Source organism: Equus caballus, chromosome 31 (assembly GCF_041296265.1).
Source record: "Equus caballus isolate H_3958 breed thoroughbred chromosome 31, TB-T2T, whole genome shotgun sequence".
Taxonomy (NCBI): domain Eukaryota; kingdom Metazoa; phylum Chordata; class Mammalia; order Perissodactyla; family Equidae; genus Equus; species Equus caballus.
The window spans coordinates 18,133,189-18,709,904 of NC_091714.1; the positions used below are offsets into that span (position 1 = coordinate 18,133,189).

Genomic DNA, 576,716 nt, shown 5'->3' on the forward strand with positions numbered 1-576,716 from the left:
GGATAGCAAAGAAGATTAAATAGTACTAAGTGTTTTATAACAAAAAACAGTTGTCCCTGCCTCACCCCTCCACACCCTCATCCCTGGTTCTGATCCCCAGGGAAGATCACTTTAAATTCTGTAACTGTTCTGATATTTATTTCTAGATTTCTTAATAGTATGCCTATGTGAGTTTTTTTAACCTTGGCCATTATCTATTGATTTGCCGTATGCTAGATGAAGATTTATTGCTCTTATATTCCTTACCCCCATTTCCTCTCTCTCCATCCTTCCAATAGTTATATCCTTATTTTTAGCTAAATCAATAAAGGTATTGACATTAGTATGTTCATGTAAATCATATTCACAGTAAAACCTAAGTAATCTGCAATCATGATGTTGTCTTTCTTGCAAAATGTTTTGTTTTTCTGGACTTACAATTGTCTTGTTCTTTCCCTTCATAGTTTTCTACACACTGAAGGCTTGATGTTTCGCTGTAATATTGTTTATATATTGTTAAGTTAATTAAACAAAGAGGCCATTAGACTGAGGGGGCTCTGATGCCTTAGCAGCCTAGTAAGCAAACCAAAATCTAAGCGTGCACACGCCTCAAGGTTAAAAACGCTAAGAACAACCAATTACAAACAGCCAACTTTGCTGTAAGTTATAGCCAATCAAATAACTCCCTTTCTCCACCTCCCACCTTTTCTACGTCAGTCTCTCCCTGGCTCCTGTCAGGGGAGGGCTCCTAACCACTTCCCACTTGGTGCTGCCAGATTCCAATTGATTTTTACTCAAATAAACTTAAAATTTTTAATATGCCTCGGTTTATCTTTTATATTATCCAACTTTTAAAAACGCTTAAGATCATCAGATGGTCTGTCTATCTTTTCAGGATTTTTATTTTTTCCTGGAGACCCTCGTGCCAGCATCCTCCATTCTCCTCATGCAATCTGATCTGGTTGCTTTATAAACCTGATCAGACCTAATGTCAAACCCAGTGTCATCCCGGGACTTCTCTGTTACTTTGCTAAGTTGGGATCTCTGTTTTCTGGCTGTTATATTTTCTTTTTCCTCTGCCTATGCTCTCATTTTTCTGCCCTATTCTGGAGTAGGCAGGCTCAAGCGGTCCTCAACGATCCACACCTCCCCGGGGGTGGTTCCCTCCCACACTGAATCGGGACTGACCCCCGGTAAACTGAATACAACGAAAGTGATGGTGTGTGACTTCCGAGGCAAGGTCGCGACAGCCTTCTGAGGCTCTGGCCTCGCTCTCTTGGATCACTCGCTTGCTCTGTGAGAAGTCAGCTGCCACATCAAATAGAATATCCTGCCAGTGATGGTGAAGGTGGTGTTCCCAGGGTCAGCTGTGAGGGAGCAGCAAAGACACCAGTAAGAGAATTTTCCATTTCAATTTTGCACGGAGTTCGTGTCCTTAGATTTGTTGAACATTGAACACACAAAGGCACCCTAGTTTTATATGTATTTATTAATTTCTGGGCAAGTCTAAGGAGATAGGGCATCACTGTATTGCCCTTAGGTACCATTTGGCTCCTAAGCCACTGATGTTATCGTAATTTAGTGGGCTCAGCCAATGAGGCACTTCTTCCACTTGCATCTTTGTGAGGGATGTGCTTCAGCTGCTAATCCATTAAAACCAAGCTTATAAATAAACCTGCCAATCGCTGTAATACCACATGCAAACCAAGATTCTCTGAGACAAAGTATATATAATTGCAGTGCTCTACAAAAAATGGGATTTTTGATTGGTGATAGGTCAAGGGCTTTTGGACCACTAATAAATGAAGTGAAACAATTTATTTAAATTGATGTTTATTTTGTCTTCACCCCATCCTTTTAAGTCTTATTGATGTTTCATAATGGGTAGAGTATGTTAGTGTAGTAATACCCTTATAACCTGTTAATAAATAAATACACTAGATTTGTGGGGTGCATTCAAAACTTTGTAATTGACCAGTGTGCAAGGGCAGAAAAGTTTGGGGAGCACGGATATCACAAAGCATTACTTTTTAAGAACTGCCTAGCAGACGTGAGTCTCAGAGATTGCTCTCTTTGGCCCAGCAAAGAGCGACAGTGTGAGCCTTAATTCTCCTCTGTGGTCACAGCTACGGCCTTCATATCAGAGGTGAGCTTTTGATATTTCATCTCGTTCTATGACGTCATAATTATCCCCATTTTCCGGACGAGGAGACTGAAATTCTCTAGGTTTAGCAACTGGCACCACATATGTAACTGTAAATACCAGAGCTTGTACTTGAACCGGATTATCCTAACTCCAAGGCACACGTTCTTTTTAGAAAGAACCCAGACCTTCCACACAGCTGTGGAAGGTCTTCCTACAACTCCATTTTTCGTTTGCACACACTCTGCTTTACCATTCCCCAAGACGTATGACTGTTTTACATTTGAAAATCTGGGAAATCAGCCTGCACCTTATAACTGATGGGGTCTCACTCCCGCTCGTGGCCCCGTGGCAGCCCTAATGCAGGGGTCATTGTCCTTGTGCACACCTGGCTGACATTCTGGGATCAAGACTGGTCTATTGCAACTAGGCAGTTTCAGACCACATGCAATTTAAAGACACAGGACTCCTGTGTGTTGAGAAACGTCATCTTTTTTCTAGGTTTAACATTCTCACCTCCTTCAACCATTGCTGATATGGTTTCCTAACAAACCCTGCCTAGTTCTCTTCATGCCGCTGTTCCTGCTCTTTCTTCTGTCTGGAACATCTTTCCCTCACTCTCTTCCTGGTTTGCTGTTTTCCAAGCCTCAGCTCAAGCATCACCTTCTCAGAGAAGACTTCCTGCAGCGTCTAACACGGGTTTCTCGCTGATCAGTCTCCACTGGGACACTTTGAGCTCCTGGAGATCAGAGCTTCAGCTGTCTCTATGTCCCTTAGCATATAGAACTTAGCATACAGTAGTAAATATATGCAGCAAATGTTTGTTGAGTGAATAAAGGAGCAAATGAATGAATGAAGCCAACATTTCCTTTGGACAGAGACTGTGACCATCACGGTAGGGCCAAGGCCAGCCTGCTGGAGGCCCACCCACGCATCTTTAGTATGGAAGCAGCACTGTGCTGGAGAGGATGCTCAGTCTTTGGGATAAAACAAATAAACAAAAAAACACACCTGAATTTGAGTCCCAGCACTGCCACTCATCAAGTGTGGCACCTTGGGAAAGTTACATAACAGCTTTGTAAGTGGGCAAGAGGTTGAGGAGGCATTAAAAGTGAAGTGCCTGGGATAACGAGTGTTGAAAAGGATGTGGAGAAAAGGCAACCTTTGTGCACTGTTGGTGGAATGTAAATTCGTGCAACCACTATGGAAAATAGTATGGAGAGTCCTCAAGAAATTAAAAATAGAGCTACCATATGATCCAGCTATCACACGTCTGGGTATTTACCCAAAGAAAACAAAAACACTAATTTGAAAAGATATATGCACCCCTATGTTCATCGCAGCATTATTTACAATAGCCAAGATATGGAAGCAACCTAAGTGTCCATCGATGGATGAGTGGATAAAGAAAATGTGGTACACACACACACACACACACACATACACACACAATGGAATATTACTAGGCCATAAAAAAGAATGAAAACTTGCTATTTGTGATAATATGGATGGACCTAGAGGATATTATGCTAAGAGGAATAAGTCAGACAGAGAAAGACGAATACCATATGATTTCACTTATGTGTAAAATATAAAAAACAAAACAAATGAACAAACAAAACAAAATAGAACCAGACTCATAGATACGGAAAACAAACTGGTGGTTGCTGGGGTGGGGGGAGGAGGGTGGATGGGCAAAATAGGTGAAGGGGATTAAGAGGAACATACTTCCAGTTACAAAATAAATAAGTCTCAAGGATATAATATACAGCATGGAGAATATAGTCAATAAAATTGTAATAACTCTGTATGGTGACAGATGCTAACCAGATGTATCGTGGTGATCATTTCATAATGCGTAAAAATGTGGATCACTGTGTTGTATCCCTGAAACTAACATAACATTGTATGTCCATTATGCTTCAATTAAAAAAGTTAAGTGGATGCCTGGCACACACGCTATTTATGCTAGTTCCCTTTACGCTCATGTCAGGGGGTTCAGCCAGGAGAGAGGAGAAGTTTAACATAGAGAATAATTATCTAGTAACAGGGTATAAACTATAAAAGGATAAAAACCTTTCTAAAGAATACCCTGCGGCTGAGAGAGAGGGTACAAAAAGAAGGAGCAAAGTTAAAGGGAGGGCTTATGGGTTGAATTGTGTACCCCCAAATCCATAGATTGAAGTCCTAAACCCCAGAACCTCAAAATGTTACCTTATTTGGAAATAAGGTGATTGCAGATGTAATTTCTTGTTAGGATAACATTACACCGGAGTAGAGTGGGCCCCTAATCCAAAATCACTCGTGTCATATATAAAAAGGGGAAATTAGGACACTGACATGAACTCAGGGAGAATGCCAAGTGAAGATGAAGGCAGAGACCAGGGTGAGGCGTCTACAAGCCAAGGAACCCCAAAGATTGCCACAAACCACCAGAAGCCAGGGGAGAGGCCTGGAACAGACTCTCTCTCCCAGCCCCCAGAGGGAGCCAACCTTGTCCACACCTTCACCTCGGACCTCCAGCCCCCACAACTGTGAGACAACAAATGTCTGTCGTTTCAGCCCCCCAGTCTATGGTACTTTGTTAGGCAGCCCTTCTGGAATTCAAGCCTCATTGGGGCAGGTGTGGCTGTAGTCCAGTGGATGCTGGATGAGCTTGCTGAACTGCCCCGGGTCAGCACTGGTCCAGTCACAGGGCTGAGGCTGGCAGGAAACAGCCCCCACCCAGCCTTGCAGCTGGAAGCCAACTGCTCGTGCCAGTGGGATATGGCTAGTGGGCAGGAAAGGGGTACACGGAACTCTCTAAGAACTGCGGGGTGCCACGGAAGCTTGATGGCGGCGAGCATCAGCGGGCGCCCCCCCACCGCCCCCCCTCCCCCCTCCCCCCTCCCCCCCCCACCGCCCCCCCTCCCCCCCTCCCCCCCTCCCCCCTCACCCCCCCACCCCGTGTCACTGGTAGCCATGCAGCAGGAGCAGGAAAAGAAAGGCAGAAAGCTGGCTGCTAGGAAGGAAGCTCCCTCCTCCCGCAGTGGTGCCTCTAGCGCCCTCTAGTGACAAGGCTTAGCATCACGCCAGCTGCAGAGGAGAAAAGCTTGTAAGACCCAGCTCTGTGACTGAGTAAGCCAGGAAAGGTGAATTGAGAGTTGAAGGACAATAAATTGAAAACTGGTGCACATGTCCTTCCCCTAAATGTGTTGAAATAATATACAACAGAATGTACTATTTTGAGAAGGACTCGTTTCCTTCATGGAAGTGGCCACGTGGCTGAGTTGTTCTCACAGAGGTTCTTAACCTTTTTCGGTGTCATGAACCCCTTTGGCTGTCTGGTGAAGCCTGTGTATCTCTTCTCAAAATAACGTCTTGAAATGCATGATCTAAAATACACCGATTTACAAACTACACTGAAGTACAGTAATAAAAGTGTTTTTTAAAAAACCGAGTTGATGGTAGAGTGTGCTGGTTAACTTTATGTGTCAGCTTGACTGGGTCACGGGGTGCCCAGATATCTGGTTAAGCATTATTTCTGGGTGCGTCCATGAGCATGTCTCTGGATAGACTGAGTAAGCAGACGGCCCTCCCCAGGGTGGGCGGCATCATCCAATCAGGAGAGGAAGGGAGAATTGGCTCTCTCTGCCTGACCCCTTGAGCTGGGACATCGTCTTCTCTGGCACTGACTGAGACTTACACCTTCAGCCCTGCAGCCCTGAGGACCACACCACCGGCTTCCCTGGCTCTCCAGCTTGCAGAGAGCAGATCATGGGACTTCTCAGCCTCCAGAATCATGTGAACCAATTCTTCATAATAAATTATATTTTTATATGTGTATATATACGTATATATATCCTATTGGTTTTGTTTCTCTGAAGAACCGTGACAAATACATATAGTAACATAAGTGCCTCTAGTAAGGCATTAAAAAACAAGATCTACTAGGAGGTCTAAGAGCTACATAATTTCTAAGTAGAAATGACTGGAAAAGACATTGTGGGACATCTGTGAAGCGATGTGAAAGTACTCGCAATTTGTATCAGCGACAATGACACAGACGGCGCCATTACTGGCGGTGTTGCTTACGTCATAGTTGAAGAAAATGCTGAATTTCAGTTAGAGGTTATTGGGCGGAAAAAAAGGATGTAGTTCTGTTCTTCAAGGCCGTGGACGCTCTGAGCTCAGAAGCCCTGTCGAGAGGTAGTTCCAGCATTGGCACCGAGGCTGACCCAGCCCTCTCCACACCAGGCGGTATTTCTGAGCCTCACCCCAGGGAGACGAATCACTCAACACCCATGTCAGGCACCCCGATGCACATACGAGAGTGCTGCGGAGCTGCAGGAGCCCAGAAGCCCTCTGTGTCCTCTTGCCCCGCCCCCACCATAGCTGCTGCCTCCCACGTGGGGCAGCATGCAAAACAAAAATGCACGTGACCTTAAAAGTGAGGAGAGGGGTGGTTCCCCACTTCACAAAATGTTCGCTCCCATGAGAACACAATGACATAAGTCATAGTTTTTGGTGGAGGGGTCATGTGGCTCTGTCTACACCTTGACCAAGTGAGTCAGCTGTGAATTTGCATGGGTGGTTTCGGACGGGACCACTGACCCACTGACCACTTGGCTGGCGAGGATAAAGACAAGGCTGCCTTCCCTCGTTGTGTTATATAGCTTCTACACCAGTGTGCTGGAAACCAGACCAGAAGATAGGGCCCAGCGGCCCGGACTGACCAGCACAAACTGGAACACAGGCCTCCCATCCAGAGGCTGCACATTTGCCTTCTGCCCAATTCCACTCTCCCTTTGGGTAGCCTTTTGAAACAGAAAAAAAAGGTTCTGGCGTAATTTACTGGAATGTTCTATTCATCCGAATAACATCTATTGAGCCCTGGTGTGTGCCAGACACTGTGCTGGAGGCTGGGGAAACAATGATGAGTGTTCCCAGCCTCTGCTCTCGGTGAGTTCAGTCTAGTGAGGGAAACAGGCAAGAAGGCAAACAATTACAGTGCTGCCTGATAACAGTCTAGCCCAGAAGTCCTTCTGGTGCTGTGGGAGCAGGGGGTGCGAGGGCCGGTTCACGCCATTAAAAAAGAATGCCACCAAAAAAAAAAAAAGATAGGACTTGAAAGTTGCTAAGAGAGTAGATGGTAAAACTTCTCATCACAGGAAAAAAAATATGTAAGTATGTGGTGATGAATGTTAAGTAAACTTAGGGCGGTGATCCTCTCACAATACATAGGTGTATCTAATCATCATGTTGTACACCTGAAACTAATATAGGGTTATATGTCAATTATATCTCAATAAATCTGGTAAAATAAAAAAAGAATGCACATAAGGCACATATATTCAAAGTAATGCTTTCACCTACACAAAAAAGAAAAAGAAAAAAATGACATGCAAAATGCTTCCCTTGAAACTTAAAATGAAACTCTCTAAACTCTAGATCACTTTCCTTTTCAGGGGTTTTACCCCATACAGAAATATAAGCAACAAATATGAAGTCAAGAGGAAAGGATGGGGACCGGATTTCTTGTCCTCGCCTCTTGAGAAAGCACACGATTTCCCCATCTCCCCACTTCCGACCCATCTTTCCCCAGCCCCACTCTCTGCCAAAGTCAATGAAAGTGCCAAGAAATCAAACATGAGGATAAAACAGTTTATGAAGCTCCATAAAGCAACTAAATTTAAAAATTAATTCTGGTTGCCATGTCTGAGAGAGAAGTGGGCCAGTGACCATCCGGGGCCGAATGAGGGAAATGGTGACAGAAACTCGGACCCCTGCCATACCAAGCACCCCAGCTGTAGCCCAAGCGCCTGAGCAAGCGTGGAGAAGCGAGGCCTGCCGTGGAGTGGGTCAGCTCTGCTCCCCAGGGAGATGCGGCAGTACGAGACACAGGGATGGGGCCAGGAGTGAAACGCGGTGGTGTTTCCATGAACGCTGATGGAGGGAGAGCCCTCACATCTCTTCTCAGTGCGGACCCGTTGTTTTCCTGGGTGGAAAAACGGCAGACAGATGCTCTCTCGAGCTGATAACCTGGGTGGGAACACAATGAGTCACCTTCATGGTGCTCAAGTCATTAAGACATTTCTGGGAGTGGCTGTGGTAGAGTAATGGGTACTGACAGGTCCTTCTGTCCTCCTGTCAAAAATAAAAGAGTAAATTAGTTGTCCAATGTGTGCATTTTGAGAGTGCCGTGAGCAAACGCAGCGATCCTGCGTCGCACACCTATTTGGCCTCACCAGGCTGTGCTAACCATGAGCCTGGAGAAGAAATTTGCTTTCTTGACTTGTGAAACTCCTTCTTCCACACGCCTTTTGAATGGAGTCCCCAAAATGAACACTATACGTTTCCTCTAATTTTAGAGGGAAAAAACACGTGCAAGGAAATTTTGAGTGTTTGTAAGATGCTCCACAATCCAACCAGCATGAACCCCTCATCAAACAATCTTTCGTGGGCAACTCCCGTCAACCTCAGAGCCAAATGGGGAGGATTTCTGGGGAGCCAGAATGGGAGGTCCCCAACGGCTGGGCAGCCACAGTCTCCATCGGTCTCGACAGCACGGAGAATTACTACGGTGTGCCTCCCAGTAAAATCCTATTCTATACATTTGGAGCTTGGGATGAAATAGGAAGTTCCCAGGTGCCAAAGTAAATCGGGCTCCTCCCTGGAGTGGTGCCAAGGCCCAGAATTTAGACCACAGCTGAAACGGCCTTTGGAAAACTTTTGGAAACCTCCCCTAGGAAGATGGAAGAAATTCAGACACCATCCCTGTGTCCAGTGAGACACCATCAAACCTGCTCTGCAAGCCACTGCGGGACTTTGCAGGGAGCTGCAGCTCTGGGATGCGGGACCTCCATCTGCCCTGAGGAGGCCCCTGACAGACAGACACTTGGGCTGTTTTGGAGTAGTGAGCAATTCTGAGGCAATGAGCCCAAACTGGAGAAGGGGGGACTCTCTTGTCAGAAGCTTGGGTGCCAGGTCTATGGCAATTTCTAATCTTTCCCCCTGCATCTTCCTTCCCTCCAAACCTACCATCACCCACTGCTCCAGAAACGGCCCTTTGAAAGAGACTTTCAACTTGGCACCGCGATGGAAGCCAAGAGGAAGGTTCTTGGAGCTGAGAGAGGATTGGTGTTGGCCAATGGGCAAAGGATTGAAGAGCGATGCAGGAGGACAAGTGGGAGGCATGGCCCCATCTTCTGATGTGCTGTGATGGCCCAGGTGTGGCATCCCCAAGCATGATCCTACCACCCACTGATGTGACAGAGAAGGGAGCATGATCAGGCTGCTGGCAGCTGCTTTCCTGGGTCCCACTCCATCCGTACCTGGCCCTCTGAGGGAGGGCCCACGTCCTCGCCAGTGCGGGCTTTCCCGGGTCTGCTCTCCCAGACCAGCTGCAGCCAGACCACGTCATCATAAGGGAGGGATGCCAGGAGAGGCCAGTGCCTGTTAGAAGTCCCTGACTCCTGTCATCTGACTCCATTCAGTCCTGATCAGAGCTCCCACTCCAGGGGAAGCTTGAGTCCCTTCAGGGCTTAAAGTCTGAGCTCTTACGAGCCAGACTACGCAAGACTTCAAGAAAGTCCAAAGTATAAAAAAGATCAGCTAGTTCTCTGTGAGGCAGAGACAGCAGTCTCCCCCGTGCAGTCACCTGAGTGGCACGTGCCAGCGACTCTGTGTTAAGGCAAGTGGTCACTAATTACCAGGGGACGTTTGTGACCTGAACAGCTCAGTCTCCCTACATCCCTTATGACGCAAAGCGGCCACTTGGAGGAATGTAGGTCAATTTGAATGGGGACTCAGTTGCCACCTGGGAAAGAAAGCGGTATAGTCCCCTGACCTCTTCCCTTTCAAGAATGCAAACTGATAGAACTTCTCAGACCAACTGAGATGGGTGGGATGGGAAAGGACTCCAAGAATCCCCAACAAGGAACCCAGTTCCAGGGAAGTATGAGCCTGGATGACAACCTGGGCCCCGTTTCCCCACCAGAAGGTCCATTTGGGGGCTGGATTTGGCCCATTGTGTGACTGAGGCTCAGAGTGTCCCCAAGAACACTACCCCAGCTCAGAGAGCATCCTGTGGGGCTGAGTACAAATCCCCTCTGGGGCTTTAAGCCTCAGACAGACATACTCGGGAGAGAGTGAAATTGTTTTTTGTCCTCCTTCAAAATAAAATATCACTGTGGCTTCTGGGTTCATTTGGAGTGGTGAAAACAAGGACACATTGAACCCTAGGGACACAGTTTTCAACAGTGACCCTATGGCAAAAGAAATCACGATGGCAGAAAGTTGGAGCCTGTCCATAGCTGACCGGCTTCCCTGGCTGTAGTCTTCCTGTCGGGAAGCAAGACAGGCCTCTTCGAGGTGAGTAAATCCCGGGATTCTTGGGCAATTTTTTCAGGGATGTCTCGAGGAGAGATACAGGATGCTGTGTAATTTGGGCAAGTGGGGACTGAAGCAATTAAATTTAATAGAAAAAGATTGTCCTATGTTGGTAAAGGAGATCAAAGCAGTTAGTTATTTTCAGAGATAGAACAAACTTGAAGCTGTTAGCAGTGTTCTCTGAATTTCTATTACTGGCCCTTTAGATGAATGACATATTTAAGGAAACTAAGGAGCATGTCTGAGAGCAAAATGTCTTTGAACAGAATCTCAACCAAACTGGAGCACTTTCAAATCGGTTTTGAATTGATTTATGAGGAAATGATTTACTAAGAAGAAATAAAGGAAGAAATGACTACCACATGATCCAGCAATTCCACTTCTGGGTCTACATTGAAAGAAAAGGAATCACTATCCTGAAGAGATATCTGCACTCCCATGTTCCTTACAGCATTATTCACAACAGCCAAGACATGGAAGCAACCCAAGTGTCCACCAACAGATGAACGGATAAAGAAGATGTGATAGATAGATATACATATACATGTATACACACACACACACACACATATGCACACATACATAATGGAATATTACTCAGCCATAAAAAAGAAGGAAATCCTGCCATTTGTGACGATGGATGGACCTTGAGGGTATTATGCTAAGTGATATAAGCTAAACAGAGAAAGACAAATACTATATGATCTCACTTATACGTGGATGTAAAAAAAACCAAACACATAGAAATATAGACCAGGATGGAAATTGTAGGTTGCCAGAGGCAGGGGGCAAGGGGCGAATTGGGTGACAGTGGTCAAAAGGTACAAACTTCCGAGTCAGCCCTGATGGCCTAGTGGTTAAAGTTTGGCACGCTCTGCTTTGGCGGCCTGGGTTCGGTTCCTGGGTGTGGAACCACACCAGTCATCTGTCAGGAGCCATGCTATGGCAGCAGCTCACATAGAAGAACTAGAAGGACTCACAACTAGGATATACAACTTTCTACTGGGGCTTCGGGAAGAAAAAACAAGAGGAAGATTGGCAACAGATGTTAGCTCAGGGCGAATCCTTCCCAGAAAAAACAAACAAACAAACAAAACAATAAGATCTTTAAAACTTAAAAAATAAAAATAAATAAAATTTAAAAAAAATAAAATCAGGGTACAAACTTCCAGTTATAAGATAAATAAGTCCTGGGGATGCAGTGTACAGCATGGTGACTATAGTGAACAGTAGGGTTTTGTATATTGAAAGTTGCTAAGAGAGTAGATCTTAAACATTCTCGTCATGAGGAAAAACCAAATTCGTAACCATGTAAGTGACGGATGTTAACTAGACTTACTCTGGTGATCATTTTGCAGTATAGACATATATCAAATCATTTTGTTGTACACCTGAAGTGAATACAATGTTATATGTCAATTATATCTCAATAAAATTGGGGCAAAAAAGAAATGAGATGCTTTGCGGGGTTTGGGTTGGCGTTTGGAGCCCGCCCTAATTGTTCTTCTGTGACTCTGAGCTCCATTGCTTGAGTGAAGGGCACCATGAGAAGAGCTCTGGGTTGTCAGGAAGCTGGTGGTGTAGACCCGAGTTACTCCTGTGTTGCTGGAGGAGGTTGGACTTCAGAGGGTGGGAATCAGATAAACAGACAAGGAAGGACAAGGAGAGGATTCTAGGCTGGGAAAGAAATGCAAGCCGAAATGAACATGGGAATCACCATGGAATATTCCAGACACTTGGAAGAGACACGGCATGTCTGACTGGGGTAGGGAATGGCCTTATCGTGGAGGGCCTTGAATGCTCTTCTCAATAAGTGATGGTTTTTTCCTGAAAGAGCCCGTGGTACATCAGACGTGCTGTATATGCAGAGGTGCTGGAACCAGGTGGAGTCCTGCTCAGCTGGGTCACTGAGTTGAGAATCCTCCATCTCCAAAATCCCATTGTCAGCCCCACAAACACGAAATCTCTGGAATGAGACGGCTGCAAAATCATTCTTGCTCCTTCCCTCCCTTGACTATTGCTGATCAGGGCAGGTGTTCCCAGCAAATATTTTATAATCACAAGTGGGAAATGGTTCCCTGGCTCCACAGTGGGGTCAAGGGCCCAAGCTTTGTCTATCCTTCTATTTTCCTCCCCTGCATGTGGGCTTTTGTTCCTCCATGCATGTCACACCGGGCTGCCATCACGCCAGGGCTCTCATCCTCTCAAGACTGTATGTGGAGGCAAAAGAAGGACTTTCTTTCTATCCATGAAGGGAATATCACCTCGAAGATTGTTGTCAACTTCAGCTGTGTCTCACTGGCCAGAAGTGGGTCCTGTGCCCACAGCTGGCTGAAAGGGAAGCTGTTAAAGAGGGTACCGAGGAGCGGGGCCGGCACTGCCAGGACTGGCTTGAGCCAATCGCGATTCATTCCCTGGGGCTGGGATTCTGAGACTCTGTAATCTCACACAGAAGGAGAACAGCTGTTGGGTAGAGGTCAGTGGGGCAGTTGGCCTTTGCCCCCTTCTCCTCCTTTCACAGATGATGAGGAGGACGAGGCTGAGCGGGGAAGGGGCCTGTCCGGGGTCACGGATCAAGCCCGGAGCCAGGGCAGAGCGGGCTCCTTCCAGGATGGGCACTGTCATCTCTGCGGCCATCCCAATGGGGTAAACCAAGTACGGGTGGCTCAGTTTGAATTCCGAAGGCCCCTTGCTCACTGACGATACTCGCAGTTATTAACCCTCACTACGCAGCTAAAGAAAAATAGAAAGAAAACGAGTGCCCAGGTTCCATCCCATGAGATTCGGATTCAGTCGGTCTGGGGTAGGGCCCAAGACGTCTACTTTTCTTTTTTTTCCAATTATTTTATCGAAGTCATAATGGTTTATAACATTATGTAATTTCAGGTGTGCATTACTATTTATCAGTTTCTGTACAGATGCATCATGCTCGCCACCGATAGTCTAATTTTTATCCATCACCATAAGTATGTGCCCCTTCACCCCTTTTCCCCATCCCCCAACCCCCTTCCCCGTGGGAACCACTAATCTGTTCCCTTTGTCCTTATGTTTGTTTACCTTCCACGTTTGAGTGAAATCACTTGGTTCGTCTTTGTCTGAAGAAGCCTACTTTTCAAAAGCTTTCAAGGTATAATGGTGTGTTTAATGTGTCAACTTGGTGAGGCTACTGTTATGGGCCGAACGTTTGTGTCCCCCAGAATTCATATGTTGAACCCCTCCCTCCCAGTGTGATGGTATTAGGATGTGGGCCTTTGGGAAGTACTGGGGATCAGATGAGTGATGAGGGTGGAGCCATCATGAATGGCATTAGTGCTCTCAGAGGAAAGCTTGCTTCCCTTCTCTGTTTTCACCCCGCCAGGATACAACGGGAAGTCAGCAGTCAGCATCCTGTGAGAGGGCTCTCACCAGAGCCTAACCATGCTGGCACTCTGATCCCCGACTTACCGTCTCCAGAACTGTGAGAAATAAATTTCGGAGGTTGCTAAGTCACTCAGCGTACGGTATTCTGTTATAGCAGCCTGAACTAAGACAGCCACTGTCCTCAGTTATTCAATCAAACACTAACTTAGGTGTTGCTGTGAAGTTATCTTGTAGGTGTGATTAAAGTCCATAATGAGCCAACTTTAAGGAAGGGAGATGAAATCTGGGTGGACCTGATTCAATCCGTTGAAACGCCTTAAGAGCAGACCTGAGGTTTCCCTGATGAAGAAGAAATCCCGCCTGTGGACAGTGGGTTCAGCCCACGCCCAAGCATTCCAGCCTGCTGTTCCTGACAGCATGCCCCACGGATTTCAGACTCGTCTTGTCAGCCCCTATGATCACAAAAGCCAATCTGTGCAATAAACTTTTTTTTTTTTTGAGGAAGTTTAGCCCCAAGCTAACTGCTGCCTCCTCTTCTTGCTGAGGAAGACTGGCCCTGAGCTAAGATCCGTGCCCATCTTCCTCTGCTTTATATGTGGGACGCCTACCATAGCATGGCTTGCCAAGGGGTGCCACGTCCGCACCCAGGATCCCAACCAGTGAACCCCGGGCCCCTGAGAAGCAGAGCATGGCGTGCACACTTAACCAGTGAGCCACCCCGCCGGCCCCAATAAACTTATTATATATATCTCCTACTGGTTCTGCTTCTCTGGTCCAACGCAGACTGATGCACCAGGTGATTTTAATGTATTGCTCAGGCTGAGAACAAGGACGTTATTCAACAGTGGTTGAGCCAAAGGGCATCAGAATAAAATAACCCCAGGTCAGATCTCATCTCTTCTACCTACGTCTCTGTGAGTACGGGTCCCTCAGCTGTAAAATGGGGACCACAGCGTCTACAGGTACAGTGTGAAGCCAACTCACAGGCATAAAAGTTCGGTGAGGTCTGGACTGGATGGCGGCTGCTGCTCTCATAACGTGGGGCTATTCTGGCCCACGAGCAGTGGAAGGCCATTCGAACAAAACTGAGCCTGCTTTCCCATCTCATTGCTTGCCATCTAAAGTTTAGGACTTTGCTTTAGGGTCGTCCAAACCCTTCCTTCCGCCAACTTTCCTGTGGCAGGCAGGAAGGCACCTGTGCACACCCAAGCCCACCAGGTGCAGCGGCAGACAGGCGGTCACCTCGCTCTGGCTCGGCTCCACGATGTTTGTGACAGCGGGTTGTAAGTTTTCCCAGTCACCATCATCATTTTCCAATGGCGTTTTAACACGTTTGGCTGCAGGGCTCCAGGTCTCGGGGATAACTTGGAGAGTCCTGAAGGTCCTGTTGTCCCTCCCGCCGCCGCATTTCGTTTGGGGGCTGGCGGCGCCCGCCGTCCCTCCGGCTGTGCTGGGCGGTCGCTCCCTCCTCCCCTCCCGCCCTCCCCACGGTCAGCCGGCCTTCAAGCTGACACCTCAGTGCCCTCTGGTGGCCGCACGCTGCAACAACTAGTCCCTCTGCGACCGCTGGTTTGCTGGAAGCCCCTCTGATGCTCCGGCTTGCTGGCCTTTCTTTTTAAGCCACGGCCGCTCACGTGTTCCAGTGAAGCCCTTGATAGGTAGAGAGGATATACCTCTTCATCGACTCACTCTGTCACTCGCCGTCTGTGTACGACCTCAGCTGCTCCTGTCACCTCTCTGGGTCTCTGTTTCTCCAGTTATAAATTCAGATTAATATAGATCATGTCTGGCTCTAACGTTTAGGATTCAAGGGCTTGTGACTCAGGGACAGTCATTCATTCCCCAAACACCACGTGTCAAGTGTGGAGGTTCAGGCTCCTCGGTGGGCACACCTGTGCCTTCCTGGACTTTACACTGTCGCAGGAGGAGATGGTTAACAGGCAGTAAACATAACGAAGAAATAAAGTCCAGAGTATGTTAGATGCTACAGGGGGAAATGGAGCAGGTATGAGATGGGGAGCGGCGGCGAAGGTGCAGACAGAGGGAGGGTGTGACTCCAGGTGATGGAGTCAGGACAGGTCTCTGAGAGTTCACCTTTCGAGCAGAGCCCTGAGGGAGGAGGGCCGGAGGAAGTCAGTCACTCAGATTTTCTGGGGAAGATTATTCCAGCTTGAGGAAAACCCTGTTCAAAGGCGTGAAGCGTGAGCCTGGTTTGAGGACCAACGAGAGAGCCTGTCCGGCTGAATGAGAGAGCCGGCTGGGGGAGACCACACAGGACACAGGAGCCGAGGACGTGGAACCTGGTGGGCCCTTGCAAAGAGCTCGTCCTGCATTCTGAAAGAACTGGGAAGCCCCTGAGGGTTTGGAGCAGAGCAGGGGCATGGTCTGCCTTATGTTCTTACAGGGCCTGCTCAGGCTGCCATAGTCAAATACAAGAGATGGAGCTCGAATAACACATTTATTTTCTCGGTTCTGGAGACTGGAAAGTCCAAGGTCAAGGTCTGGCAGGGTCTGGTTCCTCATGAAGACCCTTTCCTGGCTTGTAGAGGTCAGCCTTCTCCCTGCGTCCTCACTGGGTGCAGAGAGAGGAGACTCTGGGTCTTTCTCTTCTTCTAAGGGCACTGATCCCACGGTGGGGGCTCCACCCTCATAACCTTGTCTAATCCTGATTACCTCCCGAAGGCCCCGCCTCCTAATATCATCACATGGGGTTAGGGCTTCAGCAGATGAAATTGGGGGACACATTCAGTCCAGAGCAAAGTCACTCTGGCTGCTGTGTGAGCTGGGGGGCAAGAACGGGAGCAGGGAAACCAGGAGGTTCTGGAAACATCCAGGCGAGAGGTGAGTGTGGCTGTGGCTCGGACCAGTGCAGTAGCAGTGGAGGTGTTGAGAAGGGGTCAGCTTCTGGAGAGGCGTTGAAAGTAAAGACAACAGGGTTTCCTGACCAAATGTGAAGCGTGAGAGGAAAAAGAAGTCAAGGATGACTAAGGGTTTTGAACTGAATGACTGGAAGGTGCCGTTAATGGAGATGGGAAACTGAGGTGGGTGGACCCCAGGTTTGCGGGGAAGAGCAGACATTCCATTTGGGAGGTGTTAAGTTTAACATCGCTATTTGTGAAGAGAATTGAATGTGCAGAATTCGGGGACTTCAGGGGAGCTTTGTAGCTGGAGGCAGTTATCATACGGTAAAGAGCGTGGATTTTAGGGTCAGACAGACTTGTGTTCAAATCTCAGTCCAGTTACTTCCTGGCTGTGTCAGCCTGGAAAAGTGTCTTAACGTCTCTGAACCCTGTGATTCGGGACATGTTTATTCAGCACCCGCACGTGTCAGGCACTGTTCTGGGAGCTGGGAACACAGGAATGAAGAAAACAAAGTCCCTGCTCTCACGGACTTTATGCTCTGATAAAACAGGGGTAATAATAAATGACCACTTGGAGTTGATTGAACAAATAAAGGGTGGACATTGCCTCAAGCGCTCAATATAACGCTTTGTCCAGTAAGCAGCTGATTCCATTACCCTATCCTCGCTTTCAACCCTTCGGAGGACAGTGTCACGTGTTTGGATGGACCAATGAGGGACCAGAGGACGTTTTGATTGACAGCCCTCCCATTCTACGGAAACTGAGGGACTGACTCCATGAGAATAGAATGTGGAATGTTCTTATAGAAATTATAGAACGATATGTTGCCTCCACCGCAAAATACAGCCTCTGATTTTTAGTCTTTGGCTTTATTCTGGAGCCCAGATGCTGAACGCAGCACAATGACGAAAAATGAGCTGGTGCCGGAGGAGGCGTGGTTGGTCTAACAAGCAGTAGCTGGGGCGGTGTCTTAACATGCAATTTTGTCTCGTAAGAAGCATCTCGTGAAAAGCGTTACATTTCTTCTTAAGTGATAGATGTTTGGGATTGCTTGTTTAAGCGGGCTCTTTGAGGTGACAAGTAAATCACGATGGAGACAAGAGGCTCTGGGATGGAAGTCTGAGGTTCCTGAACTTTCAGAGGGTGAGGAGAGGGACTGAGAGGCAGCAGGTGTAGAGACGGGGAGGGCAGGAGGGGCGAGGCAAAAGCTCCGGAAGAAGGTCGAGGCAGGGATGGGCAGGAGGAGGTCAGAGGGGGGGCCGTGGGCACTGGACTTAGCAATCAGGACCTTCCTTCCATCAGTGGCCTTGGGTGCATCCAGGGAGCAGTCGTCGGGGAACTTATGGAGGAAAAGGGAGAAGAGACAGTGAAAGCAGGAAAAATGTTCAAGATTTTTGTCTGAAAACCAAGAGAGAGAGGGATTATCTGGACCAGGGAAATGTGGAGCTGAGAGAGAATTTTTAAAGTGAGAAATGGTTAACACTGTTCTGGTTGGTGGATCTTCACAGGCAAAACCAACAAAGGGCTCTGGCCCATGAGCAAGAAAAGGAATTTGGGGGAAGAATTCCAGGTCCCCTGCTGCAAGGGCTTCAGTCTGGGACTCCTTCCAAAGGCGCGCTGCCTGGGACAGCTCTAACAAAAGAATCCGTTTCTAGATCAATATGGTCTAGAATGGATCTGCCCGAGGATGCATCTTTCCAGTGCTCCTTGCCCATCTCTTCTTTTGTAAATGCCCTTCTTCCACTCCATACACAAGAAAAGCATAATCTTAATAGGTTGTAAAAATATCTGGGGCTCCAAACAGTTAGGCAAACTTGAAATAACTGGTGTGCAACATCTTCTATAATCAAGGTGCCCCACAGGAGCTCCCACCCCCGCCATCCATCTAATGAGAGACATTTCCAATATCACTTTAATTTTTACCCTTTATCATTACTTATCAAAAATTGTGATGTATCTGTATATTGATAAATTGATGAATAATAATCATGATAAGGATAACTAAACCCAGAAGGTTTTTTTTTTTTTTACAACTAGAACCTAATGATCAAAAGGAATGAAATTAAACTTTAATTCATAAACATTTTTATTACAAAGAAATGATAGGATGATCAAAAAGACACTCTCACCCATTGAAATATATTGCGTCAGGAAGAAATGTATGGAGGAGGTAGGATGGATGTAGGATATCAAGGAGACAAGGAGAGCAAAATTTTTAAATTGTTCTTGTGTGCGTTCCGTGGACAATGGTAGGTGCCTTGGTATTTATTTTCCACTGGATATATTTTGTAAAGTAATGCTGCAGTTTTATGTTAAAACGCAAATATTCCCAGTAAGCTGGAAACGTAGTCTTGCGATTATTTGAACTTCTGCATCAGAAATTTTGGAGGACAACTTTGAAATGTGCAAGGGACTCCTTAGGTTTTGAATATTATTTGGGGCGTATATGAGCAAAGATATTTGACGGCCCTGGCACAAGGGACAGGAAGCCCTCGGCGCCTGAGCCCCTGAGTTTCCTGGGCTCTGTGGGTACCACCATTGGCACAGTTCAGTTCCAACCCTGCCACATACCTGCCTTTCAGCTCCAGAGCCCAGCTCCAGGGAAAGGGGGACTGAATGGCCTGGAGGGGGCTGGGGGACATCATCACCAAAGTTGGCACCAAGATCTCTTGAAATGTGGGGGGGTGCAGTTCTCCCAAGGGAAATGCCACATGCTTATCCAAAAAAGGGGAATTGGGGCCGACCTGGAAAGCATAGCACCAGCTTGCTGCAAACATGTTCCAGGGGAAGCTACAGAGAAATGAAGGAGTAAGTGATGGCTGGGGTGGAGGTCCCCGGACAGGATCCTGAGCTCAGGCAGAAGGATCAGACGGAGGAGGGACACTGCTTTTGTCCTGGCAGGAGCGACGAGGAAAGACTGGGTGAGGATGATGGGGGTTTGTAAGCGGACCGAAAGAAGGTCCAGAGAGGAGGCCCACCCAATGGATGGTTTCCAATTTTTCTATGAGGTGAGGAAGCAATGATCCACTCAGGATGAGGGCCAGGAGAATCAGGCATTTGGGGATGCTGGAGATGATACTTTCTCAATTGTTTTCTTATACTTTTCAAGACTTTGTGTTTTTAAGAGTCTAATGCTCTTAACATGTCAGCATATGGTTATAATCCATATAACGGCCTCTGCTGGCCTTTTCTCCCCATGGACTGGGTCAGTTTTCCCTCTGGTGCCCACAGCCCTTTGTACACATCTCTCTTAGGGCTCTGAACATACTCATTACCCAAGTGTTAGGATGAGTGGGGATGGTGGGAAATTCCAGGCAGATCAGTCTTAACTATGCTGGCTCCCACACATATCCTGGGGTTCTTCCATATTGGACTCAAACTTGGTTTGATTAGGACCTTCAGGTGTTTTTGTTAAAGTCTAGAAGTGACAGCTAGTCTCTTTTCAGAGCGTTCCTCTCTGAGGAAGTGTCGGAGGGGCACTGTATGAGGATTTGGAATAATGTTGCCCACAATCCCCTGATGAGCAGTCCAGTCTGACATCTCAGGGAGCATTCCTCCTCTCCTGAGCCCCTGTCTGTCTCAGACACTCACACACTCTCGAAGGAAGTACTGTGTACGTCGTTTCCTCCGAATGGGTCCTCATAGCTCAGAGAAAGAAAGTCATCATAATAAGGACTCCAGGATGAGTTGTGTGGTTGAAGAACGATTACCATCCTTCTCTCTTCTCCTTTCCCTAATCGAATTAATGTTCTTTATAACTTCTAAGTGAATGCAACATCAGAATCCATGTATGAAGCGAGGTTAGAACAAACACCAAGAATCCGGTCAAGATTTCTTAGGAATTACGAAGCATCTTCTCAAAAACATTATGCTGAGTGAAAGAAGCCAGACAAAAAAGACCAAATAACATTTGGTTCCGTTTATGTGAAATGCCCCAAACAGAGAAATCCATAGACAGGACAGACATTAGTCGTTGCAGGGACTGGGGGAGTGACTGTTTAATGGGATGGGGTCTCCTTTTGGGGTGATGGAAACGTTCTGGAACTAGATAGAGCTGACGGTTGAACAACATTGTGTGTGTACTAAATACCACTGAATTGTTCATGTTAAAATGGTTAATTTTATGTCATGTAATTTTCACCTCAATTTTTAAAACAAAAAATAAATAACAACAACAAACAGAAAGAAGCATCTTCTTTGAACTAATGAGTCTTGGGAGTCAGCTTGAGATAAGTAAGGTTTGAGGTTTATGGTTAGTTCTTCAAAATAATGCAGCACTTCAGATGAATCCCCACTCCCTAAGAATATACGAAATATCCCCATTTACAAAACAGACTGGGGAAGTGGGGAGTAAGACAATGATTTAAAAACAAAAGCTATCATGGTAAAGTTTCCTTTAATGAAATCCACCAGCAGATTTAAAATACTCTATCTATCAAAATTTAAAATACACGTAACTTTAACAGAGCACCTGCTAAGTGATATAGGTATAAGGATATTCATAACAGCTTTTTTTAAACAGCAAAAAAACTGTCTTTTTAAGAGAGTACTGGTTAAATAAATTATCTGCATCATAGAATACTATGCAGCCTTTAAAAGAATGGAAGGGTACTGACATCAAAAGGTCTCTAAGATATATTAAATTTAAAAGCAGGGTGAAGAAATGTGGAAAATAGGCTATCATTCCAGTATGGAAAAATACATGCAGCTCTATTTGTAAATACAAACAGTATTTCTGAAAAGATACGCAAACACTGGTTATCTTACTTACCTGTAGTGAGCGAAATTGGTGGCTGGGAGGAAAGAAGAGGGTGATATTTTGGCTTGTCTCAAGTGCATGCATTATCTACTCAATGTTTTTATATTACACACACACTCCCTCCTAATCAAAAACGTGTTTTTATTTCAATTGTGGTACACCAGTGTTGAAAAAGGATTTTTGCCAAGTTGATTAATTTCTAGAATATCCCAACCTAGATTTTTCTTCTCTCTCAATGGAAGACTTGGGTTCCGTACCATTTAACTGCATAATGTCAGGCAAGTCCACCACCTACGTGGACTCAGAATGCTCGTTTGAAAACGATGGGCTTAGACTAGAGATGACCTCCAAAAAATCTCTTTCTGGTCTAGGACGCTATGATTATATGACTTGATTATGCAACAAACTGGCGGAGAAATCTGAGCGTGGGTCAGATAGCGAGTCTTGGGGATGCGGCAGAAGTAACTGTATGCAACTACTATTTTTACAATATATTTCATTCCTAAAGCACATTTTATAAGTTCTCTTTCATTTCCACCCCATCTTTGAAATACCAAAGAACAAGAGAGGCATATTCAACTAAAGAAATTTATTTACTTTTTTTCTAGGTACACAGATGACATACTTATAGACAAGTTTTGATACATAGGAAAACCCTTCTGTCCACCTTTTTTTTGCTAAATGAATCATCACAATAATTTTTACAATTCTTAAAACAATACACAGCTTTCTTGGGCTGAAGCAATCGCAAGAACATATTGGTACTGGTATATTACAGCTACTTACAATGTTTAAGAACAGCAATGGAGAAAAATAAGTTATTTAAATATTGATTTCATATACAGAAAGTGCAATGTTGTTAGTTGTTATATAACTTGCTTGACAGTTTCTTGTTTTCTCTATCAATTTATAATCAAGATAACTTGGACTCAGACTACTATATATTTTTTCTTCCCGAAAGTAATACAGTACACACATGCAGCATTGACTTGGTGAACTGACTTCTTTTGCTGCAATTATGAAAGCAAACTTTGCTATGTCAGAAACTGATTTGCAATAGACTAGTAATTTCCAATTTCACCTATACCTGGGTTCAGGACAGAGAAAAGGCCTCTGACTAGGGAAAGGCCATGAAAATCTACCTGCTTCTTGGTTATCTGGGAATGTAAATAGTGGCTGGGCCTGGCTGCGTTTCCTCGTAGACAGCTTCAAAGTAAAAATTACACACAGCAGGTGTGTGGCTACCTGAGCTGAACTGCCTTCCAGGTTTCTTTTGTGCTTTCCAAAGACAACAGTTTTCACCATTCCAGAACATTCTGTACCAAGTGCAACTGATTAAAACTGGATATTGCTCAAGCCTGCCACCTGTCTGTCTTCTAGCATCCCCAGGCGGCCCCAAACCACCTCAGTCAAATGTCACACACAAACATTCAGGCTTTTCTAGGATCAATTAAACGTTTAAAGCAAAAGAAGACCAAACAAATACTAAAGATTAAAAAAAAAAAAAAGATTAAAGAAAAGCACAATAAAGTAAAAACTACCTCAGACCTCAGATTAGGGAGACCTTCCGATGGAAAATTACTCACGGTCCCTGAATTTGCTTTTTCTATGTGAAGGCAACGATTTCCAAAGCAGGGTGACAAAAATACGGTTTGGCATCCTCAAACGCTCATACTCAGAAAATTCCCTTTTCTGGTGCCACTTTCACTGAAATGAAAATCTTACACTGAAAATGAACTAATGCTTGGAAATTCACAGATTTCCCCTTCTCCTCTCTTACCTATTACATGACTCTTGTGTGGTCTTTTTGCTCAGCTTAAACCATGAGCGGTCTCTCAGAAGGCGACGCTGAGGGACTGTGGAAGCAGGATGAGGTGCCCAATTTACAGCACCCCTCTTACCACAGCACCCGAAACACATTCCAGCGACGCAGTTATATGAGAAACCTGCAGCCTTGTTGCAGTCCAAAAGGGCTGCTATGCTCACAGGAATGTCACAACACGAGATGACCAGAACGGGCTGTTTTTAAGAGTTCAGCAGAAATTTGGCAGCTTCAGTTTTTTATTCTATATTGCTACAACTTCTTCACATGGCATCTTATAGAAGGTGAATATTACAGAAGAAACATATATTATCTTAAAAAATGCCTACCAAAGCATGAAAAAATATATCACCTGAGAATATCCTCTTCCTCAGAAACATGGATCCAGGTATAGAAAGCAAATGCTAAAATGGCTTTGTAATGAATGAAATCACTTTTTTTTTTTCCTGAGGGACATCACTTGTTTTAGTGAGCAGATGAAATAGTACAGAACTTTTAATCAAGCCTTTGGGTTCAAATTGTTTCTATTGTAATGATCACAACCAATGCTTAAAATAGTGCTTCTGATAAGAACGTAAAGGACAATCATTTGGTAAGCTATGGAAACCTACACAGCTTAGTTATCTAAATTTCTGCTTGCTAGAAAATTTGCTGAAATCAGTTGGAAAACAATTGAAAATATGCAACTACTTAATGCATGGCTACTGTGGTTTGGCTCCGAAATGAACCTTTATTTGAATTAAAAGAATTCTCTAAACAAGAAAAGAAGGAAAGCAATATCTTATTTATAAAACTGAAGACAAACCCTTTAAAAACATCTTAGAAATGATTTCCCTTTTTAAAAAAGTCTTTTCTGAAATATTCAACCTTACAATGACTTTTCGCAAAGGGGGCCTGTTAGATGATGACTGAGTTTTGGAATGGATGTGGTCAAGATCCCAAGTCAATACTGCCACACAGTGACCAACACGATAAGAATACTAAACGGATTAAAATGAAAGGTAGTGGCTATAAAAACACACACACACACACACTTTCATACAAACACACATGATATCTTTGTGAATTTCAGATAGCTTTTTACTGGATTTGTGGTTAGTTTAAAAACTGAAAGCCAACGTGAAATTTGCCGGATAAACACCCCTACGAAGTAAGCCATGTTAGAATGAGACCATTAGAAAAGCCCATTTTTGCTGAAAACATCCCAGATATGTTAGCTGGCAGTCTAAGCTGGAAATTTGGAATGATGGTTTCAGGGTAGTGAACATTAGTTAGATAACTGCTCAAAAGCTTATATTAAGGCAAATAAAAGCTGATTGCTAGAAAGCAATTATTAAAATGTCTCTCATTTATCTAAAGGAGAATAGGACTTCCGTTTTCTAGTGCAGCCAGGTTTTCTTACTTTTGAACAAATGAACATGGTCAATAGTGTACAAGAGCTCCCGAGTCTATTACTTTGGCCTAGCTAAAGCCCGTCTGGCCCTCGGGTATCCTGCCGGGTGACAGAAGGGCAAGGACATCGTGAGAAACGGACAGGCTGCCCCTCCCTCTGCTCCCAGCCCTCTCCCAGCGCACCAGGACAGACCAGAGGCACAGCATTCGTGGCAAGTTGGCTTCTTGGTTCTTTTGTGTTCTGAAAATAAAACTAAGTGCTTGTCTTTTCTTTGGGGGTCAAAGAGAACCACACCAGTTTCCTCGAGGGGGTTTTTCCGGAGAAGAGAGGGTCGTCAGTCCTGTGCCAAGGTTTCGTGCTGTGTGGCCACAAATGGGGCCTTTCTCCAGGATCTGGTCTGCAGGTCCAGAGGAGGAGGAATTGCATCCGCGTCATAAGCACAGTGAAAGGGCGGCTCTTGTCCTGTCAGGTCCATTACGGGTCTGGCTACATGGCCTCGGGGCCCGGTGGCAGTTTGAAGAGTCTGGCCGCGGACACGAGCTTGCTTATGTGTCTCTCCTCTGTGATGCCGGCCTCCTGAAGACAACTGTGGGACAGAGAAGGCACTTGGCCCAGTGTGCTGAACCCCGCTTCAGTGAGGGCGCTGGCGTACATGGGCAGCCCGATGGAAACCAGCCAATCCGACACAGATGAAACGCACCCGGGAGAGAGGGGCTTCCTACAGATTTCTGTGAGTCCACCACTTGGGATCTGGATAAAGAAAGAGAGCAATTTTATCAAGCCTTAACACGTGCCATTGGGGGGGCTCCTTCTCACATGCCTGAAAGGAACACTGCTGAAACATCACCCTCCTAGGCTCTCAGAGAGCGATAATGCCATGAGACATCAAAGACCACAACTGGCATTGAGAATTCTTTCTGGACTTCTTAAAGGGGAGACAAGAAGTGTGTGAGGTTCCAGAAGGCAGTTGGAATGAGATCTAACCCCAATTATGTGCCCAAGTCTCCAGACTGTAAGTATTTATATTTCTGGCTATTTTGTCTCATGGTGATATGCTTTTCAATGAAAGGTGATTAAAGAGACAAATTTGTGAACTAGTGTGAAAAGTAAGATGTTCAATGGGTAGGGTTTTTATAAAGTAGATTTTCCACTGTATTTTGAGTCTACATTAACAACTAGAAAATTAAACACTTAATCAATATAGTCATAAAGAATTTAAAACACAATACTATCAAGTGTTGGCCCGGGCAGTGAAATGGACAGACACTTGACTTCCGGGAAGGTCAAGGGCTATACCTTTCAGAAAAGTAATTTACTAACAAATGTGCAAATCTTTGAGATTTTGTGCAGTCTCGTTGGAGCAAACCCTCTTGAAGGAATGCATCCTCCGAAATTAACCTTGACGTCTACAAAGATGTATCGACAAGGATGTTCTTTACTATATCATTTAAAATAAAAAATTGGACAAAAATCTAAATGTTTCAGCAGAGGCTTGGCTAAACGAGGCCACACTGACCTTCTAGAACACTTTGAAATATCAGTAATACAAAAGAATTTGCAGTAACAGAGAAATAGATTCATGATCTGATCACTGAAAATAATCAGGTTTCAAAACTGTACATTAACTATTGTATGTGTGTAGAGAAATGACTAGAAGGAGTTTTAAACATTTTTTTGTAGTGCTGGGATTATGGATAATTTTTTTTCTTTCCAAAACTGTATTTTTAAAACTTTGTAGGCTGAATATGTTTTATCTTCCCCCCGGGTGTCTCCTTTCTACAGCTATACGAGCCCTGGGCTACTCAGTGGTCGCCAGCATGCTCTTCATTAAGCTCTGTAACTAAATGGGCTTCAAAAAGCTGAGCAAGGGCCCGAAGCGCAGGCTGCTCACCGCCATGCGGTGCTGCTTCCGAAGCAGCTTCACGCGGATCTGGTCCATGTTGGCGGCGACGTCCCTGGCGGGCTGCTCTAAGTCCTCTGCGTATCTCTGTACCAGGGCTTCGGGAATCCCACAGCGGCCATGCTGCGAGGGCGGACAGAAATGCGTTATCAAGGGTGGCAAGGATCTTTTTCTGTTTCCAAACACAGCAAATGTAACGCAGGGTAAGACTCTTAACTACTAGAAAACAACACCAAAAGTTTTCACTGGAAGTGAATATTTTCTTTATAATCAGGATGGATGATTTAGAGAGAATACTTTTACATCTTTATCTTTCAGGGAGTGACGAACTCCAGGAAAATGTTTTGAAACATAATTAAAGCAGGACACAAGCATCTTATATTTTGGGGGCCAATTCCCTCATCTCGCTGTACCTTAGCATTTTGCAAATGTTAGGGAAGAGTCTCCTCAACTGCAGGGAATGGTGAACTTCTGCTGTCCAGACAGTCTGCTGTTTGTGCCTCATCTATGAAGAGCTGCGCCACCACACCACCATGCCAGCGTTTACTGTAGCGTTCTCACGAGCTGGCCCTAGTGCTCTAGTGGTTAAGATTCGGCGCTCTCAATGCCGGGGCCTGGGGTCTGTTTCCCATCAGGGACCCACACACTGTGGCAGGTGCATGTGGCTGTGATGCTGAAAGCTATGCCACTGGGGTTTCAAATACCAGCAGGGTCACCCATGGTGGACACGTTTCAGCAGAGTTTCCAGACTAAGACAGACTAGGAAGAAGGACCTGGCCACCCACTTTTGAAAAAACTGGCCATGAAAACCCTATGAATAGCAGCAGAGCAGTGTCTGACACAGCACTGGAAGGGGAGAGGATGGCACAGAAAGACTGGGCAGGGTTCCACTCTGCTGGACACAGGGGCGCCAGCAGGTGGATTGACTTAAAGTCACTAACAACAACAAAGAGTCCTCACTATCTTCCATTCAAAGGACTTTATTTAGTAAATATTGAGGAGGAGATCTTATTGTCAGGCAATTATAAGGCATTGGTGGTCATAAGAATTTCAGAAAAAGGACTCCCAGGAATGCGTTATAACGAAGCATGCATTTCCATGAGTGACATATGGGGCTTCATTGATTATCATTTATTTGTCTTCAAAGTCATTTTGCTATTGGTAGATCTCTTTTTTTCAAATGAGAAATGAGTTTTCATTATAGATCTCAATGGTTTTGGTACAATGGGATTTTTATATAATCTTTCCCCCGCGTCACCCATACAGATAATTGTGCAATACGATTATTACATTTGAACAAGGTCCTACAATTTTCAAAGTACGTTCACCTTTATTTTATTTGCTCCTAATAATACCGCTAAGAGGTAGTTATGCAGGCTATTATTCATTTTCCATTTTCCATTGGGGAAATGAAACAGGGATTTCTTAAAGTCTAAAAACACACAAGCTAAAACATGGAAACTGGAACTCGAGCGTGCCCTGTCCACTCAACCATCCTTTCAGGACCCAGTTCTAGTACTGAGAGTGCTCCCTGCAAAACACAGCTGTCAAAAATTAAGAACAAAACAAGCAAAACAAAAGGAGAGAAAAGAAAAGAAAGGAAAATTCCGAGGCTGTATTTGCATTTAATCTGGACACTGTGCTCCCCGTTCACTCCAGCGCTCAGCACCCGGTGGCAGAGGCCCTGCTGTGGGGCATCTGTGCTCTCACGGTGAGATTGCACGCCCCCCCAACCACCACCGGGCTGGCCTCCTGGAGAAGCTGTGGTATTCCTCTCCCTGGCTGCCTGACATACAAGCAGAGGCCTGGGAAGCGAGGCCAGGGCCGTTGATACCTTATCAGAATAGGGCTCCTCGGTGAGATCGATGCCTTCGGCTCGTAGCTTGTTTTCAGTGAGCATCTCCAGATCGAGTCCCCGAGAACAGGAGATCTTCCTGGACAGAGCTGGGCCCAGCTTCACGCCGTGCTCCTGGAGGCTCGTGCTCTCTGGGAGCTCTGAGAGCCATGGTGGTGGCCTCGCACTCAAGGGGCTGCCAGGCTCCTGCCCTGAGGGAGGCCTAGAAGCCTGAGGAGAGTGACAGTCGCTGGGGCTGCTGGGGCTGCCCTTTTTAAGCGGCAGGCACGGGGCCTCGGGACCAGGAGGGACAAGGTGGAGGCCGTTGGAGAGGCGCTCTCTGCTCTTCTTAGCAGGAACAGGTGGAGGCTGTGCAGGATTTCGCGCCTGCGTCCTTGTCTCTGGGCCCCTCTGCTCAGCATCAGTGCCTTCTTTGGTGCCCATGGGGTGACAGGTTCCTTCAAACTCTAGTCCCTTTCTGTGACCCTCAAGAGGCGTCCTTGTTAAACTGTGTTTAACTCCGGGAGGGTGAGCATCGTAGTTTTTGGGCAAACATGGAGGAGGGGACGTGCCACGTGAAGAGGCTGCTATCGAGCCCTCTGGTTTCTTAGTAGTCACTTTCTGAGGTTCAGAAAATCTCTTGCTTTGGGTCAGTAGCAATGCATTGTCAACAGCAGAAGCTCGCTCAGGGCTTGGAACCTTTGTGATGGACGAGGCTGTCTTTTGTGGCACTTCCGGTACAATCTGAGGGGAGGGTTTTGTCACCTCGCCAGGCACATCCTTGCCAGCATCAGGCTCTCCTTGCAGGTCATCCAGGGAATGGGATCGGGGCCAGGTGTCCACAGTCTGGGAGCCCTCCAGGGTCTCAAAGCTCCGACAGATGGAAACGGGGAGGCTTCTGCGGTTTTTATTCAAACCAGTCACAGACGGTTGGCCACAGCGCTTGGAGGGGTGGGGGGTGAGACCGCTGCCCAGCCTGCCGTCCTCCCGCTGCTTCAGCGCGTCTGCCGACTTCATCAGAGGCAAGGTTGGGTAGTTACCCAGCTGGTTCCTGCCGAAAGACTTCAAGCTGGACTCGGCTGATGACTTGGCAGAGAGAAGGCCGCTTTTCCGAGTCTTGCCTATGAGACAAGGAAATATTTTACAATCACATCTGAAAAAGCCAATCAATCAGATTGACGTATAAAGGTGTGCTGACATAACTGAAATCTCCAACTTCCCTACCCCATTGTTGAATCATACTACGGACATAAAATCATCATTTAAGACGTTGGGCGACAGAGGGTTATTATGGTCCATTTTTGTTTTTAGAAAGCATTCTCAGTCTTATTAAAGGACTCATGGCTGCTGAAATTAATTGAGTTATGTGAAAAGAAATATGCTGTGTCAGGCAGTAAAGTAAATCTAGGCCCAGTGTCCGTTCCCAGCCGTATAAGGGCGGAAGACGGGTGATCATGCATACTCCATTTGGAAACCACACTGATGGGATTTCTGTTGAGAGAGTACAATTTCCTAAGGTCTCGGTTGAAAACGGAAGGTGGGCTGAATTCCTGGACAGGTTCTAGAAATGGTGGCCCTAAGGTGCACTGGTGACCAGCGAATGCTCCCACTGCACCTTCCTCTTCACGGTTTGTCCACGTGCGTGAGGTACATGCATCCTAGAAACAGTCAACCAACCTTGGTATAAATAAGCAAACAAGCTTAAGTGAGCATTTTGCCTGCGACAATCTATAAAATACTGACATGGTTCTAATTCCCAGTGAAGCAAACGCCCTGATCACAATAACCTGTCTGACTGATGACTGAAGTATCAACCAGATATAATCTACTTATCTGAAAATGGTTGATTGCTATTAATCGCTACTGCTTGATGAGCTTTACTGAAAATTTACTATCTATGCGTCACGCGCTGTGCTAAATGCTTAGTTTTCATCAATACTTTTAACGCACACAGGCTATAATTACTGTCCTTTGTTACATTTTTGGTAAATACCGTGTTTGGTGTGTGCTTTGACACTGGGCTCAGGGGAATACTCTGGATGATAAAGCAAAGGGGTCAAATGATCTTAGCACTCCAGGCCTACAGAAAAAGACAAAAATCTTAAACCCGCATCAGGTTTGAAAGGTGCAAAGAAATGGCTGGCTCAATTCTCTGGAAAGCTACTATCCTGTAACTTAAGGTTCTCTTCCTGGTCTGTTGTTTCAGTAAACATTGCTAATAAATATTTTAATTTAGAATTTGGGCATCTCCCCATTAAGCATGCTCACCCTTTCAATAAGAGAGCAGCAAGGAGAAATCAGGTGGTTGGGAGGGGAAGATGGGGTGTAGACAGAGCCCACTCTAAGAAGGAAATGGAGACTTTTGGGTAAATGAAAGACATTCTCTGATAAAATCTCTATGTGTGTGCTGTATAAATGAGGGGAAAGGAACAAAAATAAAAAGCTTGCGACACTGTGACATCATCATAAGTGGTTTGGCCATTATCAGTAGACAGAAAACCAAATTCCTCCCATGATTTCACAGCTGTCTACCAAGCTTGCTATAATTTCAAACTGATCATATTAAACGTATCATGTCAAGCATAATGCCAGACACTAAGCCCGATAGATAAGAACAGGAGCCTCCTCAGTCAGACATTTTGTTAATGACCCCATCCTTTTTGATAAGACACAAATCAGCAACTGAAGTATTCTACATTTGGCAAAGCAGAGTCATGGTCAAATGACACCCGTCTTCCCGTAAGTATAATAACGTGAGGCCTCAGACCCCGGCCACCTGTATGTTAGTAACATGCTAACATTATTAGGCATTATTAGGAATTATTTCATTGTTGCATGGAGATCATTAGCCCAGTGTTACTACTGAATATACTGACCATGGTCCCATTTTTCAGTAATAAAAAAATCATCACAGAGAAAATGGGATATACCCAGGTACGAGGGAAATACCTCTTCAGAAGGCATATCACGTTAAACCTATAGTTTAAAAATCAGTTAAAATGGAAAATTCTTAAAACTCTTTTAGAATAAATTTTAGAAATACAGCTTTCCTTCTCTTGAACTCTCAGTATAAACTATACATATAAATTGCATGTTCGCACTCTGCTTCTATTGGAAAGATCCCTGAATTCACCCTGAGGTGGAAGGATGGTTGGCCAGCAGCTTCTGTCTAGTCCCTCAGCAGGCACACCTCCATTCTCTTGAGCATTAAGAGATCTGCCGGTGATGTCTGTAAAATCGTTACCAACCCACAGCAGTTTGGAGGAGAATTAATTTACCGAAAATGTTTGGATATGGAAAGGTTATTAGCAGAAAGAAAAGCCTTCAGGATTTTGATGTTTCCTGGAACCGAGGAGTCCTGTGCTCCGGGTGGGTTTTGCATCCCATCTTGACCCAGGCTCTCTTAACATCAGGATGTGGGGAGAACCATGATCTTCCCAAATTGATACAACGCTTTAAGTGGCAGAGCTCATGGGTCAAATCTTGAGGTCTCCAAAACGCTCATCAGAATTGGGATTAGGGGAAAGTGAGCAAGGCGCCCAGGGGCACACTTGGAGGAAGTGCTCACTCTCAGCCACACACGTGCAGTTGGTACCCAAGAGGGAGTGCCTCCTTCATGTCTGCACCCTGCCCGCTCACCCGCATCACTCTAGTCCTGGTTTTGGTGCCCACAATGGCTCTCAACCTATTTTTTAAATCATGATCTAGAGTAAGAAAGACATTGACATCATCACCCATTACACACAGACACAACTGCACACAGACACAAGTGCAACAAAGGTCACAAGTCACAACTCTGATCTTCCCTTTGGAATGCACCCTGATTTTTTCTATTCAATCTCACAAAACTGTTCATGACCCTCTAAATTGATTTCACAACCCACTAACAACCTGCAATCTAGAGTTTAAAAAGCTTGGCTTTAGTAGGCACTCAATAAATATTTTAACACATGCACTACTCGATGGAATTCCAATGGCAGCTAAAAACTCGACCCTTGGCATTTTTCATGACGGTCTTCAAGTGTTCGACAGATTTAGGGGAACCTTTACTACAGTTTCTAATCTTGCTATAATGGGAGTTTTGGAATCGCAACAGGAAACCACAGAGCACCCCCCGGGAGCATTGAGTGCACTTGACCCCCTTCCACTTAAGACTCCTCTTCTGTCTGAGACGGGAGTTTCTGCAATTTCCTATTGATGGCTTCCCGACAGCTAGGACAGCGGGGCCACAAACAAGACGTGCAGCCCTCCCTCAGCAATGGCTCTGTGCTCAGCCTGCGCGGCGGAGGTGGTCAAGACACCGCTTCTTTTGTGACCCTGATGGATGCTGTACATGGTAAATTGTTTTCCTTACAGATCAAATAGTTCCCAACACTCAAATGCTGGTTTTTCCTGCATAAAGAAAAGGACATAGGAGACACACAATTTTGGTTTTACAGCTGCAGGTATTTCAGAGGGCATTTATTCCCCTCACACAGCGGCCAGGAGGAACAGAGAGGGAGGCTAACCAGAGACCAGAATGGTGGAGAGGTTGGAAAGGAAAAGGTTATCAGTAGTTCATACAGTAAGAGAATTGTCCTTTTTCAGAAAATTGTATTTTGAAATCAGAAATTTTCAAGAGTGTCCTTCTTAATGAAGCTTCATTTATAAAAGAGATCAAGACTGAAGGGTGGGGGTGGCTTGAGGTCAAGCCCAGGCAGGTCCCCACCCCCTCCGTGACCACCATGCCTCATGCCACCCAGGCCCCCCATGGCCCCTGGGACATGCTGGACTCCCGGGGTCGAAGGTAAAACCATGGCTCTGGGCAATATGAGTTCCTGAAGCAGAAGTTACGAATTTCACAAGGAGCACTGGCTCCTTCAACCACACCTTGCATTTATTTCTCCACTCAATAAAAATACTTTCCTAGTGAGAACGAGAACAGAATCCCGCAGCTTGGTTTAATATTTGAACAGACAAAGGTGGGGACACATTCTTAACTGTTAAGCTGACAGAGCAGAAAAGACAAAAAAAGGAAAAAAAGTCAAGTCTATTTTCAGAGCATCTTGCTTTTAAAGCACTTTTAGTTTGTTTGAACGGTGGGCTGGCAATTTCACATCTTTGTTGCATATTTTTACGCTGCTTTTCAAAGTGAAATTTATGGCTGATCCCGTTGTTCCAAAATCTGTTCACTGGATGCCTGCTATGTGTACAACTATGGAGGCTATAAATAAACCACTGATTTGAACTGACTTCATCATCCGCAGTGGACATGGGACACACATTCCAACTAATGGCAGAAATACTTTATTTTCCCAAAACTTCCAGTAACTAGACCATGGGTAGGGCTGGGCCAGTGACGTGGAAGTTTGGGGACCATAACTCTGAGCCCTAGTCATGCGCTTTGAGGGAGAACGAAGGAAGCACCATATTATATGTGGGGAGTTACACTGTGTCTAGCTAGTGTGAAGTTTGCAGATTCTTTTAAAACAAAAATGTAATATTTTAAGATTTATTCATATACCCTTTATTTATTCAGAGATCTAGCTTCCACAAAAATGAAGCAACGACTGTTTGGATAAAGTCAGCCTTTCACTTTCTTTTAATATGGATTTAGATATTTTCGTACCGTCGTCTTTGACAGACCACGGCCCGAATCTATCTTTTCATCGAAAGAGTCACTCTGCAACTGTGATCCCCAAGCTAATGAGCCTGCCCGCCTCCCTGGGCAGTGTCGGAACGCCAAGGGCTGCCCCTGCTCAGCTCACTGTTTCAGAGAAGAGAAACTGGGTGAGGGACGAGGATGGGACTGAAGGACTGAACCTTCGGGCCCTGGCTTTGCATATTCTTAGTGGAGCTCCTCAAAATCCTCCTCATATGGAGACGAGAGCTGCCTGAACGGCAGTCCTAACCACTGGCACCGTCTTACTCCTCAGAATAAATAAGCCAGTAAGTCAGCAAAGAGAGGCCTTCGATGGGAGGTGTTGCCTTTTTTCTCGTTAAAAATCCGTACACCTATTTTAATCTAATCCATGGTTTTTGAAGGTACTAATTATAACAAGTACAAACTAAACCCCTCTTTAAAGTTCTGCTAAGCTCAGAGAGCCGTGGCTGATGTGTGTCGACACTAAGTAGTTTGGAGTATGGACTTGAAAATGCTTATGGTATTCAAAAGTACCTAATTCGTAGTCAGCTAGGTATTAATATATTATTAACTTTGTTTAATTCTCAGAACAATCTATAAAAGAGAAACTCGCATTACTATTTCACAGGTAAGGGGGCTCAGAGGCATGAAGGAATTTGACCAAAGTCTTCAGCTATGCGCTGGTCAGGGTTCAAACCCATGTGTCTTCACCCTAAACCCCACAGCTCCGGTCATGATCCACCCTGGGGGCTAAGACTCTAAGAGTTTCAGGACAATAGAAGGTTTAGGGTTCCCTTCTTTGACACACAAGTTTGGTCTTAAACTCTCCGTTTCTGTGCTAAGCAGGATGGAAAAATAACTGATGAGAAGACTGCTGTGAACTCATTTCTCAAAAACCTCAGTTGCTTAGCTTCTTGAGAGATGTTCATGCTTCCTACGGACCTTAATTAAGCACCAATAATCCTGGAAAAACTCCTCTCCCTATTGCCAGTATTCCACAAAGCAATGGCTCAGCAAAGGCTGAGGAGAAACATGGTCATTAGCCAAAGCACAGACGTCCAGAAATGGCCCAGTGGCTTGCACGTTAAGATTCGTTCATGAGGGTCTGTGCTGACATTACCGTTTTCCAGGTTCTCACTGCTTTCATAGCATCCTGAGTCTCGCGGAGAGCATCCACTCAGGCCCTGGCTGTCCACGAGCAGCTTCTCCTGGGATCCGGACTGGTCGCTGTTACCTGGAGAAGGTGGGGACACAGCATGGAATCAACAGGGGAATGTAAAGAGGTTTCAAGGTCAATCAGGATCCAATGATTCAGCCTCATTTATCACCATACATTTCTACGCCTTGGACTTTGGGAAGAGAACGAATCATTTTCAAGTAGATGAGATCAAAATGAACATGTGAGATCAGAATATTTTTCTTTTCAAATTAAGTATCACATAAAGATCAACTTGGAGAGAGAGCACACAGCGGGAATCATCGATGCCTTCTAAGTTACCCAGAGAATGACTCTGGCCTCAGGCCAACCAGGGAGAGGAGAAATTCAGAGCATTGTGTCAACAGTGGGGGAAGAGCAATCGTAGTCCTTTCTGAGGGACAGTACCATCCAGTGGAAGCAAAGAGGGAATAATTGCCCTTTTCACACAGAGGTATTGGGTCGCATGCTTCTTAGAGAGCTATGATTTGTGCTTCAAGTTACTTGTCACCAGCTTTCCAAATTTGGGAGCTAACAGAAAAGTGTCAAATGAAATATCAAATTTTATTAGCATTTAGGAGCACTCTTAGCCCTTGGGGACACATGCTCCCTCTTGTATTATCTCATTAGGAGGAAGGCCGGCAAAAAAGAACAAGGACCCACAAACCCATGAGGGGCCAGGGGCAAATCCTTTTGTTTCTGTCCTTTGGAACATGTTAGCAGGTTTTCTTTCCTTTTTGCCTCCTCCCTTTGTCTTGGGGCAGCATTTCTAGTCCTCTTATGCAAAGGGAAGACATGGAAAGCTCAGGAAGCCCTCTCACGTGGACAGTAAATAATGAATACTCTTAAGTGGATGACTGACAGTGGAATGTCCTCATTCTAAGGAACCCTTTTAAAGAGAACATCAATGTTGAGTGAAAGTCTGCCTACAGTAAGCCACGTAGAAAATCACGGGGGCCTTTACCACCCAGCAGTGTCATTCTGCATGTCCTACAGAGGACACGTGTGGCCCTACATGGGATTGAGGTTACATGAAGAACATCTTTGTGTTATTATGCAGAGTAAATGCTTGGTCACATGAAATGGAAGTGAAGAAAATATATTCTCCATAAAATAACTAGTTGCACAATAATGGCTTTAAGTTATTTTCCTTTCTCTTCAATTCCTCTTCCCCCACCATATACACAAAGAAGAAAGAAATCGATACGCCAGAAATCTGATGCCTTTTCTCAGGTCATTCAAAAAAAAACTGCGGGAAAGCAGAGGGCTGCCCTTCCACATATGTGCCAGCTGTTTCTACTGTCCACTCACCACTTCCTGTTTCTATTTCTCACATGGAATGCATTTCACAACAGAAATCATGACAGAGTAAGTTCTTAAATTAGAACCCCAAATTAACAAGTGCTATTTTTAAGATGATTAATGAAAATTTAACTAATTGGAAGCACAAGGGCAAATCCTCCCCCAACCCATGCACAAAACGTGGAACATTCTAGAATGATGTCCTCATTGTGTGGAAGAGTCTGTGGATTTGGAGTGGCCTTTGTTCTAGCCTAGCATGTTATTTAGGAAAATGATACTTAACAAAATGAGGGCTTTGAGCTATCAGTTACAACCCGGGAGGAGGAACTGATGTGGCTTGGCCTTGGCGAGACAGTTCAGCGTGCCACTGCGGCCAAAACAGACTCCAAAGTGCTGACCAATGGGAACGAAAGAGAAAACCTGTCCCCTGCTGCTGCACGAAAACACAGACTGTGTCTGCATCTTTGGGGATGCTAGTCTCACCAGACGCGGCAGGGTACCGGAAGTCATTATGGGGAGGGAAGGGGTCCCTTGCGTTGCCTGAAGACCGAGGTTCAATTTATAGAATCATGAGGCACACGTCCAGGGGTAGAGCTACTTTCTTCCCAGAAAATCCAATCAGTAGCTACTAAGCAGGAACCCAACTATCAAGTTTAGCAAGATCCCCTAAAACGAAAGCTGGTGTTTCCTAAGTAAGTTGCTCTCCTTCATTAGGGAGAACGAAGAGGTGGGGTACCCCCCTTAGATGGACTGCACCTTCAAGGCCACAGCCTCTCCCTGCACTTATCAGCATTAATGCCAAGTATAAAGGACAAGAAGGAAGGCAAGCGAGAACCATGAAAATCCTCACAGTCAAGTAAGAGTGGAGGACCGTGACGTGGGGCTGAAACCCCATTTGGGCATGACCCGAATTTGGGCCTGAAGGGACTCTGCTTGGGCCAGAGCTCTCCCCTACCCCATCTGAATATACATGCACACAGACACATATGGAGGAAGAACATGCTAAGACATTCATGAGATCCATGAACATCAAAAGGTGCTTGCGTGCGAGGATGCGTCATGTTCTGGAGAACAGTTACCGCGGGAAGGAAGGAGGGAAGGGAAAGCGCTTCCTGGACAGCAGGCCTTTCAATGAGCTTCTAACATTTATTTCTTCAAAAACTTAGGATTGAAGCAAATGTGGCAAAATATTAACTTTAGTTGGATTTCGGAAGTGGACATGTGGTTTGTTTCATTTTTCTCTGTACTTTTCTCAACAATTGAAATCACTGCTGATGAAAATTCTTACAAAAATTATCTTCTTAAAAGAGAGCTTTTAATTGGCACACCTGGGACAGTGGGTTTGGGATCAGAGTAAGGAATGCTATTGGACAATTAGAGTCCTTTTGCAATGGAACCCGGTATGACGGCTGGCACTGCCCATGCACGGATGCAGTGAGAACGGCTGCGGGGCCCGACTGCCATGCCAGGCTGCAATGTGCTTCTTGCTCCTGTGGGAGGCTGGCTACAAAGCTTACGATATCTCTAAGATCTCAATAGATCTCCGCATCTGTCTAGTGTATAGAAATTGAGTTTGACAGAAATCGATTGCATTCCCCTAAGTTATCAGTCACTTAGAAAGAGTACTTCTCAAACACAATGAATTTAACTGCCTTTAATGTGAAATCTTATAATCCTAGGATAAGTCTGGGCCCAGACTCTTGGCACTGATTGGTACCCCTGAGGCCTCAAAGCCCTTGTTTTAGAACCAATGAAAGGAAGAACTAGTTCACATATTAGGTGTATTCTAAACAGGGGCACAGCGTGGATTCGAAATGGGATTCATGAAGCAGCAAAGAGCACTCCTTCGACTTCTGAGTGAGCATCTTGATAGGCAAAGATTCCCTCCTACAAAATATCCCTGGGGAAAATCGCAGGACGTGACCCCAGGAGGGACAAGGAGTCTGAGTCAATGTCCACGACAAGACACTACGCACAGATCTGGGCTGATACTGGGAGTAAGCTTTGCTCCTCCCACATTCTGAATGCTAAAGGAAACGTAAGGGAGAGAGTGTACAGACCAGCTGTTCTCAGCGGCTGAGGAAGAGTAAATGAGCTGCTGTAGAGAGCAGATGTGGTCCAGGAGACCAGACGATTTAACATTAATTGATGTTAATATAGCTGGTTGGCCACGCCAGGCACAGGGCCAGGCTCTTTAACACACAGCCTGGCCACAGATCCCCAAGGCGTCTCTGCAGGGACTTAAATACTAAAGAGACTTGGTATTAAAGTGATATTAACTACGAAACACAATTCCCTCTGAATCTATCCCTGAAGGCAGTGCGCTTACCTAGGGTTCATCTATCTGATAGCACGTGGTCCTCTATCTTATCAGTTAATTTATAGGGAATACCTATTAAGCAGAAATGACTTTAACTGTACTGAGACACTTGTTTCCATGTCTCTTGGGCCTGATACATTCAATAATGTATAATTTTCTTTTTCCACCATTAACCAGGGTTTTGGTGTGTCTTTTAGCAATAGAAATGCTATTAGCGACTGATATCTCTGAAGCAGAGCCCTTGAAAGAAAATGCATTTGAATTCAATAACTGGAAAAGATACTCCCTTTACGATGGATAATTTCAGGAATATTTTCAATGTCAGACTGAAGAATAAAGAGCAAGATAAGACTGGGTTAATGGAGCAAAGGATACGGTGTATTCAAATAGACTGCATAAAAGCCGTGAGCTCACTGACTTCTGTTCACGGGCTGTAAAAACGAGCTATCCTTTAGGCTGGGAATTCACAATGCAGAATTCTCTGTCTACCTATTTACTTCAGACATTTCCTCCTTCTTTAATGGAAGCTGATGAATTTCACTTATTCATTAACCAATTTATTCAAGAAGAAAACACTCTTCGCATCCTCTCAGAGATAATTAACCCCTGGCTGGGCAAGATACTTGCAGTTTTGTGCCCAGTATCCTAAGGACCTGCTGAAGGCTGAATACCCCAACAGGACCGAAGGTGGCACCTACTGTGTTTCTTAAGAAAACTGCAATTCAACTCTCCCTGACTCCAGGGACCTACGCACATGCTGGCAGCTTAGGGGAGGCCTCCTGGGGACCTAAGAATGTGGCTGATCTGACGACAAACACTTGTGGACAGGAGAGACTTACTGTCATATTCCTGTAACAGCTCCACCGCTGTCAAGAGAACAGCTCTGTGTTCTGGGTCCCTGATATTTAACTCATCCAAGTCCTCTTCCTCCAGGAGCTTAAACGTGTCCAAATCTTCATAGCCATTGAACAGGAAAGTGGGCATGTGCTCCTGTGAGGGAAAGAAGTGAGTTGGCAGGCCCAGCCATACGATACGTGACCGACAACCAGCCTCAAACCCCTAAACTCATTTTCCACAGTCATTTTTATACTAATTGGAAGATTAGTAAGTATCGCTTGTAATCTACTCTGTACCTTTCAGTCCTACAGCTTAGCTGGCAGGCAGGGCAGTTCATTAAGAAGACGTACACTGCAGGCTGAGAGGGACTGTACTGGCCTGCATTTTAATTGTGCCCTTGCTAGGAGCTGATGCCTTTAACGCCGCACAACACACAGAGGAGGAGACTCTTCTTTCATTTACAAACTATTGAAATCCAACTCAGAAAAGGCCTGTGACTTCCTCAGGAGCCAGAGGGCTTTGCAAGGAGGAGACAGATCTACCCCTGCAGCCCCACCCCACGAGACGCTGGGAGTAATGGTGGAGAGGGGAGAGGGCGAATCCTCATGGCGTCTGTGCAGCCGAGTGAGCAGGGCGCCACGGGTTTGTGCTTACAGCCCTTCCTGGTAGTGGCTCAAAGCTCACAGCTCTTTGAAAGCTGCTCTAGGGGCAAGTAGCCAGTTTTGACCTGAGGGTTTTGCTATCACCCACAGCAGAGGTCAACGGGAACGTTAGAATATTGCTAACTATCTGGGTAGAGTAATGGATACTCGTCACAGTAATGGACTGCCCTTGTTGGGTGACATAAACCAGCCCTGACCCTTTCCCGAGGGGCCTCGCTTGCTTAGCTGAGGAGGAGGAGAGGACAGGTGGAGTAACGTGTGCCCAGCACAGGACGGGACTGACCTTCAGGTTGATCCGGTCAAGGAGGTCCTCCACGGACTTGGGCTGCGGTGGTCTTCCTTTCCTCCTCCTCCGGGTGGGGCGCTTCGGCTTCTCCTCCTCTTCATTGAGCACGTCCACGTAGATGAATTTGAACGTGCCCACCTTGTTGTTAAGGAGGCCCATCCAGGTGCCCATGGGTGGTTTGCTGATTATATCGATGATGTCTCCTTTCTGCAGCCCAGCAAACAAAGATCTTTCCATTAGGTACATTTCTACACGCGAAGCATGGATCAATCAGATGTGTTAATCATGCAGATGCGAAAACACTATGAGGGCCAGAATCAGGTCCTACAAGTCACCCTATGTGATCGGGGGTTTGGCAGAGGGCCAGAGAGAGCAACGCTGAAGTCCACACAGGCCTAAGGTGGCACCCTCCCCATCTTGCACCACAGGGTGAAGTGGGCCTGCAATGCCCGCCAGTGCTCATGGCTAGGTGGGCACCGGCTCTCTGAATGCCTTGCCATCATCCAGAGCTCCTACCTCCTAGAGAAAGAATTTCCCACTAATCAAACGCCAGTGGCAATCCCTGATCTGTAACTGCTTCACACATCTTGTGGAATGCCATCTGTCCCATAGGAATATCACTGATCACACAGAGAAGGCAGTAAGGTTTCTTAGCCAGAGGAAGCACAGAAACTGGAGGGTACAGGGCAACAGGAATTCTGGAAGGAAGCTGAGGTCAGAGGTCAGGGCCAGGGGGACGAGGTGGACGAGGTGCTAGCTGGTTCTGTTGTCTCCACACAGAGGAGACCAGTATATGAAGGTAGGCAAGACACCGGCCAGTATGCACCACAGTAGCCCAGCATTCAACAGCAAGGGGAAAGATCACCTCCTACAGAAGCAAGGAGCCGAGGTGTGGGGTCAGGCAGAGACACACCTTGAGCTTGAGCGAGTCCGTGTCATAGGGACTGGGCGTGAAGTCGGTGTGCACCCTGGCGCGCCCACAGAACGGGCCCCGGTAGGGGGGCTCCTCATCATCACCATCTTCCGACTTGACGCTCTCCCTGTTGCTGGTCGAGGAGTCGGTGGTACTTACTGTTTGACCACCTGCATGGGAAAAACAGAAGGAGAAGGGTGAATGCACATGTTCCGCATAGCAAAGCTGACAGGCACTGAAGGGACCGCAGATTAGGAAGCCAAGGGCTGAGGAGGCCAGTCTTGAGCCACAACCATGTTAGGACGAGAGCAGGGCCCAGTTATGAGTCCAGGGAAGGATCTGTGTTTTCTGATTGTTATCCCTCATCAAGCCCCTAACTGGACAGGGAACTCCCGCAAGTATCTTTAGGACCCAGGAATCCAGGTGACACAGAGGCTCACTAATGGAGGACACCGCAAGCCTTAACATTCATGACCTCTCATCTGTCAGGCACACCATTTTTACTCCATCTTACAGATGAAGAAACAAACTCAGATAGGTCAAGTAACTTGCTCAAGGCCAAATGCTTTTAAAGCAGTGGATTTAAACCTGGCCTCTTGTCACGGACCACTCGGCCGTCACCACCATCGGTCCTGGAGTGCTTGAATCAGTGACATTCATAATTCTCCTCTCTTCCAGCATCTCTTATTTTGTTGGTCATCTTCATGACCTTGAAGACCTGACTTATTCCCCTGCATTCTCCAGATCCTTCCTCTGAGATGCTTTTTCTATCTTCTCTGATCAAAATCCATCATACCCTCTTTTGTGCCACTGCTGTGCATCTCCCACTAAACAAATGCGACTCTAGGTGCCGTTATTTTGCGGGTCTGTCTCTGTAATAGCACCCTACGGGTAGGAACTTGGTCTTATTTATCTTTAAATTGCCTGAACCTGACGCTCAGTGAAAGTCCGATATTGACTCCAAAGGAAATCATGTACGATGATAAACGAGACGTACTCATCGAGCTCTGCCCGCTCAGAGAGCTCCGCAGACTCTCTACGGAACCTCCGGCTTTGAGCTTCGGCTTGTCCATGTGTTCGCTGTCAGGCTGTGAAGAGGGAGGGGAGCCAGGCATTCCATCGAGGCCCGAGTCCTGAAAGGAGTCCCAACAAAGTCAAGTTTCATCAGAGAGGACGGGTGTCATTTTGTAATTCGCAGCAATTTAGGCTTCAACTAAATTAATCAAACCTGTCTGCTTGAAATCTCTCAGAAAAATCTACCGACCTCTTAGACAAAACATTTCGCCAGAGACTCAGAGACTCTCAGCATGCTCCACAGACCAGGAATAAAGCTGGACTTCACATACAGGTCAAGTACAATACCCTAGTAACATAGTAGCTGGAAGTACTATCAGATAATCTTTAACCTATTTGAAGGGAAACACTTACACTAAAAAAAAGTGTATTCCATGCTAAAAAAGAAATGGCCACATTCCTGTCTCTGTTATACAAGTTACTGAAATTGGCTAGTAAAATACCAACTTAGGACCCAGATAGATAGTAAAAATACCATTTTTCTGTCTACAGTAAAATCTCCATATGCCACCCCAAGGTTTCAGCTTCTCTTCTGTGTTGTTAGTAAAGAGCTGTGAAGACCCTCTCGGATCAGAAAGCTGACACTGGTGACTCAGCAGTGACTTTTCACTTTTGGGGTGCCTATCATCATTCGTTTGGCTCCCCCTCATTTGCACATATCAGTACAGCATGCTCATTGGACTAGTGCTGTTATATGGACAGACAATATCACACTTCAAGAAGTTTGCCATCAGAATGGTTTACTTGCCAAAACAGAACACTGTGGCATGTTACACGGCCCCGTGAGCACAAAACCATCTAACCCAAACCTGTTATTTGCATAGTGCCGAGTCATCAGAAGGGCACTGATGGGTCCCTGCAAACATTTGAGGACAACGGCAATAGCCACTTCTGATCTAAAACACATTTGTGCTTTACATTTAAAGACAGCAAGCAAACAACCTCAAAAGCAACAATTATACATGGCAGGGCCATGACCGGGAAGTTACTGAAGCTACAAAGTATGAATTCCTGAATATATTTTCATTCCTCCTTTCAAATCGTGAAATAAGTCACCTTTCCAACTAAAATCTTTTTTTAATGTTTCTAAAAAAAAGGACATGTTTTGAAAAATAGCAATATGGAATACAGATTTCTGATACTGTATGTTCTCAAATGCTTTTAAAAATTATTAACTTATTCATCACATATTTATTGATCACCTACAAGAACAGGTACTATTCCAGGTGTTGGGCATACAGCAGAATAGAGTAGACGAAAATCCTTACCATAATGGTTAGTATATTTACTAAAAAGTTGGGAAAAAAAAACTTGCAATATTAATTTTCTCTCTCCAAAAAGCATTATAATGATCACTTATTCCTTCATTTTTTTTAATTACGTGAAATGATTGCTTTAAAAAAATGAGGACTAAGAATACACGACTGCTATATAGTAGTAAAATTAAAGAAAAACGCTCAAAATGCCATTAAAGTTACATGCTCATGATCCATAAGGCAGAAAACCCCTAGGAAGGTAAGTTTACAGAAGCTTTTAGTGGATGTTTCACAATTTAGGGGAAAACCCAGCTAAATAAAGTGCTTTAATTCATGGCGCTGCTTTCACTGGCATGACGTCTGCTTCATAGGAGGGTGCACAGTTTGCTCCACTGCTGGGCAGAAATACAGACCGGCCATCACTCCCCAAGCCCGGAGGCACAAGAAATGAAAAGAATACGGAAAACAGTCATGGGAAGACATGTCTTCTGTCCTCATGTCAGAAGTCTGTCTGGAGGCAGCCCAGACTTCCCCTGGAGGTCTAGGAAGCCAAGGCTTCTGGACCTGGGCACCCTCAGCATGCTGGATGGGTAAGTCTTTGTTGTGGGGGCTGTTACAAAATGTTCAGCAGCATCCCCATCCTCTGTCCACTAGAGGCCAGTAGCACCTACCCTACCCCACCTCACCCCAGCTGTGATTATCAAAAATGTCCCCAGTCATGGTCCTTCAGTCAGTGGGGGAGCAAAATCACCGCCCCGCCCCTGGGAGAAGCTCTGTCATAAACTGAGGATGTCGTGCAGGCTTTGTCAAATCACAGAGCGGGCGGCTGGCTAACTGGTGTTCAGCCATTCAGACGGGGGATGCTTGGCTTTGAGCTCACTACGTCCACCAGAGGGCAGCCGCTGAGCAGAAATGTCTGCTATTTTTATTTGGTAGATAAAGCGGCATTACTGACATATTTCAAGCAGACAAGCAGCTCATACACAGGTACTTCAACAGACTACAAAATGAATACCATACAGGAGCAGACTGTTTTGAAAATCTAACGGTCAAAATTACCTCAGGGCCCAGCTCTCCAAGGGTTTTGTTCCTCCACCCATACAATTAAGTCAGAAGCTAACCATGTTTCAAGCGACGAAATTATAGAACTGGGCGGACAGCAATTCTGTGATGTTTTAATGGCTACCCATAGGGCCAGTCAGTGAAAACACCCCCAGGAAACTTGACTATGGAAGCCCTGTATCCAGGAAGCACTTTCTGAGTTGACTTCTCAGACTTGCCACGTGCTTCTAGAACAACTTCCACGACCTTTGAAAAGTCTGCTAAGAAAACTTGAGTGTCTTTTTTTGGTTTGATTTGGGTGACATCCATTTTGTAGCAAGGGCTATTTTAGAAAATAAAATCCTTCCTTCGTGTTCAAAGTTTCAGTGCTTATTAGACTAAAGAAGAATCATTTCTTTGCACGTTCTGTGTTTTCTCTCATCTGGACACAGAAGGCAGGGCCTGCGTATCGTATTCCTAGCATAAAGCACAGTGCCAGGACACCCTAAGTGCCTAATAAACGTTGGTTGCACTGAATGTTTGTCGACATGAACTAAACATGCCAATGAGTGTTTTTAGCACCATATAAATCTCGGCCGCCCGTATCATCAGGAGGAACCACGGGGCCTTTCTGCTGGGTAGTCACACACCTGTTCAGAGACAGAGCTGCTGTATTTTTTAGACATTCTCTTCCTCATTGTCTCTTTCACCGATTTCACCTTTTTTCCAAGAGAGATGCGGGAGGCAGTTGGCGATTTAATTACTTCTTTGTACACAAAATCTCCTTCTTTACCCTGTGAGACAAAATGTTGTAAGTACCTTTAATCACAGAAAATGAAGCCCCCCAAACAGGCTTTATTTTTTAAGCCATCAGTGTTCTACTTCTCAGAAAAATATTGGCATCCTCCAGGATCTTGAAATTTTTCCTATGTTAACTCAGTGCTGTGCTATTTATCTTTTTAATTAAAAATTAAAACCTATGGGGGGCTGGCCCCGTGGCCGAGTGGTTAAGTTCGCGCGCTCCGCTGCAGGCGGCCCAGTGTTTCGTTGGTTCAATCCTGGGCGCGGACATGGCACTGCTCATCAGACCACGCTGAGGCAGCGTCCCACATGCCACAACTAGAAGGACCCACAACGAAGAATATACAGCTATGTACTGGGGGGCTTTGGGGAGAAAAAGGAAAAAAAAAAAAATTAAAACCTATGGCGCTTTTGATTGTTTAAAGTGGGACATGAGTCATTTCTTGTGTTATTCAATGTTAGGACATTCTTCCGCTGATAGACTTATTTCTACCATTTTAAATACCCAAGGGGATTGTATTTAATCATTAAAGAGTGATTTAGATGAATCAGTGTTCACATAATCCTAGGAGTAGGGAGGAAGAGAAGGACGATACTACTGAATTATTCTAGGAAGGTGGTAAGAACGAAATGGAAAAGGCTCAGTCATGGTAAGTCCAGCATCTGATCGGATTTATAACCATACAGCTTAGTGTTGTCAACTGCTCAGAGTGTGTAAATTTCCTTTTCGGAAGCTGGTAAACTGTGGTCACCTCTCATTCTATTCTGCATTGGAAAAGACCCAACTTCTCCATGAGAAAAGAAAAAATATCATACTTTCTCTCATTTTTAAAAGATTGACTACATAAAATTATTGGTTTACGAATCAATAAAATTTGATATCCTAATAAAATAGTTTTATTCTTCCAGAAATTCTCAACACTTCAAAAATCACAGCTGGCACAGGATCACAACAAATAGAATGCATGGAATCTTAATTTCACAGTTTCATGACAAGATGCTTAAGGGGAAAACTAAACTGTATGTAAAAACACACCTACAACTCTGGGGCCTCAGGAAGTAAATCTTAGGGAGCAAAAGTTGTCACCACAGGGTGGCCTGTCCCCAGACTGGGATCCAGAAGCAAGAACCTTGGCCCTGAGGGGTCTAGTTTCTTTGGCCCCAAGGAGACTGGGTTCATTCTAAGATCAAGGCTTAGTATAGAGCTATGCACTTGGCCTATGGTGAGGCGGTTTTCAGAAATGCTGGTTCTTGGTACCTGAAGCACAGGGCTCCATCCTATTGCACGACCTGTGTGTAGTAGCCATGTGCACTTGAAACTAGCGTGAACAAAAAGTACGTGTGCACAAATGACTGGGACTGCAGAAGCCACACTCATCTGGATTTGTGACTTGAAGAAAACTGGAACAAAGGCATTAAAGGAACAGCTACTATGAGGAGAGAGACAGAGGCCAGAGGTGCTCGTCGTCCAATCCACGTGGAACAGTGAAGAGCCTTTAAGATGGGTGGGATAGGGTTTCTTTCCCCTACCATTCAGGACCACCGAGGATAAGGTTACCCGCTATCAATGGTCAGAGACACTAAATGTGAAACTATGTCAACCACGTTGCTTGAATCCAAACCTTTTGCTTTTCCTCTGATGTATACTCACCATTGGGTCAGAATTATTGCTGCCAATGTGCAGAGAACGATTCGTCAGGTCAAACCCTCCAAAACTGCAGGTTCTCTGTGGAAGGAGAGGGCAGGGCAGGAATAACCCAGTTAGGCTTCCGTCAGCCCGCAGCGCACCAGCCCAACACACTGCCCGTTTGCAGGACATCACCGAATCACAAATGTGTTACAGGATGAATGGAGGAAACGAGAAATGATGAGGAAAAAAATACATGACTCATGTTTTAGGGAAACTTGACTCATTTTGCCCTTCCACAGGCCACTGGGACTGCGCCTACATCAGACGTCCAGAATCTCCTTAATGTGTAAAATCCAACTGGTTAAAAAAAAAATTCAACACTACAAAAAGTCCACGTGTGAAGTGCTGTAAATTTCCCTGTCTCTTAGCAACAGAATTTCCCCTCCAGGCCCCCTAACATCAGCTGCATACAATGTGATGATGCGGGACTATGTATTAGGGGGTCCTGTGCTCAGAGGGGTCCTGTGGACCCAGGTCTGTGAGCCTATGCACAGCTCTGCCACTGACAGCAGGCGTCTCTGATGGACTCGTTTCGTTTAATTTTAAATCTCTGAGAAGGGGGAAAAGGTTATGTTGACAGTAGTCCAATCAGGCCAAGAGGATTACTCACTCATTGCTTCTCTGACCTAGTCAAAAATGCTGATAACTTTCCCATCTAACTGCCCAACTTAATTAATTACGACTTTTTTCTCAGAGTGTATGAAGTGCAGACACCACATCTGCCCAGAAAAAAAAAGGTTGATTCAGTGACTGTCTTTGACCATATTCGTGAATTTCGGTAGGAAAAACACGGATGCTGTCAAAAATGAAGACTTTACTGTCTTGTCAGTTGCTTTCAAACTTTATGGAATTGCTTCTACTTCAGCGATTTTATATTTCAGAACTTGGTTTGAATTCTCTGTTGTTTTTCTAGCCAAAAGTACTCAACGACCACCACCGCCCTCCCCCCCCAAAAAAATCTGGAAGGAAAAAGAGATACTCAAAGCACGTTATTTTTGTTACAACTGATTATCTTTTTAAGCAATTAGTAATAAAAGATGAATAGCAGGTTTGAGTTCCGATATTTTATATGACCTGTTTCTCAGCGAACTCTAGTTAGTGGCTATTAAGTGGAAGAAATGAACAGAGAAGCACAATGAATACCATAAACATTGCTTATTTAAAATAAATATACCTTGTATATAATAATTAACTGAATTGAGAAAGTAGGAATATTCAGGAAGGAAAATGCCTAGGTTTCTGGAACCACACAGATTGTCCTGGTTCTGCCCACTTCCCTGCTGTGTGACCAGAGGTCAAGTATTTAAACTTTCTGAGTTTCGGTTTCTTTATCTGGTAAAACACTATCTATATCACGTATTTGAAGACTTCTAGCACGCTGCCTGGCATCAAGCAGACACTCCATGCATATTGGTTTCTTCCATTGCTTTTCATTTGGGCTACACTGAGAATTCAGTAGCTTGTCCTGACAATTTTAAGACTGAAGTTTAAGCTTAATCAACATTCCGAATTTGTAAATGAAAGACTGGAGCTTAGTTCTGGGCCTTACATTCTGGGTGCTACAACTGTAAAATGAGAGCATCCCAGGAATGGGCCAAAAAGTGGAGCTGGCAGGTGTGGCAGAGGGAAGGCCAGGAGGATGCAGAAGTATTACAGGAAGCATTTCGAGATAACCAGCATTCAGGATGTCACACAACTGTTTTTCTCCGTCACCAAAGCTGCTATTGCTGTTTTAAATAATCTACTATGGACATGATTTCCAGTGTACATTACTCTAATTTTTCATTAAATATCAATGGGCAATCTGATTTCCCTTACAGTCAACTTCAGTAGACCTACACCTGTTTTATAGAAAGAGAAAGGCCTCTTTATGCAAAAACACCCATCAAACCCCCTAACCTGGCAGGCAATGTCACAACCATCTCTTTTAACACTGACTTTCCCTTTCCAGCTAAGGCCAAATAGATTTTCTCATTTTCGCAGAGATTTGCCTCCAGTTCCTTTCCTGTGACTCAGGGCTTCACAGACACAGTATGGTGCCCAGATGCCTCATCATTTTATCGCTTTGCATTTCCCTGCTTTAAATTCCAGCACAACTGCAACACTGGAGCTTAGCACGTTATTTCTCATGCATATGAAAGAACTGACAAAGAATTTATGTGGAAACTATAACTGCAATAAATTAGAAGCTCATTTATGTCTTCAGATGCCTGCTGTATTCATTTATTCGTAAAATAAAAAGCTTAAAGAGTGAACCGGTTTTCTTAACTAGCAACTAAAAACTCTCCCAGTGATATGCTACCTGGACCTGGGTTCTTCTTTACCAGTGGAGGAGGGACAAAGCATCTAACAATAAATATTGCTTGAACTCATCCCCAACTTTTTCTTTAATACAAGTACTTCTTGAAGTAGCGTGCCTTCAACAGAGAAAACAGACTGTAAGGGAATAGTGAAAGAAAGCAAATCCATCCTTGACTTTGGTGGTCTACAGAAATGAAGCCCAAATGAGGATTTTTTAGGTTCATACATCTCCTGTACAGAGAATTAAAAGAAGATTTTAGATAGATGCTTGTGGATGAGGAGAGCCAGTCAATGGAATGGTCATGCAGTTGAAAACATGTTTTGGGGGGAGTTGAATTTTAAAAATAGACAAAATCCCAAAATGTCATGCATGTCTGCTCCCCCAAACAAAAACTGAATGACCAAATGAAAAGCAAGACAAATGACCATTTCCAGTGAGCACAAAGCATTATCATTTCCCTGAGGTTTCATCAAGCAAATATGGCACTTTTTGAAAGACAAAAAGATCAAGATTTAAGATTAAAGGAAACTGTGCACTTTTAGATAAAATGAAGGAGATACATGATAAGAAGAATGGAAGGCACTTTTAAAGTAAACCAAGCAAAGAAATTATCTTAATTTCTTTAAAAAAAAAAGAAAAAACAAGCTCTTTCTGTTGTTAAAACACTCATCTACCCTTACGTTCTCTAAATAATTAGAAAATTAAATTTTATTTTCCTGATTGTACAATTATACTTACAATAAAAAGTCTGTGAAATTTCTAGTTTAGCACTGAACGTATATTTCAGCATGTATTAAAACTGTCCAAACTACCGCAAGCTCAGAGTATCTTAAAAATATCCAGCCTCAGGCTGATACTTGAAGATTATATATCGCCACCATTTCTGGGGGAAAAACAGATTGGTCCTTGAACAAGCTTGCCTAGATGTCCACACTCAGTGTTAATGAAGAATTTATCACTGGCCCATAATGTTAGTAAATAGCACAGAACTTAGAAAAATAACTTCTAAAGAGAAAGTCCTGATGAAGTTACATTATTAATCTGGCAATAAATAATATGAGGGGCACAGGAGCAACTCAAGGGCCTCAATTTAAAAAAAGGCTCAGTATTATATCGTTTAAACTCCTGGAGATGAGGCATCAGTGAACAGAGAAGAGACAGATCTGCTCTATCGAGGTCATGTCAAAAGGTATAGAGGCAGTGAACTGGGCAGAACACTTTTGAAGGCAAAAAATAAACTATCCTGGGCCAGCCCCAGTGGCCTGGTGGTTAAGTTCGGCACACTCCGCTTCGGTGGCCTGGGTTCGGTTCCTGGAGCGGACCTACACCACTCATGCATCAGTGGCCATGCTCTGATGGCAGCTCACATACAAAAAATAGAGGAAGATTGGCAACAGATGTTAGCTCAGGGCCAAATCTTCCTCAGCATTAAACAAATAAATAAATGAATAAAATTATACCAAGATTGCTTAGCCACAGATATTTTACAAAAGACCTGGGGGTCAGAACTGAATCAGTGAGAAAGAGAATTCTGCTATTTTATAACAAAAACATAACCCAATCAAAACTGTTGCCATGATGTAGAAAGAAGCAGAAGGAAAGTTGTTAGTAATAGTATTAAAAGTGTTGCAAGATTTACATGAAGGTGAAAAGAAGGAAAATAAGACCTAGCAAGAAAGTCAGTACATGTGGGAATATTTGGAAAACCTCAGGGCTAAGATGACCCTAATGATCCTTTCAGAACAAAGAAAGTCATTTTAAGGATGACATTGATCAACCAGTGTCCATTTCCACAAAAGCAGAACTTGACTGAATGAATTTAAATTACAGTAATTGTCTGGGGAAGAACATCTTACTCGTGAAGCTGAAGGACTCTGGGAAAACGCCCCACCATGGGCTGCAGTGCAGTCTACTGCTTCAGATCTTCACAAGGAGACACAGCCAGCAGTCCGGAGGGGTTTACGCAGGGCACAGCAGGGCCAGCAAGCCCACAGAGCCTCCTCGCTCGGCGCCATGTTATATGGGCTACTGTACAAGCCAAAAGTTGGGTGGGAATTTCAGAGGGAAAATACCTACATTCTCAAGTTCAATATAAATCATGGCCTGAAAACAAATTTTACGAGGCCTCTAATAATTCAATAATAAAATCGAAAAACATTTCTTTATTTGAAAGTAAGTACTTTATTCCTTGCTATGTATAGAAGAATCTATGGGGCAGTGGAAAACATTTTTAAATGTTGATCCCTTTGTTTAAAAAGATAAGAACATCCAATGTATTTAAGTAAAACAAGAGATGTTTTCCCTAGGTTTTTTTTTCCCTTTTAGATTCAAGAAATTCCCGTGTGCCCCCAGTAATAAAAGAAATATACATTACAATGTTTTCTCAAATCACCAAATCGGTGATTATGATGACGGCAATCTTTCTGTGAGCAAGTTCCTATTGTTTTAATTAAGTGAAAGAATAAGCATCTCTTTTAGGGGCGAAACATCCTTCTGTTTTGAATCAGCTTCTCTGAGGTCAAGCGACAACGGGATGCTGAGGATCAGGGCAGCCACTCCCAGAAGGAGGTCAAATCCTGAACAGCCCTTCTCTGGATCAGCCTCAAAGTGTAGTTTTAATTAAAAATCAAACAGCTTCAACTGGCAAGAGGACAAACGGGAAAGAAGGAAAAGCCATCACTACATGAAAGGAGAGTTAGAAATTCGAGGTGATGGTGGAATGGACCCTGAAGGTATGAAGTTATGAGCAGAAGAGGAGGAGGATGCGAGGCTCCATGGAAGAAAGGCCATACACTTGACTGCACCTCACAGAAATGACAAGGCTGTCCTCGTGACCATCTCTGGGACTCACAGACTTCTGGTGGATTCTTAAGAGCACCCTTTTAGTACAGCGGTCGACCGCGGCGGCCCACTTCCTCTTTGCCTCCTCATCCTCCTCCAGCAAGCAACGCCTCAGGTCCTGTTTCTCAGCCCTGCTCAGGGTCCTGTCTGAGGCAGGACGCACTAGCTGGGTCAGGTTCAGGTGGCTGTACAGGCTCCGCTCCACCACGTAAGTGATATTGAACTCGCTGACCGAGGGGCGCCCGCGCACCCTCCTGCTGGGGATGCTGCAGCTCCCGCCCCCTTTGGGTTTCTGCCGGAGCAGCTGCAGGTCACAGGTCGTGCTGTTAACTCCTTTTCTGGAGGGACGCTGGCAGAGAAAAGCTCGGGAACACGAATAATTAGGATCCGTTTTCTTCAAGCGGATTTGCTTCCGGACACTCTGAAGCTCCTCCAGAGACACTAGCAGGTGGTGCCTACGACGGTGGGTGTCACAGAAGCAAACACCATCTGTACTTACCCCGTGGCTCAGGGACCCGAGACTCTTCTTCATCTCCCCCTCCGTGAGCGAGCGGGAAACCTTCTGGGCCTTTTCTTCTTCTGGATAAGAGAAGAACGTCCCCATCTTCTTGGGGGGCTTAATCAGGCCCCGACTCTCTCCTTTGCTGAAGGTTTTGACCAACTTCCGGCCAGCTCCCCAGGTATCCAGGCTGCTAGATGATGGGGAAGTGGTGAGCGAGTCTGAATCATCTTCCGGGGGTTTCTCAGCAGAGCCATCAAAGAAAAATGGCTTCTTGTGCACTCCAGAGTAAAGGGCAGACCTTTCATCCACGACCGGGGCGTTCTCAAACACATGTTCCTCCCCGCCTGGAGGGGAATCAACACAGACACGTTCACGGTCTCCTGCACATTTACCCTTGAATTCTCTCACAGACCTTCTTTACGCCCCCCACCCCGCCAAAAATAAGCCAGCCCACGCAGAAACCACAGTGATGTCCCCCAGCCCCATACCACTTACTCTCTTCATAAACCCAGCTCCCACTGAAATAAATGCATATACAAAAGAAAATAATCAAACTGTGCAAATGCATGGTTTCACACAAGCTTAATGTTAAAAGGTTTCGGATGTGTTTTCCTCTCCTTTAAGTATCTTTGTAGACCAAACACTTTAACAGACCTATTAAAAATGCCATTTGCAACATTGAAGCCAGTCATTATCACGATATTCCTTAGCATCTAATGATAATGGTCCTTCCCAGTTTGTCGGTGCAATCCTCAGAAGCTAGCAAGCAGGATTTTTCCCCTTCCAAAAGGCCCTCTATTGAGTCTGGGGGGCTTTTTAGAGTCAGAGTTTGATGAATGTCATGTGGCTGACGGTGGGTTTTTTTATTGGTACCTGTGCCATTTAAGTAATTAAATCACCAAGGCAGTCTGGGTGCAGAAACACCATAAAGAGTTGTAGCTTGCAAATGCCACGGACAAACGGTCCCCCGTTGACAGGCCAAACACAAAAAGTTAGGGAACTGGGTGATCCCAGCCAGACATCCCATCAACTCAGGCCCTGCTAAGAAGCAGCAGGGGCATTTAAGGGCCTGAACACGTAGGTAGCCCCAGAAAGCGTCCCACTTCGTCGCAAGGACCCAGCTCTCGAAGCCTTTGCTGGAGCCAGGTATCGAGCCACGCCCGCCAGAGCCCAGTGGAAAGCTATGGCCTCGCTGGCAGGAAAACCGAGTTCTTTCCTGCATGTGTTATGTGAACAGATGTGCGGAAAGAAGTAGGTCAAACTGTGGGTGTAGTGATCCTAACTGGCTGTGTCCCTCTAATTATAAGGAAATTTGTGAGCTTCGCAGCTTTCCACCCGCTTAACTGTGAAGAGGAAAAAATACAAAGTTCCTTGGAACAGAGGGATGGCACTAAATATACCAGCTGGGACAAGGGTGCCAGTGCGTGGCTGAATGTCAGAGATAAAGGGAAGGATAGAGGGAGAAAGGTGAGCAGATTGGTAGGAGCCCTTTAAAGTTCCAGAAGTTTCTTACTTTCCCAACTCATGGGAATGACAGCTACAAATTTAAAGGAAAAAAGAACCTCTGCTATTAACTACAACCCAAGATTGACTCTGATGTCGAGGAGAGGGCAGTGGGGAGGCGGATTCAGAACCAGGTCCAGTCTCAAGTTTTCCATAATCTGCAGCACAAATATATTTGCTCAAGAATTATTCCCCGGTTCTTCAGGAGAGTTTCAAAGCAGGGTCTAGGGCTCCGACAGCAATTCACCAGATCAGAGGCAGTGTGTGATTAGCATGGAAGTTTCTCGCTCCTTCCTCAGGACACCTGACTAATAAGGTGTAGAGGCCAAGGGTCCTTATGTTGTTGGAAGTAAAAATGGCAACCTCTTCTGGATGCAGTGTACCCTCCACTTCCAGAAAGAATAATGGGGCCACGACGAGAGGCACAGCCTGGTGGCAGAGGCAGTCCAACAGCGGACTTCTCTATAAAAGTCGTCCAATCACAGGTCATGGCTTCACATTTAGCCCACGTGTCCACAAGGGTGTGCAAAGGCCTTATCTACCCACAGTCCTAAGGGGCTTTGGGGAAGTCAGCTGGGGGCGACTGGATATCTTAAAGACCTGTCACTCGGCAGTGGTCTAGAAATTTTCTGAACTCCGTATTTATGACTGTCATCAGAGATTCCGACACTTCCGTGTCACATGAGTTTGGAACCAGCTGGTGCACACATGTCCAGGACATTATGCAGCTCCACTTCCTGGTTCTGGAAAGTCAGCATCTGGTAGGGAGTTGCAGGAAATGGGGCAAATGCTTCCAAAGTGGCCGCATTAGCCTGTGCTGAGGGCCGGCCTCATGCGGTATAGACTCCTCTGTCTGGGCCTGACCCAAGGCCTGAAATCTCAGCCTTCACTTGATTTCTTGGGTTTAGAGCATTACTTCTCCCATTCTCCTCCAACTTGAAAGTACAGTTGTCCTATGGGGAGAATGACAATCAAGATGGGCTCACTCCATCATCATTTGGAGTAACCTGCTTCACCCAGTGGCCTTTATCTATCTTATTCAGCTGAGATCGGAATACAAAAGGAAAGCGGATTTCGACGGGAGGAGGGGGTAGGATATGGGATGACTTCTTGCCAAGAACACAGATTTATGCTCTAGATTCCAGCCCCCTGGCTCGGCCACTCACCATCTCCACAACTTTAATTACTTCATCTCTCTGAGTCTGTTTCCTCACCTGCAATAATGCCTACCTGTCTTAGTAAGACCTACTACCAGGCTATTGAGGGAATAAAATTAAATGAAGAGAGGTATGTGAAGGTAACTTATAAGCTGAAAAGCACTGTACAAAAGCCAATGATTCATTATCGGGTTACAGATGTGCTGGAACAACGAGGGGAGGGGGCGGGGGCAGTGTGAAGACCCAGGATGCAGAGAAGTCAAGCTGCCCAGACTTAATTCTGGAACTTGTGCCGGCTGGCTCGGTGCTCTTGAGTAAATTATTTCACCTGTTGGTGTCTTAGTGTGCTCATTTGTGGAATGAGGATGGTATTAACGCCTGCCTCTAGTGGCTATTCTGAGGATGACATATTAAAAGAAACAAAATCTAAAGTGTTTACGACAGTGCCTGGCACACAGGAGGCTCTCAGTAAATATTCAGACAACCGAGTACAGGCACAGGCATGCACGTCTAAAGGATGGAATCCTTGAAGGTTCGGGGGCAGAGGAAAGGGGTTACTGGGAGGATGAATCTTCCTGCTCTGCAGAAGCAGGGACCCAGGTGGCTAGGTACCAGTTCTTTTGCCAGTGAGGAAGCTCAGAGAATTCTATTCTGTGGGGGCTGGAGGCAGTTCTAGACTAGCAGGTGTTGGGGGGCAGCCCGAGTGGATGCCCTGAGCTGCACGCACCCTCCTTGAGCCTCTTCCGGTGACATCGACAGGCCCGGTCAGTGGCACCCCAGCCCCACAAGTCGTCAGACACTAGGGGTGTAACTTGGACCTCAGTTCACCAATCCATCTTCCATCTGTGAAACCTGACTCCTCCCCAGCTGAATTACAGTTCAGAGCTAGAAGTCCATGGAGTCATTACTTTTTACCCTAGAACTACCTCTTTTCGTATATTTTTCCTTTTTTTCAACTATGTCTCTCATAGATCATTGAATTGATTTATTCTGACATAAATAAGCGAATTTGAATATTTCTGTATTTTGCAAATGTTCTTCTAGTGGAAAGGCTGTCTCAACACACATGACTGTCACATATGAAGGGACTCCCGGGTGGCAGAACCAGTACTAGGTACTTCACCCATTTTATCTGGTTTATGGACAAGACCCACCATCTATTCACGATATTTGAGATTTAATTTTGGGAAGTGTGCATGAGGTTTGCTTTAAAATGTGGTGCCCCCAAGGCTGAATGATGGCAATTCCATATGGTTCTCGTTAATATTATCCACTCACACCGTGTGTGTGATTTCAGCAAGAGCTGACACGATGAGAGGAAACCAGGCTACATTCTGTACTGGGAAGACCAGGACTGACAGGCAGGTGTTAAACATCCAAATGTAAAACCAGATCACATCCAACCAAAGACAGAGTTACCAGGCAGAAGGACACCCAAATGGAACCCTGGGATTAAACACACTCTAAGTTGATGACACTGGCTATAAAGCAGATCTCTCTGTCTCTCTCTCTCTCCCCTCTTTTCTTTTCTCTTTTAATCTCTGCTCTCTCACAATAACCTCCTCACCTTCAATATTCTTCTAGGGAATTTAAACTGATACATGATTATAACAAACAAAAATAAAAAAAAAAAACAGCAACAGTAACAACAGGAAACCCTTATCTATGCAAAGAAGGGGAAATTCAGTTCCCTCCAAGGCTTGATTTACACACGGCAAAAAAGCCTCCACAATGATAATTTTTCACTCTACATGTTAAAATCTTCAAATTTCTCACAATGTACATATGACATTTTAACAAGTAATATGCTTTCTTAAAAAAAAAAAAAGACATATTCTTTCCAGTATTTTTTCCAATTCACTCATTGATTGCCAAACAGGAAATCTTATTCTTTTATTTTCTCTTTTTGGGAGAATTTTACAGGATGCTGCGAATGCACATTACAAACAGTAAGAAAGATGAACAGGGTGGAGACTTGAACTGTCATAATTACTTCAATGGTAAACTATTCAGTGCAAGAAATCTAAGTTCATGTCCCTTTTCACATGATTGCTTCATCTGACAAGTGGCTTAGCAGCAATACAGGCCTCAAAGATCCACTCAGAATGGAAGGTCCTTAAAGTCCCATTTGAATTGAGACTTGAGACTGTTTATAAGAAGAACACATCATCCAAAAGGATGATCCAAAAGGATATTAGAGATCCAAATGGATGTTAAGTGCCTCCACTCTTAGCTCTTTGTTTAAAGTGGATGTATATCAAATTTGGACTATATTCACTGGGCTGAAACCATTGTCCTTTTCGGGGCAGAGGCATACACTGAGAGGAAGTTATAATAAGAGTTTGTATGAAATGGTATAAGCTCAAAATGAAAGCTGTACCACACCCTGAGAAGATTTATTGTCACATACTACTAGTCATCCCCCATCTTTGTAATATTTAAGTTCCTAAGCCCCTGTAATGCTGGATCCCAGGATCCTTCATTCCATCACGTGCTGAGCGTTACCCGGCTAGCATGCAGCCCCAATTCTCTCTCTGCCAGCCCAGCTAGAACTCAATCTATTTCCCCATTTGAAATCATAATCTTTTTCCACTGACAAATGGACCCCCAATGCTTTACTTTGGAACAACCAGAGTGGAGTTTGCTTTTTTACCTTCAGTGCTGGGCTTTTTCATTTCTTCCACCCTGATGAGTTTCTTTCTCACTCTGCGAGTGGAGTTTACCAGCTTGTGTAACCTCTTAAACTTCACCGACTCCTCGGTTTCATCATCTGATTGTTCTCTTGACTGGCAAAGAAACAAAGGAAAAGTTAATCAGATAATTGCTCCAGAGCTTGGCTCTTGCAGGCGGGTGCAGCCCAGCCTCACTGCCAACTGAACTTGGGGCACCAACAAATCTCGCCAACAGGTTCACGAAGCTCCACCTACCATGTTAAGGTCTAAATCAGTGGCGAATCAGATCCTGGGCAACACAACACACACCCTTGCCCTTGCCGGGCATGTGGTGCATTTGTCTCAACTACTTCCCCGTCCTCTTTCGGGAGAACTCCGGCAGGACTCGGTCCAAGGCTGGCCCTGTTATTCCAGTTACTCCGCTGTGGTTTGGGTCGGGCTCTCATCTGTCGGGCCCATCAGGACTTGCAGTTTAACGTGGTCATCAACTACTTCTCCAAACCAAAACTCTGTTGACTTGTTCCAGTCCTCCCCGAAAATCAAAAACAGCAGGGCAGGAAAAGGGAAGAGATGCAAAAAGCCGCCTCCTACCCCATTTGTTAGGAGCGTCTGCCACATCTCAGCCATCCCTTCCGCCTCTCCCAGCTCTTTCCGAGAGCTCGCAAGGCGCACGCGAGGACAGACCCTGCATTCCTCCAAGAGGGACAAGGGAAAAAGCTGACCTTTTCAGCCATACAGTGCAGTCCATATTCCCCAGCATCCCATTTCGTTTTGCAACGACTCAAGTATGCTCAGCCCAGCTGTTTTCCCTCAAGTATCCAACATTACAGAGAGAGAGAAAAAAAACTTCTCTGCAGCAGTGACCCAAGCGAGAAACAATCCATTCCTTGTGAACAAAATGAGGCTTTCGCTTCCAAGTCAGCTCCAACATTCAACATGCAGCTTCCTCTGTTTTATCTGTTCAAAATGTGCAAACGGGGGTGCTGCACGGGCCGGGTGCTCGGGCATCTTGGGAGTGCAGAGCCCGGCGGAGTGCGCAGCCTCAGCACTCCCCAGCCTGTGAGCAACTCCAGCTAATCCTGCACATCCTGGCAACAGCCTTCTCTCCATTTCCTCAAACCTGGTTCCCTGAAGGAGGAGGGAGAGAAACGCCACAAACGGGAACACAAAACAAAAACAAACCACATCGTTGACTCTAAATATGGAGACTTCCCCCCAAGAAATGCTCTCATGAATCCCAATTTCATAGACAGTAAAAGAGGCAAGCAAGAGTTGGCAGAAAACAGTTCAAGAGGAAACAAGGTAGAGATTATATTAATTATTTAGGCATAAAAATGGTGCATGGTGCCAGTCCACGAATTATTTCTGTGGCACCACGGCACTAGGTGAGGGATAAATGCAACGCATTTCCTGGCCTCTGGCCTCACCCTGGAGCCCCCAGCATGCAGCCATTGCACTTCCTCCCTGCATGACCATAAGCAAATCATTCACCCGCTGAAGAATAATTATGATAACCCATAAATGGCAAGTCATTAGGACAGGGGTATTTCTCAGCCTTTCCTTCTGAAAAGTATATCCAATTTCTCTAAATTCCTAGAGGGAATGTTGCATACACATTTCAGAATTAAAGTTGACTACTGGTTACCTGGTAATGAAGAACAGAAATTGGACCCCCAGGAGACGGGGGAAAGAGGATAAATTGTATGCTGACAGAGGACTTAATGTGTTTGGTCTAAAACTTAAAATGTAACAAATTACAATGAAATAAGTAGAGCGACTACTACATACTCTGGTTTGAGTTTTATTTTTGCTTGGTTGAATTGTTGATGTGTGATGAGATGGTCGGAGTGGTAAACCAGAGGAATGAGAAGAACTCGGTTAACCCTCGTTCTGGGTAATCGGTACCTGAACCCAACCACAGAGCATGGAATTACACATAAACATTTAAACAACATTCGGCCTTCTCGATGGATCTCAAAAGCCAAGCAATTCTAACAGAAGAAGAATCAACATCACACTACAGACAGTCTCGGTACATACCAATGGGACAAACCTAAAAAACGTCTAGAACACTCAACATTAAAAAATTCGAAAGTCAAGCGCAAAAGAAATAGGCCCAGGTTGTTTATAATGAAGATACAGGAAGCTACATTCCAGGATGAAAACACTGATGTATATAAACATCATCCCTAGCTTGGGGGTTGCCGTTGGCAGGGTGCGTCGTGTGTGGGTGCATGGAATGGGGGAAATACAAAGAGAAAAGGGATATACAAACAAATAACATAAAAATCTTGAGTCCACAAAGACACAAATCATTTGTAGGAAAGGCACCATTAGAAGGAACTTTTCAAGAAGAAATCACAATCGTTAAACCGGGACAACAGATTGAAAGGTAACCACCCCAACCCTCCGCCCAGCTACTTTCCTCTGGCCGGATTCACTGTGTTGAGAAATAACATATTCCAGGTACTTATTTAATTGCTTTCACATGTTCCATCTATTTTTGAGAAACAGGAGCTCTTTAGAACTTTGAACCAATGTTATTTTTATTTTTCTAAAAGAAAAGCGAAGGTTTTGGAGGTGTTTGCAACTGATAAATCACAAATCATGGCAACCAAGAGCTTTCTTTGCATCATGTTTTGGACATGAGACCAGACAGATGCAGCACAATTTACAGGAAGAAAAACGTAAAACAAACCAGTCATTCAAGAAATATATGTAAGTATTTAATAGAAAATGTCCTCTTAGGTCAGCCTAAAAGCCACTGGAGTTGAACAATGTGGCCCAAGGATGCTTTTTATCGATGGAGAGGTGTTGACTTCCCACTTCCTCCTGAGTTCAGAGGAAAAAGAGTTGTGAAATATTTGCCTTCAAAAAATTTTCTCCATCTGTTTTAACATAAAGACTCTGTAAAAGGCCTGCATTTCTTTTAAACCGGGGAGTAAAGCTTAAATTCTTCATTTCATGTTTCGCCTTTTAAAGTAAGCATGTGCCACTTCCCAGATGCTGGAAATAAAATATTGTGCATTTTTATTCAGAAAATACACGTCAGAAATGGCAGTTTGAGGATTTTTAAAAAATATTTTAAATAAAAAATATGTATAATTTTTAATTGTTAAAATAAAATACTGTATATATTTAAAAGAAATCTTGCCATCGGGAGGAACTTTGTAGAAGATGAAGGAAATCTGCATATATATATATAAAATGAATGAGTGATTCCAAGAAATAGGCTCATAACTATTATAAAACAGGTTTTAAACAAACTACTGTGAAAAAATAACAGTATACATTTACACACATTCCAACATGAGATGGTATCGCTGCCCCTCCCGGTCCTGCCTGCCTCAGGTCAGGGCACTAAAATAAACTTTAATCGATCATCTTCTAAAGGAGAAGGTGACAAAATCTGTATAGAACTCCCCATCTCTAAACCTTTAGTAGAAAAAGGCAATTAATTCATCCCACCAAAGGATGTGGAAAAGTGGATTTAAAATATTGTAAATAGAGACATTTGATTTCCAGGCTCTCTATGGCAAATTTTTCCACCAGAAAGCCCATATGGCTCAACTTTTAATTACTTTGGCTAATGCTATATGTAGTAATTCTGTGGTGAATGCTTAAGTGTTTCATTTCTGGTTTCCATGGCAACATTACATCAGATTGCAGACAGCTGGCTCCACAGTTTTAAACCATAACAAATTGACCAAGCCAAGGCACAAAACTATAGCTGCTTTAAAGAGATAGGACACCATTCGGCTGCCAGCGGCTGAATGAGGAACCTACGGGGCCCGTTTGGCGTGCGAGAGGAGGGTGGAGCCTCCTTCCTTCTCAGCTTCTTTTGGAACATGTGTGTCCTTGACACATCTGCAATGTTCTAATAGGAAAGACACGGAGCCAACATGGAGAATTTTTTATACTGCAGCTACATTAAGCCTAATCAGAAAAAAGGAACGCAATTAATAGCATCTGTAGATACAAAAATTTGTGTGCTGGGTCAAACTAAAAGCATCCCCTCGCTGTTGAACTTAAGCCTGTCACGGCGGGTCGGTAACAGATACTTCACTCGACCCTGTAACAAACAGTTCTTGCAACTATCACGCGCTAGAAACAAATGCTTTCCAAAAGCCGCCCGGCACAGTCGTGCAGGCACAGGAGGGATGAGCTGTAATAAAGCTTAAACTGGACTTGCAAGGAGCAACTAGAACCCTTTGGGGGACCGCCTGAGACCACGCTGAGCACAGGATGACAACTGTGCCCGCTGCGGAAACACGCTCACTCAGCTTACATCCCCAGCTCCCAACACCCAGCACACTGGCCCCATTAACAGCCAGATCAAGTCACCTTTATCTCCCCCAGAGCCATGCACGTAACACTGTAAGGGGTTTGAGCATCTCTGAAAAGTATTCTGAAATTGGAAATGTGTTCGCTGGTGAAATTCACACAACCGTTTCTGGTTAACCCAGTACTAAATCAGACATAGACATTTCAACTTCCTAGGTCCGCTTTGGAAGTTAAGAGAAAGAAGCGGATCAATCGTAGGTTTCTCAAAAGCAATGTGCAGTGCTGTCTGAAGTCAAGCCCTCCCCACGGAACGCTGCACCACTGACAACAGAGCTCCAAGCCACGGACACTCAATCACACACATTCCCACCATATTCTCAAAATAATACCCACTCTGCCTCCAAAAGCTCTGCCTGATTACTGGGTGAGCGGGCTAGGAAAGAACGCTCAACTACAACATAGAGAAGTAAACAAGAGAAGAAGGATGAATCGAGAAGAATTTGAACAGAAAAGAGCAAAGCATCACAGCCAGCAGCCACCGAACAGCTTTTCCCTGAAGTGACAGAAAGCACATTTTTCCTTTCACGCTGAACACACCCAGCGAACTTACCGGCTTCGGCATTTAGCAGGCCTAAGGGGCGACTCTGAGCACGTCCGGAACCCCCGCCCCCTCCCCACTTTGCGAGCGTCTTCACTCTCGTTCCGTCAACTCTGTAATCTCAAAGTGAGGACTAGACACTCCTCGAACATGTTCCTTAGGAGTTACATGATCGGACAGGCTCCACCAGCACAGCTTCAGATCCGAAGGAGAAAAAAAAGTGAAGACACTGGATTCAATTAGCTGCTTTCTGCTGGCTGACTGACTCCCCAGTTCCTTGCTAACTGCATAACTTGTAAGAAAGGCATAAGTCATCAGCTCTAAGCAAATCTCCTATTCACCACAAGGAAAAAAGGCAGTGTTGTACGTGGCAAACAATCCCTGTTTTCACTGACGAAGGCTCCCTGACCTCCCGCTGGCCTCCAGTTCCTTAATTACTGTCTATGGAATTCCAGAGAAAGAAAAAAAGAACGCGAGAATCTGAGCAAATCCGAGACAAGGACGAACCCTCACAAGTGACTGGACTTAAAAAAGATCTCTTTCGCAGATATTCTTCCGAACACCCCCCGAAGGGAGTAGTCATGATTGAAAATAGACACCTTCCAATGGCTATTTTTGAAATTACTGAATTAAAACTTATGATTTTGGTTTCCGCCTAGAATTGTCACTTTCTGCCCTCTCCCCGCTCCTTTTTCTATTTTAACCACTAGACTCGATGTAGGATGTTTCCCCTTCATTGACGCTTCTAAAACGGTCTTAGCCAATTGTTTCAACGACCATTTCAGAGCAGCTGAGTTCTCTTGCATTCTAGAACTGTGAGCACAAGGACTGGGTCACAAGATGATCATTTAATTTTCCCAGGGGTGTTTGGGGCGCAACAGGCTCAGGTTGTTACTTTAACAGAACACTCTCCAAACAAGACAGGACTGAAAACCCATGTGAAGTTTCCACGTCATGGGTGGCATGTCAGGTCTGTATTTTCAGGGCTAAATTCCTTGAGCTGGGTAAGCCATGTCTTCCCACCACACAGCGTGAGCTGCCCACCCCTGGGGCCTCTCTCATCATGCGGGCCTTCCTTATGTATGACACAAGGGCCCCTCCCTTGGTAGGCATCACACACACATATTCACACGTTTTTACCAAGCGGAGATCCCAGGCAGTGCCACAGACCGCCAGAGCTCAGCGCCTTTCCCTCGGCTCTTGTGCTGTTCTGAGCCCCCGGGCCCCTGCGGCATCTCTCACTCTTCAGTGAGAACTGCAGGAATCCCCTTTTCCTCCAATTTTCTACCCCAGAAATGTCTCCTCCCACCCCTGATGGAATTTCCTGTCATTTCTCTCCACAAGGGTTCGCCACACCTTCCCTATTCTGCCTAGTTCCCACTGCACAAATCCATTCACCGACACCCTCTCTGGTTTCATGTACGTTCCCTTCTCCGCTGCCATCTGAGGGCCACATGTGCCACACATTGGGGCAGATGCTTTCCGGACATTGTACTTCCAACACCCATATTTATCAAATGCTCACAATTCCCAGGCACCGAGTTAATTATTTACACGTATGACCTCATTTCAGGGACAGTAAATGGCAGAGGGAGAATGGGAGACTTCACGACTTGGCTCCTGTGCCCCCCACCTCTACACGGACTTTCCTCACCCAAGACTGACAACCACATTGCAGGAGACGTTATGCTCAGAATTCCTCAAGACAGTAAGTAGAAGTCCTTGGTTGAACTTGTTACTTGATGAAAACTCAGAAAATGCGTAAGGCCGGATGAGATTGGGGTAAAGGGAGAGGAAAGCCCCAAATAACTGGAATTCAGACAAGACCTATGTTAATTCCTACAGGTGCTGTCTCGCTGTGTAGGTTGCAGAGGCAAAGCAAACGTGAAAGAAAGCTGATGATCCGGCCAACACCGGAGGCTGGGTCTCAACAGGTCGTGCAGGCGCCAAGTCCCCTGGATGCCACCTGCGAACAGCGTGTGGCCCTGAGTAGGTGTCTTAACTTCTCTCATTTATCAGATCGGCACTGATAAGCCTCCCATGGCTCTTGAGAGGATGAAAGGAGAGCCTGACGTGAGGCCCAGAGCCCGGCAAGCGGCGAAGTCTCTATTGACCTGGGATGGCGGGAGGCTGGGCATGGACAGAGCGGGCTCTCTGGGGCAGTGGAGGGAAGGACGCTTCTCCTCCTCGTTCCCCTCTGCCCCACTCCTCCTGTACAGCCCTTGTTAACTGTCACTTCCATCACTCTCGGGATGATTCAGGTACTCAGGGAGACACTCGATGTTGGGCATTACGTAGGCACCGGACACGGGCTTGTCTTTCAGAGGACGGGAAGGGCCACAGGGACAGGGTCCATATCTGTCCCCCTCCTTGTGTTCTTGGTGCCCGGCGCAGGGCCCGCCCACTGTGGGCCCTCACTACATGTGTGTGTCATCGGCACGGAATGAAGGAGTTTAGACTCTCCAGCCCCTAGCTCCCAGCCCTTGCTGTGTATCTGAGTAAACTGCAGGAGATCTGAAAGACTAGACTGGGCCAGGGCACGCTGGGGAGCTTCTTGGTGGAGGAAAGGTGGAAACAGAGGGGCCAAACTTCATGAGGGAAGGACATGGCTGGTCTTGTTCACTGAGTAGTGAACCTGAACTCACGCAGCACACAGCAGGGGTGCAAACTTGCTGAGGACAGACTTGAGCATGTGATTCCCACTCTACGGCCTTCTTGTGGATAGATGACTTTGCATGGTCAGAGCCCTCCCCTTATTTCCAGTTTCTGTGTATGTTATGCTCCACTCTGCAGACACCATGTGCAAAGGGCCTCTCAGAGCACCTGGTTCTCATCTTCTGAGTTCCTCTGAGCATCTCAAATGCCCCATCTCTCATGGGCTGGCACACCTTTGCACCTGCAGATCTCTGTTTTGGAAATAACTCTGCCCACCCCATCCACTTCCCTAGCTCCTACTCATCCTTCAAGATTCAGCCCACGTGTCACCTCCTCTTGAAAGCCTTCCTGGCTTCCTCCTCATCTTCCTTAGGCTGTGTGGTAGCACAGCAACCTAAACAGGCTTTATCGCAGGACTTAGCCCAATATACTGTAATCATTCTATTTCTCAGCCCCACACTAAACTTCATGAGGACAATGAGCACCGCCATCCTCATTTCTGTATGTGTGCCTAAGTAACATTTGTTGTGTTATGTCTGATTACACATGATGTATAGTGAATTACAGGCAATTTGGAAAATGCACAACCACAAAAAGGAGAAAGAGAAAATACCTATATCCCCCCACCCCTACTCGGATAGAAAAATTGGTCATATTTTGGTTAATGGCCTCCCACTTTTTACACCTGCACCCTATACATTCATATGTTTCTATGTTTTGTTGTGTGTTTTTACAAAAGAGACGACGTCATGCTCTCAGCTGCTCCTCCTCCCACAGCCACTGTCAGGGCCCCCAAGCCTCCCTCAAGTGAACACACAGCGTAAGTAGTAACAAAGCGCTCGCTCATCACTGTGACCCTGTTTGAGCCACTCTGCTGTCCCCAAAGGTTTTCTTTAGAGAAAACCTGGAGGTGTCAAAGCATACTGTTCAAACTGTTTCATAACCTGCATTTTAAAATTAATACGGTTTGAACATCTTCCCATGTCAACAAATGGAATACAACAATGTATTAATGATTCCACAGTAGCCAGTCATGGAAGTACACCATAATCTACTTAAATAATAGCCCCATCACTGGTCACTTGCATGCTTCCAGTTTTTCAATATTACAAACAATACTCTGAGGAACACTACTGTAAAACTTCTAACATATCTAAAATTCTTTTTTTAGAATAGATGATTAAGATTGTAAAATTAATGGGCATATTTTAAGTCTTTTGATACATATTAACAATTTGCTCAGAAAAACACTGCTATTTTTAAATCTCACAAGTAGCATAAAAAGAGTGCCTAATTCCCCAACACAATTGCCAACAGTGAACATTACACTGTTCTTTTCCACTTAGGGAAGTAAAAATAGTATCTATGTTCGTGCTAAGTACACATTTCATGATTGAAATGAATGAATGAATGCACTGAATCAAAGCACTAGGAAGAGCAAGGAACAGAAATACGAGTAAGCTGGCTTTACCGGGACTATCCTGGTATACCCAGGGTTATACTCTGGAAGTCTCGGGGTAGAGACAGCCCCAAGAGAAGTTCAGCAATATGAATGATATAAGGCAACTGTGATCAATGCTAAGAGGAACCAAGACATACAGGGATCCAGAAGCGGGAGAACTCACCTCTGGCTGAAGAAATTGAGACATGCTTCCGTGGGAGGAAGGGCATTGGCAATGGGCGGTGAGGCATTTCCGGGTTCTTATCTAAGCTAGAAGTCCAGTGTTTAGATGGCCCCGAGGCCCTATTTCTTTCTCCTCTCTGACCTTAGATGCCTATCTGACAGTCAAAGAGAGTTGGGCTGATGCTGTTGGCTTTATAAACAGCATGTGACACCAATCAACAACAGCTTCGGGCCCTCCTCTTCCCCAAGCTTGATTTCACAATCTCTCCAACACGCCTGCTCTCCCTCCACTGATCCAAGAAGTGATGCATTCAAGGTTACTCCCTACCTTGGGGGCAGCATATGGGCTCCACTGGGCATGTTCAAGATGAGCACTGATGACTGCCAGTGTGTTGCTCTTTGTGTTTATAAAAAAATTAACCTCCCTCCTTAAAGAAGTCAGAATTACTTTAAAAAGTGTTTGAGTTGTCAGAGTAACTACATAAAATATGAAACACACTGTGGGTTTTTTTTCTTTTATTTCACAAAACAGTCAAGGAAGAACTCATCTGTTTAGTAAGAAATATTTTGCTCATTAGCTGGTGACATCATTGCCCTCTGAAATGAGGAGATTTTTGTCAGCATACGGAAAAAAAGATGAGATTCCATTCTTCTCCCAGAGGTGCAGTGTAACAGTGAAATAATCTCTCTGGCAGTTTCAAAATTAACTAGTTGTTGCCAGATTTGAAGAAAGAGGAGGAGGAGGGGGTGGCAGAGAAGATAATTACATGATACTTTTATTTGGAAAAAGTGTGTGAGAATTTGAGGTAATATTACCATCCTCTAGGGGCAAAGGCTTGTTGGTACTTAATTCACTTAAGAAACTGTTAAAAAACTAACTGTAAAACCAAAGGAGAAGCAAACGGACGCTACATTCCACAACACACTCTACTCTTTTTCTTACACTCACGAACTTTGAATTGCTTTTAATGACCCCCAAAATATTGCTACTTTTCCCACAAGAAAGAGGGAGAAAATATAAGACCACAGGAGTCCTACAACCAAGTCTATGGAGAGTTGGATCCCAGGTAAGCCCATCCATCTCAATTCTGCACATTGCCATTGAGCAGAGAAAATCCCTTGCCTTCTGAAAGGGGTGGGCAGAGGAGAGAGGTAAGTGGAAGAAAGAGAACTGACTTCCCTTTCACTCTGTACACCTTCGAAGGCTTTTTCTGCCTGGGGTATGTCAGCCTGCCCATCGCTCAGAGCACCCTGCTGTTCATTTAAAATTGGTGAGCTATGGTAACAAGTGATGCAAAGGCAGTCAGCAGCTCTACAGGTCTCTCTGTAAGGAGCAGGGTAGTGTTATCCAAAGCAAATCTATGGTGTCAGGCATATCGAAAACTAAAGCAAAACACCAAACCCACTCGTTCCCAAATGCATTCGATTCTCACACAGCCCATGCCATGGAAAAAGGATGACTCAGAACAAGACTGCCAAGTAGGGCAATTACAAATGCATTTGAGTCTAGTTTCTGGAGCTGCTGGAAGTTTTCATCCCAGAATCGGTAAGTCTCCCAAGGGACTGGGTGGTGTTTGCAGTCACATTACTTTTATGGCATCTAAGACTGATTCACGAATCAGGCATGATGACTTCTCGGACAGGCCTGCCAAACAGCCTTGTCTAGGCACATGACAATGTAGAAATACTGAAAACTGATGGAGCCTAAATGGCAACAGAGGAAAGGTGTGGACACCGAGTTCTTTCCTCCAAGCCAAACTTAGGCCACCAGGTTGGCACAGTCATCTGTTGAAGCTGGAGGCAGGTGGGCCAATGTCACCTCCTAGATTCACGATCTATAATCTTAACATAATTGTCCTTATGTTTGTAGAATAAATAATAAGCAAATTTATTTCAATTGAATTGCTTCAATAAGAAAACTTAGTTCCAAAGTGAAGAAATCTAGGCTGAACCCTTAGAAAAGGAATCATTTAGAGCTAGAAAGGTTGTTTGTGGTCATCTAATTGGCAAAACTCTCAGGTCAGGATGACTGCTGAAAGCTGAACCACAGAATATCTTCCCATAACAACTAATGAAGTGAGCAACAGCGTCCCCAAAAACAAAATTAGTGAAAACTAGCAAAAATATTCCACCAAGAGCAGCCAAACAATTATTATTAGTTTCACAGACTAATATATTAAACTTTAAAACTCCATCATCAAGGTAATGAAAAAATTTCTGAAGACCGATGGAAAAGGCCCTTGATTCTCCAGAAGGCAGACTGATAGGAATTTTGAGAATTATTTCATATAACTTCAAATCCAGAAGGAAGGAAACTGTGTGGCCATCTTTGTCTTTTTCTGATCTAGGAGCAGTAGAAATTGCTTCAGGAGAGTAATGAATGAAATATGGAAAGTCAATAGTAAGGCTGATCCTGATTGAAATAAAGCCTCTAGAAATTCACCAGGAATTGGAGAAATGAATTAAAGGTAGACTGGATATGCCCCACCCACGGCCCCACCCATTCCCCCATCCATAACCAAGCAATGTGAACCATGATGCAGCACATTTAACAAAATCTTAGGCGAGAAGGCACAGCACGGTACCCAACGAAGATCACATTCCACTTCAGTGGGGTTTTCCCCTTCCCTGGCCATTACATCAGGCCATAGCAACAATAAACATGAACGGACCACAAAATGAAGTGCTCAACTCCAGCTTGGAAGAAAGGAAAACAACCTGTTGTCAGCATGGCAAACAGGTCAAAAAGTAATCTTCGTATTATAAGCACAAATAGAAAATCCGACCTGAGCTACCGAAGCATGATCGAGGAGAAAAGAAATGCATGACAACGATTCAAACAAACCACACCAGGACAAAAAGAGACAGAGAGAGAAAGAAAGCATGGAAAAACACAAAGATCCCATCTTTTGATCCCATCTCTCTATCAGAGAGAAAATATAACTCAAGGAGGGGGAAGAAATTCCTAATAGTTGTTTCACTCTATAAAATATTTAATAAGAACACAAATTCAATTAAACGAGACCTCATAGACCAGATGAAAAACACGAATGATAGGAATTTAAAAACGGCTGTCATAAGGAAATAGATAACCAAAACAACCTAGTACAGAACCAATTTGTAAATAAGAATGAGCAAAGAATAGAGCTATACCCTAGAAGTCAAAATATTGATACAGAGAAAAGTTGTATTATTTAAATCCATTTTCTCATATGATCCAAGCTTTAAGATTCACCCAGCTCCTCAACTAAGCCTCTGACCTTGCTGCTCCCTCTACCTGACACACATTTCTCTTTCTTCTCCTGGTGAACTCCTTGGTTTCAGCCACCTTCTCTGGGAAGGCTTGCCACGCTCTCCTCACTGGGGCTAAATGGAATTTCTGTGTGTACTTAATACACTAGGTAGAAATATTCCAGTTAAGTCCTGAACCATGCTAAATCCACTTGTCTGTCTCTTCTTCTCAAATATAAACCCGTGTGACAGGGACTGGCATGTGGTAGGTATTCAATAATGTTTGCACAATGAATGAGTAAAAGAATCTTCAAGATGGCATTCTTTCACCTTCACTCTGGGTCAGAACTGCAGGGCAAGAAGTGTCCTTTTAGGAACTAATTATGCAATACCATTGGCATTATACTAGTAATAGTATAATCAACAAGGGCTGACAGAGGGTGTGGTATGGTGCGAAGAGAGAGAGTAATAGGGACAGAGAAGAGAAGAAAGGAGTATTTCTACAGAAATCATTCTGTGAATAATTAGAATTTCAACTAGAATTTGGTTGTGTTAAAATACTGCTTTCCAAATGAGTGGCACTGTCTGATGACTGATTGCAGTTCTAAGAATTTTGATAAAATGGGCAACTGTGATGACTTAAAATTCAAATGGACGTTAAATAAGTGATGGGCAGCCTCAGACTTCAATCAGCCGGCTCAGGCTGGAGGTGGCCCTCAGTCTGGAGCCTGCTCATGAACCACGAGAGGGCCTGGGTGTCTCTCCAACTCAGCCATTACATAAGATTTGGCATTAGGGCAAATGATTTAAGGAGGAATTAACATGTGACGAATCAATTTCATTAAACAAGTGATGGAAATCCTCTCCTACCCCAACCTCTCTGAGGTTACTCCCAAAAGCAAAACAAGAAATCGGCATTGCAAATCTAAATGCCAATCCTTAACCCAGATCATATTACGGGTATCTGCACTTCGATATAATCGTCTAGTGGAGGAAATGTGGTATATATGTTTTGCATTCATATATCAGGTCGGATGAATGAAATTGCCATTTTTATAAGTCAAAAGCTAGTATCTACAGTTTCATATAGCTCAACCTAACATAAGAAACAGACCAGAATGTATCCAATAGCTGTCCCAAATTTTAAAACATTGTAAATAAGTGCCCTCAGATTATGTTGTACCAGGATACTTTATTGTTATTTGTGTTCATGTCGCCCTGACATGTCAAAGAGGGTCTGCAAGCAGTACCCTCAACTCCCTGTAACTTTACCAACCAATGAAGACAGAGATATAGCTGGTTAGTTTGTCAGGTGCATAGAGCTGAACTTCCAGCTATTTCTGGACCTGCCATGAGAGTGCCCTCCAACAGAACAGCTATGGAAGCCACACCCACACGCCCAACGCACCCACCCTCATCAGCACTATAATCAGCACTATACGGCCCTAGATCATTTCAGTACAGTTAACTGCCTATTCTTCCCAATAGTAACCTTAAGGCCCAGTATGATTACTGAAATCATACCAGACCCACCCTTAAACCCACTTAAACAATTACACCTTCTGAAACAGAAAATAAACTGAGTATGTGTTTGGTAAAAGCCTGATCAAGTGAGCATGCACTATTTACCTTAAGCTTGTCTGGCCAGCTCTAGCCATCTGCCGCGATACATAAGCCCTGCTGCCGTGTTAATGGCATGTACAGATGGACTTTTACAGGAACTCAAGTATTTTAAGAATAGCAGTTAACGGAAAGGTAGAAGAGCTTCCCACAAAGGAAAAGAAGCTGGCATTCATCGGGTATTCACTGTGTGCCATTTAATCCTTGCAACACCCATGTGGGACACATATGCTTGTCTCTATTTTCCAGATGAGGAAACTGAGGCACCAAGAGAGGAAACTGAGGCACCAAGAGATGAAACTGAGGCACCGAGAGATGAAACTTGCCCTCAGATGCAGAGCCAACAGGTGGTAGAGCTGGGATCTGAACCCAATCTGACTCAACTGTGTGGGATTCACCAGCCCCCTCGCCTGCCCACGTGGGCAAACACCTGGCTTTCCCGAGGCCAGCTCCTCGTTTCTGTCTAACTTTGTTTAAAGATGACAATCTTAAAGGACTCACAGGAAACACATGCCTCAAACTTTGGCCCTTGTCCCAGGGAGGAGACGGGGGACGGGAGGGTGGCACGGAATGAACGACAAGAAGACATCTAGGCAGTGGTTCTCAGTCAGCTCATATCCACTTAGAACACAATTCATCTTTCTCCAAAGACTCCACAACGTTGTTCCAACGGACCAATTTTGTCTCTTGGTCTCACCATAAGCTGCAGGTCTAAAGAATCATTACTTTTAGTCTTCTGAAGGGGATTTTAATCTGTCCCTATTTTATTAGCATCTTAGTTTCAAAATAACTTTTATTAAAATTGAGTAATATTTCTTCCTGTATATTCCCACTCAGCCAAATAAAAAAAAATTTATAGAAAGTATCCATAAAAGTCTGAATAATCATCTGAAGGTTCCAAGTATGCATTAAAAGACCAGAACCAATAAAAGTTATTTTTAACATGGTTACATTTAGAAAGATTTAGAAAAATGTTAGTTATCCCAGCATAACGTAACACAGGATGGTATAAAGAATTGCTGGTATCTGTCTCAAGAATACAGGGTATATATGCCTGCTGAAAAATTATTGCTAGGCTGTGTTTCTCCTTCTTTCTCCTGGTGATATTACTTCTGGTAAATTTCTTCTTCTGTTGAAGAAGGAAAGAGGTGAAGCACACATCCAGTCATCCTGTCTTTAAGCCTAGCTAATACAACCATTAAAGCTCCAACAAAGAGGATCTTTTTCTAGCCACAAATCAAAACTTACTTTGCCAATTAGAATCCTTTTAAGCTGAAACTCCTGTATTAAAAGTCATGAGAAAAATTCTCTAGGAAAAGATACAAAAGAAAAAATACAAACACCATTAAAAGCAAACAGTTTATTCAGAAATGTAAGCTATTTTTATGCATGGAATCTACCTTCTCTTAAATTTCCTTATAAATACAATAATATAGAGAAGAAAAACAGTAGAAAGAAGGTCAACCATTGTCTTGATGATACCTTTACCGTACCTATAAAGCCAAGTTTAATACCATGGTGTAAGTGAATCTTCACATAATTTAAGCATCCAATAAACATTCACTCAAAGTCAGCAAAAATATGAAAATCATATTTTTTAAAATTGCTGGGAATGTCTACAGGTGGGGGAAAATTTTGTAAATTCATCATGTGTTATCATAAAAGAAAGTCTTCTTTTAGGGTCAGATTTCCCCAAATGAAGAAGCCAATGATACTGATTAATAGTCTCTTTTAAAACTTTTGAAATAGAAAAATAAAACTTCATAAATTTTATAGACATTGTCTAGAAGTTCACCCTAATAAAACAAACATATCCAAAATAAACACGTTAAGAGTAGACAATTTTTTAAAAATTTGGTTCAATGCATAATACTAGACTCTAAAAAGAGCACCATGAATATGCAGACACCCCTTGGACAAGCAGAAAGATGCACCACCCTGCTCTCAAAGGGGCACCCTGTGATCAGCACCCTGTGAGCACAAACTCTGCCCTCCACCACATTCTGGATGAAGTGATTAAATCGTTAGTTAGCCTTTTCTTTGGCCATAACAGAAATTAAACCATTCACCACAAGAACCACTAAAAAGGCAACTTTGTGGCACACTCTCCTGGCTTTCGGCACATTATCTTTTAGAAAGTTCTAATTTAGATGAGGACTGTTGCCACCTCTTCTTCCAAAACAGCAGACCTGAATCCTCTGGCTTGAAGACAATGGCTCTAATTTAGGCAGGTGAAACGCCTCTGAAAAGCCTAAGTAAAACCCATCTGCTGGGGAGGGACAAGTTCAGTTTATAATTTTAGAAAGCCCTAAAAAGATTTGAGTCTTGCATTATGCCACCCAAAACATCTGATAATATGGGGATATTTTAGTTGAGACCTTGAAAGTCCCCCATCAAGGAAACACTTAAAATAGTATTTTGTAAAAAGTGGAAGAAGTGACCACTTGGCATTGTGTCTCTGTTACCCAAAATCTGGGATCCACTTCAACCACACGGCTCCCCCGGACCTCAAACCAGGTTAATGGCAAAGATATACTTAGAGTTGGAATGAAAGTCTGTGAAGAGATGCAAAGATGGATGTCAGGTATTATAATACCATCACTGTTATAACATTAGAGCATTTTTTGCACAAGTATTTCCCAACTCTAAATTTCCCCAAATGTCCAAGCGATCTGTTATGAAATGATGACTTGCTTTACAAAATAACTCAATCACAAAATATTTCACCCAAGTTGCTTCATCCTAGTAAGGAGCTCCAGATACAGAAACACAATTCCAACTTTTTCTGGAACACATTTTATATGGCGTGAAACAACAGAATGGGACCAAAATAGATGTTTGCAATGGACCCTATGCGCTCTGTGCTTTGCTGTCCTTGTTGTTACTTTAATTTTTTTTATACATTATACACTTTTTAAAATAATATAAATAGCATCATAATCAAATAATTTACCATTTGACATTTTTTGGAAAGATGTTTCACTGCAAGCATTTTAATTAATATTTAAGCACCAAGTAACAAATCACCAACCCGTATCTATGAATTTTGTAAAAACACAAAAGCTATGATTTACTAAAACTTATGCTTTGAGTAAAAAACTATAAACCCCAGTAAGATGGAGAGCATAATTTCTTTAAACATATTCTTAACCAGAAGGTAAACCAAACCTCAAGGCACCAAGTTGAAAGCTTAAAATGAGAACTCTCACCACCTTCCCCCCGTGGAGGCAAATGGAAACAAAATTTACCAAAATAAAATAAAAAATACTAAATCAACATTCAGATACTTAACAACAAATTGAGGACTCAACCAGGAATTCTTTTTCAAAACTCTAACCCTCACAACAAAAGTTTGTTATTAATGAAAAACAGCAGAGGAACAGATTCTCCTCTGGCAAAGAGAAAGCTATTTTTCACTTCCCCTGGTAACTATCTTTAGTACTTTACACTCTTGGAAACCAGGAATGTGAATATAGATTTATTGTGAAGCAACACGCAATGATCGAGTGCCAGTTATGGGGGTGGGGAAGCCTATGAAATCAATGCAAATGACATCCTAAAGCACGGCAGGCATCAATATAGGCATTGAGGTCTGGTGACAAAGGCCTTGTGATCCCCGCAACTTTCATGGCCTGGGCATTCCCGACTACGGCCAGTGGGCTATTTCCATCTCAGTATAGAAAAGAATCAATGGAAAATTGAAAAGGCCTGGCTCTCGCACAAAAGATAATCAAAGCGCCTAACCATGGCGGCTGGAGTAGGACACAGTGGGAATTATCTGAAATTAATTACTCTGCTATCAGGCAAATGCAGCATATAATTGAGAAGGAGTATTTTGGATGGTGTTTCTTGCCGAGTCCACATAAAAACAGGGCAGATTAAAGTCAGGGTGGGAGGGGCGAGCATCACATACATTAGGATTACAATCAAGGTCAAGCGAACTTCAGTACCAACGGTGGTCAGCTGTAGCAACGAACAGCAGGGCTGGAAGCGGGTGTGGGTTGTTTGCACAAAGTCAGCTAGCAAAATACACAGGCTAAATAATCCTGCTTCAGAAACTCTCTCCATGGCCGAAGAGCCTGTCTTCACTCAAATCTCACACCACAAAGAGAAGCGACTCCAGAGCTTCTGGAAGATTGTGCTGCAAGTGGAAGGAGCATATGGGATTCCTGGCCCTTCATCCAAACAGGACAGGCTGAATTTATTTTTGAGCCAACTAGGAAGAAATAGTTTGCTAAGAAACTAATAACATAAGTATGTACATGACATCTCGCGTCTGCATGAGCATGTGTGCGGGTGGGTCTCACCTCGGCACTGCAGGGTAAACTCTCCAGGCAGGGGCTCTCTCGCCTTCTCCTTCACCTGCTTAATTTGGATATCTGGCACTGTGCCTGGTCCGTAGCAAGCGCCCTGTAGATGTCTCCCAAGTGAAGAAACCAACCCTCGAGAGAATGAATGTCCAACTTCTAAGAAGCAGCCATTCCATTCTGACAATTTCCATCAAGGCGATGGTTCTAACTCACCCTCCGACAGGGGTCCAAGAAACCAATACTTAATAACGCTTTCTTAGCAGCTCGTTCACAATGCCTGTAGTCCTCAGTTCATATTAACTTTCCCTATATGACACTACTCTCTTCCCTTGCCATCTAAGTGTGTGAGGTTTTACTCCAGTCCTGTTGCTCTGAATGGACAAAGTCATAACCTTTCTCATGACTCAGATGCTATTAATCAGGACAGGATACAGTGAGTCGGATACGAAAGGACCCACTATGGACAACTGGGTCTTTGTGCTCTCCCTCGAGCTGGGTCTGAATCACATTAGTCCTGAGTTACTGTATTTATTGTCCATGATTCCGTAGGTCCATGATTTACATTTATATTGTGTTAGTCTTTAGGACTCGGGGATAAGAGACCCAAGAAGACAAACTGGAAACTATGGACATGGTTCTTTTGATTACCTCATAGTCCCTGGACACACTGCTGGCTAGCGTATGACACATTTATTATTATAAATGGTAACGTCTCAGTCTCTTCCACACAAAAGCAAACCCGGCAGGGCCTTCAAATTAATAATCCTTCGGGGTGTTTTAGGTGCAGTGGAAATCTGCTGCTTGATTCAGGAAATTAGGGAAAAGAAGGATGTGGGAGGGTTCTATTAACTTCTGATAAGCCATCATTTGTTGCTTAGATGCAAAGAAAGGGTAAAGATTGAGTCTGTGGTTGCAAGCCATAAAACATGCTCTTAAAACAGCCAGGAAGGATGCACATTCAAAGACAACTTTGCTTATTAAATATTTCTCTAACACGCTATATGAGGTGGATGCTGAGTTAGGCACTCACTGGAGACACAAAGACAACACGATATGCTTTTCTTGTTCAAGAAGCTCACGATTTCCATGGAGGCTGAAAAATATACAACTAGTTCTGATACTCTAAGATAACTGTTAGGTTTGATGGCTAAAGCTAGTTTAATAAAAGCACAGAATAGGAAGCAATAAACTATACTCGAGGAGGTTAAAGAAAGTTTCACAGACGAGACGGTCGTTGGGCTTCACCTTGAAGGATGCATAGACTTCCACCTAGAAAAACCTGGGGGCAGACACTTTAGGTGGAGGAAATTGCATGAATTAAAGCAGAGAGTGTGAACATACAAAGCTGGTTCAGTAATGCATGCAGGGTCCAACGCGGCCGGAGTGGAGGCTACTGGGAGAGAAGGGTGAAAGATGAGAGTGGAGAAATTGATTAAAGCCAGATCACATCGGGGGTCGAGTGTGCCAAAAGTTTGGAATTCATCTTACAGAACCGGAAAATCCTCAAGCTTTTTTGAAACATGTTGATTGCAAGAAAAGAAGTATGTTTTAGAAACACGACTGGTTGTGGGGAGCATGGACGGGGGGGACAAAAGACTGCAGACATGGAGGTAGAGTCGTTCCCAGATTTTAAGGAGGAGATGACCAAACAAAATAACTATATAATAGATGAGAAAGGATGACTTCCTCCATTCTCGCTCCATGCAGGTTGATGACGGCACCATGAAATGTCTGTTTGAAACACTGGAATTTTAATTCCTACAATCCCTGAGGAACTCCTAGTTTAATAAGCACTGTTTGGGTCACATTGAAACAGCATGAATAACAAAAGGCATCCAAATTGGAAAAAAGTAAAATTATTTCTGTTCACAGATGACATGATCTTATATAAAGAAAACCCTAAATATTCCACGCACACACACACATCAAAACTGTTAGAGATAATAAATTCAGCAAAGGTGCAGGATACAAAATCTACACTCAAAAATCAGTTCCATTTTTATACAGTAGCAATGAAAAATCTGAAAAGAAAATTAAGAAAACAATTTCATTTATAATAGCATGAAAAAGAATAAAATACTTAGGAATAAACTTAACCAAGGAGGCAAGACTTGTACAGTAAGAACTACAAAACACTGCTCAAAGAAATTAAAGATGATATAAATAAAAGGAAAGATACCCTGTGTTCATGGATTAGAAGACTTCATCTTGTTAAGATGACAATACTACCCAAACCGATCTACAGATCCAATGAAATCCCTATCAAAATCCCATGGCATTTTTTGCAGAAACAGAAAAACCCATCCCCAAATTCACATGGAATCTCAAGTGACCTGAATAGTGAAACAATCTGAAAAAGAAAAATCAAGTTGGAGGGCTCACACTTCCCAAGTTCAAAACTTACTACAAAGCTACATTAATCAAAACAGCATGACACTAGCAAAAGGACACACATATATAAACCAATGAAATAAAAGAGAGAGCCCAGAAATAAACCCTCACATACACTGTCAATTAATTTTCAAAAAGGTTCCCAAGACCATTCAATAAAGAAAGGACAGTCTTTCCAACAAATGGTTCTGGGAAAACTGAGTATATACCTGCAAAAGAATGAAACTGGACTCATACATATATGTATGGACTCATATAATATGCAAACATTAACTTAAAATGGGTCAAAGACAAACTTAAGAGATAAGAGTATGAACCTCTTAAAAGAAAACATAGGAGAAAATCTTCATGACACTGGATTTGGCAATGATTTCTTGGAAATGATACCAAAACATAGACAACCAAAGAAAATATAAATCAGACTTAAAAATCAAAAACTTTTGTGCAGGGGTCTACCAAGAGAGTGAAAAGGCAACCCACAGAACGGAAGAAAACATTTACAAATTATGTATCTGACAAGGGGTTAATATCCAGAATATATAAAGAACTCCTACAACTCAACTGTCAAACACAAAACAATCCAATTCAAGAATGGGCAAAGAACTTGAAAAGACATTTCTCAAAGATATACAAATGGCCAATAAGCACATAAAAAGACACTCAACATTTCAGGCATTAGGGAAATGCAAATCAAAACCAAAATGAGATGCCATTTCATACCCATTAGGATGACTACTTTCAAAAGAAAGGAAAATAAGTGTTGGTGAAGAAGTAGAGAAATTGGAACCTTCATCCACTGCTGTCAGAAATATAAAATGGTACAGCCCCTATGGAAAACAGTATGGTGGCTCCTCAAAAAGTTACACATAGAATTACCATATGATCCAGAAATTCTACTCATAGGTAGATACCCAAAAGAATTGACATCAGTGACTCAAACAGATATTTGTATACCAAAGTTCACAGCAGCATCGTTTACAATAGCCAAAAGGTAAAACACCCAAGTGTCTGTCAACTGATGAACGGATAAACAAAATGTGGTATATACATATGGTGGAATATTATTCAGCCACAAAAAGGAAAGATGTTCTAGTGTATACTGCAACATGGATGAACCTTGAAAACATTGTGCTAAGTGAAATAAACCAGATACAGAAGGACAAATATTCTATGATTCCACTTATATGAGGTACCTAGAACAGTCAAATTCATAGAGACAGAAAGTAGAATGATGGTGGCCAGGGGCCAGGGGAAGTTATATCCCCTTTGAGAATGGGGAGTTACTGTTTAATGGTTATGGTATTTCTGTTTTGGACAATGAAAAAGTTCTGAAAGTGGGTTGTAGTGATGGTTGCACAGCAATGTGAAACTACTTATAATGTGAATGCTTATAATGATAAATTTTAAATTAACTTTACTACAATAAAAAAAAAAAGCATGAATAGCACCATTCTCGCTGTAAATGAGTCTATCGGGTAAAGAAAACTGAGTAACACGTACGAAAAGACACTTCTTGTCAGATCCATGTGGGAGTTGGGAGATGCGAAAAGAAATCACAAAGCTGAAATTGTGCAGGCTTTTCCGTTTGAGTAGAGGTGGTCAAGGCGCTCAGAGAGGGCAAACTTACGTTGCAGTTTGATGAGCCATCGAATGCGGGGTAAGAGCCGTCTGGCCAGTCTGCAGGGTCCAAGGCAGCTGACTGGCGGTGCTGGGCCTCGTACTCCTTGAGCTGCAACAAGAGGAAATGGGAATGGCGGCCACTGAGCAGCAGAGAGCACGCTGGGCACCTTCTTCATGCTAGTGTTAGTGACTCAGTGCCAGGCAAAGACAACGGTCCCAAAACCGAAAGGGAGGCACGTGCCTTACCCTACGGGTTTTCCTCTAACTCAAACCAAGACTCGATGGACTCTGTCATCTGTTCCAAAAAGAACTTTGATTTTCCCACTGTCACATCCTCCAGCGTCAAAACTCATCTTTGTCAGTTCAATTATTAGTTTGAAAACACAAACTGTCTGTAGGTGGCCTCTGAATTACCTCGCGATACACTCCCTTTGCAGAAGACACAATGTGGCAGAACACGGACATTTTAGCAAAACAGAGGTGGAAGCCTGAAACTGATTTTTAAAAATTGCCTGCTTTTCTTGTTCTAGACCGCTTTAAGTTACCAGTTCAATGTCATCACCTAACAAATCTTATGGGATTTACTGGGATGCCTGTGGATGAGAGGAAAATAACAGAATATCTAGAATATGTTCAGAGACATTTAAAGTTCGGGTTTAGAAACGAGGTTTCTACTTTTTGAAAAACGTAGAAATATAAGTGAAATATTACAGAAAATTAGCAAATTTAACCTGGCAGAATTAGAGGAAGGATCTTTTGAAATGGCAAATGGGAAAAACTCCAGGTGTGTTTTCATGAAACATACAGAAACTTAACTCTGCTACATAATACAATTAGATTGTAGTAAAATTCTATCATAAAGCAGTTTTTAGATATGAATTTAAGACATTGATCAAATCTTGTTCCATGAATCAAGCCACTAAAAAAATGAAATGATCGGAGCTGACAGTACAGGAGACGGTGTCAGGTCTGTCCTCAGCCACCAGAGCTATGTGGATGTGCCAAAGCCACGACCCTGACAACATCCCTGTAGGAAAAAGCAACTTTCCTAAGCGTTATTTCTACTATTAAATTCTTTTCTGTGCACACATGCAACAGGAGATGGACCAGGGGAGGTAGATAGTATTGGTTAACCAGTAAGAGCTTGGCTGCAGAACCAAATACCGGCTGGGAGCCCTTGGGCAAATTGTGTAACCCCTCTGTGCCTTGGTTCCTCCACCTGGAAAATGGGAATGACAATAAATCTACCTCACAGGACTGCTTCCAGAATCAAGCAAGCTAATGCAGCAAAGCTCTTAACACACCACACCTATGCCATAGAATTATTATGAAAGGGTTATTACTGTCACCCTTGTGGCTTCAAATAAATGAGAACTCCAAGTTCACAAAAACTCCAAGTATTGGAACTTTTGCTGTTAGGGGCACTAATATCATTTTGATCTTTCTAGGACATTAGGGGCATGAGTATTGTTGTAATCTCTTTATAGTACATTTAATTTATGTATTAGAATGCTTTTTCCCTACAGATATCCTGGTTTCTGAAATGCTACATTCTCCCTGTATGATGGCAACAGCTGCCAGCTGCAAAACAGGGTTATCATCTGTTTTCTTAGGTCAATGCTCTGCTTTTATACCCAACCTTGGCTGCAACTCCTAAGAGCCACTAAACAAGCTTTATCTGTAATGAAAACAAAAGAAGACAAATTCCTTACTAGTCAGCCATAAACAGAATTAATATATTTCTTCTGCTATCTGTCCATTTCCATCATTTATTTTGGGGCCTAAGAGTACATGTGCTTCTTCTGATATAGATTCAAATCTGTGCCCTATTCAAATTTCCACTACTTTTTTAGTTATCCTAATTCCAAAACGCTGTGTGTTTTAGAGATCTTGTCATAAAGCAGGATCTCTAAAATTTTTTTAAAGGGAAAAACCCTGGTCATTATTTACATAATTATATTTTTTATACTCCACTCTGCTCCCAAAGAAGTTTTTTTTTTTAAAGATTTTATTTTTCCTTTTTCTCCCCAAAGCCCCCCAGTACATAGTTGGATATTTTTAGTTGTGGGTCCTTCCAGCTGTGACATGTGGGATGCTGCCTCAGCATGGCCTGATGAACAGTGCCATGTCTGCACCCAGGATCCGAACTGGTGAAACCCTGGGCCACTGAAGCAGAGCCCGAGAACTTAACCACTTGGCCACGGGGTCGGGCCCCCAAAGAAGTTTTTACTTAAATATAATTTCATGAAGGAAAGACAATTGAAGATTTCATTTGAGAGTTCATATATTTTAAAGCAAATTTATAGTTTTAATTTAATTACAGAAGTTTTAAAATAATGACATTTTAAAGTGTGTGTGTGTGTCTGTCTGTCTGTCTGTCTCTCAGAAGGAGATACTCCCTTATAGCCTAATTCTCCTCATCTCATAGTCGAACTCTATGACATGATTCTTAGCGGGATGGCCATCTTTAGTACATTCATGCTTATTCTGTCTTAAAGACTGTTAGGGAAAGAGATCGAAAATGTTCCCATTTCTACGAGAGCTTACCGTAAAGAACATTTCTATTGTATCTAATCTAAATGCCCTCCAGTTGCAATTTTAATTCGTTTCCTTTTATTCTGTCCTTAGTAGAGATTAAAACAAAACTCTCTTCGGTACATCCTGAAGCTGCACTGCTTAACAATCCTCCATATGCTTGAGCACAGTGATTAAGTTCCTTTCTGCTTCTTCTCTGAGATAAATCCTTACCAACTGCACCCCATGGGACCTATTAAAAACACCCTCAGTCATTTGCTGCTATCCTATGGACTCTCCATCAACCCCTCTAGTTGTCCAGATCTCAGTGATTGATGCACATTAGCGGTTACAAGGAAATAATTCAACAACAAATATAGGTTCCCAGTTCATAATCTTGTCCTCTGGTATACCAGATGCCCAGACACTCCTTACAAACTGTCTACCTATTGCCCGGATACTGTAGCTGTGGGCTCATACCTATACCCTGCTCTGGAGAACCATCCACGGTTGGCTGGAGCTGTCTCTCCAGAGACGCCTACAAGGCTGCTCCCTCCTCTCCAATCAGTTTTCAGCCTCCTTCTCTCTGGCAGGACCAACTCTATAATGAAATTCACCTTCCAGAGTTCCCCACTCCCTAAGGAGTCAGGGCTGAGGTTAGACTTCTCCTGAAATCACATCTCTGTCCAGCTTCCTCCTCTGCCTCATGCTCACCTCCCTCACTCCGAGGCTTCTCCTGAAAGCTTTCCTTCAATAAACCAGGTGCACGAGAATCCTCGTCTCAGGCTCTGCTCCTAGGGAGCCTGATGTCTGAGAGCTGGCATTGAGAAAAGTTCATGATGCCAAAACACCAGTCCAGTCAGTGACACACATCAAGCACTTTTTATTTTTAAATCCCTTAAGAACTTTATCTTGGATTTTCACACAGATATGACCTTGTGGAACCAGACACATGTTTATCAGATGGATAAATAGGTAATATTTAGCAATTAGATCAAGTTACATGAGCAATCTTTAGTATTAATAGTTATGTTACCTTTTAGGAAATATAATTACTAAATTATGGTCATAGATCTCTCTCAATTTCCTACAGACAGCGCTTCCAGTTAAAATGACAAAGGACGTATTTTTCTATAACACAGTTCCTTCGTTGCTGAGTATCATCATACTGAAACAATACTGTTCTCTTTTATCCAAAGCTTTAAAAGTGAGTTTATTCCCCACCCTCCCATTCTCACTCACTCACCACAATAATTTCCCAGATAAATGAACATCCTGTGGTTTCCAAGTATCTCATGGGCTTTCCATACCTTGCAGAACTAGGCCAAGATTTGAATACCCTGAACTGCCTTGCCAAGAGGTCTGTATGCTTTAAAATCAGCACCCGGAAGTTGGTTATTTAGAATATGCCAATTACCTAGATCCCTGTCAACAATTTTTTTCTCAGGAGCTTGGCTTCCTTAAAGCACATGGAATAAGTATCCATCACAAACTATTAGAAAATGTTTGAAATGCCATTCGATTTGATGGAACTATTCAAGTAATAAAATATACAAATCCTAAATTGAGCTGCTGTCTTTGTAAATTACACACACACAAAAATCAGACAGAGCTATAAACTTCATCTTCTTCAGATGCTTTTGCCGCTTACAGTGTGTGTCACACATTAGTTCCTTGTAGCCTTTTTCATTTTGATCTTTGTATCAATAACCGTGTTTTCTGGGGTGTGAACCATGGCTTTATATTTCACCGGGGGAAAATATCCATCAGTGAGATCAAATTCACATAAACAAAGCATAGTAGACCAAATTGTCTTCATTTGAACATAGGCAAAATTTCCCCCAATGTGAGGATGTAACCAGCTCCAGACAGCACACAGGCGAACTTCACTCCTCATGCTGAGTTGTCCTGTCAGGATTAAGGTCTAGACACTCTGCCCAGGGGTCTTTAAGTCTTTGATTGACAGTGGGAGACACACACAGAGGATGTCCTGGGGGAAAGGTACCCCCATCACGGTCTGTGGAGCTGCGGCAATTGTCATCCTACTCATTACAGGATGTCTAAGTCTTAAGGTCTGTTTTATACAGGGATCAAGGCCATAAGTTAAAGGAGGCAGATTCTGCCCCGCAGACTATTTTCTGCTCTACATAACATACTTCTTGAAGTGTTTTATCTCTGGCCAAAAAGCAGCCCATCCAGGCAGTCCCAGTTGAGGATGCTTGCTGCCCTGCCGACAGCAGACCAAAAGCCCCCCGCTACTGCCTCATCATGAAAGGACGCCCACCCTTGTGTGCAGAGTCTAGTCCAGGTTGGAGAAGGTCATCAATTGTTTTGTTCTATCTGTTTCCAGACTGCCTTGTAGAAAATATTCTTGATCTCTTGATGAGCTGTCCTTGCACCTGAAACTAGACAAAGAGAGGCAGCCGACCTGGCAGCAGACAGGATGCTTGGCTAAAATCTCAAATCAAACCTGCCTGGAGCTGCGCCACCTTCTCATGGAGACGACTTCTGACTTCATGGAGACGACTTCTGACTTCCTGGCCGTGTAACCAATGGCTAGCTGTCAAAATTACGGGCTCAGAAAGACCTTCAAACAAATCTTTTTCTCCCCAACTCTGAAAGCATTCCTTTGTTTCTTTTTCAATTATAGAAATGTGCTACCAACAGAGGGCTATGTGAAAGCTACTTTTCAACATTTTCTTCTGCTCCAAGAAAACCGGATTAGGCACACCACACGCAGCCCCCTTCCCAAACAGCGGGGTTGTCAGACAACTGGAGACGTCTTCTGCATTCAGGTCTTCATTTTTACAATTAAGAAAGCAGTGCAGCAGCACCATTCCCCAGAAGGTAAGTAAACGTCTTGCCTGCCACGGTAAAACTAAATACAGGCCCATATTTCTCATATGCATTTTCTAGCAATGCAACTGGACTTTTCGCCCCAGCTGGTAGCTGGGCTGGGTGGCTGACGGTGTGGTGGAGCAGGAGGACCACACTGAGGGTGAAGGGGCAGGCATGGGTGATCAGCAGCCTGGACAAGAGGTTGCCACTTGTCACCTGCTCCATCGCTGCCCCAGCACCATTTTGGTCCACCTGAGACGCTGGAGGCCTAGATCACTTCCACTCCTCCGAATCGACAGAGCGAGAGAAGCTGGCAGATGGGCGTCAGGGGGTGGCCCTGATCCTCAGGTCTCCTACTAAACCCAGGCCCACCTCCCTCCCCTCAAGGGCTTTTTTTCCCCGCATTATTGTCTCAGCGACAAATTAAACTTTTAGAGTCAGAGATACGTAACTAAATTAAGTATGCACATCAGTGTTTCAAGGTTTCACATCTTCAGGATTCTACTTACTGGTAAAGTCATAATTCATTCAATGGTTCCTGAGTGGCTTGAAAGTTTTCATTAATTGCTAAACCTGCCCAATTGATGACTTGTCTACACAGTGCCAAACCAGCCATCCACAGTGAAAATCCAGACTCAATCAGTCAGTTTGTTAGGCAACAACAAAGCAGGAAATCTCCGAATAATTGCTGTCACACGATCGTAAATGCTACTCCAGGGTCCTAAAGGTTAATTAGGCTTCCTTTAGAGCCTAATTTAACTCACAGCAGAAAATATCATATAATAAACTGTAATTAATATCTGCTTAGAAATTAAAGTAAGCAAAATTTTACGGTAAAATATCTAGAGTTTAACCTTTAGATTATTCAGAGTTTACCTTATGAAGGCATCTTATAGAACTGACGTTTATTAGTTGTAATATATTCAGTTTTTCTTTGGTTTTTATTTAACAATTTCTCAACATGGATTACATTTTTATCAATCTTTGTACAAGGTTTTTGCAATGGCATTCAGAGCATCTCTTTCCTCATTAAAGTGGTCCACAGCTCAAAAATATTTGCCTTCATTCATCCATGTAGTCAATGAATGTGGAAATTTAACCTCACAATGTGGAATGCTTGTATTAAGTGAATAGAATGGAATAAATATTTTCTCTGATAGTCTGGGGATGTGATGACCACCCAAATGTCACCAAAATACTAGTTTAAATAACATATTCCTATACCCTTTGATGTTCCCACCCTAGTCTGTTCACGCTGCTGGAAGAGAATACCGGAGACTGGAAGCTTATAAATAACAGAAATTCCTCGCAGTTCTGGAGGCTGGGAATTCCCAAATCAATGTGCTGGCAGAGTTAGTGTCTGGTGAGGGCCCACTTCCTGGTTCACAGATGGCCATCTCCTCGTCTCGTGTCCTCACATGGTGGAAGGGGCAAGGGAGCTCTCTGGGGCCTGGTTTAAAAGGTCATCCATCCTACTCATGAGGGTTCCGCCCCCAGGACCTAATCAACCCGCAGAGCCCCACCTCCAAATAACATCATATTGGGAATTAGGATTTAACATATGAATCTGGGCAGGACACAACATCCAGTCTATAGCAGCCCCCAACCATTTTTAAATGTAAGGAGGTCACGCCCTCGCAAGCGTAAATCAAGCATCTGCACTCTTACCCTAGCGAGAGCTTCTTCAATGGTGATCATCTTTTCCTTGACCATCATCATCAGCTGAATCCGTTCCTCATCACTCATGGTTATCTCGCTTGCAACATAACCCACATCTTCTCCTAGAGATTGAAGACAAAGAACATCAGGAAGGAAAACAAGAAAGAGAAAAGAGAATGCCCACCTTGAAAGTTTGCCATCTGGGGCAAGAGAAGGATGTTATTCAGGGGCACTGTCCAGCACTGTGCATTACTGATGGAGCAACAGGAGAGGTAACAGGATGCTTTTTAGGAAGCCAGAGAATCCGTCTTCTTGAGAAACAGGCTCCAACAACATGTGGATGTTGCTATAGAAACAAATCCCTGAAAATGGTCAGTTTGTGATGCAGGGTCTAGTGGAGGAGTTCTGGAAGAAACCTGACAGGGAGTTTGGAGTTAGACGTCAGGCAGGGACCTAATTTAATGACCCAGCTAGAGCAGACAAGCATAACAAGGCTCCTTCGGCTGAGGGCTCTGTGTCCTTCCATTTGAAATATGAACAAGAAGAAAATAGGGGCCAGCCCCATGACAGAGTGGCTAAGTTCGCGTGCTCTGCTTTGGCGGCCCAGGGTTTCCCCGGTTCGGATCCTGGGCGCGGACCTGATGCCGCTCATCAGGCCATGCTGAGGCGGCGTCCCACATGCCACAACCAGAGACACTCACAACTAGAACACACAACTATGTACTGGGGGGCTTTGGGGAGAAGAAGAAAAAATTTTAAAAAATAAAAAAAAGAAAGCAGACTGGCAACTGATGTTAGCTCAGGTGCCAATCTTTTAAAAAATCAAAACAAGAAAATATTTTTGCAGAAGAGTGGGAGGGTCCCTCTGCCATGACAGAGAAAGGCAAGGTCACAGAGTCAGCTGTGGGATACAACCTGCAGCCTGGAGCAGCCCCAGATTCCTGCTAAGCTATTCAACCATTGTCGTTCCTCAGAGAATAAGCGCAAATAACTAAGATCACAGGTGTAAAGTATTTTGAGTCCACTGGCAGGAAGGCCCTACATACGTATATATCTGAAAGCACCACTGTCATAAATATGTTTCCAAACCGTGAGGGGAGCTCTAGTTCCAACTTAAAACTGAAGGCAGCCAGAACTGCAGAGGAAAAGAGAATCCGCTTATTAGGATCCTTCGAAAGTGTTTTCCTACACACCAAATAGACTGCCGTCACCTCTAATACATGTGAGCCACATTAGGCTGCGTGCCTGTGGTCAGCACGTGGGCTGTGAAAGCCTTAGGTCAGGGAAAGTGGGCTGTATTTTGCACGCTGGAAATAGCCCTCATTCTAGTCCCTCAACTTTCTCCTTCTGCCCTCTTTCCCATACATACCTTACTAGCTTTGGTGTCACTCAGACGCTCAGCTGTGGTTTCATTTGCCCTTGATGTAAGTACAAGAGTCTGGCTGCAGACTTGCAGGAGCACATTGCAGGCAGAGCCTACCCTGAAATCCATGTTCCCCCGTGTTTCTCTATCTCATTTCCATTCTGTAATGAGTCAGCCCAGAAATACCACTCCAGCTCCCCTCGCCACGCATCTCCTTGTCCGGGAAGAACAATAGCGTGTGCCGGGTGAGGGAAAGCCTGCTGCTTTCATTCATTTTCCTGTCTGCGTCACCTCCAGCGGTGCAGGGGATGAGCAGGGCTGGCTTTTTAAAAAAGTCCATGTGAGCTGGTAAACTGTTGGCTTCCTCGCTCCATCCCTCCGTCCCTTTCTCTCTCTTTCTCCTTTTCTTTCTTTCTACATAAGACTTTGTTAGAATCCAAAGTTTGCTTTGAATCACAAGGGATCCTGGGTGTGTACCAAAAGGAAAAACTGGGAATGTTTGCAAATAACTCCTTCAAAGCAGAACAACTTAAAAAAAATCACCCCATTGAATGTTGCCAAGGAAACCAGGTGTGCCACTGACATATCTGCTGTCATGCCCACTTTTCTCCTTTCCATGTGTACGAATAACTGTGGAGGCATTCTGAACAGGGAAGGGCACTAAGATTTTGTGAAAGAAAACAAGTTATGTGACTGATAAACAACAAAAAAACTTTCATCTAATGATAACCTTATTCAGCCAGACCGGAATCTGGAAGTGGCTTTTTTCTATTCCTTCTCTGAATGCCGAGGAAGCATAAATTATATAACTGAGCCTCAAAGGGATGACATATTTACTCACTATATAAACAACAACAAAAGACACAGGGAGGGGAGGGCAGGGCTCCCTCACAGAGCAGCCGAGCAAATTCCCATGACGTCAGACCATTAGACAGTCTCCAGGGGCAACGACCCCATCACTGTCCCTGCCACAGAAAGCACCAGGAGTTCAGGAGATCGCAAAGGCTCCAAGGGGCAGGGCAGGGGGAAGGGTCCAAAATCAACAAATGCTATGACTTTCTAGATCCTTTTAGCTTAGATCTTGGGGAGTAAAGGTCTGCCTGAGGTTGGTGTGACTGAGAAATCTAAAGATTTGGTCTTTGCTGTCAGATCTACGAAAAGAAAGGCCTGCCAACTCTTCCCAATTTATTTGACTTAAAAAAAAAACAAACCCTGGGACGAAGTCTTAAAGGAACGAGAGGAATGTCAGAAAAGTTGAACATTTTATGGGCACATGCAATGAGTTAGTTATTCTAACTTGCAGCCTCCATTTAAATGAGCGGCACAAGCTTCTTCATATTTTAGAGCTAAAAGGACCTACTGTCCGCCAGCTGTGTTACAGTACCTTTTGAAGTCTGCCTCATTATTCCTTTCTGGTTCTTTCGGAAGTTCTGCCAGAAATACTTATTTTTCTTCTTCCAATCTCCTTTTCCTTTAAAAAAAGAAAAAAAGGCACAGCAATAAATTCATTAATAACAAAAGTGGCCTCTTCCTTATAATTCAAAGCTTGTAGGAATACTTTGATTTCACAGGAAGACAGTTTTTCTCTTTCAGTTTGTGAAAGACTTGGAAAAGCCTATAAAGCTGTTTAAAAGAAATGCAAATTTCCTAGGAGCAAGAAACGGGGCAGTAGGGTTAGGATGAGAAATAAAGAAACATCAAAAAGGCAGACAAAACATGTATTCTTATATTCACTTTGATGTTTGTTTAACTAGCATTTCTAATTCTGCCTTGTCTTGTGGTATACTTTCTCCCCTTTGGTCTCAGCCACAATTATTTCAACGAAACCAGAAATAGGATATTTGAAAAAGTTCGCTTTGTTTTGTCGTTCTTCCTGTCGTTGGTCTACCCTTGATTTATTTCTCTTATCCCAGAATTATGAAGAGAACAGAATGGTTGGCATGTCCTGGGCACACAGGTCCACAGAGCTGGGTCCACAGGTCTGCGGGGTTGACCCGCACTGTTTCTTGAAGGTGTGGCGTTTCCATGGGTTTAGCCACAGCATGGGTGGGGCAAGATTCCACCTCCCAGGCATTCAGGCACCTGGTGACCTGCCTACATCTTACTCAGGGCACAAGGACAAGAAAAGCAGACTGCTATCCTGCTGTGACATCTCCCAATTGGGTCCCCCTCCTGCCTCCCAGCCTTCCCAGACTGTCCGGGGCGACTTTCAACTGAAAACAAATTCCCTGCCATAGCCAGACATGTTTAATATCTGGCAGGGTTCTGATCACCAATAATACGTAATATCTTTTAAAAAGCAAAGGGAAAGGAGGCGAGTATGTAAGATGAAAGGATAGAATAGTCTTTTATTCCCTAAAAATGAAATGAAGCAACAGCAGTATCTGCTCTGTGGAGACGTGGCACACCCAAAGCGGCAGCTTCGTCACCACCTGGTGTCTGGTGGCTCCGCGGCCACTGGAAACAGGGCCCGGCAGAGTCATGCACTCTTGGTTTCCACAGTCTAGACCGGTGGTGCCAGGCGATGCTGCATGAAACAGACATGCGGAAACCCCGTCCACAGTGCCCCAAGCCAAAAAGGGCATCATTTGTCAAAACAGGATGCCCTCGTTTAAGTTCTGACAAGCCTCAGAGCTACAAGAATGAAACCAGAGCCGGACGGCCTGAGACTGACTGCCTGTGTGCTCAGAATCTGGAAGGGCTCCTGTGGCCTCTGGGCTACACACTGCGGCAAGGGGCACCAGGAAAGGTTAAAACAGAAGCAGGATTACCACTAATTCAGCCTTTCTCTCGGGCAATCTGGGAACAGAGTGCATTTCTTTGACTGTAAGCTATACTCCCTTCCTCTCCCATTTTAATGTTTCTGAAATGGAGATGCAGCTTAAAAAATAAATGGTAACATTTATCCAGTACTTACTCTATCCAAGCACTTTGCTATCTAATGTTATACCTCATTTAGTACTCATAATGAATATATGATGTATTCTTGTTCCCATTTAGTGGATCAGAAAACCGAGGCTCAGGGAGGCAGGTGACTCGCTCAGGGTCATAACTACTAAGTTGGTAGAATCACGATTCAAATACAAATCTATGCCAGATTTGAGCTCTCATGCTCCTAACCATGATTACCTTGCCAAGCTCCCTCTGACCCAGGCAGAGAAGATGGTGCTCCATCAAGAGTGGATTTCATAATCAAGGAAATATAAAATATTTAACACCTTAATGGAGAGGTTGTGGAGAAAAGGGAACCCTCATATACTGCTGGTGGGAGTGCAAACTGGTGCAGCCACTATGGAAAACAGTATGGAGATTCCTCAAAAATTAAGAATAGAACTACCATAAGATCCAGCTGTCCCACTGCGGGGTATTTATCCAAAGAACATGAAAACACGAATGCATAAAGATGCACGCACCCCTATGTTCACTACATTATTCATAATAGCCAAGTTGTGGAAGCAACCCAAGTGCCCATCAACAGGTGGATGGATACAGAAGATGTGGTGCATATATACAGTGGAATACTACTCAGCCATCTAAAAAAAGACAAAATTGTGCCGTTTGCGACAACACGGATGGACCGTGAGGGTGTTATGCTAAACGAATAAGTCAGACAGAGAAAGACAAACACTGTATGATTTCACTCATGTGTGATTGGTAGACAAACACACAGATAAGGAGAACAAATTAGTGGTTACTAGAGTGAAAGGGAATAGGGGAGAGGGAGAAAGGGGTAAAGAGGCACATATGTACAGTGACGGGTGAAAACTGGACTGTTGGTGAGAACAACGCAGTCTATACAGAAACTGAAATAGAGTGATGTACACCTGAAATTTACACAATGTCATAAGCCAATATGACCTCAATAACATAAGATATATTATATATAACACAATATAAATTACATATACAATTATATTATATATATAAAGGACACGATCAGGGATAGGCTCAGGATTTTTACAGTAGCATCATTCCCCTGTGATAGAGAAAAAACCGAAGGGCTGACCCCGTGGCGAGTGGTTAAGTTCACTCATTCCGCTTCAGCGGCCCGGGGTTTCGCTGGTTCAGATCCTGGGTGTGGACACGGCAACGCTCGTCAGGCCATGCTGAGGCAGCCTCCCACATGCCACAACTAGAAGGACCCACAACTAAAATATACAACTATATACTGGGGGAATTTGAGGAGAAAAAGCAGGGGGAAAAAAACCCCAAAACCAAAAAACGAAGATTGGCAACAGTTGTTAGCTCAGGTGCCAATCATAAAAAAAAAAAAAAAGGAAACAAATGTCCAGCAAAGAAGAGACTGGTTGATTAAATTATGGCACGTCCAATATGGCAGGATATGACGCAGGCTTAAGAATTCTACCGTAGAGAATACTCAGTCACATGGGAAAATGCTTGGAACATATTCAAGTGGAAAAAATTAATTTAAAATATGCAGAATATGACCCCAATTATGTTTTCACACAAATACAGAAAAAAAAGAGAGGGAAGCTGTACATCAAAATCTTAGTGTTTATTTCTGAGTAGAAGGATGCTTTGTGGTTTTTGTATTTTCACACATTTATATGTGCTATAAAGTAGTGAAAGAAAATCATTTCAAACAGTTAAACCAAGCAAAGTGGTACTGACCGACAGAGCCGTCTTCTGAGTTTGACTTATGAAGAGGATTCCTAGAAAAGAAAAACGAGTCTGATTACTAGAGAGCTTTGCCTTCATTCGAAAACTGAAAATCCACCTAACTAGTACAACCCGGTCTCGACACGACTTCGCGGAGCCAGGTAAATTTTTATAGGATATTTACGAACGGCCTTCTCCGGCCATCTGCTGCCTTGCTAGAAACACACTCGCGTGCCATTTGTCAACATTTATTAAAGACTCACTTCAGGGTCTCTATTAAATGAAAGGAACGGACTTCACTGCGATCGCTGAAGTACCTTCCATTTCTGTGAACCATTAACTACACCTTGCGTTCCTGCCATTGATAAGTTTCTTGTGTGAGTGGGAAAGAGAAGGCAAATAATAATGAAAATACAGACCCAGCACCACAAATGCCACTCCGGCCAGCAGATTGAGCAAAGTGGTCAGCTTTGAAGAAATAAGGGGAGACCACAACGAACAGGAGATGCCCCCCAAACAGAGGGCAGCCAGGATGTAGCTCCTCCGGCTGGTGTCTGCCAATTGGCAAGCACACCGTCCATTCTGCTAGATCTTCCAATGTTCAAAGAAAGGCCAGGAACCTGCCTCTTTTTATGAGAGTGCTACATTTGTAAGCGACGGCAAATAATTCAGTGTTTCCAAAAATATGTCCAAGTTAAGCCATACGTGTCCAGGCACCAGATTTGGCCCACACCCTACCCTACTCTGGCTGCATTTGTGACTGCTGATCCAGATGGACCCAAACAACCTGCAATGTGAACAGGGCCCCGCACCAGTTCATGAAGCATTTCCTCTCCAGAAAATATGGATATAACTTAAGAGTAAGAAGGCAGGGAAACCCAAGAAAGTTAAAACTGGCTCTCTCCAGAAGGGAAGAGCAGAATGTGGAGCATAATCATTATTAGGCGGGTCCAGAGCCTACAGGGCAAGTTCAGGGTCCACGGGCTTGCTGACAAGGAAAACCAGGAAGAAGGAACCCACAGCAGAAGAGAAGCACAAATCCCCAGGGAGGTGACACCTGAACCTTCACTACAAGGTCATCTGCCAAGGATGGAGGAGGCATCTGCCAAAACCCTCTTTAGTGAGAGAACACGTGGGAAGATAGGCCGGGAGGCCAGAACTGAGTTACACAGAAAACATCAGAGGAAGAGAAGCAGAACTTTCGAATCACTTAACAGTGACGTTCTGCCTACCTCGCAGGTGAAAAGGACCTCTAAAGCTTAAGGTGGGGGGCCAGCCCCGTGGCCGAGTGGTTAAGTTCACGCGCTCTGCTGCAGGTGGCCCAGTGTTTCGTCGGTTCGAATCCTGGGCGCGGACATGGCACTGCTCATCGAGCCATGCTGAGGTGGTGTCCCACATGCCACATCTCGAAGGACCCACAACTAAGAATATACAACTATGTACCGGGGGGCTTTGGGGAGAAAAAGGAAAAAAAATTAAAACTTGAAAGCTTAAGGTGACCAGAGAGAAGGGGAAGGGGCTTTCTCGCATGCACAGCCACCTTTGACAGGCCATCCCCCGCCATTACAGCTGCACTGATGCTAGCTGGCTGCTGGCTGCCATCTGAGACTCGAAGGCCCAGCCCTGCAAGCACCTTCATACCTCACGTCCACAGAAGACAACTGTTTTGACCAGCAAACAATCTGACAGACCTCCAGTGTCAAGGAAGGGACAGAGGGGGAGTTAAGAACAGGAAACAGGGGAGATGTCTCAGTTGCTGAGGACAAGAGGCAGATCTGAAGTCTGGTTATCGCCCCTCACTACCATGCAGTGAACACAGAAAATGTAAGGAAATTCACTTCATCATCAAATTTAGCCAAGAGGTAGCTTCTAGGATCAGTTCTGCTCTCTCCTACCCACACAAAAATGAAAATGTCGAAACGTCTACTTCCTTGAAAGGCTTCTATGAAACAGCCATTTCAAGTTTTAATTCATTCAGCAAAAATCTATCGAGGGGGCTGGCCCGGTGGTGGAGTGGTTAGGTTCATGCACTCCACTTCACCAGCCCAGGGTTTCGCTAGTTTGAATCCTGGGTGCAGACATGGCACCGCTCATCAAGCCATGCTGAGGCGGCGTCCCACATGCCACAACTGGAAGGACCTACAACTAAAAAATATACAACTATGTACCCTGGGGGCTTTGGGAGAAAAAGGAAAAATAAAATCTTTAAAAAAAAATGTATCGAATGCTATTATGAGTAAAGCACGTGGATAATTACGAAGAGATGGGACTCACGACTGAGGGCGGGCTACAAACAGGAACAACGAAGTCCACGCAAAGAAGGAGCAACAGCAGGAGGAGGAAAGGGAAGGGAGGGGGAGCAGCAGCCCACGCAAGGAGCTCAGGGCCACAGAAGTACGGGCAGAGAAAACGGCAGCAGGCAGCAGCCTGGGGAGGTGGCTAGCTGGCTGGGGATTAAGGCAGAAAATCCTTCACAAATAATATCTAAGCTAAGGTTTGGATTCTTAAATTTCGCTTTTTAAATTTTCCTCTGCTGCATTTTCAGCTCACAGCCATGGTAATAAGCATGGGTCTGCCTTACTCCTACTGGCCGTGACCCACCAGCACGGTCACCAAGCTTTCTGCAGATGACCGCTCACAGCGAAGGAAGCGCGTTTATTTTTAAACTCACGCTAAGGACGAGGACAGTCTTGACCTAACTGCTAAGGATGAAACATATCAAGTCTTCCTAGCTCTGGATCAACCACTTAACTACGGAAGAAACCAAAACTACGTATGTGAACTTTTATTTTTTCTAAAAGAAATACTTTCATGGGGAAACGGTCGAAAGAAACATTACTTATTTTAGTCCTTTGCTGATTTAGAATAATACACCTTATCGAGTTGTTAGGAATTTAACCCACCATTTAATCCAATGCCAATTTTACAGGAAACTATGGTGTCCAGAAGTCACACAAGGGGCCTAAGTTTCCACAGCCAGTTAGAGGCCAGCAAGGAGCTAGACCCAGGCATCCCGGACCACCGGCCCTGTTGTCTTTTCAATGTGTGTCTGACTCGTTTCGATTTTTCCAACCCATTTTTCATTCATTCTGCCAAATGGGAATGTCTAATACCATAAAAATACTCCAGGACCCACACTGCAGAAAAAGGTAAATTCTTTGCGATAACAGAGATATCACAAAATATAAATGTATTTGGGCTGGCCCCGTGGCCGAGTGGTTAAGTTCACGCGCTCCGCTGCAGGCGGCCCAGTGTTTCGTTGGTTCGAATCCTGGGCGCGGACATGACACTGCTCATCAAACCACGCTGAGGCAGCATCCCACATACCACAACTAGAAGGACCCACAACGAAGAATATACAACTATGAACCGGGGGGCTTTGGGGAGAAAAAGGAAAAAATAAAATCTTTATAAAAAAAAAAAAAATATACATATATATATAAATGTATTTCCTCTATAAAATGCTGGCTTCAAACTTTTTCATCATCTTTTCTCCTTTCTTCAAATAATCACACATGTGCAATAATTTATCCTCAGATTTGCACTTTTGAGTTTTCGTTACGTAAGAGGTGCCGCTCCCAGTCATCGCTTGCATTTCCCTAGGGTGCCAGCAGATGGCACTGTAGTTTCTTTATTCATCTTGCTGTGGCCAACGGGGCTTTTATTTTTAAAATTTCACAAGTTCTCAATCTAGATACCGGCCAAAAAATAGCAAGCCAGTGTTTCATAGGCACGAGGCTCCCCAACTCACCAATTTACAAAGGGGGAAAATGACACCGCATGAAGTTTAATTTGGATGCAGTGAACTGTCGCTGCAAACAGGAGCTGGCAGAGCAGGGACATGAAATGCCATCTTCTTTCTCCTTGAGGCTGATTATAAAATTCATCCAGCAGGAGTAACCAAATTCCAAATTTGGATGGCAGCAGATGGAAGGGGTCATTTTTACTGATCTCCTGGTGGAAGAAACTACAGCTCAGAAGTCAATCCCAATGAGCCCTCTGGGTGACACATCCTTCTTCGAGCCAGACGCTGCAGGCCTGACGTCGGCGGAGCGGGATGCCGGGTTGTCAGCCCTTTTCTGCCCACCACCCTCACTGTCAACAAGGTGAAAAGGAGGGGACCTTCCTCATGCATTTCCATGACTAACAAGCAGTAATTAACGTTCCACTGCACACGGAAAATCTAAGCATTTAATACTCATCATTGTGCATTTAAAGTCTCTGAACTCAATCTTACGAAGTACCTTTTCATCAATAACTATCAGACCCTGAAACGGCTTGGGTGTAAACATTTTTCCTCAAGATCCTTAAGCTACTTTAGCCCTCTCTGAAGGTGAAATGCACTTCAGAAAATTCATAAGGAATTTATAAATTAGATCCAAACCCCAGTTTAATGAACAGCATCCCCAGACCTTAAACTAACTCCTTTTGTCCTATCTCAGTCTTTAGCGAATTCTTTGTTAAATTGCTTCGTCCCTTCATTTTCATTCTTTCTTCCTCTGATAAACACTTATTCGGCTCCCATGATGAGTCTGGCCTCCTCTGAGGCACTTAGGATGGAGGGGTAACCATGACAGGTAAGGTCCCTCTCAGGATGGAGGGTAACCATGACAGGTAGGGTCCCTCTCAGGATGGAGCGTAACCATGACAGGTAAGGTCCCTCTCAGGATGGAGGGTAACCATGACAGGTAGGGTCCCTCTCAGGATGGAGGGTAACCATGACAGGTAGGGTCCCTCTCAGGATGGAGGGTAACCATGACAGGTAGGGTCCCTCTCAGGATGGAGCGTAACCATGACAGGTAAGGTCCCTCTCAGGATGGAGGGTAACCATGACAGGTAAGGTCCCTCTCAGGATGGAGCGTAACCATGACAGGTAGGGTCCCTCTCAGGATGGAGCGTAACCATGACAGGTAAGGTCCCTCTCAGGATGGAGGGTAACCATGACAGGTAGGGTCCCTCTCAGGATGGAGCGTAACCATGACAGGTAAGGTCCCTCTCAGGATGGAGGGTAACCATGACAGGTAGGGTCCCTCTCAGGATGGAGCGTAACCATGACAGGTAAAGTCCCTCTCAGGATGGAGCGTAACCATGACAGGTAGGGTCCCTCTCAGGATGGAGCGTAACCATGACAGGTAGGGTCCCTCTCAGGATGGAGCGTAACCATGACAGGTAAGGTCCCTCTCAGGATGGAGGGTAACCATGACAGGTAGGGTCCCTCTCAGGATGGAGGGTAACCATGACAGGTAGGGTCTCTCTCTGCAGCTGGGATGTGGGAGGAGAGAAGCTGGAAGGGATGTGGATCAAGAACTGGGGAGAATTTCAGATGACACGGACAGAGAAGCCCTCTCTGAAGAGGCGACAGTTGAGCAGAGACCTAAACGATGAACTGACATGACATGCAATGCCTCAAATGAGGAATTCTGGGCAGGGAGAGGACGGAAAGTAAAAGCTCTACGCTGGCCGTGCTACGTCTGAGGTGTTACGGAACATCCTGGGGAGATCTGAAGGAGAGAGCTGGCTACGTCAGAGTCCAGGGGAGTCAGAGAGGACCGGAGATTAAGAACTTGGAAGTCACTTGCATATTTAAAGCTAGGAGACCAACTGAACACAATGAAGAGAAGCTGTAGGAAGACGGAGCTCGGGGCAATCCAATTTTTGGGGGGGTCAGGAAAAGAAGATGAAGCAGGCAATGGACCCAAGAGGAGCGGTCAGTGGGGAGAAGGAAAACCAGGAGAGTATGCTTTTACGTTTTTGGCTAGAACGATATTAAAATCGGTTTTCCACAAGTCACAGTGCTGCCTCAAAGGCCATCCAGGGTAAATTCCAGGTTGCTCTGTTTTCTTTTCTATTGAGTTGGCTGCTTCACAGCAGAGATCCTCATAAGGCCACAGAGAAAGAGAAAGTAACAGGTGAAAATGAAACGCTTCCCGTCTGCGGAGAATTCCACCTTGCCTAAGGACACGCGGTGGGCAGGGACATCCCTGGGTTTAGAAGCCGTACCTCTGACTCTGCGTCCAACGCCTCGTCTGCTTCACCCATACGGTTTCTCATTTACGTAACAGAAATGCCCGTTATCTCACACACTGGCCTTGTTCTTGAATAAGTGACTGGAATGATGCTCAGAAGAACTTGTGAAGACAGGGCATGTTTTCAACACCAAATCTGAACACGGTCTATGGGTTTATTCAAAAACTCTTTTCAGCATTTGCTTGTGTTGCCGTTGCACGATCTTCTTGTCTGATTGTCGAAGGCAAGGAGGCCACATAATTTAGCTCCAACGCATTTTTCTCCTTATGTCTATTTATACGCGAATAGTCTAAGCAACCTCCAGGCAAAGACAACTCTATCTCGTTGTTACACACTTGGTCTGGCAACCAGGAAAGAGGAACGAATGCCCAAGCACAAAGGAATGCCTGAAAGAGACTTCGTGCCTTTGTTTTGATAGACTGTCCAGAAACTTGATTATAACCAAACAAAAAAATAGGAAACACTGCTATAAAATCTGATTTCTAGGAAAGGAACATGTGTTATATGTTACTGGAAAACCTACACTTAAGAGATTTTTAAGGTTCCTTTATCTTGAGTCTCCGGAAATACATTTCCCCATGAGTTTCTTTCCTGCTGAATTTTGAATCAGGGCTTCTGCTGTGTCTGGGTCTTTTCCGGCATCATCCCAGGCCTGCCAAGGCAGTCCCCAAAGCCAGTAGCATCTTCTTCAAGTTGTAGAAAAAAGAAAGAGACATCTGGGCTATTGAGTTGTACGTGCACAGGGGGAAGAAGAGGACAGGAAAAGGGTTGGGGGCTTTTTAGTCATTGTATTTCCTTTTTCTTTATGCCTTTCTTAAATATAACTAACTACTCAGACTCATGTTTTGCATATTTGGTGACAAATCATGTTGTGTAAAACAGGTGATTCCTTAATTTGATACTTCTTATTATCCGTTGGGTATGAAAGGTATTTTTCATCATAGGAGCCTATCTTCTCTATTTAACAGAAATAAATACGAAGCAAAAGCCCGTTCATGGTGTCTACAGTCTGCAGTAAGAATTCAAGGGTCACCCCTTCCCTAGCCACAGGGCCAGGACAAAAAGGAGGCCCCAGAGACACTGAGGGTCCCCAGTGTGGGAGATGCTCACTGTCAACATCATAGGACAGGTGCGGGCAGCGAGCGCCACCTTTAATTCTGTGCCCCCCGCGCCTGTCCTCCTTTACCCTAGATGCATTCCCTCCCAGCCAATAGCTGCGGGATTTCACACACATGAGAGAATTTAGCTTGCAAACCCAGTAGCTGGGCTTGAAAATAACTCTATTGCTGAAAATCTGGTATATTGCTAGAACCCCCTGAATATTCAGTATCAATGACAACATTGGTGACGTTTCGTCACTCTGGTCAAAACACTTCCCATACGGGCTTTTTCTTTCGTTTCAGTCTATTCCCAGCTGTAGTTTCTGGCTTTTTGTTACAAGGTCACCTTCATAAATGATCAAGGCAGGTGTCTGAAGTACCAAATCTGAGGCAGTGGCCTGACACAGCACAGCCACAAATCTAAGCCCTGTTTTCTTTTTTATGTGAACCAGGGATGATAAAACTGCGCCCACCTTGACGGGTTAAGAGAATTACATGAGACGATGAACGTACAGCTTAGCACACTGCCCGGCACTTCAAGTTCCCAGTAGGTGTGACCTCTTTCTCCGGAGCAGCCCCAAACAGACGAATGTTCTTGGTCCCTGCACAGGATTTCACCATCCTCGTTCCACCATGCGCTGCCCCACGACGTCTGTTCTAGACTCCAGCAGTTTCTAAATCTCCAAGACTCCTCCTTTCTACTGTTTTAAGATTAACGTGCCTCAAATAATTTGGAGGGACACCATAATTCCTCTCGTTCTCTCAATCGCACTTTATACGAGCAATTCATATTTTTCTCAGAATTTTTTAAAAAAAAACAATGATTGAACATGTCAAAAGCTCTTTATCCATTTTTTTCAGCATAATGTTATTCCCATTGTCATATATCCTATTATCTTCCTTAAGCAGTAAGAACTATAACAATTTAGCTTACTGCGTCTAACACAGTGTACAATAAATAATTTTTTGTTGATGTTGAGTAGCGTTTCAATACGGACGCATATCATGGGAAAGCGTTTGGGTCCAATGATCGTGTAATATTAACTCTCCAAAACAAATGGCAATTAAGTGCGGATATTGTCTCAAAACAAGACTGCCATGCAATCTTTAATTCCGATAAGGAGAGGCCCTCTTACCACACAAATACAATTCTCACACTTGAAATGTGCTGAAAGGACATCCAAAAAGTTAGAAATGTCCAGCTGTGAGTGTTGGCATTTTCAACTTTTTTCTGCCCCACCCCTCTTCTATATTATCTTTGGTTTAAAATTACCATCAGAATCACCGTAGGCCAGCCTATTCCTTCTGTAGAAGGTGTTTCAAAAGGAGTATCCTGTTCAGAAAAATACAGAGAGAAAGACATGGCCAACCTAGGTATGTGACTTTACTTCTAATGACAACCATTTTTGCTATCCTTCAGTCCCCCTGCAAAGTATATTAAGTACATGGAAGATTACGTACTTAAACATGATCTTTTCTGCACAAATCAAGCCCATCTCTTTTTTTTTTAAATCTTAACTCCTCTCAAATAGTTAGCATGGACATAGTGATTCCTTTCACTTTCTCAACTGCCCTTTCTAAAGGCAAGCCATGTTTTTCTTAGAATTAAAAATACACACACCAACGATTGAACAGGATGTCAACGCAGAGACGCATGCGCAGCTGACTGGGATCTGGACGTGAATGACGTCATTGCAAATGTTCCCCTAAGGCCCGCCACTCAGGAAGCCACTCAGCACTAACGGCTCGCCAAGTGGGCTGTGGAGTCCGCCCAGCAGCGTTCCCAGCCCAGCTCTCCCACTTACTAACTCGCAACTCTGGACAAGTTACTTCGTCCCACTGCATCTCAGTTTCCTGCTCTGTAAAATGGAGCCAATATTACGGCTCACATAAGTTTTCTATAGGTTTCAGTGAGTTTTGACTTATATGGTATTTAGAACATGCCTGTGCAAGCTAAGCCACAGCAACAAAAAGCTAGCAATTATGATTCCTGCCTTTTCCTTCAACACACTCCCCCTGTGGAGGAAAGTCTCTCTTAGTTCTCAAAGCGCCCTTCAGTTTCTCCACATGGAAGGGGTTGGTTCTCTGGCACCTCGGGGGTGGCCAACAAGCCCTCCAGGCCAAGAACAGGCTCCGCTTCTGTTGAATTTGAAAATCCTTCACAAAGGTGCATTGAAAGAGATTTGTGTCCTTTCATTCACCAACTGGTGACTTGTACCGAAAGTTAACGATGCAGGACGCGGGCAGAAGTTGACGAGTTTCATGCCTGAAAAGTAGCCGAAAGCCACCTCTCCACAATGCAGGACCACAACCTGGCTGTGTCTGGCCACAAGTCACTCAGGCCAGGAGTCTACAAAGTGCAGAAGTGCAGAGCCGAACACGCCCATCTTCAGGGAGAATCAATCTGGGATGGCACAGAGTCATCCTCCAAGGCTTACAAGAACCTCTCAGTGGGTTTTCTCTTTTCCACTGGGGCCACATTATTCTTCATTTGTGGCCTCTGTGGGTCTGAACTAAGTTGGTAAAAACTTGCTGTATGGATGCCAGCTTTGATGCTCACAGATCTACTGAAAATATAAGCATACATCTCAGCACTGAGAAGTGATAAATGCCTCCCCTATTCCTTCAAAGCTGGTAACTAATCTTCAGAATATCCCCATCACACACTAGAGGGTATATAATACTATTTTGTACGTAAGTCCATTAAAAAAGGCCATCAGTCCCTGATCAGTCTCATATAAAAACATCCAGCGATGATTTCTTGTCTGGGATAGATAAAGAAGCCCTGTACGGCTTGATGAGGGATGTGCACACGTGCTTTGCAACATAATTGGGTAGATTACACTGACATCCTGCAAGATATGGATGGTTGAGTGAGTAGTAACAGCAGGCAAGGCCAGTTGACTCCCATTTCAATATCCACACTCATCTTCTTTCCTACCAAAAGAACCCCGACTTTGTCTGAGTGGCAGTGTACCCTGTTAAAACACTCGCCTCCCCAGGCTCCCTTGCAGCTGGCAGAGGCCGAGTGTCAGCATCTGCCCAAGAAGATATAACTGGAACTTTACGGGGGGTGTTTCTGGGAAACCTACTATTTTCATAATGAGAGAACTGACTCAGTTTTCATGGGTTTTTTTTCCCTTTACTGTTTCCCTTGGATCCTGCCCGAAACATGGACACAATACCCAAACAGTCGTCATTTTATCATAAGGAAGAAAGTCACACACTGAGAATGGTGGCAGAGAGGAAACAATTCATCGAGCTGTACCAGCCTTGGAACATCCATCTCAGACTCTTTGCTATGTGAAAAAAATGCTCCCATTGGCCTTAATAGTGCAGTAATCAGGTTTCAGTTACACACAACTGAATATAATCCTAACCGTTTCAGTGGTTAAGAAGTAAAAATGACCAATTTCTATAAAGCTTTGGTCTGGGTTGATCAAGGATGTTCATACCATCTGCTCATATTTCAGGCTTACAGGGCCCCCGAAAAGAACTAGCTCCGTTATACAGATGAAGAGCCTGGGGCCTAGAGAGTTCCCGGAAGTGACCCGTCCAATCGCAGGTCCGGAGCTGGGGCTTAAACTCAGCTCTGACACGCAGACCAATGTTCTTGCAGCTAAAACACCAGATCCATGAAGGCAAGGTCCTTACTGGGCTCACAGGGCGGCCAGGCACCACGCCGTGAGCCCAAAGCCAACATGGTGTGCATTTTCTCTAATTATTGGCACTGAAAGTACAACTTAAGTTTGTGACTTTGCCACTGGAGTCAGCAGCCCCAGGTCAAGTTCTTTAGATGTTTCCTCAACAGGCACACAAATTAAGGTGTTAAAAAAATGAAGTCTTGAACTCCTCCTTCTGTTCATTCTGGGTGTGGTGTAACCAGTAAAAACTAACACCTTCCTTTTACGACCTCGATGTGAATTTTAAACTTTGTTTCCGTCTCTGTATCTTAAAAATTACTAATAGACTGTCAAAAGCAAAAGAAACTAAAACAGGATTTTAGCACATTGTTTTCACCAGAAAAGCTAGTTTTTATAAAATGAGGAAAACACTGTAAGTAGCTTTGTTTGCCTTTTTTAACGATGGCTACTTATTCTGGAAATGGAGCAAAATTACTCCTTCCTTCTATTTCCCCTTTAAAATTTATTGCGTCTGCGTAATAAATATTTGGTCCAAGAAAGGCTTTTCTGCAAGGAAATGTGGCTGAGATTTGAGGCCGGCTGGATCAATGGGGAAGCACCTGCCTGTGCCTCTGGAAAGCCACCTGCTTATCAGTCTGCATGACGCTGGCTCCAGCCCCAGAACGGGGTTGAAGATGGACTGCCACTCCGACTGGTACAGGGTGCACATGGGGTAACTTATTCCAGCGGAGGCTGGCACGGTAAGGAAAGCCGGCCTTTGGTCTTCTTATCATGGACCTGCGGGGAAAGCCAGGCGGCAAAGAGCTGGCCCCTACCAGCTTGAGTCTCTGGCTGGGGAAAGGGAGAGAGAGGGGAGATGAGAGAAAAAGAGGCTCCATTCAATTATCTCCTCATCTGTTTCCATGGCGATGGCTCCGGAAGCGGGTCAGAACTTTCTCAGTGGAAGCAAACAGCAGCTCCCATTCACCGTCGCCCAAGCCACGCTGGCCACGCTGGCCGCTGTGCCGTCTGGACACAGAGGAACGCAGGGAGGGACGTGGCGGCCAGGGCTGCCAGCCTTTCTTCCATCAGCTGCTCTCAGGGGAGCAAGGAGTCGGTGAAGCCGCCTCTGGAGGCCAAAGTCAAGTTAGAGGAGCTGTGGGCGTGGAGGGCTTTCCTCGCCTCGCTGGTCATGTGCTGGACGCACAGTGACCAGCCACTCTCCAGGACAGGACTGTGGGAGCCGCCTGCCTGCCCTACTTCTCCTGGCGGGCAGCATGAAGGATTGGGTCCTTTCCATGGCGACCACTGCCATAACCACGTCAGCCTTTCTTTTGTTTTTTTCACTTTTAATTCCTTCAGACACGCCCATGGAAATTTTTTAGATGTCATAAATACTAAAAAAATGGGAGCTCGAGCTTTCCTGTCTTCTCAGGTCTCTTTTTTTTAATTGAGGTATAATTGACACACAACATTATGCTAGTTTCAACCATACAACATAAGGACTCCATATTTGTTTCTATTGCGAAACCATCGGCGCAATAAGTCTAGGTAACATCCGTCCCCATTCAGATCCCATTTTTAAATTCCCACACGTCTCCTGTGTCCCATCCACGCGCCCTCCACAGGTCCACCCACCAGCAGCTCCCTGGACTTTGTCATCCCGCTGGCTGAACCCACTTTGCCCTCGGATTGCTTCTTCTTTCTCCCTTCTCATTCTGTGGCTTTATCTGAAGTGATGCACCAACACCTGCTGGAGAGGATTTGGACACGAGACAGCACTGCCAGCATCCTCGGGACGAGAAAAGACCTCTATCAGCATCAGCTGAGTGGCCCCCAGGTCGACCCGTGATTGAGGCGTGGAGCAGAAGCAGACAGCTTCAATCCGACTGACAAGAAAGGGTTCGGGCAGATTCATAAAACCAAGCCGGCTGCCTAAGATCCTCCTGGGAACCTTGTTAAAGGCTCCGAGTTCCACATCTGGAGAAGCTAATTTATTAGGCCTGGGCGGGGCCGAGGGTCTGTCTTTCCAACAAGTTCTCCAGCTAACTCTGATGTATGGATGTGCTCGGAACCCTGGGTTAACCCAGCAGAGACGGGAAAACACACTCCCCATCCTTCCTCCTCCAGTCTCGCCTTGCATCTTTCACTACAACACCTCGAACCTAGTAAGCAGGATTACTAGTGAGATTTTCAGAGAAGGATACAGAAGACAGGAAAACAAGCAGCCAATATTTTGCCAGTGTTATCCTGAGTGTAAGGTTTCATTTAGACAAAGCTTTTAGACAAGAGGTTGGGGGCCAGGTTTAGTCTTAACTACCTCATATCCATCCCCAGTGCCTGGGATGCAGGAGACGCTCCTTACGGGCTGGATGAAGGAATTTGCCAGTGGATGAAAGAATTTAAAAAGAGGAAGCCTAACAAAGAAAGGCTCTGGCAAGTTTCAGACCTTCAGGATCTCTCCCCTCTATCACAGGTCTCCTGCCTCCCGGGGGCACGCAGTCATACCTCCTCTCACTGACAGTGATCCCCTTAACATACAAAACCCACGAGGGTCAACTCCTGAGCTGCTCCCCTTGAGCTGGCCTTTGGGCTCCGCCTCCCTGAGGTGCTGTGCTTGCCACCTTCGCAGGCCCTTGCTTCTGCCTGGAATTCCCTTCCCTTCTGTTTCTGCCTAAGCCTACCCGTCATCCCTCCGGTGTTCACTCCTTTGGGAACCTGTGGTGGATCTGCAGCCTGTGCGCTGAGCCCTGCTGGATTCCGTGTCCTGGAATTCCCTTCCCTGCACAGTTCCAGGTCAGCGTGGGCCACATGAGCTGTTCCACGTGCAATTCAGAAAGCAGAAGGAGAGCAGGAGCCATTTTCTTTCTATGCTTCAAGGTCAACGTAGGGCACGAAGCCCTGTGGTGGCTGAAACATGTCCCCTGGGTCCCTGGGTGGCAGGGGCAGCAGCGGGGCCCACAACACTCGCATTCCTGCCAGCGTCCCCCTCAGGATCTCAGAGTTCCGGGCCTGTGGCTGCTTTAGCTCCCGAGGAAGGATGCCAGTTCCCCCTGCAGGTTCCGCATGGGGTCAAGGGCGGAGGCTTGCTCGGCGGTGGGGACAGATGACATGGGTCTCAGCCCATCCTTGTAGGGGACAGTTTGTCCTTCTTGCCCCGCTTTTGTGCATCTTTTGTGTCCCGAATGCCAGTCCTGCTGACTTCAGGCTGTATCATCAGCCACAGAGGGAACAGACTCACCTGGGCTGTAGAACCAGCCCCATCAACGCATGAGGTCAAAACCCTAGAATAACGTGATCTTAACATCTGCGTCTCCAACAGAACACTGACTGATAACATTTATGTGGTCCACGGCCCCGCGTCTGCCCTCTGGGGGTGGACCGTTCCTCCTCCTGCAGTTCTGTTTCGTACTCACGTAGCATTATATTATCATGTTGTCATGTCTTCTTCAGGTTCCAAGAGACGGTGACCTTCCTATCCTATTCATCCTTACAGGGCCTAGCCTATTCACCCACACAGCAGCAATGTGAAAAACGTTTATTCAATTAAACCGCATTAGCTGCCTGGCCCATCGCTGGTCTTTCCTAAGTGGATCAGTCCTCGAATACTCCTCATGGTGGAGTCTGGCCCGGCCGGGGTCAGATCAACAGAGCTGGACTGGAATTCCGCCTTGGCCTCGCCCAAAGTTTGTGATTCTGATCTTGGCAAGTCATTGAGTCTTTCTAAACCTTGGCTTCCTTAACTGCAAGCTAGCATTTGCATTACAGTTTGGTCAGGAGGATTTATACAGAGCAGTGGTAGGTGTGGGTCTCCCCTTATTCCTGCCAGGATGGGAATGCTATTTACTTACTGACAACCTCCCTCCCACCTCATCCTCCTCCCTGGCCCAGTGCTCGGTTCATCGCTCCTGCAGGAGAGGGAATAAACAGCAGAGAGCACCTTCGCATACTGAATCGTTCCCTGGCAGTAGCGGCTGTCCCCAGCAATCGCACACGGCCTGCCACCATGACGGCTGCAGCCCACGCCTGTGGACTCATGCTGGGCCCGGGTCAGCTGGAGGCTCCCTCACCAGACGGAGTTAAGGGCAACAGAGTTTTCAGAGGGCAACAGCTGAGGTGGAGAATTCTGGCACAGCTGCTCCCACCCCGAGCCCCTGCGTTCTGGAATGCCGAGCCCCTCAGATATGCTGTGCGATGGAGCACACACGTGTGCACACACAGATCTGCCCGCACAAACGGATACTTCAGCACGGCGCGGCCGCACAGGCTCTGTGACAACGGTTGTTGTCTCCTAGCTCCTCTTCTTTGGGGCATTGAAGGGAAAGGAAAGCTCATGTGGGAATGGCATATTTTAAGTGGCCGCGGCCAGTGACAAGCTGTGTCTGGTACTGTCTAACGAGACTGAAGATGAAAACCACAGGCCCACTGCCACTGCCATGGGCTGCACCCTGCATTACAGAGGGCACAGTGGGGAGGGAACCAGGGAAATGAGAGCACCCATCACACACCAGGCACAGTGCTAGGCATTTCACACAACCACCCCCAGAAAGAGCATTTCCTGTGCACATTTTATCGATTAGGAACCTGAGGCTCAGAGAACTTAAACCCCATAGGGAGCAGAGCTTAAATTCAGGCTCAGATTCTGTCCAACACCAACAGGCGATGGCACAGCAGCCTATGTGGACGGTCCATGCAGAAGTGGCCGGTGCAGGGCACGCTTTGGACTGGATCAGAAAACGAAAGATGGCCCAGGTGAGAAGGATTCTGGGCAAGCACCTGACAGACTCGTCACCATGAAACCCAGAGGGGTGATGCAACCCAGAGGACCAATCGCAGAGGCGAGCACTCTGAGAGCTCCAGCCCCCTGGACAGTGACCTTGCCCTGGAGCCCACAGCCTTGGCAGATGGCTATCAGCAAACTGATTAAAGCAAAGAATACATACTATACACGCTGATGCCTGGCTCTCAGTGCAGCCCATTTATTTTCTGAAAGCTACACTTGCTGTTCCATCTCTGCTTCCCACCCCGATGAGCTCGAAGGACCACACGGTGACAGCCCGAGTCACCTCTGGTTCTCTCAGCGGTGCTGCTCCAACAGGCCGTGAGAGCCCACCTCCCTCTCCTGGGAAGACAGAGGGCACACGGCGAGAACACGTCCACCTGAACCGGGCAGCACCGACCAGAGAACTATCCTGAAGGACCTGCCACCACACAGCTTCCTCACTCCAGGGAACACATGCACGTTCCCCATGGGAAACATCGGTGTTCCCCTCCCCACAGCACGGCCCTGCCACAAACAGAATGGGGAAACAGGATGCACTGGTCTCAGCTCCAGGGGACAAGCCTTGACCTGGATTTCCCAGCAAACTCGCAGCCCTCATCAGCAGCTCTCACTGGACCTGGGCTGTTCTGAAGGAGGATTAACGAGTGCACCGCGGGCTCACTTCAATGAGCACAGAGAGCCCCAGCTTGTCACCTGGAGAAGGCCACGTGACCACAGACACAGACCCTGTCCTCAGGGGCTTCCCGAGGGCCGCCTCAAAGGGATGAAGCCGGATGCCCTGTCCTCAAGCCCAGCCCCCAGGAGCGAGCTCTGCAAGGAAGCGGGATGAGGACCCATTTATGAAAGCATTTACCTACAGGAGACAATTTCTTACACATTTCAAGGAGGCTGAATACAATGCTACTGAGAACAGTAGCATTCAAAGTTCTCTTCTTAACAGACCTGCAACAAATTTTCTTTCAAAAATGCACTTTCCCTCTATTTACAAAATGTCCAGAATACACAAATCTACACAGACAGAAAGTAGATTAGTGGCTGCCTGGGGCTGGGGGTCATCAGGAGATGGAGAAGTGACAGCTAAAGGGCACAAGGCTTCTGTTTGAGGTGATGAAAATGCTCTAAATTGACTGTAGTGACGGTGACACGTCTGTGAAGATATGGGGTGTACACCTGAGATGGATGATTTGCATGGCATGTGCACTGTATCTTAATAAAGCCGATTTAAAAAAACAGGAAAATATGACGGCACAAAAACTTGCTTACAAACGTTCATAGCAGCATTATTACAACCCTAAATCTATCAGTCGATAAATGGATGAACGAAATGTGGCAGGTACATACAACGAAAAGGACGGAACGTGGATGAACCTCGAAAACATCCGTGACTATATTAAAAACCAAGGTATACAGGTGAGTCGTATGGTATGTGACTTGTATCTCAATAAAGCCATTCCCAAAAACAAAATAAACTAAATGCACTGTCCCAACAAAATTTCAGTCTTAAAAAAGTTTTAAGGATTTTGAAAATCATGTTAATATTTTGTGTGTATTTCTTGGTAACACATCTTTATCTGGAGATATTATGTGGTCTGTTATTTCTGTTTAACAGAGGAGAAAAACCTGAAGGACCGAACAAGACTGCAGGATGGAATTGGGAGTGGGGAACAGCCTTAGAAACAGATTTGGGGATTTGTGGGAGCTACTATTCTCTCCACTACCTGCTTTTTAAAATGTTTTTAACAAGTGTCCTTTTCATGTTAATATTCACAGACAGAAAGCACTTACTCTTATTACACTGCCATCAGTTTAGGGGGACGCTGGTAACATGTGGGTAACGGGTGAGACCTGCTGTTTCCAGTCCTGGGGACAATCCAGTTTTAGCCTTCTTTCAAAGAACTGGGGGCATTCAACGAATCCAATGTAAGTATTTAATGAGCACTTGTTCTGGACGCTGAAGAAAATCCAAAGAGAGGAAGAGAGCGAGCTTTTAGCCTCAAGGAGCGCCTGATCATGCCAGGCCAGGCGGGGTTAGAAAAGTATGCACGTGGCCAGAGCCACAGGCAAGGGCATGAACTTGGGCCAGACAGGAGAGGCGATGATAAGAGACAAGATTAGAGTACTTTTTAGGTGCTCGATGGCTTACGAAGTGAGGGAAGCACTGTGATGACCATCCTCATCCTATAGCTGTGGAAACTGCAGACACAAAAGTTAAATAACTCACCAAAAATTGCAGAGCTGGTGAGAACGAACCTGGATTGGAACCCAGAAAGTCTGGTCTCAGGCAGGTGTCTTGACCCCCCAGGCTATAACGGCACTCAGACTGGCTCAGAATTTGTGTGTCTAGTCTGGGACCTTAGGCAAGCTAATTATTCTCAAAAATAGTACATACCTCAGTGAGTTCCTGACAAATGCTAAAATACAGTAAAAAGTGATTAGCACAGTGTCCAATACACAGAAATAACCCAAGAAGTGATGTTATGATGATGCTGACGATGACAACGATGGTCTCTGTTACAGCACGTAAAGAAACTTAGATCCACGCCAAATGCTAGTGGGTTTCAAAAGAGGAAAATAATACAGCCAGCGAAGGGACTGAGAAAGGCTTCACGGAGAGGCTGTCCCTAAGCTAGGACTTGGAGGAAGGAAATGCTTTCAAGGCACGAACTCCAGACAGCCCAGGAGGCATCTGGGAAATAAAGAGCATCCAGTGGAGCTGGGCTGGTCCTGTGACTGGGAGACTGGGAGATGCAGCGACCAAGAGGGGCCAGGGCTCCATTGGGCAGATTTTGTTTACTAAGGTGAGAACCTGCGGGGGCCCTAATTTCCAGGTGCCGTGGAGGGGACCTCTCAGCAACCCCTCCGTGTGGCGTGGCCTCACTGTACTTTAGGAGGGCAAATCTGGGGGGAATTTCCTGAACGCTCTTTCATGAAAAGAGCATTGAGGGTCTCATTTGGAGCAGTGAAGATGAGAAAGAGAGAAACCAAAGAAAACGTTATAGAAGTAGAAGCAACAGGATTTGGCAACCGTGGTTTTGGAATCACAGAAGAAAGTAGGAGATGATGGAAAGCCAGGGCGAAGCACAGAAAAGTGGTCCCTAGGAGAGAGAGGGGGATGGGTGGACAAAGAGCAGGTTGTCAGAGAGAGAAGGAAAGGATACTGAGGGGGCAATGAGTTCTGCTCTAAGGATGTGCAGGTTGGGGTGCCTGGAACAGTAATGAGCCAGCATCCAGCAGGAAGCTGCAACAGGCAGCTCGGCAGATAGGAAGCAGGGCACAGGGGGAGACGTGCATTTGAAGTGGGCGCCTGGAGACAACAGGCCAAAGCAATGGGCATGGGTGCCCTAGGAGAGCTTGTAGGCTTGGGTACAAAGCTCCAGGGAAAAAAGCTCTAGGGCAGAAAAAAGGGGGCTGCAAAGAGCAGGCATAAAGGGAGGAGGAGAAACCGGAAGCCACAAAGTCACAGACACCAAGGGTGAACATGGAAACAGGACCAAAAGGAAAAGTCAGCAGTGCCAAATGCCACAAGGCTCTGCACGTGGGGAGGGGCCTCCGGGGGGCGCTGGGTACTGTTGCGTCCTTGGCCTCGGAGAGAGCTCTACAGTAGGGGATGGAGAGAGGAGTCGGGCTTCAGGGCCAAAGCTCAGCAATGAGTGGAGGAGAGAGAGGATTTGTTTGCAAGAGGGACAAGAAGATTTTTATGGAGTGGAGAAGAGCTAAGTGTGTTTGTGCACACTCACCCACTCACTCACTCATTTATCCAGCATTAGTGAAAGTCTTTTATGTAAAAGATCCAGGGTTCAGAGTGGGAGGTGACCGCACACACCCCTAGCTGCAGGCCACCGCAACACTAACAGGAGACCAGGGGTTACAGAGCCCGCAGGACACTGCACCTCAGGTCTGCGGGTTAGGGAAGCTTCCGGGAGGAGCCAACACTAGAAACTGAGTTTTTAAGGTTGAAAGGAGCTTGCCCAGATAAGAGGGGTGGGAAGGACAACGACAGAGCGGGGAACAGGGCAACCCACGGGAAGGAGCGGCGGTTTCAGAGGCTCAGCGCACCATGGAGAACATGACCGTCTGAGAACTCACAGGAGCTCCTCGTGCCTGGAAAGCAGATCAAAGGAGGAGGCGGACAGGCAGGCAGAGGGCAGAGCGTGAGGGGAGAGGAGCAGGAGGAAGCAGGATCAGAGCCGTGAGCAGCCCGGAGAGCAGCGATGAGAGAGGACGAAACACAAACACAGGAGCAGTGGCTCCTTCCTGGAAGCCCAAGAGGGGGAGACAGAGGTTTCAGAGGAGAAGAGGAAAGTCGACACCATCAGAAAAGGAGTCAGCTTGCCAGATGAAACAAATTGGAGCGTGAGGCCAGGTCCACACGGAGTAAGTGCTTGCATAGAGCATTTATAAACTAAACTCCATCCATTTTATCCGACCACAGAACACTGCTATATGAGCTTTTCCTGTTTTTATTTATCTTCCTTTTCCATCATGCTACTATATATTTTTGGACTTTTCCACCATAAAATAGTTCAAGGGTAGTCATGGATAATGAAAGAAAGCGAAACTCTGTCAGCGAATTTTCAACCCTGGGGAAAGACTTAGAAGAAAGGAGCTTATAAATACTGGCTAAGGTGAAGTTTCCAGATTTATTTTGGACCTTCCTGCCTCTATAGATAAGTAACGGAGGCCCAGCTCATATCTGAATGAGAGTAAAACTTACTCCTACTTCCAAAGGACCCACTGGAGTGTAGGTTTTACCTGCTGCTATTTATATAATGCCAATAAACTCAATTTGCCTCCAACCTCTCTATTTACATAAGCAATATAATTATAAGTACTCTGGAATTATAGCTTAGTGGTTGGCATGGTTCTCAACTAGGATCAAATCTGGGCTCTGCCACTTATTAGCTGTGTGACCTTAGGCAGCTTATTAACCTCTCTGTGCCTCAGTTTCTGCATTTGTAAATGGGAATAATATACTGAACCTCATAGGGTGGTTGTACTAAATGAGTCAATGTTCAGTACTTGGGTCAATTCCTGGCCCATCATAAGCACTCAATAAATGTTACCTACTATTTCTTGCCTTTTCTTTTCCAATTTTCAGTCCATATGAACCAGCCCCATAAAGGCCACTTCCATCTAGAAACACACCTAGAAATAACCAGATGGGCACACACAAATAGAAGATTAAATTATTTTGGAAAATACTGCTCGTTTCCTATCCAAGGTCTATTCCCCCTCCTTCCTTAAGAACAAAGTAGTTCAGGGCAGCAACGTGCTCAGCTGCACACGCCCGCGTCTCCACACTCCCCTATCGCTATGGTGGCCAGGTGCCCCAATTCTGGGTTTCCATTTGCTTTCTTTTTCTCCATAGCACCATTTAAGAGATCCCAGTTTTTTCCATCCCATCTCCCTGCATGCAGCTCGCGTCAGCTCCTCATCACTATACCCTGGCACCCAGGACAGCGCCCTGCCCACAAAGCTGGCGCTCAGCGACCAGGGGCCGCGTGAAGAAATGCGTGGGACACAGCGGGATGCATTGGACAGGATTTCTAGGAACACTTTCTAAAGGCTATGCCTGTGGCCTTTTGCCCTTTGACCTTCTTCCCTTCTCCCTGCTTCTCCTTCTCATCTGGAAGAGGCGGGAGCCACTTTAAAACCAGGACACACCCACAAAGCACAGTCTGGGTTCCTGAAGGCTTCCTGGAGCCAGGGTCCAGCCCTGGAACAGGGACGTATCCAGCGACCCCTGCATCTGCTTATGCCACTGTGTGTCAAGTTTTCTGTCATTCATAGCTTAACTCGTTCTTAACAAATACAGTTATAAAGATATTTCCCAGCAAAAAAGCCTTGCTCTCTAGCTATTCATGAGAACAACTAGTGAGTAGCAAGAAATTTAAGGAACGTTCACCTTTTCAGCCAGTTGACACAAACCCAAGATTGGTGTAATAAAGCAGTCTCGACAACAGGCGACGTAAATAGATATGAACAGAAGAGCTTCAAACGAAAGCTCCCTTGGCCTTCTTTATTCTATTTTCAATGAAAGTATACAGAGGGACCGGACAGACTCTAAGAAAATAAGGATGAACGGGGCCTTTGTCAGACTGGCAGGGGTAAGTCTGTTCTATCTCTATCTATCCACCTATTGTGCAGGTCACGCACAGCCACAGGTCAAATACAGCACTGGCAGCCCGCCTGGACAGCATACCCAGGTGCAGTGATGTCAGGAACATTAGACTTCTCACCGCTGTCTCCCACACAGAAGACCCACCTCCCTGGTCTCTGCTGGTCAGAGCTATATTCCTGTAACTTAAGACTTTAAACCCTGTTAACGCTAAATACCACTGGGAGAGGTGCTGTTATTTCTTAGGAATCAGACATTTGCATGATAATGCCTGCCGCCTTCTTTGGAACAGGTTTTAACTGGGGGAGAAGGGAGGGAGGAAGATGTGCCTCTGAGACCACCGGGGTGGGGCCAGGGGGGCTGTGGATCTGGTAGACAGGAGCCACAAGAGCCGACCCCTTGACTCCCGTGTTGCCTGCTGCCATCTGTGCCTCGGCTTCGAAGGGTGGGCTGCTGTAGGATTTGTCCGTTTTTGGTTAGTACTGAGTTCTCCTGCCTTCTGAATAAAAAACAGAAGAAAATTTCTGCCTGTAAAGCAACACGGCTGACTCAGAAGGATATTTTGGTTGGCAGACACTTTACAGACACGAACCAGACACAACCAACTGGTTTGCCAGGCCATCCTCCAGGCCTTACAAAGCCACCAGCAAGCATTTTGGTCTGAAGCATAGCAAGATCTTGCATTTTAAAATATTTGCATTTTCAAGTAGAAAAATACAAATAATTCAATATAAACACTGCATCGAACCTACTCAGATTATAATCTGAGTACCAGAGAGATACCTCATCTTTTTAAAAAACCTTTTTTGGAAGATTGAATCCAAAGTAATTATCAATTTAAGAATAAGTATTACTATTTTGCAATTCACAGTAAAAACTGATTCAGGTAAGAATCATTAGAGGAATTTAAAACCATCAGGCAAAAGTCTGATGAGGATCAAGATACAGACATAGTCTCAGACGATCTGCCCACAGAACAGTTGTTAATCACAAAGGGAAAACTGTAACTTCCCAGAAGAAACCTGACAGACATCACCTTAAGCAAATGATCAAAATTCCCCTATCATCAGTCAGGGAGCAACTAACATTAGGATGCAGTGCACTGAGGAGAACACAACATCAAAAACACACCATCTGCATCTTAACAAGAAACTCAAATGGAGGATATTTCACAAACCAACTAGCCTACATTCTTAAAAAATACCAATATCATAAAAGACAAGGAAAGGCCAAGAAATCCTTTCAGATTAAATGTGACAAGGGACATGACATGTAAATGCAATGAGTGATTTTTTAAAAAAGTGGTGGATTGAAAAAAGTGCAAAAGAAACATTATTGGGACAAGTAGAGAAACTTGAACATAAACTGGACATTTGGAAAAATCACTGTTAAAATTCCTCTATTTGGTAATTATACTGCATTTCTGTGAGAGAATTTCCTTGTCCTTAGGAGACAAGCTGAAGTATTTAGGGGCAACCATTGTGACGTCTGCAACTTACTCTCAAATAGTTCCAGAAATAATAATAATAATTAGTGAGAGTATGTAAGAGAGAGAGAGAGAGAGAAAGACTGTGTGTGTGTGTGTGTGTGTGTGTGTGTGTGTAGGAGAGAGACCAGAGTATGCAAATTGATGAAGCTAAGTAAAAGTTATATGGGAGCTCATTGCACAATTCTTGCAAATTTTCTCTAAGTTAACTTTTTCAAAAAATTTTTACAGTAAAAAAAAAAAAAAGAGTTCCATAATTTTGAAAAGCTATTAATAGGAAAATGAAGGACACAATGGATTAAAACTTTCAGATTATCTAGAAACACCTAAGATTAAGTAAACCATTTAGAAGAACAGAAGCAAGATGGCAGGATTACAGATGGAGACGTTGGGGGTGGTCAACAGCGTGTGTATGTGTGTGTGTGTGTGTTCACATTTTCTTGTTAACCTCAGAGCAGGCTGCCAGTCTCTCTCTTGGCCGCAAGAGTCATGCCACATTTTACTAAGTGAAGGGTATAAAACGGAAAGAATGACTACCCACCATTAAGAGGAACAAGAAATACCCGGCCTAACGAAGATCAGTACAAACTTGGTGAGTCATTTCCTCTTAGGAGGAAAGGCAAACGTCTCCTGTTCCCTAAAGGACTCGGGGATTCTGAGAACACCTGCGTTCTTGGCCAGAATCACGCCACAGAGGTGGCACACCAGGTCAGGAGACCTCTGGCCCATTCACCCCATGCTTCCGCCCACAGTTGGGTCAGCAGCACCAGAGTACCTCCAATTCCTAAATCAACGTCAAAGCAAATCTCTAGGCTTGTTCAGCCTCCATACTCCAACCAAAGCAAAGGACGTTCATGCTAACTGCACATTTATCCTCGAACCTTGAGTGGCAGTGGCCTTGGTTTTCCTTTGCTCATCACCCGTGACGTTCCTCAGTCCTGAACCGAATCTCCTGGCCTCTGAAATTGAGACCTGAAGCTTTGGCAAAGCAGCCGTCCCTCCTTGACGCCGCCTCTGTGCCAGTGGTGGGCACACGTGGACGGATTAGGCAGAGCTGTGCTGTAAAGCACACACACGCTCTCCCAACATGTGCTTTTCATTCCAGAAATACTTTCTTCCTAAACCACGGCTGTGCCTCTCTTGGCAAGAAACAGTCCAAGTGGCTCTGTGCCAAAGGAAGTGTCTGTTTAAAGAGGTAGACTTTCTTAAAATTTCTTTACCTCAGAAGAGGTAAATAGAACATTCTAGCATAATTATGATGGAAGGAAGTAGAAAAGGGAAAGGTTATAGGAAAAAAAATTGTTTTGCTTTTATTTTGCTCTTTAAAGTTGCCTAAAAGAAACACTGGAAACACAAGATGCAACATAGAATTATCTTCCATGAGAGTAAAAACTACAGGGTCCAAGTTAGGACAAGGAAGCAAAAACATTACCATTCACAGGCCAGGTTAGTGAGCATCTGCCACCTTCTCTCACAAGCATTTATTCTTAAGATCGCTCACCAAAGCAAGGTGCAGAGGAGGGTTTTTTTAATCATTGTTTTATCCCAGAAGGTATTTTATTTTTGTACCTTGCTTCTTTATGACTTTCACCCTATATCAAAAACCAATGTAAAAGAAGAAAACCCATTTTGGTTGACTTAACTATCCTTTCTCTTTCTCCAAGCTTATTTCGGCAAATTTATTTAGGGTTCACTCAAAATAAGCAGTGTCAAGTCAACAACTCCTCACAGAATCCTCAGGCATCCCCAAGTGAGTTACATAACATGCTCTTAACCGTCTATACATATGTACACACGCACACGGCATGGAAGGAAAATGACAGCAAGCTCCACGGCACAGTCACCCATTTGACATCCATCAGGATGGACCTAAAAGACACCTTCTCCGAAATTCTGATCCCGGGCCGAGGAGGGGAACTTACTTCCTTTCCACTTCTGGCGTTGACACAGCACTACACAAGCCAAGTGACTCCTAGGAGAGAAGATGCACAGCGTCAGTGCAGGCAGAGCTGCAGGCTTCATCTGATTTTACAGAATAGCACTTTAAAAAAGGGGCCGAAGCAAAAATAGAGGATTAAAGTCATTGTGCTTACTTCGATCTGAGACCGCAGCTGAAGTGACGTGGGACTGGCTTCAGGTTTCTCCTAAAACAGAACAGATGCTGGTTTAATGAGACTTCCAAACGTGGCACACACCAGAAAGACAAACAGACATGTAAGAAGAGATGAGGGATTCGGGGAGCTCTAGGGTGCAGGGGGAGGAGAAGGCGGAGATAAACAGACTTTCTGGAAAAACTAAAGTATTTTTAAAATAAGAGCTCTAGCCTCGTGAAAGTGAACTGTTTTCCAAACTTCACCACTTGACACCACTGACAATTTGATTGCAGAAGAAAAAAGCACCATCTAACAGAAGAGGCTGACAGTTATGGTGAAATAATTCTCTGGATGCTATTAGACTGCCACTAGGACACAGAATTTACTGTGACCCATCGTGTTCAGCTTCCTTTTCAATAACAATGGAGCTCAATCTGATTTTAAATTCCAAATGTAACAATCAGAGTATTTAAGTAACGGAGGGCTAGCTGTAAGTGTCTTTAGGAAGGTGGAAAGCTAATTTGACATTACAGCCCTAAAAGTCCCCATGCTCCCATAACATAAAGGAAAACGTAAAAACAAAGACTCGTGGCGTCCGGTTAATAGATGAAACAAATGAATGACATCATGAGCACACTAAAAGGGAAATCATCAGATCATAAAAAAAGATGCAAAGGAATCAAACAATTTTAGAGATAAAACCATGAAGTATAACACTCTCAGTTCACAGTTAAAAAAATGGTATCCTCGGGGCTGGCCCATGGCCTAGGGGTTAAGTTTGGCGTGCTCCACTTCGGCAGCTGGGGTTCGGTTCCCAGGCGTGGATCTACATTGCTCTGTTAGTGGTCATGCTGTGCTGGCAGCCCACGTACTAAAAAACAAAGGAAGACTGGCATGGATGTTCTCTCAGGGCGAATCTTTCTCAGCAAAAATAAATCAATAAATAAAAGGTATTCTCTTTGGGAAAAAAAAAAGAAGAGATAAACCTGTGATGAAAACAGCATACTGAAATAAGCTTTGGCAGCAAAATAGGAAAATTACATAATTAGAAGTGTTAAGATAAATTTTGGGAAAACAAGAGTTACACTAGTGAACAGAGCACGAGCACCGCGTTGATATGTTTCATAAGTGGAGAATAAATTGAAATCTAAGTAGGTACTTAAGCGGTGGTCCTCATCGAAGTGTGATCCACAGTCCAGGGTGGACACCAGCTGATCATCAAGTCATAAGCAGGATTGGGCAGGTTTAGAGGAAGGAGGAATACCACCGATATTACACAAGTTTGAAATATCAGGTTAATTATGTTTTCCAATAATCCTATCGTGTTCTTAATAACTGATATTCTTCAGGACGGCACCTGCACGATAGGAAGACTACTGTGTCGGTCTCAGCTAACACTCAGGAAATGGGAGCAGAGCATCTCAAATTACAAATTCTCACTTTCATCTAATTGTTCGATTTATTGAAGTTGCCCGTTTCATCATTAGCACGATCACAAAACTAGATCAATATTTTAAAAACTTAGCAGTGAGATATTAAAATAAGTATAACTCAGAGCAAACTTATAAATGTGAATAGGTCACAGGAATCCAGTACAAATATAGAACACAAAATGAACATGCTGGGGTGAATAAATCTGACGATGGGATGATATGGGGCAAGCAGACCGAAAGAGAAAATGTTTTAATCGACTAGCAATCCACGCGTTCCTAGTCTCAGGGCCTTATTTGTTATGAAAAGATATCAAGAGTGGTGTGAAACTCCACGGAACTTCTCTCTGGTTAACATCCTCCTGGTTTTTGTTGCCTCCTTTGTTTGTAACAAACAAATTTATATTTCTGTCTGGAACATGATACACCATTTTTGCAAAACAATCTATGGAAATGTTGGAGTAACATCTCAAGTCCAGTTGGTGTGACGTCAGACTCAGGTATAATCATCAGAGGGGATATGTATTTTGGAGGTTCCTGGTCCCAAGAGACCTGTCAGGATGCCCTGATACCTAACCTCTGAGCACCGAATGAGAAATTTACAAGCTTATCCAGCAGGAGGTAAGCAAAGATGCAGTCTAAGTCTTCCCGTTCAGGCGTTGGTATGAAAGCCTCAGAATGATGATAGAATTCTATTCGTTTCTCTGAAATTTTTTCTGAAATTGCCTCTTTAAGACCCAACTCCAGCCCATGTCCTTCCATAACCATCAACAAAAAAAAAATGACTGACTCAGCTCTCTTTTCCTCCTCCCCTCTTGGCTTTTCTTCAAAGCTTTAAGTCTCTACCTCACTAGGCAATAGTCCATGATAGGAAATTACCTGCTTTTAGTGTATATTTTTATCTGCATTTTTCCAATAAACTTTATTTATTGAGTACATCCCTTGTCACTCCATATAATAAACATAACGTTTATGATATATTATGCAAAATGTACCTGTTCCTGCATACAAAGCAGGTGCTTGTTAACAACTATATTAAATGTTTGATGATCAGGAAGTAACATTCTGAACAATTCATCTTCACGTGTTAGTTTGTTACTTAAACATTTGACTGTGTTTTCGCTACATTTTAGAAAAGACTGGGGGGTGTAGTTTGATGTATGATGTATTAAAATTCAGCCCTCTAAAATAAGGACCCAGTTCATGTTTCCATGCAGAATACCAGTGTTATTAGGAACAGGAGACGTTAAACAGAATATCTCGTAGAGTGATGTTTCTAGTGTCTTTTACAGGCCATGCCATAAAATAATGTTTTTCAGAGCGAATACTATTAATTTCACCTCTCAAGGGGAGACTACCATCACCATTATGAGGAATTTCTTAAAGCAAATACATCCTAAAGTGAAAGTATTACAAAACTGAAGAGAAGTTTATAAAATTATCCACAAAATTAAGGATTTATATGATCTTTGGAGAGAAAACAGAAAGGACTAGCGGCAACATTCCATTATTGTGACACTGATGGATGTCACATGTATCAATGACAAACACGCAGAAGAGTAATTACCATCATGTATGGGTGAATATTATGAAATATTTAAGACATAAAAATATGTAATAAAAAATACAGCAAACCCTTGTGGACCCACCACTGAGCCTGAGAAATGGAATATTACGAATAGTTGAACAGAGGAGTTCTGATACACACTTGGAGAAAACACCTCGTGTGCAGACTATGAAACAAGTCTTGATAGATGTGTCATATACATATAAGGAAAAAGAGCAAGATAACTTTTTATTCTAATTATCACCTAAAAAAAAATTCACTTTTTTTTTCACGGCACAATGTGGAGTGAAAAAGTGTGATGGGATTAAGACAGAAGGAGCACCAGTTAAGTGCACCCCAGTAAAAGGATGCTGCTTACAAAAAAAAGAAGCAGGGATTCAGGTTAGAACGGACAGAAAAAGGGTCCTTGACATCCCCCTTCCCTGTCCAGTCTCCAGATGAGGCCGCCCCCTTCTCTGCTCCCAATTCAACCATGTAATCGGCGGAGGGGGTGGGAAGCCATGGTCCTGGAGTTCCAGCAGGAGGAGGATTCCTGTCCCAATGAAGGGGGAGGTGGAGTAAGAACTAAAGAGATGCACTGATTGCCCAGCCACAAACTACTTTATTAGGCAACAATTGATGGTCCACAATATAACTCCTGATTTGGAAGTCATGGTGTTGACGGAAATAATAAAAATTGTGAACACTGTCAAAACACAGTCACTGAGTATATATGTATCTTTTGGGCATGTCGTAGAAAGAGACGATCATTGAGAAATAAGATTCTTCTCTCTTTCGTTAATATACGCTGACTGTTCCAGTTACTACTGCTGTGTACCAAACTACCCCAAACTTAGTTGCATAAACCAACAAGCATTTTCTCATGCTCACAAATTCTCTGGGCAAGAATTCAGAAAGGAGACAGCAGAAAAGGCTTGTCTCTCTCTGCTCCATGGTGTCTGGGGCCTCAGCTGGGAAGATCTGAAGGCTGGGGGTGACTTGATGTTGGAGCTGTAATCATAGGAAAGCTGGCGCATTCACATGTCTGGAGGCTGATGCCGGCTAACAGCCAGGACCCGGCTAACAGCCAGGACCGAGCAGCGGCTGTCAGCTGGAACACCTATGCCTGGGGGCTCCATGTCTCCCTCTCAGCAGGATGTTGGGTTTCAAGAGTGAGCACACTGAGAGAGCCAGACAGAAGCTGCATTACCTTATAGCCTCATATGGTGCCACTTCTGCTGGAGTCACAAACCCTCCCAGATGCAAGAGGGTACACAGAGCCCATCTGTCAGTGGGAGGAGCGTCAAAGTCGCATGGTAAGAAGGGCACTGTGATGGGAGGTATCATAATGGCCTGCTTTGGAGCCACAGTCTGCCACACTGACTGTCAAGAAGATGGGAGCTCACCTAAGTTTTCAAAATGAGGAATAAGATGAGACTCTTTATTCATGATAATGTCGGTAAGGATTCTTTTGTGATTTTTATAGAGTTTACTCAAGTAGCATATCTTGGCAATATACTTCAGCGTGAACCTATCACTTAAAGGTTGAAATATCACAATATTTTAGGCTACAATTATTCTCTCTCTTGACTCAAACTTATAGTTATAGAAAATCCCGAATATGCAAAAGCAAAGAGAACTGTATAATGAACTCTCAAATTCCTACTATCTAGCTTCAACCATCAGCTACTCAAGGCCAATTCTGTCTATACCTTCATCCATGATTCAGCTCCACCCCATTTTACTTTGAAGAAAACCCCAGACACCCTATCATGAAATATCACAATTTTTAATGTGAAGGTTTAGCTATCAGGTTTTCTTAAGTCCTAACTGCAGTCAATTGTGAGCAAACGGCTCAGTCACTAATAATCTGACTCTTCCTTATCACTGGAGGACGTTCTTTGGTCATTGCAGAAAAAAATCATATTCAACAAATTTAGATATTCCATCTAAATATGGCAAAGAACATGAAGAAATGCATTCAAAATTAAACAACCAAAAAAAAAAGATTGTAATAACAGTATTTTAAATAGTAAGAAATAAAGTTTTTTAAATTAAAAAAATAAATTATAAAATTAGTTATAAATTTAAAAATACAATCTCCAGATCCTATATATGTTTTTAAATTACTTATATGTATATGTTGATAAATGTATGAGAAAATATCGAAAAGGATGCTTACACACCAATGATTACTTGTGCAAAGACTTGGAGAAAACACCTCGTGTGCAGCGTATGAGACAAGTCTTGATAGACGTGTCATATTTCTGAATTTTAACATTTTCAAGCATACATTACTTTTATATTTTTTAAAACATAATACAAATTCCAAAAACTTAAATCTGATGATAATTTTAGCTGTACTCCAACAGTCAAACTAAAAAACTTCTTAAGAAATATTAAAACAATTTCTCAAACTAGGTTATGCCCTGTATTAAAATACTTTCTTGCTGTGTTAAAATGTTTAATAACTAGTGTCACAGAAAACTATGCAGGCATTTTATGATTAACAATGAAGGTCCGTGATGATTTTAGAAATCACCCCATTTTTATATTTTGACTGAAAGAGACTAAACTACAGCACTATATAGTTTTTTAAAAAAGGAATCAGACGACAAAAAAATTACTGGGGGGCGCCTCCAAGCCATTTCTTGTCAACTTGGACAATTTCTGGAAACAATAATTCCCTAAATGTTTATTATGTCTAACTTAGAAGCAAAACAAAGTACAAATGTTTCAAGAAGAAATCAGTGGTTTACCAAAACCAAAACCAAAACCAAAACACGTGAACATGTGTGTGCTTCCACCTGCTTGTGCCATGTGTATGTGCACACATGCAGGACTACAGCCCCACCAACAGGACTCAGGTCAAACAGAAAACTAAGGCTCATTTCGACTCTAAAGTGCTACAACCCATCGTGCAATACACCAGGTCAAAAACCCACTCGGGGCCAAATAACGTCCTGGAAAACAAATCCCACGCCCGCAGCCCCACTCTAGCTTTGTTTCCACCTTTGTGTGGAAATCCACACCTCCCTCCCTTACTGTTCCCAGCGTTCGAAGCCAAATGAACTTTACAGCTGGAAAAGCAGGATGATAAAGCCCTCTCCCGTCCCCAAGCAGAGGGAGAACAGCAGGCGCCCACCAGCTCAGCTCAGTGCCAAGTTCTCCTCCACTCCGCGCGCCGGAAGGAGGAGGTGGGAAACGCCAGAGCACTAACCACACTCAGCCTGCCAGTAAAACGCCACACGCTGTTACTGATGCATTCGATTCACGGAGGGAACCAAGCTCTAAACTGTCGGGCAAACTTGCTGCCGGTGGTCGGTTTAAAATTCACTTTATAAGAAGACTGAGAACTTGTGATATCATCTTCCTGATGGCAAAATGTATTCTCCCCTCTAGTCTGACTTCTCCATGCCGCCCAATCAATGGGGCATGAGTTCATCTTAACCAGGATTCAAACCTCGTCGTTTTCTTAGGAGTTTCCTCACTCCCCATCAAATCAGCTCCTAGGAGCTACTGCTTCTCCCTTCCCAAGGTTCCTGGCATCCAGCCAACCCACTCCATTCCCACAGACATCAGCTTCTTTGCGGTCCCTCATCTCACAGGTACCTGGACCACCACTGCAGAGTGGAGTGGGAGGTGCTGAGTGTGAGCTGGAGAGTTGAGTCCAGTCCTGCTCCCACTACAGTGAGCCCTTCAGACCTCAGTTTTATTTTGTTTGGTTTGTCCAGTGGCGAGGAAAGAGGAAAGAACCATTTGATTATCTTGAAGTTCCTTTCTGACTCTAAAACCCTAGCATGCAGCAGCATCATGCCCATCCAACCACTTCTGTCAAATTAATCCTCTTGAAACAGTAATGCTCTCACCTTGCTATTTAAGTGTGGTTCGTGGGTCATGAGCTTTAGCATCACCTGGAAGCTTGTTACACAGGCAGTCTTGGCCCTCACTGCAGCCCTCCTGAATCAAAATCTGTATTTTACCAAGATCCCATGTGACCTGGATGTTCACTTCAGTTTGAGAAGCACGCTGCTTTGTTCTGTTTCATTTCTCAGTTCCAAAATCTTTGCCAAACTGTGGGAACACAATCCTGACAGGATAAAGTCCACACTTCTGAAGGCAAGGGCTTTCCACCAACTGGCCTGATCAGAAACCCTCCTCTAAGAGAACGGGCGTGGGATCCACTGTCCTGAGTGCACGCTGTCCCGGTGTTTCACTTTGGCTCATACTGCCCGGGACGTCCTTGTTCTTCCTGTTCACCCAAACCCTAGCTGTCCTTTAGATCCAACTGCAAACCCAGCTCCTGGCAGACCTGCCAACTGCGCCTTAAGTGACGTGCCTGAGCTTGGTCACAACCATCACTAGCTACATCGCTTATGTGTGCAGCAACTCCTCACTCACTTATTTGTATCTTATTGCCCCAATTAGACTATAAAAGCCCTCTTAACAGATTCACTGTGTACACACACACACACACACACACACACTCCAACAAAAACTATTAAGCACCAGGCCCCATCTGACGCATTAAAGAGGAAGCTGTGAAGAAGGCATGGGTCCCTCCCCTCAAGGATGCTACTTTCGAAAGCCATATATGGCTCTCTGCACAAGAGAAGTGCTTGAGGAGCACCTATTGGTTTGATTTGTTTAAATTAGATCACTTCACCAGTAATTCTGACTCTTTCTTCTATCAATTTCTGTTTGCGATTTCACTGGTTGGGACATGTATTTTCACGTTTTGATTTAAGATTTACTTTGGGTTGCAGACCTACATGGGTAAGTAAAAGTAATTCAGCACATATTTTCAAAAAGATCTACAACTTAGATCTCTAAGAACTTATGAAAACGCGGTTTTTAATTACTTTTAGGGCAAAATCTGCAGTGGCCTGTGTGTTCTAACTCCAACCCTACACCTTTCCACCTTTTTGTGTCTTGTTTCACCCAAATAGTTCATAGGAAAAACAGGAAATGTTAGGGCTTTTTCTGGCTCCCATAAGCTCATGGTCTGGCATATGAAATTGTTCTAATAAGTGAATATGAATGGAAAAGGACCCTCATCCCACCACATCAAAGAAGGAAACTTGCAAGGAAAAAAGTTTTCATATGTGAATGCTATTCCAGTAACTGCAACCTTAAAAACCAATCCATAATTAACAGATCAGTGACCTTCCAGAAGCACTGATACAAAAGAAACCAAAAGCGGCAACTTCCACCTGGCCTTTAATGTTCTGCGGGAAAATGATGGCGTCTTCCTACTGCATTCGTCTATGTTCTGCAAGCATTCACTACATATTTATTTAGACCTCACCATGTTTCAAAAAGTGATTTAAGATGGCTTGCAAAACTTAAGTTCAGTGTTACACGATAAAGTAAAGTTAAAAAACTAATGTAAGTGATAAATGCGGGCCATGGGATCTTACACGAGAGATAGATCACAAAGTTGGGGCTAAGCTTCCTAACGTTTAAAGCAAGAAGGAAAGTCAATCATTACAAGACTGATGTTCTTCACACTTTCATGTTTGAAGGTATTCATAAGATACAGGAATATTCCTGTGAGTGAGAATTTCTCCTCTGGCTTCTGAAGAGAGGACACCACATTACACTGAGGGACACCTGCAATGTCCCTGCAGAACTCATTCTGCCCCATAAGCTCTTTAACGTTGGCAGAGTTAGAGGGAGGCCTGAGAGCCTCTAGTGAAAATGGAGGGAGCTCACAAGGGGGCACCCCTGAAGTGCACCCTCCCCCTCTGTCCCCTAGAGGGGGGGTCATAGGAGCTCCCAGGGGAGGGGAAGAACTCAGGCCGAGGAGACCATAGGGTGAGTTCCGCCATCTTGAAGCATGGCTATGATAAAACACATGGGAGTCAGTAAAAGTTCGACGAACTGGTTCATTTCAGAGATAATGTGAATCTGAGAGGGTCAAGCTCAGCACTCTCCTGCTTCATTTCAAACAAGAGGGTAGTATGACTCAAATTTCTAAACTGTCTTAGGAAATAAGGTACTAGATCTTTTAGGCTACAACTTTAACAGTGTTGAGTACAGACCAGGTACCAAGCATCTTGCACAGAGATAGGAGTAAGACTTAGACCAGGATATGACAACAGATCACTTCAATAAGACGAGTCATATAAGAAGTACCTTTTACTACGAACAAAACTAACACAAGAGGGTCACGTCATTAGATGTAAATATTACAAGGTACAGTGTCAGTGAAGACATTTCGATTATCCTTAAAAAAAAAAAAAAAGGATCTAACAAGCTACATAATTCAGCCTTCCCTAGCAGGACTTGGCTTACTGACAGTAACATACAAGCAGCCCCTGCATTTCCCAGAGGTGGGCACCATGACATCCGGCCCCTCGGGGTGGTGCTGCCATCCAGCGAGTCCACCCAGCCTCACTGCTGTGGGAACACCGCGGAGAGATCCACTCACCAAGGGATCTGAGCACATCTGGTGGCTGACGCGGATTGAATAACATGAGACAAAAGTGACAGGAAGCAACGAAATGGGCCCGTTTTCACTTGCTTTCTGCTTCTCGCCATCTCCTCTTCCAGGTAATCACTCCTTAAGTTTAAAAATATTTATCGAGCATATACCACATACTAAGCACTGTTCTAGGCAAGAAGGATAAAACACTGAAAAGACCGTCACTGCCTTCATGGAACTCACATTCTAGTGATTTCCACAGTCCCTCCCGGGAATCGTTTGCACTCATGTCCAAATCACAGGCCCGATAACATTCCTTCTGTTCTGGCACCAGAGATGCCCTCCGGAAAGTGGTGCTCAGCTCTGGAGGCCACATTTCCCAGAGGATAATGGAAACCAGGAGAACCTTCACTAGAACGGCATCTGCAAAGGGGATCCCATAAACAAGATCAACTGGAGGAAGTGGGGCTGTTTACTCCGAGAAGGGAAGGGAAACACCAATACGTGAGGCGCTTCCAGGGAGCAGGGGGCAGACAGCTGCCTTGTGCAGTCTCCCACGGTGGCACATGGACAGTGGCAGCACCCTGCACACTGGGGGACACTGGGGCAGTTTTGAGGTGGAAAAACATTTACTGCATTTTTAAATAATATAGACGGATGACAAAGAAAATTAAATCAGAGTATGAGTGAAAATACTAAGTACTGAATTGGCACAAAATTTCCAAATAAAATCTTTTTTAATTTTTAAAAAAAAGAACCTTGAGCTTACTTATTTGAAAATAACTTCTTTAAAAATTAGATTATATGCTTGAAACGACTGTAAACTACGCTAGGTCAAAACTTAATGATGAGCTCTTAAAGCGCTTGTGGGTCATTACCAAGAAGAAATTTTACTCACATAGCTAGACGCTAAAAATTATTTTAGCCATTTTTACAACCACTGAAATATTCATGGCAATTTCTATTTCAAGGATGGAACAGCACTTTACTTGATTAACATCATAGTGAAATTTCTTATGAAAATGTAACAGACATCAAATCCAGTTGAAATTTTTCATATTAGATATCGGAAGATACTGACTAAGTTCAAATGCATAGCCTTGGGCATCCAGTGTCCATCCTGAAGCTAGCTTGGCCACACTGGACCCACCAGAGGGTCCCTATGCACCCCCACTACTTCTGACCAGTGCCCCTCGGACTACATGTGTGAACCTTGAACGAGACTCTTCCAACAGCTCCAAGGCCCCTTGACCGTGACGCACAGCAGAGGCGTGCTGGGCAGCAGGCTGCTGAAGTGCATGACATCATTTTCTCACTGCTCAAAGGAATCACAGATTAAGATCTCACCCAGAGACTGCGCTCCAATAAGCCCAGGACAGTGTTCCCAAACTTACTATTCTGCAATTACCTGGAGGGCTTGTTCAACAGAGCACTGGGCCCCTCCCCAGAGTTTCAGACTCAGCTGTCTGCAGGAGGACCTGCTAATTTGCATTTCCACCAAGTTCCCCGTATACTGATGCCTGGGGAACTACACTTTGAGAACTGCTGCCCCAGATAAGGCTGCTCAGGGCCGCCTCTAGTCCGGGGTTCACTGGTCTGGAGCTTGAGGGGATTAATACATTCCGAGCTACACTTGAACTCTGGCCTAGTCTTCCGTGTTCTAGAAGGGGATGATCAAGACTAACGATTTTAAAGTAGAGATAGACTCAGTATCATTTACCCAAAAAAAAGCAAGTATAGCCAGGTCCAAAACAGAACAAATTATTTACAACATGTAATATCCATACCATACCACTGGAAGATTCGAGTGTGACCACAGGACCATCTGTTGCCTGGGATGGGGGTTCTTCCAGGAACTGGTTCAGACCTCTGTCTGACTATATTGTGATTCCATTACTGGAAACCAAAGAAGCTTTTGTGGGATAATTCACCTTTTATAATATATTTTTACGGGAAAATGAATGACAAGACCTAACCCAATGACTCAAACATTTTAGAACAGAAAACCTTCAGAAGTTGGTGACAGCCTGTAACTGAACATTCATGCATTCATTCGTTCAACCAACATTTCCTACGTGTCAGCTCTATGCTTAATTGACATGCTGGGTACCGAGAGTATAATCATCACTGACCTTCAGGAGCTCATGGTCAAGTAGGAGAAACAGATAATTGAGACTATAAGAAAATCAAAATCTTCCATATTAACATATAAATAACATCTGAACTGATTAGTAAGCAGATTGGGTGTCGGAATATGGGTTTACAAAATTAGGTAGCCTGGCCAACCTGGAGATGCCAAATTTTAATGAAACCTCTAAGAGACTGGGTCCCATGTGTCATGATTTAGTGCAATATTATTGCTGTCTTTGCGGCTGTAAAATCAGAGGGTACTGTCATGACATTTAGCCATCCTTCTTTCTCACTCTTTGAATCGTATTTTCAAACCATCTTTAAAACTTTTGTAACCATCTTAAAAAGCTTCAGAATCAACGACAATCCAGCACATACTGAAATCATCAGCCGCAAACTTTTACTTCTGAAATAAATGAACTTTTGAATTAATATTGCTAGTTAATGAGGTAAAACATTGAAAACTACATGGATAGACATCATAGCGTTTGAGGAAGAAAAGTAAAAGTAAAATCAGAATCTCAGAAAGCTGAGACAAATGCCAAATTTTGGTCTAGGGCAAACTTTTTACTCCTGTATTATAAGTGCTCAAAAAATCCGACTTCTAATGGAAACACAGGCAGACCAAGCCACAATGTAATATACATAAATGACATGTTTCTGTTCTTGTGTAGTGATTTTCCTCCCTTCTGAGCATTAATCCTTGAATGCCCTACTCTATAAATTTTTGAACACAGTTCAAAAGCAAATGAAATTTAAAATACCCATTTACTGAATGGCTAAAGTGCCACGTTGAAATTACTGTGATTTATCTGTTTTTTTAACTGTTACTGTAGCAAATGTACTTCATTGCTCAAAATTATTAGCTGGTTGCAGTTTACTCTGGTTTAAACATAAATCTATCCCCTTGTTCAGAAGAGCAGCTGTTTGTCAAGATCTCATTCATCGTTCATCCATCCACAACCTCAAGGCCCAACTCTTTCCACAACCCAAAAGTGTATCTAGATGTACAGTAAGGTATGTATAGATAGCATTCATTTTTTGGAAGCCAATTAAATTCACATGTACCATGATTACCACAGTGGGGAAGGGGACAAAGTGGCATAATACTTAACCAGTTCTGAGTTCACTCCCTGTGTTCACATGTCCACTTGTATCCTCCACGGCTTTGGTAGGCTCAAGCACCAAAGCCACTAAAGGGCAGCCCTGTCTGTAAAACTAATGTATTTCTTGGACATTGGTGGCTTGCAGGTATGGCTATCACAGCAACTGAGCCATTGCTACTATGGCTAGGGAGAGAGATTCTGGTTTAAAATCCAACTTCTCATCCACATCAAGACGAGGCCCTCATCCTCATCCTCATTTCAACTCTCATGATTTGGTTAGTGGAGAAGTTGGGAGAAAATGCATACTCTCCACCTAGGGAAATATTTGCCACATACATGATAATGGACCAAATGGCTCAATATACAAAGAGTGTTGATAAATAAATAATAAAAACACTACTGTAGATAGAAAAATGGACAGATGACTTCAAGAGGTGAGTGACAGAAATAAAGATATAAAAATATGTGTTAGAAATAATCAAAGAAATGCAATTTAAAACACTATGAGACTAATTTTCCCCAATCAAACTGATAAAGTTTTCTTTCTCCTGATAACATTAAATACTGGAAAGTATGAATAAAAAAAGGGGCACAGATATGCTGCTAATAGAGTGCAAATTATACAATATTTTCAGATGGTAATTTAACACTGCTTCCAGAGTCTTTACAGTGTTCCTCCTTTTCAACCTGCTAACCTCCTATCTAACAATCTACTCTAAGGAAATAATAAATTAGGAAGGTGAAGATGTACATTTAAAGATGTTCATGGTCATTTATTTTTATAATAACAAAAAATTGGAAAACACCTAAATAGCTAGAATTGGGGGATGCATAAATAAATTATGGTATATTCCCAAAAAGAAAGGGTATGTACCCATTAAAAATCACTATACTGAAGAATATTGAATAAGGGAAAAGTGATCCTTATAGAAAGTTTAGGAATATAAGCAAGCACGCTGTATACAGCTTGGTCTCAATGTGTATTTGGATATACAGGTGTGCATAAATGGAATGTAAACCCTGCTGGGGCAAGAAATTTTAAATGTTTTGTTCACTGGTGTATCCCCAGGACTCAGCAGAGTGTCTGGCACTTACTAGGTACTCAACATCTGTTGGATGAATATATATGTAAAGACAAAAGTCTGGGAGGAAATAAGCCAACAAGTGATTATATGTGAAGTGGGGATGGGAGGGCTTAAGCATAATCCTTATTTTCTTTTTTAGGACTTTCTGTATTTTCTTATTTTTCTACAATGTGTGTGTACTACTTTTACAGTCAGAAAGCAAAACAAAAATGTTTCTATTTCAAATGTATTTTTCCTAATAGTATTCCTTCTACTGACCTACAGTCAGATTTGGTTTAAAATTTACACATACACATAACACTACCAAGATTCCATACCATAATGGGGACGTAGAATTTCCAAGGCATAGAAAATCCAGGTTAATTTTTTAAGATCTCACACAATGACCAATTTCTTTTCGACAAATAGATCTTTGTGGAACATTTGTCATTTAAAGATACATTATTCAACACACACATCACAGTACCTTATTTTTTTTAAATTGCATTATTAAATATCCTGAAACATCAATAATTTAGAATTTTCCTCACAGAAATTTTGCTTTACTTTCCCTTTTTCTTAAACTGTCCTGTGAAATTCTCCTTTCCTATAGCACAGAAAGAAAGAATTGGAAGCATTTTCTTGTTGTCTGTCAACTAGCCTCAATCACGTAAATCTCGCCAGGGGGTCACTAGAAAATGGTTATTTCATATAAAAATTACGCATATTATATGCGCAGAAAATGTGCACGTACACAAACAGTAAGCCAATTTCCCCAGAGCAGACAGCATTTTTTTCCTCAGGAAAAGCAAACAAAAAAAACCCTCAGAAGAGTACAAACAGGAAGCATATTAGTATCTGGTCTCCGAGGGCAGAAAACAGACGGACGGCCCCTTCCAAACATCTGCAGCAGGAGAGATAAAAACAGTGAGCCCAGATATGACAAGCAACGTGCCTTGGAAACTGGGGACGAAGGGGTGACCGTGTCCTGAACACCACCTGTCCCTCTAAAAAGGCTAAAGTGAACCTAGAGGTATGACTGTTACTTCGAGACTCAATAGAATAAAGAGTCTAGCACGGCACAGTCAGATCTGTTGAAAAATGATGCAATCCCTTTAGTGACATGGTATCACTTCTCAGTCACCACTTTTTCTCTATCAATCCCTTTAACGATGTATGCAAATTTCAAAGCAACAACATTTGAATTTTTCATTCATTCTAGGAAACTCAACATAAAGAGAACTCAAGAATCAGAGCGTTCACCTTGGCCAAGAAAACCCCAAGCCAGAACAAGAAACCATCCTATTTTAAATTTTAATGTCATACATATGCATTTTGAAAGTTACTATGAAGCGTCTCTTTGAATATTGCAAATTTTAATCCCCAGACATGTGACCTTAACAACTCACGAAAATGTTAGTTATACTAAACAGAAAACGGTCTTTGGAAATGGAGAGGATTCTTCAGCTCTTGGCCATAAATTATTCACGGAGCATTAAGTCAGTCCCCCCAGATTTCACCAAAAATGTTACAATGCTGGGATGAGCAATGCAGCACCTGAGTACACTGACTAGGCGAGAGACAGGAAGGGGACAAATACCAGGCCAGATGCACCGTTGGGGAAAGACGGGCTGCACCGAAACTGCACAGGGCTTTAAAAGTCACGATTTGGAATCTGGAAGTTCATGAATACTTTTGACGAACCTGTATGAAAATGAAAGACGTAACCTTCTCCTAGGGCCTTCTCGGATCCCCAAGACTGTCAGGTGCTCCCCTGGAGCAATCAACCACACCAACCGTGTCTACATTCATCTACACGGACTTCACTGTGAGTTTAACCATTTACATCCCAAGACCTGGCGAAGGGCCTGGGACAGATTAAATCTCTAAATAATCAACAGTTTTTGGATGAATAAATGAGTGAAGGGTAGTAGAGTAGAGGAGATTGGAAGTGGACAGACCACAGCGCAGAAAGCCTAGGGCCTTCCACATAGCAGGAAATCAATAAGCATTTATCAACTGAATGAAAATTTTTATTATAAAAAGAATTTCTATTGTGTTCTTAATCCCTGGGTGTTGACATTGTATAATTTGACCCACAAAGCATGAGAAAGACAGTATGTTGCACAATAAGCAAACGACGAGAGAAATACGTTCAGGGAAGCAGAGAAACCACGTTAAGCTCTTTATATATTTTGCACCACGTGTCGAGGGTTTTGTTAAGGATCACATCGACCGCCACTTGTCCTTGTTTATCCTGAGTAGGCAGCCAGGGGAACAAGGGAATGCATAAAAGCAAATCATTCTTTTCTTAAAAATCCTCTCTTAAATAATATATTCTAAAGGTACACATTTTAAAAATTGTACTGATGGACTGATTCAGTTATCCACGCCCAGGTGTTATCAAATAACTAGAGAAACAGCAGCAGCAAACTCCTTGGGGTTACCTGGTCACTAGACCCCGTAAACGCCAAGTAGTTACAAGCGCTCACCAGGACCACCAGGCTAGTTCTCATCCTGCATCCCACTTCCCTACCTGCTGCCAATCACGGATCTCCACCTGGAAACTGAGTACGAAGCCCAGGGTCAACTCTGTCGTGAGGAGCAGGCCCTTCTGCAGTACTTTCTGATACATCAGCATCCGCAACATAACCATCCTCAACATGGTTATCAACATCAGCAGCAGCAGCATCTTCACTTTGCTGCCAACGTTGATCAAGCGCCACTTGATGCCACAGACCATTCCAGTCACTTTATGTCTATTACTTCATTTAATCTTCTCAAAAACCTTATGAGGTGGGAAATATTACCATTTCCATTTCATCAATGAGAAGACTGAGGCTCAGAGAGATTAATTATCTGGCCCAAGACCACATGCTAGAAGGCATACATAGAGTCGATTTGATTCCAGGGTCCATACTCTTGATTGCTATGCTAACATCCACTGGCCCTTCCAGTCAGTGCCCCAGCGCTGACACCCAGGCTGCCTTTAGCTCCCCGAGTCCCTGCTCCCTTCCCTACCCCTTTGCCTGTATCCAAGTGTTTTGCCGCGTCATTTTCATCCTTCTAAGGCTTTGTTCTGGTAACTGCACAATAACCCTGGTCTTCTCCCAGGACAGGGGTTCTGCCCCATCCATGGGCAGCCTGGCGACTGAGTCCCTTCACCTGCTCACAGACGTAATGATGAATAGACATCAGAACACAGCATTCCCTCATGTTCCTAGTGCTGTGCCCCACCCCTACTCTCCCTTGAGGACCCCATCTTGCCCAGACTTGAAAACTTCCTACTGAAGACCTGAGCCCCTCCTGTCAATCCCTGCCATGAAGCCTCCCCCAGTGGTAGGTCTATACCCAACTACTGGTCTCTCCTGCAAGTTTCTGATCCTGCTATCAACCACTGGCCTTGTCTGGCAAAAATCTGAAGTCGCTAAGGGTGGCAATAATCTCGCTTAATAATTACCCATGACCCCGGGAAGATCTTGGGTTATCTAACTATTTCAACAGTGATCCAATGAAGACTTACTCTGTCTTGAAGCAGCATGACCCCAAGATACAAAGACCCTGTTCTGAGCTGTGCTGGATGCGCAGTAGCTCCCTTTTCCTGCAAGCCACCGAGGAGCCTGCCACCTGTCAGATATCATGCAGTTTAATTAGGTAACACTTGTGAAGGGTTTTGCAATGTGGAGCACACATGTTGTCCCAGGAGCTCACACATGGCATTCCACATCGCAAAATTCAGGAGCTATTTTTAAAATCTACCAGTTGAGCAAAACCTAGAGCGTGTCCTTTTGCGGACTGCTGTAAACCCATTACTCTTTCATTGAGAATATCTCAAAAAAAAAGCAGACAACTGTTGGGGATTATTGAATAGGATACAAAGGACACTTAAAAACAAAGAAAACTACTTGCAATCGATGCCAAGTTTTCAGGGCAAGAGCTTGCCTTGTTTCATTTATTCTTTTGAAAACAACAAGCAATTCAAGGCGGAGAGGAGAGAATGTATTGTATCTTGTCTGTCCGGATGTCATTTCCAGGTAGAAGAGTGAGTCATGGCGCCGGTGGGCCAGCCGAGGGCCTGCTGGGGAGGCTTCTGGAATGCTCTGGAACCTGTAAACACCAAGGCCCGTGTCTGTGACGCCCTGGCTAGACTTGCTGGGTCAGTTAAGCCACGTGCCTTGAGGGGTATAGGTTTAAGTGTGGGCTCACTTTTACGTCTCCCAGACCATAATTACATAAAGCTTTTCTGGCTTCAGGAAAAAGAAAAGGCTTATTTTCAATGAATGAGCGCAGCCGCCTCGTTCCCTTTTTAAGAATGCCTCCTTTTGCCAAAGGGAATCCTATGACCGGGTGGGGAGGTTTAATGGATTGCTTCTGGCTCGGAGGTTTGCATGCAGTTCCCCAAATAGCTGTATTCCTCCAACGATGGAGCCACTGGAGGCTCCTTTCGGCCTGGGCTTTCCCTTCTCAAATTAGTGTACCCTCCTGACAGCTCTGTGGTGACTACCATCAATTTTTAGGTTCTTGAAGTTTGCAGAGGCAGGCGCTGGCGTGTTCTCAAACCCACTCGTATTCATCTTCCTAGTATCTATGTTCTGAAACAATGCTGATCATACCAAATGACTCAGTGAAACCTGAACGGTGATTCTCTTCTGATTTAAATCATTCTCATTTTTTTCAAGAAAACTACCCTGTACTATCTTTCCTACAAAATAATACTTTTCCTCAAGTATTGTTTATCGATGCTGATTTCTCCCCCAGATGTGTGACATGACAAGAGGACCGTCTAGAGAAAAGCCTGGGTCAAAGCTATCAAATGCCAGAAAAGTGATATTCTTCCCTCGTGCTTAGAGTTTAACAGGTGCAAGAAGCACAATATATAAAAATCAGAACTCAGGCCCCGTTACAGTAATCAGAATTTCCTAGGCATACAAATGACCATCATTGACCATAATACCAACAGCAAATTGCTCAGCTGACACACACACAACAATAGCACTAAGCGATTTTCCTCTCCTAAATTAAAAATACTCAACACCAATTTCCAAATCCACCTGTCAATGGAAGCCCTACCCATTTGTCATCATAGAAATAAGAAAGCATATGTTCTCTGTGATGTCAAGGATGATGGCTCACATTAAGCACAGCCAGGCATTGTGCTTGGTGCTTTACAAAGATTATCTCACGAGAAATGTTATTAGTTCTTCCTGGACCCTGTAGAGTGGAGGCTCCGTGAGGACAGACACTTCACCCGTCTTCTTCACTTGCTGCAGCCCCAGTGCCTGGCACATAGTAGGTCTCAATAAATACTTGTTGAATAAATTTTTAAAAATTATTTCCCGTGGTTCTCACTGCAGCCTTCAAAGGTAGAGATTATGTTTATCTCCTTTTTACAGAAGGAGAAACTGATCCTCAGAGAGACTACGTAACTTGCTCCCACTCACCTGGTAAAGGCACAGCCAGGATTTCTACTCCCACCTGCCTCTCTCCTAACCTCACCCTGAGCCACTCTCTGCTCTGTTGCCTAAGAGTTTCCTACGTCCACTTACCTGCTAAAACCATGTGCATTCAACAAAATGCCCACACGAATAGACATGCAGGAACAATCTAGAACTGCTTCCCATTATATGCTTTGCAACTATGCCTTATGACCTAATATTTAACATGTCTGGTATCTCAACGCTAATTATTCTTCGGGTGCTTCTCCTATTTCCTTATATAATTACCTTTCTTTTTAGCAAATAATATACTGACGAAACTAGACAAACAACCTTTGTCGGATGACTTTGGCCTGCTGTAAATATTAATGATGTGCCCCTGGCCAACGGAGGATCAGAGAGGCCACCCAAGCTTTAAGTACTTTTCATTTTCCAAAGAGGGAAGGTCACACTGCTTCAATGTTTTTACAGAGATTCCATCAAAAGGAGGAGCAATTCACCATCTATTTAGTTTTCCTTTTTTTTTTTTTAAGATTGGCACCTGGGCTAACAACTATTGCCAATCTTCCTTTTTTTTTTTTTTTTTAAAAGATTGGCACCTGGGCTAACAACTGTTGCCAATCTTTTTTTTTTTTTTCTGCTTTATCTCCCCAAACCCCCCCTGTACACAGTTGTATATCTTAGTTGCACATCCTTCCAGTTGTGGGATGTGGGACACCGCCTCAACGTGGCCTGACGAGCGGTGCCATGTCCGCGGCCAGGATCCGAACCCTGGGCCGCCGGAGCGGAGCGCCCGAACTTAACCACTGGGCCACGGAGCCGGCCCCTAGTTTTCCTTTTTATTTTTTCTTCTTCATCATCATTCTTTTCTTCTGTTCCTTCTGGCATACAAACATGTTCTACTCTCCTCGTAGAAAGAAAAAAGGACAGGGGAGGGGAGGGGAGGAGACAAGAGGGGGAAGGAAGAAACGAAGGAAGGAAGGGAGGGAGGAAGAAGAAGGAGGGTCTTCTGGTTCATTGCATCCATTTCTTCAGAGCCAAAGATCAAACTTCCTGAATGAATTTTCTATACCCACTGCCTCCATTCACCTTCCATCGACCCACTGATTTGAGGCCATACGTGGAGCCAGGTGCTGAGAAGACAATGATGACTAAGTGTCAGAAAGACTCTCTCTCACTCCAGCTGCTCCTCTAAATCGAGGGCCACCACTGAGTCCCTGGTTGTCCAGCTCCACAAGCATGTCCAGACAGGACCTCAGGCTCCACGCATGTAAAGTGAGGTCCTGGCCTCCTGCACACCCAGCCTCCTTCACGGCCTCACCTGTTAATAGCCACACCAACCTCCAGCATCTTCACTTACCTGTCTCTTCCAGAGATTCCATCAAGTTCTAAATTCCTCCACCAAAATGTTCCTTGCACCCGTTTCCTCGTTTCCATTTCTACGCTCCGTATCTTTGCTCAGGCAAAGATTTGTTACCTGTCATCGGACTGCAGCAACAGCCTTGCAAGGCTCTTCCTCCTCCCGAATAATCAAACGCACTACTGCTAACTCAGACTGCCCAAGCACGGAACTCTCGGCTCGTTCTGATCAAAAACTTTCATATGTTCCCTCCTAACAACCAAACAACGTCAAACTCTTAAGCTGGCATTCAAGGCTTCTGCAATATAGATGCAACCCACTCTGCAAGTTACTAATCTAATTTAACTGAAGTGGAACTGCACGAAGCCCCCTTGAACATCCAAACACGATGCAAACTAACTCTTAAACTGCTAAAATTAGAGCTGAATTTTGTGCATTTGGTAAGAAGTCAATACACACAGCAGGTTCACAGTTTCCGAAATGATAAATATGTCCCTATAGAATCTCACCCTTAAAACCTTAGTATTAGGGGCTGGCCCAGCGGCACAGTGGTTAAGTGCGCACATTTCACTCGGTGACCCGGGGTTTGCCGGCTCAGATCCCAGGAGTGGACATGGCACTGCTTGGCAAGACATGCAGTGGCAGGCGTCCCACATATAAAGTAGAGGAAGATGGGTATGGATGTTAGCTCAGGGCCAGTCTTCCTCAGCAAAACAAGGAGGATTGGCAGCAGATGTTAGCTCAGGGCTAATCTTCCTCAAAAAAAAAAAAAAAAAAAAAAGAACCACAAAACTTTAATATTAGAATTGCTGAGTTGCTTTCTTTAAGAAACGTCCTTTTTCAATAGTAATGATTCTCCTATGATTCCCTCCCTCTGTACCTCACGATATAGTATTCTAGCTTTTGGAGACGTGTTGCAAACTGAGGTAACTATGGTCAAATTACAAGGTTAAAAACCAAACAGTACATACTTCATTGTATCATTTTACATCACTTTTTTAAGCAACTTTTTTTTCTTTCATTCATGGATGCTTTAGGTATAACTGTACTGTATTAAGAAATCCTTATCTCACAAAGCCAGCACCTAAAATAGAAACTGCTACCACTGCCAGGAAAGAGTGAGGTGCAAATTGAAATTTATGTGAAAAACAAACATGGAAGCTTGTTAATCATTTCCTAAGTGAACTCTGATTTTTCTCAACCCTTAAATCAAAACCTAGCCAAAATGATCCTTCTTACTTGCAAAAATGTAATCCTCTTAAACATTTTCAAATATGGTAAATCAGACATATATATGCTTCTGTAACACCTCAACTACAAGTTATAATAAATCATAAGCATCAACGTTCAGTCTTGCTTCAGGCCATGAAGGGGTTACGTATCATCAATTACACCAAAACCGAGATTAAGGACTTGAAAAACCAGTGAAAAATCCATCAAGAATGTAGCATGCACAGAAGCTTCGGTAAATATTCCAATTATAGTCTTTGGGAATAAAATTTCAAACAACTGGGGGGCTGGCCCCGTGGCCGAGTGGTTAAGTTCGCGCGCTCCACTGCAGGCGGCCCAGTGTTTCGTTAGTTCGAATCCTGGGCGCGGACATGGCACTGCTCATCAGACCACGCTGAGGCAGCGTCCCACATGCCACAACTAGAAGAACCCACAACGAAGAATACACAACTATGTACCGGGGGGCTTTGGGGAGAAAAAGGAAAAAATAAAATCTTAAAAAAAAAAAAAAATTTCAAACAACTGGGAACTTTAAGGGGATTTCATGCTTCACATTAATTTCATCAAATTTTACATTAAAAAAAATTACTAAACACTCAAATGACATTTTTTTTACTCCACACAGTTTAAGCTACAGCCTTGCACGTGGTGAGCACTCAATAAATGTGGACCGAATGGAATTACATAATGCGGAATTACAGAAAATCTCGTCCTCTACTAGTTCACGTGTGTTTGTTTAGTGAAAAAAAGTCTTCATGTTGCATTTCTCCTGGACCCCAGGAAATTTAGTAAAGTGCTTAATCAATGCTTAGTGACTGACTGAATCACAGGGTTATGTATTTAACTAAAATTCATGGACTTGCTTAAATAAAAATACAGACCTGGGAGGCAATTTTTATGTCTGTCACAGGAGTGTGAGCAAAGCCTTGTATTACACCACCAGGTTGCTTGTGACACTACAGTGTGTTAGTTTATAAAGAGGCCCTCCTTGGGGCCAGCCCAGTGGCACAGCGGTTAAGCGCGCACGTTCTGCTTCTGTGGCCCGGGGTTCACTGGTTCGGATTGCAGGTGCAGACACAGCAACACTTGGCAAGCCATGCTGTGGCAGCGTCCCACATATAAAGCAGAGGAAGATGGGCACAGATGTTAGCTCAGGGCCAGTCTTCCTCAGCAAAAAGAGGAAGATTGGTAGCAGTTAGCTCAGGGTTAATCTTCCTCAAAAAAAAAAGAGGCTCTCCTTACAGTGGCCCATCTTAGACAACACTTACTACCCCTGATGCTACGTGGTTGTTTGCTACCTTGTGAGGTTTCCATTTACCACGGAATGTGACTTTATGTGCAACTTATAATTAAGGTTGTCCTAGAGAGAAAATGTAATGCTTGTAATATGGTTCACCTGTTTACAGGAAGGTATGGCTCTCGTCTCAAGAGAACTGATTGAGAACTTTAAGAACTTTCTGAGATTAAAAAAAATATCTGGGGCCAGCCCCATGGCCTCGTGGTTAAGTTTGGCACTCTCCACTTCAGCAGTCCAGGTTCAGTTCCTGGGCACAGACCCACACCACTCGTCAGTGGCCATGCTGTGGTGGCGACCCACATACAAAATAGAGGAAGACTGGCAATGCATGTTAGCTCAGGGCCAATCTTCCTCAGTGAGAAAAAAAAGAAATCTACTCTAGACTGTAAGTAATCTCTTTTGTGATTTGGATATGCGACCATTAAAAATATAACCATGAGTAGTGCTTTTCACATCATTACCTTTTTCTCATACGAAAAACACATCCACCTCACTGTTTTAGCAGGTTCTCATGGTGAGTGCTTAGAATCACTCTACCAACACTCTAAACTCACTGTGACTCTACCACAGGTGTGCTCACAAACTCTAACTGACACACCCCACAAGGTTTTCCACAGACAACTTCTTGACAGGAGAAGTATGAGTGCTCGTGTCAAGCTAAGAGCGTGTTCCGTTAAGGTCTGTGGTGAACTTGACTCACACTGACCAGACGTGGTCGTTTGATACATGCTTCGTGCCTGCCTGCGGCAGTTCAACTTCATTAAAAGCACACCGAATCTCCTTTTCCTATTCTCTGGCTTTAAACACAGACTGCAGTTTTTAAGGACAACCTTGAAGTCACGTAGGTATGGAATTTCTTATACATGGCCCCAAGATGATATCGATGCAAAAATGCCTCCCTTCTCTGATTTTCTTCTTCTCTAGTTCTCATATAATATTGATGGCAGTTTTCACAGCATTTTGGATACTTGAAAGAAAATGATGGGGCCGACCCCGTGGCCGACTGGTTGAGTTAGCACGCTTCACTGCGGCGGCCCAGGGTTTCGCCAGTTCAAATCCTGGGTGCGGACATGGCACCGCTCATGAGGCCATGCTGAGGCGGCGTCCCACATGCCACAACTAGAAGGACCCACAACTGAAAATACACAACTACGTACCGGGGGCTTTTGGAGAAAAAGGAAAAATAAAATCTTTAAAAAAAAAAAAAAAAAAGAAAAGGAAACTGAGCTTGAGAATTCATTTAAGCAAAAATTGAAACACGAGGATGTCTAAATGCAATATCGCTATTCACATAATACTATCTACTTACAGCTCTTTCTTTTATTTTTTTGTGTTTGAGGAAGACTGGCCCTGAGCTAACATCTCTGCAGTCTTCCTCTATTTGATGTGGGACGCCGCCTCAGCATAGCTTGACGAGCGGTGCTAGATCTGCGCCCAGGATCCAAACCTGCAAACCCTGAGCCACTGAAGTGGAGCACATAAACTTAACCACTACACCACCAGGCTGGTCCCCAGCTCTTTATAAGTGGAGCACATAAACTTAACCACTACACCACCAGGCTGGTCCCCAGCTCTTTATAAGTGGATATTCAGTTAACAGTCCTTGGCCTCTACATGGTACAAGTCACCATGAGGCAACAGGTACTTGCTCTGTGACAAATGCTCTAAAGCATACAGGGATCCAATTAAAGCCAGCCATCTTGGCGCGTGGAAAAGAACAGATACCATATGAGAATTACAATAAAACTACAATGGGGATTCAGAAGGACAACTGTCACTTCCCTCAGGGAATCAAGGAAGAGACTGCAGAGGAGGTGGCATTAGAGCTGGATGCAGTGACAAGCGTCGTGGGAGAATGACAGTTTAGAGGCAAGAAATGGGGTGGAAGGGTGGCAGGGACTGTTTTTCTTCACCACAAACCTCCTGAAATTCTGCAACAGGCATAAACTGCAGGATGATAAAAGCTAAGGGGGTACCTTACACCACATACAAAAATTGACTCAAAATGGATCCCAGCCCTAAATGTAAGACCTAACACTATCGAACTCTGAAGAAAACACAGGAGGAAAGCCTCAAGACGTTGTCTTTGGCAATGACTTCTTGAAAATGACACTAAAAGCACAGGCAACAAAAGAAAACTAGAAAATTGAACTTCATCAAAATTATAAAACCTTTAAAGGACACTATTAACAGAGTGAAAAGGCAACCCAGGAAATGGGAAAAAAATATTTGCAAATTGTATATTTGATAAGGGATTAATATCCAGAATAGGTATATAAAGAACTCCTACAACTCAACAACAACAGAAAACAACCCAATTTGATAATGGGAAGAGGACTTGAACACACATTTATCCAAAGAAGATAAACAGATGGCCAAGAAGCATATGAAAAGATGCGCAACGTCACTAATCACTAGGGAGAAGCAAATCAAAACCACAATAAGGTACCACTTCACATCCATTAGGATGGCTATTATTAAAGGAAAAGAAAAGAACAAGTGTTGGCCAGGCTGTGGGGAAATCAGAAGCTTTGTGAACTGTGCTGGGAACATAAAATCGTGCAATTGCTATGGAAAATAGTACGGAGGGTCCTCGAAAAATTAAAAATAGAACTGCCATATGTTCCAGGAATTCCACTTCTGGGTATATACCCCAAAGAACTGAAAACAGTGACTCAAAGGGATATCTGCACACCCACGTTCATAGCAGCATTATTCTCACTAGTCAAACAGTGGAAGCCACCCAAGTGTGCATCAATGGATGAATGGATATACCAAATGCCATAAATACATACAATGGAATACTATTCAGCCTTAAAAAAGGAAATTCTGACACATGCTACAACATGGATGATTCTTGAGGACATTATACTAAGCGAAATAAGCCAGTCACAAAGGAACAAACACTGTACAATTCTACTTATATGAGGTACTTAGAATAGTCAAACCCATAGAGAGAAACTAGAATGGGGATTGCCAGGGGTTGGGGGAAGGGAGAACAGGCACAGGGTTCAGCTTTGCAGGATGAATAGGGTTTTGTGGACAATGGTGGGGATAGCACAATAATGAGAATATACTTAATGCCAGTGAACTGTACACTTAAAAATGGATAAGATGGTAAATTTTATATTACGTGTATTTTACAAGCTTTTAAAAACTGTAAGGTTTAAACTAAGAAAAATAAAAGCTAAACTAAAACAAAAAAGTCCAACCCTCCTCACTACCACCCCTGTTAGGAACAATGCCTCCTAGACCCCAGAAGGGCCCGTCCTCCTGGCCTCTCATTCTCCCTGCTTCTGTCTGCCTTCACTGACATTGCCACATCCCGTCTGGCCATCCCCGAGGGCCAGGTCCTTCCTTGGCTACCTGGATTCCTCGGCCCAATCTTTTAGCACGCATGCTCTGCAATCATCCATAAGTTGTCCTAGAAGTGCTATGCATATGTTGGCTGCCTCTCTGTTGGGTCCTGACGTATAGGACACTGTTCTAAGCTTGAGCACTGAATTTAGAAATCGGTATACAAACAGCAACACGATTGAACATAACACAGCAAGTTAAACTAACATACGCCAACTGCATTTATTTGTAACTTCTTTTTTATCCCCTGTGGTTCAAAAGAGATTTTACTCAAATCAGCAATGTCCACACTGGGCCTCCTAATAAAGTCCTTCAGAGGTATTCTTTGCGGTCATATGGTGAGAATTCCAGTCAAAAGAAACGAGCAAACAAACAGAAAGCGTGCTGAATAAATTATCTGACTAAAATGCTGGCTTGTGCTCAAAATCTACCTCTCCTGAGATCAGGCCAGGTTACCAGCACCCAGCGAAGAGAAGAATGCCCATGTGGCCTGTGCTACAGGCCTGCCCTGTGCTCTGTCCCATCCTCAAATCAGTGTGACATGGGTGCAAATACGTCTCCACCTCGAGAAGAGATCTCCAAGGTCTCAGCTACCCTGGAGGCCACTGCCCAGCACAAGAAGGGCTGGGTTCCAAAGACAACCTTGTCGATTTCTGGTTCTTTTTTTTTTTTAAGGTAACAAAGTGAGCTCTGATGTTAGCAAACCTGGATGCATCCCCAGGTCAAGCTACCACACAGCCCCGTTTTTCCCATGACGTGCTGGGATGCAGAAGGCAGAGGCCACCTGCTACGCAACACAAGTTTCTGTGGGAAAATGGAGGCGGAGGTCCAATTTGAGATTCCAAGATGATCTGGCCGGCGGAGTGAGCGAGGGTGCACAGCCTCGAGGTGTTACTGGCGGCCGTTTTCACCTGGGCGGTGGAGGACGGGCTCCAGGTAGATGGAGGCCCCAGTGGTGGGAGGGAATGAAGGCAGGAGGTGAGGAGGAAGGGATGGAATGCTGAGGAACAGAGGGGGAAGGAAAAGGGGGCAGGTGGGCAGGTCTGCATTCTCAGCCCTGCTGCCATCCAGCCCTGGAGGAGAATACGGAGGGAAGAGGAGCAGAATCTCCTATTTTTCTCTCTGCCGCTGAATCAAATCCCACAGGCAGGAGGTGAGAACCAGGATGCCAGCGCTAGAGGGGCAGGCAGGCTGCTGAGAGGAGCACGGAACAGCCCATGTCCAGGATGTGCAGTACACAGAGGAAAAGGGAGCAAGGAGGAGGGAGAGGCCGGGGGAGGGCCCCCTGGTTGGAGTGCTTGCTCCTTGTCAGAAGAGTCTGAAACCAGGGACTTTTGCTCCAGCCGTCCTCTGGGCAGCATCAGCCGCCTCTTCCCAGCCTAGGATGGCTAGTGTTGGTTCTTTCACGGGTCGCATCCAGCTTCCAACACTTGGATCATTTCTTTTTTCCTCTCTGCTACTCTGCAGGCCCACAGGACGGGACAATAGGCTCAGCTGTGTGAAACAAAGAAAGGAGGCTGTCGCCTTGGAGAGTTCACTGTCAGATGGAACAGAAAACCCGCCAGGGGAGAGGGCACAGGAACCCAGGAGGGGGAGAGGCGGTGATAAGGCCATTTGGAAAGGACTGGGCTCCAAACTTTCCCATTGTACTTGAGTTTTTATACAGACATCCTCATCAGATTCTGGATTTTTACATTCGGATACTCATTTTAAGATGGTAGCCTATCCCTTAGAGCCATATTAAAAAATAGGTTTACAGAAGCAAATTTTAAAGCATAATATTTTTTTATTATCAAATATACCTTCATTGGGTGTTTTTTCTCCTCTAATTACAAGTTTGAACCTCTTAACGTATCTTACATTTTTATTAGTCATCAGATTCATTCTGTAATAAAGGCTCTTTTTTCCAGAATTATAGCTTCCAAACCTTTTTTGCTTAAAAGAGTTTCCTGTTCATGTTTAATGTTTAAAACTAAGAAAATAAGAAAGGCTTGCTTTTTTTTTTTTTAGGAAGATTAGCCCTGAGCTAACATCTGCCACCAATCCTCCTTTTTGCTGAGGAAGACTGCCCCTGAGCTCACATCCGTGCCCATCTTCCTCTACTTTATACGTGGGACACCTGTCACAGCATGGCTTGACAAGCAGTGCATAGCTCTGCATCTGGGATCCGAACCGGCGAACTCCGGGCCGCCAAAGCAGAATTTGCAAACTTAACCCCTGCACCACCGGGCCGACCCCCAGAAAGCCTCACTCTTTAAAGATAGAAATCCAAGGATCCTCAAAATGCCCAGTCAACGGTAATTTACTTGTGAAAATTAATAAACAGAAACCTCATTTAAAATGGAGTCAGGACCAGCCCAGTGGTGTAGTGCTTGAGTTCACACGCTTCACTTCAGCGGCCCGGGGTTCGCTGGTTCGGATCCCAGGTGCACATCTATGCACTGCTCATCAAGCCACGCTGTGACGGCATCTTACACAGAAGAACAACTTAGAACTGGGATATACAACTACGTACTGGGGCTTTGGGGAGGGGAAAAAAAAAAAGAGGAAGTTGGCAACAGATGTTAGCTCAGGGCCAATCTTCGAAAAATAAAATAAAATAAAATGGCGTCAGGAGGCCAGAAAAGAGAACTCTTACGCACCTGCCACTCAGTGCAGACCTCAAGAGAAAGAGACATACGGTGCCTCTCAGACAGGAAGTGGCACTACTTACTATCCCAGCAGAAGGAAGGAACTCCCCCTCGCCCAGCGACAGCTCAGCCAGTGAGAAGCCACCCCACTTGGAACTCCGTCTCCTCCAGTGGACTCTTCCTTTACAACGGCCCCTCCCAACTTCATAAAAGAACGCTTCCCTCCTTTCTCTCTCCAGACTCGTGTGTGGTTCTCCATAGACCGAATGCCCCAAATTGTAATTCTTTGCCATTCAGAAGAAACCCATTCTGCTGGTAAAATATGTTTATTTGGTTTAGGTCAACACATTCATTCCACAAATATTTATTGACCATCTCCTACGTGCTGGCAACTGTTGTAGCCACAGAGATACAGTAGTGAGCAATGTATGGATTTACGGTGTGTGCATTATATCTCAATAAAAAGCCTCATAGAGGAGCACTCCGTACGTAGAGAAACAATATGTACTAGACGCTTTCACACAGTAGGTATTCAATAAATGTTTTTCAAAGAACACAATCAGCTGTGGTGTTAAAAGAAGCTATCTACTTGGAAAAAATACATACGTATATAAAATCTTGGTTATTACTATAGTTGACATTATCATTCTAACTCTAAGTGCCCTTGTAAGTCTAACTCTGTTAAAATCGTCTAAACTTCAACTTCTGTTGGTCTCCCAGGACAAGCTGAGCAACTGCACAAGTTCTTGTCCTAATTACTCAGAAGCCAGCCTAGCACCCGATTTCATGGTATGGAATCCCGGCCCCAGCCCGAGGGACCTGCTCTCCCAAACCAGTCCAGCTAAGCTTTCCAAGCACCAAGCACGCCGCCTTTACCTTTTCCATTGTCCTAATGCTTAAGGTATGTCCACGTGAACCGATGGACAGCTAGCATTTGTTGTAAGCAAATCTGTATCACCCACTTATGAATATGACTGTCTTGTCCAATTGCAACAGGAGCTTCCTGAAATGAGGCTTCTATTTTGGTACTAATAACTTCCCCATGACGTCAAGCAAGTTACTGAAACACTCCAGAAAACCAGTAAATGTTGTTTTTACCAGTTCCCTGCATTACCCATCAGGAAGAACACTATATGTCATCATCGGGCCATCTCTAAAGTAGTTATTACATAAGACACTAAACATTACAATATTATAGAACCCTCTAATATGGGTTATTCTGTTAAATGAGCTTTCAAGACAAAGCTACAGGTAAAACAGTAAAATGTTTTGTTTTATTTTACTTATTTTATTATTTTACTTCACTATATTTACTTTTCATCCTATTTTACCTACTTGAATGGAATTCTTCTAAAGTCTCTAATAATCTCATGTTCTATAACAATGCAGGGGATATAATTTAACAGACTCTTTTTTTTTGTTTTTGAGGAAGATTAGCCCTGAGCTAACATCTGCCAATCCTCCTCTTTTTGCTGAGGAAAGCTGGTCCTGAACTAACATCCATGTCCATCTTCCTCTGCCTTGTACGTGGGACACCTGCCACAGCATGGCGTGCCAAGTGGTGCCATGTCCGCACCTGGGCTCCGAACCCGTGAACCCCGGGCCGCTGAGAAGCAGAATGTGCGCGGTTAACTGCTGCGCCACCAGGCCGGCCCCTAACAGACTCTTTTTAATTCAGGATTGCCCACAGAATCTGCAAAGTTATTTGCCCCTATTCTAAATAGCCCAGGCCATTGAGCTTTTTGAGTTCTTCTATTTACTTGTTAGATTTTCCGTCTCTTCGTTTGTTAACCTTCCTTGCCAATATCAGATGACCATCTCCATCAACCAGTCACCCCTCTTTTAATTTACGGCTTCTAATCTGCCGTAGGTAAAACATCACGTATGTTTGTATCTGAGTGCATATTTGTGTGTAGGCAAAGAGAGGAAGAAACAGACGGAGAACAGAAAATGTGGAAATCCAGAAAGTCGTGTGAACCCAACTGTTAGAATTGTTAACCTTAGGTAAGTCACTATCAGGAGACTTTAAACTTCTACTTTAAGGAATTTTGTGGGGTTGGTTGGTTTGTTTCCAATTTTTTGTATAATGAGTATATCATTGTAATTTGTTTAATAAAACTTATTTTATATTATATTCCAATTTATAATATTACACTTTTATATTATCCAAATACATAAACTAATCTGTAAATCAAGACATAGTAGGGGGCCAGCCCGGTGGCTCAGCGGTTAAGTGCGCACGTTTCACTTTGGCAGCCCGGGGTTCGCCAGTTAGGATCCTGGATGTGGACACGGCACTGCTTGGCACGCCATGCTGTGGCAGGCGCCCCACATATAAAAAAGTAGAGGAAGATGGGCACAGATGTTAGCTGAGGGCCAGTCTTCCTCAGCAAAAAGAGGAGTAGGGGCCGGCCCCTTGGCCGAGTGGTTAAGTTCGGGCACTCCACTGCGGTGGCCCAGGGTCCGGATCCTGGGCGTGGACATGGCACCGCTCGTCAGGCCACGTTGAGGCGGCATCCCATATGCCACAACTAGAAGGACCTGCAACTAAGATATACAACTATGTTCCAGAGGGGATTTGGGGAGATAAAACAGGAAAAAAAAAAAAAAGATTGGCCACAGTTGTTAGCTCAGGTGCCAATCTTTAAAAGAAAAAAAAAAAAAGGAGGATGTTAGCTCAGGGCGAATTTTCTTCTTCAAAAAAAAAAGAGACATAGTAGGATGGGGAGGTGGGGCCAGGCCTCTGAGGAATCTCCAGAGAGTCAAACACAGGGTCAGCGGGTGGCCTGCGGGATTCAGAGACTTGGCATTGACCTCCTGGTTTCAAACCCCATCTCTGACACGTACCAGCTATTTGAATTTTAACAAGCTCTATTTTTATGATATTACCTTTATCGACATTTAGTATGTCTATTATAATTAATAATAATATTTATTAGAAATAGTCATTGAGCTCTAGCATGCACCCAGGAACCCTGGTGACTGCTCTACAAACATTATCTTATTTAACCTTTACAATAACCCAGCGAAGAAGCCGCTGTCATCTCCGTCCAGCCATGCCCACACTGAGGCCCCAGGTAGCGGGCGTCCAGGCAGGTGGACGATGCGGCCCGGTCTTCCTCATCAAGTTACATGGCCTCCTTTTGGGAGCACTGGTTTCTGCCTCTGCCCAACCGAAACCATAAGATTACTAATATCCATCTCACGGGGTTATCAGAAGAATGGATAAGGTAGATAGATGCCTCATAAACTCCAATGGACTTTTTAAAAGTCATTATTGTGATAATTATCAGCATACCTATTATTATGGCCTTCTCACACTTTATTTACCCTTCCTTTCTAGTTACGGGCAGTACTCTAGGCAGTGAGGCAGACAAAATGTCAAGCTTTACAACACATGTTAAGTGATCCTGGTGATCAATGATGCAGAATAGCTCAATTGATAATTATCTTATCACCGCTATTTAAAAGATTCACCAAAAATATTAAATAGTAAATTTTCCCTTAAGTTAAAATTCTCCTTTGGAAAGAAAGGTTTGATCTTCGTCAATCAAGCGAGTGACTCCAACGAAGAATTCAGAGAAAATACCACAACAGATTCCGGAAGATGAAAGAGATCAAAGGAACATCTCAGAGAAGCGAAACCCACACCCCAAGGAGAAAGGACATTCACACACAAATAAAAACACCCTTTGAAATCTCAGCTGGACATCTGTCTTCCTCTGGGCATCTTTGTTAAGAAGCCATGTCTCTCTGTTGCACACATTAAAAAAAATAACAAACGCTCCCACAAAGACAACCAGATGTTCACGAATATTCATGATGTGTTTCCAATCTGGTTTGGTCTTCTCCTTGATTTATTTTTGATTAAGTTCCCTTGGCTTCTGCTGGAGTCCATGAGATGGATGGCACTGCTGTGGCACAAATTTAGAAAACCTTCATATTCTAAATAATTGCAGTAAGTCTCTCAAACAATCCCTTATAAATAATCATGTATGGACAAGCCTCAGACTAGCCAGAGATACAGAAACTGGCCTTATTCCTGAACATGACCTCTAACGCCATTGCTACAGTTGACAAATTAAGTCTCTATTTCTAAAACACAGGTTGACATGTCCAGGGGAGGAGAAAAAATCTAGAACCTGCTCTTCTTGTCTGAGTAATACAGTGGGACATTAAAGGAAGGCAATAGCTGTGCTCTGGCGTTACTGACGTGCATTTTCCAAGGTCACCAAGTTAGTCTGTGTCCCTCCAGATTCCAAATGGTTAAAAAGGTCAGAGTAAGATTAACAGAACCAACTAGACCAAGCTAAACATTTTACCACCTTGCTTTCTTCTATTTAAAATAAAATTCTCGAAACTTCCAAACTGAAAGAAAATGCAGCTCCAAGCCCAAAAATCCTGCTGAAAGTGGGTGTAATGATCTTCTAGTAAGAGGTGGCCAGAGAGAGCTCCCGTCAAAATACTTGGTATTCTGGGGCCCGATTCCTTCTGTCCTTCGTCATCTTGGTGCACAGGTGCTGTGGCGAGAGATCAGTCTAAAATATGTACCTAGAGGTCAGGAGCCTGACATCATGTGTGTGTGGCAACACCAGCGAAAGCTCACAGCCCTGCCCAGGTGACCTCCTGTCTGGGCCCTGCAGGAATCTGCCTAATCCTACTGCAGACGCCCAACCATCGCCATTCCCCAAGCCAGGCCCTGGGGACACGTGGGCCACTGGACCTGAGCCCCACAGTCCTCTCCACAGGCCTCAAATTTAGATGTTTGTCATTATCATCAAATGACATTATCGACACAGCCACAGAAACCCACTCCTAGGGCCTGAAAATAAGCAAACATTGATCACATTCCTTTAAGCTGTCTCACACCAAGACCATCCCATCTCTAGTGTGCTACAAATTAACATGTTTCAATAGCCTATAATTAGCTTGTGCGTAGCACAAATAAATTACACTGTAATTGCCGACGTGGAAAGCGTTTAATTCTTCAACATAACATTTAGATCACACTACAGCTTGGGGAACCTGGTTTTAATATTCCAAGGCTTCAAAAAGGGGCCTGGCCTGGGCTGCACTCAACTCGGAAAGGTCCCAATTCTAAAAACAGAGCCATTTCCCCCCAAAGCCTTGGCCAAACACTGGATTCTGCCACCAAAGTGGCCTCTTTCCTTTCAATTCCTTGGCCTCTCTCCTCGGTTGCTGTCTTTTGATCAACCTTTCAGAATTCTCTCTGCTGTATGTAAATGAAAACAACTACAAGGCTCAGACTCTTCTCCTTTTTGGAAAGCATTTGTATTTTCAGCAGGATGCTATTTTGGTTTTTAACCTCCCCCGGCTCGTTGTGTTTCAGAAACACAAATAAAAATCAGTCATTTCTAAATGCTCAGGAACAAAAACAGAAAAACACGCCAATGTTGTTGATCCATATTTGAAAAATCTGATGCAGACTTAATTCGTAGACTATAACATCACAATAATATATCTAATCTATTTCCATAATTGTACACGCAGTCTACAAAGGTCTCTAAGTTTAGAAGGATGGAAGCACACCTAACCTGATTGTAAGGATAATAAAAACCTTCTTAATTAGGAGAGGTACGGGATGCCAAGATCAAATCTGGCAGCCAAGAATTCTGTTTATGTCCACGTTACCGCGGTGCAATGTACAAGAAATGCTGACTAAATTGGGACCGGGCATTGGACTACAAACGGGACTTTGTCTGAGGGAGCCAGAGCAGGGGACTGTATTACCAGCTGGCTTAGAACAGAATGCCTCAGTGTATTCTGACATCAAATGTGTGAATCCCGCAGCAGAACCGCTTCTGACTGCAATCTGCAAAGCAACAGCAGCCCAAAGCTAGCGAGTAATGTCAGTTAAGACAAAATGAAACAAAACGAAAATAAATGCCCTTCAGAGCAACAATTGGGGTTTAGCAGTCGAATATTTCAACTCAGGACGATTTGCAACACATCACATTCTAATCCTGTGGATAAGGAGATAAGAATTCAGGGAGGACACGTGCTGATAAGAATTCAGGGAGGCCGCGTGCTGGCCGTGCCCGCATTCCTTCAGAACACCCAGGACCTATGCACTGACAACCTCGCTGGGGGCAACCTTGCTTTCCTGATCTTTCCTTGAATATTCAGGGAGTTCAAAGGCATAGGAAAATAGGAAACCTGTTTTCCACACGCTTTGCTGTCTCCAGTAAATAACAAAGGAAGAACAGTCTGGAAAATAAAAAAAAAAAACCACAGAGACTGCACCATCTGGGCATATCTGGGTGAAACCACGAGTTCACCTTGGCCTCACGGGTCCACTATTGCGAAATGGAAATTATTTTTGTTTTGTCTTGTGAATGATGATGAATCAGAACAACATCCTAACTTTTTATATCATTAACAATCCAAGGACCTCTGAAAGAACACCATGTATGTTTTTCAGCACTTCGTTTCTATCTTAGGTTCCAGCCACAGTAAAACTCGCCCCAATGGCCTGTAAAAGCCACATTTTCTAGCTCAGTTTTTAACCTTTTTGCAAACTGTGCCCTCTGCCTTAAATTATCCTGCACTGTTAGCACCCACTCCCCCACCAGAATAATCTTCCACGTTCTTTATGATTGGGCTTGGGGATCACCTCCTCCAGAAAGCCTTCTAAGACTTTCCTAACCTCGGTCAACAGCTCTCTTCTGTATTCCTGCACAGCATTTTAATAGCCTGTTTACTTGTCTAATACTCCCACTAAATTGTGACCTCTTTGTGGATGGGGAATACATCATCATCTGTGTTTCTGGATGGGCAAAGTCTCAGATACAGACTTGATGCCCTTTAAATATTTCTAAATAATTACATACATAAATAAACTCAACAGATACTGAGCATCTATTACGTGCCATGCATGGTTCTCTGTGCTGGAGTGACATAAGTGATCAAAACAGAAGGACAAAAACCCCTCAAACCAGGACGTACTGGGAAGTGGCCCATGAGGGAACTTTGTGGGGTGATGGCTCCGTTCTGTATCATACCCGGGTGTGGATGACATGGATATATCCACTTGACAAAACTGTGCGGCGAAGATCTGTACCTTTCACTGTCCATTTTACCCCAAAAACAAAGAACTTCTAAAAAATAGCAATGATCCAGCCGGCGTAAGGAGGAGAGATGACATGGGAATGGCAGACTGCGGGTACGCACTGGGGCTGGGTAAGTGGCACGGGAAGTTCACTATATTATGCTGTTTACGTTATGTTTGAAATTTCCCAAAAGAAAAGCTAAAAAAAGCTCCCTACACTCACGTGAATAAATAGTAATGAAGTATGAATAAAAGATAGTTCTCAGCATTACTCCCAGAATAGAGGGGAACGAAAAGGATGAACAGTTATGGACACTTACAACGACGGACCAGGGACTTTATAGTCGTTTTCCATTTAATCCTCACAATAACTTTCTGAGATACTTTTACCCCTATTTTACAGATGGGGAAACTGAGGCTTGGAGAGGTTACCCAACTTGCCAGCTAAGTAAAACAGCCAGAAGTGGAACCCAAGTCTGTCCACCTCCCCAGCCTCTTGCCACTGTACTTCTCCCCGTTGTGCCACTGCACCAAGCCCGGAGCAGGACTCGAAGGCTGGGGGTTGGGGTGTAGAGTCTGAAGAAGCCCCAAGAATCACCACTAGTCCTGACAGACACCACTCTTAACTGCTGTGGGGGACTGGAATTGGCCACCCCAAGATACATCTTTCTGGCATGAGGATTATTTTGGGCTGGTTACTTTTAAAAACTGCAGACACGAAAGAAACTGAAAAGTAGAATTTACTTACCCTTTGCTAAGAGATATTTACATTGTAAAGAAAATCTCCATCTGTACCAGGAAGGAGGGGTGACCTTCTCTCTAGAAACTCTCACCAACGCAGAAGGCAAGGACTTAAATCTGCATAATAACCTTACTCTTGTTTACCGTACTTGTCTGGTAACCTCCTGCAACTGACTCCCCCTACCCCCAACATCTTCCTTTGTCTTTAGCTGAAGAGGACATTTAAGATGGTGGCTTCAGCCATTTTGGCGAGTTGCTGAGGTTGCCTGAGCCTCTCCCACGTATACCTGTTATAAAGCTTTGTTTAATTTTCTCCTGTTATTCTGTCTCATGCGAATTTAATTCGATGTCCGGCCAGAAGAACCCAGAACGGGTAAAGGAAATGTCTTTCTCCCCTACACTGCCTCTGCCTTGGTCCAGAATTATATTTGGAACGATTAAATTATAAAGCTTGCGAGGAACGGCTGTACCCCAGAATCATTCCTACACCGGCAGCAAGGGTTCTGATGTCACATTTCTCTGTGATGATTTGCAGCATTTTTATTTACATTTCCGGTCCTTAAAGATCTGGGTGAGTCTCTGCCTGGACTCCCATTTCCTGGTGCCTGATGTGGATCTAGGCTGCCCCAAGTAGAGAAGCCCAAGGGGTCCTGGCCTACATGCCCATCTATACGACCCAATGGATTTTATGGAGTGGATTAGGGCTGTCCCGGGGAGAGAAGCCCAGGGCACCCTGGCCTACACGCCCATCTATATGACCAGGTTCGCATCTAAAGTTATACGACCACACAATAACCAGACCCCATCTGCACTGAAACCATTTAATGACTTTTTACATCATCTTTTCTTTGTCTAGTAAAAATATGTCAGGTACCCATGTCTGCAGCTCTTCACTGCCCATGGGTCCTGTCCCCATACTATTCCATACTATTCTCTGAATAAAAGAACACTACTGCCAGACCTTGAGAGTCCAAGAAATCCTTTTGACTCCTTGACTCACCAAGCCCGCATCCGTGCCCACAGATGCAATAGGGATTTGGCACAGAGTCCTAGCCGGGCTTCAGCTGACGTTGTCACCAGGGCCCCACTGCAGGTGAGGACTTCTCCATCAGGGCTGTGCCGCGCCACCAACCACACAAACTTGTTTTCTGCCAACACCAAGCAGACTCAAGCTCAAGATGCCAAGGAAGCTGACACAGTCAGTAATCAGAGGCCACCTTCCATGTGTCCCTTTCCTGGCCGTGGTGTCACTTTGACAGATGTCAGACTTTAGCATCAGTAGCAATGGGTCCATTATGGACTTGGACAGCTGCTGTCATTTCTGAAGGCAGCTTCTCTCAACCAAAAACCACACGGTGCTCAGGGATGTGCCAAATGTGTGGGAATATGGGCCACTTCCCTGCTGTTCACAAGTACTAATGTCCCAGTCCCCAGCAGGGGTGAAGCCTGAGGTCCACACTCTGTTCCTTTAGGGCCCATTTGGTGCTAAATAAAAACTCTCACCATCGTTGTAAACTTGGATCATAATCCCTGTTTATACTGCTGAATTTTCACCCATCTGTACTCTCTATTGCCTTCAGCTAAGCTCACTGGCCCCAAAAACACTTTATCAAGGGCTTTATTCCAGCCAGGAGCCGGGTGACTGGGGCCTGGAGAAGGAGCTTGACATCCTAGCCAGAAAGTTAATTACTAATATAATTATCAAAACCTTTTATTTTTCAGGGTTAAGTCAAGCATCTGTGGGCAGGGTCTCTCTTGGGTTGGTTTGTTTTCCAACTGACACGTAACTAGCATTCAAGGACAATGTGGGGTTTTTTTTTGACTTTTCAAAGCCAATACAAATATCTAAAAGTCTTCTTGATCTGCAGAATACTCCCTCAATCCCAAAATTTACCCAGAGGATTTCAAATGAAACAAAAGTCATAAACCAATTCCACCCACCACCCCAAATTCTCTGTACTCAAGGCTGTGTTCTAAATGCCTTTTGCTACGGCAGACAGAGCAAACTTAAAGGTCCTTTTTCCCTATCAAATGTTTCAGGCTCCTAATATGTTACCATGTCCTCTTACTGCTTTGAGGGGGTTGTTTGTTCTCGGAGCCAGCTCACGGTCAGCTTTGATGGGGCTGCCTACCGGCACAGAAAGAAAGTATTAAGCCGTAGGTCCTCAGATCTGGAGCTGCTCCACCAGCGGGGCACGGAAGAAGTTTGCCTACTTGTCCCAAGGCAGAATCCAAAGTCTAGAAATGCAGGTAAAACCTGAAAGTTACACCTTTTCAAGAATGAGTTCCCATCAGGGCTCAATCTGTGAAGAGCTAACCCCCGGGAGAAGGAACTTTGCGTTAAGTCGCTGGGGTTGTATGCATGGCCAGAAAGATGGATAACCTTAAAGCACGTCTAACACAGACATCTGGACGCCTGAGCCTTGTGAATGACAGTGAACCACGTGGCATCTGGCCTGATCTTCAGTAGTCTGAGGCCTCCCACTTACCACTGCAAGCAGCCTAGAATTTCCTAGAAAGCGAACCTGAATATGCCGACTTGGGATCTTACTTTTCTCACTAACTACAGCTTAAAGGATGAACAGTTTCCAGCCTGGCTCGAATTCGCTCCCACCACCAGATTCTCACACCTTTGATCAGAACTAATTAAGCTCATGTGGTGGTTTTTTTCCCCAGACTGTCTTTTGCAGCTCTGGAACAGAGCGCACCAAATTAGGCCCATCTGTCTAAGTGGGAAGGAATTATTATCCCAGCACCAGGCAGCTTCCTTTCCTACCTAGAAGCTGCCTTCCAGGGTTTCAAACGCCGTGGGACGATTGCGGTAACCCCAACTCTCACCTGGCTATAACTCTGAGAAGAGTGGCTGAGGGGTGTATGAAGGATCATGGACCAATTCACGGCCACCCTTTCCTTGCTCAGTGAAACGTCCTAGGAGGCCACAAAGTATGCTACCAGACGATCATTCTGGGGCAAAACTGCAATGTTCAAGAATCCGGAGCAATATTTAGATTGTTGTTCTGCTGCAATCTTGCCAAAAGGAAAGTCTTTTCTCGTTCACTACGCCCCAACAGGAGAGCCTAATGAATTTTAATGGAGCAGGGAAGTCTTGTGCCACATGAGGTTACTTCCTTAAAAGGAACCAAACAACCCCGCCATTCACACGTGCCAGGGGACAAAGTTAGAGGAAAGAAGCCCTCAGCAACAATGACAACCACAAGCCTGCCTAGGCCATGATGTCAGGACCCCTGGGTGATGGCTTTTTCTTTCCCCTACGAGTGCTTATCAGCGACTTTACTCTCACCCCTGCCGACTGCTAAATCGGTGGAGCAAAAGGAAAGAGAATCAATAGTTATTTGACAGTCACGATGTGACATTACTCCTGACCTAAGGAATCTTTACTTAGGTTGGGTTATGGAAAGAAATTAAAGCGCCTAAGAACGCCAGCATCGAAGCAGATTGTGTTCACTGACAGAATATACAACAGTGGTGCCTAAACTACTTGTTGGGTCCCTTACATCATAGGCCCTTTAGAACATAAAAGGAATATTAATAAAAGAATTACCTGTTCCTAGTTTCTTAACTACTGTTTTTTTCCTTCATTCCTCCCCTAAGTAGATTTATGGAAAATAAAAAATAAATAAGAACTCAATTGAATCAGCAGTTTTCAAACTTCTTGTAAATGAAGAGGGACTCAGTTACTCAAGAGAGATCCACATAGCCCCCGATATATAAAAGATGGTCAAAAAGGAGCTGGTCCAATGAACAGACATGGAGAGTTGAGTCTTTTCTTCCACCTCCCATTCTTCAAGTGGTCTTGAGGTCACCAGTGAAACAAAACAATTTGAAAAGCACTGAACCAAAATGAAACCAAGGAGAATATGTGTAGCAAGTTTAAATTAATAAATGCAAAAGTTTCAGTAAGATATTTTGTAGCAAGTGTACAACATGGGAATACTAGCACACATACAGATTATACAGAGAGTTCCTAAGCTATTTATTTACTATTGATCGCATGCAAGTTCTAATGCTCCACTAACCAAACACATAAAGGCCTTTACAAAACAGCCAAATGAATTTCAATGCACCTGAGTGAGAGAAGAGACTACAGCCATGAAAAACGGTGATTATAAAAAGATCCTAATGAATGGAAGAACTCCAATAAAATGTTAAGTAAAAAAAGCAAGAATTAAATTGCTGATGTAAAAATGCCCAGAAAAACAATGAAGGGAAATCTGCTTAAAACACCAATATGATTATTGCTAGGTGGGAGATTAAAGTGGTTTTTTAGTTCTTTACATTTTATTTTGTTTTTCAAAAAAGAGGAAAAAAGAAAAGAAAGAAGGAACTAGCCAAGACATCCTTTGGGCTTATAGTCAGTAAAACTGTAGTATACATTGGCCAACAGTAAAAGTATTCTTTTCCCTCAAGTTAAAAAAAATAAAAGTAAAAATCCAGGCTTTTAATGGACACAGATATTTGACCATATTGTCCTAAGCAATACTCATTCAATTTGATATCCACAAAAGAACTGGGTTGATACTTAAGGGATCCGAATTTTTCACTCCATATGAGGCAGCACCCTGCAGACTGATGCTCCATGAGCAACTAGGACCCGTTCAAAGGCCCAAGGAGGGATGCTGGACCAGCAGCACGAACAAAAGCAGCCCGGCTGGGCAGGAGCGTATTCCCAGTGCCACCCACTCACCACGTCCAGGTCCTGGGACACCCGCCGTTTCCGCAGCTCCTCCATCCGCTCGCACACGTCGGAGAAACAGGTATTGTAATAATCTGCATACTGCTGCGCCAGGTCATCGATGTTTCCCAGGGAGCCGTCCTGAGGTGAGGAGGGCAGGAGGAAGAAACAGGAAAAGAACAAAGGCGGTCAGTCCACCTGCAAAAGCCCCACATCATTTTGTCTTCCTCTCTGCAGGGTTCACAGTAATAATCGCCGATATTTACTCACTGGTGAGAACGTGCCAGGCTAAGCTTTACGAATGACATCTCCTCATCCTCAGGACAGCCCTTGGAGTCGGTACCTATTCTTCTCGCCTTGTAGATAGACAGACAGTAGCTCAAAAAGTCGAGTGACAGCCCAAGAATTGCAAGCCAAGGAGCCAGGCCTCCAAGCTGGAACTGTCTGGTACCAAAGTCCCAGTCTTAGACCCACACCTGCGTTTCCCTAACAGGGCTGAGCGAGCCCCAGGAAAGCGCCTTCAGCAAAGGCACCGTGTCCCGAAGAGGCTCCTACAACCCACCTAGGGCCCACGGCTGCATCAGAACCTCCAGGGAAGCTTTTGAGAAATCCAGCCACCAGGACCCCACTCCCAGACACTCTGATTGGAACCTGGGAATGCAGAGAGGCCAATGCAGAATGCTGTATCTGGGACACACCTGAACCACACCCTCCCGTGAGGCCCTCAGACAAGGGGACAATCTTATGCCAAGTCATTCCAAGTACACGTGCAAGAGTACACACTACAAATTCACCTAAATAAATAAGGAAACACGTCTGTCTCTTCTCTAAGAGAAGTACACGGTAGTTGCTCTGGAGCCCACACTCCTGAGTTCACGCCCAGCTCACTGCCTCTTACGGGTCGGTGGCTGGAGGCACGATTCCTAACCTCTGGGATTGCTGGAGTAACTATAGTACCTATGTCGTGGTGAGGAGTAATGAGGTAACATGAAACACTTGGAACTTAGCTCCTCACCACCCACCTGGCACGTGGTAAGTGCTCGAAACTTATTTAACGACTAATAGAAACTACAACATCACGTTTCAGACTATAGTCTTCCCTTAGAGGAGTCGATTCTGAACACATACATATGGGAGGACAGAAATGCTGCATACATTTGTAAGTTATGCCGTTTCTTGTATCAATTCATTCATTCATTCATTCATTCATTCTGAAAACATCCCCCTGCTCCTTTTCACCTCCCGACACGTTCTTTCTCTGGTATGAATAAACGACTTTACCAAGACAACCACGGAAAATGATTTTATCAAGACAAGCTAGGAAAACACAACGTTTAGACAACCTATCCGGAGGCCTGGGTCAGAGCAGGCCATCATCTCTGTCCCACTTCCGCAATCACTGATTTTACAGAACTAAGGGAGCAGAGAAACAGAAGTTGAAAGAAATGACTTGTAAGAAAAGCTTCCTTTCCCACCAGTAAAATGCCCTACGTTTGAGGTAACTGCCTCCAAGTCCCCAGCACCGAGCCAGGGATGAGGCCTCTTACTGGGCCAGGAAGATCTCTGAACAGCTGGACATGTCTGGGCAAAGTCACCCCCCCACTGCAGTCTGTCTGTCTGGGACAGGCTGGACGGACGTGGTAGAGGAGCTGGACGCCTACCCTGCTCTAAAAGTGTTCACTGTCACATTTCCAGGAGGGAAATCACATGGGTTGAGGTGGAAATCTGCAGCTGAGCCTCTGAGGACCCGCACGGAAGTGGGCAGCCTGGAGTCTTGGCTTTACTGCCTTTCGTAAAGGAAGCTGCCTGCAAACATGATCGCCCTTGGGAGGGAGGGAGGCAGGCCAGAGCTGCCTAAGGTGAGGCTCCTGAATACAGCATGATAAGTCAACTCACAATCCTAAGGTTCGCCCTGACTCGTCTCAGCTCAATACCACCTGCCCCGTGGGCCACAACTGGAAAATCTGCAACATCCCCTCTGGTTTTCCTGCCTCCTTCCTCACTTTCCCTAATCTGCCTTTGACCCAGCCACCAAAGTGACCTCGCTAAACAAAGAGAGATAGAACGAGCTCTCCCCGCCCCTGAGTCATCCATGCCACCCCAGCCCTCACCCTACAAAGGAAACCCCAAGCTGACGGGCCGGCTCTCAGGGCCCTTCACTTCCACTCCCCACTCCCACTGGTGGAGAAAGGAGCTGAGTCTGTGCACGGGGCGGGGGGAGCCAGAGAGCAAGCAGCGGCTTCCCCTCAGAGCAGACCCTCACCCACGCCGCCCACCTCAGCCCCAACACGGGGAGAGAGGACTGCAGGAGACGTGAGGAAGAACGGGGGCAGAAGAGTGGCTCCCATGGGAGCTACTGAGCCCCAGGACTCTGAGAGCCAAGTGCCGCCGAGGCAGGGGCTCAGGCCACAGCTGCTTTGGCCAGTGGGGCAGGAGCTGCAGGTCCTCAGAGCATGGAAACCGGCGACCCTTCGCATCAGGCACCTGCCTTCTGGTAGCCAGGATGTCTGCTTACCCTTCAAAGAGACCAAGCCCTCGCCATCCCTGTTCTCTTCAAGACCCTCCAGTTTTCTTAGCTCCCTCCTGCAGCATACACTGGGAAAGACCAAGGAGCTCCCGCCCGAGAGTGCTGGAAGGAGGGGAGGCAGGCCGTGCAACAACCTTACCCAAGAACCCGTTTTGATGAGTTAACACCCTGATCCTATCACTCCACAAGTAACTGGGGCCCCTGGAAGATGCTGGGCTCTTCAGAGTTATCTTAGCCTCTCGAGAATATGATGCTATCCTCCTACCCTCATCCAGAACCTTCTGCCTTCATCCAGCCAGGAGATGAAACCTATCTGCCACTTTTGACCAACACAAAATCCACATCTTCTAAGACCTGAGTAAACTTGGTAGAGGCGTTCTAGCTACACACTCTCCTCCGGCTTGCTGTTCTTAAGTGGAAATTAAACTCTCTCCTCTCTCTTTCACTGAGAGTTGTTGTGTCCAAGCCAAGGGACTTCGATCTTGAATTCTGGCTCCTCAAAAGTAACCAGCTTTCATGTTTATGAACTGTATGACCTCACAATCAACTATTTTCTTGGACAATTCAAGGCCACCCCAAAAAACTGTAAAAACAATTATTTAAATAGCTTTGTTCAAATTACTTTTTCTCCTTTTCCTCTCCTCACTCATATATCCTAGCGACACCTTTAAAGCCAACTATGCACTTCAGTTCTAAAGTTTCCAAGTTGCAGATCAAACTTCTTTTTGTGCTAGGGAAAAAGTTTAATTTTCTATCCTTCAGTCCCAATCACTCAAAAGTCTCCCCCAAGATTTGCGGGCTTTGAAAATATATCTGTGGTTCGTGGAGAATAAAGCAGCTGTTGTACTCACCTCAGGCCACCGACAGCAAATATCTCACACCCTGAAATAGTCTGCAACATCCACGCCTCACCTGGTGCTCAGCAGATGGTCATTTAGGACAGGGAGGCATAGCTGCTGCTCGTTTTCCCACATCATTTTCCAGATGTGGAAAGTCCCCATAATTACCACTTTCATCAGTTTCGATGATTTCAATGCCAAGTAAGGCAAAAGAATAAAAGGTGTGTGTGTTTCTAAAATGTAGGCTTATCTGCCATCCCAGGAAAGGAATCCTTTCCGTCAATGAAATGGAACCCAAGGAACGACACGATGATTTTCTTTCTTATCCAGTCAAAACCCATTCTCTTTCAGAACTATCTGGAAACTTTTGCATCCTTTCTATCCAACTTGTTCTTACTTGAGATAGCACAGACCTACTCAGTAAAAATATTTACTTCTACTAAAAATGTTTGCAACATTCGTCTGCAGGGAATTTGAACAATGCAGCTGAGGTTTCGATAGCACCACACCTACTGCATCCTGCTTTTTTGGGATGTGAAGTTCACGTCTGACTCAACACGATGACGCTAATGCCAAGAGGCAGCAATGTTACAAAATAAACTCCTGCATGTAGGATGACTTTAAGACATCTCTATATTTATTCTAATAAATACAATTATGAAAATACTGAAACAGATTCCTTTTCAAACTTTCTTATTCTTTTAAAGTGTTAAAATTTCCTGCTCTAGAGGGTCAGCCCTGAGGCTGAGGAATTAAAGTTCTGCGCGCTCCACTCGGGGGCCTGGGTTCGTGGGTTCGGATCCAGGGTGGGGACCTACTCCCCTCATCAGCTATGCTGTGGAGACGTCCCACATACAGAGTAGAGGCAGATTGGCACAGGTGGTAGCTCAGGGCAAATCTTCCTCAAAGGAAAAAAAAAAAAGAGGATTGGCAACCGATGTTAGCTCAGGGCAAATCTTCCTCACAAAAAAAAGTTTCTGCTCTAGAGTTTATTATTTGTCTAACACGTTTCACTTCTTATTTTCCCTCTTTGGTTCTCATGCATTGGGCTGAAGCAATATTAGTTCAAGTTCAGAAAGAGAGAGGAAAATCTTATTTCCTAAAAAGAACTTTTTTTAAGTAAATTGTGAAATTTTGTGTCACGTTATCCTTTTACAAGAATTTTTCCCATCACTGTCTTTCAAAAAACAGAAATGACACACGCAGATCCAAGTTCTCTTTCCTTTTCTCATTACAAAAACCACGTCACAGCATCTTTCCATATGACCATCCATTTCACTTGGTACAGAGTTAATTTAAATCTGTGGTCCCACTACCGGTGTCAGCTCAACGAAAGACGACCTTGTGTAATCTTCCCACGAAGCCACAGGCACAGCGATCCCAAACACCCGTCTACTACACAACCAACATAAAAATACAGGGCTAAGAGGCGTTGTACCAAACAATTCCGATCGGGTGCACTGCTGCTGCAATTAAGGGGAAAAGACACAGAGCATTGTTGTCTCACCAACTGATTTCACAGCATTTCTGATATTTATCCCAGTGTGCTTCTGTCTCTGGAAAATGTGAAAACTGAGAGTACCATGAAAACAGAGACATTTGCATCATTATTTTTGCTCTCTTCTTTCCCCAGATGTCACTCATGGTTGAGAATATCTTGACAGGCTTAAGGGGAAAAAAAGAAAAAAAAAAACTTCTCTGAAAACACCAAGAGACACAATGGAATCTGTACTGCTGGCTATATGCAGATTGTATGCAAATGAACGCAAATGAATTCGTGGTCCTGCTATTTTACGTATCTATAAAGACACAGCCCCAAGGGAAACTCAATGCGTTGCTCCAAAGACCCAAGAAAGAGAACAGACTCCTGGCTCATTTATCTAGTGTGACTCTACCTTTTCTGTCCATAAGAAGTACATATATGATATATTTTATATCATATAAATTACATGTTATATTTACGTTGCTCACTGTTGTTATGGAGAGGGATGGAAATGACAGACAGATTAGATAGATAGATAGATAGATACTCAGTTCCCTACAAGCTAAACCCACTGAAAGAAATTACAATACAATGAAGTCTAACGGATCTCATGAACGACTTCACAATGTGTCTTCACTCTTAATTTGCTTGTTTACAGATTTTGAGGTGATAAACACTTTGAGCAACCTTTCAGGTAAAATTGCTACTCCCATAAAAAAGAATTTTGCTTTCCTTGTTCGGCGTCCCTGAATCCGTGAGATGTTGCTCTTCGCACCAGCTCATCATCCCATCCAGCCCTATCAGTCTGGAGAAACTCACTGAACATGTAATAAACGATCTCACATCTTCTTCTCTGAGGCAGCACACCCAGCATTTCTGCAGCTGGTTTGAGCTGGAACAGAGTTCGTCTCAGGAAAAAGTTTTTGTACACATAACAACCAAAAACATACACTAAAGGGACATATTAGGTCATGCTGGTCCTGAGGGAGGGCCCTGGGGGCACACCCACGTGGCATGTGGCTGGAGGAGGGCTGGTTTCACATCTTCCACGCCCCTCTCTCCGAAAACACCCAGAATTTGCCAGAGCCTATGTCTAATCCTTGATTTGGCAAATACAGTCTTAGGGCCCATGGCCCCCACTATTAGGCATCAATGATTTCGTTAACATAAATCTCTTCCAGAAGAATGGATGGCCTCGCAGCAGGCATTATTGACCTCTCCCTCCTTCCTAGCACTCTCTCAGCAACTGCTTCTAAGGCAGTGGGCTTCAAAGGTCTGGGCAAAAAAGATCAGAAAAAAATTGGGAGACGGAACCTCCTTGATATAACGTCATTAACTACGAATATCCATTGCATCTACTTACAACTATAAGCACTCATTAATATAAATTATATCTATTTACAACTACAACTGTTTACAATAAAAATACACACAAAAATAGGCATTTTAAATGCGAAAACCAAGCAGAAATAAAAAGTTCTAAGTTCTTTCCTATTCCCAAATGGATAAGCAATTGCAGTGGTCTTCGCCATTAGGGCTGTACGGGTCAAGGCTGGATCACAGAAGCACACTGCTATGGGTGATCAGGAGCTGGCGGAATAGTCTGCACAGGCTGCTGCCCCTGCCGTCGGCCAGGCTGGAGTGGATTAAGGAAGCTGGATGTGAAACAGCAAGGACAGATCAGAGCCCATGAGAACACTGGAACCACGAAGAGTTGGAATCCACATCTGTTTCTCATCCACTCCAACCCTGATGCCATGGGTGACCGACAGGAGAAGCTGAAGTTCTTCACGACGGACCTCCACACACCCTTGGCTCAGGACTCTCAGAAGGTTAAGGCAATCTGGTGGGACCTGGACCTGCTGCTGGTCCAGGCGCCGCCTCATGCCAACAAGGCAAGCTAGCAGATCAAGGACACCAGGCAGGAGCCCCCACGATGCCTATTACCCTCCACCAACCTTCAGTGTCTAAGAAATATGGCTGCTGCGGATTCATTTCTAGTTTACAGGTTGACACAGTACTAAGCCACCACAGAGTCCTAGGATAAATTTAGACATTTGAGACCAGCATTTGTTTAAATGACATTGCATAGCACAGAAAAGCACAGAACACAATAGAAAATGTTGGCACACATCCCATGAAGAAAGGGGACTGCTGCCTGCAACGTTAGTTTCAGTTATGTATGTGTATAACTGTACTTGGTCACAATCTAAACTATATCTTCCAGTGACCCTGTGACAAAAAGTCTGAAAGTCACTGATAGAGTCCACTCTACCTCCCAGGCTGCTCCCTGGGGGGTCCTCCCACCCTGGAGTCTATTCTGGAGCCCACCGCCCATGGGTCTCCTCGGGACCTTTAGTCCTCCTCAGCTCCCCGCTAAACACCGATGCTCCCCAGGGCTCTCCCTGCACTTTTCTCTTCTTGTGCTCCCTGCCCTCTTGGGGGATGTCAACAGTGACTGGATGGACTTGAAGCCACAGCAGAAGCATTCTTTCCTTCTCATCTTCCTCCCTCAGGCCCAATGCAGCCTGCTTGACCCTAGGATAGGAAAGGCTTGAGATTTTTAGCAAAAATGTTATTACCAAAATCATATGCATAAACGAGTAGTCTCTAATTACCTACTGGGAAGGAATTTGAAAAGCCTGGTCTAAATATTAACAAACTCAGTTTACTGGCCATGGAGAGGAGTGGCTACAAATAAAATGGGATGAAAAAGGCCTCCTCAGTGGCAGAGTGTGTGCTGGCATCTCTGACGTCACGTTGATTGCCAAGTATGACGAACGCTATAAAATTAGGCTCTTCAATCCTCAACACCTAATGGGATATTTCATTAACTCAAATATTTATTGGACACCTATGACATTCCAGGTGCTATGCTAGGTGCTAAGTATGCAATATAAAATCAAGAAACATGAATGCTTATTATTACTGGAAAGAAAAGCAAAGTATGGTCTTTAGTTTATTTTAATGTAGCCATATGGTTAACTCATGGAAACCTATTAAAGCGATTTACTAATCTGTGCACTTACCATGAGGTCTTTTTGGAAATGAAGGTTCAGAAAGATCCAATTTGCTGGGCTACCTACCAATGGCTCAAAAGAACCTCTCACAGGAACCCTCAGAACTTGAAAATGCAGGGAAAAGACTGGAACATGGACAGTTTTTCTTAAAAGTTCAAGTACAGATTCACATTTAAAATGGACATGTCAATTTAGCAGATGGCAAGTTTGGAATACACTCATTTCTCATCTCTAAACTGCCCTGAGCTTAATAGAATCACAGATTTGGAAGGAACAGCAGAATGAGCTAGTCAGGTGGGAACGAAGCCACGATTTCAGACACCCATTCACAGGTTTTGATGAGCATTAATCACACTCTGCGCTCTTGCCGCCTTTGGCACATGATCATAAGGATCCGGGGTCTCAAGCATCTGATCAATCAGGAGCTGAGCAGGAAAAAAGTGATCCATGACAGTCATAGAAATTCGGAAATGAATATATTAATCTCAGAACAATTCTGGAATTTCTGGTTACAGTGTTAAACCTTGTGCAATATGTGAGTTTGCTGTTTTCTGAAAATTATATTTTGCCACAGCTTGAGCAGAGAGTCAGGAGGTGTCAGAATTCGTGGAATCAGAACTGGACTTGATTCCAGCTGACTTCCTCGGACCGCTCCTGAGGGCAGTGTGGCTGTTCAGCGAGATTTGGAAGTCCTGGTGATCCCAGCAAACATGACCACAGGCATCATGCTCATAACTACTTACTGTCACAGAACTAGTGTGGACTAAACTCTTTCTTGGTGATGTTGCCAAAATTCCCCACTTTTAAGAACTGGCAGGTACCATCTAAACAGTGTTATCAATAAAAATTCACATGGCTTACAAACCTGAGGATACTGATCACATGGCCGAGTACTGAAAAACTAGATGCCCCTAATTAACACTTTGGTAACTCTCGAAACTCTTCCCCCCCATCCCCCAGCTGCAGACAAAGGCCCATGCCTCTCTTCCTAGATATTCAGTCTGAACTCTCCATCTCCATCAAACTTTCATTCCCGATTCCAGGATTCCAGAAATTAGTATCAACCAGTTTCATCCAGCCCAGACTCTCAGGAATCATTCATTTATCCCCAAAGTCAGAGGTCACTAAGTCTCATATCACTTGTTATAATGTGTCATAAATAAGTCAATGTTACAAATCTCTTCTTCAATCTCTCTCAATGTCTCGAATGTCTTGAAATGTCTCTCCATCCTAGTCCTAACAGTATTTCAAGCCATCGACAAAGTTTCCCAGCTATCCACCCTCCCTCCAATCTCATCTCATTTACAACCCGCTCCATGCCCCATGCCCACTGTAACTTTCAAAATATAAATCGTGAAAACCACTAATGTCGCCCAGTGAAGACTTAGCAGGGTCAGCCTGTTCCTACAATACAAGGCTTTTTATCTGGACTCTCTCTGCCTTTCTAGGCTCACTCCCACGGCCCTACCTCCCCATCTCCACTCTGGTTTTGGCCAGATCAAAGTACACACAGCACTACATCAAGCCCACTACCCCCATGCTATTCCTTCTGCCTTGAACACCCTCCTTTCATGCCACTGGCCCTGCAGACAGCAGCCCACCCTTCACAATGGACTTTGCATGGAACCTGACCTTCCCAAGGCATCAGTGTAAACTGTACGTCCCCCTTGCAAACACGGACCCGATGTCTGCAGTCTGGTTCCCAGTCCTGGGGGGAGGGCAGAGGAGCAGGTGCAGATGGAGATGAAGCAAGACTGGCCATGATGGACAACCGCAGTGCTGGAATAGGAAGGTTCTTTAAAATACTCTCTCTACTTTAGTATGTATCTGAAATTTTCTATTTTAAGACATTTTTAAAAAGTGACTTTTACTTATTTACATGGTGGGTGTCCTCAGGAGACTTTCAAGTCCTTGAAAGCTGGAACTGGGTCTTACTCATTTTTGCAACCTCAGCATCAAACCCCATTACAATGTCTGATACTTAGCAGTTACCTAAGAAGTATCTATCAAATGCATGAATGAATGAATGAAGAAATGAATGGAAGTCAGTAGAGCTGACCTCTCCCCTTGCTGAGGGTGCCATAACATTCATCTGGTAACTATGCAATGACGTACTGTCCACTAAACCAGCATTTTCATAAATAATGGTGAGCTTTTACAGTCTAAGTCCCGTCCTCACCAATCCCACAGCAGTAATTCAGTCTCGTGAGCGAGACATTCAAACACAAAATGTATCATCAGACACAAGGACACGGGAGGAGCTAGGCGACGGGGTGGGGAATATGTTTCCAGGGAGAAGGGACAACAAATGTCCTTCCTCTGAGTCAGGAGGCAGCCTAACCTGTTCTAAGAGGAAAAACTACCTGGACAGCTAATGGGTCAGTGCAGAGGTGTGGCAGGCCAGGGGGCAGGGGAGACAGGGGGCGGGAGAGACAGAGGGAGTCCAGATTTGAGGATTCTTCATGTCCAGAAATTATTGATTTCTAATTATTTCCACTTATTGCTGATAATTCGTAACATGTTGAGGGTCATAGATCTTGCTGGAATCCCATGGAAGTTTCTTACACGGAAAAGACTAAGGGGAAAATTTCTTGGTGCAATGAGCTTAAGGTCACTAAAGTCCCATATTCTTCTCACATCCTGACGGAAAAAGCAATTAAGGGTTTTGAAACAAAGAGAGCGTTATATATAAAAAAAGGCACTGAATCCACTAGGAATTTGTCTGGTTGAATCCTCCACATTCAACTCCCACCGGGGAGACCAGTAAAAACACACAGCCGGAAGGCAACGGTAAGAAAGCAAATATTCGAACAGTGCTGTGGCCACAGACGCAGGCATATTCCCTTTATGGGAATGTGCTGAAGGGGAACCTGTCTGTTCCTATTTACTGGGGTCTACTTTAGGGCCCTACATTCATGTGACCCCAACTGAGTGGTTTCTTTCCAAATCAGGGAGAGACCAGTTCACCCCCTGCCCTGGGAAAAACTCCGAGTGACCCAAAACAACTCTTCATTACACCCCGAACCCTCTTCAAGCTCATTTCATGACTCAGCTTCTGACACTTGCTCTGCTGATCAACTCCTCCATCTCTAGGACACTCACACGATGGGGCACTAAGGACTTCATTTAGGGACTCAAAGGTCTGCTTGCAAATGGGGAGCGACCAGGGAAAACTCTGCTGGCTTCATCCTGTACCACATTCTGACCTGTAACATACAGGAAAAAATCAGATTTAGAAAATGTCAGCCCGAAAAAATTACTCTTCTTGTCCCAGGCACACACGTTTGAGTGTGATCTGTGTCTGTATCTACGCATGTGTCCATCTACAGATGTAACCACATAACACATTACATGTGACATGATGGTCATATTTTTATTTCAATTTCTTTGGGAAGAAAGTTCTTTCTTAACTACATCATTTCCCCTCAACGTGATCTCAATTTTCATCATAAAAGACTTTCACGTTTGCCAAGAATATATAATGTAAAACCGCTCTGGAAAAGCATCCTGAGCACAGAGATCTGTTCTTACTCATAGATGAATAAAGAACACCTTGGAAGTTGAGTGCAGACTTGCTTTGTACCATGTTCTCTACAGGGTTACAACGTAAACTTGACAGGCACCTCATGCCTAAGAGAACAACCATACCAAAAATCTAAGATGAATCCACATCATTCTATGAAGCCAATTACCACAAGAATGAAAATATTCATTTTTCCAATTTGCTTAGGAGTTGAGAATTTACCATCACTGGCTTCTTCATGACGTTTAGTGTTTAAATACCTAACACCTACTTTTTTGAAACAGCAATTCACTTCATCGAAGAATTAACATTTTTACCTAGTCATCAATCAAATCTAGTTTCTTCTAACAGTTTTATAGGTCAGTGTTTGCTCAGATACAGTCCCCTCCTTCCCATTCATGCTCCTGGATTTACAATGAAACAATCTCACTAAAAGAAAAGAACTAGTTAAGGGTTGGCTCCCTGGCATAGTGGGTAAGTCTGGCGTGTTCTGCTTTGGTGGCCCAGGTTCGCAGGTTCAGATCCTGGTCACAGACCTACATGACTCATCAACCATGCTGTGGTGGTGACCCACATACAAAACAGAGGAAGACAGGCAAGGATGCTAGCTCAGCGCTAATCTTCCTCAAGCTTTAAAAAAAGAGGAAGATTGGCACAAATTCTCATTGGCACAGAGGAAGATTAGCTCAGGGCTATTCTTCCTCAAGCAAAAAGAGGAAGATCGGCACAGATGGTAGCTCAGGGCGAATTCTTCCTCAGCAAAAAAAAAAAAGAAATGAACTAGTTAAAACATGTCTACCACCTACCCAAACTTTTTTATACTTCTCAATTGCTCTATAAAAAAGGGCAATTTCACTTTCTTCCCTGTGACGTAAATAGGACAAATTTTTATTTATTTTTATTTTGTTTGCCACATCGTGGGAGAAAAGCCTACAAAGAAAATCAAATGCAGTAGCAAGCCACTTAAACAGTCACCTAGTGTTTCTGTAAAATGCTGATTCTGTCAGGATGGGCTGTGTTTTTCCATTCGCAAAGCACAGCAATTCAACAGCTCTATCTCATACTGGGAAACGGCACACTGGGCAGCCCCTTTTCGCCCCTGCACTCTCTCTAAACACAGCAGGTGGAGGGCTTCTGTTAGAACCGAGGTCAGAGCCTGTCCCTCTGCTCAAAAGCTGACTCGGAGTCAAGGCCACGGTCCCCCCAAGAATGGGAAGGCCCATCACATCTTCGCTCCCCACCACCTCTCTCCACCCTCATCTCCCGCCTCCCAGCTCATTGCCGTGGGGGCCACACTGGCTCCCTTGTTACTCCTCCAACACTCCAAACCCACTACCCAGGCCTTTGAACTTGGTCCTCTGCCTGTTCTGCTCTTCCCACTGTGATCAGCCCTCATCTCCTGCAGCCGTCACTCAAATACCCTCTTAGCAAGAGACCTATCTAAATTTGCAACATATCTATCTAAATCTATCTAAGATGTAACCTCCCCCCTCTGCACACACCATCTCCAACCCCACTCTCTGCCTTTGCCTTCTCTTTACTTTTCATCATCTAATCTAGGTTGCAGATCACCTGTGTCTTTTTTAGTCTCCCTCCGACAACAAAGGTATAAAGTCCATAAGAGCAGAGATTTCTCTAAGTCTGGTTCACTGCTCAGTGCTTACGACAGTGTCTAAAAGACCCTCACCATAAACTTACTGAATGAATGAATGAATGGAATAAATGAAATGATCAAGCAACAATCACCACGCCATGCACTATGTTCAGGCCCTTGAGGAGATGGATATGAACAATTTATATACTGCTTTATGTTTTCATTTATTTTTTCTAGGCAGTAGATGTACTCTTCAGTCCTCAGACTTAAAAGCAACTAGCAAGGTTTAACTTCTAAAACTTCCATGACTTCATCATCATTTAAAAAGCCAATATTAACTCTGCTGGTGCCTTTTGTAGGTGTATCATCTTGTTCTCTTTGTACGGTTTCACAAGCAACAAATGGAATATATAGTTTAAGGTGTTAATTACATAAGCTTATTAAAAACAAACTCCTGAGAAGGGTCGGGTCTAACACTTAGGACTTTCATGTCTCTGTAGTTTATTAGTTTTAGAAATGTGAGAAAGTCAAAGGCGGTCAGCATAATATTGCAAAACAGCCACTACCAAAGGGAAATTATTTCACTGACACAGACAGGCCTTTTAAAGAAATGGCTCTAGTCTGCAAGTTTGAAAGTGAAAAAACACGGCAGCAGGAAACAGGTTTTTACACGACAGTGTGTCGGAATTCATGGGAGGGCAATGTTGTGTTTCCCTATGTACTCTGCAGTTACATAATTTGCAAGGTAAACATTTTCACATAATCAGCAAAGAAGTATTTGCAGTATTCAATTCTGTAAAAATGAGTGAGGACCATTTCAAGACACTCTGTATATCCAGATCATAAGTGATGCAGTCTGATAACTCCAAATAATGGTTTGCATTCCATTTAGGGAGAAAGTTCGGTGAACCACTACAGGGAAAATTGGTTCCGTTAATGAATATCCCAGAATAAGACCTTTTGACCTCCAAGGGCAAACCAGGCCACAAATGCAGGAAATAAAGATTCTCAAAAGGCCATTACAGTTGACTATTCTCCAAATGCAGGTACAGGAGGCCCTCCATATCCACGGGCTCCGAAAACACCTGCATTTTCGATCCGCGGTTCCTTGAATCTGCAAATGTGGAACCCGCGGGTACAGAGAGCCGACTATAGGGACTTAAGCATCTGAGGATTTGGGGATGGGGGGGCAGTGGGGATCCCAGAACCAACCCCCATGAATACAAGGGACAACTGTACTTACCACCCTCCTGGATCACAGAAAGCTGGGAAGCCTGGTGAGTAGGAGGCGCCCCGAGCCCATTACTGCCTTTCCTTACTTTGCCAGAACCCTAAATGTGTGGGGCATCCTGGTTTTGCGTCTAGACTAGGTCAGCTCTTGTCTCCACCTCCCTATAGACAAGCGTGGCTGCAGAAGCTTGACATGACCACCACGCGAAAATGCAGAAAAGCCGATATGACTTTCCATAGAAATAATTCAGAAAACGTCTAAAAAGATATTAGGCAATTAATTTCAACCTCACTTCATTTTTTCCTTAACATTAGCCCAGTGACATGAAACTCATCTCTGCCATCCCCGTCTGTGGCAGCAAAACCACTAACACATATAAAACACAGAGGAAGAAGTAGCTGCTGCTGAAAAATACAGTTCCATGAGGCTGGCGTTCTGACAGCAACATTCAAGGAGGCGACCAAGGGAAAGATATGAAGCATGAGGCCCACGGCAATATACGTCATCAATTGCTTTTTCACTATAAAATTCCATTTATTATCCAAAAACATGTTTCGGTCCTCATTTGACAATACATACCCTCTAGCAGCACGTATCCCTCATGCGAGGTTTTGCTTTCCGCGGTTTGTTACCCATGGTCAACCACAGTCCGAAAATATTAAACAGAAAATTCCAGAAACAAACAATTTCCAAGTTTGAAATTGTGCACCATCCTGAGTCGTGTGATGAAATCTTGTGCCATCCTGCCTGGGACATAAATCATCCCTTTGTCCAGTGTATCCACACTGTATACATTATCTACCCCATTACTTAGTTGCCGGCTCAGTTATCAGATCAGCTGTGGTGGACTCACAGTACTTGTGTTCAAGTAACCCTTATTTTACTTAACAATGGCCCCAAAGGTCAGAGTAGTGATGCTGGCAATTCAGATACGCCACAGAGAATCAGAAAAGTGCTTCCTTTTAAGTGAAAAGGTGACAGTTCTCGACTTCATAAGGAAAGAAAAAAATAGTATGCTGAGGTTGCTAAAATGTATGGTAACTTTTATTACAGTATATTGTCATCATTGTTCTACTTTATTATTAGTTATGTCGTTAATCTCTTATTGTGCCTAATTTATAAATTAAACTTTATCATAGGTATGTGTATAGGAAAAAACATAGTATAGACAGGGTTAGGTATTATCAGCGGGTTCAGGCATCCACTGGGGGTCTTGGAACGTATCCCACACGGATAAGTGGGGACTCCTGTAGCTTGGCACACATTTTTGAAAAGGCAAGAGACCCTAAATAACTTCAAAGCAGAGAGAAAATTTAACAGGAGAAAACCAAGATGGCACTATCCAAAGACAAGAAAAGGAAAAAACCCGAGGGAACAATGGGTAACTCCAGGACTAGAGCGCTGGGACTATTTCAAAACTTCCCACAGACTACTTCTGTGTGAATTTCCTCCGGATTCCAAATCTTGCCAACTATCTTTGAATTTCCACTGCTAGTTAATCACCTGTTTGTTCTTTCGATTTGCAATGGACTGTCCATATTCCACAATTTGTTTTTTAATAAAAGATGTCCCGATAAACTCAGAAAACCACAGTCTACTTTGTCTAAGTGGGGACATTTGAGGAATCGCTTGCTCTATCCTTACACCCGTCTTCACCTCCACCTTCCATTCAGAAAAGAGAAAAATGCTATTTGCTATTGACAAATCATTTTATCTACTTTTGTGGAGGTTTTTCTTAGTTCTATTTTGCTTGGGGTTTCTTTCCGGCTTTTGTCAAGGAAAAGGAAGAACCAGTATGGTACAATGGCTAAGATACCAGGTTCTGACCTCAAAAAAGCAAATTATCCAATTTCTCTGTGCCTTGGAGAGAGAGGTACCTGCCTGCAGGACACTGCTGCCGAATAAACGAGATATTCCGTGTACAGCACTCAGAACAGCATCTGGCATGCGGAGCTCAATAATCGCTTGCTCTTATCACTAACAAGTGCCATTGTTGCTCACAATGTTATGGAATATCGAGCCCAACCCCAGACTATCTAGCTTCAAAAATTTTACTGCATCTTACTGAAATCACCTTCGTCCAGGCAGAAACAGTTTCAATGATTACAGACAGAAAACAGTATGTAGAAGGTGAGACCCATGATAAACTCAGCTTCCAAAATGGCCTCTTCCTCTTTCCTAGCAAGGGGGGCGTATCTAAGGGAGGTCCCCCCTGTACCCTGAATTCCCTGAAGTTTTACGCAGTCACTCTGCCTCGCATGTGTTTATTCCTGGTTGGTTTCACACACGCACATTTGGGTGCTCTCCCCAAAACGTGTTAGCTCTGCCAGGCCAATGCACACACCCTCTTACAACACAACACATCTGTGACTTTGCAGTGCCTACCACGAGGTAGCACAGGAAGGCATTTCATAAAAGCTCGACAATTCAATGAAGCCTTTTCTCCCAGACTAAGAGACAGCATGCAGCTTCACACATCATATGGATGCCTTTAGAATGATTTGCTTTTGTCCTGTTTGATAAGTTTGTAGAACAAGCTGAAAGTAGAATCTGGCCTGAGTATGTGTTTGTGTGTGCACACGCACGCACATGCTGGGGAGGTTGGAACATGACAGTTAGTGAAGAAACTAATGTTCATTAAGCATCTATATACCTATATTATATGTCAGGTATTTTTGCATATTATTTCACTTAAAACATACAAGATTTAATGTGGCTTTACTACCTGTACAATACTAGTGAGGGCACAGACACTCAGGGAGGTGACAGATGTGTCCACTGTCACATGCCTAAAAAGAGCAGACCCATGCTTCAAATCCATGCCTGTCTACTCCAAAATTTCACCATCCCAGAAGTAAGAACTTACATCAGTTGGGTATATAACTAACCTCAGCCAACCTGATCACTTATTTAAATGACACAGCCATCTACTGAGCCTTCCAGAGAAGGTATCCCCCCATTATATTTTTAAATAAAAATGAGTGTCAGTTAACAGTACTCCTGAGTTGCACAGGCATACAGTCGAATAAACCACTGAGCCATATGAGACACCCTATGCCCGGAGGTTTGGCCAGGCAAACACATGGACCCATCATCCACCCCATCACTTCTTCTTGCTGACCCAGCAGCCCTCAAGTGACTGGCCTGCGGCCCTGTGGGAAAAGCTGGGGCTCAGAAAGGCAGACATAGCTGCTCTGGGGGCCTCTGAAGGGTGGCCCCCCGTTCCTGAGCCCTATACCCCAATACTGCGAGCCCGAGCATGAAATGGGAAAAAGGAGCCAGGTTCAACCAGTCTACCCCCACCAACTCCCCCATCCCACTCTGGGGCAGGAAAACTGGTCTTGAAACTTACAGACTGGAAAGGGTGGGCCCAGATACAGATCTAGGCCTGACCTCAGCTTGGCTCCCAGAGGGCAGAGGGGGCTGGCTGTGTGTCATCACATCCTGGTTAACCCTGGCCCACCCTCCACCAGGACAGCTTCCTGAGGAAATCCTGAGGGCTGCAGAGAAATGAGTGGCTTGGCCCGAGGATGTAAACAGGAGCAGTGTGTTTTGTTCTGTGTCCCTGTACATGAGAGGGGGCCCTCCGCTCAACAATTTTTTGCCAGCAGCACAACTAAAGAGCCAGGTTGGGCAATGGCTCTGACGACCAGGATTTACGAGTCAAGAACGTGCATGGTTTGACTCAACCGAGGACAGCTGTAAGGACTGAGGTGTTCTCCCCTAAGCTTTTAGCTTAAGAAAGAATAATTAATTACAACAAAAACCAAAAAACATACAGCACTCTTAAGGCGTGTTCCCTAGCCAAAGGTCAACTGCCAAAGGCCACAGCCCAGAAGTAGTCTACTCTGGTATGTACCCACTTGGCTAGAGATTAAACCCCACAGTCGGGACCATGTTCCCTGGGGTCTCCTCTGGATTTCCCAGGGTGCCTGGCACATGCAGACACTCAATAAATGTTTACTGAACAGAGAGTTTTTCTCTTTGAGGTGAGAAAGCCCCTCCCAGTTGGCTACACATCTGCACGTAAGTATACATGCGCACGAAGATCACTGCACTAAAAATTGGAAAAGAACAACAAAAGACAACAAAGAGAATGAGTAGAAAGGTTGCTGTCCTTCCCCACACCCACCCCCTTTGCTCACAAAAACCCCATGTTTGCTCACGGAAACATCGCGTGTTTGTGCTTGTCCTTAGAATTTCTCCTTAGGGCCAGGGGAATCCCACGGCCACGGGAGGCCCAGCCCCTTCTCAAGAAGGAATGGTACCTGCCTTTCCTGTAACTAAAAATGTCAAGAACAGAGCCTTGAAATACATTTTCTCCTATGGTGTCAACAAATGCAGGCTCCCAGGAGCCTGATGGAATTTCTTTTCTACACTCCAGTGCAGAAATTCTCTCCTTTCTCCACCCTGCCCCTCTTCCTGTCTGCCCCCTCACAGAGACTGCACCAAGCACGGAGAGAAAAAGGATGCTGCCGGATCCTGATGCTGGCAGGCTGGATTGCAAGCCGGCACCTGACCATCACAGACACTGCCACATCTCCAGGCTCATAACTTTTCTTAGGAAAGAGGAACATTAGTACCATAATTAAGATTCACGTACGTACTGGAGTGCAGTGGAAACCGACACGGGCTGTGAAGCCAGAATTCCCGGGTTTATGTCCTGGTTGCAGCACTGTGTGACCCTGGACACATACTTAACCTCACTCAGCCTAATCTGTAAAATGGGATAAGGACAGTACCTACATCTCATCTCACAGGACTGTGTGAAGATTAAAAGAAATAACCCACAAGAGCGTTTAGCATGGGGCGTGTTTCACAGTGAGCTCTCAATAAACCTTAGCCAGTATTGCTAAGTACCAAAATTTGAGACTTAATTGTCTAAACGAAGCCCTAGGACGCCTCCATCTGTAAAGTATTTTATTTTTAGGAACAGTAACAGAAGTATTTGAGATTTTTGAGGTATTTAATTAAGTCTGACACAATTACCCCATCAGTGAGCTTTTCACAAAGCTTTGTTTAAATATTACTTGGAATCATATTTTTAAGTACCAGAAATCACGTGTGTTATTGTTTATATCAACTAGAGATACTGGCACAGGAAAAAAGCTCTTCCCTTTGTCATCAGCATTCCTCTGGCCTCTGGGATTTGCTGCCCTCATCCACGCAGTGGATTCTACCCTCAGCACAGGGTTTGATGTTCGGGCCTGGTTTTCTCAAGCAGTTGAGAAGAGTCCTGTCTGCCACGTGGCTCCGCGAGCACCGGGGACTCCAGCTGAATGGCTGCAGCTTACAATGGTGACTGGACAGCTTTTAGTCACTGCGCTTCCTGTGACAAGCAATGAGGTCAACGTGAACATGCATCTTATTTTAGAAGACAACATGTGGTCGTGCAACACAGAAAGGAGCAGAGGGAACAGAGTCTTTTCTAATTGATCAAATGCCCTCAGAAACTCCAAGAGAACTGAGCAGACTTGATTTGGGCCCTAAGTTAAAAAAGTCAGCTGAAGAGCATACCCACTGAAGGCCACTCGTCTTTTTTACGTCCCCGACCACACGCCCATCATCTGTTTTCACCAGCAGAGATGCAAGCAGGATGCCATCCTCTTCCCTCTCTCCTCCCATCCCACTGTGGATCGGCTGCAAATCTCATCCTTTCTCTCACACACATCCCTTGAATCCATTCGCTCCATCCCCTTAGCTCCCTTCCTACCATCCTAGCACAGACACCTGTTGGCTGTACCGGAGATGGCTCTGAGTCCAGCACCTCTCTCTGCGCTACAAGCCACACTGCCTCCTGCAGAAGAGCTAACAGTGATGAATGTGCTTCTAGTGCCTTCCAGAGACGCCTCAGTGCGGGCAGCTGGGGAGACGGCCATGGGCAGAACGATCAAGACTGCCCAACTCTGCCCTCTGGTCCTCTTAAGCGGACTTTCTTACAGGAAGGAGAATGGTATGGTAGTCCAGTCTGCTTGGCAGTTTTAAGCTCTCGCTGTAAATTAGTTCAGCGGCATTGGGTTTACCTTGCTTCCTCACCCCCACCCTCACAACCCAAAATAGTCTACCTAGATGATCAGGCAAACACCTGAGTGTCATCCTCAATTCTTCTCCGCCCTGCTGACGACCAGCTCAAACTCAGAGGGTCTACCTCCAAACCCTGTTCCACACCTGTCTACTTCTCTCCAACTCCAGGACTACAACCTGGTCCAAGCCGCTACCGCCTCATTATAACCCAGTTTCCATTACACTGTCAGTGATCTTTTAAGGATACAAGTTAATTTAAATGCTCCAATGGCTTCCAATCGTGCCTAAAACAAAACCCGAACGAACCATGGCTGGTATCACGTGGCCTGACTGTCTCTTTGACCCACTATCCAATTTCTCACACGCACTAAGCGATAACCCTTTCGGCCTTGTTTCTGTTCCTAGAATTCACCAAGTTCATCCCCATCTTGGGGCCTTTGAGGCGGATGTTCTCTCTGCTTCAAAAAAGTGCGCTTCCCCACGATATCCATTCGTCTGGCTCACTTTCAGTTCCTTCTTTGAACAAGCTGTTTAAATCTAGCCCCTCAGGAAACTGGACTACTTATTCAATCTTCCAGGAGTTGACAGTTTTGAATAGAAGAGACTGCAGAAATGCAAATTATATAACATGTGTTTATATCCTGCCTTGATTCAGAATGAATTTGAGGTGGTAATTCAAAGTGATAAGCAATGAGTATTTGTTGAAGAGGCACAAGTAAAGAAAAGGTCATCCTTTACCCATCTTCCATGATCTAGTTCTAAAAGAACTCAATTCCAACATGGTCATCTCCCAAAGGATACACAGCTCTGTATGCTGCGGGATATATTTTCTCTCAGAGAATTCACAATCAAAAACGGGAATCACAGGGGGCTGGCCCCATGGCCGAGTGGTTAAGTTCGCGCACTCCGCTGCAGGCGGCCCAGTGTTTCGTTGGTTCGAATCCTGGGCGTGGACATGGCACTGCTCATCAAACCACACTGAGGCAGCATCCCACATGCCACAACTAGAAGGACCCACAACGAAGAATATACAACTATGTACCGGGGAGCTTTGGGGAGAAAAAGGAAAAAAATCAAATCTTAAAAAAAAAGGGGGGGAACCACAGACAATGATAAGGCAGTATAAGAAATCCTAGCACCCAAATTAGGATTAGGAGCTGCCCACTAATTCCAAAACCCATGCAAACTCTTTATAAAGATGATGAGAAGGGAGGATGAGAACTTACTTGGAGAAGAGTATATGAAGTGGGAGGCCTATTTTCTTTCACTTTGAGAAATGACAAAGATCAGGCCAAATCTAAACACTGATCAAGCTTATACACAGGATCCAGACATTTCAATTAGTGCTTAGAAACCCGCCATCGCCTCACCAAGTCCAGACAAAACTTCCGAGTAAATGCAGCTCTTCTTGCTCCATCTGAAGCTTCATTCCTTCCAGGTATCCAACACTTTCTGTGCTTCCACCCTACAACTAACTTTCTGGGCACAGCCTCTCCTTTCCTAAAGGTCCCCTCCTCAACAATTATCTGTCTTCCTAGCCCCATCTCTCCTTCCACTGAAGCTCCCTCCCGTTAACCGAGTCACATCAGGAAGGAACAGCAAGATACAAAAAGTGCTTAAGGAAAGTGAGGACTCGGCATTCGAATTCCTAAGGCGAAAGGCAGTCATGGGGTGGACGGTGAGGCCGAGAAGAGCTCCAGTGTTCCCTCCCTCCCCTCATCCCAGAGCAGGAGAACCGAGAGCATCTTGCAGGGAGCACCTTGTAGGGAGCACCATGGCCCTCAAAGGTCTCAGTAAAAAATACAAAGAGAGTAAGAGTTTGATCCAACGAAGAACAAAATGGCAAACAGGCCTCCCAAAGACTATAAATGTCAACTGAATGATACAAACGGTGGGTGCGGAAGAGCACACAGAGATCAAAAAAACGGATATGCCATGTCAAGAGACGTACTATCAAGAACAGCCTAGAATTGTAATTTATACGCCAGTGAAGTCTGAGAGCGAGGAACTTGCCTGGTCAACATGGGACATAGTAAAGACCTGGAGAAAAGGATTTTGCCCATGATGGAATGTTCTTTATTTCGTAATACTGATAACCTTGACTTTGTGTTTCATTTTTACTATTTTGCAATGGTTCCTGCTCTTAGAACTCCTGGGAACCGTGCTCACTCTATCCTTATGTTCCCCCAGCTCCAGGGGTCAGCAAGCCTATTGACCTTAGGCAGAGCCACAAGCCAGAATTCACTCTTACCTTGACCTTGTATGGACACCAATCTTCCTTTTGGTCTTGAGTCATTTCTTGCCCCAACTGTAGCAATGTCTGGTTTTATATTCTTCTTGAATATTGAATAATAGACTCTAAATGCACTCAGGACAGTCAACTTTTGCATTTTTAACTCCCACACTACACTAATGAGGTATCTACGCCATTTTTACCCATTGCTGAGCCTGAATTCAAATTACTGATTCTCTGTCATTCTTTTAAGGGACTGTACTCTGGTCCACACACCGGCTCCATTAACTTTCTGTGGCCACTTGATGAGTATGTCTCCAAGGACGGGGTGGCAGCCGGGGCCATCTCTAGAAACTGGGGCCCTCCTCCTTTGGGACAATGAATCATCTTCCTTCTCAATCTCAACTTTGAAACTTTCCTTTTCCTCTGCAAATCAGAAGTTTCTGAATAGGATGTCTGCTGGGCTGTGTAATAGCCCTCAGAGGGAAGTGATGAAGGTTTCGTTTGAATCATTGACCTGGAGTGGAAAGTACTCTACAATAATGTACCACAGGGAGAAGTCCTTTATTAACAGGATGGGCTACAGATGACCTGGGAAACTCTATTTTTCTAACCACCCATTTTTATCTTAAGACATTTCTCTGAAAGCATTTATTCTGAATAAATGGTGGGGATTAAAACTAATTTATTCAGGGGTCTGAACCATTTAGAATGAATATTCCATAAGATTTTAATTAAAATGTCCAGGAAAGAATCCACAGAGAATAAAATAGAACACACTATAAATTATTTCCATTTTCTCCATATCCTCTTTTACTTTCATTCCAGACTCTCAGCAATCCAGTAAGGAGTGATTTCTGACTCCCCAAATCTTGCATCATAGCCAAGACGCCTCAGAGACCAGAGGAGTAAAGTGGTACCAGGAGGCGTCGTAAGAAGAGGTTAACACTTTCATCCAGAAACCTCTATCGCCCTCCTTCCCTAACACAGTCCTTATGGAATACCATGATTCATCTCCCTCTTACTGGATTTGAAGGATTGAGGGCAGACAATGCAAAAGGTGACCCCAAGGCTTACGCATATCACCACCAACATTCCTTTGGGGCCATGTGGCACCATCCCCTAAACCCTTTGGAAAAGTCCCTGAACCCCCTCACTCAGCTTATCTGCCCCACCCTAGAAGTCAGTTCAAGAAATCTAGCACCAAGGGGACTTTGGTCTGTGTTGAGCTAAGACTTTTTTCTCCACATCCTCTGCCAACTCTGTCCTGGTTAGTGGCTCAGATTGGGGGTGGGGGAGGCACAGAAATGCTGTCCTCCTTGGAGGACTAATGCAATTCCAGCATTTCAGGACAAAGATGTACAGCATCTTGACGTCTCCATTGCCTCATCGCCCACCCCCACCCTCTCCTCACTTTCATCAAAAAAATATATGACAGTAATAATAATGGTGAGCAAAAGAGGGAAAAGCCATAGGCACTGGGCTGGGGCTGTATTTGGGTAGAAAGATGGGACCCAATGCAGTTTCTTCTCTTTCCCAAGTCCACACTATTCCTCATCTCCCGTGAACGAGTAAGAAATGCTGGGCCTTCACCAAGGAAACTGACTGCTCTTCCCTCTATCTTGGCCTCTCTTGTGACTCCCTAAGCCCTTGAGAGAGGACTAGAGGACTCTGTCTTCCTCATCCCTAGGGGAACCCACCCACACCCAACAAACACAGGTGTCTGTGCTGCAATGGCCAGGTTCTTACTGCCACTCACTGTTTATCTATCTTCTCAATTTTCCTTTTCCTGCTGGTCAAGATGTTGGCCATGCAAAGTGCTAAAACTGGAAAAAGTTCTGCTCTCTATACTTTCCTCCTTTTCTCAACAGCTGCTCCCCTGTGGAAAGGAGGTAAAGTACCCACCTGTATCAGTTTCCCGGGGCCGCTGGACCAAAGTACCAAAAACTGGGTGGCTTAAACAGAAATTTATTGTCTCACAGTTCTGGAGCCCAGAATTCCAAAATCAAGGCGTCAGCAGGGGCACGCTCCCTCTGAAACCCGCAGGGAATCGTTCCTTGCCTCCTCCTGGCTTGTGGTGGTTTGCCAGCAATCTTTGGCATCCTTTGGCCTATGGATGCATCACTCTAATCCTCCGTCTTCAAAGAGTTCTCCCCGCGTGTCTTCACACTGTCTTCCCTCTACTGTGTGTGTGTGTGTGTGTGTGTGTGTGTGTGTGTCCAGATTTCCCCATGGGATTAGGGCCCACTCTAACGACCTCATCTTAACTTGATTAAACCCACAAAGATCGTATTTCCAAACAAGGTCACATTCTGATACCAGAGGTTAAGATTTTAACATTTCTCCTTTGGGGGGACCTATTTCAACCCATAAAACCACCTCACAGGGTTAATGGGATGATAAAATGAGATAATGCATGGAAAGAGTTTAGAACAATGCCTGACACATAGTACACGATCAATAACTATCAGCGGCTAACATTCACGTTACTCTTATGATTATCACTAGGTCATCCAGCCTTTCTGCCCCACAGCATCTTTGCTAAAAAGACTTTATAAACAAGTCTTTATGGCAGTCACATTTCAAAGAAGAATATTCCAACTATCAGATAAAAATATAACCTCCAAACTCCTTGGGAAAAGAAATAATTCCAAAGGTTGACAGGGTAGTAAATTGTAGAATGTTCTTTGTTCTCTCCACTGAGCTCTGAAGCATCAAGGAAACACGGAATGTACAGCTGTAGGTATCAGTAAAGGAAGTCTTCCAAAGAATTTGCTGACAACTGAATTTCTAAGTTCCTTTGGTTTGCAGAAAAAAAGTTGATTCTACCCTGTACTCTCTCCCTACATTGCCACAAAGAATACATGCTTATATTTCTCAAAATAAAAGTCCATAAAGGACAACAGATAGACATAGCATTAGAAAACCAGAAGCCAAAGAAGCAATTAAGTGACTGCTAATGGCCTAAGGAGTAGTGACTTAAATTAAAGAAAAAAAAGTGATCACTCAGTGTAAATTTTTTTAAAAATTGCTTTTTCTCTTGGGGCTGGCCCCGTGGCCGAGTGGTTAAGTTCGCGCGCTCCACTGCAGGCGGCCCAGTGTTTCATCGGTTTGAATCCTGGGCGCGGACATGGCACTGCTCGTCAGACCACGCTGAGGCAGCATCCCACATGCCACAACTAGAGGAACCCACAACAAAGAATACACAACTACGTACCGGGGGGCTTTGGGGAGAAAAAGGAAAAAAATAAAATCTTAAAAAAAAAAAAAAAAAAAAAAAAAATTGCTTTTTCTCCCCAAATCCCCCCCCAGTACATAGTTGCATATTTTAGTTGTGGGTCCTTCAGTTGTGGCATGTGGGACGCCGCCTCAACATGGCCTAATGAGCGGTGCCATGTCCACGCCCAGGATCAGAACCGGCGAAACTCTGGGCCACCAAAGCAGAGCACGCGAACTGAACCACTTGGCCACAGGGCCGGCCCGATCACTCTTAGTTTTAAAAGATATTTCAGAGTCTGGCTGGATCCCTCCTTGTACAACAGTCACTGTAAATCACACCACCAGCATGCTCTTCTCTGCACTAATAAGGCTTGTTTTCAAAATTCGGACCCTCATGGAACAGAAGGTGGCGCCGTCACCATCCCCACCCCCCATTCATTTTGCAAAGTCACTTTTCTACCAAATCAACAACCTCATCAATCCTCACTGCCAACTTTGTTGCGTAATTCAGCACTTACTTCTCTTGACCTAACTAGCAAAGTCAAGATCCAAACCAATCTTGCTTTGGCATGTTCACTTGGTTTTTGGCTGATCTTCTGGAACTATCTGTTAACCTAGTGCCCGTGAGCAACTCTTGCCCTGAATTTTCTTCTATATGTAAGAACTTGAAGCAGAACACCCTCAAACTCGTCTGCAAGTAAGTCCACAGGTATACAAACAATAGGTTTATCAAAAAATCTTGCTTTTTTAAAAAAAAGTTGAACCCAATATTATAAAACCAAACTGTTTTGCAGCTTGAAAAACTTTTTGGCTGACAACAGAATTTGCCTTTCCCAGTGTTGTGGAAGGGGACCTTTTCCACAATTAGAAGAACAAACTGGAAATCATGAGAACTAAAGTCATGCTGTTCTAGAATTCGCGGCAAGCAAAGGCAATGAGACACCAGACATTTCTGCTTCTCTCTGCCTCTTTGGAAGAGGTGAGCCTGCCAAGTCTTGAATGGACACAACATTGTCCCCACACTATGACATCCAAGACCCCAGGGACCAGGCAGCCCGGGTGGAAAATGGGAAATCCCAGACTGCAAGTCACTTTCTGGCTTTACTCCCAAATTCTGCTCAAACAGTAGCAGAGCCCACATCCATCTGGGTCTGGTCTACTTCGGACCAAACAGTTGCAAGGCTACAACTTCAGCGTTTCACCTCTGTTTCACAGATGAACATGGAAGCCTAAAATTTGCAGGAGCCAAAACCAACCAGCAATTGTTGAATTATGACTATTAAAATGTGGGCAATGAAATCTCAGTGTGTTTGAAAAGAAAACCAGGAACCCTAGCTCACTCATCTGGCTAAAGGATACCGGCTGACAATAAGACTGGGTTTCTGGTAGCTACAAAAGCACTAAACCAGTCAATCTATGTAAAGACACACACTGAAGTACAAGGAATTATACCAATTTAAATATCATCATCTAATCTCTACGGCAGTACATCTTAGGAGTACAGGATGTGACATGCTAAAAATCTCTTGATGCTTAAGGAGTGTATTAGTTCTATTTGTCTCCCCTCCCAGTTTCTTTGGAAGCTCTTTCACCATGGCAGGTATCCTGCCTTCTAAAGACACAGGCTCTGGAATGCGCAGCCCTTCAGTAATGTGACAGGCTAGAGGTCTCTGACACAGAACGTGGGGGCTTCTATCCGACATTCTGTTCTGTTGAAACAGCACATAGTTCTTTGCTAATGCTAAAGTTACATCACACTGATTTTGCTTATCTATACATATCTTTCATGTATCATTTATGAATCATTTCACACCTATTTACTTTAATGCTCATCACGCAGCCTCAATTTCGTAATGTCTTAATCAAGGCAAATCACTACCAGGAACAAGTGTTATGAGGGGCTTTCATTCAGTTCCCACCTGGACACCACATGTTACGTAAGCAGGAGCAACACGCCGCAGAAGGCAGTCACAACCTTGCCCCAGCAGACTATGTGCTAATGCTATACTTTTGTGGAAAATTTTCAATAAAACTGTAATTAATGACAAAATGCTTTAAAAAAGAAATGTTTTATCTTTCCAGCATAAAATGTTTGTGGTCTTTATGGACTTTCCCAAAGATTTCTTCAGGTTTTCTTTGAATGCATAAGAAAGTTACCCAAAAATAAAAATGTACGTAAGCGGCAAATTTATTGATTACCAGCTTACAATTCTTCCTCAATCCACAATGGATCCCACTTTCTACCATATTCACACTGAAATGTGTTTGCAGGTGGCTTTGGGATCTGTGGACACTAACATGTAATCCTCTTATAAATACCTAATTGGAGACTGGAGACTCCTAATTAAGATGCAAAGATCCAGAATGAGTGATTGACAACCCAGACAGCAACAGCAGTTAATTCAATAAAAGCCTGGGAAAATACTTTACAAAAAAGTTCAAGACAAAGAAGATAGATTTAGTACATTCACATGAGTCAGCACTCAAAAAATAAAATCATTAGTTAAGTGGATGCCTTCAATATTTTACATGTTTCTAATAAGTCAACTATTAAACAGATCTCATTATTGTGCTACTTAGTCACAAGAGAACTGAAAATAGTAATCTGGACACCATTGAAACAGAAAATCTGTTTTCATTACCAATATCTTCTTGCTTCCAGAAAACTCCACCTATTCACAAGTTTTTATACCTTTTCTCGAGTATAGAAAATATTTTTAACACCATTTCCTAACATGCAACCTCAAGTTTAATACTTTGAAGCAATTTACGCATTTCTTAATTCTTAAACTGTGTATTTTAAAAAAGGCATTTGACATAAATTAAGTCAATACTTAATATCAATCCTAAATCAAACGTGAAATCAGACCATCCCCTCATTTAAAGACGAAAGTGAAGGGAAGTTAATTCACATTCTGACTAAAGGACACTCAACTATTAATAGTTGATAATAACAAATTTATGATCTGTTGACCATATGCCATTCAATTAATCTCACAAGACCCAACGATGTGCGTGGCTCATTTTACAGATGAGGAAACCAAGGCACAGGAAATCGCCCAAGTCACATGTCCACTAAATGTTGAAGCGAGGATTTGAATCCAGTCTACTTCCTTCGCACTTATCTGCTCTACAAGACGACCTTTCACTTTTCTAAGAGATGTTTAAATTTTTTTTGTTTCTAAATGTTCTAATTCTGTTACTCTTTTCCTGTTTAAAACTCGAGAAAATTTTTATCGATATTACTTTTTTATTAAGACCATTTTTTTAGAGCATTTTAAGATTCACATCAAAATTGAGAGGAAAGTACCTAGAGATTCCCATATATCCCTGCCCCCACACATGCATAGCCTCCCCCATTCTCAATATCGCCCACTGTGACCTTGTGATTTTTAATAAGAAATATACACTGGGTTTTCCTCCCATTCCTGGCACTGGGCTCCTAAAAATCTGAACATCTTGAGTGATAGGACTGTCTTTTGTCATTCATTAGGAGTCCCTTTTGAGCACACCAGAGTTTATGCTAATAATTGACCTGGGGGAGGGGCCTAGATAGCCTCGGGATGGGGCTGGTCACCAGAAAGACCCAGTGATTAGAGGGTGGGGACTTTCTGTCACAACAAACCCCCACCCCCACCTCCGGGGAGGGGAGAGGGGCTGGAGATTGAGCTGGAGCGCCAATGGCCAATGATTTAATCAGTCATACCTATGTAATGAAGCCTCCGTAAAAACCCAAGAGGACGGATCTGGAGGGCTTCCGGGTTGGTGAACACGTGGAGATTCAGGAAGCTGGTGCCCCAAAGAGCATGGAAGCTCCTCGCCCCTTCCCACATACCTTGCCCTCTGCATTTCTTCCGTCTGACTGTTCCTGAGTTATATCCATTTATAATAAACAGGTAATCTAGTACGTCAACTGGTTAATCTAGCAAGCAAACTGGTTCTTCTGAGTTCTCTGAGCCCCTCTAGCAAATTAATCGAACCCAAAGAGGGGGTCATGGGAAACCTCTGATTTATAGCCAGTCGGGCAGAAGCACGGGACTTGCGATTGGCATCTGAAGCAGGGGCAGTCTTGGGACTAAGCCCTTAACCTGTGGGATCTGACAGTATCTCCAGGTAAACAGCGTCAGAATTGAGTTAAACTTGTGGGCCGCTGAGAACTGAAGGATTGCTCGGCGGTGTTAGAAAAAACACAAATATCCCCAGAGTGGTACATTTGCTGCAAATGATGAACCTACATTGGCACATCCTAAGAACCCAAAGTCCACAGTTTGCATTACGGCTCACTCTCTACGGATTTGGGCAAATTTATGGCGACATGCATCCACCATTATAAAAGTCCTCCATGTTGCCCTTAGTCATCTCCCCCGACCCCTGGCAACCACTGATCTTTTCAGTGTCTCCATAGTTTTGCCTTCTTCAGAATGTCACATAGTCAGAATCAGAAGCCTTTTCAGATTGGCTTCTGTCACTTAGTAATGTGCATTTAAGCTTCCTCCATGTCTTTTCACTTGATAGCTCAATTCTTTTTATCACTGAGTAATGTACTCCACTGTCTGGATGTACCACAGTTTATTTATCTGTCCACCTAGTGAAAGACATCTTGTGGCTTCCAAGTTTTGGCAGTTATGACTAAAGCTGCTATAAACATCCACGTGCAGGTTTTTGTGCGGACATAAATTTTCAACTCCTTTGAGTAAATACCAAGGAGCGTGACTGCTGATCATTTGGTTTTCTAAGACATAGCCAAGATGTCTTCCCAAGTGGCTGTGCCATTTTGCACTCCCACCAGCAATGAAAGAGTTCCTTGGCGCTGCACATTTTCTTCAGCATTTGGCGTTACCAGTGTTCCAGATTCTGAACATTGTTACAGGTGTGTAGGGGTAGCTTATAGTTGTTTTTATCAAAAAAAAAAAATTCTTGGTTGATAGCAAGTGTTAGCCAAAAGTATTAAAAATCAATTAGGATTTTTTTATTCTGCTCAATGGCGTTTTTAGTTAAAATTACAATTGTAAGCGCTCCTTTGTCCTTCACTTTTAATTCCACTATTATCTGCACGCCAGGAAAGAGAATGAAGCCACAGTCAGGTACAGAGGGATGGGCAAACACGCTGGACCTTCCTCACTCGCTGCCAGCTGTGAAAGCAGCTATCAGTGGATGAAGCCCCAAACCAACCCTGAATCAAATCCGCACCGCAGACGCCACGGAGAGCTGCAACGGATCTCCATGGACACAAGAAACAATAGTCTGAAGAGCGTTCATTAACAACACAAACGTATCCATGTTTTCACCAATCATCTTAAAAAGGTGAAAGACAATAGCAGATCCCTTCAGAAAGGAAGGAATGCCGATTACAGAGAGGAAAAACCATCCCATTATCAAGCTTTTGTCTTCTGAGTCTCAGAGATACCACAACGCCTGGGTACCCAGTCTCCATGCTGGAGCTGTCTCTATTATGGGACTTGACACGCAAGAAAAAATAGGAGAGGTTATCTCTACAAAGCGTCCCATCTCATAAAGAATTAACGCTATCTGGTGAAACATCATGGAACAAAGGTGGGACACTAGACAGCTGGCTGGGAGCAAAGCTAATGAGGAACAGACCCACCATTTTCGGGTCTCATTACCAAAAGTAAATTAATAAATAAATGGGCCTACCATCTGAAAAATGACAAACCCAAGTGGTCACAATACACATTTTTTCCTCAAAATTAATCTGAAGGTTTGGTTAATTCTTCTAGTCTTAGTCTTAGGCTATACTCACTGGTATTAAACGGCATAGTTAATTCTTACAGCCTTGGCCTCCTCATCCATTTAAATTCACTATTTTGAGATCAATATCATTTCTACTGAAAATAATAAGAATGTGTGCAAACCATAGGTAAGCACATCATACATCATAGTGGGATTATGATGGTTAAGGAGAAAGCAGAAAGCACTCTAAAAATAAAATATTCAATAAACTACTATGACAAACAGAAATGGCAACCAATAGGATACATTGGAGTACATAAGGAAGCCATTTGGTATAAACCTAATTCGGCCTGACTTAATTTTTTCCAAAAGGGCCTGACATGGCCATTGAGCACACATTGTATATCTGCTTTAAACATTCACTACGGCAAGAACAAATGCCCCTAAGATAAAGGTGCAACCTCCCCCGACATGGGCATTTCCTTAAGGATAAGCACGTTTCCTTAGACTAGGAACTGATTGCTGTGCTCACCTGTGACCACCCAGCTCACCTGTGACCATCCAGCTAGAGACAAGAGACCTGCCACCCTGCTGTGTCCATCAAGAGACCAGACCCACCTGCTGTGTCCATCAATCGCTGTGCCAACACAGCAGTCTTGTGACTATCGTAAAATGGACATTTCAATCATACGCGAAACATCCTCTTTGGGGGTGTATAACCACTCTGTGCACCCCATTTCTTTGGTGCCCTTTCTTCCTTCGGGAAGAAAGGCCCCGGGCCATGGTCCTCACATTTTAGCTCAGAATAAACTCACCCAAATTTTCATTCATAGATTGGTTATGGATTATTTTCATCAACAACTAGTTACAGATTTTCCTCATGTCATTTGTAAACTTGAGCAAAAGATGTGCTTATGAATCAATCTGCTGGACTGAATATTTCCCTCTGCCTCGCTGCCCCCTAGAATTAGCTTTTAAAAGATGGAATTAAAGATCATTTAGCTTCCACATTGTGTGCATATCATTAAAACAATAATTTCCCTCTTTAAGGAACCACACCATTCACTCCAGTACAGAGATCGGTAAGTAGCTATGTGTACATACATCTGTGTCTAGATAGATATTTTTTCTTTAGCATGAAAAAAAAGTCACAAAGACTACAACACTTCTAAAAATCTCTTGCATTAGCCCAGTGTACCCTTGAGCTTAAAAGAGTTACCCAAAAGAAAGTCACCATGGAGCAATCCTTGATTACTTACAGAAATTCAGTAAAATATTGCGACTAACGGAAGCCAGATAGATAACTGATCCGTTTCAGAAACATTTAGTCTGAGCTCTCATCTTCTCTTACCTGGATCACTAAAGTCATCTTCCAAATTTATCACCAACTCCTCACCCACAAAAGTTATTTTTCTAAAACCCAGGAGTGATGATGTCACATGCCAGTTTAAAATTCTGCAGTGGCTTCTCACTGGGGCCTCCAGAACGACCCCAGCTACCTCAGCAGTCCCAGGCTGCTGCCCAGCTCACCATTCTGTCCTCTCCCATCTTTGCTCCGCTTGACTCTGCCCAGAAGGCCCTTCCTCCATCTTTCTCCTTAACCCTCGCTAAAGAATGCCTCTCTGGGAAAAACCTTCTGACTGCCAGGGTCCTCATCGAACAGCATTCCTGGGAACTGCCTCCCAGGCTCCCTGAGCACCCTGCTCCAGCCGCCTTCCGGGACTCTGCCCACCGCACTGTGGGACTGGGCATTTCGAAGACGGATGGTGGGGCTGCTACTGTTCCTCCTGAAAAACCAGGCCTTTCTGGAAGCCAGGGGCATGTGTCACTAACACTCAGGCTCAATAGCTTAAACCAGAAGATTCACAACCAATAAATGTCTCAATAGATACATGAAAGAATGAACTATAAAACTGCAACCCGGAGGTAATTTCAGGGGACTGACACATGGCCCAGATCCCAGCGCCTCCGTTTCGTCTCTGTGTGATTTAGGATACGCTTGTTTACCTCTCCACTGTAAAATGGTAACAAAAATACTGACTGGTCACAACGAGAGGACCAAGTAAGGTAAGTAAGGATGGGAAGTGCCCAGCACAGCACGAGAACTCAGTCCTTGTGGATGCAGCCTCCTGCCCCTCCCCATGGAGCTGTGCTCTGGCCTCAGAATTTGGAGTAAACGCTGAAAAACAAGGATGTCAGTAAAACGCCAGGTGGAAGAGGGAAGGCGTACAGGTGGACAATGGCAAATGAAGGCCGAAAGGAGGACGAGGAGGAGCATTAAAGTCCTTCACCTTAGCACAGGGGTCTCTTCTTTTTTTTTTTTTTTTTTTGAGGAAGATTGGCCCTGAGCTAACTACTGCCAGTCCTCCTCTTTTTGCTGAGGAAGCCTGGCCCTGAGCTAACATCTGTGCCCATCTTCCTCTACTTTACATGTGGGACGCCTACCACAGCATGGCATGCCAAGCAGAGCCACGTCCACACCCCGGATCCGAACTAGGGAACCCTGTGCCGCCGAGAATCGGAACGTGCGAACTTAACCTCTGGGCCACCAGGCCGGCCCTGGGGGTGGGGGTGGGGGTCTCTTCTGACAGCAAAAGATTTAGCGACCGCAGGCAGAATTAGGAAAGACTTAACTTCATCTCTGGCAAAGAATTAAAAATCCGGAGGCCAGAACGCTGGTCCCTACTCTGCTACCTTGAGCCCCTCCGTTCCTCCTCCCTAAAGGAGTTGATGGCTTCCAGGCTCTTCAGTCCCTCCCGGCTACATCATCCTGCAGCTTCTCCTCACAGAAAAGCCATAAGGCTCTCAGTCGGCTAACAGGAACTTGAAAATTAAGATGAAGTCAGAATATTTGAAACTGGGGCTGTCTCAAATTCCAAGAGCTAAAATTAATTCAGTTATTAGTTGATGGGCTGAAGTCAGTCCCCACCCAAGGAATGTGTCAATTACCGCTTTCAAAGGAGTGTTTGCATTTTAAAGGCCCCTGGGGATCTCACTAGGTTTCCCCTCCTCTACACTTTGCCTAAAACTGCAAAGCAAAGGAGGATCTTTTAAAAAAAAAAAAAAAAAGACTTCAGTAAATAGCAAGACAGGATAGACAACAGTTTTGTGGACTGAAACCTACCACAAACTTTTCAGCAGCTTGCAAAGGAATCAGAGTGAAGGAAGGTCGCGAGTCTCTCTATACAATGGGTATGAGTCTCTCTATACAATGGGTATTTTCTAAGCATTGCTAGGAAATGGGTGTAAACTGTAGGAACAGAGCTGGGACCAGAGGAAATTTAAGGTTTGGGGGAGGTGCGCCTTGCAGGATCCTGCGAACAATAGGCACTTACTCCCTCCCCCTCGCTTCCCAGTGAACAAACAGCTTTAAAAGTCTGGCTGTGCTTTAAGGCAGCCTCAAGTTCTACAAGAAAAACTCTAAGAACCATCACAACTTACCAAATGGATAATCAGTGCTGAAAAAATGACGATCTACCCTATCTAACCCTATCTAACCCTATCTAACCACGTTAGCAATTCCTACTCTTAAAAACAACTACCCTCCCCCAACAACAATAAAAAAGAACCATTTTGTCTGCAGTCATGGAGTGAAGATAAAAGAGTCAACTCCAGAGGATTGTAACTCGGTTTTCACTTCTCAGAAGTCTAAGCGTGTCATCGTGAAAGGTGACATGCTTTGAAACCCCAGGCAGACCACATGTTGCAGAGTGAGAGACCAGCACAGCACATTTCCCAAGAAGCCTGCGGTTTAATGGCTCAGGGTTTACAAACATTTCACAATTTGCCATTACTGCTTCCAGTGGAAGTGCCAGGATTTTCGTTTGCATACGAAACTGCCCAAGCGGCAGCTTCAGCATGAGCAGAATTTATTAATGTCTTCATAAATGCACCCCATTATAGCCAGTACCTGAGTCTACAGAACTGCATTTTAATGTGGCTGCTACATTTAAGCAATACATACTTTTTTCCTTTTTCATTCAATAAAACCTTGTTCTCAGCACCCAGTAAGTCCAGGAATTGGAGATTAAGAAAACGAGTGGAAGGGCTGACCCTTCCTCCAGGCAGTCACAATCCAGTGTTTTTATAAGCTCATTTTCTCTTAATTCTATATCTGTTTACACATTCCCTTATTAGCATTTATCCATCATGGCACGGCTCAAACATTTCCATGCCATAAAGTATACTATTATTTCTTCTCCAAATAAGCATTTTGTTAACAATTATCTAAATGCAACTAGTTGGTGCTGAATGGCACAGGACTGAATTAATTTAAATGCAAAATGTGTCCTGATGAACTCAAACAGCCCTCCTGTATTTACTGAGATCTATGCCTCTGAGGCGACATCCTTGCCTGGATTAGAACCGGCAAAAGCCTGAGGGCCGGCTGCCCAGTGCCACTCACTGTTCCCCACTGTCAGAAAAGGGGGACTGTGCTCATTCATCTACAAAAGCTTGACCCCAATAGGCTTTGAGGTTTAATTTTCACGCTTACAAGAATCTAAAAAATCAAGAGCAACAGGGCCTGAAATCTGTTCCGTATGATTTTTAGATGTATAATTCCCCTCTCCTCTACTCCTTTCTTCAAGTTCAGTATTGAAAAAGAATCTTCCAGAGAGCATTTTCCTAAAATCCTGGACGTAATTACCTTTCTCCTAAGTTGATCTTGGAGAGTGAACTATGGAGTATCCTGGCATCAGGCTCCCCGCTGGTGGGGCTCAGAGAGCTGGGGGGCCTTCTGACCTTGGCACCAGCAATGTCTAGGAGCCACTGGTAAGTCACTTCACCTGTCTAGTCTGATAGATGATGGCAAAATCCCCTATTTTAAACATAAAATGAAGGAAATGATGTCTTTTATCTCAGTAAGAACAGAGAAAGTCAACTGTATTTTGCGTCTTGATAGAGTCCCCCAAAGATACAGTTTCTTATAAACACCTGGATGACAGCGTTCCAAAAGCAGAATAAAGATCTTTCCTTTTAACCCGGTGACGTCCTACAGGCATGTAAAAGGAGAGGGGTAACCCATGTCTTCTTCAGCTGAATTTTACTAAGAAACAGTCCTGTTGCTCACGTTCACCCCAAAGAAAAGAAGGCTGTATGGAAGACAGGAAAATATGGGAGAACCTAACCAGTTTGGGACCATCTTTACGTTCTTTCCAGCCTCACAATGAACTATTAGCTCTGTAAGAAGGACCTATTTTCTTTTCTCCTGCATCTGCGCTTTGAATAACAGGTTTGAGCCTTTCAAGCCCCACCCCATCTTTTAACCCAGCCAGAGAACACGCGGCCCTGCTACAACTGAGCCAACAGCATGGAATCCGTCAGGGAAGGCAAGCAAATCTTCGGGAAGTGCGACCTGCCAACTGCCCCCCAAAAACACCAACCCGAGCCTATACTTCCATTTAAGTGAAGCCTCCAACTCTCCCCTCCCCAGCCCACGCCCTAGTCAGGGAGGCAATGTGATGTTATCCAACCAACTTTCTCAGTGGCTGAAAATTTACAGAAGGATCAAAGCAAGCAATAACAAGATAAGCGTCCTGCTGGAGGAACTTGGGGTGAAAACAACCTACAAGAACAACTTTTAAGAAGTTCATTGGGTTTTCTGGTATTTCACTGAAGGCCTATATTCATCAGTAATGTTCAGAAATGCAAAATCTGAAGGCTTTAAATTTTTTAAAACTACACATTTTTGAAATATCCAAGGGTGAGAAGAGCAGAGAGAAATCTCTGACCAACCTTCCCTGGTTCTCTGCACAGGAACAATCATAAACACCAAGGGAGGCCTGCAAACAGAGTAACTGGGCCTGAAGGGTGCCTGGAAAGATGAGACACAAAACTATTTGCAGGGAAAAAAATAGAGCTATTTATTGAGCACCTATTATATGTCAGAATGCTGAGCACATCATATACATCAACTTAGCTAAATCTCACAAAACCGAAGAAGCCAGTCTTCTTGCCTCACTTTTCAGGTGACAAAACTGGAGATCAGCAGGGTTGAAGACCTCGGCCAAGGTCACATAGTCAGTCAATGGGCGAGCTCGGATTTGACCCAGGCTAACTCACTCCAAAGTCCAAGAGTTAAGTACTGTGTTAAAAATGGTACACCATTCATCATTCCCAGAGAAGAGCTTCTTTCTAAAAACTACACCTCCTTCCATCAGAAAAATAAAAGATCTCAAAGTAAATCTTTTCCCATGATCGACACACTGTCAATTCCAAATCTTTAAACTAAAATTGGCTTTTTATGTGTGGATTCAGATGTCTGACTGGAATAAGCCCCATCCATCCAATTCCAGTCTACCTGCCTTCTTAAAGCTCCACCAAAGCAAATCTACCAATTCCCCAGGGCACTGAGCCCGGAGCAAGTCAAAGCTTCATCCTCCTCCCAGAACTATTTTTCAGAAATTATGCCAAACCCATGGGCGGTTTTAGCTGCTGGCCATTTCAAAATACATGACAATACAGATTTAGCAAAATAAGTCCTATTGTTTTTAGTCCCAAACAGATAACAACAAATATCCTGTAATCCTACAAGCTGAAAAACTGCAAAGAAACAGTCATCTTCTCGGTGATTCTGAGTAAAGAGATGGTGGTCTTCCTCTCGTGGTCACGAAAAATAGTGAAGAGATAAACACCAGTAACATCAGCCTTGTCCCAGATCCAACTGTGAAAGCACACCAGCCAGATACTATTTATTTACATCTCCTCTCTGCAGGACTCTTCTAGTCTTTTCCACACCAACTTCTCAGCAGGTGTCCCAGATTAAACTGTTGAATGTCACACTCGATTGTTGAAAAAATATCTTTGATGTGATCTGTGGCTGGTTATTTTTTAATTAGGGTTTGAAATCCTATACCGTGTGTATTTAACCCTCTAAGAGATGGACGACTCCAAGGAGTGGGCTTGCCAAGTCGGCGAGCGCAAAGGGAGCACCGGGTCGCAAATGGGCTGCCCTACTCCGGGGGCCCGCGACCCGCCCTCCCGCGCCCCCCCTGCCCCAGGTAACTCACCAGGATGCCCATCACTTCGGTCCAGAGCCGGGAGAACGCCTCGGACATGCCCGCGCCCGCCTCGGGCTCCTCCGGCGCGGGTTCGGGCTCGGGCTCGGGCTCCGGCCCAGAGGAGGCTGCTCCCGCGTCCTCCATGGCCGCGTCCCGCGCGCCCGCCGTGCGTCCGGGTCCCCGGGGCGCCCTCGCCCCGCAGCAGCGCGCGCGCCCGACCCCGGGCGCCGGGTCCCCGCCCTCCGCGTCACCGAGCCGCACCCCCGCGCCGCATCCCCCGGCGGCCCCGGCGACCCCGCGGGGGCCCTCGCAGGCGCCCGCCCCTCGGCTCTAGGTGGCGGCCGGCCGCGCAACTGACAACTCCAGCAACTTTCCCACCCCGGGCGCACGGCCGCGGGGGAGCGGGAGGCGAAGTTCGCACCACCGAGTTTTACGGCGGGGAATTCGGGCAGCCCGGGAGCAGTCAAAGCGGCTGCAAAGGCGTTTCTTCCTGTGACGGGGACCGACTAACTAAGGCACGCGACTCACTTCTTCCAGCAAGTCTGGGCAGGGCCCCGCGGGGGTGAGCGCGGTGCCTCCGGAACTGGCGAGGAGCTCCGGGGACCCCTGTCTTGAAAATGAGCTCTCCCAGCTCCACATGACTCTCTCCCCTCGATGCGAAAGAAAGCGTTTAGCAACAAAAGGTGCTCTGATGTCAGGCTCTTTCAGACGGGAGAACAAATCGCCTGTTGAAAGAGCAGCCGCGCGGCCGTCTTCCGCCTGCGCAGCTTTCCCATCGCGCTCTTCCCCGAAACAGTTTGGGCCACAGAAACGCGAGAAAGTTAATGTTGAAGCTCCTCTTGCCGAAAGAGTTCGCAAGGGATGTCATTCCCATCCACACCTCGCCCTGAAGTCAAGGGATCTAAGGAATGACAACAGCTCTGCCTCTGTCAGCCAAGACTTGGAGAAGCCACTGTGAAGGCCGGGGCACGAGCCGTCGTTTGTCTCGTTGGTATTAGGAGTGGGGACATTTTGGTTCTTGGGCGCCCACGATGCCAGGCATCGCTAAGGGTGTCAGCTTATGAGAGCAAATGAGCTTTGGGTTTTAATGGTTCCTTTACAGTAAGGACGGAGGGAAGGGCCATTTTCAAAACCAAATGTTATGCTTGTAGCCGTTTAGCCAACACACACTTGGGGCCCTGTGTGTTTTTCCAAGGACAAGGTCCATGACGGATTTATTTTAGGAGGGAAATAGCTCTCCAGAGGTAGTCCTCCTTTTGTGATTCTTTCTTTACAAACCACTTAGAGGATTTCCCCTGGGAGATGGCAATACATGTCCCATTTGATTTGGTGATTGATCACGTTGTGAAACAGTTCAGAAACCACAAGGAACTGGCCCCTATGTTAAAGGGCTGAGTCCTACAAAAAGCAGGTGAGGTGCCCCAGGGAGAGAGTGCTTGCTTGTTTGGGAGGCTTCTCCTGTCGTTGCTTTTTTCTTCTAAGCCCACATAAAAGGCAGAGATAGGAGCACATCCTTGAAATGCCCTTACCTAAAGCATTAATACTGGCAGCATCATTCAGTGCCAATGGGTGAATCGTCCTTACAGAAAAGTTCAAAGTTTAAAAACTTTCGCAAAAGTAATTAAATATATAAGCATAATCCTCGATGACAATATTTTTGAAAGGAAAGAAAAAGAATGAGAAAGTTTTCGCTTGATAGGAAGGAGGCACATGGTGTGGAAGTGGAAAGAGTGCTGGGTGCTGAGTCAATATGACCAGGCCTGGTGCTTTCCTGGGTTGATGCCAGAGTTAGGCCACATGCATGCTCTAAGATGCTGGGAATCCAAATAAATTGAGTTAAAGTAGTGGGGGGGCTTTCTAAAAATTATTATTATTACATTTTAAAGATATGAATATAAGTCAATGATAGGAAAAGAGAAAATAACCTTTTAGAGTTCATTTAACTGGTATATTTAAGAATTTCAATTTATTAGCCACATGGTAGTTTATTAAAGTCAAGGAAATATGAAGAACTGAGCTGTCTCTACCAGGGATCAGCTTGTTCTCGGCATAAATACTTTCTGGCAGGTGACCAAGCAAGGAGTCAGGCAAACTGGGGGGTGAGGCAGGGGTGGGTGGAGGGAGGGCCGAGTCTCCAGCACCTATGATGAGTGGGTCTTCTTGCCTCATCAGATGACCTGGGGGGAAGCATTTAACCTTTCGGCCTGAAGTTTCCCCATCCAAGATGAAGCAAGGCCACACTTAATTGCCACCTACCTCCTCAGAGATGACCTTGTATTTCAAGATCATGTAAAGATAGGTACTTTTTAGCCACAACACGTACACACATATCAGTATGATTAAACCTGAGCCAGCATTTTGGCGCGTGTAAAAATCCATTTACTCTAGATATTTAAGCTCCTTTTCCTGATGCTCCCTAATAAACGGATAAGGAGATATTTTGGGCGGAGGGGGATGTTGGTACCTATAATTTTGCTGTCTGTGCATAAATATACAATTTTGAGTAGTCACTTTTCTACTAGTAGAACATGAGTAACTTTGTTGACCACTTCAGAAACGAAGCTGAACCTTTTTACTCATCCATTTCATGATGCGTCTCCTCAAAATGAGTCTGATTACTTCTCCTACGTTTGCGTCTTTTCTCCTTTCGTTCATGTCAATCTTTACTTCCAAAAATTCCTTCCGGAGCTTTTTAACAAAGTATAGAAGAATAATCATCAGCATCACGAACATCATCATACTATTTCAGAGTCCCGTAGGGTACCATTACTAAGAGCTTTTTCTAATAGAATTATATCCCGTGAGGATGAGACAGGGTCTCAGAAGTGATGAAGAAATGGGCTCCAGAGAACATGAATGATCGGTCCAAGTGAACACGGGTACATGGAGCAGAATCAAAGTCAGACAACTTGATTACTTTTAAAAGTTCTTTCATCTATACCGTAATTTATTTGATTCTCACAAGACTCTGCAAGGTAGGCAGGTGTAGATGACCATTAAATATGTGTATACAGGAGCCGGCCCAGTGCCACAGTGTTTAAGTTCACACATTCTGCTTCTCGGCAACCCGGGGTTCACCGGTTCGGATCCCGGGTGCAGACATGGCACCGCTTGGCAAAAGCCATGCTGTAGTAGGTGTTATAGAGGAGGAAGACATTTCCTCTACCCTCTGTGGGTTCTTCTGGCCAGAGAACGAATTAAATTCACATGAGACAGAATAGCAGGAGAAAATTAAATAAAGCTTTATAACATGCATACATGGGAGAGGCTCAGGCAAGCTGAGCAACTCGCCAAAATGGCTGAAGCCCCCACCTTAAATATCATATCCAGCTAAAGACAAAGGAGGATGTTGGGGGTGGGGAGAGTCAGTTACAGGAGGTTACCAGAAACAGGAATAAGACTATTATGCAGATTTAAGTCCTTGCCTTTGGCATTGATTAAGAGTTTCTAGAGATAAGGTCATCCCCATCTTCTTCATCTTCCTAGTACAGAGAGGGAGGCACCTTTACAGACGGAGATTTCCTTTACAATGTAAATGTCTCCTAACAAAGGGCAAGCAAGTTCCACCCCTCAGAGCCTCCTTTTCTGTCTGCAGTTTATTAAAAGCAATCAGCCCCAAATAATCCTCATGCCAAAGAGACATATCTTGGGGTGGCCAATTCCAGGTCCCCACAGTGTCCCATATATAAAGTTGAGGAAGATGGGCATGGATGTTAGCTCAGGGCCAGTCTTCCTCAGCAAAAAGAGGAGAATTGGCAGTAGTTAGGTCAGGGCTAATCTTCCTCAAAAAAAAAAAAAAAATGTGTATACAGAAAGCAAACAGGAATCCTCTCCCTTTCTCCCTTTCCATCAAGGGCTCTCTCTCGTCCAGCTCATTGAAATTGTTACAATGGAGAGCGAATTCCAAGGAAAGTAAGGGATCTAGAAGAGGATTTTCCAAACGTCTAGTAGACACCCAAAAGTTGATTGTTCAATCAATTCCCTGGGTCCCAATAAACATTTACTGCAAAGACTGAAAACTATGACAATGCATTCACTGAGAGTAAATACTGATAATGTACCTATCTCGATAAGCGTTATTTCTTGAAAATTAGCCTCAGCCATATTGTTGCATGTATGTGTTCAACACAAACGTACACATATACACACATATACATATAAATGTAAATACTGTCTTGCTTTGTAAAAAAAATTGTTCTTACTAGGAATCAGGATTACAGAAGCTTAAAATTAGCCACTAGTCTAGAAGTTTCAGGGTGTTGCCTGCAACCTATTTAGGTCTTAAGAAAGGTAATCAGGGGCCAGCCTGGTGGCACAGCAGTTAAGTGTGCACGTTCCACTTCAGCGGCCTGGGGTTCACGGGTTCGGATCCTGGGTGCAGACACAGCACTGCTTATCAAGCCACGCTGAGGTGGCATCCCACATGCCACAACTAGAAGGACCCACAACTAAAAATACACAACTATGTACCAGGGGGCTTTGGGCTTTGGGGAGAAAAAGGAAAAATAAAATCTTAAGATTTAAAAAGAAAAAAAAAAGAAAGGTAACCAGTCTATTGCTTGGCAGTGAAGGTAGAGTTTGGAGTAGAAAGTACAAACATAATGGGGTCAGAACAGAGCTGGGTTTGAATTTTCGCTCAAGTTTCTATAAAACATTGGCCAAGTTACGTATGTCATCTGTAGAGTGGGCTAATTCAACCTATTTAACATGGTAGTTGTGATAATGTGCAATAATTCTCTATGAATTAGAACCTTTCCCACCCTCTGCTCTTCCTTCTTCAATCTGCTCATACCATGAGGTGACAGGTATAAACAGGAAATGTCCTTGTTCGTACCTAAATCTCTTGGATTACACAAAGGAGTAATGCCTTGGAATGTGGCTGCTGAGTAATGAATTGGGGAGGTCACTTCTGGCAGGTGGAGTGATGGGGACGACTCAGTCTTGATAATAAAGGTAGTAATAACAGAAATAACAATACCATTTAGTAAAAATCTACTCTAGGGCAGGCATTGTTCTTGACACTTAAAAAGTATTTTATTTAAACTTTAAGTAGAATTTATGACTTCTTACCACCATCCAATTCTCTCACCCTGCTCATTTCCCATTTCAGGACTCTGCTACGTCCATTCATTTGTTCAAGCTACCCACCTCGGGGACCTGCTTCCTTCCTTCCCATCCCTCGCCATCACTCCTATCTAAACCATGCGTAAACCCTGTTGCCTGTACTTCCTAAATATAAGTCAAATTCATCCACTTCTCTCCATCTCTGCTGCCACTGTCTTAGTCCATACTACCACTGTCTCTTAGAATATTTTATCTAGATCAGCGCTTTTCAAAATGTGGACCCCAAAACAGAAGCATTGGAATTACCCAGGAAGTTGTTAGAAATGCAAATTTGTGCCACCCACCCCACCCCCGCCAAACCTAAGGAGGTAGACACTCTAGAGGTGGGACCAGAGATCAGAGATCTCTATTTTAACAAGCCCCTCCCCGCAGGCAGTTGTGATGTCTGCTCAGATCTGAGCCACTTGGAACTATAGGCATGTCTGAATAAGGACAAGGAAATACATTGCTGAGGAAATGTGAAGTTTGAAAAGAGAATATATTGAAAAACTGTGCCAATAGATTGTTTTTAAAAATTAATTGGTAAAAGAAACTGTCATGAGATAAGTGAATGAAGATGCCAAAATCTGATATTTGGTTTTAAAGGGCAGACACTCAACACTGGAATTAAAATGTATTATCCATAAGAATAGTACATGTTTTGGGAAAGCAGCTTCATTTGAATTCCTATTTTAAAAAGACAACACTTTTTCTGCAGACAATTTATGAGATTAAGCAGCGACTAAATCTGAAAGATTATAGAGAGTTCAACTTCTCTCTTACCATGCTGCCTTCTGAAATTGAGCAATGAAAATAGATAAACTCAATTAATTTTTGGCTACAGTCAGTAACCCTCCCTGGCACTCACAGGGCATTCCCAGTGCCTCAGGGAACCAACTGCAAGGAAAGACTGAAATGCTAAAATGTTTTTCCCCTTGACAATCCCAAACAAATTTTTTTCCGCAAATGCCTTAAAGGTGAGCCAAGCCAGGCAAAAGCATTACTTCTTTAAAAGCCCCTTCATCACAGAGTACTGAGTCAGACAAAAGAGAAAAGAGCTAAGAGCAAACTAAAGAGAAATTAGAACAAAGTGAAGACAGGCTAGGGAGAAAAAGTAAATAAGCGAAGTGGGGATGCGGGGCTATAAATACTTTTCTCTGAAATCTCTTCTTCCACTCTGATAAGCAAAGCTGCCAGCCTAGCCAGTTCAGTTTTCCTCTGTGTTGAGACTATGTAAACACCAAGATTCTGCCTGGGAATTATCCTGTCAGGCATAACAGCACCATGACGGAGATTTCATTTTACATAGTAGGGTGAGACTAGATAATTTCTAAAGCCATTTGTAATTCTGAAAGACAAGGATTCTGAACTATTTGGTAAGACATCTTATAGACAAGGAGCCAAAAATTCTGCATGGGTTGCCAACATTGAATTCACAGTGTTTAAGGCAAAGAACTAAAAGACTTCAACTCATGTAAAATTACTTCTGAATTCAGATGAGAGCAATGTCTCCTGTAGAGAGCTGTGAGGTTATGCGAGAGCAATCTGACACTTAAGGGGAGAAAAAAAGGCAGCGTGGAGAGGGGACGAGCTTTGGAATCATGCTCCCTGCTATTTATCTTTTTAGCTTAGGAGGGTGTCACAAAACAATAAAGAAATGTGTTAATAAGAGACCAGAGATTATGTTAAATATTTCTCAATTATGCAGAGAAGGCTTAGAAGCACAGCTGAGAAATATCACCCACCAACCAAATTGTTTCATCAATCTTGTCTATTTTATAAACGTTACCCCAGGAGAATGCCTGCTTGGCTCTATTGCTTAAACATACTTGTGAAAAATATTTTTCTCCACTAAATTTATTTATTTATTTATTTTTAATTTTTTTTAAAGATTGGCACCTGGGCTAACAACTGTTGCCAATCTTTTTTTTTTTTTTTTTCTGCTTTATCTCCCCAAACCACCCCCACCGTGCATAGTTGTATATCTTAGTTGCAGGTCCTTCTAGTTGTGGGATGTGGGACGCCGCCTCAACGTGGCCTGACGAGCGGTGCCATGTCCGCACCCAGGATCCGAACCCTGGGCCGCCACAGTGGAGTGCGCAAACTTAACCACTCGGCCACGGAGTCGGCCCCTCCACTAAATTCGAAAGCTCCAGTTGAAACTGTTGTTCTGCTTCTTTGAGTTGCCATAATATTATGTACATAGGATAAAAGATTCTCACTCACATCATTAATCCTGGTAACCGTAGAAGATTATTACAATCTTAGCCAGAGTTGAAGTACTATCCAAAATACCTTGGTTGAACAACAACAAAAAAAGTTAATTTATGATTAATGACATTTGGGTATGACCAAAAAAAGGGGGCATTGAGCTGAGTAAACCATGCTGGGAAAAATATGTGTTCACTCATTAAAACAAGGAAAAGTGTGATATCCTTTTTACTACTCATTTTTTGAGTCATGTATTTACTATATAAATTACTTGAGGAGGAACCATGAGCGTTAGATGCACCGGCCAGCCCGGTGTTAACTCAGCATACGGCTCTGCTTTATTCTGTTCTGGATTTTCCATGGAGAAGCTAACACGTTAGATTACAAGCAGCAAGATTTTTATACTAGTAAAATTTGTCTCTGGCTGTTAAAAAGACACAGGCCTATTCCTATTCCTGAAAAAAGAAGTGAAGAGGGAAGAAAGAAGAAAGAAAGAAAAGAGGGGTTGGGGAGGGGAGGAGAGAGAGAGAGAGACGGAAAGAAAGAAAGAAAGAGAGAGAAAGAAAATTTAAAAATCTCTCAACTTCCCCTTCAGCTATAAAATTCTATCATTTTGGGATCTCAGAAACATATCTTCCCTCGCACGCAATCTAAGGCCCCTCCTTTCCCTGTATAGTAAGTCTCTCAGGCTCCCCCCAAGTCATTCAAAGCCATTTTCCTCTTCTGGGTACTTTCTTTCAAACTGAATTTCCTGTGGCACACACAGAGGCACGGGTGCACACGCACACACACACACTCACACACACACGCACAAAGGCTCAGTGATCTCGGTTTTTCTGAGCCACTTTATACAATTGAAGATATAAATAAATGAACTCGGTGAAGAACTCATCAAAAGAGGTGGCGCCATGTGAATGTCTCAATGAGCTTCTCACATATGGAGATAGTCATTTGAGTGACAGGACATTGGGGTCATGGCTATTGCTTTAAATAGTGCCTTGGTCCAGCTTAGTGAGACAATTCCCTGTTTAGGGAAGCACATAACGTGTTCTGTTCCTATGGTTAGTGCTGAATGAGGTTTGAAATCTAAAAGAAATATTAATATGGATAAACAGGCACCAGATTTTCTGCACCATTTCCCTCTTGATGAACACAAATATTTTTAAAGGAACAAAAACTGGATTGTCTAGGCATAATTTTTTCCTATGCCTTATAAATGAAACAACTAGGTGCTGGCTACTCTTTATCTAATGAATGTTCTCAAAAATCAGATGATGTTGATTCCAATAGCAAAGAGACACTTAACAAAGGACCCTTGTTCTAGAAATGAGGTCATTCGGACAGTCTATCCATTAAGAAAAAGCCTATTTTGCTTTCAGAGGTCACCTATTGGGGCAGGAAATCCATCTTTCAGCCAGTGGACTAACATCTGGCCTAAGTCTTCTGAGCTGAAATGTCAATTTCCTGGTCTAAATAGAACACACATGAAAGAAAAAAAGATGAAAAATACAAATCTTCATTCGCTGAAGAATTCTTCAAAAGTAGCATAGATGATAAGAATTCTCCAAAAAAGACCTACTCTTTAGTGATCAAGCAAATAAAAAACAGTAAAATGCCAGTACGAAAATTTTATTTTTTTCTGTAATAACTACTGAAAGGCAAAATTAAGAGCCTAAACCTAACAGATAGCAAAGAGACACATCAGTCATTCACAGGCAAATCCATAAATAAATCAACTTTAATCTAGACCAGCTAATCACACTTCATGAGCATTCATCCCAGGCTGGGCAGATTTGAATTATGAGAGGAAGAGACAAAGAAGTTTACTAACCAAATTAGCTGTATAAAACCTAGACAAATTGGAGGACGTTTACCCAACATAAGAACATAATCTTTTAATTTTTTCTTTTTCTTCTTCCCAAAGCCCAAAACATGGTTGTATATTCTAGTTGTAACTCCTTCTGGTTCTTCTATGTGAGCCGCTGGCACAGCATGGCAACTGACAGGTGTTGTGGTTCCATGACCTGGAAGCAAATCCAGCTGCTGAAGCAGTGACTGTAGAACTTTAACCACTAGGCCATCAGGGCTGGCTCAAAAGTAAGCTTTTAAAGCTGATTAAAAGTGCCATATGGGGCTGGCCCCGTGGCCAAGTGGTTTGCACACTCCACTTCTGCCACTTTGGTGGCTCAGGGTTTCGCCGGTTCGGATCATGGGTGCAGAAATGGCACCACTCCTCAAGCCATACTGAGGCAGCACCCCACATAGCACAACAAGAAGGACCTGTAACCAGAATATATAACTATGTACTGGTGGGCTTTGGGGAGAAGCAGCAGGAAAAAAAGAAGATTGGCAAAAGATCTCAGCTCAGGTGCCAATCTTTAAAAAAAATAATGTACCATAAAATACTGAATGTATAATTTTTCTAAATAAGCCACTCAATTTGTACTACTTTTTGTACTCTTTGAGAATATTCTATAATTTGACTAGTCTTTCTCTTACTGTTTCAAATTAGAGAGATTTTGTTGTGTCCATCATTGGTTGATTCATTCATCATGCAATAAATATTGAGTGCACTTACAGCTGATATCGTGTTAGGTAGCGACAAAAGACAGCCCCGGTTTTCAGGACCACCTAATCTAGTGAGAGAGATAGAAAAGTAATTACCTGTCACACATACACAACAAGAGGTGCTCAGAGGAGAGACTGGTCAACATGGTGGACAGTGAGAAGAGTTCACAAAGGAGGTGATTCTTGTCAATGATTTGAAGACCACAGAGTTCACCAGCCAGTCAAGGAAGGAAAAGGAAAAGCATTCCAGTCAAAAGGAAAAGGCTGGAAGATTTAAACAGAGTGTGAAGTCCTCATTTGGAAGGTGGGATAGATTGTGAGAGGCAGGAAGCAGTAACAGGGATGGATGGCCCTGTATGCCAAGCAAGGAGTGGGGAGTTTATTTATTTAGACACCTTCCAGTATTGTGCTTTACTGTAACTCTGCCCCTTTCTCTTCCAATCAAAGAAGCAGAGTAGAAATGCAGATGTGTGATAAATTTTGATTACATCTTACCAGTTATGTGTGTGATATAAGCAATATGGAGTCACTGAAGGTTTTAAGCAGGGAAGTGTTAAAGTGTCCAAATTAATTAATTAATGGTGGCAATGCAGAGCCTAGAAGAAGGTGAAATTTGAGACAAGGCAACTTTTATGAGTCATGCTACTACCCTAGGCAATAGATTGGCACCTGAGCTAACAAGTGTTGCCAACTTCTCTTTTTTTTTTCTGTTTGCTTTTTCTCCCCAAATCCCCCCTAGTACATAGTTGTATATTTTAGTTGTGGGTCCTTCTAGTTGTGGTACGCGGGATGCTGCCTCAATGTGGCCTGATGAGCAGTGCCATGTCCGCGCCCAGGGTCTGAACCGGTGAAATCCCAGGCTGCTGAGTGTGTGAACTTAACCACTCGGCCACGGGGCTGGCCACCGCCCCCCCCCCAGCTTTATTGAGATATAATTGACATATAACATTGTGTACACTTAAGATGTGTAACATATTGATTTGATACATTACAAAATGTCTCCCACCATAATAGTAGCTAACACTTCTATCACACCCCATAATTATCATTTCTTTTGTGAGGTGAGAACATTTAAGAGCTATTCTCTTAGCCACTTTCAAGTATATATTATTGTTAATTACAATCACCATGCTGTACATTAGATCCCCAGAACTTATTTGTCTTATAACTGGAAGTTTGTACCCATTTGTCCAGCATCTCTTCTTTTCTCCCACCCCCAGCCCTTGATGACCACCATTCTGCTCTGTTTCTATGAGTTTGACTTCTTTAGATTCCACATCTAAGTGGTATCATACAGTATTTGTCTTTCTGTCTGACTTATTTCACTTATTGTAGTGTCCTCAAGGTCCATCCGTGTTGTGTCAAATGACAGGATTTCCTTCTTTCTCCTGACTGAATAATATCCCATCATATATACGTCACATCTTCTTTATCCATTCATCTGTTGACAGAGACTTAGGTTGTTCCCATGTCTTGACTATTGTGAACAATGCTGCAATGAACATGGGAATGCAGATATCTCTTTGAGATCCCATTTTCATTTCCTTTGAAGATATACTCAGAAGTGGGATTACTGGATCATATGGTACTTCTATTTTTAAGTTTTGAGGAAGCTCCATGCTGTTTTCCATAGTCTCCACCAACATAGTTTTCATATATTCTCAACAACAGTGTACAAGGATTCCCTTTTCTCAGGTTTCTTTATTTTTTGAAAGAGCCGTGTTGACTATGATGGCTAATAAGGAATGGATTCCATTGGTGTAAGTGAGAATGGAAAACCAGAAAGACAGGACTTGGGGAACACCAGCATTCCTGAGAATAGCATAGGGAAATGACCCAATGTCCGAGGGAGAGTGGTCCCAGAGGTAGGAGGAGAATCGTGATGGCAGGATGTCAAGGAGGGCGAGAATTACAGGACGGAGGGAGGGATCAACGAGCAGTGTCCAACATTATAGAAAGTCAACAAGAGAAATATCAACCGAATACTCATTCTGGGGGTCAATGGTAATCTTACTTAGCCAGTGCAATTTCAGTGTCAGGGGAAGGAGTAGAAGCTAGATTGCGGGGGATTGAAAAATGATAGGAGAAAAATGGTTGAAGAAGGCTCATAATCAGAGGGGATCACAAGGTTTGAAGAGGGGTTTTTAAGGAGGTGAAAGATTTGAGCAAATTTATAAGCTAAGCAGAAAAGAACTAGTAGAGAAGGAGAGATTAAAAATTTAAGAGAGGGTACCACTAAAATAAGATCCCAGAGGAGGTGATGGTGATAGTAATAATAATTTACGTTTTTAAGAAATTATTGTTGTGGGGCTTCTCTAGTACAGAGGCCAAATAGACTACTCCTTTCCTGTTAACACATTTTTCCTACCCAATAATATAACAAAATTCATCAGATTTAAGCATTCTAAGAATTACATTATAGTCATATTTCCCCGAAGCTACGCTCAGACAATTTTCAGTGGATTTTAGAGTTTTCACAAAATCCTTATTCATACATTTCAGATATTTCAGTTCATTAAATATTTACTGACTGTCTATTCTGTACTGAGCATTGGGAATGTGACAATAAGTCACAGATCCTGGTCTTGATAAACTTAGTCTAGTGAGGGAGACAGACATAAACAAATATTCTCGACCTAGGGTGATGGAAGAATGCACAGGTCCTTTATGAACAGAGAGACCGATGGTCGTTGCAGCCTAGGGTTAATGTCTTGACGAAGCCTGAGTTAATGTCTTGAAGGAAGAGTCAACATTAGCCAGCCACACAGCGACTAAGCTGGTTTCAGGCTATGAGAACAACAGACGTAAAGGCACAAAGACATAAAATAACACTGTGTGTTGGAGGAGCTTGGAGCTCTCTGTTTTAAGAAATGCTAGCAAAGGAATGGCTGGATCCAAGGTTCGAGGTAGGTGGGTGGTCAGCCACACTGCACCCTGTGTGTTGTAAGCTAAGGAGGTTAGTCTTCATGCTCTAGAGGAGCTCATTCTTTGTCTTTTGATGCTTCTTAATTTCCTTTCTGAAATGGTAACCTTCATTTTACTTTCAAAGTGCACCATGGACCACTGCCAGGCCCTGGGCCGAGTGGGTAATTCCAGAGCTTGCAATAACAGATCGCACACGAAAAGCCGTGGGCACATTAGGGAGAGAGTAAAATCTGGAACACTTCACTAAAGTGCAGGTCATACCTGCCCAAAGGCCATGCTGAATTTTTCTTTTTCTTTCTAAATTAGTATATGGGCCACCCCCCTTGATATTTTCCCACAGTACCCGTCAGCTTTACGCACAGGATCTTGTCCCAGGCCTCCCCGTCAACTCTGAGATCTGAACTAATTCACCATCTCCATGGCGCTCAGTGTCCTTAACTCTAAAATGAAAGGGGTGAAAAGAGATATTTGAGGTCTCTTCCATTTGCAACATTCTGTAATGTGAAAAGTGGGTGTTTAGTTATAGGAATTGGCTTAGGGAATAAGGAATAAGGACATAAGGAGGCACTAAAAGTCTGGGGAGCAGGAAAATGTCTTTCCCGCTTGGTGGAAGTTATTTATCTAATGGATGGGGTAAGCCATCTGGAAGATAACCCATATAAGAAATGGCTTATGCATGCATTCTTGATGAGACTAGAGTGTTCCTCAATTCTCCAACTAGAAATCAAGCATTATCTTCATGAAGGTGGCAATGGAATGTGATTGATGTAAAGAAAATTATTATTATAAATTGGTACAAGATTCAGAAATTTGGCAGGATGCATCAAAATCCATAAAAATGTTCAGATCTTCTGACCTAGTATTTACATTCCTGGGAATCTATCCTAGTAAATTAGTGGAAAGAAATAAGAACCTCTGTGCTCAGTGGCTTATTATTGCATTTTTTATAATAATGAAAATTTGGAAAGAAGCTACATCTTCCACAGGAGAAGAATGGTCAAATAAATGATGATACTGAAAGCTAATATCTACTGATTAAAATATTAATGTAAAGAACATGTAACGGCATGGGAAAATAGCCTCTGTATGAAAAGCTTAACTCTGAGAAACCAGGAGTGTGTGTGCACAGACGAGAACCTGCAAATAATCTATGCCAGTGTTTGCAAAATAATAGGAGCTCGATAAATACTTTTTGAACAAATGAATAAGTGAATGTAAAGTGAAAATTGGCAGTACATTAGGATGGTGGGATTTTGGATTAAATTATCACTGAAAATTTTTCTGTGCTATTGCTATAAACATAATGCAAGTTAATGCTAATAGCTAACATTTATTGTTTACTGTGCACAGACACTATCCTATATAGTATATATTTTGTAATGTTACCTATTCATCAGCTTCTGAAACATGCCACTACCTTTCTACCTCCAGATTCAAGTCATCCTGCAGCCATATTCAATGCCAGCCTGATACAGAAGTGCTCTAACAGTCTGATGAATGAATGAATGAATGAATGAATGACTCAATCAATCAATACCTCAGTGAATGAGAGTCACAGAGACTGAAGCCCAGGTTACTAGTGCCTTAGACCACAGGGTCTGTGTGTGAAGTATGAGCCAGAATTTTCAGTACTCACTCAAAAGTCCTAGACTTCTAGATTCTCTATTTTAAGAATTGCGGGAATTGGGAGGATTGAGTTCCTGAAGCTGAAAGACAAAGAAAGAGTTCTTCTCAAAATCCAGGCTCAGAAAGCCTGATACCCAAGATCATTCGTGAATGCCTCACTGTTAACCGATGGAATGTGCTGCGAAAGGTTTACATATTTTCGCATTTCCAAAAAGGAACCGGAACGCACTATGGTACATTTTTAAGGAACGGAACCTGCATGGATCCAGCATCCAATGAAAGCAAGCAGGAGCCGTGGGCAGTCACGCTTTCAAAAGGTTTTCTCAATGTTTCCGCAAACCTCCTCAGTAATAACAAATATTCAGGAACCACCTCTTTTGATCTACCCATAGTGTTTAACTTTCCTGGTTTTGCAGGTTTGATGATAAACATGATGCCTCAGGTTAACAGGAGCTCTTTTTTACACTGAATTTTGTCCTTGGCTTATGCACGCCCGGGTTTTGTGGAGGCCACTGGAATTGCTCTTCTGCATCCAAGAGAAGGATTTAGCCTTTGGTTAGAAACCCAAGCAATTTCACCCTTGATTTTTCTTGGATAGAGTCTACCTTCTTTACTATTCACCTCGAGCTTTTCCACGGAAAGATGTTATTTTTGAAGTTGCTCTGTGCCATTGGCTATTTCTCCTGATTTCTTCCCTTTCCAGGTGACTCAGAATGGAGTTCAGTCAGCCAGGTGCCATGTCTGATCCCCATTCTACTCCTCGAGGCACAAATGGCAGTATTTTCAAGCACTGCGATCTTGTGGTTCTATTTCAGTAGCTTATGTGACATAAAGAGCCTCATTCTGATCTTTCGTGCTTACATACACTCAAGATACACACCTTCTCCCATCATTCTGTAATCTCTGACTGCGCCAGAGATTGGCCACCTCGGAAAAGCAATAATAAATACTATGTGAATCATCTCAACATACGGTGGCTGGCTTCTCCCAGAAATATTTATAACCTACGAAGGAAAACCAGCAAAACATTTCATAAACCAGTGGTGTCAAACACCACTCTCTCTCTTCGTCTATAAAGTAAAATGCCCAGCTTTCAGTGCCTATGAGAAGAACACTTGAGAGTCCAAACGCACACTGCCCAGTATTTCCTGAGAGCCTTCTTTTGACCTTAGATGCATTCTGGGCAAGCCAATTAATCTGGGCACCATGCCCTGAAGTGGGCCGTGTGCTGCTCCATGTTAATAACAACATGACATATATCTATGCCTTGTACCCACTTAATTTGTCCCTGGCTAGAATGCATGAGCTTTTATTTGTGCTATTATCATCATATCCTGTCTAGACTGAAAACAGCTACAGAGCGGCTCCCTTCGTATTCAGTGAATTAAAAATAAAGAGGCTGGTCTGCCCCACGCTGTCCCAGCCAGGAACTGTGGTAGGTTTTCACTCAGCCTCCCCCATCTAAAATGGGAGACACAGAGGGAAGACCATGGAAGCTGCTTCTAACTGGGAAAACCTAGATAAGAATAAAACAAGGTTCAGTGGTAAACATGGTGATCTGACTCCAGCACTATTATATTTTAAGTAAATCACTTGGAAAAATAGTGAAAGTTTTAAATCAAGCTAGGCAGATGTAACATTTGGACTCTGTTTTGATTCCAGTTTGAAAACACTGGTGTGCCAGGAAATCTGTGAACAAAAGGATTACTGTGTCCTCAGAGTTGTGAGGGGAACGAATCTACTGGGCCACAGCACAGGAGTCTGGAGGGCAGAAACATTCCGGGGTGGGACAGGTTGCTCTTATTTCTGAGATTTTGACAGGCAAGAAGGCTGTTACAGTTAAGGTAAGAAAATCCTTTAAATTTAAATTAGTTTGAATTTATAGAACACTCATCAATCAATGGGGTCACTTGCATCAGAAAAAAACCCCCAAACTGTCCATTGAAAGGTTCACCAAAGGACCTAAGGTGGTGGTTGAGTACAGATACTTTGGCTTGAGATATACCAAGTTCATCTTGCAGCCAGAATGCTCTAAGCCTCACTTTCTTCGATTATAAAATGGGGTTTATGATTGTGTCTATGACATAGAGTTGATGAGAGGAATAAATGAGATAGTTTGCAAAGAACTTGACGCTATCAGTGGCACATAGTAAATGATCGATAAAAATATATTAGCTACTTTTATTATTATGTGGAAAAGCGCTTAATACAGTATCTACCTGGCGTAAATGGAGCAACGAATAAATAATAGTGGTTATTAAAATATTCATTTCAATTCTATTTAATACTAATCATAAATGGTAGACCTCTTAATTACTTGAAAGTTTGCAGATAATTAACTGCTTTCTAACAAAATCATCCACATTATTCTTCATTAGTAGACTTGGGGCTTAGGAGACAATAGAATATTCTAAATCCTTCCATTCTTTCTTGTTCCTCCTCTTCAGCTAAGGCACAGTAATAATGCTGGGTGGAGAAGAAAGAAGGAAAATAGAAAGATATCTATTTCCAAAATTTGTTTGAGTGTCTAAAATGAAAACGGATGCCACTGATTATCAGGAAATGACCCTGAATGTCTTAGAAAGAACCCCTAGACTCAGGCACAAAATAATATGCTCAGTGGGCTCAGTCAGTTCCTCATTACCATATAAATTGTTTTCAAGTCTGATCTAATAGGATGTGATTAATAATTAGAATTTGTTTCTTCCAAGAAGCTGAATGATTGAAGGGAACCCAATACACTTTGAAAGACCATTCCTAAATTGATTGCGTTGTGTTTTTTGTTTTGTTTTGTATAAACAAAAGTATTCTAATTAGTGTGCAGGGTCCTCACAGACGCTGAGTGGGGAGGTATGTGGCTGTAGTCTTGGCATTGCCTGCGTTCACTCCAGGAAGTGGGGCTGCATCTACTCACCATATGGCTTATGAAATGAGAATTGCAAAAATTACGGCTGCTCAGGGATGGGACTTCCAACCCCGCATTGTTTATACTCTGATTAGAATACCTGGTAGGCTCTGGGGACTGCTTGAGCTTCTTCCCAGCCCTTCTCACTTCCTCTTTGGACCATTTCTGAGATGCACAAGCTCATTTCTGGTATAAACTTAATGCAACTTGAATTGCTTATGGAAATCTGGACAGGAAAACACTGAGCTTATGCTGAAGGTAATTTTCAGAGGAACCAGATTTCTTTGTTCATGTTGTCCCAAATTCAGAGCTATGCAAAACGGGGGAAGAACTGGCAAGTTAGAGAAAATAAAACCAGCAAAATCAGCCCTTTGATTGGAAGTTATCACAATGTGCTCTAGCCTGTTGACACAATTACAGCGTTTGCTTCTCTGCCAGAAGGAGCAGGTAGCAGTTTCTAATTCTGTTGCCCACCCTAAACCAGGCATGCAGCCGCACACGCACAGTCACCAAAGCCCTTGTCAATTAGAAACGACATTATAACGACTTCCCATCTGCTCTACAAATGTCAATAGACTTGTGCCACCTGTTGAGGGGTAGTGGGGACAGCAGAAGGGTAAAGAGTCTCAACACAGGTTTGTATGTTTATACAAACAAAGAGCCACTTCATTCAACATTCTTCCTCTACTTCCTCCTTCGGTTGCCCTTCTTTGCCAGAAATCTTTCGAATAGTTTTGCAGTGGTATTTTGCGCACAGAAGAGTGTTGGTTGTATTTAAACACTGTGCCCCAAGAAGCACAGGGCAGTGAAAAGCATGTGCTGTGTCTCAAATAGTAGAAAAATGAACAGCTTTAAGTTATTCTTGACTCATCCTCCGCATGCATTCACAGATAAGCATGAAGAAAACTGCAGCCAAGAGGTTTTAAATTTGACCTAAAGATGAATTTTCTCGGGGTAAACAGTAAGACACTGGAATGGGCGTAGAGAAGATTATGAGAGCTCTTTTCCAAAGTCTGGACATGAGGAGATTATGTCAGAATCAGGATGCCATGTCAGCTGACAGGATCTCCCATCCACCTTCCCAGCTTCTGCTCACCTAGTCCCCTTCTACAATCTCTCAGCCCAGCGTTGAGGTTTGGCTCAAATGGTGTCTCCTTCCTCGGCCACTAATTCCCATGACCGGTTTTTTGGGGGACAGGGGTATTTTTTTCCGGTTATCATTTGGAGTGTCTCTCTTCAATCACTCCACACCTCACTGGATCTCTGTCTCCTGACACTTAACCCGTCCTTCAAAACATGAGCAGATGACACCTCCCCTGGGAAGGTTTTTTTGGCAGTACTACCCTCTCCCCTGTGATCCCAGAGAAGCATCCTGCAGACCCCACTCTCAGAGCACTTGTCACACTGCATTTTAATTGCTAGTTTCCTTGACCGTCTGGTCTATTAGATTGTGAGCTGCCTGAGGGCAGGAGCTCCATGGACATAAAAACTTCCCAGTAAAGAGTAATAATAATAATCAAAGCTTATGGAGTACTTCCTATGTGCCAGGCACTGTTCTCAGCATGTTAATAATAGACACTATCTCCTAAGGTTTCTGGAATTGACTTAGATAGTGAATATAAAGGCACATCCAAAGCCCGGTACAGAGGAAATGGTCAATAAACTAATTTTGTTTCACTCATTATGTCATTTAATTCTCAGGACATATTTTTTCTGCTGTGCTACTACTATTTTTTTTTCTCATTTTCAGGGAGGAAATGGATATTTACAAAAGTTCAGAAACTTGCCTAAGGTCACTCCCTCAGCTTTAAGTGCCAGAACAGAGTTTTGTTTGTTTTGTTTTAATATCACCGTTATAGTTTTCCACAACTGAGGACTACTTATTGTATTACTTCTTTTTCTTCCAAGTCACATTTACGGAGGTATAATTTACACACAATAAATTTCACGCTCTTTACTGTACAGGGCCGTGAGTTTTACATGTATGTAACACCCGCCACAATCGAGATATGGACAGTTCTATCTCCCGAAGAATTCCCTCATGCCCTGAAGTGGTCAACTCCTCCCCCATTCCCAGGCTTTGGAAAACACCGATCTGATCCCTGTCCTTACTCTTTGACCTTTTCCAAAATGTCATCTAAATAGACTCATATAACTTGTAGCTTTCGGAGTCTGCATCCTTTCACTTCGAATCTGAAGTTCATGGAGCTTTTGCAATTCATCCATGTTGCTGCGTGGATCAGTAGTTTGTTCCTTTTTATCGCCCAGTGGTATTCCACTGTCTGGATGTAGCACAGTTTGCTCATTAACCAGTTGGAGTACGCCTGGGTGTTTCCCAGTTTCTGCTGGTCATGAGCAAGACCACTCATAAACATTCACAGACAGGCGTTGTGTGAACATAGGTTTTTCTTTCACTTGGGTAAATACCTAGGAATGGGGTTGCTCCATCATAGGGTAAGTGTGCATTTAATTTGATAAGAAATTGCCAAATTGGTTTTCTGAAGTGGCTGTACTATTTTGCATTCCGGTAAGCAATGTGTGAAAAGCCCTTCGTATTACCAGTTGTTTATTTTTTCATTTGGTTTCTTGTTTTTAAGTTTATTTATTTATTTATTTTTGGTTTATTTAAAATTTTTTCTCTGATGGGTATCTCTCTGTGGTTTTCATTTGCATTTCTCTAATGACTAATGATGCTGAGTACCTTTTCATGTGTTCTGTTCGACCTTTTGCCCATTTTAAAAATGTGTGCTTTGCCCATAAAAAAAGAAAATCATCCCATTTGCAACAACATGGATGGACCTTGAGGGTATGATGTTAAGTGAAATAGGCCAGACAAACACCATATGATTTCACTCATATGTGGAAGATAAACTAACACACGGACAAAGGGAAGAGATTGGTGGTTACCAGAGGGAAAGTCAGTGGGCTGGGCACAAGGGGTGAAGAGGCACGTACGTATGGTGACTGACAAATAATAATGTACTACTGAAATTTCTCAATGTTATGAACTATTACGACCTCAATTAAAAAAAAAAAGAAGTAAACTAGGTAAAAACTTCCAGTTATAAAATAAATAAGTCCTGGGGATGTAATGTACAGCATGGAAATTGTAGTTAATAATACTGTATTGCACATTTGAAAGTTGCTAAGAGAGTAAATTTTAAAAGTTCTCATCACAAGAAAAAAAATTTTCTAACTATGTATGGTGATGGATATTAACTAGAGTTACTGTGGTGATCATTTTGCAATATATACAAATATTGAATCATTATGTCATACTCCTGAAACTAATATGTTGTATGTCCATTATACCTCAATCAAAAAATAAAACCAAAAAAAATGTGTACTTTGCAAATATTTTCTCTCAGTCTGTGATTGTCTTTTCATTTTCTAGTGTCTTTCAAGTAGAATTTTTACTTTTGATTAAGTCCAACTTATCCATTTTTACTTTTATGGATCTTATTTTATTGCTTTATCCAAGGAATCTTTGTCTAGCCAAGTCACAGAATTTTTTGTTTTCCTCTAAAAACTTTTCTCGTTTTAGATTTTACATTTAGGTCTATGATCTATCTTGAGTTAACCTTTGTGTAAGATGTGATGTATGGCTCGAGGTTCATTTTTTTTCACTTATGGATTTTGAATGGTTACAACACCATTTATTAAAAAGACAAAGCAGAAATCTGAACTCAAGTTTCCCCGATTCTAGAGGTCAAGTTCTTACCATGAACTTCCTTGTACTATGTTTACGTATATTTTTAATCCTCTGCTAGATCCTAAACCCTTTGGCAGACTTCTCTACATCCTCCATAGCACAGTGCCTTGAACATAGTATGTCCTAACTAAATACCCCTGGACGGACTGTTTAATGGCGATGGGATAATAATCTCTCAAACCTGGCCAACCCTTGCTCTCGCTTGCCCAGGAAAGAAACAGTATCCTCATATATGACGCCTGTGTATCTAGAGCTCTGACTTACCCAGCAGGCAGGCAAAGGTCACCTGTCCAATATTTATAATTGACCTCCATACCCTAAGCCTTTTAATATAAGGATAGAGGAACTAGCCTTTTCCTTCTAGTCTACCAATGGCATGAGGATAATTGCATTTCTTCCGACAGCATTCCAGCCTGATGTACAAGCTCTGGCTCTTCTGAGACATGATCATTTGTCTGTCTGTTCTGACCAGTGGGCAGGGTCAGCTCCGGAGCAATTTGGGGCCAGAACTAGTAGGTGGATGTGGGTGGAGGCGGGAAATATACAACACTAGTATGACTGAAATTAACTGAGGTCTTGTTTCTGATTCTAGAGTAAATAAGCTAGTGCGAGCCAGCCCTTTGCATGAACTTTAGCTCTGTGGATTTATAAGCAACAGTCTTTCTGTAACCTACAGAGGGCAAGGCCAGTAGGCCATTGCCTGGCCTTTGCCACTGAAAAGCCTTGCAAAGTCCACCTTAGAGGATGTCCTGTTTTTACCCCATCACTCGTTTTTTATTTTAATAACTTTCAGTTCTCATCCAATATTCTACAGTCTCTCTTTTCCAAGTAAGCACTAATTCATTTCTGATGGGGTCACTTAGAGGAAGAGAATCTCACAGACTGGAAAGGACAAATTCCATTTTCTAGATATGAGAAACTGGACAGCAAGAAAGAAAAGCAAAAAATACTTCAAAAAGCTACCAAGTTTTTGGTGAACAACTGACACAATACAATAAAACTTTTTTTGTCCAGGGCCTATTACAGAGTAAGTTCTCAGAAATGCCATACTGTTACTGATTATTATACAATTTTGCTTTTTTTAACAATTTTTTTATGGTAAAATGCCATTTTATATATATATATATATATTTTTTTTTTTTTTTTTGCTGAGGAAGATTGGCCCTCAGCTGACATCTGTTGCCAATCTTCCTCTTTTTGCTTGAGAAAGATTATCTCTGAGCTAACACCTGTGCCAATCTTCCTCTATTTTGTATGTTGGATGCTGTCACAAGATGGCTTGTGTAGGTCCGCACCCAGGATCTGAACCTGTGAACTGGGCCACTAAGCAGAGGGTACAAACTTAACCACTATGCCACTGGGCCAGCCCCTATTGTTATATTTTGTGCAAGGTGCAACACACGCACACACATGCTCCCATAAGTGCACACACACAAACACACAGGAGGCACCAGAAAGAGAGAGAAATATAGAGAGATGTAGAGATTAGGAACCCAGAGAAAAAAATGGGTTCAGAGATATATGGCAAAGAAAGAGATAAAAGATAGTGAGAACACTGTGTTGAGTTGTCTGTCTTGTTTATCCTCATGTTGAATCTCCAAGCCTTCAGGCTGTGTCTCTTCCATGTTTTCTATCCTCTTATTATCCTAGAAATTCTGGAATCATGGCTCCTCTTCAGTGCTCTGCACATCTTGAACATTCAGAGTCAGCTGGGTTATTTCAGGCAAAATTAAATAAAATATATTTGTTGAATAAACATTAATGGAAAAGTCATCAATTCCTGAGCCAAGTGACCAATTAAACAAACTTCTACTAGCCAAGTGGTTTGCTTCCCACCCAAAATAAAATAAAGTCAAGTTGAGTAAGAGGATGAGCAAGAATTCTAACAACATAATTCAGAAAGCAGCTGCCCATTAGCAGCATGTGGGAGATGACAGGTCAGTCTGGTAGGGCTGGATTCTCAGGACCAGTTAGACACCAGCCTTTGAAGCTTGAGATCAGCAAGAGGTCAAAGAGCAGTAAATACAACAGGATGCACGAGGCATTGGGGCAGCCATGGAAACCGGTTCGTGGATGTCCTCTCTCAGGAGGCTGCCATTATTTAATGCATTTGGCAGCTCATTATACCATAAGCTCTTTCAGGGCGGGGCTCCCAGCTTCATCTCCAGTTGCCTATGAGGATGTGGCAAGCGGCCAGTTCTCTGGAGCTTTCAGTGACGACCAAGAGGGCCTGTTACTACATATGTTTCAAAATGCCAAGGTCTGGTCATCTGGCCCACATCTACTCAATCACGTTGTCCAAAGTGAGTCCCTAGAGGTACTCAGTTCTGAGGCCAGGATGGAGTTCTCCCAATCCTTGTGTGCAGCTGGTATCGGAGACTCAGTGGGCAGACTGCTTGTGATGCCATCGAATGAACTCAGCCCAGCCCACATAGCCTTTTCCTGGACACTAACAAAAATGCAACCAGGCAGGGGTATGGTTATCATAATCCAAAGGCTACTTTCAATGGTGATGTCCATTATTTAGGCACTTTAGAGAACCTGAACTAGAACAGACTCCTTGTCCGACTCTTGTGTACTAGACTAGCGGCTCTTAAATTTTAACCTACATCTAAATCTCCTGGAGGGCTCCCGGAGTGATTCAGCAGGTCTGGGCTGGACCTGAGAACGTGCATTTTTAACAAATTCCCAGTGGTACTGATGCTGCAGGGTCAGAAACCACAGTGTGAGAACCACTGCACCAACCTTTGCTTGCATTATGCTTCCTACTCCTATTCCTCTAAACCTGACATATGATGGAAACTTCAGAATTCAGTAACTATTGGGTGATTCCACAGTATGAGAAAACAGTAACAATGAAACCAACAACATTTCATCTCTACAGAGGTCAGACTTTTGGCAACCTCAACCATTGGGAACACAGTCACAAACTCAGAAGTAAGAGAAATAGGTATTTAAGTAGTTGAAATAGGGCTATGAAAAAGTTATGGTCCTCTGTCTGGAGACCCCTTAGGTCTGAGTGTAAAATAAGCCAAGACACAAGGAACAGTCAAGATGCATGAATTGCAAGATAATGACCAAAAAAAAAAAAAAAAAAAAAAAAAATGAAGGCACAGGAATCAAGCTATACTATCCGTAGGGGCAAATTGTCCTATTTGACCTGGTAGTAACCCCTGCAGTCGTTACCACATTCAAGCAAAACGCAATAATTGATTTTCAAAATATTAAGGCTCCTCTTACAGCAACTCCCTCCCACTACTGCCCCAGTGTCAAATAAAGAAAATATAAAACAGCCAAGAAGGAATTCTCCCTGCGTGTGGGAGTGTGAAAAGACTTATGGCTCAGCTTGGGACACACGATCATGGTCAGCTGGAAGACGTGGTTCTGAGGGGGCGGCTGGGTGATGTGTTCCACAGCCTTGCCCTCAGGGGGCTTGGAGGGATGGAGAAGAAAATCTACGCCTGACTCAGCCCTGAGGGGGTCTGTCTGTGTTCCCAGAGAGAGGAGGCTGTGAAAATGGAAGAAAAAGACTACTTCTGCAAACCAAAGGAAGGCCTGTAAATATTAGTGGGGAGGGACACCTCTCCCATGTCAACAAGATTAAGGACTCCCTGGAGAAACCTATTAGAGGCTGAAATAACAGCTGCTTTTGAAAGGGCCACAAAGTATTGGAAACAGAGAGCAAAACAAGCAACTGAGAAGTAGCAGTGGTGACGTTCTTTGACGATCAAGGAGAAGCCTCCTGGGATCCAGCTAGAAACTGGAGCTTTGGGGCTTAGAGACCAGTGACCCTGGTGGGTCAGGGCTTGTATTGCTTCGACTCCATTGGCCCCTCTAGATCCATCTCTGCCATTTGTTCCCTGGGAGGCTGACGTCTGTATAGAGTGTCCTAACCCCTTGGTTCTCCAGCTTCCTTTGGGTTGGGTCAATGGTGGACGATAAGAGAGTGGAAGGAGAGAGAGGTAGGGTTGGGTGTTCATGTCTGTCAGCGTCTACCAGCCTCACTCCTGCCAGGGTTTCAGCAGTTGCTGTGTTCTTCTAAACCTGGGGCTCAGTAGAGGCGAGTCCATTTCCAGATTATAGTTCTCGGTTTAACAACAGTTCTCTCCAATTTTCCTTTCAAGCTTAGAGGTGGCAAAGGCTTCCAGCTGTTGCTAGTGTCTGGGGCCTCACCATTCCTACTTCATTCTTTAATCCTGCCCACACCTCTGTGAAAAGTGCCCTCATTCAACTCTTGTCAAACCCTTTGAGTCGCCTGCTGTTTACTGCCTGGACCTTGACCAAAACGAGACGAAGGTCAAAGCTTCCACCAATTAAGCGTGGGTCTTGGTGAGCTCCAGACTATAAACTCAGGAACAAACGGAATCATCAGCTTTCCTTGGGAACCATGCAGCAGTAGAAAAGGAAGGTCAGGGACTTGAGGAAACAAACCTCAGCTCAGGAATGTCGATGAGAAAATGACTCTAGAACAACCAGCAAGAGAATATGAGCAGGGGTTGAATGGCTGACTACATTCTGAAGAAATGTCCATTCAGAAACTGATTAGAACAGAACACAGGAGTTATTTTAAGACAGTTTTCAAGAAGCTGTGAATTTTTTAAGCTTGGTCTTGAAAGATTGATAATAAAATGATTGAACAGATTTGAGGCATAGTATGAGTCCTGATGGATTTAGGAAGGAATAGAGTAGGATGCCATGTCCTTTTTTGAAAAACAGCTTTTGGAGATATAATTCACATAAAATACAACTCACCTGCTTAAAGTGTACAATTGAATGTATCTGAGCGCATTCACGTGGTTGCAAACCATCACCACAGCCTACCTGTAGAACATTTTCGTGCCCCTGAACAGAAACCTCGTGCCCACTAGCAGTCCATCCCCATTCTCTCCCCCCAGGCCTCATCTCAGGCCCTAATCTACTCTACCCTCTATTAATACGCCTATGGAGGATATTTCATAGAAGTGGAATCCTATAATATGTTGTGTTTTGTGACTGACGTCTTTTATTTAGCAAATGTTTTCAAGGTTCATCCTTTGCTACATGTTGCAGCATGGACCAGAGCTTTATTTCTCAGGGCCGGCCCGGAGTGTAGCTGTTAAGTTTGTGCACTGCACTTCAGCTGGCCGGGGTTCTCAGGTTCGGATCCTGGGTGAGCACCTATGCATCGCTGGTCAAGCCATGTTGTGGCGGCATCCCACATAGCAGAACTAGAATGGCTTACAACTAGGATATACAACTATGCACTGGGGCTTTGGGGAGAAAAAAAAGCCAGGAAGATTGGCAACAGATGTTAGCTCAGGGCCAATCTTCCTCATATACACAAAAAAGTACTTTATTTCTTTTCATTGCTAAGTAATATTTCATTGTATGGATATATTATTTATCCACTCGTCAGTTGATGTACATTTGAGTTGTTTCTACTTTTGGCTATTACGAACAATGCTGCCGTGAACATTCATGGACAAGTTTTTAGGTGGACATAAGTTTTCATTTCTCTTGGGTATCTCCCTAAGAGTGGAATTGCTGTGTCATATGAGTTAATTTTTGTGTATGGTGTGAGGAAGAAGACTAACTTTATTCTTTTCTTTTCTTTTTTTTTTGCTGAGGAAGATGCTGCCCATCTTCCACTTATTGTATGTGAGCTGCTGCCACAGGATGGCCACTGACAGATGAGTGGTATAGGTCCATGCCCGGGAACTGAAACTGGGCTGCTGAAGTGGAACACAATGAACTTAAGCACTAGGCCACCAGGCCTGGCCCAGACCAACTTTATTCTTTTGTGTATGGGTATGATGTTGTCCCAGCACCATTTTGTTAAATGACTATTCTTTCTCCCATTGAGTTGTGTTGGTATCCTCATCAAAAATCAATTGACCATCCATGCTGGGGTTTATTTTTGAACTCTCAGTTCTATTCCACTAATCGATATGTGTGTTGTTAGACCAGTACCACACTGTCTTGATTACTATAGCTCTGTAGTAAGTTTTGAAATTGGACATTGTGAGTCTTTCAATGTTCTTTTTTTGGGATTGTTTTGGCTTTTCTGGGTCCCTTGATAGGGATTGTGTTGAATCTGTAGATCAGTTTGGGGTGTACTGCCATCTCACAAAATGAAGTCTTCTGACCCATGAACATGGGCTGTTTTTCCATTTAATTAGACTTTGAATTCCTTTCAACAATGTTTTGTAGTGTTTAGTGTATAAATCTTTCACCTCTTTGTTAAATTTATACCTAGGTATTTTATTTTTTGATGGTATTGTAAATGAAATTTTCTTAATTTCATTTTCAGAATGTTTAATGTTGGTGTATAGAAATATATTGATCTTAAATCCTGCAACCTTGCTGAACTCATGTATTATTTAATAGTTTTTTAGTGGATTTCTTAAGTTTTTCTGTGTACAAAATCATGTCATCTGCAAATAGAGGTAGTTTTACTTTTTCCTCTTCAATGTGGATGGCTTTTATTTCATTTTCTTGCGTAAGTACCCTGGCTGAAACTTTCAGTAAAATGTCCAATAGAAGTAGTGAAAGTGGACATCCTTAGCTTGTTCCTGATCTAAGCGGAAAACATTCAGTCTTTCACCATTAAGTGTGACAAATTTTTTTGTAGATGCCTTTTATCAGGTTGAGGAAGATTTTTTCTATTCCTAGAATGTAGAACAATATGTTTTAATCATGAAAGGGTGTTGAATTTTGTCAAATGTATTTTCTGTGTCTATTGAGATGATTATATAGTTTCTTTCTCTTATTCTATTAGTACAATATATTACATTATAGTCATATGTCACTTAATGATGGGGATACATTCTGAGAAATGCATCATTAGGTGATTTCATCATTGTGTGAACATCATAGAGTGCACTTACACAAACCTGGATGGTACAGCCTATGACACACCTAGGCTATATGATACTAATCTTATGGGACCACCATTGTATGTGTGGTTGACCAAACCATACATTTTGTTGTTGACCAAAATGTCATTATGCAGTGCATGGCACTAATTGATTTTGGATGGTAAACTATCCTTGCATTCCTGAGATAAATCATGATCATAACTTTATCATGGCAGAGAAAACTTTTTATATCTTTCTGGATTCATTTTGCTAGAATTTTGTTGAGAATTTTTCTGTCTATATTCATATAAAGTATGAATATAAGGTTTTGTGTCTATATTTATATGATATGAATGTAAGGGATATTGGTCTGTAGGTTTCTTTTTGTGTGATTTCAAGTCTTTTATATTGAGTCTTATTTTATGGTTTAGCATATAGTCCATCCTAGAGAACATTCCATTTGTGCTTGAGCTGATATGTATTCTGCTGCTGTTGGATGGAGCCATGTTTTTAGTTTTTAATCAAGTTTAAAGTATAAAGTTGCCTGAAATTGAACACATTTCACCTCCTTTATCTTATCCATGCTCAAACTAGAAGAATAGTTACAATCGTTTGTTACTATATAGATAGACAATAGACAGATAGGTACGTGTAGATATAGAATATTTCTGCAGGATGGAGACATATTATATGAGTTTGAGAATAAGAAGCACAAAATAATAGAAATCTCATGGATCTAAGATTTCCAACTCTGACTTTCTGACACAAGTATCAAGGCAAATCCTGGAAAATTATGAGTGGATTCTATGAGTCCAACGACCCCCTCTCATGTTAAAATGGTAGGTAAATTACTTAACTTTTCTACCTCTCACTCTGATCATTTCTATTAACCAAGATCATAATAGGACTAGCTTCTTAAAGGTCTTGTCAAAATTAAGGGACAAATTCTTGAATTAAACAAGAAATGACATGAAAATGACTTCGCACAGCATTTGGTACATAATAGTTACCATGTTTACTGTTTTTAGACATAGTCATTATTTAGATATAGAAAGTTAATTTTAGATGTAAATTACTATTATCACTAATAAAGAAGGGTTTTATCAGCTTCTTTTCTTTTTTCAAGTAAAAGACACAGGGAATCCTTCTTTATAGTGTCTTAGCGTTTTCGAAACTCTTGCCTGATCTTATTTCCTTATTCTAAATGAAAGGAATGGAATATCTTACTTCTGGGAGTTTTTGTTTGTTGTTTTTTACCAGATCGCTGAAATTTATTCTAGGGCACCTAAAAATGTTGGACCACTTGGTGAGGATGTTACAGAGGGGAATAAGCATCTGGTGGGTGCAGGAAGATCAAACTAGATAACCTTTACCGTCCTTCCAACCTTGAGTTTGCCGAGATCGACAATAGAGGTCATGAAAATGAGTATTAGCATAAAATCATCTTGTGAATCTACTCACACTAATGAAAAAAGGACACATTAATCAATTTATTTCTTGGAACTATAGGAAGGTTTTTAGCCTTCCATATTCACTTTACTAAATCACTTCTGACAGCATGTTATGGTAATGTAGTCACAGGAAAGAGTTAATTCATTTCTACCCAAAAGCAATTAACTCCCTCTCAAGTGTAGAATAAGAACCACAATGTGTTGCTGAACTGATATCCATGCATCAGTGAAAACAGGGCCTAGGAACTTAAAGTTTCATTTCCTCCCCAACATCTTGACAACATCCTCTGTTCCTAGAAACCTCCACCCAAATGTAGGGGGAAGAGGGGACGGGTGCCCTGTAAATTTATTCTGATTTAAGAGTCGAGACTTTGTAACTAAAGATTGCATCCTGAATAAATGTTCTGCTTCTTGTGCTCTCCCAATTCCGTCTGACCTTTCACCCCAAAGGCTTCTTAAGTTTATATAATATTCAGGCATAAAATCCCTGAGAACTTCTTAAAAGACTTCAATGATTTTAGGGTGTATAATTCTTGTAGCACCAATAAATGCTGAAAAATAAATATCCATCTACAAAGTCTAAATTGTGAGACAAAATCTTTATAATATCAGATTGCCCCACAAAATATTACCAAGCCTCCTGGAATTGGCTATAGTTTAAAATTCGCACAACCTCATAAAACCAATCTCTAGAACGTAAGGCCCAAGAGGACAGAGAGGTTTATTATCTTCCTTGACGCCCCCCAAACATCTTCAATAGTGTCCCGCGTACAGCAGGTGCCCAATTGGTGTTTGTTGAGTGAATTCCCTCCTTTAACAAGTAAACATTTACACACAGTTACAAAGTATTTTAAATGTTTGCAAAATTTTCTGTATGCTTTATTTATGAATTACTTAATGATATTTCACCTCAAGAGAAAATATGATTATCTAGGTTCTCTGATAGCAAATTTTAGGCTTATTTAAAGTGTGAAATTGCCAAATAAGAATTTATATTAAAATGTGTTTTGAGTCAACAATTGATTGTATTTTCTTTTAATGAATGCTATTTCTCTTAAACTTTGTAAATTATAGCCATGTACTAATTTTTACCAAAGGTAATGGTGAAGTGTCACATTGATGCTTCAAGAGAGTTAGCAGATAAAAGATGAATAATTTTTTAGTATATATAAATATATATATACTAAATATAGTATACTTACTATACTTGTATATGTAAATACTTGGTGCATATATATGTACATAATCAAGTATTACATGGGACTTACATATACTAAAAAATTATTCATTGTCTATCTGAAATTCAAATTTAACTGGGCATCCTGTATTTTTTCTTCTAAATTTGAGAACTCTAGTTTCAAAGTAAGTATCATCGCTCTCCTTGTAAATTGTTGTCACAATCAAATAAAAGTTGCTTAATACTCAAACCCATGACTCTCTTCAAACACAGCATCTCTAGTCTAAGCTATTTGACCACCGTCTTTCCTCAGGAAAATAAACAAACTAAGGAAGAAAATGGCTTCTCGAGTGACGGCAACAGTGTGACTCTCCACGGGGCCTCTGCTTTGTAGCTCCCTAAGGTCAGTGACTCCCTGGGGCAGAGCCACAGCAGGGCCCAGAGTTCTACTCTCTGGGCTGAATGAACCCTGTTTTACCTTATAGACCCTTATCAGTGTACTCTTCCAGAAGTTTCATCCTACTTCTGAAGGAGCTGCCCTGGCCATGTGGAAATGCTAGAAATTTTAAGAATGCAGCAACAGGGAAATTCTCTTCCCCATGACCTGTCTTCCCCCAGGTTAACCCCACACAGAGGTAATAGGTTCCACGGCTTCAGACCTTTGGCTCTTGACCTTTGCCCTCACAAGTATGGTAACGTGTGCCTTTAATATTTTGCTAAATTCCCCAAATTCTTTAAACAAGAGGCAAAGTCAGAGCCTCTGTGCAATGACTCCTGGCTCTGCACACTTCTTTCCTCTCTGCTTGCCCACTTCCTCCAAAGTGCCACCCAATGGACATTGGACACTGCATGTGCGACACTGGGGATGAACAGGCTCAGGGAGGCTGAGGAAGCAGAATGCTACCTTCAGAGCGCCACAGAGCCACATTCAAAGCTAATTGTCCTCAGGTCAGTTACTGCACCCCACTGAACTTCAGTTTTCTCATCTATAAAATGAGGCTACAAATACCATGTAGCCCACAGGGTCACGTGAGTATTGGTGCAATCGCGCAGGGCCATTGTAAGTGCTCAGTAAATGTGACTACTATTAATATAAAAAACAAAACATGTATTTAAGAATACGCAAATATTTTTAGAAAGTTGCTTTTTAGCAAGTAGTCTCTTCTTCAAAGTTACAAAGATTTCCAACAGGTTTTAATGGTAACTAAGAAAAGGTTTAATAAAGTCAATACATATCATAAGTGGAATTAGAATATTAATACAGAACTTTCAATTTCATTTTTTGAAAGAACTCTGAGCACTTGGCTTCCCCACGCTTCCAGGGAGTTACCAAAACTGCGCAGGTTTCTTGTCTCCATTGCACTAGTGCAGAGGATGGAACAGAGACTGTCAGAATGTCAGAGATTAGTCACTTCTCTAAGGGGCACGAGGTGGGCAACACACAGTTGCCCCCACCCACCAGGTGGAGTGCTGTTGTCATCACACAGTCCTCACTTGTGCTGGGGAGAAAGGCATGCTGGGAGCAATTCTGTACTGTTCTTCAGGCGATGCTCAACTTCAAGTGGGGGAGAGCGCACTTTGCTGTTTCCAATGCTGTGCTGACCATCAGCTTCATCGAACGCACCACTGTCCCTGAGAAAACACCCCTCTGCCCTGTGGGACTGCTACCCGGCCAGTCAGCACTCCACCAGAAGCCAAAAGAATTCTTGTTAGCAATGCTGTTTGTTTTCAGTTTTATTCCATTTCTCCTTCTCTCCAAGGGAGAAGAAGCTGAGTTCAGAAGAAAAATCAGAATCTGGAATCTGCTCACCCAAAGAATAATGGATCTATTCTGCTCAAAAAATGCCTTGATTGTTGATTTGTTTTCTTCAGCTCCTTCTCTGAAGGAGAGTATCAGAATGTTGGGGACAAAGCAAAATTGGGAGCAAGGACAGTATGGATGTGTGTGTGTGTGTGTAAGTATGCACGTGTGTGTGCAAACAGAGAGCTCCTTTCTCTGAGGGTTCAAAATGCCTCTGTAATGAGCCTGCCCATCGACGGAGGCATCAAAACTAGGATGGCTTTTCCTCCAAAGCTACATTTAAGCCCCCTTTAAAGTGGGCAGCCGGGGCTGCCGGGACTCACTCACTTCATTATGCTGGGCTTTTGTTTGCTCATCTGCAAAATGAAGACATTGGATTAGACCCAATCTCAGACCTTTCCAGATCTAAAACACTCTTTCTCATTCTGCTATTGAAACAGGGACGGTGGGTTAGAATTCACCAGAAGTAAAGCAAAGTCAACACTGTGTATGGGAAAATGTCTTATAAAATGTATGGGGTCTTATTAGTACAAAGAACTTACTAGGCGTTTGGGAAATTTGTCTTTGTCTGCTTCAAAAGTGGAACCAGGTTCAATGCATCTTAGCATAATGGCTGTGCTTGTGGGTTTTGGATCTGGACAATTCTGATCCTGAAGTCTGTGCACCCAACAATTCCTGGATTCTGTCACTGGTCCTCATTTGATTGCCAACCTTGTGACAGTTTCCTGGCTGTGTGGCCTCACTTGTATTCTTCTCTGCCTTCTTGTGTGGCCAACAACACATCTGCAAAGGAATTCGTGGCCATGGAACTGAATTTCTCTGTGCAAAATCTAAGTGCAGCACTCCAGAGACGAGGGGCTCCCCCGCTCCTCCTGAGAACCTTTGTCTGCCCGGGCCAGCCCAGGTGGGGCAGACATAGACTTGAGGTGCTTTTCAGAGAATAGAGTTCCCTTGGCCTCCCCAGAATTGTGCCAAGGACCCAACCACACTTCGCAGGGTTTTCCTTGAATCATTTGGCCACGCAAATTAGGCCAATGACTATTTCTCAGGTTTTTCTCACTCCCCGAGGAAGCTTAATACTCACTGAGTGTATAAAAATAGCAAATATTTCCTAAATTCTAGTAAGGGAATAGAAGCTTCCCCTTTCCTCCTCCTGGGATAACTGGCATGGCAGTACTAAGGTGAGGATCGTGTGACAGCACCGTTGGCAGAGGATCCGGAGCGCAGTGTTTTGATGGCGTCCCCCAGGATTCTAACTCTCTGCCACTTAGGCAGGTGACAGGGCGCTGGCATGCAGATTATAGAAAATTTGGATCCTAGCATCAGTGGCATGAACAAAATTTCTCAAATTCTTCTCCCCCTCCAGGAAGAGCTGGTTCGCGGCACCAGCGTCTGCCCAGGCTGCCTGGGAGAGAGCAGCTGTGGAGAATGGCGGGGGCGGCCGCGGCAGGAGCACCTGCTGCCAGTGCTGCCCAGTGTCCCGGCCAAGCGAGTGGAACCCGAAGACTTCTCTGGAACACTTGCAATACAATCAGGGCACTTCCATTCTGAAGGGAAGAAAAGTCAACAGTTCAAGTATACTTCCTCAAACCAGACATGTGTCTGGCAGATTTGTCAACCAATCGGGGGTATTTCATTGGCTGCTGATTTCTTGCTACATGCAAGGAGCTGTGCTGAGGAGACAGTGGACAACCTCTGCTCACTGTGAGTCCAGGGGTAATTTGATTCTGAGCACATCTGAAGGGTCATTGCTGGCACCACTGACCATCTCTAGGGTTTGCGTCATCTAGGGTGAGCAAGGTCTCTGTGGCCACCCTGTGAGCATCTATATCCAGGTTCGATGAGCCCTTCCAGATGATTATAGATCGTGGTAGATCTGATCCACCTCTCTGGGCACTGTGGATTTAAGTAGACCCTTTACAGCCGGCATAGAGCGTCTGGTTGATGCAATGCACGTACCCTGTGCCTCTGTTGCTCTGACCTGATGCTAATTTGCTGGAGAGAGGAGTGGGCTGCCAAAATTCAGCTCTGGCTCTGGCCACGTCCTGAGTGACTGAGTTCCCATGAGTCTCCACGTTTGAGCAGAATGTTCTTCACAGCTCCCTTCCAGGTACAGAGCCTTCTAGAGGCTATGTTTGAGCTGTCGAGCCCACAGGCCAGTGCACTCAGAAGTGATGGAAGCCCAAGTGTTGTTGATATCTGAAATATATCCATACACCAAAGAAAATCCCATTTCTGTGGAAGGCCCTAGTAGCTTCTATCCCAGGAAGAAGCAGGATAGGGGCCTGGGTGGGTGTCACCCTCTGCCCATGGTAGTTGACAGGCAAGCTCAGTGCTCAGGGCAAAGCGTGATTTAAAATCTTAAAAAAAAAAAGAATTGGATAACCATTCAAATCGGATGGCTTAGCTATATAGCTCCCTGAGGCAGGAAGTAAGATTAACCCATCTCTTCCAGCTGCATGATTCTATGAAAAGATCATCACCGAAGACAGTTTTGTCTACCTTCTACTCTCAAGGAACACTTAAAAACACTTCATTAAGTACATTTCACAAGGTAATTCCTTCCTGTTCCGTATTCAGTGTTTTTTTTCCTTTGCCTTATTTTGTTACCAGTGTTAAAGATGCTACGTGCTCTTTTTCAGGAAGAACTTAACCAAATTCTTTTCAATAGTAGTATCCATTTTTTTGGTTCTAAACTTTTCTTCTTCTCCACGTCTGGACTGTTCATATTTTTTCCTTTTCCTGTATCTCCAACAGCCCTCTGGGAAATACTCACCAACAAGAATAACAATTACAACATGTATTTTATGTCCCAAGCTGTGGCTTTCTTATTCTTAGCCCTTATTTTTGGCTTTCACTTGATTTTAAAGAGCATTTCAATCAGTCGCATCTTGCTTCTCCCTCAGTCTCTCTTGCTTTTTCTCAAGAGCCTGCTTCACTTAGGATTCTTGGAGAAAGCTTAGCCAACCTCATCAGAGGGGGTGAATGGCTTTCACAGTTTAGAGGCACTGAAGATAGACAGATGTGAGGAACTAACTTCCATTACTCATATTAGGTTGAACCACATGGAATTGCCAATATTGGGCCATTTTTGACCTATAAAAATGACTTCATATGGTTTAAACTAACGTGTAGGCGTCTGAGGCTCATATTCACACAGGGAACCTCAGTTCTCCTGTAAACGCCGCTCAGGCAGAGAGAATAACATTGTCTTCCACCTTTGACAGACTATCTTCAGGCTGAATTCCGCACTTTTCTAAAGATGATAATAGCTAGCATTTATTGGACAATCCTGCATCTTCACCTGTAATTTTCACATTAATTTCGCCAGGTGGGAATTATGACTCCCATTGTACGTGTCTGAATCCGGAGGCTCAGAGAGGCTGAGGGAAGGCAGACCTGCCACACTCTAGTCCCTTCCGCTTTCCGCTCTACCATACGGTCTCCTCTTTGCATTAACTTCTTGCCCTTTTTAAAGCTCTTCCTAATATTCCTTTTCGACTGATTTTGCCTGAAACAAGTATGAGCAAATTATTGACCACCTGATTTTTGCTGGGTCCTACCTGCTCAAGATACGATGGCGACGCCTCCCTGTTGGTAAGACAACTGTAGGAACGGTACCATTTACTTATCAATCAGTGGTCCCTCATTTCCTCAAGTATAAATGCTTCAACATTAAAAATTTAAGTTGTAGGCAGATGACCAATTTGGATGTGTTATAAACCAACTGGGAAGCCAGAGCAGAAATGTGTCGTGTTTATAGATGCCATTAAATACAATCTAAGAAATTAAGTTAATCTGACACATACTTAATGAAGTACATAATCATTATTATGTCGCATGGTAATTAGGCACAAATGGGATGCAGTCCACCTAAATGACTATAATTGATTTTACTGTACACAGTCAAGCCAAATTTTTAGGTTTCCTCTGATCACATTTAGTTTTGTAATACCTATAAAGGGTATCAATGTGGACAAAGTCCCCAGACTTCATGTATCCTGGTCATCATTGTCATCATCATCATCACACACACTGACCAGAGCAGGTGTGGGTCTTACACCCTCTCCCTTGACAGGTAGGGTTCCTCGTCCCCTCTTTCTCCTCACCCCAGCCTGGGATAGCTGTTTCTTGGGTGGTGTGCAAGCCCTTGCACCTCCCAGCCCGCTGTGCTTCTCCCGAACTCACACTCTGAAGGCTCCTTCAGCAGCTGCTGAAGCCTTGCTTTTCTTTCTCCTTGGATGTCCTGGGTGACGAAGGCTTGAAGTGACTAATCCCTGGGCTCTGATGTTGTGGCTAAGAGCAGTGCTGGGTTAATGTGAACGAGGATGAAACGCAGCTGCAGGAAGGAGAAGGCAAGGCTTAGGCCTGGGCTGCTGGCTGAGCGTGGGATTTCCATGTTGCAAGTGACTCTATTCATATTGGTTTAAACCAACAGGAATTTATTTGATTCCATAACTGAAATGTCAGAGGTAAATCCAGGCACTCAGGGATGTCTTTGGGGATCTGTGTCTCTCTTTATGGAAGCTCTGCTTTTCTCTGTGCTGATTTAATCTTAGGCAGGCATTTCTGCATGGAGGGAAAGACGGTCAGCAGCAGCTCTAGGCTTAAATCGCCCATCTGAGAAACTGTAGAAGAAAGCACCTCTTGTTTAATAGTTCCAGCAAAGCTCCTGAGATCAACTCTGATTTGCCCGGTCCTTCTCTGAACTAAGCAGAGAGGCTGGGGGAATGTGACGCTCTTTTGAACGGCCAGGCCTCCATCACAGGGCAAGCTTTAGAGCTGGAGGTGGATTCAGTCCCACTGGACCACGTAGACTGATAGTGGACAATAGTGGGCTCAAAGGAAAAGTGGATGCTGCTGCCAGAAAAGGGAGGATAGAGCTGGGTAGTGGAAATTACAGATGTCCACTCTAGTTGGTGTAACAGAGGGCAGAGAGAGAAAAGGTAAAATGGCCTCTGAGCCCCATAGCTCAGAGAGTTGGCTCAGAGAAGGGGAAGTATTAGGATTGAGATAAATAGAAGAAATAGGAATAGCTACAGTCAAGTGACCCATTCTACCTACTGAGCGGGTCTTTCAAGACCTTAAGCTGAGCATAAGTTTTAAGATTCAGCGCTCTCACCACCAAAGCCCAGGTTTGTTTCCCGGTCAGGGAACCACACCACCTGTCTGTCAGTTGTTATACTGTGGTGGCTGTGTGTCACTGTGATGTTGAAAGCTATGCCACTGGGATTTCAAATACCAGCAGGGTCACCCATGGTGGACAGGTTTCAGTTGAGCTACCAGACTAAGACAGACTAGGAAGAAGGACCTGGCCACCCACTTCCGAAAAGATTGGCCATGAAAACCCTGTGAACAGCAGCAGAGCATTGTCTGATGAGCGCTCCAAGGTGAGAGGATGGCACAATAAGGCCAGGCAGAGTTCCACTCTGCTGTCCACAGGGTCGCTAGGAGTTGGAATAGACTCAATGGCACTCGCAACAACAATCCCTTAAAACATATCCCTTAACTGTATGCTGTTATTTGAAATCTTTAACCAGTTAATCTTTAACTAAATAGACAACTGTTTATTCTAGAGACGGAGAAAATGGATTTAAGTGCAAATGCCCTGGGAAAGACAACAGAGGTATTAATGAGTTGTAGCCAAAGTAGAAATTAAAATATCCTATCATTTTCTATTTTGATAAGGAAAGAGAATTAAAAAGAAGCAGGGAAAGCAGATGCCATTCAAAGAGGAGAGAAAGAAGAAATGTAGGTGATTGAACACAGAAGACAGAGTCAAAACTGACTTCCCAAATTTGTCAATGTCAACCCAGTTGATTGAAGACAAATAATGGCCATTAGGCTCTCCTTAGTGGAAATTCTTTTACATAGCATGCTTTTACTTTTGATCTCTTTGCTTTTAAAGCTTTTTAGTTTATTGAGCGAGACTGGAACTTTCCATACTTAGTATTTGCTCTTGGCTGAGATGTCTTGGTAGCCTGGACAATCTTTCTTGGCCCAATGAGGTCATAATTCAAGCTAGTGAAAAGAATGCAAGATAAAACATGCCACAGGAGAAATTCACTGCGTCTCAGCCATATCAAGAAGCTTCACATTTCTTAATAAAGTTAAACATTTTTTTTTTCCTTTTCTGACGTAATCTGTGTTTTGCTAAACAGGACTTAAATTATCTTGAACTTTATTCCGGAAAAATAAAGAAGATAGTCCAAGCTTTGATGTCCCTTTAAGCCTCTTAAATTGCAGAAATTCAGGCTTATGCAATATTTAAAAGACACATAAAAATGGCACATTGTGTTTTCCTCAGTGTGACTCCATCTTCATTGTACTTGCAGTGAAGCAAAGAGCATCTGGGGGGCTGATCCTCCTGGTGACATGGCTCCAGACCTGATCACACAGGTCAGACCACTTAGTGTAAGATATTCTCAAGATTTCCCAATGGGGGCCAGCAATGTGAGGGCCAAAAAGGCGACACCACAGTCACAGTGCTTTTGTGATATTCACTCAATATGAAAAATATTTGAAAGAAGATGGGTATGGATCAAACAATATTCTAAAAATACCAATAAAGAGAATCAACACCACAAAAAAGTTGTATTAATTACCCTGTACTTTATCAAAAATAGCGATATTATGGTCATTTCTGGATCATTTGGCTCTGACGTTACAAGTAGAATGACAGAAAAATGTCAGGAATGCTGGGGATAGGATAATGTAAAGAAAAAAGTTGTCTGGAAGACAAGATGCCTTTTCATCTCTATCATAAAACATATTGAAATCTACAGTAATAACTTTTAAATCAATTCCTAGTCCTTCACTGGGAGAGAGAAGGCAAATTCTTAGCATATATCTGGGAATCAGAGACTAACAGCTAAGGGTGTTGGTTATAATCACAGATAAAAACTGAGCATCGCATTAAATCTTAGACTCTCCTCACAGAAGGCGTAACTTTTCTTTTCCTTCGCAGTTGCTATATAACAAGTGTCTGCAGGCAGGAGAGAAATCAAATCACTCTTTGGTTATCTATTAAAGGAAGCAGCATCTCCAACCCCTCCTTCCAACATATAATACTCGCTTGTCTTTAGGTCCCTATTTTCAGATGTTTTCCACATTCAATAGCCTTATCAGTAACAATGATCTATGTCCCTGAGGTTAATCAGCTTCAAAAGAAACCTTTACCTAAAAGCTTCTCTCGAAGGTTATTCTGGACACTGGCCAAGCCTACCATTGGCTGCTGTGGAGACTTCCATGGTGCCGCCACTCAGACGAATGCCCCAGACAGGCCTGGAGACTCTTGCGGGGCAGGCTCCCTCCTCCAACTGCCCCGCTGCCTTTGGCCCCGAAATCAACAGGAAAGGAATACAGCGAGAAAAATGAGGTTAGAGGCTCTAGGCTTGAGACGGTGAGGCATCTGAGATCAGGTAGGATTGGGCAGGGTCCTGCCTTTCCACATGAGCAGACCGACGGCTGTGTTTGCACAAGGTTAGTCATCCTTCCCCTCCCTGCGTCCACACCACCAGTTCCCTCCCTCCTCTTTTCTTGCCTGCTGTTAACTCAAAGTATAAAATGCTTCTCAAAGTATGGATTATGTCAGGTGACTTGGCTTGGTAATTAACCCAAACAAGCCCTTGAAATTGACATTGTATTCCGGTTTTTTCCGCGGTAAAATAGAAACATTGCATACTGTGTGAGAATCAGCGTTTCCAATTAACTGCCTCTATAGGACCAAGAAGGCTGGAAGGTGACATCCCTGGTCTTCTTTGGTAGCCAGGCTTTGATATAAATGGTTTGGGCAACATGTTGTGTTCCCAGTTAGAAGCACAGCCTCTGGGGCCAGCTGCAGAGAACCAGGTTAGCAATCTTACTCTGATTGCTAATGGGACATTTTTCTGATGGGCCCACATTGGGGAGTGTGTGTGTGTGTGTGTGTGTGTGTGTGTATTCTGCGTATGTCTGTGTCAGCTCTGGGCTTGGCATGGGATTTGTTGAGAGGTAGGAGATTGCAGAACTAAAATAGCATTCATAAAGTCAGGCAAAGGTGAGCGAGGAGCACCCATATAGTAGATATAAAGATATAAAGCAGTAGGAGGATTTTTCTAAGCTGGGAGATCACTTCCTGTTTCATACAAGGATGAATATATAGTTTAATCTCTTCCCTCGGTTTATTTTTGCATTTTTAATTATATTGAGTTTCAAATAATTGATTTTAGAGTCATCTGGATACTGTTTCTTTTTTAAGTCGATAATTTAAGAGACAGACTGTGTTTCCGTGATTGTGACGGGGGTGAGCGTGACTCCCATGATCCTCTACTGTCGGGACGGTAATGAGGCCTCATCTCATAGGAGAATCCCGGGCCTGCTCCTGCCACTCACTCTGCTTTCTCTAAGTGATTGAAAAGCACACTTGACACACACACCCTCTTCTGAGATCAAGTTATAATTAAATCCAGGAACACTCTCTGACAGCTGGAGCCCACAGGTTTGAGTTTGGTATTTGTTCTTGCAAAAGCCCACAGCTATGGCTTCTGTGTCACTGCACATGCACGCCCAGTTTGGGTGATCAGGAAATATTTGTTCTGTCTACAGTATATTTGGCTCAGTGAAAATGAAAGCCCACCAGTAAAGTAGACTTGCTTTGAATAAAGATTTAAGCATTTTCTTACACAACTAAATCCCTACGTTTTTCAGACAGGGCTAAAGGTCAGTTTGATATTGTGCCAACAAACAAGAAACCTTAACTAAGTAGTTAAGAATAGGTAAACAGAAATGGCTTGGGAGAGGGGGGGATGTCTGGTGGGATGCCAGTGTGGAGCCCAGATTTAACAGCTTCATCAAAGAGAATGTGTTAAATGCTCATTAACGAAATTTACAAATGATCGCCAACTGGGGGATGTCTGTTGCAAATCACAGAGGAATAAACACACACGCACACACACACACTAATTACATGCATGCATACACACAAAGCGGGAAATGAAGTAACATTCTGCTTGGAAAACAGACCCAAGATAAAATAATTTTAAATACAGACATTCAAAGAAAGCATTAACATAGATTTAATACGGAATTAAGGCATCAACTCAAGAATACTGAATCACAGTCTCTGACGAATGTTATTGGGGCGCTGCAGGGGGTAGGGGGAGACTGTGTCCATGGTGGCAGGGGGTGAGTACATCCACAAAGGATCCTGGGAAAGATCTGCAACATACCCAGGAGGAAAGAGAGCAGGGGCTGCTGGACGCCAACAGAGGTAGAGTAGTGATGAAGAACACTTGACGGTAACGTGCCACTAGATTGTAACTATCTGTTCCTAAAACCCCAAATTTTCCAGGGCTTCAGGAGCCATTGGCCCAGACCACACTGTGGATCTTGGTAGTGGGGGAAGGGTCACACTGGACCACACTGGCAGCCCATAATTGCACTGCTGATCCTTAAGAAGCCATTAGGAGCAGACATCTTAAGGTATCGTTTTGGGTGCTAGGCAGGCATCTTGAGGAAACAGGAGTGCATTCTGGGTCTTCAGTCTCATCATGAAAGCATCAGAGACACCTGCACTCATGTCCCATCCCTGGAGTCTGACCCTCTGGACTTCCCCGTAGGTCTTTGGGAGAGCACACTGCCGTCTAACAGACCACGTGGAGAGAGGCAGGGTGGCTTAGCAGACTGGCCAAGAGGACACCTGGCTCGTAGTTCTGCCCCTGCTACTAAATGGTTGTGTGATGTGGGCAAGTCCCTGGACCTTTCTGGGTCTCGGTTACCTAACAAGATCGAAATTTCTTACTGGAGAATCCATGAATTGGCTTCAAACCCCTTGATGTTTGTAAACATTTCATGTGAACGTGCGTACGTGCACTTTTCAGAGAAAGGACGTATTCTTTAGGAGAGAATCATATATATATATATATTTTTTAAGATTGGCACCTGTGCTAACATCTGTTGCCAATCTTTTTTTTCCTTCTTCTCCCCAAAGCCCCCCAGGACATAGTTGTGTATTCCAGTTGTAGGTCCCTCTAGTTCTGCTGTGTGGGATGCCGCCTCAGCATGGCCTGATAAGCGGTGCCATGTCCGTACCCAGGATCCAAACTGGCGTGACCCTGGGCCACCAAAGCAGAGCAGGTGAACTCAACCACTTGGCCATGGAGCCAGCCCCGAAAGAATCATAATTTTAAAGATGCTCCTGATGCAAGAAAGTTAACAACCACTGACTATCACTAGATTATTGCTAAGGTTCCTCCTGGAGCTAAAGTGTAATCTCCAACCCGTACAATCCCGTCAGTCTCTAAGCCTACCAGCAGCCAGAGGTTCTGATAATAGAGAAGAATCTGAGGCACCCGCTCATCATAGGTCAGCAAACCTGTAATCCTGACACCTGACCGCCTTGATTAGGTGTGGTTGGACCGAAAAAGTGTTGCAGCCTCTTGGCTTACTTGGTTAGAACTCAGGAAAAGCAAGTTCAGAGTCGCTTGATTGACACATGCTTAGACCACTTCACTTTTCATTTGAAAAGTAAAGAAAGGGGGAAAAAGCTTCTACTGGAATTACTTGTATGAAACCCTACTCAGGCATCTTGGAACCCAAGGGAAATTGTAAAGAGAAAAATATATGGCCTCTCACTGCTTTGTGAAAATCAACAAGGGTAATGTCAGTACCATGCCCTCAGCAGAAGCTGGTGAGGGGTCCTCTGTTACCACTCTGGGAAACGGCTTTCCTCGGGCCCCCAAACACCCAGAGGCAACACTATAAGGTAATATTATTTGCCCGGTAGGGTGCTAGGTGCTTGTCTCGTTTAGCCCACGTCACAAATGTAGCAGGTGTATAGCGTTAGCTTCATCCTCATTTTCCAGGTGAAGAAATAGGACTTTGGAAATGGTCAGGCAACTTTTCTAAGGCCACAGGTGGCCAGTACTGGAGATTGGATTCAAGGGCAGACAGCCCTACTTAAGGCTGCTCAATTGTGTCTGATTCCTAGGATGTGGGAGGGGAGGGGACTGTTTGTCAGTAGGAGTGATGTCCTTCCTCCTGTGGGCATCCCATAAATATGGTATGGATTGGATACAAACCTGCTTGAATTTTACCTCCTAACTATTTCCTCAGAAAATGACTCTAGGATAACATGGCTCAAGGCAAACAGGTCACCGTCTTGCTCCCACACCCCCTCTCTCTTTCTCTCTCACTCACCTCTCAATCTCTCTTTCCTTCTATCTCCCTCTCCTTTGTTCTCTCTTGTTCTCTAACAGAAAGACCCTATACCCTTGCAGTTCTGCTCCTTAAAAAAATCTGTGAGAATACAAATTCAGAATGACGGCTACCTTTTGGGGGGGGGGGGTATGTGATGGGGGAGCCGTACAGAGTGGCTTTAACTGTATGAGTAATATCCTTTCTTAAGCTGGCTGTGGGCATGCACTTGTTGGTTTACACATTTTTCTCCGAAAAATCTAAATATTATTAAATATTAAACAAACTTTTTCACAAGCTGTCTAGAAAAAGATTTACTTAGCCTTAAAAATGTTCATACCACTTGACTGAGCAGCCTCATTTCTGGGAATCTATTCTGAGGAAATAATCTGAAACGAGGACAAAGATTTATATGCCAAAAGTTTGTCACAACATTATTTCTAATGTGAAAATCTTGAAATAATTTAAAAAGCCTAATAAAGAAGAATGATTGGGCAAATTATGCTACATTCTTGAGCTGGAATATTACACAGACTTCAAAAAAAGACGCTTACAAAGATTCTTAATGGTATGAGAAAATGCATTTGATGAAATTTTAAGTGGACAAGCAGGATACGGAATTATTCATAAAATAAGATTTCAAAGCTCTGGAAAAGTCTTTGAAAAAAGACCGAAAGAAAACAAGGCGAGTCTTGGGTGCCTGTGGGTAGTGCAATTATGGCCCTTTTGTATTTGTTTCTAAGTTTTAGTTTTAAACAATTGAGCTTGTATTACTTTTACATAATAAAAAGATAATAAAGAAATAGTCTGCTTATTGGATCCTGTCATCACAAATCTTCTGGTAGGTTCCTAGATTGGCAATTAGGATGACTTCTGTCCCTAACTCCATAGCGAACTCATAGGGCTATGGATGGACAGTCTGGAGTTCTGGTCCCTCCTGGCACCCAGTGCTTACTGCACTTTAAAAAATAGATAGATAACAATTCTCCCCACTCCAACCAATTCAGTGTCTCCTGTATCGCCTCATCTCTTCCGAGACTAGATGTAGACAAGGAAAGCCCAGAATGAGTGACCCAGGTCGATACACGTGCTTCTGACCAAGGAGGGAAGAAGTAGGTCATGTGAGGGGGTGATGTGAGTTTGCTCTGGTGTGTACAAACACACACACACACACACACGCCTCCCCACAGTGTCCCTGCCCTACATTCCACACAGCCTGAGCTCCATGGGAGGAAGGTATGTGGCAGGAGTCCCGGGGGCGTCTGTGGCAGCTGTCTCAGGGCCCAGGTGGCCACAGGGCAGCAGTCACAGCTGCTGGGGGAGCTGGGGTCAAGGAGAAGCAGGAGGAGGGAGACGCTGTCCGTCGGTCATCTCCTTCTGCTTCATGTCCCCCTCCTCTTTGTTCAGTTCAGCCAGCCAGCCAGGAGGCAAGTACTTGACTGGCTTAACCAGCTGCTGATGTTTCAGACAAGGAAGAAGTGAACCTGGGCTTAGCTGTGAGCATACAACAAGCCTTCTGGAGCAGGGTCCCCAAACAGGGCTGGGACGCAGTGGTTTGCATCTCTTCAGGTATCCTTGGGGTACATGGGTGTCTTTCCTAGCCCCCTGCTTCTCTCTGCATGCACCTAAAAGTGTGTCCTCTCTGCAGAGAAACAGCTGTGCTTAGAAGCAGAGGCTGCCCCTGGTTCTAACGACAGGGAGAAGAGAGCTGGGGAGGGGCCGGCTCGGGCTGCAGACTGGGGAGAGGGCCAGCAAGAGAAAGGCACTCTGTCTGACTCCTCACCATGATCTTGATCAAACATTTTTAAATCTCTATATTATATGTATAATATATGTTTTAAAAATATATATTTACATATATATTAAACTATATATATTTGGAGATGCTTGAGTTTATATATTTGGTATATATATATTTAAAGGTGTTTGATATATATGAATACATATCTATGGTTGATACATATGTATATAAGTATATGCTTTTTATCATCTTAATATTAGTCAGGCCTTAATGAGTAAAATTTAAGTCAAATAGTTTCCAAGGCATTACTCCCTTTTCTCCCTGACACATAGAGTTCTCCACTTCACCCAACCAACCACTCGTAGCTCTTTTAGTTATTTTGTTTGTTTCTGGCCTTGTCGTCCTCATTTCTAAATCACATGCTTATTCAGCTATTTCTTATTTTTTTCTCCCATTATAGACCTGTAGTCATTCTCTACTGACTTCCTAAAATGAAAGATGAAGATTTAAAATTCCATCCTGCCTCCTTCCTTCCATCCCCCCGTTTTTCCTTCTTCTATCCTCCCAATACAGTGATTGTGTTAGTTCGGGTCCTCTGAGAAGCACAGACCAAGGCAGAACTGGAAATGCACAAGGTCTCCTGGGCTGATGTCCGTGAAGGATTAGGGGGCCGCTCCAGGGCAGACCTGAGACCATGAAGGAGCGGGGCAAGGAAGGCAGGTGGGGTAGGAAGAGTCTTCGACGGCTGGGTAGTTCTGAGAAATTCAAAGCCAGGCTGATGAAGAGACCCAGAGCAAAGACTGCTCATCAGAGAAGCCCTGCACTGGGCAGCAACAGCTGGCTCTGGTCCCCTTCCATGCTCAGTCATTGGCTGAGGACTCAGGAGAGCGAGCCTTCCCCTCGAAGACAATAGTGCGTCCCGAAGGGGGCATACACTCCCCAGGGCAAGTCCTCCTTTGAAGGGAGGTCTGCATGGGGCACCTCCATGGCCACCACATTTCTATTCTAGTTCATGGTTCTAGTAATGTTCAGTGCTTCCATTATTGCGACCAAGTAGATATGGTTCAGAGCTAAGTCATATTATGTACTATAATCATATTTCTTTCTCAATTATTTTCCTTCCATGGAGTTTTCTTTTTTAATTTGCTTACTTTTCTATGTACCTGTTGACTACTCTGGTCCAAACTTTCTGGCAGAATATAAAACACCCTGCAATATGGTAGATCCCATCCGTATGTCAGTCGCTTCCATTTCTTTCTTTTTTGGAGATGGTCCATCTGGAGCCCCATTCTGGATTAGATGGACTTCGCTGAGTCCCTCCTTTTGGTGGACCGCATCTTCCAGGAGCTTGCTGAGAAGGGGTATAAGTGACGTAAATGTTTTGATCTCTTATACACTTCTAGTCCACTCTCACACTTGACAATTTCTAAGTCAGAAATCATTTGCAGCTCAGAATTTGGAAGTTACTGTTTCCTGGCTTCTAGTGTTCCTGTTGAGAAGTCAATGCCATTCAGATTTCTGATGCTTTATGTGACCTTTTTTTTCTTTCTGACAGCTTTTAGGATCTTCTGTTTGTTCCTAGTGTTCTGAAATTTCACAGTGACGTGCCTTATTCTCTACACTAGACGCTAGATGGGTCTTTCTAATCAGGCAACTCGTGTCTTTCATTTCTGGGACATTTTTGGATTATTTCATTGATTTCTTCCATTTTGTTTTTTCAGCTCTTTCTTTCTAGAACTTTTATTATTGGGGTATTTGACATATTGGACTGATCATCTAGTATTCCTTAGACTCTCTGTCCTATTTGGTCCTGACAGATTTCCTAAACTTTACCTTCTAAGCCTTCTATAGATTGTTTTTGTTATCAGAATGTTCCTTTCTTATGGTATCTGGTTTTGTTTCTCTGTCTTGCTGAGGATACTCATTGTATATTTTGGGTGCAATTCTGTCCCCCACTTGCCCCTACTACCTCTGGATTCATTTTCCCACTCATCTGTTTAGGTATCTGCCTTTCACATCCACAGCTTTCTCTGATTGTCTGACGATCCTTTGTTCTCATTGCATCTCTGAGGCACCAGACATCAGATTGCAAGACCCGTGTTGTGGGGCTTTCTGTAGTGGGCCTCACCGTGATTGATCTGGTAGAGGGCTCAGACTCTTGCAGGCGGTCCCTAAATGCCAGTGTCTGTAGATCTTCCCTGTTGGGCAGGTCTTTTCCAACACAGAGGAATCCTCCCACCTCTTCTCACAGCGGTGGGGGTTGCGGTGGGGAGAGGCTGAATAAAACCTTGGCTGCCAGCATTTTGGGAGCTGAGTTTAGGAAGATAACTGGGAAGTCTTGCTTTTCAGTCCGTAGATTTTTACTTAGTTCCCTTGTTTTTAGAGGGGTGCCTTAACCCCTTCCTCAGCTGTTTCTGAGACCAAAGTGTTTCTGGTTCAGCTTCCTAGTCTTCTGCCAGGATGGGCAAGGAACTGGCTCAGCTTCTTGGCTGCCTAGACTGGCCTGGGATAGCGAGGGTGAGGGGGAACCTGGGGTTCTGATTACTCCCCAAACAATCTTTCAAACAATCCTCCTATGTTCAGCCCTTCCCTGACCTAGTGGGGGATGGGGTACTCCTTTCCCAGAACCTTCCTAAGGTGAGTGACTCCAATGAGCTTGTTCTTAGGGGTAGTCTCCAAACTCTACATCCCATGTAATTGATTTTCAGTTTTCTCCATTGTGTACCACATCAGTTGCTATTGTTCCCTTCAATCTATGTTGTATCTTCCCGCCTTTGTGGTCATTTCTCATTTCTGTTATCCAAGACCCCCCTCCACCCCACCCTTCGACAGTTGTTGTGGTGGTTTTATTTTACTTTTCCCCTTATTTCCATTTTACTGGGGTTTGAGGATGGAGTGGGGAAAAAGAGCATATGTTCAATCTGCTCTGTATAATGAGATTCTGTGTTGCTCCTCTGTCTTATTTATTATACTTTCAACCCCCTCCAGGTCAACATTCTACCTCAAAAATGGTTGAGAAGGTACTTCTTTCATAGAATGTGCTCAGAGGAAGCAACTGCTCCTCAACCCTTCTTATTCCAAAATATCCTTCTTCTTTGACTCTCTTTTTGATCTCTCTATTCTTCATTAAGGTAATACTGAGGACCTACTATGTGTCAGATACTATGCTAGGTACCTTACACTCACTATGTCTCATTTCATCTTCAAGGACTCCGTGAAAGGTAGGTCTTATTATACCCATTTTACAGACAAGAACTGTGGCTCAGAAAATTTTCCAAAGAAACTCAGCTGGCAAGATGTAGAGCCTGGACTCAGGTGGGCGTCAGTCTGATTTCCAAGCCGACTGCTCTTCCCAGGGCACTTTGCTGCCCACCCTGACGGGGGTGTTCCAAGGCTAGGTGACAGCAGTACTTGCACGCTAAGTCCTTTGTGGACAAGATGTAAGTTCCATGGAGCAGAGCCCTCACCTTCCTTGTTTGTCTCCATCTCCCAAGCACAAGAACAATACTTACTGCATTGAAAACACACAGTGAATGTGTAATATTTTCTAAGAGAATGAATGAATGGATGGATGAACGTGATCTCATTTAATTCTGAGCAATCCACTCATAACTCTAATATTACCCTTTTGTCAAAGGTTAGGAAACAAGTCCCTGAAATTTGGGACTTCTGTTTTTTGAGGACTGCTCTTTCCAGGACGTGCTGTTTTCATGTAATCTGTGAAATAACCCATGCTAAAGTATAAAGCGGGACTGAAAGAGATAGCTGAGTTGGCTTGCTAAACTAGTCCAGAATTATTCAGTATTCATTCAACAAAACGTTAATGAATGTCCACTATGTACTACTGGACTGGGGAATGTATAGTCATTAAATCTCATCCTATCTTCACAATAGCCCTGCCAGGGAGCTAGTTGGCCTAAAACCAGTTTCTTAAAAATCCATTTGCCCAAGGAAGAGTTTGCTTAAAATTCAACCTCTGTTTGAGAATCTGGCCTTCATTTTACTGTCCTACATTTTCTTGGCATTTTGAAACAGTTCAATGATCTAAAAAAAACAGTTCTTTGAAGGGCACATCTAACTTAATTTTGTATTTCTATTAAGAGTTTATTGAACTTGCAGGATTTTTTTTAAACGATGAGATTGTTTTGGATACTTGAAAGTGCCTTTTTCTATTTGACCTACTTTTTGGATGGTTAAGCTCTTTCTAGCCAGTTTCTATAAAGCCTTTTATTCAGAACTTAAATTAAATTAAAATTTAGTTTAATTTAATATTTACTTCCAGGACACTTGAACAGATGCAAAAATGCTCCAAAGGGGATTAAATTTTACATGAACAGGTTTTGGATGAGATGTTCTCCAGCCAGCCTTAATGAGAAGAAAATGGAGACAGAGACCTAAGCCCCACTTACATCCGTCTCCTCCCACTTCCCCTCCTTCCTCTGTGACCCATGACCCCTCCCCTCCCCCAGCAGCCCCCCACCCCTCCAATGCCTTCCAAGGAGGAGGAGACTGCAATGCCTTCTGGCTCCTGATTTTTATGATTCTGGGTGTCAAATGCTATTTTTTCCTGCTCTCCTGAGTCAAAGGTATGGACTCAGGTGTGTCGTTGAACAGATGTGTTGGAGGCAAGCAAAACTTCTGGCAGCTTCTCCAACAAGCCTCCCTACCTAGTCATCTAAAAACCATGCCCTGGAACATCAGTGGGGCATGTGAATGGGCTTAAAATAGGAATGACTAAAAAACCCAGAGAATTAGATACCTTTGTAGCACTTGCATAGTGATTATATCAATTATAGAAATGCTTATAATAATTCAAAGAAGTGGAAACGGTGAGAATTTACACTCTTTCCACCTGCCTAGCACATCGTTGGATCAGAATTTGTGAAATTTGTTAAATGTGTTAACTATTTGAACAAGTGTCTATTTTTCGTAGGACAAAATGGAATCAAATTGCTTCGAGCAATTTGAGGGAGAGGTAAGGGTTTCGGGTCAGGCATAAGAGTGATGGAATTATTTTAGAACAGGGTCTTGTCAAACCCAATCTAGGAAACAAGCAGAGGGCTCAAAGACTGTGTATTTTGTTGCTTTTTTTCAAAAGGCAAAATGTAGATGATTCTTTGAAAAAAAAAAGAATATGATTATCTTCATTTTCATATTTGGAAAACTATTAGGGTGTCAACATAATATTGTCTACGAACTTTCACAGACAATTTTTTTTAGAATTCCTTGGATATTATCTGGGATACAGATGATGTCCTTCTGCTGCCGCAGTGCTATGTGGGCGGCTAAGATCATCTGACCCCTGCCCCAGGTCTGTCCCCAGAGACTCTGACCAATGACCCTGAAGCCGACTTTCCCTGGAAACTCTTAGCGCAACCAGCTGGCTGGTCTGGCCATAATGAACCAAATGTCCCTCCATGCTATAAAATTCTACCACTCTAACTTTTCAGATGTTAAAATTGTATTTGGAAAAGTATATCTATAGGGATGTCCACCAAAATGGGTTTTGAAGGGCTGTTGACTGTAGCGGCTGCATGGCCCATCTGATCCGTGCCAGGAGCCACATCAGCCGTGGGTATAATCCTGTGTGAAGTGTGTACAGTCTGAGGCCAGACTGTTGGCTTCAAACACTGGCTGCTATGCATCCTAGTTATGTGACTGCTTGTGTGCCCTCTTATCAGCAAAATAAGGATTTTATGTACCTACCTCACAGGGTCGTTGTGAGGGTAAAATGATTTAATATGTGTAAAGAGCTTAGAACAGTCCCTGGCACCTGGTAAGCGGTAATATCAAGTGTCAGTTAGGAATGTATTAATATCATTATTATTTATGTGAAGTATGTGAAATTACACAAGGCACTTTTTGGCCTTACAAATGCACAGGAGTGTGCTTCCAGGTATATATAAAAAATATATATATATATTTAAATTAACAATTATTGCTTTTATAATCCTGGAAGTGCAATTTCTCAACAGTGCAAATTCTCTTCTCTTCTTTTCCCTTTGCAACTACCTGCCACCAAACAGTTTTCTCATCATCCCCACCCTGTTTTCTTTGCACGTGCAATGTTCCCTCTCCCTCCTCCAGCACAGCTTACTTCATTCTACTTTGGGAAGTTTCTTTCTTACTCAGAAATCTCCCGAACCCTCTTCTTCTTTTCTCTCACATGTCCCAGTTTGTTTTATTTTATTTTTAATCACCCAAGTGATATGGGAAGTGGCTGATAAAAGGTAGAACCATGGAGTTGAGATTCTGTATTAAAATGAAGGGGACATGATGCAAAAGGAGACTATCCAAGGCTGGGCAGAGCAGCCCAGGCTCCTTCTGCTTTCAACGTTCTTTGTTGGCCATTTCAGATTTAGATTCATATTTTACTACCACTTATCTTCAACCTTGTACAGGTTAAGCACTAGACTGGAGCTTTTAGATGGATTATCATTTAATCCTTACAACAACTCCTTGAAGGTAGGTATTCTTTCATCTTACAGACAAATAAAAACAAAAACAGAGAAGTAAATAACTTACCCAAGGCCACATAACCAGAAAGTAGAGAGCTAGAGTTAGAACCCATATATTCAAGCTCCATTGTCTTCCCACTACTCATAATCCCTCCCTGGCAAAACAATAGAAGTAAAATAATAATGCTCAAATTCCATTAATATCGTGCCCTTGAAACTGTCTAAAAGTCCCATTCAGAATTCCATAGAAATTTCTATGTAGCTATTCATCTTTCTGTAAATAAAACAATTTTTTCTCCAGCACTCACTCTATCCATCCATCCATCCATCCCCTCATCCCTCCATCAATCATCTATCCAACCAATCATTCTTCTACTCACCTGTCTGTCCATCCAATCACATATTCATCCATCTAATTATCCATCCATCCATCCGTCCATCCACCCATCCACCATCCACCCATCCATCCATCACCCATCCAATCAATCATCTCTTCATCAGTCTGTCTATCCAGGCCAGCATCCCTCTATTCATCCATCCATCCATCCATCCATTCTTTTATTATTTACCTATGTTCCAGGCATTGTAATAAGTTCTGAGGAAATTCCTATCTTTAAGGAGTTCTCAGTCTAAGGAAGGGAACAACATGTAAATAAAAAATTGTAATATAATGTGGTGAATGTTGGACCTATAAGGTGTTATAGATATCAGGAGAGGTGGAGAGGCGAATCTCTAACTCTTCCTAGGTGAAAGCTTTTTCCTTGACACTTTAGAAGGTCAAAGTGGAGGAACCACTTGAAGTTGCATGCAAAATTTTCTCAGAGGGGTTTGTGGCCAAGGGAGGAGAGAGGTGGGGATTTGACTGGGGCATCACAGAGGAGTTTAACTGTGTTAATGTTTACCCTGATTAAGAGTTTGCCAGGAATCAGAAGCATCGGAAGACATTCCAGGCAAAACAACCCACAAGTAGAAAAGCACATACAAGTAACTTACTAGGACTCCAACCTAGAGTACCATTTGAGGCAGTGGCTGGAGACAGAGCACCTAGGGTGGGTGGTTAGGGTTCAGATCAAGAAAGGAATGGTATGTAAGGCCAAGAATTAATTCTCATGGAAATTAAAAATGCTCTCACAAGCAGCATTACAGTTCATTGTAAAATTTATTCTCCAGTCTCATTAAACAAAAGGATGGAAGATCTTTCTGTCTATTTCCAGAAACTTGTAACAAATTCTCTGTATTTGGGGATAAATTTGCATTCAGGAGTTGATCTGGGAATCTAACCTTGTTTCTGGGGATTAATGTGTTCTGAATTCTAAACAATGTCTTGCAAAACTTCTGGAGAGCAATGAGGCTGTGAATTGGCACGGTGGCACAGCCCCTTAATGACATGACTGATGTTCAAATACGGGTCAGGAAAGAGGATATGGTCCCAAATGAAGACTTGCTTATTTTGTTATTCAAAGGTGGCAGAGAGATATTTGGAGATGGATTTTACTTGAGTTAATAGTAGTTAAATTTACGGCAGATGTGCCACCCTGGAAGTCTCTGAAACATTGCTTTTATTTCCTCCCCAAACTTCTGAGGTTGAGATTAAGAAGGTTAGTTAAATTAAGATATATACACAATCATCTCCCAGAGAAGAAGCTGGTCTGATCTGAAGTCATTTCTATAGATTCCAGGGCTCCTTCGCCAGTCTCCTTAGATAAGACAGAAGCGATGTTTCTAAGCCTGATAATTCCCCTTTCTGTCTGCGTTGATCAATACATCTTTTTGCATCCTCCAGCACAAAAACCCAATGTGCTTCCCTTTCTAAAAGGAAGCCTCTGTCTTGCTGGGATTAAGAGGCCATAGTCCCATGACACAGTTTGCAGTCAATTTTTGGCATCTGAAAAGCCTTCCCTCTTTCAAGAACTGTGGGCGACCAGTCAAGAGAGAACAGTATTTTGGCAGTTGGACTGAAAATCTTACCTGCCAACTGGGCTGCTCTTAATGTATTGTTTCTGAAACCAGGGGAAGCACATGTAACAAGAACTGGCTTTGTGCTGCCGGAACACTTTTGATGAGCACGTCGGCACCGAGTTGAAGGGAAAGCCGGCCAGCTGTGTTTGGTCCCTTTCTCCCACACCAGCTTTCCTTGGACTCCCAAACACTCTCGTGGGGCATGGTCGTTACCTCTCAAGACTCATATTTCATAGTTATTTATTAATACCATAACCGTGGAGTCATACATTTTATCCACAGTTGCTCTGACTGACACTCTAGCACATTCCTCTCAACTACCCATCACCCTCCGTTCTCTATTCTTGGTGTCAACCTTGCCAAGAAGATGAACAGAAATTTACCGAAACAGAGGCTCAATTGCTCAATACGTTCAGACTGATGTTTCTTCTAGGATACCCTTTCATAACTCTATTTTCATTTAATAAGTATTTATTGGGTATAAACTGTGCCAGGCACTGCCCTCGGCTTCTCAGAGAAGATGTGAGCAGAACAGACATCTGGAAGTAACCCGAGAGGCCTCCACTCACCAGAGACCAGTCCACAACCAGAGAACGAGCCAGAAGGGCCTTGGGAGCCAGCCTGGGGGGCTCAGCATCCATGCCTTAAGCTGCTGGGCCCACAGTCCCCAGTTCACAACCACTGCTGCCCGCTCTTTCCTTTCACCATTTCGAATGAACAAATCTAACCTCCTTTTTAATTAAAAAGGAAAAGGACTCCACATTCTATGATACACTACTTCAACAGAGAAAACAAAAATTAGGCTGTTCAGCAAGCTGAGAAGAAGACTTTAGTAGGTTATTAAACGCTAAACAGCTAATCAGAGGGTCCTGGTCCCCCGAGGCTTGTAATACGAAGTACATAGTTACATCCTTCATTCTTAGCATGTGTGGAAATATTTTAAAATAATTTCACAGATAAGCAGAGGGTGGAAAAGCTCTGGCATTTTAGCAGCAAAAACTTTTCTTGGCTTGTGAAACCGTTTCAGAGTCTTGGAGGGGAAACTCTTATATAAATACCTACGTAATTATACGAATATATCTTACATCAATGAGGAGTCACAAAAATGCCAAAACCTGGCAGAGGCATTTCGAAGCAGCAGAGACTTCCTAGCCTCTCGGAATTCTGATCAATTTATTGGTAGCACTGAAAAGCCCGGAGACTGGCAGCTCGTTTAGATCCGTCAGCCACGATAGTCCCCTCCAGAACAGTCCTGCCTAAACGTCAGAAGCACATTTCCTTACAGAAAATGTCTTAAAATTCAAAAACGGACAGCCTACATACCCTGCAGTCTTGATCCTCCATGAAGGGAGCTGGTGGTCTGCTGTCAGGCCATACGTTCGAATGTTCTTCGACTTCCTTTCTGACTCAGATCGAATGAATCCGCAGCACTGATGTAAGGCTCTTAATGGGAATCTGTTTTCAATTCAGGGCAGATGTGGGACACCCTTGTAGCCCTAGGGATTATCAACTTTAAAACAAATCGCCTTCAGGACGATAAGTCGAGAAGCAGTAACTGCTTCCTGGGGCCTCTTTGGGGTCCTTCCAAATGCTTAACATATAACACAATAACTATGGCACAAAAGCAGGTTTTGCTCTCGGACGTTCTCAGACATTAAAACGAAGCTTGCAAATGCTTCTCAAGAAACAAAGCTTGTAAATACGTCTCAGGGCGTTTATATAGAAGTTCAGCTATTTTAGCAACATCCAAAAGTCATCAAAATGCCCCTGTCCCTACCCCCTACGAAGCTATCTTAGCGCCGTGTTTGGTTCATTGAGTGTAGTTTTTCCACAAATTGAAATTGAATTGTTCTGGTTCAGAGTTTTCTTGGCTCAAGGAAAGGAAGGGGAGGGCTATTGCAAGACTTCCACGGAGAAACATCCAGAAATCAATTTCACACGAGAAGTTTAATATTCTAGAATTAGCGTTCACTGGGCGCGGACGCCTGTGTCTCCGGGCACCCTCTGTTCTGAGACCGCTCTGTACTGCTGGCCCATCTGCCAAGATTTTAGACTCAGAAAATCCTAGCTGGCGTTTAATATAGTTTAACCCAATTTAATAACCCTGGAAGAGGTTAAAGGAACCCACTAACTTGTAAGAAATAATAAAACTTTCCTTTTAATTAAAGTTTTACATAGAACTTGAAAATATTAAGTTAGTGTGCCCCCATAAAGCACACACAGATAAGTTTAGGTATAAGGAACGTTAGTGAGGAGTCAGGAAAGAGTCACGTTAAATTATATATTTAGAAAACACAGTCTATTCTTTAGGATTAAGATGATGCGTGTGACATAATGGAGCCACATGGTACAGCATGAAGTTATCCACCAAAGAACACTAGAGCTACTGTGTTCCTTATCTTCATGCGGGAAGACAGATTAAACCTCCAGTAGCTTCCACATGTGCTAAATCACCATTAAGCAGCATTAGAAGGGGTTTTAAGAGTTCTGCATGGGACATAACGGGACCCATCCCCAGATCTCTTTAACTGAGTGGCTTTGGACAAGCCACTGCCCAGACCATGGTTTCTTTATTTGTAAAGTGGCTGAATTAGGTAAGTGTTTTCTGAAAGCCAAACCTCAAATATCAGGTATGATGCATTAACCAAGACCTGGTAGAAACAGACAAAAAAGGCCTTTTCTTTCTTTTGTTTTCAAGAATCATCACTAATTGCCACTAGCTGGATATCTTGACAAATTTTTTTTTTCCACCTTGAAGCATATATTTATAATCATGGCTAATAAGGCAAGCGTTAGCTAAAAAGTGGGATGTGAAGAGTAAAGAAACCTATTACCCTAAACAAATTAGACACCTAGTTTTTTTTGGTTTGATAAGCTTCTTGGGAAACAATCCCCTAAGGCATTCTCCAGAATTCTGAACTTGCTCGTGGGCATCGATAATGTACTTACTTCGCAAATTTATTAGGATTAATTTTCTTTTTAAATTAAAGGAGGTAAGAAAAGTCGGACTGTCACTGAGCAGTGGGCAATTTTGATAGACTCGGGTGAAGGTAGGGGATACCTGGTGTGGAGGATAGATTGTGTGATGAGGTGAAAGAACACAGAAGTGAGTCAGGAGGCCCAAGTTCAAGTTCCAGGGCTGCTACTAATTAACCCTGTGGCCTTGGCCTCCACACTTCTCTTTTCTAGGCCTCCGTTTCCTTGTCTATACAAGGAAGGCATTGATCTCTCCATCCTCTTGCTTATAATAATCGAAAGAGAAATTCTGCCTCATGGGATGTAGCTTTTCTTTTAGAGTTTGACTCTCAGAGCACTGAAGCCAAGACTATAAAGTCAGAAGTTCAGGGCACATCAAATGATCACTGTGGATCAGGCAAAGATCACAGTTAATGTGCCATAGAGTCTTTTTCACAACTCTGGGTCATCCCTACTCACCTGCAGAAAAGAGCTCAGATATACCAGCAAAGTCCTGTCACAGAGAACATCATAATAATCAAGGTTTTCTTTCCACAAACCTATTTTTATCAGCTATGATTTGATAATATATGAACATTTAAAAAAAAATCATAGTGTATAATATTGGTGTTAAGGTAGGACTTGTGCCCCTCCCCAACCCCATTCATATGTTGGAGTCCTAACCCTAGAACCTCAGAATGTGATCTTATTTAGCGATAGAATCTTTACAGACATAATTAAATTAAAATGAGGTCGTTGGGGTGGATACTAATCCAATATGGCTGGTGTCCTTATAAAAGGGGAAATTGGGACACAGAGACATGCATGCAGGGAGAACAACACATGAATAGGAAGACAACCATCTAAAAGGCAAGAAAAGAGGCCTGGAACAAACGCTTCCTTCACTGCCCTCAGAAGGAACCAACCCTGCCAACATCTTGTGTTTGACTTCCAGCCTCTAGAACTGTGAGACAATAAATTCCTGCTGTTTAAGCCCCCAGTCTGCTTTGTTATGGCCAACCTAGCAAACTAGCCCAACTGGCATCCTCTGAACGATTGTGCAACACATCTTGCATCCTACTATGTGTCAACGCTCACACCAACCAATTGAGGTCCTCCAGAGTTAAAGAACGGGAGAGCTGGAAGAAACGGGCACCGACAATGGGCTGACAATGGGGAAAGGCCTTCAGCAGCAAAATTTTTTAGTTTAAAAAAATTCCTACCATCGCTCTGCTCTCCTGCCCCCCAACGCACAGTGTAAAATACAAATGACTCAACGAAGCACACAAAATGCAAAAAAACCCCCCAAAATCTAAAGAAGCCAGGTGATGGGAGGGCACACACCTGGGAATGTCCACAGCCTTGTTCTCATTCAGGTTATGGTGGGTGCTGACTCAGCACGAAAGTTGGGGTCAGCTCTGTTACCCGCCAGCTCCTCCATGGGGCGTGCCACTCCAAGCATTTATTAAACATCCTCTTATTAATTATAAGAGCTTTTTTCCAAATAAAAACAAATGCAGCAATAATGTGTTGTAATTTCATCTCACAAAAAGTTAGGCTTCATTGATTTTCTTTGTGTGTGTGAGGAAAATTAGCCCTAAGCTAACATCTGTTGCCAATCTTCCTCTTTTTGCTTGAGGAAGATTGTCGCTGAGCTAACATCTGTGCCAATCTTCCTCCATTTTATGTCGGATGCCACCACAGCATGGTTTGACAAGTAGTGCTAGGTCTGTGCCCAGCATCCCAACCAGCAAACCCCCGGGCCGCCAAAGTGGAGCGCGCGAACTTAACCACTAACACCACGGGGCTAGCTCCTACATTGATTATTTAATGTATTTCATTCCTTAATAAGCACTTTATCAAAAGTAAAAGGAGAAGCGAAGGAATGGGCATGGTGAATGCACGTTAAAACAAGGACTGATTACACAAAACTAGTTGAGAGAGTTTCCAAAGATAAAATTCAGACTGGATCCAGCCTACTTATTCCCGCATGACTTATCTGGAAAAGTCTGGAAGTCAGTTAGGTTTTACAGAGCCATTTTGAAGGAAATGCAAAAATTCTGAACTGATAGATTTATTAAAACAATCTCCATTATCTTTCTTCTCAATGAGCTTAGAATTAAACATACTTTCTAAACGCTGACAGTATTTATGGCTCAAACAAAGCTGAGACAAAGGCCGGACTCAGACAGGGCAGGAAACAGGAAGGAGGAAAGCTGTTAGAGTTAACTACCTGGGCCAGGCGACGGGACACGGCCCCGGAGGAGGTGGGATTCCGCAAGACTTAAGTTTTCAGAGACAGCGTTAGAATGTGCACTGGAAACTGACAGACCAGTGGTTCTGGCAAGTTCGATGCTTTCTAAACTGTGGGGAGGAGTGCAAATATTTGTTGCCATGCACACTGTTAAGACGAGTTTTGCAACTTGGATATCAGCAGTTAATTAACTTTTTTTCCTTCATATTTGCCACTTTTCATAGCAGCTTGTCTGTGTGTTATTTACATTAAACCTGATCTGCGCCTAACTTTCCCACAAGAGTTAAAAGTAATAACATGGGCTTTATGGAGTTGTGCAATATATCTTTTCTGGAAGAGAAAAAGTAAAAATTTGGTTATGTCTGTCCCATTCCCATTGTGCACACGAAAACTTGAGTTTCTTCTTTTATTTCGCAATATTCAAACATTTATTCTTAAATGAAAGAATTCTTCTTTCAGTGCACTTTTTGGCATTCTAAATCGTTTGATCAAGAAAAGTTTCGAAACATTGAAAATCTTATCTGTCAGACAAGATGTTTTGAACTAGAAAAGGGGCAGGTGATGATTCTTGCACAAAGAGAAATAGCTAACAGTTGTATTGCTTATTGTTCTAATAATTGGTTGATACACATTCACCTTTGGTTCACGGGATTCATAAAGTTTCACATGGTTTAGAGATGAATCAAGTGTGAAGACTTTAAACAATGTCCCTTCCAACTCTCAGACTATGATTCAACGCAATATTTCTCATAATTGCCTGCTGAGAAGAGGCAGCGAGGAAGCTTGTTGAAAATACGGACTCCCAGCCCCTCCCCTTGGAAGGCAGATTCTGTAAGTACGGTGGGACTCTGGGGCTGCTTGTCACTGGGAAAGTTTGAGGAATACTTTATTCCTTGATCCTTAACCTGGGTTGGATACTGAAATTACTTGGGGACCTGAAAGAAAGATATTACTGAGCCTGGGTCCCACTCTCAGAGATTCTGACCTATAGTCTGGGGTATGGCCTGGGCATCTGGATTTTTAGAAGCTTCCAGTTGATTCTAACGCACAGCCAGGGTCAAGAGTCACTGACTTGATTGGAGCAACAGTTAGTTAAGTGGAACATGTGTGAAAGCAATGTCTAACATTCCCATGAAGTTATTCAAAGTGCTTTTACATACACGTGTCCCGTGCGAATCCTTGAGAACCCGTGGAGGTGGGAAGAGAGGGTATTTTCTTTCTTTTACAGATAAGCAATCCCAGACTCAGAGAGCTGGAGTGGCTTGATCAAGCAGAATTATGGAACCAGTGAGATTCATCTTAGGTACCTATGACCTCACCTATGTTCCTCTGCTCCTTACTAGCTCTCCAGCTTTCCCAGTCTCCTTTTAAAAACAAAACAGAACTCGGGGCTGGCCCCGTGGCCGAGTGGTTAGGTTCGTGCGCTCCACTGCAGGCGGCCCAGTGTTTCGTTGGTTCGAATCCTGGGCGCGGACATGGCACTGCTCATCAAGCCACGCTGAGGCAGCATCCCACATGCCACAACTAAAAGGACCCACAACAAAGAATATACAACTATGTGCCAGGGGGCCTTGGGGAGAAAAAGGAAAAAAATAAAATCTTTAAAAAAAAAAACAAAAAAAACAGAACTCTTGGTTGCTTTGAGCTTCTCTTAGATCAAAATTGTTATTAATAATAATCTTAATAATAATACTAATAACAACCACAACAGCAGCTAACGTTGGGCCCTTTCTACACATTGTCAAGTGCTCTGCATACATTATCTTAATGGTCTCAAGGACTCTGCAAGGTAGGTTATATCCCTATTTTACAGACGGGGAAACTGAGGCTTAGAGAGTAAGTCACTTGCCAAAGTTCACATTCCTATGCAACACCCTTCTCATTTTATCTAACCCTCTTCTTGCTTTCCTTTTAGCCAACCAACCTTCAGCGCGTGGCAGAGAGTAAAGAATCTGATGAAGTAATTCAGAGTAAGCTGTTAGTGACAATTACAGCTTTCCTGGCTTGTATTCCCACTTCTAATACGGGGCTCGGATCTATTAAGAAACTTCTAGAGCCAGCCATACAAAAATAGGAGTAGCACTTGAAGAATTCAACGGGAGAATCGTGGGTTGTTAATTCTTAACTACCTGCCTTGTCTATGCCCAAGGTTGAGCCCCTGTTCTCAAAGACGGTTGTAGTGCACTGACTGGCATCAGAGGCTTGGGCACGAGTCCCAAATGCTTTTTATTAGCTGTAGGTGTCTTGGGCCAATCACGTCTGAGATGTGGCTAATGTTCTGAGAGAATCAGACCCAGTTAGAACATAATCAATATTCTCTTATCTATTTTTCTGAGGTTTCCAAACTACTGAACTTATTTTTTTCCAGCTGAGTCCATTGATGTCGCTATTGTTCTTGTAAGCTTTACTATTGTTGCTGTATAGATGAGCTATGCTGTATTATAGGCTACACAATACGATGAAATATATATTTTATTTATCTATATATTATATTTTATTTATAAATAAAACATTTAGCACAGTGCCTGTTACAGAGTAAGCAAATAATCCTAGATATCATCACCACTATCACCATCACCATTAACCTTATTATTTGCTAGATTGTATTTAATCATGAGTAGTGCAGGGAATATAGGAATATTATTAATATTAATATTATGGAAATATTAATAGATGACACTGACTATACACTTACTTCATACATATACTAGACTTATTTTTATTATTTCAGTATCCAAAGCTCAAAGTAAATCAAGTCAGGAATCTGGTTCCTGGCAGTTCAAGAGGCATGCATTTTCTACTTAGCTATGTAAACTCTTTACAGAAATTGGGTACTATTTCATATGACTTCACTCATATGTGGAAAATAAACAAACAAGCAAATACAAAGATATGGAGAACAGATCAGTGATTACCAGAGGGGAAGGGTCGGGGATAGAGTAAAGGGGAACATATGTATGGTGATGAATGGAAACTAGACTTTTGGTGGTGGACACGATGCGGTCTACAGAGAGGTTGAAATATAATGAGTACATCTGAAATTTACATAGTGTTATAAACCAATGTGATCTCAATAAAAAAAATTAGATACTATTTTATGATGCTACGAACAGGGAGAAAGATGTAAAAGAACAGAATTTCTTTATCCCTCCAGTTTTGAAGACTGTCATCTGGTGTGGGAATCCTAGCTAACTTCCTGCAAAGCGTAAACTTACGTAAAGATTGAGGATTTTTATGCGTTCTACAAAGATGATAAAGCTACTGGGTCAACCAAAAGAAGCTTAAACTATGCATTATCTCATTTATAAATTTCAATTTATTCAACAAATAGTAACTGAGCACTTACTATGTGCTGGACACTGGGAACACCAGATGACAAAGGTCCCTATCCTCAAGAAGCATACCTTTTAGATGGATATACAGACAAAGGACAACTACATTAACAGACTAATGAAACAATAACTGTGTTAGATTTTTAAAAAGAAACTCATGAGGGCTGAGATGGAGAGGTACTTTCAGATGGAGCAGTCAAGAGGAGGTGACGTGTAAGCTGGAAGAATCTCCAGACACCAGTTATTCTACATGTGGGAAGAAAAGCATTACAAGCAAAAAGATTCATAAATGCAAAGCCTCTGAGGTGGGGAAAAAGGTTGGTGCAGTTGAGAAACTGGAAAATGTCAAGTATAATTGGAGCGTGGAAATCATGGGACAGGGGGTATGGCATGAGGCCACGAGGCTCCTCAGGAGCCAGGTCACACAACCCTCCTGGGCAATGGCAAGGAGTATGGATTTTATCTTAAGTCTAAGAGGAAGCCACTGAAGAATTTTAAGCAGAGAAGCAGCATGATCTGAGCCGTGCCTTAATGTAATTCCTACTGTGTGTGGAGGAAGGAGAGTGAAGACAATGATAACTTTTCTCTTCCTAAGTAATACTTGTTTGAAAACCAGAAATTATAAAGTCATTGCCTATATTTTTTAAAGCAATCTTCCAAGGACATAATCCTTCTTATTTTTGGAGGAACAGTCATTCATCTACATTCTAAATGGGACAGAACTATAGATATATAGACTAGCAAGTTTTAACCTGCCTAATCGAGGACAGGAATGCATTTCGTAACACTTTTTGTCAAAAGAAAAGATAATAGAGTCCTTTCCAACCACTGTCAGTGAACTGCATGTCTTCACGTCTCTCTTTCATCAGAGAAAGGTGCTGTGTTGAAAGTGAGCAAGATCCAGGCATAAGTGACCTCATTAAATCCCAAGTGGAGCACTAGGAATTCTGCACTTCCTTATTTTGGACAGGTAAGAGTAAACAAATCACACAGGGGCACGCCTAGGATAATTGATTGACATGCACGTGTCGCTTCCCATCACAACAGAACTTTTAGCATCCCTGATATACATGAAAGTTAAGACACTCAAATGGTCCCTGGGCCAGCTCAGAAATAAATCCTCCATCCTCGTTCAGTCTTTTACTTCCATTGCCCAGACAGGAAAACAAGAATACTCCGTATAACGTAGAGTTGAACATATAGAGAAGTGAATGGACAATTTGCATAGTTTTACAGCTCTGAGAGTCAAACTCTTTTTACCCTGTGATAGTTTTCTTTTCAGGTTTTAGTTCAATGCAGAGCATATTTCTGTGGTTGAGTCACGAACTCCAAAAATAGAGGCTTGTCATGGAAATGCAGACAGACGCCTCCCTGCAGCCGTGCTTCTGGGCACTGCTATAGTCATCAGCTTTAATGAGAGCTGTTAATATCACCTCCATCAGGATGGCTGCCCTGGGCTGACGTTCCGGGCTGTGCACAGGTGCTCTTGGCCAAAAATGTAATGGAGGTTATTACATTATCAACGAGGCACAGATGTGCTTTCTGTCTGGACTCAAGGCAGTGTTCCTGCCAAGAGCATAACTCTTTCAGCGGGTCCAGGTCTGTTTGTATCCAAATGCTGTTCTAGCTCAGCGAACCTGAGAGCTGCCTTCTGGTTTCCCAGGACATGAGTTTGGAAAATGTGCTTGAGGATGCAAGAAGGCTGGGCTCTCAAAGGCAGGTACATGCTTTCTTAAGTACACGAGGCTCATCCCACCACCTTCTGCTTTTTCAGGGAAAGCTTCAGCCATTGCATATTTGTTCACTGACTCATCAAGATTTTCTTGGGCACCTACCCTGTGCCAGGTACCCCGGAGGAGTCCAAGCTGATTCTGCCAAGGAGTTTGCTCCCGGGCACCCTGCAATGATTTCTACTGTTTCTCATCTTTCCTTCCAACTTCTTCAGAACTGTCTCTCAAAATTCACGTCTTCAGTGTCTCTCCCTGAGGCTCCAGTCTTAACATCATGGGGTTTTTCTACAGAGTTGGATGTTTACCTAATTTGACACCCCAGCATCTCCTTTCTCCTAAGCTTGAAAACCCTATTCGTTGAGCTTTTTGTTAGTCAGCTTGGTCCCTGGGATCGCTCTGATTTGAAGCCAGATTTCCTTAAAGCTAGCAGCCGCAGGTCCTGCAGGTAGCCTAGCATCCTACTTTGGCACTGCTAAGCCAACATGGGTGCCTGGGCCCTGAGAATCGGCTTTGACAGTCACCTGCGGGGCCACCACTGCACCTGCCCATGTTCTCACTGTGAAGTCACTCTGTCAGGGCTAGAATGGTGGCTCAGGGAGGAAAGAGGGATTCTCTTCTGCGTGAGGGAGCAGGTTTGAAATTGATCTTGACTTTGAGAGTGACATTGCCTTGCTGTCCAGGAAAATTTATCTCTTAGATAGGAGCTAACTGGTGAGAAAGGAGGTCAGTACACTGGCCACAGGGCAGCCTCCCCACTGTCATTTCAGTTTTAAACACAGAGATGAACAGACACAAGGAAGATGCTGAGAAATGTGTGTGCACGCATTTGTGTGTGGGCTTGGAAAGTGGGCAGTGTTTTTGTGGGCATCTGAGAGGACCCAGCTGAGGAAGACACGAACAGTGCAGCATCAGGACATAGCGTTATTCAACCCTCTGTCCTTTTGCTTGTTGTACACCCCTCGACTGTTGACCAAAGATGACAGAAGGATCCTGAAGATAAATGGGCGCTCTTCAATTCCATTTCCTTTCCGTCTACACCACTTGCCTGCCTGACTTCAGGTCCCTCCCTTTTTTCTTATTTCCATTCCTCTTTTGACTGATGGGTTGGCAGTGGCAGCATGAAGGGACGGCTGGTGGTGTTAACCCTGTTGTCTGTCCCTCTGCCTGTCCCCCTGGTATGTGGCTGTTGCTGGGGAGCGCAGCACTGTCATTCCCGCATCCCGGCTCGGAGCCCCGAGGATCCGGGCCACAGTGGTGCCCTCGTGGCTCGGCAGCTGTTCTACATGGCTGGCCTCATTATGAAGTGCATCTCTTGACAGGCAATTTGCTGCTGCCACCTGTATCTAGAAATCCTTTGCTAAGACTGAGAAATGCATCCCATCCTCTCTCTTCTCCCGGGTGTAGCTTTCACGACACGTTCTCCTTCTGACTCCTGTACATTGTCCTGTGTGCATTTCCACTGAGTGCTTGAAACATTTTGATGGCCTCCCCTTTCCCCTAGGCAGATAGGCAGGTGTTTTATAAGTGGGATCAAGATGAGAACGCAACAGATGATAATAGAAAGTAAATGTCAAACGGATGTGCCTCTGACTCAGGGAGACTTGGGCGGTACAGCAAGTCCCTCCAGTGGGAATATGAGTGTGGATGAACCAGAGAGCTGGGAGGGTTGACTTTCCGTCCAGGGATTTGCTATTGATTTTCTGTCATCAAAAACCAGGTGGAACTCTGTCTGATGATTATCTCAACGGCAGAAAATTTGGACGATACATTAATATTTACAAAGCTCTTTTAGGAACTTTCCCAACTACTATGCAGACTCAAAACAAGGCACATAAGAAACTGATTAATGTTATTATATTTATATATCAAATGTATAAACTCTATCCTACGAGCTTTTTGGGGGGAGGGAAGCAACTGTAAGATGCTTAATGTAATAAGTTAAGTGATATTTAAAAATAATTTAGGGGCTGGCCCTGTGGCCAAGGGGTTAAGTTCTTGCGCTCTGCTTCGGTGGCCCAGGGTTTCGCAGCTTCGGATCCTGGGCGCGGACCTTACACCACTCATCAAGCCATGCTGAGGCAGCGTCCCACATGCCACAACTAGAAGGGTCCACAACTAAAAATATATACAACTATGTACTGGGGGCTTTGGGGACAAGAAGGAAAAAATAAAATCTTTAAAATAAATAAATAAAAAAATAATTTAGATTCAAAATAGAAACCCTTTCCAACAAATATTTCATAATTGAAAAATTAAGCTTCTTCAAATTTCATCAAACTTGAAAAGGACATTATGAAAATGATATCCTCTGACCTCTGTTCTTTCAGTATTTCCAAAATATTATATATTTCAAACAGATATACATATTTTATTTCATCTTGGACTAAAGAAAAATGTTGGTTTTTAAATATGCCATTTTGTTCAGAAATTAAAAACCAGGGAGCGGCCGGTCCTGTGGCCCAGCGGTTAAGTTCGTGGGCTCCACTTCAGTGGCCCAGGATTCCACTGGTCCGGATCCCAGAGGCGGACATGGCACCGCTCATCAGGCCACACTGAGGCAGCATCCCACACAGCACAACCAGAGGCACTCAAAACTAGAATATACAACTATGTACTGGGGGGCTTTGGGGAGAAGAAGGAAAAAGAAGAAAAAAAGATTGGCAACAGATGTTAGCTCAGGTGACCAAAAAAACAACCAGGAAAGAATAATTTAAAAAGTCAAGCTTTACAGTGCTTTTAAAAAGATGACATGTGCCTTAGTCTTTAAAAGATCTTATTATCCCACTAAAAGCCTTCCTCCAGCAGATGCGGTGTGACTCCTTCTTAGTGTAAGGGGCACCCTCTGTGAGATCCAAGGTCTTCTCTAAGATAGGGTAGTCAGTTCCTGGCCATATTTTTGCCAGGCATTTCTTCTTCTCCATCGACCTTTGAATTCATTCATGCAGTTAATAACGATGTATTGAGTCAGGCATGTGCTGCGTTCTAAAAGTACCGTGTAAGTAAGCCAGACCTAGCCCTGCCTCATGGAGTGTGTAGTGACAGGCAGTGAGACGCCCAACAGCGATGGAATCAAGACTAGGATGGGAGAAAGATGTGTTATTTATGGGGCCTTCAGCAGGAGCAGCTCAGCGACCCATGCGTACTGGTGAGGATGGTAAGGGGTTGGGGGAGGGGGGCATTTCGCCCTTGCTCTGAAAGAAGTGTCTGCACTTCCTCTCTTTCTGCTCATACAGCTCATTTGAAATTTGAGGACAGTGTAAGCAATTGGCATTGGCAACCCTGTCCATTCCTAGAATTTTGGCTTAGTCCTCGATGCAATGAACATCCTGAGTGTGGTGGATTAACTTTGCTTCTGTTTACCTTTCCTAATCATCGGCATTGGTCTCAAAAGACTCCGAGTTTTCCTGGAACGTGAGTTGCCCCACTTGGGCGTGAAGCGCCCCCCCCCCCCCGCCAACTCACCATCTCAGACAACGATCCTTGAGTGCCGTCCAGTTATAACACACACACAGCCAAGGTAACACAGATGAAGAGAAATAGGAAAACTACCGGGTTGTTTGATGTGGGACATGGCAAGCATGAAAATGAGCAAACATTTAATTTTGTTTATTGAGGTCAACATGAAAGCTGTTGGATCTCTTATAACAGCTTTCTGGACTTTTGATGCATTCCTTGTTGAAACACCTCAAGCTGAGCTTGTCGTTCTGAAATGTCAGAATGTTCCGTTCTGGTAAGCATTCAGTTCGTATTGAGTTCTCCCTTTGTGCAGAACTCTGTGAGGTGCAGCTACAATGTATAAGGGGATGGAAAGAATATAAAATGAAACCTGGAAGCCACGAGTCAGTAGACAGTGAAAACAATCTGAAAAGACTTTCTGGTTTTGCTTGATTACAGACTGAATTTATGACCCAGCGGGAGGAGCACACCCATACTTTCTTTGCATGCCTTCTTTTTATGGTCCCCTTCTCAATGCAAGGGCTGCCTGGGCAGTCATTTCTGCCTACGGAGTAAGGTAATCTCAGAACCTTGTGACCTGAATTTGTAGAGAAGCCACGTGCGATCCTGGACCCAGACAGGGATTTGCTAACCTTTGAAGCTAGGAAGGCTTCAAGGGCCTGAAAGGCACATGAATAATCTCAAGCCACAATTCTTACTTCTTTCTCCATTTCCCTCTGACAAAGATACATTGGCAAAATAAAATATTGAGAAGTCATAAACACAGAGAGGATAAGTGCACAGGGTTTGGAGTTCTAAGGTTTGAATCATGGCTCCATTATTAACTCTGTGACTTTGGGCAAGTCATTTAACCTCTGTGAGCCTCAGTTTCCACACCTGTAAAATGGAGGTAATAATACCTAGTCAGGGGGTTATTGTGAGGATTAAATGAGATAACGAATATAAGCTGCTTAGCATGGGGGCCCAGTCCAGAAAAGTTCAATGAATATTAAACTATTATTATTGATAATTGTGTCAACTCTGTGGAAAAAATCATTTCGTTTCGTTAGGATTCTTTAGTTTTGCTGGTTCTGAAAATGGCTCAACAGAACATAAGCAAGAAGTCATGTGCATTCTACCAGGTTAAAAATGGGAAAGCCAACTTCTCATTTATTCATCCATTTAACAAATGTCTATGGAGCATCTTCTATGTGCTTGGCAATGGGCGAGGCATTGGGGTGTAGAGAGAAAAGTAACAGTTCCCATCTTCCAGAAAGCTGAAGTCTGGTGGAGCAGATCAGTAAGTAAGCTGACAGTGACAATATAGCATATGTGCTTAATAAATGCACTTTGGCAGAACCATGCTCTGAAAACAGAGCTCCTGAGAGAAGAATACCAAAAGGATTACATGCTCACTCAAGTCAAACCTTCTAATTCTAAAGGAATGGAAGAAGGAAGTCAGGAACACAAGAGAGATGATGTCAGGCCTCGCCTCACACCCTGCCCAGTTCCCAGCCTGAGGAGCTCTCTTCTCCCAGGCTGGGGTGTCATTCTTTGGCCTCTAAGATGAACGCTGGCCTTGGACAGGAGCTTGCGGAGCTCTAGGCCAACCCTTTGTAACTCAGGTTCAAGCCAAGTTTGCAGCCAGCACAGCCTTGACCATACGCTCCAGTTCTGATACCTGCTCTCCTGCCTCCAATTTCTTGAATGTATGGTGTTTAGGATCAGAACCGGGCTCTTTCTTCCTTGTTCGTGTTTAAGGACTCTAGTCCTGGCTCTGAACTCTGTGCCCATGGGTGGACTTCTGCTGCATCTTGACCAATGAGCCTCCCTAGGCTTTTATTGGTAATAGTTTTATCGGGATATAATTCACATAGCATACGATTCATTCATTTAAAATGTACTATTCAATGCCTTTTTGCATATTTCCAGAGTTGTTCCACTATCACCACAATCAACTTCAGAACATTTTCATCACCCCAAAAAGAAACCCTTAGCTGTCACCCCAATCCTCCCATGCCCTAGCCTCTGGTAACAATTAATCTACATTCTGTCCTTATAGATTTGCCTATTCCAGACATTCCATATAAATGGATGTTATGGACTGAATTATATCTTCCAATGTGACTGTATTTGGAGATAAGGCCTTGAAAGAGGTAATTCAGGTTAAATGAGGTCATAAGGGTGGGGTCCTGATCCAATAGTACTGGTGTCCTTATAAGAAGAGAAAGAGACACCAGGGGTGTGTGTGCAGAGAAAAGGCCATGCGAGGATGCAATGAGAAGATAAGATAGCCATCTGCAAGCCACAGAGAGAGGCCTTAGAGGAAAACAAACCTGTCAACACCCTGATCTTGGACATCTAGGCTCCAGAGCTGTAAGAAAATAAATTTGTGTTGTTTGAGGCACTCAGTGTGTGGTATTTGGTTACAGCAGCCCCAGCAGGTTGATAGAGTAGCTTCATACTATATCTGTATTCATACTGTATCTGGCTTTTTTCACTTAGCATAATGTTTTCAAGGTTTAATCCATGTTGTAACATGTATCAGTCCTTCATTCCTGTTTTGATGACAGCTAATATTCCATTATATGAAAGTACCACATTTTGTTTATCCATTCATCAGCTGATGAACCTTTTGGTTGCTATGAATGATGCTGCTACGAACGTTCATGTACAAGTTTTTGTGTGAACATGTGTTTTCCTTTTTCTTGTCATATACATCTTGAGTATATCTGTCTAAGAGTAGATTTTATGGGTCATATGAGAACTCCATGTATAGCCTTTGAGGAACTGCCAAACTCTTTTCCAAAGTGGCTGCACCATTTTACATCCTCATCAGCAACAATGAACGAGGGTTCCAATTTCTCCACATCCTTGCCAACATAAGTTATTTTCTGTCTTTTTGATTATAGCCATCCTAGTTGGTGTGAAGTACATCTCATTGTGGTTTTGATTTGCACTTCCCTAATAACTCATGATGTTGACTGTTTCTCATGTGCTTATTGGCCATTTTTACATTTTCATTGGAGAAATGATCCTTTGCCCATTTTTTAATTTGCAATTAATTTTTAACTTGACTTTTTATTATTGAGTTGCAATCATTCTTTTTATATTCTAGATACAAGTTCCTTATCGTAGATATATGATTTGGAAAAAGTTTGTCCCATTCTGTGCTGTCTTTTCACTTTCTTGATGGTATACTTTCAAGCACAAAAGTTTTAATTTTGACGATGCCCAATTTATTTATTTTTTCTTTTGTTGCTTGTGCTTTTGTGGCTTATCTAAGAAACCATTGCCAAAACTAAGGTCATGAAGATTTACTTACATGTTTTCTTCTAATAGTTTTACAGTTTTACCTCTTACATTTAAATCTTTATCAATTTTGAGTTAGTTTTTTTGTTTGTTTTTTTTGTGTGAGGAAGATTGGCCCTGAGCTAACATCTGTTGCCAATCTCCTCTTTTGCTTGAGGAAGATTGTCACTGAGCTAACATCTGTGCCAAACTTCCTCTATTTTATGTGGGATGCTGCCACAGAGTGGCTTGATGAACAGTGCTAGATCTGTGCCTGGGATCTGAACCTGTGAATCCCAGGCCACTGAAGTGGAGTGGGTGAGCTTAACCACTACGCCACTTGGTCAGCCCCTGAGTTAGTTTTTTGTATATATGGTGTAAGGTAGGGGTTCAACTTCATTCTTTTGTATGTGGATAACGAGTTAGCTCAGCATTATTGTTGAAAAGACTATTCATTTCTCCATTGAATTGTCTTGGAACTCGTAAGTAAAATCGATTGACCATAAATGAAACAGTTCATTTCTAGGCTCTCAATTCTATTTCATCGATGTATATCTTTATGTCAGGACCACACTGTCTTGATAACTGTAGCTTTGTAGTAAGCTTTGAAATTGAGAAGTGTGAGTCCTCCAACTTTGTTCTCCTTTTTCAAGCTTGTTTTGGCTCTTCTGGGTCCCTGGAAGCTCCCTAGGCTTCTGAAGCCGCTTTCTGGTGCCTGTTGCTAGGATCTAGCTGCTGGCTGAGGCGTCTGAAGTTGGCAGGCAAATATGCTCAGCTTACCACCTGGGCTGCTCCCTGTACGCCTCAGTGTTACTCAGTCCGCCTCAGTAGACCTTTTCCAGGTCTAAAGCCGGATCTTGTGAACCTACGGGCTCACTCCGGAATCCTAAGAGTTAATTAGTTTTGATGGACATCTCGTTAGTGTATTTATGTCATGTCTGTTGCTTTTAAATTATAAACATATTATAGTCAGATCCCAAAAAATGTGGCAAACAGATAAAAATTTCTTGATAATCAGAACCCACTTGTTAAAATTATAATGTAACTATCAAAGGTCTAATGCATTATTGTAGATATACTCTTTTTTCCCTCTGTAGAAAGAAGTTTTTGTGTCATTTTTGGAAGTTAATTTGAATTGAGAATTTCACTAGGGATTTTTTGGGTGTCTATTGTTCCCTTGCTGTTTGAAAGGCCGTACACAATTTTGGAGGGAAATTCAAGCAAAATCATACTTCGGGCCCAGGAAAGGCCCAAAGTTTATTATGTCATAAGTGTGCATTTATAGGAATATATTTATCTGGATTTATTTTGAAGTTAGGCTAAGACTTAACATGTAGTTTTTCTTTATATTGAACTTTTTCTTCTTTAAGAAGCTACTTGCATTTCCAAACGCATCATCTCATCTTTATAACGATTCTTAAGACTGACTACACATGTTTACGCTAAATCGATTTGGCCTCCTACCTATCCGAGTAGAACGTGTCGCACCGTTTATTGAAACCTGGGCTCTGGCAATCACTCCGCTCAGATTCTCTTCAGGTTGGCCAGCAAGGGGCACTAAAGCATAGCATCTCTTCGCTGTTTCCTCCCAGCAACCGCAGAGGTTTCAGTAAGCAAGCAATTGGGCACGAAGCTGGAAGCTGCACACTCTGAGAGCCACATCAAAACACTGGTGGCAGTCTCTTTGATATTTTTCAAGGGTATTGATATTTTTAAATGAGAAAAATTCTGATTGGGCAAAAAGGCAGCAAAACAATTCCAAATACAGAATCACTCTTCGCTTGCAAGCCATAATTCTCCTGTCTAGTCAATACTATTAGGTAAACTGGCAGAATCCTGTCATTGCTTTTCTGTGAATTACGGCTTTTTTTTTCCATCCAGAGAACATAATGGCCTAGTCACATAACGAGTTCCTAAAAGGATGAACTACCTGATGTTACGGTGACAAGCAATTATTATGGAGACCTACTGCTTGGTGTTTTTTTCTACCCTTCAAATTTTCCTGCCTATTTATTTCCATCAGCTACTAAGGATGACTCTTTTATTGTTTCAAATAAAGGATGCAATCTATATGCTAGGCACACATTATGAATAATTCCTTGTCATAACAAGGCACGAATGTCCTTCAGAGACTAGCATGAAGTTACTGAAGCTGTTCAGTATTGGTAATGGGTTTTTCTTTTTAATTTTAGCTTTTATCCGTGTTTAATCATCTCACGGTACTGAAACACTAAGAATGACAGCTTTCAATAGTTAGTGCGCCGAACTGGATGCAAATATCCTTTATTCTTTCATTATAAATCAAAGAAATAGTTTCTGGAAGCTCTGTCCACTTATCAATATTGTAAAAAGATGCATGCAAAGGTAATTCATTCAATATTAACATTCGATTATGAATCAATGTATAATACTTTGATGAAAATTTCATTCATTTTTTTAACTTAGTTTTTTTTTCAGGCTTAGGGTTTTTGGACCTTGTTTTTTGCAGCATGTGAGAATTGTATATTAAAATGGATCACATCTTCACTCGTCTCATTACAGTGCTCTTCTCCTCAAATACAATCCGAAACCTCCAATGTTTGATTACTTAAGAACCCTTAAGGAGTCTTAGCTAAATGATGGATAGTTCAGAGTATGATTCCTAATATTTTTCCCTCTGCTAGCCAGGATTAGAAATTGGATGCTGCAGAGCAAAGATTTTTAAGTCTGAGGCAGATATCAAGAGGGAAATGGAAAGGACAGAGCAAGAGAAAGGACAGACCACGGATCCTGTGTTTTCTGAACAACCCTGAAGGTGTTCTGTCTCAGCCGCTTGAGATGATTCTGATCCATCCAGGCATTGTGCCTCTTCCACTACCTGGCTCTTTCTTCTTTCTGACGCCAGGAGATGGATACAGAGACCACAAATGACATGGTTAAGAGCACAGGCCAGGAGTTAGTTTGTGGGGTGCATATTCTGGCCATGTGACTTTGGGCAAGTCACTTTACTTATCTAAGCCTCAGTTAATTCTTCTGTACAGTGAAGAATCACTCACCCATTTTTTTTTTTTTTTCCTGAGGAAGATTAGCCCTGAGCTAACATCTGTACCAATCTCCCTCTATTTTGTATGTGGGTTGCTGCCATAGCATGGCTGACGAGTAGTGTAGGTCCATGCCCGGGATCCAAACCCATGAACCCAGGCTGCTGAAGTAGAGTGTGTCTAACTTAACCACTAGGCCACGGGGCTGGCCCCTCACTCACTCATTTAACAAATATTTATCAAATGCCCAGGCATCATTCTAAGCACATATGATTCTTCTGAGGATCAAATGAGAGAATGACTGTAAAGATATGTAGCACTGTGGCACAAAAGAATGGTCATTACTGTCTATCGAGAACCGACTGTGCACAGACCCTATGCCATATACTTTGGGCAATTACTTAACCTCTGTCTGCCTCAGTTTTCCTCATTTGCAAGGGGAGAGTCTTGTCTCATATGGCTCTTGTGAGGTTTAAATGAGGTAATGTGTATAAAGTGCTTAGAACAGCGTCCAGCACAGAATAAATGTTATACACGTGTTTGCTACCATAACCTCAGGTTCCCAGTAACAACTTGGAGAGCTAAGACTTATCCCCATCACTTTAAGGATGAGTTAACTGAGGCTCAAGGAGGTAAGGGAAATTGGTCAAGGTCAAAAGGCTGGCAAGTTGCAGATTGGTGCCCTTATGTGTCTGGATGCAAAGCCTGGCTGTGCTTTTCCTATTGACCCCTGGTGCCCTCCAGAAGCACTGAATGCCTGTTTGAGATCACACAGATGCACATGAGCTCTTTTGTAGCTCTGAAATGCTGCTCCCACTGCCTCCAGGTCTATCAGCGTGCCCATGTGCACGAGCACACACACACACACACACACTCAGGTCTATTGTCTTTGCACTTAGTATTCATTCTGAGCAGTGGCTTCTCTCCTCACAGAAATTATACTGCTGTTTGTGCATTTAGCAAAATTGCCATCCGCTGCTCTGGAACCTGTATCCTTCCTGCTAGGTGGTAAGTAAAAAATGTAAATTCAGTTTTTCAGTCTGTGAGCTTTCTCAGGGAGAAAGCTGTTTTGCTTGCTTGCTCATTTGATCATTCATTCATTCTGCCATCAGTCATTCACCAAGCATTCACTGTGAGCCAGGCCCTGTAGTAGGTAAATTCTTAAATTTTTATTAACCACACACTATGGTTGCTCAATTTGTAAAATATTGAATCCTAATTGTAGATTTTGTACAAATTAACTTAAAAGGACAGAATGCAGCAAAAGACAAGGCTTGTTTGTTTCCTTTTTTGCATCCTCAGTGGTCATCACTGACTGTCAGCAGAAGATAGTTTATCAACACTTCACAGCTTAAATAAGGAGTGTATTTTCTCACAGTGTCCTTTGTCTATCTTCCCCTTGGGAAACACACAGCTACAAATTATATGGAGATGCTTTAAAGACAAATGAATTTCCATCTGAGACTTGTGGGGGAAAGTGACTCCCTTAACAAACTATCCTTTTTGACTTGATGAAGTTGAAAATGTTGCAAATGTTCTAAAGAGTACGTTATACCCGGTAGATGGTGAATTTGTGGAACACTGGGTTCCATAGTCAAATATGGTAATTGCTTCTTAAAAAAAAATACGAACACAGCTTTCCCCTCGAAATGTACCCAATTCAAGAGGGAATAGATTTTGAGGATTTGTACTCATAGAGCATGAATTCTCAATTTTATGCCCCAAAGAGCTATAAGTTTTGAGAGTGGATTTGCTGTTTGCTGTTCATGGAGCATCCATTCTTTCTTCTTTCAATAATATTTCAGCTCTCCCCTGGGGAAAGGTTTGTACTGGCTCTTGATTAAAAACAAAACAAAATAAAAAACAACCGGATAAGAAAATTCCCTTACTCCCTTCTCCTCTAGTCTTTGGGAACTTGTGCTGTGACTGTTGCTCACTGTTACCCTCACTGGGCTTCTTCCTTAGGGCTTCTTTTTGGGAATGCCCTAGATGGTAGTATTATAAGAGATATTTTATATCTCAAAACAAGATTATAAGAGATAAGGCCTTCCCCTCAGCTCCGTTACTTGGCAATATATAGAGCATTGTAAAAGGAATTTTAAATATTTCTGCCTTGTACTAATTGTCGTTATTTAGGGGTTACCATGAAGTTTCTGCCAGATATTTGAAATAAGGGATTAACATTGAGAGTTAGATGACAAAATCATTACACAATGTATTAGATCAGAGATATATACAAACTGCCTTAAAAAGAGAGACTTGTTAAAAATATTTACCAATCACCATGATCAGACCAGATGTTATCGTCCCAGCTTTAATCCTCCCATTGCTGGAATGTGGCTAGGTCGGGGGTTTCCAGGGAGGAAGGGGCCAGGTTTGCCAGGGTGACAGGAATCAGGACAACAGTGCTTTATCGACTAATATGGAAGTATTTCCATAATTTAACAACTGGTTTGCTGAGGTGGACTTTCTGAGTAAATGGGCCCCCTCTTGCATGAGAATCTTTCAAATAAATCTACACTTCCATACCTAGTTTTTATTCATAAAGGTGTATTGTTTCTTTAAGAGATCCTACAAACTTGTGTAAGATTTAGGCCCCCACAAACCCAGGTTTTAGACCCCCAGGATGGCCATAACTGTGCATACCAGGTGACTCTCAGCCCAGTCAACGAGGCTGGATGGGAACTATTGAACAGGTTTGGGACGGCCGACTTTGGCGTCACTGGTGTTGGTGCTCACCATCCATTGCAGAGGGTGCTCTTGCCCGAAGCCCGGGCTTGTCCCATTATAGTGTCAGGTCTACTCTCTTTAGGAGATGCACTTATCAGCCTGTCATTATAATGATAACCTGGTATTATTACAATGTCTTATGATCTTTCATCAAACATGAATTTCTTCTATTTCATGCTTCCCAAGAAACCTGATTATGACTTAGCTCCCATGCTGGCTGCCTGTGACGTGTTGGCCACTGGATTCAGGAGTGTAGTCCCTTGGGCAGTTCATTTCTCAGGACATATGAGTAAACTGGGATTTTAGTTTATTAGTTATTATTCTAATTACTTGGCCCATGTGAGCCCACTTCTGAGAGACAGTCTGTGCTAAGGTTTCTGAGCCTGTAAAGCCAGACCTTGGACCATGGCGAACGGACTTCAATAACCATCCTGCCTCTAGGGGCAGATGCTCCATCACACTGGCCTTGGCCTTCTTCCTCTATTTTGAGCAGTACTTCACTGGAACTGTTGATCTGTCTCCCCACTAGACTGTAAACTCGTTGAGAACGGTGACCATCTGTATTCCAAACACTTAGAACAAACGCACAGCACGGAGTAAGGACTCAATAAATATTTAGTGAATGAGTGAATGGAATAAGAAAAAGTGTGTGATATTTTGTGGGTACCAGTAAACTAGTAGCAATGCACACTTTTAGCTAAATTTACAAATCACTTTGATTTTAACCCATTTATTTTTTCATTATAAAAGTATTCATAATGTTTTGGAGGTCGCAGATCTTTCATCTTTTTGTTTACAAGTCATATCAGATATATCACAAACCTGTAATATAAACCTGTAATAATACAAACCACAAGGTATTTACTGTGGGGCAATTAATTACTCTTAGTTAACAATTAATGTTTCCAAATCAGTTGTCACTTTTGTTGGATTGACACTTTGCACCTCAGAGGTAGGCTCAAGCAGAAATCCTCTGGTCTTTCTCTTTGTATCACTTTTCAATTGCAGCATCATGATCAACAATACTCATGCTAAAATATGAAGAACTGGTTTTATTAGCAGCATCTGTAACTTAATTACAGGCCACCTGGTGTCATCTTTGTTCCCTTGATAGAACTGAGTTTGGGAGACAAGCGATCATTTGGGAATTGTGTTTGTATTGAGACAGCGAAGAGTTAGTGCTATTTGTTTTCAGAAGCAGAGAGGAAGTTATCAACCCTGCAGATCCTAAAATTCTAAACCTCAAGAGCTTTTAACATTTCCTCTTTAAGGCATCAAGCAGCTGTTTCTCTTGGGAGGGCTCCTGGAAGCCAACTGAGTTGAACATGGGGTAATGGAATGTGGCTTGAAAAAGGAATGCTGAGATTCAGCTTGTAATTACACACACACACACACACACACACACACACACACACGCACGCACATGTGCCCTAGGCCCCAGAACCTGTGAGAGGCTCAAATGAAGTTCTTTATTCCTTACAGCCAGGCAAACCAAGAATGCAGCCTCTCTGTCAAGTGGAGTGACCTTTCACACGTCGCCCCCAGGGCCCAGGCTCAGAGGAACCCATGGCAAGACGCACAGCTGTGATCCAGCTGCCTTTGAAACAGTAGCCATCAGAAACACAACCCCGGGAGACACAACAGCAACAATGACAACAGCAGCAGCAGTAGCTCCTTCTCCAAATTGCCTTGTGAATGCATCGCGTCCTTCCTGTTCAAGAAATCGGAGGCCTATAGTACGTACCTTAAAGCTTATTCTGCTTGTTCCGTACCATAGTCTGCCTCCTGTCATCTGAGCTGCAAATAGTTCCTCAGTACCCAGGATTCCTGGGCCCCTCTCTGAGTGTATCTTTGACATTGTATTATCATAATAACCATTTATAATAAAACAACTTCCTGCCACTGGGTGTGTTCCTCCGTCAATATCTGGCTGTGATATTCTGATACAGTTGTCTTGTTGAGGCTGTGGGAAAGGCCATTTCCTGTGAATAAAGCTGGTCTCTCCTGCAGGGTAGGGAGACATCAGCCAGTGTCAAACATGCAGGAAAAACATGGGTTCAAGGACAGGAAACCAGAAGTTGGTAGGTGACTAGGTCTGGGCTTCCAGGAGTCTAAGCATGCCTCCATGCAGGGTGGGAGGGGAAAGAGACCTTGCCACATGGACGCAGGCCTAGAGCGGGCCGACAGCTGGGAAGACATGGGCAAGCTCCACACTGAGGGCATGTTATACAGCTGTGTGTTCTTCTATTCCTTTTGCTATCTCAGTCATTTAGTAAGACACTCTTAAAATGCTCCAGCCCATTCCCAGAATGCTTTGGGGCAGTCAGAGAATGGTCTCCAGTCAGCAACTGAGAGTAGAGTTGGAGGGAGGCTGCATCCCTGGGGCTAGCATGGTGGTCTCAGGAGAGACTCCGAATCTTAGCCGAGTCAGTCCCCCCACGTGGCAAGTCTCCCTGTATTGCCTAATTTGTTAACTAAACCGTGGGCTTCCCTTTATCATTTCTCATCATTCATTTCCATAGTCTTCCTGATAACTACATCTTGATAAGTTGTAGTTATGATTCTTTAGAGAGCTCAAAGTTAAAATCCAGGTTTAAGGCGGGATTTCAACTTTCCTGGTCTTGTCCAAGTCTCTCAAAAACTCTGCCAGCTGAAACATCCTGTTTCAGGGGATGGCCCACATACGCGATTTATACTATCAGCAAGGGTAAAAGTAGCACGCATTGACAGCCAACAGACTGGAGACTACACGTTTATACAGTATAGCCACAGCCCATGGTCCTTAAGAAAAAAATTAGTTTCCCTCGTTGAGGTTGGGCTAGTCCTTATGAAAAGAAAAATCCTGAGAAAACATTATGACTAGAGCCAGCCCTGATGGCCTAGTGGTTAATGTTTGGTGCTCTCACTGCTTCGGGAACTCGGGTTAATTTCCAGTCGCGGAACCACACCACCCATCTGTCAGTTGCCGTGCTGTGGCAGTGGCTCACATAGAAGAACCAGAAGGACTTACAACTAGAATATACAACCATACACTAGGGTTGAGGAGAAAAAAAATGAGAGGAAGATTGGCAACGGATGTTAGCTCAGGGTGAATCTTTCTCTGCAAAAAGACAAAAAAAATAAAACCCCAAAAAACCCCAAACCCAAAAACCTTTAAAAAAAATTGTGACTAACTGTAGACGAACCCATCATGTATGGGATCCTGAGGCACCCACAGTATATTCCACCAAAGAAAAGAGATCAGAATAAAATATGGACTTTTTACAGTGGCGGCTACCTTTTTTTGAGAGAAATACTAACAAGATATTGAGGTCATCCTTTAGCCTGTAAATCAGCTTGTGAGTGATAAACCCTCTTTCTGTGAAAGTTATAATAAATACTAGGTTGTGAGGGACAAGAGAAAGGGAGCTTGAGATGGATGCAAATGCGCACGTTACTTGGCCTTGAGAAATTAGGCTGAACACCGGAAATTGGAGTCTTTGTTGTGAGGGAGAGATTCTGAAATCACTGGGGCATGAAAGTGTTCTCAGGCTCAGTCCAAACTACCAAAACGCAGAGCCCAAAGACACTCAGAGTCTCGTAAAGTGGCTTGCCAAGAAAAAATGGAACTTTGCCTTCTTGGCTTCCAAAAAGAGGGTTTCCATCCAGGTTCCCACTGGAATGGAGAAGTCATTCACATATTTTCCCACCCTTCTGGTCTCTCTGAATCACAATGACTTTATTTTAGCTAGTTATTTACAAAAGGGAAATGGTCCCTTAAAATCAGGCCAAAGATCAATCTTTTAGGTAAAAAAAAGAAGGTTAACAAAAATAGCAGGATAAGATATTGCATGACTACCACTATAGAAGAAAAATTATGCACAGAAAAAATACTGGTAGTAAATAACACAAAAATATTAAGGGTGGGTGTCTAATGAAATAAAATAAACATATTTTCTACAATGAAGGTGCTTTGGTTGACAAAAGGATAAAACTTACTCCCCCAATCTTATTTGAAAATAAATCCATGAATTGCCATTTCCATTTTCAACTACCACTTAGCACTACTAGTCAAGTCCTCACCATTTACTTGCAGATTAACTGCACAGCAGCAGGTAGATGATGGTAGTTAATCCTGGCTAGTCCTCCATTATTTTAAAATGTCTCCACTTAGAAACAACTAAGGCACCAAGAAACTAACCAGGCTGCTCTTGACTTTTATTTAATTCTTTCTATCAGATTTTAAATCATAAGAAAGATTTAAAATAATAATTCACAGATGAAGGTCTCACACACGTCATTTGGGACTTAATTCTCAGTTTGTAGGAATAATACCTAACATTTACTGTGTGCGCCAATAACTGAGTTGACTGCTATAAATCAATGTATTACCTACTTGAGTCCTTACAACGGTCCCATAAGGTAGTCCCACATATAGATGAGAAGGTGGAGGTATGAAGAAGTGAAGTCAACTGCCGAAGGTCAAAGAGCAAACGAAAGAGCAAAAGCAAAAAGGGGCTATGCACCCCTCTCCTCTGACTCCGGAACCCACCCTCTTAACCATGGAGCTTTACTGCTTTGTGGAGCTGGATGATATTGCATCTTACTCCTTCTCTGATGACTATCTGGAGTTCAAAATTCTCTGTTTAAATATTTACACAGAATTTCAATATGCATCCTAGGTCTTTACAATGGCCATATTCCTATGAATTTCTTAGACATAACTTAAGGTGTCCATAAATCTCAAGTTGTAAAGGCAAGAGGAGATGCCAGTTACCTAGTGGTTTTCATCTTAAAGGATGCCTTTTAGGAAAGTCCTAGAAGTTCCTCTGCAAAATGTGTGGCTTCGCTTTTCTGTGCGCACCCTTATTTAGAGGCATTAGACTGTTACGGGTTATAACATGTATATAATCCAGCTCTTCAGCTAGGCTAAGGGACTTGCTCAGGATCTCACAACTAGTTAACCACATGGCCAGGACGAGGACACAAGTCTCAACTCCCATTTCAAGACTCTTCAACTGTTTCTTCGTCTTAAGCCCAAGAACAGATAGAAACAATCATTAACAGAGCAATTGAATTTTAATAATTACCTAGAATTTGATGATTTTAGTTCCAGTAGATATTTTTTCCCCATGATGGGCTTTAAATGTTTTACAGATTTTTTTAGAGCTTGCCAAAAATAGGTCTGTAGAGACCATGAAATATTTTGTTTGTAAGAGAGGAAAAGAGATAAAAACATGACTTAAAAAAATAGTAACTATGCAGGCAAAAATAATGATATGGGAAATTAAATCCGTGCCTACAGGTCTGAGGCTGATAACTTTTCCTGACCCCAGTGGGAAGATAATTTTTCTTTGGTGGGGAGCACAAAATCGTTGGCTCTGCTTTTTCTCTTCTTTTGAAGACCATCTCTTCCTCTTATTAGCACAGGACAGATCAGGGGACAATAAATCCAATCTGGGACTTAAATTTGACATATCTTCCTCTCCATCGTGTTGTAAAGCCTTCAGCTCCAAGTTGGAGAGTGCCATGAGCTGTCTTGGCCCTCAGAGGCCTGACACACAGAGTAATGCTTGTGGAATGAGGGGGCCATTACCCACCAGCAGCCTCGGGTGTGGGAAAGTATTCCTTCAACTCGGGGAAGACAGGCCAAACTCTGAAAATTTAATCTCTTTCTTTTGCCAAAGAGCCAGCTACAAGATTCTGAGTTCCATCACTATTATTATAACCATGGGGGGAAAATGACTTCATTGTAAACCAATGACCTCACCCTAATAACCGTGGTCTAATCATTTCTAAAGAAAGCTGCCTTCTTCGTTCCTGCCAACTTGCAAATGAAACAAATTACATCGGCACATGATTATATTCATTAGCGATTATTCCGTGAAAACAGTGAGGATCTGAATTCACCCCACACTTAACCCAGACAACTGAAAACTGCAGCGCAACCACGAGCCAACTGTTGACCGACACTGTGCTGGGAGAATGTTCCATTCCAGTCTATGAGCGTACAAGTGTTTTTCCTCCTCGTGGGATACTGGCCCAGGTTAGACAAAGAAAAGTCAACAAAAACACTCCTCACATCAGACATAAGAATTACCCAGTCTAGAACCTTCGAATGGTAGTTCTCTGGTTTACTTGGTATTTTTCTATGGGAGAGAACGACACATGGTACAAGCCTTCTCTCTCACTGTAACATATCAATGTCCTGGGAGATCGAGCTGACACAGGTCATGCAGAGGCAGCTTGAGGGCTGGGGACAGGTGGCTAGTACTGGTTGTGCCCTGACATCTGTCACCTCCCAAGTGTTGTGTGCATGAGCAGTCATGCGAGCTCAAGGCAGGGGCGAGGTTCGCTGGATGTCTGGGCATTCCCTTTTAGGAGGGAGGCAAGAGTGAATAAACTAGGAAAAAAACAAAGAGGCATGCGTATAGAATGACAACATTCCCTAAAGTCGTTTTTATTAACCAGTTTTGAGCTGATTTCTACGTCATTGCTGAGAGATCGATTAGCAAGGTCCCATGTTTACAGAAGAAAGACTAAAACGGAAAAGGACTGAAATGATGGTACAATGACTTGCCTGAGATTGATTAGCAAGTGAGGGTGGGACCTGGAGTAGCATTCAAAATGTCCAACATCTGCTCCTGAGAGCTGACGATGAAAGGGAGTCCCGATTTTGGAAAGAGAGAAGGTTAAATGAGCTGAGCCAGCTTCCCTTCCACAGTGATCCAGCTGGTCGGACTTCTTTCCAATCCATGCCTTGGGCCATGGGAGCACAGGCTGGAGTGTGCGGGCGGGTCTGTGCTAAGCCAGCACACCCTCCAGTGAAACATCCCAAGGCCATGTCACCGTGAGAATGGGTGAGTATTATTATCTTCTTAGCAGAAGGACCATGTGATGTTATGTTACCATTTCCTTGAGGAAATGCCAACACCCCTAAATTATTTAGCCACCACGAGTTCCTACAGAATAATAACCCTCATCTTAGACCAAGGAACCACCTTTCTTAGTCAAACAAATATTCTTGGAGTCATGAGCAAAAAGTCCTATCTCACATAATTTGTTAAGTCCCTTGAAGTAGGATCTACTAATAAAGCCTAAGTAATTCTAATAGCCCTGCTTGAGCCAACCATCTGGCATGACAAACTCACAGGCCAGTGAAGTGCTTGGTACTTTGCGGTGTCATAGTTTGCTCTCTGCTTCCATGGAACCTTAACCCTGCCCCGCTTCCAACAATCTGCTAATTTGGTCAGAGAGAGACAACATTTCCCAGAGTGATTTTTTTTGGAGCTGTTTTTGAGCTGACCGATATTGATTGCTCTCCAACTGACCTGGTGTGGAGGTCGAGTCAGTGGGAGAGAAATGTATTTGGTTGTGATAAGGGGGTGGAGTAGATATAGGAAATATTGTTTGAGAAACCACCGTATGCTAGTTACTTTTCCAGTACCTGGAAATGCAGCAGTGAGCAAAACTCATAAAAATCCCTTCTCTCCTTGCATTTACAATTTGGTGTGCGTGTGTGTGTGTGTGTATTATAGATGGGGGTGGTAAGATAGAATGGCCAAAATAAGTGAAGCATTTTATATCGTATGTTAGAAGGCAGTAAGATAGCAAGTAAGCTAGTTCCGTATGTGATAGGGACAAAACCCGTGCACGTGTTAAGTATAGATAGGAAGTGATTTGGTATATGCTAAGACATGTTAAAGACAAATTGCCAGATGGACTACATGATGCAACAAACAAGAATGCTACCTGTAGATAGAAATGGATAGAAATATCAAGTCTTGTCTTGATCATACTACCTCTGGGCTGACAGGTATGTCACCCTATATTAGCCACTCATCTGTGACTGTCAATATGGTCCCATTTTGGGCCTGCATGGACTGTGGTCAAAAAATGCAGATAATGGCTGTTCAGCAAGCTAATCGTCAAGCTACAGATAGTGGCCAGGGGTCCTTGTCCCTGCGTCTCTCTGATGGGCAGATGGGCAGATGTGTGTTGTTGGCCCAGGGGCCCTTTTGTTTGTGGGCTCCCTTGCTCAAACCTCAACTCTGGTCCCATAACCACCCCATTAGAGCAGAGAAAGAGACAGGACATATGGACCTTCATAATCCAGGATTCAGGTATGGGATTCTTTCACCTGCTGGCACCCCATCATCGTGAACTCACCCTATCTCTTTCCCGTTGTTTTTCTCTGTGTGTTTTAAATCAATTGAATGAACTGTGTGATTCCAGCATCTTAATTCGGTATGCATGCCTTCCTGTTCCATAACCTCTGGGATAGCTTGGGATAATTTCCCACACACCACCATTTTCTTCTCACGCCCTTACCAGTAACTACAAAGTTCAAAGTGCTGTGACTATGTTAATAGTCCTGATATTAGGTTATCATTTTTTGAATCCTGCCATTCACAATGAGTGAAAATGTCCTTGAGAGTCCTCGTATGGAAGGAAGTAATTTTAAAATATAAAAAGAAGAAAATAAGTCTACTGTGCCTCTGCAAATTTCTTTTATACTTTCATTAATTGTGAGAGGCATTTCAAAGCTTGACCTACTTTATCCACCTGTATGCTTAAAAATAGAGGGTCTAGAAATACATTGTAATTAGCCAAGGTGGAAAATTCAAGCTCATTTTGGAAAGAGAAGGAATCTTCTGAGAGTCAAGACCTTGACTCATGACTTTTCTCCTACTATTTGCATCTACTATTATTTACTGATCATAATTGCTAGAAACGTGTTTGTACTGGTCCCTTTGAATAAGTGGGCTGAAATAACGAGATGTGGGTTTGACTCATCATAATATATAAGAGTCAACCAAGGGCTGCTGGACATGTTATTACAGCCTGGAAACTGCTGAGCTGGTGTACAACTTAGACATAAAAACCAAGCACAAATACATATTTTTTAAATTATATGGTTTCTAATCAGTTTAACATGTTCTGTGGAGAATAATCATGCTGAAAAAACAATAGTATTAGTTATCCCTTCATAATTGAGAGGTCAAAAAGGACAATAAGGAGTTACAGGAACAGAAAATGTCTTTTTGATTAGAGAGATTTAATTTTTCTGATTTTGTCTTTTCTTTCAATGAGTTGATTACATTTGACCAGATTCAGCATATGATTATATAAGGTCAGCAGTCAGGGTCTGTTAATTTAGCCACAACCCCCCTCCCTCCACCACCCACCAATTGTCTCTTAAAATTTTTGTTCCTTGCAGAATTGACATCAGTTATGTAATTAAGATGGACACGAATTGTTATGACACGAGTGGCCCCGAGGTGTGGCCCACTGTTTTCACTAGAAGTCTGAGCCTAAATCATATAGCAGAAGTGCTGAGTGAGGAAGGCGCAGAGTCCATGCATTGCTTAGAAGATGAGAACACATGGAGCTGCTTAACAGATTCTCCACAATGAATTCTGTTCTACTATACCTTGGGTGGAAAAGACTCATTAATGGTGAATTTTAAAGGATATTTCAGATTTTTTAAAAACACTTGAGAATCAAGATTTTCAAGCCCTGCAAGGTTTTCTTACTTGGCCTTAGCTCGGCTCCACCTCCATCTTCTTGTCTTCACCTCCGCACCCCAAGTTAACTCAGCCAAGCCCAGACATGCTCAGAGTGAGGTTAAGAGTTATGCCAAAGCCTGGCTGCCTTGCGGAAACCTCAGTGGCAGAAGCCAAATATCAATATTCAGTATAAACACACTCACGCTCACAATGAAACTCAAACTTGCAAATCCCTTGAATCAATTAAAAAAACAGATTGGCTAAGTTTGCTAGTGTTTTGGTTAAGATGTTTTAATGGGACTACAATGCAGAATGCACATTTCAGTAGAAATAAGTAATTCTTATTGAATCTGGTTTTGCTTTAAAACTAAATTTAGGACTCTTCATTAACCTAAGTGGTTCTCGTTTTACAGCAAATGTGATTAAGCGAATTCTTTTCTTTTTCTGGGTGAATCAATAAATGGAAGAGCATTTAGATAGTTTAAATCAATGTGTAATTAGTTGCTTATGTCTTTATCTCTCTCTTGTCTATAAGCACCATGTGGGTAAGAATTGATTTTTCCTGCCGTTCCCTGTATCGTCAATGACTGGTACACAGCACACGGACAGTATATACTTTTAAAAGATATGGATGGATATTTGGATGGATGGAAGAATCAAAAGAAGGGAAGAAGGAAGGAACAAAGATGGGAGCTGGGCGGGTGAGGGCTCCAGCCCACCTGAAGCTTCATCTCTTCCTCTGGGATCAGATCTGATCTCTTTTCTCTGAGATCAGAGTGGGCAGCAGCCTGACTCTGTGGCATGGTGTCTCTGAGCACCCAGGGGTGCATGGACTCTGGTGTCAGACAGACTGGGTTTCACTCCTTGCTCTGCCCCTGCCTCTGGCTAATTACTTAACCTCTCTGAGTCTCAGGTTTCTCATCTATACACTAAAGAGAATATCATCTGCCTCAGATCTTTGTTCTAAGTACCAAATAATGTACTCTCCATCAAAGCTCTCAGTTTGTGCCAGGCTCAGAGTCCCGAATAAGGAGATACTAACTAAATGCTAGTTTTCCAAGGGGCACTGACTTCAGGAAATTTTAGGCATACAAGCTTGCAAGTTCTGGGTGACTCAGTGGGGCTGAAGGACGAAAAGCTAGGTGGCAAGTCCTCCCAGTTTTCTTCCCGATGGTCTTTGGCTCAGAGAGTTAATATTTTCTTGTCTTCAGCCATCTCTTAAAGGACAATTCTCTCTACTGATCTAAGCTCCAACCTCACATTTTAATTGTCTTCTGCACATTTGGATGCTCTACTTTATACTTTAATACTTTTTTAAAATTTGAGTTCATAGTACTTTACATGATTGTGAAATTTCAGTTGTACATTATTTCTTGACTGTCACCACATAAGTGCTCCCCTTCACCCCTGTGCCAAACCCCCAACCCCCCTTCCCCTGGTAATCATTGAACTGTTTTCTTTGTTCATGTGCTTGTTTATATTCCACAGACGAGGGAAATCAACTGATGTTTGTCTTTCTCAGTCTGACTTATTTCACTTAGCATAAATCCTTCCAGGTCTTTCCATGTTGTTGCAAATGGGATGAATTTGTCTTTTTTCCTGGCTGAGTAGTATTCCATTGTGTGTGTGTGTGTGTGTGTGTGTGTGTGTGTGTGTGTGTGTATCATCTCTTCTTTATCCAGTCAGTTGATGGACACTTACATTATTTCCATGTCTTGGCTATTGTGAATAATGCTGTGATGAACATAAGGGTACACATGTTACTTTGGATTATTGATTTCAAGTTGTTTGCGTAGATACCCAGTAGTGGGATAGCTGGGTCATAAGGTAGTTCTGTTTTTAGTTTTTTGAGGAATCTCCATACTATTTTCCATAGTGGCTGCACCAGTTTTCATTCCCACCAGCAGTGTATGAGGGTTCCCTTCTCTCCACACCCTCTCCAACATTTGTTATTTTTAGTCTTAGTGATTACAGCCATTTTAACAGACATAAGGTGGTATCTTCGTGTAGTTTTGATTTGCATTTCCTTGATGCTTAGTGATGTGGAACATCTTTTTATGTGTTTATTGGCCATCTGTATATCTTCTTTGGAAAAATGTCGGTTCAAATCCTCTGCCCATTCTTTTGATTGGGCTGTTTGTTTCTTTTGTTGTTTAGTTGAGTGAGTTCCTTTTATATTATGGAGATTAACCCCTTATTGGATATATGATTTGCAAAAATTTTCTCCCAATTTGTTGGTTGTCTTTTGGTTTTGATTCTAGTTTCTTTTGCCTTACAGAAACTCTTTAGTCTGATGAACTCCCACTTGTTTACTTTTTCTTTTGTTTCCCTTGTCTGAGAAGACTTGGTATTTGAAAAGATCCTTTCAAGTTCAGTGTCAAAGAGTTCACTACCGATATTATCTTCCAGGAGTTTTATGGTTTCAGGACTTATCTTCAAGTTTTTGATCCATTTTGAGTTTATTTTTGTGTATGGCGTGAGATAATGGTCTACTTTCATTCTTTTGCATGTGGCTGTCCAGTTTTCCCAACACCATTTATTGAAGACACTGTCCTTTCTCCATTGTATGTTCTTTAATACTTCTTTTTATGCTCAAGTTTAACATATCTGACAACACCAAGGGAAGAATCCCAAGCTAGTGTCTCCTCGAGGATTCCTGCTCTATTTATTTTATTTCCATTCTCTCAAACTCCAGCTCAAAGCCTCAGAGTCAGCTGTCTGTGACTCACCTAGAACAGTAGTCAAACCATGGCTGCTTGAGCAAGTAGGCTTGAGCCCAAATCTGCACAGGACACTTACCTGCAGTACATGGATGAGCTTGCTATTGGCATCCACCAAAAACTATGTCTCCTATTGACTTTCATATTCCTATTAATAAGCACCTCTCCTCCCCCTAGTTATTAAAGCTTGCACTCTCAAACATCCTTGGCAACATACTCTTTCTAAATGACCACATTCAGCAAATTCAATAGCTCCTCTTCCTCTTCCTTTGCATGATCTATCATATTTATTTTTCTTCTTATATCTGCCACCATAACTTGTGTTCAGATGATACAGGTTAAGAGCACGGATTTTGGTGTCAAATAGAACTAAGTTTGAGTGCATGCTCTGTCACTTTTTCACTGTGTTCGTTGGACAAGTTACTAAACCTCCCTAAGCCTCTTTCTTCATCTAGCAAAAGGGATAATAATAGTATCCATCTCTTACGGTTGGGGGGATTAATTGAGATAATGTCCAGTGACAGTGCCTAGTTAATCATTGCTATCCACACCTACATACCATAGAGTCATATTATCTTCTATCCAATGCTGGAATTTCTTCTACATTACTGATGGATAAGCTTTGGCTTGAATTTTTTCAGGGATGGGTAGACCAGAGGGTGAGAAAATCTGGTTTATTTATGACTAAGTTTAGTTGTTATAAAGTCCATCCTCATAGTGAAATGAGGTTTCCCTCTCAGTCATTTTCACCATCTGGAGTAACAAAGAATTCACTGAAATCATTTTCCACATTACAATAACCTTTTAAGTATATGAAGTCATCTCTCATACTCCACTTCTATATTTCATCTTGAGATTAAACATCACAAGTTGTTGAAATTTTTCTTCTAATGTCCTCTAGTACACTCCAGTTTATCAATATCCTTCTTAAAATACGTTGTCCTAAGCTGATCATGGAAATTCAATGGACTCAGAATAAGCAAAATGGTCTTGAAAAGCAAGAACCAAGTTGGAGGAGTAGCACTTCCCAATTTGAAAACTTAGTGCAAAGCTACAATAGTCAAGACAGTGTGGGACTCACCAAAGAATAGATATGTAGATCCATGGAAAAGAATTGAGAGTCCAGAAATAAGCCCTAAAATGCAAGGTTCAATTGATTTTTGATGGGGATGCCAAGATAATTAAATGAGGAAAGAATAGTCATTTCAACAAATGATGCTGGGATAACTGAATATCCATGTGCAAAAGAAGGTTGACTCCTTCCTCACACCATATACGAAAGTTAACACTTTATGGGTCACAGACGTAAATCTAAGAGCTAAAACTATAAAACTCCTACAAAAACATAGAAAAATTAGACTTTATAAAATTAAAAGCTTTGTATTGCAAACAATACTAACAAGAAAGTGAAAAGACAACCCACAGAATGGGAGAAAATATTTGCAAATCAACTATCTGATATGAGAGTTATTCAGAATATATAAAAAACTCCTAAAACTCAATAATAAAAGTATAGATAACCCAATTAAAAATGGGCAAAAGATCCAAGGGGACATTTTTCTAAGGAAGACATTCAAATAGACAATGAGCATGTGAAAAGATGTATGATATCATTACTTATTAGACAAATGCAAATCAAAACCAAAATGAGATACTGCTTCCCACCCACTAGGATTGCTGTAATCAAAAAGACGACAATAACAAGAGTTGACAAGAATGTAGGGAAACTGAAAACCTCACACATTGCTGGTAGGAATGTAAAATGGTGCAGCAACTTTGGAAAACTATTCGACAGTTGCTCAAAATGTTAAATATAGAGTTACCATGTGGCCTAACAATTCCACTCTTAGGTATATACTCAAGAGAAATGAAATGTGTTGGCAAAAAAACTTGAACATGGATCATTATTCATAATAGCCAAAAGGTGAAAACAATCTAAATATTCATCAACTGATAAATGGATAAATTAAGTATGGTGTCTCCATACAATGGGATATTATTCAACAATAAAAAGAAAGAAATACTGATACATGGTAAAAATGGATGAACCTCCAGACATTTTGGTAAGCAAAAGAAGCCAGTCACGAGAGACCACATACAGTATGATTCCATTTATATGAAATGTCCAGAATAGGAAAATCTATAGAGATGGAAAGTGGATTACTGGTTACTTGGGGCTGTGGGGATGGTGTTGGTGGCTGGGGGTAAAAGAGAATGACTGCTAATGGTCAAGGGTCTCTTTTAGGGGTGATGAAAATGTTCTAAAATTACTTTGTGGTGATGGTTGCACAACCTTGTGAATATATTAGAAACCATTGAATTGTATACTTTAAAAGAGTGAATTATATAGTATATGAATCAAGAAAGCTGTTAAAAAAATGTGTGTGCAAATTTAGCATAAAACATTGCTGTGATCTGACCAGTATTCACTGGGATTGTTTGTTATTTTGGAAACCTATGCTTTATACGTTCACAGCACGATATTATAGTTGTATTTGTTTGCTCATTTCTATTATAAGCTGTATGTCCCTAAGGACGGGGATCATTTTTAGTAATTGTTATACCTTTATTTCCTTATGTGGTACTTTGCGCAGAGTGTTTAATTAAAAAAATGTTTATTGAATGGATAAATTTTAGGCTAAATGTATGCAGTTAGCTTGAGGGTAGACATTTCACATATAATCAACCAATCCTCCTCAAGTCTCTTTTTATGTGGATTGCTGTTAATCCAAGGCCATTCCATCTTATACTTGGGTGATAATTTTTTTGAATCAAAGTGAAGAGCTTTACATTTATTTGTTAAATTTTTTCTTTCTAGATACCATCAGTTATTCTAGCCAGTTGAGATTTTCTTGGATCTTTTGTCTGTCGTGTAGTATAGTTTCTATTTCTATCTGCTTTGTGTTACAAACAAATCTGAATAAGCACACCTTTTGTTAAAGGCTTATAAGTCTTTCTCTAAGATGTTGATAAAAACATTGAACAGGAGAGAGCTGAAGTCAAAGACTGGTGGAACATCAAACACTCACCTGAAGGTAGAGTTGGTTAATGGCTCTAGCCAACACCACCACAATCTGGTCCAGCGGCTAGAATTTCTTTGGGAGCGCCTCTCTGCCTCCCTCCCAAAATCCATCTGACAAGCTCAGATCCAGTGCCATCTCCCTCATGGACCATTCTCTGATCATCTCAGCTGAATATCACTCTCCTTCTCTTTAATTTGTTATAATATTTTGTTTGTACTATTCTTAAGACATTGATTTCATGCTACCTTGAATTATAATTGTTCATGTGCATGTCTCAGCCTCTGCTCTAAATCGTAAGAAACTTAAAAGGAGGAATTGTGATTTCTTCGATACTTTTGCATCTTAGAATTTAAGGATGCTTAATAAGTTTTATAAATAACATAGATAAATAAAATATCCAGTGCTATTCAAAATACGATTTAATTTCAGCACCTTCAGGGGTTATATATCTGAAAAACTATGTCATATATACATATAATATAAATGCTAAAATAAATTGAAGTGATCTATATCAAAACCCTGCCAGAGTAGGCCGCTCCCTGATCTTCTTCAGTTATTCATAAGCTAATTTGCATAAATTGCAGGAACATACAAACTGTATGTTTAAAGTTTAGAGAATGAATCACCTTACAGTTTTCAAATCAGCCCATACGATCTTAAAATTTAATATTTCTTGCCCTTGTGTTTTCTTGTTTAGTTTCTGTCAGTCTTGGTCCAACGCCTGGGTAACCGCTCTGCCTTTTTATGTTGCTGTGGCACTTACAGGTGTGTTTTTCTAGCTGTGTGCTTCCATCCCAAGGTTCTACTGGAGCGTAGCCCGGTCAAACCTCTTGTCTCTGCACCATGTCACACAACCTCCTTAATGGCAGGGTGGACAATGGCTATGGGGGAATTCTCCCATTTCAGGGGATGGAGCCAAACCACATGTGTATAAAAAGATGGATGGCTTTACATTTTTGGTTTGCAACATAAAAGCACATCATTCTTTCTTTTCCTTTTTTTTTTTTTTTTTTAGGAAGATTAACCCTGAGCTAACATCTGCTGCCAATCCTCCTCTTTTTGCTGAGGAAGACTGGCCCTGAGCTAACATCCATGCCATCTTCCTCTATTTTATATGTGGAACTCCTACCACAGCATGGCTTGCCAACCAGTGCCATGTCCACACCCTGGATCCGAACCGGTGAACCCTGGGCCACTGAAGCGGAACATGCACACTTAACCGCTGTGCTACTGGGCTGGCCCCGGCGCATCATTTCTAAAGCATGATCTGCACACTGTGGCTGGAGGGGGATTACAATACCCTCCTTGAATTTTCATCATTTCTTCAACAAATATTTGATAAGTGCCTACCATGTGCTGATTACACTGTTCTAGATGGTAGAGAAACAGCTGTGAACAAGACAAACGCAGCCTCCAATCTCAAGGAACTTACATTCTAGTGGAAGAGAGAGACCTAAACCAACTCTGTACATAAAATCTTGTCTGACAGTTATCAAGAAAATAAAACAACATGGGGTCTGAATACTAGGTTGCTCATTTTAAAAGGTGGAATCCCTGGGACCACAATGAACATTTCTGAACTAATAATTCACACTTTCTGGATCTGTACTCCTGCCAATATACGTTCAACATCATTGCCTCCTCAACAGTCAGCTGCCGCCTCAGACCACCCCCGACCCCAAACTTCCCTACTCACTAAAATTTGGTTGGGTTTACACTCCTCCTGCGGAATGTGGGGGTTAATGTGAATCCTCTAAACCAATCCAAGTAATCCTACTCTCTTTGATTGTGATTGTTTTAGACAGAGACATATGACCCAATCCTTGCTAGTGAGACTTGAGGTCTGACAGGAGGTTTCTGAGAAAGGTTTCCTGGCTGGTGAAGAAGGAAGACAGAGCAAGGAGAGGTGGTCTTCTCTGACACTGGAAATCTGGTGATACCCTGGGTAAGACACCCATACCTGCGACAATCATCTTGGGACTCTAAAGATTCCAGTGTGGGTACACAGTCCACATGCTCAAGAAGGCACAGAAGAAAGAGGGAGAGAAACTCTTTTCTTGGTGACACAGTTGGGCCATGGAGTTGTCTGGCCCTTGAGGCGCCCCACTTTGAGTCTTCTTGTTACGTGAGACAATGCTTTTTCTGTTACTAGCAGCCTAAATCTGTTAAAATGACAAAAGTAGAAAGAAATGCACATATATAATGAGCATTCTGACGGATTGATTAAATGTATATGTAGGCGTAAATTATCTCCCCACTCTATTTATGGTTGTCACATTCGTTTTTACCCCAGGCCAAAGCAACGGCAGAATTAGAAAATTTCAGAGTTGCAAATAAATATCTGAATTTGTTGCAATTAAAAAAAATCAATCCCATGTGTAGTGGTATTACACTAAAAGAAAATAGACCCTTACAAATTTGTTAACTGCTTAAGATGTAACAAGATATCAAATAAACTCATTTTTCTTTAAGTTCCTTAATAAAAAAAAAATCTCATGTTGAGTCCCGTTTTCATTTTATAACTGGAATAAATAGAGAATGGTCATTGGAATCAATCGTCTGATTGTTCCCCCAGAGGGCTCTCCCACAAGCATACATTATGTAGAGAGATGAGAGGGGCACTGGGTTCCTTTTTATACTGTCTTTTCTTCTAAACTACAGTTTCTCCATTGGGTCTACTTTTAAACAAAATGAAGGCAAAAATGTTAAACTACTTTTGTTAAAAAACAGCCTTCTCTAAAAATGAAATGCCAATTGTCTTGCAAATATTTTCTGTTTCTCATTTGCAGTGTTCTATTGGTCAATTTGATGGAGTCAAAGCTTCTGAATATTTATAAAGGGTTGGTTATTTTTTGAGAAAGACCAGAAAGGCCGTAACAACCTTATTGGGTTGTTATTTAGCAATTCAACCTTTATTTTTAAAGGACAAAGCGTAAGGAATTGTATTTATGAAAAAATCTAAATAGATAGCCTTCATAACATTACTTCTGTAAGTGTAACTCTGTCCATAATCTTTGGTATATTGCAATTTGGAACACAGTTTCAACTAGTGTCTGAGGCATGGAGGGTGGAGGGAGTAGATGAAATGGAGTTGAAATAGTGTCTCATGCTTAAAACAATCACAGGTCATCTTTCTGCCCATAACCAGTGGCACCTCTTGCCGTGCTTGCCTTCCGGTATGTTCCTTCTATCTTACCAAGCTGTGGCAAGCAACCATAACATTTCTTCCTGCTTGCTTCCCCTAACCACCAACCCTCAGTGGCCCTTGTAGGGGATAAAAAGCATCCCCTTCCATCTGTCTTGGAGGAAGAGGGAAGCACTACTGGTCATCTACACATACGCCCAGCTTCTTGAAAGGAATCTGTTTTGGTATCCTCAATGTGCTTACATTTTTTTTTCCTAAGGTGACTTCCTTGAGAGGGAGCTTGGTCCATAACCGTTTAAAAAAGATTTTAGTAAAATTGTTCCTATCAGTTTAGAAAGAATAAAAGCCTATCCATTACCTGTCCCAAATCTTACTGTGGTGCTTTGCCCATGGGTGTAAAAATTTTTGGAGAGCTAGACAAGGTATAAATAGAAATAGTGATTTGAGGAAGCCTCTTTGACTAATTTATCAAGGCAACTTGAACACATAAGGCTTATTATCTTCCCCTGTTTTATACACAATTCTGTCAAACCTTGGTGCTGATTTTAGATCACGTAGAAATGGATGCTCTCAATTTCAAGCAGCCCAAACAATTTAGGTTATTGAAGCTGATCTTTTTAAGTACAACTGGAATTTTTTTGTGGTCTACCCAAAATTTTGCTGTTGTATTTGATAAATCCACACATCAACATTTTATGTAATTTCTTTCAGATGCATCCTGCTATATTCATTAAGGTAGGTAAAGTCTATTTTTCCAAATCAAGTCTTGAGATATTTTTTGCAATTACAGTCAATCCTCAGTTTATCTCATTTTGTATTTTCTATCTCCTAATAACAAAAATAAACTTACCTAAAGTCATAATACAATTTTAGATACCAAATTTAAACTGTGGGAGTTATATGAGCAAACATTTTTTAGACAGTAGAGAGACAAAATAGTTTAAAGACCAGTCATTGATGGATTTTTATGGTCGCTTCTTCCTTTCATCAACAGATGCTCCTGTGTTTGAACTCAGCTCTTGCTTATGAGTGACAACGCCCAGAAAGGCATCTTTTCAGACAAACAGGTGCCTTTTCTCCAGCATAATCAGAAATGCTGAATTTTTATTTACACAGGACTTTGACATTGAAAGCACCGTTCTAAGAGCTTTATAAATATGAACTTGCATAATCCTAATTACAATCCTTGGTGAGAGGGTCACTATTACACCTCCATTTCACATTTGGGGAAACTGAGACAGCTAGTCAGTAGGAAAACTGGCAAATCCAGCCAGCCTGGCTCTCTCAGTCTATGATTTTTTTTTTAAAAAAATTTTATTGAGGTCACATTCGTTTATAACATTGTGTAAATTTCTGGTGTACATTATTACATTTCAGCTTCAGCATAGTCTCAGTTTATGCTTTTAATCCCTGTGCTACAGCTGCCTCTCCAGAAACATTTTCAATTCTTGGGTCTTCTTTGGGAGTTCTCAGGATCATCTTCTTCTTGTCTTGGCCACACCCAGAATACTTCCACCGTTGGAGGAGGATGATGAAAACATTTAATAACATTTAGTTACCTTTCATCTGAGAATCAGTTTCCATGCAAAGTGTTATTATCCTCATTACACAGACGAAGACAAGAGAACAAAGGGTCAGTTAAGTGTAACTGAGACAAAGTTGGAAACAGAAGCCCCTAGTCCTGTGATATAATCATAAGAGAAGCTTCCATTCCCAGGGGTCGCTTAGATTTGGAGTGAGAGAGAGTGAATGTCATTGGAGACGAAGTAAGGAGGAAAATCCTGAAAGGCAAAATCCTTTGCCCTCAATAATCAAATTTATAAGGTAATGGAAGCCAAATGATTTTATACATTTATTTGACATTTCCTATGTGGGGGATAATGTATTATCATGTATAAAGTCATAATCGTAATGCTGTGGGTATTAACTCGACAAACCAGTTGCAGATCTTTCAAGAAGTCAGAGGCTGACACAGTTCCACCTGGTTCCAGATCTCAGCAGCTCTGCAGGCTGAGATGATGCGCCCTCAGCCTTAAGTGCCCTTGGCGTCTCTTCCCAAGGGTGCGGCACCATTTTCCTTTCCAGGTCAGGACAAGTCACGCCCTGCTCTGCTGGCATGTTCCCTACCTAAGGAATAGCTTGATTCACTTGCCTGATTCTCGGTTTTTGATTTAAGCAAGAGGGAAAGTTTGTGGGATAGTTTCAAGTTGCTAGGCTATTAAAGCCAGTGATGTTGACTGTGTCTGGGAAAAATCCTCATTGTTGATTTCTCTGCACAAGTTTGCTATTCCTAAGCTAACTATGGGTCCCCTTAGTCTGGGAATCCATTTAATATTGTGGCCCACTGATGCAGAGGAGGTGTAACAAAATCTGGGGGTCCCACACAAGTAAGCAATCACAGGTTGGGAGGAAAAAAAAGCTCAACTTGCTTTTGAATTGAGGAAGAGGGACGATAAAACTTTACTAAGAAAAAGAGTTCTATTTTTCAGTTTCATTTTGTGGATGGTGAAGAAAGGTATAAAGAAAGAGGCTGAAGAAAGGCATAAAGAAGGCTAATTGGGAGGGCAAGAATGAGGGCTAGGCTTAGAGACCAGAAGAAACCTGTAGAACAGAGAGAGATGGAGGGAAAGGCAGACTTGAAGAGACAGGGAAGGAAAAACGCAGTGATTGCAGTGTTTTAACGGACTTGAACTTCTCCTGTCGGTTCCTTCTGTTCACCACTGTTATCACTGCCCTTTGAAATTCTAATTAGCCAATTAATCACTGTTCACAGCTCCTGCTGCTCACGAAAGGGAAAATTATGCTGCTGGTTGTAGCCAAAGCAACATCACCCCATGTCTAGATGAACTCAAATAAACCTGTCTTAGAGGTTAAAGTTTCACTCCTTCTGCCTTAAGTAGCCGCAGTAAATTCTAGAGAACCCAGGTCATTTTCAAAATGAAACTTCCTATAAAAATTTTACCTAAAAATCAGAATTTTAACACATACCCTAAAACCTTTAAATACAGAGAACTTCTCCCTATTGACTGCATTTTTAGTTTCACTCTGCTCTGTTTCAAATCTCTTCACTTGCTAGTACACAGTTATGCAAAAGATATTTGTGCAAATGGAGGCTATAAATTCAGTCCTAAGCAAGCTCTGCTGAAGCTTTGTCATGTTAATACCAGCCACAAATGAAAGTAAAATTTTATTTTTAGATTTAACCTCATAAATTGCCCCTAAGCAATTTTCGATTTCCAGCTGATTTATTTGGAGAAAATAGGCTCAGATTTATTGGGTCTGTTAATAAAAAAAAAATTAAATGACCTCCTGTAGTTTTGCCGCTATTTATTGATCTCTTTCAACTTTAGCAAGCAATTCAATCTGCAGTAAGGCGTCTTGAATGAAATGGATTGCGAATGTAAAAATGGAATGAACATTTAGAAAGCATTTTCAAATCCCAGAAAGTAGCTTTAATAAATGAGAATAAGTTAAATTCGAATCACTGGGGAAAAAAAAAGACAGATTTTGTTTTAATGGTGAACTGCACAGAAATAGTTTATTGGATGTAGGATCTCTTGGTGACTTTTAAGAAGCTAGTTCATAGGATGGACTGCTGTAGCTCTGATGAGTGAAGGATCCATCATAATCTGTCCTCTAGCTGTGGCTTTAGACGCTTTGGAAAATTATTTCTAACATCCTTTGAGTAATTCACCCCTGCTTTCCCCATCCAACCATTGAAACTACTAGGACCACTATTACTAGCAGTAGGATAATAATAATTAATAATAATAATGAGTACACGGCTTCAAAATGAGAAGAATTATTGGGATGCTTTCCCAGGATTAGATGAAGCAACCTCCATATTGCTAAATCCACAGGTATGTTTCTGTACTTTTCCTACTTCCCCTTTATTATGGTGCCATTATTGATCATGCCTTTCTTCTTGAAACTCCTTTGGCTTCCCCAATACCACACACCGTTCTGTCCTGTGTTCTGCAAACTTCTGTCTTATTCTAGGTCTTCCCCTTGGGATCCCTTGACTCAGCCAACTCTTTAACCCGCAGCTTTAAAGTAAGCCTTAAATAATGAGGCTTCCCAGGGCTTTGCCTGGATCTTTGTTATGCTTACCCTTTTTCTGAGCAACTTCCTTGGTGTCAACTAACTCCTATATTTTGATTTCTCTCTCTGACTTTTTCACAGCTCACGCATTGCCTCAAAGTCAATATGATTAAAACTGAACTCGTTATCTTTCCCCTGAACATGCTTCTCCCTCTGTCTTCCCCAGTGATACCATGATCTACCCAACTCTCAACGGGAGTCCTCCTCTGACTTACACAACCCAGAAAATGATTTGGGTGACTGTCTTCTCAATCCTTCCACCAACAGCACATATCTAGAACCATTCCAGATGCTTAGGAGGGAAGTTAATCACTACACACATGGCTTGATTCTCTCCAAGCATCTGGGTTGAAAAAGGTTGCATCTAACCTGAAACCCAGCAGCCACCAGAGACTGCTCCATCTCTTCATTCCTCCACACACTTGTCCTTTTAACCCTATCTTTTATCCTGAATACACACATGGGGAACCTCGTGTGTGGATTTGCTGATAAAGCTCTGTCTAGCTATTTTTCTGACTGGAATCCCCCTCTGTCTTCTATGTAGTAAGTTTTGTCCCGACTTCAATCCCTGCCTCCAGCTCTGCCTTCTCTAGTCCCTTTTCCAACTCTCTCCCAACTGATATCTAAGACGCAAATCTGATCACGCACTTCTGCTCGAACCCTGCACTGGTTCCTCCTGGCTTTCCCATTAAAGTTTAAACTCTTTAGCATGACCAAATGTATGGTCTCCCCTGATTATGTCTCCACATTTCCCACCATCCCCAACTCCTCAAGCCCAAACTGTAGTCAAAACCAACTCTCCCAGGTAAAACTGGGTTCCTCCTATGGCTTCTATGGCACCCTGCACATATCACATTGTACTGCAGTCATTCATTCATCCAACAAAAGTTCACCGAGTGCCAACAATATGCCAGACAGCGTTGTGTGCACCAGGGAGACAGTTATGGACAAAACAAAGTCTTTGTTCTCATGGAATCCAATTCTAGATGGAGAAACGGACAGTAAACTTGTAAATAAATTAAGAAAATAGCATAGAATAATGGGATAGTAAGGAACTTGGAGGGGCTTTCATTAGGGAAGTTGGGGTAGGTCTCTTGGGGAAGGTAACATATGAACTGGGAAATAAGCAATGAGACAAAAGAGGCCATGTGAAGATCTGGGGAAGAAGGTTCCTATTGGGGAGATAGCAAGTTCAAAGGCCCGTAAGATTGGACCAAGATGTTTGCAAGACGGAAAGAAGCCAGGGCAGGCTTGAGAAGTCACTGAAGTAGAGGATGCGAGGGAGGGATCCAGGAGATGGGCTGGAGAGGTCAATGGGGGCCCGGTTAGGGGTTTGAATTTATTTTAATTGCAGTGCAAAGCCATTGGAGGGTTTTCAGCAGGGCAGAACGTTCTTATGGCTGCTGGTGGGGAACGGGCTGTCAGCAGGCCAAGAGCAGAGGAGCAGTCTATGTCCGGAGTCATGGTACCTTGAATTGGGAATTTAGCCAGCGAGATCGCAGGACGTGTCATATATGGAATATAATTTGGATGTGATGCCACTGTAATCAGAAGGTGCTGGTGGACTGTGCATGGTGAGTGTTGACCTCTGTGACTCTTTTTCTAATGTGTAAGCTCTGGGGGAAAGGGACTGTTTCTTCATAAGTGCCTTTTTAGTTCCCACCATAGAAGTTGGGAACTGAGACTGGCTTGTGAATGAACCAAGCATAGGGAAAAATAAATTGTAGCTGGGGTGGTCAGTATATGTTTTATGGTAAAGGTGAGGGTTGACCTGTAGCTAAAGAGAAGGGTAAAATTTCAGAGGTAGAAATGCAGGCAGAAGGAATGTGAGCCCCCACCATTTCTGGATCCTGGGACAGGAACATAAATGGAATCCACATACCTCATGTCTTAATATTTTAAAGTCCTAAGGCAAACTAACAGACTGTTAGATAAAATGTGTTCTATTTTAAAGCTATCAATCAAACTAGCAAATGTTAAATAAAATATGCTCTATCTGTTCACCTTGACAAATGTACTTTATAATCTCCAGGTTCTGGAACTTGGCAGTGGTATGGGAGGGCCAGGCCCTGGCCCATATTATGAGGCATGCTCCCTCCTTTTCCACCCAGGTTCCTCCTCTGCACATGTGTGAACATCCCGGCCTGCACATCTAAGCTCAGTCCATTGACCCACCACCCGCACCCCTGCACAGGCCATGAGAGCTGCCCTTGCACCATTAGAGCAGGGAATTCTGGGTCTCAGGTCCAGAGCATGTACTAAATGGCAGGACTTGGGCTCAGGCGGGCACATCCCCTTGGCCTGCCAATCTTTCACCCCGGGAAGAGAGACAAGGCCAGAGCAAGGTCCCCTAGGTATGAAGAGGAGCAAAGGCCCTTCTTACCTGGATCTAAGCTTGGTGCTGGTTGAGGGGGTAACAGAGGAGAACCATGAGGCCTATCAAGGGAATAGGGAAAGACTAGTTTGTTTGGAGCAGATAATTCATGCAGCTGAGTAGGGATCAGATCCTAGAGGGACAGAATTTGTGGATAAAGAACTTTAAACATATGGGCAATGGGGAGTTCTGACCCCTTAAGTAGAGGAAGAAATGACCAGACATTTGCGTGCAGGGTGGATGAGAAAATGGGAGAGCGAGAGAGATCAGCGGAAAAAAGTCACTCTACTGCAAAGTTTGAGGTATGGAGTAATAAGAACCGAAAGCAGAGAGAAAGGAGTTCATGTAATTTCTAAGAAGAGACAACCAACTGGATGCAGGGGGTGAGGGAGATGGAGAAACTGGGCCAAAAATGGTTTTGCAAGATAAATGTGGCTGGCTGTTTTATTCCTAGTGCTACGAACTGAGTGCTTGTCTCTCCTCCAAGTTCATAGGTTGAAGCCCTAATATGATGATATTTGGTGGGGGACCTTGGGGGGTAATTGGGTCATGAGGTTGGAGCTCCTAGGGCGGGACTGGTGTTCTTATAAGAAGAGGAAGAGAGATAGCCCTCTATCTCTGTTGGGTGGGGATTCAACAAAAAGACAACTGTATACGAGCCTTGATCTTGGACTTCCAGCCTCCAGAACTGTGAGAAATAAATGTGTGTTGTGTAAGCCATCCCGTTTATGGTACTTTGTCATAGCAGCCCAAGCTGACTGAGACATCTTACGTAAGGCTCTTTTCCCTCTGCAAAGTCGAGACCCTGTGTGGGGAGCTTTGAACATTGCTCCTGGAACCAATGCCAGGCCTGACTTCTCACGATCCCCTGAAGCTGGGTTCCCCCTCACCATCTTTTTGAGTAAACCTCCTCCTCACCTCAGCAGCCCCATCCCTGTCAGGCTGAGCCCGAGACGCAATTTTAGCTGAGAGTTCTAAGTTGGGAGGGGGATGTTGTGGAGATGATAAAAACATGGGATTTTTTAAATGAAAGAATACACAAGTCTGTCCTGAGGTGGGCACCCAGGTCATGGTCAGATTAGGTTAAAGGCTCGTCACAGAGAAGCGGAAGAGATGAACTGGGTGGTGTGGACTCCAAACCACGAGGGTTTAAATCTCGACTCTGCCCTTACCAGCTGTGTGACCTAGAAAGCCCGGCTGGAACTTCTTCCAAAGCATTGCAAGCATGAATGTTTTCTGTCCTGACTTGGGTGCTGCGAGAGGGGAGGACGCTTCCCTCCAAGGACCCGGAGCCAGCGCCAGCCCTCGTCCTGTGACACCAAAGAGGCGAGGACAGAGGCCAGGGAGCTTTTTGCTGCAAAAGTCAGATGCTTTGAGTCTGCAGCGCTCTGATAGAACCAACTAATTAAAGGAATTTCCCATTAAAGAAAACTAGGCCTATAGATTTGTGCCACTTAATAGAAAAATAACAGTTTTCTATTTTACATACTAGAATATAAAATAACTTTTGGCAGAATCCTCCGTAATTTTCCTTGTTCGGTTATTTTTTCGGGTGGGCTCTTATTGCGACCATCTGTGACGATGTGCTAACTAGTCGTGTGGCACTAGTTCTGTTCTCCTTGTCCTCTTTCCACCGTTGCTTGGCAGCTGAGTTTGTTTTTCATTTCGATCAGTGGCATACAATTACAAGCAGATGTTTTCAAAAGTGCTTGACTTTTAAGCACAGTGTGCGATGCCCTCTTGATGGTGCCTCTGCACTCAGCCCCAAATCTGGTTTGCAAATGAGGGTGCTGGGGTGTCATCAGCCTGGGAACCAGGCTTCCTAAACTTCCCAAGATATTAGATGATTTTCTCAGCGTTGTTAGTGCCTGGACGTGCCCTGGAAGCATCTTAGCATTCCAGATGTGCCCATGTTGTTTTCCTGGGGGGACACAGGCTCAGCACAGACTGTAGGGCTGGGAAGCACAAGCTTTAGATTAGGGTGACCTGCGTTCGAACTCTGCCTCCACTGCATGCTGGCTGTGTGAACTTGGACGATGCTCTCAGTTTTCTTGTCTGTAAAAAGGGGATAAGAAGGGAATAGCACCTCACAGGCTGCCTCAGGGATGAAAAGTGTAAGATGCATAAAGTGCATTGGTTCAATGACTGACACGTAGTCGGCACTAGGTACATGCCAAATAGTGGTATTATTTTTACCTAGATTTTTAAAATCCTTACAACAGTCCAGTGGGGTAGGTTGCTATTAATAGTATCACTGGGCTATGGACAAGGAAGTTGTGGCACAGAGAGGCTAAGTAAATTGCCCAAGGTGGCTCAGCCAGTGAGTGGCAGAGCAGTCTGGCTCGAGTCTCTCTGGGTCGCTGTTTGGTGCTAACTGGGCTGAGTGGTACATAATAAGCAGTGCATACTCTGTTGCAGGCATGAGGGGTAAGCACTTTATAGCACAAGATTTCAGGGAACTCCCTTACTGTGCTCTGGGAGATGCGATGACATCTTCATGATAGAGATGAGGGAAATCGGAGAGGTCAGATGAGGTCAAGGAGGACATATGCTGATGAGAGAGGCTGGCCTCCAGGACTGGCACCTGACCTCTTTCTCTGCATGTGCTGGGCGCTGCCCAGACCCGGCAGAGCTGGGTGGACCCGAGCCATCATCTCCCATAAATGTCCCTGGGATGCCAACGGGCTTCCTGAGGCACAGGAGTTGTGTGCCACGTGTGCTGACGCTAGCCCATTGTTTCCTGTTTTTGTTCTTGGTATTACAGTAACAATATCAATTGCCACTGTAAGTAACTCAAAATACTTGGTGTTTTCTTTTCCGCTGGCCACAAGTCTTATAATAATAAAAAGTTTCTAAAATGAATAAATATTAAAAACTGAATTTGCACAAGCATGAGAAGGTCCAGAAGGACAAGTAAACAAGAAATCTGGGCACTTTTCTTTAGAAAATAAAAGTAGTAGAAAAAAAAAGCTAAAAAGTGGTAAACGTAAGATGTGGGAAAGTAAGACTGCAAAATTCCTTCATGAGATCCGTATTCTGGAAAACCACTGTCCACACTCACACATTAGAGGGTCTTGCTGGTTATACTTCTGCCAGGAAAAAGGTTTTTTTTTTTGAATTATGTATTTTTTTGCTAGTTCTGCCTACAAAACACCATAACAAAATTTCAGTACTCTGGAAAAGTCCAGGCGTGTCTGCCACTTGATTCTAACTGATTTTACATTCGGATCTTACATCTGGGGATCCAATGGGAGTACAGCACAATTTATCAGCAGTGATAAGATAGTCCTTAAAATGTTGTTTTCTAGAATACCTTGGACATGGCTGTTTATTACTGAGAATCTCATTTTTAAATATTTTAAACTATTACAAGTTTCCTTAGGACCAAGCACAAGGAAAGGCAGCCTGGCAAAGTCTCTGTATATATCCTAATATCTACCATTCTTTAAACATAGTAAGTTATTAACTTTTCCTTTTAGAGTCTCTGCCTTGGTGTGATACCCATTTTGAAATTTTATTAATTTTCCAAGAAACTTAAGATCTGCACCCTCTGGCAGAACCAGGAAATGTTATTGACTGAGTTTCTACCAGTTGCCAAATGGGGTTCTTTCCTTCCAGACATTTATTGGATTTTGGATGGAATAAGACAGGTGGTTTAAGGCTCAAAGCTGTTCCATGCTGACAGAAAAATAAAGCAAGGTCAGCAGGCCTTCTCACAGAGAGCCTGCCCCAGAGCTGGCAGAACCCCTTAGGGTCTTCAGTCCAACTCTGCAGAGCCAGGTGACAGCTCAGTGGAGGCCCCATGCTGATCTCAGATGAATCTGGCATCTCAGGGCTCCTGGGGGCTGGAGGTGACTGAGACAGGCCCGCCTGGCTCCCTAGAATGTTTTGGTCTGGAACAGATCTGAGTCCGTTCACCAGGGATGACCACATGAGCCAGAGCAGAGATGGACAAGGCGCCAGGCTGCAAGCAGGTGGAACGAATGCAGTCATTCTCTTTATTTCGCCCATTCAGCTCAGTTCAGCAGAAACACATCGAGTCCCCATCAGGTTGGCATACGGCACGCCAAAAAGCTATTTGTCAATGAGACGTGCAACCTCTCTCTCGTGCAAAGCATTATGGTAATATGAGATTCATCTCTCCTCCCCTCATCCATGCACTAATTCTCTGATGTCTCCGAGCTGGGAGAAGTACCAAATGTACATCTCGGCATATCTTGGGACTCAGCTGTGTTTGAGCCCAAATAATGCTGGAGAGCGTTCTTATGGAAGAACAGAGCTGGGAAATCATTATTTTCCTGAGAGATAATATTAATGATAGTTAATGTATTGAACTAGACACTGTGCCAATGGCTTTACATACATTAGGTCAATTAATCCTCCACCAACTCTATGGGGTAATACTATTTTTAATCCCATTCTACAGAGCACGAGGCACAGAGATGAAGTCACTTGTCTACAGTCATTTAGCTGAGAAGTGATGGATTCAAGATCCAAACCCAGGTTGAATTAACTTCAGAGTCCAAAAACTTAACCAGTTTTGCTAAACTGCATTTATCATTTAATCTCATTAATTAACATGTGGGAAATGAGGGGCATACAAGCATTTTACTCATCTGAACATGCCTATTTTTTACCTCCACATCAAAATGCATGCCCCATCAGTTTCTATCAATTACCAAACGCGCAAATCAGAAATACGGCTCAGCCCAGTGTCAGGAGCCATGGACACTCTCGTCAGAGAAAACCCAGCCTGAATATATCGCACTTGGTGTGGAGTGACAGAACTGTCATAAAGGTAATCATGTAAAAAACAAAATCTGCCATTATCAAGTTTCTGAATTTCCAGGAAGGGGTTGCTTTCTGCACTGGCTAATGGTGAACATCCTTCTTCTAATTCATCATTTGCAGTTTTATACTCTTGGGAGTAGGGTATCAAAACTATCAAACCAGAGATATGAAAGACTAGGAAATATTTAGCTTTTAGAAAATAATGGCTTAGAGCCCTAGTAAATCAAAAGAGCAAGGGAGAAAATAAACTACACAGTTAGGATGCCGGCTGGAGATTCTTTATAGTTGGGCCTGGACAGCGGTTTACAAGTTTTACTGTCACAGATGATGAAAAGGAATCGGCCTAGGAGAAGCAAAGTCTCAAAGCCCATGCAGACAGAAGATCATTACAAGATCCTGGAACTGAAAGTGGCCTCTAACACCATCTCTGCTGTCGGGACTGAGCTGGTTGGCTATAAGAGTGGAGTGGTCATCAGACTGTAAAGGTTTAATAAGCCCTGTAGGGGTAATTTTCTTCAGAAACCAGAGGAACCATCCCCTCACCCAGTCTTTCCTCCCAACACCCTAACACACACACACCTCCACAGACACACCCTAACACACACACCCTTTGGTCAGAGAATTCCATCCTTCTATGCCAATCAGATCTTGCCTGAATTGTTGACTTATATTAACTGAAATGATCTTCACTCTTCAAGGTTGAACTTTGTTGTTAATTTTGCCATGGAAAATTTACTTATCCTCTAAAAGCTGAGAATAGAGATTCTAAATCCGGGGTTCATGGATAGGATCCCCTGAAATAGAATGAAGAATTTACTCTGTGGAGTTGCATGTGAATATCTTGTGGAGAGGGTTCATGGCTTTCTTCAGATTCTCAAAGGGATCTGAGACCCCTTAGAGATTCAAAACTGCTCTCCTGGAGGTCCTCTAACAGAGCTGAAAGATGTTAGAGTTTACAGGAACTCTGTTTCCCTCTAATCAACACTTTCTAGAACTCCACGCTCACAGGAGGCTGCAGCCCAGCAGTTGCTTCTTTTTCAGAAAAACCAAAACAACCGCGGAAGGTGTTGGGGTCAGGAGCAGATTTTACCAGGAGAAGCTGGCAGTGTCCCTGAGTCCCCTCCCCGGGAGCCACTGCTGCCTGCTCCACAGTCCCCACCAGCACAATGTGTGGCACAGGAGTGCCTCAGGGACCGGGTTTAGATGTGTGGGGTTCAATCCTCAATCTGTCACTTTCTACTGGTTGTGACCTTGGTCAAATAAGTACTTCCCTATCCTATTTTTCAGTCTATAAAATAGGGAAAATAATACTTTCCTTTTAAGACTTTAGTGAGGATTATGAGAGATAACACGGAAGTAAGTGCATGACACAGTCACCTATCTGAAACCCTTGGGAACAGATGTGTTTTGGAATTCAGGCTTTAGATTTTTAGAAATGTAATATATTCCTATCCTCTATATTATTTAACACCACCAGCATCTCCCATAATAAAATATACAGATGTTTCTGCAGCAAAGCTATGAGTATCCACATTAAGAGGGATGAACCAAGAGCACAGTCTTACCTCAATTCAGGGCAAGTTTTTGACACCAAACATTTTCAGTTTTTGGACCACTTGGATTTTGGGATTAAGAATAAGCAATCGTAGACCTGTCTTCGCTCAACAATTGTTCGTTGAATCCTCCTTCCTTCAGTTCCCAAGGTCCTAATTCTCATGTCACTGTTGAGTCACCAGTCTTGGCTCACCCCGATATTTACACACTTTTGGCATCTGCGCTGGCCCCGTGGCTGAACCTGCTACCCGGTGTATTTCTCTTACCTTCACGCTCATTTGAACAGCGTTCTGCTTAACCCAGCGGCTCCCCTCTCTTTCTAATACTCTGAGTGAAGAAGACTCATCTCTCCTCTTGGCTTTGTCTTTAACTCTCCCAATTCCTGAGGCAATCTCTCTTGCCACAGCTCCGCTATTCCAAGGGCTGTCTGCCGCCTGTCTAATATATTCTCAAGGAGCTATCAAAGTGACTTCTAGTGACGCTGGTTGGTTCACTGCTCAGAAGAACACTCTTCCCCTGGAGACAAGAGGGAACATTCCTGAGTTTCATTCAGGTATGCCTGAGAGCTGCTCCCAGGCTGCTTGAGAATGAATGACGCAGCAAATCCTCTTGGGGACAGCACTCCTAGCTTCTCTTCCCCATTCCAGAGTGTCCCGAGAGAAGGAATGTGGGCTCCAACATCAACGTAACAGCTAAGGGTGACACTTCCAGAGACACGGTGGCAGTCAATGGCAGGTGGCAGCTGCTGAAGGCCACCTGCATGATACTCTATGGCAATGGGGACCATGAAGTTTAATGTTGGTGGAGTGCAAGAGCACAATCAGACAAATGGGGGGTTGATTTCTGATTCCTTCACATACCATGTGACCTTGGGTAAGCTGCTTTACATTCTCTGGGCCTCAGCTCTAAAACGGGGATAATATTACCTACTTGACTAGGACTATAATGAAGAGTATGTGAGATTACTATGCAAATGCCCCAGCAAGTATCCAGATCCTTCCATCAATGCCCTTCCATAGGCTTTCCCTTACTGGTCCAAGAGACCCATGAAGGGCAGAAACATGTCTGCTCTTTGTATTTATTCCTAGCACAGGGTTTGGCCCACAGCAGGCATGTAATAAACTATTGAAGAAATCAATGAATGAGTGCAACGGTTTTTGCGGTTGGTTGCCCACCTTTAGTTCGTCCTAAGTCCGATATCCACAATTTGATGGGAGGCCCTTAAGGTGAGGATACCTGAGTCAGAGTTTCATGGTCCAAACAGCCGTATTTCCCTCTGATGTAGATAACAGAGTTAGACTGCACAAGCTCTTCCACTCAGCAATAATGTTTTCTTTTCAAAATGAAATTTCCAGTTTTATAGACAGAGTAATACATATTAATAACTAGTATTAGAGGCGTTGCAGTTTTAAAAAGATGTCTACATTCAGAGTAAGATTTGAAGAGCTGCTGCAACTCGATGCCTTTCCCACTAACCCTCAACGACCGTCGATTAAAGCTTAATTTAATCCGAGCGTCCCCTTCGGTTCCAGCAGATTATAACGACCAAACTGAAATGTTTTGTAGACTTCAAGTTTCACCCAGGGCTCTACACAGGCTTTGGGAATTCAGACATCTTGGATTTCAAAGCCTACCCGAGCAGCTCTGTACTTAATTATTCCCTTATTCTCTTGGACTAGAGAAGAAACCAAATGACTCCTAACTTACTAATATCAAAGTTAATGAGGGGCCAGTCCGGTGGTGTAGTGATTAAGTTCCCACACTCCACTTCGATGGCCCAGGGTTCGTGGGTTCAGATCCCTGGCACGGACCTACATACCACTGATCAAACCACGCTGTGGTGGCATCCCACAGACAAAATAGAGGAAGATTGGCACAGATGTTAACTCAGTGACAATCTTCCTCACCCAACCGCCCCCTAAAAAAACCCAGTGATGGTGTTTTTGAAGCATTTTCAGTTAGCCTCAGTTCCTTTATCTGTAAAAGGGGCATGAACAGCATTTGCAGTGCCCATGTGAAACATCCATGGAAACACCCAGGGCTTTGCCAACTGTGAAAAACTGTAGCTCTGGATGGATGTAACATCACTGTAATATACTGCCAAAGTTATTTTCAGTGTTAATTTTTATCATCTAAGATTATGTGGTCCAGTAGTAAATAAGGACTATATAGATTTTTTGCTTACAATCTCCATTTTCCTTTTTGTCTGATTCTTATTTTTGCTATGTCTGACAGAAACTTTGGGGGAAAAAATACTGCATGTGAGTGTGTGTGTGTATTTCTTTTTACTAAGAGTATACTTTTTCTCTTTTGCCTATAATGGAGAAAAATGAAAGACAGTTTCCATGAGTGATCACTGTGACGAGGATCCAAGTAAGAGAGGAGAAAGCTCAGAGAGGAAAGGGCTTGGACATTAGATGAGACTGGAAGAGCTCATTTTTTTTTTCTTTTAAGATTTTATTTTTTTCCTTTTTCTCCCCAAAGCCCCCTGGTACTTAGTTGTGTATTCTTCGTTGTGGGTTCTTCTAGTTGTGGCATGTGGGACGCTGCCTCAGCGTGGTCTGACGAGCAGTGCCATGTCCGCGCCCAGGATTCGAACCAACGAAACACTGGGCCGCCTGCAGCGGAGCGCGCGAACTTAACCACTCGGCCACGGGGCCAGCCCCTGGAAGAGCTCATTTTGGAAGAGCGAGGCAGACTGGCTGGAAAGCATTTTCACTGCGTTTCTCCCAGAAAGCACACTGCCAACCAGGGTAAAAGATCCTACTCTGATCTGACACTCCTTCCAGAATTCAGGAACATGTGCTCACTTAATTTAGCCCAGTCGCACACACTTCTTCCCACAAAAAAAGGAAAATCTTTCTTAGTTTCTCTTTTCTGTCCATTCTGTTTTTCTTTCATTCAAAAGAACCTTAAGTTATTCCCGGGTAGAGGGACCTAGTCACAAAGACGAGTCTTCTTCATCTCTTCTGTTGATAAAAGGGGTGTGTACAAGATGCCAGCCAGCAGAAACAGCCTTTGATTAATATTTCAGTCACAGGAGAGAAAATCGGCTAGAAGATGAAGACATATTACGGAAAAGGTAGCAGACAAATGTACTCTGTGAGTTCATCTCGAATCATCCAACATCAGATTCACACTGCATCAAAATTCAGGTGATTTATATGATTGCATTAGGTTCTATTAGTATTAATGGGAAATATGCATGCATATCAATATACACATTAGTGAAGACAGACTCCCTGAAGAGTTTCTGCTTTGGGGCGAAAGCTCTATTATTTACACCTTCTCCACAAGGGAAATAGGATTACTCCCATTAAATATGTGTTCAATACTCCATGTGCAGCAGAAAAAAGGCTCATTCTCAAAGATATAAATAAAACTATATTTTACATTTGTAATCAAAATCATTACAGCAAAAGGCCACATCTTATTACTACTATTCATTAGTTGCTATTTAGGATTTCTTTTTATTATTAACTGTGTTCACTCATTGATGGAACACAAGGAAGAGAGTGGAAGAGAGCAGTTTACAGTGCTTTATTCTCATGTCAAAGATGAAGAAATAGGCAAAGTTTGGTAGTGATTTATACAGAGAGGCGTCCCATAAGTAAAATAATAAACTGCCAGAAAGGACAGGTTCTCCAATCCATGAAGCAGGAGAAAGCTAAGACTATAGCCTGTCATTTTCTGGCAGAAAGAAGTTTTAAGTCAAATTAGAGGCAATAAGAACTCCATATATGTTATCATTATATCAGAAATGATGATTTCAGCTGCTAATAAAAGGAGACCCAACTCAAAATGGCCTAACCTACTGGGAGGTTTATTATTTCACAAAGCAGAAGTCCAAATTGTTTCAGGGTTAGTTAATCTGCCTGTTCTACCATGCTAGTAAGAACCCTGCCCACTCTTCTCCTCCAGCATCAGCAGGTCATCTTTGCACTTCGTGAGTGAAAAATGGCCGCTACAGTGTCCGACCTCAGTTACAGACCCACCAATCCCAGCAGAGGAAGAAAGGTCATCTTCTATGCATTTCTTTTTGTTGGTAGGAAAGTTTTTCCAGAAGTCCTTCAGCGGCCAGCATTAGGTCATGCATCTCTTCCAAAATCAGTAAGTGATGAGAGAAGTGGAATTCCATGACTGGCCTAGATACTCGATTTTACCCTCCCATTCCATGAGTTCCAGAGAGGGTCACCATAACAAAGTGATATTAATACAGTCTAAAATTCAGGTATTGTTAGCTTTGCATAACTGAAAAGCAGGAGCAAATTAATTTTTGTTACTTTGATCTCTCCCTTCTGTTCCCTCTCACCCCCACCGTCCATAAGACTCCCGGTAGCACACAGGATTCTCATATTCTATTCCTGCTTGCTTCTGTCATGCCTCCTCTCAGAGCCTTCTTTTATACCAAGGTGTAAATATCTAATAGCAGCTAAAGTAGCATCCATTTCACTGATGAACTTGGCTGGGTGGCCTGATAGGCCTCATGGAAAGGGAAAGAATTCTAGAACTGATCGGTTCTGGGACAGAGATTTGGAACCCAAGAAGGACGGTCACAGTCAAATCACACACTCTTGCTGCCCTGTGCAATATGGTAGCCTCTAGCCCTATGTAGCTAAAGAGTTTACATTTAAATTAAATAAAATGAAAGTAACAATTTTGTTCCTCAGTCACACTAGCCACTTTTTAAATGCTCAGTAGTCACAGTCTACTGTCTAGTGGGTACCGTATTGGCAAGTGCAGATATAGGACATTTCCATCAACACAGAAAGTTCTATTGGACAGCGTGTTCTAGAAGGAAATGGTAAGTCAGGATTGTGATGGCCAATGATGTTTCCCAGCAACACCCAGTCAGATGGATGGGGATGCTCTGTCGATGCTTAAATTGAGTTGGGGAGGTCTGGTGAGTTCATTTGCTTTGGAGCAAGAACTTGGACAGTGGCTGGGTGCTGGTGGGTAGACAGTGAATAAATTGAAAACTCTGAATAGGGTGGGCATCTTTGAGTTAGGCATCGATTCAATCATTAAATCCATAAGGACTAGTAGAATATAAGAGATGCTGAGGAACTCAGAACACTGGAATTAGCTAGAACACGAACAAACTTAAATTTAAAAAAGTTGCATAATGTGTTTATGTTAATTTGTATTAATGTGCATTTTCTATTTAGGGTAAGTATCTTAGTTGCTTGGGCTGCTGTACCAAATTCCCATAGACTAGGTGGCTTAAACAATAAACATTCATTTTTCACAGTTCTAGAGGCTGGGGAGTCCAAGATCAGGTTGCTGGCAGATTCGGTTCTTGGTCCTAGTTTTCAGATGGCCGTCTTCTCATTGTGTCCTCACATGCTGGAGAGCAGAGAGAGAAGCAAGCTCTCTCCTGTCTTTCCCACTAAGGGCATGAATCCCATCTTGAGGGCTCCACCTTCATGACCTCATTACCTCCCAAAGGCCCCACCCCCGAATACCATCACACTGAGGATGAGGGTTCTAACACATGAATTTTGGGGGGACACCAACATGCAGTGCCTAAGAACAAGTTACACTGGCTTTATGCTAGGGACATAAACTTTCTTGTAAAAATACATTTATTGCAATTTCAAAAGGACGACATTTAAAGAAGAATATTAGATGAAAACTAGTACTGAAGAAGAGCAACATGATAAAATTTCCAAATGTGGTTTACAAAAGAAACTTGGAAACTGATCTAAGGCCAAAGGGTCTGCCACAAAGGTCCGTTTCTAGGTAGTGCTCACCTTTTCCATCCGGGACACTAGGCACGGTGCCTGGGGCCTCAATACTTTCAGGAATCCAGTAAATGTATTAATCTCTCTTAAAGAAATCAAAGTCAGAAGAAAAAAAATGCACTTTCAAGTCAAAGAAATGTTTTATTATATAGTGTTAATATATTTGTCTTTATATCAACATAGTTATAATATACTTTTTTATGGAGAAAGGGGTCTATGAAGGTGAAAGTGCCTAGGGCCGAGGAAAATCATGACACAGCCCTGTTTCCCGGCTCACTTGGAAGGTACCCTGAGGCAACGGGACACAGAGGGTAGAGCGTGCTCAGCAGCACAACCAGTGGGCAGGGCTGGGGTAGCTGGATTTCAGCAGAAGGGCAGATGTATAAACCAGAAAGAAATGGTGGCATCCCATGCACAGCCACCAGCCTGGCATGGCGTGAGCTACACGACCCCGGGCTCAGCCCGGGCCCACCAGACAGCAGGACCAATCTCTGTCCAAGTGCCAACTACTTGTGGGTCAGGACGGGTTCCAGGAGCAGGCAGGGCTGAGCCTTCTGGGCGAAGTTTCTCCAGGGACTGGGGAAAGGTTAGCATGGACAAACAGAGGGATTTCAGGCATCGTCTATTAAGAAGACCTATCTGGACTATTTAGCCCTGAAACCATATTATAGCCCTACAGGGGCAATCACCTGTTTGGCCTGAGTCAGGCTGATTATGATGCTAAGAAACACAGAAATGAGAAGCAGACGTACACACACACACACCTACGCGGCCCCTGCACAGAAAAAGTGACTTGGGAATGTTGTCAGATATTCCTTTTGGAACACAGAAGTTTTTGAAACAATTACCTAGTGCATCCTGAAGGCAAAGGCTGGCAAAGTCAGGACTACTCCAAGACCTCTCGACAAGCTGTGGGATGACAGAGGTGTAAATGTCATTTCAAGTCGGAGAACTGTGGTTAAAGGCCAGGTATGCAGACCGATGCTGTAATATCTTGCAGTTGCTCTCTTGTCGCCAAGGGAGGAGAATGACATTGATAAATCACCCTATTATAACTTGTGATAAAAGCAGCAGGTACTTAGAGAACTGACCAAAAGACACCCGAAAATGACAAATGGCTGCAGGAAGACGACTGATACAAGTTGGAAATTAGTGATACCCATTGTGAGGAGAGCGGGACAAAGTGTACTGGGCAGAGACAACATCTCAGTCTCATGAATGTCCGTCAGTTCGGGTCACCTGACACTCTTCTTGGAAAAAGCTCTCAATTACAGCTAATATATATGAAAACACCCTGAAAACCATGATACATCACGCAAATGCAAGGTATTATTAAGACTAAACCAATTGAATTGGAAAATGGAAGCAATTATCTATATACTTTCATTTTAGGCTCAAGTTTTGGGATATTTGGTCAGGCCTTTTTTTTTTGGCTAAATGAATATTTACCACCATGATGTGTAGAATCAGCATAAAGGGTGTTTTGATTTTCTAAAACCTCCAGCTTTGGGGAGGACTCAGAATGACCATGTGATGATATAAATATCTTGAGGATATTCCTCCTTTGTGAAATTGGGCTATTTTGTACTGTTGATTGCGGTGGTTTCTACAGCAGCATCCAGCACCTATTCCACAAATCACTTCCTTCTTAAACCTCAAGGGTTTCTGCGAACCGCATTCAAATGGTCTGTAGAAAGTGCTGCCCTGCGTTTTCCGTTACCTCAGAGCTGGGCCAAGTGGGCCTCAGGGGGCATCATTAATGCTCCAGTGCCTCCATGTGTCTGATTAACCACAAATATATAATGCGGTTCAGCCACGCAGGAAGCCACATGGAGAACCAGGGTGAAAACTCACAGCAATTTTTTCTGGCAGCTGTCATCAGTCAACAAAACCAAACTGAGAGCTTTAGCTGCCAATAGTTTTGGATAATAGGAGTCCACGTTCCCAAGGAAGAACAGCTCCGTGGGGGCACAGGTTGAATGGAAGTAGGGTTAGATGAGAGGGGTAGAAAAATAAGCGTCTGAGATATTAATAAAGAACTTAGTGGATTCATGAAAGGGGCCCATATGTAAGTTTCTGGTGAATAACTAGTGATGCTGTGGAAACTACACGTGGCATCCAATAGTTCGTCCATTTTTACTTCAAGGAATCTCATTCTCGCATTCGGCAGCAGCTGCTACTGTTTGGATTATGAATAGTAATAAGCCATATGGTGTGGCAGAAAGGAATCACACATACTTTCATATGGACAAATATTATCGTTCCAAAACACAAACACGTCAATAGAAGTGTTTTTTCTCTTGGGAGCAATACAGCCCCGGATCTCAGTTATAAGAAAATGACTCCCTGTGCATGTGCAAAAATTACCTGCCAAGGTTATTATTAGAACCAGCTCCAGAGGTCCCCCTACATTTTTCTTTCCTTATTTGTAGGGAGACAAGAAGGAAGGGTAGAAGGAAGGGAGGGAGAGAAGGAGGGAAGAAAGGAACGAAAGAGAGAAGAAAAGAAAGAATGGAAAGATGATCCAGGGAAGAGGCGATACGCTCTTCCTGGCTTTGCCATCTGGATGGCAACCCAGAACTCTCATAACTGAGAAAGCCGTGTGCTTGCCTGGGGATTGCGATGCCAGATACCCAGCAAACAAATCCAGGAGGCAAAGGTGGGAAAGACTTCATCAGGCCATTTAGACTTGTCAGTGAATGTTCTTCTGAAGCACTCTTCTAGCTCTTTCTCTGATTTCGCTTTAAACGTCTCAAGGACAAAGTGTCTATCACTGACAATATAGTTCTCCAAACAATTTATCCAGGTCTTCCATTTCATGATCTGGTCTTGTTACGTCTCTCTGTCATTTCTGTTTTTCTTTATCCTTCCTTTCTAGAACTTCTTACATGAGCTTTTCCTCTTGGAAATCCACCACTTTGGGTGCTGGTTGTTTTGAAATCAACCCCAAACTTCTCTCCCTTATCTCTTTTCCTGCCAAGGCTTGGTCATCGCTTTCGAAGACTTCTCACTGTCTTTTCAGGCTCCCCGAAGGCCCACCTGTCTCCCAGAAGGGTGGAACAACCCCCTGCACTCAGGGAGGGCAGACTTGGGGCGACATTTGCAGTAAGGGATAGAAAGAGTGAGCTCAGCCACAGCTTTTGCGTGGCTTTGCCATTTAGGTCCCGTGGCCAGTGTGGGTCATCTCCAGTAATGTGGAACTAGAGGAAGCCACTGGAGGGAGAAAACCTGGAGGGAGGGTGGGGTGACTGAGAGGAGTGCCTGACTCAGCGAGCCACACTAGGAAACACTGCATTGACCGGCAATGCTAGAACCAGCTTCCGTGCTAGCACGGTTTTCAGTGGGTCCTCTCTTCCAGTGTACAATTCCTACAAGTCAGCAAACTGGGGTTGATTTACCTAGTGACCCTTCTCTCATTCTTTAGAGTTTGGATGACACATTATTCAAAAATATCTAATCCAGCATTCACCTGGTGCTTGGTAACCCTGGACAATCAGAGGCCTTCAGCTCCATGACCATCTGCCACCAGGCCGGTGAGCGTAAATGGAAGAATCAGTGGGACTAAGAAAGTAGGGACTAGGTGAATTGCAGGATATGTGCCACCGGTTGCATTTACAATCAAACATCTGACAGTCCTGTGCACTCGCAGCAGACCCAGTTGTGCCTCGCCTCCGGGCCTCCAGTCTGTAATCCTTGCAGCCCTTTCCTCCCCTCAGCTTGGGCGCCTCCCAGGTTCCTTGATCTGCTGCCCCCACAGGCAGCCCACTCCATCTGTTCTCCCTTACTCTCAGCCGATGTTTATTTCAGTCCACAACCACGGCCGATGTCACATCCATTGTCTCTGGTTCAAACCTTTGGTATCACTTACACACTTCATCCCTTTAATAGGCTGCAGGAGGCCTTCGTGCACCCCAGAGCAGTCTCTTCTCTAGGGTAAGCATTCTGGGCTACTTCAGCTGTTCCACACGGGATACAGTTTTGAGCTCTAGGCCAGCAGCTCTAGAGGTACGCTCTCTGGGCCAGCAGCATTGGCATCACCTGGTAACTTGTTACAAATGCAGATTATTGGGTCTCACTTTAGATCACCGAATCAGAAACTCTAGGGGGAGGTGCACAGTGGTGGGCCCAGCAATATCTGTTTTAGCCAGCCGTCCAGGAGATTCTGCCAGAGGCTCAAATTTGAGAATCTCTGCTCTCTCCAGTTGGTCCCACACCTACTTTGCAACCTGCTTCTGTTTGCCCGTGTCCCTCTTAAACGGTGTGCCTAAAACTAAGACTATCTCACTCATTTTAGAGGAATATAGGGGCAATTATAAAGATTAAATTAGATAACACTCATGTAAAACATAGCACAGTTCCTACGTATTTACTTACTAAATATGTACATTATGTCAGTTATCATCATTGTCATTATTGATCAATTTCTTATACCAATTACATCGCATTTTATCACTGTGGTCTAAGGTCAAATGAACTTTCTATGGATGATGACTTCTGTGGACTTGGGGTCAAATACCTTTACAGAGCTTTTGTGTCTCATTTACAACTCATATATTCCCTGGCTGAACTGGATTAAATCTGTGCTCTAGTGGGTGTGGCAGACCCCTGGGCTAACAGCCCAAGGGATGCACCTCAATGGCCCCCATCACATGGCAGATGGAAAAGTAGAACTTATATTGAAAACAATAGCACAAAAAATGGTGGGGCTGAAACATCCTCACCAGCAAGGAGGTGATCTTGTTACATCAGCCAAAAACTCCAAGCGTTTGGGGAGGAGAAAGAAACGTTTCCCAAAGGAAAAAGAAGCAATCACAGAGGTCTAATTCCTTGGAGGAGGATGAGGGTAATGTAGCAAAAGGAGAGACCAAACATTAATTTCAAGCTTTCCTACATTTCAAAGAACGAAAAGAATCTTTCATATCCGTCCTCCATTTCTAGATGCCCAGCAAAATCTCCATCTTTCTTCCACTTTAGTGAAAAGGCTAAATTCAGTAAATTGAGTGTTACTATGCAAAACGTAGAAATGCCAGCCTGTGATGGTCTGCTTGAACTTTCACTCAGTAAAGAATTCCGCCTTTCATTAAAATAGCTACTGCAGGAGAGAGCCAAGAGGTTGACTGTCACGTTGTTCAAGAGCGACACCAATCACCTGGCCTTGGCATGCGCAGGGACTTCTCACAAGGATTTCAGCAGGTGTTTTCTGAATTGCAGCCAGGATCACACTGGACAGAAACGCAGCAGAGGTCGCTGAAGCCACATTAATAATGATAAGCAGGATGATCGGGCCCCCTCCTGCCCGCCCTGGGCGCCTGCCGAGATCACAGCGCGGCTGAGGCCGTGGGAGGCAGCGCCTGCCCCAGCTTCTAGCCAAGTGCCAATGTCATTTTAACATATTGAAGACGGAGACTCTAACTAAACCAACAGGGCAGGCCAGAGGTCTCAGGAAATGAAATGAACTTAGGAGAGGAAAGTGGACAGGAAAAAACACACGCAAATATTTTTTATCTGTAAGTTCCATTTAGAAGTTTGAGACATTTTCCATGCAAACGCTTACAATGTTAAATCACAACTGCCATATTTTCAAGTAGAATTTTTTTTAAAGCAAAACAAATTGTAATAAAGGGGAAAAAGCTAATTATGAAGCATGCTCCTTCTTGGTATTATAAGCAGCAAGTACAATATAGTAAAATAAAATTACGTCAAATCACAGTTGAGAAATACTATTGTTCTGGATTTCCCCAGATTCCTGCTCTCAGGAACATCTGTTCAACATCCCTTTGGACTGATGGGCATATTCCCACCTACAGGCCTTTGCCTTCCTCCAACTTGCCGACCTTTCTGGTCCTGTGTTCAGAAACAGCAACAGTCCCAAAAGGGAGGGGAGAGAAAGTCACAGAGTCATTGCAAAGCTCAGTTCTGGTCCCTGTGCTGCTACCAGCCTCTTGGGTAGCACTGGAAAAGTTGTTTAACCTCTGTGTGCCTCAGTTTCTCTTTCCGTAGAATTAGAGATTGGTTAGATCAGAGGTCGAAACTCAAATGTCCACAGGTCCTGATAAGTATTTGAAAGCGCAGATGAAGAAGAGAACGCACGCCGCATCCACAGGAGGTAGCAACACACAGCTCCAGCAGATTATTGCCATGTCTTTTGCTTCCTTTTCAAGGAAATATGTTTCTAGATTGTTATGTCAAGACTTCTGAATTTTAAATGTTGGCTCAAAGATTAAAAGAAAAAATTATTTAAAAAATATTATGTAGGTCAAATACAAGATGTCTATGGTCCCTTAAAGTTCTCACTTCTATGATTCAAAATTTCCCTTGAAACCCTTTCGGTCACTCTAACCACAGTCCTTTGATTTTCTTCACTTGTGTCCTGGTTGTGATAACTTGTTTCTCCTTTCAAACTATCAGGTGAGCCGTGTGCCTCCTTTTCCCGTAGATAGGAGAGACTTTAAGACAAATAAAACTACGTCTATGCAGGGCAAAGTTGATCATCTAAAGCTGAAGTGTGCTGCTGGGTGGCCAGATGTCAGCGGGCAAACGGATGTGAATGAAGCTGGGCAGGGCGGGATGTGAGGAGCAAACCAACTAGAAATAAAACTAAGACAGTGAGGGAGAAAGAAGCAAAAAGTTTCATGTTCAGCAACAGTAGCTAAGAAGGAGAACTTGAGAAATTTATCCACCATCTCGTGAATCCAGCTGTGAGAGAGGAGGAGCTCTGAGGGAGCAAAATGTTCCAAGTGGCAGGAGAATTGCCCAGAAGAGAAATTTTGGCCCGAACTCTCAGAATGGGCACTGGTGTCTGGAGAATTTTCTAGAAAGTGTTTGGTTAACACAAGGAACAGAAGGGGAAGTATGAAAAAGGTTTCCTGACCTCAGGAGCAGATCTAAAGAGAAGAATAAGAAGTTGCTTTCATCTTGAGCCAAGGTAGACTGTTACCCAGAGAAGATATCCATAATTTGCTACCTTTACAGTTTGCACTCTACAGGATCCTATTCATTAACTAGTATTTCATATTTTCTCTTACAACTATACTTCTTTCTCCGTATTCCATTTGTACCTCTGTGGTCTGGGACCATTGTCATCTCACATTTGGGTCCTAAGAATAGCTTTCTATCTGGCCTCCAGAATCCAATCTACCCTGCCAGACAAATTTCCCTTAAACCCTGATTTTATCATCGCATGCTACTGCTCCGACACCTTCCATGGCTCGCATTTCCTACCAGATCTAAACGCCTTTGCTTTGCCTTCAAGGCTTTCCAGGGTCTGCTCAACTTTCTCTCTCCCTAGGATCTGCTCACTCGCATTTCCTCTTCGCTCAGTACTATCCCACGACCAGGGGTATTTCTGCCTCCCAGCATTTACTCAACATCATCCCCTCCATATAGAAGTCTATCTGTCTCCTTTCCAAATCCTGTCCATCCTTCTCGATCCATTTTCTTCCCGAAGCCTTCTTTGACTTCCCTGACTTCAGAATCGCTATACAATTTAACAACTGAACCATACACTCTGCCTCTCAATTATATGTTATTTTGCCCTCTAATTGTTTCATGGATGTATATCTTGTCCCTCAATTCTATTTTGACCTTCCTGAGTCAAGAGCATGTCTTCTTCCTCTGCATTCTCTGTAAAAACAGTGGACTTAGTACAGAGGCCAGACTCAAGGAGCATCTCCCTGATGCTTTGTTCAGATGAGGTCATTGGAGAAAGGGGATGGGGGCAAGTGGGGATTTTAGGCTTGAAAAAAGAAAAATGGCTTGGATCTCCTGAATGGTGATAACCGCACAGGACTACATAGCCAGTTACCACCGTCCACTTCCCCCAAATAAGTGTGCACGTACGCTGCGCCCATTGCTGACAGCATCCTCAATTTAATCCATCCTTGCTGAAGTTGGCCAGCATAACCATTATGCTAGGTTGTGCGCAGGATAGGGACCTGATCTATCAACTGTCCTTGAACAGCACATAGCCTTGAAGATTTGAAGCTGCACTTGGAGGCAAGCTCCTGAACTTGAACTTCCAGGGGCCACTGTTATCCTCCTTGAGAGAAACATTATCCAGCTATGTCCAGCATGGAAGTGAATTTCTAAGCGACACAAGCAGTCTGCAAGAGTGAAGGCATGCAAAAACTCAAGTGCACTAAGGACAAAGAACAACTAGGGAATTATCGATTGAGGAACTCCTCTGGTCCTCCAGGCAGAAGAGGCTGATAGAGAATGTCCAACATTGTGTATGAAATTGCAGCTTCTGATGGCAGAGGCTTATGTCTCTCCCTCCTGCCCTGCTCACTAACCAGAGGGTGCCAAGCCCATCATTAAAGCTTTGTCTCATGATCTATGCAGTATATAACAACCTGCTGACCACAAGAGAGGTTGGGTGCATCAATTATGACAGAAAGACACTGTGAAAATATCCCAGGCTCTCCACACTCCATTTCTGTTGATTCACGCAGGCTCCTGAGCAGCCACTGGATCATAATGAATGTCAGTCCCTCCTGCCCTGGGGCCAGGCCTGTCCCTGGGATTTGAGTTGGCAGGTATTCTAGCTATTGCACAGCTTGGAAGGAGCTGAGGAGAGACTCCTGAGCAGCTGCCAACTCCCTAAGGTAGTCTCTGCGGCCTCTGAGCTGCCAGTAAGAGGCCACCTACCTGCCAAAGGAACTGGTGACAAGACGCAGTGGCAGAGATAGAACCAAGGGCCAAAGAGAGTTTCCAAAGAGGAGAGAGTTTTCAAGATGGCAGCTTGCGGAATCAAGGGGTAACAGAACAACAAGGAGCTTGAATTCACATGATAGGTGTTTACTTTATGATTCTGACCTTCTCTCATGTGATTGACTGTATCTTATCTGGAAACCTCCTGGGGCATGGGGTTGGGGGGTCTAAGTGGAGAGTACCAACGCCTACATCTCATCCGTTAGTGTATTTCCTGAGCTCCAGCCACTGCCTGGCCTCCACGAGTTGTCTTAAGACCTTGGAGCCAATCAGAACCTATTGCTGCATCAGCCCCCAGCCCCTTGGAACAGAGACATTCCTTCCTGCCCGGACAGCATGCAGCAGGAAGAACTCTTTTTATTTTTCTGTATATAGCTTGTCAAAATAAGCTCCCAATACAAATAAAGAAATTTTAAAAATCTAAATATTACGGGAGCATAGAAATGGTTGAGTTTCTAGAATACAACTTGTTGATATACTTGCTAAGTCCATGAGTGAATGACTTGAATAAACAAAGGTAGAAGTATCAAAAGCTTGAATATCGATCTGAAAATTATGCCTTTTTAGTTATGCCTGGGAGCAGCACAGTATTTATCTTCCTTTCTCCAACAGTATACAACATGGCTTGCCAGCTTAGATACAGCATTAAAACCTAAGACATCGGGGATGGTGAACATTCTTTAATGAACAGAAGTGATTTACTTTAGGAACTAATGTTTTGATTTGCTCTTGGAGTCAACTTCATGTCATAAAAGAAGGTGATATAGATCATGCTGCCAGGGAAAAGACGGGGGTCACACTGTTGCCACCAAAAGAGAATTTGTTATACCAGCCAATCTAAAAAGCACCTATGATTGCAACAGAGTCTTCTGTTTCCAATGAAATTTAAATTCATATTAGAAAGGAGAAAACAAGATGAAAACTTGTACTATGGGACAGTGAGATATACTAACCAGAAACACCGGGCTAGGGGCTTGAAATCTGTGGTCTTGTAGCCCAACTACGGGTTGTTCAAGTAGAAGAACTTGAGTTTATTCAACTATGAAATGAGATGATTAGCAGGATCCCCAAGGCCTGGGAATCTGCCATCCGATGAGGCTTTTAGGACTTGACCAGGTCATCTGGACTCAGCTACTCTCAGTGACATACCGGGAAACAGCAGGTCTGAGTATGTGCAGTTCAAAAATCACGAAAGTTAGTTCTAGACAGACATGAGTAAGCTTCTTTGTCATGTTCTTGTAATCATAACATGCATATATATACACACACACACACACAAATATATATACATACATGTGTATATATAAAATCTTAAAAGAGATGCATTTAAAGAAGACCAAAAGTAACAATCCAACAGAGTACTACGAAACACTTCATTTGTGTTTAAAAACCTAGCTTGACTTTACAATTCCTTTCTGTCAGCAAGCTGTAATTGCTTCAATAAGGTCGTGTCCTGCGTGCCCACAAGCTGCTCAGTATTGTTCATCGAAAAAATTAGAAAAATTTACACCCAAACAATTCATCCAAAGTCATTTATCACTAACACCATTTGGTATGTACAAGGCATGTTTCACTTTAAAATAACGAGCAAGGCTACAATCCTTTGATTATAAATTCCCCTTCCATCTTAATTTTATAAAAAGCCACAAGGAAAATGCCCAGCATGCTGCCCTTGATATTTAAACACTTCTTTCAACTTACCATTAGTTCGCTCCAAAACTCAGCCTCCCTCGCAAGATGCTCCATATTGAAGGGATAAATTTCTTGTTCTGCCTTGTCAAATGTGTCACTTGGACTGCTCAAGTGACTGAGCACAGGAAAGCAAACATTTCAGCTGAGCCACTTTCATAATATTGGCGGTTGCATTCTTTCCGAGCTGGGAGTCTTGGGAGAAATGGAATTTACATACGTTGGGGTGAGATGGGTGCGGGCATTTCGTTTAGTTATGATTCAAAAACAAGATATGTTTCATTCAAGGAGATAATAATAAACTCAGAGAAGAAAAGTATCCCCTAGCATTACTGCCACTTACGACATGACAACTCATATTGCCATGTGCAAATGCACCACGCCTTAGGCCCCATGCCAAGAACAATCCCACAGTGGGTGGCGGAGGTTCCTTCTGGCATTTTTTTTTTTTTCATGGCGACTCTAGTAATTATAAATCCCTCAGCTCAATTTAAGGTGTGCACAGTAACACAAGAATGGACATCTGGAATGTGAGTATAAGTTTGCAACTCAGGGAGACAATGTTTGGCATTCCTGTGGGTGAAATCAACCAAAGTTGGCCACTAAATGATTCATCCTCTGTGTGCTCTGTTAGGACAGGTAAAATGTGATTTTAAATAGCCACATAAAGATCTATGTGCTCATAACATTTTCACTTTTTTCGGACAAGAGACAGAAGAAATAACTTCCTCAGAAGAGCCTACAGAACCGGCTCTGTGGTTATCATCTTAGTCGCAATTCAGACACATGACATTCTTGTCTTCATTAGTACTGATGACTCTGATGGTCACTCAAAAGAAACACATGTGTCAATAGAGAAGTCTTACACCCCTTACCCACCATTCTTGCCAGTGCAATTAAATAAGAAAAGTAGAGCACAGATAAAGCCTGATGGCAGAGACCTGGAGGAACAGTGGTCATTTCTTTTTGTGGTCTTACGACTTTACATGGTCAATGAACATTTCTTGGATATTTAGAGCCCATAATTTGTCAAAGCTTATGATGAAAAGCAAAACTCAAATACACAAACTGTGTGCCATTTAATAAACCTTCCCTGGGTGTTCTAACAACACTTCCTTCCTTTGCCAGTTTCTAATTACACAGGACTTAGTGAGCAGTGAGCCCTTACGGTCAAACCTAACTGTGGTCAACACCTGATCATTACCTCCAAACCTGGTGTGCAAATCAGAAGCCAACGTCATAGTCTTCCGACATGAAATGTACCACTTTCATAGTTTTTCTCTTGCACGAGATTTTCCTATCTTCATTTTAATATGGGGAGGGCTTTCAAAACTGCTTAGTTTTACACAGGTTTACCCAGGGAAGCAGTTATTTATATCTGGTACGTTTTCTCCATTTCCCCTTGGTCTTGAAAACTAGTATCAACCTTATCAGATTAACTGCCTAAATATACAAAAATCAATATTTACAAACCAAGAGACCTGGGCAAATGGAAACTTAGTCAAAGCATAGTAACTTCGCAAGAGGAGAAAGATGATTTTCTCGGGGGATATCTAAAAGGACTTGTTTACTTTCCTTCCCTGGAACCCCAAGGAGGCTACACTTAGCGTAACTACTCCATGAACCACTGCACCGTCTGAACCTGTTTTGCTGGTCCTGCCTCATAGCCGAGTCCACTTCCAACGACTGGTGTCTGTGGCCGGGTTGAGTCATTTTTGGGCTGAGCGACTCATCCAAACATGGGCAACGACGAGCTAGGTCTGGCAGGGAGCCTTCCTCACTCCCACTGGTGAAATCTAATCTTCCACCCAGCTCACAACTCATTTCACTGAGTACGGCTATACGTACTTTTACAAAATAGACAGGCTTTGGAAAAACTACACATAATTTTAAATCTAGTCATATTTTAAAAAAATTCAAGGACATCCTGATACTTAAAGGAACCCCTGGCATATCTACTGGTAAGGGGGAAAGCAACTTTTGCTTTAAAACCATCCATGAAACTAATGTTTTTCAAGTGTGAGGTTTTATAGATTGTGTTTTCTTGAGCTGAGAAACACAAGTTCAGCCCATTTGGCCTGTGACCCACTCAAATAATGTCACTGGAACACAAAACTGACCCTACAGGGCAGTTTCAGTCATCTTTTTCACTGACACAGCTATGAGAGCCTTCTTGAGTATTAGTGACTTATACTCATTTGCAAACAATTTACCAGAAAAAGAGGATGCAAAATTGGTTTATGTTTGCCAAAAAATTAAAATGTTATTAAGGGTGATCTGTAAAGGATGATCCAGTGGTGTGTTGAAAACAAACCTTCGATGCCCCACAGTCCCTGCACAAACACAGGGGGTCGAGGACCCAAAGCTTCCTTCTCTTTGTCGAATGTTCCCTCACTTCTGGAAGAAAAGGTCAGACCCTCACACAGAATGCAGTGCTGTGTTTATTGCCACCGTACACACTAACAGTGTTTGGAGGTTTTAATTTAGGTTATGTTTCCTCTCCTTTTCTGTATCTTCCTTCTTTTCCTCTACGCTTCTATGCCTCATCACCTTAGTGTGGCAGAAGTCAGACCTAGCTGCAAGATTTCTTGGCTTTTGTTTTTTTATTTTTATTTTACTTTTATTTATTTTTTAATTTTTCCTTTTTCTCCCCAAAGCCCCCTGGTACATAGTCGTATATTTTTAGTTGTGGGTCCTTCTAGTTGTGGCATGTGGGATGCCGCCTCAGCATGGCTTGATGAGCGGTGCCATGTCTGCGCCCAGGATCCAAATGGGTGAACCCCTGGGCGACTGAAGTGGAGCGCGCGAACTTAACCAGTCGGCCACAGGGCCAGCCCCTTGGCTTTTGTTTTTTAAAAACCTGATTCCCGAAGGGAAGATAGAATTTGAAGAAAGCAACAGAATGTCTTTGAGAAACAGGTCATGGTGAGGCGTGGTGGTCCATTTATATGAGGAAAAGTTTCTTCCGGTCTGGGGGCATGGAGGGTCCCCAGGTCCCAGGGAAAGTGGCTCCCTGGCTTTGCCCTGAGTGGGCAGAGGACCTCAGGGAGGAAGACTTGTGGGGTGTCTAGGGAGGAGAAACTCTCTAGGACTGGGGCTCATGGCTTCCACAAAGACCCTCATGCCTCAAGAGGGCATGGGAGCAGCAGAGAACTGCCGGAGGTCAAAGGACCACTGGGGGCTTGGATGGAGGGGTGTTGGTGAGACCATGACAGACCCCACAGCCAAAGCCCCCGGCCTTTCTGGGCACCAGGTAACCCCTCTTGAATCTGGAGCACCCCTGGAAAGGAGAAGAGAGCCCAACAATGACAAAAATGAAATGCAGCTGGGGGCTCAAAGTTGCTTGGAAGGAAATGTGTCAAGTTATGCTTAGTCCTCAAACTCAGGTGAGGACGAGGATTCATACCAGCTACTCACTCTGGTGCCAAGCACTGAGGTGAGGACTAGTAAAGTCTGCCAATTTTTTCTATGTAAGCAGGTGGAGTCACATCCCTAGTGTTACAACCAGAGGACTGGATGGTGCTGTGTGCAGCTCTCCTCCTGGACTCAAGGTCGCCTGGAAGCCTTTGCTCCTTGGCTGTCACCTTGACCCTCACCCTTGGGCTCCAGGACGGGCAGTTTACTGCTGCTGTTTCTGACTCTTTAGAGTTAAGTGGCACTGGTTGAAACAACAGATGGTGAGATTTCCGAATTAGAAGTGGTTATCATGTTCATTGCAATTTTAGCTTTTGGACCATAAAAGACAGAAAGCACATCCTGACCAAATAAAATTCTATGGCAGAGAAAAAGATCCATTTAGGATCAATTATCAAAGGCCCCAAAGGACAACGAGCATGGCATAATCACCCCATGAGTCAATATGGCCTTTCTCTTCCACAGTTAAGAGTAGCGGTTCCTGAAATTTATTGTACATATTGCTTATGTCCATTACCAAATAGTTTCTGGGCTCACTGGCAGATGCAAATAAAAAATAAAAATAAAAAATGGGGCTGGCCCTGTGGCCGAGTGGTTAAGTCCGTGCGCTCCGCTGCAGGCGGCCCAGTGTTTCGTTGGTTCGAATCCTGGGCACGGACATGGCACTGCTCATCAAACCACGCTGAGGCAGCATCCCACATGCTACAACTAGAAGGACCCACAACGAAGAATATACAACTATGTACTGGAGGGCTTTGGGGAGAAAAAGGAAAAAATAAAAAATCTTTAAAAAAAAAAAATAAAAATAAAAAAGAACCTTGCCACCTGGGTTGGAGCCTAACTGATGACATAAAATACGACATTTCCAGTCTTCCCTAAATGATGTGTAGAAGTGTGTATAGTGAACACCAAAAGCTGGTAGAAAAAATTAACTCCCCACCCTGGGAAGTCACATGGGCACAGATAAGGGGAGCCATCTGTGCTCCTCAGAAGGAAGGTCCACAGAACAGAAGAACAAGATAGGAGCCATAATGACTGGCCTATGCTGTGGGTGGATGATAAACTATATGCTGAGGCTGTGTCTTCATTTTAATGGCCTCTTCCCACCAGCAGTGTAAGGACGGGGCAATTGTCAAGTTGCCGTGGTTGGCTGTATCTTGTCCTGCATCCGGCAGCCCTTGGGGGGCATCACAGGATCTCTGTAAGCAGGGAAAGGTGCTCCATTTCCACGTCTCTGTCAATAGGAGATGGTGAGTGAGGCTAAGAAACAGCTGGCAGGAGGAGGTAGGGCCCTCTCACCACCGAGCAAACAGAGAAGCAGCCCAGGCCGAGGTCTGAAGGGAGAGTGTAGGGGTACGCCCTGCCTGTGCAGGCCCTTCCCGTGAAGAGTCTCGGGAGGAAAAGGAGAAAGAGCTGCTCAGGGGCATAGGCCTCTACAGCCTAAAGATTGATTCCAACCTAGCGAGCCTGGTAGCAGCACGTGAATCTTTTCTGGACACAAATTCAAACATCAGGTCCAATTTAGAGTGCATTTACGGTGACCCTGTGGGCTCTAATTTAATCTCAGATCAGAGTGAAGTACGAGCCTGGGAATAAGTGCTTGAAGAGGTCCCTGCTATTGCTAAGAAGAGGGGAAAAGAGGGAAAGATTTTGAACTAAAATTGATCAAACCCATGCCATGTGCCTAGCACTTTATGGATGTTAGCTCTTCATTATCTTCAAAACCCTGTGAGGTGGATATTGTTGTCTTTGTTTTGCTGAAGAGGAAACTGAGGTTCAGAGAGTTACCCAGATTTCCCATGCTCATTCAGTTGGCAGTAGTTGTAACAGTGAAATTAGTGGAAATGGGTGAAGTGGGAGCAATGTAGCCCACAGACTGCCTATGTGCTAGGAGTTTTACATGCTTTTTTCATTTAATTGTCTAACAGCCAAGCAAGGTCTCACTCCAATTTTACAGATTAAGAATCTCAGAGTGTTTCAGTAACCTGATCATGGTCATTTAGATATTAAACCAAGATTCAAACCCAGGCGGATTTGCTTCAAAGTCCTTGCCCTTTCCATTAGACCATGATACTCTTTTCTAAATTGTAAATAACCGCGTTGTTTTCATAAAGAGAAGGTAAAAGTCTAAACAGACAACACCAAAGAGAGCCTTCGATAAAAAGTTGGTAAAAGTTGGTGTGTCCAAGAGCCACTGAGAAGATATAGGAAAAACCTATCTCGAGATTAGAAAGTCTAATTGGTTTATTTTATATAAACACAGAAACTGTGCTAAGGTTAAATGAAAAGTGACTGACAATAGTTGAAAGCCAGAAGAAAATAGATATCCAATACTATCTGGCTGATCTTTCTTCACTTATTCATTAAAATTTCTTTATATTTTGCTCTGAATTATATCTCACAGTTTAAAATATAAAAACTAGTGATAGATGCATTTAAAAACAATTATTCATGCGTAGAGAGTCAGAGAATCAGGGATGGGATCCTGGCACTGCAGCCCATCTGTGGAGGTTGACCATAAGTCTCTGGAACTTCACATCCCACATCTGTATGAGGATGATGCCCTGACAGACACAGCAGTGCTGAGCCCGCCTCCTGGACCACTCCAGCCAGGCGTGGATGTGCCAGGGCCTGTCCCTGGTCTGAAGTCCTTTGGGCGGTATCTCTCTGCTATTTTGTTCTCTCTCCTCATTCCCTCCCTTGAAGGAAAAGAGATTAAAAGTAATCATTAAAATAAGTCATCTTTCATTTAGAAAGCCTTTTTGTTTCTGATGATCTCAAAATATTTTTGGGGGATCAAATCTGCCCACATAAAAATTTAAAGAAAATTCAATATAAAATGTGCTGTGCTGGCGGGCTCTAAATTTACTGATAGTTGTGAAATAGATTAACACCAACTTGTGACCCACTCAGCAATTATGTAGAATGCTCAAATACACAGTTCGGTCTCATTTTGTGTTGATATAATCTCCTTGCATTTGCATTACATGCTCAGTCTGTTTCTGACGGACAAAGACAAGGGTGGCCAGGATCTCGAATCTCCGATTCCCTCCTAACGCTTTGCAATGTAGGTATTTCACGGAAACTTCTCATATCACATTTAAGGCAAAAGAACAGTCTATTGGTTTCATCTCAATTCCCAGTGTATCTTCTTAGGCTGTTACTTAAAGTTTCAACATATTTGAAGCACGAAGACATCATTTACTCCTCTGGCTAAGTCCTCACCAAATTCGAGGGGAATATATTGCTTTTATCAGACACTAGTATTCATTGTTGGAAAGTTCTAATTAGTATATATTTCTTGAATATGTTGATTCAAAAACCTAAACCAACACCTGGTAGCATTCAAGGGAAAAAATGTTTTTTGGTGGTTAAATTCAAAGTCAAGCAAGCCAATTAGAGGATTTGCAATCTCCAACTTTGCCGAGTCCAGTTTAGTAAACTCAGCCATTGTCCACGGAAGCATTTAGTTTGTGGGTATTAAAACCGAGCTGTCTTAAAAAGAGATCCATGTCTCTTTCCCATGTAAGGTGCACGGGGCTGTCCAAAGGATGGGCTAAGTCCAGTCCCAGTTGGAGGTAAGAGAGGGAATGGCTTGCTGAAACTGGCCCCGGAATGCAGTTGTGAAACTCTATAAGACCAGCTTGGAGCTCCGTGATCACGGAACGGACGCTCTATTCAGTTGCTCCCTCCGCCTCTAGCATAAGGCTAGGGGTTGATTTCAAAATGTCACAGCAGCACCTGCAGCCACCTGACGAGGGAAGTGACAGGCATTCCTCGGCCTGCACATCGATAGCAGAATATCAGGTCTGGCCCTAATTATCTAAACTCTCATGAAGAGGAACCATCGTCTTCTTTCAAACTCAATAGTCAACGTCTAGCAAGGCTTATCTTCTCTCCTTAACAGTGGCGCCCAAGTTTAGAAAACACCAAGAACTTCAACTTCATTGTTCTTGTAGAATGGGAAAAACATAAAAGGTAAGGCGCTTCTCTGTTTGAGCCTAAAATAGCCACATATTGATCTCCTGGAAAACCGGGGCTTTGAATAATCTGAATGTTGATGAATTCATGTTCTTTTAAGCATAATCTGATCAAATATTTGATAGTGTTTTTAGTTCTTAGTAAGTTCAAAGGGCTCATCTTGGTTGAAGGATCACAAGTGTTTCCATAAGAATGTTACAAGGCAAGTGTTGACTGTGCTTTTACTTTCTGAAATTATCGAAACATAATGAAACCAGACTGAATTAGTTATACAGGACAAAAACAATCCGATGTGTAGTACACCAAGCCATTTCTACCATGCACACAACATTTATGAAGAGAAGCAAATTGAATGGTTCTCCTAAAAGGAGTACTTTTGTGGAGCCATGTATAAGAACAAAAAGAGAACAATATAGATCATCTTCATTAGGCATTATTTTTCTTCCATATCATCTACCAATGCAGCTGTAAAATTTAAAGTTAGTATAAATGATTATGTTTAAGTCCTTTTTGTTGTAAGTATCACTGGGCATTCTCAGATGGTCCTGTTAGCTTTCAAAATAAAGATTTCTCCTATAAGAGTCAACCCTTCATGTCCTCCAGCAAACGATTGACAGTGGAACACGTAGTTAATGCCTTCAGCTCTTTCAGTTGTGTGCAATGCATGGTTTCCTAGCCGATGGACCCAAGCATGAAGGTTTTCTAGCAGGAAACTGGTCTCCAGTGGACACGCACGAGCAGTTCCTGCCTTTTCTCGGGTTGCGTGGCAGCTCTCCCACCATCTGTGCTGCAGCCGCCCCTTCCCCTTCCCACCACACAGGCTCATAAAGATGTTTTTCTAGGAATTGGGCAGAAGCGGGACTGGTTTGATTTGTGTCCGTGGCCATCAGCTTCTTGCAAGCCAAGCAGCCTTTACAGATCAATAACTTGGAATGTGGATGAACAACTTCAAGCCCAGGGATGTGGCCTTCCAGCTCCCCTGCCCTCCAACTCATGTTGAAGCACACCTGGGGCCAGCCTGGCTCTAAGAGCACCAACGGGGTGGGTGTCTCGCATCATCTAAGGCAGACAGATGCCTCAGGAATTTGGATGTTTATTTCACAAGGCACCAGCACAGGGCAATTTATAAACAATGCAATTTCACACAGAGGGGAAAAAGGACATATTTGTAATTGATGATGGGGAGGTAAAACTCCGTGTTCTCGCTCTTTCATAGTCAGTGTGAGGTGATGAATACAGGATACGTGGCACGGATGGGGCATTAGTTACAGATTAGCTTTCCTGACTTACAAAACCTCCCCAAATAATTTAGTAATGAAGACCTCTTCCCTGAACTGTCAACTTTATTTATTTGTTCTACCCCCATTCTGAATCAGAGTCATTTATATACTCTTTTGTGGAAGGTGTCACATACAGCTGAGAATACAGCTTGCTGTATGGATTTACAGAGGGCTGTGTCCTTTAAAGTCAACTAAAATGACAGTTTTTATCACACAGAATGCGACCCACAAAAATAGCTTTTTGAATTATTTCAGTGATAGACATACTTTATTTTGGTCTAGTAATCAGTATCATTATTTCTAACAAAGAGTAATATGCTATTTTTCAAAACTGCTTAAAGAGCAGCGTGATAGCATTATTTTGTGCTGTAAACAAGGTCATTTGGAGACGTTGGTGGCCCAGGACAAAATAAACTTGGGAGAGGGTGGAGCGGTTTGGTGTGAGCCTGACTGGGAGGCGGAAGACCTGGCCTGGGCGGCCCACCAACTAGCCAAGTGACCTTGGAAGCCCACACCCACACCACGGTTTTCTATTCTACCTGCTTCATGGGGTTTAATGAGATTACGACAAAAGCACAGATCCTCTGCAAATGCCCGTGGCACCAGGGACACACGGTGGTGCCCCGTCACCACACTATGGGATGCTCCCTTATCATGAATGAGTGCTCCCCCATTCCAGTTCCCTCTTGTGCAGATTTTAGGTCAGGGAAACAAGATGTAGGTCACCCCACATACTTCCAAGCCCAAGGGACTGAGGCTTCTCGGTCCACTCCCAGTTCACTCCCTGCCCTTCTTCCTCTCTCCAGTCCACACTGAGCTTCCAACAAAGGGACCTCATGGTCTGTTATGGTCCTGATGGGGCTCTGATCATGCTGGGCTTTGTGCCTCTGATTGCCCTGTGTCCATTCCAAATATGGGGCACCTACTCACCTTCAAGGTCTTAATCCCCACTGCAAAATCTTAATCCCTTACCTATTGTACTTCCACCTCTTGGCCCTAGTTCTCAAACATCATCCCACCCAGAATGTCCTTTCTGTCATCCACCCAACCTTCCAGGTACAGCGTGGGTCCCATATCCGGAGAAAGACTTCCTAGCTCTACCAACCCAAGGACATTTCTTCATCTCTAACTCATGTTCTGTCTGTCATTGCTCCAGAACAAGTTTGCATATCATCACTATTTCTAACGTTCTTTTATTTGATATTTACAAGACTTGAGCTTCCTTGGAATAAGGCTGATATTCTCATATGCCTTAGAAATAATAGATCCTTAATGAAACCTCTTGACTGATTGCTGGTCGTTTAGATGCTTTCTACCAGAGGACTTACATAATAGGAAATGTTTATTCATTCACTCATTCCCTTTTTCACCTCACCAACATTTATTGAACCCCAACGTGTCCCTTCAAAATCTGATTGAACTTTTCTGGAAGTTTTTAAATAATGACTCAAGGAACAAAGTTATGAATTATAGATAAATGTTTATAGTAAGATCTCCTCCCTCCCAGCTGTGTCTCTGGGCTTTGACTAGAAAATAGAAATTGACTGTAGAAATAGAAATTGAAAATAGAATTGACTTTAAAATAGAAATTTCCCTGTAGCTTTGTTCCAGTCACCCATCATTGCATGCATAACAAACCACCCCAAAATTTAGTGGCTTGAAATAATAATTTTTGATTATCCTTCACAGTCTAGTGGATTTGCTGGGCTCAGCTGGGTAGTTCTTGTCCAGGATCTGTCATATGGCTGCAGTGTGATAGGGACTGGAGTTGGAGGAGTCTAATGGCCCACATGGGCTTGATGTCCAAGACGCCTCACTCACATGGCCTACAGTTGATGCTGGCTGCTGACTGGAGGCTCAGCTGGTTTGTCAACTGGAATATATACATATGGCCTCTCCATGTGGTTTGGGCTTCTCAGAGCCTGGTGGTGGGGTTCTGAGAGAGCGCATCACCTGTAGTCTTGGAAGGTGATGACTTCTTATGACCTATCCTTGAGAGTCCCAGAATGTCATTTCCATTGTATCCTATTGGTCCAACTAGTCACTAAGGCCAGCCCAGATCCAGAAAAGGAGACTTAGACTCTGCCTCTTGATGTGAGGAGTAGCCTGTGCATATACGGAGGGAAGGAATCCATGGCAGCCATCTTAGAGACTTTCTATCACTGAGGAAAATCCCCCAGCTAGCATTACTGAGTGGTTACTGTGGGCTCTTCGCAGCTTTGCCTATTTTCTCGGTTAATTCTCACAAGAACACAATAATTAATTCTCAATTATTCTCGCAACACAATTCTCACAACAACACAATGTCACAATAATAAATATTATTTTCCTTATATTAGAGATGACAAAAATAGCCTCAAAATCATTATATGACTTCTTCAAGGTCAAACAGATTGTTGAAGTGGCAGAGTTGGGTTTTAAGTCTTGGTATGTCTATCTCAAACCACAGTTTTTTCACTTACGCAACCCTGTCTGGGCATCATATCAATGATGCCCAAGGGAAGGAAAGAGAGAGTGAAAGGAAGGAAGCGGATAGAGGTGTTTTCCCGTAAGTGACTAGAGTTCTCTGATGACGGCAGGCTCTAGACCACAGCCCTGTTGCTCCTTAGGTAACATTTTTAGATGTTCCAGCCCCCAAACATTCTTGTTTGATGGAAAACGATCTCTAATTTTAGATGAAGCATTTTAAGCGAACATCCTTCAGCAAAAGGAAAGCCCAACATATAATTTGAGTTAAAATTTATTGTAGAGTAATATATTCTTATTAAATGGAATAAATGCTTCCCAGTAATTTTTAAATTATCTTGCAAAGAAGGCTAAAATCAATCCTACTATCAAATCTGAGCTTTAAAAATTAATTACGAGATGTGATTTAGTATTACGCTCTAAGCAAGTTGGATCTTTAAATAAACATTTACATCATTAAAATAAATCATGATTCAGGGAACAAGGAACTCAATCGCTTCAGCCTCATTTCCTTTCAGCTGCAGGGGGCAGTACTGGTCACTTGATGGCTTTTTTTTGGGTCCTTTCCTAACAAAAAGAAGAGAGTCATTTCCTCCCCTGAAATGTTTTCGTCTTGCCTCTTCATCGCATGACCGTCTCTTCTTGAAGAGCTTACTCGCAAGTTCCTATCTCAAACTCCACATCAAATAGGAGGCTTTATCGTGGGGAGAGACAGAGTGGTAAAAGATTCCTATGCTTCTTAAATTTTAAATTTCCTCATGAAATTATTCTTCACCTGACAAGAAACAAGTAGGAAATAAAGAGAAGACAAAGATTAAAAGAAAAATCCACCATAAGTCATATCAGCAAAAGGATCCAAGGGAAATTGGGTGGGTGTTGCTGCCTTGAAAATGCACATTTTGGGGGGCAAGGGCACTCCTTGGCTTTGGCCCACTTATATGCTACTGAGCTGCTAAGAGCTGAGGGGCTAAATGCCTTTTTTAATAAGTTTTCCTAAATGTGGAAGGGCAAAAATATAGCGATTATCTAAGCGGTGCTGCCCCCTGCTGGTGGCAGTTATGCAACCCCCCCCCCAAACAGATAGTTCCTTCGTCCCAGTTTCTGACAGCTGCTAGGAAACGTTCAGAACTCTAAAGCTCTCGGAGATAGTCTGGGTCACACCACCCCTGTCCCACTTCTGCAGAGTGAAGCTGCAGCCAGTCCTTGGAGGGGAAATGACTTGTTCATTATCACAGCTTTCAGCTCAGCTCTCTTGCTACACTATCCACCTGTCTGGAACACCCAACTCATGGAATGCACAGTTCCAAAATAGATAGTGTTTAAGGCCACTGGGACGTTTGTATGCCCTTTTTTAAAGATAGGTATGGGAGTCTGGTGCCCTATGGTGAATCTTATCCTTCAGATCTGACCTATTTAACCAGAACTGTCAGAATTTTCCTTAAACACTGAAATATGATTTGTGGGATGCCTGTGTTATTTATGACTCCCTACATCTCTTTCATGAAATGAAAATAATAGAAAAATTTTACTTACTATTCTGTAGTCTAGTTGCTGAGGAAGGGGTTCTTTCATAACTGATGCTAGTGATTTAAGGATGGAATTAGGAGAAATGCATTTGATGTTTACAGAGCCAAGAGGTTCCAATAGTCTTTCTAAATTTTCATGTATTTAGTTACATTTTATTCACACTTTATTAATACTGGATCCTTAAATATAATTCAAATGACCAAAGAAAATTGTGTGTACAATTTTACTGCTCAAAGTTTATGAGGAAGTTCAGAATCTCACAGCAGCCTGGCAGGGCAATTAATCTAAATTTTCAACTGGCTCATCTATTCTTTTGGTCCCTATTCACACTCTTTGGTTAACTGGTTTAGTTACTAGTTCCAAGAGAATGGCCACGTTACATTCATAGAGATGTTATTTGACAGCTTTTATACTTCCACATTTAATAAGACGTTTTCAACAACTATAATACAATAACAACAGGACAGGTTCTGTGTCAGAGATTCTTTTTTTGTTTTTTTTTTTTTTTGAGGAAGATTAGCCCTGAACTAACTGCTACCAATCCTTCTCTTTTTGTTGAGGAAGACTGGCCCTGAGCTAACATCTGTGCCCATCTTCCTCTACTTTATATGTGGGACACCTACTGCAGCATGGCTTTGCCAAGCAGTGCCATGTCCGCACCCAGGATCCAAACTGGTGAACCCAGGGCCACCGAAGCAGAACGTGCGCCCTTAACTGCTGCGCTGCTGGGCCGACCCCAATGTGTCAGAAATTCTTAACTTCTTTTACCAAGAGGCGTGCTTTGAGATAATGTTCACCCTCTCTCTAGTCAAGGCCCCACCTCAAACATGGTAGCAACAAGAGGCTTTCTGTGACTCATCTTATCTTACTTTGGTCCCTTCTTTCCTTTTTCTCTGCCGAGGAAGATTTGCCCTGAGCCAACATCCGTTGCCAATCTTCCTCTTTTTTTGCTTGAGGAAGATTAGCTCTGAGCTAACATCTGTGCCAATATTCCTCTACATTGTCACAGTGTGGCTGGTGAGTGGAGTAGATCCAAGGCAGGGATCCAAACTCATGAACCTGGGCCGCCGAAGCAGAGCACACAGAATTTTAACCACATGGCCATGGGGCCAGGCCCCTTTGGTTCCTTCTCTTGATAGCACTCTAAGATTTACGTTCTCAGTTTTTGACTTTTTTTTACAGTCTAAATGACTTTCAGTTCGTGTGTGTGTGTGCGTGTGTGCACACGTGTGTTTGTGCACTGCTGTAGAATGAGCTAAGCTGTACGCTTCCTGAAGGCAGGTGCTGAGTCTTTTATTTCTTTGAAATTGTTCGGAAGTGCCCAGTAGAACCTTCTACTGAGGGAAGAACTCAAATGATGCTGACCAATGCATTTGCCATTTCTTAGAAAAGGGATTACAGGGAAAATCTCCTTGAGGGTCCCACATCTTGCCCTCCCTAACAAATGTGTCTGCTTCTCCAGATGCTGTCTGTTTATCCTGCAGCCTGCCTGCTTCTAGTCATGCCCAATTAGCATAATTACTGTCTCCAGGCCTTGCCCTTTATTGATCCTGGTAGTTAAAGCGGTTTTCAGCCAAGAGCCGTGCTGACAGAAGGTAGAAATCTATTCACCAGGACCTCCAATAGAGAATGGTCTCTTTTCTTGCTTTTCAGAATTGCTTTTGTCTGCTTTTGTTTTAGATTGTACTCTCTTTTTTCACATTCCCCCCAAATCTGCTGTGGCAGAAATTCAGTAGCTCGCCTAAGCCGGCGATAGAGAGCTGGGGGAAGACGTTTACAAGAGTTTGGTTGCAGTACAGACAAATGTGGCCAACCTGTCAAAATAAGCGTAAAGTTGTGTAAATAATCAGCAAGGTGTTTATCAAATGCCATGGCAGCACCATACGGAAGCGTATTCAGGGTTTTTTAGTTAATAAAAAGGGTTGAGTCTAGAGCCTCATGGTTCTGAAAAGACTCTCACCATGATGCTATTAAAGAAATGAACTAACAGCGAGAAATCTGGCAAAAGACCAGACTGTATCCTGAGCCATTGTCAGGAAAATGCATTCTTGGGCTTCCAGAAACTAGAAGCATGCGGTGACATTCCCTGACGCAAAGAACTCTGTTTCTAATTTATACAAGAGGCGCTCCAAGCCAAGGCATTTATTATATCACATTAAAATATTATTATATAATAGTGAATACGTAGTGTATGCATGTTTATATGCATATAAAATAAGCATCCAGGAACAATTTTGGGCATAAGATAGATCAGGTTAGGACACTGTCTTAGGGCAGATATCTCAGAAGCTCGCTGGTGGCTCTAAGGTCGGAAGGGCAGGTGGCTTGAATTTCTGGAGCCATTTCTGATTGTGCTAAAGGCTGCCTGGAGCCTTTGCACAGGGGTGCCAGGGCCGGGTGCAAGGTTGTGTCTTGCCTGACTCCTGGGTGTGTCAGTCACGTAGATTATACACTCATACACTGTATGCCCTTGATTCTGAGCCCTCCCAAGCCCCAGTGGGAACAAAAGCCTTGAAGGGGAAGAGGAAGACACCTGTTAGGTATTCGGCATCCTGCCTTACAGCAGGTCCCTCCTGTCTTCATCCATGTCTAGACAGCAGCCAAGAGTGACACCACATCCTTCCCTGGGCTCCACAGCAGTGGAATCTTTGTTCTTTGGAAACTGATGGATGGGTCATGAATATTATCTTCTTGTTATTGGTAGATTTACTCTCCCCGAACTGGCATCTAAACAGCCAAATACGATTTCACATTATTAGAATGATGCTAAAATGCAAGGTTTCTCTTAACCTGTGGAGTGCTGGAGAGAAATTTGAATGCTATGATTCCATTTTAATAATATCATAGTATATATACTTATTTGGTAACTTATTCATATGTAGGCTATTATGTAGGCCATATGTGGGTCATATATAAGGATGTGCCTAAGATTTTGGCCTTTATTTTGATTTAATGATACCTAGTGTAATGAATATTGTCTTTGCCTGCCCACCATCCATTCTCCCTTCTTTTGGTAGAGTCGCCTGATTCTTCCCTGGAGAACCAGCCCTTTCTCACTCTTACCACTTACATTTATGGAGGTGATGACACTTCCAGCTCTGGGGGCGCTCAAGTGATCTAGAATTGGCCAATCGGTGCTGTTTGTCCCTCCGACATTGTATTTAATTTAGAGATTGTTATGAGTTGAATTGTTCCCCCTCAAAGACGAATTGAAGTCTCAACTCTCAGTACTTCAAAATGTGCTGCTGGTTAGGTCTTATAACATTTTTATTTTATTGAGGTCACATTGGTTTATCACATTGTGTAGATTTCAGGCGTACATCATTATATTTCACCTTCTGTATAGACTGCATGATGTCCCGCACAAAAAGTCTAGTTTCCATCCGTCATCATACGTGTGTGCTCCTTTTCCCCTTTTGCAACCCCTTTCCCTCTGGTAGCCACCGAGCTGTTCTCCAGATCTATGTGTTTGTTTGTTGGTTTATGGAGATAGGTTCCTTTCAGAGGTAATCAAGGTAAGATGAGTAGGGTGTGCCCTAATCCAATAGGACTGGTGTCCCTATCTATATAAAGGGGAAATTTGGACGCTGAGATATGAATAGAGGGAAGACAATGAGAAGACACAGGCAGAGCGCCATCTACAAGCCAAGGCTGCTGGAAGCTGGAAGAGAGGCATGGAGTAGGTTTTCCCTCACATCCTCAGAAGGAGCTACTTCTGCTGACATCTTGCTTTTGGACATCTGGCCTCCAGAACTGGGAGAGAATAAACTCCTGTTGGTTAAGCGCCCCAGTCTGTGGTGCTTTGTTGTGGCAGCCCCAGCAGGCTCACACAGGATGATCATGTGACTCAAGCCACGCAAATCAGAATGAATCGCAAGATTTTTATTGAAGCAGTTGGGAAAGAAAAGATCTCCTTTCATTTCTAGTTGTGAGGAAGAAGACTGGAGCTCTGGGGCTGCCGAGTAGACAGAACCTGTCTGACACTGAAGCCAGTGTGTGTGGGCCGAGCTAGAGATCTTGACAAAGCAAGATGTGGTCCTGATGACATTGTTTGAGCCAAAGGATTAACATATTTTGAAGTAGCTTCCAGGCCTTGAGTTTTCGGTTACATTGGCCAATAAATTCCTTTTGCTTGATCGGGGTTGAATTGGATATCCTAATATTCTCATTCAAAAGGTCCCAGCCACGACACTTAGTGTCTGAGAGTCGATTTGGGGCATGATTGAGCTACCACTGGGGTGAGAGTTGCTGTCGGTTGATTCCTATTAATGCGTGAATATAGCTCAAAATGGTCAAAGGACATATGGAAGAAAATCCTCCTCATTATGATCTACAATATTATATTTCACAATCATAACATGTTGTGATCACATGGATTGTGAAGTCTTTCAGAACAGTCATCCTGTAACACAAGCTGTGACTTGGAAAGAGTATGTATTCAAGAGAGATGTGTGAAATGACATGGAATCATTCAAATATTCCCGACACAGGCCAAATCTGTTTTTGCAATTGTCTCTGATTCTTTCTTCACGCTATTCCCCAAATGATACTTTATGAGACAGATACTTTTAAGGAAGGGTAGCTTTAGAAACATCACTTAACACTAAGAAATAAAAATAGGAGACATTTCAAGTGCACTGATGGTGAAAATATTTCTATAATCTCCACTTTGAGATCCTTGTACAGGCACATACAGGAAACTCTTTTCTCCTTTAAGAGGAGCCGGGACAGACTTTCTCAGTGGGATGGCTCTGGGTGGGTATACAGACATTGAGGGAGTCGGCTGCTAGGCCAGATTGGGACTTACATTAAGAGTCATTGGTGAAAACCTGGCCCAGGACAATCATGACCCCGAGTGATTGCCATCTGTTGATTATTGGTTTCAATCCAAATTTTCAGTCTGGTGTCCACATTAAAAAAGAGATACACATATATTAGCATCAAAATAATTAACCACCACAGCATCTGTGCCAAGGGTAGAATGAATGGGCCATTTTAAATGCATGGTCCATTCATGCCTAAAGGTGACCTCTGCATCAATTCTGGAGCCCCCTCCTGGATGCGTTGACTGGCTTGGAGCAAGATTCTGACTTGCTGAGTTCTGGGATAAATAATGGATTATTCCAAACTAGAACTCAAAGGGGAAAAAAAAAATATATATATATATATATATATATGATTATCCATTATTTATTTTTGATCAAGGATATCTTTTATCCAAAAAAATGATTTAAAGCAGCTTACATAGTTGCACATAATAATAGCGGTATCTAATATAGATTTAAAATAAAAACAAAAAATAAAGCAAAGAGAAAATAAAGTACATGAACCAGATGGCGCCAGGAGTGAAGTTAGCATTAGAAAAGCAGGTTCGACAGTCCTGGATATTTACTTGTGGCTGGCTTGCTAGCATTAAATATTAAGAGGGAAACACAATCAGTTACAAGAGTCAGTCTTTGTATAGTACACACAAAGAGAGGCGGACGAAACCCCCTCAGTGCGGGTAAAGAAGAGCTCTGCCTGATACCGAGACCAGAGACGAATTTTCCATTGATATAGTAGCACTTCAGGGAAATTACAGGACAAAAAGCCTCAGCTCTTCCCTTTACAGAACCACTACCTCACTTCTCCTCCCTTTTGTCTTCCTTCTATAAAAATCTTTTCCTAATATTAATAAAAACAGTAATAGTTCATGATTACCAAGCCCTGGTTGTGAGGCAGTCACGGTGGTAGTTGCTATACTTGCAATTCAGTACACATGACAACAAACTTGTGATGGGGTGGCAGATATTATTGCAATACAGACTTGGGGCTGGAGTGACACAGTCAGTCAGTCAGTGGATCTGTCCGTCTCCAAAGTTTCTGTCCTTATCTGCTGCAATATATAGCTTTTAAAGAACGGGCTGAAAGATAACCAGAAAACATCTCTAGGTTGTTTCTATTAGGGTTATATCTCTTGAAAGCATTTCTCCAGAGGCCCAGGTTGTTTCTGATGATTCCATCAGGAAAACAAGATGATTATCTTGTTGACAGATCATGTGTAGGGTCATAAAAGTTTATTATGTATCCTGTTTATTTCATGAAATGGAAGCCCAAAGTAGATTTTGAGAAGAGTCTAAGTTTCAGTATATTCAAATGCAAAAGGCTCCCCTTTGCTCTCCTTTGAACTTCTTCAAGCTCAAGTTCAACAGGACAGAAACGATCAGGGCATGGTTCCGAGTGTGGAAGTCTGCCCAATAAGACAGTTGACGAGAAAGCCAGGCTGGCCATGCATCCAAAGTTCCCAGACAAGTCATGCCTATTGAACAGACGTGGCATGTGTCGCATAGCCTAGCTTGACTGGTTAGAAAGGTGAAAGCGACTGAGGACAGCATCATATCCAACCCATTGCCTTTATGGCAGAGTGAGGCAGAAAGCTCTTCACAGCAGAGGATGCTACAAGAACGATGTGGAGGCAGCCTGAAGAAAGGCAACTGACCTATGTGTTTCTAGGCAATGTTAGCAGCCCGCACATCAGAATTCAATGCCTTAAAAGGAGCTACAATTGGTCTGTCTGGGCAAAACTGTTATGGGACAAAGGGCAGAGCCAACTAGAGTGCTGAGCTCCGGACACACACACAAAATGTATAGAGAGAATAAATCGATCAAGTTTATCATCTGCAAGCATTGTCACGTTTGTTAGTTAGCTCCTCCATCTATCACTGATCTGTCAGGTCACAAAGGTACAGAGGACAGGATATGGCCTAAAGGGTTCCTTCTGAAACTTAATATCCCAACATGCTCATGAAAATTTGTATTAATGAAGACAAAATGGTAATGGATATAGAAAACATCACCTACCTTTGCAAAATCTACTTTGAGTTGAGAATAGGTTAACATTGGGGGTGGGGTGAGAATTAGGGAAATACGGACAAAGCAAAAACTGGAAGGAATCTATATATCTATCTCGCCACCCAGCCTTCCTGCAATGAGTCTCCTGAAATGTGTTCTTAACAAGTTTGTTTATTCACAACAGGAGGCTTTTCAAACTGATCTGTTTGTGGATGCATTTAATTACTGTCATGTTGATAATGAAGTCTTCTCACCCTTCCACCTACAAACTTAATTGTGTGTACACCCATCTTTTCTTGCTAACCTCATTTCCAGCTATCTTTCCTTCCATTTAAAGGGAATTCTAAATACCCTCCCATTCTTCTCACTTCTTTTTAAAGCTTTCACCACCAATTATTCCCTTTCTTGTTTCTTTTCCTTCCTCTCAACTAGTATTTTCCCCCTTAGTTTTTTCTCAGATCGCTCTCATCTTAAAAAATAACCTCCTGTGGTACTCTTTAATCTTTCTCATTTCTTTTCCATTACAGCTTCTAGAAAGAAGAGTCTATACCAGAGGTCTCACTTAGCTGCACATTGGAATCAGCTGGGGACCTTTAATTGGCCTGGGATGCAGCCTGGCCATTGGGAGCTCTTAAAGATCTCCAGGTGATTCTAATGTGCAGCCAAATTAGAGAACTACTGGTTTAACCTTGTTTCTATTAATTCCTCAAACCCTTTCACTTCTGGTTTATGATCACTTCCCTTCCCTAAGATGTCTCTTGCTAGGTTAATCCATGGTCTAATGACAAAATGCCATGAATCTTTTTCAGGTCTCCTCTCGGGTGACCTCTATTTCCTTCTCAAAACTTTCCAACCATTGGCTTCTGGATACGTGATTCCCAGCACCCAGAACCTCCATATCTGTTTCTCAAAAGCTCTATTTCCTTGCTCATTAAAATGGTACCATGCTTCACACGGTCACCCAAGCTGGAAACCAGGGCATCATTGTCAACACTGTGCCTTCGGATTCCATATACAACTTGTCACAAAGTCTTGCTATTTCTAACTCCTTAAGAACTGAGTATCTGCTCCTTCTGGTCCATCTCCACTGCCTGGCTCGGCGTCCACCACTACAGCCGAGATTAATGGAGGGCTTTCGTAATCAGTCTGATTCTACTCTTGATGCTCCTCAAATTCATCTTTGATATTGCTTCCTAATATGGAACAAAGTTCCTCTACCGTATGGTTTCCTTCTGCTTTTCCATGACCACGACTCCCTATTTCCTTCTGATGCACCTTGCACCATGTGTCTAGCAACTGCGAGGTCCTGGTAACCCCACATATACACCTCTGGCATTGCACTTATCAGGTGATCTGTAGCAATTTACTATTTTACTGCTCTCACACTGAACTCGTGGAGGGAAGCAATTTTGCACCTTTATATCCCATGCCTACTGTGGAATCTGGCATATAGTAAGTGGTCAATAAATTTTGTTTCCACAAATAAATGAATTAATATGCAATTCTCTTCCGTCTGCTGGGCATGACCTTATCTGACAGCTAATTTCCGAACAACTTCTCTAGAGTGATTAACAAAGGCAGGCAAGGATGAAAGAAAGAAATGCAAAACACAAGTGATCCTGACCCCCAGAGAGCCTGAGAGGGGAAGGGAAAAGAGAGATGCAGTGCACGTAGGGGAAGGTGCCACCCACGTGAGTCAGCTTTGCTTGAAGTGTCCTGGTTCTCTTTCAGGTCTAATTTTTTGCATACAAGACATCATTTCTTTAAGACAAGTTCAGTGCCACAGACGGGTTTTATTACAGGCTAAAAGAAGGCAATAAGGCAGCCTGGAGATGTAATAATAGCATGAACACATTTGTAGACAGAGTCTGGCTCAGTATTTGAATCAGGACTATATTTAATACAGAAGGAAAATATTCTGAGCACCTATGCCTTTTGAAACAGGAGATCAATGATTTACTAGTAAAAATCAAAGGAATGAAAGTTTCGTAAGGATGAGGTCCCCTTCTCCCACGGAAAGTGAAATGACTTTTGTTTAACGTTTTATTTCATTGTCCCTATTTCAGGCCCATTTCTTACGAAGTAATTTGAATTCCAATATGTGAGTGGCCATAATATGGGCTTTTGCTTATCCCTTCTGTGAAATACGGATCTTGTAGTCATGTAGAGAAACACGCATTTCTTCAGCTTTGACATCAACTTGTTTGGGAGCAATTTGGCAAAGAGACTATTGAATCATCAACCGTAAATTGTGTACTTTGGGGTACAAACTGCTAATTGTTAATGCATTAATTAAAACAACTCTTGGGCTTTTGCTTCAAGAAGCGAAGCCTATAAAAATCACCCAGTCACCTTTTCCTGACATCCCCCTCCCCCCCCCACCTCCCTCCTGCCTGGATATTAGGAATGAGAAAATTAAGATAATTTGTATGCATATTTCTGAGAGCCATTTTAGGGTTGTGTAATGATAAAGAACAATTAACAAAAGCTTCTCTGGCTTTGACTAACCGCTTTCTGGGCAAATGGTTTAATTAATGAAGAGGCTGCTTCCTTTGGTTTAATCATGCAGCATTGAAAGAGAGGCTGCTGAGGAAAGCAAATGACTACTCCACTCCATTTAGGTGTTTGGCTGACGGCTCCCCGTCCACAAGATGGCAGTAAACGTTTGATGAGTTTCTATGATCATTTTAGTCTTTTGTGTGTGAATGTGGGTGGGGGGAGGAATGGGACTAAGATTTGGTCTAGAAGAAAATTTTTATTTATTCGATATTTGCTATTGTTTTATATTTTTGTGTCAAATAAATCAGTAGCATACTATTAATTTAAAATGCTTTCAAGTGGGTGACAGTTACATTGTTTATCATAGCTGTTAAGCTGAGCATCATAACAAAAATAATATAATTGCTCTCCACCTCAACTGTATATGACAAAAAAGAGCAAAAAATTAACATTTGGCTTGGAGACATTATAGTGTTCTAAGTACACTGGCTAATAACTTGAAAATATATGAAGAAATTGGTTTATTTCCGAATCCTAGGTGAGCGATATGTGCGAGAGTTTCGAGTGATAAGTTGAGCACACTAGGGTCTTCCCCTCAAGAAGCTTTAGACCAGCAGAGGATATCAACGGGTATTCACGCAATCATTATACGAGGTGATGGTGACGGAGGGAGTTATGGGTAAACAGGTGTGTCACTATAGTGAAGGGGAAAATATTTTTGACTGGGGGGTTCAGGGGAGGCTTTTTGGGAAGTGGGGCACTCAACATTTGCCATGAAGAATGGGTGAGGTCCAGATTTGCAAACTGCACGCACACAGGTATGGAAGTAAGAACACACCTGCAGCAGCTAGGTGTATCTGAGGATGGAGAGGTCAGTGTGCTTGGTCGCAAAGTGTATATAAAACAGAGGATTGGGAATAAAGTGAGCTTGATGGTTGAATGCTAAGCTTGGAAGTTTGGATGTTATTCTGGAAGCAGCGGAGGACCACGGAAGGTTTTTGAGCTGAGGAGCAGCCTAGCAGCAGCGCTTCAGAAAGAACAGCCTGGAATCCGTGCAGGAGGGATGGGAATGGAAAAACTGGCTGTGCAATTGCGTACAGTTCTGGAGAGAGGCGGTGGTATGGTCATAGCCAAACTATCATCCTAAAGCCAGGACCATTAACTTCATTTCTTTAGGTCATTTTCCTCTCATAAAAGGCAAAAGCTTGGACCAGGTGTTTCTTTTCAGCTCCAAAAACCACAGGCCTGGCTGGGATAATAGCGGGGGTGTAGAGACAGAGGGATGGATGCAAGAGAGATAACAAGGCAGGCAGAGCAGCACCTGGCCTCTCTGTGAGTGAAAAGTGAATGGAGGGATGTGGGATGGGATGTTGGCAGGGAAGGAGCAGAGAGAAAGGGAGAACGATATTTCATGCAGCTGGTTGCTTAGAAAGACAATGGGGGCATAAGTAAGGAACGGAAATACCAGCTTTGTGAAGAATATATTTTCAGCTTTGAACATACTGGTACATTAGCAATATTTGTAGTATTTAAATCATGGACAAGTGAATTGCTTAAGTTAATCTGAATATTTGGATGAATTATCTGAACAGATAGCAGAATGACTACTATGGATATTTCCATTCTTTCCCTCTTAATAAATAAAGATGTCAGCCCATATAAGATTGCTAGAGAAGGCAGAAAGGATTTAAATGTACTATTGGAAGGGATGCAAAATAGGCGGTTCTTCATATACAAAGATGGCACCATGGGCCCACCTCACAGGAGCTGGGCTTGGAGCTGCTTTCCTGCTTGGGGTGCAGCATGGGGCCCAAGCCACCCATGTGAACTCGCAGAGGGACAAGCACACGAAGGAAAGGATGGAGGAAGCACAGGCTGAGTCATCATTGAAGATCCGGTCTTCTGTCCAATGTTATGTCAACAGTGGGAGCAATCCAGTGGTGAGGCATTCTCTCCACCCAATTCCGACCAGATTTTTGTGCAAAAAGAACAAATGTGGAGTCAACAAATAGTTATCAGAGAGTGATTCAAAAAGGGCCATTTCCAGAGCTGTCACAGGGTGAGATCAGACAGTTTCGGGCTCATCTCCTGGACCACAACACTGTACCATGACAACCGATGCCCAGAAGGGTGGATCGGTGGGAGAAAGGACTGGGATGTGCCTTCAGATCATCAGAGATCAGAGTCTGTTGGATGCTGCTCAGTGCTGTGTGTTGAATATGAAATGGACATTTTCATTTAGTGTGCTGAATATAGTCAATTCATTTCCAGAGTGTTCAATTCATCAGCATATCACTTCCTCGACCCTTCTCCATAAGCAGGCATTTGCTATATAATGAAACATATATACGTATTTGTTAAGACAGGAATTTATGCTCCTTAACAAGTGAAGTTAAAAGATTCCTAACCAGGTAGATTTTACAGATTAAACAATTATTACAGGCACTCTGTCTTTACTTATATGTTGTATTTGGATCCACATGTGTATCAGCATTGCTTTCCAAACTTTCTAAAAGCCTAAAATGCTTTCACTTAGTCTGGAGTGGCTCAAACATCTGGACTGCGGAGGGAACTTGAAGACAAATTACAGCTTTGGAGACCACTAGTTAACTTCCTTAACTGGCTAATGAAAAAATATTAACTATTCCTTTAATATCAGCAATAAAAAACTACTACTGTGCTACTTTCTCCTTTTTTGAACTTACCTTTCCTTCTTATTTTAAAAACATTAATTTGATGCTTAAAAGCAACGTTTTCCATAGTGTGATAGGAATTAGCAATTTACTTTAGTTAGGGGATTTAATTTTCTGCCTTGGGATTAGCCATCGCCCCTTTCTGAACTCAGCCCTCCTCTGAGTTCTCATCCATTTGGGGCCTCCCTTTTTAGGGATCTGTCCACCTGGGCATGTCCCAAACCAGCCTGAGCGCCTCAGTGCAGAAACTGTGTCTTAACTCTTTCCTACATCCCCACCACCTACTTTGCCAGTGCCAGGAGCAAAGGGCACATTTGCACATGGCGCATAAATCAATGAATCACCCCCTGCTTCTCTCCAGCTTATTTCAGACGTGCTCACAGATGCATATTAACTATGAAAAGTAACAAATGCCGACAGAGTAGGAAGCTGAACTTGATGTTACATAGTCGACACAAGTGAAAACCATATCCAATAATCATGATATAAATAATTTGGGGGATAATTCCCACCATCCTTTCTTTCCTCCCTCCTTTCCTTCCTTCTTATGTATGTTGGTATTTATCATCTGGAAGGCACTAAGATTACAGAATGTCAGAAGAAAACTTAAGGTGATCTGGGGCAACCCTTGGCTTGGCATGAAGTGGCTCTTTGAATCCTTGACAAGAGTCCTAAGGCCTCTACCTGAACATGAGCAGTGATGAAGAACCCATTACCACCATTGGGAGCCCATTTGAAGTGTAAACCTGTCATTATCAGGATGTTCTTCCTTATCATTTAGCACAAATCTGGGTCCCCATAACTTTCATTTATTGATCCTGCTTCTAACCTATAAAAAGGGATAATTCTAAGTCTTCTACATCAGGGGTCTTAAGATATCCAAAGTCATGTATCATGTCCATCCCGCATCTTCTCCTTTTTTAGGGTAAACTTCTTGATTTTTTCTCATTATTCTTTATGTATCTGGACCTCCCTTCCAGACAGGTGGGAGCTTGGGGCTCTGACGCTGGTGATGGTGTTGCCATATTCCAGAAACTGGAACCCAGCCTGGGGTGGAGGCGCCATTACCAGCTGTTTGCAGGCTACAGTTTGGGGGATGTCCGAGGGGGTGGCAGGCAGCATCTCCCGGAGATTCATCTTCAGAACACTGGACCAACTGTTCAAACAATCAATACTCATCTCTCCCGTCTCCATACTCTCGGTTCTCAACCTAAGATTGCATCACAATCACCTGAAGGTGAACTCAGATGGCTGGCCTCCAACCCCAGAGTTTCTGATTCAGCTGGTCTGAGCTGAGACCCAAGATACTGAATTTCTAACAAGCTCCCAGGTGATGCTGGCTCTGGTGGTCTGGGACCCCACCTGGAGAACCACTGCTGTAGACAGCGCAATGAAGCTGAGATGAAGCACCAGATGGGGATAGAAGGCACCACACGACTTGTAAGTTAACCCAGGTCGGGGCTGACACTAGGGTGACGCAAGTGAGGCACCTGCCTAGGGTGCAAAATGTAAGAAAGATGCTCACTCTCAGGGCCCGTAAGTGGGGGGCCGTGCAAGGAAGAGCAGCTGCAAGGGAGCCTGTGCCAAGCAAGCTGCTGGCTGGAATGGTCTTCATGCTGCCCTGTGGCCTCTGTGCTAGGTGGAATACTGGTCCTCAAAGATGCAGACATGGGATGGACATATAGGAGGGTTCCTATCATTCTAGTGACTACTTCTTTTGGTAACAAATGTCACAGACCCAGCTGCAAAAAAATTCCGTGAAATTTTGGACAGTGTTACAGTAGGATTGCCTTCTAAAAAATATTGAAAATCTAAATGTACAAGAATACATTTTAAAATTCCATTTAAATCCTGAAGGCATTAGAATTGAATTTCTTTTTCCAGAAGAAGTGAAATCACGCAAAGGACAGCGGGTTGTAATAAGTAAAGGTTGTGATCCATGAACTATTATCATATCATTTCTATCCTCTAAGGCTCTCCTGTCTCCTAGGAGATGGGCATGTAAATAAGCGATTCTGCGTCACACAAGGAAATAGGCCCGGTAACAGGGCTGCCAACTGACTGCCATGGGAATGCAGAGGACAGAGGGGTCCTAAGGCTAGACATGTGTGTTACTGATTTTGTGCTTCAAGTAAATTTATTTAAGAACTGTTGCCCCCACCTCTGGGAAGCCTGAAGTGGGTGGCTGGAAGTTCCCAATAAAGGAAGATGACTGGGAGAGTTGGCAATGTTTTTCACCTGCCCCAGTGCCCAGACCCCCGTGCCTTCCTCCACAGCTGCTGGTGGCCTCGAGGGGCCACCGCTCCCCCAAGAATCTTACTCTTTAACATGAAAGAAATTCAATCTGAAGTTTGGCAGAAACATAAGGGTGTTATCTATTCTATCCTCTGACTTCTGGGAGCACTTTCATAACCGGGACACATAAGTACTAGCAACAGACTGGTTTTGAAGGCTTCCAAGAAAGAGGGTTTCACGTGTTATCTGTAAGTTGCTGCTATGTCTGCATGTTTGTATCCCCCCCAAATTCATACGTTGAAGCCTCAACCCCCAGTGGGATGGTATTTGGAGCTGGGGCCTTTGGGAGGTGATTAGGTGTAGATGAGGTCTTGAGGACAGAGCCCCATGATAAGATTATTTTCCTTACAAAGAGAGAAAGAGACACCAGAGCTTCCTTTCTCTCCACCACATAAGGAAACAAGGAAAAGATGGTCATCTGTGAACGAGGAAGAAGGTGCTCACTCAGAACCCCACCATGCTGACACCTTGATCTTGGTCTTTCAGGCTCCAGAACAATGAGAAATAAATGTCTGTTGTTTAAACCACCGTGTTTATGGTACTCTGTAACAGCAGCCCAAGCTAAGACAGTTGCTCATCAGAGGAGCACTTCCTTTGCCTCACCTGACTCTGCCATTTGAATCTCCTTTCTCCTTGCCCATTGCAGGGGAACTACTACTTGTTATTAAATGAGAGAGACAGCACTCAGCTGTTTTCTAAGAGCGTAAAATGTTTTGCTTCAAGATGTGCTAGGTATTGGAGGTGATCGGCAGCTCAGATTCCAGCAGGTGAAGACAGAGCCTGAAGCCTCTGTTTAGGGGAAGAAGGAACTTCAAAGCTCTTTGGTTCTGAGGAAGTGCCCTGTTCCAGAAGAAGGAAGGGAGAGACTAAGGCAGAGCCCTGACCTGTCCCCCATTAAGTCTGTGCTCCCTGTGGCAAGGGCAGCCTCTCTTGCTGGGCGAGTGGATGGGTAACTTATTTGCAAGGCAACATTAGAATCTCGACACACGGTGCTTCAAAGGATCTATTTCCTAACAGATAACCTGGATCAATTCCTAAATTAGGAAGGAGGAGAGGTGCGTTTTAGTCCTGTGTAACTTTATACATGGTAACTTTCCCAGTGTGGATTTCAGATTATTCATCTCTAAAGTGAGGGACTTAGATTAGATGTGTTCAAGGTCCCATCTAGCTCTTAAACTGTGTAAGATTCTTTGGTTTTGGAGTGCTAATGTAAAACCTATCCAAATTGTGTTTCACGTATTAGTTAAGAAGCTGCTCAGATTTCATTTTCTCTCTGAAGAAGACAAATGGACATTTCCCATCAGCAGGTTTGCTGCAGCCCTTCTGCGAAAGGATGTTCATCCGCCCACCATATTGTGCATTCCATGCTTGTCACACAACCTGAGCCTGTCACTGCATGTCACAGGGCTAATTTGTCCTAATCCCATCAACTTCATAGCCCTGTGGATGAGCTTTCCTATTGGTAAGCTCAAGGTTGATGGATGGGCAATTACAGTGGGGAACACGGAGGTGGAGAGGGTTGGCAGAAGGGGATGGGTGAGTATTACCTGGAGTAATTCACTAAATTCAAATCAGAAAATATTAACCTCTTTTCAGGAAAACACATGGCAGTGCTGAACTTACAGAGTTCAAATACCAAGGGGACTATAAAATGGAACTCTGTGGTTACAAGAGGGCGCTTATAATAGAAGCTTCATGACACAGCCCTTCAGTAAGCGGTGCCTTGACATCAAAGAAGTTGGTTGGCTAGTTTCTTCTCAACAAAATTGCTATTTTAGACCCCGAACTATTTGGCGTAATTTCCAGCTTGCTGGCTGGAAGTCAAAATGGAGCATAATTATTTCCCTTGCAGAGGAAGGCTGCCCGGGCGTGTACTGGAGATGGTTAGAGAGCATCCTTTGCTTCTCGAGGCCTTTTCCCCACTTTGCATTTCCAGTCCTTGCGGCCCACGTCCTTCAGAGACCACACACAAGGGATACACTGATTGGAATCAAGTAAAAGCGTGGCCTATAGTCAGTAAGGTAAAGAAAGACTGCCTTGGGGCCAGCCTTGTGGCACAGTGGTTAAGTTGGCATGTTCCGCTTTGGCGGCCCGGGGTTCGCCAGTTCTCATCCCGGGGGCGGACGTGGCACTGCTTGGCAAGCCATACAGTGGTAGGCGTCCCATGTAGAAAGCAGAGGAAGATGGGCACGGATGTTAGCTCAGGGCCAGGCTTCCTCAGCAAAAAGAGGAGGATTGTCAGTAGTTAGCTCAGGGCGAATCTTCCTCAAAAAAACAACAAAAAAAGAAAGACTGCCTTGAAGTTGAGGAGAGCCTGCTGTGCACTCTCAGCTTCCTAAGACTCTAGCTCCTAATCGCCTTTCTTTTACACAGAGTCTATTTTAATTTTAATTTGTCCTTTAGAATGGGGAGTTTTTTTGACCGAAGGAAGATTCACCCAGATTAATTTTAACCAAGGCTCATTCAAACCCAAGTGTATGCTATGCCAGTGTCCTCCAGGGCTTTGGTTCATAACTTGGGTGCACTCTGTGATCAAGAGAGGAAGGAGGAAAAGAAAAAGGGAGAGGTTTGTAGCGACTTCAATGATTCTGCTAGGCTCCACCAGGGTCATTACTATTTAGACTCCAAAAAAGGGACCTCTTGGTCCGGACCTGCCAAAATGACTTGCGTCTGCCTGCAGAATGGTTGCGTTCAGTAACAACAAGGACAAATGTGAAATTTGCAGCTACTATTTACTGAACATCATTACTGAACATATTACCAGGCATCGTGCTGGTCACTTTCCCAATATTATGTCACTGGAGCCTCAGGTCAGTTCTCTGAGAGAGGCATCCGTATCTCTTTTTTCCAGGTAATGAAACAGAGTCTTAGAAGGTTAAATGACTGGCTTAAGGTCATGCAGCTCAGAGGCAGTCAAACTGGGACCAGAACCCAGCTCTGTCTGACTCCAAAGCTTGTGCTCTTTCGATCGTCTCCCCTGAGGCTCCAGAACAGAGTACTTCGTTGTCAATTTCACCTTTCAGTAGTGTTATTTCATATTTAATTTCGATCACAGTTATGCAGCAGCAAAATGTGTGAGTTCGTGAGTCTCCTCTTTTCTAACAGAACACTGTCCATGATTATTCGTGCACATCTGTCTTTAGCATCTTTTTAAGACATGCATCAGTTAAATGTCAAAGCAGAAGCTTTATGGATCGGACCCTCGGTAGCAATATGTTTAGATTATGTATAGCTCTGAGCCTGTTTTACAATCACAGGGCCTCATTCTCTCAAATACATCCATCAGCCATCCATCAGTGGGATGTACATCACTCATTTAAGAACACGTTTCCATCAGACCTTTCCTTACTCCACTTCCTATTACCACATATGGCAATTACAAGTTTAAGAATCAGAAGGCTATAAAGTGAATAATCTAAAAATGATTAATTTTGCTCTGTTGGAAAGCTGTCATTTCTGCTCTTATGAACTGGTAATAATAACCATGCCACTCCCCTACTTCTTCTATAGGATATAGGCTATGTATTAATTTGCTAGGGCTGCCATAACAAAGTACCGTAAACCAGAAGGCTTAAAGAACAGAAATTTATCGTCTCACAGTTCTGGAGGCTGGATGTCTGAGAATAAGGTCAGCAGCATTAGTTCCTTCTGAGGACTGTGAAGAAGAATTTGTTCCATGCCTCTCTCTTAGTTTCTGGTCGGGTTTGCTGACAATCTTTGGTATTCTTGGCTTGTAGATACATCGCTCTGATCTCTGCCTTCGTGTTGACATGGCATTCTTCCCGCCTTTATGTGTCTGTGCCCAAAGTCCCCCTTTTTATAAGGACTGATGTCCTATTGGATCAGGTGCCCATCCCTTTATTCCAGAATGACTTCCAATATCACTTCATCCTAACTGAACTAATTACATCTGCAATGACTCTATTTTCAAATACAATCACATTCGAAGGTACTGAGGGTTAGGACTTCAACATGCAATTTTTGGGGGCACAGTTAAATCCATAACGGGCTAGTTGGATGGCAGGTGATTCAGTGTGCGGGAGGCCTAGCTTCTAGCACAGCCTCTGAGATCCTCAGAGTGGAGTGGGACTGGCTCTGATGCTGAGGAAGCACTGATGCTGGAGCCCAAGTTGGCCACAATGGAGCTCCAGTCTAGGATGGGCTGGAGACGTGTGCAGATAGATAAATTGCAATGCGAGGTAGGAAGCGCTGTTTGAGAGAAGTGAGCGATCTTCTGCAGGAGCTCTGAGCACTGAGCACTAATTCTGCCTGGAATTGCTGGGGAAGATGTTCTCTAAACGCCTACTGCTCCTGATCAACTGCTTAGCAAACTCGAAAAACAAGTTTCAAAGTTTAAATATGACAATGTTGCTTGATAGCAGAGCACTCTTGTACTTCTTAGCAGCTGAGTGGGGAGAAAAAGGCTCATTTTAGGGGAGAGCATCAATCAAGAATTTTAAAGAGGACGACTCCTGATCTCTTTGTATAACTTTTGGTGATTGGGTTAGGAATAAGCCTGAAGTACAGTGTGATGGATGTAAATGTGTTCGTTCTGCAAATACATTTTCATATTTTCTGGTTTCCTCTTTCTTGGCAGTATAAGTCAAATTGCATTTGAACCAATATATCCCAGTGTAAATAATGGCATAAGAAAAGGATTTATAATGCTTAGCTGATATGTTGCTCATGCCAGAAAATATGGATACTGTTAAATTTCTACACCAGGCAACAGAGGTCTTCTTAGTGTTTGCCACAAGGAGATTTGACCTGGATTTGTAGTAATCAAACCACATATTACAGCTTAAAATTTGTTTTTCCATAGCACAGCATTGATCAGTTTCGAGCCTGAAGTAGGGGACGATGTTTACACACTGTGTCTGAAGCTTGTGTCTAAGGCAAGGGCGGTGACCTTTTAATTAATTCCTACAGGATGTCGGTGCACTTTTAAAATTTAAACTTAATCATTAGAAAAGTACCATAGATATTTCACGAAAGAAAGAAAACGTTATATATTTAGGTGTTTTATAAGTAGCTAGAAATCAACCTCTTTTACTTTTAATTATTCTGTTTTACTCTGGAAACGTAATTGCTATATTCTAATCACAAGACAAGACAAACAGACACCTTTATTAATAGCCTATGGTTTAAATACACAAACCCTTTCAACCTCCTGCGCCCGGGGGGCTCTTTCTTGGCGTAATATCACTCTCTCCTTGATTATTTCCGGGGCCCCCAAAGTCCTCCAAAGCATGCTGGCGGGACGTCTGTAGGAGGTGAAGCGTAAGGTGTACATTTGAATGACACCTCCTTGCTGTCACTGTGGCAGATTCCCTAAGAGCTGAGGAGTTGGGTGTGGCCATTGGGGGGACTCTTTCCCATGGCAGCACCTTTTTTTTTTTTTTATTACTAAGTGCCTGGAGAGCCATTGAGCTAGCACCCCTTCTCCCCCATGGAAAGCAGAGGAAGGTATTGTCCTATATATGTCTTAAGGCTGAAAAAGGAACAGAGGATGAACACTCTGAAACCCTAAGTATATTCACTTGGAAAAATCTGTCTTTAACAGCTGTGGGATGTAAGAAGCAGAGTTCATGAGTTTGAGGATCAGGCTGTTCAGGAACGAGAGGGACACTGGGCTCAATGGTGGATAGCTCTTAAGCTCTAAACCTGTGCCTCCAACTGCCTCCTTATCTCTCCACCCAGATGTCCCCAGGGCCTTTAAACTTGATATGATCAAATTTAAAGTCGTGGATTGTCCATCTTCCCTGCCAGACACCCTGTCATATTCCTCTAGCACAAGATTTTCCATTTCTAAAGGTCAGTGAGTGATGTCCCTGTCCACTTGGTTACCCAAGCTAGAAACTTTACTGTCATTGACTCTATTCTTCTCCTTACATTGACAATTGCTTTCACCATGTTCTGTTGTGTCTCTGTCTCTGTCTCTCTTTTTTTTTGCTGAGGAAGATTAGCCCTGAGTTAACATCTGTGCCAGTCTTCCTCTATTTTATATGTGGGTCACCACTGCGTAGGACTGCACCTGCAATCTGAACCCACGAACCCGGGCTGCTGGAGTGGAGCACTCCGAACTTAACCACTAGGCCATGGGGCTGGCTCCCCTTTCTCTTTTTTAATGTCTCTGGATTTGTTGTTATGTTCTTTCCATTCCCTTCACTCCTGCCTAAGTTCAGACCTCAGCATCTTTCTCATGAACTGCAGCCTCCAAGCTGGAACTGGCTTTCCTGTACACAGTGCACTCCCCACACTCCACTAAGTTCTGTTTTTTATGCTTTATCTTGTGCCAAATGCACAACAAAAGTGATATGACCTTCCTGGGGGGCCGGTCCTGTGGCCGAGTGGTTAAAGTTCCATGGACTCCACTTCAGTGGCAACGGTTTGTGGGTTCGGATCCCATGGGTAGATCTACTCTGCTTATCAGCCATGCTATGGAGGGCATCCCACATATAAAGCAGAGTAAGATTGGCACAGATGTTAGCTTAGGGCCAATCTTCCTCACCAAAAGAAAAAAAAAAGTAATATGACCTTCCTACTTCAAATCCTCTGAGTCTTCCTCTGTCTACAGCATAAAGTTCAAACATCTCAGCTGAGCAGACAACGTTTTACCCATCTGGCCATAACCTCCTTTCTAACCTGATCTCCTTTGCTTAACTCTTTATTACAAAACAGATCATGCACTTTCATTCCTCCACAGAGTTTCCTCTGCTTGTAATTCCTTCCCCTCTCTCTCCTATGGAAGGCCGATTTATCTTTTCAGACCAAGTTGATTCTACCCTTTATTGGTTAAACCTGTCAAGACTTTCCTAACTATTCCTGGGCATAATTACTTCCCGTCTCTGTGTACACAGCATCTTATGCATCCTTTATTCTTGCTCATAACAAAACTAAAGTGTACCTCATTGTCGGTCTCCCCTCCTAGGTTGTTCATTTCTTTAGGGCAGGGCTTCTGTCTCCTTTATTTTTCAATTTCTAGAGCTTGTCTGAAACATGGTGTACTTAATACGTTTGATGAATGAATGAATAAATGAAGTCAAGCCCACCATTTCCTTCACGTCACAACCTTTTTTTCCCCTTTTATTTTCAGATTGCTATTCTAGTTAAAGAATAAGGTAGGGAGACCTGTCCTACCAAGTCTTGTTATAAAACTATACGATATCGACAAAGAAATTGACAATTAGAACAGTGGTACAGAACAGAGAGCCCAGAAGTAGACGCAACCACAAACTTGAGCTAAGACATTTTCCATTGTTACCAGTGAGGAAGGAATGGATCTTTCAACAAATGGTGCTGGGGCAGTTGGTTATCCAAACTGGAAAAGAATAAAATTGGATGCTTCTCTCTCACCATATACAGTATTTCATCCCAGGTGAATTAAAGACTTAAATGTGAAAAGTACAACTATTAGTACGAGATTTTTAAAAGGTAATATAGGAAAATATCTTTATGATAAAGAAAGACATTAAACAAGAAATAAAAAGCAAAACACCTAAAGGAAAAAAGTTAAAATATGCTATGGTAAAATAAAGAAAGTCTATTCATGGAATTACACCATAAAAAGTGAAAAGACAAACCGTGAACTTGGGAAAGATATCTTTCTCTCTCCCCTTTTTTTTTTTGGTGAGGAAGAGTGGCCCTGAGCTAACACATGTTGCCAATCTTCCTCCTTTTGCTTGAGGAAGATTATCACTGAGCTATTATCTGTGCCAATCTTCTTCTATTTTATATGGGATGTCTCTACAGCATGGCTTGACAAGTGGTGTTAGGTCTGTGATGGAATCCATACATGCAAACCCCCGGCCACCAAAGTGGAGCATGCGAACTCAACTACTACATCACTGGGTCAGCCCAAGGGAAAGATATTTTTTAACACACACAACTAGGATTCCAATATGCTATTTAGCACACCACTCTCAAAGATGAACAGGTAGGAAAGGGTCTCCTGGCTTTGAGGAAAGCATTAAATATGAAAAGATCAATGTAGCAAAAAGGAATATGAAACAAGTTGGAGCATGCAGAGAACATGTCGGAACAAGGAAACTTTGAAATCCTCAGGTATGCAAAGAACTGCCTCTATTAAATAATAGGATATTATAAAAAAGAAATATTCCAAGAAGAAAGGAGCTCTCAGGAAAAACAGAAGTTTGTTGGCAGTAATGAAAAACTCAATTTAGGGATAAGAAGATAAAGTTGAAGAAATCTCCCAGAAAATAGAGAAATTGACAAAGGGATGGAATACAGGAGGAAGAAAATAAGGAAACACAAGGATTAGACCAGATCCAACATCTGAATAATAATCTTTCCATAACAAGAGATCAGAGAAATTAGACAGAGGAAAGCTATTAATGAAGTAATTGAAGGAAAATTCTCCAGAAGTGAACATGATATTCCAGACTGAAAGGTACACTGAGCACCCAGCAGAAGGGATGAAAACAGCCCCTATCTTGAAATGGCCCATCATCATGACATTTCAGACCATTTGCCTCAAAGAGAATATCTTTCAATCTTTCAGGGAAAATTACAGCTTTCATACAAAGGATCAAGACACAAAAAGGCTTTGGACTTTTCAATAGCAAGACTGGAAATGGATGTTTTCAAAATTCCAGAGGAAGATGGTTTCCAACCTAGAATTCTATAACCAATCAGTGAAGTCACTTTTATTTTATTTATTTATTTATTTTATTTTCTCTCCTTCCAGTATCTTTATTTTTTTGTTGTTGAATTTTTATTTTTTTCGGATGCACATCATATTTCAAATTCTTGATACATTACATCATGTTCACCACCCAAACACTAATTATAGTGCATCCCCTCACATGTGACCCTAATCACCCCTTTTGCCTTCCCCCTTCCCCCCTTTCCCAATGGTAACCACCAGTCCAATCTCCAATGCTATGTGTTTTTTTTTGTCGTTTTTATCTTCTACTTATGAGTGAGATCATATGGTATTTGACTTTCTCCCTCTGACTTATTTTACTCAGCATAATACCCTCAGGTTCCATCCATGTTGTCACAAATGGCTGCATTTCGTCATTTCTTACGTCTGAGTAGTAGTCCATCGTGTATAAATACCATATCTTCTTTATCCATTCGTCCCTTGATGGGCACCTAGGTTGCTTCCAAGTCTTGGCTATTGTGTATAATGCTGCAATGAACGTAGGGATGCAAGTATTTTTATGCCTTTGTGTTTTCAAGTTCTTTGCATAAATACCCAGCAGTGGAATAGCTGGATCATATGGTAGATCTATCCTTAATTTTCTGAGGATACTCCATACTGCTTTCCATAGTGGCTGCACCAGTTTGCAGTGCCACCAGCAGTGAACAAGTGTTCCCTTCTCTCCACATCCTCTCCAACATTTGCTGTTTCCTGTCTTGTTAATTATAGCTATTCTGACCAGAGTGAGGTGATACCTCATTGTAGTTTTGATTTGCATTTCCCTGATAGCTAATGATGTTGAGCATCTTTTCATATGCCTGTTTGCCATCTGTATATCTTCTTTGGAGAAATCTCTGCTCAGATCTTTTGCCCATTTTCTAATTGGATTGTTGGTTTTTTTGTTGTTGAGCTGTATGAGTTCTTTGTATATTTTGGATATTAACCCCTTATCTGATATGTGGTTTGCAAATATCTTCTCCCAATTGTTAGGTTGTCTTTTCGTTTTGTTGATGGTTTCCTTTGCCGTGCAGAAACTTTGTAGTTTGATGTAGTCCCATTTGTTCATTTTTTCTTTTGTTTCCCTTGCCCGGTCAGACATGGGACTTGAAAATATGCTGCTCAGACCAATGTCATAGAGCGTACTGCCTATGTTTTCTTCTAGAAGTCTCATGGTTTTGGGCCTTACATTCAAGTCTTTAATCCATTTTGAGTTGATTTTTGTGCATGGTGTAAGGGAATGGTCTACTTTCATTCTTTTGCATGTGGCTGTCCAGTTTTCCCAACATCATTTATTGAAGAGACTCTCCTTTCTCCATCGTATGCTTTTGGCTCCCTTGTTGAATATTAGCTGTCCATAAACGTGTGGGTTTACTTCTGGGCTCTCAATTTTGTTCCATTGATCTGTGTGTCTGTTTTTGTGCCAGTACCATGCTGTTTTGGTTGCTATGGCTTTGTAGTATATTTTCAAATCCGGGAGTGTGATACCTCCAGCTTTGTTCTTTTTTCTTAGGAATCCTTTGGCTATTCAGGGTCTTTTGTTGTTCCATATAAACTTTAGGATTCTTTGTTCTATTTCTGTAAAAAATGTTGTTGGAACTTTGATAGGGATTTCGTTGAATCTATAGATTGCTTTAGGAAGTATGGATATTTTAACAATGTTAATTCTTCCAATCCAAGAGCAGGGAATATCTTTCCATTTCTTTGTGTCTTCTTCGATTTCTTTCAAGAATGTTTTATAGTTTTCGGTGTACAGATCTTTCACCTCTTTTGCTAAGTTTATTCCTAGGTATTTTATTCTTTTTGTTGCAATTGTAAATGGGATTGTATTCTTAATTTCTCTTTCTGCTACTTTGTTGTTAGTGTATAGAAATGCAACGGATTTTTGTATATTGATTTCATATCCCGCAACTTGACTGTATTCCTTTATTATTTCTAAAAGTTTTTTAGTGGACTCTTTAGGGTTTTCTAGATGTAAAATCATGTCGTCTGCAAAGAGTGACAGTTTCACTTCTTTTCCAATGTGGATCCCTTTTATTTCTTTTTCTTGCCTGACTGCTCTGGCTAGGACTTCCAATACTATATTAAATAAGAGTGGTGACAGTGGGCATCCTTGTCTGGTTCCTGTTCTTAGAGGGATAGCTTTCAGTTTTTCTCCAGTGAGAATGATATTAGCTGTGGGTTTGTCATATATGGCCTTTATTATGTTGAGGTATTTTCCTCCTATACCAAATTTATTTAGAGTTTTTACCATAAATGGATGCTGTATCTTGTCAAATGCTTTCTCTGCATCTATTGAGATGATCATGTGATTTTTATTCTTCATTTTGTTAATGTGGTGTATCACGTTGATAGATTTGCAGATGTTGAACCATCCCTGCATCCCGGGAATGAGACCCACTTGATCATGATGTATGATCTTTTTAATGTATTGTTGTATTCGATTTGCTAGTATTTTGTTGAGGATTTTTGCATCGATGTTCATCAGTGATATTGCCCTGTAATTTTCTTTTTTTGTGTTGTCCTTGTCTGGTTTTGGTATCAGGATAATATTTGCTTCGTAGAATGAGTTAGGAAGCCTCCCCTCCTCTTCAATTTTTTGGAAGAGTTTGAGAAGGATAGGTATTAAGTCTTCTTTGAATGTTTGGTAGAATTCACCAGGGAAGCCATCTGGTCCTGGACTTTTATTTTTTGGGAGGTTTTTAATTGCTGTTTCGATCTTCTTACTGGTGATCGGTCTATTCAAATTTTCTACATCTTCTTGGTCAAGTTTTGGAAGGTTGTATGTTTCTAAGAATTTATCCATTTCTTCTAGATTATCCAATTTGTTGGCATATAGCTTTTCATAGTATTCTCTTATTATCTTTTGTATTTCTGAGGTGTCCGTTGTAATCTCTCCTCTTTCGTTTCTGATTTTATTTATTTGAGCCTTCTCTCTTTTTTTCTTGGTGAATCTAGCTAAGGGTTTGTCAATTTTGTTTATCTTTTCGAAGAACCAGCTCTTGGTTTCATTAATTTTTTCTATTTTTTTTTAGTCTCTATTTCATTTATTTCTGCTCTGATTTTTATTATTTCCTTCCTTCTGCTGATTTTGGGCTTTGTTTGTTGTTCTTTTTTCAGTACCTTTAGGTGCACTTTTAGATTGTCTATTTGGGATTTTTCTTCTTTGTTGAGGTAGGCCTGAATTGCTATAAACTTCCCTCGTAGAACCGCTTTTGCTGTATCCCACAGATTTTGGCATGTCGTGTTTTCATTTTCATTTGTCTCCAGGAATTTTTTATTTCTTCTTTGATTTCTTCATTGACCCAATCATTGTTCAGTAGCATTTTGTTCAATCTCCACACTTTTGTGGCTTTTCTGTTTTTCTTTCTGTAGTTGATTTCCAGTTTCATACCTTTGTGATCAGAAAAGATGCATGGTATTATTTCGATCTTCTTAAATTTATTGAGACTTGTTTTGTGGCCTAATATGTGATCAATCCTGGAGAATGTTCCATGGGCATTTGAAGAGAATGTGTATTCTGTGGTTTTTGGATGGAATGTTCTGTATATATCTACTAAGTCCACCTGGCCTAATGTGTCCTTTAAGGCGAGTGTTTCCTTATTGATCTTCTGTTTCGATGATCTATCCATTGGTGTAAGTGGAGTGTTAAAGTCCCCTACTATTATTGTGTTACTGTCTATTTCTCCTCTTATGCCTGTTAATAATTGCTTTATATGTTTAGGTGCTCCTATGTTGGGTGTGTAGATATTTACAATTGTTATATTTTCTTGTTGGATTGTTCCCTTTATCATTATGTAGTGCCTGTCTTTGTCTCTTATTACAGTTTTTGATTTAAAGTCTATTTTGTCTCATATAAGTATTGCTACCCTGGCTTTCTTTTCTTTGCCATTTGCATGGAATATCTTTTTCCATCCTTTCACTTTCAGTTTGTGAGTGTCTGTAGGTCTGAAGAGTGTCTCCTGTATGCAGCATATACATGGATCTTGTTTTTTTATCCAATTGGCCACCTTATGGCATTTGATTGGAGCATTTAATCCATTGACATTGGATTAAGTGAATTCACTTTTAGATGTTCACATATCAAAAATTTATCATTCATGCATCCATTCCTACAAAGCTACTGGCCCATGTGCTCCCACAAAACAAGTATGTAAACCAAGAGAAAGGAAGATCTGGAACCCAAGAAAGAGGAGATCCATTGCAACAGAGAAGCCAAGGCAGTCCCTCGGATAGCAGACTCTAGAATGAAGTCCCTAATCCCAGCTGCTGACGGTCCAGATTGGAAGATTTCCTCAAGGTGAAAATAATAGGCTAATATGTTTGAACATTTGAAAGGAGATTTACACAACTAGGGAAAATTTGGGATTTGAGTTCATTATGGTCACATAGAAAGCTAAATGAATGACAAAATAAGTTAATTATTAACTCTAGGGAAAACCCAACATTTGTTCAGAAAAGAAAAATCAGAATTTACTGCATGGCTAGGCAGCAAATGGTGTTCACATAGTCATAATTATGTAAACTCTAACGACTTAACCGTCTGTCATCTAACTCATGATATAAAGCCACTGAGAGGATGCAGAATATGAGGAGTGTATGCACGTATGTAGGGAGATGGGATGAGTACGAAAGAGCTGGCTTCTCATATTCCAAAGTGGAAAGAAAACAGATATTTTTTAAAACTGAAAAAAAACCGGTTAACAACAATATAAGCATACTACTTAAAGACATATAAGTATTTAAAAAATCCATTTAAAAAGTTGAAATTGTAAATGGGTGTTGGGGTGGGAACTGATTTTTTTAATATCAAGACTGTGGTATTATTTGCGTTTTTATGTGTTTATGTAAGTTGGATAAAAAGAACAAATCAATTAAAAAAGAACTAACAAAAGAATATAAGGTATGGCATATTTTATAAAGTACAAAACCAAACAATATATTGTTTAGGGATGCATACATGTGTGGAAAATCATAAAGGAAATGATAAAAGGAATGACCAAGCAGACGGAATTAAAAAAACAACAGCAACCAAAAAAATGAGGGTAGCAATTAGCTGGGATGAAGGGACAAGAATAGGGCAGACCTTTGAGACAACCTCAACACTAGTAGTCATGTTCTATTTCTCAAGTTGAGTAATGGGTTCACGGGTTTCTTTTTATGATATTGTTTCATAACTTATAGCTTGATTTCAGCCTTATGCAGTAATTTAGAAAGTTCACGGAGATGATCATTACATGTGATGGCATCATGAGGTCCATCTCTTACCTATCAATGGACGTCAAGAACTTAACCATATGGGATTTGCCATGTTGCGGTTAAAAGAAATCAACAAAAAATAATTCTCAACTTGTCTCCCTTTGAACTAACTAGAGAATGCCATTGTTTACACTTACAGTTTTTGTCTTTATTTGGGTTCTACTTGAGATTACTTGTAGCCAGTCCCACACCTTTAACTGCTTTTTATGTTTACCTAAGCTACTCTACTACCCATTAGCACCGGGCGCCATTAGCGGTCATATTACCTGCTTGACTACTCACGCTGAACTTGTCTGTAATAACAATGAGATAGACTGTTGGGGGAAATTCATCTTACACAGCTCTGCTGAAAAACATCTCTACGGTGTCCCCAAGTGATATAAAACACTCCACAAGTTATAACAAGAGAACATCCAATCTCCCCAAATGGCTCTAGTTGTCAGGAGTTTTATTTTCAAAACCAATTGTTGGAAAGTAATGTAGTTTTATCCAAGTTTCAAGCTGGACTTACTGGTACTCATTTGCACAGCCTGATAGATATTTATTTAGGATGACATTGAATTGAGCTTTCAATATTTTTGATTTACATCTTCTCTTTGGATAGGACATCTCTGACATAGCAAGAATCAAAAATGTGCATTTGAAATCTGCTGTCATCTGAATGCCTTGCTTTATTTGCACAGGGCAAAGCTACTGCTAAAGCTTATTAGACTACATCTTTGCCTTTAATATTTTGGGATATTATAAATTTAATTTTTAAGGCAATACATATAGCCCAACAAATATTTATTGACTATATCTTTGACATGAATAGCTCTAATAAGTTATTTTTCTATTCACTGACACAAAGGGATGAGACAACCAAAACAGCTGACAGACTAAGAATGCTATTGTCACCATCAATTATATCCCTTTGCTAGGCAGCTCTGGCCATGCACCTGTTTTCTTTCCTTTTTTTTTTTTTTTTTTTTTTTTAATGGAGAGCTACTCTTCTCTCCTCCCTCTTATATTGAAAGAAAGGCAGGAGGGGAAAGCAACAATAATTTAGCTGAAGGTCAACCGGGGCACCTGGCTAATGGCTCTTTCTCCTCCCATCACTGATTGCCTGAGAACAGGAAATCAGCCCAAATCTATTGTTATGATCAGAGCTGTAATGTTGGTGAGTGAGCATGCGCTACTGACTGCCTTTCTCCCTTCGAAGAAAAATGATTACTACGTTTAATAGACACACTTCAGAGCAAATACTTTCTTCAGAGCATCATCAACGTGAAGGATGCAGCACAGCAGAGCTGGCCAGCCCTGAGGACAACGGGCTGCTCTCAGAGGCTCCACCCACCTCCTACAGTCTCCTTCCTTTCCATTCTCTCTGGTCTACCTTGATCCAAGGCAAAACTCGAAAATCTGGATCAAATGTGTCAGCGAGTAAAGGTGGGCACACTGAGGTACCCTGTATCTTCCTGTGCTTGTAAGGACTATCAGAGGTGACTCAGCTCTAAGAACAGGCAGGACCAAGGAAGGGGAGAGAAAAAACAATCCTGAGGAAGAGATGGAGCCCAGAGCCTGGCATCCTGTCGGACCCACGTCTGTCCTTCCACACAGGACGTGAGCTAAGTTGCCCAGCGGGGCCAACAGAAACCAAGCCAGGGACAACTCCCCTGAAATGTTAGACTTCCACAGGTGCCGCCTACCTTCAGGAGCACGACAGGAAACGAGTCAGGGGAATAACAATGATGAGACGAAAAACAAATGTCCTTCCACTTTACAAAATGCTTACACAGAAGTAATCTCATCTTTTAATTGACCCTTACCTCTGGGGCAGAGCAGATTACTGTGTCCATTTTAAGAATGAAGAAACAGATTTTGAGTGGTTAGGGTCATGTAGGAGGTCACATGAAGGTCAGAGCTGGGAGCTGTCTCAGCTCCCATCTCCTCTGGGTAGATGGGGAAACTTCCAGCTCAAATTTTCATACTGAATACTTGAAAATATTAGCTCCTGATGAGATGGGCTTTTTTGGATATTCTTTAAATGGTTTTCCTTTACTAACAGAACACAATGACCATGGTAGGTAACATGTTCTCAGCGCTGCCAAGAAAAAAACTCATTATGGTGATTATCACCATCTACAAACACCGTGAGTTTCGTGCTTCCATGGGGTACTGAGAGTCAAGGACATTTTATATTTTTAAAATCTATCATTTACTTTTTGGGATGTATTTGGTTAGTAACTTCATATTCTTTTACTCTTTCCTCTTCATTTATTAAATAAAATTACTCAAATTTACCTGACTTGAAAATTTGATAGCAATAAACTGCTAAGCATATTTGTACTTTGGCTTTAGTTTAAAAAGTGAAAGACTATAAAATTTCCTTCAATTAAAAATGCAGGTATAATATAAAGATGAAAGAATTCATATAATATATTAGGCCTATTTAGAAAACAGTATATTCAATCAAACAAATATTGACAATTACAGAGATAGTTAATTTAGAAAGGTCACTCAATTTTTTTATAGCCTAGCAGTGGCAGACTATGAAGTGGTGTTATTAAACCTTGTAGCCCAATATTCAATCGAAACTTTGCATCTAGCACAGTGTCTGGCCCAATGAAGCACTCAGTCGATCTCTGTTCCCTGAATGAGAACTAAATATGTTGCTTTTATGGAACCCGTCCATCATCACTAATAATTTCACAATAACATTAAATAGATTTTTATAGGATTTATCAAAATAAATGATATACATTCAGTATACATATTTGGACCTACGGACTATAAAGTGAAAAGTGTTCAGGCCACTGAAATGATAAGTAATTGGACATATGGTCTTTGGCAGTATGATTTTAATTTTAGGGGAAATTAATCTCTCTTCAGACTTCATTCTTATGGGACATTCCCTCATTTCATTTTCCTCTGTGCCTACCACTCGTTGCTTTTGTGTGCAGTGTTCCTTTAGGAAACCAACGATGCTCTTGCAGGTGTGAAAAGCAATGGCTCCCTTGCGCCCCCTGGTGCTGAGCTTGTTTCATCGCAAAATTGCGAATGTCCCCAATTCTATCTTCATTTTGCTTTGAAATATTGAGTGAACTATTAACATGATCATATTATTATGATAGAAACAGAAAAGCAACAATACCAGATTCAGAGAGTACCTTAACTTCTGGGATCCTTTCTTAATTGACCAAGTCGATCTCAGCCCATTCCTAAGGCTCCAAAAGATTTTTAAAAAATGTGTTGAATAATTACTCGGACCACCAGAAAAGTGGTATACAGCACACTGCCCGTTCATCAATTTTCTGGACTCAGAATTAAGTTACACTGTCTCAGGGCCTAGGACAGCATCAAACACAACTCCACTAGACCCAGGCAGTATGATTTTATAAGACATTCTTTCCTGTAGACACCAAGCCAACCCACAAATATCACAAACTGTGTAAAACACGTTCATATTTATTCTGATGCGATATTCCATATTATAGGCTATTTGTAACTTTAGATTTGTTGTTCTCAGTAGTGGTATTAGCCAGTTGATAATTTTATTTTCCTTTTGTTCTCGAAGCCCCAGATGGACCACAAAGACAGTATAACCAGTCCCCAGCATATGAGTGTGCAGTGTTCCAAAAGTTTATATGGGAGTTTGGAACTCAAAATGCGTTTTTCCACAGAAAAAAATTTTTAAAAAATGATAATTAGTTTCCAAGGGGAACCCCTAAAATCAGTTTAACCCATCTTGAACTAGAAATATTTTACTAATAGTAGCCTTTCTACTCCACTTACGTCACCATTTATGAAACTATTTCTCTGGGAAAGTGAATTCTGAGGTCTGCCTTTGGCTAGCAGGAGCCTCACTCAGCTTCTGACTGGGGCTGCAGTGGGTCTGGCTGGGGTGACCAGGCAGGTACTCCTGTGGGGCAGGCATGTGCACGGGGTGAGGACAGAAAGGGAAAACGTACGTCCTTTCCTGAAATCACTACCCCTGTCCCTGTCCTATTCTATGTGCAGAACTCCCAGTATTACATGATTTTTTATTTAGGAGAATGTGAAGATACTTGTGCCATCTATTGTACTTTCATGGACTCTCCCTAGGTATGCGGATAAAAGGGATTATGGAATGTCTAGGAAAGCATGTCCCTCACCTGCTCACTCATCAGCAGATATTTGTTGATCCCTGTGATATTTCAGCTCCTCTGCCAAGTGCTGGGGATACAGATGAATGAGACACAGTCCTTCGCAAAGGAGCTTACATTCTAATTGGGAGCAAAAGATATCCAAATAGATGTTATTATATACTACAGTAAACATCATATATTACACAAGGAAGCATAGTATATAACTCCAAGGGGTCTTAAAGGATAGCTGGGGACACATAATAAACATAATTAGAAATTAAATCAGAATCAAGAGCGTAATATTCAAGATGTCATCGAGGAAAGGAGAAACAAGAGCCACATGAATGGTTTACATGATTCCTTGACCGTGGAACCCTTTTTTTCTATGGAATACCCCCTCACATCTCTCAGTGCACAGCTGTGACATGCAAACTACTTTGAGGATATTCTGATATGGAAAATAAGTGGGATAAATTTAAGAGAGGGAGAAACGGTTAAGTCATGCTAGGTTAGCATACGTGTTTATCTTTGCTCTCTGTCCAAATATCTCTAAAAAGGTAATAAAAGTCATAACAAAAATGCTATAAACGCACAAAGGCTAAGAAACAATGAGAGAGCCGACAAGATATGTTGATTAAATTTATAGACATGGACAGCTGAAGACAGGTGGTAACAGACTTAGCAGAGAGAAGAAACCCGAAACCCAAGGCTACCGGTGGAGTGCCAAAAAGAAACCATGTGTTTTGCACCACAGAATCCCAGAAAGTCTCAGGAATTGGAGCCAACAGGTACCTGCTAGAGGTACCCAGGGTTGGAATGGAAGAACCAATGGTGTGAGGTATAATTGGGCCCCTGAGCTCCTCTTCCAGCCTGTGAAGCCGGGCACCTCCCCTTTGCCTCCCAGCAGAAGCCAGATATTCTCCAGACAAGATGACTCACAGAGGCTCTGGATGAAGATGTCAAGGACAAGAAGGTGAAAACATGGGAGTCAGGGGAAAGAGTGCATTCTACCAGCCTCTCCAGCCTGTGCCCCATTTGTTCCTCAGAGCACTGTTATCCACGTTTATCGTCTCCAACCAGAAGAGGTTAGGTGATGCTTCTCTGGGGAAACTGGTCAGCAGAAGATCAAGAGGGGAACCTGAGTAATGTTTGGGCTTAGCCAAAGCCATGTCCAGGCCTCCTGGCCAGACACAAGCTTCACAGATCAGGAAACAGATCACAAAGAGCTTGTGATCAAAGTTTTAGCACTTCACTCTTAGATCTGAATGAGCCATCAAGAGTCATGGGACTGTGAGAAAACGCCAAAACATAAAGGATGGAAACAGATTAATTCAGGGAGCAGAAAGATATTCCTAAAAGGCTATCATTAACGTCCTTATGAAGTTAAGAAAAAAAAACACTGGAAGAAAAGGAAGGGAAAGAAATAAAAAAGGGGCTTTTCGAGAATAAGAAAGAGCTCTTAGAAATCCAAAAGGAAATTAAAGCAGCATTGATAACAATTTTTTTTAAAACTTCCATCGAAGAGTTGGAAGATAAAGTTTAGTATATCTTCCAGATAGTAAAACAAACACACAAAAAAGCCAGAGATGGAAGATAAGAGAGAAGAGATAAGAAAACTGGAATATCATATATCAAATAAGATCGTACATCCAATTAACAGGAGTTTCAAAAAGCCAGGTATAGGAGAGAGAAGGAATTTATCCAATGAATAATATACGAAAAATTCCGAGAATTTATGAAGAACAGAAATTTACAGATTGAGGGGCCTGGCCTGGTGGCGCAGCAGTTAAGTTCGCATGTTCTGCTTCGGCGGCCTGGGGTTTATTGGTTCAGATCCTGGGTGCAGACATGGCACTGCTTGACAAGCCATGCTGTGGCAGGCATCCCACATATAAACTGGAAGAAGATGGGCATGGATGTTAGCCCAGGGCCAGGCTTCCTCAGCAAAAAGAGTAGGATTAGTGGCAGATGTTAGCTCAGGGATAATCTTCCTCAATAAATAAATAAAGAAAGAAAGAAAAGAAAAGAAAAGAAAAAATTAAAAAAGAAAAAGAAAAGAAAAGAAATTTACAGATTGAAAGGGCTCACAATGTACCCAGAACAATATAGACAAAAGATTTATCCTAAGGCATATCACCGTAAAAATTTAAGGTTAAAGAGAACTTTCTAAAACTTTCAAGGGAAAGGGGCAAAAAACTATACTCCACATAAAGAATTGGTTATCAGAATGGCCTTGAACAACAGCATCACTAGAAAGCTGAAAACAATAGAGCAAAGACTTCAATAATTCTGAGAGAAAATCATTTGCTATCTAGAATACAACACTGATCCAAACCGTCAAGTCAAATAATCAAAAAAGTCATATTCAGACAGAAAAAAGGCACAAAACTTTACCCCATTGTAATCATTCTCAGGAAGCTATTGAAGAGTGTGTTCCAACAAAATGAGAGAGTAATTCAAGTAAGAAAAAGACATGGGATTCAGCAAACAGGAGGTCTGACACAGGAGAGAAATGAAGGGAGTTCCCAGAATGATAGAGGTGGTAACTTCTGGAACAAACATTATGGATTAGAACAGAAAAGCAAGAGGTCCAGGAGGAATGCTCCCAAAGAAAAAAGTGGAAGTTATTTTTATTATCTGATGGTTTGACAACATTAGGAAGAATTTTTATGGTTCTTTTGGAAAAATTAGGGCTGAATTAATGGTGAATACAAAGAAAACTAGGCAAAGAAACAAGAAAAGTTAAGGAAACAAGATAATTATCAACTCCAGAGACAATAAAACATTAAACAAGACAGGTAATAATATTATAGTCAACTACATGGCTCAGCTGTGAATATCACTGACGTGATTATTATCATGTAACAATATGCCATTGATATAAATACAAACTGTACCTGAAACTCCTTTGGAAGTATGATGGAGAGAAATGGGGCCAGAAAGCTAAGATTGAGTAAAATAAGTCAAGAAATAACGTCTACGGTGAAAAAAATAAAGATATGTCCAGTTAATCATGTTGTGTACCCATATGAAGATAAATATGTGAAGGAGTTGAATGTGGTTGTCTCGGAAGAGTGAAAAATTAGGAATGAGGAAGGGTGAGAGCAGGGAACACTAGTTTTTCTTTAATTGGACTTATTTATCTACTGAAAATATCTGCATGCATTGCTTTGGTAAATAGAAATGAAATGAAAAACAGATCATGTTAGCAATGTGGAATATGCTTATAGTCTACAACGCAGGCAACAAAATTTGTCTCAATTTCATGAATACTAGGTAAAAGGAACATTTAAACGTAAAAATAGTTGGTTTTTAACTATAGTGGCATTTAACATGGGCAATCTAGTGCCATCAGCAAGGAACTATTGCTTTGAAACGATTGCAAATTAACAAAAGCCACTTTGAAGAATGGTGTACCACATCACACTTTGGTTATCAAATTTTGGCAAGAGAATCACAACCTGCTTGTATTTTACTTAATAATTCATGATACCAAAGTTCATCGTTATGAATTTTAAAAGTAGGATAGTATAATCTTTGCCGTATTGTCAATTTTGACTGATGTAAATAAAATTCCAAAAGTTCCCCCCTACACGTGTTGATTTTATAGTAAAAGAAAATGATGAAAATAAAGTAAACATAGGCATTTTTGTTGTTTTCATTTTCAAATGTCTTGGTGCCACTGCTCTTTTTGAGTCTTTCAGAACAGCAAGTGGCTCAATTTAGCACTTGGCTGACTCATCCATCTAAGGTTTCTCCATTTTAAAGATTGGATAAAAGAGGCATAGAAAAGTAGATTGCCAGAGGTCTCCCAGTGACATGGGTGAGATGTAACAACACATGGTTTGCTAGATGAAGACAGAACAACATTTCTAAACTTTAAGCTCAGGAAGGAAGGCATAGTTGTCTCTGTTGTCCTAATAAAGATAACTACGATTTCAGATAAAAACTCAGAAGTTCAGCCACTTCAACGGAATTTGACAAAAGGCCCAATTTTCCAAAAATGAATTTTTTTTTTCATTCTGAAACTACAGTTTTCAGGACAACAGGCGTTTTTTTTTTGCATCAGAAAGAAAATGAGAGAGAAAATACCCCATGAAATTTCTAGGAAAGTGAGAAACATCAAAGGTCACAATTTTCAAATAATTAGAATAGAAACTAGTTTTGTAGTTAAAAAAAATATTTATGTAGGAAACTAAAAGATTAGATAATTGTGAAATCCCATAACTTCTTTTATATTGATATTTTGTCTTACATCCATATGCTAAATCTAAAGATTAACCTTAGTTATGTTAAAATTTATCTCTGATAATAGAAATATACATGGTGATTCTTGAATATTTGAAAAATGCAGAAAGTATAGAAAAAAATAAAAGCCACAATTCTAGCTTTCAGAGACAATCGCTGTTGACATTTTGATATATATCACCTCAGTCTTTATTCATATATAAATGAGAAAATATATTCCTTCCTTTCTAAGTTGGAATCATACTATACATCCTTTTAATCTTCATTTTCATTTAATATGTCACAAACTTTTTCCACTTCATTAAATAATTTTCTAAAACATAATTTTAATTCAAACTTTTTAAAGACTGTTCTGAGTTTGCCAAACACTGTGGCTCACTATGAAAATAGTCTATATATTTTTTTCTAATTGGCTTTTAAAAAATACTTAAAACCTCAAATGATTTTGCATGCTAGATAGTTCCAACCTTGACAGAGAAGAACCTATTTCTATTGAAAGTGCTGTTTGTACATGTATAAACCAGGTATTATGGAATCTACATGGTTATATATTGTTTGTTTCATTAAAAGAAGCAAAAAAAAAAAAAAGAAAAAATTAAAGCAACTTTTATTTTCATCTCTTGAAAAAAGAAGATACAATTCATGATCCACAGCAATGGTGTTCTGGACATGTCTTGACCAATATTAGAGGCTCTTTTTTAGGAAGGAAGTTGCCAATATGTTTTCTACCCCCGAAGTAGCATGGTTTTCTATCATAGGTTTCTATCAATGAAAATCTAGCATAGGTTTCTATCGATGAAATGCCCATTCTTCCAGTGGGAAGGGTGCGTTCCCCAGGAAGCAGGCTCTGAGCTGGGAATTAGCATGCTGGAGGTTGCTCAGGACTTCACTTTGATCAGCACTCGTGGAAAGGGAAGGAGGAGGAGGAAGCAGGATTGGGCAGACTGAGAAGTTGAGCTGATGCCAACAATGGAAGCTTCAGCCGCCTTAGAAGGAGTTCTGAAAGTGGGATGACCCCTCAAAGCTGTCGCTAGTTGGGGACAGGCGAGCTGGATCTTTAATACCGCCTTGTCAATCACCGGATGCAGCTGCCCAGAAGGGGGTGCCATCTTGTGCCAGTGGCTCTTCTCAGCTAAGAAAATGCCCAAAGAGATTTGATACTGGTGGCTACCTGCCAGCAGCACGCTGGGGCTGGAGCTGGAGCAGTGAGAGCAGCATTCCTGGAGGGGGATCTGAGCAGCTCGTTACACCGTCTACCTCCTCTCATCTCCCCAGCTAGAAACCTGGGCAACATTTTAAATCACGCCTTTTCTGTATCGAATCTGTTACCAAGTCTATTGTCTGCTCCTTCAAAAAGTGTTTCAGATACATATTTTTTCCTTGGCACCTATGCTCATCTCTCTTCCCTTGCTGCCCCATGTGGAATCTCATCACCTCACACCTGCATTACTCTAGCGGTTTCCTAGACGGGCACTGGGTCGCAGGTTTCTCCCTACTAATACCCATGCAAGGCCCTGGAACCCAAGACGGCATGCTTCCCAAGATCATCATGTCTCTTTGGCTTTCGGCAAATAGGAAGTGCCAGGCACTCATTTCCTATACCGTCCTTAAAGAGAAACTTCTTCCAAAACGCCACATCCCATTATCCTGAACCACGCCTTTAAAGGTAATTGGACATTAATAGATACCAATTGTATCTATATAGATACCAAAAAAATAAGAAAAAGACAAATCAGCATCTCTACAGAGTAGACTAGATAAATGTAAGCCGTTCTTTGCGGCATCAATTGAAAATTACGTTGGAGTGAAAAGATAGATTTTCATATCATTGGATTCAGTAACGAAGTGACAAGAACATAAAAATCTTGCTTCCTTTATTTCCATTGTACTTACATGGAGATAAATGTCTGTGAATTCTATTTTATTGGTAGTTCTCATTCTAAGCCCTCATAAATTATTTATTTTTATTTGGGTTGTATTGTCTCCTAGGATTTTACTTCAATGTGTTCGCTAGGGATCTGCTAATTTTTATTTTAAAGGGGAAACATGTCCAGAATCTCATTTACTTCTAAATCAGGAGCTGCCTATCACTTCTCTTCTGAACCGGTTTTAACAGAGCAGGTTGCGTTCTCCGAGTCTGACTCCGGTTTTCCCATCTCAGCTTTATGTCTGTGCGATTTGTGAATTGTAAACAACAATCATTTTTTAATGTTCTTGGGGAAATGCTTTGGCTGCATTTCAAGCCTTTCATGTATTCTCCTCGTGATGTTATCTGTAATTAAGCTTTAGATAATTAACATTTCCCTCAAAATCGGTATCTCTATATCTTTTCCCCTTGTTTGTTACAGAACATTAAATTGAACCCAGCACTGCTTCCTCTCTGTCCTCCTCCCCGATCCTGAAGGTCAACCGAGTTTTGATTTTTTTCACACATAAGTAAGCAGTGGATCATGGGCCAAAAAGTAGCATTTAATCCAGTCGTTAATACCAGGGTTTGAGACTAGGAAAGAAATTGTTTTTATGTAGCTATACTATTCATTTTGCATGCAACCCATTCTCAAGAGCGTTCCCAGCCAAGTAATGGACTAAGGCTGTAGGTGACATGATGACTGGAGGCAAGAAGGTGATTGAGCCGTACCTCTTAATGCATCCCATCTCCTTTCAGGAGCAACCTGGCTGGTAAGCAGCTCCCCAGGTTGGGGCAGAGGCATTTTGCCTTTCAGGGGTAGTGATAATATCCTGGGAAATAGCTCACACAACCATTTTGCCATTATTTTATTATTACAGCTATTAGGAAGATAGAAGCTATGCTTTAAATCTAGATGGCGCATCTCTCTGTAGAGATTTGCCCTCTTATAGAAGCCACTATTCCTTTGTATTCATGTAGCCGGCAAGAATAGCAGTGTGAGCTAGACTTGTCTAAAGCACGTGACAGATAAGTAGAAACCCAGAGCCCTCGATGTTGAAGCTGTAGGACAAATTTTCCGTATACTTTCCTTGAAGAATTATGAATTATGATAGGAATAACAACGCCTCAGAACATAGGGCTTTGTTTAACCTCTACTTTGAAATAACTAAAGACACAAAGCCATGTCTAGTGGTGTGGTCCTGGAGACAACACTCCCCTCTGCTCCTGGGCAAGGAGGACCGAAGCAAGCATTCAGGATGGGGATGCTGCCTGCTGGGACAGAACATTTTTTAATTGTAAAAACTCAACACACATCTTCAATAGGGAAAAGATTATCTTCCAAAGAGGGTTTGAATGTAATTATTTAAAAGGTAACAAATAAGCGTAGTACAACAGGAAATGAGTAAGAGCTGTTCTAGTCACATAAAGTAAACAATGAATCATATTTACCAAGCAAGGAGCTCAAAGACTTGGTGTTTAAGATTGGGAGTGGGGTACAAATGCCTCATTATGACCACAAATGGTTGATGCTACAAACTCATTCTTCTTAAGAGGGTCAAGACTACTTTCTACCCTCTGGACACAGACAACGAAAACAAGGCTATTCAGATGGTTATTTGCAGAGAAATAGCAGAGCCAGCAATGTATTATTACCAACGCTCTTTAACAGCTCAGATCTCTTGTACTTAATCACCTGGCAAATATTCAAGTGCCTGTGGTGACAGGGTGATCTGCATAATATATGTAGCAGGGCTCCATTTGAACAAGAGTTGTGTTCAGTCTAGGATTCTGATGTGCCTGGCTGTGCCTATGTGATGGTCAGCCAAAGGGTCGCTTTTATCAGAGACTGAGATGCCCCTTGGGTAAGAATTAATATTGAGAGAAGGAGATATATAAAAACAGTGCCTTGGCAAGGGACACTGCTTCCGTGTATCGCAAGGATTTAACAAAAATGCAAATCACATCTGATAAGATTTATCAGCAGTCATAACTATATCCATAGTACTTAGATATTTTATGGTGAATTGATCAATGGCAATCTACACAACACTGTCTCCTTCCCCTGAGATTGTAGGGCTTTACAAAAATCCATATTTTATTTCTCAAAACATTTTTTGCCTTAAAACTAGTGAAATGTACATTAAAAAAATCCATGCAATTTATTTCTTAGAGACTCATTTTAGCCATAATCTAGAAGTTACTATGAAACAATAATTTCTTCCACTCTAGCGTTTCATACTAAAGTTGAAACAATATGAAAACAAATGTAACAAATTTAGATCAGCAGATTTTTTTTTGTCTTGAAAAAGTCTTTCCACTTATGAAGAAATGTTGTTCTCTCGAGGGACATGAACATGTCCAGGCCAGTGACTTTCTCATAAACAGGATTTGGAGGGAGCTGTGTTTTCCATGGTGAAAACATCCAGATTCATCAAAAGAAAAAAATTCTCATAACTAGCTAAACTCAGACCTTTAAGGGAACAACATGTTACATTTCTAAAATGTTTATATTGAATGTTTCAAAGGCAAATACATTGTCCACATGATTGGGTAAATATTTCTTTTATAAAGTAAATATAATTTTTATTCTGAAAAACTTAATGACAGAGTTTTTCCTCAAGGAAATTTGGAATTAAAAAAATCCTTATTTAAGGCAGCCAGTTTTTTGATCAAGTTGCCAAATAGTCCTTAATAGGAAAACCTTCTGGGAGATTTGGGAAAAGTAGAAACTAGACAATGGTTAAGCCCATTTGAATTGTACATGTACAAATAAACTATTTCCTGTTCTTCATAGTTACAGACTGGCTGGTTGGGGTATAAAACCAGTGTGGATTTGAGGCTGGATTTGCGCTTGTCTGTGGGGCAGTGCTGGGCTGCACAGAACTGTGTCCTCCGTGACATGCCAGTGAGGCCCAAGATCCTGTGTCTGGGTGGCAGTCACCCTAGATGGGCCCAGAGGGTGAGTAAGAACACTCATGCACAGCCACAGACTTGTGTGATAATAAGACAATGAGAGTAAAGGATGCATTTCTAAGACTGTATGTTCTCAATTTAAACTTCAAGCAAAGGGAAATTACTGGATTATCCAGTTCAAATTGGATACCAAGAAACTGTAGGCTTAGCTTCCCCTGGGACTCACACATGAATCCCAAGGTCATGGAGCTAAAACACGACAGCAAGTAAAAAGTAAATGGTTTGAGATGATCGTTGAACTTGGTTTGGGCACAGGACACACACGGCATGGGGCTGAGGGGGCAAGAGACGCCTGCCTCTGCTTCTGGACCACAGCATGGGCAGGCCCTTCCGCTGGCAGGAAGGTGGTGCCCGAATAACTCAGAGGCAGCACCCTGGCTTCAGCAGTGGCTGAGATGGTTTCCTAGATGTGAGAAGAGCTCTGACGCACCTGCTGGGCATTAGGGGCTCAGCAGCAGACAGAGGGAGAAAGGAGAGAGGACTAACTGGTTGCCGAGAAGTCTAGGTGTAAGCATATGTAAGCATCAAATGGGGACTCTGGATATTGCACGTGTGTGTGTGTGTGTGTATGTGCAAACTAAGTAGACCTGGGATTGCTGCAGTTTCTGGTAGAGCCAAAGCCAGAGACACAGGCCTTGTTCCTAACTTTGTGACTCAGTTTCTCGTCTCCTGTTGGAAGGCCTAACCAGAGAGTGGCTGTGGGTTGTGGCTGGTACCAGTTCTTGCTGAAATATTACTCATGGGTCAGAAATTCTTTTAATTAAACAGTTGGAATAGCATGAGCTAAAAATAGAACAGTAATTTTACATAAAGAAAATATATTAAAACCAAATAATCATATAATGGGTCGATATTTTTTAAAAGTGTCTTTCTCAAATAAAATTCACATAGATGTAGGTAGACGTATGTATACACATATATAAATGTATGTGAGTATATATATATATAAATAACCAATTTTATATAGTTAAACCCTTAAGTAAAGAGCAGAGAGACTGTTGACTGTTTCTCTTTAAATTTTCTATTATTAATGATTTCTATGGAAGAAATGTAAAATGAACTCTTACAACATGGTAGGTTTTTTGGGGGGAGGTGTTAGAAGTAGTCTCAAAATAAAGCATCATTGACCCTGTTTTCATCTGGAATAAGAGTTTGAAATCTGCCTGTGAAGCAGATTACAGAAAAGGAGAATATTAAGTAAGTCAAAGGAAAACCAAAAATATTTCACCTTCGCTAATAGTCTAAATATTCTCAAGACATTTATCACCATGAAGTGCATGACTGTCAGTCTCTAATTAAATTGCTATTTCCAAGCCTTGAGCTACAAGGAAAATTCTATAAAGGAGGCTATAAACCAGTTATCAACCTAGTTTAATCACAGTTTGAATTAACACAAGAAAATAGTATCTAAGGAGAGGGCATAATTTTGACTTACACTAGACAGGCTTAAAATTCCAAACTAGATGGCGAGTGATACGTAGACCAGAAGTGTTTCTCTCATTTTTTTGTATGCACCCAGAGCATCGACTAGGGCTCTGCATAGTCAGTATTCCAGAAATCTTACAGACTGACGTGTAGGAGTCTCTTGCAAAAAATCATAAAACTCTGATTTAATTCAAGTCCCAGGTTAGAACATCCTATGAGGCTCCCGGCCCAGTAACAATAAACTCATCAAATAGTGATGCCAACAATTGGACACGCTCGCAAACATTGTGCAAAGGCATCAGTGTTGCTAAATTTGCACAGCGGAAATCTCTGGCTTGCTGTCAGAAATCAAACATGCGGACATTGTGATCCAGCATTGTCATAGTGTCAGCCCAAGAACAAGAAGGGAAAAAGAAATGATGAGAAAAAGATCTGTTTGTGGTTAGACGCAAGGAATGCTATAGTCCAACAGTTACTGTGGCAGATTCTCTAAGGGTTTTCACAAACCTGCCCCACCCACGAGGATTTCCAGAATCGCCCTTACAGAGGTTGATGGGGTCATTGGTTCAGGTTCCTCTCCAGAACAAATGAAGACAAGAATCTTTAAATGAGAACATTAAAAATGTTTATTCAACAATTATTTTTAAGTATCTAGTATGTGCCACTTCGTGGTCTAATTATCGGGGCTCAAATGGTGAACAAGATAGATCTTCTCTGATCTTCAGGTGATTGAAAAAGGCCTGGGGAAAAGAGGCATCATATCCTTTGTCGAGAACTAAATATAAATCATGGAGCAGTTATCCTAGTCATCATTAGAAGTGACCTCTAGTCACCACTTCAGCCTGGTTCTGCTGTAAGCCACGAGCTTCACCTCACCACAGGAGCTAGAAAGCCCTGGTGAGGGTCTTGCAAGGTCTGTTGGGGATCTGACTTTTATTTATTTTTTCCACCGTCTTATTCTGATCTGACTTTTCCTCTTAAGCCGCCTTGCTGATTTTTTTTTCTGATCTTGGACCTACCCAGGCTTCACCAATTAAATATGCTTTTAAATTTGTTATTTAAAAAGTTTCAAACATCTGCAAAGTTGAAAGCATCATCAATGAACTCATCACTGAACTTCAACAACCATCAACGTTTTGCCCATGTTGTTGCATCTATCCCCATCTCTCTCTTTTTTTTTTCTTTCCTGGGGAGGAAGATTTGCTCTGAGCTAACATCTGTTGCTAATCTTCCTCTTTTTTTCACTTGAGGAAGATTAGCCCTGAGCCAACGTCTGTGCCAATCTTCCTCTAATTTATGTGGATTGCCGCTAGAACACGGTTTAACGAGTAGTGCAGGTCTGCATGCAGGATCCAAACCTGCAAACCCAGGCCGCCAAGGCAGAGTGCACTGGACTTACCTGCTATGCCACGGGGCCGGCCCCATATCCCTATCTCTTTTTCACAAAGTCAATTTTATTTTCATTGCTTGAGATATTTCAATTTCTAATTATTACTGATAAATAAAACAGGGTTTCCAGTCAGGGGGCTAATGCCTAGCAAATAGTGGATCCCAAAAATATTTGCTAAATGAACAAGTGCCTTCTATAAAACACTCTGCATTTGTAGTGGGAGGGGTTCTCAAGCTGTCAAGGGCAGGCAAAGAAGATGGGCATTCTGCCTTCAGGCTCAGAAGGCGGCGTTTAGGAGAATTCCGCCTGGGACCTGGAAAACTTGTCCGGGTGTTCCTGTCCTGTTCCCCACCCACAGCCCAGTAAAAGGAAGTATTCAAACAGGGAGGGAGAGGAGAATGCACAGCCTGGTAGCAGAATTAAAGGTGAAGCTCATCTCTTTTGATTCTTTGGAAACAGTTCATTGCAACAAACATTATTCTAAAATATGGAGTGACTTTCCAGGGTCCTAAGGGGTGTCATTTTTCTGGATACACCTTTGCTCAAGCATATTTGGTTCACTATGTAGGTTTATCTGTAAGCCACATGCATACAGGATCAAAAGTACCATTTCTCGTAGTAGAGAATAAAGCTTAATACAGGTCTCAAAAAATACTGAACAAAACAGACACGTGGGGCAGGCCCCGTGGCTGAGTGGTTAAGTTCGTGCACTCTGCTTTGGCAGCCCAGGGTTTTGCTGGTTCGAATCCTGGGCGCGGACATGGCACCGCTTGTCAGGCCACGCTGAGGAGGCATCCCACATGCCACAACTGGAGGGACCCACAACTAAAAATACACAACTATGTACCGGGGGGCTTTGGGGAGAAAAAGGAAAAATAAAATCTTTTTAAAAAAAGGACACGTGCTCTGGTGAGCCACAGAAAGCACCGCCCACAGAGCAATTTCCTGAATCTGAGTTCAGTCTAAATCTACTTAAAAATTGCCAATGGAGAAGAAACAAAATTTCAATTGTGGATAATATAGAACCAATAAAAGCACTTAAAATGACATTAATTGAAAAATAAAAAGATAGTGTCACCCAGGGGTGACAAATCAGGAGACCTAATCCTATCGTGGTTTTCTGTCAATATCCCACATGACCATAGAAAAGTTATAAGCTCAATCGTTACTTTTACTGTCAAGCAAAACCACAGTGTAATCCCATTTGTATGGATGGCACAAGAATTCATCAAATAGCATTTGAGTAATATGGCCTGGTTCGAAGAAGACTGATCTGGGAATCAGAAAACCTAACTGTGTGACCCTGGGCAGGTCACTTAATCTGCCCTGGCCTCAGTTTCCTGACTGTACCATGGGAACACACTGCTAAGTCAGAGGTTTTCTTGAATGTTTCAAAGCAGCAGAAGCTGAGTTCACAAGAAATCTTGCGTGGATCTTCAATATGTAAAATAAGTGAGTGCAACAGCTCTGGTTGAAATAAAGGCGAGAGAGCTGCTCAGAGCCCCCGCTGCTCAGCATCACGCCCACTCTCAGATCTCTCATGGAATAATAGCATTTTAGATTCTCTAACCTAGAATTCCTTAAGATGTATCAATTCTAGAACCCCATGATTGTATCACGATTAAAAAAATTTAAGATCAAACTGTTGATCAAACTACTAAGACCTGTAAATGTAATTTTTTGGTGTGTAAAGAATTATTAATATTTCTATGCGATATTTTAGTCTCTTAAACAGGATCCATCAGAAAGAAAATTCTATAATGCTTATTCCGAAGCTAAACCAATGTGCTTGTTAGAATTTCTTGTCATCTCAAAGCAACATTTTCTTTGAAATTATATTTATGTTTTTTCCCCCATCTACAAATTAACTGTGTCTGGGTGGTAGATTATTTTAATAAGAAAGAGTAGAAAAGGTTCTCTGAAATATTATTTTTGATCTCCTGTTGATCATAAAGGTTTTCTGGCGGACTAATGGTAGCCATTTAGTTTTAGGGAAAATAATTGATTTTCTGTTTTTTCCGCTGGTATCTCACTTGAGAAGCGTGAATGACCACACACACACACATAGAGAAAGGGTTCAGGAAAAATATAAACACTGGTAACAGTAAATATAAATTTTCTCCCCCAATTATGCATTTCTGTATATACTACAGGCCAAGCCTGGTGGTCTAGCGGTTAAGATCCAGCCCTCTCATCACCACAGCCTAGGTTTGTTTCTCGGTCAGGGAACCACACCACCTGTCTGTCGGTTGTTATACTGTGGTAGTTTCGTGTTGCTGTGATGCTGAAAGCTATGCCACCAGGATTTCAAATACTGGCAGAATCACCCACGGTGGACAGGTTTCAGTGGAGCTTCCAGACTAAGACAGACTAGGAAGAAGGGCTTGCCCACCCACTTCTGAAAAAAACTGGCCATGACAACCTTACGAATAGCAGCAAAGCTTTGTCTGATACAGCACACGAAGGTGCAAAAAGATGGGCAGGGTTCCCTCTGCTGTCCACAGGGGTGCTAGGAGTCAGAATCGATGCAAAGGCACTAATAACAACAAACATGTACCATGTGTTATGGACTGAATTGTGTCCCCCGAAATTCATATGCTGGAACCCTAACCCCTAGTACCTCAGAATGTGATGGTGTTTGGAGACAGGGCCTATAAGATGGGATTAAGTTAAAATGGGACCCTGAGGGCAGGCCTTAATGCAATCTGACTTATGAGAAGAGAAAACTTAGACACAAAAAGAGACACCAGGGATGCGAGCCCAGAGGAGCGACCACGTGAGGACATAGAAAGAAGACAGTCACGTGCAAGCCACGGGAAGAGGCCTCAGAAGAAACTAGACCTGCCAACACCTTGATCTTCAACTTCTAGCCTTTAGAACTGTGAGAAAATAAATTTCATAATTTTTTTAAAGCCACCTAGTTTGCGGTATTTTGTTAATGCAGCTCTAGCAAACTAACACACTATGTTGACACGTACATATATACACATACACACACTATAGAAAAGGATTGTCTACCTATTCACTCATACACAGACACACACACACACACCCCTCAGAGATTATTATCTTCCTCAATTTAAGGTTTCCTAACATATCATTCCCAAACACTGAAAACACCACCTCATCAAATTATTTTGGCAGTTAGTGTGTTGTTATTATGTACGAATGATGTTTTCATCTCATAGTAAAATGTGTAAGTTGAACCTGTAAAATAATACCATTTGTTTTTTAAATGACATCAAGAGATATAAGACCCTTCATGTCTATCCAGTTGGCCAAAGAAAGTTCAAATACTATTTCCTACTATGTAGGATTATAGAGAAATAATGAGATTGGCTGATAATTGAACAGAAAGAATTTGGGTATCTAAAATTAATTCTCTGATCAGTTACCTTTTTTCCTTTCAGCTCAGTTGCTGGATTCTGCTCATGTTCCAGAGAACCACTGATAGAAAATTAAGATCTATTTTGGCCAAGGATTTCAGAAGCTCTGCTTTGTAATATGCTATGATAGTAATAAATAAATAATTCCCCTGGTTTTAATGATATTAACATTTCATGTAACTCATTCATTAAGTTCTCAAGTGGATGCCCAAAGCTATTATAATTCAGTACATAGTCACTTAGTATGGAACGTACGCATTCTCAAGCACTATCTCCATTTTAAAATTGATAGTACCATCAGGTCTCCAAGGTCCTGAGAAGAATTTCATTTTCCCACTAGTCTAAAGTGATTGTGCTATGTTCCCTGACCTTCAAAAGCTTTTTGTCATTTTTCTGTCAAGTAGCTTAGAGGTTCTTTCCTCCATCCATTCCATTTAAATATGTGCTGTGGGTAAATTCAATAACCTAAGTAGTCATTTAGTTAAAACTCTCATGGGGTCAGAGCTCTCGGGAGCATTTCAAGGCACTGATGTTCCTTTTTCAACTCTGATTTCCTAGATCATTGATCATTTCTACCAGCTCTTTGAAATGGATCCTCTTGCCACATGCCCTTTAATCCCCTGTGTTGAAAGGAAAGCCTCTTCTGACACCCAGCATCTGGTGCTTCACTTGAGGATGAATGAAAAGAGAGGGAAAACCTCTTCACAATTAATAATCAAAAACTTTCCCAGAGAGAGGTGAATTCTGGGCATTGCCAGACAAGAGTCCCTGAAGGTGAGTAGAAAGGATTCTCTTTACCGCCTTATTCCCTAGGACACCACCAACACAGGGGCCTTTGCTGACAAACAAAGGCTCTCTCCTCTCCTTTTCAATGATAAATCACATGGTCAAAGGTGCCTGGAGGGTTATCACGACATTTTTCTTACAATTAGTGCTTCCCTGACTGGAGAGTACATCAAGGTTGAGGTTGTAGAAGAAGGTCAAGAGAGACCCAGGGCCTTGTAAACAGTGGGTGCTCAATACTGTGGAATATAAATGAAGGAATGAAGATAAAGGTGCCATTTTTTAAACATGTCAACTCAAAATACGGCATTGTACTATATCCATGTTTTCAATTGTAGGTTTCAGGTGCCGTAGTTCTGTAAGAAATTAAATAATAGGTTTAAACTTGAAAGCAGTATTCTGGAATGAAACCAGTCTGGAAGTGCTGGGTTAAACCCAGGGAGGAGGGCCTTTCTGACTACAGGACCCCTCAGAACTTGAATTTCCACGACATGGCCATGGTATTCAGCGATTTCCAAACTTGTTATACATGGAAACTGTTTCTTCCATAGTTGAGAAGGTATTTGAGAAAGGTTGCACTAAAAAGCTTTGAACGCACAGGAGGAATTAACTGTCTCTTGCATTCCACTGCCTGGCGCAGAACGTTAGATCCTATCGCACATGTTCACGGACTGGAGCAGCAGCACGACCCCAGGAAAGAGCCCTCAGCTATCTTGTTGATGTCAGCTCCTCTTTTAACTTTCCACAAGAGTAATGAAGATGTATGGGAGAAAAATTGATGCCAAGTTTACCTTCAAATTTTTCACATTAAATAATGTAGATTTTGGACAATAAGCATTTATTACACTGTTTCACAGTAGAGAAAGATTATGAAAGGGAAGGGCTGGGAAGATAGGGTGCTGTAGTGGAATTTCAAAAAGGGAGGAGAGACAAAAATAAAATTTGAAGATGTATAGAGATAGAAAAAGCTCCTCGCTTTACCCCTCAGCTGATAACAGAGCCCGACAGAGGAAAATGCAACTCAGACAAGCCAATGAGAATAATCGGTGCGGCGGGAATGCGGAGGAAGATGCCTGCTTGTGTTAAGCCACCTGACAGGGGCGGGCTTGTCCTGGCATCTCAGCCGCAGTCGCCTCATTTTGTTACTGAGTAAATACAGTACATTTTCCAACCACGACTGATTCTTGCTTAAATACGCCTTTTAAGAGGTTTGGTCCTGTCTACTTTTAAGTTCGACAACAAACAAATGATTAATTTAATGTACCAATCCACTCAGTGTAACCACTAAATAGATGGTTATGAATATTATGTTGCAACCCAGAAAAACTTAAGTTTTAATGTTAGTGGAAAATATGGAGACAAGTGCATAGAACTTTAATTAGACCTGTCAGAAATGATGGAAAATAACTAAGAAAAAATTAAAATGTGAATAGTGGTTATCTTAGAGAGAGCTAATTATAGATAATTCTCTTCTTTCCTCCTTTCAAATTTTTAAAAATGTGGTTCTATTACTTACATTGTTTAAAAATGCATAATTTTTAATGATCTGGCTTCATTCTCATGTGATTTTTTTAATCTAGAGGCCATTTTTATTTTAACTGGAGTTACTCATTTCAAGTTTTATAATGAAGACAAATTGGAAAAAATAGAGATTGATGCCTCGGCTTTGTTTAAATTACATTCAAATTTCCGGGAAATTTCTGCTCTCTTGATGACTAGATGACTGAGCAGACAGTGAAGTCTGCTTCCTTCTGAGTTATGGCAGATGGCTTTCATTATAAACAAGGTATCCATTTTAAATTAACTTCCAATAACAGTTTTCCTCTGTCTTCAAATGGAATGTAAAACCTCCACGCTCTGAAATCGATGCACAGTTCTGCACAAGGCTTGTTTTTTTCTTCTTTTCCATGAAGGATAGCAATCAAATTTTCACCAACCCTGGAAGAAATCTCAACAAATATTTTTCTTATAACTATATTCAATTGTAGATATAACAAAACAAACTTGCTGCCAGACAATAAGGATATTTTTCCTTGTGTAGTCAATGACAGAAATTACATATAATATCAGAACTCAAATTTAATACACTACACAAGTCCACAGACTCCCCTAAAACATAGAGCTGGGATTAAATTTACTACCTATGGTCAAGGTCAAGTCTATCAGTAGGTTGAAGAAGGATGATGACACAAGGGGCAGCACCCCCTCCTCCAAGTGGAAGCTCTGGATTTTTATCGCTAAGAAGTACCCCAAGAAATCAATGAGCCATTTTTTAAAGATCCCAGATTTGACACTTCAGCCTAATATATTGCGTCTTCAACATAGAACCTATTCTACTAAACAATTAAAAAGTAAACACATGTTGCTATACTGTGAGAAAACGATGATGACAAACCAATCAGGTCATGAAGCTCAGAGCTTAGTTCGATGACCAAACATGTCCATCTGATTCTGTGTTATCCTCAGCCTGACCTGATCACCAGTAAACTCCATCTCTTAGGGGTATGACCCCAAGTGACCTTATAAGTTATTTGTATGATATGGTCCCTCAATCTAGAAAACAGATATTTCTTTCCTTTAGGAAAAAATCGCAGGAAAGAGACATGTGGCTAAAAAATCTACAACTAAAGCTAGCAATTTCCCTATTTATGCCACTCTGGAAGGAGAAGTCTGTAGCAAACCTGAGCGGAATTAGAAAAGTCCAAATTCTTTACTCACTTTCTTTGGTTTGTACTATCACTGGGATATGAATTTTACTCCTTGGTGTTTGTGATGGTTCATTTTATGGGTCAGCTTGGCTCGCCACAAGGAGCCCAGATTAAACATGATTTCTGGGTGTGTCTGTGAGGGTGCTTCTGGATGAGATGAGCGTTTGAAGCAGTGGACTCAGTAAAGTGGATGGCCCTGCCCAATGTGAGGGAGCGTCACCCAACCCGTTGAGGGCCTGAATAGAACCAAGGGTGGAGGAAGAAGGAATTCACTGTTTTTTTTTTTTTCCTGCCTCACTACTTGAGCTGGAACATCTCATCTCATCTCTTCTTTTTCTTTCTTTGCAAGTTAACCAATTTTAATGGAACAAATGATTATACAATAAAGTTTGATATACATTTTCACAAACAAACACCTTGCAACTTTTTTGGGAAAGCAAGTGAGCCGCGGGGAGCATATCTTTGTGGAGATTCTTCTTGGAGTTGGAATTGGAGATTAGCATTTTGGTCTTTTCACTTCAACCCCCTGAACTTCTATCTTTTTTCTCTTCTCGATGATTGCGCTAATCTTTTTCCCTTGGCGATCAAGCTCTGCCTTGTCATTGGTTTCCTTGAAGTGGTTGGACTGGAATTTACACCATCGGCATCTCTGGTTGGCAGGCCTTCAGACTGGGACTGAATTATACCACTGGCTTTCTGGGCCTCCAGCTTGCAGACAGCAGATTGTGGTACTTCGCAGCCTCCATAATCACATGGGCCAATTCCTCATAATAAATCTCCCCATACATCCTATTGGTTCTGTTTCTCTGGAGAACCCTAATACAGTGTTCATTGCTCTTTTCACAGCCTTTGGACAATTCTGTTGTTGAAGTCTTGAAAGATCTCTTGCTGAAAGCTCTCTAAACATATTTTCGTAATTCATTTCAGATCACTAATTCATGTAGTTTCTTTAATATTTTCCTCTTAATAGTATACTCTAGTGATCTTTATCCAAAGAAGCAAATAGTGTTAGTGCCAGGTGCTCTGTGCTCACAAGCAAAGCAGAAAGAATTTACATTTGTAAATGTCCATTCCTGGAGTATCACTGCTCGTTCTTTCTTTTTTTTTTTTTAACATGAATGTTTGCAGAGCCATCAACCGTCCCAGAGCAATCTGTCTTGCTTGTCTGTGCTCAACTGTGAAAATGCATCTTGATCTCCTTATTCCCCAGTCATGACTCCAGCATAAAAGCAGACCTTTATTACTAATTGATCTGGTGTTTTCTCGTCCCCAAAGCATAGGATGCCCAGACCACAGTTCTCAAGAAAGAAAACTAGTAATTGAATATTTCAGTTAAATGCAAAATTGTGCTTTCCACTCTTCTCCCAACTAAGATACGACTAGGATTTCTGAAAGGCCAGAATATCTAGAAGTCTTCTAATAACTCAGAGCAGATGAAACACAGTGTTTTTATTTCATTCACTGTAACTAAAGAAGGCAGTCAAATGCATATTTTTGATTTCCATTTTCGTATTTCCCAATATATTCTTCGTGGAATACCTGTATTGTCTTAGATTTAGAATACTTTTTCCTGCAGTTCATAATTTTTAATTGATTAAATAATCCTCTTTGGTCAGCATATGCGATGAGCTATATTTTTTTATGCTCTGAACTTCCTATACTGTGTATAATTGCTTTGTAGTTTAAGATCACTTTTTCTTGCCCTATTAAAATGTTAGAAAACAAACAAATCTAAGTGAATCGTTTTCCCCAAGCTATTTATACTGAGTTAATAATCTATTAACAAAATGTAATGGGAGTTAACACTGAAATAGAAAAAGACACATTATTTTGACAAATTACCCTCAGGGTCTGATAAGGCTTAACTAATTATTTATGTACAGTGAACAGCAATCTGGTAAACAAATGTACCAAGTTGCAAAACCATGCTAAATTTGGTTCTAATTCATCTCGTAACTTCCAGGAGTGACCAGCAGAACTATACAGTGATTTCCAAAAAGTTTCACCAGGTGCTGATTTCTCTGAGGTTTGGAGAAAGTGCTCACACTGAGTAAATAATCAATAAGACCAAGAAAAAAAAAAAAGAGATACAATATTAAAATGTCATAGGTCTGTTGCCTAATTTCTTTCTGTTTAGATCATTTACTTTGAGATCAAGGCCAGTTTGTCTGAGATATTTCAACTCTTAAAAATAGATTAAGACACTGATTTAGGTAATTTAGAATAATCCTGTCTGAACCCTTTATTTTACCTATGAGAAAAGTGGGGCCTTAAAAGATTGGTTATGTTTTGCAAGGTCACATTGACCTCAGGCTAGCAGGTGTGAACTCTTTCTACTCAAGTATGCTGCCAATGGCACCAAATTCCAGGAGAGGCCAGTTCTAATAGGGGAGCAATGACCCATGTACATTGCATATTGCTTTTAATGGCTCAAAAGAGCTTCATACTTTAGAAAAATATTTTTCTGACTTCTTGTGTCCTAGGCTACTTCAAATCGGATTTGAGGTTGCATAGACACTTGACTGATGATAGATATTGATATCCTTTGTCAGAATTTCCCTGTGTGTCTATAAAACATCAGTCTTCTTGATTATTGCTCCCAAAATGGCCTTCTTTAGTCAAAAAACTTGGGGAATTATTTTATGCTATATACCTGTTTTAGAAATAAAAATTCCTTTTTAAAGAGACTTTTTTTTTTTTTAACATATTTGCCCACAGAAACTTTTCTTGCCTGTAGTGGTTATTTTAATAACAACGATTCCCATGTTCTAGAGCATATAGCATGCTGACTTGCATTCAGGTGGGGCTTAATAATTGTTTGAGAATTTGAATTGGGAAACGTTAACTCTGTGTGAATTCCTTTAACACACTCCTATATATACACCTTACACAGGTTTTTCTGTGATCTCTCAAAGATTTTCTCCCAAGGACTATTCCTACAGGGGTTAATTTTCGATAAATCTTTGAATTTTTGCCATTCAGGGAAGGATACAACGCTTTATTTTTACTCAGTGCTGACCCTTTTACACCCTTTCTTTAGCTCAGCAAGGACTTTTAGTGAAAGCACGATTTGAAAGAGAAGAGTTAAGTCATCATTCCATGTGAGCTTCTAGAAGCCATGTCTAATAGAGACCACTCTGGCTGACTGAGGAGGTGCGCACAGGCGGAGACGGGCATGGTTCTATTTCTTGAACGGATGGCAGTCACACACAGGTATTTGCTTTAACATTATCCTTAAAAGTTGACAAATATATTTTATACATTCTCCTAAATGAGTTTTAAAAAGAAAAGGAAATACCTTTTTAACTATATGCCGAATTATATCCTTCCCTACCCAACAAAAGGTGACAGGGAGACCATGGGTGACATTTAGACTGTTGAAAAGTCAACTCAACGATCCGCCCTGGCCTTCTCCGCCAGACACGGGCAAAGGGGCAGGATCTGGAAGCTGTGCACTTTTTCAAGAGTCTAAGTTAATTCTTCATAGTACAATAGCCTTATTTTCTGTTGTTACTTTACTAGAAGTGGTGGTGAATTTCAGTCACCTTCTGACTCAAATCTCAGCATTAAAATACATTTCTAGGGGCCGGCCTGGTGGTACAGCAGTTAAGTTTCGCATGTTCTCCTTCCGTGGCCTGGGGTTCACTGGTTCAGGTCCTGGGTGAGGACCTACACACTGCTTGGCAAGCCATGCTGTGGCAGGCGTCCCACATATAAAGTAGAGCAAGATGGGCACAGATGTAAGGAAGGACCAGTCTTCCTTAGCAAAAAGAGGAGGATTGATGGCAGATGTTAGCTCAGGGCTAATCTTCCTCAAAAAAACCAAAAAATTTCTAAAGCCACTTCGGAGAAATTTGGAAATTCAGTTGCATTACTCAAACTTCTGTTCCTTGCTCTAGAAATGGCTGACAATATAGCGTATTCTCATATTTACTCCATATGGGATTCTGTATTTTAGTTCCTGTTTATTAGTGATCATACGGTATTAGTCATTCTCTTGGTCAGGAAAGCTTTTATTACTATTATTGTTCAGGCACCCCAAGTACACTATTGTCAAAACCTGGTCTATAACATTTTGAAGAAATGAAAGACACTACGGCTTTTCGTTTTCGTATTTTAGCCTTCTGAATAGAGATCTCCTTGTTCTTATCAAAGACATAGTTAAAGCAATAATCCTCTTAAACATTTTAACAAACTGATGTAGAAAATGACTGAATATTTCCAAGTTCTTTTCTCAGCCTACAGGCTCAGGAATATGAATTAGGTGCACTGATATAAATGTTGAATCTTTAATATTTCACACCAAAAGAAACGCCTCCAGGTAGCTTTTAGCATACTGCTGTAATCTCGGGTAATGAATTAATCATACTCGTCCTTAACATGAATGTTAAGGTGGAATTTCATATCGAAGAGAATGGATCAGATAAGGAAGCACTTTTGCTCCTGCAAACTATTTCCCCAGTACATTAGAGTTCACAGAATTGACTAATCTCCACAGACTAGGATCTAAAATTAATATAGGCCCCAAGGCCCCACTCTCAGAACAGTGCCAGATAAAAATCCCAAATCAGACAGCCAGAAGTGCTTCCAAAGAGAAGAAGGGCATGCGGGGAACCAGTAATATTAATTCAGTAAATAGGAATTTATCCCGCTTCCCTTTGTCCTGAGGCCTTTCTGATTAGCAGCCCATCTGCAGCTACAGTCAAGAGGGACTACTTGGTGGAGGGCTGGTTCCCTTAACTAAAGAGGGGGTGTCTGCACGTACAGTAACATTCCCTAGACCAGATTTCTGCCTATCTGGGTGACACATAATTAATATCAAGGTTGATTAGAAATTTAAATGCCCGTAGTGGTCATAATGAAGCATGGACCGACTCACTGGTCATTGTTGCACGGAGTGGGGGGGGGGGGAGCTTTTGGTTCACACGTAATTTTGATTCTGTAGAATTATTTGATCCCTCATAGATGAAAGCTGTTTTATGTTTTGCTATCCACACCTCTAATGAGTTCCCCGGCCCCATTATTTTATGGCTCCAGTCATTCGTTACAAGCAATATTTTGGATAAGCCGCATCAGATTCACCATTAAAATTTGGTTTCCTGCATTTAGTTGGACTTGCGAAGAATGGGGCCTAGGCTGACAGGTCTGCTTGTGACCTTGGGATGTTGAGGGACAGGCCAGAGATGAGCACACCAGCTCACTGAAAATCAGTAGGGAGGAATCTTCTGAAAGAGAATACTTACAAATGTGTATTTTTATGGTCCTGTATCAATAAATCTTATATTATTTGTTGGGATGACCATTGCTTTCATTCAGCCATCCATCCATTCATTCTTTTAACAAAAATACATTGAGGATCTATAGCATTTAAGTGCAGATTAGACAAAAGCATATGACGTGGTTTCTGTCCTTCAGTTTGTGCAAGGAAAGGGGAGAGAGGGAAAGATAGAGAGAATGCATGCCATGGTTAAAGGCCAATCATAAACTTTACCTAAATTATTGCTAGTTTTATTAATCCTGTAAGATGAATTTATTCAATCTTTATTATACAGGCTTCCTACTTTTAAATGTAGGCTTTGTTTAGAAAGTATGACTCCTTGGTAGTATAGAAATCCTACACACAAGATATTTAAAATATAGAGGAGAAATTGACATACGTAAATATCTATAATGCAAGGTCAAGTGAGGTAAGCGCTATCAGAAAAGAAGGAAGTCATTTAGATAAATAAGAGATTGCTTCGATTTGGAAGAAGCACAAAGCAAAGTTTCCAGAAAGGAGCTCTCTTTTAAACTGGCTCCAAAGAACATGCAGGATTTCAAGGAACCAAAGAACCCAAGAGTTCACATGCCATGTAAGAAGGATCCTAAATACTTGAAAATTGACGCGAAGGTGGCAGGGAGGGGTCCAAGATGGCTGGGAAGTGTGGGTGTGATTGCAAGTTCTGGAGTCTGAGGAGTGAGGGGCTGGAGACTGCTGTCAGACACAGGGTCAGTGGGTGGGGAAGGGGCAGGACAGGTGGGATTTGGGGCATACGGGTAGGGCGTATTAAGTTAGAGATGCATTAAGTTACGTTAGGGCCAGATCCTAGTGAAAAAGTCCAATAGATCAATTGAAACACAGCCTCCAGCCTTTTGAACATTTTTTAATCCCTGCATATTGGAGACAGCTCATGTTGAAAGTGGGTGTGTGATGCTGAGGGAACCAGGGTTGAGAAGAAAAGGGAAAATGATAGAGACTTATGCAATGTCCACATTTAGGAGCAGAACGGAAGAAGAAAAATCAAAATACTAGAAAATTGTAGCGTGTGGAAACTAAGGAAAAGAATATAGTGAAGGTTGTGAGAACACTGACTATTCGTTAAAAAATAAAACTACTTGGACTTTTAATTCACAACATTTCCTCAAATACGTCCCATATGGACTAAAGACTTAAAAAAAGGAACAGAATCTTTAGAATCTAAAAGAAACTACAGATGAATATTTACCTGGTATTTGAATGGGGAAGAACTTCCCAAGACTAAAAGCAATGTAAGACATGACTACATAAAAGTGGAATATTTATATAACCAGGACAATATTTTGCCAAGATCAAACAGATGCATCCTAATTTCCCCCCCTCATTTGTGCGCCATCAGCAGCCTGGTCCTTTGGTGGTTAGCCACCAGGATGCCTTGCCCAGAGCATGGGAGGACATGAATTTGCTCTCTTGAGCAAGGCTGGCAAGTCAAGAGAGCAAGGATTGCTAAACGCCTAACTCTGCTTACCCACAATTTGCCATATCAAGGGGTGGGCATGGCCAATCAGATCTTACAGTTGTTCCAGAGTGTGGAAAAGATACCACTTCTGCCCCCGGGGCCGAGGCCAGAAGGCTTGCTGCTCTTTGCTGGGGAGTTAAAAAATAAAAAGCCAGAGGGATCTTGGGAGGAAGAGGGAAGCGAGAAGATAAGAGAAAAGAAATGGTCAGAAGGGTGTGTCCTGGCTGTGGCTGGCCCTTGATATGGGGGACTCTGAGGGAGGAAGGAAGTCTGTCACAATTTCCATTTAGTATTTAAAAAGAGACAGCCTCTAGGGCTGTCCTTTTCCCAACCAGGCACAGCCACATCAAAGTAAACTTGCTGGCGCATCTGGTTAGGCACAGCAAGGCCTGAAAGTGTAGCTTTTCTGGGCACCTCTTGGTTTCCATGTGGTGTGTCTGGACCCGGCCTCCTAGAGGGTCTTGGAACTGAATTGAGAGCCTGCAGGCCCGGCACCGTGGTGAGGGGGAGGAGACCTCTCAGCAGAGGCTGGGGGTGGATTCCTTGCCTGGAGAGAATGTGGCAGATGGACAGAGGGCACCATGGCAACTAGTCTAGGAGAGCCCAGCCACTCAGGTAGCACCACTGGGTCAGGCCAAAGAGAGAGAAAGACAGAAAGAGAGGGACAGAGAGAGAGAGAGGGAGACAGAGAGAAATTAGGTGGTGGGCTACAATGTCCCCAGTGATCGGAGGAGCCGGAGGCCACCATGTGCATCCACACTGCTCTTCAGTCCACCTTAGAGAGTCATCAGAGCCCCCTCTGCTCAGGTACCCTCAGCTCCATCTTGGAACTGCTGGGGAAGGAGGTTGGGAATAAGAGACACTAAGCAATTATCTCAACAAACCAAACGTTACTTGAAAGGGCTGTTTAAATGAATAGCTCAGACAAAATTAAAAAATAAAAAAGGCCTAAAAGTTAATTTCTGGCTTCCTACCTGGTGGGTGAGAGCTTATAAGAAAGACCAACGAAATCATAGATCAAATAAACACGTCACATTATATCGGCACATTGAAGCATAGCATTGAGTGACTTTGTACATTTCCCAGGTACATTTCCCTACGTCAAAACCAACATTAATAAAATTGAAAGTTAAATAACAAATAAGGGAAAAAATGCCAGAGGTGAAACAAAGAGTTAGTATCTTTTACTGACACAGAACTCTTTCAAATAAACAGGAAAAATGCTAAGACATCAGGAGAGGAAAAACAACCAAAAAACACCCAAATAACTAGTCAATGATAAATTGAGATATACAAATGGCTAGTAAACGCACAAAGAGTTAACAAGTTAATCAAGAAATAAAAAATAAAATAGCATTAGTACTATTTCACTTATCAGAAGAGGAAAAATCGATATGAGTTTTCTGAAAATCGATTTAGCAACATAGATCAAAGATATTCAAAATGTTTATATCTTTTGATCTGTTAATTACACTTCTAGAAAATTATCTTAAAGAAACCATTGGAAATGTGGACACATTTAACAATGGAATTCAACATTGTTTGAGATGTGTGGAAAGACCTGAGAATGCAAATTACATTTCCGGAGCGCACAGGCCGCTAGCAGACAAACCCCTACCTGTTCTCATTTTTTTTTTTTTAAAGATTTTATTTTTTCCTTTTTCTCCCCAAAGCCCCCCGGTACATAGTTGTGTATTCTTCGTTGTGGGTTCTTCTAGTTGTGGCATGTGGGACGCTGCCTCAGCGTGGTCTGATGAGCAGTGCCATGTCCGCGCCCAGGATTCGAACTAACGAAACACTGGGCCACCTGCAGCGGAGCGCGCGAACTTAACCACTCAGCCACAGGGCCAGCCCCATACCTGTTCTCATTTTTAAGACAGCCCAGAAGAGGGTCTAACTTCACAACTTTTCTTACTATTTCATTTCAGTCTTTTAGCAACTTTGCAGTAAAGACATTCTTCCTCATGTCCAAATGAAAGACATTCTTTAATTTAAGTCCATGTTTGGGCTCATGTGGACACAATGGAAAACTCCATGGGACTCTTTCATTAAATTAAATTAAATCCTTTCTTGGCCCCAGTTTTTGTTTCTTCTTTCAATGAGCACTCACTCCTGGGAAGAATGCTGTTTCTGACTTGCTAGCTGGCCTTTGGCCCCCAAACCTGCCCCAGGTCTTTGAGGTTTGTTTAGCTGCTGGATAGGAAACGGGCTGCAGAGAGACAACCACACAGCTGGAACACGGTGTGCAAACAGCTTGGATTGATGCCTGTACAGGGTCTATGTGTGTGTGAAGAAACCTAGGTCGGCCTGGGGGAGTCTCTCATCAAAGAGAAGGAAGCCTGAGAGGGGATGCCAAGGGCTGAATAGGATTTCCCAAGCCGACAAGGACAGGGGTGAGGTGGGGAAGTGAGTGAAGTTATTTCAGGCAGTGGGAACATGGGCAAAGGTAGACGAGGAGAGACTGTGTCGTCACAGAATGAAAGGCTGTTCCACGTGATGGAGAGTGGAGGATGTCAAGCAGGATATGTGAAGATGAATGGGAGTTTGGGGCTGGGCTTGTGAGCCTATTAGACTTTGGATCTCAATCTATGAATAATACAATATGGAGTCAGTGAATAGTTTAAGTAGGTGAAACGTGACCAGATTTTAGTGTTAACTAAGGACACACGGATATTGAGGATGTTAGCTTGGAGGCATGAGTACCAGATATAATGAATTATGGACCCAAAAAGAGCAAAAGAGGGCATGGAAGAGAGAAGAAGGGTATGGGAGAGAGGACCAGAATCAATAGGACTCAGAGAACTGCTGGATGTGGGGCAGAGTGAGGGAAAACGAGGAGGTGGCACTGACTCTTCAGTTTCTACTTTCCTAAAAATGTCTCTTTATAAAAATATTTCAGCTATCCATACTTCTTACACTTGAGTGTGCAGGAGAATCACTGGGATCCTTGTTAAAAACATAGATTGCTGGGCCTCCCTCCCAGATTGGTAAAGTAGGGGAGAAGGACAAAAACGCACTTTGAATGAGTCCCCCTGGCAATTCTTATGTAGGTCCACTTTGAAAAATACAGCAAAGCATTTTTCTTTTAATTTTTGCTTTTAAATAACTTGCAAATTACTGTCCTCAATTAATAACTAGGAGATAATCATGCACAAGGAAGGGAACAAAGAGTGGCACAGTGTAAATTGTACAATTTAATAATACTACATATCTGCCAATATGGAACAAGGAGGGTTGGAGCAGGAAAAAGATGGGGAGGATGCCTGTGAAAGAACAACAGTATTTGAAGGGTTGCGACAAAATAAGAAACATATATATTTAAATATATGTATATGTATATGTCTCTGTCCCAAATTCCCGCTAATATTTACTCTTTGTCCCCAGTTCCTGACACAGAGCTCCTAAATACCTTGGGATTTCTTGGGTGATAGGAACATCTTTTGTTCTAAGGAGGCAGCTCTTGGTGGGCTCCTGGAAGGGGGCTGGGCTCCAGAAAGATCAAGCCATGATTAGAAGCTTGGGACTTTCAGCCCCACCCCCTAAACTCTAAGGCGGGGAGAGGGGATGGAGATTGAATTAATGATTGATCATGTCTACATGATGAAGCCTCCCTCAAAATCCCCGAACTACAGGTTTGGAGACCTTCCTGGTTGGTGAACGCATCTGCGTGCCAGGAGGGTGGTGCACCCCAACTCCACAAGGACAGAAGCTCCTGTGTTTGGGACCCTTCTAGACCTCAGCCTACGTATCTCTTCATCTAGCTATTTGTTTGCATCCTTTAAAATATTCCTAAAATAAATTGGCAATAGTAAGTAAACTGTTCTCCTGGGTTCTGTGAGCCGCTCCAGCAAAATATTGAACCTGAGAAGGGGGTTATGGGAACCTCTGATTTGTAGCTAAGTTGGACAGAAGTTGTGGGTAACCTTGGGACACACCAGTTATGATCGGCATCTGAAGTGGGGGGCAGTCTTGTGGGACTCAGTCCTGGACCTGTGGGGATTGTGTTAACTCCAGTTAGTGTCAGAATTGAATTGAATGTGGGACATCCAGCTGGTGTTGCAGAATTGGTCAACATGGGAAAATTCTAACACTCACACATCCGGTGTGAGAAATATTGTGAGTGTGAAGATAACAAAAAACACAGTGCATTTTTCCTAGACGGAGGTCAACATGGGAAGAGAAATTAGTGTGGATGGAAACGAGAGGCTAGCAATAGACCTGAGGAGAACGGCCACCAGATGGGTGTGCCTGGATGAGTCCAGATCTGCAAATGAAGCAGCGAGGACATGAGAGAAAAGCAGAGACAAATAGCCCTTGGATTTGGTCATCAGGAGATCTCTGGAAAGTTGAGAACTGGAAAAATGGTGTTGAGCTGTTGTGGGAAGGAAAGGTGAGGAAGCAGATACTGTAACTGTAGGAAGTGACTCAGAAAGTTCGACGAAGGGCGCAGAGAGCTATAACAGCAAGAGCTATAAGTAATCAGGCTCTGCCCTTTCAGAGCGTAACATTCTCTCCATGTATTTAACTATTTAAAAATTTAAAATACGTCATTCCTGGATGATACAAAGAAACAAAATCCAAATTCCCTAATGCCATGAGATCTCCACAGGTTAGCAGTTCAGTCTAATTTGTACAAAGACATGAAGCCGTGATGTGTGGGGATGCTACAGATAAGTGTATTTATACGTTATGACTACTGTTGTTTAAACCCTCAGTATATTGAAAAGGCCTCTGTATACACTTTTATGAAAAGTATATGCTCCTACATTTATAAATGAACAATTTTTTTCAAAAAAAAGATTAAATTCTTTCCCCAAGCTGCATCAATAAATGTCATAGTTACATAAGTCTTAGGAGATAGGTATTTGAAAACAGCTCACAAAATTCCTACTCGAGTAAGTTCTTGTTAGCAAAAGTCTACCAAGAGCTGGTGTATCAGCCTGTACGAAGCTTCTGGAATTTCGTCTTCCTACTACTCATTGATATCAAATGCATGATCCCGGAGGTAACCTTGTGAGAAAACCAATGAGATTGGAGTGGCTGAAGAAAACCTTTGAGAGATGAAAACTTCTTTAAAGTTTTCTGGAAAGTTCAGTTACCATCTATCTTACTTGAAACAAAAGTAGAGTTAAAAATAATTCCACCCCTAGTCTCTATTGGATATCCATTAAAATTCACTGCAAAGTTCTATTCACTGAATTCCCAGATGAATGTGGGTGGACCCAGAGAATGATGTCTCTCTACAGGTCACAAGGAGGTGAGGAACAATTCCTGAATTCCAGAACTTTAGTAAAGTGTAAATGAGATGGCCCAAGGTCTTTGTTTCCCGGGAATGTTGGCTTCATGCTCCCTGTGGTTGGAGAGCAGATTTGAGAATAACTGTAAATAAGTTACCTGTAAACATTCCCTAGTTTGAAAATTCCATTAGGGGAAGATGAGTCAATATTTGGAAGCTGGCACGTGGTTAGTGATGTTTTGGGCCTGGCTGGAAGGAGGTCCCTGAGTTTTACCTGCTTGCTGTCTTTTTCTAGACCTCATATCTTGCTTTTCTCTTCCTCCTCCTCCTCTCTGCATCTCATCTTGACATTGTAACCTGACCCTGATGTCTGCTTTCCAGACAGGGCTCAAACTCCAGGACCTTGACTCTGGGTCATATTTCTGAGTCTGATGCACCTGCTGTTACTGACAGATAGGAGTTTGGATAGAGCGTCATATATGTTTGCAATTATATATCATAATTACATATATTTAATGACATATTTTATATATAAATGAAATATCAACAAAACATATATATCATAATATATAGTACGTATACTATGCACTATATCACATATTACATATTACAGTTAAAAATCATGTTACCCTATATAAATATTTGGCCTATCAATGGCTCTCATACTCAAGTGTACATAACAGTCAGTTATTAAAAATATAGAATCCTGAGTCCCACCCTCAAGATTTGTGCGCGCACTCTGCAAATAATGACAATTTTACTTCTTCCTTCCCAATTTGGATGTCTACTATTTCCTTATATTGCTTCATAGTGTTAGTTAAGACTATCAGTTCTACGTTGAATGAGGGTGGTGAGAGTGAGTATCCTTGTCTTGTTCCTGATGTTAGAGGAAAGCTTTCAGTTATTCACCATTGAATATAATGTTGTGAAATGGGGAGGAGAGCCAAGAAAGTATTTTTAATGAGCACTCCTGGCAATTCTTATGTAGGTCCACTCTGAAAAATATACTTGAGTTTTTCTTTTACTTATTCCACTTAAATAATATATAAATTACCACCGCCAATGAATCATTAGTAGATACCATGCACAAAGAACAAAGAATGACGCCATACAGATGGTTTAGCTATTTTTCCTTTGTGCCTCTGTAAATGGCTTCCTTTACTACATTAGCACAAGCAATGGACAAAGCTTTTTAGGGCATCGGAGGAAAATCAGGAGTTTTCCAATAGAAATTATTATGGCAATGAAAGGAGAAAACAAATGATTTTTCTCTGCCCTGGCATCTGTGCTTGACTAGGTATTGCTAAAATAAGCAGAAATTTGGTATTTTATCCAGAATATAGTTTCCTGGTTACCTAGAGTTTTTTCTTTTAAAGATAGAATGCTATGGAAGCAAGGTCTTATCTATGGTGAAGAATGCATTCTGACTACAAACAGCAAAATGAAATTCAGAGTTGTCTCCTGGCTACTGATCTTAGCTGGCATCTGAGAAATTTTGTAAACGACACTGACCCCCGCGAACTGACCCTGACATCCTGGCATGCACAACATCAAAGGGATGTATGCACACAGACCAAAGGGGAAAAAATTAAAAAAAAAACAACCCCAAACCCAAACCCTAAGGGGCTGAGTTCTATTTTTAAAAAACAGCTTTGATAAAAAGCCTAAAAGATTATGTAAAACTAGGGTCATAGGAAAATTGGGAAAAACAATCCCAGATTGTCCTAATTTCAAGGAATGACTTTATTCATGCTAAACGTATAGCCTATGGGTTCTGGCTTCTGTCACCTTCCAAATAAAGTGAGAAACAGATTTCTTACATTTTTTTGTTCTTGGCTTCTAACGCTCTGCTTGTTAAGTCGATTTCTGAGCACAGGAGGAAGATAAAAGCCTTTTTCTCGTGGGGTGCAGGGGAAAGTGGTAGGGAAGGACTGGGAAATGTTATTCCTAATAACCTGCCCAAATTAGGTAAGCACAGGGGGTGAACCAAAAGATCTGATGATTATTTTTTTTTAAGTAAAAATTTAATGACTGTAAAGGGAAAGAGTAATGAATCGAATGGGCAGAGTCTAGCTTCTAACTCTAAGCATTTAAGAGGTGCTTCCTAATGATGGCGGTGCCCACATGTATGCCCGCCATTGTCGGAATGAAAGTGAATGGAATCCCTTAGAAGACCTTTGATCAGACACTCTGCCCAGATAGGAGTCAGCTTGTGCTGAGAAGGAAGCACTCCATCCTGTCATGGGTGGGAGATCACTCCCACAGCTCAATCAGACAAAAGGTGACACCCTGGCGATTGTAATTCCTGAGGAGCCCCAATTAATTTATGCACCTGCTAGTGTGTGCCAAGCTGAGTTAAGGTTTTTTTTTTTTACATTTTTATATACTTTCTCTCAAAAATATTCATATTTATTAATGTTGGCTTAGTAATGCTATTCCCCTGCAGAGAAAAGGAAATGTGTTCATCTCAGCATTCTTGCCTACTTCCTCTCTCTTTCCTCCTTGTTTTAATTAACAATTGCTCAGTGCCCGGAGGGCTGTCATTAATTAAAAGATTTTTATAAAATCCTTCAGGAATAAGTAGAACTGTATTTTCCTCTTTTTAAACCCGAATGCGGTTTTAAGATTTATTTTGTAGTGGATTTCTTTCTTTTTTATGATCTTCTTCTTGTGATTAAATTTATTTCTGAAAGATTCAGTTGTTGATTTTATGCAAATGTAAGATTTTTCAATATAGGAAATAAAATCTCTTGATGTTTTATTAATTCTTGCTTTCCTTAGAGATTGGTAAAAGAGGTTTCACAACATGGGAATTATGCTTTAATAGAAAAAAATACTAACATTAGTAACTCTTGTAATTGGAACAATGTATATTTTGGTAATTTTCTTTTTCCATTGTTTAAGAAGAAGGTAAGGATGTGTTTGGGAGTTAAAAGAATTCACTGATGAAGGCAGATGGAGGCGATAACTAGTAAGTACATGTGCCTTCAAGCCATTAGGCTGTGACTTACACTATCTAATTACTATTTTGACCACTGATAGAATTTTTTCTCCCTCTAGTCTATGAAAAAACAGATTAAATAAGAGACTATAAAGGGACCAAAATGATTCCAAAGGTGGCTTAATGAAAAAAGAATAAAATGTTCTGCAGTTTTATGGAAGGTTATAAACCTTATGAAATGAACCGTTTTCTGATGATAAAATGCTTCTGGAAAGGCGGTCAGAACCTCCTGTGACACAGGAGAGCAGTGTCTCTTTCAGAACCAAGGTCATCGGGAGAGGTTTACCAATATTTTATCATGGTTCAAATCCCTTTTGTTGCAGTTTCTAAACTCCTTTTCCCATGTTCAAATATTGCAATGCAAACCATAGGAATTAACTTTTAAAAATCATACGTGTTTGAGTTGAATTATAGAAGCCAGTTTGTCTTTATTGAAGGCCCTTTGATGGAAAAGGCGAATAGTCAAATCCTTTATCTAGTCTCTTTGCTCCTTGACATCTTCTAGGGTGCGATATTCCGAAGCTTCGTCCTCTCTCAGTAGCACCACCGCATGCACTTTACAGCGCTTTCTTCTCTAGCCAGTCCTCCATCAACTCTGCTCACCATATTCCTCTCCTCCTCCAAATACAAGGAGACTCCAGGGCTCCCTCTTGGCCCACTCCAGTCTCCCCTCTCTGGTTTCTGTTTCTCAAGACTTTGGCCACTAGGGTTACAACTCTGTGCCAAATAAGCCTCAAAACAAATCATCTGTCCTAAGTTTGTGCACTTCTAATTACTTCTTGACCTTTTGATTTAAAATACCTTTAAAATCATGATAGCAATATAAAAACATAATAAGAAACTGAACAACTAGAAAGGGGAAAAAATCACCAAAAATTCCACCATTTCAAAACCTCCATATTATTTTGGTGCATTTTATACCCATATGTTGACATAATCATCATAGTTAATATTTTGGATTATAGTCTACTTTTTCTGTTAATATTAAACCAAAGACATTTGTATGTTGCTATTCAGTCATAAATAAGATTATAATATAACTGAGCAACGTTCGTTAAGTGGACAGATCAGCGTTTACTTAATCATTCCTTTGCAGTTGGATGTTTAGATGGTTTCTAATATCACAATTATGAATAATGCTGTCTCCTATACATTCATGCATAGTATTATTTCTTCAGGAGAGAGTCTCAGGGTGGAATTACTGGGTTAAAGTTTATGAACACTTACGTGTATCTTAAGAGACATATCTCTAACATATATTTTAAGATATAGTGACAATGTCAATTTTTGGTCTCCAAAAGTGATAAAATTATATGTTTGTTTATTTTATGCTTTTTATTTTAAAACAATTTCAAATTTACAGAAAAATTGCAAGAATAGTACCAAGAACTCCCCTATACCCTTTGTGCAAAGACTGCAATCAAATTTTGCCAGTTGTCCCAATTGTGTCCTTTATAACAAAAGCATTGCCCCAGGATCTCGTGTTTCACCTGATTGCCACGTCTCCTGAGTCTCCTTCAGTCTGGGGCATTTCCTCAATCCCTCCTTCACCCTCAGTCTGAAGATTACATAGCCAATGTCAATTTTAACATCTCATCATCATCTGAAATACAACAAATCTAAAGCTGATCTTACCGTCTTTCTCTCAAAATCCACTCTCTCACTGAATTCCTACTTTCTGTCATCTTTCTTCCAACAACCTAGGCTCAAAACTTATCTTCTCCCTTAGTCCACACGTAATTACCAATTGTTAAATATCATTATCCAACTGTCACTCAATACCTTTACTTGCATTTTCCATTAGCACCTCAAACTCAACATGTCCATCACTCAAATCATCAGCTTCTTATCAAAACCTCCTCCTCAGCTTCTTGTCTCCATGAATAACCTCTGAATGGCACCAACATTGGCCAAGTGGGCCAAGTCAGCATGAGGAAAGACAGGCAGCAGGAAAGCATGGTGTATTCAGTAATAACATGGTCCTGTGTTCTAGAAGAGTCAGTAGGATTGGAAGGAGGAAGTAACATGAGAATGAGCCTTCAAATCCTGTGCTAAATAATTCAACTTTACGCATGCCTTCTTTCTGGACTATATTGTAAGCATTTTAAGCCTCTAGCTATTCTTAAAACTGCTTTAAACCCTAGTACTAACTAGCTTTTTGTATACAGAGAGCACTAAATAAAAGTTTGTTCATAAAGTTGATACGTTACATTGGGGTTTAAAGCCTTTGAGTGTTCATCCTCTACAGCAAGTTGCTTTCCTCTCTAAATGCGGCATGAATATTTCTAACTATAATCATCTGATCTGGAAAACATGGGCAATCCTCTTACCTTTGCTCTAAGCAGCAGTGGTAGGACTGAAGATACTAATTTTGTGAATACTAATTTAGCAAAAAGAGAAAATATTTAGCAAATGTTTATTGAGGCCCTACTATATTTATGTGAATTTAATTGATGCCTGACTCAACTGAGGAAGAGATACCCATGTGGGAAGTCAAAGTATGAAAACTTAAAACTTTAACTAAGTGGTCCACCTTTTACAAAAATGAACAAATTGGCTTAATTTTCAAAACATATATATATTTTTAATTAAGCTTCCAGTTTTCACAAGCAAATAAGGAAAGGCTAGTGGCCTGTGCTTGTGGAGAGGAAAAGCACATTAGGTTGTGTCTTTAAGAGACAAGTTTATGGCAATAAATGCCTACATTAAAAAACAAGAAAAGTCTCAAGTTAACAACCTAAAATTTTATACTCCAAGGAACTAGAGAAAGAAGCAGCTAAGCTCAAGTTTAGCAGAGCAGGAAATAACAAAGATTAGAGCAGAAACAAATAAAATAGAGCATAAGGAAAAAAATAGAAAAAATAAACAAAATCAAGAGTAGGTATTTTAAAAAAGATAAACAAAACTGACAAACCCTTAGCTACACTAGCTAAGGAAAAAAGAGAGAATACTCAAATAAAATAAAGTCAGAAGTGAAAGAGGAGACATTATAATAGATACCTCAGGAAGAAAACATCTATAAAGGACTATTATGAACGATTATATGCCAGCAAATTGGATAACCTAGAAGAAGTGGATAAGTTCCTAGAAACATACAACCTAGCAAGACTGAATCAAGAAGAAATAGAAAACCTGAAAAGACCAATAACAAATAAGGAGATTGAGTCAGTGATCAAAAACCTCTCAAGAAAAAAAACGCAGGACCAGATCGCTTCATGGGTGAATTCTACCAAACATTCAAAGAGGAACTAATACCAATCCTTCTTAACCTCTTCCAAAAAATAGAAGAGGGAACGCTTCCAAACCAATTTTATGAAGTCAGCATCACCCAGATACTAAAGCTAGAAAGACAACACGAGAAAAGAAAACTACAGGCCAACATCCCTAATGAAGGTAGATGGAAAAATCCTCAATAAAATACTAGCAAATCAAATTCAAGAGCATATAAAAAGGATTATATATACACCATGACCAAATGGGATTTATCTCTGTGATGCAAAGATGGTTCAACAAATGCAAATCAATCAATGTGAAACACCACATTAACAGAATGAAAGCTAGAAACCATATGATAATATCAATAGATTAAAGAAAAGCGTTTGACAAAATTCAACATCCGTTCATGGTAAAAAAAAACTTTCAACAAAATAGGTTTAGAAGAACTTAGCTCAAGACAATAAAGGCTGTATATGAAAAGCCCACAGCTAATATCAAAGTTAATGAAGAAAACCCAAAACCTTTTCCTCTAAGATCTGGTATAAGGCAAGGATGCCCATTCTCACCATTTCCACCCTACACAGTACTGGAAATTCTAGACAGAGCAATTAGTCAAGAAAAAGAAATAAAAGGCATCCCAATCAGAAAGAAAAAGTAAAATTATCCATTTGCAGATGACATGATCATATATGTAGAAAACCCTATAGACTTGACAAAAGAACTGTTAGAATTAATAAACAAATTCAGTAAAGTTTCAGGATACAAAATCAGTATAGAAAAGTCAATGGTGTTTCTAGACAGTAGTAACAAACTATCCAAAGAAGAAATTAAGACAACAATTCCATTGACATTGGCATCAAAAAGAATAAAATACTTATGAATAAACTTAATCAAAGAGGTGAAAGACTTGTACAATGAAAATTATAAAACACTAATGAAGGAAATTAAACAAGACACAGATAATTGGAAAGACATTCCATCTTCATGGATTGGAAGAATTAATATCGTTAAAATGTCCATGCTACTCAAATTGATCTACAGATTCAGTGCAATCTCTATCAAAATCCCAGTGGCATTCTTACATAAATAGAAAACAGCAATCTTGAGCAAGAAGAACGAAGCTGGAGGCATCATACTTATTGATTTCAAAATAAAGTACAAAGCTACAGTAATAAAAACAATATGATACTGGCATAAAAAAAAGACATATAGACCAATGGAACAGAAGAGACAGCCTAGAAATAAATCCATGCATTTATGGTGAACTGATCTTTGACAAGGGTGCCTGGAATACACAATGAGGAAAGGACAGTCTCCTTAAAAATGATGTTGGGAAAATTCTACATCCATACGTGGAAGAATGAAATTGAACCCTTCTCTCACACTATATACAAAAAACAACTCAAAATTGATTAAAGACTTATACATAAGACCTGAAATTGTAAAACTACTAGAAGAAAACATAGAGAAAAAGCTTCTTGACGTTGGTCTTGACAATGAATTTTCGGATATGACACCAAAAGCACAGACAATAAAAGCAAAAATAGACAAGTGCGATTGCATCAAACTAGAGCTTCTGCACAGCAAAGAAAATAATCCACAGAGTGAAAATGCAACCCACAGAATGAGAGAAAATATTTGTAAACCATATATCCGATAAGAGATTAACACAGAAAACACATAAGGAACTTCATCCAACTCAATAGAAAAAGCGAAAACAAAACCAAAAGGCCTGATTAAAAAGTGGGCAAAGGAGCCGAATAGATGTTTCTCAAAAGAAGACACACAAATGGTCAACAGGTACATGAAAAGGTGCTCAACATCACTAATCATGAAGGAAATGCAAATCAAAACCACAATGAAATATCACCTCACACCTGTTAGAATGGCTATCATCAAAAAGACAAAAGATAACAAGCGCTAGCAAGGATGTGGAGAAAAGGGAACCCTTGCGCACTGTTGGTGGAAATGTAAATTGGTACAGACACCGTGGAAAACACTATGGACGTTCCTCAAAAAATTGAAAAAAGAACTACCATGTGATTCCGCAATTCCACTTCTCAGTATATATCCAAAGGAAATGAAATGAGCACCTTGAAGAGATATCTGTGCTCCCATGTTCATTCCAGCATTATTCAGAATGGCCAAGATACAAAAATAACATGAACATCCACTGATGGATGAATGGATAAAGAAAATGTTGTTTACATGACATGAAATATTATTTAGCCATTAAAGGGAAGGAACTCTTGCCATCTGCGACAACTTGGACGAATCTGGAGGACATTATGCTTAGTGAAATAAGCTAGACAGAGAAAGATAAATATTGCATGATGTCACTTATAAGTGGGATCTAAATAGTCAAACTCATAGAACAGAGAGAAGAATAGGGTTGGTGGGGAAGAAATGAGAGGGAAATGGGGAGAGGTTGGTCAAAGGCTACGAAGTTTGTTATGCAAGGTGAGTAAGTTCTGGAGATCTCATGCATAGCATGGTGACTATAGTTAACAATACTGTATTTTACACTTGCAGTTTGCTAAGAGTGTAGATCTTTGTTGTACTACAAAATAAAGAAAATGGTAACTATATGAAGTGATGGATATGTTAATTAGCTTGATTGTGGCGATCATTTCACAACGTGTACATGTATCAAAACATCAAGTTAGTATAAATATATACATTTCCTACGTGTCAGTTATACTTCAACAAAGCTGAAAAAAAACCAGACAGCATGTGTGTTCTGTTCTATCACCTACCGGCTGTGTGATGGGGGCAAAATGCTTACATCTCCACACCTCAGTTTCATTGTTTGTAAAATGGGGGTGATGATAGTAGTTCCTACCTCATAGTGTTTTTGCATTAAATGACTTAATTTATGTGACGAGATTACACCAAATGGTGCAGAGGGATGATACCTTCCTAAGGATTCTCTGAGTTGCAATAATCTTATTTAAATCCAATCAATTCTGATTATTAATATATTCATGGATTGAATCAATATTTGCTTTAGTTCGGCGAGCTAAGTGCAGCGATGCGGATGCATGAGACAGTTCCCATCATCAAAGACATCATATGGTAAAAATTAGAGAAGCAAAATAATACTTCTGGGAAAGGAAGGTGTGATGCTTAATTTTATGTGTCATCTTGACCAGGCAAAGACTAAATAGCATTTCCGGGTTGTCTGTGAGGGCGTTTCCTGATGAGATTAGCATTTGAATCAGCGGACTCAGAAAAGTAGACGGCCCTCCCCATGTGGCTGGCATCATCCAATCCATTGGGGGCCTGAACGGAAAAAGAGGCAGAGGAAGGAAGAAGTTGCCCCTTTTTTCCTGCCTCATTGCTTGCAGAGAACACTAGAAATGTTCACAATCATTGGAAAATATTGCCTTCAGTGTTTTAACTCAAAAGTATGATTATACTGTACATACCTTTTTGTATCTTTATTTTCAAATTAACATTATGTTATACGCACTTTTCTGTCATTAAATTTTTGCAGTTGAGATATAGTTGACATACAGCACTGCATAAGTTTAAAGTGTATAGTATAATGACTTGACTTACATATATTGTGAAATGATTATCACAATAAGTTTAGTTAACATTCATCGTATCATATAGGTATAAAAAAATGAAAAAAATTTTTTTTCCTTGTGATGAGAACTCAGGATCTATTGTCTTAACCTTCAAATATACCATACAGCAGTGTTAACTACAGTGGTCCCCCCTTATCCATGGGGATACATTCCAAGACCCCAGTGGATGCCTAAAATTATGCATGGTACCAAACATAACACTATGTTTTTCCTAAACATTCATACCTATGATAAAATTTAATAAATTAGGTGCAGTAAGAGATTAACAACAGTAACTAACAACAAAATAGAACAATTCTAACGACATACTGTAATGAAAGTTATGTGCATGTGGTCTCTCTCTCTCTCTTATTTGTACCGTACTCACCCCTTTTCCTGCGATGATGTGAGATGATACAATGCCTACGTGACGGGATTAAGTGAGGGGAATGATGTAGGCATTGTGATGCAGCATTAGGCTACAATGGACTTTCTGATGATATGTCAGAAGAAGACCATCTGCTTCTCACCCAGGGTTGACCTTGGGCAACTAAAACCTTGGGTAACGGAAACCGTGGGTGGGGGGCATCTACTGTATAGTCATCATGTTGTACATTACATCCCCCATGTTGCACTTATTTATCTTATAACTGGAAGTTTTACCTCTTGATATTTCTGAATCACAAAATGCAACTCTTTTATAGAAAACAAAAAACAGAAACAAAAACCTCCACCCAAACAAAACCAAATAACATTCCCTACTTCCAAATAAGGAAATACATATGGTACCTCTTAAAGCTTCATCCTCTCAGCTGTCTATAGGACTCTTGCATAATTCATGTTCATTCTGATGGAGCTACACTCTAAGACACTTAGAACCAGGAGGCAAGCTTGGCTCTGTGGCATCATGCACAGAGGAACTTTGTTCCTGTTTGCTGTCAGGTTCACTGATCCATGATGTGACTGCCAACTTCCTGGTGCATGTTTTGACGTGAACATTGGCATTGTATCAACGGATCTCTCCCAAAATATAGAATCCTGAGTCAATTATTGAGCTTTTTGATATATAAGGCACCACCCAGTCACCCTAACCTAATAGGCAAAAAAACCTGAGAAGGAAAGCAAAGAGTTTCCTCTATAGGATCTGAGACCATGAACCCTCATTCCTTATATGGCCGCTGATGATGCGTCTCTCAGACTTTGGTCTTCACGTGCTTTGATATCAATTAATCTCCTGGCCCTTCACATTTAGTTGATTTTCCCAAGTCACCCATCACTTGTTTCCAGTTGAATCTATCTGGCAGTAACAGCCTGTTCTACTGTGGTTACATCCACACAGGGTGCTATCATCATCTTCATTCTCCATCAGACTCTTGGTCTTGCTTCTCGCACAGCCTTGTTCAACCCAGAATGACATCTCCTTTATAGGAATATCTCTTTTCAATTTTTTATTATGTGCTGAGTTTATACTTGTTTAATGAATGAACAAATAAACCTATTCTGTCATCTTCCAGAATTTTCGTAAAGGCGGACAGAACAGTTGTTCCGCATTTCATTTACTAGTCAGTTATCTGTAAGTTATATTACTGTTCTCGGGACCCAAGTAGAATGGATAAACTTCCAACTTTAAAAGACTGTAGGGGGTCTGGCCCTGTGGCCGAGTGGTTAAGTTCATGCACGCTGCTTCAGTGCCCCAGGGTTTTGCAGGTTCAAATCCTGGGCTCGGACCTAGCACCGCTCATCAAGCCATGCTGAGGCGGCGTCCCACATAGCACAACCAGAAGGACCTACAACTACAATATACAACTACATACTGGGGGGCTTTGGGGAGAAAAGGAAGAAAAATAAATAAATAAAAGCCTGTACGGTCAGAGAGGACAGCCCTGATTTAGATTTGGTGCTCTCATTGCCTTGGCCTGGGTTCGTTTCCTGGTCAGGGACTCACACCACCCATCTGTTGGTTGTCATACTGTGGCAGCTGCGTGTTGCTGTGATGCTGAAAGCTATGCCACCAGTATTTCAAATACCAGCAGGGTCATCCATGGTGGTCAGGTTTCAGTGGAGCCTCCAGACTAAGACAGACTAGGAAGAAGGACCTGGCCACCCACTTCTGAAAAAATTGGCCAGGAAAATCCTCTGAATAGCAGCAGAGCACAGTCTGATAGAGCCCTGGAAGGGGAGAGGATGGCACAAAAACACCGGGCAGGTTCTGCTCTGCTGTTCACAGGGGCACTAGGAGTCAGATTTGGCCCAACGGCAGTAACAACAAGGATCAGAGAAGATGAAATTTGCTGGTATCTTTTAATGTCTTTAAAGTGATAGGCAATGAGAAAGCTGCCAAATCAGAATCAATCTAAAAACACTTTTTTTCTAGGAGTGATTGAAAGGGAGCATAAAAAGATGTCAGGCTGACAGATGGATTACCGCTATTTCAGATTTGCAACCAGAAAACAAGGCCAGGCTGTGGATCTTGGTGTGAAATTGCAAGTCTTCTATCTATTTCAGGCGATCACACTGGAACAACTTATTTTATGTTCCAGGCATTCCCCACTTCTCTTACATACACAGCAGCTGCTGTGCCTGACGAGAGCCGGTCAAGGACGATGCTGGAGTTATAGTCCCCTATATTTTCCTTCTCCCAAATATTTTGTGTGTGTGTGTGTGTGTGTAGCAATTTATAAAGCTGAGAAGCTTGTAACTGTATGTTGCTCTATGGTAAAGAGGTAATTCTTAAGACCAGATTATATCCTTGGAAAGTAAAATATTGACTACTGTCTTTAGCACTATCCAACATCTCCTTCTAGGATTATCTGTCTTCTGCGTGATCTCACTTTCTACAACCCCCGCACCCCCTACACGATACTGTTCATTTTTGCTGCCTTTAGTCAGTCTCTTTGCCTCAGGCGTTCTTTCATTTTCTGACCATTTCCAGGAGCCTCCTCCCATCAAAATTTATCTTTTCTATTTCCTGATACTAATAAAAAGAGACGGCAAGTCCAAGGTCACATTGGGTTCAATATTTGAGAATCTGCTCTATGTATTGCTACACTGGAGTTATTTTCATTTAAACAAATGGCCACTAAAACACATTGCCTTACCTAATATAATGTGTGTGGAAGAGCAGAAATTTAGACAGTGAAGCAAGATGGCAGTGTTTCGTCTCAAATCACATGATGGAGGTGTCTATGACCCCTCTAGATAAAGCTGGGTTATGCTCTGATCTTCAAAAATAAAAATCTAAGGGGCTGGCCCCGTGGCCGAGTGGTTAAGTTTGCGCGCTCCGCTGCGGGCGGCCCAGTGTTTCGTCGGTTCGAATCCTGGGCGCGGACATGGCGCTGCTCGTCAGACCACGCTGAGGCAGCGTCCCGCATGCCACAACTAGAGGAACCCACAACGAAGAATACACAACTATGTACCGGGGGGCTTTGGGGAGAAAAAGGGAAAAATAAAATCTTTAAAAAAAAAAAAAATAAAAAAAAAATAAAAATCTAACTTCTACTTTAGTTGAGCCTTTTATTATTCAAATGCCATAGTTTGACATTATTTTTCCTGGACATTATATTTTCTTGCTCAGCTTGACTCCCAGACAATTTGAAATATTTTAAATGTCTTTTGTATTCATAGTCTGATTTTTGGATAGGAAACTTTCTCAGTCTTCCATTATGAAGCAATGAATTTAATAGCAAATTCCCATAATCTACTAGCAAAATGGCCCTAAGCTTTTAATGGCAGTATTGTCTTCCTTCATTGTCTGAAATCAACTAATTTAAAGGCCAACAGTTATACAGCATCTTGCATCAAAGGGAAGTCAAGAGAGCATGGTTCTAGTTCCTATTCTTCCATCAATTAGTGATGTGTTGTTGAGAAAATGGCATCGCTGCTCTGGGTCTCTAAATGTTGAGAGCTGGATTCAGTGATGCTTGAAATTTTTTGTCATACATCCTTCTGAGAATCAGATGAAAACTGGTCCATCACCCTATCGCACACACAAATACACACAATTTTTTGCATATATTAGTCTATTTGCTGCATGTCATGGTTAACAGAGCCAACTCTGGCCCAAGTTTAAATGCCACCTTCACCACCTACTGGTTCTGCAACCTTGGGAAAATTACTAAGCCCTTCTGAGCTTCAGTTCCTTATCCATTAAATGGGAAAAATAATACCTGCTTCATAGGGCTATTGTTGGTTTTGGTATTTGTGAAAGTCCTTAGCTCAGTGTCTGGCACACCGTAGGCCCTAAATAAATGACAGGTAAAAAAATTCATGAAGCCAAAAACCACTGGATTAGATTATCTCCAACAGTGTTTAATTCTTAAATTTTGCTCCATGTATTTTTTGTTTTTGTTTTTAATAATTTTATTCTTTAGAGCAGTTTTAGGTTCTATGGAAAATTGAGGGAAGGTACAGAGATATGCCATATGTCCCCTACCCCCACACATTCAAAGCCTCCCCCTTTATCAACATCCCCAGAGTGGTACATTTGTTACAATGGATGAACCTACATTGACTCATCACTATCATCCAAAGCCCATTAGGGTTCACTCTTGGTGTTGTACATTTTATTAGTTTGAACAAATGTATAATTCATCCAATTGTATAATTTGGACAAATGTATAATGACAGTTATCCAACAGTACGGTATTGTACAGAGAAGTTTCACTGAAAATCCTCTGGGTTCTGTCTATTCATCCCTTCCTCCCCCAAACCTTGACAACCACTAATCTTTTTACTGTCTTCATAGTTTTACCTTTTCCAGAATAGCATACAGTTGGAGTCATACAGCGTGTAGACTTTTCAGATTGGCTTCTTTCACTTAGTAATATGCATTTAAGTTTCCTCCATGTCTTTTCATAGCTTGACAGCGCATTTCTTTTTAGTGTTGAATAATATTCCATTGTCTGGATGCACCACAGTTTATTTATCTATTCGCCTACTGAAGGACATCTTGGTTGCTTCCAAATCTTGGCAATTATGAATAAAGTGACTATAAACATCCATGTGCAGGTTTTTGTGTGGACATAGGTTTTCAACTTTTTTCGGGTAAATACCAACGAGTACGATAACTGGATCATATGGTAAGAGTATGTTTAATTTGGTAAGAAACCGCCAAACTGTCTTCCAAGATGGCTGTGCCGTTTTGCACTCCCAGTGGCAATGAATGAGAGTTCCTGTTGTTCCACATCCTTGCCAGCATTTGGTGTTGTCGGTGTTCTGCATTTTGGCCATTCTAAACGAATTGTAGTGGTATTTCATTGTTGTTTTGATTTTAATGAAGCTTAGCATATCCATTATTTCTTTCATGGACTATGCCTTGGTCTTGTATCCAAAAAGTCATTGCCAAATCCAAGGTCATCTAGATTTTCTCCTATGTGATCTTCTAGGAGTCTTATAGTTTTGCATTTTACATTTACGTTTGTGACCTATTTTGAGTTAACTTTTGTGAAGGGTGTAAGACCTGTGTTGAGATTCATTTTTTTGCATGCAGATGTCCAGTTGTTCCAGCTGGTATTTAATTTGTTTTTATAAATAAATAAAATTTATTTACTACTACAGCATAGTACTTCAGTCTGCATTTACCAAGAAAGCATCAGAGAGGTTGTTTTTCAAAATATTCTTTGGGCAAAAATTAGGGGATCAGACGCAGGGGAGACATTCCACTAAACAGGCTGGGGAAGCATTGCATCTTAGATCTCTCTCTTTGAGATTTACAATGTTTTCAGCTATTAAAAGTTCTGATGAGTCCTAAAATAAGGAAAATGTACTAATGGCTTATGTCAACATTTCTCAAACTTATTTCACTGGGTTACTCATGTTTTACCTCAAATCTTATTGATTTCTCCAAGAATCAGTGTTTCTTGACACAGTTCAGGAACTGTCCTTTTGGTCTGGGATTATTTTTCTTCCTTTAAATCTCATCTTCCTCAGGGAATCGCTTCCTTACTTAGTCAGAGGCCATTGTGTACAGGGGACATTAGTATTGCTGGAATGTGAAGTACATATAAAAATAGCTATCCATGATGGATTTCCTCAGTGATATATTTTGTCCATGTAGACAAGGCCTAAAACACAGTCCAATCAATCAATCAAAATTCTTCACACACTGAACACCAACTGCTAATTATTCTTGCAGTCAAACGTAGTGAGACACTCCTTGATAAGACCCCGGTCTGCACACTCACACCCTACAAATATTGACTAAGACAGCACTTCACAGAATCCTTCACACGTATAGACACATGGGATGGCTGACAATCACTGTTATTTCGTCAAAGTATTCAACTGAGAGCTCTGGAAAACAACTTGGGAACTATAATTAGCCACTGAATTGATGCAGCTGAGATCATCATTAAGGCTCTGAATGTTTGGTGTGACGATTGGGGTAATCACATCATATTTGGGATACCGATTTGATACTAAATATCCATTGACTAGACTAAAATCTATCAACCACTCAGAAAATTTCACATCCTTTCTCTTTTAGTCTGTCCAGATTGGCCAAAAATCTTGCTAGCTTCCTCTTTGCCTCTTTATCTGGACAGACACAGTATTTCTGCACTGGTGACCCTAATTGTGACCAGAAACTTAGATGATAGAAACAGGAAATGAAATATTCAAAAAAAAAGTCAGAAAGAAAAGTCATGCAAAAAAAAAAAAAAAACCCATAAAAAAAAAGAGATAACCAAAACAACTAAGTGAGAGAAAGAAGTTTAACTTCTGGGGTTAAGGCATTGAATATTTCCAAAAACAGAAATATGTTTTTATACTCATAGGAATTATTATACATCTTTTATGAGGGGAGAAAAAAACTTGACCCAAAACAGAAAAGACACACCAAAACTCTGTCACATGCAAACAACATACACTGGAAATAAATAACCCCATCTTGCATTTTAGCAACATAACTGGGTGAAATTTCTTGTTTTCCAAGAATTCTGAATCCACAAGGATTATTTGTTTTGGCACATGCTTATGTCTTACAGGCAATTTCAGGACTGGATTTCTAATCAATGCCTTCCTTGGATAAAACTTTTATATTAAAAAGAATGTACATTTAGGCAGAGGCTTATTTCTAGCCGCTTAGAAGGCTCAGAATGCCGCAGACCCCAGTTTAAATTGGTATTACGCTTTTACCAGTTGCTTAATAGGATTTTGCTCCATCAAACAGGCGCACAAATAAAAAATATTTGAAGTGACTCACACTACATCATAGCTGGAAACAACAAAACATTTAAAAGGTCTTTTGTATAACATATTGCGAGTCGCCAGCTGTTTTTCTGATCCATGGAGCAAATCTTGCACTGAAAGACTGCTGCCCGGAGGCAGGAGCTGACATTGATTTGAATCCACCAGCTCTCCCGGTGGATCAGATGGCATCTCAGCTCTGGAGTCAGTATTGCTATCACATACTCATCTGTCGCCTCATGGGACAAGAGCTGCAAGAAATATGAAGAGAAATTGCTCCTGTGAGGGGACAGCTACATTTATTTCTGTTAAAAAAAAAAAAAGCCACCACCTATAATGTGCATGTTAAAATGATGCCTAACGATTAAAGGAATCCATCCTTTTCTGCCCAAATATTAAGAAACTCAGTGGAATAATATATTATTTCTGCTTCCCAGCCCTATCCTTAGCCTTCCTTGGATTCAGCTAACCATGTACTTTTCAAGGCTGTGTGGAAGTGATTTGTCCCCTCAGAAGCTCACACCCAAAGACATTTCAGAGTGGCTGCCACTTCCGCCTTTGTGTCCATTTCTATCCTTGAGAGTGAGCATGTCCACCAAAGAAAGGGCCTTTTTCAATCGGTGAGCCGTATTCAGGGACTTCTCTACATTTTTATTTATTCTCCAGTTTCCAGGATGGCTCTTTAGTTTGAAAGACTGCAACCATTTTGGATAAAGCAATTTCAAATTTTACCTCATTTTCTGAGCCAAAAGTAAACTGGCTGCATTGAATTGAGAGCAGTTCCATCTTCCGAGGAGTTCAATAGCCCTCTGTACTTTTGCTTCTTCAATGATAGGATGTTGACTTCCAGTAAATGTTTGTGCAGTTCAGTAATTCAAAGTAGCCTGATTTAAAACTAGCTCACAGGAAAAGCTCAGCCCTCAACCCCAAATTGCACACTAGTCTTCATCCATCCATCCATCCATCCATCCGTTTATCCATTCATCCATCCATTCATCCATCCAACAAATATTTATTGAATACCTGTTATGCACCTGGAGACACAGCCATGGATAAAACAGACAAGGCCTCTGCTGTCACAGAACTCACCAAGTAGGAGGAAGGTGAATTGTTCATAAGACGTGTTACTCTAAAAACCACTGAGATTTGATGACAATCGCTGTTGTTCTTTTCAAAAGGTTTACCTTAATTCTATGCTTTGCTCAGTGCATTCTGTGCCAGGAAAACGTTCAGGCACAACATCTTCGGTTTAAGAATATAAAATATATTTAGAAAGGCAACGACGACACTTAGCCTCTGAGATACAGCCTGTCAAATATTCTTAAACAGATAAGAATCCTAACAGAAGAATTCATAAACACATTTAATATAGAACACTAAATATAGAGATGGAAGCATAAATGATGTCTGCATGATGAATTGTTGACCAAGTATTTCATTCAGAAAAAAGTAAAACAAATTCTCGTGGGTCTTAGACTATAAAGAAAGATAGCATTAAATGCAGCTTGTTTAGCAAAAAATAAATTCAGTAGTCACAGTAGCAAGAGTCTCTGGGGACCAACAGGTCATTAGAAGCTTTTAAGATTCTCATAGCAGATGACAGTCCCTTAGGTCCTTTTCAAGCCCAACTCGGCCCTCGTCATTCTCTTTCTTTGGCAGTTTTTTGAGTCAGTAGGCTGCAGTGTAATATATCTTGACATCATAACCTAAAATATCGGATCAGCTCAATTGTTATGCAAGTAATGTTGCTCTGCAAACGACTGCTGGGAGATGGGCTGCTACCAAGTGAAGAAGAAAATGCATGCCACGTCCACTCCCTGCTGCCTGTGGCTTAATCAGAAATAACATCTGTGAGAGAACATGTGACACTTCAATGCAACAATGCATTTGATGGGCAAAAGTATCTGTAAGGAAATTTCTAGTACAAGGGAACCAGGACTCCGCAGCTTCTGCCTCTGTCTGTCCACACCCTCACCACCCCATCTCTCCTGAATTCCCTCAGGAAAGGGGTGGAGAGGAATCAGCTCGCCTGGAGAGCAGCATTTTATGGTACTCACCTAGATTAGAATTCCAGCATCAGGGATGTTTTCCTCCCACAGGGGCAAAAGTGTTTAAACCCTCCTAGGGCTCCAACAAGGGTTCCAACGAAATGTTCTTTTTTTTGCAACCCAATTCAAAAAAGGATTTAATTCAAAAATTTACATTTTGTAATTATGTATCTATGAATATTGACACTCATGAGGCATAATTTTTTTCCTGTCTTTATAAATTATCTTGGGACATCAAAAATTGTATCGAAAGAGACTTGCAGATAATGACAGGAGTTGTTGGGCAAGTGATTCATGCTGAGACATAAAATGTAGATGAGAGAATGTCAGAGGAACAGATTCCGGGAAATAATCTTCCGGATGTACATAGCCAGTGCATGTGTGGATCTGCTTTTAAGGATCTTCTTAGGGTAAAAATATGAAAAAGCATATATGATATAGATGCAAAAATATCAGGAGAATTCCTTGGAAGTTTCTAATATTTCTCCCCTTCCTAAGTATGCACTGCCGAGATGCCTTTGGGCTTGACAATGTGTCTCTTAGCAGCAGCCACTCCCTGTATATTAATAAGAAGATTCAGGCAGCCTAACTGTGGAAAGAAACAAATTAGCTACCGCCTTAGCTCAGTTATAAGCCTACATTTTCATGCTTATCACAGCATAAGCTTTCAGAAGCATCCAGTGCACAGTAGACGCTCAATAAAAATGATCATTATCTTTGAAAGGAAAAGGATAAAGGAGGAAGCCTAACGTACAGTGCTTCATGTGGCAGCCTTTGCAGGAGGTATACTAAGAATGTTGTCCAGTTCTGGAGTGTCTTAATGGGGTGTTGCAATGGTCCACCATGTCTGCAGTCATAAACCAGCTTAATAAAAAGGCATGTGACTGACTGCTGGAGAGGCCATACTCCCAGGTGTTGTGTCCAGGAATGAATGAAAGAAATGAATGAAGAAATGGATGAGTGAATGATAGATATCATTGCGGTGTCCACCATTCTTAATTACAGCTAGCAAAAAGTGGAGGATAGTGAGGGAAGTTTTAGGGGCTAGTACATCCCTTCTGCCCACATTCCATTGGCCAGAATTCCATCAAGCACACGGAATCATAGTCTGTGTGTCCAGAAGGAAGTAAAAATGGGTTCCATGAACAGCCAGTCAGTCTCTGCCACCAAGGGTAAGAACTCAGATGTCCAGCTACCTGTCTGCTTGGTCCATGGCTACAGTTCTCCATAGGCTCTGCCACCTCTTCAGCATCTGCTGCCTTCCTTGTACCTCCAACCCCCAGCATCTGTGAAGAATCTTGCACCCTAGCAGACCAGAGAGCCTATCCAGTGGAGTCCTGGCCAGTCGGCCTTGGGTCAGATTTCTTGCCAGTCTACTCTATTCTTGTCTCTAGTTCCACTGGGGCATGCTTGGCTCCATCTCCCTGGCTCTAAGTCCTCATTCTAATTTCAGTTCCAGTAGCGGGGTCTCTGTCCTGCTCATGCGCCTAAGTTCAGACATTAGTTCCTGCCTGGCACCCACTCCCTCTTCGGTCTGGTCTGATCAGTCAGGGGCCCATAAGGAAACAGAAGGTACATTCAAACTGGGTAATGTGAGAAGTCCAACACAGGGACCATTTACAAAGCTGTGGGAAAGGCATAGAGAAAACATGAGAAATAGTGAAGCACCTGGAGCCAGGTCAGAAAGGGCAGGAGGAAGAAGAGGAACCGGTGGGAAGGTCATCTTATGGGAGATTGAGGGCTGCAGCCAGCTCAGGGCAAGCTCACAGGGAGGGAGCTGGGGAAACAAGCACCCCCACGTCACCCTCCTTCCACCCTCTGGTGCCCTGCTGGTGCTTCCCATTGGCAAGCTAAAGGCCAAGGGGGTCCTTGGATCCTGTTCATGCAGGTCAGCCTCCAGGAGCACGGAGCAGGGTGAGGAAGGATGGAGAGCCAATCTGGAGGAGCAAATGGAAGCCACATAGCCTAATCCTCTGGGTCAAAGCATCTAGGTCCTCCTCCTACAGCCCCCTCCCCATGGCTGAGTTTCCACTGCCAGCTACAGACCTTTGGACAGAGTACTGTCAATCTTCTGGGACTTCAAACAGGTGCTTCCAGACATCCCTGCCTGAGGACACCTGCTTATTTACCAGGAACTCCAGGGCATAGAGTCCTGGTTAGAAGAACAGTTCCTGCAAGACAGGTCCATTTAGTTTCTAAGGAAGCATGATGGAGTACAAAGATCATGGACTCGCGTCACAGAGACCTGGGTTCACAATTCCCACCTGTCATTTTTAGCTGCATGACCTTGACCAAGTTAGACTCTCTGAATCTCATCTGTAAAGTAAGACTAATAAAACCAACATTCCAAATTGAATAGTGTCATTCTGAGAATCACATGAGAAAGTCCAGATGAAAGCAATTTGCAAATTTTATAATATTATACAAAACTAGAGTGATATCATGCAAATATTGAGGATGTGACAGCAGCCATGGTAATCAAATCATGCATAGACGCAACACATTTTTTAAGAGCACATAGTAATTTCTTTCCTTGATTTTATAGAGGAAATTTACTAATTACTTTTCATTGTTATACTAGCATCCATATTTACATAAACACTGGCTGATGGCACAATGTATTTTGCAGGGTTTCTTTAGTTTGTCATTCCTAAATTTCCTGTCTAAATAGCTATGCCCACTGGTATTCCAAACTGCAGAATTAAAGTGTTATGAAAACAGATTTTTCAAGGAAATAGTCTGTGCCATCAAATGGCAACATAACATCACAATTACCAATTGGGATCCTAAGCTCAAAGATGCTATGTGACTTTTCCTAAGTTCACAGCTCTATGTGACAGCCGTGGGGTCAGAAGCTACTGCTAGAGAATTCGGTGTTCTATGATACCACATTGTCTGTCTCCAGCGAGCAGAGCTTTCTTTCCTTAATCTCCCTGAGACCCTACTTACATATCTGCCCCTGAGCGAAGGAGAGTGGTAGGATGCTTCTCCTCCTCAAATGAGAAGGATGCTCCAATGTAAAAGCTGAGTTGGAGACTTGAATGACAGCAGAGAAAGAGGGAGATTGGAAATTCCTTTTGTAGGGTGCTTTTCTTTGCATTCAGTATGTGTTCAGAGATTATGAGAGTGGGAAGCTTTCCAACTTAAATTCTTTGTGAAACTGAAGAATATTCTATGAAGAGAGATTTTTTTAGGAAGCCAAGTGCTTTCAAACTATCAGCTTGCTGTGTTGCAAAGTGTTTCTGCTCAGCATCTCTGCATCTGAGGAACTTAGCAGGGGAAGTTCTGGACGATTATTCTGCCCATCACTTGCCAACCCGGGACTACAATATTCTTAAATTCTCACCCAATCTTGCTTTACTGAAAGATTTTTTAGCAGTTCTTTTGAGAATGTGTGACTCTACTGGGGGCTCACTGACCTGCTCCACTGTCTGTCAATGGTCTCAGTTTCTTTATCTTTTGTTCTTTTCAATTTTACAACATTACTGCCTGATCTATATGTAAAATTCTCTTTTCATAGCCTCCTTGGGACACTCCAGCACTCTATCCTCATTATGCTTGACCACTCCTCTTTGGTCTGTAGCACGAATGACTTGTTTCCCCCTCTCCCCTTGGGCATCCCTGTCATTCTCTTTCTTCCTCCTTCTTTTCTAACTGATAGTTCTCAGAATGTCTTACCTTCCTCTTCCCTTCCTCCCATGTGGGAAGAATCTCGATTCTTGTCCCTCTGCAATTTCCTCCCATATTTTCTACCACCACCTTGATGTTGCCATCTCCCATTTCTCTACCTCCACTTCTCACTGATCCCCTGCACTCCAGTGGCATTGGCAGCCCCAACTTGGGGTCCCAACTTTGCAGTGTTCTCCAAATAGGAGAAATGCAGGGCTAGCCACTGGGGTGCCTCTATTGATATTTCTTTATCTAGAATAGGAAAGAATTTAAAACATTAATATTTAGTATATGATTTGACAGTAGTACATGTCTATAATGATTTATAAGTATATATAACTCATCTATTGAATGAGGCGGACTTGATATAGATGAAATTAAACAAGGACTGGACATTTTTTCATACCACTGCCTTCTCGCAAGCTCTTTGACTTTTTCTTCTTTGCACCTGGTTGAACTCTTAGCCAGCTGTGATAGTTAATTTTATGAGTCAACTTGATTGGGCTGGAGGATGCCCAGGTAGCTGGTAAAACATTATTGCTGGGTCTGTGAGAGTGTTTCTGGAAGAGATTAGCATTTGATTCAATAGACCGAGTAAAGAAGATCCGCCCTCACCAATCTGGGCAGGCGTCATCCAATCCACCAGGGGACCAAACAGAACAAAAAGGTGAAGGAAGGGTGAATTCGCTCTCTCCTTGAGCTGGAACATCCACCTTTTCCTGTCCTTGGACATTGGAGCTCCTGGTTCTCGGGCCTTTGGACTCCGGGACTCAATACCAGCAACCATCCAGGTTCTCAGGCCTTGACCTTGGACTTGGAGTTACACCAGCAGCCCCCTGGTTCTCGGGCCTTGACCTTGGACTGAATCACATCACTGGCTTCCCCGGTCCTCCAGCAAGCAGAAGGCAGATCATGGGACTTCCCGGCCTCCATTCAACGTGAGCCACTTCCTATAAAAAAAACTCCTCTTTACATCTATATCTACATTTATATCTATATTTACCTCCACCTCCATCTCTAGCTACATCTACATCTATCTATATCTACATCTATCTATATCTATTTCTATGTATCTATCGATGCATATGGATACGTATATGTACATCTATATCTACATCTATCTATTTCTATGTCTCTCTACACCTACATCTATCTATGTGTATCTCTACCTATCTCTACATCTACCTATCTACCTCTGTCTCTATCTCTTTCATCTATCTATATCTATTTTATTGGTTCTGTTTCTCTGGAGAACCCCAAGTAATCCACCACGTCCCATTCTTTCTCCAGGCACTTTCTGACATTAGTCAAAGGTCTCGTCTAACCATCCAGCCCACTAGCACTCTCCCTCCAGCTCAGGAAGAAGGGAAGGTGGTCTGGCCGAGTCTTGGCAGTCCACAGTGCGGAGGAGGTGCAGAGACGGGTACAGTGTTTCCTCTGTGCTCTCCCGCTCCTCTCCTGGAGCTCCCGCTGCCTCTTCAGGCTTGGATGGGGGAGAGAGGAGAGAAAGGGGCCCAAGAAGTTCCTCTTTCACACGGCAACTGGGTTGCCCTGGTTAAAGTTAAGTGTGATCACATCAATCTCTCCGCTGTTCAAGATCTTCAGTGGCTTCCTATCACACTTAACATAAATGGTACCATCCTCCCCGCAGCCTACCAGGCCTTCTGTGATCTGGCCCCAATCACCTTCTGACATCATCTTCCATCACCTTCCCTCCCGTCTGGCTCACTTTGCTCCAGCCATACTGGCCTCCCCAAACAAGCCAGGAGGGGCCTTTCCTGAATACTTTATTTAAAATTGCACCCTCTCATCATCCTCAACCCAGAACTCTCTATTTTTCTCCATAGCCCATTCATCTTCAAATGTACCATATCATTGATTTATTATTTTTGCTTCTTATTATTCATTTTTATGTATTAGAGATGATGATACAGTTCAAAGCATAAATTCACAATACCTTATTGACTGGAAATGAATTACGATGCCATATTTGAACAAAATTTGCAATGCAATAAACAAAGTTGGACCATTTGTAAATATACTATAAATAAGCTAGACCATTTATCTTTGCCCTAAAATGCTTTTATGGCCATAATCTACCTGTTCAAATTTCTTTTCCGTCTGCTTACCAGACACTTTTTCCTCTCTAGGGTGCCACACACTGTCCCAAGTAGATGTAAGCGGTCCTCTCCTCTAGTCATTTGCACAGACTGTTCTCTCCTAAAATGTCTTCCCTCTTTTCCCCTGCCTATCCAAATATTATTTCATCTTTTTTTTGTAGGCCTTCTCAAGACTCCCCTTCTCTATGAAACAAGGAAAATGAACAAATATTCATGAATAACATACTATATACCAACAAAATGACTTAAATTGTTTTGTTTCTTTCTCTCAACAATCCTACGGATTAGCAGACATTTGGTCCTGTCCAAAATATCCATCAGACAGTTGGTCCATGACAAAATGTCCTTGATATCTGGTCATATTTGGTCCTGTCTGAAATGTGCATCATACTTTTGGTCCACATCAAAAGATCCTTGATATTTGGTCACATTTGGTCCTGTCCAAAACCATTTGGCAAGGACCAAATATGCTCATGGATGTTTTGGACAGGATAAATGTCAAGGACCTTTTGGCATGGACCAAATGTCTTATGGATCAAATGTCTTATAGATTTTTGGACAGAACCAAATATCAAGGACCTTTTGGTGTCGACCGAATGTCTTATGGACATTTTGGACAAGACCAAATGTCCTGCAAGGATCCTATGAGGTAAGTATTACTACTCCATTGTGCTCAAGCAAGTTGCCCAAGGTCCTATGACTATGAGTGCTGGGATCCAAATGCCGTCTGAAAACCCCAAATGCCACACATATTCCATATGGCAATGATGCTTCCAGAACAACTCCAGCTCATATTCTTCATCAATTCTTCCTCTGAACCATATTTTGTACCACATATTCTCTTGAGCTTACCCTCATTGTTGTTTAACTTTGTACGTGTGCGTGTCTTGCAGAACTCACAGTTGTAGTCCTTTATGTTCCTATGGTACTAGCACAGTGCTCCTCTTTAACATTTACAGGATGGGCAGAGCCCACGAAGGAAGCCTGGATAGTGAGCTGTAAGGAGAACTTGAAGCATTGAACTTTGAAAACACAGGGAGGTTTACCATGGAGGAAATAATCTGTAAGTCCAAGCGATGCAGAGAAGACCAATAAGATAAGCTATCAGAACCATTTACTGGATTTCCCGATTTGGAACAACATCATTTGTGATTTCAGTGAAAGAAACTTTAGTAGGCTGTTGGAGATAGAAACCAGATTCCTGTGGATTCAAGAGTGAATAGGAGGTGAGGAAATAGAAACAGCAACGTAGAATACTCTTTCCAGAAATTTATGTTTGAGAAGTGGAGGAGTGAAATTGCATGGCGTCAGAAGGGGGACATTTTTAAGGACGGGCGACATAAGAGGAAAGAGGGAAATGAAGGAAAGAAGCAAAGAAGTAGAGAAGGAAGGAAGGAATGAGGAAAGGAGGGAAGAAAGAAGAAAGCAGAAAGGAAAGAAGATGTATAGCATGCTATGATATTTATGATAGGATTTTTTTGTGTATGTTTCTAAATTCCAGGAGCTGTTTGCCCTGAGGCTGTGATGCTTTAGGTAGTATTGCGATGTGACTTTTCAGTAGTTAACGTGCTCTCAAATCCCTTTGCTCCAACATCTCCAATTAAAAAGGCTTGAATTATTTAAATTTTCCTAAAAACATTGTAGGAAATAGAGTTTTCTTTTGTATGTTTGTCTTTTTGCTTTGCTTTTCAGAAACCTTGAAAAAGGAAACTCTGACACGGTGAAGCAGTTGACTCTGCTACCCAGTGCTTCCTGAGAACTCAGGAAAAACGTGGCCAGTCTTTAAGCCATCGCAAAGAGCAAGTTTAACATCCTGGGCCATTCTGAGTAATGCCAAGGAGTGTGCAGCCAGTCATCTTCCCATTAAATGCCAAACGCTGTTAGAGGAATGTAAGAGGTGAGGTGCAGGAGTGGATCATCCACCATGTGGTGTAATTTACCAGTTGCCTTGTTTTTAGGGCAACGGAGGTTAGAAGCCAGGAGTAATATTGTAAGCCTGTGATCTATAACCTGGCATCCGCGTGGCGTGTTTATGGTCCTTGAGGGATGGAAGCCAAATTCTGATATCATTACCTCTTCAGTATGTCAGAGGTTAAAGTGCTACACCTAATGTAACTTCGCAGTTTTATGTGGCAGAGATGTTGGGGCTGCGTTACTTAACGACCACTCTTTGATTTAAAGATACAAACAGTTTGCTTAGGGTCCTGCCTTGGTCTCCAGCAGTATAAGCTGCAGAAGTAAAACGTGGGCAGTGACAGATGGTTATTAGCACAAGGAAACCTCCTAAAGGGCTCGAACAAGCTCAGAGGGTCCACAAATTGAACCAGAACCAGTGAATTCCCAAAGTTTAGAGGTTTCCAACACCGGAGGGCAAGGGGATTAATGGGAGACAATCAGGGAACAAAGGTCAAAAAGCTGCAGGCAGCACAGGCCCAATTTATTAAACAGTCTCTCATTTGGATTGGTCTCAGGCAAATGGACACAGGCAGAGCTCAGGCAATAGTCCACACTGGAATTCTCTAACAACAACACAAAAAGAGGGAGGGGGGAAAAAGGCTCTCCCCCCAAAACTTCAAATTCCTGGAAAAAAAAATTCAGGGAGAGTATCTTTCTTTGGCTGGTTTGATGCAGTTGTTTTTATGAAATCACATTTTTTTCTTAGTCTTCCAGGTTCTTGGGCATTTTCTGTGTAAATAATGTTGATAGCTTTTAATATTTTAAAATTAACTCTAATTAAGAACTTCTACAAAAGGCTACGAGAGGGTCCCCAACAGTCCTCTACTGGTTGTTACACTAAAGCAAGAGAGAATAAGACCACAGGGAACATAGCATGTTCTTATTCCCAATGGCAGTCTGTTTAACATGTATGTATTCATGGTATTTATATACAAACACACCACACACACACACATACAATTTCCTCTAATTGCAGCCTAAGGAGGACTCCCAAATAGAAAACTACAGCAGAAATTAGAAATGGATATAAATCATTCTTGAAATAAAATGCTAACACAGGAATCAAATGAGTAACCCAGAAAAGCAAGGTTTTCCCCATTAATCTACTTTCTTGCCCCAGGAAGGCAGAGAGCATCTTTCAATCCTAGGACAGCTGCCAGGTGATTAATCAGAAAAAGCCTTGGAGAAATTTGTAGAATAAGTCTAATGAAAATACTTTCTATCTGCAAAGACACAAAGGTGAGAGTGGCCCACGCCTTGAACCCCAGAGCTGGGCAGCTCGTGGAGAGAAGCCGAAGATGTGACTCAGAGTCAGGCAACCCAGCAAACGTTAAGGTATTTGGGAGGTTTGTTATTGTCACTTTGTTCATATCTAAGGGGATGGAAGCAGGCTGGGGTTGACTCACAAAGTAAAACATCACAGCACAAAGTTGTGTCTTCAAACTTTTAACAGGTATTGTATAAATATCAATGGAAAGGAAAAAACCCATTAGAAAAACATATAACAAAAATTGCTGTTGAATAATTAAGGCCAAATGGCAAACAGAAAGATAAATACGTCAATTATTTTCAACAAAAATATTATCATGTATAAAGGCAAATACACAGGGGCTCAATACTCTAAGAGAGAATGTGTCTTTCTTTCAAATATAATTTGTAAGAGGCAAGGTTTTAAGAGGAACTCCCACAACTTAAAATGTTTTCTTAATGGCCTGAATTCCAGTTAACAAAGTTTGCCACCAGCCGAGTCATCACCTAGATGGCTTGCAAACAGAGGTGTCTATTCAAGGGTCCCAAACCAGGTGAAGTTTCAGAGATCTAGAACCTTCCAGTCTCATGTCCAAGGCATTTTGGTCACAGCAGATGTACAAACTGCTCTGACCTCTGTGGATTTGGAAGCTGCACCCAGCTCAAGTGTCGCCGCTCTTATGTCTTCCTGATGTGACAGAGGAGAGGACCCAAGACGTCCAGCGCTCCAACAACAACCAGCAACACAACACAACCCCCAATAGAGTGAATGATCCTGCTCACTGGCGGCAGTTACCAGGGTATTTCAGAGCATGGTGAAGACATTTGGCTGGTCAGTATTAAAAAGGAACTATCTGGGGCCAGCCCCGTGGCTGAGTGGTTAGGTTTGTGCACTCCACTTCTGGGGCCCACGGTTTTGTGGGTTCAGATCCCGGGTGTGGACATGGCACCGCTCATCAGGCCATGTTGAGGTGGCATCCCACATAGCACAATCAGAGGCACTCACAACTAGAATACACAACTATGTACTGGGGGGCTTTGGGGAGAAGAAGAAGAAGAAAAAAGGAAAAAGAAGATTGGCAACAGTTGTTAGATCAGGTGCCAATCTTTAAAAAAAAAAAAGAAACTATCTGGAGAATTGCTTATAGGTGTAAAAATGTCATGGTGTTTCTTTTTTTGTTATATTTTTCTTTAAAATAAGCCCAGAAGAACAATAAATATACTTAGGTCAGAATTTGAGCACTTTTATGCATGCAGCAGATTTCCAATAACGACTTTTTTTGAACTAGAAAATGAATCTCTTCTTTGAAAAAACAAAGCTTAGGTCTTTGAAGTCTACGAGAAACTCACTTTAACACAAAGGGATCCACAGAGCTGGGTGGAGCTGCATTGAATTCCAGCTGTAGAGCTAAATTACTAAAATATCACATTGACAGGCAGTAAAAAAAATCCATATAAGGGATTTGAAGAATTGAGGAGAAGGAAGCTTAATTTTGGTCTTCCTTAAGTTACAGAGCTTTCCTCACAGAAGCTCCCTCTTCTGGCTCTTAGGCCTAAATAGTGGCCACTGCAGAATCTTAGGGTGGCCAGAGGACCTGGCGATGGTAGTGACCAGCCTTTCCACTAAAAATGGTTTGCTCTAGGACTTGTCCATGACATCATTTTAGCTCACACTGAAGACAGGCTAGTCCCTAATGGCAATCAAATATGATGGCCCCAAGGCCAAGAACAACCATGGGGGAAACGATTGCTACTGGAAAAATTGTAAGTGGGTGCATAATCATCCTCTATTTTACCCTTCTTTTTGGGACTGATGAGGAAATACAATCCCCAAATCACTGTTCTCATTTAGCTTAATGGAATTATATACTTTATTGCCCAGTGGCTTAGGCAATAAATGTTACTGAAAGGACTAATTTAAGATCTGAATTTATTTTAATTAGCCTTTGTAATACCGCGGCAGACGTGAGTCTGCTTATGTGCAACCTGCACTGGCTGAGAATCTCAATGAAGCCCCAAACATTTTACATTGCTGGAGATGACGATTTTACATACTATGAAGAGAAAGAGGAAATTATAGGAAAGGGAAAGAAGGAAGTAGGTTTATTTGGGTTCGAATGTGCTCTCTGAGCAAACACAGTTGGTTACAGTGGGGTTGTTGTACGGTATTAATAACTGACAGCTGTTGTTAACTCCTACGGAAGCGTAGATAACCTTACGTGGAATCCATACCCAGATCCTGGGCAGCAGAGTAATGAGTCCCCCTGGAGTGAAAGCCTCGGCCTCCTTTGTTGTAACTATCGATCTACTGTAGAGTCCTGATGTGATTTAGATGAGGGAGGAAGAGATAATGGCATTGATTATTCTATTTAGGAAGCAGACTAAGACAGAACTCAGGTACAATACATGAGCAGAAAAAGAAAGCCACTCAATCATTCCTTGTCTTTTCTTTGCGGTCCAGGGCAACACAAGGTAGCCATAGTGACAGGGAATACATCTTGATAAACATGGAGCTTCGCATTTCAGGGACACTTTGGTGTAACAAAACCACAACATTGCTTCTGCTACTCTGGCTTTTTAATGACCGTGTGTCACAGTCCTGACAAAGTCCTGGTCGGTGGCCTACCAGTGAGGGCTGAGCTTGAGGGACTGAGTGCTCACCCGGGGAGAAGGAAAGTCTTCCCCAATGGATGACATACTTTCTAACTTCATTAGGTGAAAATGTCTTTGATTCCAAACCGGACTCTGTAACGTAATGAATGAGTTTACCCACCTAGACCATTCAGTCTCTTCAAAGTTTCTCAAACGGGGATGGAGAAGCAGAGGGGTGGGGGATGGGAGGATTTTACCCCCAGGGACATTAGGCAATGTGGAGACTGCTTGAATTGTCATGACTGAGACACGGCTCCATTTATGGTGCCAAACATCCTACCATACACATGACAAGCTGCTACAACAAAGAACTATCCAACCCATAACGTTAAGAGCGTCAAGGTTAAGAAAACTTGGTCTAGTTTATTTCATAACGGCATTATTGAGAATTCGTTTAAAATTGGTCACCAAAAAACTGCTCAAATGCCAAACAGATTGTCTTGAGACCAGAGGCCAAGAGAAAAGCAGAAATGAAGATCATGGCGTTTGTGTTTTTTCATGGGTCTTACCCTATTCCAATGGCCTAACTCTCGTCCACTTGAAAGCCGTTTAAACTACAGGGAATCATTGCTAAGCATCCCCGTTAGCCCCAGCAACTGCATTCTGGGGAAAAAATGAAGAGGTGGAGTAACGGCCTTGATTTCCACTGGGTTAATATTAGAGGCTTGAATAACACTACTTAATAGAATGGAGTAGATTTAGTCTGTCTTTTCTGTGACAAGCCGAAAATAGCAGGGAGAGAAGAGAAATTGCGTCATGATTTTCTGGAATTCAGAGCGAGAAAGAACCAAGATCTTACCTGTTCTCAAAAGCCACTGTGTAGAGTAGCAGCTATGAGCTTGGATTCTCCAGGTGGACAGACCCGGCTGTAGCACATAAAAGCTGTGTGATTCTGAAGCAAGTGCTTCAGCTCTCTGAGCGTTGATTTCCTCACTTGTAAAGGGGGTTAATAAAATCTTCCGTACAGAGTTATGAGGATTAACACACTGCCCTTATTTTGGGTTTTCATTGGCTACTTTGCAGATGAGAAAACCACAATGCAGCAGGGCAGATTAAAGGTAAACAGCAAGTCTGGAAAAGCCAGAGCAGCTGAAACCTGGCCCAAGGTCAGGGCTCTGACCATATCGCGTGCCACACATCTCCTCTGATTCTCATTAACAGTCCTACTACAGTAACATGGGAAGCACGTCAGCATCCATCATCTGGCAGATAAGCATCCTTAGGGCTAGAATGGTACCTGATGCATGACCCCAGGGAGACTTTGAATGAGTGAAAACTTTTCTAAACACTGAGCTTTGCTTGCTTGGAAATGGGAGAAACTATTTCAATGATGCTGCCAGTAGAACTGAAGAGTTCAAGCATCCCCCAGCCTGGTGCCCAGTGAGCCCAGTGGTCCTCTGGATGTATCTGAGTGTCTGATAACTCGCAGAGCAGATGCCAGCAACAGGGATTTTTCTCTCTTATAACTGGTTCTTCCAGACCAGGGTTCAAATAAATTTTAATACTTGAAAATTATAAATACATCAAGCTCACATATTGACTGTGATATTACAATCAATATTTTAATTTCAAGGACTTGCATTGACATTTAGATGCAAGAGGCTGGGGTGTTTTCTTAGACGTGGGTTGGGTTCATCATGGGTGATTTGAGTAAGGTAAAGAGAATACAATTGTGTTAAGGAAAGTTCTCTATTGCCTGCCTTCCCAAACCACCTACATGAGAAGATTTTCTTTGATTGGTCCACTAAAACACACCTTTCAGACTTTACAACAAAAAAAGAAAAATAAATTCCTTCAGTTTCATCCAGTCTTTTTCTGCGAATTCTGATACTTGGGGGTAAGCTATTTAATGTAGAGATGGTACTATAGGCTGAGAATCAGGAAAAATCCAAATTTAATTTTGGATTCCATTGATAAATTGCTAAATAATTATAGATAAACACTAACTTCTTGGAGTGATTTGGTAGTCTGAACTCAATACTTATAATACCGGGTTTTTGTGGCTATCACCAGTGTCAAAGATTGGATTTTACAACATAATTGCAACAAGCTTTCCCATCCCACATGCTTTCTTACACGGTGACATTGCTGCTCCTCTCATTGAGAGGTGAGATCTGTGTTCCCACCCCTAGAATGTGGATGTGTGTGTGTGTGTGGGGGTGTCTGTGACTATAGAGGAAGAGACGCTGTGTAACTTCTGAGACTAGGTCATAAAAGGTGATGCAGCTCCACCTGGTCTTTCTTGAGATAACTTGCTCTTGGAACCCAGCTGCCATGTTGTGAGGAAGCCCAGGCCCTATGGAGAGGCCCCAGGTAGGTGTTGGAGTCACAGCCTCAGCTGAGGTTCCAGTCGACAGCATCAACTGTCAGACATCTGAGGAGGAAGAGTCCCAGGCAATATATAGAAATTGCCACCTGGCTGCTTCTTGTGGCCTATGATGAAATGGGAAAGAAAACAAATAGCTAAAGAAAGAACTGATAAATGTAAAGGACCCGGGATTGTTTATGTTTGAAATAATACTCTTTCTCATTCACCTCTCTAGCTAACAAATTATTCCAAAATTAAGAAGTGCCTTCTAAGATAGCAAATCCAGGTTAGAAAGTGGTAAAAAGTATCAGGAAAGAGTGGTCTGTGGACAAAGCTACAGATGTGACTATAAAATGCTTTGTTAAGACTTTGGAAAGATCTAAGGCAGACTGAAAAAAGCCCCCCTGAGCTTGTGAAAGGCATCACCCCACAGATTCCCACCAAGATTTGTAGATTTGGCCTTTTCTAATGGAGTGGGTCATCAATGAATGCAGAAAACACCCACGGAGTTTTTAAGAAAATTATTCTGGCAGAAGCATGACCAGCTTATACCAAAAGGGACAGAGACTTTATAAAATGAAAAGAAGCTTTTATGGATAGGAGGCAGGATAAGAAGCCTGCTCAGGTACAAACTCAGTCCTCTTTTGGAAAAGAAAGTATGACTCAGAGGCCAGAACTAAGAGCTCAGAGAGAAGAGCCGAGAACAACAGCGAAATACAACAAGGCAATTGGACTGAGCCTTTATCACAGAACTGGCAAGATGCCCTCAGCTGGATTTCAGGATGGCTATGAAACACCTCCAGTTTTCCCCTTTCTGAATGAGAATCAGTACAGTGATGATCTTAGCCTGTCTCTCCGTTGTATGTTGGGTGCATTTGGGGGAGGGTGGGCAGACAGCTTGTCTCAGTTCTCAGGCTGTCAGATGGAGAGGAATGGCATTTCAGGGGCTTCACCCAAGGAACTAGACTCATGGAACTTTGTCTCCAAGCAGACGGGACTTAGACGCTGACTCCTACATCTGGCACCACACTGAGTTGAGTCTTGGGTTCTCGAGGGGAGGGGATGAGGATGTTTGCATGTGGGAGGGATGTGAATTATTGGAGTCCAAGAGAGGACTGTTGCGCGTCATATCTTCCAAGACGACCACAACAAGGTCTTCCATCTTACATACTCTTCTTATGGTTTGAAATCTACATGCTTCCCATCAAGAGGTAGGGTTTATGTTCCCTTTGAATTTGGGCAGGCGTGGGACTAGAGAGGAACTGATGTAACTTCTGAGGTGAGGTCATAAAAGAAGATAGAGCCTCAACCTGGTCATCCCTCTTGGGATGCTTGCTCTGGGACCCCAGCGGCTATGTTGTGAGGAAGCAGAGGCCACCTATGGTGTTCCAGCTGAAAGCCCCAGCTGGGAGCTCAGCAGACCACCAGTATCAACTGCAGGTATATGAGTGAGAAGTCCTTGGAGGTGACTCCCGTTCTAGCCACTGTCTGGCAGCAACTGCATGACAGACCCCAAGTGAGAACCCCTAGCTAAACCCAGTCAACCCCAGGACCATAAGAGATAATATTGCTTTAGCCACTTATTTTGGAATGATGTGTTATATGGCAAGGAATAACCGGAATGACTAGTTTACTTTCTCCCTGCGCTGTGTTCACTTTAACATCTTTTAAGGTTTTGTTATATGTAATATACATATATTACATATTAGAAGAGGCCAGTGATGTATAAAACCTTAAAAAGTGTATATGTATATGTATATATATATATATATATATATATATATAGACAGAGAGAGAGAGAGACAGAGGGAGATAGAGAGAGATCGAGAGAGACAGAGGGAGATAGAGGATCTGAAAGTATCCTTCAGACAGTTCCAAACCCTATATCATAATTTCTCAAATTTAATTTAAAACTTCGCATTTCTGCTGACATTCTTGTTTCTCGTTTTTTGCTGAAGTTGATCTTTAACGATAAAAACCCACAGTGAGAACTGCTTGTGGGCATTTAAACTCTGAATTCCGAGATTAGCAGCAGAAGTTGTGTCAGAGGGATTGCATCACATTCAGATAGCTGAATAGCCAAGCAAATCACTGGTAGCTGTCACCCTCCTGCTGATAAATATCTTTAATCCCATTCAAATATATGGCACTTCCAAGGCTATTCATAATATGGTTTTTCCTCCATCATCAATTCTATTCATGCAGGTTGCTAAAGCTTCCCAAATTGTTTTCCCTCCTTTCAATAAATTATTAGAATATAATTAGTAATATATCAAAGGTGTACTTGACCCAGGTCCCCACCTCCTCTAACTAGAAGCAGATTAAAAAAACCCCTCTAATTTATATGGTATGAGGACATAGGCAAAGTCATATAGAGGGTCAGTACAAGTCCTGTGAATTGGATCCTGAGGAAAGACTTCTCTTGCTGTAAATTGGGCTCAGTTACTTAAACAGAAGAGCAAGTGAAAGAGAAATAGCAGCAAGGATGTTTAGATGTTGGCATAAAGCTGAGGTCAGTCAACTGAACTTTAGTCTATGTGCTGGGTCCAGATACATTATGGAGTACAGCACAGACATAATCTGACTCCTGGAAGGAATTTCCAAGATTCCTATGATATTCCTTTTTCTGATGATATAAAATTCATTTCGCACATGAAAGGTAAAAGTTATTTAAAAGTGGGAAAGTTATTCTTCCCTTAAAGACTGAATTCTCCTGAGATGCCTTTTATTAGTTACTTCTGCTCTTGCAGTTCAAGAAGCAGTTCACCAAATTCCAGAAACTTTAGGCAACCCAAATTTCACTCCAAGTGATGAATCTGGAAGATCTTGTAGTCGATACTCTAATTGTACATCCAGGACAAGATTCTTCATAAATTAAAGGAAAAATTGGTTTTTCAGGAAATGAGGTTCATCAATCTTTCTTCAAAAGAGGATGTAATCAACTTACCATTCCCAGTCTTCTTTTGGGCAAATTGCTATTCTGCTTTGGATATACTTAATGGGCCAGTCATAGTTACTAAAAATGTACAAATGCAAAACGAACAAATGATAATGCCTTCCACTTAGCATCATCTTCTCTCCTTTCAAGCATTGCATGTGACTTTGAGATTCAAGAAAAAGCATATAGTCATATACATGTTTTTTTTTTTTAATTTTTTGTTTGCATTTGCTTTCTCTTGGGAAAATTAATACCTGGCTCTATTCTAAACTCCCCATTTGTGTACAAAACATGATTAAAGTGAAATTGTGGTCGCCTTCCTTAGTCTTGAAATAACTAATTGTCTACTCACAGGCACTCTCCTCCCCCTTGTTGGTCTGCTTCACAGATTTCTCAACATAGAATATTAACTATCTAAATCAAATGTTTTCCTTAATGGCACTGCAAACAGCTTTCTGGTACCAATCTGTCACTGTCATGAAGACATTGTTGATGAAACGTGTGATTCTCTAGAATTTAATGGAAAAAAGAGTAAAAAAGCACATTTTTACCAATTTTCTTGATATTAGAGAAATGGACTTTTAAATAAAACTTTATCAAGCTAAATATGGGGTAAAGATAATAGTTTTAATACTAGAAAAGTATATCTCCATTTCCTTAAATTCCAAGTTCTTTTCTACAAAGGAAAGTTAGGATCCCTATGATCCAGGGTGGCTGACTGGATTAAAAAAAGACCCATATATATGCTGCATACAAGAGACATGCTTTAGACCTAAAGAGACTCACAAACTGAAAGTGAAGGGATGGGAAAAGGTACTCCATACAAATGGCAATGAAAAGAATGCTGAGGTAGCAATACTTATATCAGACAAAATAGACTTTAAAACAAAAACTGCAACAATAGACAAAGAAGGGCACTACATAATGATAAAGGGAATAATCCAGCAAGATGACATAACACTTGTAAACATCTATACACCCAACATAAGAGCACCTAAATATATAAAGCAATTATTAACAGACATAAAAGGAGAAATAGACAGTAACATAATAATAGTAGGGGACTTGAACACTTCACTTACACCAATGGATAGATCATCCAAACAGAAGATCAATAAGGAAACACTGGCCTTAAACAACACACTAGAGCAGATGGATTTATTACATACATATAGAACATTCCATCTAAACCCGCAGAATATACTTTCTTTTCAAATGCACATGGAACATTCTCCAGGATAGATCATATATTAGGCCACAAAACAAGTCTCAATAAATTTAAGAAGATTGAAATAATACCAAGCATCTCTTCCGACCACAAAGGTATGGAACTAGAAATCAACTATAGAAAGAAAATCAGAAAAGCCACAAATATATGGAGATAATGCTACTGAAAAACGATTGGGTCAATGAAGAAATCAAAAGAGAAATTAAAAAAAACACCTGAAGACAAATGAAAATGAAAATACAACATGCCAAAATTTATGGGATACAGCAAAAGTGATTCTAAGAGGGAAGTTTATAGCAACACAGGCCTACCTCAGCAAACAAGAAAAATCTCAAATAAACAATCTAACAGTACACCTAAAGGGACTGGAAAAAGAAGACCAAACACAGCCCAAAATCAGTAGAAAGAAGGAAATAATAAAAATCAGAGCAGAAATAAATGAAATAGAGACTAAAAAAACAATAGAAAAAAATCGATGAAACCAACAGCTGGTTCTTCGAAAAGATGAACAAAATTGACAAACCTTTAGCTAAACTCACCAAGAAAAAAAGAGAGAAGGCTCAAATAAATTAAATCAGAAATGAAGGAGGAGAAATTACAACAGACACCTCAGAAATACAAAAGATTATGAGAATACTATGAAAAGCTATGCGACAACAAATTGGATAATCTAGAAGAAACAGATTAATTCTTAGAATCATACAACCTTCCAAAACTCAATCAAGAAGAAATAGAGAATTTGAACAGACCAATCACCAGTAAGGAGATTGAAACAGTAATCAAAAACCTCCCCAAAAATAAAAGTCCAGGACCAGATGGCTTCCCTGGTGAATTCTACCAAACACTCAAAGAAGACTTAATACTTATCCTTCTCAAACTCTTCCAAAAAATTGAAGAAAGGGGGAGCTTCCTAATTCATTCTATGAAGCCAACATTACCCTGACACCAGAGCCAGACAAGGACAACACAAAAAAAGAAAATTACAGGGCAATATCACTGATGAACATCGATGCAAAAATCCTCAACAAAATACTAGCAAATCGAATACAACAATACATTAAAAAGATCAAACACCTCAATCAAGTGGGATTTATTCCAGGGATGCAGGGATGGTTCAACACCCACAAATCAATCAACGTAATACACCACATAAACAAAATGAAGAATACAAATCACATGATCATCTCAATAGATGGAGAGAAAGCATTTGACAAGATACAACATCCATTTATGATTAAAACTCTGAATAAAATGTGTATAGAAGGAAAGTACCACAACATAATAGAGGCCATATTTGACAAACCCACAGCTAACATCATTCTCAAAAGAGAAAAACTGAAAGCTATCCCCCTAAGAACTGGAACCAGACAAGGACACTCAGTGTCACCACTCTTATTTAACACAGTATTGGAAGTCTTAGCCAGAACAATCAGGCAAGAAAAAGAAACAAAAGGGTTCCAAATTGGAAAGGAAGAAGTGAAACTGTCACTATTTGCAGATGACATAATTTTACATATAGAAAACCCTAAAGAATCCACCAAAAAACTTTTAGAAATAATAAAAGAATATGGTAAAGTTGCAGGATATGAAATCAACATACAAAAATCAGTTGCATTTCTATACACTAACAATGAAGTAGGAGGAAGAGAAATTAAAAATACAATAATATCACAATTGCAACAAAAAGAATAAAATATCTAGGAATAAACTTAATCAAGGAGGGAGGTCTGTACACGGGAAGAATTAACATAGTTAAAATGTCCATACTTCCTAAAGCAATCTACAGATTCAATACAATCCCTATCAAAGTTCCCACAACATTTTCACAGAAATAGAACAAAGAAGCCTAAAATTTTTTTGAACAAAAGCCCAAATTTGAACAAAGCTGGAGGTATCACACTCCCTGATTTCAAAATATACTACAAAGTTATAGTAACCAAAACAGTATGGTACTGGAAGAAAAACAGAACATACAGATGAATGGAACAGAATCGAGAGCCCAGAAATAGACCCACATGTCTATGGACAGCTTATTTTCAACAAGGGAGCCAAGAACATACAATGGAGAAAAGAATGTCTCTTCAATAAACGGTGTTGGGAAAACCACCCGTGGAAAACCATGAGGACAGCCTCATGCGAAAGAATGAAAATAGACCATTATCTTACACCATAAACAAAAATTAACTCAAATGGATTAAAAACAAATGTAAGACCTGAAACCATAAAACTTCAAGAGGAAAACAAAGGCAGTAAGCTCTTCAACATCGGTCTTAGCAGCATATTTTCAAATACCATGTCTGACTGGGCAAAGGAAACAATAGAAAAAATAAACAAATAGGACTACATCAAACTAAAAAGTTTCTCTGGGGCTGGCCCAGTAGTGCAGTGGTTAAGTTAGCACATTCCGCTTCGGTGGCCTGGGGTTCGCCAGTTCGGATCCCGCGTGTGGACCTATGCACCACCGCTTGTTAAGCTATGCTGTGGCAGGCATCCCACATAAAATAGAGGAAGATGGGAATGCATGTTAGCTCAGGGCCAGTCTTCCTCAGCAAAAAGATGAAGATTGGTGGCTATGTTATGTTAGCTCTGGGCTAATCTTCCTCAAAAAAAAAAAATGTATATATATATTTATATATAACTTTATATATATATATATAAAGTTTCTCTGTACAGCAAAGGAAACCATCAATAAAATGAAAAGACAATCTAACAATTGGGAGAAGATATTTGCAAACCATATGTCAGATAAGGGGTTAATATCCAAAATATACAAAGAACTCATACAACTCAACAACAAAAAAACTAACAACCCAGTTAGAATGGGCAAAAGATCTGAACAGACATTTCTCCACAGAAGATATACAGATGGCCAACAGGTACATGAAAGGATGTTCAACATCATTAACATAAACGCAAATCAAAACTGCAATGAGATGTCACCTCACTCTTGTCAGAATGGCTATAATTAACAAGACAGGAAATAATAAGTGTTGAAGACGATATGGAGAGAAGGGAACCCTTATTCACTGCTGGTGGGAGTGTAAACTGGTGTAGCCACTAATGGAAAACAGTATGGAGATTCCTCAGAAAATTAAGAATAGAACTACTATATGATCCAGCTATTCCGCTGTGGGGTATTTATCCAAAGAACATCAAAACACAAATGGGCAAAGATATATGCACCCCTATGTTCATTGCAGCATTAGTCACAATAGCCACGACTTGGAAGCGACCTAGATGCCCATCAAGGGACGAATAGATAAAGAAGATGTGGTATATATACATAATGGAATACTACTCAGCTATAAGAAATGATGAAATCCAGCCATTTGTGACAACATGGATGGACCTTGAGGGTATCATGCTAAGTGAAATAAATCAGAGCGAGAAAGTAAAATACTGTGTGATCTGACTCATAAACAGAAGAAAAAAACAACAACAAACAATCACATAGAGACACAGATTGGATTGCTGGTTACCAGAGGGGAAGCAGGGAGGGAGAAGGGTGAAAGGGGTGTTTAGGCACATGTGCTTGGTGATGGATTGTAATTAGTCTTTGGGTGGTGAACATGATGTAATCTACACAGGAATTGAAATATAATGATGTACACCTGAAATTTATATAATGTTATAAACCAATGTTACCGCAGTAAAATAAATAAATAAATAAAACCCTAAAAAAAGAAAAGATCCCTATTATCACTAAAATTCCCTGAGATTGGGTCCACCTGGAGTACACAGGGCCTGATGTCTCAGTTTTAATGGTTCCATTGCATCGTAAGTTTTTCATCTAAGATGCTTACATCTCTTTCTTAAGTATGAGGACGGTATAAAAATTTAATAGACAGACAATACTTGGACAAATTTGAGATTTATTATTCATAGTTAAAGCATTAAGATCTTGTTTGTCCTTTCATCTTAAAAAAAATTTCATATTTTGCTTAGATTCCTAGATAGCATATATGTTTTTTTCTGCAGCTGTTGAACTGATCATACAATTTTTAAAATCATTGATGTGGTGAATTGCATTAAAAGATGTTCTAATGGTAAACAAACCTGTTTGCCTGGGAAAAAGCATTCTTATCATGAAGTATTATCTTTTTTATGCATTGCTGCATTAAGATTATTAAGGTATTATTTTTGCCTCTAGATGCATGAGAGAGATGTCAATAATTATTTCCTTTTAATAACCATCCTTGATAGGATTTTGGTAACAAAGGTTATCATAATTTCATAAAATGGTACACTTATTTTAATATATTCATGAATTTTTTGTGTATGATTCAAATCATTTATTTCTTGAATGTTTGGTAGACCTTATTTTTGAAACCATTTGGGCTAGAGTTTTCTTTCTTGGAGACTTTTAATTACTTACTCAACTTCTTTACTAATTATAGAAACATTCAGGTTTCCTAGCTTCTCAAATCAGAGTTGGTAAGTTACTCGGTGGGGGGTGTATTGTCTGCTTTGCTTGACTTTTCCAATTTATTCATCTAAAAATCTTAATATCCTCATATTCCACCTTTTTAGTTTCTGCAGTTTCATACAGTCTCATTTTCATGTCCTTTCCCTGTCTTTTTCTCTTAGTCAATGTGCCGTAAGTTTGCTAATGTTATTAATTTTTTCAAAAATTCAATTTTTGGTTCTGCTAATTATCTTTAATTATGTCATTTTTTTCCCTATTTCATGGTTTTACTATTTCTGTCTATCTATCTACCTATCTACCTATCTGTCTATCTATCTATCTATCATTTAAAGATTGGCAAATGAGCTAACACCTGTTGCCAATCTTATGTTTTTTTTCTTCTTCTTCTTCCCAAAGCTCCCCCCATACACAGGTGTTTTATTTTTAATTTTTTAATTAAAAAAAATTTTTTTTTTTGAGAAAGATTAGCCCTGAGCTAACATCTGCTGCCAATCCTCCTCTTTTTTTGCTGAGGAAGACTGGCCCTGAGCTAACATCCATGCCCATCTTCCTCAATTTTATATGTGGGACACCTGCCACAGCATGGCTTGACAAGCTATGCCATGTCCGCACCCAGGATCTGAACCAGGAAACCGTGGGCCAAAGAAGCAGAAAGCACGAACTTAACCACTGCACTACCAGGCAGGACCCTGCCAAGTACATAGCTGTAGATTCTAGTTGTGAGTGCCTCTGGTTGTGCTATGTAGGATGCCGCCTCATGTAGCATGGCCTGGTGAGTGGGGACATGTCCACGCCCAGGATCCCAACCAGCGAAACCCTGGGCCACCAAAGTGGAGCCCACGATTTTAACCACTCGGCCATGGCGCCCGGCCCCATCATCTATTTTTTAACCCAAGCAGCCTTCATAAATTTCTTGGGAAGAATATTCTATATAACTTATTTGATAACGCTTGTTAATTGTATTTAAATCTATATCTTGATTTTTTTTATCTGCTTGATCTATCAGTTATGAAGAGAGGTGTGTGAATTGAATCTTCTATCATTCTGTGGTTAACGTTTTAATCTCTAGAAATGTGTTTTGTCTTAAAAGCCGAATTAATCCCATATTAATATAGCTACACTGACTTTGTGTTGGTTAGTATTTTCCTGCTTCATTTTTTTTCCTCCATTAACTTACAGCTGTCCCAATTCCTTATGATTTAGTTGTCTCTGCTAAACAGTACTTATATATAGTTTAACAATCTTTGTCTTGTAACTGGAATTTAATCCATTTACAGTTTGTTTGTTTGCTTTTTGGTGAGGAAGATTTGCCCTGAGCTAACATTTGTGCCAATCTTCCTCTGCCTTTTGTATGTGGGAGGCTGCCACAGCATAGCTGATGAGTGGAGCAGGTCCACACCCAGGATCCAAACCCATGAATCCAGGCCACCGAAGTGGAGCACACGGAACTTGAACCACTCAGCCATCAGGCTGGCTCCTGTTTACAGTTTCTTAAATTAATTGATATATTTGGATTTATTTCTGTCACCTTATTTTTGTATATTTTCCCCTCCTTCTCTATTTGTTTATTACTCTCCTTTCTTGCCCTTTTATTTTAGGTTAAGGGTGGTTTTTTTTCATTCTATTTTTTCCCTTCTATTAGTTTAGCAGTTATGCTAAACTAATTATTGTCTAAAAAAATTTTCTTTGTGGTCCATTGTCTATTTTCTTTGTCTTTTAATGGTTATCCTAGGCACCTTTTCTATACACTTAACTGATCAATGTTCAAAAATATTTTCTACCCCCCAAATAATACAAGGATCTTCCATTTTCTCTCTGATCCCACTGTTTAGACTTATGTGATATTATCGTATTTCATCTGTCTTTAGTCCACCTTTACCACATATGAGATTACTGTTATTATTTTATATAGTTATTTAAAAAAGGTTTACACCTTCCTTGCTCATTATTCCCTCTGGCATCTCAGCCCTTCCATTTGGAATCAGCTTCCTCTGCCTAAAGAGTATCTTTAAAAATTTTTTTAATGAAGGCATATAAGTAGAAACTTCTCTCAGCTTTTCTTTGTCTAACAATAGCTTTATTTTGACTTCTCTCTTGAAAGCATTCCATGGAGTGGACAACTGTTGGTTGGCAACTTCTCTTTCAACACATTGAAGATATTATCCCACTGTTTCTGGGTTCCTTTGTTTCTCTTCAGAGATCAGCTATCAGTATAATTGTCATACCTTTGTTATAATTGGCCCTTTTCTCCCTTCTGTAGTCTCTTTGTCTTCAGTGTTTTGTGGCTTCACTATGACCTTTCTCAGTGCAGATTTCTTTTTATTTATTCATTCTGTTTAGATTTGTAGGGCTTCCTGATTCTGAGGATCAGTATTTTCTCATTGGTTACATTCTCTCCTCCTTGGACTCTGATTATACTCATGTTAGTCCTTCTTATACTATCCTCCATGTTTTTCAACTTGTCCTTTATACTTTCCATCTTCTTGCTCTGTGCTGTAACTTGAAATTTTTCTTTTAATTTATTTTATTTTCTAGTTCCCTCTTCAGCTGTGTCTAATCCTCAGTTGATTTCAGGTTCATTCATTATACTTTTTTATTTCTAGAAGTTCTATTTAGTTCTTTTTCAAATATCCATGGTCATTTTTAAAATAGTCTCTTGCTTCTGGCACATGCATTCGAGTCCATATTTTATTTCTTTAAACATATTAAACATCCTCATTTTAGCTTCTGTTTCTGATAATCTCAGTATCTCAAGTCTTACTCATGCAGTTCTGTTTGCTTATGTGTTTAGGTTCTCCACTGTAAGCTCATTATTCCTTTAAACTTTGTCCACAACATTTCTTTGAAGCCTGGATTGCAGGTAGGTTTTCACAGAGGATTTTCATTTGTCTCTGTGAAGTTATTGATGGACTCGCCAATCTAGGACTATTGCAAAGTGCATTCCCAACTTGAAGTTTATGAATGATTGAAGAGTGTGAATTTGGTTTGTAAATTCATCTGGTGCCTGGTGTTGTTATAGATTTTTAGGAGAAATGTTTTCCTCCCAGGGCCAATTTTCCTCCTCTACCCAGATAGACAATTGTCTTAGCTTCTCCTAGGATATGGTTAGATGTTGAAGGGCTAGGTTATTTCTGGTTTGCCTTTACACTTTATTCTAGGAGATATTCCTATTAGATTCACTATCCTGAGAGAGACCCCATTAGTTTGTAACTCCTGTACACCATGAGACCATAAAGTTCAAGATCAACTTTAGCAAACACTCTCAACATAAATCAGTCATCAGCTCAGATCTCTGGTTACTACTACAAGTAGTTTTTGGTCTCTGTGAATTTTTAACATTTGTGATATCTCATATAAGCATTTAAAGCTCTTTAAAAAGTCCATTATTTTCAGTTCTTCCCAGAGGGAGAGGCTATTCAGAGTGTATAGTCTGTGATCATCTATGATAGTTCCAAAACCAAAACTTGGAGTGCTTTTGGAGACTGGGCAACCCATACTTTGAGTTGACATCATTTGTTTAGTTGAGTGGTCATATCAAAATAATTACAACTTTCAGAATCAGTAAAGTATATATTTGCTGCTAACATCATTCTGCACCTTGGATATTAATTACATAAGAATGTCAATTTTCATTTGTATAAGAATGGGAAATAATGATTATTTGATCCTTTTAGTTCTTCGGATTTTTAATTAATGAGACTTCATTGTATAATTTGTTTTCAAAAAGCCTGAACAAAGTAAGATTTTAAACACATTGAGACCTGTAGATATTTTAAAAATAATTAGTGGAGAAAAGCTAGAACTTCAAAAAATGGTTTATATATTTTAAAATAAATTCTTTGTCCTTTCTTGGTACAGGAAAAATCAAGAGTTTCCTTTGTTTGAAGTTTATAAGTTCTCACAAACATTCCTTTTCTACATGTTGACATAAGAATAAAATAAGTGAAGAACAAGAGTAATTTCCTAAGAGATCATAGTTTCAGCATGGAAATGGGAAATAAAAGTTTCACACTAACATCATTCATATGGAACCTGAGTCTTCGGAGAGTTTTTCACTGAGACAATGCATGTCTCAAGTAGGGGCTTAGGTGTGAGAGATCACAAGACATCATTTCTTCAGTTTAATAATCCATTTAACACCATCTTTCAATCCCATTTCATGCTCAGTAAAGCAAGAATAAGTGAACCTTTTGCTGACCCTGGCTTTGTTGAAGAGATTTTGTTTATAAAGCAGTGGTGACGTGATCTTATCACGGTCCATCGTTATGGGGTTGCTTCTGTCCCCCATCCAAGTAATGCCTTCCTGTGATATGTGCAGTTTTTCATAGCAATGACTCTTGTCCTGTCTAAAGTGCTTTGACAGTACTTGCTTGCTTTTAGAAGAGAGACACGTTTCAACTTTCCACCTCAAAAATCTATTTAAGTGATCGCCTTTATTCAACCATCTCTGAATTTTGAGGAGGAAATAGGAATTCATTGGCTTGAACATGAACAAAGGCAGAGGAAGCCCTGGACTGTTGAATGAACTTCTGGGGGCTGTACAATGGACATTCAATGGCTTTATGCTGAAACTAAATTCTTGCATGAGCTGTGCTTACCTATGAAACACAGGCTTACAATCCAGTAGAGAGAAAAGGAGTCAGGTAGAGTGGAACAAAGTAAACTCAGCCCTTAGCATTATGGCTACCCAAGATCTGTGAATGTTATGTACAGTCCCGTATCTCTCCATTTCTGCTGCTTGAGATTGCGATAGCACTTCACGGGCTGCTTTCACACAGTCAGTAACAGTAATCGTCTCTTTTCAGATGAAAGAATGGAAATGTGGAGACTGAATGAATGACCTCCTCAAAGTCCCATAGCGCAGTATTAGCAAAGCTACGTCCAGAACTGAGGTCTTCTGACTCGTAAACCAGTCGCACCAGCTGTGCTCCTTGGAGTCCCAGAAGGTCCCTGATGTCTCTCTGGTTATCCTCCCTCCATCACACCGGAAAGGGCACACAAAAGTCACACAAATTGACAGTAGATCTAGGCCTACATGTCAAATCTAATCTCTGGTTCGGGAGATTCTTTTGACCAGACCACAAGATAAACATCCATTTCCAAGCATAGCAATGGCCTATTATGGGTTCATTAAAACTGGCAAATGGATGAACTTATCACTAAACGACTAATGAGAGAGTTTAGAAAAATATTTATAAATAATAGCTCCCGCAGGGTTTCATGTTGACATCATGAAGAAGCACATATCAAATGCCCACTGTGTGTGGCATGCTCGTGATAGAAATTTTTTCCCAGGAGGGCCTAGAATTTAGGTGAAAAGACAGCGCATATGTCTAAGAGAATATCAGATTCCAGCTACCATCATCATAAAGGCAGACAGAGGGATGCAGAATATCTTAACGGCTTTTGATGTATACAGAAATAGTTGGAGAATAAATAGAGAAAAATCTTCCATGTAAAAGTAGGGAGCTGTGCTTTACGGAAGAGAGAGCTGGAAATTTAAGTCAGTGACTGAGGTCAGCCTCCACGCCGCCATGAGAAGCAGGAGTCCCGGGGCAAGTCTCCAGCCCTCTCTGAGCCTCCAAGTTCTCTGGAAATGTGGGGTGACGACTTATAACACAAAGTGGTTTAGATGAGTAAATCAGCTTGAGTGCGAAAGCGCTTTGTAGATCGTAAAGCCACGAACAAGGTGAGGGAATGTGGAGGATGGATGGTTACATACGGCTGTAAAACGGCTGCGGGTTTTGTCCTGATGGTGCCAATCTCTCCAGTAGTAAAGGCACCCTCCTAAACTGCCTTGGGCTGTTTACAGAACCCCCCAGGTCTGCTCTCTGACTTGATGCACCAGTTCACGTAGCCATGTGGCAAATGCCAGATGCGGCACTGGGAAATGGTGAGCTGTGTTTGTGCCTCTCTACAACATTTCGGGTATTTTGTCTGCCTTAGGTAATCCAACAGTAACCCGCTGCTGAGGGCTGGATTCCTGTGAGGACCGCCAGCCACAGGCGAGGTGCTATGCTTTGACTTCTAAACATCATAGAAGGAACATTTTCAGCTACAATTTTTTAAGGAAGCATATAATTCTTTCTTTTCTTCTCCTGGCTCTTTGGTTTTTGAATTCCTAGAACTGGGCATTACACTCCATGAAATTATCATGCCAACCAAAATTGGCCTCAGTTTGTTTAGATATGTCTGCCTAGGTCATGGGCAAAAAAATTAGAAAGGATGGACTTCTGCAACATGCAGCTCTTTCAGGTTCCACTGGCAACACTGTTGCAGCAAGCCTAGATGAGTTTCAAAGTTATCTGTGGGGTCAACAGGAAATCAAAAGACACTAAAAACAGAGTCAGTGTGAATTTGATTATGGAGTCCGTAGAAAAGAAAAGAAAAGAAAAAAGATTTCCTGTATCTAAGAGTTCAGAGTTGTATGCAGATATTACTCGCACTCCCACATAATTAATGTTGTACTTGTGTTTTGACAGGCAGCTTGATGCTAACTAGAAAGCACCATAATTCCTAGTCAAGACCTTTTATTTATTTATTTATTTCAGCATTGCATTTTATACAACCTGACATAACAGTATGTACATGAGATGTAGAGACAGGCTAGAAGGAAGCCCCATCAGATGTTAACGATTATGTCAAACAGTATAGATTTTGAGGGGTACTATAAAGAGTCTGGTCTAACTTCTGTCAGTACCTGGGATTGAGATAGAGAAGGAAGTTGGTCAAATGTACAAGTGAAACAGAGATGGGCAGGATAATGAGAAGCCTGTCAGAATCAAAATACAAAAGGATCTGGCAGTCAATGCCAGACCAAAACCAAGCTGAAACTTAACAGGAAAAATATCTGGCATTCAGAGTAGATTTACGGTAGGTCATAAGAAACAACCGAAGATCAGAGAGTGAAGAGCTGAAAGTTTCAGTTGCACTAAAGGCGATATGTTTACTTGAAACAAAAAAAGACATAAAATTAGTCTCTGCTAATAGAAGGAAATGTTGAAAGATAATCTTTACATCTAATAAAAGAGTAAGTCATTCCCTGAAGGCTGCACATTAGAATCACACAGGAAGGTTTAAAATAAATTCAGATTCCCTGGGGTTTATGCAATTTTCTGCCTTATCTTTCTAGACCTCTCTGTCAGCTACTTGTTCTAGCAGCTTTGGGATTGCTTCAATTTCTTCTAGTTCGAAGTCTTTTATGCTGTCCTATGATCCTTTTGTATACCTCAGTCAGTGTGTTAAACAATTAAGTTCGACATTTTGCTGCAATTCCTTTGGTTCTGTCAGCAAGGGCTGGTAAAGCTTGGCTTTATCTGGTATCGGCACTGCCGTAAAATACGAATGTTCTCGGCCTAATTCCTCACGACTGCCTCCCTAAGTAGTTTCTCTCATATTTCATGATTTGGTTGAAAACCCAATATGGTTAGGAAAAAGATGTGCATAAGTGAAGCATAATTATATTGATTCATGTTCAGCTGATAAAGATTTATCTGACCTCGAGGCATAATAATGGCCAAGATTTGCCCATGATCAATAACTCTTGAACCAATAAATCTTGAGATGGGCAACAAAAGCCAATATCTACTTAAACCTTTTTCAAAGTGTTGTTATAATATGCTGATGGCATGAAACATGTGAGTGCATAAAACACAGTGTCTTCAGCTTGCTGTTGACACTAACTTTGTATTCTCTTCGAGTTAATATTCTAGATTCCAGTGACAGAGGAGCAAACTGCTGATCAAGGGGAAAGTTAATAACGAACCTGAGATTTAATAACACATTTTTTTAGAGGAGTAAATAAGATTTGTGTCTCTGGAAGCACTTTGTTAAAATCCAAACCATTATAGAAATGTGACGTATAAGAGAGTTTGTCTCTGGATTGCAAGCTCTGTGCAACATACTTGCAAAATAAAAACAAACAGTATTTTGTACAGTAGCAGGAATAGAAGCAAGATATGAGAAGAAATGAGGCAAAAGTATAGGAAGGAAGCAAGAAAGGGAAGGGACCGCGACTTAACATTTTACTGGGTACGTGGCATGTGCCAGGAGCTGAGGGAATTATTGGATGTGCATTGTCACCTTGAATTCTCACAACAGTTCTATAAGGGACGAGCCAGAATTCAAGCACAGCTCTAAATCCTACGGAACTACAGAGGTTTAGGCTACAGTTCTAAGTGGCAGAGCTGGAATTTGAATCTAAGTCTACCTGACTCCAGAGATCACGTTCATTCCAGGTTGCTATAAACAAAAAGCTCACTGGTTACATTGGTAGAGGCATTTGGGATTTGTTAATAGTGCGGCAAAGCATTGTTCTTAGATTGGCTGACGGGCCTGTGCTGGCTTCTCTTTTCACCTCAGCGTTATTTTCTCTGCTACATCAGGATGCTCAGACCACTCCATGAAATGATGCTAAATATTGGTGGCTGATAATCATAAAGAGGCAGGTAATATAGTTGGTCCGTTGTAGGGTGAAAAAGATTTTCTGGGACAAACGGATGCTTCAATGTCTTTGACTTTCAGGAAGAAAAGTACCTTTCCACCACTGTATTAGTCTGCTCAGCCGCCATTACAAAATGCCATATCTTAGGTGGCTTAAACAGCAGAAATTCACTTTCTTGCAGTTCTGGAGGCTGGAAGGTCCAAGATCAAGGTGTTAGCTGATTCGGTTCCTGGTGAGGGCTCTCTTCCTAGTTTGTAGATGGCCATGGTGTCCTTACATGGCACAGAGAGAGAGACAAAGAGAGAGATCTGCCGTGTCTTCCTCTTTTTATAAAGACACCAGGTCCATCCACCCTGATGACCCCATTTAATGTTTAGACCTCCTTAAAGACCCTATCTCCAACACAGTCACGTAGGGGGTTGTGACCTCAACATATAAATTTGGGGGGGACACACTCAGTCCATAGCACCAGTGCAGCTCCTTGGACCTGTCCCAAAGATGTGCTCACGGGTTCATGTTCAGTTCTGTCACCTACGGCCATAGGAACTCGGGCAAATTTCTTACAAACGTTCTCGAGCCTCAGTATCATCACCTCACTGATAACATGGAGATGGTTATGCTTGCTCAGTGAACACCACTGGGTTGTGAGGAGGATGAAATTTCACAACGTGTAGGTAGTTCCGTGTTTTTGTGCAAGAAGCCTTCCCAAGAAAATGTAAGAGGAACTAACATCCCGAAGACAGAGTGGAGTGTTAGGAGCTGCTATTTTCTGAGCTATAAGTATTCTAAAATCTTGAATTAAACATCACCTTTTCAATGGTAATTTTGCCAATATATTTCAAGCTTTTTATACATGTTCTTTTAGTCATTTACTGGTTACTGTTTTTTAAATTACCCAAGTAATGTACAAATATGTATTACAAAAATACAGATGATACTCAGATAAAAACTAAAAGTCTCTGTTTATCATCTTTTCATAAATCCACTCCCATCCTCAGAGGTAACCACTGCTATCAATCCAGTGTGTCCCATTCTGAGCTTTTATAAGAATGCACGTATATTTCTATGCTTTTTACATAAACATGTAGAAGCACATAATTTTGTAGATTTTTTTAAATATGAAAATATCACACTTCAGTTTTTGTTCTTTGCCTTCTCACTCAATTCATATTTGTCCTGTTTATGTTCAACAATTATCTTGTTGAGCTAAAGATTTGCTATTTTGAGCCTGTGTTGAGATTTCTGCCCTTAACTAGATTGCAGGTTTTAAAGACTACGCTTTTTGCAGCATCAAACCAATCATTTTCTCCAATTTTCTACTAAGTTTTAGAACACAATGATGCAAAACATGCAATTATTTTGATATCTTGGTGCAAACAAACACTGCTGTGCAGAGAAAAGAGGGAAACACGCTGAAACAGAGCCCCCAGCTATCAGGCAGATTAAAATACTCATTTGTTAGTGGCGTCTAAGTCCAGCAGAATGAAGGCAGTTTAAGGATATAAGCGTCTATTGCACAAAAGTGCAACTTGTTTTAAATTCAAACTTATAAAGTTTGACTTGACATGTGAAAGTAATTTGTGAAACCATAGAAGTATGTTTGTGCAAAGGAAGGAAGAAAGGTCTCATTTTGATAAAAGGCACTTTTTCAAAAAGTACTTATGAGTTTTTCCACATTCATCCTGTGTGTGTGTGTGTGTGTGTGTGTGGTTTTGTCATCTGCCTGAAAGTCTTTTGTTTTTCATGCATTTAATAAACTGGTCTTATTTTACAATACGTTACAATTTTTCTTCATCTCCACGTGCTTCAGATTACGTTAGTCTTCCTAAAGCAACCTGTGCATTTACTCTTAGAAAAGATAACAGGCTTAAGAATGAAGTATTTTTTAAGTCACCAACAAAACACTGGAGATATTCCAAGCCAGCTAACAATTTAACGCTGTCCTACTTACCCTGAGCCACACTACCCAGTGAAATGCAATGTCTTGATGGATCATTCATGGAAAACTGAAGTAATTACCATCATTCTAATATTCCTATTTAAATGCATGAAAAACTGATTAGCTGAAGGCAGCCCTATATATAGCAGAAATGGCATCTTCTTAATATTTATGCTAATGTAAAAGATATTTTACACAAAGGTTAGAGGTGACAAATGGGTAAGAAATGATCTTAACATACACATTTGTTTACTTACAATAATGCACAACATGACTATTACTCCTTGAGAGAGATTTAATTGGCACCGAGGACAAGGTGTGCAGAAATAGATCAATGTGAAAAGACATATACTTGCGCAGGCACAAATATATATATTTATAAGCTACATTCACGGAGGATCCCCAGCCACTGACAGAGAAGTGGAACACCCACACCTACAAGCCAGTTTTACAAGTAGATTGCAGTTCACTTTCAGCCTGAGGTTCTTACATTTTTTTAGTCCAAAGAGAATTTTGATGGAAATTGGAAAAGGTTTAATAATTTAGCTGACTCTGAGCACTATATACCTTCTATGTAAAGAAACTAAAAAATGTTAAAATGATGCCATTTCAAATCACCATTACTGTCTTAAGCAAGGAATGAAGAACCGGGCTTATCAATTCAATTTGAGTTGTACACTGTCATTTCCACATGGCTGACCCACAGACTGAATTCTGTTTTCTGCCAGCTTTCTAAGCACGCTCCAAGGTGAGACTCCCCAGAAATGGTGCATAACAATGAGTGCATCACGGCAGCAGTGCACGGAGAACAAATAAAACGCGAAATTACACACCAACTCGAGAATCACATCAGCAGGCTATGAATGGGTTACTGTCAATAACGGATTTCAAATAAGCCTTGATTTAATGACAACCGAAAGCCAGAGTCTGATTGAGGGCAATCAAATGCTTCTCTTTTTATCTGCTTCTGCCTCACTTTTTACATGAAAAGAAAAACTGTGCCATGACAACATCAGCAATATACAGCTACACGGAAATCTGAAAATAGAAAGGCTGTTTCGATGAGCAATTTTAAAACAAAGCACATCCACACCTAAAGTCCTGTCAAGTAAGCAAGTAACCAGGAGCAACTTCTTAGCATATTGGTGGAAATTCCCTGGAAAGTGTGTATTTGCTTTGCACTTAAGCATCTTAATTGTGATTGTCGTTGCCAGAAAAACTGTGACCTAAAAAGAATATGGCTTTCAGATTTAAAACTGAATAAACAACCAGGTGACTCACCCAGGGGGAAATGAGGCCACATGGAAAACGACTTCTGGTTTGGTCTCCAAGACAAAGGCATCTTTTATGCATTTACAGAGGTGAAATTGTGGCTCCTGCTTTTTATTTCGTCCTAATCCCACCCCTGAATTCCAGCTCCCAGGACACATTCCCTCAATCAATTTATTATTTGTTTTTGCACCTGAGTGTATTTCTTTTAGCATTTCACTATTCATTATCTAGTATTGTTTTCTATGTTTTCAAGTTTAATTGCTTCTGGAGTGCTTTCAATCTTTCTCTCAAAGTACTCGAAGTTCTTTCCAGGGAGGCCCTGGGATGAAACATTCTTGTTGAATTAGTACTGTACCAAACATGGAAAGTAGGAGAAGTTATTGATGAGAGTCAAGACTCTAACTTTTAGACAAGAGACGAATGAATCATGGACAGGGCGTTTGGAACAAAACTTTTTCTTCACTTTTCCCATAGATTTGGAAGTTTTAACTATGTGCTCTCTATAACAAATTGTTGGAGTTATGAGTATTCACATTTTTGAAAAACCCTTACAGTCAGATAACCTGAGTTGCAAATGGAGACAACTGGACCATACTCTTGAAGGCGTGTGTGTGAGTGCACGTGTGTGTGTGGGTGTGGGGGTGGGTGTGGGTGGGTGGGTCAGTGGTTTATGTGACTGGGAACCAGAGGGAGGCTGCAAAAACTTGACCCTTGCTGATCTATTTCCAACTTGCCTGGGAAAACCTGGGTCTGTCCAGTCCACTTCATAACTGGGAGCGATATTCAAAGTAGAGATACTCATCCATCTTTTGTGCATCTCCATTCCCACAAGGTGAGAGAGCAAAATGGTCTGTCCCCTCTGAGCCTTGGCAATACCCTGAAGCAAGATCCAAGTCCCTTGATTAACCCCTGGGGCAGCAGCTTTTGTCCTTTGACCCTGCCACTTCCCTGCCAGCTCTCTGAGTCTCTTCTAACGCTAACACTGCCTCCCCCAGAGGACTCCTGCCTCAAGATAAAGAATATGCATTTGTAAGCGAAACTTGGAGAACTCTGTTTCCTTGGTAACTTGGGCAGGGCAAGAGGATTTGAGATGATGGGAAATACTCATTCTGACCAGGTATACATCCATTCTTCTCCTCATTCCGGAGGCTTTACCTGCATCACAAGGCAGGGTCCCAAGATGCTCCAAGTCACTATACATTTAGAGTTAAATGGAAAGTGAAGCCCGCCACTAAGTTTAGCTCTCCTGCAGAAAGCCTTGGGAGATTTCTGCTTCCTTCTGGCTATATCAGGCCCCTCTTTCCCCATACCTATCAAATGGCTTTGAAGTTTCACTTCATTTGAAATATTGTACCGTGAATGCATGCAGTGTGCTAACGGGTTGCATGGATTAATGGAGCAAATAGTTGCTTAAATTTAATTTAAAAGTAGTTCAGAGAAAGACCTAGAGAATTAGTACTGGGGTTAACGATGGAACCTGCTGAGCGATGCCTGGCTGGAGGGGAGAGTGCAGGGAAAGAGACTCCTTCCCCCGACCCCTCTGCCTCCTACCACGAGATTTCGTTTAGGGCCTCTGTGCAGTCAGAGGGGATCTGGTTGAACAATGAATATGGATGAGTTACTCTCAAACGACTCAGGTCTAACCCTAACAGGGACGCGCAGACGCCATGGCTACCCTCTGCCCTCCATTCCATGTTGTGAGGTAGGTATTGGCAGCTTGGAGCAGCTAATGTACTTTTATTACAAATGAAGACAAACGTTTTGTCAAAGCTAGGGTGTTAGTCTAGCAAAAAGCTTCCAATTCTTCACCACACACGGATGGACCTATCAACCGTTCTTTACTCAGCGGGGTTCAGGGACCCACCTGTGCCTCATTACCCTTTTTACAACTCTCGGCAGGAAATTCTTATTCATAATCAGACGTCTCATCCAATTCTAGGTCGCCAAAATCACTTAAGCTGTCTTAATGAATACGGCGTCCTCAGGATTCAATTTAGTAAAAATTTAAAGTAGAATATTCCTAAAAAAAGACAGCTAACTTAACATTCCTATCCATAACGCAAGCCTACAAAATCATGGCTGAGACAATGGGGCCCCACTTTGGGTTTTTTCCATTCTTTTTCTGTTGTGTTTTCTTTAGGCTTCGATATGGTCCTTGTAAAATTAGATTTCCATCAGTATGTCATAAGTAGAAATGAAATCTGAAGTATCTTCCACCATAGTTTCTAGCAGAACAAGAGTGAATCTAAAACCTAAATCTAATTTAGATTTAGAATTCAGAATCCAAAAAAAATGGGACTTATGCTTGAACCATGACACATGACACGGTAAAAGTTAGCAGGATCATAAGGACGCAACTTCATCTCTCTATGAAGGAAGGAAGAGGACAGACGTAAGTTATTTTCTCGAGAAGCAAGGAGAAGTTGTAGAAGTTGTAAGCTCTTCTTTCTGCCTTTTAGAGACCATCATTGCTCTGCCTCCACTCCCAGGGTGAGGCAAACACAGGAGCCTGTGCAATAACGAAGGGGGCGTGCCCCTGAACAGACAAAGGCTAGGAAAGGGAGGACCTCACTCTCCCCTCTTCCAGATGAACTGGAGGCAGTTTATATACTGAAACACACTGTAAAATTAAACGGGGGACTGGGGAACCCACTAGCAGGAAAGAGTGGATGCTTCTAGATGCTTACATTGAGCAGATTCCCAATTAGCTGTCATTGCTGGATAGTCCTCACTGCATTGCACAGTCCTTTTTTTAGTTTGTTTTCTACAAACAAAAACAAAACCAACCAACCAACCAACAATACAACATCATTTAGGAAGACAAATTTTTCTTGGACTGTATCTCAGCAGGGAAGTATTCCATAGTCCTTGTTAACGGGCATGTGGTGTGCCTGAAGAGCATGGGGTTTGCTGGTTTCCTTCTGGAAATCCAGTATCTAGAGCAGTGCTGGCACATAGTGAGTCCTGACTAAATGTTTGTTGAGTGGAAGAATGAGTGAAAGAATAACAAATTTAGTTAAGTACATATCTTCAACTTGAGTTTTATAAAAGAGACACACATTTTTAACGGGACAATTGTCATATGGAGAAACAGATCATTCTGTATAAAAGCCAAAATCACAGGATAACTTATAATCTCTATTTAATTTGATTATGGAAGACTCCAGCTATGGAATAAAAAGAAAACAAATTGGGACTCTGTTCATTTTGATTTTTCTGTTATTTCTGTGGCTTACTAATAAGCTGATGAATAATATGAATGAATTCGTGCAGTCATGAGCAAGTCTCTTTGGTGAATGTACCAATTTCTTCTTAAGGAAGGCAATTACAGAGTTTAAAATCCACTTTGTTTTCCACAGAATTCTCCTTTACTGTATTGAAAATCGAAACGGTCAATGCAAGTAGAGGTGACTGCATTTTGAGTGGAGTTGGTGGAATTTTTTAAATTAAAAGTTTATTTTCAGACAATTGTGGATTCACAAAGCAGTTGTGAGAAAAAATATGGCGAGATCCTGGGTCTCCTGTACCCACTTTTCCCCAGTGGGAACATCTCGTGAAACTACAGGTAGTACAATCTCACATCCCGAGATTGACATTGATACAGGCAAGATACGGAACATTTCTACCCCACACCATCCTTCAGGCTGCCCTTTCATAGCCACACCCACTTTCCTCCTCCTTCCCTCCCACCCTAACTCCTGGAAACAGCGACTGTGTCCTCCATTTCTGTAATTTTGTCATTTCACTAACGTTATACAAATAGAGTCATACAGTATGTAATCGATTAGGACTGACTTTTTTCACTCAGCATAATTCTTTGGAGACCCATCCACATAATTGTTTGCATCAATAGTTTGTTCCTTTTTATTTTTAAGAAGTAGGGGCTAGCCTGTAGGAGGATTAAAAAAAAAAAGCTATAGTTTTAAAAAAAAAGGAGAAGTATTTCATGGTATGAATGTAATGTAGTTTGTTTAACCATTCACCTGTTGATGGGCATCTTGGTTGCTTCCAGTTTTTGGTTATTATAAAGAACATTGCTATAATCATTCATGAACAACTTTGTCATTTATTTGGAATAAATGTCAGACAGGACGGCAATTACTAGGCAGAATAGTAATTGTACGTTTGGCTTTTTGTGTATGTGTATGTGAGGAAGAGTGGCCCTGAGCTAACATTTGTTGCCAATATTCCTCATTTTTTTTTCTTCCCAAAGTCCCCCAGTACATAATTGTATATCCTAGCTATAGGCCCTTCTAGTTCTATGTGGGATGCCGCCTCAGCATGGCTTGATGAGCAGTGCTCGGTCTGCTCCCAGGATCTGAACTGGCGAAACCCTGGGCCGCCGAAGCGGAGCGCGTGAACTTAACCACTAGGCCATGGGACCTTCCCCGTATGTTTAGCTTTTTAATACACTTGCCAAACTGTTTTTCAAAATGTTTGCACTATTGTATTCTCTCCAACAATTTATGAGTGATCTAGTTGCTCTGCATCCTTACCAGCATTTGGTGTATTTACCATTTTTTTGTTTTAACTATTCTGATAGATTATATTGATATCTCAATGTGGTTTTAATTTGCATTTCCTTAATGACGTTGAACATCATTTCATGTGCTTGTTTGGCATCTGTATATCCTCTTTGGTGAAATGTCTCTTCATGTTTTTGTCCCTTTTCTAATTAAATTGTTTGTTTTTCAATGTCGATTTTTGAGAATTCTTTATATACCCTAGGTACTACTCCTTTGTTGGGTACGTGGTTTATAAATACTTTCTCCCACTCTGTACGTTGTTTTTTAATCTTATTAACAAGGTCTTTCACAGAGCAAATGTTTATAATTTTGATGAAATCCACTTTATCAATTTTTCCTTTTTTCATGTTCCATTTGCTATCAAAATTTCTTATGTAAGAATTTTGTCTCTCTGCTCTTTGTGGCTGGTGGCACAGACACAGTGTCAGGCACCTAGTAGGTTTCTAGAACATGTTTTAAGGTAAAGTCTACTGAAATCTGCCTGTTTTTCCATCCAAGGAAATGAGGGAGAATTGCAAACATTCCTGCCTGGCAATATGCTCTTTCTTTTTGTAAGATTCAGTATCTTATTTCCCTCCCAGTTTTATTGAGATGTAGTTGACATATAACATTGTGTAAGTGTAAGGTGCACAACGTGATGATTTGATACACACATGTTTTTTGAAATGATTAACAAAATAAGGTTTGTAAGTACCTCCATCATGTCACATAATTACCATTTTTTTAAATGGTGAGAACATTTAAGATCTACTAGTCACTTAGCAACTTCCAAGTGTATGATACAGTATTGTTAACCGTAGTCATCATAGAGTACATTGTAGTCCCAGAAACTATTCATCTTTTAACTGGAAGTTTGTACTTTTTGACCACCTCTCTCTGTTTTCCCCACCCCACAGGCCTGGCAACCTCCATTCTACTCTCTATTTCCCTGAGTTTGGCTGTTTTAGATTCCACACATATGTGAGATCATGCAGTTCTTGTCTTTCTCTGTCTGACCTATTTCACTTAGCATAATGCCCTCAAGCTCCATCCATATTGTTGCAAAAAGCAAGATTTCCTTCTTCTTATGGTTGAATAACATTGTTTTATTTTGTAAATTTATTTATTTTTTTGCTGATGAAGATTTACCCTAAGCTAACATCTGGGGCCAATAATCTTCTTTTTGTATGTGAGCTGTCGCCACCACATGGCCACTGACAGACGAGTGGTGTAGGTTGGTGTCTGGGAACTGAACCTGGGCTGCTGAAGCAGAACGTGCTGAACTTAACCACTAGGCCACTGGGGCTGGCTTGTGTTTCCTTTGTATACTACATTTTCTTTATCCATTCATCCATTGACGGACACTTAGGTTGTTTCCACTTCTTGGTTATTGTGAATAATGCTGCAAAGAATGTAAGGGTACTGATTTCATTTCCTTCAGATATATATCACGAAGTGGGATGGCTGAATCACATAGCAGTTTTATTTTTAATTTTGTGAGGAACCTTCATACTGTTTCCATAGCGGTTGCACCAATTTACATTCCCACCAACACTGTAAAAGGATTCTGTTTTCTCTTCCTCCTCACTAACTCTTGTTATTTCTCGTCTTTTTGATAATAGCCATTCTGGCAGGTGTGAGGTGACATCTCAATGTGGGTTTGATTTGCATTTCCCTGATGATTAGCGAAGTTGAGCATCTTTTTCATGTACCTGTTGGCCATCTGTATGTCTTCTTTGGAAAAATGTCTAAAGTCCTGTGCCCATTTTTAAATCAGATTATTTATTTTTTGCTATTGAGTTGTATGAGTTCCTTATATATTTTAGGTATTAACTCCTTATCGGATGTATGATTTGCAAATATTTTCTCCCATTCCATAGATTGCCTTTTCATTTTGTTGATTGCTTCCTTTGCTGAGCAGAAGCTTTTTAGTTTGATTTAGTCCCACTTATTTAATTTTGATCTATTGCTTATGCTTTTGGGATAGTATCCAAGAAATCACGGCTAAGACCAATGTCAAGGAGCTTTTCCCCTATGTTTTTTTCTTATAGTTTTAAGTCTTACATTTAAGTTTTTAATCTGTTTTTAGTTAATGTTTTGTGAGTGGTGTAAGATAGGGGTTTAATTTCATTCTTCTGCATGTGACTATCCAGTTTTCTGAACACCATTTATTGAAGAGACTATCCTTTCCCCATTGAGTATTCCTGGCTCCCTTATAAATAGTAGTTGACTGTATATATGTGGGTTTATTTCTGGGCTCTTTATTCTGTTCCATTGGTCTATGTGTCTGATTTTATGCCAGTACCATGCTGTTTTGATCATGGTAGCTTTGTAACAAGGATTGGAATCAGCAAGATTAATGCTGCCTTTGTTCTTCTTTCTCAGGACTGCTCTGGCTCCTTCCAGAGTTTTGTGGTTCCATATGAATCTTAGGATTGTTTGTTCTATTTCTGTAAAATATGCCTTTGGGATGTTGATAGGGATTACACTGAATCTATAGATGGCTTTGGGTAGTATGGACATTTTAATAATATTAAGTATTCCAATACATGAACATGGGACATCTTTCCATATATTTCTGTTGTCTTCAATTTCTTTCATCTACATCTTATAATTTTTAGTGTGCAGATCTTTCACCTCCTTGGTTAAATGTATTTCTAAGTATTTTATTGTTTTGATGCTTTGTGAAATGGGATTGTTTTCTTAATTTCTTTTTCTGATCATTTGTTATTAATGTATAGAAATGCAACTGATTTTTGCATATTGATTTTGTATCCTGCAACTTTACTGAATTTGTTTATTAGTTCTAACAGATTTTCGGTAGTTTTTAGGATTATCTAAACATAAAATCATCGTATGTATGAGGCTGGCCTGCTGGCATAGTGGTTAAGTTCACCCCCTCCACTTCAGGGGCCTGAGGTTCACGACTTTGGATCCCGGGCATGGACCTACATACAGCTCATCAAGCCATGCTGTGGGTGCATCCTACACACAAAGTAGAAGAAAATTGACACAGACGTTAGCTCAGGGACGATCTTCCTCAAGCAGAAAGAGGAGGTTGGCAATGAATGTTAGCTCATTTTCCTAACCAAAAAAAAAAAAAATCATCATATGCAAACAGAGACAATTTTACTTCTTCTTTTCCAATTTGGGTGCCTTTTATTTCCTTTTCTTGTCTAATTGTTCTGGCTAGGACTTCCAGCACTATGTTGAATCAGAATGGTAACAACAGGTACTCTTGTCTTGTTCCTGATGTCAGAGGGAAAGCTTTCAACATTTCACTATTGAGTATGATGTTAACTGTGGGCTTGCCATACATGGCCTTTGTTATGTTGATGTACATTTCTTCTATACCCAGTTTGTTGAGGGTTGGGGTTTTTTTTTCCCTCTGAGGAAGTTTGGCCCTGAGCTAACATCTGTTGTCAATCTTTCTCTTTCTTTTGCTTGAAGAAGATTAGGCCTGAGCTAATATCTGTGCCAGTCTTACTCCACTTTATATGTGGGTTGCTGCCACAGCATGGCTAACGAATGGTATAAGTCCATGCCTGGAATCCAAACCCAAGAACTCGGGCCACTAAACTGGAGGATGACAAACTCAACCACCACACCATGGGGCTGGCCCCGAGAGGTTTTATTACAAAAGTATGTTGAATTTTGTCAAATGTTTTTTTCTGCATCTATTGAGATGATTATATGATTTTTGTCTTTCATTCCAATAATATAGTGTTGTACTTTTATTGATTTGTGTATGTCGAACCATTCTTGCACCCCAGGGATAAAGCCCACTTGATCATAGTTTATACGATTCTTTTAATGTGCTGTTGAATTGGGTTTGCTCATATTTTGTTGAAAACTTTTGCATCTATATTCATCAGGGATATTGGGGCCTGTAGTTTTCTTTTTCTGTGGTGTCCTTATTTGGCTTTGCTCTCAGGGTAATGCTGGCTTCATAAAATAAGTTTGGGAGTGTTCCCCCCCTTAAATTTTTTTTGAAGAGTTTGACAAGTATTGGCATTAATTCTTCTTTAAATGTTTGGTAGAATTCACCAGTGAAAAGCGCTGAACTTTTCATTGTTCCTCAAGAAACCAGAAAAAGAAGAACAAACTAAGCCCAAAGTTAGCAGAAGGAAGGAAATAAAGATCAGAGCAGAAATAAATGAAACAGAGACTAAAAAGACAAAAGAAATCATCAATGAAATTAAGAGCTGACTTTTTGAAAAGATAAACAAAATAGATAAACCTAAGTAGACTCACCAAGAAAAAAAGAGAAAGGACTCAAATGAGTAAGATCAGAAATGAAAGAGGAGACATTACAACCGATACCACAGAGATACAAAGGATCATAAGAGACTGCCGTGAACAATTACATGCAACAAATTGGACAACCAAGAAGTCCCCAGGTGGGCAGGTCTTGTGCCTGGATCTGTGGGGTCAGGAGCTTGAATATGGGTGATGGGCCTAGGACCAGGGTCCACATGGTCAGGCCTCAATTCTGGGTCTTTGGGGGGCCAACCAGGTGCTGGGGACAACTGGAGTGGGCCTGGCATCTGGGTCTACAGGGACACACGCAGTGCTGGGGCAGGCTGGGAGCCTGGGTTTGTGGGAGCCAGCTTGAAGGCTAGGACAACTGGAGACATCGTGACGCTGGAGTAAGCCTAGACCCTGGGGCCCTGGGAGTTTGCCTGGAGTCTAGGGCCTTGGGGGCAGCCTGGAGGTTGGGTCTCTGCCATCCTGCCTAGAGCCTGGGACTGTGGGAGCCATCTGGGAGGCTGAGTTCACAGGGGCCAACCTTGCACTGGGGCAGGCCAGGAGGCTGAGTTCTCAGGAGCTGGTCTAGAGGCTAGGTCTGTGGAGACTGGCCTGGCACGGGGATGGGCCAGGAGCCTCAGGCCCTGGCAGCCTTCTTGGCACTGGTGTGGGCCTGGTGCCAGTGTCCATGGTGAAGTCGGGTGCTCACTTCACACTCCCTCCCCCACAGGAGGGTGAATCTCTCCACGCTGGGCTACCCAAGCTTGGAGGAGTGTCAGGGATAATGTGAAACTCTCTTTTCTACCTTCTTCAACATGTCTTCTCTCATTTCTGTGCTCTACCCTTATGCTGTGATCTCTCACCTGGAATCCTCAGCTCTTGTGAGGGTATTTTTGTGCATGGATAGTCATTCAAATTGATGTTTCTGGGAGGAGACAAGTGCTAGAAATTCCTATACCACCATCTTGCTGATGTCACTCTCCCCAATTTTTCCTTTTATAGATGGTTATTTTGGTGTCAAATTTAAGAATTCTTCACCTAATCCTAGATCCCAAAGATATTTTCTCCAATGTGTTTTTCTTAAAAATTTAGAGTTTTACATTTTACACTCAAGTTTGTAACTCATTTTGAGTTAACTTTCTATAAAGTATGAGTCTTAAGTCTAGGTTCACTTTTGTTGCCTGTGAATGTCCACTTGCCCAGCACTATTTATTGAAAAGCTCTCTTCCTGCCTTGAATTGCTTTTGAACTTTGTCAAAAGTCAGTGGGGCATGTTTGTGTGAGTCCTATTCCTGGATTCTCGGTTCTCATCCATTGATCTATGTGTCCGTGAACAGGCATACTTGCCTTGTTCCTGATCTTAGGAAGAAAATATTCAGTTTTTCACCATTAAGTAAAATTTTGGCAATAATTTTTTTATAGATGCTCTTTATCAAGTTGAGGAAATTCTCCTCTATTCCTAGTTTTCATGAGAGATTTTTTTCTGATCAAGAATGAGTGTTAAATTTTGTCAAATGCTTTTTCTGCATCAATTGTAGTTTTTCTTCATGTAATTTTCCTCCTTTAGCTTGCTAATATGGTGGGTTATATTGAACAAGTCTTATATCTCTGGAATAAACCCTAATTGCTCATGGAGTATAATTATTTTTATATTGCTGAATTCTATTGGTTAATATTTTGTTAAGAATTTTTACTTCTGTGAGAAATATTGATCTCTAGTTTCCTTTTTGTACTATCTTAGTCTGCTTTTGGTATATGGTAATACTAGGTTCATAAAATGAATTGGGAAGTGTTCCCCCCTCTGACATTTTCTAGAAGATATTACATAGAATTGATGTCTGATGTACCCTCCACTAATCTATCTGGGCCTGCAGAGTTGGGCTTTCTTTTTTTAAATAATAAATGCAATTTTCTAAACCATTATGAGGCATTCAAATGATTCCTTTTATATTGGGTAATTTTTGGTAGATTGTGTTTTTCAGAGATTTCACTTATTTTGTCTAAATTGTCAATTTTATGCATATAGAGTTTTTTTTGAAGGATTTCTTTGTTACCAATTTTTTGTTTGCAGGGTGTTGACATCCTAACCCCCAGTACCTCAGAATGTGACTTTATTTGGACATAGGGTCTTCACAGAGGTAATCAAGTTAAAGTGGGATCATTAGGGTGGGCCCCCAATATAGCTGGTGTCCGTACAAAAAGCGGAAATTTGGACACAGAGATAAACACGGAGGAAAGACAGTGTGGAAAGACATAAGAAGATAACAGTCACCTACAAGTCAAGGGGAGGGGCCTGGATCCTTTCCTCAAGCCCCTCAGAAGAAACCAACCCTGCCAAACCTTGATTTTGGATTTCTAGCCACCAGCGCTGCGAGACAACACATTTCTGTTGTTTAAGTCCCTCAATCAGTGGTACTCTGTTATGGCAGCCCCAGCAACTAATACCCGGGGTTCATAGTGATGTCCACACTCTCATTCCTCATATCAATTATTTATGTCTTCTCTCTCCTTTCTTTGTCAGTTTCTGTCAATTTTATGTTTTCAAAGAGCAGCTCTTTTTTAAATTGATTTTCTCTATTGGTCTTCTGCTTTCAATTTCATTGGTTTCTGGCCTTATTATTTCCTTTCTTCTGCTTGCTTTGAGTTTATTTTGCTCTTCCTTTCCTAGGTTCTTAAGGAAGGAGCTTAGAATACAGATTTAAAACTTTTCCTTTGTCATGTGTGCATTTAGTGCTATAAGTTTGCCTCTTAGCACTGCTTTAGGTGCTTTCCACAAATTTTGATATATTGTATTTTTATTTCCATTCAGTTCAATGTATTTTTTTTTTTATTTCTCTTGAGGCCCATTGATTTCTCTCTTTGATCCATACATTATTTAGAAATGTATTGTTTAGTTTCCATGTGTTTGGGGATTTTCCTGTCTTCTTTATCTTATTAAGTTCTAGTCTTATTCCATGTGGTCAGAGAAAACGTTCTATATAATTTTAATTCTTTTCAATTTGTTGAGGTTTCTTCTATGGATCTTGATATGATCTATCTTAGTATTGGTTCTATGGACACTTAAAAAGAATGAATATTCTGCTGTCGTTATTCTGTTGGTTGATGGTGTCGTTGAGTTCTTCTATATTCTTGCTAATTCTCTTTCAAGTTGTTCTACCAATTGTTGAGAGAATGGTGTTAAAGTCTCCAAATGTAACTGTAGGTTTGTCTATTTCTCGTTTCAGTTCTATCAGTTTTATCTTCACATATTTTGTACCTTGCAGATTTTTCAGCTGGAAGCCACTGTTATTATCCTGGAGCCCTGCTGGTGTGGTCTTAAGGTATGGGGGAGGAGAGCTCATCTATAATATTAAGGTTAAATCTCAGTCTTTTACTGGGCCTGGGTCCCTGGGCTGTGACTTTCACAAGTCTTTCTTAGCTCCCCTCCTCCCCAAGCCTTAGGCAAGACAGGATGTAGTGGAGGCTGGCATTCTTGGATGGGTCCAACAGTAGGGTAGGGCAATTATTGTCTAAAAGTCTTCCGTCCTTTTCTTGGTCCTTTGGCAACAGAGAGAAGGCTTTTGCTAGGGCTGTTTTTATCTGCACCCATTGGCATTTCTAGATTGCTGGCTTTTTCAACAATAAATCTGGGATATATGAGGGCAAAGAAATTCAGCAAACTCACAGCTGTGCCATTCCTTGTGTCCTGAGATCCCTTTCTGGTCTGCCTTCTTCTCTTCACCTTTCAGAGTCTCCTGATGTTTGCTTCACATATAATGTCTAGAGTTTTTAGTTCTATTTAGCAGAAGGATAAGGAAAAGTATGTCTACTTCATCTTTCCATAAGTGGAAGTCCTCCTCTTATTGAAATTTTTAAAGATCCTAAATATCTGTGCCCTGGCTGAAAACAGATTCACCATCTCTTTTAGCACTATAATATTATTATGAAGAGTTTATTTAGAAAATTGAAATTTTTGAAACTTATTTTATTACTTAATAATATAACTGCCCTCCTAATTGACTTGTTTATTTAGATAGCCTATCACAGTGAAGTACACTTACATTGCATAGTAAATCTCTACTCTTTAAGTTAACACTAAAGTTAATTCAAACTTGACCATTTCCCCCTCACAAGTTGATGGTACTACACATGGTTCATACATCATTATATTTTGTAATGTATTAACACACAACTTTGGAAAGGCAATGTCCAATAAGCATGTAATTACAGATGATTTTTATCCTTAAGAAATAAGAAAATACACAAACTGTAGAAAAGATAGTTCTAGAACTTATTATTGCATAGACTGTGCCTATTACAGTGCCTGGCATGCAGTATACATTGGATAAATATTTACAACAGGGACGTGCCCAGTGGCGTAGTAGTTAAGTTTGCATGTTTAGTGGCCCAGGGTTCACAGGTTCAGATCCTAGGCACGGACCTAGCACCGCTTGTCATGCCACGCTGTGGCAGCGTCCCACACAAAATAGAGGAAGACTGGCACAGATGATAGATCAGCGACAATCTTCCTCAAGCGAAAAGAGGAAGGTTGGCAACAGATGTTAGCTCAGGGCCCATCATCCTCACAAAAAAGATAAAAAAAATTTACAACGAATGAAGGAAGGAAGACAGCATTGGGAATTTGGTGAAGATATCTTTTCCTCTGAAATAAGAGAATTTTTGTAATGAAGACATATAAAGAAAAGCCTCTAAGGGAAATGTATAGTTATCTGTAGATATGTAGTTTATACATCCATGTGTAAAGTGTTCTGGTTATGTCTCACGTTTATTCGTATCTATGGTAGATACACAGAGATTCTTGAAAATTTTAAATCAAAGAATCCTTTCTTCTTTTAATATCATCCAAAACATGAGAAAATTAACAGTCACAAAGCTAGCTCTCTTCTGCCTGCAATAAAAATTAGTTAATGGTTAAATCTCCCAAGCTCACTGAGAATTGTTTTCTTTCAAAAGATGTTCAAGGGTGCAGTCATTGTCAGAAAACTGCTTCTATTTCAAGAAAACAAATGACTTCTCTTCTCTTCTCTGCTTTCCAGCTCTCAGGATAGAGTGTTTCCAAGTGGCAGAGTTCTCTCAAGCTGTGATTCATCCAAACCCTGTGGATGAAGCCTAATCCGTGGGCAGAGAATAAATAGGAAGGCAGGCCCTGGCTCAGCTGACACAAATCCAGTTTTTCCTGCCCAGCTCTCAAATGCTGGCTCAGCCCATTTCCTCTTCTCCTGGGCAGAGTTATAGTTCTATAATCACTTACATCCAGATGTGCAGCATGAAAGGAACCCTTCTTATTGCTGCAAATATTTCGGGTAAAAGAAAGAACTCTGATATCAAGATGTGCATCTGTTTGGTTGACTACTTGTAGAAGATGAAGGAGAGAGGCATAGAAAACAGCTCTCTTCCCTGAATAGAAAGCCGAGATTTCCCACCGTCCTGAAGGAAATGGATTGCCTGGCTCGCCACCCCCTTAGGGCTTTACTCAAACATCACTTTTTCTGTGATACACTTTCTGGCTACACTGCTCAAGACTTTACCCCCCCTTTCCCTCTCAACACAAAAATATAAGTTTATTCCCAATTTCCTTTTCCTGCTTTGTTTTTCTTCAAAACACTTATCATTGTCTGGCATACTGCATGTTCCCTCGTTTGTGCTATTTATCATGTCTCAGTCCACTGGAACACGACTGTAGGAGGGCAGGGCCCTGTTTTCTTTGTTTACTGCTGTGTCCTCAACAGTCCTGGCGTGTGGTAGGTGCTCAGCCAGTATCACAGAATAACAGGTGGAGGAATTCTCAAGGAAAGAGACAACGGGTTGTAAATAGTTTAGCCATCAAGATGATGACTGCCCATTAAACAATTGAGTTTAAATTGTTTAAACAAAGGAAGTTTAGGCCGAGGGAGGAAGCACCGCTCTGGGAATAAGGCAAGTCTGGGCTGTTATTCTGGACGTGTTACCTGAGCAGGTCTCTTGGCATCTCTGGGTTTCAGTTTCTCATCTTTAAACAAGGGGTCTAGGGTAGAAGATCTCGGAAGCCCTCCCCAACTCCATCATCCAGGTATTCACTTGTTTATTATTTCATGAACTGTGAGAGACTAAGTCCAGAGTCTCAGTGAAAATAAAGATGGTTTTCTTTATTATGATATTTTAGACCTATCATACATCTTATAGTGTTGGTGACACAAGTTAGAACACAAAAGATTGGCCAAGAAACAGTGTGAGGTAGTTTAAAATAGAGCAAAAAATAAAATAGAGGAACAAAATAGAGCAAGAAAAAAAAGAATAAATAAAAGTGGGGGTGGGAACTATCCGATTGCACAAAAGGAACCACATAGAAAGGACTATATCATCAAGGGAAGTGAATTTCTAGCACTATGCTGATCACAATCACGTAATGAATCGTGATTTACAACACGATTTTTACAAATAGACTTGGTGCATTGAATTGTTCTAACAGGTCATGTTTTTAAATGACTTCTGAATCTTTAATAATAATAAAGAAACCTTAACATGCGGACCTTGAGATTACTGCCTTGCCATGAAACAAGGTGGTTCCACTTCCTTAAAATGACTTATTCTCTGCGAGCCACTGCAAGACACGTGAAGCACCATTCTCATTGATTCTCTTTCTTTACACACTCTTTGCTCTTCTCCAATCATAAGTCATGGCACCAATGGAATTTCCACTTGCATATAAAGTGACTGGTGGCACAGACATATTTACTGTCACTTTTTATAAAAAGACTATATATTTTCAGCCATGACAAGAGACCAGCTGGCTAATTTAGAGTGCCTGCTGAACATTTGAGGGAAAGTAATCATTTTATTTTTCACTGGCATATTTAGAAGGCACATGCTGAATGTGAATGATTATAAATATAAGAATTACACAGATGTATGGGGGGATCCAAATGTTTTCATAAGAAATGCACAGACATCCTCTTCACCACTCTGTGGTGTTTTGGAGTAAAGCAATTCAGAAACGCTTATTTTTAAAGCAACAAATAAAGCTTGGTCAAAACTGACTGGGTGATGTTTTACATTTTTAAGGGATAGTTTTACTGTCAATAATTCAATGTATCTTTACAAAAAAAATTTTATTAATTAATATGAAATTTTATTAATCGATATGGGTTCTAAATATAATGGTCTAATTATTAGTAAACATGGTCCCTCTATTGATTATTCAGCAATCCAATGTGTGAAATTTCATTATTATAACATCCACACACTAGTTCTTAATTTCAGAATCCAATTAAAGATGGAGAATCCTATATTACATCTCCAAGTACAAAATCATAACATGATTCAAATGTAAGATTATTATTATTAAGAAAAATATTACATTTTATTTAGATTTATTTTACTTCATTCTTTTCAATTTCTTTATTATAATCTTATAAATAAAAAACTGATATATGTATATAACACGTATATAAACAAATATACATACATTGGAGAATGCATGCTCAAAAGTATACAATGGCAAAAAAGCAAGTTCAGTGCTCTAGAAAATAAGAAAATTAACTAGAAACGGATCGTATCTTTATGTGAAAGCTAAAACTTCACCTCTAGAAGCTTCTAGAAGCTTTCTAGAAGAAAGCATAAGACAAAATCTGTTTTTTTTTTTTTTGAGGAAGATTAGCCCTGAGCTAACATCTGCTGCCAATCCTCCTCTTTTTGCTGAGGAAGACTGGCCCTGAGCTAACATTCATGCCCATCTTCCTCTACTTTATATGTGGGACTCCTGCCACAGCATGGCTTGCCAAGTGGTGCCATGTCTGCACCAGGGATCCGAACCAGCAACCCAGGGCTGCCAAAGAAGAATGTGCACACTTAACTGCTGAGCCACCGGGCTGGCCCCCAAGACAAAATCTTTGCCACCTTGGTGTAAGCAAATACATTTTTAGATGTGACATGAAAAGCATGAACCATAAAAGAAAACTTTGATAAGTTAGACTCAATCAAAATTTAAAACTTTGCTCTTCAAGGACACCATCAAGAAAATGAAAAAGCGAACCACAGAATGGGAGAAAATATTCACAATACATATATCTGACAAAAGATTCATAGGCAGAAGGTATTTTTAAAAATGCCCTTTTACAGCTCAGTAATAAGAAGACAAAAACTCCAAGCAAATGACAAAAGATTTGAACAGACTTTTCACAACAGAAGATATAGGAATGGTCAACAAGCACATGAAAAGATGCTCAATATCCTTAGTCATCAAGGGAGGACCAATGAGAACCATCATAATATATTAACGGCCATCCTTTGAGTGGGCTAGACTTTTAAAAACAGATGAACCATACCAAGCATTGGGAGGATGTGGTACAGCTGGAGCTCTCACCACTGCTGGTGGGGATATATAAGGGTACAGCTACTTTAACAAATATTGAACCTACAATTACAAGACAATTCAGCAATTCTACTCACAGATATTATCCCAAAAGAAATGAAAACATATGTCCATTCCAATTCAACTAGAAGTTCCATGAAGCCAGGTGTATCGTGAATAGCCAATACCTGGCACATACCTAGCACCTAGAAAATACTCATAAATGGGCATTAATTCAGTGAATGGATGATGGCTAATTAAAGGTAGGCTCTAAGATTGAGCATAGAAGTGGAGCATTACAGCAACTTACTGTTTTGTTTTTGTTTTTAAGCTGTGAAGCCATTCATCATCCCCACTGAGATTTCACCTTATAAGAAATCCCAACAGGTAAAACAGATAAACTGAGCTCTGCCCTGCCAGCCAACTCTACCTGTCCTCTAGTGGCAACGGATGAAAAGTCTTCTCAACATGAAGTGGGCAGGACCTGTAAGGAGTCTTGAAGGATTGGCAGGATCTTCCCAAGGGGAAGTGGAAAGACATATACACAAAGAGTGATGGGGCAAAGCCTGGGGAGAATGGAGGGGGTTGGGTTTTTCAAACATGTGTTTTTCAAGCATACTCCTTGAATTCTTGCTTCATCTTTATGTGTCATTTCTACCTCCTGAAGTCTAAAAATTCCCAAGACCAATTCTTCTCTGGGGCCTCTGACTATCCCAAGAAGAGGAAATTTCTGCAGACTTCATGCTTTCATGGCACTACTGTCTTTCGTCAAAGCAAAAAATGCCATAAACTGTAAGACACGCCATTATTTTATGCACCACTAAAAAATGTTGCCAAAGTATGGCATAGTGCTCTCTTGTCACTTAGAATTCTTATTTTAACTTACTGAATGAGCTCTTAAAGGGTCATTTAGACAAAGGAGACATATGATCATGATCTTGATCTCTTTAACAACTTTACGACTGACAACATTTCAAGAATACCAGGGTTTAATTAGCATAACCTTGTAGTTTTATTTTTTCCCCTGATTGACTCGCCCATTGCTGGAGGTTAGATGGCTTCTGTTCAAAGTCAGCAGGAAGTTCACTGGAAGTTCAATGCTTTAATGCTAAGTCCTGCACAATGAATGGATCGGTAATGCCAGCCTCTTGTTGCTTTGACATTTCTTTCATCTTGTGACAGATTATATTTTCCAAATACGCTGCAAAAATATCGCCCAGCCCATATGCTCTTCTAGAAACTTGCTACTCCCCAATCAAGAGATGAAGTTCATTCTCCTTCCGTCAAATCTGGGCAGGCTTCTGACTTGCTTGTAACCAACAGAACACAGGAGAAGTGATGCCACATGACTACTGAAGCTGGTTTGTAAAAGGTGATTCAGCTTCCATCTCCCTCTTTGGACTACTCACTCTTGAAGCCTTCAGCTGCATGCAAATAGTCCGACTGTCCTGGGGTTGCCAACACATTTCAAAGCCCAAAGTAGCCCGTGCAGAGAGAGCAAAGGGAGAGGCTCTGAGATTCCACGAAGAGAGAAGGATGCCCCACCAGCCTCCAGGTGCTTCAGCTTCCTGCTGTCCCAGCTTCAGTGACCTTCTGACTACAACTGCATGGGAGACCTCGAGCCAGAGCCACCCAGGCAAACCCTTCCTGAATTCCTGTCCCACAAAGACTGTGAGAGATAATAAAATAATCAGCATTGTTTTAAACCATTTCCTTTGGGGGGTGATTTGTTACATAGCAAAAAATAACTAGAACACATGTATTCCTAGGAATTTGGCAATTTTTACCTTTAATTGCACTGCTTGATTTGTGCTAGGCAATCCTTTCTCAGATATCTGACTAACAAAACATAACTAGCTGCCTCCGCTTGTGAGAATAGGTTATGTAAAGTACTTAGGCTGCTGCTTCCTAAAAAATATGGTCATATTTAATTTATTAACATAAATATTTGCTTCATTAACACATTATATATGCCTCCCAGCATGATTTCCATGTCTTTATGTGTATGACAATTTTTTTCAAGGCAAAATTATAGAGTATTTTTTTTAGAAGACACTTTAAATGGCAATACAACTCAATACCTATAGTATCCACAATGAACGCAACCCAACTGAAGTGAAGGCAATATGAACACCCATGACCAAGTTCAAGAATGTGCAGACAACCATGACTAAGTCATGATGGCTACCTGGTCATCAGCGAAAGAAGACGGCACCCATTTTAAGATACATCCAGAGTTTTAGATATTAAAATGTGAAATTATGGAATTGGAGAAAATGAAGTATGACATTTTCTGTTCCTCTCTCATGGCATGTATCACATATAATTTTGTGCTTTGTGTATTCATTTGTGTACACCAGTGTTATAAATGCTACTTGGACCGGTCTATGTACCTCCATATCTCTAGCTGTTCCAAACTTCATGCTGTGCACACTGCCTTGCTATGGAGAGTCAATCATCCAGATGGACTCCATTTTAATATCACACTTTGTGATCTCAAATCCTCAGACGTGGTTCTCAGAATTGCTGGGCAATTCTTTGCTCACTTCTGTCTGGCTGTGAGTTTCGTTTCCCAAAGTGACTATTCCAGAACTGTTCTGTTCCTCTTAATTTCCCAAGCTCATTCCACCAACTTGAGGATTGTGATGTAACATGGCACAGGGGAAAGAACCAAGATTTACTGGCAAATGATGTTGAGTTCACAGTTGTGTGGCCTTTGGTAAGTGACTTAACCTCTCAAACTCTCACATGTTTTTTCGTAAAATGGGAACATCACTTCTATTTTGAGTCCCCTTTCACCGCCCTCTCCCGCTATTTTCTCCTATTTTATGGAGAAGATAAAGATCATCTTTTTGATTGCTCTCCATTCCATCTAAAAATGTACCTATATCTTTACCCATCTGTCTTCATTTCCTCTTATCTCATTGAGAATACTCTTAGTCCTTCAGAGAGTGTGAACATAATAACATCTTCGTGTCTTAGTTTCTTTACAGATAAATGAGGGATAATGAAAGTACTTACTCACAGGATTGTTTATTAGGATTTAAATTAATATGTCTTAAAATCTTAGGTCATTTCCTGGCACATGGTAAGTGTTAAACAAATGTTAACAACTAGTTTTAGCATCTTGACTTTCTCAGAGTTTGCCTCTGGCAGTGAACGGGCTCTGCTTAGTGTTAAATCCAAATGACTTGAGGTGGAGAATAGGAAGAGAGATGATGAGCTAAGATCTGAGTATGTGTCGTATTGGAAAGAATAACTAGAAATTGTGGTGAAAGAGGCTCACATAACTTCTCTGTCACCAAATAAGGCCAGATCTTTTCTTCAGGTTTTTCATCTCATCGTTGTTTTTCTTCTCTAGTCTCCATTTTGTAAAACCTAGTGAAAACTGTACATTGAATAAACACTCAATACATATTTGTTGATTGACTGAATACAGCTCTTGTTTTCAAATAAGAATCAATGGAAAAATGGAGTTCATATAAAGAATTTCACTTTAATCAGCTTTAAAGGGCACATGTTTTCAATTTCAGAACCCACTCCATGAGCACCAGGACTTGGCCCAGGCTTTTAAACATCCCAATGTACAGTCTTATGTACATTGTTGGTGCAAAACACCTAACACCACATGGTAGTTAATTCTACTGCAAACCATCACCCCTCCAGCCCGAATGATTATATATTACTTAGTTTTTAAGGCACCACCTTTACCTCTAAGGATGTAACAGAATGAAAAAGTTAGATTTTATTTTCTTCTAAAAAAGAATTAACCATATAAAAAGTTTTTTAAAAAGGTCTGAATTTTGCAATTTGTTAGCATTGTCTATTCATTTTTCCTATAACTTTGGACTTGACTAATGTGGGTTTAAACCCATTGTCACTACCGTGTGGGAGTTATTTTACCTCCCTGCGTGATTGCTTTCTTCATATATAAGATGCTATTTAGAGGCAGTTTTGAAGATTATGTGAGATAGGATTAAAATCAGGTAAAAGGGTACCTGGAATATAATAGATGATTTAACAAAGCTTAATCTCATGGCAAACTTCCCCAATTCCTCTTGACTTTTCCTTTTTAGTATGTAGGAAGGATTACAGGGAGAATTTTAGAATGCTGTCAACAGTACATTTTATCTTCTTAGTCTCTGAGCTTTAGAGCATTAAAAGTAAAAATAAAACATGTTGACATTTTTGGAATTTCATTTAAAGCTTCCGTCTATTTAATCTTCAACAATCCATATATGTGTGTAAATATTTCTCTCTCTCTCTCTTTCTCTTGAGAACAGGGTTTTCCTCACTTTATCCTGCATTTAAAAATATGCTTTAGATTCTTTTCTGGAGACAGGATAGAAACTATATCCAAGCCTATGTAAACTTAATTAAAAAAGTCTTTGAGATTACTATACTTTCTAAATTTATATACTAAACTCCTGGAGTGTGTAAGGCATTATCTATGTTTATTTTAAATAAAAATCCTCTGGGTTTATGTAAGGAAAATCAGTAAATTTATTAACAAAACACAGTCCAGGGCCTCAAAGATGACAGTCCAAGGGCAGTGTAGACTATGGTCTCAATTATTATCTCCAAAATTCGCCAGGGCCTTGACCATCTCTCCTTCATCACTCTTGCCTTATTTCTGCTGACTTCCAGGAAATGAGCCTCTGCAGCCCATTTAAAGTGCCAGCCCAGGAAAGGCCAGTAGTACCTTCCTTCACGCCCAATGGCTCAGCTCGGACCATTATCTAGACCCCATTAGAGTTATAGAATAACAAAAGCCTACACACTAAACACACACAGAGATACACAAAACAGGGTAAACATCTGTCTGCTTATGCCAGCTGTGTCACCCAGGAACAAACTTAAGGCTCCCCGACTTCCTGAGTTCTCCATCCAAGAAGAAGGCTGAGAGAGTAACAAACTCCTTCGTCTCGTCCACACAAGGCCCACTTTCTTTGTTCTAAGTTAATTCAGGTGTGTCTACTTCTCCGCTATCAACGCTGCACCCTCTTTTCCCCATGTCCTTGTGGACCTCACTACACTTTATTCAACAAACATTTACTGAGTATTTAGTATGCGTCTAGAATAAACTGAGAACAGAATCTACGACCTTTATCTTCTTGAGTCACATTTCTTCCTGCTCTAGTCTATTCCATGGCCTCAGGAACTAACTCACTCCATGGCTCATATGTTTAAGAATCCTTAATTTATATTTATCATATTTGTATAGACAATATTGAGCTTTAACAATTCGGCCATTGGGACAGCCTTCTGTGTATAACAAGAGTAAAGAATTTGTCTCTAGATAAAGAAAATGTAGTTTGAATAGATGCTTAGAATCCACAGTTAGGCACAGCAACAGACAAGATGCCTGTGGCGCCAAAAAAAGCACTGGCCTTGCCATTAAGTAGCTCCGAGGCTTAAAGTAAGTCACATAGCCTCACTGGGCCTCAATTTCTTTATAAGCAACATGACAGGTCTGCTAGACGGTCTCTCAGGACTTCACTCTAAAATTCAATTCCATCATGTGTCTTGCTGCTAAATATGTTCTGGTATTTCATTTAACATGTAAAATAAGGGACAATATTTTTAGAGAAGGCGATTGGCTGCTCAGACAGTCAGTCGCGTTTATCAATCCCACGCTGTGTGCTTTACAAAGAATTTGGCACCCGGGGGATTAGCATGTGCCTTAGTTTGGGTTCCCCAGAAGAAGACTTCAAGTGAGGATTTGTGCTCAAGTCATTTGTTAAGGAAGTGCCCCCAGGAGAAACTGGGAAGGGAGTTGGACATGTTGGGTAAGGAATGGAAGAAGCCCAGTAAAGGTTCAGATCACACGGGAGGACTCTGGAGTATAAAATACGCCTCAGGCTTTGTCCAACTCCAGGCAAGGATGCTGGACTTCATGCTGGTGTACTAGGAGGTGGTTGGCTAAGGCCTGCCCTGGAGAGGATGAAAATCCAAGGCACTTCCGGCTCTCTGAGCAAACAAGCAAACCAGCTCTAGTAGCCTGAAAACAGTCCTCTGAGGAGCGTCATAAGTACAGGCCTTTGGAATCAAAATGGGGTACAAGAAATTGGGCTAAAATGGGAAAAGGAATCCAGGGGATCTTAGCAGAGCACTGACTATGTCCACAACAAGGCCTGTCAGTGAGGGTGCTCTCAGTTACAAGCAAGAGAAAACCCAACTGCAACTGTCCTAACAATAAAGGAATTTCCCGGCTTCGTTCAGAAGTAGGGTAGGTTTCAGATATGGATATTCCAGGCTCTAGCACCCTTCCCTGCAGTTCTCCAGGGTCTTGTATCTTCTGGAAGTTGGTTTTGTTCAGGAACAATCAGTACTAATACTCTTCCTTCATATTTTCTCTTTCTCGACCATAATACAGAAGTCCAGAGCTTTACTCTAATTGGAACATATTAGGTCAAGTGTCTTCTCTTGAATCAATATCTGCAGCAAGGTATGCATGTTCCTATGATTGACTAAAGCTAGGATGGGGCTGATCAACAGCATGGCTGTTACCCAAAGGGAGAAGACTGCAATGACTTGGAACAAGCAAACAGATCCACTGCAATCTTTGCTAAACCAACATCTATACACATCCTCCTCCCTGCATCCAGATTCCACAAAGCTCCACCCCTAAATGGAAGCAGTGGTTCTCAACTAGGCTGATTCCATCAATTATAATGATGGAATCACTTGATGTCTTGGTCCCTTCCCCAGAGACTCTGATTTAATTAATCTGGGTACAACCTGGCCATAGGAATTTTTTAAAGTTCCCAGGTGGTTCTGCATAACAACCAAAGTTGAGAACCCCTAGTCTAAAGGGAGATAACCAAGTCTCTTCCAGTTACCAGGAGGTCAAGTGCAGGATTTCCAGGTGAAGTCTTTTTATCAAATTCTGATATAACTCCTAATGGTCAGCAACAAGTTGACAAACGGTGAGTTAACCATACCCAGCATACAACGGTGGAGAGAAGATGGTAAGCTACAATACAAATTTTATTTGTAAAAAAAGAGAATAGGAAGCAACATTAGAGTGGTCATTGGTTCATAGCACATTTCAGATCCTGCTGGACAGAAACACTGAGTGATCCTTGCCTTGCATGCGGAGTGATTTAGTTGGCCAATCTTGCAGACCATGGGCCTACTCTCTGGGACTATCCTGCCCATCTTTTGTTTTGTAGGGTTATGCCAAAGATGGACATTGGAGAGAATTCTCCTTCCGGGCCCACATCACTTTGGGGGCCTGTCTACGACATTATAAGAGCCTGGAGATTGCCCTAGGGATGAACAAGAGCCTAACCTTGGATTCTCTGGGAATTCCAATTACTGGGAGAGGACCAAGGGTTAGGGTTCCCCGAGAGATCAGCTCTACCTCCTATAACGGCTCCTGCCTCTCTGATTTTTCTCCAACTGACCTCACCTTGGGGCAGAGAAATTGATTTTTTCAACCAGTCAATCTCCAAATTACCAGACTTTTACCCATCTAGGAAAGAAAGCCACTTGTAGAGAGGGCTTCTCTGATAAAAGCAATATTGTCTTTTTTCTTTTTCTTTCAGATTGGTTGGTTTCAGGCCAATCTTGCCTCTCTCTTCAAGGACTTTAGCGAAAGCTGCAATTTTTCCTACTAAATCTCGGAACACCACAATCTCGGTTAGCACTTGAACTCTACTACGAGATAGAACAGGCAATCGTTTAACCGGTTATTTTGTGACTATGTAATAAGATTTGCAAACTTCCAACCATAGAAAAATGGGATCTTTCTCGTTCTGCTTACCTAGATGCAGTTAGTTCAATATTTCAGGGTCTGTGATGTGCAAAACATGACTCAGCACCAAATTCTGTACCTGGTAGGATGCTTTTGGTTACAAAAAACAGAACCTTCACTACAATCTGGCTTCAATCATGAGGGGAATTAATTGGCTCCCGTAACTGAGAGTGAAGGGCTGGGGCCTTGGGTGCAGTTCAGTCAGAGGTCCAGTTCAAGTTCACTGCAGCTCCCCCTGCTCCTTCATCTTTATGGACTAGCTCCATCCTCGGGCTGGCTTCCCCTGTGGCCGTAAGGTGGCTGCAGGTAGAACGCACCCTGTAGACAGATCATATGTAGTGGGGCTACAGAGGTAGGGGGCAGATTTCTGTCTTTATCCTTAAACAAAATCCAGAGTTTCACTCTAATTGGATGAAGTTAGATCACATGATCACCTCTGGGCAGTAACGGTGGTTTGAAGGATGGGTCTGCCTTGATAAGCTTAGGCCAAAGGCTTCTTGCCCTTGAGCCGGAGTGGGTTGGCTTCAATGGGCACTGCCTGGCTGCTTGTTGATGCCTGGAGAGGCAGCCAGCAAGGAATATATTACAAAAACAGAAAAAAAAGGCATTTGCTAGTATTTTAGCTGTTGATGAAAAGAAACAATGTAAATGAAGAACTCTCCCACTTTCAAGAGTTTCCAAGTGAAAAGATGTATGGAAAAGATGAAATAATCCCTTTTTGGTCTTAGAGAGTTTTTTGATATGTTTTAAGAAAGGATTAGTATTAAAATCTGTGAATCTGATTTTTTTTGAGCCTCTCTGATCCCCAGTAGGTAAACAAGTAATACTTTACACTCAAAAATGTTGCTATTTAATGGGTTTTATGCTTTTTTAAATATCCCCAAAGTAGTGAATACACACAATTGCTTGGTCCCTAAGTCCTTAGCAAGCACGTTATTATTGTATTATTGTATTATTGCTAATGCTATAATAACAGCAAATGGTGAAATCCTTGGACACAAAAGGTTCACTCAGGGGAAAGCAAGTGTATGGACAGCTCTGCATTCACAAGAGCGATCCTGGGATGTCATTTCTAACTCTTCCCTTCTCTCTGCTCCTTTTTATTCCTAAAGGATAGAGCCTTAACACGATAATCTACATAAAGCACCCTCATAATCACATTAAGATTAAGAAAAATATGTATGAAACATTTTATTTATGCTTCTGACAGAGAGCAAAGGAGAAATAGGTGGGAGAATTTTTGTGACAGTTTATATCCCAACAAATAATCACCTGGTTTAACGTGTACTCCCAAAGCAGATTATACATTTTACGCATTTAATTATAATCGGACTTTCCTCTCATCTGATATGAATATCTTCAATTTAAGTATCAGCTTAATTGATGCCTATCATTTAATAATCATACTATGATCCAGACCAATTATAACCATTCTTTCCATAAAACTACAGTTGTTAGAAGAATGTCGAGTAGGGAAATGTTTAAATCCGGACATAAAAACGTCTGTGATAAAACCAGGAGCTTTGAATTTCATGGTCCTTTAATATTGCCTTTGAAGTAATGAAAAAGCCATTTTCCACCTCTTGCTTCAAGGACTTCACTAATAACATCTTCCACAAAGGACCGATCTTTCTAAGCAGGATATTGTGATGTTATTCTAAAGCATTTAAAATTATATAACAAACTTTTACTGGAATTTCTCAGTCTACCTTTTTCATTCTCTCTAATGAAATACTTGTTAGACAGGTTACCTCATCTTAACCTCATGGAAATGCCTATGACCGAGTATCCGTGATTTCATTCAGTTCCCGAAAGAAAGGATAACAAGTTGGGAGTGGTGAGGAGAAAGGATATTATAAATACTCTAAAGAGCCTAGCTCTTTTCCTAAAAAGGCTTTCCTTTTGTTCTAAACTTCAGGGTCACCTTAGGTGGCAGAAAAATAGTGATTTGATAGCCTTGTACTCGTCCCTAGCGGACACTTGCCCTCCACATCAACCTCTCCTACAGTATGGCTGGTTGTCCACTTGGAAAGGACCTGGTGGTAAGAAAATCAGTAGGGCTTAAACAGGCCAACAGAATCAGCAGCGATCTTTGCAGATATCTCTGTGTTAAGCTCTGTGATCGTCTCTGTGTCCCCTGAGTAAGGTCAGCCGCACCGAGAAGCGGTGTTTAGGAAACCCCTGGAATAGGGCTGTCTAATTAAAAAATGGTTCTTGATGAAGTTACCCAGGAGCACAGAAATCCAAGGAGGAAATGAGTTTCTTCTTTTACTTCCTATGTGTTCCTTGGCTAGGAAAGTGCAAAGGGTAATTAGGCAAAATACATGTGAGGATGTCACAGTCTGGACTGAGGGAAAGGTGGCTTGTGGCAATGGCCTCAGGCTTAGGGCTTAATTTTCCTGAGAGGATCAGGTACTAGAATGGGAAGTGATTCTAGGAAGTGATCAGTGTGGAATGAGAAGGGAGCTTCATCAGTTAGTGCTAAAAAAGAAATTGAATGAATGAATAAATGAATGAATGAATGAATGAATGAAAAATCTGTCTCTAAAGAAAGACCTTCCCATAATAACAGTGGAGGACACAGGTGCTTTCCCTTTATCACACACTTCTCCGCTTGTCCCTTCCTGTTCATGGGAAGGATAATAGTACCCAGCTTAGAACCATTGTCAGGACTCCAGAATAGTGCCTGGCATATTCTTAGGTTAGCCAGTCTTACTATTATTATAATTTGATTTTATCTATTTACAGATGCTGACGGTGAGTATCTCTTAGAAAGAATGCCCAAAAGGATGAGCCAGCATAGCATTCTTATCAATAAAAGTGTTAAAGAAGTTTCCTTAATTATTTTATGGCATCATTTCATTGGAATCATTATATTCCAAAGATTGCCTGGGTCAGACCTAGTTATATAATATAACATAGTCTCACATTCTAGACCAAACTACATGAAACTTCATCTTGAACCATTTTTAAACTAGACAGCCCCATTCCAGGAGTTTCCACAACAAATGACTTCAAATGACTTCATTTGAACATGACTCAATCTTTTCAAGTTCAGAATGTCTTTTAAATGTCATTCTCTTCTGCTGAAATTTGAGTTGATTCCTTCTTATTGTCTTCATTTGGCTAGATTTAAAAAAGCTAACCCACCTCTAAAATTTTTGCAACGTTTCCTATGGGGAATGAGGGAGAGGTTACATCTGAGTTAGCAGGTGGGATCGTATAAAAGACAAGATGGCCAGTCTATCTCATAGAACACAAAATCATAAAATTTTAGGGGTGAAATGGACCTCAGAGAGCATCTAACCCAAGCACTTCATTTAAAAAGTGAGAAAAAAAGTGACCCAGGCCATATGCTTAGTGAATTAGAAATATGGTCATTAATATAGCACAGTAATGGACACTAAATATAGCTCTCTCTTTTTCTGTATATATAGAGCTAATATAAGAACATAAAATGTAGCTATATATATAGTTAATATATGTAGCTTATATTTAATATATATAGCTAAAATAATGGATGCTATTTTGGTAACTATGATGCATAAAGGCACTGAATTGGTAATCTTGGTTGATGGCTTCATGCTAAATTATAGCAGGAATTAGAATCATCATGATTTCCATAGTCGTAGCCACTCTACTCGCATAAATACGAAGGATCTAATCTTAGTAGCAATCATCATATTTAATTTAAAAAAGAGGAGGAATTCCTCCAATAATTTTTTATAGAAAATTTATTTGAAGTTCTATTCAAGACTTAATTCTTAAAAAGGAAGACTATCTATAGTCCTAAGGCTGATAATTGGTATCCCCAAACTTTTCCTATATTGGAACTCAAAAACATATTTAGCTGTCTTATTTTTGTCTAAGGACACAGAGAATACAAATGGTAGAGGAAGCCTGAGTTTACCTCCAAAATATTTGAGACTCTCTAAGTAAAAATGCTTTGTGGCATGTAATTGGCTAAATTTCCATGACAGGCTCTGAGATGGTGGCTGGAGATGTTAGGAGATCCCCAGATGTATTTCAATCAAGATACACGATGCGCGGTTTAAGAAACAGTTTACTTTCTTCATACCCTTACCATATCTTCTACATTCTGAAAGAGAAAAGATGGACCATTTGCTTCCTTTAAAACTCTTTTGGACACAGAGTTTCGAATGCAGGAGATAACTCATTAAAGCAATTTGGCAATAAATGCCATAACTGAGGGCAACAAGGACATAAACGTCTAGACAAAACAATGTCATAAAGTATATAGAAAAAAAATCATAGCCTTAACTGAGGTTCTGAATAATCAATGTAGCATTTCATGCTGTTGAACCCTATATTTTCCACAATGGTGACTGAGCAGTTACATTCGTTAAAGTGAATAAAAGTTGTCTGGCTATATCCTTAAACAATGAAAATTTAGAGTTACTGTCTTGATGTGACATCCTGAAAGCTGGCTCTATATTTGTAGGTGACTTATAGCTCTTGCTTTCATAAAGTTCCGACAAGAGTGGTGTCCTTTCTTTTCTAGCACATTCTGAAGAGAATATTCCAGTATACAGGTTACCAAGGGGGAAAAATCCACACTTCAACTAAATAATAATAATAAGACTAGTTAAGGGTCTGTGTACAACCCCAAGGCTAAAATCCTTATGAGCACATGGACATAAACACAACCCTTCACCTGCAAATCACAGCAGCATTGGGTTCCAGGAACCAAAGGAGGAAAAAGCTTAAGAATAGAATAGAAAAGAAACACTTTTTAACCCAAAAGGGCATATGTTCCTGGGAGGCTCTTTCCCAGATTGAGATCTAGGCACACAGGGTGGCCTCCAGTAAAACACCCAGGTTCGTCCATTGAGAAAGATGAACAGGTACGGAGAAAAATCTTAGCAGGCTATTAGTGCCACTTTTGAAATTTAAATCCATAAATAAAAATGGATGCTGAACAAAGGAGCATTGAAAGACAGCAGATGTCCATCAAATATCTCATCTTAGCAGAAGATGGGGTGGTTGAATTAGATCCCACAAACCATGAAGAGTCTGATGAACATTGAGTCAAGGCCCTATGTTTTATTTAGACCTAATTATATACATAGAGATGCATATTTTTTCTCCAATTTCCTACAATTCTAGGAAACAACCCTAGGAAATCAATCTGCCCTCAGGCAGAGGATGTGCTCAGGCACCAAACATATGATTTTCAACTGCATATCTGTGATATTTGCAACTACACACTGTTACTGCTGGCTACTATTTTCTTTCCTTCTTTCCATACCTCCTTTCTCTGTTCCTCCTTCTATCCCCTCCCCTTCTATTCTCCCTCCCTCCTTGCCCCCATTCCTTCTCTCCCTCCCCTTTTTCTTTCCTTTCTTCCACAAGAGGCTATCATCAAGACGAGAAGAGATATTATGTTAGCAAAAACAGAAAGAATAAGGAACCAACAATGCACTTTACCAAATAAGGAGTCTTTTATTACCACAAAATTACTCTGAGTTAATCCCATCCTTTTCTACAATAAACAACTTCAAGAGTTTATAAAGGAACAAAACCAAGAGCATGTAGTTCAAGTCCCTCATTTGGAGGGAAGTGAGAACCAGGAGCATGAAATTGGCTTGCTAAGGTCCCTCTATGAGACGAATGAAGAAAATTTCCTGATAAACTTAGCAGATTTTTTTAAAGGTCTCCAAGAATATCTACTCAACTGCAGAGAAGAACGACTAAAACACCCAGAAAAAAGCAATGAAATGGCGGTAAATACATGTTTATCAATAGCTACTTTAAATGTCAACGGACTAAATGCTCCAATTAAAAGGCATAGGGTGGACAACTGGATCAAAAAACAAGAGCCATGTATATGCTGAAGACACAAACGCATAAAGATATCTGCACCCCTTTGTTCATTGCAGTATTATTCACAACAGCCAAGACTTAGAAGCAGCCCATCAAGGGATGAACGGATAAGGAAGATGTGGTATATATATATATACCATGGAATACTACTCAGCCATAAAAAATGATGAAATCCAGCTATCTGTGACAACATGGATGGACCTTGAGGGTATTATGCTGAGTGAAATAAGTCAGAGGGAAAAAGCGAAATACTTATGATCTCATTCATAAGTAGAAGATAAAAACAACGACAAACAAACAAATAGAGACAGAGATTGGATTAGCGGTTTCCAGAGGGGAAGGGGGGAGGCAGGAGGGCGAAAAGGGTGATTAGGCACATGTGTATGGTGATGGATTGGAATTAGTCTTTGGGTGGTGAACATGATGTAATCCACACAGAAATCAAAATATATTATGATGTACACCTGAAAAAAAAAGAAACGAAGTTTGAGGAAAGATTCCACATGCAATAGTCATTGTCACCAAATTATACTTTAGTGCCTAGAAGGGAAAGCAGCAAGGGATAAAATACAGAGAGAGTGTTTTCTTGAGGCTTTCTGTAAAAAAGCCAAAGGGACTGACTTTACATGTCACATTAAAACAATAATGACAACAAGAGAAGCCTTAATGCTTTTCAGTCTATGGAAAAATAGTGTGAGTTCTGATGAGTTTTTCTCTTTCTCCCAAGAACAGTCCAGAATGAGGCACAGACAGCTAGGATTAAGAACTCAGAGAGATCTGTGTTGAAAGATTTCAAGCCCTGAACCACACAACTGCCAAGGCAGGCTGTGAAATTCCTTTTTCCAGCAGCCTTTAAGATGGTATCTTTCAGGGTTGGTTTACATGTAATGTGACTGTGACCCTGCATTACCCTTCAAAGCTTCTAAGAGGCTACAATTATGTAGTTTAGGGTCTGACTTTAAAGCTTGTACACTTGTGATTATGGTGTATTGAATTCAACAATTTGGAAAGAATTAAGCGCTATCCAAGTGTTGACTATAACGACACCAGTGTGGGTTTACAAAGCAGCCTCATGATTGTTTTGCTTCATATTCACCCTCCCCAGCTGGCGGAAAGGTTCTGGTTGTTTGTTTCCCCTTTGGAGGGGAGGAAAAAGAGATGCAGGAAGGACAATGACTTAGCAAAGTCACCACTGAGTCCCCTGCAGAGTGACCTTCAAAGAGCCGGAGTCCTCCAGCCTGCAGCACATTCCCTAGAGTGTATCTGCCTTGCTTCTTAAGGAATCAGGATTCTAGTAACACCCTTTTATATAAAAATAAATTGTACAGGAAATCAAGGTTCCCCATTTATGTTTTCTATCAAGGTGATTTTTCTTCTTTTGATTGTGTGTGTGTGTATGTGTGTGAGGAAGATTGGCCCTGAGCTAACATCTGTTGCCAGGCTTCCTCTTTTTCTTGAGGAAGATTATTGCTGAGCTAACATCTGTGCCAATCTTCCTCTATTTTATGTGGGATGCCACCACAGCATGGCTTGATGAGTGGTGCTAGGTCCACACTTGGAATCTGAATGCCCAAACCCTAGGCTGCTGAAGTAGGGTGCGCAAACTTAACCACTATGCCACCAGACTGGCCTCAATTTTTATCTTTTTTTAAATTGTATTTTTTAATGGTGTTTTTCTGGGGACCACCCAAATGAGAATCTCTTGGCGTGCTTGTTAGAAAGATCGATTCCTAGACTCAACTCATGGTGGACCAGATTAGAATCATGGTGGACAGCACCCCCAAAATCTGCATTTTCAACAAATCTCCCAAGTGATTCTTATGTATTGTTTTTACTTAAATCAATGCTATAACCTTACCCTGAAGATAGCAACTATTTGAATCTTCCAAAAAACAAGAACAAGAACAAGAACAAAAAATGTATAGTTTGTTATTCTACAATAAAACCACGTCATTATACAAATAAGATGGTAAAATGGCCTAAAAAAGTATGCAAGAAGCATACTGTCTAAAATCTTGTTCCCAGTGTATAAATTCTCTCTTTGCTTCATTTTCACAGGTCACATTGATATTTTTGAGTCTGTATGCAATTTCATAAGAAATTGAGTAATCGTCTGCCTCCTTTCTCTGACTCAGTTTTTATGGGATTGACCCTGTATAAATTCAATATTCTTCATATCGTTAGGCTCAAATCCATAAGGAAAATCAACATAAAAACCTTGTGAAAGGCCTTCATTGTAGCCAAATGAACAACATGAACAACCAGAAAAATCCATTAGGGTCTGAAAAAAGTTAAGCTTTGATAAGGTCAGTAATAATTCAAACCTGCCCCACATCCAAATTTCCCAACCTTCACTCAGAAAAGGGGCTTTCATGCAATTGTCACTCCCTTGCAATTTTCAAATGTTAATTTAAATTTGAGCCTATTCTTGGCATTACAACCTGAACAGCCTTGGTGACGGAAGTTTGCAAGCAGGAGTACTACGAATGGGCTTCGATTCCCAGCTGATGAAGTTGTACAGGATCCAGTTGACAGACGTGAGCTTGTGAAGGAGTTACATATGCTTTAAATACCTTTCCATTCATGGTGAGAAGGAAATAGCCATTTCAGATGTGTACTAGCTGGTCTGTTGCCCCTGGCCAAAAGCTCTTCATGTAGAAATGCCATTTTGCACAGCAGAATCTCAAAAGCAGAAACAGTATGGCAGGAAGATTTGACTGGGGACAGCAAGAGATCTAATGAACAGAAATCCTGTCTCCTATTAAGTGAAAACAAATTTAAAACCATGCTGTGTATCCAGCCGCCTGTTTACTTTGTAAGATCAGTCTTCCAACAGTATCTGCTAGAAATCATCTCATTGGATTCTCATGTGACCAAATTCAAGCAGAATTAGTGTCAAAAAAGCCATTTCTCTTGCTAATTCCCATTAGCTACAGGGGACTCACTATGAGTTCCCACTAGTGGGTCTGTGGACAAATAGAATTATTCAAGGAGATAACAATAGGAAAATTGTCTGTTCCTTTATTGGGACACTGCTATTTATGTCTAATTAATTATGAAAATACTACAGGCTACCAGTTGGCATGCAATGGTTGAGGTTTTGTCAAAGCAAAGATGAGTTAGTGATTTGAGAAAGGGCAGTAACCCTATGATATTAAATTTTGCATACAAGTGAAAGGGGAGGGAGGCCTGGATGTTTGCTAAGATCTTTAAGTAGGCATAATTTTGAGAGTACCATAATGTACCATTCATTCATGAATTTTAGACTAGGCAAGGAGCCAGATAAAAAATCTGGTGAAACTATTTTTTTATTCAAAATCAATCAGAGGTTTAGCTCCGGATATGTCACCTTTAAAAAGCCAACCTCCATCATTGTACTTCTATGGGCCACTGGGGCAAGGTAAATTGGCACAACTTCTCTGGAAGGCATTGGGGCAGGATATATTGAGTCTTAAAAATATGCATGTCTTATGACCTCAAAATTTAATATCAGGAGTTTATTCTAAGCAAATGATTAAAGATGGTAAGTAGAGATGAACTATAGGGGCATTTATTGTGGGTCAGTTTGTAAGAGCAAAGAGTAAGAAGCCATGCAATTGTGCTAAAAATGAAACACTGGTCAAATAATGGTACAACCATTCAATGGATGATGCACATTTGTAAAGACGATATGGCATGGGGAACCTTAAGGATGTATTATTTAGTTATTATTCATGTTATTTAATGCTCTGGATATATTACTTAACAAAAAAAGGAATCTAAGCAAATACCATAATTGGTAGAATCCGTGTGTGTGTGTGTGTGTGTGTGTGTGTGTGTTTGCGTGCGTGGGTGTGTGTGTAACTGATTTTTGGTGAATTTCCCAGACTAAGAGTTTATCTTAAGAATGCACTGAAAATGAAGGTTGGGTTTGAGTGTTTCAAGGGAGTAAAGATGGTACAGAGACAGAAAATGTATCTACATGGCCAGGAGGGTTATGTACAAACTCTGCCATACCAGGGCACTACATCCCAGCCCCTGGATTAACCCTTCCCCCTCTCTCTTCCCACTGCCGGCAGCCCAATTGCAGAAAGCACTAGAGCGGGAGTCGGAATTGAGCAATGGCCCTGGTATTGCTACTGCTATTTCTTTATGTTTCTTCCTAGGTGACAATGAGCATATTAGATTAGGTCAGTGATTTTCTAGCTTTTCATTTTAAGCTTTTTTTAAAAAAATGAAATAGTATATGAAGCATAAATTTATAAAGTTGGTTAAAATATATGCTGGGGACTTCTAGAAGTTTCCAGCAGTATGGTGGACCAAATACCTTGAATGACCCTCTTGCTGAAAACAACTAAAATTTTCTAAATGAAATACTAAAAGTCATTTACGACTGGAAGGCCAAAATCCAATGAATGCAAGAACCTAAGGAGGTAAGTTACACACTGAAGACAACCTGGCTTTGAGGGTATTGGCTATCAGAATGAACTTGAGCATCAGCTGTCACCATCTTATGAAACATACGGGGCAGAAGACAAAGAAAACCAGAGTCCACCCAAGGTCTCTAACATGAGATCCTGCAAAAGGAGGCATCTGAGTGCCCTCCATGCTTAGTGTAAAGGAGAACCAGAAACTACAGTCCCCTTGTAAGACTGAAAGAAAAAAGTCACAAAACAGAACATAAGCGCTCAGAAAGGACAGAAAGTAAAATTAGACCTACACGGTTCTCAAATATTATAATTGTCAAGTACAGAATATAAAATAATGATGTTTAATATGTATTAAAAAACCCAGCAAGTTTGAAAACATGAGTAGAATGAACAAGAAATTTAAACTAAAAAGACCAAACCTTTGAAAAAGAACTCAATAGAACTTCCAGAAATTATATAAAGTGTCTTCGAAATCAAAAACTCCATTGCTAGGAGTTTTTAGGTATAGTGTAGAGAGAATTAGTGAATTTGCAACTAGATCTGTAGAAATCATCCAGAATGAAACACAGAGAGACAAAGAGATGGGAACTATAAAAGATAAGTCAAGTAATATACATCATAGAGCAAGAAGGTCAAACGTTTCTTATTGGAAATCCAGAGGGAGAGGAAGAGTTGGGGGAGAGGAAACATTTAAAGAATTAATGGCTTAGAATTTCCAAAGTTTTATACTATTTATAGTGTAATTACTATTTTATACTATTTACATTGAATAGAATAAATAAACAAACCTAACACATGGTAGAAAATTGCACAACAGTCAAGGAAGCAGATCAAATTACCTACAAAAAATTAACAGTTTGATTAAGAGTTTACTTAAAATTAGCAACAGAAGGAATACTTTTAATGCACAGAGAGAAAGATAAGCATCAATCTCAACTTGTAGGCTTAGTGACAATAACTTTCAAAAATAAAGGCAAAGTAAAGGTATTTTCAGATAAAGAAAACCTGGAGTCAGCCATTTCTCAGCAGAGCCATGGTTCCTTTTAGTCAGGTAAGGAAATAGAATCTAAGATTGGGGTGCCGGATATGCTCATAGATGTTATGGGGGTGTCTTTGCTTCTTGGTCTTTTCAGTGAACAAGCTAGAAATTAGCTGCATATATATAAGCAAACATATGCCTATATGCACACATACATGTATGCACATGCACATGTTACGTTCATTACACGCATGGACACATATTTTAGCAATTATGAATTTACACTGAGAGCCCCAATTCCAATCCATTCCCAGATGGTTCTTTCTTGCCCTCCCTCATTCATATTTCTATGTTCCTTCTTTCATAGTGACAAAGCTAGCTCCCAACAACACAGTTACTCACTTCTTGGATTCTATCATACATCTAAATTGTTGCAGAATGGTTTTACCTAAACCATGACAAAACTCAAAATCTACTAAAATAATTTCCAGATTTGTTTGTAGTTCTTACCCCACAATCTTGCCCAAGACAGAGAGTATACAGACAAATACTGTGCTCGTAAATGACTTGCATTAGTGTTTTTTGATTTTCATTCAGTGTGCTTGTGGAATTCATTTAAAATACAATTAGGTTCATTTGTTTCCGTTTGCTTTGCAGTTTTAGTTTTTCCTCTCTTCCCAACTTTGTTGATTTTATTTTTTTGAATATGTGGAACATTAACATGCTTCCCAAAGTAAGACTAGATATATTCGAAGAAACGTCATTCTTTCACAAATTTCTTCCTCTCAATTCCTACCACCACTTGTAGGCAAAAGAACTTTATTGAAGTCAAACATTATTGATATTTCCTCCCTGTGTTTCTTTTTGAAATGAATAGCAGATATATGAATGTTTTATTTCCTCTTCTTACGCAAGAGCTAGCATACTATACATACTGTTTTGAATTTTGCTCCTATTGGAAGTATTTTGCTTCTAAAGCTCAAGAGTTAAAGAAGAAATCATGATAAAGATTAGAAAATGTTTAGGACAAAATTATGATGGTAACGAATATCAAACTGTAGAGATGCAGCTAAAGTAATAATGAGTGAGTGAACCATCCATCTTAAGAAGTAAATATAAGAGTATAGAATAAAAGCAAATGAAACAGAAGAAAGAAGAAAATGAGAACAGAGGAGAGGAATAAAAACCAGCCATACAACAGAGAGAGCTAAGACAGACAAAGGTTACTCTTATTTTTGTTTTACTGAGGTAACTTTGGTTTAAAACATTATCTAAATTTCAGATGTACAGCATTGTATTTTGACTTCTGTATAGACTACATTGTGTTCACCACCAAAAGTCTAGTTGCCATCCATCATTGTACCAATGTTTCCTTTTACCCCCTTCACCCTCCCCCCACCCCTTCCCCTCTGGTAAGCACCAATCTGTTCTCTGTATCCATGTGTGTATTTGTTGTTGCAGTTGTTCAAAAGTTATTCTTGAACAGCAAATAAAATTTGGAAAACTGTTTAGAAGCAAATAGAAACAGAAAGAGAGAGAAGAGATAAATTATAATCAGAAGGAAAGAATTGACTAAAATCGGATGCAGCAAAAGATTAACAATATAGTAAGAGGTTTTTTTTTTTTTAAAGATTTTATTTTTTCCCTTTCCTCCCCAAAGCCCCCCGGTACATAGTTGTATATTCTTCGTTGTGGGTCCTTCTAGTTGTGGCATGTGGGACGCCGCCTCAGCGTGGTCTGATGAGCAGTGCCATGTCCGCGCCCAGTATTCGAACCAATGAAACACTGGGCCACCTGCAGCGGAGCGCGTGAACTTAACCACTCGGCCACGGGGCCAGCCCCAGTAAGAGGTTATTTTTAACAACTTCATGCAGATAGACAAATTACTTCAAAAACTGTACCAAAGATTGACTCAAGAAGAAATAGAAAGGCTGAATAGTAACATATCTATTGAATATTTGGAATCATCAAATAAAATTATTTCTAAAAGAAAACACTGTGTGGTAATTATTACCCACAAGTTCCAGAAAAAAATTTTTTAAAGTTATAAATTTACCCAAATTACACCAAAAAGTAGGAAAACAGAGAATCTTTACCAAATTTATTTTTTTGGAAGCTAACATGATCTTGATGCCAAAACCTAAGACAAGGACAGTAAAAAAAGAAAATCATTGTCCATTCCTTCTCATGACCATATATATGTATTTGAAGAGTGTTAACTGTCCCCCAGCTTCAAGTGTTCTTTCATTTCTTTTCATAATAGAAATTCATGTAGAACTTCATATAACCTGGGCTTGTGGCCCCCCCAGACGTAGAAAATATTTTCCTGCCTCCCTTGCAGCTATATGTGGTCATGGTATTAACTCTGGATGAATGAGATGTGAATGGATGTGAGGAGGGCAATTTCCTGTAATCTTCTTAGGAGACCTGTGCAGGACTCTGTCCCTCTTTCAAAGAGCTGAGAAATGGTATGACTTGGAAGCCAAAGTTACATTGCCAGCCATGAACTGCTCACCTACTCCAGACCGTTACCAGAGAGAAAAGTCAAGGTCTATCTTGGGTCTATTTGTTAAAGCAGCTTGGTTTCTAGCCTAAATTATCCAAAATAGATGCAAAAATCTTAAATATATTAGTAAACTGAATCTGGCAAAGAATATAAGAGATGACCAAATTGGGTTTATCACAGATATGCAAGGGTGGTTTAACAAAACAATGCATTAATATATTTTATCACATTAGCAGATCAAAGAGGAAAAATAGCATGATTATCTCAATAATTTTATTAAAAAACATTGAATAACATTCAATGCTTCACACAATAAGGATAGAGAAGAAAAATTGTAGCTACAAAAAAATTAAATACCATACTCAATGTGATATATTAAAAATATTCTCTTTAAGTTAAGAACTTCACAAAGTGCTATCTTAACTTCTATTAAGGATGGTGCTGGAAGTGGAAGCAGTATAGAAGGTAAGAAAAGGAATAACATAATATGGAAGGAAGAAATAAAATTATCATTATTAGCTGATGATAAGAATGTCTGTATCAAAAATCCCAAAGATAAAGTACTACAGTTATTAAGAAAGTTTAGTGAATTTTCCGGATAATTTGGATTCCTTAGAGCTGTCTAGATAAAAATATCAATTGCATTTCTTCTATACATCAGGGAATTTAATTTAAAAAGATACTATTTATAATAGTATCAAAAAGATGGGGCTGGCCCCGTGGCCGAGTGGTTAATTTTGTGTGCTCTGCTTTGGCCGCCTAGGTTTTTGCTGGTTCAGATGCTGGGCATGGACATGGCACCGCTTGTCAGGCCATGCTGAGGTGGTGTTCCACATGCCACAACTAGAAGGACCCACAACTAATAGTGTACAACTGTGTACTGGGGGGATTTGGGGAGAAAAAGCATAAAAAAAAAGATTGGCAACAGTTGTTAGCTCAGGTGCCAATCTTTAAAAAAAAAAGGTAAATTTCCCAAGAATAAATCCAGCTACTTTTCTCTTTATGGAGAAAATTTTTGAGTTTCACTGAAAAATTTTAAAGACCTCACCTGCCAAAAGATATATCCTGTTCAGAGACAGGATGACTCAAAATCATTATGAGGCTAATTCTTAACAAATTTATCTATTGATTCGATTCCAATCAAAATTCCAAACCAAACCCTAGCAGGGATTTTTGAGTGGGTGGAATAAAATAAGCTGATTATAAAATGTATGTGGAGGAACAAACGGTCAAGAACAGTCAATATATTTCTTAAAAAGAGAAAACAAAGACTGGGGAACTCAATTGATGAAAATTCAGAGATTACTAAGAAATATATTAAGATTGGGTGGTTTGGGAGCGCACATCTGAGCGACTTGACTTATTTCAGAGCTGATGTTGCCAATTAGTGGGCAGGACATGACTTCTCGATTAAAAAAGTAGTCATTTAAGAAATGAAATTAGATCCTAACCACACACCATAAACAAAGTCAGTTTCAAGTGGACTGAAGACAAACTGGAACACAAAATTATAGAACTTTTAGAAGATGACATAGGAACTATAACCTGGATAGGGGCGCGCTGTTTAACGCGAAACATAGTAAACCTCTGGAGACGAACTGGGAGACGTTGAGAGGGTAACATTTTAGGGCTCAGTTCTTACAAGTAACGAAAGAAAGAGAGATACCCCACGTGGCGCAAAATGGATGCCCCAAATCTAATTTTGGCAAATTATGGTATTTGGGGAAAGCATTAGAGATAAACCAGACAATATAGCTTCTCGTGTAGGACTTTTTCTTGTACTCCTACCCCAGTAGGACGGATTACCTTGTCCAATAACAGAGAGATAGTTTTAGGAAGGCAAAGCAATGAAAAATACCACCAACACACATCAACAGGAAACGGAGTGCACTGAATTACCTTGCCTAAGCAATAAAAGAAATATTAAAGGTTAATATTGATTCACAGAGGACATACCTTCCTATCAATATTAACAGATATAGTGCATTAGCACCTGAAAGCTACACTTAACATTTTCATCTGTAAAACACATAGAAAGAAGTAATTCCTAGAGCATATAAAAATGATATATAGCCAGAGACATCTGCCATGAACTACCCCCAAAATTATTTGGTTATAAGACAATGAATCATGGAAGCACCATTAAAAGCTGAGGCTAGAGAAGATAAGAATTTTTTGTCTCGGCCAGTCCTCACTAGCTGGTTACCCCACAGTCATTGCTATAAATATTTTAACCCTTGCGTTCCCTCCTATGAGCTCCTTGCTCATAGGACATCTGTGAATCCAGATGACTGTAAAGAATGTCTCTTCTCTCCTTCTATCCCCTCCCTTCTCCTCCTCTCCTCTTCCTCTTCCTCCCTTTCCTTCTCTCTCTCCTTCTTCTTTCTTCTTATTTTGTGGAAACAAAAATTGCTAACAATTAAAGACAATTGCAGAAAATTTCTTTTATCAGCGGAAGAGAGGAGTAAAAACTTTGAATTTAGAGCATATTTTAAACTGATAAATAAATGAAAAATATAAACCTAATATGTTTCCAATATCAGAGGCTTGTTATATTTCCAGGAGTCTAGAATAATTTTTTTCTGTGTGCTGGAAAGAGGAGAAAGCCCTGTTTCCCCTATCTAAATAATTTCAGGCACATATCAAACTACAGCCAGCATAAAACAACGATTATTTCATAAGGACAAGGACTAGACATAAATGTCTAGACTTGTAGCTGTGATTTCTTTCACAATGACAGTGGATCAGAAACATGAATTACTTTCTTTCCTACAAAAACAACTTTGTGATACTGGATAGGAAACATTGAAAAAGCAATTTTAATAACTGTCCTGAGAACATTGGCCTCCACTTTCAAGGTTCTAATTTATGTACTCAGTTCAAGTGAACGAATGCGGCTATTGCACTGTTTTCCGTCTTCGGGCCCCTCCTCTCTTCAGCCTCTGTGTCTCCGGCTAACCCAGCTCAGCGACATCACGGCAGCTGAGGGCAGGCACCCTCTCCTGCTGGGTCAGTGATTTCTGAAGACTCAGGCCAAGGTCATCAGCTGGCATTGAGGTTAAAGTGGACTTTCAGTACTAGAAAGTCACCAGGGTTAACTGGGATGTCCTATCTGCTCGTCTTCACTCCAGTCCAATGCATTTCAACATGCACGTTGCTTAACAAAAAGATGTCAAAGACTCTTTATAAACTTTATTCTCATTCCAGATCCTCTTGCCTTCAGAGTCTTTCAGACTTCCGGTTCCTGTGGCTCCGTCTTTCCGTTCTCTTCCTGGACTGGTCCTTCAAAACTGAGGACTGAGTGTAGTGTCCTTGGTCTGATTTTTAACGTCCCCCCCGCACAGCTCACACTCGTGCTTTTTGCTGCCCGCAGTAGCCCCGGGGCTGCCTTGGGCCTGCTGGGGCCTCTTCTGAGACGGGATGATGCAAACTTTGGACAATGGCTATAGGGAAATGGATCTATATCGTCTCTTTTGCCTTCGAAGTTACAGCACTTTCTCTGTTGAAACCTTTCACAGTCCTTGTTTGATCCCCACCTTGGCATGTGTTTTGGCCTTTTTCCATTTTACACCTCTGCTTATTTCTTCAGAGTTCCCCATTAGCTGGGATTGAAGAAGGAGCAGCAGGAATAGTAAAGTGACTGGCCACTGTTTTGAGATGTTAAGTTTGTGGGTACTCAGAATTTTGGTTCCCGTGACCTCTGCCCTCTGGTAACACACCATGGTTATGTTGAGTTATATGACAACAGGGACTGCAGATGTAATTAAAGTTATGGGCCTTAAAATAGGGAGATTATCATGGATTACTCGATGGACCCAATCTTATCACATGAGCCCTTAAAAGCAGAGAACTTTCTCCATTTGCAAGCAGAAGAAAGACACAGCAGAAGTGAAGCAGATTCAAAATGTGGGAGGGACTTGACTTGTTGTGGGCTCTGAAGATGAAGGGGCGCCATGAGCTGGGGAACGTGGGCCACCTCTAGAAGCTGAGAAGAACATCAGGCTGACTGCCAGGAAGGAAAAGGCATCTATAACCACGTGGAATTGATTTGTGTCAACAACGGGAATGAGCCTAAAAGCAGACTCCCACCCATCTCAACCCCAGGGCTTCCAGATAAGAGCCCAAGATGGTGGACACTTTGATTTTGGCCTCATGAGACTCAGAGCAGAAGAAACAACGGGACCCACCAGGACTTCTGATCTACAGATCTGTGAGATAATCAGTTTGTATTGTTTTAAGCCATTTAGTTTGTGGTAATTTGTTATAGAAGTAATAGAAAACCAACATAAGTTACCATTTTTTCTCTTATAATTTCCCATCTCTCTTTCCTCCATTCAAACAGGAATTTGGCTCTGTGTTCTAATTGTATGGAGCCATGGGGTAGGGAGTGTGCCCAGAATTAGTCTGCACCTTTTTCTGGCCTTTATTTAGTGAAATCTAAGGCTGAAGGGAAAGGGATTCCTGAGCTTAGGTAGGAGGGCTAGATGAGAAGACAGCAGGAGGAAAGGGAGATAGTTTCTTCCAAACCTGAGCTAACCTGGCTTGTGGGCAGGAGACTGGGAGGGAGGAAGAACAGGGATCACCTGAGGGGTCCTCAGGAGCCGGTAGCCCAAGAAAGGACCCCCGCCTGCAGTGAGCTTGGGGGCTGGCCACCACTGGGAGTACTGTGGAAAGCCCAAGAACAATGAGAAGCCTGCGCCATTTCTCCTACGCTACTCCTACATTGCACGTGCCTCTGCATGCACCTGGGGAGCCTCATGGAACAAGCATGAGGACCCACTAAGCCAGGACAGGTGTGGCTGACAGTCCCACTGTCTTACTGTAACAAAACCATGGCTCTCTGCCTCCAGCAAGTTCCCCACTACATCTAGGAGTTTGTAGGGTGCACTGTCCATGTTCTCCCAAGCACAAGCCTTTCAGTCACCCCCGCTGTTGCCATTCTCCTCGGCTCCCGTTCTGCTGAGTGGGGTGATGCTCCTGCTGCTGCCAGCACACAGTCCTGCTCCACACTCCTGGTCATAACTGTTCTGGTTCTCCGCTCAGCTCACTGCACCTGTTTCAGGCACCAGCAGCCACCTGTGTGGGAGGGGAGGGGCTCTCAATTCACCCCAACAGCTAGCTGGACGGTTACCCACTCCACAAAGCAGCACCTCCTCTCGGCTTTCTTCAACCTACAGAAATATTGGCACAAAGCATGTGACCACATACTTCAATATCTAAACTAGGACACTCTCAATAGTGAAAGGAGGAACGACTGATAATTGTGCCAGGACAACAAGCATGTAAACCCAGATTATTCTAGACAAATTGGGAGATGTGGTCACCCTAGCAAAAAGACTCTTTTCTTTGTTTTGCTCCCTTGGCCACAGTCTCTGCTCTCCTGTGTGCTGTGACAGGGGTCCTAGTGTGTGTTGGATGGATAGGTATGTGTGGGAGGGGGGACATGCTCCACCTGATATCCTGTACTGCATTTAAGATTTCCCATCCCCGGGGCTGGCGCCGTGGCCAAGTGGTTAAGTTCGTGCGCTCCGCTGTAGGCGGCCCAGTGTTTCGTTGGTTCAAGTCCTGGGCGCGGACATGGCACTGCTCGTCAGGCCACGCTGGGGTAGCGTCCCGCGTGCCACAACTGGAGGGACCCACAGCCGAGAATATGCTACTATGTACTGGGGGGCTCTGGGGATAAAAAGGAAAAAAAATAAAATCTTTAAAAAAAAAAAAAAAGTTTTCCCATCCCCTCCTTGCCGACCCTCTGCTCCTTGGACCATGCTGGGCTGTCTCATTTTCCCTTCTGGTAGGTTCAGGTCTTCACTGGGAGGTTTCTTGTCCCTCCAGCAGATAAGTTCATGTCCGATTATCCCTTCATCCTTCAGGCAGACCTGGGCTTGCCTGGACTTGAGGGTACACGTAGGTCGACATTGTCAAGCCATCCACTTGCATGTTACCAGGTTATGGTCACACAACTAGAAACTATCTGAGCCGGAACTAGAATCCACATCTTTTGAATTCCATTCCTGTGCTTTTTTTCCAACACCGTGAAGTTCCAGGTGGCTAGAGCATTGTCTTCTTGAGGGCAATACCTATCCTTCTTGGCTGGACCAGAACCAGCTTCTTAAAGCTTCCTCATCAGGCACTTGATTCCTCACACATCCCAAGGGAATCTGATGATTGAGCCCATAGAGCTTTCCAAAAATAATGCTTCATCTATTCAGAAAAATAAAATGGAGCCACCACAGAAATTACTGTGAAAAAGAAGCAAGCGCAGAAGGAAAATTTAACCTAAGCTAAAGTTCATCAAATGAAAACTTTAATTTAATAGCTACTTAGCCTGAATAATGTCATCAGCTGCAGGGGAGGCAGCATTTCCTCCATGGCAGGTGGAAGAAAAGAGTTTGCAACTTGGGCCTTAAGAACTCTTTGTGTCCATGGTTGTGTCTCCACAGAACCTTATTTGGTTCTCACTCCGTGGCCTGAGGATGCTGACGTCTGTGTGCTCTTCAGAAGGAGTCACACATTTAGATTTTATTGCTTTAAAATGATCAGGTATAATTTTCTAAGGTTAGGTCAGAAAATACTTCAGCCTCCCCTGCTGCCCTTTTAGAGCTAGTTTATTAAGTTAAAAAAGAAGAAGAAATGTGCCTTCAAACAAACATACTAAATTAGACCTTTCAAAACACTTGTCATTAAAAGATGGTTTGTTGAAACTTCAGACAGGTTAAACGTATGCCACAATTTGAGTGAAAAAATTAGCTTTCCAGGGTTGCAATTACAATCCTACTTAGTTGCCATGGTGACCACACAGCATATGGATTTTGTCAGATAAAGACATCAGGAGTGGTGAGAAGGGACAGAGTGTTTTTTTGAATCACCCCATGCCAAGTGTCAACTCTTGCAATTCTCTTGCAAAAAAGATATATTTTTTTTTTAAAGAAAAAATGTATCTGGATTTGGAGGGGGTTGGGAAGAAGAACAAGGCTTTGGAAGAGTAAAAAAGTAGAAATGTTTAAAGACAATCTGAATTTAAAATAACTTGAATGTTAATGTCAAATTGTGTAATAAGGTCTCCTTGGGGGTTTTGGTGTTGGAAACACCTACTATCTAAAAAATATGTTCCAATAATGTATGGCCAATCTGTTCCAGTTTCTCTTCTACTGTGGTTTCTTGTATTTTTATATGCCATGTCATTTTAATTTTAATGTTCTTTCTCCTATTTTAACTGTATGTGTATCTAGGATTATTTTTGTTAATGATCTTGTCATTCTGCTGGGCCAGTATAAAAATTAGTGTAGAATAAGAATGTCCCTGGGCTGAGGACACAGGACTCTAAGATGGGAAATGATCCAAATTGAATTTCTTCCTTTTACAAGAAGAAGGAGAAAAAGACTAAGTACTCTGTGAACTCTAACAAAACTTGGAATTCTCAATTTACTGTTATCTTCATTTATCATTCCAAACTTACGCACTCGTAACTATTACATCTGTTCTGCCAGCATCAAAGTGAAATTGAAAGATTGTGCCACATGTCTGTCTGCTGTGCTGTGGTACAGAGTCTCAGAGTCAGCTAGCCTGGGCCCAGTGGCCTACCTGGCTGTATGATATGGGTGGTGGCAGCAATTCATCAGCTACCACAGCAACCATTAGCTCCTGACCTTCCGGACTTTACATTTTAGTGGGGGAGAGGAACAGTCAACAGACAACAAATAATACCTAGGATATTTGCAGAGTATGATAAAGACTGAGAAATAAGGAACCGGGTGATTTGTAATGGAAAGTCCATCGTTGGGGAGGAGGGACGTGGGTGGTGGTCCAGGGTCTGCTCCTGATGGGGTGTCCGAGACGACTACTCAAGGAGATGATCCATGAGCTGAGACCTGAGGGATGAGACACAGACAGCCAAGCAAAGATCCCGGGGAAGATCAGAGAAAGTGACAGCACAAATGCTTTGAGCAGTCGAGAGTCGGGCAGAGTGAGGAGCAGAAGAAGGTACAAGAAGTTTCAGACAAGGGAGATGGTGAAGGGACTGCTGGCCCTGAATATAGAGTTTTGGTTTTAGTCTATTTTCTTCATCAAAATTATAGAATTGCTCCAAATTGTCAAATTTAGAAATTATCAAATTGCTCCAGAATTTGTAGAAATCTTAGTATTAGATATCTTAGACGGATTACTTATGAAAGGAAACATGGCTTTGGATGGAGTGCTTTCAGGATATTTTGCAGAAGTCCCAGCCAGTGTCTGGGGCTGACCTCAGTGACGAGGAGATGGAATTCCTTCTTCCCGGTCCTGCACTCTCCGGGAGGCCAAGCCTCAACAACCGCCAGAATAACTTGGGAGCACTTGTTAAAAATTCAGGTTCCTGAACCGTCCTCCAGGCTTGCTTAATCAAAATCACGTCGTAGGGGCCAGAAGGCCTCCCTTTCTGTTAAACCTCCTGGATGAGTCAGATCATTAGCCATGTTGGGATCCCCAACACAGGGCTTAGGAGAAGGTCAATTCTGCTGATGCCAGGAAGACCTGGGAAATGGGAGGGGCGATTACTTCTTACCTTCACACATGGGGGCAGGAGGGGCTAAAGGCACCCCAGACCAATGCATTCAAACTGACTCTGTTCCTTTCTCTCCTGTTGTTTATGCAATAGGACCCCTCTGGTGAGGGCTTTATGAGTCTGAGTTCCCCTGACAGTCCCAAATTGCCCATCTGTTTACTAGCTTAGTGCTTCTCATTCCTAAAATGGAGATGATTTCTCAGAACCGCAAACCTGTCTGGGTATATAAATACGTAGTGTGTCTGTGTCTTTAAATAGAAAGGCATTAGGGAATATTAGCTCAGGCTAATTATACAGATCAGTTATAGCTAATAATTAAAGTTTGCCTTAGGCTTTGTGGGAGGGTCGCTCTTAGGGACAAAGGGTTGGTTCCCTCTCCCTTGTTGTTTTACATATTTACAAATTAATTTAAATGTGATAATCTGCAACATTGATAATTATAAATGCTTAACTAAATAGAAACGTGTTTGGCTTGAAACAGGCTCCTTATGAGATGACTAGGACACAACCGCTGATCCAAAAAATCTCCCTACAGTATACGCCACTGCAGTTATGGAGGGGCTGTCTACACAGCGGAAAAACCAAAGCGAAAAAAGCTTTGCCAATCTCCTTCAGCCTCCTTTCTTGGAAGCCAGTGTGGGGTTCCGAAAACATCCACTGCGTAGACATCTGTTTGAAGCTGGACCCAGATCAACATCCAATTTAATACAGGTCAGCGAACAAGTGTTAAAAAGCAAGGTCTCTTGCCTGCTTCCAATCTATACTGGACGAAAAACAATGATTTAGAGGTGAAAGGCTCTGTGTCCCGCACCATGAACTCAGTGCCACTCAGCTCTTGGGCTATTCTTCAGTGCTGGAATCCATGGCACCATATTTTCCTGAGGTCATCTTCATCAGACAGGACGTTGCTCAGTCTCATCCTGCCAGAGAATTTATTATATCGATTTGGGGAATAAGGTTAATTGAACTGAACTTTTGGTTTTAAAGCTAGGGCTTGGTGCAAGCCTGAACAATTAAAACGGAATTCTTCTCCTTCAAATGACTGGGGCTCATTTGACTGAGTGGACAGCATTGTTTAGAACAGAGGCAAGGGTAATTTTACAATGTGAAATGCTCATTTACTTTTCTCCTGTTGCTATAACAACTCACTTTTGAACCAGACATGGGGAGAGGAAAGCCTCAGCTTTGCAGAGAATTTCACATTGGTTTTGTTTAGATTTTTTCAATCAGTTTGCTTGGAACGGCAGCTGGAAATGCAGGAATAGATTTTCCTTTTTCCGTTTTTAGAAACCTTGTTTAGGACTGAGGCTTTGTGTTTCCATCTTGTCTCAAGGGTTGCAAAAAAAAAAAAAAAAAAGTTACACCCCACACACAGTTTGTGATTTCTGTGGCATAAATCACGTTTCAAACTCAGATTGTGTGCTATTCTTGCCCTTCAAGGTAACACCGGGGTTTTGCTGCTCCTGACAGAAATACAACTGTCAGTTCATTCTCTTTTGCACTCTTCTGTGTGAATGCTACCAGCAAGACCTGTGTTTCTGCAGGATTTGGGGATCTGTAAACCTCAAAATCTTGTTAAGCCTCACATAATATACCAACATGCTTTGTTTCTTAATAGCTCTGAGGGAAAGGCAGGTAGATTTGGCAAAAGCACAACAGACAAACATTTTCAGAGAAACACAAAAGAGTAATTGCACACCCAACAAGACTCCCGTTCTGCTTCCATCTCCTTCTTAACACCCCCATCAAAAACAGACGCTAACGTGGGCCTAAAATTTATGCTCTTGCTTTTGGAGCATTAGGTTCTCGAAGGCTGATTTGGATGCAGGTAGAATTAAGAATTGAATTGAAAAATGGACTCAAATGTTTGTGGTGAAACAAATACTTTCTAGTCAATATCCATACATCCTCTTTTGGGGAAGATAAACTACAGAATGGTTTTCACAGCTTGATAAAATATTTAAAATTCATAGAATTCTGGAGAATAAGAAATGAGATGTGAAAATAAGAATAAATGTCAGGAAATATAACTCTCCCTCCGCCACTGCTAGTAAGACAGGAAGTGGCCATCTACTAGCTCTGGTCCTTTGGACATTGTTACTTCCTCTTGTCCATAGGTCTTATCAGGAGGAAGAGCTGGGACTGTGAACTATGAATTGTTCATGAATAGTCTCTACTCCTTAAATATTAATCTAAATACATAGATATTAACACAGTAAAAGCATTTAAAATGCCAAGGTATCATATGGATGTTAATGAAATGGTGCAACATCTAACAGTGCCAGCATTTTGGTTCTTTTCTGAGGAAGATTCACCTTGTGCTAACATCTGTTGTCAATCTTCCTCTTTTCTTTTGCTTGAGGAAGATTCGCCTTGAGCTAACATCTCTTGCCAATCTTCCTCTATTTTGTATGTGGGTCACCACCACAGCATGGCTGATGAGTGGTGTAGGTCCCTGCCAAGGATCTGAACCTGTGAACCCAGGCCACCAAAGCAGAACGCACTGAACTTAACCACCACACCATGGTGCTGGTCTTCTTGGTTCTTTTCTGATACGCTGTTTTTCTCTTGATCATCCAGGTGGTTCCATGACTCATAATCACAAACATTGTTAGAAGCTATGCTTTGTGGCAGAAATGTAGACAATACGTTTGTTCCTTAGAGTATTACAGAAAATGTGACCTATTCGGGATCATAATAATGATGACCTTTGGGGAAGGATATTCATTTCCAATTCTGGTGAATCTATTCAAAGTCATCTCCAAGCACAGAATCAAATGGTACAAACCTAGTAATGAGCCTGACTCTCTCTCCCTCTGTCTTTCTCTCTCTCCATCTATCTCTGTCTCTCTATTCATCTATCAATAGAGAGAGAAATGTCACACACGATCCAAGGGGCTTGAAAGCCACCAGGTGAATCTGAATTTCTACAGGAGCAGAGCAGAATTCGTCGCAGCTCACCCCTTTCTCCTATCTGGAGTCTTTGCTTGAGAACCAGCTACTCAGGAGTGTAAATTTGGAAGCCTCTAAACTCAGAATTTCTAGTTAACATTGTGAATGAAGTGTGGAAGAAGGAGAATCAAGATTTGAGCACCTCTAAATGTTAGCTACTGGTTTTGTTTAAAATAAATCACATCCTAAACAGTTTTCTAATCATATGTGTGAAAAATGGGTTAAACCAATTTAGGGGTACCTACCAACTTGTTGGCCAACTCTGAGAGTTCGTATCAGTCTATCTATTCACTCATCCTGATTTTCAGGTCTGGCTTGATAAACAAGCAATTTTTTAATACATCTATATTTTAGAGTTAGGAGAGAAGGCTAAGATATACTATTATAAAATCAGCAAGAATTTTCATTCTTTCAATAATTTATTTATAATTTATGATGTATATATTGTCTGTTTCCCAAATGGATTGTTGAAGCCATTCTTCCCCCTTCTTGATGCACAAGTTGCTTTCTCATAGATTAAGCATTGTCTGGACACATTCACAGTTGAGTAGCACAATTCATGGGAGAACGCTATTCAAGAATATGGTTAATATTTCAATAGCAGCTGAAAGGACATAGTAGCAGCTGGCACTGAGCTCTGTGTGGCCTTCCTTAATGACCTGGATGAATGAGGCAAGCACTGCCTCCCCCTCTGTGTGACTTGGGCAAGATTCCCTATCATCTTGACAGCTGGAGAAGTTGTCACAAGCAACTTGCCCATATCACAGAGCTATGAGTGGTAGGCCTCAATCATGAGCCGCTGACATTAGGCCCAGGTACTGAACTACCATGAAACACTGCCTCATCGACAGCTTTGTTCAGAGATGAGAAAATAGAAAAAGAACCTTTGGAGAGGGGAAATAGCAAGAACAAATATAAGATGTGAGAGAACTATCTGGCCGGGGCAGCGACTCTGAAACGACCTTGAGTTAAACTGCCAAACACATACACAACTGCAAGGGAAGTGACGGCTAGAAATGAGAACACAACAGGGGGAAGACATCCATCCGTTCACTCAATCACTTAAAAAATCTATTTTGAGTGTTTATTACATGTTGGTTCCTGAGCTAACTGCTTGGGAAACAGAGGTCAGTAAATTGTAGTCCTTGCTCTCAAGTTGCTGAAAGTCCAATGGATGGGCGTGTAAAGAAACAAACCCATCACGTGGTGCTCAAGGCTGAAATAAAGCCCATTGGCAGAGGAGCTGGGGAGCCCCCTGCAAAAGAGGTGACATGTGAACCAGGTCTTGAATGAAAAAGGAATTTTCCCCTTTAGGGGAACGGAATAGAGAAGATCTGGAGTTGGAATTATGTATATTGTGTGTGTGGTTATTTGGTAGTGAAAGAAAAGCCTTGAAGGTCAAGCTCAAGATTTGAGGCTATTTCATCTCACTGTAGGATGATTTTAGCAGGGTTGTGATGTGATTAGGTCTGTGTTTTGGGAAGAGTTCCCAAGGCTGTGTGGTGAATGGACTCACGATGGGGTGACACAGAGGTGGGTCAGCTTTTCAGGAGACAGTGGCATCAACCAGGGAGTCACTTCCGAGGCCTAAATTAAGTCAGGGGACATAGTCTTGAAAGCTTAATCTCAACATACTAATTTGCATCAGAATTTGCTAACTGAGGAGAGTTCTGCCTGGCTGTATGGTAGAAAGAAAAAATGGCCGAAGAGATTTAATTGCACAAGCTGAAATGCTTGCGAGTTTGTAGATTAAATGCATAGTTTCAGTGCAGTTCAGAGAGGCACCCATTCCTTCTTCCTTTCTACTGTATTTCTCTGAGCTCAGTTCCTCATCTGCAAAATGATGGCCCTGGTAGCACCTCCCTCGTGGGGTGACCGTGAGACAGAAACAGGTTAATGCCTTCAGGGGTGGAGTGCTCAGCACAGTGGAAGGCACACCTTAGTCACTCAACAAACGCCAGCTCTGATTACGGTATCTGTACATTTCCTTCAACTGGCTTGTGTGAGTGCATGAGAGCAGTGGGTATGAGTGTGCGTGTATGTGTGTGCCTATGTGTCTGCGTATATGTGTTTGTGTGGTGGGTGTGAGTATTTTGGTGTGAGTGTGTGAGTGCATGTGTACATGAGTGTGCAACATGTGTGTGTGCTGGACCTCAGAATGTCCCTTTCCTATCTCTACCACATTCCTTATTTTCAAAAATTCCCTAAAGGATGTTTTATTGGACTATTTCTGGTAGCCAAACCATTTAAAGCATAAAATCTTTATTTACTGCAAGACTAAATTTAAACAAACACAACTAGAAAAAGGGAAAAATATCATATTCTAATGGCGCTGCAGCGTCCTTTTGTCTTTAACTTAGATCCTTCTTTGTTGTCGGTAGTCCTGATTGCTGAAGTCGGATGTACATTCCCGCTATCCTCCTTGAAGAAAGCAGCTATAGGCATAAATACTTTTATACATTGAGGGGAAATAATCTCATCCAACCACCCACAAAGAAAAAGAATCTAACACTCAAAGGGCCTCTGGAAGAAAAAAGGACTTCCAGTCTTTTATGGGGAAGTTTTGTGATAACACTAAACTTTTTCTCACTATTTTTGAAAGGTGTTTCTAGAAGCAATAGTGAAATTACTCTGTTGTTCAATTAATTTATCCAAATATCTCTTGCTTTTGTTTGAAATGTGGGGAATGAATGAAAAGCATCTTATATGTTAATCCTATTTCCCTTGAGCCTCTTATTCCATTAAAAGGATTTATTTAACTCCGAACAAGCCAGCAATTGTATAGGTAGATTGAGCGTGTTATTAGGGAGCCCCTCTCCACCACAGTGTTTCTGCATATTTATGGTAGGCCACTTACCATCACTTGCTCATTTTCCGTAAAGGCTGCATTGAATCATGGAGGGAGGGGGAGTTTTGGTGTCAAGGCAATCCAGATTCAGATTGCAGCTTTGCCACTCCATAGGGATTTGCTCCTGGATAAATGACTTTACCTTTATTCACACCGTAAAATGTAGAAATACTACCTAGATTTTAAGCTACTTTAGGAGGTTCGAAAATGAATGTATAAAACATCACTCACTCACCTGGGACGCCAGAGGCTCAGTAATCAGAGCCACGACTAACCCCCATCCTGTCAATAATGCATATGGTAGAAAGTATTGTCCATTCAGGAGTTCACATAACTTATAGATTGCATATATGGTGATAGGCAGTTTGTGACCAATTCTTTATTTTATTGCTAATGCAGTTCCCAAGGTAATGTCCAACCACGTCGATTCACTGGAATTCTTAATCACCCATCAAACAAGAAATTAGAAAAGATTCCTTCCCACAGCATCGCACAGACAGTACATGCAATAGCAGCCTTGGCTCTACCAATTGCATACTGCAGGGCATTAGGCAGACATGAGAAATAGAGGGACATACAGAAATTTACTCAGCAGAAGGAAAGCGTTATTAGAATTGGAAAACCATAGCCGTCTTCAAAGTTCAAACAACATAAAAATAAGCAACCACAAAATTCACTCCAACCAATACTCTATTTGCCTTATTTAGGCAACACCCAGGGGGAAGCAGACCAGCTCGTGCGTTGGCCCCCTCAAGCAGGTGCCAGGAGCTTTTGATCATAGTGCTGACATTTCTTTCGTGAAAGGCACTTGACTCTGGAAATGGTTCTCCCAGGCAGGAAGGACAATCCATGCATGATTGGAGCCAGCACACAGAAAGACCAGGGTTTCACCACCAGCCTGTCTCTCTGTTTTGGTACACGCTTTGATCTAACAGCCGCTGAAGTTTGGTGACCCCTTCTAAGCACGACCTGGGGTGGTATTGGGGCCGGCCAGCATGCTTCCTGCAAATCACTGCTTAAGAAACTGGAGATCAGAGACCAGGAAAAAAACCCACAGACCAAAGAATAAAATAAATACAACTACATAATAAACCAACCACCAGCTTAGTTCAGGGTAGATTAGAAGGGGAGAAAAAGGAAATTTTAACGAAGACCTTTAGTTCAGGGCAGAGCACCCGGCTGCCCCCTCGCTGGCCCAGCAGCTGCAGGAGACCAACAGCCTTGGGTTTGCTGAATGCTTATTCCAAACAAACAAGAAAAGTCTCATCTTTCCACGGAGCCAGCACGCTCAGCAAGCAACAAAAGCACACTGAGATGAAGACATTCTTCAGGCCTATAATCCCCAAATCAAACACTTCTTTCTTATGTGTGCTTCCCCAGATAGCTGTAAAGACGGCAGACAGAGCCCTGGGACTCCTTCCAAGGTCATTGTAGGGTACTGGGTGAAGCCGGCCTCACTGAGAATGGAAACCATCCTGAGCTGACTATGTCCGTGTACTTTCCCCGTCTGCATCACCCAAATAACCCCTGCTGACAACAACATGTCTAATTTGTAAAATCAATCAGCAGCTTCCCTGATCGTAGATGAAACTGGTCCACACGACTCCCCTTTGTGATGATTTCCCTTACAAGGGAGAAGCAACCCCTCCTTATCTAGGGCTGAAGATATTCTTAGGTTGGGGGCAGGGCAGAATGTTCTTATCATGTGAATCCATCTTTGCCTACAGCCTCAAACGCTGTTCTGTCTTCACAGCTTCTGCCCTTTGAGCTAGAAGGTAGCATTACCCCCAGGCTCCTGTCTGTTGATTTCCAGGCAGTCACTTGAAAGAGCCTCATCTTAATGAAGTCGAAACCCCTTCATCAATGTAGCTGTCCTTGACCGGGCCAGCCCACAGCCTATGGTTAGGCTAGCTAGCCCTTTACTGTAAACTGTCTTAAAAGAGGAAGCTTCTGAGATGCACAGAGGACTGCCTTTTTTGTCTCTAAAATTGACTTCTTGTTTTGGTGCCGAGCAGAATGAGAGCGCAAGCTGTAGGAATCATACAAACATCGTACCATTTGGAAAAAATTGGACAGCCTTTAAAAGTGTTGCTTTGAAGAAGAAAACATATTGGGTACAGACATTTAAGTAGCACTTCATTTTCAAAGTGATTTCTAGTTCTTAGGCAGCCTCTGAAAGATTATTTCCACTTTATGAATGAAGAGCTTGAGGAGGCTAACCAAACCCGCTTGTATATCAGCAATGCTGGGTTGGGAACATGGGTTGCCACTGGAGGAAGGGAAGTAGCTGCCATTTCAGTGTGGTGGCAGGCTCAGCAAAACTCAGCCCTGGGGCCTCCGGTTCCACTCTTGGGTTGGCTAGAGAACTCTTTAATGAGTCTTTCTCTCCCTCCTGTCATTAGCCTCCCCCTTCTTACAGCACAGGTTCACAGGAATTCTGATAGCCAGTCCAAAGGAGCATCCCTATGGAGGAGAGTCAAAGCTTTAGATGCCCCAATTTGAGCCACTGGAATAGAAAGTCGATTAATAATTTCTGGAAACTTCATGGCCATTTGATATTAGATTGGTAGCTTAAAATTGGTCACCTTGAGATTATTTACACCAAGGAAATCAGCAAATACTACAAATTAGAGCTACTCTCCTACCCCAAGAGCCAGCTGCTCAACAGTTAACAGCTAGACAGAAATATATCAAATGAGATAAAAAAGGCCCAAGAGGCGGATTCTCCATCCTGAAACACTCAGGACCACCCTTGCTTGAGGGACAGCCGCAAAGTTCCTTTATGATGCAACAAACAAAAAGGACAGATCTGACCAGGGGAGTCCACTTTTTATTCTTGGCATCATTGTGCATTTTAGGCTTATTTATTCATTTTTACATTAGTAATAAATTAATATATTATCATGGCAAAAAAATGGAAATAATACAGAAGTATATGGAGTAAAAACCAAAAGATCCCTTTTGTTCACCCACCTTCTCAAGTCACACTGTTCTCTCAAGATAACTATGCATCAGTTTCATGTATCCTTTCCGCCTTCTATGTACATACGCTTATATATGATTATATTTTCACACACACACGTATGCACACATACACATGTATTTATATGTACTCTTCTGCATCTGTATTTTCATCAAATCTAGTCTGGGAAGATATTCAGAGACCCTGTTCAAGTCTGAGACCACCAGACCTCTTCCCATTAACCGAAGCTCCTTCTCATTGGCAGACATGGTTTCCACACATTTACTCTACTACCATTAATGCTTTAGGACATTCCCCCAAAGTTTGTAATTTATATTAAATACAGATGGGTATATTTTCGGTTGTACCATAAAATGCTTCCTATAACGCCATTGATAAACCTCCTCATCTTTCTGAACATAAATTAGAAACAAATAATTTGAAGAAAATATGATGATAGAGATGATAGACTTAACATGTAAAAATCAATTATTTTGAAATATTTGCTCCCGGCTTAATATAAATAGCTTGGAAAATTGGTTTTGTTTATTGATGTTTCAGGAAAACAACTATATATTTGAAATGCCGATTATATTGTTGAAAAATATAATTAATTACCTGGATGAAAATAGGATCATTATCTCACAGGATATAATTCATGGAAAGTACTTTAAAAATTGTAATGGGCTCTACAAACAGTAGCTATTGATGTCATGCATAAAAAGAGACATTTGTTCTCTCTTCTTTGCATAAATATATTATTAAATGGGCGACATATCAAGCACACATTCTTTATGCTTTGACACATGTTTCACATGATTTTCTCCATGTAAATGTTTATTCCGAACTCACTGAGTAATTGTTATACATTATGCATAAGCCTTCAAGTTTCAGTATTCAGATAATTTAGAATTTCTACAAATAATTTAAATTCCCCACATATAAATGACTATCAATATATTTCAGTTAAATACTGCTAATTCTCAGGTTTTTCAGGATGGCAAGAAATTGGCTTGGCAAGAACAATCCAGAATGACTGATGATGCCCGGAACATAGACAATTTGCAGGACATGCCACATCTTTCCATTATGAATCTGAATAATCAAGCATTATGTTAAGACTGATGATTTCCCTTGTGGTCGTGTGAAGTCCCCTGACAGGCACATATCTTCATTACCTTTTAGACTCCTCTGTGTTTGGCATAATACAACCCACTAAACACTATTCAATGAATAGCTACAAAGGTAATGAAAACAACAGCCAAACCATTAAATGGACATAGGTATATTTGACATTTCTTTTATTCTAATCTGTTTCCTAAATGTCCCAATGACCACTGAGCATTTGTTACACATTAGCATGTTGCTAGTGGCACCCACACTTAATGTCAAAATAGCCACTTCTTAATCTTCAAACAGAGGCAGGTGTAGCCGCAAATCTCAGAGCCTTAGGAGACAGAGGCAAGCGTTGATCTGATGGATTAAAGTTTATGCCTTTTCCTCTTTTAAATAAGCTTACTCTTTTGGTAGCAAGCACTTCGGGGATTCCGAAAATATTTGCAAACAGTTCTGTCAGATAGCATCACCGTCACCATATGATTTAAACAAGCATGTATTCATCACACTTAAACCAGATGTCATCTGAGTAGATGAGAAATGAATCATTTGCTCCTGACAGCTTGTTTATTTCTGGCAAGACTTTCCAGCAGGGATTGTCGAAACGCACAACATTCTTTCTTCATATCTAAACACTAGAACGGAAGTCCAAGTACTAGAGGAAAAAGCCTTTCTTCCAGGTGATGCTCCTTAAAAACAGACTCTTTTTCCCCTCAAATCAACGGGTGTGTGGCAAGAAAAGCGATGCGGTCTTAGAGATTGGAGCTGTCTTTGTGGCATAAGAGTGATGATAATTCTGTTACTATTACCACCTCCAGCAACAACCTGAAGGATTGTTCCAATTAAAGAGTAACTCCCGTTAACTAAAATGTGCTAGGACCGGTGCTAAGCTGTTTGATGATATAATCTCATCTAATCTTCACAACAACTTTTCCACATAGGTACCTTCCCTCCATTTTACAGCTGAGAAAACCAAGGTATAAAGAGGAACTGAGTAAACTGCTCAAGGACTCCAGGGACTAAGTAAGAGGCAAATCAGTGATTCGCACCAGGCCTTTTGACTCCAAAGATTGTGCAAGACTGTTGGTGTCTCAGGTTCTGGGCCCACGAGCTCAAGTTTTCTGAACCTTCTCTTCCTTATTTGTGGGATTAGGGAGGCGGGCGATGGAATGACAATGGGTCTTTCCAGTTTTAGATTTCTAAAAAATGTAAGCACTTCCTAACACTATAAAACAATTCCTGCAATATTTTTGATCATTTGCAAACATTTGTACCCTGCATACTGTACACAGGCAAGAAGTTAGCTTCTCAATAAATAAAATACATCCCAATGGTTTTCCAGTTTGTTTACAACATTTAGGTAAGAAAATGGATTGCAAAAGCCCTTTAGTGAGAAGCCTTAAGAATAAAGGACATTTGTAAATTTCATTTTGGGGGCAGGTTAGGCCAAGTGATCACAGAAAGATTATGTACATATATGTGCCACAGAGAATTATCACTCCGTCGCTTTACAGTTCCCGAGGCAACTGAGTGCCTTAAAATAATGGCTCTTCTAATCATGAGGATAAAGCAGAAAGAGGGAGACGGTAACAAATGATGGGTGAGCACTACCATTCTGCAATATTAAGGTCTTTTCGATAAATCCTATAGATTCAGGCTAGCTCCCGGGTCGAAAGGTCATGATTCAAACGGTCAGAGGACCTGCTGTGTCAACTGTAAATGCTATCTCTCTCTGCTACAGGCCTAGGGGGAGGTGGCAGTTAAAGAAAAATATCAACTATCGCTAATGCCCTCTGTGCTTATATCGCCTGCTTCTCTCTTTTGATGGGAAGAAGGTGAAGATGAGAGAACTTAATCTGCACGGAGTTGGCTGGTGAACGAGCAGACCTCCAGGAGCCACGCCAGAGATAAGGGAAATATACGTCTCTTTCATGGGTACCGCAATCAAATTCATTTCCATCCCACTGTTATATCATAGGTGTTAGAGCTCCTCCTTTTGCACATTCAACGAAGAATATACCCTCCTCCCCAATTTTGGGGGATATCCCCTTACGGGAATAAATTGCTGATAATCGGAAAATTTTTTCTATGAGTAAAAGTTACTATTTTGCGGTGCATATGGACAGATACTGGGGAAGTATCATCTGTGTTAGGATGGTGAGATTCTGAGAGAACTTTTTACATTTCCATTGATATGGTTGTAATATCGTTTTAACCACATATGCAGAAATGGAGAGGGAAAAGCTAATTTGGTAAAATATAAATTGATTTGCAACAATTCTCACACGTGGCTCTCCCTTAGCAAATGTAAGTCCCTATTATATGTGTTCTCTGGACTCACCCATGGGAAAGATCTGGATTTCTGACAGTCTTAAATGTGACAGCAGCCTTTTAGCATGTAGACGAGTACAGTAATTTGGCAGCAAACTCAAGACTCATGCTCACCAGACTGGTAGATCGGAAATAAATCACAGATGTCACACACATGCTCTCTTAGAAGGGAGAGAATTGATAAGGTGCCAAACCCCATCAGACCCACACTGTTCTTGTTCCAAATGATAGAACCTCTCACCCTTGAAATTCTGACAAGTGCTATTAGGGAAAGAGATGCTAACTCATATCTCTTCCTGACTCTTTATCCATCTTTTCAAACAGTTTCTATCTGAGCTCAGTCTCAGGCCCATTTAATTATGACATCTGAATCAATACCGCATACTAGACCCAGCCTGCATCAGTGCGCCTGGCGGTTTCCGATACCCATGACAGGCTTTCTAAAAATGATCATCTTCTTATTTTGAAAAGGAGGCATCCGGCTTAACATTAGGTACCTTCATTTTTAATTTTTGAAATCAGTCATAACTTACAGGCCTAACAAGGTTTAACACATTTAAAAATATATATTTTGCATTTTCTGAACTCAGACTCACTTTCTGTCTCCGAGATGCTAAGGTAGAGACGACAAAAATGGAAATGAAGCCAATAGCAATTTAAATAAATTACGAGCTGACAACAACCTGCCTTGGTGATGTTTTAAATGAAACATATTAACTGCAAAAATATCAGAATGCTTTAGAATACCTTCAGAGACCCCATTTTGATACTGTGGTGGGTTTTTAGATATCTGCATATAAAACAACATAGCACCAGGGAGGTTTAGAAAAAAAGGATTGAGCAAAAAGGATGTGCTAATTTTAGGGCCTGAGTTGGTGAAGTAAATACGAGCTGATGTTCTTTAAACACAGAATGCATGTCTACAGAGGACTTCCGGATGAGAAGCTCTCTTAACGTACAACATATAGCTATGGTTGTGCACTTAGAGCGTATAGACTGGCCTTGAGTCAGAATACTTACAGTCTTATCCCTGTGAATCAAATCTGTGAGCCTAATGAAAATCACCGAGAGCCTCAGTCTCCTTGATTGTCACATGTTCAGAGGGAAAAGGGAGCCCAGGATATGAACCTTGAAGTTTGACAATTCTGTGATTTAAGGACATCTCAACTGTGTGTGCTTAGGCCTTTAAAATATTCATTAATGAATTTTTGATCACTTTCTAGAAGGTGTAGGCCTCTGTGTGTCTATAAGCTATAGGCCTATATGGTCTATGTGTTATATAGGCCTGTTTGTGTATATGAGGCAAAGTTGTATACATGTCTCTAATGTATAGGCTTTTCTAAGTCCATATGGCTTTAGGCTTATATGTATCTATACAGCAAGGTTTTGAAGGGTCTAAAAGGTGTAATCCAATGTGTGTCCATAGAGGGTAGGCCTATGGGTGTCTATCAGGAATAGAGTTCTGTTTTTATAAGATACAGGCCTCCATGTGTCTATAACATACAGAACTACTTGTGTCTAGAGGGTAGGAGCCAATGTATGTCCATAAGGTTTAGGCTTCTATATATCTATATAAGATACAGGCCTCCAATGTCTTGAAAATGTCTGCATGGAGTCAAAGAATTAGTTACATTACCTTGATAAGGTTCACTCTGGTTTTCTGAATAAACTCTAAAATTTTTCCATGAGGAACAAAAGAGACACACACAGACATACCCAGACTCATTCACATACCCGAATGTAAAATTATTTCTTGAAGTCTCAGGGACAAGTCTGTATAAGACAGATACTTAAATCATAGGTAAGTTCTCTTTATCATGAGGTATTTAAAAAGAGATTGTAGAAAATCTTTTTAATGATGCTTTGAAAATGTCAAGTCAAAGTCGATTGTTTGGTGACTATTTTTAATGGTCCTACCAAAAAAGAAAAAAAAGACCCTCTATATTTTCCCCCGAGGGCCCTTAGTTTCACCACCACTGGCAGGACTTACATTCTTTAAGCTTGGTGTTGTCCTAAAGGAGAAATAGCCATTACGAGATGTTGCCTTTGGGAATGAGACGTGATTGATGAGAGCTCAGGTGTTCTCATGAAGGAAATGAGGCCTCATACAACTTGACAGATGCTTCAAACAATAATATTAATAGTTTACATTTATTATCGTCGCCATCTTTTCAAACTCTTTGATTGGATCACCATTGTGCATTATGTATCAAAATACTCTTTCTTGTTCAAACTACTATGGTCATCTCAACGAGGCAACCAAAACACAAAAAATTCTTCCCAAAACACACAAAATATCTTCAAAGTGTTTTCATGGACTACCACGTGTTTTTACAGCTTCTAGCAACTAGGTTCTAGCAGTTAGCAAAGCGGGTCACTAAATGAGCACTTATGAATGACCACAGAATAAACGTCGTCTCATTTACCATACACGCACGTAACAATCTCTTATAAATTGTAAAAACATCCTTCAAAACGCTTCCTAAAATACTCTAGATATTTTTTGACTTACAGGAGAAAGCTGAGAAAAGATGGCAGAACTCTATTTTCCTACTTTGAAACGATTTCCCATCATTTGCAGAGCACTCAAATTTTGAGTTTTCACATAAGGAAAGAACTAGAGTTATGCGGGTCTGGCTTCTTAGACTTGACTTTACCCTGACTCCAAATACCTTCAAGGACCATAAAAAGTACTGTTGGAGCCTCCTTTCCTAACCTAATTGGTTAGAGATATTTTGTCTACTCAGAGCTCTATACAGACGGCTTTGGTTAGACATGTCAGGAGTGGAAGTCATTCAAGACAAATTACCCTGGATTAGGACTGTTTTCTGAGGCCAGAATCTATGAAGAAAATGCAGTCCTAGTTCTCTGAAAGCTCTTGATCACTATCACAGGTAGACCCAAATGGGAACAGAGTTAGCATAAGAAATGGCCAGTGGCATTCAGCTTAAAGAGTCTAAGGTAATCATTTAATTATCATCCAAACCTAGACATTTATTTTTTTCTGGAAAAAAAAGGTTCACTGACTATGTTGCTAGGATGGTCTGCATAAACTGTGACCATTCCAGGCAAATTGGGACATATGGTCACACTACTATTATTGGCCGGACAGATATTTGTTCACCATTCAACGTCTCTGGGCCTCTGTCTTCTTATATTTATTGTATTGAAAAATATGTTACTCCTCAAATTCTTTTAGTCCTACAGAATGGTCAAATAATGGATGATCCTCAATAGTAGATAACTGGAAAAAATATTTACGTTCTAAAACCAATATGGTGTGCTTAGGTAACCGTTCTCCAGATATTCCATAAATTCACTTCAACACAGAACCTGTTAATGGTTTAAGTTAATTAGAAAAGCATCAGTTCATCTGGGGAAGATCTGGTTTCTGTTGATTGCAAGCTTAATTTGTTCCAGTAGTGAACTTGTGTTGCCAAAAAAAGCGCAGCCTTGGATTTCATTAGTGGAAGTCCAGCCTTGAGAGCACTGGGGAAAGTGAATTCTGTGTTCACTACTGGTCAGTCTATACCCAGAATAGTAAGTACATCCAGTATGACCTGGAACAACTCCAGACATGAGTGATGAGGACAGCAATGGCTTGGAAACTATGTTATTTCTGGAGAGGTGGCAATAAGTAGGAATACTTAGACTAGAAAAGGAGACATTACACCTTTACAAGCAAAAGACATTTACAAAGCTGAAGTCCAGAGTTGTGGAAAAGAGGTTTAGAATTCCAAAGACTAAGACAATAGCTAACAGATTGAAGTTACAGGGACAACATTTGCATCGATGTATGGAATTCCTTTCTAGCATTCTGATGTGTTCACAAATGGGATAGGACGCCTTGAGAGGGAGTGAGCTCCTTGTCACTTGCACTGTTCAAGCAGCAGCTGGATTCTTGCATGCGGGAGAGAGGGCAATGAACTGGATCAGTGGGTTCCAAATTGTGTTCTACTGCATCTGAGGAGGGTCCTCAGAAGAGCATCTGGGAGCAGTGGAGGATGAAGGCAGTGGGGGATGCTCTGTAGCATCAGACCTCAAGCCTCCAGCCCTGACTTAACCAGAGCACTTCTGTTTCTGTTTGTTGTTGAGTTGTTTTGGGTTTTGTTCATTTGTTTGTTTAATGTAAGGGCTCTGCATGGTATTTCCTTTGGATAAAAAGGGGTTGGGGAAGGTTCTGCTAAAAATTCTCTTTTAAATCCATTGACACCAAAGCTTCCTTAAGACTCTCAGGCAGTAGGAGTCTATGATTTTAAATTCAAGGAGGGTGTCCACTGGGAACATCCTCATGTCCATTCCGATTTTCCTATAGTCCAGCTCTCAGATTAACTCTTGGTTTGTGTCTTCTCAAAAACAGACTGGAAAGAAGTATGCCACTGGAAATGTTTGGTCCTCAAATATTATGTTCTGTGTGTAAAAACAGGAGTCAGTCAAGGGGTGTAAGACAGCCAAATGTTTGATTAAGAACATTAGTTAATAACTTTGAAGCAATATTTGTTAAGATAAAATACAATTCAGATAACTAATATGTGGTTGTGTTTATTTTTACCCACCTCTAGAAACCCACTTCTTGGGTAAGTCTAAAAATAAAGACTAAATTAAAAAACTAAAATGCAATTTGACTATAAGACTTCATTATTGTTGTACAAAGTTTTAAAAATTTCATTAAAGTTTTCTTTCAGGGAGCTTGACTGGCTGAGCATCCTTCTTCATCTTTATCTCCTGACACATCTCCCTAGACATACTTGGCTTACATGTGATGTTGTTGTGGTTTTAATGATTCTTAGCAAATGTTTTAAAACAACCAGATGACTCATATTCTGAGACTCTGGGACTCAAATTGAAAACTGAAAATGAAGGTGAATTGACTCAGACTATTGAATACCTTTAAAACAATGGAAGGAATCATTTGGACATAAAAGTTTAGCCCAATTCCACTAGGAAGGCTATAATTTTAAAAAATAATAGGAAAATAGCGAGTGCTAGTGAGGCTGTGGAGAAATTGGAACACTCATACATTGCTGGTGAGAATGTAAAATGGTGCGACCACTGTGGAAAACCATTGTTGTTTCCTCAAAGAGTTAAACATAGAATTACCATAGGACCCAGCAATTTTTCCCCTAGGTATATACACAAAAGAATTAAAAACAGGAACTTGCATAAATACATGAATATGCATGTTCATAGCAGCATTATTCATAACAGCTAAAAGGTGGAAACAACCTAAATGTCCATCAATGGATGACTAGAGAAAGGAACTGTAGTATATACATACAATGGGATATTATTCAAACATGAAAGAAATGAAGCATGGATATATGCTATAATGTGGACGAACTTTGAAAACTTTACTCTAAGTAAAAGAAGTCAGACACAAAAGATCATATAGACTTTAATTCTATTTCTATAAAATATCCAGAATAGGTAAATTAATACCGACGGAATGCAGGTTGGTGGTTGCCTGGGGTTTGGGGGAGAAGGTATGGGGAATAATTGCTTTATGAGTGTGAGTTTCCTTTTGGGGTAATGAAAATGTCTGGAACTAGATAAAGAGGGTCGTTACAGAACATTGGGAATGTACTCAAGTTTAAAACTGTTCACTTTCAAATGGTTAATTTTATATTATGTGAATTATATACTAAAAACACATATAGAATAAATTAATTTTGTGACTCCCCTTTTGGGGTAAAATATCAAATGTCCTTAACTCTCAAGAGCAAAATAAACAAACAAACAAACAAAAAGTTGACCTCAGCTTTCATGCTCAGTGATGGCGTCTGTTGCCTGGCTTTTAGATTATACTGTTCAGAAAGATTGCCCTGTTAACATCCCTGCATCAGTCATTCAGTCACATAGTCATTCAGCACCCACTCCTTAGAGTCTGTGGTGAAGGGCAGACCACCCGCCTTCAAGGAGCTTGCGGTACAGTTGGGAAGACCGGGCCCAACCGTACAACCGGGTATGTGTTTCTTTACTCTAGACCTAAAATGTCTCATCACTTGAGAGATCAGTGAGGGAGGGAGAAGGATGGGAAGGCCTCATGGAGGCGGCAGAATTCGAGTCCCATCTCTAAAGACAGGTGGGATTTCAGCATTTTATACAATCTTCTCTTACAGCATTTATCGCACTGGATTTTAGTTGTTAACATGTCTGCCCATCCATACACATTGTAAGACACTTGAAGCTAAAAGCTGTATCCTTGTATTCCAAATTCCTCACAATAGGAACTTTTCTGAGTTTTTGGAGAAAAACCTCTCTTGCAATTCTTCTCACTGCATAGAAATTAGGGGTAAATTGCTATAAGATGCACCAAAACTTAGGTCAAAATATGTATTTAAATGGACCGCTGAGTTTTCTCACTGTCTGAGAACAGCTGCCTCTGAGGAAGTGCCCTCCAAGGCTGGAGGCCGAAAGCCAAGTAGAGAAAGCAGTGGTGGATTTACCTGAAACCACCCCAACTTAAGCTTTAGGGGCCATCACTTGCATGGGCCTCTTCCAAGGTCTTATGGATAATTTTGTATTCCTAATTTTTCATTTTTTTTCTCAAAAACGATCTTCCAAATTGTAGAAGCTTCAGGCCCTACAAAAATCTAGATTCACCCCTGGATAGAAGGAACTCAACTGGTTTGATTTAGAGAAAATCAGTCTTTTGTAAGGAGCATAATCTGTGCCACCTAAGAAGATGCGCTTGGGAGTCACATTGCCTGGGTTAAAAATCTGATATGTGTCACTTATGAGCTGCGTGACCATGGGTCTGTTACTAAACCTCTTTAAGCCATGCTTTCCTCCTTGATCATAAGGAAGAGCAGCATCCACTTCATAAGAGTGTATTCTTTCATTCAACTTTATTTCCTGAGTACAAACCAGGGGCCAGGCCCTGGACAGTAAATCAACAATGACATCGGCACAGTAGCAGGAGAAAATGTTGGTTGGAAAGCGTGCTTTTCATTCACATTTCCAGAAGACAGTGTGAAATGTAGACTCTGCATGTTAGTTGGTTAGACTTATGTATTACCAAGGGGAAGAGAAAGAAGACCAGAAACCCAGATATGTTTTAGACATGGCAGTGAACAAACAGCCTTGCCCAGCTTGACTTCTCAATATGAGACCTCAAACTGGAGATTTAAAAGCCTCTCCTCGTTCTCATGGCCTTCATCCTGGGGGCATATTTCAGGTGAAATTCCAGAAGGGGATCTTGATACATGAGGCAGTAGTTGTTCAGCAGCTAATTTTTAAGAAAACATTGTTCCCTCCCAAGTTTCTCATTATGGCCAAGAATGTGTGTTGCTGGCAACTGGGCAGTTTTCATAGCAGAAGCCCTTTGCCTGTGGAATTCACTCCCTCTGGGGGTTTGGCAGAGCCAGAGGTTGGCAAGTTGTAAGGCCCAGTGAATGATGTATTTGTCTCTACAGCCTTTTAAGTAAGGTTTTATCTGGAGCTCGTAACTGAATTTTTGTATGGAAGAGAGACAACTTCTCATGTGCTGCTCACTGCTGTGCGGCAGAAGCCCAGGGATCTGGGTAGCCAACGCAGCAATTCTTGAATGTATGTATCTTCACACTATGTGAGGAGGAAGCCAAGCTCAGCGGAAGAGGAACTCTAGCTCTGAAGAATGAAGAGATGTGCCAATTTGTGAGTTAGGCACAGTATGTGTACCCATCTGAATGGAAATGATTTTCTCTGTTCTGTTCAAAATCTTTGAATACTTATTTTTATTTTTTATTTTTTGGTTTAAATCTGAGATTTAATCCAGAACAAAGACTGTCAGCAGAAACATCAAATGATTCAGGCTGAACGTTTTACTTCTAGCGTTGAGTTTTTCACATTGGCAGCCTATGTTATACAAATTAACTTAATGATGCTGTAATCAGGATTTCATTCCACTTGTCATGAACACGGTCCAAGTTTCTCTCTTCTATTTTTCTCTTTTTATTAATACAACAAAAAGGAAGTCTTCTTTGCTTCTATTTCAGATTCAACAAACCACTGATCTAAAAAAAATGAGAACGTGAATCTTCTTCCTTTCCAAACCCCGGGTGACCTTGGCAGCATAGAAGCCTCCATCAGATGCAAACCGGGCTGTAAATAACAATTATTTCCCATTCATAAAAGCTGCCTTTGACTGTCCAAGAACTAACGAATTACGAGTGAATAGTCCCCAAGAGGTTTGAAAGCACTTTAATCATTCTGAAGCTGTTTTGATGCTGTTTCTTTAGGGTGGAATTATTAACTCCTTTGAGGAAGCACAACCAAGTTTGCGATTTCTGGGTGTCCTACCCATGCAGAGTTACAGGCAGAAAAATCCACTGTCAAAGGTTTTTTTGAAAAATTAAGAGAGCTAAGATATACCGAGTGCCTTGGCTTCAGGAATATACTCTTCTCCTTTTATATTTTGCCTATAAAAAGGTACTAAAAAAGCTTAATATGTATTGCCTGTTCTTAGGAAACTTACCTAATAGGGAGTCAGAACACATTCATTCTTTTGATTCATTTACTACATCTAATGAATTCCTATAGTGTGTGATATAGGAATAGGAATATAGCATTGGTGTAGGAATGTGTATAGAATTTGTCCGATGAATGCATCTCAACTTGCATGCATGTGAGGCAAGAAAGGAAGGCAGAGTAGAAGGAGCTCTCACCAGGCCAGGAGGGAGCTGGGTGACTATGTGTGACCTTCTGAGTTGCATCGTCTTCATTGTAAGAGACTTCGTAGTTATAAAATTCTCTGCTTAAAGTCCTAGTAACACACTGTTCAGACAACCAGACCTGTTGCAGTCACTCTCAGGCAGGTACTGTTCAAGGATGCTAAAGTAAGACTAGGTGATGAAGATGTATCAGGGATTAGTCAGATGAGCGGTTCGCACAACACACAATCAAAGAGCACCCAATTGTGAGTACTCTTGAACTACATAACTAGATTTTTATTCTGTTTTGATATAATAACAGAGTCCCTAAATGGAATTATACTTAAGACAGAGAAGAGGCAGCTGGTGATAATGTAGGTATAATTCTATCAAGAAATTCAGCTGGAGCCATCAGGTGATTTGATTTGTAGACAAACCTACTATTTCCAGAAAATGATGATTTCCGCAATTATTTAAAAAATAATTCCCACGGTTTCTTTTTATGAACATTTTTTATCCCAAATGGCTGCATGAGCCCGACATTACTTTGTCATGCACACCTTATCACAGAAATGGGATGTAAGCTACCCTGTATATTTCCGAACTGCTTTTGCTTTCAAGTACTATGGTTTGAATGATAGATTTACAGGCTAAAAATGCTTTGCTACACTGCTACGATTCTTGCAACAGTACAACGGGAGTTTCACCTGCTCAGATCAGAAACCAGAGCAGCTTCCGCCCAAGGCACTGAGGAAGAATCCGATGTGCTAATAATTAGGGGGACTTCGTTCTTATCCTTCAACAAAGCCAATTATTTCAGTTTTAAATATTGGGGTCACGTTTTGACGTTACAGTTTATTCAAAGAGCTATCTGTAAAATTTGTAAAATTCAGAAGTCCTTTAGTTTTCTCTTAGATTATTCCAAAAGGCTAGACTAGCGCTTCAGATCTGGGGACTTGGGGTTAAAGTGTAATTAGAAAGGAGCCTGGCATTGACAATAATGTTCTAATGCCATTATTTTTTCCTAAGAAGAAAATATAAAGGACATGCTGAGTCCCTAGCAATCAAATCATAGATTGGCAGTCATTACTCTTCAAGATTTAAATAATAGCTACCATGGTAAATTAAAATTCAACCAGACAGTACTGTTCAGGACAACTACTGATTATTAGGTTCAACCAAATGAAATTCCCATTTTTGCAGATCAAAAACAGTTGAATATTGGCATTTTCACATGATTCCAACTGCTAGTTGGATTTAGATAAAATTTTTAACATTTCACATAGATTTCTTAATTTTGTAAGTCATAACTGAAGCCCCTCTAATTTAATTCCTAATTAAATGGTTAATTTATTTAGTATGTTGTGGACTTTTCCCCTAAAGGACACGGTTTGGCACTGAACTCTCCAATAAGTAAGTTAATGAGGATGCTGCATAGTTTTCGCATGACTGTACATCAGTAATTATGCTTGGGTTTTTGTCCCAGGGCTAGAGAAAGCTCACAGATTTTAACACCACCTGGGTTGTTTCTGAGATTTCTATCAATGCTGCGGCAGCCATCCATCAGGGGTAAAGTCCTAGCAACAGAGCCATTTTTATTGTTGGATGAACAAGAGTCATCTAATATGCTATCTAGGGCCCTCGATGTATAATACATTTAAATCTATGAAACAATTATTAAACACTCACTACTTACACGTTCTAAGAACGTGTGTCCTTAGCAGTTTTCATCATCTATAGCACTACTCAGAGTTCACTTCAAACGCTACCCTTAAGCAATGGGAATGAATATTCCTTGAGCAATACAGAAATAAGTCACGGCAGTGGAATTCAGTTAGATGAAATCTGCTGTTCCTTCGTATGGGAGTGGAGAAGCAGCAACGCCTGAAAGCACAATCATGGGACTCCTGATTTGGAACAGGTCCATCACGCTCTGCCCTTGGAAACTAAGAAAGAGGAAGGCGCGCTTTGTGAAGGAGTTTGCATTGTTGCACAAAGAGCCCAAGCCAAACTTGGCCTTCTTCCCTCGGCACTTCCACAAAGATGCACAATGTGTATTGAAGGCTGCAGACAGGAGAAACCTCTCCAAGTTAAGCTCCAGGGAAAGTCGGCTTTGTCTTCCCTGGAAACTCACAAAGATGCCAGTGTGGAGTTTAAGGATTATCAAATCTCCCTTCAATCGGGAGCACGCCAAGTGGCCCAGACATCCCTAGTCGCTCTTGGGTCACAGAAAAAGAAAAGCTGTGCTGGAAAGTTTATGGATAGGACTTGGGCATTTTCCCATTCCCAGGATAGCCAAAAGAGTGCTTCCATCTACTGAGAAGCTGATGGAAAGAGAAGGGGAGAAGGGACAGGCTGAGCTACGAGTCTTCTCCTAGCATTCAGGTGGGTTTCAACTTTTCTTTAAAATTCTTCTTCTTTTTTTTTTGTGTGTGAGGAAGATTGGCCCTGAGCTAACATCTGTTGCGAATCTTCCTCTTTTTGCTTGAGGAAGATTGTTGCTGAGCTACCATCTGTGCCAATCTTCCTCTATTGTGTAAGTGGGACGCCGCTACAGCATGGCTTGACGAGCAGTGTGTAGGGCCATGCCTTGGATCTGAACCCATGAACCCTGGGCCAACGGAGTGGAGTGCACAAACTTAACCACTATGTCACTGGGCCAGCCGCTCTTTAAAATTTGTAACAAAAACAATCTTACTTCTGAATTTTACATTGGAAAAAAAAAGGCAAAACTTACTAAAATCAAACCAGTAAAATTTCAAATACAAAAACAACAACTTGTGCTTCTTTCAGTTTTAAGTGAAGTGTGTCTACAAGGATTTTCACTTGAAATTTTCTTTCTTTCTTTATGATGGAGAAAATATAGTATTTGCCTATTTGATTAAAATATGCATATTCAGACAATATTGTCTGTGAACAGCTCTACGGTGGCACTCAATAATTGATTAAATGACAGATAATGATACCTTTAATTTAACTTGGTAATTAAAGTTCTTTGCACTTTGAACATCAAAGGCAGTTGAATCTTCTCGCAATATGGGTTAAGAAGGAAGAGGAGGCTTAGGGGCAGGTAAAGACAAGTTCCCTCTCCACCCACAATGCAGTTCGGTAGGGACAACAATTGGATTATGCGAATTGGAGGAACTGATCATTTGGTTACAGAATTAAATAAGTTCAACCGCAGAAGTAGAATGATGCCTTGTTACTCGTGCTCTCAGTTTAATTGAGGACTATCTATGGCTAGAACCTTCTCACTGGTACAGAGGCATCCAGAACGAAATTCTCAGAGATAACTTTACAAACACTATATCACTGCTTGTGAAACAAAAATATTGTACGTGACTTTTTAATATCTCCTAGGAGGGACATAATAGGAACATATATTTGCTTTCCAAGAAAACATATCAAATAAGGTAAATGATTAACTATGTAGGAAAAAATTTCCATTAATATTCTTCATAAAGTTGTTTCATAAAAAAAGCTTACATATGAAAATAATTTTTCACCTAAATAGGTTTGCTCTTTGATGTTAATAGACTTAGCTGCTCAAATTAATTTTAAATATTGTGAAAAACAGTATAAAACATTGGCTTTGTTATGATCTATGAAATTATTTTTTAATATTTCTGTGTACCCTTAAGCAATTTAAAATCTATGAAGTAATACATTCTTTCATAGGAAACAATCACTGTGGTGATTGTGAAACCTTAATTTTTATATTAAACAAAAGCATTAGGCTTTAGAGTTTATCAAGGCAACAAAATGAAATATGTAATTGCCTTGCAATATTATCCACAAGTAATAAAATGTTTAGAGTTGACTTAACTGTTTTTAATAAAAGACGTAGACTTTTAATCCATTACAGTCGAGGTGTGAATAGTGTACATTAACGCAGGTAAATGCTTTGGCTAAGAGCTCTCCGGTGAATTGCAATCAAAATTAAGACCTATAATTTAACAAGATAAAGTCACCTCTAACTCACTCTTTGTTAATTTCAAACAAGGGGAATTAAATGTCGTTACTAAAATTAGGCATTCTGGAATTATAACATTCTATTTGTGACATTTGTCAGTAGTATCAATTTAGTTGGTGTTGTATACAGTTATAGACTTTACCAATAAGAAAGAATTCTATTAAATAATTCTAGGATTTCATAAAATTTTCTTCATAAATGGAAAAACTCAGAGCTAACCCTCCAAATTGCGAATATATCTATCTGAAATGAAGATAGTATCAAATATTTCCTTATGAAGTTGCTGTTTTCAATGTGATGTCTTAAAATGGGCTTTGACCACTTTCAGACTCTGTCTTTTAAATTTAATCATAAAGGTACAGACTACTTCATTGACTAAATACAATTCAATAGAATGCAAACTGAAAATATTAAAGTGAAAAACAACGACTTATCTATTGAATAAAAATACTTCAGAGAACAAAAAAGGAAAAATAAATTGACCACATCCACATTTTCAAAGTACAGTGTGAGTTTATGTTGGGATAAAGATATTGTGACCCATTCTGAGATGTCTCTTTAACTGTATCACAAGCTGGTGTTAAGCTGTTTTTTCTCTGTGAAATTTCCAAAACAGTTTACCTATAAAAATATAATTATGCTTTCTTTTAGGTTTTTCTATGATAAACATTGAGATAGTTTCAACTTCTTCTAGAAAATGAAGATAATTCACTGCAATAAGATGCTTGAACTTCATTGGGATTATAGGCCATGCCTTGGCATGTCAACTAATAAAATGCATTGCACTTAAAATTGAGCTATCGAAGACGTGTCTGTGGCATGGATAGATAAACCGTGGGATATATTATGACCCATATTTGGGGAATTCTAGACATTATGCATGTAAATATTTACATTTCAAATAACAAATGTGTTTACCTATAACATATAATTGTGTTAGCTAACTGAAGGAAGATGAAGATGGTTGGCATAAGTAGAATTACATCTGTTATATATTTTAGTTGATTTTAACATAATCAAAAATAAGCAGAATTGGAAATTACCATAGATAATCCCCACATGTAATTCAAAGGCATAGTTCAAATTTCTTGAAAACTCTGCTTGATGCAATGGGACGAGAACTGGATTGGGAGCCAAAAGACAAGGCTGAACTTGGCAGCCCTTTCACCCTCCTGTCGTTTGGGTCCCATTGTTTTATCTGTAAATTGAACACCAGGCTGGACCCTCTGGAAGGGCCTCTTCAGCTCTGACATTTCACAATCCTTTTAGTCTTTCCCTACAAGTCTTTATCTCCAACTTTCATATCCATTTTTCTTTCCTGGTAGGACTTCCGATAGTCAAATGGCTGAAATGGCCAAAGGAAGAGAGAAGGAAAAAAAAAGAAACTAGACAAGTTATTGTTGAATAAACAACCTTTGACAAAGCAAGGATTTACAGAAAACTTCCATGTTTTACAAAGACTTAAAAATATGTAATTATTTTTAAAAATGTGCTAAATTTTTAAAAAGAGGGCAAAGTGATTACTGACAAATAAGTGCCCTTGAATGAACTTGGTGACCTTGACCCTTCGTACTATTGACATCGGCTGCAGGATACTTTGAAGATGCTGGGGCACTCAGTGAAGATAAAAGCACATTAAAAAAGCAGAATATTATATGAGGAAAGGAATTAAAAATTAAAACATAAAATTGGTCAAGCCATAAAAATATAATTAAAAAAGTCCTATGAGGCATTCTGTCATGATTAACGTAAAAAGTTGTAACATTTTCAATTAAAAAGGGAGATAATCCATTATAAAATGAAATGTAGGCCCCTCCACGTTTTACTTCACATGGGTACTTCAGAGATCACCAGGAAGGCTTAGTTTAAACACTATTAGCCATGAAAGAATATTTTGGAATATCTCTATGTCACGTGCGAAATGTCAAATATAATTGTTGTCTATCACCGTTAATATATCATGTGTACTCAGCAAAGGAAATACAGTAACTATTCACTATAAACAATTATTTTGGGGGAGGGCTGGTAATTTTTTCTTCAGTATCTTGATATTCCAAACAAAAGCAGATTGTTTTACTTGCACTATATACCAAACTGACTATAAATAGTCGATATCTTATACTTCATAATCAGAAAGACACTAATTTTGAGACATTCGAATTCCTCAAGGATTCACTTGCCTGTCATTTTTTGTACTGATCATTCATAGTGTGCCTTATATAGAGTAAGTCCTCAATAAAAATGGAATGAAGTTTGTAAAGCCCTACTTTCCTTATTTTAGTTCCCACCAAAAACTGTTCCCAGCTTTATCATTGTGCCTTGGCAGCAGTTCTCAAAGTGAATTTTGTTAATAGGTATTACGTGAATGTGGCCAAATGGGTTAAATGGTGTTACATGTGTTCCTAGCTGGTAGGAATTATCTGAAATATTAATATGTCAACCTACATTATGAATCTCAAGGGGAATAGATAGTAAGTTGCAACCCCAAATAGAATTGTTCTGGATCTCTCAGAATATCTTATTGGATTACAGCTTTGCAAAAATCGCTTTGGGAACTTGGTTCTATATGCTTGATCTCCTTGGCCAATCATCCAAATTCCCCTTCATTCTAGTCCCAGTCCTTCTAGGTGCTCCCAGCACAAGCCATCAAATATATAAAAAATACTGTCTAGTGTCTCCTTTGTTGACCAAACACACAATCCTTTCGAACCCAAGCTGATCTCCTTGATGGGGGCACAATATGCTAGACACATTCTAATGTGTTTCTCTCTTTTGCATTTCCAGGTATATAAGTTGCTCAGTAGTAAGCCCAAGGCATTGACCTGTGTAGTATGTAGAAGGCATTAGAGCTGAGTCAGTAGAAATGAAAGAAAGGAAACAAGGAATGGAGGTAGGGAGAAAAGAAAGGGTCAGTACTCAGATTTTGACGACCAAAATCCAATTTTTCAGTTAAGTCAACGGTCATGAAGGTCAGAATTGATAGAGGAAAGAATTGTTTAAAGTCTTATTTGCTTTCATGTAGTATATTGAGAGCCAAGCCTGGCTATTAGATCTTAGAATTTACTATTTACCAGAAGCAGAGATTATTCAGGATATGTTGTAAAAAATGATAAAACACCATTCCAGAAGGACTGCGAGAAGAGAAAGCTGTGGAGGCAAGAGAAGCAGAGAAAAGCATCTTGACCTTCCCTCTCGATTTCAAAGTCCCAGCAGGCAGGTATGTTAGATTGGCAACGGGTAATGCTGAGGGTAAACAGGCTTTTGACCTGCATCTGTTTGGGTTTTGGGGGAAGAGACTGTTTCAAAGGGTGCCTGGAACAACCTGGGAGGTCCAAACGGTTGGATGCAGTGACGGAACCTGTGGTCTCTACCACATCTAAGCTAACTGAGCTGCTTCTTGGAGACATCCCAAAGGTCCGCTGTGTCCCATCAGGAAGGTGGAGAAGGCAGCTCACGGTGCTGGCTGTGAACTCCTCAGCTCCAACTGTCCCTGCCTCCTGGCTCCAGGGTGATCATATGAAGGGGGGCCTACTGTGAGTTACCTTGACCCCAGGAGGACACGCTGAGCCCGGAGAGGCGAAACCACAGTTCACAGCAGCAGCCTGTATGTCACGCACAAACCTCGACACAACTCAGCCAGTGCACACAGGTGAACCAGCACAATACAAGAGGCAATGCCCCAAGTCCCCTCCTGCACCCAGCCATGCTGAGGGTGGCGGTTGGGGCAGAAAGAGCTGAGATTATCTGAGCCAGAACCTGTAAAGAGTTGAACTTTCCCCACTTATTTCGACTGTTTAAATTAGACCAGATTGAGATATGTTAATCAGCAAGTCTGGATTTCTCCCTACCTGGTACAATGAGAGTTCAAAAAGATCAGATAAGTCCTAGAAAAATAAGCTAAATTTTCTCTGCTCTGTTAACAGTATTCAAATTTTCAATGCTCCCCATTCTCCTAAGACACATGTTTTCTATACTGTGCTTCATAATCCATCTTGCATTGTTAACTATCTTTTTTTTTTTTTTTTGGTGTTGCTATGTCTTATATCTACCCCTTCCCAGTAGTGTAGCTCCTTGAGGATAAGGATACATTATATCTCTCATTATCAACACAGTACTAACACGTCACTAGAGCAAAGAGATTAATTACAATTCTTTTCATAATTCAGTCCAATTCTATACTTGACCATATTTGGATTATTTAATATATACTATACAACAGAATGTACCTAGTATAACTAAAAATTTGATGTTGAAAAAGTATAGTATCTCTTACAGCACCATAACAAAATTTTCAAACAATGTAGAAATGAATGCTGTGCAATTATCACTCATGTAACATACAGTTAATTTTACCCAACAGTGGAAATCCGGCGTCGTCATTATATGTTATAGACAGCTAGATCGGCATTTTTAACAAGAAGCATAATGATATTTCAGATACATTCACTGGTAGGACCTCCAGTACATCTGATTTCAAAGTTGAAGATGTTCATTATAGAAGTAACATAATATAAATCATGAAACAAGTTAAAAATAGACTGTATCCCAAATAACAGATTTGCAAGTCTCTTTATAGTGAAAATCAAACTCAGCCACTTCTGCAGATTTAACCTTTCTGAGTGGCTTACCTGAATAAAGTGAAAAGAATTTAAAAATAACAAAGGAAGATCTCACACCAAAATGGGGATACAGGTTGGAACCAGAGCATCTGTATCGTTACTACTGCCTGAGTGAAAGGATAGAGTTAAACATTCTGTGTTTGTTCACTCTTGTTTTTTCCCCCATCACAGGAGAGGTATAAATAAGTAGCCCCTGGCCTTTTCAAACCTACACTGCCATATTTCATTTATGGCATCCAATGAGGTCAAAAGGCAAAGAATAAAAACCTCCCAGCACGAGCTGACTTTGTCAATTTATGATGTGGTTCCCTATTCAGCCCATTGTTAAGCAAGCTGCTCAAATGATGTCTTGGTTCACACGTCTGTGGGTCTCTGATAGGCTTCAAAGTCTGGGGAATGGCCTATGCAAGTTGGAAATCTAACCTTCTTCACCCTTCCATCTTTCTGTCTCCTGTTTTCTGATCTTTTTAATCCAGAATCTTTAATAGAAAAATTCTGTCGCAGGACTGAAAACAGCATGGGGTCAAAATCCCAGCTAGGTTATTTAAAGCAACATCTACAGTCTTTTGAACATTCAAGAGCAATTTAGTTGACCTCTGGGGGCTCTTCTTCAAACATGTTCTATTAAATACACATAAACATATTAAATAGAAGTAAAACACATTTTAAGTTCAGCTTATCAAGAGCCAAAAAGACAGATAAATCTAAATGTTTAAACAAAGACTCTTCAAGCAACAAACTAAATATGTCTCAGATAAATTAATTAATGTAAGAGCAAGAGGTTTTAAACGAGAATGTGTAGGAGAGGATAACAGAATACAGCAGAACTAAATCCAATGTCTTTAAGGAACAACTATTTCTAACAAAACCAATAACCTGAACTAAAGAACCAATAAGATAATCAAGTACATGCTAGATACAGGGAGACTGAATTTCCTATATTCCATGCAAAAGACAGTGTGGTCTAGCCTTTTCTGTATCAGCTCAAAATGGAAGTCAACAATCATAAAAATAAAATAAAGCCATCAGATGTTGTGTATATTCTATTTAAATTTGATTTACAAATCAAACAACTCTTGTTTTTTCCCTGGTAGTCATTTCCCTTCTGAATTGCTTCTCAGCCAGTCTTTTAAAGGAGAAATCATGGCATCGACAACATACCTGGAAAAGCAACTACTCTCAATCACTAACCAACAGAAATAAGTCTGTAAAATAATGTGTCTCTGTCAGTATCGCTAGAAAAGGTAGGAACATATCAGTTTCAGTAACTTAATAAAAATGTTACTGTAAAGTAGGACTTAGTCATCACATTGTGCACTCTGCAATGGACCATCTAATGGACCATTGGACCACCTAATAGCACACGGATCAAGTCACTGTGATACTGGAGGAGGAGACCAGAGGATTAAGGAGGTTCTTGGTAACAATAGAGCCAAAAGACTGGAGTAACATAACACAAGTAGCAAAAACTTAAACAAAATGCCTCTATGTGAGGTTTTACATTTTATCAAAATCTGAATGGAGGATATTAAAAAGACATCTGACAAAAGCAGAAAGAAGTTAAACAAAAAGGAGGAAAAGAAAATCCACATAAAAAGAATTTATGAAAGGCAAGTTTCCAGCAACACTTAATCAACTCTTGGGCTCTATTCTAGACTTGAGAACCAAGTACATTATGATATAGCGCCAAAGTAAGATCTCGGGGAAAAAATTTTAATCAAAAAAAGATTTAACACACACCACTATTTTCAATATAAAGCATGTCCAAAGGCTGCTTGTGCTTTCCAGTTTGCCTTTCGGTTCTCTCAGACAATTTTGAAGCAACGCCACATACCACGATAAAATAAACACTTACCACGCAAATCAACACTCCCTGAAGCAACGAAGAGAAAACACCACTTACCTAGGAAAAGAAGAAAGGAATACCGAGATTAAGAGGCTATCATCTAAAAACAAATTTCTCAAAAAATTAAAAATAGAAATACCATATGATCCAGCTATTCCATCTGAGTATTTATCCAAAGAACATGAAAGCAGTAGTTCAAAAAGATTTATGCACCCCTAAGTTCATTGCAGCATTATTCACAATAGCCAAGATGTGGAAGCAGCCCAAGTGCCCATCAATGGATGAGTGGATAAAGAAGATGTGGTGTATATATATAGGTATACATATATATATATATATATATATATATAGGTATATATACATATATACACACACACACAATGGAACACTACTCAGCCATTAAAAAGACAAAATCATCCCATTTGCGACAATGTGGACGGACCTCGAGGGTATTATGTTAAGTGGAATAAATGAGACAGAGAAAGACAAACACTGTATGGTTTCACTCATATGTGGAAGATAAACAAACACATAGATATGGATAATAGATTGGTGGTTACCAGAGGGGAAGATGGTGGGGGGAGGGCAAAAGGGGTAAAGAGGTACATGTGTACGGTGACAGATAAAAACTAGACTGTTGGTGGTGAACACGATGCAGTCTATACAGAAACTGAAATATAATAACGTACACCTGAAATTTACACAATGTTATAAGCCAATATGACCTCAATACAATAATATAAGAAATAAAGACAATTACAACATTTCTTAGATTATCCTAGTTCTTCTACTGCCAGTATTTTCTCAATGACCATCATTAAATTTTTAGAAGAAAACTAAGTTTTAATTTATTTATGGCATGAAAGGGGTTGTGCGAGAAGCGAGCAAGCCTTCAACAAGACAGCACCATGGTGCAAAATCTCCTGTGAGCTGATTTCGCCACAAGGCACGATTACACATAACCACAGGCAGGCCAACGGAGAAGAATGGTAACCAATTCGAAAGGATAAAAACACGCTCTTTTGTTGTTATTTCTAAGAGGAGCAAAAGATTGTCAGAGAAGCAAGCATTGAGGGTGCTTTGCAAGGAATCTTCATCAGGGGAAGGCAGAGAGGATTGCCTTCATCAGAGCTCTACCCCCCCAGCTTGCAAAGCTAGATTTAGCCAGCAAGTTTGAAACTAATTCAAAGTTTTCTAGGAAGAAGTAATAATGATAGCTTGTTGACCCTCAAACCTCAGATTAGTGATCATGAAACACAGGTATTTATGACTGTAGGTTAACTCTGCTCATAGGTATGTTTAAATGTCCAGTTATTCAAGGTGCAGAATGCTTATAATTTGTATGAACCTTCTAATTTCAGTAGCTAATTAGTTATAAAGTGAAAAAGCTTGGCTCTGTCGCCTCAGTTACATACCACAAAACAGAAGAAAACAGCATAGAAAGTATGGACTAGAAATTAAACTGTATTTAAAATTCATGGCAGCCATAGTCTCCAGTATATAAATATTATTTTCAATCTCAGTATTCTTATTTTAAATGCAGAATGGTCTTTCTTCTGAGTTCTTGCGTCTTGTGAAAGATGAGAATCTATACAGAAATAATGGAACATAGTTGGAAGTGACCTAGAAATAAAGATGAGGAAATGATTTACAGGCAAAAGTCACCTCTACCACTCCATGAAAAGGTCCTTAGTAGCTCCATTCATTTATTTATTCAAGAGATGTTTGTTGAATGTCTACTGGGTACAAAAGACTATGCTACGCAATATACGGAAATCAGACACGTACTTACAAAAAGCAATGTTGACGTCCCTAAGGAGTTCACAGTCAAGGAGGAAAAGGATGTGGGCACACATACCAGGATGGTAGAGGGGAACAGTGGGCACAGAGAGGTACAAATAAAATGCTGTCAGGAGGGTGGGCTGACCTGGGGTAGGGTGATGAGAGAGTTTCATGGAGAAAAGGTGGAGTGTACCCAGGGTGGGGTAAGATGTTGGAGAGAGGGAAGTGAAGTCATTCCTGGGCCACATATGGTATGAGTATAGACAAAGCAAGATCCACCAAATAAACCACAGAGGGTCCAGTTGGTATCAATTTTAATTCACAAGTAGTGGGAGTGACAGGTCAAAGGGCAGTGGAAAGAGGGCCACGGCTGAGGGGTCCTGGAATGCCAGGCTGACTTCTTCCTGCTCTTACCTCCTGAGGGCAAGCTGGTGATGCAGGTGCCAAAATGCATTTCGTCACATACACTAGCTAGTGTGACAGCTGTGATGTGTCTTACTCTTCTTTTGCCTACCCACGGTGCCTAGCATGAGGGTGGGTACTCTAGAAACCGAATCACATTTATTTGTAGGGACATGATAGATTGGCATACATTTGCCCACTTTCTCTTGCTCACAGCACCAGGAGGAGGTGGGCTCACATTCCTGTTGTTTTCCACGCTGCACCGCTGTTTGGTTACCTCTTTCCATGTCCTCGACAGCCACCTCATGTCACCCCTCTCTGATGTCACTTTATTCACCACCCTCTAGGGAGGCTCCCTACTTCTCTGAATGACATTCTCCCATATCCCTGACATCACTTCTAATGAATTCACCATCTTTGATAAAGAATTTTTTTTTCTGTGACTTGGCCATATTTAATCCTTTTAAACAAGTTTTAAATGAGCATCTGATATGTATCTTTACATGGATAAGGAATCATTGCTAGCATAGTCAACAGTCCTTCTGAATGGGAAAATGTATTAGTTTGGATCCTCTGAGAATCAGATGCCAAGACAGGATTAAACATGCAAGGATTTTGTTAGGGGAAATGCCTGTGAGAAAGGGTATGGAAGCCAAGGCTGGGAGGGCGGAGAGACTATGATGCAAGTCCGACCCCAAGGGAAGGAGAGAGAGAGGGCAGCTTCTTAGACTGCAGTCTAAGCAAGATTTGGCAAAGCCACTGGGGATCCTTTAGCCTCTCCCAGGGAGGGGCGATCCTTGGTGTCCCATGCCCTACACTGGGTCACTGGGGAGGAACAGGAGGCCTGGCCTGGGTGACGATCTCAAAGGGTAGCCCTGGCACCTTCTGTCAATCAGAAGGTTTACCAGGTATGTTCTCATGACCTCCAGGGAATCAGAAAACCAGGAAAAGAGAAAACCACTAGAGTTTGAGCCAGTGTGACTAGGAGGATGATATTCATCGAGATGAGTTCAGTTTTCCCATAAGCAGAGTGTGAGACACCAACTGTACATTCAGGGGAGCAGAAGGGGGCTGTGGGGTACAGGTGAGAGGCTGTAATTGAGATTTCTGAGTCCTCTGGAAAAGTGGCTTAGTTCCAGGAGGGTGGATGAGACTGTGAAGGGCCACAGTACAGCCAGAGAAAAGGAGAGACCCTTGTGAATGCCACACACATGATAATAAGGGAGAAGGAACCCAAACTAATGACGTTTTTGGAGGAGAGTGAGAGGCAGGAAGCCAGCTGGGGCGTGGGAGCCTGTCCTGGGAGCTCAGGGAGGAGGTTTTTTAGGAGCAGGGGCTGTCAGAGTTGACTATGCAGAGCCGTCGAGGAGGACGACTTGGCGGGAAGCAGTGGGTTTCCGTGGTTACAGGGACACGCGAGAAGGTGACTGAGGTGAACTCTGAGGCGCCTGAGGTCAGGACGTGGATCGGCAGGTACAGACACTACAGTTACGACTTTCCTGGCAACAAGCAGGAGAAACACAGGAGTTAGGGGAGAGGAACCAACCTATATTCTGAGGAACAATATTTGGCATTTCAAATATGACATCTGAAAGCTTACTGTCAGATAAAATGATGTTCTAGCAGATACAGTGTTTCTCAGCTCTGGAACTGTCTACAAAACATTCTAGGTATCTGTTCTGGGATTCGCATTCTCTGGCAAGATGAAGCAATAGAAAGAAGCCTCAGGAATGATACAAGCATCATATACAGTATAGTTTTAAAGTTATGCTATTTACAATGACTGTGTCTTTCTCTTTCACGGGACAAGAGGATTTCTAACTCTAACTGCTTAACCTCACCATCTCTTCATTCTTTGGCCTAATTGGACATTCTTTCAGTAAGCCCCTTAACATGCCCACAGCTGTGGATGCAGACTTCCCACAGGGAGCTCTTGGCCAACAGCAGACAGAGCAATATCTGTCCATTGTGGAAGACACGGTGTCCCTGCAGCCACCACACTGAGACTCAGATGCTCACACCTTGTGGGGCTTCCCCACACTCCCAGCCCCGCTTCTGCATCTCTGGGGATCACAAACAGGCTGCTGAGAAGGCAGGCAAAGCATTTAGTTACACTGATGTCCTGATGTCTAAAGACCAAGTCAGGGCCTGCCTGGTGGTACAGTGATTAAGTGCACACGTTCTGCTTTGGCAGCCTGGGGTTCACGGGTTCGGATCCCAGGTGTGGACATGACACCACTTGGCAAGTCATGCTGTGGCAGGCGGCCCACATATAAAGTAGAGGAAGATGGGCACGGATGTTAGCTCAGGGGCAGTCTTCCTCAGCAAAAAGAGGAGGATTAGCAGCAGATATTAGCTCAGGGATAATCTTCTTCTTCAAAAAAAAATAAATAAATAAAAATAAAGACCAAGTCAGATAGGACATGCTATCATGTCTCATGTATGTGTGCCTCTGTTTTGCATCTCTTCAGAGAACCTGATGGTTAGAGCTAAACTGACACCCAGGAAATATTAATTCTCCCTAAATCAGAGAGCGTGTGAGCGCCAGAACTCGAGGCGGTTTCTTCCTGGTTCTCACTTCCTTACTCCTGCAGTGTCTCAAATGGAATTCAATACTATCTACTGATAAATGTACCCATTTATAAAAACCACACATGCACACAATCGACACACAATCAATTTTAGTCTGAAATACTTTAAATTGGATTCCAAAGTACCATGTTTTGACCACTGCATTTTAGAAAAAATATTTTATTTTTGTAGATTTTTACTTATTTTTTTTTGCCAGTCTTGTTAGAGACATTTTTCTTTCTTTTTTAAAAAAATTATTTTATTGAACTCTTATTGGATTATAACATATGTAAATTTCAGGTGTACATTATTATATATCAGTTTCTGTATAGACTGGGTCGTGCTCACCACCAATAGTCTAGTTTCTATATACCATGCTCATTGAGTTACTTTGTAACACAAAGGAAAACAACTGAAGAAAAACTACTGGAAGGATAAAACCTCCTACATGGGTTGTTTTCCTATTGTGATGTTCATCTTTTTCTTTTTGTTCAAAAGTGATAATTTTGTGTGAAATGAACAGATATAGTACATTGAAAATAATCAGACCTTATTTCAGTCCGAGTTATTAAATTGCTTGGGCTGTAAGCTGCAATGTGAGCTGACAAAGGCCTCAATGATATTAAACCCCGACCTACTGTTACACGTGCAGGCATCTTTGGAATTCCAATGCCAATGAGAGTTCCAGGGACATAGTGCCAGGCCCTCTGGAGGGAAATCTGCCAAAGCCCCTTTAACCACATGCCTGTAGGAATTTGTGCACCTAATTAAATGCACATACTAAGTAGTTAAACAGCAGAGTCACTGTTTATTCATATACGTATCACTGACTCACCAGATGGCATGTATTGGGGACCCAAACTGCCTGACGGTACGTTACACATCATTCAAAAAACACTACACACAGGTGGATATTGTCTCTAATATTTGTATTCAATATAAATTATATGGATAAGATATAATGAAGAGGAAAATAACACACACAATAGTAAATTGGAGAAAAAGACTTTAAGATGTCTCAATCACTAAGCATTCAAGAAATACATGGTAGAAGTTGACTGAGCATTTGTTTTTAGAAGTCCTCTAAACATGTTATGGCATAATTTAATTAATCACACACTTTCTGAACCATAATGCCACCTTTGACCACAAGATGATGCAGCAAATACAATATTGGTGGTAAAGCAGAACATATGATGATTGCTGATACCACATAAATATTTCCTGATAGACTTTTCAGTTTCTAGAATTTTACCAAGATCAAAGTTCCTCTGTTTAGAACAACAGGTTGTGCCAGAGAAGACGCTTTGCAGCCCACATTTTCTTTCACAGCTGGACTAAGAGGGAACATACATCAGGGTGGCTGGTGAACAAACGTTAAGGTGGCTTCAATTCCTGGTGTTCACGCCCTTGTAAAATGGCCTCCTCTTGAGTGTGATTGGGGCTTGTGATTTGCTTCTAACTCATAGGATATGACAAAGGTGAAGTTACTCTCTTGATTACATCGTGTTATATAAGACTCTGTCTTGCTACTAGTCTCTCTCTCTTTGTTGCTGGTTTTGAAGAAGCAAGCTGCCTTGAATCCTACAGCTGCAAGGAAACAAATTCTGCCAATGACTTACGAGAGCTTGGAAGTGGATCCTTCCCCAGCCAAGCCTCTGAGGAGAACTCAGCCCTGCCTAAGACCTTAATTACAACCTTATGAGATGGTAAAGGTATATTTTTTTTAAGCCTTCAAGTTTGTGGTAATTTGTTATGCAGCAGTAGATAACTAATACAGTTGCTTAACCAAACTATATTGGGAACTTAATCTATTCTCCACTCTGCTGCGAGATACAACTTTCTCAAGTTAAGTCTCAGAATATAGCCTATCCTCAAAAACCTCAGTGACTCTGTGTCTTTCAGGAAAGGGCAAGTCCATTTTTATGTCATTCAAGACCCCTCAGAGCCTGGTCTTCAGCCACACTTGGGCTTCTCTCTTACTATCCCACAGGATACCCCAGTCATACTGAACTACTTGCAATGTTGGGAATAGGCCTTTCTCTCTCTTAACTCCATACTTCACCTCTTGCATCTAATAGCTCTTTGTCATGCTTCAAGACTCTATTCAGACATCCTCTCCTTTTCAAAATCCAGAGTGGGCTCTCCCATAGCCGTGGTGCATGCCTTTTTCAGGTCATATTTACTGCAATGATCATGGTAGTAAGTCTCCCACACTAAACTTTAAATTTTGTAAGGACCAAAAAAACTTGCCCATTTTAGTCTTTAAATTCTCAACATCTCACACAGTGGAAGAACACAGTGGAAATAAATGTTGAATCAGTCATTTAATATTATGGCATAAGTATCGTTCTCTTTAAGCTATTACTCATGCCAACAATTATCATTTTCACAATGGAACTACTTAACAGGATTCCACCTAATAAACTGATGAACTCTTTCTGGCCCACTCACTATAAATACTTGTAAATACAGGTTAAGCTTCTAAAAGCTTTGAAATGAGAAGATTTACAGGAAAACTCTAAGTATCAGTTACTCACTGTTGTATCCTCTACTGGAAATTGCCCTTGGAATCAGAGAACTGTCCTCCCATTTCTCCAGCACCCCACTGGCCTCTATATGGATGCAAAGGCCTGGGCCCCTTGCCTCAATTAGGACTACTCAAAAGAGCCTTCCCGGCTCCAGAATCCTATAGGAGTTCCCTGCAGGTCAGCTTTCCCTCTGCCCAATCTTCCCTTCCTTCTGAGGGCACTCCTCAAGGACATCTTCTGAACTCAACTCCCATCTCAGAATCTGTTTTCAGGAAACCCAGTTGAAGACAACGACCTTGGCTGAGAATGAAATTTTGAAAATCATTAAGCAATTTTTATACATTGTTTTCCACATGATGCTATATTGCTTGTGGCAAATCCGAACCTCAGGCTCCAATATGACTTGGCATCGTGCTGCTTCTGCCCAAGCCAGACAGAACTAGCTTCCTTAAAGAAGCCTTTCTGTTCAAATTCCAAGTTGTACAAGGTGCATGACTTAACAGGGCCCTCTGTGATGTGGTCCCTGTTTACCTTTCAAGTCTCATCTCTTGACACTGATGCTATCCTCTCACAAGCATACATCCTGTCCTGACCTGTGCTTCATCCACAGAGAACCTTTGTAGCTCCTAAGATGTGCCATGCTGTCTAGTCTCTGAGCTCTGCACATGCTATTCCCTCTGCCTGTTCACCCCCTGCTGTCTGCCTGGCTGATTTCTAATCAACCTTTAGGACTCAGCTCAGAGAGCACTTCACTTGGGAATCCTTCCAGGTTCCCACAAGACTGAGTTAGTTCTTTCCTAAGGGATCCTATAACATAATATTCTTACTCCTATAGGAATATGTCCCAGTCTTGATACCTTTGGTAATAATTAATAGAATCCCATTTTAAACAAGGCAAGTTAAAAAATTATTGAAAAAAATGTGCTGGTGTATGTGATGGAACCCGAAGCAAAGCTGAACAACTATGCCTCAAGAAATGTGGTGATCAATTCGATGGCTGGGAAGCCATCAGGGAATAGGGCTACTGATTGCTCAGGCTCCCTCTCTTCCTCTCTTGGGAGTCTCTCAGTGCCTTGCTACTATTTCTCTTCTTACATCTTTCTCTTGAAGGCCAGATTTCTCTTTTAGGCATCTCCATGCCAGGCCAACTACCTGTCCTTTTCTGTCCCCCACCTCCTGTTTACCCAGTTCATGTAATTCACTCTGATATACCAGCATTTCTCAACCCCCAATTCTAAAAGACAAGAAGAGATTCTGATTGACCAGTTGGCATTGAGTACCCATTCCTGGGATAATCCCTGTGGATAGGGGTCAGAGTCCTGTATTTTAACCTGGCTGTTGAGGCCCACCCCAAGGGGAGGGGGCTGGACTTAGACAAGGGAAGACAGGTCATTGGTTATCAACTGCATGGTTATCACACTATCAATTAGTCAATCACTTCTATTAATCTACAAGCTCTATGAATGTACAGTCTGTATCTAAATTTCCACTGAGTGACTATATCTGATAGAGCAGTCAGCACAAAGCAGGTGCTCAATAAATACCACCTGAGTAAATGAAAAGTATTAGATCTTTTTCCTTTGATTAATACTGCTAGAAATAAAAATTCTTTGATTTAGCAATGAAGTATTAGGAACAAAATACTTCTCTTCCATAGTCTTCAAAACAACTAGCTAGAGAACTGAGAGACTAAAGCTTGGCTTAGCACAGATTGGTGATGAATATAACTGATTCACTCCTCCCCATCACATACTTCCTATTTCCTAGAAGTTGAACACAAGTCGTAGGTTCATTGACGACTCAATCACCTCTTGAATTACAAAGAATTTTTACTTCACTTGAAGCTCTACTATTATTCATAAATGACTCAACTTAACCAGCCGTGAATTTTCCCACTGAAAAATTCCCAACTGTTAAAGCGTCTTAGGGAACTTGAAGTACAAGCTCCTAGGAGGGCTGTATATGTTTAGGTATGCATATACACATTTTAAATCTTGGTTTAAAAACAAAGATTTACTCAAGTACCTGAGAGAAGTCCTAGGCAATTTCCAACTTGAAAAAAAAGATGCATGACAATATCAAACCTTCCTAAATCCATGATGGGAAGACATATTCTTCTATAGACCTTTGACTCACATAATCCTGCAATCAGGATAGGCTAGCTCTCTGGTTATTAGCAATATCACCTGAGGCTTCCATGCGGAACTTCCTAAGATGATGCAGACTTTGGTTTGAACCACTCCACCGAGATGCCATTCTTTCTCCTGCTGAGTCCTGCTTTATCACCACAAAATAATGATCAACTCTTCCTGTTCACAGTCTAAGGAAGTAACCTCTCCCTAAATCTTTTCTTGATGTCTTAGGACATCCTCAGCACAAGACAAATCTACCTAGGGATGGTGCCTGAAAATCCTTGTCTAGTGACTTATTGGTCAGCCTACCCAAGTGAGCCTGGACCAGGAAACCTGCAGATGGCCCTATTTCAAGGATGAGTTAGGCTTGCACTGCTATAGGTCGGGTCAGCTTACCTTGCTAGAGGATCTGAATTTCTTAATCTACATGATCTCTGGACTACACCCCTCAGTCAAGAAGAGTCCACGTCCTGAAATGTGACTGATTGAATTTCAAAATAAAAGACAGCTAGAGGTTTTATTTTAAGGCTTTAAATAAAAGACCTGAAGTAATGCCTGATTATTTATTCTTTGTCTGATAAGGGTAAACGGCAGAGACAAAGGTGGGTTGGTAGTATTACCTCTGTTGGTTGTTGAGGGTCGGCTATTGAGTTCCCAAGATCAAATGACTAGTAATTACAACTTCTAGTCTTTATTCATGCCCCTGGCAAGTAGGATCCAATTTTTGTTCACTCCATCGCTCTCTCTCTTTCTCCCCCAACCAGCCCCCAACACGCATACATATACATACAGAGCCTCTGTCGGTGCCCATGTGGTCTGCTCTGAAGACTTGCACATCAGGATTGGTGGTAAATTTAATAAAGGAAAAGTACTTTCCTAAGGCCCCAGGAATATATTGACCTAAATGAAAAATTCCTTCCAAACTCCTTTTGGCATGGAATCTGGTAGTGCTGAGTGGAAGACAGAGGCATAAATTTCTTTTCTACCTGGAGGTTGGAGCTTTCCTGTCTTTGCTTATGATGATTCTGCTGGAAAATCATCCCCTAATTTAACGTTTGCCATGACGGTCATGGTCAGACTAAGGAGGCTAGCGGGCTAAGTAGGGTAAGATGATGGCTCAAGGGCCTTTCCAACTCCGCCTTGGATACTTCTAAGAAAGATTTCTCTCCTCCTACTATGTAGAGAAACTATGGTAACTGTGACTTTATCTGTTCTCTCTCCCAGCATCAGTAGGATTAACCATTCTGGTGCCTGATTTGACAAGGACTGTTGGTCAGCAAAGCAACTACAACACCAAGCAACGTAGGGAAAGAAAGTTGGAAGAGGCCACCAAAGGTTTTCAAATCTTATAACCTTCTTATTGGCTCTCCTGCCATCCCCCTTCTAAATTCCTCAATTCTGTGGCAAGACTTGAGTTTGGCCCCTGGAATTGCTAACGTGGTTCCATAAGACGTAACCTTAACTATAGAATATCTTGGCTTAATTTTTCCCTTTCTACCTTTGCTTCACATTACCAGTCAAAGCCACAGCATCAAAGGTAAAGTTGCCTGTTAGTCACTTTTAAAACAATAATCCATGAGGCCTGGCCTGAAGCTTGGGTAGTCAGGCAGCACCACACTTACTAAAGGGGTAATTTGGCATGTATGTATGCTTATTTAATGCAAGAATGGATCAGCGTAGACCCAGTTGCTTAGCGTGTGGGTGTGTATGGCTTGCATTCTCAACCTGACTATTTGCAGAGAAGTGGCTTTCAGGTTATTCCCTCACATGGATGGAGAATAAGAATGAGAAGAGCCTACCTTTGGCTCATACTCTTTCTTAGACATAATTGATTATTTTTGTGTTAAATACTAACCTCAGTGTAGTAGTTTGAATAGTGGCCCCAAAAAGATATGTCCAAGTGTTCACTCCTGGTACCTGTGGGTGTGATCTTATTTGGAAATAAGAACTTTGTAGATATAATTAAGATCTTGAGATAAGATTCTCCTGGATGTAGGATGGGCCCTAAATCCAATAGTTGGTGTCCTTGTAAGAGAAAGAATAGAGATATTTGAGACACACAGACACAACTCACAGGAGGAACTGTGAGGAGATAGACTTTGAGATTGGAGTGATGCATCTACAAGTCAAGGATAGCTGGAGCCACCAGAATCTAGGAGAGAGGCATGGAGCACAGTCTCTCTCAGAGGCTCCCTAAGGAACCAACCATGCTGACACCTTGATTTCAGACATCTAGCCTCTTGATCTACGAGAGAATAAATTTCTGCTGTTTTGAGTGTCAAGTTGGTGATAATTTACCCTAGGTAACTAATGTATCCAGACACCACTTGATATCTCTGTCCCTGTTGATTTTCAAATCTACTCCACTCCACATTTCCTTTCTTTGCCTGTCACTACTCTTGAGGAAAGCTCTTTTTTTGATCTGACAAATAGAAATGGCAAGCAGTGGGATATATTGGAGTATATGAGGAAGCCATTTGGTGTAAACCTAATTCAGTCTGACTTTGTTTTTCCAAGAAGGCCTGACATGGCCATTGAGCATGCAGTGTATATCTGCTAAGCATTTCCTATGGCAAGAATAAATGCCCTTAAGATAAAGGTGCAACTTCCCCCCACATTGGCATTTCCTTAAGGATAAGCATCTCTTCCTAGACTAGAAACTGATTACTGGGCTCACCTGTGACCACCCAGCTCGAGACAACAGACCTGTCACCCTGCTGTGTCCACTAAGACAGCAGACCCACTACCTGCTGTGTCCATCAATTGCTGTGCCAACAGAGCAATCTCGTGACTATTGTAAAAGGGACATTTCAATCATATGTGAAACATCCTCTTTGAGGGTATATAACTACTCTGTGCACCCCACTTCTTTGGTGCCCTTCCTGCCTTCGGGCTATGGGCCTCATATTTTGGCTCAGAATAAACTCACCCAAATTTTCATTTATAGATTGGTTATGGATTATTTTCATCAACAGATCTTTCAACAGATGTTTCAAAAAACACTTACTAAAGACACATTGTAATGTCTTCCTAATGAGCTCACCACCCCAGGTCCCCTCTCTCCATAATTGGGACCAAACCCACTTACGGCCACAGGACTTCCACTCCTATGGTGCTCTTAAGGAGCTCTAATCTAATAGTTTGGCTTTAGGCTGGTCTACTGGGGACCCTGCTCTGGCCATCCTCCTTTTTTCCCCAGCCTGCTATTGAGCCAGCCCCAGGTACCTCTCACCTTAGTAAGTACTTCCAGTCATGGAGCCCTAGCCTATTTTGCTAGCTAATTAGAACCAAGTATGACTTGGCCCCTCCAGGACTACCACCTTGAACCTGAAAGGCTTGAAGAGGAGGCTTACCTGGAGCTGAGTATACGTACCCCACTAGACTCAAAACCTACTGGCAAACAAATCTTGTATGTGCTTTTGTCACTGACTAGTTACCCCGAGGAACTCAGGGGTGGGTTTGGATATTTTCACTTTTTCCAAATTGTTTTTTCCTTTCGTTATGTAAAAGAGATGCAGTCACCAATCACCGTGAAGCAGACCAAGCCTCACCATGAGAGCTACGCCTATGACCTTTGCCTTATTTTTAATGCTAAGATCTCTCCAGGAGGAGCTTGGGGCTTTTGACTGCAACCTGCAGTGTATGTGGAAGCATGTTTTCCAACTCAGTGTGCGCAAGCGAATACCCACCTCTCCCTTTTGAATATTCATCCCCATCCCAAATAAATGTCCCTGCTTCCTATTGTTCAGGGAGCCATGACTCTGGAAATGATTCCTCATGGTCTCCTATTTGCCGCAAATATACTTTACTTTGTGAGACAACTACTTCTGGTGGAGAGTCTGATTTAACTCGCCAGGAGGGAACCCACTTCGGTTTCGGTGACACTTTTACAGAAGAGAGGAGCTCTCCCTGCGGCACTAGTGGGGCTACTCTTGATTTCCCTGATCAGTTTGGGTAACAAAGGTTTTGCAGCGAAGTGTTCTTTCTCTCCCCCTCCTCCAATAACATTTTTCAATGCAATATGCTTATAATACAAGGGGAACTGTGTCTCCCATCAGAATAAGAGTGGTGGAGGGGCAAGCTTCATTATAGGGTGCATTTTATGGGGCAGAAGTAAATCAGAGGCATATATTAGGAAGCGCCCAGGGGCACACCCATGGCAATGACCTTTAAAGGGCAGTAGTAAGTTACTTGACAGCATAACCAGCAAGTGAATGATCTCACTATGAAAGGTCACCCGCAACTAGAACAATATTTCCTGTTTCGGCACATAATCCTGTACCCCTTGACACATTTCTCTTCCTCAGGATGATCTGATTCCTGTAGAAGAGACCAGATGCATATTCTTTTATTTGTGATGAATGTGCTCCATTTGGGTTCACGGTAATCCTGACGCCTGTAGGCAGTCCTGGCTATTTTGTTGTTTTTAATGCTAGCTATTAAAAAGTGGCATTTGCATTACTCTGGGTTACTGTGAGATGCCACAGAATTTTAGATTCTTTGGAATCAAAAGGGGCCTCTGAAACACCTCAGTCTAATTCAGTCCTTTTACAAAGGAGGACACTGAGTTGGGAAGGAACAAAGACACCTGCCTGAGGCTGCACAGCAAGGAAAGGCTAGACCTGGGCTCCCTACTCTCTAGCCTGCAGCAATTTCCACCCCAATGCAGCATTCACAGGTGTGGCAGCAAAGATTTAGCAGAGTGGATTAGCACTGCCCCACGTTGAAATTCCTGTGAAATTCACGGATAGGTGTCTCCTATAATCCAATTATCTCATATCTTTCTCTTACTTTGTTGCTTTCCCAGTGGATTCCTAAGACCCTTGCTTTGTTCTCCATGCAGATGCCATGTGCCATGTCTGGTAGGTCACCATTTTGTTTTCTAATCCAATTGCATGACTTCATGTTCGCAATCTCTACTCATTGTTCTGGTGTGTTAGACCATGACCATAGCTTGTCAAATCCCCTATCTCTGGTGACCATTGATGCTTCTCAATCCTCTGTCCTATGATGAGATTTTATCCATGCTGTTGGAAGAGAGGAAGTTAGCTGAAGCAAATGTGTAAACCATTGAGTGGCTGTGCATTTGGTCAAAGATACTAATTTAAACTGAAAGGTCAAATATCATTAAGCTGGCTTGTTTTTTTGCCTACCCTCTTCCTCATAGGAAATGTAAAAAATTGATGGATTTCATTCTTCTTTTAATGTGTACTTTAAGATACTGATTTTGCATAATCACAATCATTTTCCTACAGAAATCAATTTCTTGCAGTTAAGAAAGGCAGGTGAGCCACTGAAGAGTTATTCAGATAATATTCAAGAGGCAAACCACTCCTTTTCCTTCCACCCCAGACTCTGCTTGGATGTGTATGGTGAACACTGAAACGAAGAGAAAACACTCTCTCTTTGGCTATTCAGTCATAAATGCAGCTGGTACAAGTGTGGCATGCTTCCCTCCCTCTGAGATTTAGCAACTCCTTAATTCCATCCCCTACCCCAACACACACACACACACACACACACACACACACACACACACACACACACACACTCTTTATTCTCTAAGCTCTGATATGCTCTATTTTCACTTCAAGAAGAAAGTAAAAGAACGGTGTAGGAGGGAAGATAATTTTAGTATTTGCCTGAGTTAAGGTATTATCTTTGAAATTGTTTACCAGGAAAAAGTAAAGTACCCCTAAAGGACTTCTAATGACCTGCCTGCATGCCCTTCTGGGAGGTATTTGAACATTTGAGTCAAGCCAACTCCTCAGGTCCTCCAAGCCATGGCTGGGCCTCCTTGGATGTGAGTCAGGTTCAAGGTGGTCAGCAGGCACTCCCTGGCTTTCCCTCAGCCGCTGCTCTAGGACCTAGCTCGCTGCAAAGGACTCTGGTGCCTGAGGGGTACTGTAGACATTCAATAAGCAATTTGCTATTTTCCTGTTCAACTTGAGGTGGGACTCAGGGGTCTGGAGGATTTGTGAGCTTGTTTTCTAGAAGAAAGAGAATGCCTTTGGGGGGGTTGCCCTCACGGATGGCTGGCCCTCAGCTGCCATTGCCAGAAGTCAGATTGCCTAGGGCCTTTTGGGAGTGGCCCCTTTGTTTCTCCAAAGCTCTTCATGCCAAGCCCCTCAGCTCTAGAAAACCCCCTGCTTTCTGCTTTTGTGATGGAAGATTTGACAGAACTCATGCTCCCACCTTCTTGTCTTGGCCAATTCAAATAAAACCTTTCTCCATCTCCAAGCACCAATGTTTCAGTGTTTGGCTCACTGCATATGAGGCACATCATCTTGAGATTAAGAGATTTGGTATCACAAGTGTCCCTCTTCCATGGAGTAGTCTGGTGCAGGCTCTTGCTCTTTTCTATTAATGCCTCTGTACTTCAGTTTGCTTACTTGTAAAATAGGAATAACGCTTGTCTTGTCCTGTTCCACAAATTTGCTATATATAATGATAAAACGAGGAAGCGGAAAAGTGCTTTTAGCCTTCCAGAAGAAAGAGGCTAATTTAATGCTATTACACAAGAAAATATTACATCACGACATTTCTCTACTTCTTTACGTAAAATAGAAATGAAAGAGAGACGTGGAGGATTTCTTTGGAAAACATTTAGAACTCAGGACAAAGTATTGCTTTAAGGTTTCTTTTCACTCAAAAACACCAAGAAAAATACTATGCTTATTGAACTGTATGTTTCTATGTGCTCTATCTCTACATGATTGCAGATTTTTGATATGCAAATTTCTATGATACCAAAGATCTAGACATTCTTCTCATTGATTGCACAGGCTTTTGTATTATAAAGGTAAATACAGGTAAAATTGCAATTCAAAGAAGAATGTTCTTATCGGAAAGAACAGACTGGTAGCATGTTGCCTTGCTTCGCAGCACAACAAACATTTTTACAACATTCTGCAAGTTAAGTATGAATTTATTGATGTTTGTCATTTCTTGTTCAGAAATACATGGCATCAAAGAGAGAAATGCATTTGTCAACATGATTCAAACAGCCCAAATGTTAATTCCTAGAATGTTCCTTTTGAAACTCAACTGTGTGGTTTAGAATGTAACTAGAAAATTACTCTTAGGGACAGGATTGTCAGGCAAACCTTGAATTTGGATATGTATCCCAATGAACTGAGGTTTTGCAAAGAGAGGACAAAAATCTAGTAAATAATTTTGAAAAATGAGGGTAACACAAGTATAAATGCAAGGTACCTGTGCTTAAATGTGTTTGAGGCTTGGGGGCTGAATGAGGAGGGCGATATTATTTCAGCTGAGAAATAACAGAATTATCAGATCCTCTTTTCATCATCTTAACCCAGTATCCATGTCATTATCTCCACCATCATCACCACCACACATCGTATTTTAAAAGGATAAGAAATAATAGAGAACTTAGGATCACACTCTCTCACAAAGGAAACTCCTTTGCACCAGGAAGGTCAAAATGTTTCTCCAAGGGGCCAGCCCAGTGGTGCAGCAGTTAAGTTCGCATGTTCTGCTTCTTGGTGGCCCGGGGTTCGCCAGTTCGGATCCCAGCTGTGGACATGGCACTACTTGGCAAAAGCCATGCTGTGGTAGGTGTCCCATGTTTAAAGTAGAGGAAGACGGGCATAGATGTTAGCTCAGGGCCAGTCTTCCTCAGCAAAAAGAGGAGGATTGGCAATAGTTAGCTCAGGGCTAATCTTCCTCAAAAAAATAAAAAAGTTTCTCCAAAAGTCTCTTTTTAGAATGTTCTTCTTATAGCAGTGGAGGCGACGTGGCCTTAGATCAGAGCTTCTCAGAGAGAATGGATACGACACCCCACGGCAGTTTTTGGAAATTTGTGAGGGCACTGTTTTTGCTTGTCAAAATGATAGGCAGTTTATAACATTCAGTGGGTAGACACCAACTCTTCTGCGGTGTGCAGGAGAGTTCCACACAATAAAGAGTTGTTTCTCACATGGCTTTTGAATCTTCTAGGGGACATTTATGTAGATGAAAACCAGTTTGTAACTACCTGAGCCCAGAATCCAACTCTGTTTCAAACACAGACACAAATGATCTTTGGCATGGTTTTAAGCTACACTGAATTTTCTAGGAATTCAAGTACTGTGTATAATAAAGAATTGCACTGGGGCCGGCCCAGTGATGCAGCAGTTAAGTTCTTGTGCTCCGCTTCGGTGGCCTGGGGTTCGCAGGTTTGGATCCTGTGTGCTGACCCACATACCGCTCATCAAGGCATGCTGTGGCAGCATCCCACACATAAAATAGAGGAAGACTGGCACAGACGTTGGCTCAGGGGCAATCTTCCTCACCTCCAAAAAATAAATAAATAAAGGATTGTACTTTTTTCCCACTAATTTTTCACCAAGATTTGTTCACCGATTCAGAAAATCACATCAACAGGGGTAACCCCACTAGTGGTATATGAATTGCCAATGTAATCCAAGTGTATCAACCTGAATTTGTGCTGTCACATGTATGGAGAGTCTACATAGCCGTAGTTGTCATAGTTATTGATTTTACATACAGTTGTGAGCATCTGACATCAGTATGTCTTCAGTAAAGCTATATCATTTTATTACAATTTTTCTTTTATTTCCTCATTACATTAAATTTTTTTAGATTGGCTCTAAAAATATATTTGTGTAAGTAAGTTTTATCATCTGAATTACATTTCAGGATAGGAAAGAGAAAATTAGAAAATATTTACATTACAAGAGTGTTGGCTTCGACAGCATTGAGACCCACTGGCATAAATGCAATGGTGCATTAGGAGACCTGATCTCCTCTGATCTTGGTCAACTGTGTGCCGTGCTGGAGAAGTCACGTTATCACCCGAGTCCACTCAATGGCAAGTGACGGGCTGCACTAGATCTCTTCCAATTTTAAACCTCAGCTCCCTGACTTTGACACTACTTTGGGTTTGAGAATATTTAAACCCTTTAAAAAAATGAAAGCAGCTGAGCTAACTGGGCAAAGTCAGTATTTTGGGTCTGGTACAATGTATTGAACGTACTGGAGTGACTGCTCTAGATAAGAACAACCGTGGTTAACCGGAAAGTCTGAGAACGCTCCGGCAGGATTCTATGGAGGAACAGTGGAGCATATATATTCTTTGTGCATCCACTGAAATTATGCAGCCATTGAAATCGTAGAAGGGAATTTTGAAAACATGGGAAATACTAATATGTTAAACAAAAATCAAGAATTAAAATTTTGAATTTGGAGGGAAAAATATGCCTATAGAAACATAGAGGGCAATATCTTTGGGTACTAGAAGTCCTGATTTTTTTTTTGTGCATGAGGAAGATTGGCCCTGAACTAACATCTATTGCCAATCTTCCTCTACTTTGTGTATGGGATGCGCAACAGCATGGCTTGATGAGTGGTGTGTAGGGCTGTGCCCGGGACCCAAACCTGCAAACCCTGGGCCACCGAAGTAGAGTGCGTGAACTTAACCACTATGCCACTGGGCTGGCCCTTTGAATTTTTTAATAAAGTATTATTTTCTCAATTTTACATAGTCTTTCTAATGAGCATTTATTACTTATTCAGGGGAAGCTAGTTAGTTAGTTTGGGCTGCTAAGCAGAATACCATGGACTGGGTAGCTAAAAAACCAGAAATTATTTCTCACACTTCAGAAGCTAGGAAGGCCAAGATCAAGGTGCTAGCTGATTCAGATCCTAGTGAGGGCCCCCTTCCTGGTTTGCAGATGGCCACCTTCTCACTGTATCCTTGCGTGGTAGAGACAGAGAGGAAGCAAGCTCTCTCATCTTTTCTTATGAGGCACTAATCCTATTCATGAAGGCTCCATCCTCAAGAGCTAATCACCTCCCAAAAGTCCTAGCCTAATACCATCCTCTTGGGCATTAGGATTTCAACCTATGAATTTTGCAGAGACACAGTTATTCAGTCCATAACACTGGCTTTGTTCCCTGTTAAGTGGTATTTAATAAGAAAATTTTACTTGACAATTTTTTGTAGAATCATGTTACTAGCCTGAATAAATACAAGAAATTAAACATAGCCTCTCTCGATGGTTAGCCGATCATAAGGCCTCAAGGTCACAATTTTAAATATCATGGATCATCCTGAATTACAGATTTGAAAGGAGTAGGAGACAGGGTTGATTCTGTATTTACCCCAGCTCTTGTTTTAGAAGTTTAATTTTTTTAAAAAATAAAAGCATCTAACCTCAAACGTGGGTTTTATGGATCCATTTTGTTTTAATTTGGTTTGGTTTGTTTATATATATTGAACTTGTCTATTTCTCATGAATAATGAATGCTGGAACGAAATGTGGGGCTCAAGTTAATAAAGAATTTAGTTGATTCTCTTTTTGAGCTGACTTAGATTTTAAATTTTCAGATCAGGTTTATGTTCTGAAAAGCACATGGCCCGTACATGATTACAGCTCATAAATGTCAAATAGTAGTAACGTGTTGAATTTTTATGACTTGGTTAAATTACATTAAATTAGAATTTTAGCCTCAGAGTACCCTACATACCTGCTCATTGCTGATGAACTGAAAATGCAGTAGTCACACTCTGATTATACTGAGATTCTCTTAGGCCTGAACTTCAGCCAAAAAGGCTAAAGTGCTCCTCTTGCTGAACCAGTGTTGGCTGTGATTAGCTCCCTAGTGGAAGTACGGTATGGTCCAGCTTCTCGGCTTAAGGCTGAGTAGGCAAACTCTTTTTTTCTCCCATCCACCAGTTCCTACTGCCCCATTCCCACCCCCTTATACACTAAAACCACCTTGAGGGCAGGAAGTCACCAAATATCACAAGTATATGGAGAAGGGAAGCAACCAGCCTTTGAATCTTTGACCAGCCCCTCTGGCTAAGATGACAGATATTTGTCCTGCATCTCTGCTCTAGGTACCTAGCCATTTCCTCAGTCACAGAGTAGAGAGGGCTGGGACCAACTTGACCATCTCCCAGGCCCCTGCAAGCTAGAAGAAAGCTTTGTGGGAGATTGGGTGTCTGGGCCAATGTGCCCAGCCCCTTCACTATTGATTGTGCCTCTAGTCCTTCCCACCAGTGGCCCAGGTGTCACCTACATTATTAAGTAAACTTAGAGCTCGACTTTGAGTGATCTGCAGTCCAAATACAATTCTGGAACCACACTATGTACTGAAACAGGGCACTACCTATATAACTAGCCCTGGGCATGAGATCATTAGTCTGTGAAAGCATCCTGACTAGTAATTACCTGTAAACCCCGAGTAGGTTTCTTAACCTCTCTGAATCTGCTGTCTCATCTTTAGGATGGTATTTATATCTGCCCCAAATTATAGCTGTGAAACCAAAATCTAAACCAAAAGCATTTTGTAAATTTTGAAGTGCTAAATTAATGTAAATTTACATTATTTCTTTTGCATTCATCCAAGTGCACAGGGCAGAACAAGGCCATGACATAGTCTCATTGATCACCTCAATATAATTATGATAATGACTGATCTTTTTTATTGACAAGCCCATCATTGCCTAAAATGGATTGGCAATGATGTGATATTTACATAAAAATAACTAGCGCCATGCTAAAATTCATGGACACACAAATATAGTGGTAAAGATTATTTATTCAGCATATCAAGAATAGAATTATAAAGACACCCCATCCAGACACCCCATCCAGATTTGCACTTGTTAGAAACACACATTCTGGAGCCTCTATTAGATCCAATTTATTTAACTTTGCATGTTGTTTTCCTTTAGTTGGAACACTGGTGGGCTCCATAAAAAATGTTTGAGACAGACGGTAACTCCAGTTGCTTCTCTATTGGTTTGTTTGCATGTTGGAATTTTTTTTTATCATAGTTACTCTGCGATTTAACAGTAGGTGGCTAATGGAAATGTTATTCGCGGCAGTGGCAGACTAAATCAGTGGGAAATAAGGGGGTGGAGGGGGAGAGTTGGGGGAAAGAAAGAAATGTGTTTACACTTGAAGATGGCACATGAAACAGCTGGAGCCCTGAGCCCTTGACGCTGGGACTGGCATCTTCTTTAAAGAACTCATCTACATTATTACACGCTCCTTCACACTTAGAAATCTATTAATTTACAATTAGTTGTATTGATTTTCTAGTAGATTTGTAATTTCTGTAATAATTTACAGAGTACTGAAGAAATTAACTATGCCCCTTGGAAAGATAAGCATTACTGAAAAAATAGATCCCAGCATGAGTTATCGAACACATCATTGACTGTCTGGATTTTTAGCTTTAAATTCTATATGAATTACAGCAGAATTGATTGGAGATTTCCATTTTACTATGCTAGAAATATCCTTCCTCCTTCTTTCCCCACTCATGCCCATAATATTTCTTTAATTGAAATATGATTGACATACAATATCCTGTTAGTTTCAGGTACATCATCGTGATTCAATATTTATATATATTATGAAATGATCACCACGATAAGTCGTTACCATCTGTCGCCATACAACGTTATTACAATGTTGTTGATTATATTCTCTACGCTGTCCTTTACATCCCCATGACTTATTTTATAGCTGGAACTGAGGTTTGGGATAAAGTGGGACCTACATCTGTAGCTTGAACACAATCGTTGTGAGGTCTTGGAGAAGTCACATTATGGCCCTGAGTGCACTCAATGGAAAATGATGAGCTGGACCAGGCCTCTACAGTATCTTCCCATTTTAAACTTCACTCCATGACTTTGACACTAGTTTAGGCTTGAGAATATCTAATGCTTTTAAGAAGCAAAAACAGCTGAGCTAACTGCGAGGGCTGCTGGGGTGACACCAAGCTGACATGGATTCCTACAAAATGGCTGTGGTCCAATACTGATGATTTCCTTGGCTCTTCTTTAGTAAGACTTGCCTGCTTCCTGTTGTTCTGGTTTCATTTTGTTTGCTTGTTTGGGTGTGTGTGTGTGGTTTAGTACTCTCCCTTTTATTTTAAAAATGTGTTCTCTGGTATAGTGATTGACCCAGGTTTGCAAAGCGCCAGGAGTGGTGACTTTCCTGCCTGATCGCAATTTCTTGCTAGCCTGTCTTTGCTTCTAAACTCTAAGCTCCATGAGGGCACTGGCTGTTTGATAGTATCTTATTCTAGACCAATGTCTGGTTCAGAATAACCACTCAATACATATGTGGTTAATGAGTGAATTAAAGAAATATTGGAATGTCTAAAGGCCTCAATTGAAGCAACTCAGGTTGGAGATTTTTAAGAACGCTTTGCTTTTCCCTGTATTTGTAAAAAATTGTAGCAGAGATAATAACACAGTAGAGATTATACTTTTGGGGAATCTAAGCTGTGTTTTAGTCCTGAACAATTTTCTCATATTTTATGTCATTATCTAACATATTACTGACCACCTACGGTGTTTCTGTATTGTTCCTGAAAAAGAATTCTATTCGGAGATTGGAACGGAATACCACTTCACACACAGTAATGTTCTCCTTCCAGATGTTAGGAAGCTAAATACACTTCTGATTCAGGTACTCTTTTCTTATCTTTCTTGTTATTACCAGCATCAGCTCTTTGGAGTCTTGGTTCCAGGTCATTCTAATGGAAATTTGAAGGAAAATGTCGAACTTGACAGTCTTTTCAATTATATAGTATTAAATAATTTGCCAAAAATGATTTTTAAGTTCAGTCAAATAGACATTGAAAATTAAATCAAATTACAAGCAAGTAAATAGTTGGTGTAAAAGGGACTTAGTAAATATCGTGTGTGATATTGACAAGAGCACTGGACAAGAGGCAGGTCCCTGGATTCTTGGCGTGTTCATGACCTTCACCAACCGCGAGTCTTCACAAAGGCATGTGATCTCTCTAGGTCTCAAAGGAGGACTGACGAAATAATCTTCTAAATTTCTTTTAGCTGTAAATTTTTATGATTTTACATTCCTTGAAGGGTACTTATGAATATGAGGAAGAGAAGCCAACAGAATATGCAAACAAATTCCACTTTAAAAAACAAGACATAAGACTCAACTTAAAATGTACTCCACATGTATTCAGACAATCATCAATATGGTCAGGCCTTTCCAAAGGAAAAGTATTGGTTTCTTTTCCCCCAAAAGATCTAAAAGCAGGTATTTAATATGAAAGAGCAGTAACGTATGAATATTCTGAATGCTAATACCAACGAATGCTTGCTGTGCGCCAGGGTCATAAATCTCGCCCTTCTTCCCACCATAAATCAGCGGGGCATGTTGATGCTCACCGTCTTCTGATATTTGTTCCTGCTAGGCCTGGGAGAATTTAACTGCTGGCGCATGGTTACTCATTTCAAATTTTAAATAACGTCATGGCTCCAAAGTTATAACTCACATTCTAAAAGAACAAGTGGATCTCATTGTGACAAAAAGATTCATGTGCTGAGCACGGCTCCTAGCCTTCCCTGCACATGAGGCCTCTGGATTTTTGGTGGGGCGGACACTTAGCTCAGTCAACACAAACCAGTAGCTCGTGGCTTCTTTAAGCTCTGTGCCTTTGCAGGGCTTCGCCTCCGTCAACGCGACAACGTAGTGATAAATGAGCAGCACTCCTTCCACTCAGCATTCACTGTAAGCAAGAGCCCTCCCTTTTCGGCTATTGACTTATCATTTCATTATTGGTATGGAGGCATGAATTCCATTTTTTAATGGTGTGTAACTTATTACTGTATTTAATTATTTTGGTGCTCAAATGGTCCCATATCTCTACCCACAAGAATCCCCTTAATAGTTGGCTTCTGTGTCCTTGTGGTCATAGTTTTTTGCATTCTTTCAGTACCTACTTAACTTGCTAGCACAATGAGATGTTCCAGCTTCATCCTTTCTTGCCCTACCCTGCAATCACCCATTTCTCCAAGAGGCCCTGGTTGCTTTGAATAGGGAATAAAGATTAAAGATCAAGATCTGGGTGCTACGTGTACTCATTGCTCAGGGGGTGTCTTTCAGTGATGTTGAGTGAGGAATATGTGCATGCATACACACACCTGCACACACACACATACAAGTATACACATATCTACACAAATGCATATATACATGTACATGTGCACATATACATGTATGTGTGTATAGAGTTTTATATATATATATATATATATATAAAATGTCAATACCTATCTATACATAAACAAAAAATATTTTAAAATAAATTGTGAGTTCATGGGCAGGCCTAGTGGCTAAGTTCATGTGCTCCGCTTCAGGGGCCCTGGGTTCACTGGTTCTAATCCCGGGTGTGGATCTACACACTGCTTGTCAAGCCATACTGTGGTAGGTGTCCAACATATAGAGGAAGATGGGCATGGATGTTAGCTCAAGGCCAGTCTTCCTCAGCAAAAAAAGAGGAGGATTGGTGGTGGATGTTAGCTCAGGGCTAATCTTCCCCAAGAAAAAAAAAAAAGAAATTATGAATTCACATAAATACATCCAATTCCCATTCATCCCTACAGCCTCTTTTCTACTTTCTCCACTTCATATTTGCATGATCCTTCTTCGTTATTTACTTATTTGAATAATCCTATATTTAAAATTGTTTCAAAACTGTTTCACTATACTGCTACAAAAATAATAGCACCAAACTTATTAAAGAGTTAAGGATGTGCTTGCAGTTCTGCCCTACCCCGTCTTCCTGAGGATATGCAGTCAAACACTGTGTTCAGAAGTTGTGACTGGGATTCGTTCTTTCTTTTGTCGCTTGAGTGTGGTTGAGATATTCATCTGAAATATAGTTGGGTTCACTTGTTTCGATTGCTTTCATTTTTAGCTTTTTCTAAACTTTCTCATCCTTGATGATTTAATTTTATTTTCTAAATACAGTCATGCATCCCTTAATGATGGGGATACGTTCTGAGAAATGTGGCGTTAGGCGATTTCGTCGCTGTGCAAACATCACAGATACTTACACAAACCTAGATGGTGTAGCCTACGACACACCCAGGCTACATGGTGCTAATCTCACGGTACCACTGCCGTACATGCTGTCCATCATTGACCAAAATGTCATTATGTGGAGCATGACTGAATGTAGAACACTAACATGCTTCTAGACGTTAAAATGATACGAAAAGGTATACTCAGAGAAGCGGTATACTTTACTGTATCATCTCCGTCCTGTCCCGTTCTCTCCCACGCTTAAGGTTAACCAACTTCTTTTTTTCTGGTTTACCGTTCCTGAGTTTCTTCTTTAAAGATAAGCGGAAATATGTATATTTAAAAAATTTCCCTTACTCCTTGTATAAAATGTGGCATATGCTCCTTTGTCCCTCACTGTTTTCACTTGACGATCTATCCTGAAAATCACTCTATATCACTTCCTAGAGATCTTTCTCATACTTTTTCCCTGGTGCATAGTAATCCTGTGTGCTTATGTACCATAATTTATTCACTCACTCTCTATGCTTGGACATCTAAGTAGTTTACAATATTGGCAATTACAAATACTGCTATAATGAATAATCTCGTGCATGTGTATTTTCTTATAATTGGAGGTGTATCTTCAGGGTAAATTCCTAAAAGTGGGCTTGCGGGGTTGAAGGGTAAAAGCCTAGATACCTAGAAATGGACCCAAGGTTATTTCCATCCTTTTATATTCTGCCTAATAGCTGTTAAAGGTTAAACAGGTCACTCACCCGATTTAGCCACGGCACACAGAGGGCATTCAGGAACTGTTTGTAAGTTGAGAGGGCTGGACTGGAAGATGTTTAGGAAATCTTCTGGTTGTACATGATTAACGTGTTAAGGCTCCAGGCCTAAGTCCATTTATACATAAGTTCATTACAAAAAATGGCCTCCATTCTCCACCCCTTCCATATCCATGCCCTTTGCAGTATAACTTTGCAGTTTTTTCACCTGCTAAGGAGTGGAATTTCTTTCTCCATCCCTTGTCTTTGGGCTGGCCTTTTGACTGGCTCTGGCCAACAGAATTCAGGGGAAGTAGTGGTGCTCTGGTTCCTCGTCTAGGGCTCCAGTGGCCTTGCATGCTTCCACTCACTCTTGAAATCTTGTCACTGTCATGTGAAAAAGCCTAGCCTAGCCTGATGAATGACCAGAGACATGTGGCCCAGTTACGAACAACATCCTTCGCCAGCCAGTTACCAGGCAGGTGAGTGAGGTCCTTCGGGATCAGCCAGGCTCCAACCAACACCACAGCTGACAGCTGATGCACGGCTAGCCCATCAGAGATCAGCTGAGTCTGATGCAGATCAGCTACTCACCTGGCCCACAGATGCATGAACAATAACACATGATCATTATATTAGGGCACTAAGTTCTAGGGTAGTTTGTTACACAGCAATAGATAACTGATACAACAAAGGTCATGGCCTCACTTTGGAGATAGCTCTGTCAAGATCTCCTAGAATGTATAAATGGGTGATCTTGGCTGAAGGGAAAGGCATTCTAAGAAAGCTACTGGATTAGACAGGGAAGGGGCTGGCCAGAGATTGCTAAGGCATTTTGCCCCAGAGGTCTCAGGAGGACGGAGCATGGGTCCAAAATTTGGGTCCCGGTTTTGGCGTTGTCCTAAGCAGTGATGTGACAGAGACAAAGTCCCTGAACTGCTATGTTCTTGTGTATAAAATAGGGAGATGGGCGGAATCCCCAAAGTCGCATTCTACTCCGACCTGTCAACAGATGGGTTAATTTCATCCAGTCAAAGTTTGAGGCTCTGATGAGCCGCCCAGTGAATCTTGGCTTTTGAGGGCAGTGGATGGTAATAGGATAATGAGTCAGGCAAGGAAAGTTCTCCAAGCAATAAACATCTCTGCTAAAAAAACCATGTTGTTGCTGCGTGTATGGAGCCAAGCAGATAAGAAAAGGTCCAATGGGAGCTTCCTACTCATTCTTTACAGGTATTTTGAGGAAAACAGGTCACAGTAAAACAATCCACAATTTTATCCCTTTGTAAGCATTTCTGTTCAGTTACTTGCAGGCCTTTAAAAAATAATTTTGCCCAGAGGTAACAGGCTTAAGTCAAAAATGGATAACATTCACCTAACTCGAAGGAGCTCGTGTAGTATTTGACAGAACATTCAATTCCAGAGAAAACATCACAAAGAGATTTATTCTGTTTTTGAAAATGTGACTAGCATCCCCAATTAGTACTGTCTGTCAAGAGGTATAAAAACATCCAGGTTTTATTTATATTCACCAGTGTGTTGAGCATCCTGATAATTGAAAATATCATTACGAAACATATTTGTAAAATTTCTGACTATTTCTCCAGAGAAAATATTACTGGGCCTTAATTATGAGCGATTTGTTGTGTTCTAGAAAGAAAATTTCTTTTCTTTTTTTTGGCAATTTTTGCACAGAGTGGATTTTGTTGTATGTATAGACCAGCCAGTACAAATCATCTGACATTACATAACTCTACTTCACTGTGTATGAGTCTGAAAGAGTCCCCAAACCTGGCTCATCTAATTAACACCCTAGACACCTGTGCATCCAGAGGTTTTTTGGGTCATTTATAATATACACCCCTAGGCCAAGCAAAAGGAGCCTTACCTCTGGGTAACTCACTGTAGGAAATTTTCCCTTCCCCTTGCCATGATTCTGGGTCCTTCCTCAGTGGCATTTTCTACTGGGCAGCAGCCAGGGTCACGAAGGAAACGGCTGGGAAGTACTGAGGCCACTGGCACCCTTGGAGCGAACAGCAGGAGTGGAAACTGTGCTCCCTCCCTCTTTCTCTCTCTCTCAGTCTTGTGCACTCTCTCCCTTCCCACTTCTTGCAGAAACGAAGATCAGCTGTTTTTGAGAGCCGGTGCAGTACGACCTCAGGAGGCAGGTCCCCTCAGAAATGCCACTTGCCAGAAGCCCCATAGGCTAGCTATCGGGGGAAGGTGGTTACAGGACCGGCACCAAACATTGCCTGAGAACTCAGTGCCACCGGGTAGCATTCACTACGGTGAGAAATCGATTCTTTCTATTTAAGAGGATTATCTGTTACTTAAACGGGCTAAGTGTGGTAAGTGAGAACTTAAAAAATCTTATGGATCTCGCTCTTCCTTACCGGGCTGGCGAATGGTCCTTCAGGGATTGGATGATATTTTTCTGAAGTTCTATGAATGAAACAAAATTCTCCAAAACATTCTTCTTTGCTTTTCCACAAAATTGTCACCATAGAGCAAAACATTAAAGTGCTAAATGTGTTTAGATGGGGATAATGAACGCCCCTCACAACGTGCACTGGGTCCACATGGACGCCCGACAGAGTTCCTCTGACACCCCACCAACTGGCTTCCTCACCTTGGACTGAGACCTGTGTTCTAATTCAGCAGTGACAAACTTTTTCTGCAAAGAGCAAGACAGTAAATATTTGTCTTTGTCACAACTGCTCAACTCTTGTAGTTGTCACTGTAGCGCCGAAACAGACATAGATGAGATGTAAACGAATGAGGATGGCTGTTCCACCCTCAAGTTCCAATAAAGCTTTATTTACAACGACAGATGGAACAAAAGAAAAGAGAAAAACAGAAAAAGACAGGTAGCCATATTTTGCCAATAGCTGTTCTAGCTCATTTCCCACCAAATAATTGTGTATTATTTAATTTCTTTGAATCTGTCTTCTCATAAGTCAGACAGGGATATGACAACTCTTCCACCCCATGGGTTTCACAGAGGCCACAGAAACATTTTCTAAAGCATGAAGCACCACACCAATGTCATGAGCTTTTCCTCTCAGCAAGATCAGCAATACTAACTTGGACCTAGTGCAGATTCTTCTAGAACTTCGGTTCACAAACGCAGCCTCCAAGTTCAAGTAAACACAGCTACAAACTGATGGGTTCCCCCCGCCCCCCGCCATCCACAGCAAGGCCTAGTTTAGATGGATGACTACTGCGGGCCTAGCCTGCATTCTGTATTGAAATTATACATTTCACTCTTGGAGCTGCTTCAGACACGTTTTGCAGTCATAATAGAAATATATTTCTCATGCTCAGCACTAGGGTTTGAATTAGGTAAACAAATCCCAGGATCCCTTCTGTAGGTTTTCCTGTCAATGACCCATTACCCACAATTTTCTCCTTTTTTTCAGAGTCTGCCTCTGTTGATTTCTCTCAAGATATATGCACATATGTGTGTCTGTATAAATTTATATGAATACGTCTGCAACATATAGTTTTTCTCCTTCTCTGCCACAAAGTGGTGAAAGCCCACACAGAGACCCAATGATGCAGCTCATGACAGATTAACTTAACGGGCAATAAAGCAATCGTACATGGACACCATGTCAGCTTCGTTACTTGAGTCCTGCCAATTGAAGGAAAGGCAATAAAAAGAATCCCATTTGCTTCCTCTGTCATAAAATCACAATTCACAACCCGCAATGCGTGTAGCATGAGATTTCCACTGTCCCTGTGACACCCTTCTTGCCTTCCTGTTCTGTATCTGCTGGAGTCGGGCCTTTGCCAGCATCAGCCCAGGACATGGAGCCCACCCTGGGAAAAATTTATTATCAGAAACTTTGAAACAAGTAGCTGCTAAATGGAGGTTCAGTAATCGAGTCAAACTCAGCTGTCACCTGCTGCTCTGTTTTGCACTGCAAATGTAGGAATATAGAAACATTTTAAGCAGCTTAGGGGCAGAAATAATGGAAAACTAGTGATTTTGGTAATTTACATATTTATAGAGGCTGTGGAGATTTTACTCAGGAAACAATGAAGAAAACAGAGTTGTCAACAATCAAATGCTGCCTGACACGAAGAGCTAAAACCAGTAATTTACAGCTAAGCTCAGTTACACCTTTGAAATTACTGCAAAAGAAGAAAAATAAAACACCAAAAATGTGCCTTTTGGTTCAGGTTATCAGCTTTAAAGCTCTATAAAATAAACGCATCTGAGCATGTGACATTTCATACAGGTAGAAATACCATTACAGAGAATAACAGCATAGCTGAAAAACCAACTGTGCAAATGGATGATAAGGTTTCACATGCTGCTCTCTTGGGAATATCTGCATTTGTATGGCAACAAAGGCCTTCAGTCAAAGGAATAACTCTCTAATAGTGCAATCCATGGTACCACAGGCAGTGGAAAAGATTCCTCCCACCATATCCCATCCATGCTGGGTCCTGGGCCATGTCCTTACCCTGCTTCAGATCAGTCGGTGGCCACTGGCCATTTGCAGGCTCCATTCTCCCACATTATCTGTCCTAAAAGATAAATTAAACTTCCAAATCACCCACAAAACACAACACCCATGTGGACACAGGGAGAATCTCAGGGTAGATAAGATGGTGACACTTTTATTTCATACCCTGTAGCCTGTTTACAGGGCACTCCTTTAGCCTGGACAGCCATTGCCCATCCTGAATAAAACAAAGAAAGGAGAAGACAATATTGTCTCCTCCTACTATTCGACTTTATCCCTCACAATAGCACTATGAGATGGGTGTTATAATCTCCATTTTACACATGAAGGAAACTGGTTTGGGGAGTTTAGTGAACTTGACCATGAAGCCACAGTGGGTAATTGGCGATACTGGTAAATGGTGTTCAGGTCTGGTTCTCAACGCCATATTTGTTTGGCTCTGTCAGGACACCAGACTTCTACCCTTTTGGACAGGGGCTGTGTGTTTTAGCAATGTATAGGTGATCACCAAACTGGACTGCAGAACTATTTTCTCGATCCCAGGATTTGACTTATATATCTCTCTCCATAATAGTATGAATTGCAGGTTTATGGGAGGATAGCAACAATGATTATAAAATTAGGAAAGGGAGCCTTATAATAGAAACATTCTACTTTTGCAGGCCATTTGTATCAGATTCCATATAGCCCACCAACTTTCTCTTCCTGGACTCCGTGTCAATTAGTCATAGCTCTAACAGTTGGCATTTTAGCACATGAAAAAGCAAATACCTGCAGTGGGCTTTAATTGACTGACTGGCTGAACAACTAAATCACGATAAGGTTTTTCTTGTAAGATGGGAGTGGGGATGACAGCATCCAGATTGTGGAAGAAGGAAACAGAGAAGTGGGGAAAAGGCAAAGGAGAAAAAAAAAACAATGGAGAGCCATGTAGGGGTGGTGGGTGTGTCGGGGACCAGAGGGGAACTGGTTTTAGAGAGGCTGTGGGTACGCTCACCCACTTCCCTGACACCGTGGCCATATGCAAAGGTTTGGGTACAGAATGAGCCAAGCACTGAGGGAAGGTGCTGTGGGTGGGCATTTCCCCAATTCGGAGCCTCATTTTCAGCCAGTTCACTTGAGCTGGATCCGCTTTGATCATCTGTTCAATTTTCTACCTGGCCCTACACATCAAGGAAAGCAAGCCTGCTCCTCACAGTCCTGTCCCCTGTATCCTCAGCGGGCCTGGGCGAGTCTGCATTCCCTGATCAAAGGACTGGCTCACGAGGAAGATGAAAAAATGCCCAGAGAGATCCAAGCAGAATTTTTAAATCTCTCTTAATCGCATAGCATCCTCTCCCATTTTCTACCTACTTCCTACAAATTCCAGCAACATTTAAAGATAGTTTTCAATGGAAAACAAATAGAGGTTCAGCCAGAGGATTAGCCACAGGGCCAAAGGTGTTCAGCAGATTGGTTTCAGGATGCTCCAGAATTTCAATTGCTCGAGAGTGGACCAAGACATTGGTTGGACCCAGGATCTTAAATGGGAAATGGGCCCAATGGCAAGAGCGGAAGCTGACCCAGATGACTGGGTTCTTTCAGAGTGAAAGTGATTCCTGGACACCTGAAGCGTCAGGCAGGCCTGTGCTGAATCTGCAGCATGATCTGAACGAGAGTCTGGAGGTGGGCAGAGCAGGAGGCCCTATTCATTCGCCTTCTGTATTTCTGTATTTCTGTGAAGTCAGTGCCCCGTTTTAATGGAAAAGGAAGATCAATCAGAGGCAGGCAAACCTCAAGCATCAAAACGTTCTGTCCAGGCAGAGGGAGCAGCTACCGGGATGCCTAATACAGGAGGGAACTTAAAAAAAACTATTAGTCAGGCCACCTCAATCCTCAAATTTCAGCTGACGAGCCAAAGTACAAGCGCTTTAAATTTATTTCCACTGAAGTTAAGGCTATTCTCCTACGGAAAGTCAAAAGAAATCTGTTGTATCCATGTTGGAGCAAAGACTTACAAGGCTACCTATAGCAAGATTTTTCTGGATGTTTGCATTGCATGTTATTCGCTTTATTCCTAAGGTAAAGATTTTATGGAAGTTGGTAGGATTGTCTTCCACCTGATCGAGAGCCCTGATTCCCGATATCCTATCAAAAATGTCTGACCAATTATTCTACAAATTCTTTTTCCAGCAACAGTCTCTGCTGAATAAGCATACGGACAGGAGAGTCTTCAGGAATGATTCACAGCTCCAGGCACCTGTCAGCGGCCGTCACCAAATGAATTTGTTTTTCGGCCCGGCCCTCTCCTTCCCTGAGCATCTTTAAGGGCTGCTCTTTTGGCCAGAGAGAGACTCTGTAGAATCCTGGAGTGTAAACGCCAGAAGGGAGGAAGGGATGACAGCGGCCACTGAGTGGAACCCTCTCGTTTCACCAGTGAAGAATGTATAGCCCAGAGGCGGATAAGAAAGAAGGTTTATCCTCACAAAAGCAAGTACACATTCATCTGAAATCTAATTTGCTGTCTGTGGATGAGCTCCAGGCTCTACCAATGTTGGCAAAAGGCAGAAAAGAGGTGAAAGACAATCAAAATAATGAAGAGAAGTATCAGCAGAGAAACACGTGTAACCACGGTGGCAAATTTCCATGTTTTCGTTTCTTCTTCATTAAAAGCATTCTCAAACCTCAGGCAATGTAGAAAAGGATGCCATATTAGTATTTCCCCAAGAAATACTTGAAGATAGGATTTACAAACTGTGCATGGCCAAACTAACTTTAATTTCTTGTCACGCATTCCAAAAGCATTTCCCGAGATCTCACTGTGTGCCAGGCCCTGGGATGTCAAGTGAGAAAAGGCCAGGCAGTGCCCTCGAATTGTTCATCTTCAAGTGAGTTTCACAAAATGGGCTTTGCAAGAGAACTCAGAGTAACTGTGATCCCTTTGGCCTAATGAGAGGCAAACCTCGGAAGATGGAAGGTCTCAGTGTGCGGTCAGGCCTAGCGAAAACTTATAAGAAAATTATCTTGTGGGCCCCTAAATTTTTGAAACTCATCTAAAAGTGGATATTTTTTTTTTTGAGGAAGATTAGCCCTGAGCTAACATCTGCCAGAAATCCTCCTCTTTTTGCTGAGGAAGACTGGCCCTGAGCTAACATCCATGCCCATCTTCCTCTACTTTATATGTGGGATGCCTGCCACAGCAAGGCTTGACAAGTGGTGCGTGGGGTCCACACCCGGGATCTGAACTGGTGAACCCTGGGCCACCGAAGTGGAACGTGTGAACTTAACTGTTGCACCAGGCCGGTGAACCGGTGAACGCGGGCTGGCCCCCTAAAAGTTGATATTTACCATTCTTTAAATCAGTTAATTTCCTGGCACTCTCTGGTAGAAAATTAGAGGAGCTATGGTTTTAAATAAATGTAAGCTTTCATTTTCAACTTTGCCATTTTATAAATAACCAGGAAGTTATGTACTAAAACGTGGACAATCTCTGGGCAGTGACTTTAGAGACCATTTTGTTTTCTCATTTTTCTTACCTGTATTTTCTAAAATTTCTGAAGTGAACACATGCTGCATTTGAAATGGAATAAAATAAACTCTATATTAAAGCCATTGTATTAGTTTTGAGTTATATGCTAATGGAGAATATATACATATAGGTTGATGCAAAAGGTTGGACAAAAATGGAAGAAATTCTTCCAAACTCAGAGTATCTGGAGTTAGATGATGACCAGAAGCAGGAGAAGCCACTCAGAGCCCTGAGCTCCTTAGCTTAGCTTGAGGAGACCGGCAACGTGATGTGAGCAAGGAAGATGAGTCTGGGCAGCCAGGTGTGAGGTGAGTCACAGACTCTTGAGAAAAGGAGGCCCCAACATTGGTGAACAGCTGGCAGTTACTGCCACAGAAAGGATGAATGACAGGGATGAGATGGGTGGTAGAAGTTGGTTAAGCGGTTTCTCCGGGGAGCATAGTAACAATATGCAATGTGGAGAATGTATAGCAGTATTTCATAGAGTGTGCTTCATAAAGAAAGAAATCTGGAAAGACGCCAAACTATAGTACCATCTTGAAAATTCACAATGCCTATTCGTACACTGAATGATCTTAAAACTTTCATAAAAAATAAATCTAATATTTACAGAAATAGCTGCTTAAGCTTTCCAGCATTTCCCACACATATACGACAGCAAATCAAATTCCACTTTTGGGTCAGTCCACCATCTTGAAATGTGCGTTGTTAACAGATGCTACTGGCTGTTCATAGTTTCTGAATCTGTACTGAATAAGGTACATATTTAGCAAAAGCATGCGTTTCCTTAGTCCTCAATGTTACAGCCAGAAGATCTGCTTAGTGTGTTAGAACTGGACTAGGATGAGTTTTTATTTTGTTCTATCATAACCATAAACAATAACCTTGAGGTAATCAATCAGATCAACTTTTTATGTCTTCTTTCCCCATCCATATAATGAGGGCCAAGATATTGACCTACCTTGTAATGCATTTTACAAAATCAACATAAAAGTTTATATTAACGTTATTAATCAAATTAGCAATGAAATGACTAATAAGTAATTAGCCATGAAACAGTGACTCCACTATAATTGTATGCTCAAGGATTTGCCACCTCTCTTGAAGGCCTGACCTCATGGAGGAAATACTTAACATTACTCCTCACCTTTTGATATTATAGATGGCAAATAAGGTCTGGCTTTAAAAAAACTATTTCTGGCAAATGAATCTTTGGAAGGCTTATAAAAACAGATGCTTCACAATTTAGCCAAAACTATTTATTAAGCTAATATTTTAAACTAGGGGAATCTAAAAAAGAATTCTGTACTGTTTCTGAATTCCAATAACATACAGGTGTACACATAATTATGATAAGAATCAGGATGTGATAAGAGGGCTACAGAAAATTTCTGGAAAGGGCAGACAGGGAGAGGATCAGAAAAAGTTTCAAGAAAAACATATTTAAGTTGCCTGTAGAAGAATGGTTAGAAATCCAGTGGATGCAGTAGAGATGGTGAATAAGCAAGGCAAGATCACAGGATATTTCCCACAATTAGAATCATATTAAGAGGAGAATTGTCTTTATTAGCATAATCATAGGTGATAGCTACAAGGAAACGGCCAACTTTTTAGATCAGTTTTCCCAAAGTGTTTGCAGATCATTTGTCTGGTGACAGGTTAATGTGGGTTCTGAGAAAAACAAGACTCCCATGGTCAAAAAGTAAGTTAGAGAAAGATTAGGTTAAATAAGGTTAAACATATTTCATTACTGTGTGCTACTCAGAGCACAAGGATATGCAAATGAGCTCTGTGAATCTCTAAGAGGGGGACGTAGAACAAAGAATTTCCCAAACATAAATCGAGGCCCAAACTTTCTCAGTAATGTTCATTCACATTATACCTACGGATGGTTTACACCTTAGCTGGATTTTGTAATGTTGCGTCGATATTTAACTATTTTTAAATGCAACAAATGTCACATAAATGTAGTTTAGTTCTAACAAGTGTTTAGGGCCATCTCCAAGAGATGCTTGAGGTCATTTGGACAAGAATGTTTGATTTTTCTCTTGATTGCTACACTATTCAAGGCTTAAATGAGAAAATCACCATTAGGAAGCAATGTAATATCAGAAAAATATTCAGGCCTTACGCCACAAGAGGAGACTATTGATTTCTGAAGTAGAAACAATATTTGAGCCAATGAATAAAGAGAAGACAGGGCCATCTGGGATATAAAAAATAGCAAGTAACATGTAGGAGCTGAGAGAGCCTTTGACAACTCAGAAGTAGACTGGCCTCATGGGAACTGAGGAAATGGGTGAGGGATACGGGTAGAAGATTCCTAATGAAGCATAAGAAAATCAACATGAATAAATGAATATGAAGCGTTATTTATTAATATTCTACCTACAAAGGGCACAGCAGGAAGTCATAGCGGTGCCTCCTCGTGCTGCCTATAGAATAAACGCTAAATAAATGAACCACCACGGCAAAGCTTCTCTTCCCGTGGTCCAATTTCTGATTCCTTCCCACTCTTGCTGATGTCGATGCCAGTCCTCATCCCTTCAGTCCCAGAGACTTGGCAGATTTCTGCCTACTCTGAGTGTAATAGAAACTGTCACATCCGAATGTAATAGTGATCTACAAAGAAGTTATTTAATCCAGCATGGAAAAAACTACTTTAGAAAGAGCATATAGTCTCTTAATACATTACAATGAACAGAAGCAGAATAATCTTAAGCAAAGGAGAAGACAACACCAGTTCTTACATGACCACATCAAACAGTCATTTTTGTGTTCTTTGAGAATGACACCTGATGAACTCTCTTATTTATAAAAAAATTTCTCGCCACTTATTTTTTCAATTAACTATCATACTTCTATATCATACTCCCATATATAGTAGATGTGTATAGATGTATAAATCATCAGTTAGCTGACATTTACTGAGGACGTTCTATAAGCAAGGCACTATTCCAAGTTCTTTATGTATATAAACCTATTTAATCTCCATCTCATCCCTATAATGCCGGTGCTGTCATTATCCCATTTTAGAGATGAAGAAACTGAGGCCAAGATGGGAAGTGACTTGCTCAGAGTGATGTGGCTAATACTTGGTGAAACCGTCATTTGAACCCTGACTGTCCACCTCCAGGTCCCACACTCTTAAGCTATGAATGTTATTTCTTCTGTGTGTATATGAATATGATTCCTTCACAAAAAGTAGGTTCTGAGCACTTAGACTGTACCGGAGCATTTAAATAAATTTAGTTATGTTTATGAAAAAAATCCTTAGTTTTCTCTTCTATAATAGAGAAAATAAGCAAAACATTCATAATAACTTTCCAAAAGACAGACTAATAATTTTTTTCTTTTGAAAATAATAATAAAAACATGACAAGTAGCATTTACATCTAATTCGGGCGGGGGTCCCCTGGCCTCCTTCCTTCCTTAGATCTGCCAGCAGTAGGTCGGCTTGCGGTGTTTGAGTAGGCGAGTTGCCTTCCTTCAAAATGATATAGATAAGTGACACAATTAGAGAGAAAATTGAGAGAGTTTCTGTTTTTCCAGAATGATCGAGGTAATACTGCAATTCTTCATTTCCCTTCGGCAGATGACCTGCCGGCCACGCACCCATTAGCCTCCTTTCTCCTATCTCACCTGCTTCAACATCACAGTCCAGGGCAACGCTGTTCATTATGACAGCCGGTTTTACTACCACAGTGCTGCTCATTATGGATGACCTGTGTGTACACTTTTGCATCTCCAGCAAAATGACAAAAGACAAAATAGCAGAACTGGCTCATTTCCCAGTGAGCTCTTGCAAATTCCTTGCATGTTTCGGAGAATGTATCATGCTGATAAACCTTTATCAACTCAACATCAGGGAAATAAACATAATCACAGTTTCATGCGAGACATTTTGGTGCACATAAGCAATATGTCACAAGCCTTCCCTCTCCTTAGATCCGCCCCCTGTGGGCCTGACAGGTGGGGTACACCTTCACTCTGGACTCGCTCTACGGCTGTTATCATTGTTCCCTGGTACACAACTGTGCTGGCTCAAAACCAACCATGCATTCTTGTTGGTGGAGCTCCTGGGGACTGTGGATTAGGACTCTGCCCTCAAGACTTCATGAGAACTGGATCTGTCCTAAAAGAGATGAAGTCCAACAAAATTATCAGGTAGACGCAAGTTTACTTATAGCATCTCCTGTCTACTTTCTTCTTTTTTGTTCCTTCTTTTTCCAGGATCCCTTCACTGACTTGCCTCCATGGGGCTTGGCACAACAGTCTGTCTCCCAACTCATCAAAAACTTCTATCCAGGAAGGCACCCAAATCAATAATTTTACAACTTGGTGTGAATAATTTACTGCTACCTAGGGTATGAGCTCTTCTATCTAATTGTGGAATACAAGCCTTATAGAAGAGGTTTTTGAAAGGAGCAATGTTCCCAGAACCCCTAAAATCATTTCACATACAGGGGTCACAACTCAAATGCCTACAAAAGCTAGTCTGGTAGTGTACATGAGTAGAGCAGACTGGAGTAAGATAAGAGGGAGTGGTGAGGCTTGGGGCACTCTGGAGAACTCAGGTATTCTTTAAATATATGGCCATTGTTGTCATGTTGTTTTTAGGTGCTGTCAAGTTGGCTCTGACTCTTGGAGACCCTACGAATCAGTGATGTCCACAATCTCCTGCTCTCAACAGCCCTACTCAGCTTTTGTAAACTCAAGTCCATGTCTTCTTTTATGGATCAATCCATCTCATATTTGATTTTCCTCTTTTCCTGCTGCCTTCTACTTCTCCCAGCATTATTGTCTTTTCCAAAGCATCCTGCCTTCTCATGATGTGCCCCAAGTTGGACAGCCGCAGTTTTATCATTTTCACCTCTTGCAATAGTTCAGGCTTAATTTGCTCTAAAACCCACTTGTTCTTCTTTCTGGCAGCCTGGATATCCATAGAGCTCTCCTCCAACATCATATTTAAAATGAATCCATTTTCTTCCTGTCAGCCTCCTTCACTGCCCAACTTTCGCACCCTGTATAGTAATTGGGAATATGAGAGTGCGGATAATCTTGGCCTTGGTGTCTGATGAGATCTTCCTTACACTGATGGTCTCCCCTAATTCCTTCATTGCTGCCCCCTTCTCAGTCTTCTCCTGATTTCTTGTCTGTAGTCTTCAGTCAAAATGATGACTGAGCCAAGGTAAACAAAATCAGTAACAATTTCAGTATCTTCATCGTTTATGGTAAAGTTCTGTGGTCCTTCTGAAGTCATGATTTTTGTCTTCTTGATGCTCAAATTCAGTCCTGCGTTGGCACTTTCTTCTTTCACTTTTGTCAAGTCGTTTCAAGTTGTTGTCATGCGAGAATATAATCCCAGCCTTGCCAGATAGGCCATCTTTTTCCATAGCAGTGGCAGATATGTCCTTTTACGTCAATTCTTCTGATTTTTAAATGTTGGTAATCAATTGAAAATCTAAAAACACTCTGCAGGCCTTACAGAAACACACTGTGGGCCTGAGCTATCCCAAGGGCACGCAGTTGGAGACATTCACATTGGACAATCATCTCCTTCTATCTGGTCCTTAGCTCCAAGTCCTAGAACTCCTGCATATTTAGGTTGTGTATGGTGATAGCCCCAAATCTGACCTGGTCAGAGGTGATCATTAACGCCTTTCATGAGGAGAATGCTTTATGGTTTTCAATGTACTGTTAACACACACTATCTTATTTGATTTCACAATCATCAATCAGCATGCTCCTTTTGTTGACTATATGGTGATATATTATTATCTGCTTGATTATGATTTTGTTGTTAGTGGCCTTAAGTCAATCCTGACACCTAGCGACCCTGTGTATAGCAGAGCAGAATCCTGCCTGGTCCTTTTGCGCCATTCTCTCACCTTCCAGTGCTGTAACAAACAATGTCTTGCTGTTACTCATAGGGTTTTTACGCACAATTTTTTTGGAAGTGGGTGGCCAGGTCCTTCCTCATAGTCTATCTTAGTCTGGAAGCTCTGCTGACATCTGTTCACCATGGGTGACCCTGCTGGTATTTGAAATCTCGGTGGCATAACTTTCAGCATCACAGTAACACATAGCCACCACAGTATGACAAATGACAGACAGATGACATGGTTCCCTGACCAGGAAACGAACCTGGGCCATGGAAGTGAGAGCACCGAATCTTAACCAATAGACTCCCGTGACTATGATTAAATATATGTATATATATGATACTATATGACTATCTGCTATAACGTAATATAGTGACAGCAAAGCTCTCTCCAAGTTCTTAAAGGCAAACTACGTAATTTACATACAATTAATAAGAGCAGATTATGCAAAAAGGGACATTGGAGATAAAATATTTCCTAGGTCAGAAATAAAAAGAGAAACAAATTGGTTACAATCTAATAATATGAAGAATTAACACACTAAGATTCTGCTCTTTTGGTAGTGGGGTCATTGGTGAGTTTGGTAGAAAGATTCTCATGTCAGAAAGGAAGTGTCCATCCTCTCTGGGGAAGACAGCACTCTGACTCAAACACAACCTGGCTTGTCCTGTCCTGGAGGTAGATAAATGAATTATTATCAGAAAATGAACCCACTGGTTTACCAGAGACCAGAATCTTCTCTCGTTATGATTCACTGCTCAGCGAGTAAACTTCTGATCATAACTTGGCATTTATTTAAATTTTCTAAAAGACGGTGGATGCATTGGCTGGAAGAAATGGGTATCTGGTCCCCTTGGCAGTCACATTTCCTGCTGTAAATTTATAAATTGGCAACAACGCATGTAAGTTAAAGTCCTAAGAGCATGCTTAGAGTTGGCCTCCGAGGGAGGGTCGGCTCTTAGAGTGCTGGCCAAAATCAAGATTCAGAGCCTCATAAGCCAAGGCGTAAGCCCTCAGCTGTGAGACACTCGTCAAAGTCAATGTCATCTTCTGAAGGCTCCTGACAGCCTGCTGGCTCGGACCTGCACACACCTCACCTTGTCACTTCTTTATAATCTAAATTCCCACTCGCTAGAGAAGAATCTAAGATGGAGGGGATTAGGTGATTTGCCACGAGCCACACAACTGGAAGGTCACTGAGCTGGGTCCTGACCCAGCTCTCTCTCCTCAGGCCAATTCTTTCCCACTACAACAGTTGTAGGCAGTCTACGGTGGCCCAGAACTGTGCAGGGACCTGAGGCCAGGATGCGGTTCAAGAAGCATCCCCACTGCCACCAAGGACACGGTTCAACGCCAAGTTGGGCACAAGCCAAGCAGGTTACCTTTCTCTTTCCCTAGTTTGCATCTAAACCTGAAAGTGAAGCTTGCTTAATCAAGTGTGTGGAGCTGGGGCTATGATCTTTTTGAATGGTATTATCGAGATATAACTTATACACCCCAAAATTCACCCATTTTAAAATGTACAATCAAGTCATTTTTAGTATATTTACAGAGCATAATATAATCTAACCTAATCTCATTTTAGAACTTTTTTTCTGCGTCAAAAAGAAAACTCATGCCTATTAGTAGCCACTCCTCGCCCCAACCCGACGTGCTTTTGTTTTCATTTTGTTGTTAACATTTTTTTATTATTCCAGAGACTTTTTAAAAAGAACACCCAAACTGTAATATTTGAGCCAAGAGAATCTTGACTACTCTTATTTTAATTTAAATAATACTATTTAAAAAATGCGCTTTGTCCCTCTTTCTGTTATTGGGTTCATTTTTGCATGTCCCCTCCCCACACCCACCGCTCCCCCTGCACCAGCCAGAACAGGCTGCTCCTGTCCTCTAGAGGCTCCTGCTAATCTCATGCTTCCCCTGGCGCATTCCCTTGGCCTCCAGGGCTCTGAGATCAGCCCCCGTTTCCATCACTTTCCTCCAAGTGCAGGTAGAACAGATTGCCCTGTCTCTGAGCTCCCACTAGCCCCGGCCCAGCATCCAGTCCCTATCTCAGGGCATTCCGGTCATTAAGTGAGTGAGGCCAGGGACCAGACCTGAGTCCTCTGCTCCCCTCCCCTCCCAGCGGCCACACACCGCACTCAGAAGTGATACAGATGGAATTGAATCAAAGGGCAAAGACACTAATGTAAACTATTTGGAGATTTCATAAAGAAACAGGAAAATAACAAAGTCCCCCAAAGGCGGCAGGTGCACAGTCTACCTGGGGAACACTGAATCTCAGAGAGGTCACAGAAAACCTGAATAAAACATTTTAAGATAAAATAGGTTTGCTGAAGCCCTGCCACGTGCAGCACACTCCCTCTTGCCTTCACTGATCAAATATTAGTGTGTAACGCCAGCTGTCTCTTTAAATCGCCCTGGCTTCAGAGTCCTGTTTTCCAGAACGCCCCTTGAAGTCAATATTTCCAGTCCAGGTTTCCCGGGACCAGCGTGGCTGATTCGGTATGGTGTCTGTGCCCACCTGGAAAGGCTTTATTCCTCTCAAATCCCACTGCTGTGGGGCCTTACAGGCAATCTGATTTCCTAATGCGGCCAAGGTCAGATCAGTGGAATTTGTCTTTGATATTCCATCTCCTACCACGAGGCGCCACACGCTTCTGTTATGATTTTGGGGTGTATGATTGGCAGCAAAGCCAAGCCAGGGTAACAGAATCAAACCCTTCACGACCCTCATTTGCTCAGCTTTACAGTATCTGGATGATGGCAGGGTTAAGAGAGGAGCAGCGGATGCGCCTGCAGTACTCTGTCTTGGGTGCCCCACTTCGCCTTGGAACATCTCCCTCCCTCTGAATTCCTCCGGCAATGTGTCAGCACCTGATTCTGCTTCCATTTTCATTCTCATATTTCACTCTAGGAGCCTGATACATGGCTAGACCTGACAAGAATAAATTTATAAGGATGCCAGCTAGAGAAAGCCTTGAATATATTCTTGTTAAAGGTCCATGGGGGCAACAAAGAAATCATCCCTAACTCATTTTTGAGCACTGTAACAAGGGCATTTTCCAGGGGAGAAAAATCATGTTTTATTGTTGCACTTGTAATGTTCACAGTTGTTAAGGACTTTGCCACCTCTAATGACAAAACGTTAAGGAGAACATTTCAGCATCTGCAAAGGAAGGCAGGGCTAGTGCTGAGGGATGGTCTCAGCTCCTCCTGCCAGCTGTAATTCTCACCAAACAAAATCAATTACTATGTATCTTGATGCTGGAGTTAGGCTATTGGTTTTTAATTAATCAAGTTCTGCAGCAATTCCTTCCCGCAAAATAATTTTTATTAATGAGAGGTGAGATGAGAAAACTCTATTTTGCCTTGAGCAGCCTGCTGATATGCTAATAATTCCTGTTGCTAAAATGCTAATGAGTCAAAATGGAATTCTCAAGGAGACAGAAGTGAGCATGGCGTTTGGAATCTGGAGACCCAGATATGAGTTCCTTCTTCGTCACTTACTGGCCAGGTGGCTTGGAAACAACAAGCCTCAGTTACTTCATTGGTAAATGGGCTTCTCTGCAAAAACTCAGATGCATATTAATATCCTCAGAGATAAACGGAGTTTGTTTTCGTAGTGTTTAATACGGAATTTCCTAAAGAATGCCTTAGAGGAAGCACAATACTGCTTAGCAAAATGTTTTCCCTCAACAGGTCTTGCAGACACACTGCTGGCATCTTTGAACAACAGCCTCTGGACAAGACTGAATCATTCAGGAACTGAGCGGATTTTGAGGTTATTTATCTGGTTGACTGAAGGAGTCAATATTAGAAATGGCGTGTTAGAGACCCGAGAAAGAGAGTAAAAGTCCACTTGGGTGATGGATTCAATAAAGTACCGCCATGCAATGGAATACTACGCAGCCTTGGAAAATGATGTTTTAGAAGAATCTTTCATGACTTGGAGAAATATTCATGATATACACATTAATAAAAATGAGATCATTAACCAAAAATGCATTTTCATATAAATGCGTGTATGTAAATTTATGTCTAGAGAAAAGACTAGAAGCAGTCATCCTGGATTGAACATTTGGGTCCCCTCAAAATTCATATGTTGAAACCCTAGCCCTCCCCTGATGTGGTGGTATTGGGAGGTGGGGCCTTTGGGAGGTAATTAGGATTAGGTGAGGTCATGAGGGTGGAGCCCCCATGGTGGGAGTAGTGCCCTTATAAGAGTCAGGAGAGAGCTTGCCTCCCCTCTCTGCTCTCCGCCATGTGAGGATACGAAGAGAAGTCCACAATCCAGAAGGACCTCCCCACAACCTGACCATGCTGGCACCTTGATCTTGGACTTCCAGTCTCCAGAACTGTGAGCAACAAATTCCTGTTGTTTATAAGCCACCCAATCCATTGTACTTTGTTATAGTGGCCCAAAGTGACTAAAACAGAAATACACTAAAATTACCTGTCTGCAAGTACAACAATGGGGATGACCTGCCCAAGAATAGTCTATCTTTAAAAATTCAATTTTAGATAACTATGAATTCAAGATGAATAGAGTTTATATTTAGCAACATAGATGCTAAAAAAATTTATGCACTCATAATCTGCTGAATAGAAGTATAAGTACAGAACAGATCAAGGATTAGCATCAATATATTCCGGGCTGCTGTGGTAGAAGAAAATGTGGTAGAAGCTATCACAGTTTAAGAGGAGGGTTGAAAAGATAGAGTTTATTTAGAGATGGAAGATCAACAAGCAGAATCTGCTAGTGTGCCATCCAATCCTTATAACAGTCTTGTGTGTTCCAGTCTCTTTTTTACGTTGATTTTTTTTGTGTTAGTTTAGATAATAATGACCAAGAGGAGCCAAGTCCAGTGATTACGGGCATGAGGTCTGGGCTCAGATTCTGGCTTCAAATTCTGGACCTGTAACTTACTAACTAAAGGACTTTGGACTAATTATGTAACTCCTCTAAGTCTTTGGTTTCCTCCTATGTAAAATGGGATAATCCCATTGCTTACCTCAGAGTGTGGATGTGAGGATGTAAAATGCTAATTACAGTTGCTAACACATACCGAACACTTTTAAAATGTTAGTTATTATTATTAAAAAGTGCCAGTAATTGAAGTGGCATAAAGCATCTTTTGGAAGCTTAGAGAGGGGTATTATAGTTGTGGCAATCGATTAAAGAGAGTACTGGGAATAACTCCAATCTGGAGGAATTTAAAGATGTGTGAGTAGGTGGTGTACGTCTCTAAGGACGGCCACCTCGGACCTGTCTCTGTGTGTTAGGGTGCCATCTCCCCCATCCTGTCTCTTATTCCAAATTCTCTGATATTTCCCTTTTTAATTAATATCTGACTGGAGCCATTCACTAAGAATGGAGTAGTACTGAGGCACTTGAGAGATGGGGAAAAGATGTCATTCAAAGAAGGGACCCAAACAAGACCTTTAGGGTGGCAGAACCTCAGATGTAAACTTAGATGTACAGGTCTCTAATCTGAACTTTGTCAGTGCAAACAGAATTCCACCCCAGGAGTTTAATTCATGGTAAGTTAAACCAGTGAGGGCTTGGTTCATAAACCAAAATGTTAATTCATTTGCAATATATAATCCAAGTACCATCAGAAAATACACCTAGAAATTCACCATCAGTTGGTCAGGATATACTCTCCCTGATAGGAATGGCAGGTTTTGTTGTTGTTGTTGTTGTTTGTTTATTTGTTTTGTGAGGAAGATTGGCCCTGAGATAACATCTGTTGCCAATTTTCCTCTTTTTGCTCGAGGAAGATTGTCGTCGAGCTAACATCCGCGAGAATCCTCTTCTATTTTACATGTGATGCTGCCACAGTGTGGCTTAACAAGCTGTGCTAGTTCTGTACCTGGGATCCAAACCCATGAAACTTTGGTCACCAAAGCAGAGCGTGTGAACTTAACCATTACGCCTCTGGGCCAGACCCGGAAAGGCAATTTCTATAGTCAAAAGTTTGATTTCTGAAAACAGACTAAGAATGAAGGAGCTGTTGCCATGAAAGCTTTTCCTTTGTTGTGTCCTCTGCTGTTTTTCTAGCATCTCCACTAGAACAGTGCCTGGCACAGTAACTGCTCAATAAATTGCTGTTGAGTTGAATAAAAGAATAAAAGAACAGAGGAAGGGAGGGAGGGAGGGAGGAAGGAAAAAAGAAAGGAAGGAGGAGGAGAGAGAGGTCGGGGGAAGGGAGGGAGGATGGTGTCATTAAGGAAGGAGACCGGACTCCTCCATCACTGTCACCCTAAGGTTGGCCATTCAACATGATCAGACTTGCTGTCAAGTGCTCAGAGCATCCCCATCACTGGATAGGGCTGTTGCCCCAGTGACAAAATCTTGTTTAAATAGATATTCATTAGGCACTCAGAATATGAAGGAGGTCTGAGCCAGGAGCAATGGGACATCACAGAAACCTTGCCTCTGTCCTTCCTATGCTCAGCATCTCCACCCACAGGGCTCACACAATGTACTTCCGCTCTCCTATTAAACTCCAGATTTTTGTTGTTTTTATTTGGACTCCGTCACTGTGGAAAGCACTGCGTATTTACGACCGATGAACTTTCATCTTAGATCTGGGAAGAAAGCTTAAACGAGTTCAGAAACGGATTTCTCATGTTCGAAACTAAATTTTTTTACATAGATTTTATCATATTATCCATCTGTCCTTAACAATCAGCTGAAGATTTGAAAGCCTCTGCTTTCCCTTATCCTCAAATGAAATTGCTTCTCTTGCACATTTAATCTCATCATTCTGTCCCGAATCCACATTCCACAAGTGAATAATGACTATCACGAAACCTGTAA

The 576,716-nt window shown here is 41.9% G+C and overlaps 1 protein-coding gene and 1 pseudogene across 17 annotated transcripts; both read right to left on the reverse strand.

Annotated features, from left to right (window-relative positions):
• Window positions 1-22,047: 22,047 nt before the first annotated feature.
• On the reverse strand, window positions 22,048-322,894 carry SASH1 (SAM and SH3 domain containing 1). 17 transcript variants are annotated; one of them, XM_023632953.2, is made up of 20 exons: window positions 322,602-322,894; window positions 160,484-160,612; window positions 118,957-119,007; window positions 118,786-118,835; window positions 93,739-93,779; window positions 90,491-90,577; window positions 87,753-87,865; window positions 80,740-80,841; window positions 58,381-58,513; window positions 53,065-53,411; window positions 47,384-47,458; window positions 45,582-45,725; window positions 42,558-42,693; window positions 41,561-41,730; window positions 40,645-40,854; window positions 39,702-39,852; window positions 35,166-35,279; window positions 28,423-29,543; window positions 26,580-26,711; window positions 22,048-25,438 (listed from the first exon to the last, which is right to left on the reverse strand). In XM_023632953.2, exons 1-20 carry the CDS (start codon window positions 322,644-322,646, stop codon window positions 25,175-25,177), a joined length of 3,615 nt encoding a protein of 1,204 aa, XP_023488721.2. In that variant the 5' UTR covers window positions 322,647-322,894; the 3' UTR covers window positions 22,048-25,174. The 17 variants fall into 17 exon arrangements, with proteins under 17 accessions (XP_023488721.2, XP_070112517.1, XP_070112527.1 ...); XM_070256416.1 differs by having other exon boundaries at window positions 52,576-53,411; window positions 322,602-322,773; XM_070256426.1 differs by lacking the exon at window positions 322,602-322,894 and adding an exon at window positions 306,714-306,880.
• On the reverse strand, window positions 84,811-86,448 carry LOC138921661 (lanosterol 14-alpha demethylase-like; annotated as a pseudogene).
• Window positions 322,895-576,716: the final 253,822 nt, after the last annotated feature.

What these genes read in the sequence shown, in the direction of transcription:
- SASH1 (XM_070256423.1), bottom strand. Translation starts at nt 199,000, where the DNA reads ATGGAGGACGCGGGAGCAGCCTCCTCTGGGCCGGAGCCCGAGCCCGAG. An exon ending in ATGGCTCATCAAACTGCAAC is followed by an intron (nt 58,514 to 80,739) that starts GTAAGTTTGCCC and finishes TTTCTTTGCCAG; the next exon opens with TCAAGAGAACAATCAGATGA. An exon ending in GCAATAATTCTGACCCAATG is followed by an intron (nt 45,726 to 47,383) that starts GTGAGTATACAT and finishes TTTGTCTCACAG; the next exon opens with GGTAAAGAAGGAGATTTTGT.